General features: G+C 46.1%; 1 protein-coding gene across 4 annotated transcripts; it reads right to left on the minus strand.

Annotated features, from left to right (window-relative positions):
- Positions 1 to 375: 375 nt before the first annotated feature.
- BCL2L13 (BCL2 like 13) lies at positions 376 to 425,425 on the minus strand. Of its 4 annotated transcripts, XM_085652165.1 has the most exons (10): positions 425,295 to 425,372; positions 348,438 to 348,564; positions 348,283 to 348,334; positions 348,104 to 348,187; positions 289,911 to 290,083; positions 209,457 to 209,564; positions 155,967 to 156,123; positions 136,478 to 136,547; positions 118,560 to 118,703; positions 376 to 5,009 (listed from the first exon to the last, which is right to left on the minus strand). In XM_085652165.1, exons 5-10 carry the CDS (start codon positions 290,029 to 290,031, stop codon positions 4,080 to 4,082), a joined length of 1,530 nt encoding a protein of 509 aa, XP_085508291.1. In that variant the 5' UTR covers positions 290,032 to 290,083; positions 348,104 to 348,187; positions 348,283 to 348,334; positions 348,438 to 348,564; positions 425,295 to 425,372; the 3' UTR covers positions 376 to 4,079. The 4 variants fall into 4 exon arrangements, with proteins under 4 accessions (XP_085508291.1, XP_085508292.1, XP_085508293.1 ...); XM_085652166.1 differs by lacking the exon at positions 348,104 to 348,187; XM_085652167.1 differs by lacking the exons at positions 348,104 to 348,187; positions 348,283 to 348,334.
- Between the last annotated feature and the right edge of the window lie 151,291 nt (positions 425,426 to 576,716).

Below are 576,716 nucleotides of genomic sequence, written 5' to 3' on the forward strand. Positions count from 1 at the left end.
TGCTTTTTGGCCAGCTTGAAAATGACAACCATAATAAAGTTTATTTCTTCACAGGTACCAGATATTCAAGAAGACAATGGGGTGAAAATTCAAAGAGGCCTTGCCAACGGTTACATGGAGACGTACAGCAGAAAGGTGTCCACATTCTCTGAATCCTGAAACAACACTGAAAACCGGCCCTTCTCAGTATACCTAATGGGATAAGACTACACTAGACTGTAGAGAGTACGTGAGTGGTCACTGCTATGCTAGGGGGACATTACGAGCTTCTGGGGCAAACCCTGCATGAGCTTCAATACCGTGTGATTAAGATTGCTGTTGGTACTACATGTACAAATGGGAAATCGACATAGAAATAAGATAGCCAACCCTAACTGCTGTTTTAAAAGGGTTTCATTTATTCAAGTGCATCCTGGGGCATGTCAGGTAAGGAACAAATATACATACTTTTCAATTTTATGAGAACATAAAGCAACAGAAAAGGTGATCAATTCTCAATTTGTGTAATGTCAGACGTTCCAGAAGTAGGATGTTTCAATGCATCATCACTCAATGGTACATATCTTTCTAACAATAGTAAAATGCTGGGCCATCTTGTCACTGAAAATTCCATTTGACAAAAATACTGTTCTCCCCCCCCCCCCCCACACCTTTAAAGTGACATCCACTGCATTCGCTGTACACTTAATTGTAGTCACATCCTTCAAAAATCCTGAATGAGCTGTTGTGACCTGGGCTCAGCACGGCCTTCATCACTGTCCTCTTTACACATTGAACCCAGGGTACTTTTCATCTCTGCTGCACTTTTGACAGGCATCTCACTCCAGCCAGAGGTATGCACCTTCCTCTTTGGTGCCTTTACTCTTTTGTGAATGACCATAATATTTGCCACAGCAAGGTTGAACGTTCTTGACCTTCTACACTTGACACGAGCAATTAAAAGATGACCTTCTAAGGGCACTAATAAAGCACTCCGTGACATATTCACAGAGATCTAGATGAACATACAATAAAAAGGTGGTGAACCTTTACCAACCTTCTGGTGTGCTAATTACGTCCCATGCACTCTGTTTAATGATAATGGGTGCTAGGTGGGATTACAAATTAAAATAACCGAGAAGGGCTACGCACAGGTAGATTAGTTATTTTACAGCGTGTACTGAATAAATATTTTACGCCCTCGCTATAAGTTCATTGTGCATTATAATATTAAGAAATCTGATGGTGGTCCATTAGCAAAATGAAATCTACGGTGCCATTAACAACGAAAACCTCCAACTATACAGATACTTGGCTCAAATGATACAACTGTTGACAGTTACTTGAAGTTTCTAAAGATAGTTCATGGGGAATGACATTAAATTATCATCTCGCTGTTGACAGGATTACCTGTTTACTGCCACAGTCGCGAATCTTGTAGCGGAATTGGAGTCAATCTGTTTTCGTTGTCGAACTACTTACAGTGATGACGTGCTACTCCTTGGAGTACCAAGTGTTAAAACCAAAATCAAGAACAAACATCAGAAGGTTGGAGTTGAGCACTCGCTAACAAGGTTGGGAAACTGAAAACCTCTGTTGCGGCTGCTACGCACTATGGCAGCCAGTTGAGTCTGGCATGAAACACGTTCGACAAGGACACCAAACACCTGAATAATTTAGCGTAATGGATTCTTTTCTGACACAGCTTGAAAACAATTAGTGTACATGGTTAAATAGGACAACAACGTACACTTTAAAATCGAACTTCACTTTTATACAACTAGGTCGGAAGACTGAGGTGGAAGATGGGGGTCGGAGGTGGGCGGGATTTCATCTTGCCGTCATTAACAAGCTACTTCCTGTTGCAGTCCAGCATTCTAGATTGATGTTATCAAGACAGAAGAGAGCTGGTGGCGAGAATCAAGAGCGCCCTCCTTAGACTTCCCCATCATGGTTTTCTCCAGCAGTTTCTATAGTTTTGCAAAGGAGGATCCACCAAGTAATCACCGTGACAATTTTTGACTGAGGGGGACTTTAAAAAGAAAATGTATGTTTCCCATGGTATAGAATCATATATATTGAGTGAGCAGAGGGGTGGAAAGCGAATGCGATAGAGGAAGACTGTCAGGCTGCACCAACACGCTACTAACGTGTGTCACACGAGGTGGAGAGTGAAAGCTAAAATGTTTGCTTCTAACAATTCGTGCTTCAGAGCAGCATAAAGGACTACTTCTTCCAGCCCAATAAATAAAGGTTGTTATAGTAACTCTTGAGATCTGATACAATCCTAGTCTCTAAATTTGCAACTGTTTGGGACAGGGCTTAAAATGCCAATCCACAATTAAACTATATAGCAACAAAAGAGGAAAATAATTAGGTAAACACATCAGAGGACAACATTTGGAATTAAACAGTGTTAGAAAAATATTACTCTTGAAATCACCCTTACAGGTCTAGGTTCACCCAATAGTCCAGTACACAGAAACAGGTGCAGCCATCAGTCCTCATTTTCTTCAAACATTTTGAAGGCGTGTGGTAAAGCGGCGGCAGGTGAAAACTGAATATAGCGTCTAGCAGCAACTAAAATAGGTTTTGGCAGAAGTAAATGAGAATGATGAATTCTGTAAAAGTGGTAGAGAGGATATGAGGATATCTAACAGCAGGGTAGTATGAGAACCTCAAACAACTGACAGCATAAACTATGCAGTCCCAAGCCAATAACTACAACAATCTGTGGCATCAACTAAGTAAGGGGGTGGTGGTGGTGGGGGGGGATGCAGCTACCTCCCCCAATACGTACGTTTTGAGAGACTACCTCCATGGATAACACAGTCTCTTTCTTTTACTGTTTTTAATCTGGAGCAGGTAGCAGTGCAGTTCTTTGAATAAAATAAAAGCAAACAAGGGGTGATGGGTCAAAAGGTTTAATTTTATAAAGCAAGCCTTCACCCAGGTACAGCACATGGGTTTTCATACAGCAGCTAGTACAGGTTTGTATTTTACTGAAATGTAACATAGTGCCTGCAGATCAGTAAATGATGGAACAGTTTTTGAAAGGTTTAATCTATCTTGTGGCACAGATAATGTTTCACCAGTATCTCACAAGCGACAGCATTCATGGCTCGTTGTCTTTTGGGAGCACTGGTGACCCCAAGTTGATGGAGGTGCTTGCACTGGATTTGGAAGGATTGGATTACTATGGTGCTAAGTGTAGTCTACAGTCATTAACGGATGCTACAAAAAATAATAACTATATTTGCAAATAATTACAAAATAGACCAGATTTTAAGAAGGGTGCTGGGCACACCTTTCTGTGACACAGGAGTTCAATAGAATCGACTAGATTTACTACCACTCCACAGAAAATTGGAGAGGGTGTCCTTACAGGGTGGCAGCGCCACATTGCTGAGGAAGGGGCAAGAAAAAGAAAGAGCAAAGAGTTATTCAGAGTGAACTGACGACTCTGCTAGAGTCAGCGTAACAGCCTGTAGGGCTAATGAGTGGAGCTTTCAGACGGTCGATCTCTTTAAAAAAAAAAAAACTAGAGTTCCAAGACAATGCTCCGGAAACAGCAAGTAAAATTGAACTTTGGTCTTTCTTTACAAATACTGACCTGGGGGGGAGAGGGGGGGGGGGGGGGAGGGGGATGGGGATCTCTTTAAACAAGGAAAATGAAAACCCAAGCCTTTAAGGGGAGTTCAGTGATAGAATAAGAAATGGCAACGTATAGCCGGAGTTTGCAGTCCCTGCTTACTTTAATACAGATTTCCATTTTTAGGAAAATAATCTTATATTTTGGTATAGCAAGCATCCTTTTTGCTAAGGTATAACAAAGCACTTGCACTGTACACATTTCCAAAGAATATTTTAGAAAAATAAAGGTCCCAAGCAGGAAATCTCCCTCACTTGTCTACCCAAGCTCCCACTTTCCCATCTTCCCTCCCCTGAACACGTCTTTTTTCCCCACCCAAAATGCTGTCTTAACTCCTCCTCTACGACATAAAGGGTACTCTTTTTCCAATGTTCACACAATGCCCACAAGCAGCACTTCAGTGGATGTACCTAGGTATGGATATTTACTTCTCTCAGTAAAATTCTCCCTACTTCCTCCTTAGAGCTAGTGCAACTCCCAGTGCCACAGCCAGAATGGCGACTGCCGCTGCCCCGCCATAAAGTAGTATAGATTTGCCCTCTGGCAACAGAATCGGCTTTTCATCGTCAGCAGATGATAGGTCTTCCTTGTCTTCAGACAGAGTTGGGGAGGATTTCTGGCTCTCGCCCTTCCCCAAAGTAGCTTCCAGTTCTGGGTGGGAGATGATGTCTGGCTTCTTCTCAGGTATGAATGACTTCTTCAATTTCTCTACTTCCTGGATAGGCTTGCTCAGCAAAGGGATCTCTTGTATGACAGGCTCAGCGGCTTTTTCTTCCACTTTCATTTCTTGGCCTAGACGTGATGGTGCAGTTTTTTCCTGGCCTCCATCCTGTTTGCCTGGGCGTGCTGCTGCAGGAGGGCTTACTTTTTCGTCCTGAATCTCATGTGTGGTTTGCACATGTAGGGGCTTGGGAACTGCTGCTGGTTCAGAATCTTGAAACTCAGAAGCTTTTGGAACCACCACCTCTTCTTCGGTGGCACAAGCCGTTTCTGCTTCAGCAAGGACTGCTGCTTCCGCTATCACTTCGGCAATGTCATCTTTATCTACGTGGACAATATCAGAGTTGGAAGAATTGTTTTCACTTCTCTCCTCTCCACCCCCATTGCTGTCCAAGCTCTTGACTTCTTCCCGGTCCATTCCTATCTGCTGCCAAGACTCTGGCCCCAGGGACACCGGTAAGCTCTCAGTGTGCCAGCTTTGGCTCGTCGTCAATGAGACTGGCAAGCTTTCCGTCTGCCAGGAAGAGGTCACTGCCAGGGATTCCGGCGGGCTCACTTGCCCAGAATGATCACTAGTTAGGATGTAAATGTCGTTGCTATCCTCAGCAATGAGTCCGTGGTCTTCGTCCTCTTCTGTTTCCAAACTGAAAACCGTGCCCTGGGGAATAAGAAAATCAAAGTGTGAACCAATATGGCAGGCACAATCACAGAAATACAATCATACACATTAAAATCCAACACTATGCATATTATTGTTTCCTAGCATTGGTAACAAGACTTTCGGAAGTTAAAGCAAAAGACAAAACAAAAAAAAAAGAATTTTAAAAAGAGTTTGGAAGAACCAGTTGAATGATCATAAGAAGAGTTACTACCCTGTGATCATCGAAACGACTCAGTCACCTCTTTTTAGACCAGAATGACTGCGAAGACAAATGTGTGGGCCCTAAATTCTCCAAAGGGTGTTTCCTCTTAAGCTGCAATCATTCCATACAAAAACTCATGTCATCATCTGAAGACATGGAAGAATGAATGCAAGCTTATTACCCTGCTTCATTGCATCAAGAACAAAACCATTCGATTTTCCACCAAAACTCACAATACCAGTTTGAAGGGGAAATAAAATGGTTTGAACTTTATATTGAATATGTCCACCAAGCGTTTATAAAATGTGCTTGAATATAATATGTACTTGTATTGAGACAGCACAGCACCATTCGTTTGAGTACATTCACAGTTTATATTTTGTATCCTACAACTTACTATGTGGTGTGGTTAATTCTCTTTATATAACAAGCATTTGCAATGCAAGAGGTCTCGCATTTACGCGAGTTTGAGCTATTCGCATTGTAAATCACAATGTCTTTTATTTATGTTTTGGTTTTTAAAACAAATAAAAGGCATTGTTATTTACAATGCTAGTAGCTTAAACTCTCGCAAATGCGAGACCTATTGCATTGCAAATAATTGTTTATGCTTCTGAAGCTGTTGGTGAGAGGGGTTCACCAATAGCCCCCGACAGCCAGACCCAATCTAGAGTTCCAGGGGGGGGCTATTGAGAGGGGTATTTAATACAGTCAATGTCTACACACACACAGACACAGTGGTTATCTTCAAACCCTGTACATGGGGGTCCAGCCATTTTACAGATGCGTGCCAGATGGCCACACCGTAACGCAACTGTCCAGGAGGGGAAATCCACCACCCTGCCCAGGTCAGGGAGCTCAGGGATGTTTCCGTATGGACAGTAAACTTTAAAAAGTTACAGAGCGTGCATTCACAGTCACACAAACTTAAAGACATACTGATGGTCTGTGCGAAACGTCTCGGACATGTTGTTGAGCAATAAAGCAGTAATAAATGGATAATTCCATTGAAATACGAGAACTGTATTTCTAGGCAGATAAAGCACATGATCTCCCACAGTTTGACAGGTCTGTGATTACTTCACCCATGCTTCCCACATAGCTGTCCACTCGCCATATCTATCACATGTGTGAACTTCGAGCAGTTCTGAATGTCCAGCCCCCAACACTTTCCATTCTGAGGCTCGGAGTTTTAAGACTGTGCCTAGATGCTGCTCACACCAGGGGCCGTCTTGCACACAGTGCTGGGTGGGGGTCTACGTGCGTGCATGCCCCCAGGGCACTGCTGTACTACACAAGGGACTCGCAGTAATGAAGGGGCTGCGCCGCCGCTGACTCTCACGCCCCCTCATTACTCCCGGCGCTCTCAGCCCAAACAGCAAATTAGTGAGAGGGCCTGGAGCCACCCACCGCTCTAGAAGCGCGAAAACAGAGGGGGAGCTACGCACGAGGAACGGGGGGCATGCACGTGCTTGGACTCTTCCCACAGGCACGCAACATGGGCGGGCAGAGGGATGGAAACGTGAGCTGATGAATGGATAAACGGCGGGCGCATGCTTTGATAGATGAGTGGCGGGAAGAATAAGTGGATGGATGAGTGGCAGGAAGGATGAGACGATGGATGAGTGGGTGGACCTGGCCATAGGCAAATCTGTCTTGACCCGGCTCCTCATGGGAACAGTCCGGCCCGAACTGCAAGTCAGGTCCTCCCAGGACCGGAAGCAGGCATACTGGGGCAGGCTTGGGGGTAACACCCATCATTAGCCAGGCTAGGTTGAATCCAGTGGCACAGCAAGCAAGGGACCCACGTCTGGGTATACATATTGCACTAAGAGAGAAAAGAGGTGCGGATACAAATGATGGACAGAATGCTGAATGAATCAAGCATTCACCCGAGTCAAGAGATCTGGGCTAAATGTGTACACCCAGTAGACAGTCTTTGAGCTGCTCTATGGAAATGTCAGAATGGTGTTGAAAGACAAGACCACAGTGGGTGTCATCAGTATTAGAGAAGACGTTGAAGACAAAGGTGTGAAAACAGCACATGGATGTTGGATGCAAAGATTACACAATATGAGAGAAGTGCAAAGACTTGAAGGATACCACCAGGTACGCACACATCTGATCATCAAGGTGGAAAAGGCAAAAATTGGATGTGGTTTGCAGAATGGACATGGACTAGATTAGGGTGAACCTTTTAGCCCCTTCTACCTTGGACGGCCGATATATATTAGATGGTTCACCATGTCAAACGCTGCAGAAAGACTTACAATATCCAAAAGGTGGTCATGGGCAGTTACGAGCACAGATTCTGTGCTATGGGCCATATAGAAGCCAGCCTGGCCTTTTGTACAGGAGATTATGGGTCCTAAGGTGGTTAACAAGCCACCTGGGAAGATGCTTCATTATTCTTGCACTGCCATGCAGCAGGGTGAGGGGTTGGAAATTGTTAAAATCCAGGGAGTCTATACCAGATTTTTAAGCAAGGGCATAATAATTCCCTTTTTCCAATGGCAGTATAAATTGTGCACATTCAGCCAAAGGTGCGGGAAGAGAAAGCAATATAAGAAAAGAAATAGGAAGATCCTTTCGTATCCAAGGTTTGAAGGTAATAAAATGAGGAATCTTCTATTTTCCAGCAGGTTCTATTATACACCCACTAGACCGTCTGTGTCAGCAGCCGGACGCTACAGCTCAAACCTCCTACTCAGGTCAATGCGTTCCAATGCTGACATAGTTCACATTCTTTAAAAGGAACGACTAATTAAATTGGGGAGTTACAACACATCTTCCCTTTATAAAGCACAGGAAAAAAGGAAGAAATAAAGAAGAAGAAAAGCATAAAGACAAACAGAAAAAAAAGAAAACAGAGTGCTGAGGGATGAGGCAAACTCTAGAAAAAAAACAAGTAAGGCAAAGGTAACCACTCTACTTAAGGACATAATCCTGGAGGTGAGGAGGTAACCTTCTGAGTCTAACAGAGCACCCAGGGGGATCAGCTTGAGACTCTCAATTCCGGAAATGACCAGGACCACACCGGGAGTGTCCAGGACCACTCCAGGAGTGCTTGATCAGTGGGCTGAGAACCCACCAGGGGCTGAGAACCCACACTACCACCTCCTGTCACACATTTAGAAAGACGAGACATACTCCAAACATCCCCATCAGAGAGCACGACAACGTTTTTCATAACTTTGAAGATGCACTTGGGACCAAAGAACTTACTTAAACCTTTGGGGAGAACATATGGCCTTTTTCACACACACCATATCGCCTACCTTCCAGTCACACATGCAAGCACCCATTTTGCTGTCAAATCTTTGTTTGTAACACTCTTGATATCTTCTGACTCTCCAATCATTTACAGACTTGTTTCTGACTTTAACACTCAACCATACAGGGTTGAGTTTGGAACCCGCTGCCCTGCCCTTGAGTTTTTTAAATGGAGAGCAACCAGTGATACTATTAGGAGTGTTCCTGTGTACCCATAATTTTTCTCTAAGGACACCCTTAAGTGCGGAACCAGTTTCAACAGCAGTTTGGGCACACACTCTCACAAGTCTATTCATGCTCTCCACAAGGCCATTTGCTTGTGGAGAGTATAGGGCCGTACGATGGTGAGTGATGGAAAGATCTTTAGGGAAATCAGTCATCTCTTAAGAGGTAAACTGCACCCCATTGTCAGAGACCAGAACATCGGGTACCCCTTCAGAGGTGAATACATCCTTCAAGAACTCAATAATGTTCTTGGTGACAATGGAACTCATGCAACATGCAGAAATCCATTTAGAGGTGTAGTCTACCAGGACGACAACAAATTTTTCCGTGAGGGCCAACATCTCAAAAGGTCCACCAATATCAATGGCAAGTTTGGACCAGGGTCGTTCAGGAAGAGTAAGAGGAGAAAGCGGTGTTCTGCTGACTTTCCTGGACTTCTCATTGGCAGCACAAATGGTGCAATCCTTGACAACTTCTTCAATATGTTGGTCAACCTCTGGCCACCAGTAGAATTCCGTGACCCTTCCCTTGGTTAAACTGTGCTTCAAATGGCCTTCATGAGCTAGATTTGAAATCTTTTCTCTCAAGGGTCGAGGAGGAATTAATCTATCACCTCTGAAAAGCTCACCCTCAACAATGTTTAGCTCATCACGAACATTCCAAAATGATTTTGCAACGTTAGAGACATCAGGAAGAGCAGGCCACCCATTGATAATGAGCTCCATTGATGGTCCCCTGGAGTCATCACCGTTGCCACCAGCTTGCCATTCCTCTCTGTTGAGAGCACATTCTCCCACCCAAGACACAGGATGAACAGAGGAATTCAAAACATTTTTCTCAAGCAGCATTCTGGAAAGAAAATCAGCCGGGATGTTTCTAAGACCAGGCAAGTACTCAATTGTAAAGTTATATTCCCACAATCCTTCTATCCAACTTTTGATCCTGGGAGCAGTACTCTCACCATTCCTGCACGCAACCATATGCACTAAGGGCTTGTGATCAGTTTGGACCAGAAAAGGCAACTCCCACAAGTAAAGCCTGAAATGGTTGATAGCCCACGAGCAAGCCAGCGCCTCGCGCTCAATCACTGAATAGCGCTCCTCGGCTCCCTTCAGTGAGCGCGATGCGAACCCAATGACTCTCTCGCTGCCATCAACCATCTGGAACAAGACGGCACCCAAACCTCGTAAACGGGCATCGGTGGCGAGGATGGTTTTCTCAAGTACATCAAAATGGCCAAGGGTAGGCATAAGTGCAATTTCATTTGGACTTTCTTGAAAGCAATTTCACAGTCTTCAGACCACTTGAATTCAACCCCTTTCTTTAACAAAACCCTTAAAGGTTGTACCACACTGGCAAAATTGCAAATAAACTTCGAGTAATACCCAGACAACCCACGGAAAGACCTAACTTGATCCTTGTTAGATGGAGCTGACGCTTGTAAAATTGCTTCAGCAAGGTCAATTTTGGGACTAATACCCTTGAATGAAATAGTGTCCCAAGTAAGATATGGAGCGGACTCTGAATTTACATTTCTCCCTCTTGAGAGTGAGCCCACGTACTTGGAGCCTGGATAATACTTTGAACAACAACTCGTCATGTTTATCTCTATTCTGTCCGAATACCAATATGTCATCTTGAAAGAATAGAACTGAGTCAATCCCTGACAGTACATCTTTTATCACTCTTTGGAAACATGCAGCAGCACTCACCAGTCCAAGGGCATCCTCACGAACCTAAAAGCACCCAGAGGCGTTACAAATGAGGTCGAAACTTTAGAATCCTCATGCAACATGACCTGGTGGTAGGCTGGCGATAAATCCATCACGCTGAAAAGGCAGGCACCTCCTAATTTCGTCAGGGCTTGATTGATGTTAGGCAATGGTTGCCTGTCGACCCAAATACAGTTATTTAGACTTCTCAAGTCCACACACATCCGATTCTTTGTGCCTTTGTCCTTTGGAGCTAAAACGATGGGTGCCAACCACTCCAAGGATTCGATCTCCTCTATGACACCCAAAAGAAGCAATCTATCCAATTCCTCTTGGAGTGGCTTTAAAATTAGATTTGGGACCTTCCTCACTTTATGTACAAAAGGAGTTGCACTGTCCTTAAGGACTATCTTGTACTTGAAACCCTTAAGAAGCCCTACGTTTTCACTGAAGACTTCAGGGTATTTCTGTATGATGTCCTTATGATCACCATGGTTAGTTAGTAAGATAACCTGGTTAGGAGCATTTGGATTTAAAATAATCCCAACGTCACGTTGGTGTCGCCAGATTAAAAGGTTGTCTCCACGCCTAGCAACATAGACAGCTTCTCTGTCTTTAAATATGATGGTTTGAATGGAAAATCCAATGAGGTCGATGCTCTGTCCACCTTAACCCACCGGGTTGATGCCGGGAGGAAGCAGTTTGACTTCCTTGAATGCAGGAGTGGCCTCCCAAAATTTGTCACTAAGTAAAGTGTATGGTGAACCAGAGTCAGCAAGAACAGGAACTAATACGTTGCCGACAGTTATGTGGCATTTAGGCATGGACAAACTACTAGAATCAACACTTAACATCATGTACAGACTTTTCAAAACTATCTGTAATGCAACACAAGGTTTGCTGTGATAATTCATCATCCTTAATCATACATATTCTTGCATTCCTGCACATGCAGGCATAATGTCCTTTCTTCCCACAGTTCCTGCAATTGGTGCTCCTGGCAAAACAGTTTGGAAAATTGGGGCCGTGGTTGAGACTTCCACATCTTGGACACTTTGTCTTGCCATCCCTGTTCCATGTGGAATTAAACTTTGGTTTGTCAACTTTGTTTGGTCCTTTTTCTGACTTTACAATGGACTTGGACACAGTGGCAATTGCACCCTCAGGCCAAGGATCATCAGGTTCACTTCTTATGGAGTTGGTGCTGACATCTGTGTTTACATTGTTAACACGAATATCTTTAACCCAGTGAGAGGTGTGTTCTACACTCTCCACGATTGCGATTGCCTCTGAGATTGGGATTCTTGGATAATAGTTTCTCCTGAATTTTGGGGTCATTGGTGCATCGCACCAATTGACCACGGATGAGAGTGTCAGAAATCTGTTCAAATTTGCAAGTCTGTGCCAGGGATTTCAACGCAGCGACATAGTTGCCAACCCTCTCACCCTTAGCTTGTGCGCTCATGAAGAATTTGTGCCGCTCCATAACCACATCAAGTCGTGGCCCAAAATGTGTTTGCAAAAGTAATACACTAATTTCGTACACATCATTAGGTTTACCAGCTTCCCTACCTAACGGTATGGGATCAAGGCTATTATAAATGTTTCTGCCTTCAATTCCGAGGTAGTGGAGTAGAACAGCTTGCTTTCTGGCTGCAGAGAATCTTCCTCCACCAATGGCTATCAATTAGGAGTCGAAAAGAGGCTTCCATTTTTTCCATGGTAGAACTGGCTCCCCACGCTCAGATAACAAGCATTGGCATTGCCAATAGGTCTCGCTTTTGGGACCTTATAAGTATTTAGTTATGCAGCACAATATCCTTGGTGCAACATCAACTGTTGCATGGCTAAACACTTATAAGGTACAAGGTTTAGCCATGCAACAGCTGATGTTGTTGCACCAAGGCTATTGTGCTGCAAAACTAAATACTTATAAGGTCCCAAAAGCGAGACCTATTGGCTATGCCAATGCTTGTTTAATTGTCGTTTGACCTGACTTAGGTGACCATGTGGACACACATATGGGTATCCAAGCAGTGTAGTACCAAAGCCAGTGCATGTCACTGCTACTCAAAGTGTAGACCGATTTGCTGGTGGCAGTGGGGCGTAAGTTAAGTTGTGTGGTATTTACCCCTTTATTGACTATGTAATAAGCAAACGTAAGGAAATATTCAATCAATGCCTTCTATGCACTATTACTGCCACTACACTTTATTGTTTTGCTCAGCTTTAACAGAGCCTTTTCTCAGTGTTTACATGTCCCAACCGTCTGAACAATGCCTGTGAAATACCAAAACAAGTCAATAGGCTCATCATTGCTCCAGGTAGCAAAGTCAGAGCATGGCCACCACCGGAAGCAACTCACCCAAACACTGAAAAACTGGGGGCCTGGGGTAAGAGGACTGCACCAACGACGCGACTCGGAAGGCTCAGCCGTCTAAGATAGACTTGAAAGACAGTCCAAACGTCTGATCCAGGGCAGAACGACATCCACAGCCTCCATGCATCACACAAGATCCTGTCCTTCGACATGGAAGTTAAACCTCCATTATGGCCTTCCAAGCAAGCCGTTGTCAGCAGCTTTATGGGCCAACTGACAACAAACCGGGGAGTGCTCTTTCAATGCCCTAAAAATGTTGTACTCCGTGAACCACATGGATGCCACATAGGAAAAATAGCGTCAAGATGTATAATCTTTGGCTTGCCTACAACCTATAGATTTCTAGAAATATTAAATTGTTTCTTTAGCTCCAGAGAGAAACAATAACGTATTGCCGAAGACACAGAAAAATGGCAGCTGTCAGTGGATTCAAAGAACAAAAATATGCTACTCCCTGGTTACAAAGACAGGAAATTGTCTCTGGAGTCCACAATCGCACATAGAGTTAAGAGCTAGAAGCAGCCCCAGGCTTCAACTTACTGGTTGAGAAGAAATTGGATGCTGAAGTTGGGCAAACGCGTGAGGGGCAACATTCCACGCCTCATGCCACAAAGTGAACAAAAGAGGCGCCGAAGCCATCAGCCACTAAAGAGTGAATCAGTAATTACAGACGATCTGGCGTGTTCATTAGAACAGAAAGTACAAAACATTTGGCTGACCGAGACAAATTAATCAAGATATAAAGAAGTCAGGTTTATAGGAGGTACATGCAAAATGCTACGAAAACAAGCACTGGCCGCGCGGCCGTAAAAGTAACGGCCGCGAGGCCGTGAAAGCGAAAGTGATCGCGATCAAAGAGAATGTGATCACGAGGACGTGCTCTGTGGGAAGCACGCGAGTGGTGGGCGCGCAGCAGTGATTGCGCTGGAAGGGATGCAGATGGCGGCGGTGCACGTGCACGCTCGTGTGAACGCAAGCGTTAGGCCAGCGAGGTCTGGTAGCACTCTGAAAACCTGTATACTAAATGTCTCGCAGAGCCGCGCATGCGCTGGCTCAGGCGAGGCCTAAACACGGAGGTGGCTGACTCATACCGCTGAAAGAAAAGTAACTCAAGGAACTAACAAAACAGACTAATATAAGAATTTAAAATAACAGTTTAAAATAATAAGCCAAAACAACAGGCTAACATGACTGTTATAAATGCTTCACTTCTTCATAGTTGAAAGAGAAAGATAATTGCGTAAAACAAAAAATACGTATCTCCATTCAAAGTCTTTGTGCCAGCATGGAATAGAACTGTCCTCACAGGCAAAGCGTAAATGTCATGAGGTAAAAGGAACTGCTTCTTCAATCCCCAATCCGGTGGTGAAACGCACTGGCAAGAAGTTCACAAGGCAATTGCATGACGTCACAGCGCATCTATTATGCCGCCTCCACACTAATCCACACGTTCAAAAGAATGTAGAAATGTTCATTCTGCTGTTGCATTTCTAGTCTTTTTTGTGACGATGGCACGCTCATGTCAGTGTGTCAGCTTCGGGATCAGCGGTTTCGTTACAATGCTGGCTCGAGATCGTAGAATGCTTCTCAGCGTGTTGAGCTGCCTGGCGGTAAGTTGTATGTTTTCAAATTAACCACTCGAGCACTCAACGGCAGGCAATGAATTTCACACTACACAAAACATCCTGCAGTAAGGAAAATAAGTTCCAAATACAATTGTGCATACTTCTGCTTGCTGCGCTCCGCAAATCACCCCACAAAGTCAGTGCTGGTCCCGTGTTCGTGCTAAGGCACATTAATCTTGAAGAAGAAACCGGGGATAAATAGAGATTAACTTGAAAACTCACGCGGGTTTCTTCGGTGGATGTATCTTTTTCACGATCGTCCCCAGTAATAAAACGAGTAATCTTCTGTAATTTCCAGCAGGTTGTATTATACACCCAACAGACAGTCTGTCAGCAGCCGGACGCTACAGCTCAAACCTCCTACTCAGGTCAATGCGTTCCAATGCTGACATAGTTCACATTCTTAACAAGCATTGGCATAGCCAATAGGTCTCGCCTTTAGGACCTTATAAGTGTTTAGCCACGCAACAGTTGCATAACTAAATACTTATAAGGTCCCAAAAGCGAGACCTATTGGCTATGTCAAGCGGCCGTGCTACGCGAAAGTGATCGCGATAAAACATTAAAGCGGCCACGAAAGTAAAAGTAATTGCTGTAAAGCGCGGCGCGCTCGCACCTGCGCACATGCACTGTAGCTCTAGGCTGGCCTGGTAGTACTTTTTGGAGCCCTCTCAATAAGTCTCCCCAGACCAGCGCATGCGCTGGGTCAGGCGAGACCTAAAAAGGAACGACTAATTAAAAGGGGAAGTTACAACAGAAGGTTTTCATTTTTCGTTCCTAATCAACATAAAGAGTGTTATTCATCTAGAATCAGTTGGAAGGGCGTTCCAAAGTGTGGGGGCTAAAAGAGAAAAGTAACAGTCGCCAAAGCCTGGCTTTCCTGACACCAGATATTGTCAGGGTCACTGTATATGAAGGGCTCAGGGATAAATTAAGCATACATCTAACTTAAGGAGGCAAACAGGCCTCCTGTAAACAGACAGTCAAAAAATGTGCAAGGCCTTAACAGATAGGCTGGCATGCAGTGGGAGCCACTGACGATGATAGAACACGGAAGACGACCCTTCAAATTTAGAAGCAAGCACCAGCCTGGCTGCCAGATTCTCCACCATTTGAAGACTACGAAATAAAGATTTGAAAATCCCCAGGTAAAGTGCATTACAGTAGTCTAGCTGGGATATCATCCAAACTTAAGGCAGTAGTTCTTGGCCTTGCTGTTGAGAAAAAATATTTCGCCAATTCTTTATTTCAAATGAGCAAAAACAAAGCCCTGCTGAGACCGAAGCTGCCATTTACAAGTAGGAATCAATTCTAACACTTACAATTTTGACAGCGTTGGAAGAGGCAGAGACATCACCTTGCCAGAAAAGTGAATATTCAGAGATCAGTAGTCTTACCAGCCACCAATAGCGCCATCTACTTGACACTGAGCTTCATCCAATGTATGTCTATCCACTCCCTGATTCCCACATACACAGCTGAGCTCAATCAAAGAACCATTTCTGCCTAAAAAGAACAGCAACTATTATCAGAATATGAACAGAAATGAAAGTCATGGGAGCCGATGAAGGGGTGCAAGCGGTGCCGTATAAACATTAAATATGAACGGCAAGTGAACAGACTATTAGCAGCAAACTGCAAATGATGGTTATGGTCTTTTGCATAAAGGGGCGCAGGGCTAACTTCTAGCCACTATCCCTTTAAAAAGGAGAACCAACTTACGATAGCAACTCTCAGGTCAATCTCCTTCAGTCTGTGCAGCCAAAGACCATGGTCTACAATGCTAAAACAGTTGAAGATATCTAAATGAATCAGAGCTTTGATGGTGTCTGCCAACCACAGACCATTAACAGCAGTAAACATCACAGCCTTCAGAGCTACGACTAAATTAGAAACCCACTTCTACTTGCTTGCTGTCAAAGATGTTGCTGGACTCCAAGAAAGCAGCCAATTGCTTTGCATCATGATCTTCTAAGGTTTTGCAGAATCAAGGCCATGTTTCAATAGAAGGTAAACAATTAACCCATCCTCAAAGTGGAGAGAGAATTTCAATCTATGAGTGGGGAATAAATAAGAAAGCTAGAAAGCAAATAACCACACCAAGTTTATAGAAAAGGTAAAAAAGGACAATGATCCATATCAAAACAAACCTGGATAAGGCTTTGGCTGCCGAAAGTTCAGGGGGGTCTAGTGGTGGTTGAGGGAGGATAGGGCACCAAATAGAAAACAGACTAAAAGATGAGCAGAGGCGGTGAATTGGGTGGGGAGAAAGATGAGGTCTTTATAAATAGCTGATCAAATATTTTCAATTTTAGAAAAATGGACAGATCTTCACAGCGTGGAAGGTGGTGAAGTAGCAAAAAGTTAACACAGACTCTGCGAACTCTTAATAATTGAAAAAACATTTATAGCTGTTACTGATACTATTACTATTGTTGTGGATTTAAGGCATGTTTTGCTGTTCTCAGTTTACATCCATGCGGTTTAAAGGCTGATTTGCACATGCTTTTTGCATCCAGGTCGCAACGCTTCAGCAGTTCTTCTCTACCTTCTTCAGATGGAGCATACTGCATTAAGGGCCACAAACAAACACAGTAAGATGTATAGTCTAAGGAGAGATCTGTTGGCAGATAGTAGATTGGTAGGGTTACTGTCTACGACTTCGTGTTAATTTATGCCACGTTCTCAATGCTTCATGAGCCCCCCAGCATGTCCAGGGGCTGGAAGTCAAGAGGGACTCAGAATTCTAATAAAGAGTTATCTGTATTTCCGAATAAGGGCTCAGTGAATGAATATTTTACTAAATTTAGTCAGGAGAATTGGTAAGAGGGGAAGTCTTTAGTACAGCACGGCCTGCAAAAGAGCTGGGTGGGTTCAAAGATCAAGACAGCCTTTCCGGGTCTTCTTGCAAGATCAAACATATGCTACAATAGGTCTGCTACCTTTTACGATGCGAACAATGTGTTTTGAGCATCAGTGAGACTCACCATGGGTAGGAGGTGTGTGCCTTGACCTTACAAAAAGCGGTTTGATTACAGCCTGCACTACAAACAGCGTTGGTTTTATTAACCCAGTTTGAGATGGTACTATGTTATGTTAAAACTATTTATAAAGTGCACGTACGGTTTCTTGGCGCTGGTTGTAGGGTTTAGCTTGCAGCTCGTTGATTCATTCATAAGCTTGGGAGAACAACCAGGTTTTTAGGAGTCTCCTAGTTGAAGGTAACACGATGAGGATCTGATGTCTGAACGAAGAGAGTTCCAAAAACGAGGGGGCAGAAAAGCAAATCTAGATCCACCTAATCGGTTTCTTTTAAAGGTGGGGATGACCAGGAGGTTAAGATGGGATGACCTCGGGTTTCGGGATGGTATATACCTCTGGGTGAGGGCAGAGAAATTCCAGGCAGGAGCCATGCAGGGATTTAAAGATGAGGCATCCAATCTTATATGCACCGAGTTGTGTTACTGGTAACCAGTGCAGCTTCCTCATTAGGGGAGTGATGTGGCACCATCTCGGCTGCTGGTAGATCAGTATAACTGCCTGGTTTTGTACCATTTGCAGTCTTGTTAAATGAATCGGTAGGCCGAAGTAGAGCAAGTTTGCATAATCCATGTGGGAAATGACCATAGACAGAACGACCTGAACAAGAGCTTCAAAAGTAAGGAATCTACCGATTTCCTGATCTTTCGAAGCTGGAAAAAAACACGTGGAAACTACAGACCCAATCTGGGACTTCAAAGAGAGATCACTGTCGATTGTGACTCCGAGGCTCTTTGCTTAAGTTGAGGGTAGAGGTGACATCCCCAACTCAGCGGGACAAAAATTTGAGTTCCAGGGGTTCGAGAGCCACAGACTAAGACCAGTTCTATTTTCTCTGGATTTAATTTTAAGTGGTTGTGATTCATCCAATTACGTATATTTAACATAGTGGTCTGAAAATTCAGAATGGAGTCAGGAGTATTATCAATAGTAAAAATTAATTGCATATCATCAGCATAGTTGAAAGTGCACACATTCAGTTACCCCAGGGACAGAACTAATGGGAGGAAGGACAAATTGAACAGGTGCGGAGACAGAGATGAACCCTGTGGCACGCTGCAGGTCAGTTTCACTTTGGGGCCGTGAATTGAGAGTCGAGCCGATTGAGTGTGTCCATGTAGGAAAGACATAAGCTATTTCAGGGCACATCCCATGGTCCACCGTGGGACCATGGTCGACCGTGTCGAAAGCCGTAGATAGATCATTTTGTCTAGTACGTTCAAGAGTACTGCCTCAGTGGAATGGGAAGGGGGGGGAGGGGGGGGGGCAGGCAGGTCGATGAGAGTCAAGAAATTGGGACTGTTCCACAAAAGAGCAGAGGCAGTTAGCAACGTGGGCTTCCAGCACCTTAGCCAAAAAAGGAAGCAATGAGTGGGTCTGCGCTTATTCTCTTGCTTACTGGAACTACTTTTGCTTCTTTGATGGCTCTGGGAACAGAGCCCTGCGTTAATGAGTCATTCAACAGAGAAAGGACAGGGTCAGGGCATGCATTAAAAGCTTTTTTCAGAATATGAGGGGGGACAGCTGTCAAGAGGAGATTCAGGTTTGGCTTTAGTTAGCAGATCAAGAAAGAGTTCTCTACTAATTGTGGGGAACTGATGCAGGGAATGAGGATTCCTGGATGTGACTGGATGAGTGCCAGACCAGGGGTCAACGGGTATGCTGGCTTTGATGGTTATGATTTTGTCAATGAAAAAGGCGTTCAGAGCGTTACATAATGATTGTGTGGGGGGTAATTTCACTGTAACTCTATCCGGATAAGATAACTCTGAAACAGTCGCAAATATATCTTTAGATTGGTTTGTTGAGTTCAGGATCTTATTAGAAAAGTAGGTGGCTTTCATTTGTAGGATAGAGTTTTTATAGTGCTCGAGTTGGTCTTGGTAGATAACTTTTTTTATCTGGAGAGTAGTTCCATCTCCAGATGCGTTCAGTATGGCGCAGGGCTAATTTTTAAGTTTTAGGTCTTCTGAGAACCAAACGCAGATCAATATCGATCTCCAAAAAGCAAGAACTGGACAAGTTCCTACAGACTAAAGCCAGGTTCGAGGGACACCCGTAAAAGGCGGCACAACCCCCCCCCCCAAAAAAAAACACACCCAGCAAGCCATATGTAACGTGAACTTTTTTTTTTTCTTTTTTTTTTTAATTGACATTTCAAGGTTATACATTATTCAACCATAACAAGTAACACCCCAGACTGTAGCATTGTAACACACATTCGACGTGAACTTTGAATGGTGTAATACGGCTGGTATCACAATTTCCAATTCAGAGTTATTCTGTACCACCTGATAAGTGGTGTGATCTAAATATTGCAGATAGAACACGGATAGAAATCAATGATGAATTTGAGCCCAACATTATAAATAAAATACATTTGGCGGGGTGACTAAAAGATGTTAATATTTTAAAAAGTCAAAATTGTGTTAAACTAAAGGGGGTGCCCTAGAGTTACCCCCTCCCAAGTCCATGAAGCTTTGCCTACTCCTCTTGCAAAACAGTCCTGTTCATAAAGTTTGTCAACTGAAGAACGAGCTGGGCAAAGGTCCATTTAAAGGAACAATCGGAACAGTAGAACAAGCATTTGCAATGCAATAGATCTCGCATTTGCAAGAGTTGTAGCTATTGGAATTGTAAATGACTGACTTTTATTTATGTGTTTTGAAAACATGCAAGTGGTGGGTACACACACAATTTGTACTTACAGTCCTTGCTTCCCAGGAGCAAGGTTGGCAGTAAAAGAGGCGCAGTTACTGCCAGCCTTGCTTCCGGTAAGCAATGACTATAAGTACAAAGTGTGTGTTTATGTACCGCTTGCAGGTTTTCAAAACATAAAAGACATTGACATTTACAATGCCAATATGATTGTCTATGGTATCATTCTCCGGCATGTGTTGTAGCCTCATTCTCCAGGACTCTAACCCATAGCTGCTAAGATTTCAGAATTCTTATGTGCGCGAGTTACTCGGTTTCAGTGACCTTATGAGTGACATTCAATGGCCAAATGCGTGACACTTGCAGTGACACTTGTGTTTTTGGTGGGCTGCAGGATGTATTGGGTATCTTGTCGGCTGTATGCCCTTCGGCTCACCAGCTCTCACCTTGGAATCGTTTTCATCCTTCAGTATGTTTAATGCCTCCCATGGACTTTGGGAGGGTCAATGTTCTTGAAAACTTTCCCCCATTGCCAAAACGTTTTTTCCACACTGACTTTATCCTCATAGCTGCCAAGTTTTGAATTTACATGTGTGTGACATTTCTATGTTTTTGGTGTACTTAAGTGTGACATTTCTGTTCCTCATGTATTTCATTGCCAGAAAACAAAGGACCTATGTTCATATCATTAGATAAATAATAGAAATTAGCCTATTTGGTCATGTTGTGTCAAGAAACTGACTTAACATCGCATAATGTAACCTACTCTCCGTGAAAAGAAATCTAATCTGGCGGAAGATGTATGTTAGACAAGCCAAGTGGATAGTAAACAGATGTGGCATGAGTTTGCCACTCTCTCAGACCTTATCCTCTCAGTGGCCTCGCCCACCCCTCCCCCCAACACAAAAGGAAATGCTAATTTCTTTATTCAAAATGCCACTGAAAAGTTAGCGACTTGTAAATATCAATTTATTGTCAGCGGTGCCACTGTAATATTGTACTTCAGGACTATTGGACAGAACTGAGAGTGCAAGTTGAAATTGGCAGATTGCATGAAGTCATTCTTTGGACACTCACGTGTGCGAGATTCGATTGTCAATAAAATATTGTGGCCACTTTGGAAAAAATATCTATTTCTTTTCTTGACTGCCACTGAAAGGTGGAGCAGTCCCATTCCGTCTGTTATCTACGATAGGTCAAAGTATAAACCGATCAAATTTAACAGCATCTCTCCAAATCTTGCTCAAGTTACCACCATTACGAGAAAATCCCCTGAAACAGGCACTCCTATTTTAAGAATAAGGAGCACATATAAGGCATGGACATATGATGTAAGTTACTGAAATGTCCAGCTCTTCCGGAATCCAGCTTTATAACATGGTCAGCCATTGTTTAAACTTGCCCTTTTTGTGTCCTCTAGTGTGTATTGGCCGCTCCATCTCCCCATACGCCATACCCCCATCAAACCTACATCATGTATTGCTTTATTTTAGACGTGTGCGTATCGCTAAATAGCTGCAACGTCTCCAAAAAAAAGCTCTTTGTTTGAAGCGCTTGCGACCTGCAGCCCCACCACAGGCGCTACCATCCCAATGTAAACAAACAGTGTGCCCCGACTGCCACGTGAAGGAGGGGGAGGCAGGGTCTGCCCCCACTCAGGGACGCGCCTCTCGACTTTATCACTTGTCTCGTGCTATTGCTCCTGATATTATCATTTTTGCCTCTTGCTTTTCACTGGTGGGAGATGTTGTTCATATAAAGAAAACCCACTGGGGGGATTTTTCCATCGCTGGTGCAAAGAACATGTCTGTCCATTTTGGGCGGAAGTCGCCAGTAGATAACTGATCGTGCTGGTGTCTGTTGTCAGCAAAGGTGCCAGATATCGAGTCACGGATGCTCCACGCGAACATGTTGTGTGATCCCACGGAGATCGCTTTCTAGTCCAGGTCCTTTTTTTTCTTCATGTACTGAACGGGTATAATATGCTATAATGACGTGCTATATAAAAAGTAGACGTCTACCCCCGGGGGCTGGATTCATAAAATGAAGATCTTAACTGCAAAATGGTTCGACATAAAAACAAAAGGGCGTAAGCCCTTCGATGGGTTTGTAGGTCCATACTCAGATGATAAAATACCAACAGGGCAATAAATGGATGTATTTCAGTATAAATGACGTCGAGGATGGGACAGTAACTCGGGCAGTCTCAAAATCCGCCAAAGACACCCAGAGTTCGGCCGGACCAGGGGTCCCGGTTCGGACACCGTGGTGCAAGACACCGGCTCCGAGTAACAGGCATTTTATTTTACACAACACTAGCCACCACGGGAGCGCTTTTCATCAACCACAAAAAGATAAAAAGCGGAGTCACCCTCTCCTTGCATTTCTGCTCTCGTACCCTTCACATTAGACATTAGGTTTTCTTTACAGCCACATTAACCCGCTGTGCTGGCGCAACCACATATATTTCTTTCTGTTGAGTCGTCTTTTCTAATTTAGCTTTTTAATTTCCCAACGCAAAGAAGGAAGACGCTTGTAAATATATCGCCGTTCGTTCAAATCCATATATCGCGATTGGCGATCAGGTGGTCATAGGAGCAGGGAAGAACAAGCTGTCGCCATTGCCAAAGCTGAATGAAAACAGGCGCGCGTCGTACTGAAATGCCTGTCCGGGCACGTGGACTGTCTGCAGTCGTGCCCCCAAGAGGGCACGCCACAGACGGCTGCCACGCCGTGCGAACTGCTTTCATCGCACTCCAGCCCGGAACGAAGTGCGTACCGAGAGCCCAGTGTCAGGTGAGAGGGGACGGGTACTCAAGGGGCTGACACCTCCCACGAGTGAGGTGGATGGGGGATAGAGTTGGGCGAGTCAGCAAATTGACAAGAAGAGTCGACCCTTGGCTCAAGGCTCTACCTTGGTTCTAAGAGGCATGTACGGGCTGCCCCAGAAACCACTTCGTATATTTATCTAGCAATATCATGTAATCGTATGTTAAACTCTCTTCCAAATAAAAAAAAACAAGCGCTCGCCATTGCCTTGTCCTCCACGTGACCCAGTGTGCCTCTGAGCTCCGTGCTTGCTTCACAGCTATGTGAAGACTCTTCTTATCTGCTTGTTAAATAAACCAGCAGATAAGAAAAGTCTTCACAACAGCAGTGAATCAGGCGAGCCAGTCCGGCAAAAAGCCAAAGGGAGGCAACGAAAAACCCTCCTTTCCAATGGGAAGCCAGCGTTTACCATAAACGCTGACGCTACCCAATGCAAATGAGGGGCGGGGCTCGAGTCCCCTTCTCGAAACTGACATGTTTACTATAGCTCTCACAGGTGAGGAGCGCATGCGCGCTCCAACGCCAGGCGACACCTAAAAAGGTGTAATCAAATTGTGTAAAGCACAAGGGTGATTACAGGGGTCATGTGGTTAGTAAAAGAACAAAAGGCGATTCTGTTCGGTCTTTTGAAAGAGTTGGAAAATAATTATATTAAACTTCGACTTGCTAAACCATGAGCTCTATTTTCTCACGGAGATCTTCTAACAGCAAAGATAAAATGGTGTTAAAAGATTTTTTGCAGTATGGGGGGGAGGGGGGGATTTATGGGAAAACCAGAAAACTACGACAGCAAAGCTTGAGATATTTTGCGCACAAGGAAGTCTGTCAAATACAAATTCACATTTTCAATCACCTCTAAATAGACCAGTTCAATACCCAAATCCTGCATGCAAGGTCATATAGTGTGGAACCTGAGAGGAGAAAGTACAACCATGCACAAAAGTTTGGCCTGCTAATGAAATGGCTTATTGGCCGCATGACTGGATAGAGTAAAACAATTGAGAAAAGGATTTCCTTTTCAAACACCTACTTAGTGCAGCTCTTTTTTTCCAGAACAAGCATCAAAATAATGGCAACTTCAAGAGGATGTGCTTGATTTTAATGCCAAGAGAGAAAAGCAAAAACAGGAGTAAGAGCTATGTGATCAAAGTGGAAGCGCTGACCTACAGTAAACGTGAAGTAATTTACTTTTTTGAATGTAGCTACTTAAAGGTATAAAACCATTAACCAGCTACATAAAAGCCACATGTGCAATAGGGTAAACGCACTCTACAGTACATGTGCGTACTATTCTAGCAATTAAGGGTACTGCTCACTGGCCTATCAAACTGCAAGCTCAAATCAGAACCCTTCCTGCTTCAAGTCATGTGCGTTCACACAAGGGGGACTGGATCTCTCAATGGACTTGTACTTTAACAAGAGGTGTGGCGCCGCGGCCAGGGTGACTGACTCCGGAATCTGGGGGATCACGGCTCGATCCCCAGCACCGGCGGCAGATTAGCCCAGCACCATGTGACTCTGGGCAATAGCTTGCTCAATCGTCCCGACGGCCCCCAGCGCCTAGAGACCCTTACGGGTGATTGTTCGCGCTTTACAAATGTGGATTATTATTATTATTGTTATTCAACATGTATTGTGTTATTGGAAGAACCAAACAGTAAGTTATGGGGTGATGCTGTTGTGCCAAAGGCGCTAATGGGTCCATTATGTCCCACAAACAATATCAGTTTACATTATTTATGCTCTGTAAAAACTGCAAGTGGTTGTCCTGGGAAATCACTTATGACTTCCATCCAGCAGATCAGTTAGTTACCATAAAAGTCATTAAAACTTCCAAATGAAAGTGAGATGCTCAGAGAGCTTTTGGACAATATTATAGAGAATAAATGCCAGAGTAGAGGGAGCAGAGACAGCAAAATATTTAGTGCCTTTTGAAGAATGACAGACACATGTACAGCCTGATTTGCCTACTGTTTGTCTATTGTCCGGCATAAAATAAACTGCAGAAATACATTATATCGTGGTAGCACAGCAAATGTTCAGTAGGTCCAGAGTATGCAAAGCCAACAGTGAGAGTTGCAACCAACAGACAGATGTGGACCCACTGGAAGGAAGCTAGACCAGCATCCTGCTAGGGCACATATTCCATTCAAAGGCTTCATTCATTTTCATTAGTCACTGAATGGTCAGGTCCGAAATGCTGTCCAGCAACCACCACAAGGAGTGACGGCTCAAGGCAGGACCACACAGGAACACCACAGGAGCAGCCGCACACTGGCAATGCCCTTGAAGCAGTCTGTAGCAGTGCTACTAGGGGCTCTAGAGTTAAGGAGGGGGCAGATATGACACACTCAAATGTCATGAAGAGAGACAGGGAATGTTTACTTAGCCCCAGAGAGACTAAATACAAGCAAAAAAGCAGATAGTCCTAAACCTGCTGGATCTGACACATCCTCGAGAGTCTGTCATGGACGCCCTAACCAAAACAGAGAAATGCACTGAGCAGGTGGAGGACAAGTTGGACAAATTCAACAAACAAGTCTACAGATTCTGGATGGCGATAGGAACAAAAGCGTTGGACAAAGGGGAGGAGAATACTACTGTTTCCTGACTCTGGACTAGAAATAGAGAAGAGGAGAAAGAAATCAAATGCCATCAAGAAATACTTCTGTCTAAAACACTGGAGCAAGACCTCTCCAATAAGCAAAGCTCTGAGTGACTTATCACAAGAAAGATGACATCTTCTGGGACCCTGAGAAAGCACAAAGTCTCCTGAAGTTTAAAAAATAAAAGGAAGCAATAAGGGGGTACATGATGAAGGTCCTAATCTGAAAGTGATGTGCAATACACCAAGCATACAGAAAGGGATTTATAGGTATGAATTTACATTAGGAGCTAAACAGAGGACATGGAAGACTGGTGCTTTTAATTTTTTTATAGATTAACAAAATCACCTTAGGAAGGGATACCTGTCAACTACAAACACTTGTAAAGTGTAGCATCCTCACCATGAGTATTGCTAAAATTGAGGTTCTCAAAGTTCAAAACGTACTCCTACAGAAGATGCATATTTCCTTATTTATTGCTGTTTTTCTGGTATAAACAAATGACTTGGCCTCACTCTGCAAAATAAATACACCCTAATGCCTTTTCTGTGTGCATGAATGGCGAGTAGAAAGTGAGTGTGAAGATATATGCAGTACCTACTTCACAGAAAATATCTCTCGAGCTCCTTGAGATCTCGGAGGTTAATTGGCTTTTCCTAACCTAATGTCTTGAACCCTTCAGGTGCCAATGTCTCACCACAACTATGATGAAAAACATGGTGTCAAGCTTTCTATTCTAGTGCACCAAAGAATTGTAAACAGATGACCAGCATACCTCAGTGTATGTTTTGAGAGTAAATAGAAACTGGATAGTGACGGGTCTGAAAGAGGGCATAACGTAACAATTCTCCTGGGGTGAAGCTTGGCTAAAGGAAGTATACATATGCTTGTTCTTACTAACATAAGGTTGAGTTCTCTATTGTTGGGACTCGGCGAGGACCAGATGAAGGTCAGATACTTATTAATATGTAAAAAGTGTATAATTCATTGTATGACCTGTTTGCAACATCATAATGTCTAGTGGAAGCCTTTGCACACTAGCCTCCTGTCTCCTCATCGCAGGGGTTGTTCACCTCCACCTGGAGTTCTGAGGGCTTACAGTGCACTATAGATGCACATGGTGTTTTCTTCTGCTGCACCGCCGTGACTGCAACCTTGGGACAGTCTGCTAGGTCACCAAACACAAGGGGATGACACCTGTTTCTGCACAGGGGTTGCAGGCGTGTTCAGGTCACCTCGGTTTCGTTGTTCTCAATGGTGTGACTTGGATACTTGCATTCCAAACAGAGGAATGCCTTCTTACTTGGCAGGCAGGCGAGTCATTGGAGGATCTCTCCTGGCACAACATACATCAGCTTTCGGAGTTAGTACCTGGGGATCACGTCTTGCTGATCCCACTCTTTAAGGAGTGACTCCAGCTGAGTATGCGCAAACCCCACTGAACCACCACAATGGCAGACTTTAGCACGTCTCCTCCGCTGAAATGTCTGAGTTTAGATTCTGGCCTTTATTTTGCTGCTGGCTCTTTTCTGGGCTCACCACCTATCCCCAACCAGTGCATTCAACTCAAATCTTTCTCAGTAGGACTCAGGGACCACGCTCAGTGAATTAGTGTCGCATTCCTGAGAAGTCCACAAACCTTTTTGTCGGACGTCTCTGCAATTGCAGCACTGCCTCCTCTTAACCGTTGAGTCAATTTACAGCAATTTAACACTTTTGTAATTCCTCTGTGATTTGGGAAGTAGTGGTTTGCAAATTCCTTTTTTCTGCATTAAATAGATGTGTGAAACTTTTGGAAATTCTGGCAATTTTTTGCTGGTTTTGCATCCCCCTGTCCTGGATTTAAAAAAAAGAAAAGGTGGAATGCAGGCAGAATGCCCAGCAGGCCAGTCATGGGTCAGACAACGTAAATGTCAAGGTAAATACATTGCCCAGGCCCTGTGTGTTCTTAAAATCAGCTGTGTTAGTTAGGCATTCAGTTATTTTTCAACCACAGAGCAGTTAAACCAGACAATTCTGCTCTCCAGATGGGAAAAAGGGGGGGGGGGGAGGGGAGGGAGAATATAGCATTTCCCGAAATTTGCCCAAATCATTTGCCCATCGTTACTGAGTAGTAAAGTCAGTGAAGATTGTGTCCTTATCAGCTTGCTCCACAACCAAACCCCCCTCTTTTGTAAGTTTGAGCAATACTTCTGTTTCAATGTAATTTAGACATTGAAACTGCCACTCTTTCTGGCAAAATCATACTGGGATAAACCTCCCCTACTCCCAAACACTGGCACTGGTTGACCGTTTTATAATGCACACACTGCCTCTATTTGTAACCAGAGTTCAGTGTGGGAGATGTCCCAAATGGCTCTGTATACCACAGTTTGATTCCCATCAAATTTTGAGCAATCTAATCAGCACAGTGTGCTCGCCTCTTGTGGTGAGAACAATTAAACCAAAACCAGTCGAAGGTTTAGGGTTGGCAAAAGGAGCACTAAAGGATTTCAGGTGCCGACAGCCCTGAGAGGCATATATGCAGAACTCCTTTTTGCTTGCTTGCAGTAGAGACCATGGGAAACTTGCTGCAACCTTGAGTAAACTCTGTGCCACTAGAAGCTGTGTTGAAACAGACTATCTCTGATCATGCACCATGCTTAATTTGTGCCAGTGGTTGCAAGTGGTGGGATCAGCACTCATTTTTAGGTTTAGCCTAGACAGCGCATGCGTGGTCTTTACATACAGTGGGCTTACAGCCCGCCTAAAGCTTACCAATTGTTCGCTTCAGTATCGCTCTCATTTGCTTCACTCCCATTTGTCATGACGTACAGGCATCGTATCCTTTACTTGTGTTTGGCCATCCCCTGGAGCATGGGCCAAGTGCTTGAGTCTATCCACTGCTCCTGTTTTTCGTGTTCAAGCATTATATACGAGTACTTGTGTTCTTAGTCCGTCTCCCATATCCTCCTCGTTGTTGCTCCTTTTACCTCCTGCGCTCCTACCCTGCACTCTACAGCAATGAACTACTGTACACCACTCTACTTCATGCCACTGCATTCTACTCTGCGCCACTGTACTCTATGCCATTGCACTCTTCACCACTCTACTCTATCCTGCGCTGCTGCACTCTACGCCAATCTACACCACTGCACTTTACGACACTCTACTCTGCACCCCTCTATGCCAATGCACTCTACGTCACTACTCTGCACCACTGTACTCTATGCCATTGCACTCTTCACCACTCTACTCTATCCTACGCCGCTGCACTCTACGCCAATCTACACCACTGCACTTTACGACACTCTACTCTGCACCCCTCTATGCCAATGCACTACGTCACTACTCTGCACCACTGTACTCTATGTCACTTTACACCCCTGCACTCTGAGCCACTGCACGTTACTCTGCACAACTCTACGCTACTGTAGTCAACTCTGCCCCACTCTCTGCCACTGCACTCTACACGGATGTGCTCTGTGCCATCGTGCTCTACACCACTGCACTCTACTCCAAGCCACTCCACTGTATGCCGGTCCACTCCACTGTATGCCACTCGACCCCAGTCAACACAATGGCAGTCTAAGCCACGCTACTTTACGCCACCCTACGCCATGCCACTCTATTCTGCTCCACTCCATTCCGCTCCACCTCATCCCACTCCCCTCCACCAAGCTCTATACCTCTCTACGCCACTGCACTCGACACAACTCTACTTTACACCACTCCACGCTTCTGTACAACATGGCTAAAAGACATTGGCAAAGCCAATAGCTCTTGTTTAGGCAAAACCTATTGGCATTGCAAATGCTTGTTATTTTCTACATTAGAAAGGAAGGAAAGCAGTGACAGAAGGGGAATGCAGGGGTGAAAAAGAACCGTCGGGAGCTGTAGGGTGGTGGCCCGAGGTGCATGAAGTCGGGCAGCCGTGGGACTCGCAATCCTGGGATTCAACAGCGATGGCGGCGGACGCCTACGATAAACTTTGGCCCCCTGCACTTTCTTGTCCAAGTTAAGGACCGCCTCAAGCCATCATCGGTGCCAAAGGTAGGATGATTACAATGGAAACCGCGTCGGGTTAAGGTTTGGCATAAGCAGACGTGACATTAAACGGTGGTTACACGCGCAAGAGGAGTGAAAGTTAGTTTCAAATTTCAAGACAGAAACCCACTGAGCTCCCCGCGCTCAGGGACTGAGGCACAAAAGAAACGAACCCTGCAGACAGTTCATGACTCATTCGCGTCATGCTGCACGGACAGTTCAAGGGCGCCCGGCCCTGCTTTCCACTTTAAGCACGAGACAGCAGAGCTACAATGCACAGAGGGTGCAGCGCCGCTGAAAGCCACCAACAGGCCCCGAGGGAAACGAAGAGGATCACGGGAAATCACCGCTGGGAAGCCCCAGGGTGGCACAGGTCCCCCTTCCTCAAGAAGGGCATCCAAATATCAAAACACAAGAGACGAGCGGCTCCTCACTTAGCCTCGAGCTGGGGCTGAATGAATGTCTCATCGCCCGATTGTCGCACCCACTGCCCCACAAATCACAATCATGGGCTCCCAAGTACCCTGAGCAACGCACACCCCCACCCACCGTACAACCAAAACACATCACAAGATACGCCCTCGGGTGCCTGCAGTTCACCTGCTCCGGCTGCGGCTCGGGTCGAGGCGTCGGCGGCCTGCCCACGTCCATTCTACCGCGGATGAACCGCCGGCCCTGGACACATTTCAGGTTTCAACTCGAAGGTCCCAGCTGCATCAGCGGGTGTGCCGTCATCATCGCGGTTACGTGCGTCTGAGTGGGGGTGGAGTGTGCTCCACCGTGGGAGTTCCTCGGTCAAAGTGTCTAATGGACCTTGCAGCCACTCCCTAGACTCCGGAACTGCACAGCAGCCGAGATGTAGAGTCACAGTAGAGTGGAGAAGTGTGGCTCAATGATTAGAGCGGCAGACCCTGATGCAGAGGTCTAGCCCGGGACCAGGGTTCAATTCCCCGCCTCGGCGGGTCTTGGGCTCAAAATTCCACGGACCTGATAATTCTCGCCTCGGTGCCATTCTAATCATGGAGTCCCACTCTGCAACTCTGGGCAATAGCTTGCTTAATCTCCACAACGGCCCCCACAACGCTAAGGATGCCTGGCCTTCACCTTGGGGGTGCCCAGGAGTGGACGCCTCACAGGGAAAAGCCAGGATGGGTTCCACAGCGGTATTCGTACAAGCGCCGAGAGGCCTCCGGGTAGTCGTGCGCTATACAAGTATCCATACATTTACATTTACAAAGTTCCAGGGGCGCAAGTAGACCCTAACTTCGGTGGGGTGGGGCCAACACTCCTAGCCAGGGCTGGCCTAGCACTGGGCGCGTACGGTGCAAAAGTCTTTTTTCGCGCCCCTCCCCATTTCCTCCTTCTCCATGAATTCCCTCGCTACACTCGCCAACAATGCACCTCATCTCTCTATAGCCCCTTTCTGACAAAATTTCATTTTTTTTATAGCGCTACTCAGTTTACTCGCACTCAGTTCTGTGATCTGCATGCTACACGTTCTTTGTAGCAGGCACATTAACCCTCTGCGCTGTGTGGGTGACAGGAGTGCTCATGTGAGTGCACGGTGAGCGATGTGACAGTGTGAGAGTAGGGTGAGAGGAGTGACTGCAGGGTGAGTGAGCTGACCATATGAATTTGGGTGTGGATGTAAGTGCAGGGTGGGAGGAATGAATGCATGGTTAGTGATGGGCTTGTTTGAGTGAGATTGCAGAGTGGGCAGTGAGGAGGACAGGTGAGTGAAGTGTCACATGAGTGCAGAGTGAGTAGTGTGCTCGTGTGACTACAGGGTGAGGTACAGGGTGAAATGCGCAAGTGTGAGTTCATGAAGAGTGTCTTAAGTGCAGTGTGGTCACTGTGCGTGCAGGGTGAGCGGGTGAATGGTGTGAGTGCATGGTGATCAGTGTGAGTACATTGTGATCGATGTGAGTGCAGGGTGAGTGTGAAAGTGAAGGGAGAGGGTGAGTTGTCTGAATGCAGGGTGCATTCCCAGACATTTGAAGTAACTCGGCATGTTATTGAGGGCTGGCGTAGGGTTTCAGATACAAGTTAAACTATTGCTTTTATGGCAATATTCAGGGTCCATGGATCGAGGGTGGAGGAAATAAATACTGTGCTCATCCTGAAACAAACTTCCAGTCTTGTGATTAGCTTACTATATTGATGTCCTAGGAGGTACAAAAATAATCAGTCGCCTAAAGCCTATTTTCAGTACTTATCTGTGCATACTTGGAAAAGCAAATATACTTGGAAAGCGTTTTTAATTGTGTTCAAGAACTGCCCGAATGATTAATGACGGATAGTTAAAGGGAACAAAGACAGAAAAGTCACATTACAAATGAATGTATACTATTTTATTTATAACCCTTTTTAGTGTCAAGACCAGGCCTTAGTAGGCTCTATAAACAACAAATGGCTGGAATTTTTCTTTTGGTAACCCTTCTTTATATTCCTTTTCATGAAATTCTCACACTACTGAAATGCATTCTCACACCACAGCAGTAAAAGTTAAATACAAATGTAAGGAATAGGCAGAGTTGGGGTCCAGGGGGTACTGGAACCAGGAAAAAAAGCTAAGCCTCTGTAATCAGTTTACAAAGGTATGTAAATACGCAAATTGTCTTTCTAAGACCTGTGAAAAACTCTGGCGTGCCCGAGATAAGACTATTGCCAGCGCGCTCCTGATGTGATTCGTTCACCCTGCAAAATTCTTCTTGCCAACGTTTCCCGGGCCAGTCACACGCCTAGAGCTTTAAACACGCAGCAGAGCACGGACTGTTAGCGGCCCTTCTCCGTTGACATCGGCTTCCGCAGAAATTGCCCACACATCGCCATTGGAACGACTGATTCGTCTGCAACACGGACGCTCTCCCGTAATTACTGGGCTCCTCGACCAACCCTGTGGGCCCTCACTACGATCTCGCGTAATCCTACGTGCTCACATTTACATTGTTCTGATGATGATCTTGACTGACTAAGATCGAAACGCCGTCGACCACAATGTCAAAGTCCCCATAAACATTGTCTAAACCAATTGGGTTCTTTTTGACCTGTCTCTCAATGCGATGAAATGTTTTTATGGTCACTGAGCACTTCACGCACCTTCACTTTTGTATATGTGAGCACTGTATATACAGTATACACCCCGCTGAAAAAGTAAAAATGTTAGGAATGGAAGCAACTCCATTTTATGATGTTAATAAAATGCGATGTCTTCCTCTACCTTCCTGTGTCCTTGTATACGTTCCGTAATTGAATCTAATTCATTTTCCGTTTCCATTAAATACTATAAATTTTTTCTCAAATTAATAACTGTAGCTCCGCTACTCGAGGATTTTTTGACCTCACCAGACCATTGTTTTTTTACCTATCTCCTACCCCAGGTCACATTCGTGAGGGGTTCCCTTGTCTTTTATACACAACGAGATAAGACTCCAGACACTGCCGAGCCGAGCCCAAGCCCAGCCGAGCAGCAGCTCGGGCTGAAACACCCAACAGGGGGAGGCAGGGGGATAAGGGGGTACAAACCTTTCTCCACTACTGACGTCCTCCGAGCGGCTGAAAGGGAGAGCTTTATCTTCACAGGTAAGTAGAGCTTGGACGAGGCTCCTTTCTGGCAACCTCAAAACAACTCGAATGCAAAATACAAACTGGCATAAAATAATTTTGCGGCTGGTTTTACGCCTCGGCGCGGATTCTGACTTCCACCCAAACCAAGCTTCCAGTACATTTCTGCCTTCGCAAATTGTACAAGTTGTAAAAACTATAACCTCAGGGAACATCTCAATCAGGTCCAAAAGCCAATCCGATACAGCATGGTATGGTATTACTCCTGGGTGTTCTTTGCGTTTGGTATTTCCATTTCCAATCATCCAAACACATGCCAGAATTGCAAATGGCCGCTCTATTACTTTAAAAAGGAGACAAATAAAATACAAAATAAAAACACTATCTTCCATCCTCATCCATGTGATCGAAGAAGAGGGAAACATTGAAGTAGATTACCCTCACCACAATAATGTTCTTCTCTCCTTCAACCCTGGTAAAATTAACCAACACCTGACTGGCACATTTAATTAACTTGTAAGTGCCTAGTAAATCGTACTACAAGTACCCAGTGCCTGTAAATTAAATGCTACTAGTGGGCCTGGAGCACTCATTGTGCCACCAACTAAAGTAGAACTTCAAAAACATGCATCATGCCTGCCACTGCAGCCTGTGTGTGTAGTTTTAAAGTGCCATTTCAACCTGGAAAAATGCACCTTCTTCCAGTCCTAAACCTTCATTTTTAGGTCTCAGCTTTCTAGTTTGCGAAAGACATCTTGGGGACCTTCAGAAAGTCGACCTAGGAATGCTTTCCACCAATTGATATCCATTGGCTTTTGTGGTTTTTAACTCACACTTTCTGGCTTTCTATTAGCTGGATTTATTTGAATTTGGCTGTCCAGCTCGAGTTCCTCCCTCCAGTTGCCCAAACCTTGCTTACTGTATTCTACCACAAACTAGCTTTCTGTAAACAGACCTTTAAAATCTTGTTTTTACCTTGTCACATTTGCAGTGCATTCAAAGACAGATGACAAATGTCAGACTGTCTTTTCCAGGGAGCTTGGTGTTTATTTTTCAGACTTAAAAGCAAGAGCATTTATGTGACAATCATGCTGGCTTGTGGGGGTTTGTTTGAGGAAGGATGTACACATGTTATTTTTTTACCTATCATACACCAAAATGTAAATGTCTGAAACATAACTGTGCTGACGATCAAATCAATACATTGGGTGATGACATTTCCATACATTATCGTTTGTGCACTGTATAGGTTTATCAGTAAAACTGTATGTGAGTGCAAATGTAATGGTCATTTCAATTGAAGACGTGTTGTATGTAATGGCAGTACACTACCATACCATGCATACTTCACGTTATCCCACTCCTCTCTACTCTGCACCAACTCCAAGCCCCTGCACTCTTCTTTGCACCATCCCACATAGTGTCACTGCATGCTTCTGTGTGTCACTGCATTCTTCTCTGCACCACTCCACGCCTCTCAATCTGCACCACTCCACTTTAGGCCTCTCAATCCACACCACTCCACTCTATGCCAATGCACTCTACCCCCACACAACTCTACTATGCACCACTTCACTCTACACCACTCTGCGCCACTCCACTCTATACCACCCTACTCTGCAACACTGCACTCAAACTCAGTCTAAGCCAATCTACTCTGCACCAAATCACTAACCACTGCACACTACGCCATTCTACTCAGCGCCACTGCACTCTATGCAACTTTATCCTACTCTGCACCACTGTAATCTACGCCACTCTACACCACTATATTCCACACCACTTTACTATACACCAGTGCACTCTACAACAGTATAGTCTGCAACTCTACGCCACTGCACCCTACTCTGAAACAATCTACTCTGCCTCGGCAGTCTACACCAGTCTAGTGCACACCACACCAATGCACTCTACGCCACTTTACTCAAAACCAATGCCCTCTACGCCACTGCACTTTACAGACTATACTCTACACCACTGCACTGTATGCCACTCTATCCTGTGCCACTCTAGCCCACACCACGTTAATCTACTGTGCACCACTGCACTCTATGCCACTTCACCCTACATCACTATACTCTGCCAGTGCATTCTACCCCATTCTACTATGCACCACTCCACTCTGCAGCATTGACCTCTATGCCACTACCCTATCCTAATACACTCTACCCTGCACCACTCCAATCTACTCCGAAACAATCTACTCTACCCCACTACTCAATGCCACTGTACTTTACGCCACTCCATGCCACTGCAATCAACACTGCACCTCTATACTCTACCCTGCACCACTCTGAAACAGTCTATTCTACGCCACTATGCCACTCCACGCCACTTTACCCTATACCACTTTACTCTAAACCATTACACTACGCCAATTCACTATATAGCACTTTACTGAAACTCAATGCACCCTATGCCACTTTACCTATGCCAACTACTTTGAACCACTGCACTTTTTACACTATACAACGTTCTACTCTATGCAACTGCACACTACGTCACTCTACACCACTGCACTCAATGCCACTCTACTCTATTCTGCACCATTGTAATTTACGTCAATGCTCTCTACACCACTCTACCCGGCACCACTCTACTCTGCATCACTCTACTCTGCATCACTCTACTCTGCATCACTCTACTCTGCATCACTCTACTCTGCATCACTCTACTTCCCATGACTGCACTCTATGGTACTGCACTCTACTCTGAACCATTCAGCTCTACGCCACTGCACTCTACCCTGCACAACTCCACTGTTTGACCTGGCATCTTTTGGCGTGGTTTCCCCAATCTTTTTGCTTCTGATCTGTTTTTGACTGTGTGCTGAAATTCGTTTTTGCTAGTTTTAGGACTTTGGGCACTTTGCCACTGCTGACCAGTGCTAAAGTGCATGTGCTCTGCATCTAAAATGTAATGGCATTTGGTTCATCTAGAATTGGAATATATGACTTACTAATGAGTCACTAGTACAGTGCAATGTGTGTACCCAGGGCCTGTAAATCAAATGCTACTAGGTTTGCAGCACTGATTGTGCCACCCACTTGAGGAGCCCCTCAAACCGGTCTCAGGCCTGCCACTACAGAGCCTATGTGTGCAGTTTTAAACTGCCATTTCAACCTGGAAAGTTCACCCACTTGCAAGGCCCAAACCTTCCCTTTTATTACATGCAAGGTGCCCCATAAGGTAGGCCCTAGGTAGCCCCATGGACAGGTTGCAGTGTATTTAACAGGTAGCTCACTGAGTTTTACATGTCCTGGTAGTGAAAAACTGGTAAATTCATTTTCACTACACCAAGGCCTATCTCTCCCATAGGTTAGCATCGAAGCTGCCTTGTAACATCTTACAAGTGTATCTTCCACTTGGGAGCAGATAGAAAATTGGAGTTTGGTATCTCTGGACTCACAATTTAATAACACAATCTTTAAGTGAAGTTGGTTTTTAAATTGCAAGTCTAAAAATGCCACTTTTAGAAAGTTGCTGTAAGTACAGAATATCTAGCTGACTGTTTGAGATGCTGCCAATTACTTTAACAGACTCAGACTAAATTGTATGGATGTTTTGGTCTAAATTATTTAATTATGTTGGACTCCTTTCTTTAAGACTAATTTTTTGAGTTCACAAAACAGATTGGGACCACACTTCAAAATTATATAACATCAAAACATACTAAAAGAAAATCAAAAACATTTTTCAGAAGACAAAAATTAATTAAATGCAAATATTTGGCCAGTCAGAATCAACAAGGTAACCCATATTTCATTTTATCACAATGTTAATGCAATGTGCTGGGGTTACCAACCATCGGGGCCAAAGCATTTAAGCACAACAAAAGGTTTGTACATTTCAAAGACAATATTTTCCTTGTTGATTCTGACTGGCCAAATATTTGTATTTATTGTTTTTTGTCTTTTGAAAAATGTTTTTGATTTTTTTGTTAGTATGTTTTGATGTTATATAATTTTGAAGTGCAGTCCCAATCTCTTTATGAACTCAAAAAATGAGTCTGAAAGAAATGAGTCGAACATAATTAAATAATGTAGACCAAGACATCCATAGAATTTGGTATGAGTCTGTTTAAGTAATTGACAGCATCTCAAACAGTCAGCTAGATATTGTGTGTTTACTGCATTTACCGGCCAATCTAGCTGAGTGTAATAGGGCCAACCCCAATTTATTTCCACCTTTAGAAAGTTGACATTTTCTTACTTACCATTCTGTGCCTCTGCCTGTCCCTAGAATACACATCTGGATTTGTTGACAGTTTGGCTTTGTGAATTCACTCTAGACAGTCGCACACAAAGGAAGCTGGGGTGTGCCCTGCATATCCTGATGGTCCATCCCCAGGCGGATGAGCCTTCATGAGCTACAGTGGTGGGAGGAGCTGACACTTATACCCAAATAGGGCTGTACCGGTCCCCACACAAAGAGCTGCACACCCCCCTCTAGTGTGTCAAGAGCCAGGGCAATAAAAAAGCATGGTTTTGTTAACTACATAGACCTTTCTTTGACATCTCCCTATTTGAAAGGCTAAAATGCGTAGAAGTACTGGACTTCTAACCCATATACTCAGAACACTTCTGGATTGAGGACATTCTGCCTGGAAGAGGAGCTGCTGTGCTGCCAGGAGGGACTGCCACTTTGCTGTGTTGGCCGCTGCCTGCTGCTTCTGTCCTGGGAGTGGGAGGACAGAACTTTGCTCTCCACATCCTGCATTCTAAAGAATCTTCAAGGACTTGAGATGAGCTTGCCTCCAGTTGGTAATCTCAGGGCCATCAAAGACTTCACCTGCAGCACCTGGGCTCCTCTGCTGAGTCCTACTCTGCCAAGTGGTGCCAAATCCAGTTCCAGGGCCCTTGGAAGTGAGTTTTGTGGTAAAAAGAAGAAACCAACGCATCCACTCTCAGTGTCACTTCAGAACCGGCGCAGCTCTGCAAACTTTGACACCGCACTGCTGCCTTCACCAAAGCTGTAGTCCTCGCTCGACGCAATTGACCGCCACTGCGCGAGCCTTGAGTACTGCGCCACCGAAGTCTGTGATGCCCTGCTCTCATTTGTAGCCCAGTGGTTCAGAATAGATGCCTCATTGATGCCACCCACACTGCTATCAGAACAGACGCCTCGCCGAAAGAGACACATCACCTCCCTTGCGCATTACCCCATCCCTGAGCACCAATTTAATCACTGACACCACACAGCAGTAACTAACCGAGGTACCAGACCTGCAACCAAAGCATTACTTCCAATGCGCCACGCATGGTCCCCGATCGTCATCAACTCCACGGCTATGCACCGCCTTCAGGGTCCAACGCCTCACTTGCTTCAGTGATACCTCGCCTCCTTTGCAAAACGCACTGTCCCTGAGCGCTGACGTGCCAACGACCTGCATAGCAGTAAGGAACCGACGCTGCACCGGCCTCTGCGACCCCTCACCTTCCCGGTGTCTCATATTGTCTTTGATTGCCCATGTCTCCAGGATACTGTACTGGTGTCTGCGGGACTCCATAGGCGGTCCGCGCTCCACTGCATTCAGACTGAACTTGAGGATTCATCCGGGTCAAGCGTGACCAGATAGTCACAGTTGAAGCCATTGTCTTCTAAAAGCTATAACTTTATTTAATCTTTGAAAATTCATATCTTGATTTGTGTATGTTCAATTTTTGTCGTTTTGGTCTTGTTTTACTCAGATTAATACTGGCTATTTTTCTAAACTAAACTGGTGTGGGGTACATTTGTGGTGTTTTCACTGTTACACTGTATGTGTGTGTGCACAAATACTTTATAGATTGCCTCTGGGGATAAGCCAGACTGCTCTGTGCCAAGCTACAAAGGGGGTGAGCACAGGTTATCTTTGATATGTAACTTACTTACCCTGATTAGAGAGAGGGTACCTATTTGGACCAGGGGCATACCCCTGCCAACTAGAGACCCCATTTCTAACATCCACTCCCCTCTTCATCACTTTACTCCACTGTATACCACTGCACTCTACGCCACTGCACCACTGTACTCTATGCCACACCACCACTCCACTCTAGGGCAATTCACTATACAAAACTTTACTCGCAACAAATGTACTCTACACCACTACACTCTAAGACAATCACCTATATGCACCACTGTACTTTACTCAACTCCAGTCCTCGGTACGTCACTCTACTCCATTAAACTCTGCTCCACTGACACTCTACTCAATGCCACTCCACAGCACTTTACTCCACTCTATGCCATTCTACACTACTCCACCCTACCAAGCTCTATGCAACTCACTCTGTGCCACTTTACTCCACTCTATTCACAGATCAGTGACTGGGGGTGAATGTTTGACAATGTTCAGCATTCTGTCCATCATCTTTCTGTGTTGCTAAAGTCGCCCATTGTGGGAAGGGTATGGCCAGACTTGGGCCCATAGTCACTATTCCACTGGATTCAAGTTAGTCTGGCTGATATGGGGTGATACCCTGAAACCGGTGCCAGTATGGTTGCTTTCTGGTCCAGGGAGGGCCTGCCCTGACAGTTCGGGCTAGACTGTTCCCTTGGGGAGCCTGGTCAAGACTGATCTGCATATGTGTGGGTTCAAACTAGGGTACTACAGTGAAGAAAAAAAACGATGATTTAACCCAGATCTGTGACTGATTAACGGCCCTGCCAAAGAATCACACTATCAATCCTCCATCCACTTGTTTCCGGAGTGGGAGGAGAAATGCACATATTACTCCCTTAATATTCTTTTTAACCAATAATCTGTGCTGTGTTTTATGTAAATTATTATTGCATACAGTTTTATGCAAACTCAAACAAATTACTTACTTGCTCATTTAATTAAAACAAAGTTTAGGTAGGGATTCAGGGAAGAAAGACTGAGGGCAAAGAGCATTCAATTCACAGCTGCACATTACTGCACAGAGCACTTTACTGCCTGAGACCCGGGATTCCACCAGTTTCACGAGGCTCTCAGAAGAGCATCTTCAACGCGTGGCGGCCCTTGGTAAGTGAATGCGAGGGTCCAGGGCACAAAGGGTGCTTGCTGATGAAGAGAAGGTGCAGTTAAGGTACAGAGAAGATGTAGAACTATCCATAATTCCAATAAAATGTGGTAATATGTTAAAGGGAGCCAAGCCTGAAATTAGATGCAATAGTTTAATTTGATGATAAATGGAGAAACATTACATTAATTTTGTAGCTAGGGGAAACTGACAGGGAAGTGCTGTAGAATGTTCAAGGTGTGAGTGTGGCATGAATACATGGAGGTGGAAGCCGGCAATCTGGGCGTGTCGATGGATGAGGTGAGTACAAGGGCCTGTGGTGTGGGAATGGACGAGTATTAAACAGGGAAAGCAACACGTGAGGTTGGACATAGTGAAGAAATGGGAAGGCGAATGTAGGCATGTGTAGGGAGGATGTACCAATCAGAGGTCATCAGTGAGCAATGGAGAGTGAATGTGTGCGTGTATGCGCCAGCGGAGGGGATGTAGTGGTGTATGGTTCGAGGAGGAAAGTAAAATGGGTGTGCATGTGTGGGTGTGACATGTCATGGGGGGGAGAACATGGGGTGTGGGGGAAGAGGACGTGGCATCCAGCAGTATGGTGGGGAAATGAATGGGTCATAGGCCAGGGAACAATGGTACATGTGAGGACAGAATGAGGAATGTGAGTGTGTAAAAATGGGGCCAGTGACATGGTTTTGTGGAAACAAAAGGGCGTCTCTTAAGGTCAGTATTGCAAATTCACAATGTAAAAAGTACGCTTCGTATATAACTTGAAAAAGATGCATGATGCACAAGGTGAGTAAAATAAAAAACATACGTCTCAAGGCTGGTGCGATATTGGCATGATGATTTAGAGTCTTTCAGTACCGAGCTGTGGAGGCTTCGGAGGAGCTTCGCCCCACTGCTTTCAAGCAGTGGGAGAAGAGGAAACATAAAATGATAACTTTAAGCTATTATCATTTTATGTTTGTGCTGCTCTGCTCTTGGAGCAGGGCAGAGCAGAAGTGGTTTGCCCACTCTTAAGTGCGCAATGACTTTCGTCAGCCCTCTGGGGCAGCACAAACCAGTCAAGCGCGCTTCCCTGTTCTCCATGCAGGCTGCATTACAGCCTGCATGGAGAACATGTTCAGGCCCCCATTCCCTGGTTGAGCGTCAAACAAGGATGCTCAAAACCAATTACAAAGCTGCATTGTAGCGTTGCGATTGGTCAGGGCAGCCTAGGTGCCTACCAATCACAATGCTGTATTGCATTAGTCAGTGGGGCCTTGCTGTGCTTCCTGTTACTTCAGGAGAGCAGGTGCAGACACGCGGGACAAGGCGGGAAGTAAGTTATTTATTTTTTATTATGCACATCCTCGCGCATCCGCCTCCTGCGAACCTAACAGATGGTAATACATTGTTGCCAATTGCAAGCACAATATAAAATTAGCAATACTACATGCCAGCATTTACACAGAGCACACTACACATGGACATCTACCAGAAAGGTTTTTAACACCGAGTCAAGCTGACCAGCTCCAACCAAATGATGTTGGGGTTACATAGATCTCTGAAGCAGGTGCATTAACTCGCTTAGCTACAATGCTCTGCACTGACTGTTACCCTGAGGCGTTAAATATCACAATATCAAGTTCATAGGAGCTTTACAGAAGGAAAATGCTACTTACTAGTATGCATCTGTTCTTGGCACGTAGAGCTGCAGATTTACACACTGTGCACAGATAGCCATCTGGTGTTGGGCCTGCATGTTTGCACTTTGTTGTTGTCTTGGAAGAAGTCTTTGGAAGTCACGAGATAGGTGACTCCTCCTTTGGACAAAAGTGTGCATGGGCATCGACTTCATCTTCAGATTGTTTTTTCGCCAGGAAGGGAAATGATGGAGTTTTGTGAGAAACATAAATAGATGTCCATGTATGTTGTATCTAATTAAGATAATACTGGAACAGATAAAGGTAGCCGGGGAGGTGGGTGGGCGTGTGTGAGTCTGCAGCTCTACATGCCAAAAACAGATGCATACTGGTAAGTAGCATTTTCCGTTCGAGGCATACGAGTTGCAGATCACACACTGTGCATATACTTCATGGCAATACTCCTCCCTAGCAGCGACTACCAGTATCTGTTGCGGTAGTTTGAAATAGCGTTTGGAGTACAGCTTGGCCCACACTAGCTTGTTTTGCCTGCACATCTACACAATAGTGTTTTGTGAATGTGTACGGTGTACACCATGTAGCTGCTGTGCAGATGTCAACGAAGGGAATGTTCCCTAAAAATGCCATTGAAGCCCCTATTTTTCGGGTAGAGTGGGCTTTAGGGGGAATAGACAGTGTACGTTTTGCTTTGTGATAGCAAATTCCAATCCACCTTGCAATCCCAGACTTTGATATGGGGTTGCCTTTGTGTGGTTGTCTCAGCTCCATGAGCACGTACAAAGACGGGAGAGGTATCATTGGAAAGGGGAGAATCTCCCCAGTGGATACCTGCTTGGGGATCGCCCCAGGTGGGCGATCCCCAAGCAGGGATCCATCCCCTAGACACCAGGGAGGGGGGAGCGGCCCCATGGGCAAGGGCCTTTGCTCACCCCAGCTAAAATTGGGCATATTCAGTCTTTCTGCCCCCCCGGAGGGCAGAACGCCCACATGACACCAGGGATTTTTTCATTGGCACATATAATTAGGGTGGGGGCTGCCCAAAACAGGCACGCCAATACCGCCACCATTACAGCCTTTCTGCCCCCCCCCGGTGGGCAGAAAGCCCACTTGACGCCAGGGATTCTTTTGTTTATTAGGGTGGGGGCTGCCCAATATGGGCATGCCAATGCCACCATCTCCCCACACAAAATTCCAGTCTTTCTGGCCCCCCCTGGAAAGAAAGACTTGTCAGTAGCCCCCAATCTGTGCCCCCCCCTCCCGGAGGGGCAGAAGGACCACTAGAAACAAGGGATTAATTTGATTATGTAAATTAGGGGTGGGGGCTGCACCATTATGAGCACGCCAAAGCCCCCAAACCTTCCCACGGACGATAACAGTCTTTCTGCCCCCCCTGGGTGCAGATGGGGGCGGTAGCCCCCAATCCGCCCACAAGGGGTGCAGAAAGCCCACTAGACGCCAGGGTTTTCTTTTTTTACGATTAATTTAGGGGTGGGGCCTGCCAAAGATAGGCATGCCAATGCCCCCACCCCTCCCTCCCACAAAATTCCAGTCTTTCTGCCCCCTTAGGGGGCAGATGGGGGAAGTAGCCCCCAATCTGCCCTCCGTGGGGGCAGAAAGCACCCTAGACACCAGGGATTGTTTTTTTTATAGGCCCGGGTGAGGGCTGCACAGAATGGGCATGCAAATGTCCCCACCCTACCCCCAAAGAAAACTAAAGACTTGCTGCCCCTCCAGGAGGAAGATGGGGGCAATAGCCCCTGATCTGCCCCCGGGCTGGGGGGGGGGGGGGCAGAAAGCCCACTAAGCGCCAGGGATTTTTTTTTATATAGGTAGGGGTGGGGGCAGTGGCGGTGCGTCCATTGGGGGGGTTGACCCACTAGCCATGGACGACTGTTACGCTAACATTCAGGATTCAAAATCAAAATAATCTGAGCGGCGCAGTTTGCGGCAACGCTCTAGCTTAGAGACCTTCACCGGGACAAGCCCGACTGAATCGGACATCGCGGAAGGTGTGGTGGCGGGGCTGCGGCAGTGATTGACCGCGCAGCAGAAATAGCGCCGCTGCAGTGTGCGCATGTCAATTTTTGGGCTAGTCATTTTTATGACTGGCCCGCGCATGCGCACACGCAGTAGTACCTTCCCTCCTCCTCCCCTATAGCGTCTCAGACTGGCGAGGGACCCGGGCCCCTGGGTCTCATTATGGGCAGGCAGTAACCCTGCTCTTAGCCAATCCTGGCGCAGTAGCGCTGCATTGGCTGAGAGTAGACACCGCACAGCCAGCCAGTCTGCAGGATGGTGCCACGCGTGGATTGTGGCACTGCCCAGTGCCGCACTTGTATGGCCAATCACACTGTGGCTTATGTGAGCCATGCATTGGTGAGTGGCCCTTTCCTCTACGCTGTCGGCACGACACCGCGCCTGGCGCGCCAGTACCACACGAGTCGACGAGTCAGAGTCACGAGAGTCTAAAGTGTAGTAGAGTAGACCTCGTGCCACTGGTGTGTCTTTTCTTGAGTCAGTCGAGTCGAGTGAGTCAGTGACAGTCTACACACTTCCTCAATGAGATAACGTAAGTTTTTATTTTAACACAGTCAGTTGTTTCTAAATTCTATCATGGCGCTGGCGCATCATTTCTTCATACTTAGGCAGCGGCTCTTCTGCTTTGAATAATTATTGCTCTGGGTCGATACTCCCGACAGATCCTAAGTGTACTGTTGATATTTCATAGGCTTCTCGTCGGAAGTGTTTGCGAATCCTACGACTTTTGGCCAATGCAATAATACAAATACTGTGTGCAGTAAATGCAGCACGTAGATATTTTCATAAGAATAGGCCTTGTCCTTTTCGTGCAATGGCCACATTCCCAGTTACATTCACAGAAACGTCCAGCATTGAAGCTCAGCACGGCTCAGGACCGCGTGACATTGTGTGACAGGCCATTTCTGTCACACATTGCTATGAATTCTTTAAGACATTGCGTATTGCCCTGAGTGTGGCAGGAACGTTTACGTTTTGAGTGCTATCACCGACACTACAAAAAAGGGATGCAGAGCACAATCTCTGGACGTACCAGTGTGCCAAACTCTGTGTCAATGACTGCAAAAATGTCACACAACCCACAAGTATGGCGGCCGATGAGTATTGTGAGCTGGCTCGTGCCACACAAGAGATCTTGGTGTCCAGCGGGGAAGTGGGAAGAACAGTGTAGTCATGTCTCTCCCTCAAACTTCAGGCAGGGGGAGGGAGACACAATGGTGCCAAGCAGCTTCCATAGGCCGTGAACCAGCAGCACCTGCACCCTGGAACACAACTGATTACAGAGGAAATAGGAGGCTGGGTGTTTGCTGAAGAAAGATTAGATTTTTGACAGCAGGGTAAGAGAATGGATTTAGAGATTCGTGAGAAAGAGGGAAGGGATGGAAGGCGTGGGTGGAAGAGGACGCAGAAGAACGAAGAAGAGTTGCTGAAGGACAGAGGAAGTAGAACAAATATGTATGTTTTTTTAAATAATAAATAAGAATGTAAATTTAGAAACGTTTGAGGAAAGAGGCTGAATCTGGAACACATGGCAGCCATTTCTGGTGGCTGCGGTTTGCTCAACAGACAACACTGGGTTCAGATGTTCTTTGTTGGTCAATGATACATCCTAGAGGTGGCATGTAATTTGTAACATAATCACTGCGCTCTTGCCGAACAGCACGGTTATCGTGTGCATATGGACCTGCATTAGTCCCTTGGAGAGGGACTGTGTAATATTTTGTATATTTAAAAAATATTATTTATATTATAGCTATATTTGTTAAATAAATTAATTTTAAGCTATCTTTCCTCCACCTTGTTTAATTTTTGCAGTGTATGTGTTCAATTGCTAGTTCACAAAAGATCACATGGTGTCTAACACATACAACCGTGGGCGCGTGGCCATTATGGCCTTGAGATAGTCCACAACTGAGAACACTTTAGTTTGTTAAGATCGTTTTGATTGGACCAGAGTGCATGCTTCTATGTGTATTCATTTATTGGCAGCAACTGTACAAAAGGAGATTGTTTCATGTTTCTTAAAGACCTTCCCAAGATCACAGATGTTTATTACTACTAAAGTTGACACAGCAGTTGTTCCTAACACAGAAGTTACACCATCACTGTACACATGTACACACCAGAAGTCCTAAACACAGCAATGATGTTGACCCTTTCCGCACATCTTTGCAGGCAGCACTGAAATGGTTGCAATTTTTTTTCCCAAAAAGACTTCTAGGTTAGGCAGATAATAGCCTTGTGTTTATGACTGTCTGGCACGACTGATGACTAATTCAGGCACGAGGGCCTGGTTACGTGGAAGCATATTCACGAAGGCACTGGCATAATAATTGTTTAAGCTGCTGACAAAGCCAGGTTATATTTCAAGGGCCGTGTGATGTACAAGCAGCCCATCCCTTGGGAAGCATCGCTGACCCTTGCAGTCAACATCCTAAAGCCAAGCCTAGCTGCCCGAGTGCGTCAGGAGGTGCACCCGGGGCTGCAGTGAGTTTGTAGCTGACAGATCTTGTTTTGTGTGCTCGGCTCAGCTGCTGAATCATGCTGTGCACAGCTTAGTAAATAATGTAGGCACACTGACCAGTCATGACCTGCAGGAAGGGTATGAAAGGGGGAGCACTGAATAGGCTAGCCCATGTGTGTGCTTCCAAATCTCTTTGATCCCTTGCATGCCAATCGACGCTTTGATTCACCAGGTCTGCCTGAAGCAACCAGATCGGCGTGGTCTCATTTTGTGCCATGTGCTTTCATAGATGATTGTGGATTTATTCATTTTCACAGTCGTTTGTATCTAACTGTACTTTTAGGGTTTCATCGAGGCGTGGCAGGGCCTCCTTGTGCAGTAGTTAACACTGGCATTGTATTGACACGCCAGGGATTCAGCGTCATTAGGAAAGGGACAAGTTGGAGACTCATGGAAAATGAACTTTCCGAGGCACAGCCAAGCGCGCGCAGTTGTTTCTTAAAAGGGTGATGCTCGGAGCAGTAGGAGGCTGGTTACATTTAGGAAGCAACTGGATAGCCAGACATCCCCTGAACCCCAGCGAACGACATGTAGGCTCAAAGGGTCTTGTCTCCAACATTTACAGGGTTCTCCAGCACAGCAAACCAGTCCAGTAATAATTCTTGCCTTACCAGTGGTGAAGGGATAATGCTGGGAGAAAAAAACTATTCTGTAAGAAAAGGGGAGGAGGGCGAGACTATAGGCAGACATCCTTAGAACCTACTAAAAGCATCTCCACAGAGAATTGGCATACAATACAATGTACCTGCGTTAGACATGGTGTGAGGCGTTATCTTCACCCACCCGTCACTGGTTCATTGTTAGTTGGCACTTAATATACCAAATATTACATACGTAATTCAAGGACGATTGAGCTATATAGCCCAAATTAGATTTATCTGAGGTTTGACTCTGTAGTATGTGTGCCTCGCCTCCTATGAGATGTCGCTTTCTGTTCTAAGTCAATTGTATCTGTTTAGCCTGTGTTCTATTTATTGTCCAAACTAAAGCGGAAAGGTAATGGGCATTGGGCAGAATGGCTGCGCAGGGAGGAAGTCACCAACGGCACTGTAACGCAACGATCCAATAATGCCTGCCAGTGGTTTTGGTTACTTGAAGAACGATCAGTGCTGTGTACAAAAATAACACAGTTTACCTCAGTTAAGTAAATAGAGCAGGTGGGCGATTTAGCTCCAAATGCGGTGTTCTTTTTAAGGCAAATCTTGGTGGAAAATAGTTTGACACGTTTAAGAAATGAGCAGAACGTAGGCCAAGATGCCTGCATGCTTTTGAAAAATCTGAGAAAAATAAATATTATAATTTATTATTATTTTGCACGTGGAATGGATATTCACATTGCAATGCCAGCTTGCTCAGCCATTCAGAGGAATATCAGGAATTGCTCACAGTGACATTTTGTGGAATGGAATGCTACAGGTACACACACGGCATGCACAGAAGTACACACACGCTCATACAACACTCACACAAACACAGAAATAAACACACAAAGGCAGGCACAGTGGGACCCCAGTGGGACGCTCACAGCCCCATTAAAGAAATGGCAGGCCGCCATCAAAAATTATCCAGCGTTAATGCCTTAATCCTGGCGTTGTGAGATTGAGAACAGATTACTATAGGAATAAGTCCCATTATCGTGAGTATTCCTTTTGCACGGGGATGCCACTGTAAACAGAACAAGCATTGGCATAGCCAATAGGTCTCGCCTTTGGGACCTTATAAATGATTAGCCATGCAACACTTGATGTTGTTGCACTAAGGATATTGTTAATGTTTTTCCTAGAGAGAGATCAGAGTTTTGTCTAATGGAAGTTTTGACTCATGGAAAGGTAGCGCAGAAGGTTAATGTGCCTGCTGCAAAGAACATGTACCTGATGCAGATCACAAAATGCACATGATGTAAATAGGTCAGTGAGTCACTGCATTTGTCAGAGAGATCATTTTGTTACTTGCAGTTTGTAAGTAAAAATCCTAACATACAGCAGTGAGCTATTAACTGTCATCTAAGAGCTGCATGCAAACTGCAAGGTAAAAATTGTAGCGTTATGTTCCCCCATCCCCCCAGTCTTTCTTTGATTATCCTAATGTTTCAAAAATAAATTGTTATATTTTTATTTTCAGCACCTGGTAAACCTGACAACCTGAACCATTACCTAATTTTGGGGAAAAGTTTGGACGGAGAACAAGAGGCCCCAACCTCCTTTGCTGCTCTTTCATCCCGGCTACGACCCAGCAAACAACCGTGTTAAAGGTAAGGAAACTGATATTTTTTTTTTAGATTGGAGTTAGGGCTAGGTTTGTGGTCACTCTACATGGTGGTTGGGGTGGGTGCACATTCTGAACATTGTACCCTCAGTGGAGGGAATTTACTAATACTGAGCCATAGCCCTGTGCTTTGGGCAATAACGGTTGTTAAAGGCACTATCTATTCCTTGCCTTGTTCAAGACCCTCAAACAGTGTCTGTTTCAGTGCCTTCAGCAACCACTATGGCACACAGAGGAAGCAGGCAGTAAGGCTGTATTTTTAGCAGTCCTGTTGTCCAAAGGGGAGCTGTTGGAGATATATTGCGACAATGCACAAGATATATGTATTTGTACTGAAATTTGATATTATTGCACCAAATCTTATACGTTGTTCTTTGACCGGCTTCTTTCATATTGGTAAGGACAGCATTGGCATGATGAATACGGTAGAACAATTAATTACACGGTCATTCCATGCACGGCCACTAGAAGAGAAACTATATATAAAGAGATTAGGACCTGATTGGCCTGACCTGCAACAAGTTACACAGGACAGAGGAAAATCTTACAAACGTACATTCTCAAACACCTGGTACACAAAAGCTGATTGGCTTACAGGGTGCCCATCAAGAAACAAACTGTTTTGCTTCCCCTGTTTGCTGTTTAATGGTGAATTTCCTTGGACAAGAGAAGGAGTGATAGACTTAAAGCATCTGTCTGAAAAATAAAGAAGCATGCACACACAAAGCATATGGAAAACCTGACGAGACTGGGAATGTTGGGAGACGCACCGATTCAGCAGCACATAAACGATGCATACCGCCAAACAATACAGAAACACAATGAAGCAGTTGATAGGAATAGGCACATACTATCAAAAATAATTGATTGCATTTGTTTCTGTGGTGCTTTCGAACTGGCACTGTGAGGCCATGATGAATCAGAAGATTCCACAAATCCAGGAATATTCTTAGGCCTTGTGGATTTAACAGCAAGCATAGACAAGGAAATGGAAGCACATTTAGCAAGTGCTACAGTCTTTAAGGGCACCTCTAAAACTATACAAAATGAACTCCTTGAGTGTATGCTAGAAATGATGAGAAGCCATATTGTCCAAGAGTTGCAAAACACAGACTTTGTGGCTATTCAGGCTGATGACACCACTGATATGGCCACACAAACAGTCCGTATTAGTCTTTCGGTACCTGGACAATGGCAATAATGTTGTGGAGAGGTTCTATGGTTTCACTCATTTAAGAGACTCTACTGCAGAAACCATTACTGCAGCTATACTGCGTCAACTGAACTTCATTTTTCCAGAGGTGCATAAAAAAAAAAAAACAACGTATTGCACAAAGCTATGATGGTGCGTCCGTAATGAGTGGAAGCCTTGATGTAGTACAGAAACGAATTAGAGATGTGTACCCATATGCTCATTATGTGCACTGTTACGCCCACCAACGTAATCTTATTATGCAACAGGCAGTATCAAAGATTTCCGAGACACAATTTTTTTTCGGGATGTAGGAGGCACGGCAGCATTCTTCTCACGTTCCCCAAAAAGAACGGAAGCACTTCAGGAGATTGTGGACAAATGGGTTCCAAGGGGAGCCTCAAATCGTTGGAACTATATCATACGTACAGTCCAACTAATATATCAATATAGGGAGAACCTTGTGAAATGTTTTGAAGCCATAGAAGCCAATGAAACCTTCGATTTCAAAACTCACAGTGAAGCCAGTGGCTTTGCTAGAACACTAAAAGATAGAGAGTTTCAGTTCTTTCTGTTTTTATTTCAAAACAATGTCAGCTGTCGAGAATGTATACAATCAGTTACAAGCACGAGAGATAGATACTGTCTCTGTGAAAAGATATACCGCTATTTTTGTTGATAGCATAAGCAAAGTGAGAGATGGGGTTGACAATTTAGACAGCCAACTGCCAGAGGCTTCAACTTTTTCAAACCACAGGAAAAACATCACCACTCTGGTCCGAAATGCAAAGGAGATATGTGACATTGTAATTGTGCATGCACAGAACATTTTGCTTTCACAAAACATTTGGAGAGTGCTGCATTATTGGAAAGTAAATACTTTGCAAAATATGATGAATCCTTCCCTGAGCATGCTCTGCATAAGGCTGTGGAAGCTTATCCTATGCTCAACCAAGAGGACCTGAAAACTGAGTTGACTGTACTGTACTCAATGCCTGTGTACCGGAAGGCCAAAGATGCCAGGTCTTGGCTGACTTTAATTCATAAACTTAATATGGAAAAGACATTTACAGAGACAGTGGCTTTACTCAAAATTGTCATTACCACTCCTATGACAACATCATAGGCAGAACGATCTTTTTCCGCCTTAAAGAGGATTAAGACATTCCTGAGGAACACCATGCTTGAGGAGAGACTCAATGCTTTGGCAATGCTCTCTATAGAGAGCAAGCTAGTACAAAATATCACTGACTTTAACATTCAAGTAATTGAAAAGTTTGCTGCTCTTAAAGACAGACGTGCTGAATTTAGATACAAAAAGTAAACATATGTTGAATGGTGCTAGTTTGCGACCTGTTTAGTTGTTTGTTAAATAAAAAACATCTGTGAGGTACTCAGAAATGCATTATATCTCAAAGTCTGTTATGAAGCTCTGTGGTTATACTGAATAAGCAGCTACCTATGTTATATGACATCTCTTTAATAATGTAATAACTGCACTTTCACAATTGCTTTATTAACCTTCCTGCTTTCTCACATTTGCTTGAAAATGCACCATTTTTCCACTCTTTTTTCAACATTTTCCTCGGGGGAGAACTCCCCCGAGACCCCCTTAGGTTGTTCGGGCTCACTCGCTACGGTGAAGTATGACAATCATTTTACGCCACTACTTTCAAATGTCACCGTCCGCCACTGGGTGGAGGTTGCCCAGAATGGGCATGTCAAGCCCCCACCCCCCCAAACAATGATGGTCTTTCTGCCCTCCCCTCACCCCGGGAGGCAGATGGGGCAATAACTCCAGGTAGGACAAAGAGCCCACTAGCCACCAGGGATTTTTTTTTCCAAAGTTCGGGGTGTGTGTTGCCCAGAATGTGCATGCCAATGCCCCCATCCCCCCTAAATAAGATGCCAAAGCCTTTCTGCCTCCCCTGAGGCAGATGGGGGCAGTAGCCCCTGATCTGCCCCCCGGGGGGCAAAAAGTCCACTAGGCGCCAGCGATTATGCTGGCTTTTCTATTAGTAGGGGTGGGGGATTCCCAGAATGGGCATTCCAATGCCCCCACCCCCCAAAAGAATAGCCACAGTCTTTCTGCCCTCCTTGTTGGCATATCGGGGCATATCGGGGCAAACTCCCCTTCCCCCAATTCCCCCCAGGACAGCAGAAAGCACACTAGGCACCAACTTTTTTTTTAACAATGTGCCTACCTGTCGATTATGGGCCCTAGCACAGCTGGCACATAGGGAAACCTAGCAAACCTGTACATTTTTAAAAAACAAGACACCAAGGGGAATCCAGGATGGGGTGACTTGTCGGGCTCTCACCAGGTTCTGTTACCCAGAATCCATAGCAAACCTCAAAATTTGTAAAAAAAATAAAAAAATTTTTTAATATATATATATATATATTCCAAAACTCAGGTTCTCTCTTCCCAGGAACCTCTTTCAATAGAGCACACTCAAAGCCATCAGCGTTTAGTAAGCCAGTTTCCATTTATTTTCGTCTCGACTGCATTCAAGTAGACAAACGCGTTTCGGCGTGACCGCCTTCGTCAGTGTCTATTCAATAGTTACATGAGGAGCTTTTTTTTAAATAAAGTTTTCATACAATTCATAGAAATAGAAAATAACGTTTTTAAATAAACATAGAAGAAGGTACAGTGATGCAGACACAGGTGTCATTACTGCGGCGGCCATCTTTGAACGATCATTACATTTCATTCATGTCATGAATTCATTTCTTAGATATACCATGTATGTATTAGAAATCACTTGTTTACATTTCATTGTGATTATTATTCATCAGTTTTGAATTACTATTGAAGCAATCCATTGCCACTAAATCAATTGAAATTATTTTTTGAAATTTTTGACCGCGTGTTTTTTAATTACGCTCTGTATGGGCTTACCTTCCAAGGAGTCTGCATTGTTTCATTGGTTGGACAAAAAATCATTCTTGTTCATTCTACAAGATATTTCTCATTTTAAAGAAAAACGCTCCCCCTAGAATTTTCATTGGATACGGAGAACCTTCAGTTTAACCTATATGGACCCACATTTCCTCTTCATTATTGAGTCCTTTAGGTATTTTAGTTTGCAACTTGATGATATATTTTGATTCTAAGATACGTAATTTCTTCACCTGGTCTCCTCCCCTTTCAGATTTTGCAATCTGGTCTAGGCAGAAGAACCTGAGAAGATTGCTGTTGCTTTGGTGTTCCATTTCGAAATGACGGGCAACAGGATAATTATGATCCTTATAATTAATTGCCCTTAGATGTTCCAAAATTCTTTTTTTTGTGGGATGTATCGTACTTCCCACATATTGTTTTCCGCATGGACACACCAAACAGTAAACTGTATGATCCGAGTTGCAATTTAAAAGCTTAGAGATCGGGGTTCTCCCTGTTTTACCTGGTATTGCATAATCTTTCACTTTATGGCTATTTTTGCAAGCTTTGCATTTCATGCAAGGAAAGAAACCCTTAACAGGTATAGGTTTCTTCTTCTTAGCTATGTAGTGACTTTGAACCAAATGGTCTTTGAGGGAATTTCCTCTCCTGTATGTTACTAGGGGGTTATCAGTTAGCACTTTACCCACTATAGTGTCAGATTTTAATATCCTCCAGTTTCTTCTGAGAATTTGAAATACCTCTGGTGATTTCTCAGTGAAATTGGTAATAATCCTGATTTTATCGTCTTTACTTTTTATCTTATCCACAAGTAAGACGTTTCTTTCAATGGAATTGCAATGGAGCTCAGCTTTATTCAAAATTCCCTTGCAATACCCTCTTTTCTGAAATCGGCCTGGCTGATCGCTTTGCTAAATTCTGGGGTCTTGGAACAGTTCCGTTTCATTCTCAGAAACTCCTAAAGGGATATGTTGTTAACTACACTCCTCGGATGACAACTTCCTGCATGCAGGATTGTATTTCCTGCTGTAGGTTTACGATAAAGTGCAGTTTCTATGGTGTTCCCTTCAATATACACTCTGAGGTCAAGGTATACCACCTCCTTATTGCTGATGCAACTCGTAAATTGCAAGTTTTGATCATTAGCGTTTAGAGCTTTGATAAACTCTTCTGCATCGCTCTGTGGACCACGCCACAGGATGAACAAATCATCAATGTACCGCGTCCACAGAGCGATGTTATCCATCCATTTTGCATTGGTACCGGTCCAGGCAACGTGCTCCTCCCACCAGCCCACGAACAGGTTCGCGTAGCTGGGGGCGAAGCACGTCCCCATCGCCGTACCTTGTTTCTGCAAGTAGAGTTGTTCAGAAAAAGTAAAAATGTTATTTGTTAAGCAAAACTCCGTCAGTTCCATCAGCATCTCATTATGCTTTCGATATTTTAGTGGTCTCCTTTCCAGAAAGAAGCTTATTGCCTCTAAGCCCTTAGTGTGATTAATTGATGTGTACAAGCTAACTATGTCCAAAGTTATCAATAGCATACCAGGTTCCCATGTAATTCCTTGTATGATACGCAAAAAATCCTTAGTGTCACGTAAGTAAGATGTTAAATCCCTCACCATAGGAGAAATAAAACAATCAATGTAAATTGAGGTATTCTCCAAGAGACTGTTCTTAGATGATACGATTGGTCGTCCAGGAGGCCAGGTTTTACTTTTATGCACTTTCGGCAAATGATAGAAAAACAATATGTGGGAAGTACGATACATCCCACAAAAAAAAAGAATTTTTGGACATCAAGTTGCAAACTAAAATACCTAAAGGACTCAATAATGAAGAGGAAATGTGGGTCCATATAGGTTAAACTGAAGGTTCTCCGTATCCAATGAAAATTCTAGGGGGAGCGTTTTTCTTTAAAATGAAAAATATCTTGTAGAATGAACAAGAATGATTTTTTGTCCAACCAATGAAACAATGCAGACTCCTTGGAAGGTAAGCCCATACAGGGCGTAATTAAAAAACATGCGGTCAAAAATTTCAAAAAATAATTTCAATTGATTTAGTGGCAATGAATTGCTTCAATAGTAATTCAAAACTGATGAATAATAATCACAATGAAATGTAAACAAGTGATTTCTAATACATACATGGTATATCTAAGAAATGAATTCATGACATGAATGAAATGTAATGATCGTTCAAAGATGGCCGCCGCAGTAATGACACCTGTGTCTGCATCACTGTACCTTCTATGTTTATTTAAAAACGTTATTTTCTATTTCTATGAATTGTATGAAAACTTTATTTAAAAAAAAGCTCATCATGTAACTATTGAATAGACACTGACGAAGGCGGTCACGCCGAAACGCGTTTGTCTACTTGAATACAGTCGAGACGAAAATAAATGGAAACTGGCTTACTAAACGCTGATGGCTTTGAGTGCGCTCTATTGAAAGAGGTTCCTGGGAAGAGAGAACCTGAGTTTTGGAATTGATTTGCGCGTGCCTCCAAGCGCTGAGCATGCACCCGTGACGCTGAGGCGCAACGGCTGGTGGACTTGTGTTGGTGATATATATATATATATATATTCCTCACATTTATGTGGTGGAAAGTGCAGGAAGCTGCATTGATCCACAAAATTCCACCCACCCCACATTCCCCAAAGTCTTCCGAGAAAAATGGTACCCCACTTGTGTGGGGTCAAGTACCAGCGACAGGCAAGGGCCCATAACGTATTGAGGCGACATCAAAATTGCCTATCACAAAACAACCTGGTTTTGAAAGGGGGGTCACCCGGGTATTTGGAAATTTGTGTCAGCCCAGTGATGCCATAACTTTCCCACACAAAAATGTGTGGAAAAAGTGATTTCTTCGGCTAAATTTGAGGTTTGCAGGGGATTCTGGGTAAGAAAACGTCGGGGGAATCCACGCAAGCCACACCTCTCTGGAATCCCCCAGGTGTCTAGTTTTCAGAAATGTGTGGTTTGGTAGGTTTCTGTAGGTAGCCGCCGAGCACTGGGCCAAAAACCCAGGTGACCCCCTTTGTAAAACCAGGTCGTTTTGTGATAGGCAATTTTGATGTCGCCTCAATAGGTTTTAGGCCCTTGCCTGTCGCGGGTACTTGGGCCTCCCACACAAGCGAGGTACCATTTTTAATCGGAAGACCCGGGGGAACGCTGGGTGGTAGGAAATTTGTGTCAGCCTGGTGATTACAAAACTTTGAGGTTTGCAGGGGATTCTGGGTAAGAAACCTTAGGGAGATCCATGCAAGCCGTACCTACCTGGAATCCCCCGGGTGTGTAGTTTTAAAAAATGTATGGGTTTGCTAGGTTTCCCTAAGTGCCGGAAGAGCTAGGGTTCAAAAACTACAGCTAGGAACTTTGCAAAAAAAGGGTCATTTTTCACTGTGAAAATGTGGTGTGTCCACCTTGCGTTTTGGGCCGTTTCCTGTCCCGGGCACCTGGCCTAGCAACACAAGTGAGGTGCCATTTTTCTCGGAAGACTTTGAGGAACGTGAGGTGGGTGGAATTTTGTGGATCCACACAGATTCCAGAACTTTCCACCACAGAAATGAGGGGAAAATGTGTTTTTTTGGACAATTGTTTAGGTTTGCAAGGGATTTTGGGTAACAGAACCTGGTGAGAGCCAATAAAGTCACCTCATCCTGGATTCCCCTGGGTGTCTAGTTTTCAAAAATGTATAGGTTTAAGTGGAATAAAGTTTGGGAGCCCTGGAATTCCTACAGGGGAGATATTTGTGCCCCCCCACTATCCCTAAACGAGGACGAGACTCTTGCAACCCCTTAATGTGAATCTTCATTTTCTATGCTCTGATTCCTTGTTGCACAGTTTTTGAAATGGAATGATCTATGGTTTACTACTCATGTGGAACTGTGATGTGATTTGTCGATTTGTTTCTCAATAAAAAAAGTTATTTAAAAAAAATATATAGGTTTGCTAGGTTTCCCTAGGTGCAGGCAGAGCTAGGGTTCAAAAACTACAGCTAGGCACTTTGTAAAAAAGTGGTCATTTTCATTGTGAAAATATGGTGTGTACACGTGTTTTGAGCCGTTTCCTGTCGTGGGCACAAGGCCTACCCACACAAGTGAGGTACCATTTTTATCGGGAGACTTAGGGTAACACAGAATTGTAGAGCACCTGTTATTACCTATTGATTTTCGATGCCTTTCTGCCTTCCAAATTAAAGACAATGTGTAAAAAAGAAGTCATTTTGAAAAATGACCTATAATTCTCATGCTAGTATGGGTACTCCCAATTTCGGAAATGTGCGAATATCTACTGTTTCTAAACTCTATATTTTGTTCCCATTTCAGAAATACATAGGTGTCTTTCATACCGATTTTTCCATTTACACATTTTCCCAAAATAATTACTATATACCTGGTACATAATAAACAAGCATTGGCATAGCCAATAGGTCTCGCCTTTGGGACCTTATAAGTATTTAGTTATGCAGCACAATATCCTTGGTGCAACAACATCAACTGTTGCATGGCTAAACACTTATAAGGTCCCAAAGGCGAGACCTATTGGCTATGCCAATGCTTGTTGAGATTCTGGAGTAGTGTACTACTTGCTGAAAAGCGCTTTGATGCCTCATATGGGGTAGTAAGCGCTGTATAAATACAATTACAATACATTACATGAATGCCACAGGACTATAACTTCAAAAGTGTAGCATCGCAAAAGTTATTCGTCATCACTTGTGTTAATCTGTGTCTTGAGTCATGAACTAGGATCTAAAGCCCGCTGGAGCAGTGAAACCATAGGGTAAAATTGAGGCCCTTAAGTAGAACTGTAGCTTCCAGGTGGAATGGGTATGGATAACTGTCGGGAAGGGGTGTGGTCTATTATTTAAGTGCTGTGAGGTGGGAAGGGTGTGTGGTTCAGGATCAGTGTCTTCCAAGCTGGAAGGTGGTTTTGAAGGGTGAAGCTGTGGTGTAATGGGGTGAGGTCTAACAGTACAGATGTGCTGTGCCTTATGGAGATAATATATTGTAGCTGTCAGAATGGGTGTTTGTAGTGTTGGGTTGTGCTGTAAAAATTGTGTGTGGATGTATGTCCCAGAGGTTGAATGTGATCTACCAGTGGTAGTTAGGAGGGCCTGCCTCTGTAAATTCTCACGTATTAATTTGAGGGGGCAGTTTATGTTGCTCTAACATTCTTATATGTGTAGTGCTAGTTGGCTGTCATTGAAAGGTAATGCTATGTTAATAGGTGTGGTTTAACACTTAGAAGTGTTTGACCTGCTGTTTTGGCCAGGATGTAGAGGTTCAGGTGTGTCCAACGAGGAAGGCAGAGAGTGTATATTTGTTGTTGGGTGTTGTCCATTCCACATACATTTCCTTGGGATGACAATCTCTAGTGCTTCAGATGTCCCGGATTAACACGTGTCCGTCGTAAGCACATGAATACTGGTCTGTATGCAGTGTCTGTGAGGTCCCTCGCTGTGCTCTGCAAATACTGTTACATAGATCTCGCGGATGGCTTCGTCGTCAGCCGGCCGCAGCAGACTCTGTGTCTCCATGGTTTTCATGTTCCTGGATGATCTGAGATGCAGCTTGCTGCGCTACATCTGTTCCGTCTTTCAGCCAATGGGAACTATAATGACTGACATAAAATAGCTTGTCTGGTTTATTCTCGGAATTCATTTTGGCTCCGAGCGCTGGGAGCTTGGTCCAAGATGAGGTGTAGGGAATGAAGTTGGAGAACCAAATGGACCATGTTCAGTCTGCTAATAGCATAGATCTCTCTGTCCATCCTCCGCGATCTATCGAGGTTGGGCATTCGCTTTTTTGAAGAGTAGCAGAAGGTGTCCGGGTGCATTTCAGTTGTCTGAAAGGGCGTTCATTCCGCAAAAACCATAAATACCGGACTTTGAGCATCAATGGCGGATTACAGTAGAGCATGCACTATTTCCACAATTGGTATTCAAGAAATAAATGTACACATAGTTGCTCTGAAGAGGGGTCATTTGCATATCCACTGGTTTGTAGTGACAACTCGATGTGGGATGTACCTCGAGGACGAGCCCTGCCTGCAGATGGGATCTCTTAAGTGGGGACACTGAGCTCACCCACAGTACAGTCTGTATCCATTCTACAGCGGCATCCGTGAGGGATACTAGCAAATGACATTACAAAGCCTAAATTAAACCATGACTTTCTTTCAAAAAGGAACAAGCATTGGCCACGCGGCCGTAAAAGTAACAGCCGCGCGGCAGTGAAAGCGAAAGTGATCGCGATCACAGCGAAAGTGATCGTGATCACGGGATGCGCTATGTGGCAAGCACGCGAGTGGTGCGCGCGCAGCAGTGATTGGCGGCTGCGCGCATGCACGCTTGCGTGAACGCAAGCGCTAGGCCAGCGAGGTCTGGTAGGTAGCACTTTGGAAACCCGTATACTAAATGTCAAGCAACAGCGCATGCGCTGTTCTAGGCTCGACCTAAAAACCATTGCAAGACGCTGCTCAGTTATTGGCTCTGGGTTTGTCGGGTTCTTGGTGAACCTATATGTCCTATTTATCCCCACAACCAGAAAGGTCCAGCAAATGTAACGGTATATTGCTTTCAAACAGCGGTCATAATTAGAAGTTACAGGTGAAAACGTTGGCACAAATGGCTGTTCATTTCAACTAATTTTAAATTTTCCCTATGTTAGTTTCTATGAAGAAACCTTGAAGGATCTACACAAATGGCCCCTTGCTGAATTCAGAATGTTGTCTACTTTTCTAAAATGTTTAGCTTTCCAGGATCCATTATTGCTTTCATACCCATTTCTACTATTAACTGGAAGGAGGTTGAAAGCACAAAAAATAGCAAAAATAGGCTATGTCCCAGAAAAATGCCAAAACTGTGTAAAAAAAATGTTGGTTGTCTGACAAAAGTCTGCTTGTCCCTGAAAGCTGGCAAGATGGTGATTTCAGCACCACAACCACTTCTTTGATACCATTTGCAGGGGAAAAAAACAGACGCTTTCATCTGTAGCCCTTTTGTCCCATTTTTTAAAAAAGATTTAGCTGTATTTTGGCTAATTTCTTGTTCCCCTCCAGGGAAATCCACAAACTCTGGGTAAATTTAGAATCCCCATGATGTTGGGGAAAAAAGGACGCAAATTTGGCCCGGATACCCCATGTGGTCAAAAAGTTACAGGGGCAGAAGCGCGAACTACTCAAAATAGCCACAAAAAAAAGGCTTAGCACGGGGGGGGGGTGGGGGGGGGGAACAGGCCTAGCAGCGAAGGGGTTAAGACAAAAAATGCAACTGTGCTACATACTTTACTTTCATTCTGTCGCACCATATCTAGGTATCCTGCAGCAAGATAGATGCTTGGTACAAAAGCAACAATTCATGCAGGAGAGAAACCCTATGATGTCATCACCATGGGACAGCATCTTCGTTGTTTAGGGGTAAGAAGCAATCAATTCCTCAGACTATTTCAACTCCTCAACTGAGTTTAAAAACACACTCACATATACAGCTACCGTTCACAATTTATTATTACTATGTTTTACTTGAGGGTTTTGTAAAGTGCTTGGGGCAAAAATAAGGAGAATAACCAGTTTTATTACAGTGCATTGGCCAAGACTGATAGGACAGCTGCCAGCAATTGAATATCCCTTCTGTCCAATATGTTTCTGAGATGAGGACAAAGCCTTTGGTTATGGACGATGAGAAAAGTAGGTCCAACACGTCCGATTGAAAATAATAGCCAAAATAAGTTATTTTCATAACTGAGTTTGCCAAACTAGTTGTGTTAGGATTAGCACTACCTGCAAGAAGCAAATGTTGAATAAGCCCAATTCAAAATTAACATTTAGTAACTGACCCAAAACTTTCAACAGTTTCATCACTGAAAGAAGTTATGCAGGACTCCCAAAAAGTGAGCCCAGAATTATTTGCGGAAACACAGAATTCTTTCAAAATATTTAGATTGTACTCTAAACTACCTGGCTAGGCACAAAAATCTTCATCACACTTAACATGACTAGTTATCGACTCAGCTACAGAGAGCACTTGGAGATCAGTCAGAAGGACAGCTGTAGTTGGTGCTTTAAGTGGGATGAAAAAGGTGGAGGTTTCCTAAAAGCGGCGTGACCAAAGAAGCATACCTAGGAAACATTTCCGAAACACATGTCCTAAAGCACGCATACTTTATTCTGTGCTTCACATAGCGAGACACGACCAGTATTTTTTGTCTGTGATTACATCTAGGCTCATAACACAACAACCCACACACAAACCTAAGCTAGTCCAGACCAATTGGCTTTGCCAATGCTTGTTAACTATTTCCTGACCAATGTTTGGGTGCCTCTGAGTTTTCTGTTTTTTTGCGTTTAGTCATATCACACAACAGTCAACATATTTACCTATCACAACCCAGACCTTTTGCCTTTGCCAGTGCTTGCTGACTAAATGACATGGCCACTGCCACTCAGCTTTCTGTTACTGCAGTCAAGACATAGCATACAACAACCAACACACATACCTAGCGCATTCCAATCTATTGGCTTTGCCAGTGCTTGATAACTGTATTACCTGATCACTGTCAGAGCCTCTTGACTTTTTCTTATTGCATTCAGACATATCATACAGGTATACCTAACACAAGCACGATCTATTGGCTTTGCCAGTGCTTGCTGACTGCCTTACATAACCACTGCCTCTCTGAGCTTCTTCTTATTGCATTCAGACATATCATACAACAACCAACACACATACCTAGCACATTCCCGATCTATTGGCTTTGCCAGTGCTTGTTAACTGTTTACCTGATCACCGTTTGGGCGCCTCTGAACTTTCTCTTATTGCACTCTGACATATCACACAACAATCAAGACGTTTACCTTACATAACCCAGGCCTATTGGCTTTGCTAGTGCTCGTACTTCCTTTTATCTCCTGCACTTCACCATTCAACCCCCACGCATACAACTCCCCCACTGCATTGTCGTTTCCTATGTTGCTGCTGCCCCGATTTTGAGAGCTGTGTACCTCGGTCACACACAGTCACACAATTAACACAGGCACATATACGAGCATCGCTCTGCAGAGGCCAATGATTGAATGTGCATGTGGTTTTCACATTGTATGGCCCACTGACAGGCACTGTGAGAAACAACGTGCCTTCAGCCTCAGATATTTAGTCGTGCCTGGTCGTGAGCACTCGCCCACCGCCCGAACTCACCCAGACACCTGGAGGCGAATCCCTACCTTCCCACGTTCATCACACTTCAACATGACTGAGTGACCAGTCCAGATTACGCAGAGAACTGCGAAATCAATCAGGAAAGACGCAGTAGTGTTAACTAAGGACGGAAACATAAGTGACCTTCCAGCTCATATGACGGTGCATTATTTGGGTCCTAGTTATAGGCCGAAACAGTTCAAGAGCTAGCGCGCCCTGGGTTTAGTAAACAACCTTGGAAAACAGACTCCTGTGTTCAGGCACTCGTTCTATAGATCCTTCAGCCCTGTTCTGACACACAGACCCATCTGGTATATCAAAAGGCTGCGAGACCACTGCTCTTCCGTTCCGAGTCTCTCGGCTATCAGGCGACCTGCAGACCATCTATTTTCCCTTGAAATACAACAAGCGCCACCGGAAGACGACCAGCAGACCGTGCTGCCTTCATATGACACACAGACAGCGCCTTGAAGCTGCTGGTAGGCGACCTGCAGACCATGCAGCTTCCATCTGACACAGCGAGCGCCTTGAAGCTGCTGGTATGCGACCTGCAGATGCAGCTTCCATCTGACACAGGGAGCGCCTTGAAGCTCCTGGTAGGAGACCTGCAATGCAGCTTCCATCTGACACACAGCCAGCGCCTTGAAACTGCTGGCAGGCGACCAGCAGACCATGCTGCCTTCATCTGACACACAGCCAGCGCCTCGAAGCTGCTGGTAGGCGACCTGCAGACCATGCCGCTTCCATTTGAGACGACAAACGCCTTGAAGCTACTGGTAGGCGACCTTCAGACCATGCTGCCTTCATCGGACACAGCGAGCGCCTTGAAGCTGCTGGTCGGCGGCCTGCAGATTGTGGTTTTGCAAAAAGCACCTTGAAGCCATAGGCGCAACATGTGCCAACGACGGAATGCGTGGTCCTTCAGTGGTGGGGGCAGATTCCTGACATCTAATCAGCCGTAGGCTAAGGAGTTACGGGGCATGTAGGGTGCTGCGTGGACAGGCAGTCGTAGGACCGGCCATTCCTCCGAAGGTCAGACGGTGCAGGGCTTCTCTCGGCGTAGTGGCGGCTATGACGTCAAGTATGGTGTATGACGTCAAGTATGATGTAAGCAAGGGAGGGGAAGCCCGGAGACCGGCTTAACATCGCAGGCCGGGAAGAAGGTTAAACTGCATGGGTGCGAAAACTTTTAAAATATTGACACTTCTAAATATTTTTTTAGTGTTGAACGAATGACGGCAAATTATTTCATACACGATGTTTGAGCGCGATGACCTGTGTAGACGAAGAGGCTTTACGCACCGGCTAAGGGCCAATGTCGTAGCAAGCGTAACAGGGATTAGCTCTTTAAATCAGGGGTCGAACCTAAAACATCTGTCAAAAAAAATCTGTCAAAAGATTAAAGTGGAGGGAGGCGGTCATCTCGCACAAGGGCACACAGCGCATCTACTAACCTGAGTTTGGGAAGATAAGTCCGTTTCAAAAGAGGTCTTTTCTCCATCGTCCACTCCTGCCCGCGAAATGAAACATCCGACACAGCATCAAACTCTGGATCAGGCCACAGAGCCGGAGTACAAGGAAGGAACAGAGGGGCCCAAAGGTGCCCTCAGCCGGGATCCTGGGTGCCACGCGCCCCACCTGTCTCAATGTCAACGAAGAGTGCAGTAAAATGAATGCCCTTACCTGCTCGGGAGGCAGCCGCTCCGTACCCTTCCCGCAGACCGTGACCGCCGCTGCAGCTGCACCAGGCGCGGGGAAGCAGCGCAGACCGAGCGAACACACACTGACCCAGTTTATGCCCCGACTGAGCTGCAGGGCAAACAGAGCAGCTTAGCCGCTGCCAAATCAGCGCGGGAATGTGCGCTGCGCTGGGGAGGAAAGGAGCGAAACCTGTGCATGACTCCTCTCGTTTCAATGAGCAAAGAGAGAGGGGAGAGGCAGACGGGGAGCACTCCGGGGACAAACCATAACAAGCATTACTTATTGAGCAGCCTGGACAGCGTCAGGGGCGTGCACGCGCTCGGCCTCTTAAAGGAGCAGGCCTGCCAAGGAACAAAAGAGAAAACAGGAGGCCCTGTCCATCAGCTCTTCAATTACAAATGGTTCCTCTGGTTCTGTGCTTCAAAACATACGGCAATTCCGTGCAGAATCTCGTAATAATGGGATAAAGAGCGCACGAGAGAAACGGGAGCACAGCCCTGAGTTGTGTTGTCACCTTTTAAAGACCGGTGGGAAACCCACCGGGACATTCGGGTTCTGGCAGCTGAAGAGCGGTACCTCCTGGTGGGTCTTCTGGGGAACGAGTTCTATGCAAGAACCTCAGGCCCGTCTGTGGAGAATCCAAACTCGGCCGAGAGTCAGACCCTCGGGGGGCTCCACGATGGACCGCCCCTGAGGCTCGAGGACCAGGCCTGAGGAAAGGACGCTTTCCTGGCACAGGAAGGCTGAGCGGACCCAATGGGGGCATGCGTGATCTCTTGGAGCCATCTGCAGCGCTCCAGAATATATACACATCTGGAGGCCGGCCCGCCGTTCCACCTTCCTGGTCAGTGTTAAATCAGACACCAGCGGCCGATCTGGAGACCAGGAATGGTCCTGCGCGGATTCCTTTCCTGGAACAGCGCACCAGAGGCTACCCTCACTGCAGCCAGGCTGTTCCCACTGCGAGGTGAATCCGAGGGATACAAGGTTCTAATTAGCTGCAGAGACGTCTGATACAATCGTTCTCCGTCATAATCCGTTTTTATGGATCAAAATCCCTGAATTCCTTTACCTTTTAACAAATAACTTGCCTACAACTACCGGCTGGAAATTAATTTTATCTGGTAACTATGAACCCTGGCACCGCCCCTCACCCATACCCTCTCTATCTCTACACCAGCTGCTATCTCCCCTTCCTGTAGAGTGAGTAACCATGTAGTCAGTGTGCAGTCTTAACATTCGGGAATCCCTCCTTAGACTTTTCCGTTTTTTCTTCGTAAATACTTGGGACAAGTGAGTTCAATAAATTCTTTGACTAGACACCTCAGTAGTGGGGTGTAGTAACCTCGGTGCTATGGGACACTGCGAGAAAGCAGAAGTGTTTGGTTGGGGGCGGGTCGGTGGGCGGTCCTGCTCTAGGGCAGGGGAGGAGTGGCTTGCCCACTCCGAGAGAGCGGACCATTTGGTCGGCCCCAGGACCGACCAAATGGCCTTTTCTCCATGTAGGCTGCATGCAGTCTACATGGAGAAAATGGCCTCCCCATAGACGCCTGTGTGGTTGGCGTCTCAACCAATACCAAAGTTGCCATTGCAGGGTTGTGATTGGCTGAGGGGAGGGGAGGGAGGCTACCTGCTTCCTGTGAAGAGCAGAGAAGAGAAAACGCTGGACCGGACCGGGCTGGCGATGGTAAGTTAACATTAAAAAAAAAATAATAATTGAACCTCCCCCGCGTGAACCCTTTGCCCCCTACCCGCGAGTCATGCCGGCCACGACTGTGCCAGAGGGATACGGTTGCTGATTTGTCAACCCAGGATGAGGTATGATGGAATCCAGGTTTCAAGGAAGAACACTTCTGGTATATAGTGTCCAACCCCTCCAGTAAGTCTGAAGTCTAGGGATCTGCCACAACAAAGTATTCAGGTTTGCTTCCGCAGACATTCGACAAAATCTATCATTTGTACCATTCCCATATTTTTGCTGGGGCGCCAGTATGTAGTATTCATTGTATGCGTCACTCTCTCTGCAGCTTGCTCTAGTGGGCGTCTTCCTACTCCCTCGCTGTTAATGTCTTGCCAAGTTCACTTTTCCATCATATCATTCCTGATGTTTTCATTTGCCTCTCAGAGTTTAAAAATGCATCAAGTTCGGACGTCCGCTCCTTATTGTTTTCTTTTTTAAATGATCCATTTTTGATATTTGGAAGTGGTCTTTCAATGAAGAACCCAATGCTTCACCTGCGTCTATCTGCAATGTTCTGATCATCAGGAGCTCAAAGTCTCGCTTTTGTGTTTCAAACTGTATTATCCAATCTTTATCAAATAGTTCTACCACCTTGTTAAAACGTTTTGACCCACCTTTTCCCTTTCTGGCGAGAATTCTGGGTTCCCTGTTATTGGTGTTAACGGTGGTGGGAAAGGGGTTATTCCTCGTATTAAGGGTACTTGGTCCCAGAACCACCGCACAGCACTTGTTAGAGGGGATGCGTGCAATCCTCAGGCCCCATGTTCCTTCCTGGTCCAAGGAATTCTTTTGATATATGCGCCTGAAATCTTTTTGCCAACAAAGCACCATTACTTCTCAGATTTCTTTCGTTCCCACTCTACCACGTATCAGAGCACTGCTTGGTAACGGTGTATGATGTCTGGGTGTCCTAGGCTCCTCCTCTTGGCTGAAATTTGCATTAACATTTTGGATAATTTTCTCCTTTTCTCCGCCAGATAAAAAGAATCCACTTGCAACAGAAAATAGTTTGCACAACAGATTTCTGATAACAGACTGCAGTTCCTCAGAATCCCCTTGATGAGGCATAGGAATTTACCCTCCACACCAGTCATTTCACTTCCTGATCCCAAAGAGCGCTCTCTCGTATGATCTTGTTCACTGGACCGCCATCCTTTCATCTTAGTGATCACAAATTTTCACTGCTGGCTGAACCGCACACAAAGAATGTACCACTGCTGGAGTTAACCTGTACAAGCTTAGGCTCAACCCTACACGTTATCCTGATAACACTGCAAAAACATAACTCCAGTAACCCTCTTGCTCTCCAATCAAAACGAACTACCAGCTGTCCTGCACCTGAGACTTTGTATTCTGATGTGTCAGTCAGGTCAAGGTTATTTCAACACCACCAAACGGGTCCAGAACAGTCAACAGAGTCTCAGAAGGACAAGTTACTTCCCTTCGGTAACGTTTTATCTGGTACAGGCATGATCTAGCCGCAGATTCCTTACCTTTGAATTTCCCAGATTGGATCCGGAACCCTTTTCATCAAGCAATACCCTTGCACATCAGTAGGTGGCGTCTGTCAGGTCTGCGTGACATCGGCATCGTCTGTATCGGAAGTGACATTTGTGTCACCTATATAGGCGCTACTTCAGCACGCTGACATCAGTTACTTTTAATGCCTCTCTATGCCAGAAGCGCAGAGCCATGAAGTGCACGGACAGTGGTGTGTTTAGATCAACTTGGTTAGTGAAAGGGATAAGCCCTGACCCTAAAAACCTCTCTGTAGTGCGAGGAGGATAAGTGGGTCAATAAGGAATCTGTGGCTAGATTATGTCTGTACCAGATAAGACGTTACCCAAGGTAAGTAACTAGTCCATCTGATAGAGACATCTAGCCGCAGATTCCTAACCTTTGAATAGATACCCAAGAAATACCATCCCCTGAGAAGGGACTGAGGACAAGGTTAGACCAGGAAGTCCTGAAGGACAGAGTGGCCAAAAAGGATGTCCCTTCGGACTTGACTGTCCAGGAAGTAATGTTTGGTAAACCTGGGCAGGGATGCCCACGTTGCTGCCTGGCAAATGTCGAGGACAGGAACTCCACATTGCAATGCTGTAGTAGTAGCCTTCGCTCTGGCGGACACAGCCATGAAGCCTTCAGAAGGCTGTTTTTTGGCCAGAGCATGGCAAATTGTGATGCAGAGGATGACCAATCACAAGATGTTCCCCCTCTGCGCAACACTTCCATTCTTTGACACAACATACCCCATGAAGAGTTAGTCGTCCACTCGAAACTCTTTAGTGCGGTCAAGGTAAAACAAAGCTCTTAGACATAGAAAGTGGGCAAGGCGACAAATTGCCCCACGTGGAATGGTGTAACCACTTTCAGTAAGAAAGAGGCCCTAGTGCGAAGCACCAACTTATCAGGGAAGATGGTCAGGTAAGGAGGCTTGGCAGACAGGGCCTGCAATTCACTCACCCTCCTGGCAGAAGTGATTGCCACTAAAAAGGCTGTTTTGATGGTAAGCAGTCGGAGGGGACAGGTGTGCAGAGGTTCCAACGGAGCACACGTCAGGAAGATGAGAACCAAATTAAGGTCCCACTGAGTCATGATGAATGGAGCAGGTAGGCACATATGTACAAGCCCTTTCACAAATCTATTTACAATGGGGGATTTAAATAAAGAGGGTTGGTCAGGCAGCCTCAAGAAGGCAGCTCGGCCGAAAGGTACCCTTTTAAGAGTACCCAGAGCAGAGCCCTTCTGGGAAAGGGTCAAAATAAAAAGTAGAATTTGAGAGAGGGAAGCAGAAATAGGATCAATAGACCTTTCTGTACAAAATGTCACAAATTTGTTCCACCGGTAGGTGTACACCGTCTTGGTGGAGGACCGTGTGGGCGCCACAATAACACTGCAAACTTGGAAAGGAAGGTCGAATACCATCAACTGCGGCTGCTCAATCTCCATGTAAGGCAGCGTAGAGTTGACAGGTTTGGGTGGAGAACCCTCTCCTGCTGCGACAGAAGATCCTCCCAAAGGTGCAGCCTGATAAGAGGATCGATGCTCAATCAGAGAAGCTCGAGATACCAGACTTTACGTGTCCAGTCCGAAGCCACAAGAATTACTTGGGTCCGGTCATTCCTGATCTTCTTGAGCACTCTGGAAAGGAGTGGTATGGCAGAAGGGCATGTAGGAGGCCAGAGTTCCACTCGACGCATCTGTCACTACTGTGAGATCCGGTTGGGGAAGGGAGCGGGGTCTGCCATTGACCCAATCGCGGTTGATCAGCCACCACTACAGGTCCTGTGCAGTTCCCCTCGAGATCTGGACCATGTTGGAGAGATTCCACAGATTCGGTGCTCACTGGAACTTCAGGTCCCACTGCAAAGTCCACATATGCCATCTGGCATGTGTCACTAGCAGGATGCAGGAGGCTGTGAGGCACAGCATTCTCCAAGTCAGTCTCACCGAAATCCAGGATAGAAGCTGAAGCATTGGTATCATAGCCTGAAAATCCTGGATTCGCCGCTCGGGAGGATAGGCCTGAAACTGCACTGTGTCCAGAACAGCTCCAATAAAAGGGAGAATCAGAGGGAGTCAGGTGTGGCTTTGGCACGTTGATAGTGAACCCCAGGTAAAGTAGCAAGCTCGACGTAGTCTGGAGATGGGAGACGACAGCCTAAGGCGAGCTCGCCTTCAACAGCCACTTGTTGAGATAGAGGAAGACTGGCACCCCTGATCTGCGCAGATCAGCTGCAACCACTGCCATCGCCTTGGTGAACACAGAGAGGCCAAAGGGGAGCACTGTGAACTGAAAGTGCTTGTGGCCTACCGTGAACCGCAGGTAATGCCGATGAACTGGCAGGATGGGAATGTGAAAATTGGAGTCCTGCAAGTCCAAAACTACCATCCAGTCTCCTGCGTCTAGGGCAGACAAGACCTGAGCCAGAGCGAGCATCTTGAAATTTTCATTTTTGTGGAAGTAGTTAGGCTCGCAGATCTAAGATAGGACGAAGGCCCTTGTCCTTTTTCGGGACCAGAAATTAATGGGAATAGCAACAGCCTACTTCTGGGACTGGACCTCACTCTATAGCTCCCTTGGCCAGAAGAGTCCGGACTACCTCCTGAGGCAAGTTTATGTGATCCTCTGTCAACTGGTCATAAGATGGAAGCTTGGAGGGAGGAATATTCTCGAAGAGGGAGCAACCCCATTGGACTACCTGAAGAACCCAACCATCGGACGTGATGTTTTGCTAGTGTGGAGGTGATGGCCACCAACTGGCCACCCATGATCTTGAAGGTCTTGACTAGGAAGGTTTGGAGGCTGCAGGTGGAGGAGTGGACTGACCTGATCTCTGGCCGCCTGACACGCAGGGTCAAAAGGAGCCGCTTAGAGGTTGCAGAACTTGCGCAGTCTTTTGGCTAGGATATAGCTAGCGTGGCTGAAAGAACTTCGTGGCCTCGAAAGGCAGACAGGGGACGGATGGCCACTGAGAGGACCAAGGGCTTGGCCGTAGCCCATGATTCTTTAAAGTGCCCCAGGGCCATGTCTGCCTTGTCTCCGAAGAGACGGATGTCATCAAAGAGCATGTCCATAAGGGAAGCCTGGACATACCCAGAAAAGCCAGAAGTTCTCAGCCAGGCGTGGCGTCGAACAGCCACTGTTGATGACATCGCTCTGCCCAAGAGTCGTGTCCAGCCCATGACTAATGGTGAACTTTGCTGCATCTCCCCCGTCTGATACTGCTTGGGAGAGAATAGCCTGGGCCGCCTCCGGGACCTGCACCAGCACTTGTGCAACCATTTCCACAAGGAGTGGGAGTAGTGGCCCAATAGGCATGCAGTGTTCACCGACACAATGCAAGGATGGAGGAAGAAACATTTTCTTGCCCCAGCTATCCAGCCTCTTGGATTCCCTGTCCGGGGGTGCAGAAGGGAACACGACTTGAGAGGTAGAAGCTTAGACAGCTAAGCTCTCAAGGGTAGGGTGGTTGGTGAGGAATTTTGGGTCGCCTGGTGCAGAACAATGGAGCGGGTGATTGTAGTATTCACAGGAGCCTCTGTGCGGGTCTGGACCAGGTTCCCAGAAAGACATCAGTTAAGGCCTCATTGAAGGGCAGGAGGGGTTCCGAGGAGGAGACACCTGGCTACAGGACCTCTATCAAGACGTTAGTCTTGACTTCCACTGAAGGGAGCTGAAGGTCCAGGACTTCAGCTGTCCTTCTCACCACCATAGCATATGAAGCTCCCTCCTCCATAGCCACAGTAGGAGGAGAAAGCAGGCCAGAATCTGGAGAGGTATCCAGTCCACTGGCCTCACTCAATTTATCATACCAGTCTTCTTCATCATCATGCTGGTCTTGTAAGGGGTCCAGTGACCCCTCCCAATCTTCCTCCATTCCTAGCTCTTCAAAATAAGGCTGAGGAACTGACTTAGGAGCCAAGGGTGCTGTTGGTGCCAGAATCAGCATCTGTAAGCATCTATTCGGCTCTGGGTCGTCCGGGATAAGAATTGGACCACCCTGGCGGTCTCTGTAGTCACGAGGTGGCCGGCACTGGGGAAGGTTGCAGCGGCATGACCGGGGCTTGTCCTGATCCACTGGGGGACATCGCCACAGGAACTGCTGGCGCGGAACCAGTTGGAGCTACCTCAGGGGCCCGAAAGCGCGCCACGAGGATCAGGATGCCAAAATAGAAGGCGTCAAAATTCTTTAAGTTGGGTAGGGGTAGCTCCGGCTCCTGGAAAGGCAGGGAAGCGTGGAGCTGACCCAGGTGCAGGTTCCACAGAACGAGGCCTAGAGTATTGAGACTCATCCTTCATGTCGCCCTAGCGATGGGGAGAAGTTAAAGCATGCTTCGATTTATTGAGTTTCTATGCCGCTTACCTTAACGACCCAACGACTGAGTACGAGGACGAGACCTTAGGACTTCCGAAGCAGTGCCCAGACCCATCTCTCGACCATGAACGAGAATGAGAACCCTGGGGAAAATGGTGTGGTATCGAGCGATGATCCGTAAGCAGCATAAGGAACCGCTTCCTCAAAGCTTTCGAAGTCATGGCCCCGGCAGTCAGAGCACGACATCGAGTAGTGGTCGAGCTCCAGGCACCAGAGACAAATAAAGTGTGGAATCATCACCGACCTGGCACGATGGCAGGCGCTGCATGGTTTGAACCCAGAAGTCTTCTTTGACATGTTTGAAAAAACCTAGACTCCAAAAATCATTAACAAAATGTTGAAAAAAAGCCTTGCAAAAAGTGACAGAGGGAAGGTCTCTTCAAAGATCCGCACTAGCTGATCTGGAAAGAAAGGAACTGACATCAGTGTGCTGAGGTGGCGCTTATATAGGTGATGCGGAAGTCTCGCGGATCCGATGGACACCACCTATTGGTGTGCAAGGGTATTGCTCGGGGAAAAGTTTCCTGGTCCAGCCTGGGAAATTCAAAGGTAAGGAATCTGCGGCTAAATGTCTCTATCAGATATTAAAATCAGGATCTACAGCACAGATGCTCTTCCGTTAAATCATAGACTAGCGTCCCTTTAAATCTGTTGAGTAAATTTCCAGTGGTACTAGTTACTAGACCACAATGCCAGTTTTCCACGCGCCCATTTTGTTAGCAGTATTTGTATAACATTAGCATAAAGCACTTTCATCCATTGTATGGACTTGCAGCATTTTTGGAAACTGGGTTCCCAATCCAAATGGCTTCAACTGACTGAGGAAGCTATGACCATAGCAGGGAGACTCCTTACATCCCTAGGACAAGGGTGGCTAGCGAGAGGACCACATGGTGCAATCAAGCATCCATTCATCATGAAATTTAAAATGACTCTTCCAAGGGAGACAGATTAAAGATATTTTATCTATGTAGGGTGAGAGATTCACTTTAATATATTCACAAGTGGATTGGTAGCGGGATTTTAAACACTCAGAATTGACGATGTTCAAGGTTTTCACTTTGTAGACAACATGCGTAGGTCACAAACAAAGAGGGGCATGAAAAGGCACGTAAACGTTATGATGTGGATTGTGGACAACGTGCATAATTTCTCAGACAGACCAACCAGCAATGGAATAAGTCAAATCTTCAAATAGCCAAATTCTGAAAAGTAGGAGATGGTGGAACTCGCAGTGATTCACTCCATGGAGTTACATAAAAACTCTGCCCTACTCGGCGAAGTTCCACGAATGGGCAGAATTTGGCACGTTGTGCTGCTCACGCTGATTTCTATCACCAGAAGCTTGTTTTACGCTGTAAAATCAGCATGAACGGCACCACACGACGCGCCAGAACGTTCAGCTTCTTTCTGCCACTTTTCTTATTTTAAATTAACTTTATTGGCATTTATATATTACATAGACATCATTTTGCAGGCAGATATTTAAATAACATGGTCCCCCGTTCCTCCCTTCCGATTATAATACAGGAATCGATCACATCATTTTCCATCATTCACACTAATCTGTCCTTACAAATCAAGGAGACCTAACAAGGGAGAGTCCGAGTTCCTGTTCGCTTATTATTTCCAGTGGTATATCGTCTTCTTCTTGAGAAGCAGCTCTCTCAATGCGAATGGTTGCAACCACCCACGTTCAGAAATCTCAAAGGGAGTCATTCTAGCGCCCGAAAATCGTGGTAGGGTATGCAAATTCTTGCTAGCCAACTTCACATTGATTATCAACAATATGATACAGTATTTGAATAGACAAATAACAAGTAAAGAGTAATCTCCCAAATGAGTGACTTGAGACTTCAATTTCTTGTAAAAAGTTTTTAGAAGAATGAACACAACTGGCTACAACAACAAATAGCAGTGCGGCTTTTTATTCTAAGAACTTAATTTGTGATAAAAGAAGGGATACCTATTTCATTGGACTCATCAGGATCAGATTTTGTATATTTTCATCGTGTTCCAATTTAAATAATAAAATAAAAGAATATATAAAAAAAAAATGTTTACAAGAAATTGAAGTCTCAAGTCACTCATTTGGGAGATTACTCTTTACTTGTTATTTGTCTATTCAAATACTGTATCGTATTGTTGATAATCAGTCTTTATATTTGGGTAGGTGCTGAGCTTTTCTGTATTTTGCGTTTTTGTTTTTCCAAAATTGTGGGAACGAGAAGGGTCAAGTTCTCAGCTCTTTGCACTACCATTTTTTCCCTTATTTAAAAAAAACATACACTTCCTGGTGCAGGCTCTGAGTGCCCTGACCCTTTCTTTTCGTGTTCCAACTTCACATTGGTGAGCTGCGCGCAAGAAAATAACTCTGCAACGGGGGAGCATAATTGAGCCGCAGTTGAATTTAGAGGAGGACACGCTGTCAGTATCTACCTGCTTGCCTACCTGGTATCTCGGAAGCGGAGCAGTCCAAGAGCCCCGTACTTGTGGACGCACCCGCCGCCGTGCTCCTAACATTGCGCGGCCGCGGAGTGGTGCGGACTACAAGTCCCAGCCTACCCAGCGACTCCGCCCACTGCCTGTTTCCCGCGCCGGAGGACTTTAAAAGAGGACAGCCTCCACTGGGGAGTGGGGGAGCATAATTGAGCCGCAGTTGAATTTAGAGGAGGACACGCTGTCAGTATCTACCTGCTTGCCTACCTGGTATCTCGGAAGCGGAGCAGTCCAAGAGCCCCGTACTTGTGGACGCACCCGCCGCCGTGCTCCTAACATCGCGCGGCCGCGGAGTGGTGCGGACTACAAGTCCCAGCCTACCCAGCGACTCCGCCCACTGCCTGTTTCCCGCGCCGGAGGACTTTAAAAGAAGACAGCCCCCTCCGCCTCGCGGAAGCGCACGGGCAGCGCCGGGCTGAGCCCGGGCAGAGGGCGGGCCGTCTGTGGCCGTCCGGGGCCAGACGAGGCCGGGCTGGGCCACCCCCCTAACCTAATGTAAGTGCATAACATACGATAAGACACACATCGTAAAGCATCTATTAGTGATTTATTCCTGCCAAACTCGCGATCTTGTGACTAGTACCAACACGGAGGCCGGCCCACGAGCATGAGCACGTTCGAGACTGTGTCCCTTTATTAATTGATGCACACTAAATTGTGACTGAATGGTTTACGGTCTGTTTCTCTCACTAATCGCTGCCTAGTGTTTTTGAACTATCCCTATTAAATTGATTCTGGTTCGAGGTTGCAGTGACCACCCTCGACCTAAGATATAGATTTTATATTAAGCATAAGGAGAGGGGTGTTGCTGTTCCTTTCCCTGATAAATTATTATCAGATTTGTAGTGTTCTATATGCGCTGATTGTAAAAATATTCTAGCATTGTATCCATAACAATAGGGTGACTATATATTATATACTAGGTTTATTATAGCTAATTCCCAATTGGCTTTACTTTGAACTAAATTGTGCCTCACATTATTAATCCATGGCTAAAAACAAATCTACCATGGATAATTATCTTGTGAAGGTAGTAAGTAAAATCAACAATGATAGAAGAAAATCATTGGGTCGCGATAATATTACGGATTTAGCTTCCTTGAGTAATGTTGACAACACTATTTCAAATGCTGTTACACCTACTGTTTTAGCCACTGAATGTTTGTTAACAGAGTTCTTGGCATTACCAGAGTCTCCTATAGTATCAGAATGTCCTCTACTTATGTCTGTAGACCCTGATGCCATACCTCTGAACTCTTTGGAAGAATCTAGAGCCGACCTTTTAGTATGCTCCCCTATAAAAAGGGCAGTAAGGCAATGTAGAAAAACGCTACCCAAGCGGGGGGGTGCCCAGCACAAATTATCTTGCGAAGCTACTCCCAAAAACTCTCACTGTCAAAAGGGAACTATGACTATTAACTGTGGCACTGATTTAGATATGAGTATAAACAGTATGTCCCGTATTATCAAGGCATTTGAGGACAAATTAGAGGCCGTTGTCAAACCACTAGTGGACAAAATAGACTCACTATCTGCAGAAGTGCTTAGATTAGGTGGCTCCCTATCTTCAATAATTGATGTCCAGAATAATTCTCAAAGTAGGACACTGGAGCAAGATGGAAGAATTGTACAACTTCCAACAAAGGAGAGTACTCCCCTACTTAATCCTATACCAGACAGTCGGATGGTGGATAAAATCATTCCACCAACAGTAGCCCCAACTAACACAGGATGGTCAATGGTTCAAGCTAAAAAAACTTACTCTACTAACCTACCCCCACAATGTGAGCCTTATGTTATAGTACTTACAAATGTTCCGCCCATAGACACTATGCAGTCTAATGCACGAAATGAATCACATGATTCCCTCAAACGGAAAACAGTTTCCTGGCTAAACTACAATTGTGGGTTCCCTGTCAACTACTCGGATCAGATATTATCAACTAGACGGGTCCCCTGGATTGGGAGTGCCAGGAAAACTTGTAAAGGCGACTGCATAATTGTAAACTTTAAATATCCCCAGCATGCTGCGACTGTATTACTCAGAGCAGCATCGTTGGTACTGGGAGAGAATAATGTGGGTGTACATTCTTTAGGTTACTTTTATAGTCATTTAGCCAGGACTCCGCAGATTAATATTTCAACCATGTCCCAAAACCTCAATCAATGCTTACCATTCCAGATTAACACAAGCAATAGGTATTTGGCACTAAGTACCTTGGACCAGAATGACTGACTAACGTTAGTCAATGAGCTAGATGTTGAGACTAAGATAGCCACACAGGTTAGAGATAGGATTTTGAACACAGCAGAACTTAACGTAGAACTCGGACAAACAAGGACGGAGACCCCTACATTATCACACGATATCCCGATCTCTAATCCTATGACAATTGTCGACCCCCACATAAATCTAAGAACAACTAATGCAATCCTGGGGGAGGATGGGCAATGTGGTATCAGGCATATTGAGAATGGGGGGATAAATGCTGCAAAGCCGTTATTACACGGAACTAATGTTCTAAGTAGCCCTGCGGATGGTGTAGTTGAACCTCTATCTATTAGACTAACATCATGGAATATAGCAGGGCTAACCAGGAACTTGCAGGATGAAGCTTGGTGCTCCTACATTGAGGACTATGATATAGTTCTCCTCCAGGAGACCTGGGCTATAGAAACACCGCATAGACTGGGATATAGAACATTTAGTTGCAGCGCAATACCGTCAGTAAGAGGAAGAGCATCTGGGGGTTTGGTGGTATGGGTAAGGGTTACCCTGGAGCTAGATATTATACTATTGCCGATTGCCTCCCCTGATTTAATGGGTCTAAAAATAGTAACAAGAGGAAAAGAAATCATATATTTACTAAATATATATAACAGACCGCACCCTCTAAATAAAGAATCGCAGGTGGTAGAACTCCTTGATTCTTTTTTAAATTCTCTAAATCCAAATAAACAGATAATTATCGGAGGAGATTTTAATTGTCAATATGAACCAGTACTGGCCTTGGATACTCTATTTGATGATCAGGACACAGCTAATAATGTCCTGCCCCTAGAGTCCATTAGCACAGTTAAAAATTCTATAGCAGCAATGCAGATTTTACAGATTTCAATAAATCATGAAATTAAGGGCGTGTAATGGCCGCTTTCAGTCCGACAGACCAGCGGCTCCAACATTCGGTAGGGGAAATTATAGGTCACACATAGACTTTGTATTGGTTTCCTTGAGTCTATGGTTTCTAATAATAGATTTTAAAATAGACCACAGAACAGAGAGTGATCACTTCCCCCTCCAATTATGGTTAAATCCAGAGCCTTTTATATCTAATATAAGCATGGAAGCCATGCCAAATAGCCCCGCTGGAGAACTCCAGGTTACAAACAATAGGCTTGCTATAAAGTGGCCCTATATCTTGGCCAAGGAAGAAACGTTGGCAAATATTTATAATACTTTTGCTGATATATTCGAAGCATGCCAAATGCCTGTTCTAGGCACCCAGGATGTTTTAGATCTACACTATAAATTAGTAGATGCACTAACTCCCCATCTAAGCAAAATCTATAAAAAGGACTCGAACCAGAAAAATAATCACTTAGAGACAACAAACCAATGGTATAACAAGGATTGTCGCAAAGCCAAGACTGACTTGATCAAGGCTGTTAAACTAAAGAATTCCCAGGGAATTCAAGAAAGTAGACTAGCATATAACAAAATATTGGCCCAAGCAAAAAAAGCATGGGACAATGCCCTTTGGGATGATCTTTTAAATGCGGCCAACCGGAAAGACCAGGGCACATTTTGGAATTTAATATCTAAAGGAAATAAAAAAGGCAGATCATCTAGGGATATATACCTTGATGAAAAAACTTGGTGTGATCATTTTTCTAAATTATATCGTAACATTAATGAGGGGATAGATATGGAGGACCAGGAGATTAATACATCAATTGACAACACCCATTTGTACTTTAGCTTAGAAGAAACCATTGAGGCGCTACAGGCTATTAAAATGGGCAAAGCCCCTGGCCCCGATAAAATCCCCGGTGATTTGCTAAAGCATGACATAGAAATTTGGGGACCTTATATTAACTTTTTATGCAATTCTATAGTGGCTGGGACTCCAATTCCCGAATCCTGGAAAGGGGCTGAAATTGTTACAATTTTTAAGAAAGGGGATCGTTATGACCCAGCCAACTACCGCCCTATAAGTTTAATAGACCTTTTACAAAAATATTTTGCCAGGCACATTTTAAATAGACTTTTAATATGGATGGAGGGGGCACAGATTTTGTCTAAATACCAAGCAGGATTTAGGTTAAAAACCAGCACGGTTGACCAGGTATTTAGATTTATGTGCATTTGCTGGAAATATATTAATATAAGGAAGGGCAGTTTGTATGTAGCATTTATTGACCTAAGGGCCGCTTTCGACCTTGTACCCCGCAAACTATTATGGTCCACCCTTAAAGATATGGCAGTTCCTAGTGAGCTACTCAAAGAAATAATTAGACTCCACACAGGTAATTATGCTAGAGTTAGATGGGGTAAGGGAGGAGAAATTTCTAAGGCTATCCCTGTGGGTCGGGGTGTACGGCAAGGTTGTGTGTTGGCGCCCACACTCTTTTCTTTATATGTTAACAACATACCCACCGTCTTAAGAGATTGCAAACATGACTCCCCGAAACTAGGAGGTGAGGTCATCACCGCATTACTTTTTGCTGATGACACAATCCTCATCTCTCAAACCCCTCAGGGACTACAAAACCTTGTAAATACTTTTAACAATTACTGTGTGGAGAAGGGGTTAGAAATAAACTCATCCAAAACAAAATATATGTCCATAAACCCTCAGAAATCTTTTAGAAAGAATTTGGCCTTAAATAACCAAAAATTGGAGTATGTGGAGAGTTTTAACTATCTGGGTATTACGCTGGATAGTATGCCTTATTGGAAGGGGCAATTGGAAAAAAGTAAATTAATTCTGAAACAAAATCTATTGCCTATTCTTAAGGTGCATGGCAGCAGTCAATCTAAAGCAATTACGCCGGCACTAGAATTATTTAAAGCAAAGGCTCAATCTGTAGCATTATATGGCGCTGAGGTATGGGGCTATTCCTGCAATAACACTTTCAAGAAGGAAGAAAATATCTTCATACGCAGGTTACTCAAAATACCAACAAGAACCCCGATAATCCCAGTGTTTATGGATATCAATCTTAAAAGGACTGATTATCAAGCCACATTAAGGCTATTACTTTACTGGGTTAGATTATGGACAACCCCTGAGCTGAGTGACTACAAGAATGGATTGACGGAAATAATTAGGATTGATGAGTACAAAAATATTACATGGCTAAAACGTATTTCCCAATGGCTCATAAGGCTTGGGCTCTCCCATTTTTGGGAAAATCCTCAGAATATGTCACCATCTTCAAAAAAACTTTTGAAATCTGCTTACTGGGTACATATTAAGAATGAAGTATCTTCCAGTTCTTTACTAGGTAAATTGACGCAGAGATTCCTGTCCATTAAGGATACCCCTGTATTTGAAAAATTTATGGATGAGATTAGACCCCCTCTAGCAAAAACGTTATATTTACAATTTAGATATGGGGTCCTGCAGATTTCTGCAAATACTAGTAGCTGGAGGGACAATGATGATAGAGGATTGTGCACCCTTTGTTCCCAGGAAGCAAAAGAAGATGATGCCCATCTACTGTTCTTTTGTCCAGTCTATAAAAAAACCAAGGGACCGATGGATTAAACCCTTATGTAAAAACATGGGGTTTAGGTTTTTTAAAGAGGCAGAACGCACATTTAAGTCGAATACTTTGCAACCAATAGTGTTCAGCATAAGTAGATTTCTATTTAAAGTGTATCTTATAAGGAAACAGATAGGCTGTAAACTGTAAAACTTATTGGCTGGTTATACCATTTCCTAGCTTGATCAGACACTAAGAACTTTACCTGTTCCCCCTTTTTATATATGTTTTAAGAATTATTTTAAAATATTATCTGGCTTTTTAATTAATTTATAATGTTTTTAGCACAGCTGGTATAGAATTTATTGTGGTTTGATCCTTACATGTTTATTTGGAACTTGGTTTGTGTATTGTATATGTCATTTTTATATCTATGTATGTTGCTTTTATGACAAAATAAGTTGAAATAAAGCTTGAAATTGAATTGAATTGAACTCTGCAACGTGGTGGTTGGTGGAGTTTTGCCAGAACACGGGCGAAACTCCGCTGGTGGAGCGGAATTATTAGTCTACCCCTTCTCAAAAGGAGATAAAATCATGTCTACAGTTACAGTGTGCAAAATAAACGAGCAAGAATTAGACTTGTGAATCTAAATTCTGGCACAGGTGTGTCACGGGTCGTGTCGTAATGTATAATCCCGAATCGAATTCATCACAATAGAGCTGTGTTCTTGTTAGGCACCAAGGAAATGGGAATGACGAACTATCAACGGCCTGAGGCGGCAGAAACGGAGGGCTTGGTATGCTGACGCAATAAAATTGTTCTGTGCTTAAATAATCCGGAAGTCTTGCCGGCACAGCGACCACCCGCCCCCAGGTGGCTTCACAGCTGGTCCAGAACACATGCCATCTCTGATGCAACTGGTTCAAACAGCAGCAGGCAGAGGATTCGTCCAACCAGCCTCGCAGGCAGGAGATGGAAGTAAAACAGAGGCTCAAAGAGACTACAAATCAAAGACGTCGGTTAGTGAGTCAGCTAAATGCATCAGGACAGCTTCACCGTCAGTCAACACCCTGCAGCCAGACTGCAAATATATCCAAACTAAAATAAACCGGTGCCAGCCGCCAAAAAACGAGGTTACTGATTAACAGTCAACAGTTGTGCTGTGGGATTTCCACCTTGACCTCTGCCAGCCCAACGTCAGCGCGGACTCGGCCTTGTGATGCCTGCGCCGTGCACTGGTCGACTAGCACGTGCCAACAGGCTGGCAAGATGAGAGCGGCACAGCGGGGAGGGCAACCTCGCCCAGCTCTGGCGCTAGAAATAGCAACCAATGGAGTACGGAAAAACCCACGCCTAGAGAAAATTACTGTCCGACTGCTGGCTCGCTACAACCCGGCTCTTCCCGTCCACTAAAACCTGATTTGCTGGAATAATTTCACTAATCCTAGATTATATGTTTTAAAGGGAGATTAAAGCACGGGCAGCTTTCACCACGTAAAGCAGCACCCTCGCGGGGTGGGGGGAGGGAACCTGCAGCCGCGTGACAGCGTCGGCGAGACGTCACGCGCGCTCTGCAGGGCTCCTCTGGTTTACTATTAATAAAGATGCACAAACGGCACGTGCGTTCCCACGAGCTGGCCGTGCGCGCGGCGAAAAGGTGGTAGAGTAATAGCACAATTATGGCAGAGACAATGCCAGCATACCACTCAAGAGCCTTGTCCACGAGATGCCGACTCGTGGTGCAAGCACACCAGCGTCAAAGCTGAACACCCCCCACTTGATACAAGAAATCCGATCACACAAACACCCTTGAGCCACTGTATCCGACGTCCTCCTCAGATTAAAAATCTGCTGCATTATGTAGAAAGCAATACATTTAACAACCCTTCTAGAATCTAGACTGCCACAAGAGAGCGGGAGCAGGAGCGAAGCAAAGATACCATGGTCCCAAATGAAAGCAGGAAAACGGTCCCCATCCTCCGGTTTGGTAGTTATAAAAAACAGCTATAAGAGGGATCCAGTGCGCCCACCAGGCCGCGGTGCGACTGCACCTGCTGCACTATTGATAGATATGCCCCTGAACAGAAGGCACTTCACGAATATGAGACCTCAACTCCAACACACATCCAAAAACTTAAAAATGATCTCCTTCTTACTTCCATTTTTATCACCATCTTCAGCAGAGTCGTAATTCGTTTTTTTCTCCATGTGAAGCTCACTCTCTGATGCTCACGCCATGAGAAGCAAGTGCGAGTCCCACCGTCACATTACAAGCCGGGCGCGGCCCGCCACCTGTCGACATTCCGAACGAATTCACTTTATACAACTCATCTTTGGAGAGCGCTGTATTCTAGTTGGACAACTATTTGACCTTTACGCTGGTTACCATTCACACAGGATGGGACTGCCTTTGTTAATTCACTTGTTTTTCTGACTTGTCTGGCTCTCCAGCTAGCCACCATGTATGTATACCACCAGCTGGCCATTGTGACAAAACACAGGTGTAGGATTTACTGCTGACCTTCATAGCTACATTTTGAGAAGCTGCCTCTATACACTAACCGTGGGCCGCTGAGTGCGCATGCGCAGATCATCGAGAAGAGGAGGATGGCAGCCCGGGGACGCCGCAGGCAAGGTATTTATTCTTTTTACCTCTAATGTAATTCTTCCTAGTGGGGGTGGCGGCGGGCGGCGCAGCGGAGTGGACCTCCGCGTAGTGCCGCGCTGCCAGCTGCGCCCAGGGTTAATATACACACATTTTAGTCATATTCCTTTCATTCTTTCCGAGTGATGGACTACCTTCTACAATACCTGGAGGACTCCTTAAATGAACTTCGTGTCCAGTACCGCTAAGCTTCTCCCCCCCCCCCCAAAGAAAACAGCTGCTTTTTGGAACTTCCAAGTATGATCTACAGTAAAACTACAGATAAGCAGCAAGTAGCTTTGTTTTCTAGTAGGATTTGTAATTGTGTCCTTTGGTACTCATCTTTTGTGGCTAGCATCTTCTGCATCTCCTACATTGTGGCCAAGACCTAGAAGGAACTCCCCCCTCAGCATCAGGCGAACCCCCACACTGCAAGCATTCAGGAAGAGCCTCAAGACCTGGCTCTTCGGATGAGCCGGAGCTGTCCTATCGCCCCCAACCCCTCCCTCAGTGCCCGGAGACTTTCAGGGGCGAGTAGTGCGCTTTACAAACCCCTGACTGATTGATTCCACCAGAAATCAGTGGTCCTGATGAAGAGCCCAAAGTGAAGAGGGACTGAAACAACTGTTGACTCTATTCCGACTGTTCCCTCCCAGATATAATTTATAACCGATCAAAGGCCAGCTGAACAGTGACAATGAGATTTTGCTTGCCCTGCTGACTGCACTTATATGTCACAAGTTTATGTGGTGCATTCGTAACCGTATGAGTATTTGACACGCTAAAGTTGTAATAAACTTTTCCTCACTTGTGTATTCCACCTTCATAGTGGTGGGTTTGCTGCATGATTCGATTTAACACCCAACTGTGTCTGAAGATTCAGTTGCGTACACACCACTTAATACGATTCAATCATTGTTCAAAATAATTTACTTTGCGGCCCGGTCCTTTTTATTTGCTATTGCTCTCGCCCCCTCGGGTTACACAGGGACCCTGTGTATTTCAATGTACACATACACAGCACCATGTCTCGACACCATCTGTTCCTTATTAATGTCCGAAACGCTCATGGACCCATTTCTCTGAGCGCAGTCATATAATGGCGATGTATTTTCCTTTCGGTAGATGGTTTTAACTCTATCAACATTTGGTAAGTTCATGGTACTGGTTAGGTTGCAGAATTAGGCGCCCGCTTATAGCATACTCTGTTCTCTGCGTTCCCCCTTACATCACAATGTGCGTGTGACTGAAGATTTCCTACACTTCTTTAACCAAACAACTGTTTGATGAGCTCTTGCGTTCAGCTGGGGGCGGGACCTCTGCGTCCATTATCTGTCCTGACAGGCTGACTATATTGTAAAAATAGCTTGCACATGGATTTTTACAATAGGTACAAGTCATACACTCCACTGATATTGTGGGTTCTTCCGCTTACGCCACCGAAGGAACAGGATCTTCTGATTTCAATGTGAGAAGGGAATCAACAGGCTCATTACCTGATTTTATTGTTTGAAGCATGCTCTCCAAATGTTTCCCTGAGAGTTTCACTTTCAAGCAGCCTAGCCAGGGGCTTCACCACTAAAGATGGGCTAAATGAATTACTCTTTGTTTGACACAAGATTGATTCGTGGGACAGCCAGACACCACTGTGCTACAGATGTGAAGATGCCGGGGGACATCTCTTGTGTGTTTCCTTCATCCGCTAGAAGGAGATGTAAGAATGGAGAGATTTTATTCCACACCTGCTAAGAGGAGAAAAGGGATATTACTTTTTCCCCAAAAACATCCAAGCCACAACTTTCATGTAGGGGTAATTATGCAAGATATTGCGAAATTACAAACGTGTATCTTGGTGAGGCACGTATGACTGAGCCAGCCTTAGTTTGACCAATGAGACACTTCTGTAAAGAGTGTGGCGCTGTGTATGCTCCCACAAGCAAGCAGCACACGAAGAGCCTTTCAAGGACCACAGGCTGTCATCCGATGGAGCTCTAAAATTGGTGAATGTTTCAGACCAGTGGTTCTAAACCTTTTAACTCATTTGAATCTCCACTTAATCACTACTGGAATCTGGGGACCCCCAATTAACCATTATTGGAATCCAGCAACCACCACTGAGTAATTACTGGAAGTCGGGGACCCCGACCTAAGCAATTTTAATGATTTGAACCAAAAAACAATGCAGAAAAATAGGCTCAAGAGTTTATTAAACAAATGAACAAATGGTTTTGAATTTAAATTTTAATGGGAAGGTTGGAGCTTTTCTAAATTCAATTGAGGCCACTCATCATACATATTCGGTTTGATGCACCTGCGCTGCTCTCACAAATCAATCTGAAGATAGACTTAATTTTTCACCCCCAATTTCACATTTCTGCACATTTACGGACTGTTTAACAATGTTCAGTTTATGTCTTTATCTACACTTTATTAATCTATCAAAAAAAAAATATTATCTAAGCGGTCGCAGACACAGGGAGGTCCTCTGACCACAAATTGAGAACCGCTGATTTAGACAGCCTCTGCTTTAAATCATATCAAAGCACATTACTTCTTCGGACACCGCTGAAGACCTGGCTGGCTGAGCATCCCCTTAGGCCCTAGGTTGGGCTAGATTCACATTGTTCAACGCCAGGGTACCCTCACAGGTGATCATGCACTCTACAAATCTACATAATATATAACATAGTTGAAAAAGATTAGCCGCACTTTCATTAAACCATGACATTTTCAGGGAATTAACCAGCAGTCAAAGCCTTCAGGAGGCCGTCTTCAGTCACAACAGTCTTTTCATTCACCGACATAGATGCAGAACACCAAAGCCTTCGCAGCTGCGTCAGGACCACAAAGGGCCAATAGAGAATACAGGTGGTGGAGCCGGTGGATTTTCTATGGCGGTAGAAGCAAAGTAGAAAACTAGAATGAAGCAGTGGATACAGAGGCTGTTTTGTTGGCACCGAAGAGGAGGTAATAAGCAGTAGCTAAGGAACTGGCTGGAGTGTCTGTGGTCCCAGTTCGGAATCTGGTAGTGGAACTGGTTCCAATTTTTTTTTTTTTTTTTAATGAATTTCGACCATCAAGGGCTGCACGCACTATAAAACGTCCACTGGAACCTGCACGCACAATCCTGCTCTTGGTTTAAATTAAAGGAGTACTGAGTTCTGTCTCTACTTTTTTTTCCTTCTTCCTCCAGTATCTGTTCCGGAGGCCCTTTAATCAGAGAAATTCACAGAATCACAGTCTCTGGCACGGAGCACAACCTAAAAATAACGTGTACGCTGTGAACGAGGGTATTGTAAAGAAGGTCGCTATCAACTAACTTTTAGTCACCGACAAGGAAATGAAAGCCGGTGTGGACTATCTCATCAATGACGAGGTAGATGAAAAGGTTTTTTTTTTTTTTTCAAGCAAGTCTTTGTCAGCATGGAAATGGTCCTCGCGGTGGCAGCCTTGACTGGGAGGATGTAGTAGAGTCAGTTCTTGTTTTTGTTAATGTTGTAGTTGTTGAAAGCATTCTCAATGAAGGGCAGTTTTAAAGCTGCAAGATGTGTTGACACCTTTTTCTGGGGCACCACCAACAGGGTGCAAGGCAGATTCAGTGAAGGTGAAGGACTTGAGCATCAGGTAAGAGGCCTGTGCCAGATATGTATACTGTACCCCAGATATAGGAAAAGATACACTTTGTCTTGAGGGACTTTTAGTCTAAGAATCTAGAGAGGCACTTTTAATCATTACATTTCTGTGGAGAGCGATTTTCCTTCCACAGGATTGTGATGACTCACTTTAAAATAAATTACAAATTTATTTCTGCTAGAGGAAGACCGCAAGTCTCACATGGATCTAGAGAGGGATTTTATTTCATTGGGAGGGTCTTCCATCACTCTGAAAAGAATGAAAAACAGTGGCTACCAAAACAAGAAAAATCTTTTTGTCACTGCAACTAACAGACAGTCCCAGAGGAAGAAGCCCATATGGGATGCAACGCGAGTTGACGGCCCCAGGCAAGAGAGAAAACCGCTCTACATCGGTATATGCAGTGCAAAGGTGCTTAACTGTAGAAGTAGTTCAAGAAAAAAGGCTCATCATAGATTTAAATTTTAGAAAGCGCACAAGAGGTACAGACAATCTGAAGAGGACATCAAGGGAGTAGAATCTAAACCTGTCCCTACTACTATTTAAGACTATCTTCTATATCGTTTATATCATTTTAATAAATGCCATCAAGCCAGATACCCGATATGGAATAAAGAAAATGCTACTTCCCAGTATGCATCTGTTCTTGGCATGTAGAGCTGCAGAGTTGTACACTTTTGCATAGATTGCCATCTGGTGTTGGGCTCGGATGTTTGCATGTTTTTGTCTTCGAAGAAGTCCTTGTAGTCACAAGGTTGGTGACTCCTCCTTCGGTCGACAATGCACATGGGCATCGGCTCTATCGTTGGATTGTTTTTACCACATTGGGTTAGATGGAGTAGTGAGAAATAGAAAGATGTCCATAAGGTGCAGATTGTACACTTTTGCGTAGACTATACAGCAGTTACCACTTAGCGGTGGCTACCTGTATCTGTTTCAGTAGTTTGAAATAGTGTTCTTAATACAGCCTGGCCCACACTAGCTTGTTTTGCCTGCACATCACCACAATAGTGTTTGGTGAAGGTGTGTGGTGTAGCCCAAGTTGCTGCTTTGCATATGTCATCTAGGGAAATGTTCCCCAAGAATGCCATAGAAGCCCCTAGTTTGCGAGTAGAGTGAGCTCTAGGGGGAATGGTTAATGTGCATTTGGCTTTGATGTAGCATATTTGTAGGCATTTTACAATCCACCTTGCAATTCCTGTCTTGGATATAGGATTACCTTCACGAGGTGGGGAGGAAGCCACAAAAAGTTGTTTGGTCTTTCTAAAGGATTCTGTTCTTTCAATGTAGTAAAGTATTGCTCTTTTAGCATCTAAGGTGTGTAGAGCTCGTTTTGCCACTGAGTCTGGTTGAGGAAAAAACACTGGGAGTTCAACAGACTGGTTGAGATGGAAGGCAGATACTACTTTGGATAAAAATCTTGGGTTAGTCCTAAGAACCAATTTATTATGATGGATTTGTAAAAATGGTTCTGGATTGTTAATGCCTGGAGTTCACTGACTCTTCTGAGAGATGTGATAGCAATCAGAAAGGCTACTTTCCAAGTGAGGAACTGTAGTTCACATTTGTGGAGAGGTTCAAAAGGTGGACCCATTAGTCTGGTAAGGACTACATTAAGGTTCCACACCGGAGAGGGTGGAGCTCTTGGTGGGATTATTCTTTTAAGTCCTTCCATAAAAGCTTTGATAGCAGGAACTCGAAACAAAGACAAGTGTTGTCTGTTTTGTAGGTAGGCGGCTATGGCGGATAGATGTAACCTAATAGATGTATACGCTAGGTAACATTGTTGTAGATGCAAGAGGTAACAGATGATGTTCTGAATGGAAGCATCTAGTGGGTTGATCTTGTTGTGAGTGCAATAAATGGCGAATCTCTTCCATTTTGCCGCATAGCATGCCCTTGTTGTAGGGCGTCTAGCTTCTTTAATACCGTTCATACATTCTGGTGGGAGATTGAGATAGCCAATCTCTAAGATTTCAGGTGCCAGATTGCAAGTTTGTGTTGATTGGGATCTGGGTGTCTTATCTCGCCGTGGTTCTGAGTAAGAAGTTTGGGCGAGAGGTGTAGTTTTTGATGTGGCACCACCGATAGTTCCAATAGAGTTGTGAACCATGGTTGCCTTGCCCATGTTGGAGCAACTAGGATCATTGTGAGGGAATGTTGTTTGAGTTTCCGAACCACTAACGGAAAGAGTGGGAGAGATGGAAAAGCGTAGGCAAATTTGCCTTACCAATTCATCCATATCGCATTGCCTTTGGACAATGGGTGTGGGTACCTGGATGCGAAGTTTCGGCAATTTGCGATTTGATGTGTGGCGAACAGATCTATTTCTGGGTGTCCCCACATGCAAAAGAATGGAAGAAGAACTTGAGGATGAAGTTCCCATTCGTGTATCTGCTGTACTTGACGGCTGAGCAGATCTGCAATCTGATTGTGTATGCCTGGGAGATGTTCTGCAAGGAGGTATATCTTTTGCGGAATGGCCAATCTCCATATGCTTGGCTAGGTGGGAGAGCTGTAGGGAGTGTGTCCCCCCTTGCGCCTGTATGTAATACATTGCTGTCATGTTTGTACGGATCAGGACAGTTTTGCCTAGAAGGTGTAGTTGAAAAGATTTCAATGACAGGAAGTTTGCTAACAATTCCAGGTAGTTGATGTGAAATTGTTTTTGTTGGGGGGGTCCAGATACCTTGAATGGTATGGGTTTGAAGATGAGCTCCCCAGCCAGTGAGTGATGCGTCTGTTAGCACTGTCTGTGGAACTGTCTCGAGGAACGACTGCCCTTTGGAAAGGTTCTGTGTGTTCCACCATTGTAGAGAGCGATGTGTGCGGTCGTCCACCAAAAACCAGATCGGTTAGCTGACCTTGAGCCTGGCTCCACTGACGTGCCAAACACTCTTGTAATGGACGCATTTGTAGTCTTGCATGAGGAACAAGAAAAATGCAAGAGGCCATCATCCCTATTAATTGCATGAACACTCGTGCTGGTAGTGAGTGTTGTGGCGGAAATATTTGGCCTAGCGCTTGTATATCACTTATCCTGACTGGGTTGGGATATGCTAGGGCAGTGGAAGTGTTTATTGTAGCTCCTAGGTATTGTTGTATTCTGGATGGTTGGAGGTGATATTTGCCCAGATTTATGGTGAATCCCAGACTGTGAAGCAGTTGTATTGTGCTGAGCGTGTGTTGAACACAGCTGTTCTGGGATTTTGCTTTTATTAGCCAGTCGTCCAGATAAGGGGAAAACTTGAATGTGCATTCTTCTTAAATGGACTGCAACCACTGCGACTGCACTTGGTGAAAACTCTGGGTGCCGTGGTAACCCCGAATGGAAGAACTTTGAATTGGTAGTGTTGACCATCTACCACAAACCTGAGATAATTCCTGTGAGCGGGATGAATGGGAATGTGGAAATAGGCGTCCTTTAGATCTAGGGTGGAGAGAAAGTCGCCTTGTTGAAGTAGTGGAAGCACTTGTTGTAAAGTGACCATGTGGAAGTGGTCCGATTGGATATAGAAGTTGAGTGGTCTGAGGTCCAGTATTGGCCTGAGAGAGAAGTCCTTTTTTGGAATTAGAAAATAGAGTGAATAGATCCCTGTGCCTTGATGAGGCAAGGGAACTGGCTCTATAGCATGTTTTTGTAATAGTGCAAAAACCTCTTGTTTGAGAAGTGTCAGGTGTTCTGATGACATTGGACGCTGTTTGGAAGGAATATTGGGCGGGGTAGAAGTGAGTTCCAGGCAATAACCATACTGGATAATTTGTCTTACCCACTTGTCTGTTGTGATGGAATTCCAGACAGACAGAAACTGTGAGAGGCGTCCCCCGACAGGAGTGGGATGATCAGGGGGAAGTGCAGGGAAGTCACTGTTTGGTGTTAGGGGAGCTGCAGGTGTTATTACCCCTGCCTCTGCCCTTGTTGTTGTTACCCCTGTAACCCCCTCTAGAGTAACCTCTGCAAAAAGAGCCCTGGTTGGGATTTTTGTAGGATGAGGACGTGTGTTCTGGTGTATTTGTTTGAGCCTGCTCTATAAAAGGAGCATCGAAAGGAGCCTCTACTAGAGGTTGACTGCAGGGCTCCCATGGACTTGGCAGTCTCTGTGTCCTTTTTTATTTTCTCTAAAGAGGTGTTCACTGCTGGGCCAAATAGGTGCTCATGGTCAAAAGGCTGATTAAGGATACTGTTCTGCACTTCTTGTTTAAAGCCAGATATCCTGAGCCAGGCATGTCAGTGTAGTAAAACACTTATTTACTGCGCGGGACGCGGTGTCTGCTGCATCGAGCGCGCATTTGATGGATGTGTTAGTGATCAGTTTGCCTTCCTGTATAAGGTCATTGGCTTTATCTTTATATTGTTGAGGTAAATGTTGAATGAGCTTTTCCAGCTCATCATAGTTAGCCCTGTCATACCTTGCCAAGAGGGCTTGAGTGTTGGCTATTTTTCAGTAGTTGGCAGCTTGAGACGCCCTGCGTTTGCCTGATGCGTCTAATAACTTAGATTCTTTGTCAGGAGGTGGAGTGTCACCTGACCCTGAGAATTTGCCCTTTTGCATGCATTGGCTATGACCAGGGAGTCTAAAGGAAGTTGACCCTTAATGTATATTGGGTCAGTGGGAGCTGCCTTGTATTTTTGATCTACTCTGGGGTTAAGCACCCCAGCTCTAACCGGGTCTTTGAACACTTCAGGAGCGTGTCTAAGAAGACCTTTTTGCATTGGCAAGACATGGGATGATTTTTGTGGCTGGTCAAAGGTTTCTAGAAGGAAATCCTCTTCTACAGGGTCTGAGTGTAGTTTGAATCCATGGTATGTTGTGGCTCTATTTATTAGTTGGGCAAAACCCACATTGCCATCTGGTGGAGATGGTTTTGAGGGGTAGAAATCCGGATTATTATATAAATCTGGATCGTTATTATAGTCATGCCATGAGTCTAGATCCTGTGGTGGCTCATCAGGATCCTCAGTGTCTAATGGTATTACAGTATCATCTTCTTGCCCATCCCCATGTACATTGTCACTATCCTCTGGTTGTGGAGAATGTGCTGGAGAAATCAGTAGATGAGGGTTAATTGGTGGGGGGGGGTAGGGGGGTGGTGGTGTAGTATTAGTGGCCATGTGTATTTTCTTCAGAGGAACCGGTGCCTGTGGTAAATGTTCTGGTTTTCTCTTTGTAGTTAGGGTACTAACTATATGACCAGTCTTTGGATGAATTAAGATGGTGGTTTGCTTCGGATCAGGGAGAAAAGGTTATTCGGAATCGATAGTTTTCTTTGGCGTGGAAGATTTCTCTTTGGGAACTGGTCTTGGCTGTTTAGCAACAGTGTCCGGTATAGAAGCTTTCCCTGGCTCCGAGACCTTCGGTACGGTTCCAGAGGTTTCTGTTTGGGAGGCTTAGTTATGGAAGGCTTCTCCTTAGATGTTTTCGGCTCCGAAGTCTTCGGTGCCGATCTCTTATCCGGCTGCTTTGGTGCCGAGCTCTTATCTGGCTGCTTCGGTGCCGAGGGGTCTTTTGGAGGTTTCGGTGCCGAATGTTTTTCCGATGCCGACGGAGGGGGGGCACGGCATCTCGGGAGACTTAATTTTCGGTGCTGAAAATGGTTTCTCGGGACCGGGTGGCTGGCTCGAGTCAGAGCCGGAAGGCTTTTCTTTGTCCTTCGGAGCCGGGCCCTGAGGCGGGGAGTTTAGAGTCTTTGTTCGGTGTGGACCTGAGCCCAGAGGCGAAGGTGTGACCGGAGCCTTTGGTATGTGCTAGGATGGGGCAGGGGTCACGGTACTCACGGCCCGTTGAGCTGTGGTGACGTCCTCTTTGTAGTCGTCTGCTTCGGAGACCGAGACCTGTTCTTCCTGTTCTGGTTCCGAAAGGCTTTCGGGACCTGGATGGAAGATGTCCGGAATGGAGCCGATGCCTCGGGACATCTCGTGGCGTCGAGCCGGACGATCCCGGATGGTTTTCTTGGACTTGAAGGATAGACAAGCCTCACAGTTGTCCTCTCGATGTTCTGGAGAGACGCACAGATTACAGACGGAGTGGAGGTCCGAGTGTGGGAATTTAACACCACACTGGGGATATTTCTTAAAGGGAGTCCGTTCCATCGACGTCCGTTGTTACCAGCGCAGGTAGGCCCAACGGTCCGCAGCGAAGTTCACAAGTTTTTGAAGTTTTTCAAAGTCTCCATCGAGGGTGCGCGTCGAAGGGTACGCAATCGAGACAATATCGTCGGTTAGCAGTGATTGTGCGTCGAAAGGGGGTTTGATAACGACACCGACCCAGAGCGCAGTAAGTCATTTCCGAACCCGATGGCGGAAAAAAACAATCTAACAATGGAGCTGATGCCCATGCGCATTGTCGACCGAAGGAGGAGTCACCAACCTCGTGACTACAAGGACTTCTTCAAAGACAAAAACAACATGCAAACATCCAAGCCCAACACCAGATGAGGATCTATGCATAAGTGTACAATCTACAGCTCATATGCCTCGAACATAATCTTTTTAAAAGGAATTTTAGACAGAAACCTATTTTATAGTTGGTAAGATCTATGCCGAGTTATAATCAACCAGCTAGAAATAGAAACAATTCATGATCCACTTGAAACCAAACTGAATGATAATTAAACAACAAAGCAGACAGATTTATTAACAAATAAATGGTCCTAAAATGTTTCCCAGGTGGGTTACAATGCAAACTATCAAGGCAATCCTGCCCTTTGTAAAGTACTTAAGTGAATTGCATTACAAGTCACTGTGGCTTTAATAATAAAATGCGAAGATACATCACTCAACTAACCACGATTACCACGTTCAGGGACTCCTCAGATTACATACTTATGGGATGCATGAAACAGCATATATGGCAGACAACTGCTTGTTCAACAGCAGAAACCAGACCTTTATATCACAAATGTAACAAACAAAGATATATTACCTACTGGCGGTTGCCAGTAGGTAGCTATAGTTAGGACCTAGTTTCCATAGGAAAAGCGTTTTTTGATTTGCCAATATCTTTGGCGCCGTTTGACAAACTTTCGCAAAAGTTTCAAAACGAATGGGGCGCTCTGGTCTGCTCCTGTCTTGAAAGTTTCAGGGTGATTCGTCAAGCGGGGGCAGAGAAAAAAAGGAGGGGTCCCAAAACGCGTTTTCTCAATGTTAATTTCCATAGGAACTTTTGTCGCGGCTACAGCCCGAACTGCTGAACAGAATTACACCAAATTTGGCAGAGCGGTAGCTCTTGGCCTAGAGTGCACTCTTTGCTTTAAATGGTGTAAATGCGTTCAGTAGTTCCTGAGAAATTAAAAAATAAAAAATCTTGCAATCTGGTGACAGCGGCGGATCCGTGAACCCTTCCAATCACGAACTTCATTCTGATTGAACCGAGTCACAAGAAAAAAGGTTTAAAAAACAAAAAAAGGGGACAGGGTATAAACACCCTGATCCCTATGATGTGTGCTCAGGGAGTCCCACAGAGGCCCTAGGATCCCCCAAAAATTTCTTTTAAAAAATAATTTTGGCGGGATTTGCGCTGGATACGCAAATCCGGCTGGAAAAAAAATAAATGAAACTAGGGCTCCCGCGCTTTGTTTTAATAAGCCCCTGGGTGGGCCAGATCCTGGGGGTAATGTGCAAAATATATGCAGGTGTTGCGCGGGCCCCGCAGCCCCAGGGACCGCCACCTCCCCGGGGCTTTATTAATTAGGAGTGGAGGGGGGGGGGGCACGCCCCCCACCACCGCTGCCCCGGGGACCGCCACCTCCCCAGGGCTTGGGAAAAAATGTGTGGGGTGCTCCTACCCCTCCCCCACGCTGCCCCGGGGACCGCCCCCTCCCTAGGGCTTCAATTCATGTGAGGCAGGGGGCCTCACAGTCCACCCCAAGCCCCGGGGACCTCCACCTCCAAGGGGCTTCAATTTAAATAAGTGTGGCGTGATTCCTGCCCCCCACCACACTGCCCTAGGGGCCACCACCTCCCTGGGGCACTAATTATGAAAATGTGTGGTTCATTGCGGACCCCCACCCTGGGGACCACCACCTCCCGGGGGCTATGTAAATGTTGGGAGGGCGGCCACGCGGCGCCCCCCCCCAGGAGGTAGGCTAGTTGGCCCCTAAAGACCCCCAGCAGTGGAGGAGACTTTAATCTCATCCAAGAGCGTGCCAGAAAGTGCGTTTGCAGAGTGGTGGGGAAAGGGGGCGTGACCTGCTATGAGAACCTAGCAATCTTGCGGTGTGGGACTTACTGGAGGTAATAGGAAGGGTAGTTGGCCCCCAAGGTTGATCTTGGGGGACAACTACCCCTCCTGTTACTTCCAGTAAGTCCCACACAGTGGAATTGCTAGGCGGTCTTTGGAGGCCATGCTCACCTTTCTCCACCACTCTGCAAACGGTTAATGTATTTCGTCTTCTTCCTCGTTCAAAACGTTGTGAAAAAGACTGCCTATGGCCAGGCCCTGGTCCTAACCTGTCGTGGCTGCACAACCCCAGCTGTGCATGGCCTTTGGCTGTGAACAGCAGAGGTTGGGAGCCGGGCATGGCCTGTGGCCAGGCCCTGCAACTAATCCATTGCGGTCACGAAAATCTGCAGCGAGGGTTAGGCTTAAAGGCTGTGGCAAGGCCCTGCACCCAACCCACAGCAGTTTTCCAACCGCCACTGAGCATGACCAAATCCAACCCACAGCAGGGGTTTGGCGCTAGGCCTGGGCTGCAGCCGGCACTGCGACCAAATGGCCACGGGCGCCAAACACCTGCTGCACATAGCCCTCAGCCAAGCACAGCAGTGGTTTGGGGCAGAGTTGGTCGAGTGGCCAGCCTCTGCTTCCAACAAGTCATGGGATGGGTGCTAGTCTGCCTTGCAGCCAGAACCTGAGTCGGGGCTGTGATCAGGCTGTGTATGACCAACTCACCACGGGCACGCATTCCCGACAGCTCAGGGCTTTCGATATCCAGGCTGTCAGACCTGTCATCCTTAGGGTGGTCTTCCCCCAAACCTTTTCTCTGCTTATCTCCTTTTTTTGCTGTATTTGTTTGGCTGGCCTTAGGACTCTGAGCACTTTACAACTGCTACCCAGTGCTAAAGTGCATGTGCTTCTCCCCTAAATATGGCGATATTGGTGTATACATGACTGGCATATTTAGTTTAATGTGTAAAATAAAAGAGGGGCTCTATGCCACAAAAAGGGCTAGAGCGCCAAATGACAGTAGTCAAAAGAAATATGCCCCTTTTTGGCACATGTACAAATAACCTCACAAACACATACAAGTATCAAACTGAATCAATCACCAGAACAAGACACCAAATTCTGAACCTTAGTCACACATTGTTGTATGTACAAAATACTCTATTTTATTAAAAACATCACATAATAAAAATTGTAAGACAGTTACAAACCAATAAAATCAGTGTTAGACATTACGCTTGTTGTGCAATAAGCAGACAGTACAGGTTGCAATAAAAAAACAATTCAAAACATAGGGAGAACACAGGTAAGAAAAAATGTTTTCTAATCCCAAATATAAAGGAAGACAAAAGACCCAAATCAACTATTCTCATCAGTGTAGATACTGTTAATTATTTTTATCGAGGGGGGAGGAGCCTAGCGCGCATCCAAGATGGTCGCGTGAGCACAGGGCTCCCCGGACCCTTTCCGCTCCTCGGAATATATCCTGAGACTATCCTGATTTGGTTTATGGAATCTGGGAGATGAAGACCAGCTGATCATATATCTCTTTTTAAAACTCTAATCGGACCTGGGAATCCTGAGTTGTCGTCGTCGGAACTTTTGGGACCCACCCGACGGAGGTGGCCGGGGTGAAGGTGACCCGTGGGGCCGGGCTGCAATTGAACAACAGCGGCCTCAGCGCGGTGCCAGTTGCCGATTCAGCACTTTCGGTTTCGGTTTTGGCCTTCAGGAGATCGGCTGGCGTGCGTGCACAAGGTGGCGAGGTGCCTCCTGGGCCTCTGCCCGAGGCTTGCTTCCATCTGCTACTGGTGGGCTTAACGCCTCCGACCCCTACATCGACAGTTTGTGGTCCTTTTGCTGGCGCCCGCACACCTCTTGATCGGAGGTCCCATTGAGAGACTGCGCTCGCATGGCGGGCAAAGGGGGTCCGGAGGGGCGCAAGACCAAGGCTTCTCTGCGCGGGGGAGCGGTCCAGAGCAACAACATGGACCGCTACACCCAGGGCAGGGGGTCCCCTGGCGCTGCTGGCCTCTCCCCGGATGCTGCAGGGGGAGGCACGACCGTCTCTGCGGAACTTTCCCTGCAGGACATTATGGGCGCCATCGAGGGCATCAGGGAAACCATCGCGACGCAATATGAGGCCCTGGCCCGTAAGATCGACACTGTCGCTATCGATGTCACCCTGATTCGGGCAGACCTCTCCAAAACCAACGAGAAGGTCCAGGCCCTTGATACACGGACCTCCACCCTGGGTGCGGAGGTGTCGGATCTGCGGGCCGCGCTTGGGGACATTAGAGTGGTCAACGACCATATGGCCCGGCGGCTTGAGGACTTCGAGGGACGGGCCCGACGCAACAACATCCGCATCATTGGTGTACCGGAGTCCTCCGACGGCCGCCCGGTGGACCTCGTGGTCGAGGAACTTATCCTGCAACAGCTGTCCCCGGTTGGCTTAAGCAAATTCTTCGCCGTGGAGCGGGCCCATCGAGTTCCGGGCGGCCGGCCGCGGCCGGGGGCCCCCCCCGAGGCCTATCGTGGCTAAACTGTTCCACTACAGGGACCGCGACGCTATTCTGCAGGCTTCACGGACCCGTGGCCCGGTCCGCTACGAGAACTCGACCATCAATTTTTATCCGGACTTCACGCAACTGGTCCAGAAACAGCGGATGGGATTCCAAGGGGTGAAGCGCCGTCTCCGCGAGCTAGGCCTGAAGTATTCGATGATCTACCCGGCGAAACTCCGAGTGGAGCATGGAGAGCGGACAGCCTTTTTTGACTCTCCTGTGGCCGCAAGTGACTGGCTGGACTCGCTGCCGGACGGGGGTGGCCGGCCCGGGCCCTCTGGGGGCACCGCAGGTGACGGGTCCCCTTAGACTGACATTTGGTCCTTGCTTTTGCGGTTTTGCACTGTACAGTTGGGTCTTACTTCTTTTGCATACTGTGTCTTACCAGGACCCGTGAGGGGTGCGGGCGGGTTCGGGTCCCTTTCCTCCTCCGGGGTCTTTTTGTAGAATGGGGTTAGGGGGGCGACAGGCACACTGCAAGTTGGGGGGGGTCATTGGCCCGCAGGGGTGCAGGGTGGGGGGAGTTGGACTTGGGGTGGGGTTGGGGGGGAAGAGGGGTTGTTTTGTTGTGTGTTTTTTGTTTACAGGGCGAGGTATTGATTTTTGTCCATATTTGGGAACCGTGCTGCGGGCTGGGGGCCTATTGATCTATTGGAGGGGATGGGGGGAGACGGGTTGAGGCTTATGTCATGGAACGTCAATGGGTTGGGGGACCGTATTAAGCGGGGTGTTGTACTGCAATATTTGCGTCGTGTGACTCCTGATGTGGTGTTTCTCCAGGAGACGCACTTGGTCGGCAATGTCTGCCATGCGATGAACAGGGGGGGATACCGCCTCGTAGCCCATTCTGGTTTCACAACTGGCTCCAGGGGGGTGGGCATTCTCCTGCGAACCTCCCTTCCGGTGGAGATCACGAGGATAGTCTCGGATGACAGAGGGCGCTATGTGTGTTTGATTGGGAGGTGGGAGGGGCAGCCCCTTACCCTGGTTTCAGTCTACGTCCCCCCGGGCCTCCAGAACTCCACCTTTACTGACTTGGGTCGAATGCTGCTTGACCTTCCGGACGGCCTCCTGCTCATGGGCGGGGACTTTAATTCTGTGGTTTCGGGTGAACTGGATCGTCACCCACCAAGGACCCTCCCCGCTGCCCAGTCATGGCTGGGTGGGATGTTGGAGACCTTCGGCTTGGTGGATAGTTGGAGACTAATGCATCCGACCCAGTGTCAGTTCACCTTTCATTCGGGGGCGCATGGGAGTCTCTCCAGGTTAGACTACTTCCTTATGCCCGCGGCGCAGACTGGTCGGATTCGAGAGGTCAGACACCTGGCGCGTGGTATCTCCGACCATTCTCCGCTGTGGCTTCTCTTTGACACCGGGTCGCGGTCCGCAGGGCGGATAGCTCCTATTAACCCCTGGTACCTGCGGGACCCTGCGACTCGTGACAGCCTGGTTAAGGCCATGGACCAATACTTCAGTGAAAACGAGGGGTCGGTGTCGTCTGCGTTGTCCCTTTGGGAAGCCTTTAAAACTGTGATACGCGGACACGCCCTCGCCCAGATAGTGGTGGCCAAGAAGGTTAGGAGCGAGGCGGTGGTGAAGCTGGAGACTGACATCTCGGGGTTGGAGTCGGCCTTGGAGGCGAATGTTACTCCGGACGGGCTACATGCCCTTAGCCTGAAACAGTTCGAATATAGGTCCCTGGTCACTGACGCGGCCAAAACTATGTATAGGGAGCAGCAGGGCCGATTGTATGACGCGGGGGACAAGGCGGGAAAGTTGATTGCGTGGCTGGACAAAAAGGAGAGAGTGAATCGTGTGGTCCCCGAGTTGCGTGCTGCGGATGGTGTGTGTGTGACTGAGCCGGATGAGATTGTGGAATGTTTCGCTGACCACCTCCGGGCGGTGTACTCCCCGGTGACTGACAGGGATGAGGATGACTCTCGCCTCCTACTGAGAGATATAGCTCTGCCCGGCCTGTCCGTTGAGGACCGGGAGCGGCTGGACGCCCCCTTGTCGTCGGATGAAATAGCGACCGCGATCCGTTCCCTTCGCTCGGGCAAGGCTATGGGTCCTAACGGTCTGCCCATTGAACTATACAAATTGCGTCCTGATAAGCTTGCGCCCTTCCTCAGCCGCATGTTCCGCGACTCTCTTGCGGCGGGTTCCCTTCCGGCCGACCAGCGCTTGGCCACTATAGTCGTTATCCCCAAGGAGGGCAAGCCGCGAGACCGCTGTACTTCTTACCGGCCTATTTCACTGCTCAATGCGGAGCCTAAAATCCTGGCGAAAGTCCTGGCCAATCGATTGTTGAGTGTCGTGTGCGACCTTATTCATCCGGACCAATGCGGCTTTATCCCGCACCGTAACACCGCTCTTAACTTGCGGCGTCTTCACGGTGCCCTTGCCAGGGCGGAGTTCCTCTCCGAACCGGCCGTGCTGGTTTCTTTGGATGCCACGATGGCCTTTGACACTATTGAGTGGCCATTCCTCTGGGCCGTCTTGGATAAATTCGGCTTTGGAGAGGGATTTATTGGCTGGGTGAGGCTCCTTTACACGGGACCCATGGCTCAAGTGGTGGTGAATGGGCGGGTCTCTCGGCCCTTTGCCCTCGGCAGGGGCACGAGGCAGGGGTGCCCGTTGTCCCCGTTGCTTTTTGCTCTCGCCCTGGAGCCACTCGCTGCCTGGCTCCGTTGGGAGCCCTCGCTTAGAGGGATCCGGTGGGGCCCGGGCTTCGAAGATCGGGTCTCGCTGTATGCGGACGACATTCTCCTGTATCTCACCTCACCGCGGCAGTCACTCAACGTCCTCTTTGACGTTCTGACCTCCTTTGGGAACAATTCGGGTCTCACGATCAATTGGTCTAAATCCTGCGTTTATCCCATCTCTGGTGGTCCTCCTCTCCTGCCGCCTCGGCTCCCGATTCAAATATCTCTGAGCGGCTTTAAGTACCTGGGGATATACGTTTCGCTGGACCCGGTGGCTCGCTATGAGCAGAATCTCCTGCGTCCACTTCGGCGACTGCGGGAGGACACGGCCCGGTGGTGCAGGCTCCCCCTGTCCCCGCTGGGTCGGGCCGCGCTGTTTAAAATGATGTCCCTTCCCAGGTTCCTCTATGCACTCCAGAACTCCTTCGACGTTATCCCAGTGGCCTACTTTCGGGAGGTGGAGAGCCTGCAGGGGAGACTGGTGTGGGACGGGCGGGCGCGTATTGCTCTTGCCAAGCTCACTCTCCCCTGGTATGACGGGGGCATCGCGCTTCCTGACATCCGCAGGTACTATTGGGCCTCGCAGCTATCTGCCATTAACCACGCCACGTATGCGCCCGGCTTGAATCCGGCGTACGAGATGGACAAGTTCCTGCTTCCCGGCGGGAACTACAACAGGGCACTTTATTCCCGCCTGGCTGGCCGGACCCTTACGGGTCCTACTAAGATTGCGGTGCGGACCTGGAGGGCTGCCACTGCGGCCATGGGCTGGAGTGAGCGATTAACATGTGCTACTCCCTTGTTTGCCTCCGACCGCCTGGGCAGCTTGTGGACCACGAAGGGGTTTGACCAGTGGGACACGATTGGTATCAGCAAAGTGGGAGACCTGTGGCATAAGGGCGCGGTAAAGACTTTCGCGGTGCTCCAGGCCGAGTACGAGCTGACCGACAGGGAGTTCTTCCGCTACGCCCAGGTTCGACACGCCCTGCTCTCGGTCTTCGGGGAGGGGAGGGGACCAAGATCCCTGTTTCCTCGCCCCTCGAGGACCGCATACTTGATGGACATGTCCCTGATAGTACTATTTCTTTAATTTATAAAAAACTAATTAATCACCGGGCGGACCTTTTTGTGCGCCTTCGGGAGGCTTGGACTGGGGATGGGGTGGAATTGGACGACGAAGATTGGCAGTCTGCACTGTCGTCCCCCAAGGAGGTTGCCATTCCGGCTCGTCTCCGGTTGGTACAGCTCAAGATTCTCCACCGGGTGTATGTGACGGGTCCGCGCTTGGTCTCGATGGGATTTTCCGGCGACGGGCTCTGTAAGCGAGGGTGTGGGCTCAGCGCCACCTTTCTTCATATCCTTTGGGAGTGCCGCGAGGTGGCGGACTACTGGCGCCGGGTCCACACGGTTATGGGACAGGTCACTGGGGTTGTGCTGCTGCCGGAGGTGCGTCGCTGTGTCCTGAATGTGTGGGAGCCCAATGACTACAGCGCGGCTCAGACTCGGTGGGCGGCCCTAGGGAACATGATTGCCAAGAGGGACATAGCGCAACTTTGGGGCGCTCAACGGCCGCCCACCGTGTCAGTATGGAAGGCGAATATGGACTGGTGTATGTTTAGGGAGAAGACTGTGTATGTGGCCCGTGGCAAGCCGGGGGCATGGGGTAGAATTTGGGGGCAATGGAACGCGTATCGCGGAGGCATCTGTACGCCCCCCCTGGTAGACACTGATATCGCCATGTCCCCCTGACCCTGGATGGCTCCTGGCGCCTTTTTGGGACAACTACATATGGACGTTCATCTCCCTTGACCCCCTCCCCCCCCCCTCCGTCCCCGGCCTCCCGGTACTCCTCTCTTTAGCGGTGTGCTCAATTGTCCTGACTGGAGTTTCCCGGGGGGAGCCTGACCCGCACTGGTTTCCCTCATAACTCGCCTTTTGTTTTTTATTGTTTGTCTTTTTGTTTTTGTGATTGTTGGACTTACGCTTCCTGTTCCTCGAGAACTATCTGGAGCCACTGCGGGGCAGTGCCCTGGGAACTGATTGTAGCCTTGATATGTGTAGATTTCCTTCTGTACCTAGCGGCCGGCCCGGGTGGTTGTAGGCCCGTACTTGTAACCGAATTATTGCTCAATAAAAACTTTTTCAAAAAAAAAAAAAAAAAAAAAAAAAATATTTTTATCGAGAACAGATGTCACTCCAGTCTACAGTCTGCCTTTTGGACTTGCGTCAACGCGTTTCGGTGGAGGGCTAGAGATATAGGACCACCTTCTTCAGGACAATGTTATTCTAATCTCCCACGGTACAGACAATCTACATAAATAATAAAACATTTTTTAACATTAGAACCATTTAAAATGCAAGCATTCTATATACATGTCATGACTTTGGGTATCGTTATTTGCAACTGCTCACAGTAATCTTAGGTAAAAGAACAAATGTTATCTGAGGCAATTGGTTCCACCCGAGAAATAGTAGAATTCCCCCAAAAAGCCACTTAGATAAACAAACAGTGTAGTTCTCCTGGTGATTGAACATACATAACATCCATGCGCAGCCATTCTTTAAAGCACAAATTCGAATCATACCCTACTCACATACTTCTTCTCTTAGATATATTTAGAGGAAACTAAACTCAATACGATAAAGGTTATTGTTACCTTAAAAGTTGACTAATACATCCAAGAGGTAGGTACTAGTAGACTTCTTGCTTTATAGTCATCAAGCGGAATGCGCTGAATGTAGCGGGAGCATGAGGCCTTTTATTCTGAAGGGATAAAAGTATTTATAGAATTTAGAGCCTTTCCTTTCCTGCTATAGTTTGTATAGTGTATAAATCTCTATGTTTTCGTTTACCTGCCTTACTGCCTTTTACTGTTTGATACCATTCGGGTTCCGAAGGTATATAAGCAGGTTTATATACTACAAGGGAAAGTACAAACATGAGTTGCATGTAGACATACTCATAATCGAGTCAAAAGAGAGTGTGTTTTAACACTTACTTTGAACTAAGTGTCGTTACCTATATAGCTCATCTGTAGGATACGACTGATGCTGTATTTATTAAGAAAACACCTTCATGAGGAGCCGTTGCATAGATCCCCGATAAATTAGGAAGCTCTCAATGTCGCTTCGATTTTAGAGATTCTACGATTTCTATAAGAAATGAAAAAAACAAAAATGAGACTAAATAAAATTGGGAGAGGCAATCGGTTATACTCTACCCGTTTCCAAGGTTGTTGTTCTTTACAACACTATAATGCAACTAATGGTTCCCGGATACCCACTGACTGCCATAAAAATAGGACAAGAAATAGAGCCTCCCTTAACGGAAAACCATGACCCTCTTAGTCAAAATCTAACACCGCATCGCCCCTAAGATGTAGCCACGTAATGTGTGTGTTGGAAAAGAGCTATCAACATTATTTAGTCTCATTTTTGTTTTTTCATTTCTTATAGAAATCGGAGAATCTCTAAAATCGAAGCGACATTGAGAGCTTCCTCATCAGTCGTATCCTACAGATGAGCTATATAGGTAATGACACTTAGTTCAAAGTAAGTGTTAAAACACACTCTCTTTTGACTCGATTATGAGTATGTCTACATGCAACTCATGTTTGTACTTTCCCTTGTAGTATATAAACCTACTTATATACCTTCGGAACCCGAATGGTATCAAACAGTAAAAGGCAGTAAGGCAGGTAAACGAAAACATAGAGATTTATACACTATACAAACTATAGCAGGAAAGGAAAGGCTCTAAATTCTATAAATACTTTTATCCCTTCAGAATAAAAGGCCTCATGCTCCCGCTACATTCAGCGCATTCCGCTTGATGACTATAAAGCAAGAAGTCTACTAGTACCTACCTCTTGGATGTATTAGTCAACTTTTAAGGTAACAATAACCTTTATCGTATTGAGTTTAGTTTCCTCTAAATATATCTAAGAGAAGAAGTATGTGAGTAGGGTATGATTCGAATTTGTGCTTTAAAGAATGGCTGCGCATGGATGTTATGTATGTTCAATCACCAGGAGAACTACACTGTTTGTTTATCTAAGTGGCTTTTTGGGGGAATTCTACTATTTCTCGGGTGGAACCAATTGCCTCAGATAACATTTGTTCTTTTACCTAAGATTACAGTGAGCAGTTGCAAATAACGATACCCAAAGTCATGACATGTATATAGAATGCTTGCATTTTAAATGGTTCTAATGTTAAAAAATGTTTTATTATTTAAGTAGATTGTCTGTACCGTGGGAGATTAGAATAACATTGTCCTGAAGAAGGTGGTCCTATATCTCTAGCCCTCCACCGAAACGCGTCGACGCAAGTCCAAAAGGCAGACTGTAGACTGGAGTGACATCTGTTCTCGATAAAAATAATTAACAGTATCTACACTGATGAGAATAGTTGATTTGGGTCTTTTGTCTTCCTTTATATTTGGGATTAGAAAACATTTTTTCTTACCTGTGTTCTCCCTATGTTTTGAATTGTTTTTTTATTGCAACCTGTACTGTCTGCTTATTGCACAACAAGCGTAATGTCTAACACTGATTTTATTGGTTTGTAACTGTCTTACAATTTTTATTATGTGATGTTTTTAATAAAATAGAGTATTTTGTACATACAACAATGTGTGACTAAGGTTCAGAATTTGGTGTCTTGTTCTGGTGATTGATTCAGTTTGATACTTGTATGTGTTTGTGAGGATATTTAGTTTAATTACAAGTCCTTTGTAAAGTGGTATAAAATATATACCCAGGGTCTGCAATCAAAATGCTACTAGTGGGCCTGCAACACTGGTTGTGCCACCCACACAAGTAGCCTTTCAAACCTGTATCAAGCCTGCCATTGCAAAGCCTGTGTGGGCAGTTTACTGCCACCTCGACTTCACATTTAAAACCACTTGCCAAGCCTTAAACTCCTGTTTTATCACACGTCACCCCTAAGGTGGGCCCTTGGTAGCCTTAAGGGCAGGGTGCTGTGCAACTAAAAGGTAGGACATGTACTTAAGTTTTACATGTCCTGGTATTTACAAACAGCTAAATCTGTTTTTCACTACTGCGAGGCCTTCTCCTTTCATAGGCTAGCATTGGGAATTCCCTCAAAATTTTAAAGCTTCAATTCCAGATTAGAAAGGAGGTACCTGCATCACGTTTCATATATTTAGGGTGGTAATGATAAATCCTCTGTAGTGGTAAAGTGGAATTTAACATTACAGTTTTAGAAATGTCACTTTTAGAAAGTGGACATTTCTCTGCTCTATGTACCTTGCAGCCTATCTCCAATACACATCTGGGGTGGGTGACCGCTACACTGTGCATCCCCTCTAGACAGCCACAAACACGGTAAGGGTGGGTGTAACAGAACTCATCTGCATTCATCCACATTCTGATAGCTCTTCCTGAGCAGGGAGAGGGAGCTGACATCTGAATAGGCAGTTTCCTGTGTCCCACACAAACAGCTGATTACCCCCCGCAGATAGCCTGGTTGGAATGAAAGGAGACCTGTGCACTTCAAGGGCTTGCTTTGAAGTCGCACCCACTTCAAAGGCACATTTGGGTACAAGTACTGGGGCTCTGACCCTACCAAAACAGTACACTACTGGACCTGTGAAGAACTCTGCAGGGAGCAAAGACTGCTGTGCTACAAGGAATGCCACTGACTGTTCTGAAGTAACTGCTTCTCTGCTTTGCAGAGCTGCCCTGCTGCCTGCTGATCTCTGCACTGCTGAGGACAAGGACTGGACCCATCTCACTTGAACCCAGAGTGATTCCTCCAAGGGCTTGTGGGCTAGCCCCCTGTTCTGAAGTCTCAGGGCGGCCATAAAAGACTTTCTGCAGCTCTGATGCTATACTCTGCCATCTATCTGTGAGTCTACCCTTGCCTGAAGTGGCAATCGAGTCCTGGGCCTCAAAAGTAGATTCTGCAGCTGGTTTTGCTTCAAAATCGATGCATAGGCGGCTATGCGCCGATTCGAACCAACACAGGAGATGATCGATGACACTGCCTCGATGGACAGCACGGCTTGACAAGATGGACAGAGGGGCTCGACATCGACGCAGCACCTGCATCGTGAAGGGGTTCGACACCGAAGCCTTTAGTGTGCATCAGTGCCTACCCTTCACCTCCACTCACAGGATAGATGACACAGCACCTCCTCGACTCCTTACAGCAAGTCTTCGACGTCGAAGCTTGCGCCATCCAAAGTGCTTTGTCAACAGGACCCGCCTGAATGCTGCAGCCAGCCTGCCCTCTATCGCAGCCAGCTTGAACTTTACATCTTCTCCATACTAGCACAATCTCAAATAACCTTTTAGCGCCATTGACTTCTAAGCACTATTTTTGGTTTATTCTTTAAAAATTCATTACTCTGGTTCTACTTATTGGAGGTTTGTCATTTTGGTCTTGATTTTCTCATAAAAATATTCTCTATTTTTCAAAACCTGTGTGGTGTCTATTTATCGTGTTTTTGTGTTACTGTGTGTGTGTGTTGCACAAATCCCTTACACATTGCCTCTGTAGACAAGCCCGACTGCTCTGTGCCAAGCTACTAGAGGGTGAGCACAGATTATCTTTTAGTGTGCATCTAGCTTACCCGGACTAGGATTGTGGTCCCACTTAGACATGGTGCATACCTCTGCCAACTAGAGACCCGATTTCTAACACAGGCTATCACAAAACATGGGCTCTCGGCCTGGCATGTGGTCGCTGAACTCAATTGTGTGCTTGTGCACTGAGCCTGGGCTTCGGGAATGAGCTGGTTGAGCCAAGGAGCTGGCTTATACCCAGGCCCTGTATCTAATCTGCTGTGGGGGCCTGGAAACGAAAAGTTTCTTACCTGTCGGTGTAGTTTTGCAGCTTGAAGATCTTTCTGGATTCACTATGCTGTGCATTATTCCGCGATCTTGTGGTTGGGTCCGGATTCGTAGTCTTTCCATTGTTTTTTTTTTTTTTTTTGTAGCCCAGGTGGGCGTCGACGTCCACCATTTGGTGCACCTCCCGTGACGTCGTCGTGCTTCCTGCGGAAGTCCCACCTTTGGGGCGCCATCTTCGGGTTCTTTTTTCCCTGTTTTTTCCTTTTTTTTTTTTTTTTTTTTACCCTAGGCGATTGATTAATCCTTTTGTCCATATTTCTGTACGTTTCCACTTCTTTGATCCTATCCATTTCACCCCCTCTTCCTCCAGCCTCATCTTCCTGGCGGAGGTGGGTGGGTTCGCTAGTGAATCCAGAAAGATCTTCAAGCTGCAAAACTACACCGACAGGTAAGAAACTTTTCGTTTTGCAGCGTGAATCTTTCTGGATTCACTATGCTGTGCATAGATTTTGTAGCGGTTTTCCTATTTCTGTGGTGGCTGGGTGGAAGATGATCGCTGGTCGTTGAAAATGTGTTGTAGCACCTTCTGTCCGACCTGTGCTTCCTTATTCATTTGAATGTCCACGCAGTAGTGCTTCGTGAACGTGTGCACGGATGCCCAAGTTGCTGCGAGACAAATGTCTTGGATGGGCGTGTTTGCCAGGAAGGCAACTGTGGCCCCCTTCTTCCTTGTGGAGTGGGCTTGGGCCCCCTCCGTTAGCTCCTGTCCAGCCTGTTTGTGACAGAATTGAATAGTGAGGGCAATCCACCTAGCGATGGTGCCCTTGGTCACTGGTCTACCCATGAAGCTGGTAGCAAAGGACACAAACAGCTGCTTCGACTTCCTGAGTTCCTTGGTTCTTTCAATGTAGTGCATCACCGCTCTTCTGGCGTCGAGGGTGTGCAGGGCCTTCTCTGCGTTTGTAGTCGGGTTCTGGAAGAAACTCGGTATCTGGATAGTCTGGTTCATGTGGAACGCCGACACTACCTTGGGCATGAAGTGGGGGTCCGTCCTGAGGACCACCCTGTCTTTGTGAATTTGAATGTAGGGCTCCTGTAGCGTTAGTGCTTGAAGCTCGCTCACCCTGCGTAGTGAGGTAATGGCCACTAGAAAGGCAGTTTTCATCGTCAACATTTGTAGAGTGGCTTTGTGAATGGGTTCAAACGGCGCCTTCATGAGCTCCGTCAGAACCACGTTTAAATTCCATGCCGGCGGCGGCAACCTTTTCGGGGGTGCCATTCTTTTGGCTCCCTCCATGAATCTCTTCACCACCTGCGAGGTGAAGAAACTTCCACCTTTCTCACCTCTGGTGTAGGCAACGATCGCTGCTAGGTGTACCCTTAGGGAGCTCGAGCAGAGGTTACTCTTTAGAAGGTGTGTGAGGTACCTCAGCACAGTTGAGTCTCTTGTCATCCTGTTTTGCAGTCCCTTTTTCCTGCACCACACCGTGAATCTCTTCCACTTTGCGCTGTAGCACTTTCTTGTAGTAGGTTTCCTTGCCTCCCGTAGCACTCGCATGGTGCTCTGAGGCAACTTTAGGTGTGCGAACTCTAGGTCTTCAGGAGCCATGCTGCCAGGTTGAGGCTCTCTGGCTCTGGGTGCAGTACCTCTCCGTTTTGCATTGAGAGCAGGTCCTTTTTCCTCTCGAACCTGTACGGATTGCCTTGCGCCATTTCTTGAATCTGTGAGAACCATGTCTGCCTCGCCCACTGTGGGGCCACCAGGATCAGAGTCATGTTGCTGGTTCTGCACTTCTCTAGCACTCTGTGCAACAGGGGTGTCGGTGGAAAGGCGTAGGCAAATGTCTTCCACCAGCTTATCCATAGGGCATTTCCCCTGGATTGCTGATCTGGTTGCCTGGACGCGAAGCTTCGGCATTTTGCATTGTGGCGTGTTGCAAACAGGTCTATTGTGGGAGTCCCCCATTTCTGGAAGATTTTCTCCGTTTCCTGGCCATTGAGCTCCCACTCGTGCGATGCTGAGGTCTGCCTGCTCAGCCAGTCTGCCTCCACATTGTCCTTTCCTGGCAGGTGAATTGCCAGTAGATCTATCTTGAGAGGTATGGCCCATCTCCAAATCTCCTGAGCTAGGGATGAGAGGGGGAACGACTGTGTCCCCCCTTGTTTGTTGATGTAGAACATCGCCGTGGTGTTGTCTGTCTGTATCAACACTCTCTGGCCGAACAGGTGTTTCTGGAATGCCTTCAGGGCTAGCAGTATCGTTTTCAACTCGAGGTAGTTGATGTGGCGGACCGCGTCCGCTGGAGCCCATAGACCCCTCACCCTGAGGTTGTCCATGTGCGCTCCCCATCCCTTCTGTGATGCGTCCGTGGTAATGGTCACTGTTGGGCTTGGTGGTGTCAGGCTTCTCCCCGTTGTTATGTTGTCTCTGTTCCACCAAGTTATCTCCTCCTGCACTGCGTGCGTAACAACCACTAGATCCTCCCAACTTCCGTTTGCTTGTGACCATTGCTGTTGCAGCCATTCCTGGAATGGTCTCATGTGCAGGCGTACATTCGGCACCAGCTGGATACAGGACGCCATCATTCCCATCATCTTGCTCACCGCCCTCACTGTCAGAGCTCGCCCCTTCTGGTAGAGCTGCGTCTCCTTCAGTAGAGCATCTGTCCTCCTGTCGCTGGGCACTACCGTATTGTGTAGGGAGTTGATCTTTGCCCCCAGGAAAATCTTTACCTGCTCCGGTTCCAGCGACGATTTTCCCCTGTGGATGGAAAACCCCAGATTTGTGAGGGTGTCTGTTACGCGTTTTGCGTGCCTCTCGCACTTCTCGCGTGAGTTTGCCTTGACCAGCCAGTCGTCCAAGTAGGGGTATACGTGTATTCCCTGCTTTCGTAGGTGTGCCGCTACCGCCGACGGGCATTTTGTAAAGACCCTTGGTGCTGATTTTAATCCGAAGGCCAGGGTTGTGAACTGGTAGTGTTCCTGTTCGATGTTGAATCTTAGAAGGCCCTTGTGCCTTCTGTTTATTGGGATGTGAAGGTAGGCATCTTTGAGGTCCACGGTGACCATGAAGTCCCCTTCTCTTATCTGTGGCAGTACCTCCTGCAGTGAAGTCATTTTGAACCTTTGTGTTTTGACGAACTTGTTTAGGTACCGGAGGTCCAGTATGGGTCTGAGGTCTCCGTCTACCTTCGGAACCACGAAGTAGTTTGAGTAGACCCCTTTGTTGCGTTCCCTGAACGGCACTGTCTCTATGGCTCCCTTTTGCAGGAGTTTCCGTGTTTCTTCTCTGAGTATTGCCAGTTCTTGGGCCGATCTCTGTCTTCCCTTCGGCTTTCTGTTTGGAGGTCTTTTCTCCAAGTCTACGCAGTATCCGTACTGCACGATGTTCCGTATCCACTTGTCTGTGGTTATGCGCCGCCACTCCTGAAGGTAGAACCTCAGCCTTCCGCCTACCGGTGACGTATGCTCGTAGGCTCTTGAATCTTCTCTTCCCCCTGATGACACCTTTTTGCGCCTCACCCTTGGGGGCCTGACGAGGGTGGGCGTCTTCTTGCGTGCTGAGTCACTTCGAGGAGGGCTGATCGCCCCCTCTCCTCCTTTGGCCACGTCCGTTCCCTCTCCCTCGAAAGGACTGGCCCCGAGGTTGATATTGCCAGCTTTGCTTCTGCTGACTTTGTCCGTGACCTTCGCCCTGCTGGCCTTGTTGGAACGCCTGGTGCGACGTCCCCTGTTGGCTTCCACCCCTACCGTAGGGTCTCCTCGAGGGATTTCCTCGTCTCATTCCCCTCAGCTGCAGGGCCCCCATGGACCTCGCTGTCTCGTTCTCCTTCTTGAGCTGGGTGAGCTTCTCGTCCACCGTTGCTCCGAACAGTGTCTCTCCGTTGAAGGGGGTGCCAAGGATGTTGTTCTGCACTTCCGGTTTGAATCCCGAGATTCTTAGCCATGCATGCCTCCTTTCTGTGACCCCTATGGCCATGAGTCTTGCTGAAGTCTCTGCCCCATCCAACGCCGTCTTTATACAGGAGTTGGCGATGTTTTTGCCTTCATCTACCAGGTGAGAGGCTCTCTGGCGGTATTCTTCGGGGAGGTGCTTTACTAGCTCCCCCATTTCATCCCAGTGTTGGTACTGGTGTCTATTTAGGAGTGCATTTGAATTCGCCATGCGCCAGTGCATTGCGGCGTTCCTCTCGACCTTTCTGCCTGTGAGGTCGATTCTCCTGCTCTCTTTATCTGGAGGTGGGCCCGAGGTTGCTGGCACGTTGGCCCTTCTCCTGGCCGTGGAGGCAATGATGGAGTCTGCGGTGACGCTACCCTTGATGTAAGGTGGGTCCAGGGAGGAGTGTTTATACTTTTTCTCTGTCCTGGGCGTGATCGACCGACAGGTGGCAGGCTCCTTGAAGGCTTCTCTCCCCTGGTTCATCACGCTTTGTAGCATGGGGAGGAACTGGCTCCTAGTCTGGATGGGGAGCAGTGTTTCGACGAGAAAATCTGCTTTCGGCCTCTCCTCGTCGAGCTTGACGCCGAAGGCCATTGCTGCGCTCTTCACCACCATATTGTACACCCCGATGTCGTCGGGTGGCGAAGGCCTCGAGGGGTACGTGTCCACGGCCTCCTCCGGGTTTTCGGTGTCGAGATCTTGCCATTCGACGTCGTTGCCGGTAGAGGTCGCCGATTCGAAGAACGATTGTTGGTCTTCTTCCTCGGCTTCTTCCTCATAATAGGGCTCCTCTTCCTCTTCGAGGTCCCTTGTCAGCCCTTCGGCGTCGAACTCATCCTCGACTTCGACGACGTCCGCCGATGAAACCGTTGGAATCTTGAATTCCTTCATCCTGGCGTCGAACTCCTTCTTCCTTTGAAGGATGTTCTCCATTTCGGCCTCGAGCCGCCTCTTCTTTTTCTCCATTTCGGAGATGCTTTCGGCGTCGACCGCGGGTCTTTTCGATGAAAATTGCGTCGACGTCGAACGTTCTTTCTGCGTCGATCGGCCCGTTTCATGGGATGATTTCGACGACCCTTGCCTTTCGGCGTCTTTCTGCGCCAGGGAGTCCTTTTGTAAGGATCCGCTGGGCCTTTTGTCCGAAGTTCCCCCTTTGGACGTCGAAGTTTTCGGCGCCGGGGCTCCCTTCGTGGACCTTGACTCAGTTTTTCTCGAGTCACCCTCGTGTTTGAGGTGTTTTTTGATTTGCGCTCGACGATTCTCTTACCTCGTCTTCTTTTTTCTTGTCGGTCTCTACGACCATGAAGTTTTCGGCTGTCTCGGCGACGTTGTCCTCGTCGTCCGTGTCGAGGCCCAGCGCGTAGAGTGTCGGGGGTTTTCCTTGGCCCTCCATGTTGGCGTTGGCTCTCCTCTGCCTCTCTCTCACCCTGAGTGTCTTCGGCGCGAAGACTGAGCAGGCGTTGCAGTCGATACTCTGATGATCCACCGGTAGGCAGAGGTTGCAGACCGGATGCAGGTCTTTCTGCGCGAACTTGTGGTGGCAGTTTGGGCAGAACTTGAATGGCGTCTTGTCCATTTCGCTCAGGGTCTCTGAGCGTGCATTCTCCAAGGTCGTCGAAGAAAAAGGCTCGCTGGTCTTCTTTCTTCGCGTTCCTGTCGAAATCTGTTCTTTCCTGATGTCTTCTCTTGATTCTATCGATGAAACTCGCTTTTCTTCCTTCTTCCTCCGAGTGAACTTCTGGAGCTTCCCGATGACGATCCAGACCCAACGGCGGAAAAAAGAATCTGAAGATGGCGCCCCAAAGGTGGGACTTCCGCAGGAAGCACGACGACGTCACGGGAGGTGCACCAAATGGTGGACGTCGACGCCCACCTGGGCTACAAAAAAAAACAAAAAAAACAAAAACAAAGGAAAGACTACGAATCCGGACCCAACCACAAGATCGCGGAATAATGCACAGCATAGTGAATCCAGAAAGATTCACGCTGCAAAACACTTTTTTCATTCCTCAACCCCCTTAAATTATCACTCTGTGGCGGGGTTCTTCAAGAAAATAGCATTCCAAAATGTTGCCCAATACCGTGCACACCTATCCATGGTGTCAAAAAAGTTACAGGAAAATCGAACAAATGCTTTTTTAATCAAAAGTCTGTCAGCACCATAACTACACAGTGGCAACCGCTATTGTGTAATATATGTATGCATATGTGTATATATTACACTGTGGCGTGTCTTGTGTGCGTTGCTAAACAACTTGTGAATTTCAGTGGTCTGATGAATTTGAGCCAGAACCATAAATAAAAACACACACACACACACACACATATATATATATATATTTAAACACACACACACACACACACACACACACACACACACACACACACACACACACACGTTAGTCCATTTTCTTTTTTAAATCTGTTGAGTGTTTTTTAAAATCAATGACAGGACAAAACAAAAAAAACAGTGTGGTTTACAGTCCAGGCAATCATCTGTAGGATTACAATTGACAGAATGGTGGATCATATGTACAAGGATCCCAGCCTTCTTCAACCATCCCATTCGGTATATTCACATAAGTTATGTTATAAGCAGCTGATCAACATAAACCATAGTGGGATACTAAAACGTCAAGTGACACTTTAACCTATGTTAAGTCTTCACCAACACTTCCCTGAGCCCCATATTTTAGTACATTTTTAGGGCAACTCCTTGCCCTATATATTTGTTCCCCTGTCCACATGCTCCAGTCCTTACTGGATCCCCATATTCTTACTGTGACGACACCGGCTACTTGGTCCAACTTTTTCCTGGCGAACAACATCCTTCGCAGGCTGGTGCGGCGTTACTAGGGAACCAACTGTGAAAACATACACCAAATCTTTGTTCCTTCAAAGAAAAATAATCCTTACGAAATGCAGTGCTTTTGTCTGAAGGAAATATATTCAATATCTGATGAATATTTGATGAAGCGTTACTTAAAGGATGAGATCAAGTTTTATCAGACGGGATCAAATTATTAATGTTCCAGCATCTGGTTCTCCTCTCTTTTACTACCACATAAACCAGGATGCATACATTTGGCCTACTACTCACAGGTTTTTGCTGACCATGACACACTGAGAAGGGTGAGTTGGGTAATCTTTCAGATAAATATAAACTATTCTGACATTTTAGATACAGGTCCTAAAGTCCTAAACATATTTAACTTTAGGATCAAGATCAAAACATTATTGCTTATCTCGATAATCATGCGAACACAAACAATAACTTAAACAAAAGTAGCTTAGATCTACAATAGTTTGCAGTGAAAATAACGTCAACTTGGAAGTAAGCAGAAGGAAATCTCAGTTCACATGTGCTACGAATGGGTGTGCTCCCTGTACACAGATGTGGTAATAGTATTATTTAGGTAATAACGACCTTATTAGCAGCACACCACCACTATGGAATAAATTAGAAACTTCTACCAGGCAACCTGTATGAACATGTCCCATGCCAATCCTCACCCCAGTGAATATCCATTTCTTATTACATTTCAGACATACACATTGTAATTGTATCTATATAGTGCTTACTATCCCTGACAAGGCGTTGAAGTGTTTTTCTGAGAGTTCATAATGCATTTTTCCCTTTATTTGTTAGATGTACTGAGTTTTTCCTCATCTTAGTGTTTATACCAACTGACCACAGTAGATCGTGGGATGCTTTTGCTGGGGTTTATTTATTTCACATAGCCTCTCATGGGTTTTCCCACTTTACATTTAAGCCTGTGTTTTCCATGCAGAACAGCTTGAACAGTTAATGCATGAACTGAACTTTCTTTCAAATCCCAAGCCAATGTATTAGTCAAAGGCATTAACTTCCAATTGCCCATTTTCCAGAAGATAGTTACTCTTCTCCAACATGATAGGTGGAGCTGATAAGAGCCCTAATGACGGCACGCCTGGATTACTGCCACATCATCTACACGAGCATACCCAAGAGCGTCAGCGTAAGCCAGCAAAGGCTAAAGAGTCTAGCAGCAAGACAGAGTAATCCCAGTTAAGAGCAATCACACCTGTATCACTATGAGGGCCACCTTACGGCCCACCAGAGACAAGGATCAAATTAAAGGCCCTGCTTTCTCCACACGGCCCACTGGGTGCAACAGTGATATTACCAGGAACTGAGCACAGCCAGAAACTGGAGATCAGCATACCACCACTTAATCCATCATGAAAGAACATTCAGGATATGAACAGTCCAAAAATGTAAAATGCCCAGGACCAATGCCCCCCCCCCCCGACTACAGCACAATAAATAAATAACTAGGGCTCTATGCCATAATTCCTTAATTTATTTGAAAAAGTTGGACACAGACAAATATTACAGTGTACAAAAGGAAACAAGCAGGATTCATTTCTTTCAGAACATGAATTTGACATGGACTTCAGTATGCTTCGAACATCAATACTGTAATGCAACCTACCAGTACCACTAAGATTCAAATCAAGTAGCTCTGGCCCTTGCCACCTAACATGCTGAGAAAGCCTTTGATCTAGAACAACTAGCACCCACTTTCATTTGCCAATACCATAGGGCTTTTGGATCAAACTTTCTCAACTCTAGCCAAGTATTGGATAATCAGCCTGCAGCTCCATGTATAATAATGTTTTGTTTTGCATTCAATGAGTTAGAAAACAGGACTGACCTGTGTCACTTAAAAGCATGTGATAAAAATGTAGTGCAAATGCAGACTGCCCATGCTGTTAACAGTCGGGTGCATTTATACTACATATGTTTGCAACATATCTAAGATTACAAACCTATCAGTATGAAATATTTTGTTTTATGGAAAACAAATCCTACATACAGAGGTTACACTTACTTTACAAATCATCATGATTTGGAACGGATCGTTCAGGTCACAGCGTTAGTGGATTTTATAGCACGATAATTGAGGCCATTGTTATTGCCTGCATATGTATTGCTACAGCCTGGCCAGATGGCTATACCCTTATCTTTCGAAAAGAACAAATCATGGACATAATGTTGAACAAATCAAACATTCATCCCCAATCACAGATCTGGGTTGAATCCATCTTTTTTTTTGCTCACCATGTCACCCCAGTTTGGACTTAGCCATACGCAAATCTGTCTTGACCTGCTCCCCATGGCAACAGTCCAGCGCGAACTGCCTCGCCAGGTCCTTACTGGACTGGAAACAAACATTCTTGGACCGGTTTCGGGGTATAACCCCTCATAAACCAATTCCATCTTGAATGCAATGGCACAGCGAGCACGGCACCCACGTCTGGGCATACCCTTCCAACTTAGGGCAAACAAAGCAAAAAGAACAAATGATTGACGGAAAGCTAAACAAATTAAACGTTCACCCCCATCACAGATCTGGGTTTAATCCATCATTTTTTCCCCCACTCATAATGCCACCCCAGTTTTGACCCCCTATCTTTCAGCACTGGTGGGCCCGCTACTTACCCAGCTTTCACTCTGAAAACTCTATACAAATTAAAGGGTAAGGCAGTGAAGAAAAGGAGAACAAAATATCTGGGTCCATCTAGAATATCGGATTCATTAACCATGGCATGCAGCACAATAAACTGTATGAACTGTCACTTATGACCGATTTAGTAGGCATCCCGGTGTTCGCAAATTATGATTAATCATGTATGTAACTCTCTGTACCCCTGCAGCATTTTGGCTAAAATGTTAAGCCACAACCCCAACCACACCAATTTTTGGGCCTCATTTGACATTATAAGTTAGGGGTAGCTTGCCTCTTCTGCCACAGCGATTAGACAGACATGCCCAGGAATCAAGCTGCTAGGCTACAAAAAAAGATGTACCCTTTCATGGTTAACAAAAGCTGTACACAGTCAACATTTTAAAAAAAAATATGTACCAGGAAATAAATTCTAATGTATTTTTTGTCTGGCAGCAATAAGAAAACGCAGATGAACCAGCCATCCATAATCCCAATCCCCGGAGGAAATTCTATTTATCTATACTGGTGCGTCTGAATACGGCAGGGTTTAACTTAAATCCTCATGCTGATTAATGTATGACTCATAACGCACTGTCAATTGTATCTTTGTCCTAGCTGCAAAAAGTGATATCTCAAGTAAACCTTGCACACAGCCTAGGATGTATATTGCATTATTAGTATGATATTTTACAACAAATTATCCATGAAATGCAAAGGTTTGTTTAATCCACCAGGGACATAAAAGGCATGAACCTATGGTCAAATGTATTGTTTTAGCTCCATTTCCAATCATCCCTTTTAATATACATGCACATTTTTTCCATTGAATTCAGAGGCGTTTTTCTAATACAATGACCTAGAACTCAGAACTGTATAGAAGCAGAAACTGAAGATGCTTATTGGAAGTAGACAATGATCACAACATATCTTAGTAACTGCCCTATGAAGTGAAGATGAGAGTGCAAATTATCTCTAAATTCTGCAAACACTATTTTAGACAATGCGGTTAAGGCCTTCAAAGGATAGCGTCGCCTACCACAATCTTCAGCTGCTTTGGATCTGAGCACGTATCTACCCAACTCATCTTTAGCATAACACTGTTGTCGCAGTAATATTTGTGAGTTGCAAGTATGTATCTGATACAAAACAGGCTTGCAAATATTCACTGAAATGGAAAAACACTGGACTTTTAGGTTTACCCTCTGTACAATGCAGCTTTAAGATCAATTTGTGGTGCATGCAAAGGTCTTATAAAGGTATTTGCATATTGTATGAAACTCTCTAGATGCGGGGCTTCAAACAGGGGGCAGGCCCCCCTACGGGGAGCCTTAACTGACCACAGGGGGAGGTGGGGTGGAGAGCCAGGCTCTGGTTAAAACAAGCATCATGCCGATAGATAGCAGTGCTTGGTTTTAAGCTAAAAACAAATGAACAGCAGTAAACCACTCTGTAATGGACCATTACTAACATCTTTTATCATTTGTGTTTGGCTGGGACTGTGTGTAAAAAGGGAGGGGGCTCCAAACATTCTTCAAAGCTCCCCCATCCCCATTCTGGGTGATCACGCTGTGGATACTTTTACACATTAGTAAGGCCTAGTTTACCAGAATAGTATGTTTGGCAATTATGTATTTGATTGTATTTTTGAAAGCTTTAACAAAACTGTAATGTTCAAATAAATCTAGAACTATTTAAACATTGCACATTTAATGGTATAATTGAAAAAATTCTAGGGAGCCCCAATTATTTTTTTTATATACTGAGGGGGCGCGGCATTAAAAAGTTTGAAGACCACTGCTCTAGATGCTCCAAGCACCTCATTGTATGATTAAAAGTATGAAATGAGAAGCAGAACTTGTAATGGATGGGATCAGATTGAGACTATGCACAGCTACATTGGAATCAGAAGCATAAACTATGTCTGCAGAACCTATGTTATTGGTATTCGAGATTAGACGGTCATTGTCCATCGATTCCAAAAAGACATAATACACTTTGCTTTACTTAATTTTTCCAGATGCCTTGCGTATTACTGTCCCGGTTATCTAGTCTGACAATACATTTATTGTCATCATCTTAAACATTGTGCACACTTTAAAGGAATAAAGGGAATAGAAACCACCACAGAATACTAGGGGGAGCTTTTATAAAGGGATGTGTTTGAATAAACCATCTATTTATAATATGGTTGTCCTATATTATGCAGCTCAATGTGGAATGGTATAACCAGAATCCGAATTGCCAATAAATGTTTTAAGATTGTGGATAAGTCAAATCAAGCTGTGTATGATGTTGCTCATTGCCACCGGATCATTCATTTTCCACCTTAATAGGTTTTTATTGCTTAGTATAGCCGTTGCATGGTGTGATGAGCTAGAATATGGATTTCGTTTGCACATGTATCACAGGGGTTGGGTGGTAACTTCTCCACATTACAATATACAAAGGAAATATTGTCTAGAAGAGCTCCAGCTGATGTGGATTTAGGGTTGTGGAGTGACTGGGAATCTGTCCCTTCTGTGTCATGTATCTGACTGTTGTTCAGTTATTAGAATGGACCTGGTGGGACGGTGGGAAAGGCAAGATTGTTTTTACATGTTACTTGTTCAGAGCTGGGAATGTTCTGCTATGGGAACCATGGTGAGAGCCCCCTCAATGAGAACTTTTGCTTAGCTTTAGGACCATGTTACAATTAACAAGTTTCATACATACCTCGCTAGCTGAGCCATCGGAATCCAACACATGAACGTGGGGGTCCCCGCTAAGAAACTAAAACTGCACTTCCCGCTACAGGCGTCGAGTGCAGACCTCCTCTTTCTTTCCTGTCTGAATCGCCTATGTGGTTTCGTCCACCCCCCTCACTCTGGTTCTTTTTATGTTGTTTCTTAGCTACAATATACATTATGTCTAATTAAGGTACCCGAACATGGCCCACGTGTCTGCATTGAAAGATTTATGCTCAGTTATGCACGAGATACCTCCATCAGTGTCTTATTCTGCTTTGCATTTTACATTTTCTACACCCATACATTCTGAAGAACGAAAAAAAAAAAAAGACCAAAATATCTTTAGTACTTATCAATTGATGCACGTGCCATTCTCAACAACAAGTTATCTGCAGTCTGTAAACTCTTACCCATCCACCTTGTTGGATGATGTAATCTGCCGCCGCATCCTCAATATACGTAACGCCATATTGGACCAGCATGCTCAGCGGCTGTTGACCCCTTCTCGTCAGTTCCCTCAGTAAATGCTGCAGCAGAATGAGAGGCACCAGGACCTGCAACATGACACAGGCCAGTGAGGACTGAATGACCGGGAAAGTGCACTGCATTGTGAAATATCAGCAGCTACCAACAAAAGATACCTTGGAACCACACACATTTAAGAGAGTACCCAGATTCTGAGGAATAGAATATGACATTTATGTGCAAAATCCATTTTGCCCAACTCATGGTATTGGGTATTGGAACCTATTCCCCTTTGGACACGCCTCTTGTAAAGGAGAGACCAGCATGTTGAAAGTACCAAAACCTGGCACAGAACGGAGGGCGTGTTCTCATAGCACTCATGTGAAATCTTAGCTTTCTTCAAAGTTAAATGGAAAGAAGCCATTTCATAAGTAAGTAGACAGGTGCCTAGGTTGCATGTTTTAGCTCAGGGCAGACCCAACCAGCGTGATCCTCTTGCGGCTCTTCCTTTGAGATATTTGCCACAAAAGGGCAGCTACAAGTACCAATAAAGAAACTATTATTTGAAGCAAAGTGCAGCCTTTTCTGCAAAGCATCCAGATCATGTGGAAATGTCAAATATGCTTTTTTTTTATTATTATTGGCGAAATGATGTTGCTGTAGTCCTTCTCTATGATAAAATACATACGGCAAACAAATAAAAAGCGTGAGGACAGGATGATAAGCAGGCAGACATGCACTTCATCTCTTTGCCAGAGCCACCTTCAAGAGCAAAGCTAAAATATGAGTGCTTCAATGTGTAATGCCGACGTGCTACGTCGTTACCCCTATGCAACAACAGCCACACCCAAACAAAAGGAAGGCATTGAAACAACTGAAACTTGCAAAGAAATGATGCTCAGTATCTCTGATAAACATGCAGAAGGAGTGCCTGGCTTCCAAAGGGCACCGCCGTCCTCACGTTCTACGCGCACACGTCAGCATGGCGGCTCTTTTCACGTTTTTGAGTAACTGCTGAGTTCACCTCTGGGAAAACAGAAGGGTTGAAAGACGGTGCAAGCAAACGCCCTGCAGCAGGGAAGCACAGTATCATGGAGTACCGAAGATATTACCGCATATTTATTAACTGCTCCTCACCAGTTCAGCCAAAGCCAGGATAGTTAACACCAACACGAACACTTAGACCATTTGGTCTCACTGGAAAACCCAGTATTTTTGATCGACACAAAATAAAACAGGCAACCAGTTCACCGTAGTGCAAATAAGAGGTTTTATGGGAAGCCTTTTAAGACCGCAATGACTTTGCCCAGGCGTTAGTGAACTGACTGAAACTTTATTTTACCAGAATGGACATGGACTTAAGGGTAAGAGAGGGCTGCACAACTCCATAATTAAATCTGAAGGACGGCAACTTTCCAAAAATACACAAATACATGGTGCAGTAAAGTGGGAGCTACTACCACGATTCAGCAGGGCAGGCAGGAAAGCCATTCTCATCTACCTACCTGCTTTAGTCTCACTGCGCTACGAAAAGAGGCTGATGCCTTTTCTCTTTAAAATTCTAAATGCCATGACACAAGGTACATATTAGCCTAAATTGGAGAATTAATTCGACTAACACCACACCTGCAGAGAAACGAGCGTCATGTACCAAGCCAGGAAAGGATGGCGACAGTGACCGTCGTGACCAAGGCTGACTCCTTCTGACACCCAGTCATATAGCTAATGTGTAGTAAATGTAGGGTCATCTCCTTGGACTTCAGTTTCAATGCCTTAACTCCCCTACAAAAGGAGTAACGCCATTCGTTGTGACCAAGGAGATAGGCTGGGTGGAGCCTGGAGCCGAACGGATGTGAATCCTTTCAGCTCCGCTTCAGGCCCCGTGGAAACAGACAAATACAGCGCTTGGACTGCCAAGAATTCGAGCCCAGATAAAGAGCTAATCATGAGCTCCTGAGCGTTTTTGCAGTCCGGAGACCGCCGGGGGTGTCTTATAGCGAAGATTCCTGACAGCCCAGGGAAGGCAGCAAGATGGCGGCCACCACGGAGAAGCGGATCAGACAATAGAGGTGGGGCTCGCGGTCGGACTGAAGGAGTGAATTGAGAAAGTCCACAGCTCTCGCTCCATGAGGCTGCCGCGACCCGTTCCGAGAGGAGCGGAGGTGATGTTATGTGACCGCAACCCGAGCACGCCGACTCGATAGAGAGCCCTCCATGCCCCCCCTCCAGACAGCACGCACGAGAAGCTGGCGTTCAGGCGATGCACCCGGTGAGGAGAAGGGTGAAGAGGCGACAAGTGCAGGGGACCGGCATGCTACGTTTTGAGGCGTGGACACTCGCTGACAGAAGCCTGGTGCTGGCCAGACTACCTTTAAGACACCCATTGACTAATGCCGGACCCTAAGATGGCGCCAGGCAATTCTTTCACTACACGGAGGCCTTGTGTATGGGCCCGAGTTGCTAATGCGGAGGGATCGGCGGATGCTGGCGCTGTGCACCCCTTGATCGGCCCTCCATTTCTGTGGCCGCCCGCCTTGAAAACTGACCAGGAGGTTGCCTCCTGCACCATCACTAATTGGCCTTTTCCATTCATGATCTGTACGGAGAGGGCGAGTGCGGTCGGGACGAGACGCCTGACCCTAAGATGGACAACATACGACGAGGCTTACCAGTAAGGGGGGCATGGAGCGGTTGAATAGGGGTCCTTCCTATATGACTGGGGTATGAGGAAGACAAGCTAAATCTCTACCCTTTTATGTGCACACAAGGGCTGCGAAGCAGTAACTAATCTGGTGATTGCATTTGCCGGACTCTAAGATGGCATCTGAAAAGCAATAATTAGTCCCAGTGGAGGCCCAGATTTTCAGTTTAGAGTCTCAGCAACTTACTGGGAAAGATGGTGAAAGCAATGATCATATAAGCTCCCTAACTTCGACGCTTCCCTCTAGCTGGGGCTAGGGGCTCTGCACCGGTTGAAACCGGCTTTCACTGCTGGAAAGGCTGTTGGGAACACCTGAGCCTGACTGACCCTAAAATGGCACCTGATGCATTTCGGACTGTAGCCCAACAAATCGATGAGGCCGTACTCCGAGGGAGAGCACTCAATATCAGATCAGCAGGAGAAAAGAGTAGCGGTGGGCGCCGGCCACGCCGCACAGATGGTATGAATACGACAGCTCCCATAGTGGACACCGACCAGACCTTGCTCATTTCCCCCACCCACCACCCCCATCCAGCTCTCCCATCATGACAAGGAACCTGTGAATCTTGCCAACGACAGTAGAGACTTAACTTTTTGGCCGATGCCCGGTGGAACTACTTTGATAGCTATAGAGGAGATGAGCTGTGGACTTCCCCCTCAGCTGTCACCTACCCAGCCGGACATTGGGCAGACTTTCCATCGTCTCTCCGCTTTATCTCCCTCCCCGTTACCCTTTTACATGACCCCCCTTACCCTTCTACACGCCACAAACCAACTGATGTAACTTGTAACTTATGTATCTTCTGTAACAATGTGCAACTTGTAACCTATGTAACTTTCCTCATGTAAAGCGCTCCGATACCTTCGGGTCTAGCCAGCGCTATATAAAACTCAAGTAAATAAAAAGAGGTAAGATGGGCTAAACTACATCAAATCAGCCACCACCCGGTTATTAGCCCACATATCTCTTCGTGAAAGTGATTTTTTTTAACCAGTTTGAAGTCTTGCAGCTCTCTGACAGAGGGATGTTTATGTAAAGTAGCATTAGCTCCTTCGTGTATACAAAATGTGCCTTCAAAGCACTGCCACCATTCAACTCTTCAAACTAAGGCGCGGGCCGCGACAAATGTCTCACTTCATTATAAGGTATACTTGTCCAAACCATCTAGAGATCTATTTAAGGGTTTTCATTCAACTATTCTCAAAGTCAACACAGTAAAGACATCAGTTTTCCCGCACACAACACAGCAAACGTTATCAATACGTTTTTACTTTTTGTCTAGCCTGGTCTGCCTGTATATGTAGAGCACGAGTCTAGCCCAAAGGCAGTGGAGCCCTGTATTCGTGTGTGGAAAAAAAAATATTTGGGAGAAGCACAATATCCATTCAGATCACAAGAACAGAGGACAATTAGAAGATTTTGCTGAAGCTAGGAACACGGAGTGGTTCCAGAAATTCCATACATAGGTATGTAGCGCCCACAAAGTCACTTTAACTTAAAACGATATTGAAGACAATTCTGGATCCAACCACAAGATGGCCGGCTAATACTAATAATAATTCTCTAAGGCCAATATAAATAAATAAATAAATTAAATACATTTGTAGACTTATGTAGCGCGGTTTATCACCCGTGAGGGTATGCAGTCGCTGTCCATGGGCACAGGAAGATCAAGCGATCTGCCCAGAATCACAGCATGTTGAACCGACGCAGAGACTTGAACCCAGATCCCCACTCCAGAGTCGGCAGCTCTGGTCGCTGCACCACATCCTATCCCTAATAAACCAATTAATCTATGCTGAAAAAACTTTCATTGGTTACCCCTTCAAACTTAAGATCGGAGGCCAGAGATCGGTCTTAGTTGCCCAGCTCTGGAGCTCTTGGTCATGTAGAATACATAAAAAGTGCACTTCTACAGGCTCATTATCAACAGGGTCCTGCAGTCGCCCACTGGTCCTGGAGGTCACAATGGTCTGGGTGCACAGTGTACATATCCAAGATAGAACTGGCCGAGGCTAGTAAAGACCTCTTTCTGCAATAAAGGCGCTGACAAAGACGCAGATTATTTTAAATATGAAAAAATAACAAAAATAAAGATTAGAAAATACGAAACCACCACCTGTGTAAAGGAAACAAAAATGAGCGCTCAATGCAAGCGTGCCCCGGCTTCCGTGAAACTAAAACCGAGAAGGAAGGGCAAGGTCATAGGGCTAGCTTCAGGAAACCATCAAAGTAATATTCCGAGCCACACATTTCAGTGTGCTGGAACAGAATGAATAGATCGAGGTTCTTAAGTGGACTCCTTCTAAGAGCCCCTGCAGCTCCACTCTGCCTATGGCTTAAAAGATTCAGCCCCCCCCCCCGAAATTTTTCCTTTTTTTATTTAGACCCCCAACCACCCAGCTACTCCATTCACCTCCCTTCCCCCACTGCTTTGTCATTGGAGCTTAATCCATCCGCCTGCTCCACCATTGCTTCCAACTCCACCTCGTTTTTGTTTTTTCTAAATTTGTATTCTTTTTAGGACAGACGTACAGTGGCAATTTGCTGCCGGACAGCTCGTTTAAAAATCACTGTACTAAAACGTTGAGTACCAGGGCCCATATTACAAATAGACTTCAATTTCCTTGTTTGTGCCATGGTGCACTTTTAAACATGTGCACCGGGCAGAAGGCTCCCCTGGTTACGAATCTGATTTCCTGGTTTTAGCGGGCCACCTACATACTTGATTATGGGGTGTGAAGGGTAGTAGCTAATGGGCTACTTACTCCTAGGGTAGCGAAGCGGTGTCAGTGCGGTACAAAAGGGGGTGGTGATGGACGGAGCATCAGAACCAATCAAACACTCACACCCAGTCAACAGATCTGGGTTCGACCCATCACCGTTCTTTAGCCCACTCTGCCACCCCAGTTCAGACATGGCCATATGCAAATCAGTCTGACCCTGTGCCTCATGGGAACAGTCCAACCCAAACTGCCAAGCCATGTCTTCCCTGGACCGGAAACAAGCTTCCTAGGACCGGTTTCTGGCATTTCAGCCGTCTTCAGCCAGGCTTGCTTGAATCCAGTGGCAAAGTGAGCAAGGTACTCACGTCGGAGCATACCCTGCCAACTTATGGCGAACAAAGCGGTACAAAAGGGGGTGGTGATGGACGGAGCATCAGAACCAATCAAACACTCACACCCAGTCAACAGATCTGGGTTCGATCCATCACCGTTCTTTAGCCCACTCTGCCACCCCAGTTCAGACATGGCCATATGCAAATCAGTCTGACCCTGTGCCTCATGGGAACAGTCCAACCCAAACTGCCAAGCCATGTCTTCCCTGGACCGGAAACAAGCTTCCTAGGACCGGTTTCTGGCATTTCAGCCGTCTTCAGCCAGGCTTGCTTGAATCCAGTGGCAAAGTGAGCAAGGTACTCACGTCGGAGCATACCCTGCCAACTTATGGCGAACAAAGCGGTACAAAAGGGGGTGGTGATGGACGGAGCATCAGAACCAATCAAACACTCACACCCAGTCAACAGATCTGGGTTCGATCCATCACCGTTCTTTAGCCCACTCTGCCACCCCAGTTCAGACATGGCCATATGCAAATCAGTCTGACCCTGTGCCTCATGGGAACAGTCCAACCCAAACTGCCAAGCCATGTCTTCCCTGGACCGGAAACAAGCTTCCTAGGACCGGTTTCTGGCATTTCAGCCGTCTTCAGCCAGGCTTGCTTGAATCCAGTGGCAAAGTGAGCAAGGTACTCACGTCGGAGCATACCCTGCCAACTTATGGCGAACAAAGCGGTACAAAAGGGGGTGGTGATGGACGGAGCATCAGAACCAATCAAACACTCACACCCAGTCAACAGATCTGGGTTCGATCCATCACCGTTCTTTAGCCCACTCTGCCACCCCAGTTCAGACATGGCCATATGCAAATAAGTCTGACCCTGTGCCTCATGGGAACAGTCCAACCCAAACTGCCAAGCCATGTCTTCCCTGGACCGGAAGGAATATGCTACTTACCAGTATGCATCTGTTCTTGGCATGTAGAGCTGCAGATCTATACACTGTGCATAGATCGCCATCTGGTGTTGGGCCCGGATTTGCGAGCTTACTGTCTTTGATATTGTTCCCACTGGCCTGGTTATCCTTCACAGGGATACTGAATGTAATGTGGACTTCATGCTGTTCTACGTTGGGAAAAACTAATAAAAATGGTTTAAAAAAAAAAAAATCTGGTGTTGGGCCCGGATGTTTGCAGTTTGTTTTTCTTCTTGGACAGTCTTTGGAAGTCACGAGTTCGGTGACTCCTCCTTCGGTCCGTACTGCGCATGGGCTTCGGCTCCATCCTCAGATTGTTTTTCGCCAGCAGGGAAAAGATGGAGCCTAGTCATAATAGTGAAGAAACCCATGTGTGTTGTATCCAAATAGGATAGCCTGGAACGGATACAGGTAGCCGGGGAGGCGGGTGGGAGTGTATAGATCTGCAGCTCTACATGCCAAGAACAGATGCATACTGGTAAGTAGCATATTCCGTTCGAGGCATATGAGCTGCAGATTATACACTGTGCATAGATTATATAGCAGTACCCAACCCTAGCGGCGACCACCGGTATCCGTTGCAGTAGTTTGAAACAGTGTCTTTAGTACAGCCTGGCCCACACTAGCTTGTTGTTTGGAGTGCACGTCTACACAGTAATGTTTTGTGAAGGTGTGCGGTGTTGACCATGTGGCTGCCTTGCAGATGTCATCTAAGGGTATGTTCCCTAGAAAAGCCATAGAAGCCCCTATCTTTCTTGTAGAGTGGGCTTTAGGTGGAACAGATAATGTTCGTTTTGCTTTGTGATAGCAAATTTGTATACACTTTACAATCCACCTAGCTATCCCTGATTTTGAAATGGGGTTGCCTTTATGCGGTGGAGAGAAGGAGACGAACAACTGTTTAGTCTTTCTGAAAGGTTGCATTCTTTGTATGTAGTACAGTAAGGCCCTTTTAACGTCAAGTGTATGTAGAGCCCTTTCCGCAACAGATTGAGGTTGCGAGAAAAAAAACGGTAACTCCACCGATTGATTAAGATGGAAGGGGGAAATGACCTTAGGCAGAAATTTTGGATTTGTGCGAAGTATCACCTTGCTGTGATGTACTTGTAAAAAGGGTTCTTGTATAGTGAACGCTTGTATCTCGCTAACCCTTCTAAGGGAAGTGATAGCTACGAGGAAAGCTGTTTTCCAAGTGAGGAACTGTAGCTCACATTTATGCATTGGTTCGAAAGGCGGACCCATTAGCCTTGTAAGAACTACGTTTAGATTCCATACAGGTGAAGGCGGTGCCCTGGGTGGAATTACTCTTTTAAGGCCTTCCATAAAGGCTTTAATAGCAGGCACTCTGAACAGTGATAAATGCTGTCTGTTTTGTAGGTAAGCAGCAATTGCTGCTAGGTGTAGACGGATGGATGAGTACGCCAGGTTACACCTTTGAAGATGGAGCAGATAGCATATGATGTGTTGTATGGATGCATTTAAAGGGTTGATTGTATTTTTACGGCAGTAAACAACAAATCTCTTCCACTTTGGGGCATAGCATGCTCGAGTGGTAGGACGTCTGGCTTCCTTGATAATGTTCATGCAATCAGGGGGAAGATTAAGGTATCCAAATTCTAAGATTTCAGGAGCCAGATCGCAAGGTTGAGCTGAGCTGGGTCCAGGTGCCTGATTTCTCCATGGTTCTGGGTTAGGAGGCATGGGGACAGGTGCAGTTTTTGATGTGGTACCACCGATAGCTGTAGTAGTGTGGTGTACCACGGCTGCCTGGCCCATGTTGGGGCTACCAGAATGAGTGTGAGGGAGTGCTGCTGTAGCTTCCTTACCACTAACGGAATTAGTGGGAGAGGTGGAAAGGCGTATGCAAATCTGCCTGACCAGTTCATCCATATCGCATTGCCTTTGGACAATGGGTGTGGGTATCTGGCGGCGAAGCTTGGGCATTTTTTGTTTTCGTGGGTGGCGAAGAGGTCTATTTGAGGATGCCCCCACTTGTGAAAGAATGGGTGAAGAACTTGTGTATGCAGTTCCCATTCGTGCATTTGCTGCGTTTGTCTGCTGAGCAGATCTGCCATGGTGTATTGTATTCCTGGGACATGTTGTGCCAGGAGAAAGATCTTTTGTGGAATTGCCCATCTCCATATGCTCTGTGCTAAGCGGGAGAGCTGGGGAGAGTGTGTCCCCCCCCCTGTTTTTGAATATAATACATTGCAGTCATATTGTCTGTGCGAATGAGGACTGCCTTGGCTAAAATTTGTTTCTGAAACGATTTCAGGGCTAGAAAGATCGCCAATAACTCCAGATGGTTGATGTGGAGTAACCTCTGTTGTGGCGTCCATAGACCTAGCACTGTGAGGTGTGAGAGATGCGCTCCCCAGCCGGAGAGCAATGCGTCCGTTGTTAGAATCACCTGAGGAACCGGGTCCAGGAACGGTCGCCCTTTGGAAAGGTTTGTGGTGTTCCACCACTGCAGAGAGCGATGGGTGCGGCTGTCCACCAACACCAGATACATCAGCTGTCCCTGGGCCTGGTTCCACTGGCGTGCTAGGCACTCTTGGAGTGGACGCATGTGAAGTCTTGCATGGGGCACTATGAAAATGCAAGACGCCATCATCCCTATTAGTTCCATGAACACTCTTGCTGGGAGAGAGTGCTGAAGAAGGAACTTTTGGCGCAGGGCTTGCATGCTTGCGATTCTGGCTGAGTTGGGATAGGCTATAGCTTTTGAGGTGTCTATAGTGGCACCGAGGTATTGCTTTGTGTGAGACGGTATCAAGTGGGACTTTTGGTGATTCACCGTAAAGCCTAGCTGGTGGAGTAGTTGTATGGTAGTGTTTGTATTCTGCGCACACTGGTGGTAGGACGCGGCTTTTACGAGCCAGTCGTCCAGGTGGGGGGAAGACGTGAATGTTTTGTCTTCTGAGGTGTGCTGCCACTACTGCCAGGCATTTGGTAAACACCTGTGGTGCGGTTGTGACCCCGAAGGGGAGAACCTTGAACTGATAATGTTGGCCGTCCACCACAAATCGGAGGTACTTTCTGTGAGCAGGGTGTATTGGAATATGAAAGTATGCGTCTTTCAGGTCCAGTGTAGTGAGAAAGTCGCCCTGACGGAGGAGTGGGAGAACTTGCTGAAGAGTTACCATATGAAAATGGTCTGAATGGATGTATGCATTTAGAGGCCGGAGGTCTAGAATGGACCGTAGGGTCTCGTCTTTCTTCGGTATGAGAAAGTACAGAGAGTAGACCCCTAGATTTTGCTGATCGACGGGTACCTGCTCTATCGCGTGTTTTTGCAGGAGGGAGAGTACCTCTTGTTTCAGAAGTGTGGTATGTTCTTGTGACATCGCACGGTTTCTGGATGGAATATTTGGGGGGGTAGAAGTTAGTTCAAGACAGTACCCTGACCGAATAATTTGGGTCACCCATTTGTCTGATGTTATGGCCTCCCAGGTTTGAAGGAAGTCTTGTAGTCTGCCCCCGACCGGAGTGGAATGGTCTGGGGGGAGCGGGGAAAAGTCATTGTGTGGGCGGTGTGGCAGAACAGGCGGTGTTGGTTTTGCCCCTGCCTTTATTATGGTTTCCTCGATATCCACCTCTTTGGTAGCCCTTTGAGAAGGTATTCTGAGGAGGGGACTTGTAGGACGTGGAGGCGTTATCGGAAGAGTAACCTCTGCCAGAGCCTCGAAAGGAGGAACGGCGAAAGGAGCATCTAGGGGTGTGCGATTGTAGTGCTCCCATAGACTTCGCCGTATCTGTATCCTTCTTCATTTTTTCCAGGGCTTCGTCTACTTTTGGGCCAAATAAGTATTGTTGGTCAAAAGGGTGGTTTAATATAGATGCTTGGACCTCTGGTTTAAAGCCTGAGATCCTGAGCCAGGCGTGACGGCGAAGCAGAACACTGGTGTTTTTAGCCCTGGACGCCGTGTCTGCTGCGTCAAGTGCACATTTAATAGAGGTGTTGGTAATAATCTTTCCCTCTTGTATCAGTTCATGAGCCTAATTCTTATATTTCTCTGGGAGATGCTGCATGAGAGCCTCCAGCTCATCATAGTGCGCTCTATCGTATCTCGCCAGCAGCGCCTGCGTGTTGGCGATGCGCCACATATTGGCAGCTTCCGAGTCAGTGCGTTTGCCTGACGCATCTAAGAGCTTGGACTCCTTATCAGGTGGTGGAGCCTCATCAGATGACTGAGAGTTGGAGCGCTTCCAAGCTGTGGAAACCACTAATGAGTCTAGGGGCGCAGGTCCTTTAATATAGACAGGATCCGTGGGGGCTGCCTTGTACTTCTTTTCTATTCTGGGGTTTAAGACCCTAGCTCTGACGGGGTCTTTGAAAACCTCTGTGGCATGCTTGGTCACCCCTTTAAGCATGGGTAATATAGCGGTGGATTTATCTGCTATGTCAAATGTGTCAAGTAGGAAGTCTTCCTCAACTGGATCACTGTGTAACTCCACCCCATGATAATGTGCCGCCCGTTGTAAGAGGTGGTGGAACCCCAGCGAGTCCTCTGGTGGAGACGGCCTGGATGGATAGAGATCATCCTGAGGCACATCTGGGACATCGGGATTGTGATAATCCTCCCATGGGTCAGGTGTTCCCGGAGGAGTGGGGTCCTGCGGGGCATCTGTGGGATCATAGAATGGATCTCCATGGTCATCAGGGTCTGGAGACGGGGTCGGAGACCGATGAGGCAAGGGTGGAGAAGGTGGGGGCGGAGATGGAGGGGGTGGAGGAGGAAGAGGAGGAGGGGGTGGAGGAAGAGGAGGAGGAGGAGGAGGTGGAGGAGGAGGAGGAGGAGGAGGTGGTGGGGAGGGTACTCTGAACGGGAATGTGGCAGAGTCCTTCCGTTTTGGTGGTGGAGGAGGAGTTGGCTTGTCCAAAAGTCTTTTCTTGGAAGACAAAATTAAATGTCCAGTCCTTGGATCCTTTGTTAAAGTCTTTTGAAGAGGATCCGGTGTGAAAAGCTCCTCCGGCACAGATTCCTCCATCGGTGCCGATGTTTTCGGAACCGAAGGCTTCGTCGGTTTATCCGCGCCGTGCTTTCTCGGGGTATCCGATTTTTTGGTCGGCGCCGAGGCAGGCTTCGACATGGAAGCGTCGGTGCCGAGGGGTTTGTGTTTGGTCGGCACCGAGAGGCCAGGTTTCGACACCGATGGCTTCGGAACAGAGCTTGTTTTCTTCGGTGCCGAAGAATGTTTTTCGGCGCCGCTAGGAGGCTGGCTCGGGCCCGAGCCGCCAGGAGACTTGTGATGCTTTTTCACCGGGCCCGAAGGTGGGGTGATGGAAGCAGTATGCTTGGTTTTCCCTAGGCCCGGAGGCGAAGGGGTAACCGGAGTCTCTTTCGGTATGGGAGTGGGAGGGGGTAGAGTACTCACGACCCTCTGCGCTGGTGTGATCTCCTCCACGTCGGAGTCGTCGGCCTCGGAAGCGCTGACGACGTCGTCCTCCAGCTCGGTGTGCTGCTGTCCCGAAGCTCCGGTGTCTTCTCCGAAGATGTCAGGTGGAGCCGAGGTCGATGAGTGCGCCATGGTGCGTCGAGCTAGTCGATCCCAAATAGTCTTTTTCGAACGAAAAGACTTGCAGGTGGGGCAGTCTCGGGCCTCGTGTTCGGGAGAGAGGCAGAGGTTGCACACCTGATGGAGGTCGGTGTGGGGAAATTTAGACCCACATTTTGGGCACTTCTTGAAAGGAGTCCTTTCCATCGGCTGAGACCAGAGTCGAGATAGGCCCGAAGGCCGCCGCCGATGCCTGGAATCGAAGAAGTGCCGAAGAGAGAGATGAAGAAGTCGATTTCGTCTAAAGAATCTCGATGGACGAGGATTTTTCGTCGAAGGTCGAACTGGAAGGGTTCGAAGCTGGAGCACGAAGTATTACATCCGAGCCCGATGGCGGAAAAAAACAATCTGAGGATGGAGCCGAAGCCCATGCGCAGTACGGACCGAAGGAGGAGTCACCGAACTCGTGACTTCCAAAGACTGTCCAAGAAGAAAAACAAACTGCAAACATCCGGGTCCAACACCAGATGGCGATCTATGCACAGTGTATAATCTGCAGCTCATATGCCTCGAACACAAGCTTCCTAGGACCGGTTTCTGGCATTTCAGCCGTCTTCAGCCAGGCTTGCTTGAATCCAGTGGCAAAGTGAGCAAGGGACTCACGTCTGAGCATACCCTGCCAACTTATGGCGAACAAAGCGGTACAAAAGGGGGTGGTGATGGACGGAGCATCAGAACCAATCAAACACTCACACCCAGTCAACAGATCTGGGTTCGATCCATCACCGTTCTTTAGCCCACTCTGTCAGTGCAGCGCTGCATAGCTTCACCTACTGACACGCAGAGGGACCACTGAAAAGTTTTGAGAATCAGTTGGAAACCTGGGGGATAATCGAAAGGTGAGGAAGCTGCGGTTAGACGTTTCTATCACAAAGCGAGTGCCTCATTTAAAGGCACTAGGGGCTCAGTAGTGGGTGGCCCGGCTGGAGAACTTCGGTCAAGACGCTGGTTTTTAGCTCCAAGATGGGGGAGGTGGAGGTCGTAAACTTAGTCCAGCTTCCACAAGACCACTGCAAAGTAAACACTCTTCAGTGGCAGTGGAGTGTGAAAAGACCAAAATCAGGAGAGGTGGAAAGGAGAGACAGCTTGACCAACTCTAGTTTCTAAGACAACTCTGTGAGGGTTGTAAAGTGTGGCAGGGGCTTACCTTTCTTGTGTAGGTCACCGTCACAATGTCTCCTTATCTTTACATAGGTAGGTCTCCTCTCCTGTAACAAAGCCGGGAACGTTGGTGCCAGAGTGAGGTCGGGACATTCTCTTACCCTGGTGGTCATCATTGGTCCTGTCTTAAAGAGTTTTGCTGCACAATCTTTAAAGGCCTTGGGATACATACTATAACAAGATTCATATGACGCTGAGCCATGGTTTGAACTGAGGCAGCAAAGGCGCAAGTAGTGAGTCAGTGATAGACCTGTTACTCTCACAGTCTCTGCAGGACATGAACCCTGATCACTCAAAGTGAAAAATACTGCACTCCACCAGAAAAAAAAGCTGAAGAAAAGTTTGAATAATTACAGACTGGATTATTTTAAAGAGCGAGCCCTGAACAATTTAGAAGGAGCGGAAAAGGGGGAGTTGATAACCAGGATGCTGGGGTGGGAGCTCTATGGCTCCAGTGACATCACAATGGTGTGGCTTCTGGGGCTCATGTGAATCCAGCACCACTTACTTGTGTGGAAAAGCTATGGAAAAGTTTCTGGATCCAGTCTGGTACCTGGGATATTGAAAAGATGAGGAATCTGCAGGTAGAAGTACCCAACAGAAATTCACATTACTCATAGTAACGGTGAATATTCAAACAATAAATGCAAAAGGAACAAATGATGGACAGAATGCTGAACAATGCAAACGTTCAACCGCAGTCACAAAGATTTGGGTTTAATCCATAATTCTTTTGCTCACCACTCCACCCAGTTTGGACCAAGCCATATGCACATCAGTCTTGACCCTGTTCCTCATGGAAACAGTCCAGCCCGAACTGCGAAGCCAGGTCCTACCTGGATCAGAAACAAGCATCCTGGGGACAGTTTCGGGGTATCACCCCTCATCAGCCAAGCTAACTTGAATCCAGTGGTGCAGTGAGCACGGGACCCACGTCTGGGCATGCCCTTCCCACTTAGGGCGACAAATGCAAAAGGAACAAATGGACAGACTGCGGTTTCCGGTCCAGGGAGGACCTGGCCTGGCAGTTCGGGCTGGACTGTTCCCATTGGGTGCAGGGTCAAGACTTATTTGCACATGGCTGGGTTTAAAATGGAATGCCATGGGGAGCAAAAAACAATGGATTTAGGCCCAGATCTCTGTACTTGGGTGAATGTTTGACATTGACCAGCATTCTGTCCATCAAGTGTTCTTATTATCCAAACAGATAAGCATGAACAATTTGGCTGACCATGTGCAGCCTTGGAACATTTTCTAGTACTGGCAGCACAGTAGTTGAGCTTCCATACAGTCAGATGTATAGATGAACCACCCGTGGCAATAATACATGGCATAAATCACATTTTTGTATTGTGAAAGATCAGAGACTGGCACTAACATTTTCCGATTCCAAATAAATCTAGCCACTGCCCTATTTGTGAAAGTTTCTTAGCACGTATCTCCTCACTGTATCCCTTAATGCAACTTTTCTAAAAAGCAGAGACTATTATAACAAGCACTGAAAATGCAACAGGTCCCGCCTTTGATTAAGTTCAAGCCATTGCCATTGTTAATGGTATTGTATCTTAGCATTGCATTATTTAGTGTACATTTGTGATATGTTGTAGCTGTATGTAGTTAGAATTGTGTTGTTAGCTGTGTAGTAGTTTAAAGCATAGCGTTAGTAGGAAAACAGCAGTGTTTTAGATTTGGGAGGTGAATGAACTGAATAGTATGTGTGTTTATTTCGTATAGTGAGGATTACAATAGCATGAGGCAGAGGAAAGGGGCGAGGGGAGAGCAAATATATGCACATATAACAAATATACACTAAATAATGCAAAGGTAGAATACAATACCATTAGCAAAGCAAATGGCTTTAACTTAATCAAAGGCGAGACTAATTACATTTTTAATTGCGGGGGAGTGGGGGGCGTTCTCCAGAAGGAGAGTACAGTCCCTTTTGGCCAGGAAACACCAAGAACAGACAGGGCAGCGGTCTGTCTCTTCTATGTAAACAGGCCGTTCCCTTCACTCCTCAGTTTTAGAAGCCAAGTAGAGAGGGCACTGATCGAGTAGAAAATGCCAATAGCCCCAAGAATGAATGCGCCAGCCCTAATGGGGTAAGTATTAATAAGCTCATTTTTGGTAAGCAAAGACCTCAGGGTGTTTCTCTCTCCTCTCGTTTTGTTATCCAAGGGAACTGAGAGACAGGGGATAAAGTCCTTGCCAGACAAGGATCACACAATGCGTTCACACAGGTGAGCAGAGATCTCACGTTGCCCCATGTCAGGCCTAATTAGCTTGTTTAGCTCCTTGTGAGTGCGTTCTAAGACTGGTTGCTTTGCACTTACAAAGAAGCAAAACTGCAAGTACCACAATGCAAAGGGGAAGAACAGGACAGATATTCCGATCCAACATGAGAAATAAGCGGGGATCTGGGGTAAAGGAAAAAGTCTACAAAACAAATAAAAATCGATATTCGACTAGAAAAAAAGAAAACAAAGCAAAAGATACAGTGTAATAACATTGCAGCTCTCAGAATACACGCAGTGCTGCTGTTAACAGGGGCCACATGTGAAGGCCAGGAAAGCCCCAGGTAGCTCCGGGCCCTACTTTGAGTATCACTGCTCTAGGCAATGTCTATTGGATCAGTCCAGGTAGTGACATTTCACCACAAGCCTGGCATGTCCTTTCCTTTCGGTAATGCCTCGCATGTAAACTCCCCGACAGTGACATTTCCCTCAACATTTGCCTGCCCGCCTTTAGAGGTAAGGTCTGTTGCTTAATTGTACCCTATTAAGAAGGTCACACAGCCTCAGCCTGTCCTCAATCCTCCCCGACACGAGCAGCTCCACTCACCCCGTGCTATACCCGTGCACTAACCCCTCACCTTGCAGACAGTGCACATGTGATAACTGCATACTTTAAAGCCGCTATCATACTGATGTATTACCAATACTGCTTGTTCTGTGATATTCAATACGGATGAAGATTGCTGCGAGTGGGAACAATTGCTAATATGTTTTTAGGCGCAGTGTCTCATTCCCACGGTCCTCACACCCCCAACTGCATGGTTAGACACCCTGGGAAAGTTTGCGCCTCAGGCCTGACCTGCGTCTACCGTGTCCTTGCTCTAGCCCCCTCCCGCGCAGCCCCCGGGGGTCCAGGGAAGATCAAAGAGCCGCCTCCCCGCGCGAGCACCTCTCCCGGGCACTCGCGCATATTCACAGTTACTGTGGTGGGTTCAAAGCCCAGGAGGAAATAAACATAAGGCGACGAGCTGCAGGGGAGGCAGAGGTGTGAGCCTGGGACGCGTGCCCGGCACTGCAGTCGCAGCAGAGGGGGTCTCTTACGTCACCAGAGCACGAGGGAGGGGGTAACACTGGAAAGGAGGGGGAAGCGGGGGAGTCCAGGTAGAATGGGGGCAGGTGGGGGAGGTGGATAAAGAGGCAAGGATGCAAGCTAAGAAGATCGTTAAATTACTTTCGCTCCAAATGGGCCTTGTTTTGCTGTTAGACTAAAAAAAACTAATCTATAAATGCGGTTTATTGTCCGCATCTTCGCGCTGTCCATGCGACCCCTGTATTTTAGCAAGGCTGCGAGGCAAACACCTTCACACGGTCTCTCCCCTCTGCACAATTGTGCTCCACCCCATTGTTTTTGTGAAACTTTATCCAGCGATAAGCTTTACAGTGAATGAAAACATGCATTTCTATGTACAGTAGTACGTTTCTAATTCTCTTCTGTTTATCTCACTTGGTGCGGCAGCTCTTCTTACCAGGGGCCAGGACCAGACCCCAAGGGCGGGAGTCCACTCACCCCTCACGGATACTACTGCGAATGGTCCAAGTCAGAGGTCTCTAAATCTGAGCAGTCTGATAAAGGCACTCGGATTCTGCGAAACGACGGGCTGGGCTAGGATCACACACTGATGAAACTGGAGAAGCCAGGATTAGAGGGGGGCGTCGAGTGGGTGCACAGCAAGATTTGATCTTTTACTCCCGAAAATTCACGGTGCCTTTATCTTGCGGCTCAGCAGGCAGAGCAAGCATGCTACAGAAACGAGGGTGCACGCGCACCTTCCCTGCTGCTAAACACGAGTGAAAGAAAATAGTTCTGAGCCACAAGATAAAGGCACTGTGTAATTTCAGCGAGTTCAAGATCAAATCCCGGTGGGTGGGGCCAAAAGGGGACAGGATGGCAACCCTCAGTGTAATGATTGCCTCTGGTGCAATCATTACACTGTGTTTTGCCTAATCTATGATGCAAAATAACGCGCACCAATGAAAATTGGAGGCGGAGCCGCGAGACGACTTCTGGAATCGTATGGATTCCAAGAAGCCTCCTAAGACGAGAACAGCACAGGCCGAGACCTAAAAAGTACTCTAGGGGCAACGTAAAGAAAGATACTACCATCATGTCATACCTTACTCCATCCGTTGGTGTGGCCTGCTGCCTCCTGAGTTCGCTCCTTGAATTCCTCATAGGATAGAACACTGCACGAAGAAAGAAACATAATTAGCCATTCTTCTTTGAATATAAAAATAAGTAGAAAAGTTAGCATCACTAAATACAGCCACATACACTATAAATCTGGTTCAGGACTCCAATTAGTTTATCCTAAAAAAGAAAACCTGAACCTCTTCCTTCATCATTGGTGACCGAGGGGAACCTAATAGTCACTAAACTGTAGAACTTTAATAATATTTGTTCTGTGCGCCTGTATTTTGGTAGGTACAATGTTGGGGAGTTTTGTGAAATAATGCGAAACCTAAATTAGTGAGACTAATTCATACTGTGCAATGCAATGCTCTCAGCAGACCCAATTTAAGCTTTAGCTGACAGCCACTAGTGTGGCAAAGAGAAAGACCTTCACCACTCCAGCGGAAGATACACACTCTTGAAGCTTCCCTGCTATGGTGGCAGTTGATTTTCTCCTGTAGTTTTGGGTGTAAGACCACCAAGGTTTACAAGGGTAGGCAAACATTTGCGTCTTCCTGAAATGAACTTATAACATTGCCATGAAGTTGGTGAAAGCGCAAGAAGGTGACTTTTTGCCAAGAGGTCAAAAGCTATATTAATTATTTAGAGTTCTGTAAAGCACTGAATTAGTAGTGCAGTCACTTCAGACTGCCAATGCTGGATCAAGAAAAATACAAACGTAATAACAGGGAGTTGAGAATCAAATCAAATTCAAATTAGTCTTTATTCGATATTTTTCAATCATAAAAGACACAAATACAATACATAAAATGTCGTAAAATAGCATTAAAAATTAGGATTCCTTATTAGAAGAATATCCTTAAAAAGGATTTTTCCGTTAGAAAACGTACGATTCTGTATAAAAGTTAACATTAAATGATGGTAAACAAGTAATCACTAGGATTATTATGTCCTTAGAATTTAAGTTTAAAAAAAATACAATATATAAACAAATTGTTCATGGAGATACAGTGCACAAAGGAAACACCACACTATGTATGTATAACAGATAATTATTGCGGGGATGTAATTGCTGTAACCGCCAGGCTAGTTCTTCTAAGGGCCCATGCCCAGCTCAGAAACTTCGCCACTGCTATAGCTACATCTTCACGCGTGTCTGTTTTCAGGATACGCAGCGCTGTTTGGCATGATCTTGTGCCCATGTTTAAACAGATCGTCTTGAGCCATTTGTGCCGAGGGCTCTCGTACGCTGGGCACACAAACAGTATATGGACTATGGACTCTTCCATCGTTATGCATGTAGGGCATTTGGTGTCTTTGGCATTATGCCAATTTGACATGAAAGATTTTATAGGGAGGGTACCAACTCTAAATTGATGATATAGTTTCCTATCGCAAGGTCTTGTAATAAAATCCCAATATGCTTCGGGCCTGAATTCGTACTTATGTTCTAAAAAACATGCCTGTCAGGGAAGTACTGCTCACCAGTGACATGGACTTAAGATTGACCATGTCCCTGTGTAATGCTTTAAAATCATTTTTAGATGGGAACAGGTTACCTACTGGGTCCTCCCACAAATGGCTAAGCCCCATATGAAATAAATTGCCCTTGATCTTTTGCAGCCACTTAAATTTTGATGACAAGTCTGCTTCTCTAATATGCCTCACTACATTTGCATATGGTAATATCTCAGGAGTTGTCCATAATCGTCTCCAGTAGGCCAGGGGTCTAAAACCCGCAGCCTCCTCAAAAAAGGTACAGCCCAAGTCTAATAACGGTTTAAGGGGAGTAGATTGAGGGAGACCAGTTAGGGATCTCAGGAACTTATTTTGTGCAAGGACTAGGGGAGTTAGGTTTTCACAACCCCAAAGCTCTGCACCATAGATTATCGATGCCCTAATTTTCCCTTTATAGATCGTTCAAGCAGGCCCTACCGGTTTAGTGTAGGAAAGTCGATGCTCTTTCAGTAGGGCACCTGCTAATTGGTTATGCCTGAGGACTAGAAGATCTATCTGGGGAATCCAGTTCATCCTCTTCCCCATTGTTACACCCAGATATGTAAAGGTGTCAGTTTGCTCCAATGAAACCATTGTTCATAACTACTCTGCCTTTCACTATTTTGTGTTTATGCAACACCATGAATTTTGTCTTATCGACATTCACTACTAGCTCATGGTCGTTGCAAAAAACAGTAAATCTGTCGAGGGCACGTTGCAGACCTGATTGAGTTTTAGACAAATTAAGGTATCGTCTGCAAACATTAATAATGGTACCTTTGAACCAGCGAGAGTGGGAGCAGCGGTTGGATAGGCAGTATAGTATGAGATAACCTTGTTTATGAATAAGGAAAAGAGGGTAGGGGCCAAAACGCACCCTTGTTGTACCCCCTTATTTACTGGGAAACGATCCGTTAATTCACCCTGTTGTCCCCACCGTACCTGGACATAGTTAGACTCATGCAGTTTAATAATAATGAGTAGGAGCTCAGGGGGCATCCCTGCTTCCTTTAATGTGTCCCATAGCTTGTGCCGGGAGACCAAATCAAACGCCGATTTGCGGTCTATAAATGCTGCATAAAGAGTCCCCACATCTAAAATCACAGTGTTCCAATAGATCATCATAAACCTAAAGACTTGGTCGATAGTGCTAACACGAGGGCAAAAACCTGCTTGAAAAGAGGATAGATTGTCATGATCATCTATCCATGTGTTGACTCTACACAACACAAGCCTAGCCACAATTTTTTGTATTGTGTCAATTAGGCTTATTGGCCTGTAGTTTCTTGGGCTGGCGCGGTCCCCTTTTTTTATGTCTCGCGCCTAGCGATGCAGTGTGTAGCACTGCTCGCGCAGCGAGAGTCCTTTTGTCCGGGGTTCCGAAACGGACCCTGGAATTGTACATGCTCGTGCATGTGTTTTTACTTTTGTGGCCTGCTATTGGCCTTTGCCTGCGTGTTTGTTTTAAAGATGGCACACAATAGGCCAAAGGCGGGCGCATTGCTCAGCCCATGGCCTATTGGTGTCTATTACGCGTATTCCTGCCATATGGTTTCAATTATCGTGCCCAGACACTGGCGCGATAATTGAAACCATATGGCTCGCTGTGGCGCGCACGCAGCACTCGCAGGCTTCTTTGTTTTTGAAGCGATCGCGAAAGTGAAAGCGATCGCTTTCCCCGCCGCTTGCTTCTGCTTTCTTGTTTCTTCCTCCTTCTGACTCTGAGCTCTGAGGGTATGGCTGGTTGGGGCAGGCCTGTGTTACACCACTGACCACCTAAAAGGCATTTAGGCCAATCCACTTCAAGTCTTTGTTGTGGTGGCCTCCCCCCAGAGGCCCCAACGAAGCAGCGTACATTTGTGTTTTTTCGGCGGCAATGAAGGACTCACTGGACTTTCCTCAGACAGAACCTTTTGTAAGAAAAGTGAAACATCTTTTGAGCAGGAGATGGTTAATACACCTAGAGGCAGTGGAAATACACACGCAACTTACTACCTAGGGGCTCCCATGCCTGCTACTCAATTGTGGCGGCGAGAGTGGGGGCCATTGCAGGCTTGGAGGTGCTCCTTCCGCGTGCCCCCACCACCTGCAGAGCTCCTGGTACCCCACATCGTGATTCGAGCAGCTGCCGGCGGAAGATGAAGGGTTTGGGAACCTTCTATATAAGTACTGTGATCCAATCTTCCAGACTTCAAAGGTCTGGACCGTGTATCCCTGGCAACAAACTGACCGGTCTTGTTGGGGCAGAATTACTATTAGAGTTAGCCATTGGATCATTGTTTGCAACTATCGCTGGGATGGAGCGTTCATCGTCCAATAAACTCACGTTAGATTGGGCGAATTCGCTCGACGTATTCGCTGTCTCTGCGATATGCTCAGCCAAAGCAACAACTAGATTGGTAGCTGTAGTGGAATTCTTCCTCGAGGGTAATTGTTTCTTTGCAGGTATGTTGATGGATTTATCTGCAGCGAGATTGCTTGACTCAAGCAAAGGCTGAGTTTTTCCGATGGATGATGGCTTTGGTAATGACTTGATTTGAACTATTAGACCCTCAAGTGCGCAGAAATTAGACTTAACCTGTGATTCAAAGTTATTTAGTCTTTCTTCGATTTGGCTCAGACTATGAGTAATGGGGTTTAGCGATGTGAGGAGAAGGTTTCAGTCTCATCCACATGGCCTCGTCTACTTCAGGGCACCGGGCACCTTTTGGATCAAAATTCAAAGCTCCAGCATCAAGAGAGGCTCTATCTACTGTGGTAGGTAAATCTATTGTAATACCTCCTCCAGTATTGTTTGTCCTGGCTGATTTTGCAGTTTTGGGTCTCTGTGGGCCCCCTCCCCTCTTCCTCTTTACTGGGGTCACTTCAGGACGTGTGGTTTTTGTTAGGGGCATAGACCTTGTAGAGATTCGTTGAGTTGGGCATGTTACAACAGGCTCTGGCTCGGTCTCACCAGATATCTGGGTGTTTGGTACTTCCAACGTCCCATTTAAAGTCTGTGAAAGGTCACTCTCCTTATCAGTACTTGGCTGGCGGTCGGGGGTTTCAACAGATGCCAGGCCACCCAGGGACGATCGTTTAGACAGTAGGGGTTCGAGAGATAGGCGACGCTCTGTGATTGCAATCTCATGGTCAAGGACAGAGGTCGCTCTGAATAGGACTTGGTTGAGTGTCCCCACAACGCTTCCACTGGGTAGCACACTTCTGCCCTTCCCCTTTTGCTTATTCATCTTGGAGCACAGATTGATGACAGTTCGAGGGACCCAGTAGCTCGTATACTTTATTAAGAGCAGACTATGACTGTGTTAGCAAGACTGACCTTTAGTTTGCTGAGATACTCAGCGGGGGGGCCCAGCCCAGTCTCCTCCGGTCACTGACAGGCAAGGACGGGCATGCACGCGTCCCGTGCTGCGGTAGGCTCTCTGTACTTTTGTAGCACCTCCGGGCGCAAGTGCAGCGTCAGCGTCCTGGCTGCTGGACGCTGTAGTTCTCCAAGCCGTTCCCCTCACGGCGCGTGGCGTGGAGTAACAGCCGTTCCCCTCCCGGCATCTGGTGAGATGACAAGCAGCCGTTCTCTATTACATTCTTTGTAGCAACACAAAGAAACTGGAGTTGAGATGTAGGAAAGCCAGAAAAGTTCTGCTATGTTAAGTTCCTCAAAGTTGGGTTTGGATCTTGAAGTTGGGGCATTCCACAATCTAGGTCCTTGGAATTCAACCCTCAGCATTCAGACGTTTACAATTGGTCATCGGGTTGCGTGTGGATAAGAGTCGGGAGCACATTTTTAAAATATGTTTTCCGTACAACACAGAGAATCTTAACGTAGATTCTCTTCACCACCACTAAACAGTGATGTACTTCCAGGTCAGGACTGAAATAGTCTCTCATAAAAAAAGGTTAGCACATTGGTTTTGAAGCCACATTGGTTAACAAGTTTCTTCAAAAGACCAATGCAGATTATGTTATAATGATCTAGGGACACAATCAACAAGGCTTTCATCTGCTGAACTCAGAGGTTAGTTCGGAGGACTTGGAGACATTTAAAAGAATTCCTACATTTTCACAGCTGCCGTAGTTGAAGAAGGTGGACTTAGGTTGGGCAACAAGATGAAAGGTAACTTGGACTGTTATTGCTCTTCCTAATGGCACTGCCTCAGTTTTGGCTCTGTTTATTCACAGGAAGCTATTCTTCATCCAAAAGAACATATGGTGTAAACCTCCAAATGTACAATGATGACACCCACATCTATATTCAGCTGTATAATGGACAAGTGAACCAGTGCAGAATTTTGCTTATGATGTGACTGGTGAGCTAGAGAGTGCACATTCATATTAAGACAGGATAGGGAACAGCTGTAGGGAGCCCTACACTATACTGTGCTGGATAACTATTCTATAGTCACTTCCTTGACTCGTAGCTTTTGGTGTGAGACTTGTATAAATAATCTGGAGAGTCCTGCTTTCCAGGTCTCTGAATGGAAGAGTGATTTTGAGAGGTACAGGGACATGAAGGAGCAAACTGTGTAGGAATGGGGTTGAACAGGACTACCATTTGCATGATTTTTCCTATTAAGGAAGACAGAATGCATACTCACCATATTAATACATCTTAATGGTAAAAAAAAATCCATATTTGACATCTTAATAGCTTTGGGTGTTAAGATGATTCATCCAACTGAAAATCTCCTGCTAGTTCATCTTCTCATGCATGGTGGAGGTGGCCTAATTTTACAAGAAAATGCAATTAATCTTGGAATCTCTCCCATTTAGTGAAAATGCAATAACTATTTTTGTGTGTGTGTATAGGAACACCGCAATTGTGTTTGCGATTTGTTATTTAATCCACTTATTCTTCTATCCTTTTTTTTATTCTTCACAAATCAACTAATTTTATTATCTTAAAATGTGCAATTATTTAACATCCTCATTCCTGGGCTTCTTTCATTGGACCATCACAGGCCACCATTTTAAACTTTATGATCACTATATTAGTTTGTCAATATATTTTCCTGGTGATGACTCTCGGGCATCTTTTTAGACTAATTTCTGAACTAAGAGGCACTAATGTGAAAAGTTCTCGGGCTTGTAAAATCTAGGACATCCCATGTCAGACAAAGACGTTATTTTGTCACTTGAACAATGTAATATAAACACAATCTGTTTGTATGCACATAGTTGCACACAGTGTGATCACAAGAGCACTGAATAATTGAAACGATTTTTTTGTATTGATCGGATTACATTCTTTATAACATTCTATAGTCTTATTTTACTAATGCATGTTTCTGTTGAATATACACTACAGGTGATACTGACAGCACTGTGTATTGGCCCAAATATTACCTAGATTTTATGTTTAATCAACACTGTACTTATGAACTGCAGTCCTCGAAATTCTGATTATCCATCATAAAAATAGCCTGGTGGAACTATTGTTCAGAGTGGGCTCTCAAGATCCGTCTTTACTGTATGCACTGAAAAGAAGAAAAGGACTGATGTGGGCTGGGTAAGGCATGCAAAGCTAGTGCTATTGTGTACAATACAAGTGTGAGTATTGCGTAGGGCGCACGTGTGGTTGCAATGTCTTCAGAGTTTATCAGTGTGATTCAGTGGTGTTGGAAAAAGCATGTGAGGTGCTGGGTTCATTTGTGCTTGTTGAAGGCGGCCATGCAATGTCTGGATGTTCGAGGTTCAATGTTATAGTGGTGGTGGATGTGTGGGATGATTTCACATGCTATGGATAAACTGAATAATATGGTCGAAATCCCATGCAAACAAGCGTAGTGAGTTGAAGGGACTTAGAACTAGAGTGGTGAGAAATGTGGAGTTGGGAGTAACATATTGCTGTGAGGATGGGTTGAAGTTTGATGGTTTGAGGATTATGCGGAAAGAGCATGCCGGGGATGTAGGATTTAGAGTTGATATTGAACAGAAAGTTAATCTATGAGATGTGTAGGGGTAGGGTTTACATAAGAGGTGTATTTGGAAAATAAATTTAACTAGCCTTAGCACACCACACTTTTCTTTTGCAGTTTTTTGTGTATAGCAGAAACTCAGCAAGAGGAGCACTTTAAATGAGCACACCAAACTATGTCACATAAGGTCAGATCCATTTACTTTGTTTTGGTGGGGGGAGGGAGGTGGAAATTAAGTGGAGCCTACGCCTGAACTCAAACCTGGATTCCCAGTTCCAATGTCGTCAGCTCTGGTTTTAATCAGTTTAGTCTTTCAGTGTTGTTAATTTTGCTTGCAGAAAACTTGGGGATACTTCAGATTACTAAAATGCTTTGCACAACTGGAACTGTATTATTCTACTTTCGCTTTCTAAGACATGCACAAATTGTTATCCCATGCGCACATATAACGCTTGCAAGAACAATAATTGCCAGAACAATAAAGTTTGTAGCATTTCCACAAATTCAGATGGTTCTGACGCTTAAACTCAAGAGCATGTTTGCTCTAGTCGCCAATGTTTGTTCACTGAACGTTATAAGCCATGTGAAAACATCTTTAGCACAGGATCCTCTTGGAGGTGCAGTGCGTAATGAATATTTGGACAACTATGGGGCCAAAGACTTATAACATTCTGTACAACATGCAAAATAAGGTTTGGGGAGTCCTGGAGGAGTCTAAAAGAAGATTCTACCGAAAGACCACTAGCTGGAGTCGAGTCAGTTGCTTAAGTCATCAATGTGTAAGACATTATGATAGTCCTCTATGTTCAGTACAATGGCTTGCACTAGGTCTACCTTTTTATTTATTAAAGAAGAGTGATCGCAATTTGGACGGCAATTTTCATGGTAATTAAACACTTTGGTAAGCATTTTAATTTGGGGTTAGAGCCAAACAGTTGTGAGGAAACCAACATAACTTCTAGGTTTCAGAACAAAGCCACCTACGCTGTATCTAGTCAAAGGAGATTGGCCAGGTGTTGAGTATGTGTTTTTGGGGTGATATCCTTGCAGTAGCATTTCTATTTTCACTCTGTTTGAACGAAGACTGCTCTTTTGCTTTCCATTTTAATTTGGACGACCCACTTCATCCCCCAGTAGGGGCTCAAATGCATAGAGCTGTTATTTAAGATGGCAGAATTAATTAAAGTGGACTAAAAGCCTCATGTAAACTTTGAAGGGCAGGGAAGTGGGTGATGAGGCTTGTGGCGCCCCACCCGTAAGATGTCTGGCTACCCAGTCAGCTCAATGAGTTTGGTATCAGATGGGAGCTTACACCAACATTTGGGGTGTCGGAACCTTCATGTCAAACGACTCGGTAGCTCATAAGAATGGCTTATGAGAGCGCGTAGCGGGCATTCAAAAGATGCAGAAATATTAGGACTGCATTTCTGTTGCTTTCCAGATTGGATGGTAGGTCTTCTCTGACAGATGTATGTGCTTTCAGTTTTGACTATTGAAACAAGGCAGAAATAGAAGGTGCCAGTAGGAAAACCCTCAATCAAAATAGTCGACTTTGGCATGGTTTCTTGCAAAACACCATAAAAGAGGACTGTCAGCCAAAATAAGACATTTTAGATGTGCATTATATGAATTCAAGACCGCTAAATCTATAACTCCAGTATTGGAAGGGTGTAACCCTTGTGTAGACGGATAATAAAATGATATTTTTCACTAGACAAGATAAAAAGGAAAATTGAACGGGAGAAAAAAAGTTGGGTAAACGAAAGCTGTAATGAGGCCTTACAAGAAGATGGGTAGGTCGCATGCTTCAGGAAGCTGTTAAGGAAAAGCTGTGATAAAGAATGGGCAGGGAAATGGAATGCAGGCCTGGTTAATGCAGTGAACCCAGACCGCTCAAAGCAATGTTTTAATATTAGAAAAATATGCAAAGGATAAACTGCAGGCCATACCTTCGTAATACTAATTCACTAAATTCACAAGTAAGAACAGGCCATGTTTTCAACCCTTCACTCTCTCCCAGGTTAATCTGACACTGATCCGGAGTTTGCCCAGAGGGAAAAAAGCGCTTCTAATTCAGATGTCAGTGACCTGAAGACAAAAGGTGTTAACTCTAGAAAGCTGATCTAATGACACTTGTCGAGTTAAATTAGTTCAATTAAAAGGAATCAGCAGAAGTCACTATCGAGTGCATGCTGCACCTTTCCAACAGCTAAAACCTCTTCAACAACCGCTCACACTGATATTGTAGCTTGCTGCCAAAGACTAGATCTACTGTTAAAGGCCCCGAACCAGAGCTGTAGGGCCTATAACGAGGGAGACGGCCTTTAACAACCGGTATAGCCCGAGACAGAAGGGCTGTAAGATTATTAGAGCATTCTACCTACTTAGAGCAGAAAGGCCTAAATTAAAAAGGGAGAAACATAAAGATAAACATTTGAATGTTGGAGCTCCGGGCTCATACCAGCCATTTACTCCACTGTCTTGAATGGCGCTCCCAACATTCCAATGTCCTAATCGTTTTTATATTTCAAAAGCAAAGAACCTCTGAAGTCAAACCACAGCTGAGGATACAACGTACTTTTAAAAAACTTCAAATTTCTTTCCAATCTTTCCAGGCTTAGGCAGATGGCATTATTGAAATGTGCTTCAAAGAGTGACCACAATGGGAAGGCCCCCTCATACAGATCATAGGAGGTGGAGCTCCTGAAAACTGAACCAAGTGGACTTCACAACAACACGGATATTCCTGTCAATCCTTGGTATTGCCGGGCCTTCGGTTTTTTTAAAATGACAAATGAATTGTGGTATGGATAAGTTTCCAGTAAGTTCGGCACTCAACTGTCAGTAACTGCACCTTCAGCATAAAGAGGCATTTACAGTGCATGCATAAACCAAAGACACTCCCTTTTCTTGTAAAAGGGAATTCATAGATACAAGGAAAGATTTAAAAGGCCTTAAAATGCTTGCTGAAGGCTCAGCATCAATTTGAATGACAGCTAAATTCCATTCGCAGTCCAGCTAGACCATACATATTAAGTTTGAAAATTTCCAGCTGCTCTACTGCTGGAGTATTGTTTATTTCAGATCCTAAAAATACTTAAAAAACTTTTAAAATTCTACCATGCAAAAAAGCAATTCAAATTTGATGTAGATGCTTCCCATAGCAAAATATAGCACAAAATGTCCTGAAAGACAGAATATTTTTAAAAAACTTGCATAAAGTTGCCATAAAAAAAAGAGAAAACCACTTAGAAAAACGTAACACTTAAAGGAAAATTTGAATGTTGCACTGCTGAGGAAAATCCCTGCTGAGGATTCATTTACCAGGGACAAAACCCATAAATGTGTAAAGTTAGGAGAGACCGCACAGAAGTAAAAACAGACAACCACTGTCTCAGAGTAACAATGCTGCAAAGCGATTATTGCAAAAACAACAAGGTGATAGATGGAATGCTAGATTAATTCTCAGCCACTGCCAACTGCTTGGACTGTATCCCAATCCATCGGTTTTTTACCACCATGCTACCTCAGCTTGGACCAGCCATATGCAAATCAGTCTTGACCCTCCCCCTCATGGGAACAACCAAGCCCAAACTGCCTGGCCAGGTCATCCTGAACCGGAACACAAGCAACCTAGAACTGGTTTCGCATTCGTTAGGGCTCTTCAGCCAAGTATAGCTTGATTCCAGCAGCACAGTGAGCCTGGGACCTACCTCAAGGCATTCTAAGCACAGTTGGGAAGTCTAAAGCAAAAAGAAAAAAGGTGATGGTTATAATGCTTGTATTAATCTCAGCCAATCGCAATCGCTCAGGCCGCATCTCAATCCATCGGTTTTTGCCCACCATGCCACCTCAGTTTGGGCCCAGCCATATGCAAATCAGTCTTGATCCTGCTCCCCATGGGAACAGTCCAGCCAGAACTGCCAGGCCAAGTCCTTCCTGAACCAGAACAAAAGCAACCTAGGATTGATTTCGCCCTAGTTAGGACTCTTCAGCCAGGCATAGCTTGGTTCCAATGGCACAGTGAGCCCAGTACCCACGTCTGGGCACAGCCAGGACACTTAGGGCGTCTAATGCAAAAACAACAAGGTGATGGATGGAATACTTGAATTAATCTCAGCCTCTCAGGGCGGCATCCGAATCCATCAGTTGTCGCCCACCCTGCAACCTCAGTTTGGACCCAGCCATATGCAAATCGGTCTTAACACTGCTCCTTATGGAAACAGTCCAGCCTGAACTACCAGGCCAGGTCCTCCCTGAATCGGAACACAAGCAACCTAGCGCCGGTTTCACCATAGTTAGGCGCAAGGTCAAGAATGCTTTGCATGTAGCTGGCTCTAACTGAGGTGCATTGGGGGGCCAAATAACCATGGCTTGGGATTCAGCCTCAAGGAATTACTAGTGGATGAGATTAATTCAAGCATTCCATCCATCACTTTTTGGTATACTTGAGTGTGTCGCCGTAAGTGGGACAGGTATGCCCAGACGTGGATACCGTGCACACTGTGCCAGTGGAACCAAGTTGTACCTGGCTGATAAGACAATAACTAGTGCAAAACTGGTCCTGGGTTGCTTGTGTTCCGGTTCAGGGAGGACCTGGCTTGGCAGTTCGGGCTGGACTGTTACCACTGCAGCAGAGTCACGACTGATTTGCATATAGCCGGGTGACATTATGTGCAAAACAATGGACTGGGATGGACCCACGTAATTTACAGTGGCTGAGACTAATTCAAGCATCCCATCCATTACTATTTATATACTTGAGTGTATCACCATAAGTGGGACGAGTATGCCCATATGAGGTTTCTGTGTACACTGTCACAGGGACCAAGTTGTACTCGGCTGATGAGCCCTTTACTAGGGCGATTCCGGTCATGGGTTACTTGTGTTCCAGGCCCGGGCTAGAACAGACCATTATTTCCAGGGTCTGGAGGTGGACGGGTGGATGCATTACATTGCATTATATGCAGACAACTTGCTACTGTTCCTGGCTAATATGGGAGACACGCTCCGAGGGGCCAAAGAGCTCCTAAATAGACTAGGGAGGGTGGCGGGCCCGAAGGTCAACTGGGCGAAGTCATGCCTCTTCCCCTGCCAGGACAGATAGGGTGGACCCACAAGCGACAGAAGGAGTGCAATGGGAGGACCGTTGCTCGGCATATCTTGGTACCCAGACATACCAGTCCCAAGGGGACCTACTGGAAGGTGATGTAGGGAGAGTCTTGAGGGGAACCAAGAGCAGTTTTGACTTCTGGGGGACCCTCCCTCTATCGGTGGTGGGACGGGTCGCCCTCCTAAAAATGGTGACACTACCAAGGTTTTTATATTACTTAGGAACACTGCCAGTTTGATATCGGCGCAAATGTTTACCCAACTCAAAACAATGGTGTTGGCGTTCATATGGGGAACCGGCCGGCGGAGAGTAGCGCTCACCACCCTTATGAGGCCAAGAGCAGAGGGAGGGTTAGCCGTGCCTGACTGAGTGCCATTACATTGCGGCACAGTTACAGTGGCTAACGAAGTGGATGGCAGGAACACTTAGAGGGACAGAGGACCAGAGAGACGAGGCCCTGAGCCTGCTATCGGGAGTCATATTGAAGCTCCCTATCCCAGACCGTACCATCCCCACTGAACTAAAAACAGCACATAAATGCTAGCATTGGAGCCTACGACGCTCTAAGATCAAATACCCCTATGCCCCTGAGATCCCATTGGCTATGTGTGAGGCGCTGCTCATGTGGGCGACTGGCGTAGATTGGATGCTTGGGGAGAGCTGGGAATGTCTGTAGTTAGGGACCTACATGAAGAGAATACCCTGATCCCATTCAATGACCTTCGGGAGAGATATGACATACCTGGGGTGGATTTCTTGTTGCACACGGCCCTCACAGCAGCAATGCAGAAACACTGGCGTGAGGGACTCACTGAACCGCAGGGTGCCAATATGTGGTGACAGCAGCTGGTACCTTTAAGGTGGTTACAGGCCTCTACAGGCGCCTTACACACAAAATGCTCTCCCCTCTGAGTGAGCTGCGTCACAAATGGGAGGCTGACTTGGGTGTACCTATAGCTGAGAAAGCGTGGTGGGAGCTGGTGGAAAAGGCATGGAAGGGCACTAGAAATGCAAGGTTCCAATTGGTACATTTCTATGTATTGCACAGAGCTTACCTCACTCTGGGCAAGATGAATAAATATTTTAGCACGCAAGCAGCAGCTTGCCCATGCTGCAACATTCAGGGAGCAGAATTCCTGCACATGCCCGAACCTGGGGGGTTTCTGGGAAGAGGTAACTACACTATTGGCAGATGTGACCGAGAGGGAGATAGTAGTAACACCTGGATATTGTCTACTGCACTGGTTCCCTCACACGGCCAAGAATAAGGTGACGAGTAAATTTATGGACTTTGGTCTGGTTTTGGCTAAAAGGGACATCACTAGCCATTGGAAAACAAGGGGTGGCCCTAACATACACAGATGGAAAAAATAATTTGTTAAATGGGCAGAGTGCGAGAGGGCAGTCAGGTTCCAAAAAGCCCAAAAAACAGGGAGCGAGAAGGCACTGGAAACTGCTAGCGCATGGGCAGCATTAGTGTAATTGCTATAAAGAAACGGAGGATGAGAGGGGTGAAGACCCAGTGGGAGAAGCCCATGATGGTGATGGTTGAACCTAACACTCTAGACCCTGGTGTACGTCGAATGCTGGAGCAGTTACTCCTCTACAGTTAGGGTAGCGGTACAGACCTATACTGGTAGCTAGCAGGGCATAGAGCAGGACATCCCCAGATCAGACCGATAAGTGCCTGGTCATATGTGATAAGCCTTGGGGGTGGGGGGCTTAGTTGGGGATGGTTCATCATGTTGAGCAGAGACGCTATGGACTACTAGAGAGGCCCTGATGGACTAACTGGGATGTACACTGCACTATCTTTATTAAGTAGGAAGCGGGGGAGAGGCCCTAGCCCACTGCCATGGCAGTCCAGCCCATCTTGATATGTAACTGAAGTTCATGGACGAATACACCTGAATGTCGGAAACTTGCAATATTGATGTGCCCCCTATTATATGTCTGTTTAAAACCCAATAAAATCGGTTTACAAAAAAATAGTTTACTTGTGTTCCAGTTCAGAGAGGACCTGACTTAGCAGCTTGGACAGTGCCCACTGGAGCAGGGGTCAAGACGGATTTCCATATAGAGGGGTCCAAAATAAGGTGACATGGTGTGCAAAATAACAATAGATTGGGATGCTGCTCTGATTAATTAACAGTGTCTGAGATTAATTCAAGCATTCCATGAATTACTTTTTTGTACACTTGAGTAAAGTGATTATTTGACATAATATTGAGACCATGAACACATTAAGTATCTTGAAAGATAAATTTAACTGGCGTAAGGTTTGCTTCCAAAACAGATGAGGCACTTAGTATTGCCCATAGTTTAGCCTCTCTCCCAGTTAAGAAAGTCAAACCCTATTAGCCGGTGTTCACAATGCTGTAGTCTACAGAAAAGAGCGCTCAAATCTTGCATATTGTGATATGGAAAATGACTGATGATAGGAGAGAGACGAATAGACAAAACAACTACAATGCAAGCAAACTCAAGACAGGCTGCAACTAGGGAGTGACACACGTCAAATTAGTCCCATGTGGTCACTAATGCAAAATGCAGTCCAGGTGACATAGTTTGCTTGAATAGTAAGTTGTTTTGTCTAATTGCACTACTCACGAACACTGCACCTTCACTTCGCACTTTGTTTGATGCATACTTCAAGTAATATGGTTACCTTGCTCTCATTTGCATGCAAGCATCAATATTTTTCATAGTATGGATTTTGGACTGGTTACCTGTGATTCGAATGAGATAATAGCTTGGTGACGATGCAATTACATCTTCAGCAAATTGCCTACTGTTAAATTTAATTTAATTCGCAAGAACCAATGTATCTATTTATCAGCTATGCCAACCAGGTTCTGAGGAATACAGGGATGCCCCATGATTACTTGCTCAGATGGGAGAGAGAGGGGGTTTCTGGTTTTATTACCTCATCTAATTCCTAAATATTTGACTAGAAAAAGACCTCAATGGCTATCAAGCAGGAGATTGCGGAGCAGCTGGCTTTCCTGTGGAACCAATAGTAGTGCATAATGAAAAGAGAATCCGGTTACCCCAAGCGGATTCCTCTAAAGTCATTGAGTAGGGTTTGGTTCCTACTCTGACACGTCGTAGACTTAAGAGATGTGGTGGGGAGCGAGGGGTCTGCTTTTAGGGAGACTGGATGATATTCTCTAGTTTATTAAGTTTAGGGGTAGAGAGGTACTATTCCTGTTGTCTCTCCGCTTTCCTTTAGGTTGCTCCTAGGGCAGCTACAGTCACTATGCCAGTGAAACAACTTTTAACGAATTATTATTTTAACCCTCCTTCTGTTGAGATCCCTTCCCAATAGAAACTGTTCTAATCCGGATGTGATACTGAATAGCGGCTGTTCTGACAATGTTTGTGGTTCAAGACTTGTGTGGTGTCTCCGTTCTGAATAAAAACAGTTAAACACGCACCACAGCTAAACCTAAAATGTATTCTTATTTTACTTTCCCTTTCAGGAAACATTTCACCTAAGGATCATTTAAAAAGTTGATCATTTCTAAAAGATGTATTAGGGGCACTGGCAATTGGTGTTATGCAGGAAGTAGTTTTGTGGGCTCTTTTAGCATTTAATTCTCTGTCAGTACCAGAATCAAGGATGGTGCATCTCTCTTCATTTATTTTCTACTCTCGGCACTTCAAACGTTATCTACCAACAACTATGGAAATCTTCAAACTGCATTTTACATAAGCAGGAAATTATGTCATCACCAATACAGAAAAAATACAATCATAAAGTCTATACTATCAAACCCTTCTCAGATTGTCTCGTTCTTTCTTTCTGCTCTCTTTTCAGATAGATTTGACTAGGACTTTGGGCTCTTATTTTTTTGTGTAATGTTAAAATGTTCTGTATTTTACTGTTGCATCAGTCTGGGGTGGCTCCTGTACACTACCCAGTGTAATTGTCTTGTGCCGGTCCCACCCACCCTCATAGCTTCAAGCCCCCATTTAACCACCTCACCAGCAAAATAGGACCTGGCAGCAGCCCAGATAGTGAACCTTTAAGATTTTCCCTAGGTGGATTCTGGGTCACCGAGAACCGCATGTGCACGGCTCACCTCCAGCCACGTCAGCAGAGGAGGCAAAGTGGATGTGCACTTACAAGCTTAAACATCTCAAGAGGCCTGGCCTCAGTACTTAGCAGGGTTCAAGAATCACAGACAGCTCTAGAAACTCGAGGCATCTGAGAAGGCGCAGCGACCCATCTGGCCTTGGCACCCAATTAAGGGCAACAATTACCCTAAGGCCCCCGTCACTGATCCAAGCCATATTTCGGACACGTTGGAAGCTTAAGATCTTCAGCGCCTCAACTCTTTGGAGGGGGTCCCGACGGACAAGACTGCCCACCAATTGGCATTAGCAGGAATGCACTACCATAGGCTTCTAAAAATCCAGCCACTAAAAGGCAACATATTCATAGAGAGGCTTGATATTATGGAGTGTCCTACATGATGGGCGTTTTCTTTATCCTTGACACCATTTCATGGTTAAGGTACATGTATTTTGAATAGGTTCCATGCTGTTAATAGCTAAACTTTGAAGTGCTGGGAGTAGAAAGTAAATGGATAGATGCCTAATCCTGACCTCTGTGACCTTACTAGAACTGAAACATTCCATTAAGAAAGCTATGAAATTTTACATTTTGAAATACAGAAGGAGTCGAGGCGCCCATCTAGTGAACTATCACAATAGATATCAAAACCTCAACGGACGGCAAACAAACAATTTAGAATGTCTATTGTTGATGATGGTTAGGGATGCAGGACAAAGGCAAAGAGAACTGCTTTCTTGTCTGCACTGGATGGATCTTTTAACTTGTAGATAAGACAGGGATGTTATCAGTGACTACCACAAAGTAAAGTAGAGATGGCTTTAGATTTTTCTGTAGCATATATGAAATAGGATATTGGATTCATATTGACCCAAAACCATTTACGTTGGCCATAACTTTCACCTACACAAACATATAACTTCACTGTTTAACTACGTGACATCACTCAACTTAATGACCTCTATGGAAAACAGTTAAGCAAATTTAGACCACACAGAATGGTCCACAGCAAATACTCTTCAGAAAAGTGGGATGTTTACCTAGTAGGTAAATAAGAACATATAAGATAAGGGTGGATAAAGCAGAGTAAGTTACCATACATGTAGGTTTTATGGGGATAAAGGCCACAGAGTTTTGTCCATGACCCTGATAGCAATTAAGAGGTGGTTTGTGCAGAAATATTAGACGCCCAAAGCATGATAAGAGGAAGGTTTGCAAGTAGTCTAACCCCAAGCAATCACTTTGGCACATCTCAACCCATGAGCAAACCTGATTGCATAAAATGATGATCCACAACGGCCTCATAATAGACACCATTCTGAAATACCGAGCCACAGAAGGGGTCAGAGTGTTGTTGTTGTTTACGGACTTTGTTGTTACAAGTATGACGTTAATTTTGAAAGAACATCTGACAACACCTAATTATCCCTTTCTCTAATTTAGGAAATAAAAAAAATCAATCATGCGAAAGCACATTATTTAAAAAGGAGCAGACTACCAGCAAATTACAAAGGCAGAGCTAATGCTTGAATTAATATCCCAGCCACCGAGTTATCCCTCGGAACTGCGTTCCAGTGCGTTGGGATACTCCAGAAGTGAGTCTCGTGCTTAGTGTGCCATATGCCAAAATCCGTCTGGGATTTCTTGTGTTACTGCCTGGAGGGGACAAGGCCTGGAAATCCTGGTTGGACTGTTCCTGTTCATTCAGAAACAAAACTGATTGCATATGGCTGGTCTCTGTCTTGGGTGGAAGAGTGGGCAAACAACAAGATGTTGAACAAGGCTCTGAGCAATCACTAGTGGTTGAGATTTATTCAAGCATTCCTTCCACCAATGTATTATTTGAGGTAGAAAAGTTAGAAGAATGGTTAAACTGATGAAGAGGGACAATCACATTTGGTTCTGATATCAAAAAAACATGCATACAGCAAATAATTAACAGGTGGAGAGGGTGTGAGAATATATTCAACAGTCTATCACTGTTGGTTACATCTCTAGCCGGTAAATGACTTTCTTCTCGGTGCTTTGTAGAACAAGGATGTTGCCTTGCTGAAAACACTATACTCCTACCTGGAGTCAGGCGTATCTAAACCACTGCCAAACAGGTAACACTAACCATGCATTTGCTCTGCCAAATGGAATGCAGATAGGGATCATGCACTAAATGGTCGAAATACAAAAATACAAAAAGACAACTCACATGAAGAACACGTTTTTGTGCTAGCTGGAAGGAATTCCTCTATGCTCTACTATCAGGCCCCCATTCTGGTCATTAGCCTCTCAGTTTTAAGGGCAGAAGCACGTGCTGTGGCAGAGGAGTACATTGCCATTATGAAAAAGTGGCCAGGGTCTCACAGCAGATGTGCACGTTAGCAACATCTGGGTACCTAAAATACAGAGACAAGGAAAGCATTAGCCTCCCTCTTGCATGGCAGTACAACACCCACAACATCCAGACAACTATCAAGATGAGAAGTGTTCAATGGGGGAGGTTGTCCAATGCCATGCAGAAATCCTAAAGATGAACTGGTGGTTTGGCTGCAAGTCAACAGGGTCGATGGCGAGGTCTAGACCCACAGCATTAGAACAGAACTGCAGAAGGATTTAAGGGAAGTGAAGGAGTTGCAAGAATTGGCTCTAGAATCTATGTAAGAATGTAGTTACTGCTAATGGCTTTCAGGTCCGTTTGAAGCTTTTCTACCTAGGCAAAGGCAAGCACTACTTCTACTCCTAAACTCTTACTGCTGCATAAAAATGAAATGAATCCAAGACACTAAGAAGAAGCATACAAAAGGAGGAGAGAACGAAGTCTAGGTTTGGAAGAAAGATATTCTACTTCCACAGGCTCCACACACTAACTTTGGCTCACCTGCTAAGCAGACACTGCAGAGCGTGGTCCAGTGGTTCTTTCAGCTCAAGTGAGACGCGGTCTCCAAAGTTTGCGAGGCAATCTTCTATTGAACTCTCAGGACTGGCAGGGCTGAATACAGGAGAGGTGTGGCAGTCAAAACCAGTTCTGCTGAAGGCTGAAAATTCAAACAGAGGTTTAAGTGGACACCAATTTACTGTACACTAGTCTGTCCTTTTCATCTCAGGCCCATATGAATTCTCTGGAGGAGTTTGATAAATATTACAACAAAAGTGGCAGTAAAATATACAAAGATCACAAAGCTATAAAAACATAGAGGATACGTTCTTCCCCAGTTTAACTCAATTTTAGTTAATACCAGGTCTTCCTCATAACTGTCCCAAAAACACCCTCCTCAGGCATGTCCCTGGGTTAGTCTAGCATCTCTTCCCAGCCAACTATAATTTACAAAGTGTGATTCTCTGTGCTATACGTCTGTTATGAGCAGATTACAAACATCCAACATTTATTTTCCTGCAGTAGTTATTGGCAGATGATTTGTACCTGGTGTAAGACAAAATAAATTTCCATAAATTCAAGAGCGGTCTTCTAAGTTGAACACCATCTACAAATTGATATGCATAGAACATCCTCTGGAATGAGCTTAGAATGTATTGAAAGACTTATAAATATACCAGTCATCGAAAATGGGGGGAAATTAAAAGGTAAATAAAATCAATAGATATGCACATTCCTAGTGGATAGTAACTCATTCACAGACAAAAACCAAATGACTACAAAAATGACAAACATTCAAGGATTCAGTGGGGTACGCAGGGCGAGACTACTGATGATTTTCCGGTAGAACGGGGCGTGCGACAGGGTTGTGCGATGGCGCCACTGCTCTTTTCTTTGTTTATTAATGGGGTAGTGGCCAGAATGTTAGCTGAGAATGTGGACGCACCCTCGTTGGCGGGCATCAAGATACCGATCTTGATGTTCGCCGACGATACGTTGATCATGTCCAAGACTCCTAGTGGCCTGCAAAGTGCTCTCTGTATTTTTGACGATTTTTGTAGGAATTATGGTCTGGAAGTTAACGTGGCAAAGACCAAACTCATGTTTTTTAACCCGCACCGTAGTGTCAGACCCAGGCTGTATTTGAGTGAACGCCCCCTGGATGTAGTCAGAGCCTTTACTTACCTGGGCATTTACATAACTGACGATTCAAGATGGGCTCAGCATATTGAACTGGCAGCCTTAAAGCATAGGCAAGTGTCTGGAATCCTTGGGCTTGAGCACAGGAAATCACAGTCGAAACCTATTGCACCAGCTCTGAAGGTGTACGAAGCAAAAACTCTGGGATCTGCACTGTATGGTGCAGAATTGTGGGGATTTGGCCATCTTAACTCGATGCAGATGTCTGAGAATAAGTTTCTCAGGTCATTAACTGGTCTCCCTAAAAGTACACCTCTGATCCCACTCAGATATGATTGGGGAAGGAAGGCAGTGGGGGATTTGGCAAGGCTACGACCGATCTTGTATTGGAGGCAGCTTTGGACTACACCAGAACTTAAGCATTATGCTGAGGGATTTGCGGCTGTGATTAAGGCCGACGTTTTTCATAAAATCCAATGGCTGACCAAACTTAGAGCATTGCTATGTATGCTTGGGTTGAAGACGCTATGGGACACTCCACAAGAAGCCGCCTTCCCAAGCAAGCAAACAATCAAGGAGTTGTACTGGGCCTATGTGTTCGAGCAGGCATGGAGAAAATCTGACGCAGGCTCTATGTCTGGTCGCTTCTTGGAGGTTAAGTCCCTCCCTAGACTAGAATTATTTTGGGATATTATAACTAACCCAAGGGATAGGAAACTTTTCTTCCAACTGAGGATAGGTGGCCTCCCCTTAAGGTCTTTAACTGGGAGGTGGAGGGGGTCTACTAATATTACCTGTCCTGCCTGTGGAAATACAAAAAAGAGTCCATTGGGCACTTCTTGTTTTCCTGCAAGGCCTACACAGCCCCTCGGCGTATTTGGCTAGCACCGGCTTGTAGAAATTTAAGCGTCCCCAATGGTTCTGTAGCTATGAGAATTATCTCTACTAGTTCCTGCCTCCAATTGACTGTTGCAACTGCTAAATTCCTGGGGTGGGCATGGTCCATTAGGCAGAGAACAATTGCCTAGGAATTAATCGTCCAGACGAATGTAATATTGGCACTGTGTTAATTTATTGTATTTATACTTACTTTTCTAAATTGATGGTTTCTATATTTATGTTGTATGATTTTAATAATTATTATGTGTATTGCTTTTATGAGAAATTCTCGAATAAAGCTTTTTTTTTACTTTGACAAACATCAATAATTCAGGAAACATTTTAATATATTATTTAAACACACCATTATGTCTAGTACAAGCACAATTTTACAATTGGTCATTAACTCGTGAGTTCTGAAACTTTCTTTGACCTTCGTATATATACACACATTTACACAGAAAGATACAACAACTTTACAAACAATCGTTGTACAAGACATTCCTTAAATGTTTTGTAATGTTTTGTCTCAGTGTTCAACTCTATATCTTCCGGTGGCACATTCGGTTTTTCAAGATTTGATCCACTGGGAGGTAGTCAAACAGTTAGCAAAGCACAGCAATAAAAGCCAGACTACATGGAAATGTTATGCCTAGCCCAAAGGAAATCCCAACATTTTGTCAGCTCAGACTCCTCCACTGAATAGGGATGGCGCGTTTCGGCCAGTCATTTACAGCCTTCTCAGGACCACAGAAAGACAAGTATGCTGGGTCTATAAACCAAACTGAAATAAAAATAAATTCTAAAGACTTTTTTTAAAACTGCATGCGTTATCTACAGTACGTCAAGTGGAACTTATCACAGAGATGGAGCGAGAAACTCTCAGAAGAAGACCCTGTGCACAGTTCTAGAAGGCCATTGGTTAGATGTGAAGTACGTTCGGTTAACATAATAAAAGCTTAACACAATTATGTGGTGTGTTATAATTCAACATAAAACCAACTAAAACACGCATGGGTCTTGTCTTTTATTGTGGGTTTATGTGTGACCACAGGTTCACCAAAGTACAATGTAACAAACACCAGGTTGAGTCTCCCTGTAGCATGCATTTGTGGCATGCCTCCTTGTAGCTCATGAAAATATGGAACACCTCGCAGTGAGCATTTAAGCCACCGTTACTTCATAATCTTACCAGTCACCCAAATAATATTATATAAACCACTTGAAATTAACATGTTGATCGGTTCATAAAAACGAGAATCTGCAAAAGACAACTGTATGGCATTGGAGAAATAAATGAACTAATCCCCTCTCGGCCCATTGAGATAGTATCACTATACCGAGGCAGAGAGCCTACTTTAGAGCTTCCTTAAATGCAGAAACCACCTTCTTAAATCGTAAGTGGCACTCCGTAACCTTATAGCGAACCCAGCTTCTTGTAGCCCTCGTTCTGTGTCTTGGGCGTTCATCTTTGTGCGTGGCACCCGCCAAACAAAAATGTTATAGGTGATCATGTGGGATGTAAGGAAAAGAAAAGACCAATGGAATTGTGCTCATGTTGACTGGTGGCCATATTAGAACATGCATTCCCTTCATACGATGCAATATTTAACAACCTAATTTTGTACAGTTTCAAAAGAGTTACATTGTCTCCGCATCTTTAGCAGTTGCAGCATTTACAATATGTTTTTTCATAATGTCCTCAATAAATTCGCCACATTTTGAACATGCTCTAATTATCATCATCTGCTGGACCAACAATTTAAAAGTTACAATAAAGATCGAACATATATGAGCATATTTCCAAAATATAATGCATATTGCGAATCACTATCCCTTAACTGAAAGACTAAATCATCTTACAAAACCCTCTTCAAAAAATATTCAAACGTTCCGTACGTACAAACGCAATGATTCATATTGATTCAGCAGGCACTCTGGAAAGGAAGAGGGGACATACATGTTAATAGTATGTCCCTTTATTTTTATGGAATCAATTTCCGGTTTAATTAATTGAAGACCACATTTTGTCTACATCGTTTAAACCCATGTATGACATTTTTCAATCATTCCAACTTCTTGGTTGTCTAGTAGGTAGGGCATGGAATCCCTTCTCCCTCTGTGCCACAAAAATTACTTGACCATACAATATCATTTTTCAAGTCGTCAATCTCTTGAAAATGTTTAACTAATGCAGTCCCCAGAGTGCAACATTTAATTCTTGACCGATGCTGTAAAATCCGGGACTTGGCTGGCTGTGTAGTCTGGCCTATATTTGCACCTTATCACACGGACATTTGATACACTAAATGATGTTTTTTGTGCTGCAATTGGAAAATTCAGTTTGCTTGATCAGGATCCCATTAAGGGTAAACATTTTTTTTTATCTCTGGTGAATTTACATGCCAGACATTTCTGGCACCTAAAGCGGCCAGCAATCTTGGGAAAATCTGCCTTATTTGTACTTTTTAACACTTATTAGTCTACAGTCTGATGGTGTTCTGGCTGTGAGTGAGCCAAGAACACCAGAGATGGAAGCTGGTCTGCAAGCTAAGCAGGGTGCAGGTCTTGATGCCCTTGTGAATAATGCATCTGGTCTTTAAGAGAGCGGGCTGGTAAAGGGAGCCAACAGGGTTACATCAGGATAGCAGAGGTGATGCAAACATATTTCTTTAGGCCCTAGATGAGAGATGCTGCGGAGTGTAGGATGCTCTTAAGGTCCGCCAGTATGGAGTCTGGCAAGCCATGGAGCAGGATGTTACTACAGTCCAAATGCCAGAGCCTGAGGGCTTTACAGCAGTTTTGAAGTCACTTTTTTGAAGAAACTGTGTCCAGGGTGAAACCATGCAACTTGGCATTCAATGAAAGTTGGGGTTCAAAACTTTCGAGGATCAGGTAATTGGGCCAGGTTTCTGCAGTTTTTTGTTCTTGGCAAATAAAAGGAATTCTGTCTTGCTTGGGTTGTGCTTCAGGTAGGCACTGGGCATCCAAGTGTGGATGACATATTAATAGTAGTCGTGTAGGCGTTGGATGTCTGAAACTGAGACTTTCAAAAAGAGTTATGTATCATAGTCATATTGGTGAATCTAGTGCAGTTTTCTGTGAGCCGAGCACCAAGCGGCTCCATGCAGATGTTGAAAATGATAGGAGAAAGTACGGAACCCTTGGGAAGCACAGGTGACTGAGATCGTTTGTGACCTGGAAGTGCCCATGTAAGCAATCTGGTAATAATTGAAAAGTTAAGAGGCGAACCAGTGAAGGACAGTGCCCGTGTATCCCATTCAAAACTCCAAGGTACATATGAGGGTGGGATGGTAAACTCTGTTGAAGGCAGCTGAGAGGTCCAGGAATATCAGGAGTAGATGTCCGCTTCATCTTTGTTCAAGAGGACATCATCTGCAATGTGAAAAGTAGCAATCTCTCTGCTGCAGCACAATCAGAGGCCAACTGGAAGTTGTGCACCGATGAGATTTTGGAGTTGAACACAGACTGCTTTTTCAATTTTCTGCCTCGAATCGCAGGAGAGTGATGGGCTGGTAGCTGATAAGGTTATGGTGTATGTTTCTTTAGGGATGAGAGGATTTGGCCTGTCTTGAGAGCTTCTGGGAAAATGCAATGAGCGAGGGAGGCACTGGCAATGGTGTAGAATGAGAGAACATCCCCAGAGAGAGCTTTGATGAAAGATGAAGGTAAGACATTCCCTTCATAAAGAGTGGCTCTGAGGGAGTTGAGTATGTTGGCTAGATCTGCAAGCGATAGAGCCCAGAACGCTGACCATTGCAAGATTCTAAGAGAACAAATAAAAGATGAAGCAGACTTCTGCATTTGTCCGGTCAGAACATGAGAAAAATTGATTTTGGGTGATGTGAGCATGAGAATCTTTGACACAAGAGGAAAGGATCCATTACTGTTTGCAAGACATCCAAGCCACATTATCAAGGAAAGGTGCATCCAACACCTGAAGAGGTCATTGAAGTTGTTGCTGTAACTTGCTTCCTTGGAAGTCTTGAAATTCTTTTCCTGTAAGATTCACTTGTTACTGGAAGATTCCGGATGGCTAGAGATGCCATTTAGGAGGATTTCTAAAGCAAAGTTCCTTGTGCTTCTTTAAGGTGTGAGTGGGTCTCTCCATGCGAATCGATTCTCCTTAAAACCCACACGAACGGTCCTCTAACAAGCCCAAATCCTTTAGATTCTACCAGCCAGATATGAATTTACAACTGCCTATTAGCTTAAAGTCTTAAAGGCTCCTCAGTAAGAAGAGTTCAGGCAGTAGAGAAACACTACTATGAACCTGAGTGGACTCTAAAAATAAACTCTTTAGTAGGTTTCTTGATCAATCAAACCTCTTGCGTAATTCAATCTCTTAAAGTGACATCTCATTACCCAAACCAAAAGTCCATGGCAGTCCGTACATGGGTCTCATGAAGAGAAGGCAACTCAGCAATAGGAAGATTCAATAATAGAGCTACTAAGGAGATGTAACATCCTTTTGCTTACATTCCATCAGCTCTCAGAACAGTTGATCAAGTAGAAATCTGGCGACTCTCAGACCAAGCATCAGGAAAATGGAGAAGGCAAAAGTGAATGATTAAACTGAAGCCATGTTTTAGCTAAGAGAAAGTGTCATTGTGGCATCGCTGGCCATTTTCTGGCCTGGGGCATTTCAACAAGATGAAGATTGAAAAGCGAGCTGTTTGAGTAGCTATCAAACCATGAGTAGATGTCAATAAGAATGCAGCGATTCTCTAATCAAGTACCACTGAAAAATCAGATCATTATGTAGCTTAAAATCTGTCTGTTGCGGTCAGCACCTGTGTCTCAAATTGTCAGTGCGTCTGATTCTACCCACCTAGCTATTTAACCGATTGTACCTAAAAGCACCCTGTAACACAGCCCCCCCCACACACATTCTCTTCATGCTCCCAGTCACCCTCAACTTACAGAAACACTAGTGTCCATCAGGAGTTCCAGACAATTCAACTGTGACCCAACACATGCTCCCCTCCTGGCAACTCTTTCCACCTCAAACATTTCCTGGGAGTCCTGCTGCTCTGTCAATCAACACAACAGTACACAAAAACTGATCTTTTACATCATATGGCCCGTCAGTCATGACAGCCAAAAAGCTCTGCAGGCCCAAATACAATTTCTCAACATTTGCCTCCCTTGGCCCAGACACAGTAAGTACTCTACTGTTCTCTCATCTACGCCCAATGGCACCAGCAAAATACCACCTGTAAAGATATGGCAGATTTGGCACCAAAATTAAGTGAAGAGGAAACCTACAATAGGTTCACAACTGACAAAAGATTGATAAATGATTAGACTCTAGCAAGGTACTTTATAAAGAGTGAATTGCAACAGAGGACATTTTGGAACAATAAGATATAGTGTAATCCAGATGGGCCACAGCTAGAACTCCTTATTTTCAATTAACTAAAAGAGAAATGCACATATTTTGGCAATAGTGGAAATAATGCTAATTTCCAATGTTAAAGTGACTGTACTCTAGTCAAATGATTGTAATATTGTTTTACAATGTTCATTAAGAGATATATGCAGAGTGGGCGAAGGAATGCCTTTCTTTGTAATGCCAGCCCTTAAAAATGCAGGTAATATACTTTGCTGCTTACAAATATAATTCCTTCTGGTCCTCTGGCAGAACACTACCCATCAAAATACCAAGTCGACATGTTTCAGCAAATGACCAGGTAAAGGTGCCTTAGACAAATGAACACCTTGTCACGTTTCAGGAAGGAACTGAAAACCAGACTGTTTCCCAGAGATTAGATCCTTGCCTATCTTGGTTAGATGCACACAGTAGCTGACTGGTAATCTAAGTGCCAGGATACCCTCGGGGTGGCAGATGCACTATACAAGTTTGCCTTACATTACATGAAGACACATGGACCGCATGAACAAGCACAAATGCAAATTTCTAAAACCAAGCGACAAGTGGAAAGAAGAGTGGGTTTCTTTTGCCTTTTTCACAAGTATTCTACTCAAATGTAAACAGCAAGCTTTGGTAATTGGCACACAACTGAATCATATAGTGGGTGGCTTCAAAAGATGTGGTTGTTCTAAAGCCCAAGCTCAAGTGAGGGTACATTTTTCCCAAGAAGTGAATGCTTTCCCGGGACCTCCACATACGTCTGCTGGGAATGTCTCACACACTGTTTACATAGACATATCGCTTCTCCAAGCAAAGCGCTAAATAGCTTAAGCAACACAAAGACCAATATCCCTTATAAAAAGAGGGGCCTTCAGAAGCAAAGTCCATTTACAGCTGTAACCTTCAGTATTCTGTCCTGAGATCCATATAGAAGGAAGTCCCCCAGGAGAGCAACAGTCACATTCAGCCTCAAGGGATTCTGCTCCAAATTAGTACATGTACTTCACGGGTCAGGTTACAGTGGCTCTCCAGTATGCCTGCCTAATGTTAAAGTGGGAGAACTGTTGTCAAGCTACCAACCAAGATGGCCGTGTAGCATTGAAGCTCCATCGGCCTCCTCACAGTCCTGCCCATATACTAGCCAAAATTCTCCAGCTGAATCGGGGAAAACCTACACAGCAAGCCACCACTCCGGGCAAAACCCCACAATGAACGGTAGCGGCACAAGTGAAGCCGAAACCACCTACTTGGCTGATGCGCAGATGAGACCTTGCTACGTCAAGGCAGGACTCCCCCCGTCAAGAGGCCTGCACTGGAGGAGCAGCTTTACCCGAGGCGAGAGGAGTATCTGTCCGTTCACATCGCTGTGCACCTGATCAGAAAAAACAGGACCGGCAGACTGAAACAACTGGTACCGTGACCACGCGAGGCAGACTCTTACACCGACGCGGGACGAGAACTCAGCTGAGGCCTGCGGGAGCTAGTGGCAGACGCGGTGGAGGAGAATCAGGACCTTTATGGGTGCCCGTCGGGCATTGCAGTGCTGGCCTGACGAGGGGCAAGCCCTACGATGAAGCATGACACCAAGTTGGGTGTGTGAGGGACCCAGTTCCAAAAGGAACAGACCCCCATCTGATCCTGTGGACACTGGACTGACCAGTCATTTATATTCTCTCTGTCTTCCTCTGTCTGAAGGAACTGCATGCCTGTTTGACACAATTGATATTTTAAGGGGCTTGTGTGCTGGGCCTACAAGCGCTCCTTGTCCCCCTCCTTTGATGATACACAAATTGCATTGTTTATCCGTAACTTTTCTTCCTGCAGGATGTGGGAAACTGGCGAAGCGTTGCCACCCCTTGAGCGTATTCCACACTTTAACTGTTTGGGTACTATTTTATGCTGCAAGTGTTCATGATTGTATCAACGTTGTTGGGGTTGGGTTCTCCCTGTAGTACTGGGAACGGGGATGGGAGGGGGTAGACGAGGTAACATATGTTGAGTTATGCGTAGTTTCGCAGATGGCCGCTATTCAGATTACTGTTGGTACAGCACTGTTTTTCTTAGCAACAATCGTCATCCTTCCCCCTAGATTAGCAATGACTGCAGACGAATGGGTCCATCCTTTTGCGGACATAACACTAGAGACCTGGAACATACGGGGGCTTGACAAGGCACACAAGGGCAAGCAGGTGTTGCAGTACTTGAACCAGGTTGATATTGCCTTTTTTCTAGAAACAACCTGTCCCCCACACCACAGCCCATATTTGCATCCACATGGGGAACTCATCCTTACTTAACAGGCTACAGTACGTACGCCAGGGTAGTTTCAAAACTCATACACAAACTAGCGCCATTCCAATTGACAGCGATTTTCGCAGACACGGAGGGTCATTATCTGTTGGTGGCAGGCTGCCTACTAGGTTACACCATGCTCCTAGTTAACATATATGCACCAAATACAGACAGCCCTCAATTTGATCACAATCTGCAGGCCCAGATTGAACTGGCAGTGGCAGACCACATCTGTATGGGGGGGGGGGGGGGGGGGCGAGACCTTAACTTACTACTCAACCCCTAATGCGATAGCACAGCAGACAACCCTGGCACCAAGTCACGATCTTGGCGTGCTCTGAGAGAACTAAGTGAAACAGATAATGTGATGGATGCCTGGCGTCAGCAGCACCCTTCGCAGCCTGCCTACACATATCACTCAAACACAAGGAGAGGATGGATGGAGCGCCAAAACTTTTCAGACTCACCCCCAGTCAATGCCAGGACTTTCCTGAACTGGAAACAAGCATCCTGGGACCGATTTCAGGGTAACACTCCTCATCAGCCAGGCTAGCTTGAATCCAGTGGCAAAGTGAGCAAGGGACCCACGTATGGACAAACCCTGCCAACTTAGGGCGAACAAAGCAAACACAAGGAGATAATAGAGAGCGCTGAAACTTTTCAGACACCCCCAGTCACAGATCTGGGTTGAATCCATCATCATTCTTTAGCTCACTTCGTCACCTTAGTTCAGACAGAGCTATATGCAAATCAGTCTTGACCCTGTGCCTCATGGGAACAGTCCAGCCCGAACTGCCAAGCCAGGTCTTCCCTGAACCAGAAACAAGCATCCTGGGACCGGTTTCTGGGTAACACCCTCCATCAGCCAGGCTAGCTTGAATCCAGTGGCAAAGTGAGCACAACACAACACCTAGACTCGCCTAGACTACTGGCTCCTCACTCCCACCAGGACTCCATGGATTGACTCCATACAACACCTTCCACAAACACTGTTGGATCATTCCCCGGTGCTCCTGAAGCTCCGTATACCAAAGGCAGGCGGGTGGAGTGACAGTGGAGGTTCCCCGGTATGGCACTCCAAGATGATTTATTCAGATCAGAGCTTCGAACAGCTATAGTGGAATATTTTTAAATAAAGAAAGGGGTGTAGAGTCCTGGTTCACTCTATGGGAGGCCTTCTAGTCCTATATAAGGGGGTAAGGGTTTGTATTTCTAACTATCCGGGGATCCTGAAAGACCTGCAACGCACTCTATTCCAAATAGAGAAACAGTTGCCTGAGGTCAATCAGGCCCAGGCGGCGCACGGGTCGACTACACAAGTGCATCGCTGCACCTCCCTACTAGTCGATTTCCACGAGGTGGCCAAGAGAGAAACATTTTCTGGGAAAGTACGCAACGTCCAGGAGGTACAGAGAGGAAATGAGGCCAGGTTGCATGCTTACCCGAATGCTACATCCCCCTAACGGCCAATCTTATACAACTGTCCTCTGGCGGTCAGACGGAACCTGTATCTAAGACGCACTGGGTATCCAGGACGAAATACTTACCTACTACACCGATTTATACACCTGCCGGGTTAAGAACGAAGCTGCTGACAGAACACGTTACCTGGACGAGATAGCCATGGTATGGCTTAGCTCCGCACACCAACAATTTTTCGGGGAACCCTTCACTGTGCAGGAAATAATCCAAGTGATAGAGGCCATGGATGGAATGTAAGTGCCGGGCCTCAATGGTTTCTCAGGAATTTTCTACAAAGCGTACAAACATTTACTTGCCCGCACCTCCTAGAACTCTATCGGAAAGCGATGGAGAGGGGGTGTTCTTCCGCCCACTCTCCATGAAGCAGTGATAATATTGCTCTCCAAGCCAAGGAATGACCCGCATCATTGTGGCTCCTATAGGCCACTCTACTCGTTAAATTTTGACATCAAGATCTTGGTCAAAATTATAGCAACCCGACTCTCGCTCCTGCTGGACCAAAAATATCTCCGGCCCTGAATCTGTGATTGCTCTTTGCGCTTCTTCATAGAATTTCCCCTACTGTGCCAGCCGCAGCAGCGCTGTTGGATGGTGAAAAATTGTTCAACTCACTGGAATGGCCGTTCTTGCAAGCCACACTGTGCAAAATGGGTCTCCCACTGGGATTTACAGCCCTCATCACGCTGCTGTATATGCGGCCCACATCACGCATTACCTTAATTAGGACGCTGACGTCCTCTTTCTCCCTAACACTGGGAACAAGACAAGGCTGCCTGCTATCACTCCAATTATTTATATTAGCTCTGGACCCCCGGATACACCATCTGCAGGAGCGGCACCGCCACAGAGGACTGCAGTTTAAAACCGGACCGCTCTTAATTACACTTCATGCGGATGACATTATCCTTTATGTGCAGCATCCGAGCGAGAACCAGGTGCCCATACTAAGGGAAATAATTTGATATGGGGCCTTGTTTGAGTTATATATTAACTGGGGTAAGTCTGAGCTATTTCCCCTGACATCTGCGCCAAGTAGCATCGATAGTGAATTTCCACTGGTGTGGTGCGAAGAATCCATCAAGTATCTCGGGATACATGTCCATAGAGATAAGGAGCAGAAAATGCGTCTCAACTACGGCCCAGCGTTGGATAAATTGTATACACGGATCAAAACGCTGGCTAAAACTTCCCCTATTCATGGCGGGCCGTATAGCCATTGTTAAAATAGTAGTCTTGCCCCAGTTTTTGTATATGTTCCATAATATCCAGATTCCACTGACCAACACGTTCTTGGCAACATGCCATACTCTCCTTATACACCTTATCAGGGGGCAAGCTGCCAAGAATCAGTTGGGATACAATGGCCCTGCCGGTCAAGCGAGGGGGCTTTGGGGTCCCTAATTTCCATCTGTACTACCTGGTGACCCAGTGCAGTTGTGCTCATCACTGGTACCCCCCAGATGCCCAGATACCGTACACTAGGCCAGAAGCTGACCTTACCGACCAGACAACACTGGCTGCATTGCTGCCGGCGGGTCTGCCACATGACCCTCACGGCATCCAGACTGTGTCCACAACCACCTGGGCCTGGAAGTGGCCGTTTCAAAAGAATGGAGGCCACTTATTGTATTCATCTGCTCTCCCCTTGGCCGCAAACCCTTGGTTGCCCTTCACGCAAGAGGCCCTTATCGAAGAGCCATATCCAGATTCTCTTTGAAGACCATAGGGGATCTATTCCCGATGGACATGTATACTTGTGGATGGAGAATATATGTTTCCAAGCTGCTCCTATGCTGGATCCGTTTGTACTTCGGCGGTTGCAGGGGTCGCTCAGAGCACAGATTCCCAGCTACCCCATTGAGTCAGATGTATTCCCACCTTTGACGTTGCTCATCACGGACACTGGCAAGGATCACCTAATATCTAATCTTTATAAAATGGAGCCTGGCATTGCTCCCTACCCGGGACGCCGGGGTCCACGCTGCCTAGGAACAAGATCTTGGACACCCACTGACCGATTTTCAGTGGTATAAATGCTGTAACCAACGCGACTAATATACCTTAATCATCGCCACAAACTACTCCACTTCAAATTCCTCTGGCGGGCATATACTACACCGGCTAAAATACATCAGATGGACCCTTCACAGTAAACCATGCCTGGCCCAAATGTCATTCGCCATCAGCAGATTTCGCCCATATGGCGTGGGCCTGCGATATGATGGCCTAGTACTGTCAGGCCACATTCTCTGAGTTGTCATGCATGACTGAAATCACACTCACACCTTTGCCATTAATAGCGCTTCTGGGATTCGTCCATGACATCCCTGTTGCCTCGCGCCCCTTCATCGCTATCACTCTTCTGCTCGTCAAAACGGAGGTTGCCATACACAGGGGCATCAGGCACTGCACTCACCCGCAATAAACGCATGGATTAATAGCTTAATACACTAACTCAAACAGCGAATTGTACGCGCACCTACAGCCGATAACATCCAGACCTCGCAACATATGTCAGCCGCTGCAAGTCAATCTCCTCATGCTTGAGGATACTGCCAGCTCACAACCTAAGTAACAATGTTCGCTATCTATGCCCATGGGGATAATGCAGAGAAACTCTACACACTGTTGAACACAAATCAGGTGCACCCCCACCCACCAGTCGCAGAGCCTGACTTCATATACTATCTGCATTAATGCTCCTATTGATGCTCATTGTACATCTGCCTGTAAAAATGGATGGAATGCATAGTGTATCCTATAATTGTGGTATAATTGTGGACTACTATGTCCGTGTGGTACCTTTTGCAAGAATGGAATAATAAAGTTCTTTTTTTTTTCAAATGTTGTAGTGGGCACAGTTACAAAGGCTGAACAGAAGTGCATTCCCCCATTTACCCGCGGTCTCCTAACCATAACTTTGAAAGGGATAGCATTAATTTAAAATTCATTCCATTTAGAAGATTCTCATTTAAGGTGGTCATCATAATGATAAAGTAGTAGGTAAAAATTACATAAAAACTACACTGTGCACAAAATGCTAAAAAACGTCTCCCTTACAAATATGTAACATAAAAGGTAATTAAGACTTAATTCTGAAAAGGTGAGACATTCATCTCTTGGTCCCTTAAGTGTCCATACTGTCAACCCCTTGTCCTAAGCCTTTTACCATGAAGGGCAGTTCCACACATTTAGCATAGAAAAAGACAGCCATATTATCTCCATGTTACACATGCTGGGTCTACCCCTTACATGGATCCTGCGCTACCAAATTATATCACCTGACCAAATAGCTGGCTGCCTTCTGACTAACTTGGGCAGCAGCTGAATCTCTCTGCCCCCTATTTATCTTCCTTAACCTACAGGGGAGTGGAACTTATTAAAATATCCACTTGTCCATGGGGCATGTTGCTTCAAAAATCTACTTATCCTACAAAAAATTCCACTTGTATCTTTTGTGCCACATAATGCAGCGACAAGTTATGGCAGCAAACTCATTATACAAGAGCTCTGATATAGCCTCTCTGATTATGAGGGGCTCATACCATTGTAGGGCTTGAACAGGTTGAGGTGAGGAATAGTCTGAGGATTGGAATGCCCTTTTGAGTTTGTGCAAACCTACTAACTTGCATGTTTTAAGGGTTTTCACCAACTCTTCTCTAATGTTTTCCCATAATGAGAAAATTTGGAAATTTACTTCTGACAATGGTAGATTTAAAACACCTTCCAGGGTTGGGGAAAAAAGTGGTTGGAGGGAAGGTGAACTTGCAAACATCCAGATTTTCGCATCAGCAAATCTACACATGCATATTTGCTCATGCTAAAATGCAGTTCACTAATATTTTCTAAGAGTACTATTTCTTGGACTACTCCTGTAAATTCTTGTGGATTCACGAAGGCCGTATATCTGCGCTTAACGCAAGAACATATACCATGGGTGCATTTTTGAGACTAATAATTTGGCCCGTTTTTAAAGTTTGGCGTTAACCATGACTTTTTGTGCCTATTAAAATGCTGTCTCTATCTATCGGCTGGCTTCATTGTAAGTGACATATGCAAAATAAACAATTGATGGATGGAATGCTGGACAATGCAAACATTCACCCCAAGTCACAAGGATCTGGGTTTAATCCATCACACTTTTGCTCACCACACCACCCCAGATTGGACCCAGCCATATGCAAATCAGTCTTGACCCTGTTCCTTATGGGAACAGTCTAGCCTGAACTGCCAAGCCAGGTCCTCCCTGGACCGGAAACAAGCATTCTGGGACCGGTTTTCAGGGCATCACCTTGTATCAGCCAGGCTACCTTGAATCCAGTGGTGTAGTGAGCACGGGACCCACGTCTGGGCATACCCTTCCCACTTAGGGCGACATATGCAAAAGAAACAATTGATGGACAAATGCTGGACAATGCAAACATTCACCCCAGTCCCAGGCCTGGCAGTTTGGGCTGGACTGTTCCCATTGGGCACAGGGTCAAGACTGATTAGCATATGGCAGGGTTAAAACTGGAATGGCATGCTGAGCAAAAAAACAATGGATTTAGGTCCAGATCTCTGTACTGGGGTGAATGTATGACATTGTTCTGCATTCTGTCCATCAATAGTTCTTTTTGCATTTGTCAGCCTGAGTGGGACGGGTATGCCCAGATGTGGGTCCCGTGCTCTCCATGCCACTGGACTCAAGCTATAAGGGGTGAAACTCCGAAACCGGTACTACGATGCTTGTTTCCAGTTCAGGGAGGACCTGGCCTAGCAGTTCGGACTGGACTGTTCCCATTGGGCACAGGGTCAAGACTGATTTGCATATAGCAACTGGAATGGCACGGTGAGCAAATAAACGGTGGATTTAGGCCGAGATATCTGTAATGGGGTGAATGTATGACATTGTTCTGCATTCTGGCCATCAATAGTTCCTTTTTCATTGTGACAGCATTCTGCTCTTTCACAAGGAGCATATTGGCACACAAAGTAGTTTTGATTAGTGCAAGTAACTACTGTGGAAATGTGTGCTTTTTGAGACCAAAACATTTTTGCTTTTGCCAATGTTTGGTATAATGCTGAGGGCCCAGCAGCTCCCACACCAATAAGGTTTTACAAAAACCATGCCAAAACAAGACACACATTGACAAAACGAAAAGGCTGACCACCATTTTCATAACTATTGGCTTTGCCAATGTTTGTTTACATTTATGTTTCCCATAATCTTATTGAACCTGGTTACACCGATTTTCCGTTATGAATATTTTTAAGAAATACTAGCATACATCAACACATTTTACTGAATAGTGCTGCAAAGAAATGGTTCCTAATATTTTCCAGTAGCTTAGCGAAATGGTATTTTCCCTACTTAAATTGTTTTGTGAATATTGTATTTTGAAAGCAAAGAATCATCAATCTTGCTTTCAACCTTCTGCAAATATTTGCATTTAATCAGAGAACATTCTGGGAGCATTATACATTCTTTTAAACAAACTTGATTGCCTTTTACATGTCATTCAGCTATTCCGATGATTGCAATACAAGTAAATGCAAAGCATGGTCATGCTGGGAGCATTATACATAGACTCATATTGCTAAACTTTGAAAACGTGTGTACACATTTTAAACTAAAACCACAATGAGTAGTGCAGTCCGAGCTCACAATATTTATTTATAGTGCTCACCTTAATAATAAAGGCTTTGCACTAATAAACCATAAATACAAGTTCGAACATCATTAATACATGGACACACATTACCTTACCTGTAGACTATGCCCTTCCCTCATCAATTATGTGGTACAGTAAACTGGCAGCCAACGGGTTTGTGCTGCAAGGGGTTGGGCCTACTTGTCCAAAGGACAACAAACATTTGCAATGCAATAGGCCTCGCATTACTGGAAGTTTGAGCTATTGGCGTTGCATTATTACTAGCAATACCAATAGCTAATACTTTCAGTAATGCGAGACCTATTGCATTGCAAATGCTTTTGAGACTGTTGCCTTGTCTTGTGGGGAGGGTGAGGGAGAGAGAGGAAGCATGAGAGGGAGGGGGGGAGAGAGAGAGAGAGAAAGGAAGAGGGATAGAGGGAAAGAGAGAGGAAGAGAGAGGGAGAGGAAGAGAGAGGGAGAGAGGGAGGGGGACAGAAGCTGCGAGGGGGGAGAGGTAGTGAGAGAGGATGAGGGGAGGCGGAGAGAGAGAGAAAGCGAGGGAGGGCGAGGGAGGGCGAGGGGGGAGAGAGAGAGAGACAGGGAGAGAGAGACAGGAAGGAAGGGGGAGATACAGGAGGGTGGGGGGGGGGGGAGGAGGGAGATCTCTGTATACCATTACTGTAAGGGAGGGTTGGGTTAACATTGGATTCAAAGTTCCTTGGCTCCTTATGCTTTAGAGTTGGAGACTCAAGTTCCTTGAATTAATTTTTTTATAAAAGGCTGTGCACGAGGAAGTAGCGCTGACAGAAGCACAGCAATTTGTTTTATAGAGATCCTTAACACTAAATCTCCAGTGGTATCTTGTTTCAGAGGATCATCGTCAGAACTCACCGGAATTTGTACTTTAGTCATGATAAGGAATGTATTAGCAGCAAACGTCTTCAATATCTAGAAAGGAATACAATTAGAGCGGAGATGGGAAACCCCTCGGGTGCCCCCTTAAAGTGCTATACCAGCCATCGACCTCTAAACACCTCCAGTACCTCCCAGACTTATCGGGAGATTTCAGCCCCGAATACCGGCGGAAACGGAATGGGTGGAGAGGGTGCCCACCAATTATGGACTCATTCCAAAGAAATCAATTGAAAAAGTGTTTTTTTTTTTGCCTATAACTTTATTTGATGAATTTGCACAAAATCTTCAGATGCTGAGCATTTTTAGGTTATCTGTAGTATTTTCAAATTTGCTTAGATCCATCCATGGGTGGCCCCAGTTAAAGGGAAAGGGATCATGCCATGGAATGTGGCAGTGCTCTAACATTTTTAGTGCTCCGTGCTTTGTTAAGTTTCATACACATCCTTCAACGTGGCAAAATTAAAGCGAGTGCAAAACTGTCTTTATGCGCTAACAACTTTGGAACTGTTTCAATAAGCTGCATCAAATTGGCCAGGCTGCCAGCAAGTTAGGTCCATACAGCAGGTTTCATGCAGAAGCACTTAAGGCGTCAGGGGAGATAAAGATATAGGTTGTTGTAAAAATCATTGATTTGCTAATAAATGTAGCCCATTTTCAAGGCTCTGCACAAAAATATCAGATCCTACACATGATTAGCGGACTCTTGATTTTTTTAGTTTTATGCAGTTCCGTTAAGGGGTTGCACTCTATAACGGTGGCCAAGAATGGATTAAGTTGCTAATCACTTTGGTGTTGTTTAATGAATCCCGATGAAATGTCACAGGCTCCTATCAAGTTCATCCCAGCGCTGGGATCTCAGATTCAAAAGAGATCTGATATGGTGGGGCCAAAGTTAAAGAAAAGCCTATAAATCTTTAATTTGCTAACAGCTTTGGCCTAATTCACAGGTCTGCACATCTGGCCAACTCACAGCATGACATGATAAACTACAGGCAAAAACAACAAGGAGGTGGGAGAAAAAAAAAAGAATGGAAGCAAATAAAAATTAATCTACTAATAATGTTACTTCCTCTGCGAAATCTGCACAAACATCAGCTGTAATGTATGTGTTTATTTTTTATTGATATGTTGATTGTAGTCGAGAGCAGGTGTCCCAGGTTTCTTGTACAGATGGAATGGGCTGGTAAAGTTAGAGGTGGAGAAGGGTAAAAAAAAAATAAGATTTGATTTCCTAATCACTTTGGAGACGTGATATATTTGCATAAACTTTTTGGTACCGGAATTTGGGTAAATTGGTAAACGGAATGAGCAGTGGGAAGCTGGCTGCGTGGGAGGTCGGCTGCCTGCAGCAAACTAGAGATGAATGTGATTAAAGGCTACATGCAGAGGAGGTGAGCGGCAAGGTGGGTCTGCCAGCCCCTTCAGTCAATTCCCATTCCATATGGCTGAAGGCCCTGCCCACTGGGGGTGGCTGCAGCATCATCCATCAAACAGACCCATTATCATTCACCATTATGCCTATTATATATATCAACCACATAACTCATACTCTGTCATACACTGCTCATGACGTCATACATGACATCACTGATTATATCTGAAATGACATTGATGGCAACATTCAATCATCATAGCCGACATAGCCAGGGATAGACCAGGGATGCCAAAGACTCTGAAAGCAGTGCACCTGTCTAACACCACCACACCAGTGTCACTCAAGTAACATCTGCCAGGTCTTCTAGGTGCCCAGAACAACGTCCCAGTAAAAGCACTGGACTTCACTGGCACCAAAGGACGTCATTTGTGTGTAACTGACGCGGCAGGCCCTTGGGCTATATGGGGGGCGGGTGGGGAGGAGAAGAGTCTTAGTTGTGAGCTTGAGTCACCTATGAACTTCCCGAGGTCCACGCACGCTGCCTTACATGTCGGCTTCAGAGGAAGCAAAACGACCGTTGTCTAAATGCAGTTTCTGGTTCTTGGGGACCGGAGGCGCCCCCAGCCCCCACTTTATCATTTAAAAAAATGTATGTTCAAGCCACGAATATGGGAACTGAATTTCCCGGTGACTAAAAGCGGCAGCACTCTGAAACTTTTTTTTGCCATCACGACGCGAACGAGCAGTTCATGTCAGTGACAATTAGATGGGGGAATCAATGAATATATACAGATGTGTATGGTAATGTGGTCCCCGTGGCATCTTGTTAATGTTCTCAGGTAAAGCACATGCTGAAAAATACATTCGCTCATTGGGTGGGGGGGGTGCGCGATGTGGAAGAAGAAAGAGGTAGGGGGTGTGTGCATCAGAGTGAAAGTGTGTGTGTGAGAGAGAATGGGAGCGAGGGACAGAGGTAGAGTGTGTGTGCGTGTGTAGACATGCAGAAGAAAGCATGTGAAAGACTGTTTATATGTGTGAGTGGGCGTGGGTCAGGGTGAGATAGAATTACTGTTTGTGTGTTGGCGAGAGAGAACTGAGAAAGAACTAGAGGCAAATAGAACCAGGTATGAGGGGCAGTGGCTGTGTGGCAATGTACGTGTACGTGTGTGTGTGTGTGTGTGTGCGCTCGCACGAGTAAGATTGTTTGTGTATGTCAGGGAGACGGAAAGAGAATGTGTGTATTTGTGGAGAGAGAGAGAAGGGGTAGAGGGTATGCAGCATGTAGAAAGGGAGGGACAAAAAGAGAAAGCCTCTGACACTGCAGAAGTCCTCACTGGACAGGGACCGTGACTGGGCCCTGGGAGCCGCCTGAGCTCTGGCAGCTGCGACTCCCGCTTCCAAGGCGAACTTACCTCACACCTTGGTGACGTCTGAACAGGGAGCCAATGACAACGCTTATAAGTCGAGTAACACCGTGGGAGAAAAGTAACGCCACAGGTGTCCCGAACCACGCAAGCCGCAAGGCTGATGCACCACCCACATCTTCAGCCCTCGATGTAAAGTCCAGGCACCCTGAGCGAAAAAAAAAACAACCTTTGCAAAGTCGCAGTTTTAAAAATAATCAAATAAAGTAAGGAAAAAGAGAGACATGATGCAGCCAGCGTTTGCCACCGGACCAGGGGGAGGGAGGGAAATTGAATGTACGCAAGCTGAAACACCGCCACACAAAAGAAAGTGAAAGCGCGCTGCGTAGCTAGGCAAGACCTAAAAAACATGAAAACTTGTTTTCATTGACCCGAAGCAATAGGTCCTCGGCGTCAGGCTATAGGAATTCCACATCCCTGAATTTAGTGGAACTAATGCCTCCCACAGTAACCAAAATGTAGCTGTATAGTACCCCAAAAGACTCCCACTCAGATTGGCAACGTTTAGTATAATCATGTTCACTGGCAAACCTGGATTGCCCATTTTAGCATAATCATGTACACTGCCAAATGCATCTCGAAAAATTCCAGAGGAAACACCCAAAAATCTATCTTGTGCAACGATCTAGAAAGCTAGATTGCAGGCCATTGAAACAACAACAGTATTAGGAGCTGAAAAACGCATCTGTTTTTCCACAGATACCATAGTTACAAAGTTGCAATATTGCCCACTCAGACCAAAGCTTTTCAGGACCACTCCAAGATGACGACCATCTTTAATGTCCTTAAAGGACAAAGACTGATGACTGTAGGGAGGCTACCTTGGAAAAGAGAATTCATAATAAACCTATACTAGTTCAACAATGTGAAGACTCCGGGGCCTACAATCCTCCTTGTTATTGGACTCATAATTCTGTCAGGACCGGAAGCGTGGATATAGCTAGCATTTTCTTTATTCAACTTCAGCCATTTCATTAAGATTGGATGGAACAACGCCAGTCCCAACAAATAGCGTGCAAAGCTGGCTAATGCCAAACCTCCTCCAGCCCCCTACCACACATGGCCACACGGCTTAGGTCCAGCTAAGCACCCTCATGAGGCTGGGGTGGATTACGATGCTTTTGAGGGCCTACGATAGGCTTTCTTTGCTCAGAACCAGCCTATACCCATTTTAGACCCCGAGGATATTGTACATCCTCGCTCCTCTGATTGGGGGCACTCTTTGAAAGTAGCCAATTATGTGACAGCCAGAATCTCAGCTCCTCTGGGCAAGGAAGCCCGTATTCGCCTTAGGGCGGAGGGCTTCGTCCTTCTTTGGACGAGAAGGTGGCCCTGACACCAGAGCTGGACCCCAGGCTGGCCACCTTCTTGGCCAAGTTCATGAAAGATCCCAAAAAAGGCATTGACAGGTCTTGGTGAATGTGCCAAAATAAGCTCCTTGATGCTCTTGGCCCGCTCACCAAGATCTTTGACATGGCGGAGGACGCCAAGTCTTTGGGTTCCTTGATATCCCCAGAGGTCCTTTCAGGATGGGTGCAGTGCACAATCATATTCATGGGCAATGCTAACTGCGCACGGTCCACGGAGCATTGTGGCTCCTTAGTAATTAAAGGTGGACCCGAAGCTGGGTGACCTGGCCGATTCGGAGGCAGGTGCAGTAGCTCCATGGGGGCTCCCCCTTTATCAAGGAGTTGGGCAAATTCGTGAAAACATTCACATTGTTGGACAAGGCCCAATCTGCCATTAAAAAAAGTTTTACCTACTCAGGTTTTCTGAGGGGCTGGTTGAGGTAGGTGCCGCTCGACCAGCCAGTCGTTCTCACCTGAGCTTGAAATGGAAAAATACTAGTGCAGGAACTCTGTACCAGAGTACCTGCTTGTTTCTAAGAAGTGCCGGTAATCTCCAATTAAAATAATTACTTTTCTCTTGAGAAGTGCCGGTACTCTCCACCCCCTCAAAATAAAAGTGTGCTGGTACTCAGTACCGGCCTATTTAGAGCACTGTTTCTCACAATATCCCCCTAGAGAGCAAAGCCCCCAGAGTGGACAATACCAGAACAGGTTCACCATTTTTACCCGACACGAGGACAGTGCTTCAGAGGACGCAGAGGCGAAGGCTATGATCAGGCCGCCAATTCCGGTGAGTGTTCACCCATCTTCCCTTCTAAAAGTAGGGGGACATCTGGTGAATTCTATCCATGTCTGGAGACGGATCCCAACAGATGCATGGGTCTTGCAAACCATCCAGGAATTTCAGATGGAGCTCTTTGGTTCCTCCAAATGAACATCATGCCCCAGACCTCTCAGGTTCTCGCAACAGAAAGCTGCGCTGGTGAATGCAGAGATCACTCCGTTCCTGGACAAGGGGGCCATATGTCCAAACCTCCCACACCACCACAGCTTTTTAACATCTTCCTGGTCGACCAGTCCGACGGGGAGTAAAGGCCGGTTATAAACGTATGCAAGTTCTACGAGTAGCTGGCGTATTCCCACTTCAAGATGGAGGGCATCTATCTCCTTCACGACGCTCTCTGCCTCTCGGACTGGATGGTCTGCCTGGACCTGAAGGACGCTCATCTGTCCATTCCGATCTTTCTGCCCCACACGCGTCCTCCGGTTTGTCTGCTATTACCACACCTTCAAGTCTGCAACTTTTCTCTGCCCCATGGTGCTTCACATAGGTTCTCAAACCGGTAGTGGAACCCCTGGGGACGCTGGGACTGCACCTTATCGTATACGTAGACAATACGCTCTTCATGGACCAAGACCCCCACAGATTGTCAATCCATCTGCAAGGGGCGGTCAATCTTCTGGAAAGCCTGGGCTTTGTCATAAACTAAAGGAAATTCCTCCTAGTACCTTATCAGAAGGCAAACTTTTTGGCCTTCGTGATCTATTCTACGGCGGCCACATTAAGCCTTCCCTCACGCAAGGTGGCAAAGATTTGTCACGATATCCGGAGGACTCTGTCCAGACAGCGGGTTTCCTTGCGTCACCATGCACGCCAGGTGGAACTGTTGTTGGCCTCAATTCAGGCCATATTCCCGGGGCCACTCCACTATCGGGCACTTCAATGCCTCAAAGCAGCTCACCTGCGGAAGGGGGTTTTCTCACTCCCATGCGGCCATCCTTTCTGGGGAGGCACAGGAGGAAATTCGCTGGTGGCTTTCTCACTTGGAAGCCTGGAATGGAAGAGCGATCTTCGGTTCATCTCCAGAACTTCTAGTCTCGGATGCCAGGAGATCAGCCTGGAGCGCTCGGTGTGGGGAGTAATCCACAGGCGGTGTGTGGTCTCCTCGAAAGCAAAAATTACATATCAATTGTTTGGAGCTCCTGGCCAGCTCATTTGCGGTCCAATGCTGAACCAGGTACAGGATCAAGTCATGTGAGCTTCTCAAAATGGACAACATGTCTGCAGTGCAATACATCAACCACCTGGGAGGCACTCGGTCAAAGGCGCTCTCGAACCTAGTGGCAGTTTTTTGGCAATTTTGGCTGGATCACCAAATCTCGGTTATGACAGAGTATCTTCCCGGTCAGAAAATCGAATGGTGGACTGGCAGTCTCGCCAATTTTGGGATTCCAGCCTTTGGAAGCTGCACCCAAAGGTCTTACCCATGCTCCAGATCCAGTGAGGCTTCTTCTCAGTGCATCAGTTTGCGTCCAGGGTGGACCACCAACTGCTCCAGTTTTCCAGCTGGAGACCGAATTCTCAGCGGTCAGTTACAGTGCCTTCCTTCAAGATTGGACGCCATTTGCCATGATTACCAGGGCTTTGGCCCAAATCAGACTCCAGCAGGGGGAGATGGTCTTGGTCACCCCGATTTGGAAATCTCAAGTTTGGTTTTCGGCTCTTCTGGAACTTTCTTGGGATTTTCCAATCCAACTAACTTTTTCTGACATTTCAGTTCAGTCTGGATCTCCTCCCCCATCAAATGGTTCAGGATCCTTACGTCTCACGGTGTGGAGGATTTCAGGGTTCAATGGTCGGTCCCAGCACTTTCGCACAAGTCGGAGGAACTCTTATCCAAGACCTGGGCCAACAGCACCAACAAGCGATATCGATCTGCATGGGCGTCTGTGTGTGCGGAGCGATTACAATCCCATGAGCTCTGAGGTAGTACATATTCACTAGCCTAGAAGGCATTATGAAGACATTATGAATGGCGCATACTGGTCCTCTGACTCCACATTCAAGAGATTTTATTTTAAACCTGTTTTGGATATGGCTTGGCTTGGTAGTGAGCAAGCTATAAACTAGCATAATCCTCGCCTTCGGTCCGGACATAGGATTAAATATTTCTTGGCTATCGGAACGGAAAGGTTCAATTCTATTAAGGACTTGGAGGCAAGGATTATCCCACCCACTGAGCCTTGATACAGTTCACCCATTCGGTGCCTAGTGAGTAGAGGTTCTTTTCCTATATTGCCTTTGTGATGACTATTTTGCTAGTCTTAATGCATTGTTTGATGCAGCTTTAATGATGCACCTTGTATTCCTTCACTATGTCTGCAGATTCTTTTTGTTGCAAAAGGTTGCCTAAGTTGTGTTTCTTCTCAGTGGAGAATCTTTGGTAATTTACTTATTTTATCCCGGCTGGGATTCAGAGAAACGGGACCAGTGAGGATAGAGCTATGGCATGATTCGCACAACGAAAGAGGTTGTGATGTCACAGACAAGGGACAACATAAGGAATTCTGGCCTGTGATTGGATAGTGTTGGACTGTTCAAGCAGAGTTGTCTGTTTTTGATTTTGACTAAATTCCCTGTGGTTCATTGTAGTTAATGTTAAATCTTAATGAAATGGCAACTGTTGAATAAACAAAGAAATTGATGGCATAATCCTCGCCTCGGAGTCCTTGATAAAATTGAAACTTTGTTATGAAAGGTAAGAACTTTTTGATTCACCAGCTAAATCAATAAAACAGACAGAGGCACACTCTTCTTCCAGGCATTTGTTAAAGCCAACCTGGCGAAAATCTTTGCGTGGAGCCCATATGGTCTAAGATAAAACCTCAACTAGCTGTTCCTAATGAAGGTGAGAAAAATATTATCCTTCACCTCCTAAGGAAGGAAATTCAGGAAAAAAACCTTTCTGTCACAAAGCCTACTATAAAAAGCCCAAAACATATAGTTTTATCTTCTAAGGTACACATTTTTCATTAAAGCTCAGGAGGTAGACACTTAGCCACACCGTAACTAAGGTCAGTCACTAGTCAAATACAAGAGACAAGTAGATTGGGAGTGGAGTCTAATAATGATCCAGTCAACAGACCAACACTTTCAAGATTTATAATATGGTTGAGAAGACTGTCAGACATTAAGCATGACAGATCTGGTTTTAGATCAAAGTGGCCACTTACCTTTTGGATATAAAACAGACAGAAGGGAGCACAGCATAGTTTTCTTTTGTAAACCAAGGTTATTGTATTTTCAAATCAAGTCACGTAATACAGCCATTTGTAGATTTTAATGCTTGGTATGCTCAAGTTCTCATGTTCATCGCCTATGCATATTATTAACACAGCCATATACATCATGCATACCTTCTGATGGAGAGCCAGGCATTATACATCTTTGTCAAGAAAGTGCCGAAAGTCTTCAACGGCTGGTGATCACTAGCATCCCTCAACTCAAATATTTCCCCCCTAGCTAATCCTTCCCCCTCCCTTGTATGTGCCTTGTCCCTCCTTACAGTCGGGTGTGCTACATGCTACATCATTCCTGTGCCTATATCTTGTTAAGGAGAACAGTATATTTTGAGATAAGACAGTGTTCCAAATTTCCTTTACCGTGTGATTCTTCTTCACCAAACAGCCACTGCTTTGGTGTCAATAGTTGATGACACACCATCTGTTTACTAAATCACATAATAACTCTGTTTCAGGGCCATGATCAAATTAATAAAGTACATCTATATAGTTACCATTTACTGTCTACAGTTGCTACCACAAACTGCTCCTTTGCAAAATAACTTTTATTATTACTACAGCCTTGATGAAGTCCATCTGGACTAAACGTTTGCTGTGTGATTTCAAAGTGACTGTTAATTAATATATGGTTGATTTCAAAGTGACTATTAATAAATATATGGTTGATTTCAACGTGACTGTTAATAAATACGTGGCATTCAAGAATAATTAAAAGTCATCAAGATGTATTAAGTATTCACAAAACAAATTACTCTTGGCTTATTATGACCTTTTCATTAATTAACAGTTTTATCTCAACATATACTGTTTTGCTCGACGGTTGTTTCACTTCAATCATTCAACACTCCTAGATAGCAGGGTCTAGTAAGCACAACTACAATACTTTCAGTGTGCAATCTCGCTTTACGATAGATATCATACTTTAGCCATATTGCCTTTTGTTGACATGTGTAATTATCCTCTTCACTGCTAATTATAGGATATGCTCGCACAGCACCACAAAACAAAATAAAAAAAGAATAGAGCTGGTGGAGAGTACAGTGGTACTGATTCACTAAATCAATGAATATATTCAGAAATTACACGGCCAGCATATTTTGACTTTAAAAGCCAACTAGATCCCTACTCTATACATCAAAACCTGAATTTTAGAGTAAAAGTAGTACAACACAAACAAGGATACAACTGCACAATTCTCTGGGAAATCTGAATCTCAGCACTATAAATCAAATATACAGCACAGATCATACAGACAAAGGGGACCTTCCAACTCGAACAACAAACCGGCAGCTGAAGTATTAGGAAACCTGGTATCATAGATGCTTACCCAACTGACTGCCTCTCCTACGTCTAGAGTAGGTCTTACACACTGCAGTCTTTATATTCTCTTGTAATCTCCCCACAATGGATGTTCCATTGAAGCAAAACCCTGGTTGGAGTACTGCCTAACAGTGGAGGACAACTACAAACAAATGTAATCAATCATGGTGCTTCAACACATCGCAATCACAAGAGATAGGTGTCCCTAACAGATTCTGAGAACTCTTTTACTGTACTCTCCAGAATTCGGCACAAAGTACCTGGAACCTTCAAAAGCCTTTCCTAGAATACCAACAGAGCTCAGCATGCAGTACCTCACCTTTGACTAAAAAAATAAAAAATAAAAAAGACAACATGGGAGCCAGTAAGTGGTTAGGAGAGAAGACGTAGAATGCTTGCATGTACACATACATAGCAGACAAGCAAATATTGGGTTCAAAAGTGAAACATGGAGAAAGCTCAAGGTGGTATGCTAAAAACCCATGCAGCAGAGCCCACAATACTGGATACCAGGGTCAGTGGGGAATCAAAGCTTCTTGCACCATTCAAATCAACTTCAATCTATACAGAGAAGCAATACAAAATCTTCAAAGAAACAACACACCAGAAGGTACTATAGAAAGCTCAATCTCATCTGCTCAGAAATGTGAAAATTATTTAGCCACAAAGATCCAAGATAACCTAGAGAACCCCTCCCCCTCTTAATCGAATGGTGCCCTACAAGACGCTGGCCTCTTTAGCTGCATTGATATCACCAAGAAGAATTAAATTGTCCTTCTGGTGAAGCTCATCTTCAAACATTAAAGAAAAAAAACGATACACTTGTAGCATACATAATAATCTATTAATTCATCATTTAAACAAGGTATTGTTGCTGAAACCTGCCCTTATAGACTAGTCAATTTGTTGCGGAACCTAGAACTAATTGCAATACAATTTCTGTGAGTGGATTGTTATTGAAATTTTTCCGTAGAAAACTATGGTGAAAAGTCTACCACTATCATGACGCGTTAATCCAATATGGCAGATTTTTCAAAATGGCTGCCCATTATTTGAGATCTAGGGTATAACAGTTTATATGCCCATGTGTGGTATCATTTTATATGTTTTTAGGGACGGGAAAGTCAAAAATATCAAAAAGTGTTTCTGATGACCATAATATCAAATAATCGCGCAATATGTCAGATAGACAAAGTTTGTATAATTTTTTCGTTGACTTATATGACTAAGTGTGAAGGAACGTAAATATTACAATTAACTTTTGAAATAAAAAGTTTGCTATTGTTTGTGTTTTGTTTTGTAACTTTGTTGTTATTGTGTGTTTTTTTGTTAATCAAAAATGTTTCATTTATGTGTTACAGGTTCTTGCGAGTTGCTGTGAGATACAGTGAAAATGTAGGTAGAAAAGTGTTTCATTTGTGATGTGGTGTTTCAAGAAGATGACTATGTATCTGTACTCACTGAAAGAGGAGTGCCTGGAATTCAAAAAACATGCAAAAAGAGAAAAATATCCAAGTTTCATGTTTGTGTTGGGCAGAAAGTTCACAAGAAATGTAGAGCGCGTTTTGTTAACTTGAAAACTTCATTCCAGGAGAAAGAATCAGATCCCACAACTTCTCGTGTTCTACAGTCGTGTGAAACCCCGTTTGATTTTAGAAAAAAATGTTTTTTCTGTGGTACTGAGTTAAGTTTATACTTCAGGGAGAGGAAAAAAAATGCGTGGTTTAATGCACGAACATTTGAATTCAAATCATCAGTTTTACAAAATTGCAACGAGCGCAATGATGAATGGGCAGACAAAGTTAAGAGACATATCCAAAATGTGTCTGATTTACATGCTGTAGATGCATGCTACCACAAACAGTGTTACGTCAATTTTTATACTGGGAAATTCAATCCCGGGCAGTTCACTGATAACCCTCCAATATCTTCATGTCAACCAGATGACTCAGTTTGCCAGGAAACTTTTCTTCAAGTAGGTAAATACATGGAGGCAAATGATGAACAAACTACTGTTAAAGAACTTGTTAATAAAATGCGAGAATTACTGCCAGAAGATAGCGAACCATAAAGTTCGAAGTATATGAAACAAAAACTCAAAGAGCATTTTGAAGATGAAATCTTCATAGGAACAGTTGCAGGGACTGCTGATGTCGTTACTTTTAAAAAGTACAGCTGCTCATGTATTGCAAGAGTACCACAGTCATAGCCATGAAGATGTTGAAGAGGATCGAAACAATCTCCTTATGGCAGCTGCTGAAATAATAAGAAATGATATTAAAGACATCCCTGTAGAACCAGAAACATATTAACCCATTGAAAACATGAGTAGTGTTGACTATAATGTGAGCTATATTCCTGATTCGTTAAGGCTCTTATTATCAGTTTTTGTTACTGATAAAACCAACAGAGAGAGAAAAGTAGCTTCTATAGGACAGGCAATTATGCAAGCTGGGCGCCCACGAGTCTTAGTTGCACCGTTGCAGTTAGGGCTGGCAGCTCAATTATATGACAACACAAGCTCGAGATTTGTAGTTGAAGCAGTAAATCATATGGGATTCTGCAGCTCCTATTCAGAAGTTCTTCATTTTGAATGTTCAGCTGCAGAAGAAAGAGGAAATACTATACCTGTTCTTGTGGAACCTTCTGAAAGTCCTCCGAAATTCGTTCAATATGCAGCTGATAATAATGATCACAATATTATTACAATAGATAGCCATGGTACTTTTCATGGGATGGGCATATGAGAGATATGTGATAAGAAAGTATGGTCAGGCAATAATAGTATTTGACGGATTTGGAGATACGTTGTCTACAAAATCAGAAGCCCATCTAAAAAGAAACAGAGGTATTGTAGGACCTAAAGTAAATTTCATAACTTCTACCTCCATCGCCATCCAGAAACAATTATTTCTGAGTAGTAATGAAAATAAACAAGCCTTCATTGATCAATTATAGCAAAAGTTACAAGAAGCTGTGTGTAAAACAATGCAAGCTCATAGTGATGCAGACTTCATGGTCGTTTTGGAGGCTATTGAGTCGGCCAAATCTCATCCTACAGCCATTGTTGGCGAGGACACCGATCTTCTCATACTACTCCATCATTTTCAAGAAAACCAATTTGCTATTTTCCTTTGTCCAGAACCTAAGAAATCTTCCAAAAACATAACTGTGTATGATATTAGGAAATTAGCAAAAGCTTTAGGTAATGACGTCTGCTGTCACATCTTATTTGCTCACGCCGTATTAGGATTTGATACCACCTCCAAACCATTTGGATTAGGAAAACGTGACTCCATAAAGTTGCTAAGAAAATCAGGCAGCTTCAAAGAAAGTGCTGCCGTATTCCAAACTTCACAAAAATCAACAGAAGAAATTGAAAATGCTGGTCTTAACCCCTTCGCCGCGGCGCGAATTCCGCCGCGGCGCTGGTGTTTTTTTTTCGGTGAGCGCGCCGCCGCTGTGCTCATGATGGAACCACGCCGTCATGAGTCACGGGCGAGCTGTGCTCATGACGGAGTGGTTCCGTCACGGCGCCGCCCACTTACGTTACACGCCCGCACAGGCGGGGAAAAGGCGCAGCGTGGGCAGAGCGGCCGCCAGCGGCCTCAGCATGACGGAACCACTCCGTCATGAGCACAGCGCGACCGTGGCTCATGACGGAGTGGTTCCGTCATGAGCAGGGAAGGGGTTAATGCTATTATAGAGTTGCATGGAGGAATAACAGAAGACCGCACACTACATGATACGAGACTTCGAACTTTCACTTCAAAGGCAACAGAATCAACAATACATGTGAAACCGGAAGTCTTGCCTCCTACAGAGGATGCCTGCAAATTTAATTCACTAAGAGTATATCAGGTGCAGCAGTGGATGGGTATTCATATGGATCCACTACAGTGGGGATTTGAAGTGAAAGATGGAAGATTGGCTCCCATCAGAATGAGTCAAGCACCAGCACCAGATAATTTATTAAAATTTGTGAAATGTGGCTGTAGCAAGAGTCAATGTGTGACTCTGCAATGTATATGCAAAAGACAGGGAATAGTGTGCACAGATGCGTGCACGGATTGTCGAGGAATAAGCTATTGCAATTCCATGGAAGTGGACATGGACAATGATTGAAATCATACTATTCTTATACTGAGGAGTGCTGTTTGAATTTATCTCTTTAACAATTTTCATTTGTTAGTGTCATATTGAGAAGTGCTATATTATCTAGTTGAAATTTGTTTATCCTTTTCAAATGATGTTAAAAAAATTTAAATAAAAAACTAATGTCAAAACTATGTTTGGCATATTAACATATAATTATCGTTGTTTATTGTATTAATCCCAATTTGATGTTATAGTCACCAGAAACAATTTTTGATGTTATTTTTGACTTTCCCATCCCTAAAAACATATAAAATGATACCACACATGGGCATATAAACAGTTATACCCTAGATCTCAAATAATGGGCAGCCATTTTGAAAAATCCGCCATATTGGATTAACGCGTCATGATAGAGTGGTAGACTTTTCACCATTGTTTTCTACAGAAAAATTTCAATAACCACCTACTCACAGAAATTGTATTGCAATTAGTTCTAGGTTAGCCCATTTTTTAAGACTAATTTGACTAGACTATTATTACATAATTAAGAAAGAAACCAACAGAGAACCCTGTAGATCTGGTGAAATGCTGCCCCATCTAAACCCTCCCCTTCCTGAGTACGATGAAGGGTGAGATCACAAGCAAAATAAGAGTTTGTGAAAGGAAACATGACACTTCATGATAGCCCATTTGGCTTTAGGCAAGTCAGGGGCACAAACTTTGTAGTGACGCTTCCTCTCCAACACAGTCGCCAAATAATGCTGAGTGATATCCCGCTGGAAGTGCTAGCTCACGATATAACCTTGAAACCCCTCACATCTAATCTTGACTGGTGGGTGTCACTCAGTGCTTAATTTGTAAAATATGGAGTGCAGGTGCTCAAATGTTTGTCGGAGTCCACACCTACTTTTCTATGGCTCCACCCACTTTCCCCACTGGCTCCACCCACTTACTCTATTAGCTCCACCCATGTCCTCAACTGGCACTGCTAATAGTTAGATGTAAACATGATGTGAGCATGGAAATGTCACACATAGGCACCGAGTGCAGGCTGGCAGTCTTGCCAAAGCTGCGCAAAGTTCCCTCAGCAAAAGAAGGTTAAGAGTCCCTGCTGAATAGTTGGTTCAAGTGACATCAAGGGTCAGCGACACAGCTGTACTATATCTGCCATGGGGGAGCACGAGCAGTCACAGCTCTTCCCTTAAGACACCAAGTTTAAAAAGATAGAGTGTATTAAGGAGGCAAGAGAACAGAGCCCCTCATTCTTGCAGGCCCTTCAGCCGCCCCACCTGCTAACCCAGGCAGCCCCACAGCTGTCAATGTCAATGCATCGAGGGTCCTGTCTGTAGCTCCAAGCCCCTCAACAGGGTAGTATAATAAATCAGTCAGGCTCAGTAGCTTAGAAGTCATCAAGCATGCTTATCGGTTCAATCATCAATGACGGAGTCTCCCGGGGCCCAATACGACCAGTGTAGCAATGAGCAGTCGCTAGGCCCTGCATCAGCTTTTATGATCTCAGCAACCCCAGCCAGTAGTAGGTACAGATTCAGGTGGCCACCACCGCAGTCCAGAGGTCCCACATGGCAGTAAAACACGTAATGGAGCAGCGCACTCACCATACTTCCAACAAAGTTCAGAGTCCCTGGGGTCCAACGTGCACAGAACTTGCAGAAGCTGCTGCTCAAGCCCGACCACAGTGCACAGCGCAGGTTCAGGTGGCCAGGCTCGCGGGCACCCAGCTTCCCTTCAAGTCCCTGTTCGCCGAGCTCAGCCATGGTGATGCACTTGTACTGAAGTAGTGCAATGATAAAAAAAAAAAATGGAGTAGTCCCCATGACAGCTAAACCTAAATGCGTGTGACAAAACTAAATGAAAGGCAAACTGCCCAGCTCCTTTTATACCCCATCTAATAGTTTGCAATGCAGACACTGCAGCACAATAACACAGAAGCCATTATCAGCACAACAAATGTGCGACACATTACACACAATACGTCCAGAATCTTCTTTCCATAAGAAGGTGGTACAAGATGTGTGCAAACACCAAACGCAGCCTGTAGTACATGAACTAGAGCCAGCAATTAATGTTTGTGCACCGGGCCGCAGTCAAGAAAATCTTAATTTAAAAAGAGACACTGGTGCAGTGCCACACCAAAGAGCCTTGTTTGGCAGCCCAAGCAAGCTACGCCACAGGCTGGGGGGAGGTGGCGGACAGTAATGACCAGTTAATGATACTGCCATTTAGGACTTACTTGCGGTCAGTTACGTGGTGGGCACACTCCGCCTTTAACTTCTACCCTGAAATAAACTTGGCCTGGTGCTGCTGCCTGCGCTCAATGTCGTCGTCGGGCTGCCTTGCGGGTGTGCCAGGCGTGGCAATCTGAATGAAATCTGCGTGCTGCTGCACAGCCCCTGCCCCCGCAGAACCAAATTTTCCAGCCCAATGATCAGACAGTGTCCCGCCCACCGCTGCACGCACCAGAAACAGACCGCCAAAGGCGCCAATGCCATATCTGAAACTTCAATCTTGGCTCAGGCTCGCACAGCCAGCCGCAACAGTCTGCGGGAGACCTTAAGAACACACTGTGCCAAGTCAGTGTGAGTGGGAGGTAATCAATAGCTTGTGAATATTCGTAATGTGATGTGGGTGGTTCAGCAGACAAGTAGACAGTATAAGTGCCAGTACTAAGCACCGGGAAGCACCGGTGCAAATTAAGCACGGATTCCAGTGTGGAGAGAACAATATTCTTCATCTTATACCTCTTTATTGAAGGACTGACCGGTTATGGATGCTAGTTATTACACTCGTTAACGTCTGAAACCAAGAGTAATGAAGTTTTTAGCAGATGCAATAAGTAACACTTTCCATCAGTGACTTAGTAGGCTCAGACTCAGTACATGAGTTGGACTTAAATTAAAAATTGCCAGTATAATAAGTAGCCACAAGTGAAAAACGCACCCATGCAGTGAAATATTTGCAACATCATGAAACCACTGTAAATGTGGAAACAATAGGTCCCAAACCCTTAAATCTCACTTTTTTTATGAATGTTGGTCAATGAATGGATGAATGCAACTACTAATGAATGAATGAAACTATTAGTGGAACATCCCACCCAGAAATTATAGATAAGTTATCACCGCAATATAGAAGCAATCATGGCATCATAGCTAAAAGATTCACCTCATATTTATAGCAGAAAGAGAGCATGTTCTTTTATCATATTCTACTTCGAGAATTAGAGCACTTGCTTATATCTATGCACAAACAGGTCGGTGCCATATGAAAGCCAATGCAGGCACCTGCTATATGACGCCAGCACAAAAGCAGCAATGACACTACAATGCCAAGAGTGCTCATCCAACCAAATGTCGTTTTCCCTGAGTTTCCGAAAAACCTTGCAGGAGAGCGGTTCTTAAGTCCGTTCCAAACAGTAAAGATTTGTATGGTCCCTCAAACTTCCCTCTCATAAGTTACTCACTGACATCTTAGTGGCAGATTATGCCACAGTACAAATAAAGACTGTTTCTGAATAATACAAAGGAATTACTGACACATCTACCCATGACCTCTCAGCTAAAATATCTATATTTTTGTTTGTAAAACTCGACCTCTGTATTTTCTCCAACATTTATATGGCACACATCAAGAGAGCACAGATCCTCTTCTCTTACTTCATGATACCTTAATTTATAGGGTAAATCAACAATTCACTTTTCCCACAAAGCAACGCAACCAATTTCTTTTCTTTACGGAGTTTTATATAGCGCAAACACATGACCCGAAGGTATCGGTATCAGAGCGCTTTACACTAGTTGCGTTACATAAGGAGACATTCACTTTTGTTAGGCACGGCGAGATTAAGTGATTTGCCCAGAAAAACAGGATGGTCAGCGTCACTGCCGAGACAGACTCGAACTCGGTTTCCCAGATTTAAAGTCGACCGCCCTAGCCGTTAGGCCAACTCCTCTCCAATTACTAAGTAATCTTGACATTAACATATTTGCTTGCCAGATTTTGTAATTGTTCCAAATAATATGAACCACATAATCCAGGCGCTGTGCGTCACCCAAACCATAAATGGCCTATTCTATATAAAACCCACAAAAAGCTCGACGCGGGGGGTGAGATAGGTGTCAGGTAGGGGTAGTATTAAAATAAATACAAAAATCCTTATCATACCGAAGGTCCTGAGCGGGTCCGCGCCGCCTCGGGTCCGTTGGTGCCTACAGCCCCTCTCTGTAAGGCCATGTGCTTTACAAGCACAGCTCGAGTGGAGACTGGTACACAGAGCTGTACGTGAAGCTAAGTTGTAGCTTCAGTTTATCCACACACTAGGGAGGCCAGGTCACATCCACTCCTGGAAAAAAAAGCTCGGGCCTCCTGCCTCACGAAATAGATACATTTCAGTTCCTGAAAAAACAGGATCCAGCCCGGCAGCAGCAATTGCAAAGTGTATCAATTTGCCATGCACAATACAGGCTGAGAGGGGCTAGGTGAACTGCCCCCCCCCCCCCCGCACTGTGGGGCCTTATGTTGCAATGCTCTCCTCTCTCCCTCGTCACTGAGCTCGGCCCAAATATGCACAGTGCATGACCCTGGCAGCAGAACTTCTCTTTACCTCTCAATCTTGCAGCCATCAAGCATTGGCAGTCACAACGTGTCCTTAGATTCAATAGACCCGGCCCTGTGAAATAAGTGCCGGTGCTGAGCACCGGAAAGCACCGGCACAAATTAAGCACTGGTGTCACTACAATCTTTATGACCGATCTCCTTGGAATGGCCCGGTGGCCGGAACAAACATTGCTTATCCTACACTGCCATGGGATGTAGGCGATGGAGACCTCTGAACTTCTATGAGTCTGCTACCCCCCACATCAGAGTCCCTCAGGAGAGTGAATTTTTCCGGAATGGCCCACCTGAGAGACCCCGGGCTGTTCCTAATAGACCCTGAAATTGTTTGGCCCAGTTGGTCATCTGTTTTTGTCTTTTTTATCTTTGCTTTTCCTTCTTTTTGTTGTTGTATGCTTTCTCCCCTTAGATGCGCTGACTTTAGGGACAGGAATGTTGCAATTCTCTGGGGTTGCCTCGCTGGGACCTGCTCGAATGTGTTCTGTTCGATTGGAGACCATGGCTGCCTTTCTAATTCTCCTACTGGGGTGGGTGACAGTTGGGGTGGGGTACGGTTGGTTCAAGATGCCATTGTGCGGTTGATTGGAGACACATTCCCCTCTTTGTACTATGACCAATCCTATTCCATTTCTCTTTCTAAACGTAAAAGGGTGAAACTCCCCTAATAAGCGCCGCCAGATGTGGAGATATTTGATCCACCAGGATCCTGATGTGGTCTTTATTCAGGAGACTCACTTGCTTCCCGCCGACACCCGCCTCATGTCACACCCCAGATACCCCATTCAATATTGGGCATGCTCCTCTTTTAAAATGGGTGGGGTGGCCATTTTTTTTTTTTAGCCAGGCTGGCGAGCGGTGACACCCAAGATTACAGCAGATGACAGGGAAGGGGGGTTGAATGGCTTGGGGGTTGGTGGTCTTTAACCTTTGTTAACATATACGCTCCTAATCAAAATCAGGATGTGTATCTTCGTTTGCACCTTAGGGATCTCCTGCAGCCAATTACCACTCCTATTGTCCTTGGGGGAGATTTTAATTTGGTTTGAAACCCAGAGTGGGACCGCACTGCGCAAGTGCATCACACAGCAAGGGCGAGGTCGGCAACACTGCGGAACGCCATCACTGACTTTGGTTATTTGACGTCTGGAGACACCTACACCCGGATTCTCTGGATTATTCTTTCTTTTCTCATGTGCATCGATCGTATTCTCGTATAGATTATTTTTTCTTTCCCTCCCCTTGACACATATGCTGTGTAATGCGGAGATCTCCGATATATCCATATCGGATCATGCACATGTCCTGCTCTCGCTCCAACCCCCTGAGGCACATAGGGAGATTGAGGCCTTCTTTCTTGCCAATTCCCTCTCTGATACCCCTGAAGGCGTTCGATGGGACGCCTTCAAAGCTACCATCCGAGGGATCATCATGTCTATATCAATTTCCAGGACTTGAGAGGTTCCGTTGATCGAATATACTCTTTCTAGAGATATTAAAGCTTTAGAACGCAAAGACCACGCGTGCTCCAAGTCACCCTCAAGCAGAAGTTCTATATGGGGGTGGGGGGGAAAGTCGGACGCGTTTAGCACGACGACTCAGAGCTCAGAATACACGAGCTCACATTGCTAAGCTCAAGCATCAGGATGGCACTTGGGCCATCTCGGAGGCGGCCAAAAGCCTTGAACTGGAGATTTTTTATAGGGATCTATACGCAAATGCTCCTTGTTCACCCAACACTGTCTCTGCTTTTCTTGACTCTTGCCCTTGGGACCCAATTGATCCTTATTTCACAAAATCGCTAGCTGACCCTATTACCCACAATGAAATAGGCAAAGCGCTGACGCAACTCCCGATAGGCAAAACCCCGGGACCGGACGGTTCACCAGTCACTTTTTATCAGGTTTTTTACCCGCAACTTCGGAACCATATGGTCAGTCTTTTTAATAGTTTCACTGATAGCTCAGGCCTCTCCCCCACAATGAATGAGGCGGAAGTAGTGCTGATTTCCAAACTAGGAAAAGACCATACCCTGCCGCATGATTTCGCCCTATTGCCTTGTTAAACACTGATGCCAAGATATATACAAAAATCCTGGCAAACCGCTTGGAACCACATCTTCTGGGTCTTGTTGACCCAGATCAAGTGGGGTTTATCTGTCACCATCAAGGAGCAGACAATATCCGCTGGATAGCCCATCTGGTGGAGTAAGCGGGATTCAGAAATATTCCTGTCTGTCTGGTGTCTCTATACGCGGAGAAGGCATTTGATCGATGGGATTGGGGTTTTCTCAGGGCAGTTCTTCGGAAGGTAGGTTTGGGACCTGGGTTGATCTCTAAACTGATGGCTCCCTATGCGAAACCCACTACTCGCATTCAATTTAATGGGCATCTTACTGCCCCTATTCCCATCCACCGCGGCACTAGATAGGGGTGCGCACTCTCTCCCCTATTATTTGCACTTGTGATAGAACCCCTGGCTACTGCTGTACGTCAGGACCAGGGTATATGGGGTATCCCTAGGGGTGAATACGAGCATAAAGCTTCCCTCTTTGCCGACTACCTTCTCCTATCCCTGTCCTCTCCACCTACTTCCCTTCCTGCTGTAGCGATGCTCCTAAGGTCCTTTGAAGACACCGGTTATCAGATCAATCTCACACCCTTAATCTTCAGGATCCTTGGAAGTCCAGGAACTGCGGAATCTGATTCCTGTACAGTGGACCAATGTGTTGATTCAAAACCTGGGCCATGACCCAACTCCTGCACTCTGGACTTGGACCTCGTCTATTCGGCCCAGATATAGGGAAGCTATACAGGAGGAGATGCGTAGATGAAATGGCCTCCCCCTTGCATGGTTGGGACGCATTAAAACCATTAAAATGCCTCTTCTCCCTAAAGTCCTCTACCTTTTCCAAACCCTCCCACCCCAATACCACAAGCGGATATTTTGGCCATGCAATAGGACTTTACCAAATTTATATGGGGGAAATCTCGTCCTCGCTTTTCTAATAAGATCCTTAAGCTTCCCCGAAACCGAGGTGGCCTCGCCTGCCCCAACCTTTTGGAATACTATTGGGTCTGTCACCTCCGGTTTATATGAAAAACATTGGCTTCATTTGGACCGGGCGGTGTCCTGTAGACCTTTGTGGGATCTGGCATGGCTTCCGCGAGGGGCTCGCCCCGCAGCGCGTAAATAGCTAGCCCTACGAGAACTATTTTGGAGATCTGGGATAGACTGGCGGTATCCCGGGGCCTAACAGCGTTTCCCTTCCCTAACACACCTATAGTGCGTAACCCTATGTCCCCCCGCCCTGCAACCTCAGGCATTTGGTGCATGGACGGACGGTGAGTGTTGTTATTCAAGACCTTTTTCAGGGCAACGACTTCCGGACGTTTGAACAATGCAGACAAACCTTACATCTCTTGGAGGAGGCACGTATGCAATACTACCAGTTACGGCATTGGCTTAGCTCCCAGACGTATATTCAGGAAGCCACCAGACAACTCACCCCCTTTGAATCTCTGGTTCACAAGTTTGAGGGGTCAAAGGGTCTGATCTCTAAAACCTATTCAGTTTTGCAACACTCAACGACCCACACCTTATTGATACCAGACACGTTGGGCTGTAGACCCGGACAAGAATTCCCCCTCAGGGGTGGACTCGACTGTGGAGCGACATCCCCAGTGTATACCGGAGTAAACCGCAACGCGAATCAGCATAGAAATTGATGACACGGTGGTACTACACCCCAGCTCGCCTCCATCAACTATTTCCAAACTCCCCCCCCCCCCCCCCCAAACTTGCTGGAGGTGCCCGAGTGATAGAGAGGACTTTCTGCACATTTGGTGGTCCTGCCCCGGTCTCACACTATTTTGGAAGGAGGTCCTCAGTCACATTAAAGAGGTGGTGGGTTTCCCTGTTCCTTCCTCCCCGCTGGTTGTGATTTTGGGCATTAAACCCAGCACGCTGAAAGCCATGACAAAAATCAGAATGGCATCTGATTCTCCCTTTGTTAGGAGCAGCTAAAAGTCCATTGCCTTATATTGGAAGAAACCACACCCTCCCCAATCACCATTTGGTTCCTTCGGTTGTGGGATGTCTTAGCCTTAGAATTGCTTACAGACCACCTTAACCACACAGACACACTGTTTGATCACATTTGGCAGCCACTTATACAACACTTCACCAAGACTGAACACTCCCGATTGGTTCCCCCCCAAACTACGAGCTCTACAGCTGTTTAAAGACTCCCTGGAGCCTTTCTCTGGGGTTCAGAAGCCAGAATCCCTGGAACGACTCACCTGAAACAACAGAAAGGCCTTCTCATCCCCTGAACTCCCTTTGATCCCTAACCTGGGCCCTAGATCCCTACAGCGCATCCAGCCTCTGTCCTCTCCCCCCTTGAGGGAAGTTCCCTCTGGTTGTTTCTCCTAATTTGTTCATTTTTCTTTGTGTTTTTTTTTTGTTTTGTGTCATTTCTTCTATAAAATTAGCGATAGTTCTCTAGTATTCTTACAGTTTAAGGCGCTTCTCTTAGATGATGAGAAGGTCTTACCTATGCTAAAGCAAAGCATAAAATGTCCCCAACGAATGTATGGCTGCGTTAATGATACACCTCCTCACAGGACGATCAGACTATGGAATAGCTCTTGATCCTCAGTTCTCTCCATATGTACTCCCCCGGAACTGGGAATACTGTTGCGCTGATTGAGGTCTGAGAGGGTAACACACATTGTTTTTTTCCAATTTGCCATACTTTGTAAGGGAGGAATTGATACTCTTTTACACAGTCTGGTCTACGCTTCTTGTGGGTTGATTCTCTTCTGATGTTTTGATGTGCAGCTTTGACTGTGATATTATTTTGCAGCTCATCTTACTGAGACATGCATCTTCAATTTGTTTGGTCTTTGTTTCTGCTTTTCTTTCAATTAACCGACTTTACAATAAAAAAAGGGAAAAAAAAGATCTAATCCCAGAATAATGTGACAGATCTGCTATTTCCCTTACCTCAACCCATTCAGACAAAAAGGTCTCTAAAAATCTTCTTAAGAGTTTTAATTTAGAAATGTCTTTGTCCTCACCTTCCTAGTCATGGTCTCTACGAAGCAGCAGGAAAGTGAGTGGGAACGTGCAAGTGGTGCATATGAGCAGGTCAGTGTAGTCTATACCAGAGCAATAAGCAGTATCAGATGTGCCAACGGATGATTGGGATGTAAAGGTTGCCAAAAGTTTCTGAACTAAACCCTTGAAAGTGATCTCTAAGAGGTTAGGATTTTGACAATATATCTGAGCTTGTGTAAGGTCAAGCCTCTCCTAAGGAGTAACAAGAGGGAAAAACAATGGAGCCCAGTGGCCCATAAGTTAACAGAATTAATTGCCAAAGCAGACACACCAGATGATGGTATTGGGAACCAAAGGTGGCACTCTGTCGTATACACAGAATGATGATCCAGCACTGTAGAATTGGACATGGCCATAAGGAGAGAGCTCATATCTGGGTATTTTTATGAACTTTATTCTGAGAATCCCTTCTGAGAAGACTAGAGGTTGTATTGCTCATCTGGAAAACCACCCTAGTCCCCTGGGTCAACTAGTACTCCAAGACCCACTGAAAGCTCTTCAGTCCATGGCTCCAAGTGGAATAAGGCCTCAATATATGAAGAGCATGCTCCAACAGACTGTAAGACTGGGCCTTATCACCAACAATAGAAACAAGAATCTTGTTTTGTGAGCAGACTGGTTCGCTGACATCTTCTTGAACAACCCAAACACTGATCATTGGGTGGAACTAGGGATCTGTGAGTACAGAATCATTGAACCACTGACAAACCGATAGCCCATGTCAATCTAAGACCAATCCCTTACATCCAAGCATGGGCTTTAATTAAGGCTCCTTGTTTTCCGTTTTTACAGATTTTTACAGCTAAATACAGGCAGAAAAGGATTAGTTACTTACCTGTAATCCTAGTTCTCTTCCAGGGGTATCCTCATCAAAGTCATAAGCACTAGAATATTCCAAACGATGCGCGGGACCCCGGAAACAATCATATATATGACAATATAAGGACTCCCCTGTATATCATAAACAATACATTAAAAACCAGGGAAAAACAACAGCAAAGCATGTTTGAAAACTGTTTTAATGCTTAGCACTTAGCACAATCTCTCAGATAGGACTGAAAACATTGACAGCTCACAGGCTGCATTGCAGAAAACATAGCCTAGAAAGGCTGAAAAACTAACTCATAGCAACATAGAAATAAACTGGCACCGTGCCTTTAAGGCAGCCATGACCCCTAGCTTCCCATCATGCCTCAGGGGTGACAGTTAGGTCAGTTCTTTGCAGTGACTCAAAAGCCATGACACAAAGAGTTGACAAATCCTTAAAAGCAAGGTTTTTTGCCCGGGGAGGCGGGAGGGTTGCTTATGACTTTGATGAAGATACCCCTGTAAGAGAACTAGGATTACAGATCAGTAACTAATCCTTCTCTTCCTGGGGATCCTCATCAATAGTCCTAAGCACTAGAATAGAATAGCGAGCCTCACCTCTTCCACCTGCGGGCAAAGGAAAAAGTAATTAATAATCAAGCTCAGATAACTAAACTTGAAAACCCAGATATCTTATTATCTGAAGATTCCTCAAGGAGGCTTGGCCTACTTGAGTATCCGCTCTGGAATCAGATTCAGAAGACAATAATGCCCTGTGAAAGTGTGTACCGATCTCCAGGTTGCTGCCTTGCAAATCTCTGCCATTGGAACATCATGCAAGAAAGCTATTGTAGCCGCTTTCCCCCTAGTGGAGTGTGCTTTAGGCGACAACAATAGGGGTTTATTTACCAACTGGTAGGCCAATTTTATACAGGACACTATCCATCTTGAAATGGACCTTTTGGAAGCTGGAAAGCCTGTCCTCATGGAACCATAATTTAAAAACAATTGATCTGATTTCCTTATGTCCTTCGTTCCCTCCAAATAGAACTTGAGCACTCTCTTAAGGTCTAAGGAGCAGAGTGACTTCTCCGCAGGAGTTGCGGGATTGGGAAAAAAGGATGGTAGGGAGATTGACTGGTTAACATGAAAATCAGATACAACTTTTGGCAAAAAAGCAGGGCGAGTCCTTAACACTACCCTGTTGTGGTGAAAAACTGTATATGGCTCTTTGGCACACAGCGTTTGGATCTCACTTACTCTGCGCGCTGATGTTATCGCCACTAGGAAAGTGGTCTTCCATGTAAAATGCTGCAATGTGACCTTATGGATGGGCTCAAAAGGAGGACCCATCAATCTAGAGAGGACTAGATTCAATTCCCAAGGAAGAGAAGGAGGCCGAACAGGGGGGGATACACCTTCTTCAACCCCTGTAGGAAACCCTTAACCACCTGTAGTTGAAAAAAGGAAGGCTGGTTGGGAGACTTTCTGTAGGCCGTAATGGCCGCCAAGTGTACCCTGATCGAGGAATAATTTAAACCTGCTTTGGCTAAGTAAAGGAGGTAAGGAAGAATTCCCTCCTCCTGCCCTGTTGTAGGATTAAAATGATTACGTGTGCACCACAAGTAGAATCTCTTCCACTTAAAAGAGTATTACGCCCTTGTGGAAGGTCTCTTTGCCTCTTTCAGGATGTGCATACAGTCCGGCGGTAGATTCAAGTGTCCATATTGCAGGACCTCAGGAGCCATGCTGCCAAGTTCAGTAAGGGAAGGTTGGGATGGAGAATCTTCCCGTCCATCTTGGTCAGCAGGTCCGATCTGTAAGGTAGTCTCTTGTGGGGGCGTACCGACAACTGCAACAGGTCTGGGTAGCACCACTGACGAGGCCAGTCCGGAGCTATCAAGATCATCGTCATGCTGGATCGGATGACTTTGGACACCACCTTCGGGATTAGAGACAGGGGAGGAAAGGCGTATGCAAATATTCCGGACAAATCCATCAAAAGCGAATTCCTCCTAGTCCCTGGACAGTGGAACCTGGATGCGAAGGCGTGGCATTTTTTGTTTTGGTCGCCCGTAAACAAATCTACTGAAGGTTGCCCCCACTGATGGAAAATATCTGCCACTACCTCGTTGTTTAGCACCCAGTCTGGCTGATTTTCGAAGTGCCGACTGAGTGTGTCTGTTCGCACGTTTCGCTCCCCTGGAAGGTGCACCGCTGTGATAGAGGCGCCTCGGGCTAGAAGCCAGTGCCATATCGTTTGAGCTTCCAGGGAGAGCGGGCGAGAGCGCGTACCACCCTGTTTGTTGAGGTAATACATGGTGGTCGTGTTGTCTGTTTGGATCAGGATCGAGTTTGACGTGATTGAGGGCTGAAAAGCTTTCAGAGCTAGATGGACTGCTCGCAGCTCCAACATGTTTATATGGTAGGACTGCTCCTTGAAGGACCATCGGCCCTGCATCAGCAGGCAATCCATGTGTGCCCCCCACCCTTGCAGAGATGCATCCGTTACCAAGGTCTGTGTCGGAACTGGTTGACGGAAGGGACTCCCACCAAGAGGTTCTTCGGTCGAGTCCACCATAGAATGGACGACTTTGCTGCTTGTGAAAGCACAATTCTGTCTTCCCAGTGACCCGATGCTTGGTCCCACTTGTCCTCTAGATCCTGTTGCAATGGTCTCATTCTCAGCCTGGCGTTGGGAATGAGAAATATGCAAGAAGCCATCGATCCTAGTAGAGATGGCACTTGCCGGACCGTTGGGTGAGCTGCCCGGAGAAGAGCCTCGCATTTCTGCTGCATTGAAGAAAGTCTTTCCTTCGAAGGAAACGCTCTTCCTATATTTGAACCCAGAGTGGAGCCCAAATAATGTATCACCTGGGTAGGCCGGTGAACCGATTTTTCCATGTTCACAGGAAGATCCAACCTGCGGAGTAGATTCAGACAAACTTGAAAATCGCTCCTTACTTGCTGAGGGGATGGCCCTTTCAGGAGCCAATCGTCTAAGTAAGGGTAAATAAACAGACCCTTTCTGTGTAGAGCCGCCGCCACCACTGCCATGCACTTGGTAAAGACTCGTGGGGCAGATTTCAGTCAGAAGGGCAAGACCTTGAACTGGTAGTGTTTGTTGCCGACCACGAATCGTAGGTATTTGCGATGACGTGGAACAATAGGTATGTGGAAGTATGCATCTTGGAGGTCCATCGAACACATCCAATCTCCTGTTTGCAGATGTGGACATAGATGACTTTGTTCAGCAATCGAAGGTCCAGGATAGGTCTGAATTTGTGCTCTTGATCTCTTTTTGGCACAAGAAAGTACCTGGAATAAACTCCCTTCCCAAGCTGAGCAGGAGGAACCTCTTCTATGGCCTTTTTTCGCAGAAGGGTTACCAGTTCCTGTCGAAGTAACTTTAGCTGGTGAGGACGAGATCGTTTCGGAGGAATGTCCTTTGGAGACACATGAAAACGTAGTGCGTATCCATTTTGTAGTATACTGAGCACCCAACGATCTTTTGTTATGCTGCACCGCTCCCAGATGATGTGAAACACTTCCTCCAACTGGAGTGGGCAACGGCGCCAGAGGAAGCTCTTGCTCATTGCTTCCCTGCTGATCTAGCAGAGGGTGATGACCTCCTCTACCTCTGACTTACGGCTTTGGAACTGCGACTTTCCTTGATTTTTGTTTTGGGACAACTGAGGGGTTTGAACCCTCCGTTGGTAGCCCTTGCGCTGGTTGGGTCTGTATCTCCGCTTGAACTCTTTTTCTTGTCTAATCCCACCGCCTTCAGAGTGTCTAACTCGGCTTTCATCCTAGCCATCTCCTCATCGGTGTGGGTGCGAAACAGGGAGGAGCCAGAAAAAGGGAGGTTAAGGATCCTCTGTTGTGCATCTGGCTTAAGAGCGGTTAGTCTTAACCAGGCAGACCTCCTGGCGCAAATCCCATGCGCAAGTATGCGCCGACAGCGTAGCACCATCCCCTGCTGTGCTAATCACTTGGTTGGCTACAAGGGATCCTTTTTTAATAACCTCCTCAAAATCCAGTTCTTATTTTGCCAGCTTTTCCTTGAAACAGTCCAAGGAGTCCCGTAAGGCTCTGTCGTAGCGGCCTAATAAGGCTGCTGCGCTAGATACTTTTAGCGATGATGCTGCAGACCCGCAAACCTTCTGTCCCCAAGAGTCCTGGGACCTACTTTCTTTGTCTGGGGTGACTAACGAAGATGCAGTTACTGCATGCGTTTTTCTTGCCGCCGCAATGATAAGAGTCCGCAGGCGGATCTGATTTCAAGAACACAGGGTCTGTTTCGGCCAGCTTGTATTTCTTCTGAATTCTAGCCGGCGCAGCTTTTATTGTAGAGGGAGTTAGGAAAATGTCCATCACCGGTTCCAGAAGCCCAGGAACCAGAGGCAGCAACGGTCGAGACGCAGATCTCTGATGTAGTGTCTCAAAAATCACCGTTGTTGCAACCTGAGGAGTCGACATCTCAATGTTCAGCTTCTGAGCCCCTCTCTGAAGCACATCATGGTACATATTTATGCCATCTATCAGAGACACTCTTGATTGAGGGCAAACCGATAGAGTGGGTGAATAGTCCCTTTTAGAGGAGCGGGTTGAGGAGGAAGACCATGTAGGAGACCTCCTTTTGTGAAGGGAAGCAGAAGGTCTGCGCTCTCGTGATCTGCCAGTACGGTCTTGACGTCTAGCTGAAGGAGATCTATCCACCTCTTCCACCAATCTTGCAGAGGCGATCTGTGGATCGGACTGGTGTATTCCTCCTCTCGTCGTGATGCAACTGCCGGATTCTTACTCCAGTGATGGATGGGAAGAAGCCATCTTGGAGATAAGTGAACAGCAGGGGAAGCCCTCCTGTGATGTGAAAGAGATCTTTGTCGCGACCTCTCTGAATGTCGCTCTGGGGAAGCAGATGGTGAATGCGGTGAAGGGCGTCTCGAGGAATGAGAGGAGTGCCGTGATGCTGATTCCGTCACTAAAGCTACAGAACCTTCTCCAGACCTCACTGATGTGGGTCTCGACGTCGAGCGTATGACCTGCTCTGACGGAGCTCTTCGACGCAGACCTTGACCTCCTTCTTGACGTCGATTTTCGGCCAGGCGTTGGAACCGATATCGACGTCGACTCTCTGTTCCTCGACGTCGAGTGCCTCGCAGACGACGGAGTACTTCTGCGCCTCGATGCCGATCGTCGCCGGGTTGACGACGGCGGAGGGCTTCTGATACTCGATGCCGATCGGCGCCGGGTTGACGACGGCGGAGGGCTTCTGATCCGCGACGCTGATCGGCGCCGCGTTGACAACGGCAGAGTACTCTTGCCCCTCGACGCCGATAGTCGTTGGATTGACGACGGAGGAGGACTTCTGCTCCTCGGCGCCGATCGTCGGCGGGTTGACAATGGCGGAGGACTTCTGCTCTTCTACGCCGATCGTCGCAGAGTTGACGACGGCGGAGGACTTCTGCTCCTTGTCGCCGAGTTGACGACGGCGGAGGACTTCTGCTCCTCGACGCCGGTCGTCGCCGGCAGAAGCTCACGACCCTTCGACGTCGAATGAAGTGACGTACCTGTATGTCGGCATTCTCTCGACAGCGAGCCCGCCGTCGAAGATCTTGTCTTGGACGTATGTTCCACCGGTGGTAGTTTTCTCAGCGCCGAGCCCGACGCTGAAGAGCAAGAGCGAGGAATCTTGCTTCTAGAAGAAGATCTGGCCCTCTTAGAGCCCTTTTTCACCAGTGACCTGCCTCTGGAAGATGATTTATCCTTTTCTGCCAGTCCATTAAGACGGATACATTCTCTGTCTTTTAGAGATCTCTTAGATAAAGACTGGCAATGAGGGCAAGTCTTGGGGACATGGTCCTTAGGTAGACAAAGAATACAGACTGCATGAGAGTCTGACCTCGCCTTCTTTTTTCCACAAGAAGGGCAGGGGTCAAAAAGAGATGGCATTTTGGAGTGAAAAAAATGCCAAATTCTGTCAAAAAAAGACAGCACCTTACTTGACAAGTTGAAAGACGTCGAAGTAAGACAAATTTTTCCAGAAAACTGAAGATTATTTCTGACTAAAATCAGAAAGAAGTGGAACTGTGTAACCAGTGTTCTGTCTGAAGGAGCCGGAAAGAACAATTGACCTAACTGTCACCCCTGAGGCATGATGGGAAGCTAGGGGTCATGGCTGCCTTAAAGGCACGGTGCCAGTTTATTTCTATGTTGCTATGAGTTATCTTTTCAGCCTTTCTAGGCTATGTTTTCTATCTGCCTTTATTTTTAAAAGTGGGTAAATACAGAAAATGAGCTTTTTTTAAGTGACTCTTCGTGCTGTCTTTCATTAATTATAGCCCAACCACTGAGCAGAAGGACAGCTTGGTAAATTAAAAAAACAGGATGAAATTTCTTTAAATAACTGCATATGTCAACATACATTTGTGGTATAATGCTAATATTTGCCAGTGGATGTACTGTTATGTAATATTTGGCAACTTAAATTGCTAAAACATGACATCAAAGTGCGAGTGCACGTCTATCATTTAAATAAATATGGAAATGTATAGTTTTACAACTACATTTAAACTCAAAACACAAAGTAAATATGGATAAATACAGATAAAATGGCCCCAAAAAAAAAAATATGGATAAATACAGACGGAAATGTTAAAAAAAAAAAATACCATAAAACCGGGAGCCCTAGCTGTAATACTTGGTATTTAGCCCTTGATTTGCAACAGATTTGATAAAACCACTTTGAATACGTCTGCGTTGCCACATTAGAATTTGCCTCAAAGGCGATCTTTGACGGAGGCATTCCAGTACCTTTAGAACAGAAATGCACCTTAAGGCATGCACCAGTAGAGGATAAAGCGCAAGGCATATTGGTACAAAGGAATAATTTAAGGGCACAAAGGCTGCTTGATGCGGTTTGTGACAGACCTCCTGGGTTTTCTTGAAGGAGTGTACCAACCAGTCTGATGCCCCCATACCTTCCCAGATGGTTGGTACACAGTGTCTACGAAAAACCAAATTTCCCTCTTAGGTTGGGACTGAAAACATTTAACAGCGCACTCACCCGAGGTGAGTGAACTTTTATGCTTCCTAGCTATGCACTCCTAAATCTCCACACAGGAAACATAATCCGAAAATGGGAGACAAGTAATTAAAAACAGGCTTCAGAGTGCTCGTGAAGAGAGAATCAAAAAGTGTGAACTCATTTCAGAGGCACTGTCGTTCACATAACTGAAGGCAAACTGCCACTTGACTTGGTAATTAAACCAACAAAAATGTTTGTTGGCAAGTAGCTTTTGCCCACAGGGTTAAAAAAAATTTTTTAAAAAAAAGTTATTCCTGCATGTTAGGATTGTCATCAACTAGGCCAGCGGTCTCCAACCTTTTCTCTAATAAGAGCAAATCAATGAAAATCATCCCAAGCTACTAACATTATTAGTGTTGTAACAGTGACCACATCAGACAAGATTACAGTTGAAGCTACCATATGAAGGCCGTGATCTCCTCAGTGCACCAGGCAGGGCAGCCAGCAGTAACGCAATACAGGCTGTGTCAATTTGGAATTTCTCAGCATGCGTACTGCATAACAGCCATAGCTGAAATGTTCCTGACACAAAGGGAATAACATTATTAATTTGTCTCCCAAATTCCACATGATTTATCACTCAAATGCTAGCTTTCGCCCATTGGTTCATGAGTTCTGTAAGTACACGTTTTCTAGAATAGGCAGTTTGAATTTATCAGCGTATATTAACTCAGCTACAGTAAAGCTTCTAATTTAGTAGACTGTGCTGGAAACAAGAGAGCTACTAATTACAAGGTACGACATAATTATGTTCCAAGAAACTTGGGCACCACATAATCTGCATATTAATGGGTTTCACTGTTATAATATACCAGCGCGCAAATCGCAACACGGTCGGGCTGTTGGCGGGTTGTTCGTAGGCTTTAGTATAATGGCCGGGGGAAATCATAGGGCCATCGACACTGATAATGTAAATATACAGGCCATTGAGTATAAGCGGAAAACCCCATTTGTTTTAATAAATTTTTATAATAATGATTTTATAACAGTCCCAAATAAGAACCTCATAGCATTGTCTAATTTCATTTCCAAATCAGCTGATAGATGGGGAACAACTACTGGGTCCGACATTGTTGTGGCCGGGGACTTTAATGCTCAGCTCCCAAGAAATGTACGGCAGGTAGAACAGCGAAAGGGGTATCTTGCCAATCAAAGGGGTCAGGAACTGAGAGCCCTTTTAGATGAGCATATTCTTAGTAATATAATGGATTATGGACCAAAAGTATTGCCGCAGCAGGCACCTACACATAGAGGACCAGTTAGTACTTCAACCATTGATTTTATTTTTGTTTCCCCTGGTATGGCTGATTGTATAACGGAAACTGACACGGTAGTGACAGATTTTGGGGATCATAACCCCGTAACTGTAACATTTAAACTAGCGCCAAAACCGGTCTATAGTTCAATGCAGGGAGCGAAAGATCTAAGTGTAACTACTGATAAATTACGGTTAAAGTGGAAAGGTATAGACAAAGCAGGAATTATGGAATCTCTGTCAGGGGAAAATCAGCCGTCTATAGATTTTTGTCTAGATCCAAGAGCTAGTGGCCAGTTAATTATAACACATTTTAGCAAAATATGTGCCATAGTTAGGACTATGCTGCTGGTCCCAGCCCCCCAGAGCCCTAAAGATCCCAGGTGGTTCGACCACAGTTGTTCTGTGGCAAACAGGAACCTACGTAAGACACTCACAGAAATCCCTAGAGTTGGGGTAAAAGTAAGTGCAGCAAGGAAGGCTTACAAATTAGCCCTAGAGAAAAGGAGATCTGTGCTCTTGGGTGAACGCTGGGAAGCATTGGCACTGACTGCAGGAAGGAAATCAAGTAATTTATTCTGGCCAGCAGTAAAAGAACTCCGGAATATGGGCCAACAACTTACCCCAATTAGCTGTACCATTTCCGCTAGTTCCTGGGAACTACACTTCTCTAAAATGTATGCTGCCCCGGTAAAAAGCTCAACTATTAACATCCCCGAAACCACTGCCAATTTAAAGAGAACTGCGGGAGAAGTGGAGGAGGCAATTGCCCAGAGTCTCGGCAATAAGGCTCCTGGCCCAGATGGGCTTCCGATAGACCTCATCAAATGGCAACCTGACTTTTGGGCACCCATATTGGCGAATGTTTTTAATAGTTTGCCCGAATCAACGATGCCTGTTACATGGTGTACCAGCATAATTGTCCCGATTTATAAGAAAGGGGATAGGTCTGATCCTATAAATTATAGACCAATCTCATAGTTAGATAACACACTGAAAATATTAGGTCGTGTTATCTATAATAGGTTAACTACATGGACAGAGGAAACTGGGATATTATCCCCCTGTCAACTAGCATTTAGATCAAGGGTTGGCACAGTGGAACAATGCCTTAATCTTAAATTAATGATTGATAAATATAATATTGCCCGTTCTGCACCCATTTACTTCGCTTTTATGGATTTGTCATCCGCCTTTGATTTGGTTAATCGGTCCAAACTTTGGTTTATTTAATTACAGTATGGTTTGGACATCTCCCTGGTCCACTTTTTAGCTTTTTTTACATACGGACCTAAAGTCCAGAGTGAGAATAGGCGTAGGTGGGGGACTTGTCTGGACCCATCGAAATTGGAAGAGGAGTTAGGCAGGGGTGCGTTTTAGCACCACTGCTTTTTATTATTTATATAAATGGGCTCAGTAATTATCTTGCAAAGTCTAGACCGGATGTACCCTTAATAAATGGCAAAACCATACCCGCTCTTCTGTATGCAGACGATGCGGTGTTAATGGGCCGTACGCCAAACTCACTCCGTTCTTTGGTTCTTAATTTTACCACATTTATGGATGACCTGGACTTACGAGTCAATTTTAAAAAATCTTTTATAATAGCATGTGGTCCAGGTAAACGACAATTGAGTCCCATACAGGTCGGGGGAGAAAAACTTACTGTAACCAATACCTTCCCATATTTGGGCGTGACCTTTGCTGCGAATGGCTCATGGTCTGGGCATTTGGCCCAGGCCTCGAGCAAATTCTCAAAGGCCGCGAACTCGATTTTAAGTATTCCTAAACCAAAGAGATCAGGAGTTACTAAGGCGATTGTTAAGATTTTTAAACTTCAATGTGTCCCAGTGGCAACTTATGGAGCAGAAGTATGGGGCATTGGGAACAGCATCTCTATTCAGCAAGTAGAGAATCGGTTTTGTAGGAGACTATTAAATGTGGCAATTTTTACGTCCAATTTTATCACACATTATGAATTAAATTTACATTTTATCTCGGATTTTGTCAGTTCCCGACCAGTGCTATTTTGGCACTCGGTCTGGATGAACAAATCAGCGTTACTTACGCAAGAGATATTAACTGATTGTTTAAGTTGTGATAGGGGGTTGAAGATCCCGTGGATTTCCTATATATATACAAATTTGCGAGAAATAGGCATGGATAACATCTTTATTAATCCTACCCATGCCAGTAAAATTAAGAAATCCGAATTAAAAGAGGCATTAAGTGCACTGTACTCCTTAAGGAGACTTAGGAGGGAGCAAGAGAAACTCACAGTTACGAGGTACATGGATATAGCAGTACCCAGATACCCCCTTGCATTATATTTAACATTACAATTGACAAATTGGGAAAGAAGTCTTCTATGTCGTCTGAGGGCTGGAACCATTAGGTACCTGTTAAATTTTCCTTTGGGCTACCAGGAAAGTACGACCATGATGAGCTGTCCCTGTAATGGGCAAAGTAAACAAAGTGATTTGCACTTCTTTTTTTCCTGTAATTTCTACTTGAAATATACAAAACGGTTCTAAATTGCTTATTTTAAAAAAATTTAGACCAATTAATTTGGTCAAATCTTATCAGGCACTGCTAACACTTGAAAATGAGGAAATAATACTTTGTGTTTGTACTTTTCTAAAGATTGCTGTCCATGCGCGTAGAACAATGGAAATGTGCAAATAATAATGCGTTTTAATTTATATGCTTTTAGGGAAATTAGATTTATTCGTGTGTTATAAGATGTGCTTTTATGAGTTGTTACAATTCGAATAAAGATTTTTTAAATGAAAAAATGAAGAGAGCTACTCACTTGCAGCAGGAGAGCTACCGGTAGCTTACGAGCTACTTGTTGGAGGAGCCTGAACTAGGCAGTGTACAAGATAAAAAGTGTCAAGACGAGATATGTCTCAGAAAAAAAGCATGCAATGCAGGGTTGGTGTCCTTCAACTAAGACAGATTTCAGGAAGGTTAAGTTGCCTGACTTGCAGTTTAGCATTAAGTATCTCATGGACCAAACGCCATTGAAACAAAGTCTAATATTAGTTGTTTTTTAAAAATTCACTCAATTATGTGTGACTGAATTGCACAATTTTTACACTTCTAACCATAAAATCTTATGGAATTCTAGTGGCCTGCTTAGAAACTGCTCTTGCCTTGTCACCTGGCTTTAAACAATATGCAACCTGCAAAAAGAAACTGACCTTCAGAAATCTCTTCCTCTAGGTGCTTCAGCTCCTCTTCAATTTCTGCTCTGACTTTATCCAGAACCTCTTTGGCCAGGTGAGGTACGGGTACAGGCTGCTCAGTTCCTGAAAGAGAGAAAATGCAAAGGTTTTCCTATTTTTTTGACAATTCTGGTCCCTACCTGGAAAACACTGCACCGACGTTAATAGTCAGTAAACCACATTTTGGTCAAGGCTGTGATATGGCATCGCTTTTTAGTAATCCGATCCAGAGTGTTGAAAAAGTGTTATACATGGGTAGAACTTCTTCAGCTTTGGATAGGAAGGCGGACAATGCTCTTGATTGGGTCTTATTTTAATATGACAAACAAAATTCTCTGGATGTTGGTTGGGTCAGTCTAATGTGCTTGTGTCATTTCGACTAGAGTATTTATTTATACCTAGAACATTTAACAGTAAACCAAGAATTAGGAGTTCAACATGGTAAAAGGATCATTGCGCTCTCCATCCATGAGGGGATGCCTGTACCACGGACTCTGTGTAGCACGCAAATATTGGGCATGATTTCAAAATCCATTAAAATGTTTGAATCAGGATTAGCCAAGGCACGAGACAAATCTGAGGTCATATTTTTGAAAATGGAAAAAAAAACATTAAGTTTAATAGACATTGCATTGGGAGAGATGAGTAAGGTGCTAGAGACCACACTTCCTATTGAACCTAAATTTGTACTACTCGGGATAACCAATGATCTAGACCTGAGCCGCCCACACCTGATCTTGGCATTGTTGGCCTTGGTGGTGGCAAAGAGAGACGTGGCACGGGCGTGGGGGGCGTCATCTCCCCCTCAATTAGGAGAATGGAGGAGGGGGAATGGATATGTATATGGCCGCGGAAAGGGTTACATATAAAGCAAGAGGATGCCAGAGGAAATTTCGCAGGGTATGGGGAAAATGGAGAAGGTACCATGTCCTGGATGGGGGACTAGGATCTGATTGACACGCTGTGGGCCCTATTGGGTATGGCTGTACTCTGTGAGGGTATGGGGCTGGACATGGGACCTAGACCCAGTGGGAGCCTCTGTGGGGGAAAAAAAAGAGGACTGCCAACAGTGTCATTTATGTCAGAGCCGGATTTCGATAGGTTGATGGACATGGAGATGTTAATGTGGGTTGTGGATGGCGGTTTTTTCGGACACGTGGATGACCATTTGTGACATGCCAATTGTTTTTGTATTGGTTAAAAATGCAAATAAAAATATTTCAAAAAAAATATTAATGGACATTACACATCTTAGAGTGGCTACTAACTAGTTCGAAATTAACAATGCTTCTTAAATAAAAGACCCACTAAGTATTAAACACGTAAGGTGTCGCTCAAGAGATACAAGAAATATCATCTTATAATTTAATTCGAAGTTCTATGTAGATAGTGTCTTTAATTTGCAGTGATATCACACTTAGCGCTTAATGTGACACTCTTTAGAGAGGGTCATTAAAAAAATACAAAGAAATGCGGACTGCCAGTCTGGGTTTTAAAAGGTTTAAGGAGATCATAGAAATGATGTTGCCAAACCTATTGAAACTACAGATTTCCGTTCTGCAGGAGGAAAAATGCAACATTTCTTGGATAAAGCAAAATTCACCCCAATGTTGAAGGTCGATAAGAACTCAACACTGTGAATACCAAATGCTTGATTGTAATTTATATTTCAAACTTGATACCTCTTCCACCATTCTTAATTACCTAAAAAACAAATACAGGAGTCATCAGGAAAAAACAGACGGGAAGAAGATGGACCATAAACTGACTTATAGTGGGGCCTGTGATAAGCCGAAGTTATGAATTGCACAACACCCCGTATTGTAGTGAAGAACAGAAGTTATAGACAAAAAGAAAGACCAGTCCATAACTACTATTTCAATCTCCTATTTCAACTCATTCAGTTGGGAAGGACAAAGAAAAGTTGCCAATTCCGGTATTAAACTTAAGACTTTTCCAGTCAATGAGAAATAGCTGAAAGGCATGTCATGAGAAACCTTTAAAAGGGGCCAGGAGTGCGATGAGATTAAAAGAAATAAAAAGACTAGGGAGAGCAGCAGAATATGCCGCTTCCTGGCAGTCATTTGTGACGAAGGGGAAAAGGAGGTGCAAACAAACATTATGAGTGGAAGCTTAACATCAAAATAGGTCTTGAAGTGAGCTGTGGGGCAATGGGGGCTGAAATACATCCTTTGGAGTGTGTGTGTGATCCGTGAAAATGCTAGGTAGGTGAAAAGAGGGGAGTGGAGCAATACTGGCACTATGGTTGTATTTGGGAGTGCAGCTGCATTCGAAAACCAGGGAAGGAACTCAAGGGGGTTTGAAGAGTCCAGTGAAGACTCCAGGGAAGGTGAATGGCATCTTGGGGTGGTGCACTGGGTATCTTTTCTGTCAGAAGGAACGTGTCTGGAATCTGGTCATGATGTGAATACTGTGCATGCTGTATAAATACAAGCATCCTGGCTGAGCGATGGCATGTGTAATGCAGGGGTCTCCAACTTTTTCTGTAATAAGAGCCACTTATGAAAATCATACCATGCTACTAACATATTAGTGTTGTAACAGTCACCACATCAGACAAGATTACAGTCAAAGCCACCATATGAAGGCCGTGATCCCCTCAGTGCATCAGGCAGGACAGCCAACAATAATGCAATTCAGGCTTTGTCAATTTGGAATGTCTCAGCATGCGTACTGCATAACAGCAGTTGCTGAAATGTTCCCGACACCAAGGTAATAACATTATTAATTTGTCTCCCAAATGCCACATGATTTATCACTCAAATACTAGCTTTCGCCCATTGGTTCATGAGTTCTGTAAGTACACTCGTTTTCTAGAATAGGCAATTAGAATTTGTCAGCGTTTATTACCTCAGCTACAGCAAAGCTTCTAATTTAGTAGACTGTGCTGGACACAGAAGAGCTACTCGCGGGTAGCAGGAGAGCTACCAGTTGCTCACGAGCTACTCGTTGGGGAAGCCTGGTGTAATAGAATGTTTAATATATGAAGCTGTTCTGGACTAGTGAGGGTACCTGAGCTTAGGATATCATCATAGCTGGAGCTTGCATATGAATATTTACTAAAGCAATTAACATCTACCTGAATAACCCAGTAAACCAGCAGAAGTCTACCTTGTTACTTGTGGTCATAGATCATTATAGGGACCTAGATGATAGAGATGTATAGAAGGCTCTGTGAATTACCAAGCTTAAAGTGATGCTGCAAAGTAGGGGAAATGCAAGCTGGATCAGAAACGTGAAAGAAGGGGATTGGGGTATAAGAATTCGGAAAAGTGCGGGTATACGTTCTTTTTTAAAGGGAAAAAATATATAGCGATAGTTATATATCTCTAGATTCGTCACTCTATGCCTGAAAGGATATTTTTTTTTAACTTCTACTGGGAGCTCCATTGTGTCTGGACAAAGCTATACCTCTCTGAAGAGCTCCAATTAGAGCAAAACACTGTGTCAGGGATTGCTTTTACTCATTTCAGGTTGGCTTGGTTGGTATTTCACCAATTCAAAGCTGTAATACAGTGCCTGGAGTGGTAAATGGCTTGTCATTTTACAGCTCAGCAGGGGCGTAACACAGGCCCCGCAGCCCCCGTGTTGCAGGGGGCCCCCCATGCTCCAGGGGCCCCCTCCAAGAAGAATTAAAACACGCCCTGCCTCTTAATAAATTAAATGGTGCACTGCGCACTGGCACTGCACACGGCACGCACGCCTGGGCCCCAGCCGGGCCTGAGCCTCTCATTATAATTAAATGGTGCGCTAGTTACTGTAGCGCAGTGTGCACGAGCCGGCCCCGGACGAACCTCTGCACTGACCTCTGAGCCTCTTCATTAAAAGGTGCGCGGGCCAGGTGAGGCTCTGCTGGGCGCAGCGATGGTGTGAGGGTGTGCGCGTGAGAAAGCTTGAGCCGCGACCTCTAGGAGCGCTCGGACCTCCACGGTCTCAGACATGGGTGTGGCTGTGGCACATCCTAGCCTTGCCCTGCTGCCAGTGCCTTCTCTGCAGCCTGCCCGGCCTGCTAGCGCCTACCTCTGAAGTCAGAGTGAAGCTGCAGCCCAGGGCCAGACCCGCTCAGCCCCAGTCCTCAGGTCAGGAGGTGAGTCTACTTCCGAGGCTCTGAGCCTAAGCAGGAGTGGTCCGTGGGTGGTGGAGTCCCAGTGGGTGGTGGGTGGGGTTTGGGATGCCATAATTTGGAATGAGGGAAGCCATCGTAGTGGGTCCCGGCCGGGAATAACAGGCAAACATAGTGTATGCCCATCAGGGAGTAACACAGGCCCCGCTTAATTAAATAGTGTGCGCACGTCCGGCCCCGGCCGAGCCTCTGCCTCAGAGAGGCTCTTCGTTATAAATGAGATTACATACATCTCACTGTTACCCTTTTCTTTCCTCATTAGGTCTTCCTATTATACCCCATCCTGCTTACAGGCGCTCATCACCATCTTCGTTCTTTCTCCCCACTACCTGCACTGCTCACTTGTGTCATTGTTGTTACCTTCTTCTCATCCCTTTCCTCCTTTTCATCTTCTAGCTCTCCATCATTTCAGTCCATTCACAGACCCTCTTCAAGATCCCCTTATCTGATTCTTCTTTTCTTCTCCAAGTTTTCATTCTTTCTCTCCCCACATTGGTGGGGTCACTCATTTTGATTCATATTTAAATGTCACACACATGTGCAAACACGTCGGCACACTCAAAATTTGGCAGCTATGTATTTATTATGGGGGAATTTAGCCTCTGTCCAAGATGTACATGGTTGCTTTTCTAATAACGCAAACTTTATTTTAATAGCCCAGAACGCACGCAGATTGAAGAGGGTAGTCACTCCAAATGCCTACAATGGAGGAATGGAGTCAGTCAGTGGAAACATTGACACCTTTTGTGACACCCATCTACCGGTTTCTTGGTCATTAGTCTAAGAAAGACCAGTGTAACTACGAAGGGTATTCGAGAATTATGGGCATAGCTCGAGGGCTTTATGTACGCAAAATAAGAATTTGAAAGATGACTGATATGGTCTCACCCCAGATCAACCTGTTCTGTGGCCATTTCCTTGTACTCCAAAAGGCTCGGACCATTGTCCTCCCTGAGTGAGAGTATCGAAAGAATTAAACTAATAGAAGTAAGGAGAAATACGTAAATAAGTTCTCATGGAAATTACATAGAAATTAATGCTAGATTAGTATTCAGGTAAAGCTACAAATTTACATTAAACATTGATTAAAACTAATATATGTGCCCACCATCTAGTATAACATAATAGAAAAAATACATTTGGCAAAATAGGTTTTTAAACCACAAAACAGCTGGATACCTTTTCCGTCTTGCTTTGCCAGCCAAAAGGGAGTCCTGTGAATCTGAAACCAAACTCCAATGTGAATTTTTTGTATTCCATTTCATTTCCTTGATCTGTGCAGCCAGTCTTGACACTTGTCACGCACAGCAGCACTCAGATGGTTGCCACCGGGCATCATATTCACTTGCACACAGGTTCCACATACCACATATTGACACACTCTACTGAGCGTCAATTTTGCTTCTGATTATGAGGCTGACTGGCATAAGGTGACTTGCATGGGCAAAGCACTAGGTCTGTATTGAATTTTCAATTAGTCCAGACCTATTGGCTTTGCCAATGTTTGTTTTTCCTCAGTGAAAGAAAGGTTTAGCTGATGACTGTAGTTTAATCTAAGATGGACTGCATGTAATTGCTGTGCAGGCTTGTCTGCCACAACCACTGCTGCTACCCCCTTCTCCCTACTTTACCTTTTAGTCATGGAGCCCAAGGAGGGGAAGGGAATGATAGCGGGTGATAGAAACAGAACTTGATCAAATTTGCTTATGTCCAAAACATTCTTGTCAACCTTTCACATTCTCATTCTTGCATTATTACTGTATTCTAACTTATGTGAGGGTTGCTTTAACATATATTCCACATCTGCAATGTTTATTCTTCAGGTTAACACAATACCCTTAGAGGAATCCCATTTCAGTTAATAATTTGCTCTGTCCCCGTCTGTATTCATGTTTTACCTTATTGGGCTCCCTCCAAATGGAATTGCAACAAACAGGTGTGTGTTTAATATATCCTGCCCCATCGCCTCTTGGTTTCTGTATGCTGCATATGGTAAAGGGAGGGAACCAAGCTATAAGTGATTCCCCTTCATCTCTTAAAAATTGGTTTGTGTATGTAGTGTTAACGACCGCAGATGTGTCTTTTCATATCACCATCAACAAGTTACTATAAGTAATGAGTCACAGTGTTTTGATCACAGAAAGATGTGAGGCCAAATAGGCCCTTTTCAGATTTTAGTTGGTAACTTGTTTGCTGAACACGGTACAGCTGCCATTGCTTCACCGTTTTCCTTCCGCCCCCTTCTGTCTTCTGTTAGCACTGCAAAAATACTGGCTATTTGTTCATGTTTTGAGATTATGACTGGGTGATAAATTGATGCTTGGAAAAGAATGCCTGTAAAATTCCCACCATTGTTTTTCAACATGGCAAATCTGTCTTTGAATATTTTTATTACCATGTAATTAGTTTACACAACTTTAAAATACTTTTAAAGTGCTTTGAACTTGTATTTGCTATTTTGTCAGCTAGAAATTACGGCAAACGTAACCACACGACACAGGATGGTTTACTCCCATCCAAGATGAACAACAGCAGAGGAGCGCCCGATGGTAGGGTAAAGTGGTAGGTGGTGGGCCGTGCCGCCGGGGGCCTCCTCCATGTGCTTTGCAGGGGGGCCCCCTAAAATTTCGTTACGCCACTGCAGCTCGGCAAGGACAGCACTGTGCTAGTCCTATGCTCAGAGACTTTGCTGTAGAAATGGCAAAAGACTTTGTCCATTTCTATCTCGGCGTGGATAGCACTGTGCTAATCCTATACTTAAAGACTTTGATAGAAAAGCAGACATTTGAAGTGAGCAGATCTAGAGTGTCGCTGGTGTTGAGAGTGCTTTATACAGGAGCTGCTTTACACCTAAACTTGAGTACTACCCAGAGTTCTCTGCTTCTTTTTTGCATCTCTATATATACACATCTATAATTTTATTGCCCTTGCGGACTCATCCTGCCCCGACGCGTTTCTTTTTAAAAACAAGTCTTTGTGAAGGTGATTACAAGCCCAACCAACTGTGAAAATATATACAATCAGGCAGCATGAACATGGAAAAAATACTAATGTTATGTTTTCATTATGATACACATACTTAATATATTTCACAATTCATGCATAGCTCCGATAATTAGAGTGACTGTGTTCAAAACCAGTGCAAATATGCTACAATTCCATAAGCATATATTATCATAAACAATACACAATTCATAAATTTACATCATGATTCAAATCTCACATGGTCTATATATCATTGCAAAAGCGATTTCTGGGCTCTACAGTAATTTTGGAGGAGTAAATATTACAGTCTGACCAATGTCAGATTCCATTTTTTGCGTGCGACACAATTCGATGGTACCATACTCCCATATCTAAAACATAGAAATCCCATAGTTCATTAAAAATCGGTTTTAGAACTCCGATTCCCATACAGGGATATTTTAAATCAGACTTCTCTAAATGCAAATGCCCATATATCTTATAACCCCAAATTTGCTTTAGGAGTTCTGTACATTCTGTACAGCTCACGCCAATGGTTAAATACCCAAGACACTAACGCTAATCAACAGAATAGCCAAAGTATGAATAAACATACTAGATGGCGTTTGTCCAATATTTCCACAAACCAAAATGAGCCAAGTCAAACCATTATGCAGTTGTGCAAACATTTAACAATTTCGGGCAGGTGCCCATAGTTTCTAAGCATCGGCAGTCCAGGATAAGGCCTGGCACGAATGAAAGTGCAAAATAAGTGTAGAAGGAAATAAAAAAAAGTGAATTTCTAGTTATTTCAGCACAATACTACAGCCCCTTAAAAAACGAAATCGTTAAAACCGGTGTCGTCATTTGTCACAAGACTTAAATCAATACAATACAGTTAATTTCATATAAATACATAAAAAAATCTTCACAGATCATACTGTCAGATCCTGTTATCAATTATGTCCCTAATGTACAGCTAAAAGAGGTCATTAAAATGTCACCCCTATCTGGACAGTTATCCTATACCCAAGTCTATGCCTCTATCCTACATGAACTTCCATTTCTTCATCCTTATTGAGCCCTTGGAGAAATTTGGTGTGTAAGTCCATATTATATCTGGACTCCAGAGGTCTCAGTTGCCTCATCCTATTCCCCCCTCTGATAGTCCTCTCTGCACTGTCAATCGCTAAGAAATTTAATTTCGACACATCGCTTTGATGTTTATCCGTGAAATGCCATGCCACTGGATAAGAAAAATCAAGGTTAACGATTGCACGTTGGTGCTCCAGGACCAGCTTCCTTAGCGGAAAGACAGTGCTTCCCATATACATTAATGAACATGGGCATTCCAGGACATACAAAAGTCCATGGCACAGTTCAGAAACTGTCCAATCTGTCTTTCATGCCAATTAGATGCATGATACACTGAGGTGTTAGAGATATATCTGCAGGCTTTACCTTTCACCAGTTATAGCCAGGTTCTCCGATTGTGAATATCACCATGGTAACTATGTGTGAGCTCATCTCTCAATGTTTATCCCTTTTCTGTATGTGATAGCTGGATTGGCAGGCAACACTGGGCCTATAACAGTATCACTCTTGAGAATCGCTCAATGTTTGCATATATGTTTAAAAATTGTTTGTGAGCAACCATGGTATGTAGTGATAAAACAAATGCATTTTATTTTTAGATCTTCTGCTCTCCTTGGAATAAAGAAGTTGTTTCTTCATCAGGAGCCTAGCTTTTTTACTGCCAAATCAAGGATCGTATTTGGATAGCCTCTTTCTTGAAAAGTTTTTTTTAAGATTTACAATCTGTGAAGCAAATTCAGTTTCAGTACTGCAAAATCTTTTAAGTCTTAGCATTTCCCCATAGGAAATGATATTAATCAGTTTATTGGGGTGAAAGTTACTAAATACAGGGCACTATTTTAAGCAGTTTCCTTACAATATACCATGCTTTGGCTCTTACCCTCCTGCACTTTTAACTTCACATTTAAAAAATCTATTTCTGTAGCTCTCAAGGTGGTAGCGAATCTCAGATTGTAGGGATTACTATTCAACTTGTTGAAAAAAATGCATGCTTTCTCAGGTGGCCGTTCCATAAGATGAATAAACCATCAATATATTGTGTCCAGATTAAAACATGTAGGGTATATTCCCGATTTTCTTCCGCGCAGGCCATCCGCTCCACCCACCAGCCAATCATGAGATTCGCAAAGCTGGGGACGAAGAAGGTGACCATGGAGTACCCATTTTCTGGGAGTAAAAGACCTCATCATGAATAAAGATGTTCTGTTTAAGGAAAAATAAAATTATATTCATGAGCATTTTGTTATGTTTATAAAAAATGGCAGATCTTTTTTAAAAAATACTCAAAGGCTCTTAAACCAAAATGATGTTTAATACAACTATAAAGTGCCATGACATCCATCGTAATCATAATGAATGAGTCATCCCAATCTATATTTTAAATGTTTGTCACTGTCTCTACAATATGCAGTCAAAGTAACAACATATGTAAACAAAAAGGAATCAATATAGATGGCAGTATTTTTCCAAACATCCTCATTGGAGGAGACAATGGGTCTCCCCGGCGGATGCAAGGTACTTTTATGGACTTTTAGCAACATATAGAAAGAGGCTACTCTAGGATGGTCACACTGAAAGAATGAATATTCATAGTCTTCCAAAAAAACCTTGTCTCACCATTCCAACAGATATTTCTTGAATTCGCAGACAGACGTTTTATATACGACTTACTTCATAACATTCACTCTCAGATAATTGCAGATTGACCTCATCTTCATACAGACCAACATCTAAAAAGACAATGTTACCCCTTTTATCAGCCGGCTTGATTACCACTGTTTTGTCATCCTTTAGTGTGGTCAGAGCTGCCCGTTGCGCTGGACTCAAGTTGTCAGAGGTTTTAACCGTGCCCTTTCTTAACTCAGTCAACTCTTTGATTATTATGTCATGGAATACATCCACGTTGTTGTGTGGAAGGGACAGGATAAGGGATGATTTTGGTTTAAAGCCACTATTACTAGAAGTATCCGTTTTTATTCTCAGAGAATCCAACATAGGAGCCATCGTTATTTGTGTACATGATTTGCGTTTAGACATCTTGTGAATTTCTCACAAAAAGATACACATCAATCGTGGTTTGCACATAGCGGTAATTCACTTGGAGAAAGCGGTAGCACCAATTCCAGTCAGAAAACGTCATCTTTCTCTTATTCTCTTTTGGATAAGTTCATGACTGTTAATTTGGGGGTTTGCTCTTCTTGGTCTGGAGCGTTGTTCTTCCTGTTGATATTGCACCAGCCCCCTCTCCCGATGCTTTGCTTTTGGATTCACCTTTTCCTTTTACCCTTCCTCTGGCCCTTGATTAGAACAGTGGTCTGTATTTCCTCGGCTTGTCGTCTTAGCGCAACAATTGGTACTCTTTGAAAACCCAAAATGTTGCATCTCCTCACGGCTTCTATTGGGTGATCATGGTCTGTGGTAACATCCGAACTAGAGTCTGTCGCGACAAGGTCTTATTTTCTCTGCAGGTCTTCCTGGCGCATTTTATTTCTGAAGACATTGTATTTTCTAGCAAATGTTAGCACACTGCCCTCAGTATAATTATGTTTATCGCACTGAAACTTTCTGCAGTTTTTTAATTTAATTTCTTCCTCATATACCATTAATCTGTCACTCATCTTTGTTTTCATCTCCTTTAGCAATCCACTTCTTGCTTCAAGCCTTTTTTGAGATCTTTAATTTCATTCAGAATATGGGCTAGATCAAATTAAGCATACTTCACTAATTTCTGCATCATTCCTCTGCATGAGTTCTGAAGTCTACCATTCTTCCAAAAGCCCTGGGTACGGGGATTTATAGGTGAGGACTGTAAATAAGCGAAGACCTCATGAGACTCAAGTCACCTCTATGTACCTCGTTAATGAGATCAACTCCCACCATTTACTGATTTCTGTCTTGAGCATTTTTTTTTTAAAGCGGTCAATTTTTGTTTAAGTGTCACCGTACCTATTCATGACATCAACATGGAGATAGATATATATATATATATATATATATATATATATATATATATATATCTATCTCTAGGGAGAGAGAGAGAGAGAGAGAGAAAGTTTGAAGCACGTCGGTGTGGCCTGTTCACGTTGCTGAATGGTGCAGGTTTCCTATGGAATATATATATATATATATATATATATATATTTCCATAGGAAACACGCACCATTCAGCAACGTGAACAGGCCACACCGACGTACTTCAAACTTTCTTTAATTCAAGATAACACAGCATTACGCGTTTCGACTGATGCCAGTCTTCATCATATGCTTTCTTATCAGAGGTGGGTTCGTTAGCTTTTTTAAACGTATCTAAAACAGTGAAGAAGGACTAATATCAATGTGTTTCATTTAAAGAGGCAGTCCATTTACAAGCTTTACACGTTTGTTTCATGCAGTAATGGTAAGTACTATTTTAATCAAAGTGTTTTTGCTTAGTTTTTCATGTTTCCATCACTGCATTCTTCGGTCTATGTACTCCATAGTTCTCTACAACTCCATTACCCACAATGCCTCTTAAATGTCATTCAAACTTAATTCCTTCATTGTTGTTTTTGGCTGGACTTTACAGCTCGTTTTCCCCTTGTACCAAATGCATTGCATGCCTTCACTGGGAATAGTTCCTTATTGCGGCTGCATTCAGTGGTCATAGAAAAAACAAGGAAATCCTGCTGCCACCACGTTTTTTAGATATCAGTCACTTGCCTTCAGAAACGATGTACAAAAGGGGTGCCTCCGCCTTTCGGGTCGGAGCCTGTTTCAGGTGTGTCAGACACCTCCAAATGAAACACATGGACATTAGTCCTTCTTCACTGTTTTAGTTACGTTTAAAAAAGCTAACAAACCCACCTCTGATTAGAACCCCATAAAGGATTAGTGTTAAAAATTAGTATAGTGACGTATGAAGTAATTGGAGTGGTGGATATGTTATTCAGTTATTTGGTTAGAGAAGGGTAGTTTGCGGGATAGAAGAGGGAAAGAGGTTTGTATTTATATAGCGCTTGCTACCCCTTGATGGGGTTTTGAAGCGCTTTATTGGCGAGTAGCACGCTACTCTGGAGCCCATAAAGATTACTGTTGAATTAGTATGGCAACACATGAAAGTAATTTGAGTGGTGGATATGTTAGTTATTTGGATTGAGAAGGGTTGGGGAGGGGTAGAAAAGGGAAAAAGGTTTGCGTTTATATAGCGCTGGTAACCCTAATGGGGTGTTGAAACGCTCCATTGGCGAGTAGCTCGCTGCTCTGGAAACCATAAAGGATTAGTGGTGAATTAGTATAGTGGAATATGGAAATTGAGGTCATTGCATTAGGAGGCGGCTTTTGGATGAGTAAAAAGGGGTTTTTGAGGGGAAGAGTCAGAGGGGAGAGTTTATAAAAGGTTTGTTTTGGGGGGATCGGTATAGTAAAATAGGTGTCAGATGATGCAAGGAGGGGTAGAGTAGGAGAGAGTCTAGAAAGGGTTATTTTGGGATCATAGTAGTGGTATGGGGTTTGGGATAAATGAGAGAGTGGATGTAGAGGATATATTGATAGATGTATAGGGTGAGAGATAGGGTAGTTCATTGGAAAAAGTAGTAGAAAGAAGTTTGAGAGGAGTCAGAAGGTTGGGCCAGAGGATATAGTGAGAGAAGTATAGGCTTAGAAATAGGGTAGTGCATTTGAAATGCTAAATTAGAAGAAAGTGATAAATATATAGATCCATAAGTACACTGAAAGTATATAGATGCATAAAGGAGGCAAGTATATATAGATTAAAGGTATTGATAGAGGTACAGGATGAGAAATAGGGTAGTGCATTGGATATGCCTTTTCAGAAGAAAGATAACAGACACACAGATCCATGTACATGGAAGGTACATAGATGCACAATGGAAGTAAGTACATGTGGACCAAAGATGATTTTTAAAATTTATTTACAACAATTATTCTACATGTTTATACAAAGCAATACACAAAGATAGGTACATATCTATAGTGAAAATAAATGCTTGTATACAGAGGCATATGCTGTAAATTTCGGTTCGCGTATGGTGCTTTTTGGGGGAAGAGCCAATACTTTTTTTTTTTTTTTTGAAACCGTTTATTACAATCTCAAATAGTTACAGGTATGGGCCTACAACCGTCTGGCCGGCCGCTAGAGTGGCAGAAGCATATGACATATATACAGAAAAATCTCTTGGCGGTGCAAAAAGGTAAATCAGGGGATATCAGTAGTGCAGGCCACATAACTCCAAACCCACAATACGGTTTCCTTTTGTCGAAACGCAACAACACAAAAAACCACACCCGCAAGGCAACCCGCAATCCCAAGTGACAGCACGCGCTCCTTAAGTGGGGGACCCCAACCAATTGCCAAACTCTGAAGAGGGGGAATGAGAACAGATCAGGGACTGGGGAACCACGTGCCCGTGGCTAGGGGAGGGGGTCGGCTAGGGGGACGGGGCTGGTGAGGCAGCCGGCAGCAGTGGCGGCTCGCAAATACCCCCACGATAGGCGTTCCAGGGGCCCCAGATTTTCACCCACGCCCCAGGCTTACCCCTCGCAACATACACCACCTTTTCACGAAACATACACCAATCCATGTGTTCTTTCCAGGCCGACACCGCCGGGGGCCTCTGGGATCCCCACAATTGAGCAATGTCACGCTTAGCTATCATGCATCCCAGAGTCACCCACCGCGTCTGTGGAACCGAGTAGTCAGTTGGCTCCCACACATTCAGCAAGCATCTCCTCGCTTCAGGCAACAGCGCGACACGCGTAACCACTCGCAGGACCTCGTGTACACCACGCCAGAATCGCTCCACCTTTGGGCATTCCCACAGAATATGCAAGAAAGTTGCCAAAGCACCACAGCCACGCTTACACAGTCCATCCTCAGCAAAGCCCATACGTAGAAGCCTCGGCCCCGTCACGTAAACCCGGTGGAGGATCTTAAGCTGGACGAAGCGAAGGCGAGCCGGGATGGCCACCTCCTTCGGAGAGGCCACCGCGGAAATCCAGTCCTCGTCGTCCAATTCCAGCCCATCGGCAACCCAGGCCTCGCGGAGGCCAGTCAGCAGGCCCGATCGGTCGTTGATCAGTTTTTTTATATATAAGGGAGATCGTGCTGTCTGGGACATGGCCATCCAGCACTCTGTCCTCCAGGGGGGAAGACTCCGGAATGGACGCGACATCCGGGAAGACGGAGCCCAGCGCGTGGCGGACTTGTAAGTACCGAAAGTACTCACTGCCTTGCAACTGAAACTCCGTCTGCAGCGTCTCGAAAGTTTTGAATCCCCCCCTCGTCCAGAGATCTCCCACTGTGCTGATGCCGATCGTATCCCACTTCTCGAAGCCCTTCGAGGTCCACAGGGAGCCCAACCTCGCAGACGCATATAGCGGTGACGCCCGGGTCAAACGGTCCTTCCACCCCATAGCTGCGTTAGCCGCGTGCCATACACGCACCATGACACGCGTCGGTCCCGTCAGGCGAGGGTCCGGCGCGCCAGAGTAGAGCGCTCGATTGTAGTCGCCACCGGGCAGGAGCATCTTGTCCATTTCAAATGCCGGGTTCAGGGCGGGCCCGTAAAGGCCATGATTAAGCGCAGCTAGCTGGGAGGCCCAGTAATACCGTTTGATATATGGGAGGGCAACCCCCCCATCGTACCACGGGAGCGTCAATTTAGCCAAGGCAATACGTGGCCTCCCGTCCCAGAACAGGCGACGCTGCAAACTCTCCACCTCACGGAAGTAGCGCGCCGGGACCAAGTCCATAGTGTTCTGGAGAGCGTACAGAAAGCGCGGCAACGACATCATCTTAAACAAGGCCGCTCGGCCGAGCGGCGAAAGCGGCAAACGCCGCCAACGCACCACATCCTCCTTCAAGCGCTGGAGGGGGGGCAGCAAGTTCCGCTCGTAGCGGGCCTCCGGGTCCAGAGTAATATATATACCCAGGTACCGAAACCCCTGGGAGGCAATCTGGATCGGACAGTCCCGTGGTAGGACCGGAGCCTCCCCGGCAAGCACATATACACAGGATTTCGCCCAGTTGATGACGAGGCCTGAGTTGCGACCGAATGAGCGCAAAACATCAACTAGGACGATCAGTGATTCGGAAGAGCCAATACTTAAGTAGTTTTCTGAAGATAAGGTGGTTGTCGGTGGATCATATGTTGGGGGTAAAGAGTTCCATAGTTTGGCTGCTTGAACAGAGAAGGATGTGCCACCCATGTTTTTTTTTTCTTGTATCTTGGGATTTTGAGGAGAGATGCCCCTTTAGAGCGGAGGTTCCTTTGTTGAATGTGTTTGGTGATTTTATTCCTGATGAAGAGCGGTCCCAATTCCATGTATTGCTTTGTGCGTGATACAAAGTAGCTTGAAATTGGATCTTCTGGCAACCGGTAACCAATGCAGGGCTTTCAAGGCAGGTGAGATGTGGTCTCGCGATTTGATATGCATGAGTAGTCTGGCAGCCGAGTTCCTAATCTGTTGTAGTCTTTTCATGGTCGTTAAAGGTGATCCGTGGTAGAGGCTCTTGGCGTAATTGAGTTTGGACAGAACAAGGGAGATGGTAGCTTGGACCTTGTGTGGAAATCCCAAATGAGGGAAAATTCGTTGCAGCGTTTTTAGAATGACAAAGCTTGATTTTGCTAGTTTGTCCACTTGGGCATTCATCGACAGCTTGGAGTCCATGATTATTCCGAGGTTTCTTACTTCCTTCGCTAATTTAGGTAGTGATCCCAGCACATCAGGCGAGGCGGCAAGTGGGTCGTAATGTTTCCAATCGCCACACGTGAGTATTTCTGTTTTTGAAGCATTCAATTTGGAGATGGCTACAAGTAATCCACTGATCCACGGCTCTGAGACAGCTGAAAATTGGGCATTTTTCAATGTCTTTGGGGCATTCCAGTTGAAGGAGTATTTGCGTGTCATCTGCATAGTTATAGCATGTGAGGTGAACTTGATTGATCAGTACCGGTAATGACTTCATGTAGAAAAGCATGGGCGAGATGATAGAACCCTGAGGGACCCCTGCTTTTGTGGAGTATGGTTTGGACAAGAAAGGTGGGGTATGGATGACATTAGTTTCAAAAGTAGGACGTGATCCAGTCTAGAGAATATATATATATATATATATATATATATATATATATATATTCACTGAAAAAACCATAGGTTTCACACATGTTATAGTTAGCGGAAATTTTACTGATAAAAAACCAATGAAATTCCCCCGTTATAGTTAGTGCAGGAAACTACAACTCACGCGACCGCAATCCTCTGCTGATGCGAATACTGTATTTAGACACTTATTTGCCCATGTCTTCTTCCATACATTTTTAGCTATACATATATTACAAATATTTTTTTTTTCATAAAGACACATATGTCATCAGCAGAAGATTGCGGTCGCGTGAGTTATAGTTTCCTGCACTAACTAACGGGGGAATTTCATTGGTTTTTTATCAGTAAAATTTCCGCTAACTATAACATGTGTGAAACCTATGGTTTTTTCAGTGAATTTGCAAGGTTTTTTAAATGCTAATTCCTAACTATAACGTGTGTGAAACCTATGGTTTTTTCAGTGAATTTGTACGTTTTTTTTTAAATGCTAAGTTACTTTACGCCATTCGTGGCGTGCGCGCCCACTTAACGCAGTTCGTTCCGTGCGCGCACAGTGAGCACGCGGTGCGCTTCGCGCACCGCGCGCCCACTTTACGCAGTTAGTGCCGTGCACGCACGGTGGGCACGCGGTGCGCTACGCGCACCGCGTGCCCACGTTACGCTAGATGGGCCATGTACGCACGATGCGCTTCGCGCACCGTGCGCACATGGAGGACATATTATGCGCTTCCTTGTGTGGAAATGTGGATTTTCCTGATCAGTTATGTCCCCTATCTTGGACCCCAACGGTTCTATATGCATGTTACAAGTACATGTATGTTCCCTCCAGTTCCAGTTTCTAAGACGCAAACATATGTGTGTCTTCCGTCGACATGTTCTCTGTCAGATCCGCCATCAATGGGCTGGATATTCGATCCCTAGGTATGAAAGGCCACCGACTTTATATGGCTAAGTTACTCCATTTTTACAGTTCAGGCAAGTAGGCCCGATTCTGTCCTCAAAGCCTTTCCCTGCTCTCTGTCTTTGACAGCTTCAGCTTGAGCTCGCATCTGTATCCATGAACTTTGTCCTACTCCCTGTGCAGCTAACGGTGCCTGCCTCGGCCAGTTTTCGCATGCCTGCCAAGAAGCTGTATTTCACCTTCGAATTATCTATTTTGCTCTTCAGCCGATGCATTCCTGTCAAGTGATTTAGGTAAACATTTCCTTTAGCTCACAAGCAAGGACTCAGCCTTTCCGTCCTCCTGCAAGTGATTCATAGCCCTGCTGCCATGGAAAGTTTTCTGCCCCTCGTATCTCATATAGACACTTAGACGCTTGTACACGCACACACAGTTAGTATAGAATAGATTCTGTCCGAGAGTCCTTCCTTGTGGATAACATAGTTCTCCAAACATAGGATGGTAGATATGATTTGGGATTAGGTTGACTTGACCCCCCAGACTTCTCGTCTCCACATGTAGAGCTAAATGTCAAGTCCCCTTCACCCCCTAGTTGCACGTCAATTACACGTCATGCTGCTGCGCGCGCATCTATGCCAAGTATTATCTTATAGATCCACCTATGTCTGATAATGCAAACCAATCATGTTTCTCTTATTCCTTGTTACGCCTAGTTTCGATTATGTCACTGTCACGTCATTTTTCTTATCAAATGTTACGCCTTTTACATTCGTTTCATTGTAATGCACTTATTATAAAAATACATGTCTGTCAATAAATTACTGTACTTCACTTCCTGAACCCTCGTGGTGACGGAACCTGAAGGCCGCGACTCGAGTCGGCCATTTTGAATGGAATAAAGCCCATTTAGAAAACCTCTTATACCACGGATTCTGCCTCTTGTTATTTTGAGCTATTTTACTTTATTTAAGATCCCGTATGAAATTCAGTCCGATATTTTATTTACCACAGAATGGCGCCCGAACAGGGACACTTTCTCATCTCACGCGCCGGCGGTGCGTTGCAGGCCCGGTCTCCTGCCACAGCTGGACGGACCATAAACGCGTACCAGCAGGATTTCCTGTAAGCTCCCTCCGGTCAAGCGGGGGCGACTGAGGCTGCGATCAACCCAGACGAGGCGGTGAGAAGTGCGAAGTATCCCGACCAGAGCCTAGCTGAGAGAGCAAGATCCGAGGTATACAGAGGCCCACCAGGTTTTCCGAAGTCCCGATGTCCAGAGGGTCCGCTGTCCGTATCGAGTCCTGTCCATTCTCTGAGGCCTTCCGTTTCAAGAAGCTACTCGGTGAGTACCATCGCCGGGGAGGCGTGTTGACGCGCACATAGGTTGTGCCGGTCAAGACGGATTTGGGTACACAAATCCGGTCTGCACTGTTTAGCAGTGTATATGTACTGTTTAGCAGTATATCAAGTATTCCGAAGTATTCAGTTATTGTCAAGAATTCAGCGTGGTGATTAGTTAGGCAGACTGTCATCATTGTCGATCATTGTTAAAAAGTTTAATGTTTAATGTTTAAAGTATTCAGAAATGTCTTGCATATTGTGGTATGAATGACTGTTCATTGTTCACTGTTCATTTATTGTGTTTTTCGTATTAAGAAAATTCAAGAGTAAGTATCCGATCAGTTGTAAATATGCCGCTCTTCTCGAAGTTAAGACAGATTACTACCAGAAAAGGGGTGCTTGAAGAAGCAGTTCCTATTCCTCCTAGGGACACTCCAGGGCATTTCATGTACCATAAACATGGCTTAGATGCCATATTGTTTCTTGATCTATGGGTAGATTATACCAAGGGATTACCGGAAAGTCAAAGGTGGCCCATAGCGGGAACCTGGGATGCAGAGTGCATCATGAAAGTGGAGGAAGAGTTATGGAAAAGAAAGGTCAGACAGTCACAGAAAGACGCTGTTGAGTTATGGCGTAAAGAATCTCATAGACGAACAGAAAAAGCACGTAGACAAGAAGAGAGGAGTAAAGAAAGTTCAAATAAAGTTCAAGAAAATCTATTAATTGAGGAAGGTATCCGAGTGAGATCAGAACAAGTAAATAGACAAAGAAATGCTCTTATGAATGGTATGTATCCCCTACTAGCCGAAGGATTACCTAAGGCTGCTCCAGAGATACCAAAAGACTTGCCACCCCCATTATTTCCAATTAAGGTACATCCAAAGGGGCTTCCCAGAACCGCAGAAGATGTTTTTCTTTCCTCATATCTAGATGACGCAGCTCCCGAGTATGCTAACGCCACACCACATAGACCGTCTGGCGGAGGGGTTGAACGTCAGGATCAGGTATCTGTCCCCGTGCAACAGCAAGTTCCGACACAAGCGTCGGCAAGCACATCTGTTTCCGCATCTGTCTCCGCAGTCGACTCTACAGGGGTATCGACACCCATAGTTGCTGTGTCACGTTCAACGAACCCATTCACACCCGACGCCCCAGATAGGGCCACGGGAGGTGCTAGCAGTACTTTTACACCACCTAGAATAAATAAACTTGTCTTTCAAGAGTCAGCACATTCACGTACACCTAAATTCGTAAGTGAACGTACGCTTAAGGAACTCCTTGTAAATTGTAGATATGACCCGGTGGTTGGTAAAGAGGACGAAATGGTCCTGGCATCATTACGTATCAGGCGAGCCGCAGAGTATTTAGCGAGGTTACCAGGGATGACTACGCATCTAGACAACATATATCATTTTGTTCAAACAGGACGAGATCCAGGATGTATTAACAGAGCTATGGAATTCCAGAAAGTAGAGATACAGGGGGAACTGTTACGTTTCCTCATAAACTGTATGATCAGAAATCAAGATCGTCCAGGGGTAGACCCGAATGCAATGCTTACTCTTACAAGATGGAGTCAGAATATATCAGAAGGGAGACACGATAAGCAAAATTGTATAATAGCCATGTGCCGAAAAATACGTAAAGAAATAGAGCGTATTCATGAAGAAAGATTGGGAACAGACGAGTTTGAGCAAGATGAAGTGTCCGAATCAGGGAATTCCGCAAGACAGTCAGAGACCATAGCCTATGTAGGCAGAGGAAGATCCTGTGAAAATACTAGATGTTTTCCTGATCCAATACATTCTGTATGCCCAAAAAACAGCAGAACGTATCCGACGCCTGTAATAAATCTGAAGTCTCCTGAACATTCGTTTCAAGCCGCAGATAAGATACTACGAGAACGAAGGGGTTACCACCTCCTCGATTCCATGGATGAGCAAGAATTAGCCAGATCAGCCGTTCACTGGATTGACAGTCCTGAAAAATACGGTGATGAGACCGTAGCACACACGTTTCTCAATCTCAGTACAGATGAACAACGCTTAGCTGGAATCTATATGATTCAGCAACTCCTCATATTATATAAGTGCCAACATGCTGACCCTGGTCCTTTACCTGATATATTAACGGAACTACTCACAAACAGATGGAGAGGTTCTAGTAACAAGCTAATTAAAGAGATATTAGTGTCACGTAAACAGTATGTCCTTTTTGTAAGTCCGGATTCTCTCTCGCTGCCCCACAGAGAAAGAACGCCGTACTATATGGATAGACAAAATCCTTTACGAGAAGTGCACCCAATAAAAGGCGAAGACAATGAGTTTCACCGTGTATTTGTTTACACACCCATATCAAAAATGGAATTATTAGAAATGAAGAAAGTAGTACCTAGTCATGACAAAGACCCAGCGGGTTTCCACCGAGAAATTAAAGACATGTTACTGATGGGAGAGTACACCTTTCCTGATATTATGACGATATTAAAGGTGCTTTTGCCTGCTGGCATTTATGAAAAACTGAAAGAAAAAGAGTGGGAAGTAGGAGACCAAAAGATAGACTGGACAGCATTAGCAGAGGAAGAAAGGAGCCGAACTGCAGGTTCGGGGCTCGGGGATAAAGTTAAACTGTTACCAGGTTTACTAGTACAGGTACTGCCACGTTTATTAACTACAAAAAAGGAAGATTGGGGTGCAATCACAGCCTGCAAACAAAAGCAAGATGAAGACACAAGCGATTATTATGCTCGATTTGAAAAATGTTTTGGTATAAATAGTGGTATAAAAGCAAGTAGTGACTCATATCCACATTTATTTGTGACAAAATTGGTGGAAAATGCATTGCCTCCAGTGAAGAATAGAATATTGAAATTCGAGAGTACCTGGCAAAGTAACACTCCGTCGCAAATGCTACAAATGTTACAGCATCATCACAATAGAATTAGGGATGAACAAGAACATGAGCATAGACGCATGAAGGATACAAAAATGAAAATGCTAGTTTCTCAGACAGTACCAGCAGATGGTCACAAAAAGGGTGTGACACATTCTGGTGATTCTGCAGTTCCTGTAAAAGGAACCTGCAATTACTGTAAACAACTAGGCCATTATGTACATGATTGTCCAGTCCTGAAACGTAATATAGCTACAGGTATTGCAAAAGAGAGACCACGATTAGTTAGACAAGATCAGAATGAACAAGGAGCTATGCAGCATGGACAGTCCATGCCAGTTCAGCAACAGTCCATGCCAGCCTCACAGCAACCCATACAGTTTGTGCCAGCTGCACCACCGTTGCCTGCTACTGCCACACAAACCACAACACGACAAATGTATCAGACTGCACAGTATGAATACCCTGAATATCAGCGCTACGCATGAACCAGCCTAGAGAGGGAAGTTGACTTACCGCTTATCGAGATTCCTGTAGATCAAGAAGGACCTTATGTACATAGTGAATTATTAGGTCAAGATAGAAAATTCTTACTCGATACAGGGGCAAGTCGAACAACTATAAAACGAAGTGAAGTTCCAGGGGCACCCCTCTCAGGCTCTCAAAATGTTTCCCTTGGTTTTTCAGGAAAACCTATTGTTAATGAAGTATCACAGCCTCTACCACTTACGATAGGACCTTTGACACGAACTACAGATTTATTGCTTACTAAATCATGCCCAGAAAATCTGTTAGGAATTAAAACTCTGAAAGCACTAGGAGCCATAATATGTTGTTCTCCGGAAGGAGTAAGGTTGTTTTTGCGTGATTTTAAAGGTCACTATGTGTCTAGAGACATGGATCCCCGACTACAGACTTTACCAGTACATCTATGGGCACAAGGCCCTACGGATGTTGGCTGCATGAACATTACACCCTATCGAGTTACATTGAAAGCAGGAGTGGTACTACCACGAATGCGACAATACAAGTTACCGCATGATGCTGTAGTGGCTTTGCTGAAAATCATTGATGAGCTGATTGCCCAGGGAGTAGTTATAGAAACAGACTCCAATATATGTAATTCACCGATAATTCCGATTCTTAAACGAACTGACCCTACTGCCCCACCAGTATACCGATTGGTTATTGATTTGCGTGAACTAAACAAGTGTATTGTACCACAATTCCCTGTGGTCCCTGATATATCATCATTGTTGACAGCAATTGATTCCGAAGCAACATTCTTTACTGTAATCGATCTCAAGAATGCCTTTTTCAGCGTCCCAATAGATCCGGAAAGCCAATACTTGTTCGGATTCAGTTTAAATGGGCGCAGCTTTAAATTCTCACGCGCTCCCCAAGGATTTACAGAAAGCCCCAGCATCTACAGCCAAGCACTGAAACGAGAACTTGACAGTATCCACATGCCAGTCAATACTGCACTGCTTCAATATGTCGATGATCTGCTGATCACCGCAAGAAGCGAGCCAGAATGTGAAAAGGCTTCTCTGACAGTTTTACATTTCCTAGCCGACAAGGGGCACAAGGTGTCCCCTTCTAAGCTGCAATTCTGTGTTCAGCGAGTTATTTATCTTGGTCACTCGCTGTCCAAGGAGGGAAGGCAGCTTACACCAGATCGCATTCAGTTAATTGCTAACATGTCAATACCCCAGACACAGAAGGAGGTGCGGGCTTTCATAGGCCTCACTTCATATTGTAGGCAGTGGATCCCTCAGTACGCATTTCTAGCAAAACCACTCATTCAGTTAACCACACAGGAGGCAGCCACATCGACTGTTCTCCCTTGGACTCAGGAACATACACAAGCTTTTGAAAGCTTAAAGAAAGCTTTATGTCAAGCACCTGTTTTAGCAACGCCATGTTATAGCAAACATTTTACACTTTTTGTTACAGAACGCGAAGGTACTGCCTTGTCAGTACTCACTCAGGATCAAGCAGGATCACGCAAGCCATGTGCTTATTTTTCCAGTACATTAGATCCCGTAGCTCAGGCTTTGCCTGCATGCCTGAAATCAGTGGCAGCGACAGCTTTAGCAATCAGACAAAGCGATGCCATAGTATTAGGACACCCATTGACAGTACAAGTACCACATGCAGTAGAGGTTCTTGTGAACCGAACACAAACACAACACTTGACCATAGCAAGACTTACCGGTTATGAACTGACATTGTTTCAACCACACATAGAGATCCGACGGTGTAATACATTGAATCCTGCTACACTATTACCTGTAATTGGAACAGACCCACTAGCTCATGATTGTGTTGAAATCATTGAAATAAAGACGAAACCTAGACAAGACTTGACAGACGTTCCATTGTTAGATCCAGACCTGACGTTGTATGTAGACGGATCGTGCATGAGAACAAGTACAGGAGATTTAGTGGCCGCGTATGCAGTCACAACAGACACTGAAGTTATTGAAACAAATTGTATAGATACTTTGTCAGCCCAAGCAGCAGAACTTATTGCTCTAACACAAGCCTGTATTCAAGCCACAAATAAGAAAGTTAATGTATACACTGACTCACGTTATGCATTCGGAGTTGTACACGACTTCGGCGTGCTGTGGCGAGAGAGAGGTTATTTAACGTCCCATGGTGCCCACATTCAGCACGGACCCCTCATTCATGCTTTGTTAGACGCAATACATCTACCCACTGCTATATCGATTATGAAATGTAAAGCACACACGAAGGTTACTGATACCATTTCTCAAGGCAATGATTTAGCTGACAAAACAGCTAAACAGACTGCTCAGAATCGCACATTAGACATGACAAAGCCAATAGTTCAGACACCAACACAGTGTATGACAATTAAGGACCCCGCACTTGACGTAATTGACATACAGACACATGCCACAGCAGAAGAAATAAAGAAGTGGACTGAACTAGGAGGGATCCAGACAGATCAAGGATGGATGACGAAGGAGAAATCTGTATGGTTTCTCCCTGATTCCATGGTTCAAGCCATTATAGCTACAGTTCACAGTCCAGCACATTTAGGAGAGAAGGCTATGCTAGACAGCATTCAGCACATTTGGTTCAATAAACATTTACGAGCAGCAGCTAAACAAAAAGTTCGTACCTGTATGATATGTTGTCAGTTTAACCCAGGAAAGAGTGTTCCCGTAGAGCAGGGTGGATTTCAGCCTCCTGACCATCCTTTTGAAGTCCTCCAGATGGATTATATTCAGATGGAACGTTGTCGAGGATTCAAATATGTTCTCGTAGTTGTCTGCGCTCTCTCCCGTTGGACAGAGGCGTATCCCGTATCAGATTACACTGCCTCGACTACTGCCAAGCAGCTAGTTCGAGAATTCTTCCCACGGTACGGTTTACCACGTGTTGTATATTCAGATAACGGTCAGCCTTTCTCATCCGAATTAATGAAACATGTCTCACTCTTGTTGGGATATCAGTGGAAATTCCACTGTGTCCGACACCCCGAGGCAGCAGGTCTCGTGGAACGACATAATCAACTTTTAAAAATCAGATTGTCTAAAATATGTCAGGAAAAAGGTGTGGACTGGATAGTAGCCTTACCAGTTGCGCTATTCTACATGAGGATGGTAGCACACTCTCGAACAGGGCTATCGCCTTATGAGGTGATCTTTGGTAGGCCACCGAATATGTGGGGGACGCCTATACCCCGTAAAATAACTGATGTTGACTGTAATATGCTGACAGATTACCTGGCTTCCTTGATGTCTGCACTACAATCTTGTCGTTCACAGGTAGTCGCAGCTTTTCCCGACAACACCGAGGTGAAACCTCATGATGTAATTCCCGGTGATTATGTTCTCGTCAGGAATTTTGATCGGAAAACCCAACTGGAACCAAGGTGGAGGCTTCCTAAGTTGGTCCTGCTGACGACCAGAACAGCTGTGAAGATCGAAGGAAGAAAAGGATGGGTGCATTCCACCCATATAAAAAAATTTAATGGACTTCCTCCTGACACAGACAGTACTTCCCGTGTGTCTTCCCCCATTGACTCAAAGCTACCTTTGGCTGAGGCCAGTAGCACCGAACTCTATAAACAGAAACTCAGGTCCAGATCTAAACTGTCGGACGATTTGATTGTTTAAGTCCTCTCCAAGGTGAAGCGGTTGAATCTGTCCCGACATGTATCCCTTAGGTCTGAATCATGTAGAGTCCAGAATCATAATGAAACGACATGCTTATTGTAAATCACTGCGTAGCCACTGTATTGTGACTTTATTAATTTTGTTTTTCTTGAGTTTTTTAATAGTTACTGCAAGTATATTGTTGCATATGTATTATCCTGTTTCTAAACGTGCTTTCAATATAACTGATGAACATTCTTTTAGTGACCTACCCCCACATGAGTTGTCCTATAGACTTGCGCTGCGTAATAACACATTCATTAGTATGTTACATCATTCCCATCAGACTAGTAATGCCACCAATTGTTGGGTGTGTGGCCGACTTCCTCCCTATCAGAATACCAAAGGAGTTCTGCCTTTCTTTCCACATCCGTTCACACACAATGGCTCCTGTGGAGCATGGTTTAGTTTATTAAATTCCATAGACCCAGACACAGCAGTTTATCAACAACACTGGATATGGGGAAATCTGAATATAGTTTTATTCAAAGTCTGTCACCCCAATAAGGAGGGTCACCCCAGTAGAACAGGAACTGATTTAGAAAATGAAGTGTATAAATTAGGTAATTTTACGCCTAATCTTATGATTTTGAATGTCAAATCCGAAGTTGAACTAATTCTGCCCACTATGTCAGTATTTCCAGTTAAGGGTGAATTATGTGTGAGAAAAGTTGGTTCCATACATATGGGCCATAGCCAATGCGTTACTATAGTAGAATATAGTGATCAAGGTAAATCTTCATTTAGAGCTTCTCGCCATTCTTACTTCATATGTGGCCAGACGGCATATATGCGTCTGCCTCTAGATTGGGATGGTACCTGTTACATAGCATTCCTTTTGCCACCTGTTTTCCTAGCTCCCCCTGATTATTATCGAAATGTTCATTTAGTACACAATAGAGAGCGAAGAGATCTCCCAGTTGTCGATTATACTGAGACAGCATGGGACAAATATGTAGATTTCAATAAAGGTATCTTTCCCTATATAGGTACTATATCAAATAGTAAGCTGATACGCAGACTCACCAAGACTCTTGAAGCTGTAGTAAACGAGACTATAGCCGCCCTAGGCAATCTGACAGAGGAACAATCAGTGATGAGAATTGTTGTTCTCCAGAATCGTCTTGTCCTTGACGTCATCCTGGCCGATAGGGGCGGAGCTTGCAGGGTCATCGGATCCAGCTGCTGCATATTCATACCAGAAAATTCGCCATCTGTATATAAAGCTATAACACGCCTTCATAAGATTGTAAGCCAGATACACGAGAATCCAGGCACTTGGACGTGGTCCGGGTGGTTTTGGAGTGTGATATCAGCCTGGGGATGGAGAGTTCTATCCTTCCTAGGTATTGGCCTTCTCATACTATTCAGTTGCTGTCTATGTCTACAATGTGGACCAGCGATTTGTGGTCTGTGTGCCACATCGTGCATTCCATATCACAGTTCTCGTTCAAAATACCGGAAGAAGAAGGAAGAAGAAATGATGCTCCATGAGCAAATCGATGGAATGATGAAGATTGATGTCTCTTGAAGGGCAAGAAGGGGACAAGGAGGGAATGTGGAAATGTGGATTTTCCTGATCAGTTATGTCCCCTATCTTGGACCCCAACGGTTCTATATGCATGTTACAAGTACATGTATGTTCCCTCCAGTTCCAGTTTCTAAGACGCAAACATATGTGTGTCTTCCGTCGACATGTTCTCTGTCAGATCCGCCATCAATGGGCTGGATATTCGATCCCTAGGTATGAAAGGCCACCGACTTTATATGGCTAAGTTACTCCATTTTTACAGTTCAGGCAAGTAGGCCCGATTCTGTCCTCAAAGCCTTTCCCTGCTCTCTGTCTTTGACAGCTTCAGCTTGAGCTCGCATCTGTATCCATGAACTTTGTCCTACTCCCTGTGCAGCTAACGGTGCCTGCCTCGGCCAGTTTTCGCATGCCTGCCAAGAAGCTGTATTTCACCTTCGAATTATCTATTTTGCTCTTCAGCCGATGCATTCCTGTCAAGTGATTTAGGTAAACATTTCCTTTAGCTCACAAGCAAGGACTCAGCCTTTCCGTCCTCCTGCAAGTGATTCATAGCCCTGCTGCCATGGAAAGTTTTCTGCCCCTCGTATCTCATATAGACACTTAGACGCTTGTACACGCACACACAGTTAGTATAGAATAGATTCTGTCCGAGAGTCCTTCCTTGTGGATAACATAGTTCTCCAAACATAGGATGGTAGATATGATTTGGGATTAGGTTGACTTGACCCCCCAGACTTCTCGTCTCCACATGTAGAGCTAAATGTCAAGTCCCCTTCACCCCCTAGTTGCACGTCAATTACACGTCATGCTGCTGCGCGCGCATCTATGCCAAGTATTATCTTATAGATCCACCTATGTCTGATAATGCAAACCAATCATGTTTCTCTTATTCCTTGTTACGCCTAGTTTCGATTATGTCACTGTCACGTCATTTTTCTTATCAAATGTTACGCCTTTTACATTCGTTTCATTGTAATGCACTTATTATAAAAATACATGTCTGTCAATAAATTACTGTACTTCACTTCCTGAACCCTCGTGGTGACGGAACCTGAAGGCCGCGACTCGAGTCGGCCATTTTGAATGGAATAAAGCCCATTTAGAAAACCTCTTATACCACGGATTCTGCCTCTTGTTATTTTGAGCTATTTTACTTTATTTAAGATCCCGTATGAAATTCAGTCCGATATTTTATTTACCACACTTGTGATAGGTAATCTGTTGAAATTTTTTGGGGAAATGCTGCGCTCTTATATGCCATGCACAAATGGTGGCCTTCGGCCACCATTTGCACACGGGGTGGAGAGAGTGGGGTTTTTTTTTTAAAATAATTTTTTACCGTACGCGTACGGTAAGCGTACGGTAAGCGTAATCGGCGAAATTTTCGAAAAATAAAAAATTACCGTTTTTTGCCTTGGGGGATCTTTGAAAACTCAACTAACATGGTTATGTGCATGGGCGCTGTCTAAACAGCCCCTTTATATGTTTTTGGCATTTGTTTATCAGCTCCCCCCTCAGAGTGCGAGAGAGAAAATGGCGGCCGCCGCTTCCTGGTTTCGACCGATTCGAATGTTTACTAAGATCTAAGGGCCAATCAGAATCGCGCTCGCGCACGCCACCGTATGCGTACGGTAAGCGTACCGTAAGCGCACCGTAAGCTGGCTCAGATATATATATTGATTTAAAGGCTATTTTCTCAGAATCTACTGAACAGATTTACACCAAACCTACAAAAGGCACTTCCTTGACCTGAGGACTACCTCTCTGCCAAATTTCAAGTAATTCTGTTCAGCCGTTCGGGCTGTAGCTGTGTCTAAAGGTCCTATGGAAAAATGCATGGGGAAAACGCGTTTTGGGACCCCCCTTTTATCTCAGTCCCCGCTTGACGAATCCCCCCGAGACTTTCAGGGTAGGAGCGGAGCGTAGCGCCCCACCTATTTTGAAAAATTCGCGAGGATTCGTCAACCGGCGCCAAAGTTATTCAAAATAGAATGTTGCGGATTTCCTATGGAAACGTGGTCCTAACTATAACTACCTACTGGCGACCGCCAGTAGGTAATATATATATATATATATATATATATATATATATATATACATGCATACATACACACATATACATATATATATATATCCACACTACTGGACGCCCATTACATTCATTACACAAATACCCGTGAGTGCAGAGAGGATTTTGAAGCTCAAATGAGCTGAAAGTTCATTAGCCTTTGTAAATCTGCCTGGAAAGACAGATGTAGTTTCTTTTCCGTGTCCGCATTGTCTCATATAGCTAGATTTATCCAACATAGTGCTGATAAGAGAAACAAGATGTAATATTAATTTACTGGGTTGACCACATTACCAATTAAACATGTAGTGGAGACAGGTAACAAAATAACTTTTTATAATTGGCAGTTAGTAATACAATGGGTCACTGGTTATGAAGCAAACATTGCATTTGCTATAACTTACCCCAAATAGTTCACAATTTTCAACAAAAAAATCTTTCCAACTTGAATGGACCAAAAATTAGTATTTAGGCGTTCAAATTGTGAAAATTTTGCATTGATGGTGATAACATCACAAATGAAGAAAATTGAGGTAAAAAAATAAAATCTTACATATTTACAGGTAATTCAAACAGGGTGTTAAGATTGATAATTAGTTAATCATGAAAATACTCTGCTTTTCTATTTTCACTATCCATGCAAAATCAGGTTTTTATTTTAGGACTGTATAGTGCCCTCTTGCAAGTCACTTAGATAATAATGGTCTTTTCTGCATTACTTGTCTGCAGACCTGCTGCTTGTTGGAAAACGAAGCTTCTAGTAACCCTCTACTGTGACCACAGAATAGACCTAAAACTGAACTCTAGAAGACCAGATTTAAAACCGAGCTCAGATGCTCAGAATAAATGAGGTATAAAATAAAGTATACCTTTTGTTGGAATGGCTGAGGAACTGCAGTGTCGGGGATACAGCACTGAGCTGGCTAGCTTCCTTCCTCCAAAATCGCACCTTTCAGGTGGTTCAACTACTGTTTTGTTTTTCCCGGAGGTTGTCTCATAGCAGCAGGGGGTTCCACAGGGCTCTGCTTTGAGCCCTACGTTGTTCAATCTTTACATGCGTCCCCTTGCAGATGTCATTGAGCATAATGGCTTCAACATCGTGTCGTACGCCGATGACATGCAGCTTATGATCACCCTGTTTCAGGATGAGGGAACCTCTGCAGCTCGGCTTAGATCTTGCCTGGCCGATTTAGCCGAGTGGATGGACCATAGCTTCCTCAGGCTAAATGCCAGAAAAACAGAGGTTCTCTTAGTAGGGAAAACACCAACTATTTGGTCTGCTGCCTGGTGGGCAGATGCACTTGAACAAGTACCGATTTCCAAGCCGAAGGTGGAGAACCTCAGCATCTGGTTTTCTTAATTTCTCTTTATTGGTATTTTGAAATATAATTGACATCATATAACGGGAGTATATCTGGGTATAACAACCTCAATTGTGTGTCATTACATTGCTATAAATGAGGGGGGGGGGGGGGGTTAACTACAAACATAGGGAAATCTTTACACGTTACAGTATTCTTGAACAATAGCTCCTTAATCAAAATGTAACTCAGCATCTGGTTTGATGCTGGTCTATTATTTGACAGCCAGATATCATGCCTGGCAGGAAAGTGCTTCAGAACCTTGCAAATTCTGAGTAAAAGCTTGAGCTTTCTCCCAGAGGGTGCCAGAAAATCAGTTGTCCAGACACAGGTTATGGCCTCGCTTGACTATTGTAATGGGTTATATATACCTTGGAGCTTCACAGGGTAGACTTACAAAACTACAGAGAACTGCAGAATGTGGAAACGCAACTGCTGCTTAATTTGCTTATGCAGTCATTCATGGGGCTATCCCTCGCTAAACTAAATTGGCTTCTTGTGAGGAAGGGAGTTTCCTTTAAAGCTACGTGTCTGCCACAAAATCTTCAACGGGAAAAGACTCCAATATTTACATCCTCTGGTGAAGTCGTATCGACCTAGCAGAAGCCTCTGGTATGCCGTGGCCTCGCTCACCATTATTCCCAGGGTGAAAAAAACCCATTTGGGAGGGTGCTCCTTTGGCTTTTTGTCTCCTAAATTGTGGATCACTATGGCTTTAGATAGGAAGGGTCTTAACCAGCCTTTTGCAAGAAACTTAAGACCTGTTCTTTTTAGGCAAACTTAGGGCCTTACGAGGGCGCCCTTTAAGGGTCAGTACTGGGGATGGCATTCATAGCACTGGGACACTCCGACGGAGTAACCAGGCGCTTTACAAATCACATTATTATTAATATTATGAACTCTATAAAATCATGGCAGCAAAGAATACAGTTAGGCCCGTCATCTGGGTTGGACTCGGAATCACCTCTACAATCTAGCCTGTGGTCAGAAGAGCCCATCCCCGATGGTCAATAGACTGCATGGAAAGTACAAGTCTCCCAAACAGGGGGGTTTGGCTATAAAGGGCTAGTCTTAATATCTTCTGCCTCTAAGCCATGCCCCCTGAATGCAACTCTAGGCTAAGAATCCAAAAGGGTTTACCCCCCCTCCCCGTAGGATACCATGTGACACGGCAAGCAGTCATACTACGGGTCCTGGCACTCAAGTCACAAATTGTGCAGGTCAGCTTCCGAGTAGGAGGAAGACAGAGGACCTGCCTCAAAGAGGGTGGATAAAAGAAGTGAACAAACAGAACAGCTATATTTGATTCCTATAAGGAAGGGAGCCACCAGTCTGTAAATCACATTTCCACTTCTAGTACATTCTCAAGGAGGTTTGCAATTGACGATGTGTGTTTTTTTTGTTGTTTTTTTTTTTTTTTGAAAGTGCCCTGGGTCACGCTGCAATGCTAAGACAGCAGGTTTCAGCACCAGTCAGAGATTTGAAACAGTGAGGTGCAAAGGCAATGGGGTTTGATGACACGTGACAGAAACCAAGCACACATGCATTAAGTGATTAAGGTTTTTTACTGCTTCCAGCACTGGGTCTGGATCCAGTGCAGCTGTAGTACATTTTGCAGCAGTATATAAGCTGCTAGAGCAGAAAAGAGATAGACAGCTAGGAGGGGTCGACTCGAGGTGAACTGCCAAACTTGTGGTCTAATCTGCACCGTTCCAGGACTCACCGCACCCCATGCAACTTCATCCATTATATTTCAGCATAAGCTGCACTCAACCATTATATTGGTAAAGAGGTCTTACTCATCAGAAGAATGAAATCAAGCAAAAGACAGTATAGCTTTTAAAGTCAGATCTTTTAGAGGGGCTAATCCTCTTGTTGAGGGCATTATCTTCGCAGTTAGCTTACTTGATCACTGCACTAATCCAAATGTCAAAAAAGATCTTCTGGGTAGGACTATGGTTTTTTTTTTGGCGTTTTTCCTAAAGAGGTTACCAGTAGGACTAGAAAACCAAGCAGGGATCGTACGGAAGGGTTTACTGTCTGTGGTTTCCACAATTAGCATTATCTCTAATATCTCAAAAGAAGAGAAGGTTGCTCAAAGTAATGTAATGTGATGGGCACTTGCATTGATAGCGCTTTGTTACTCCAAGGAGTGTCCTAGTACTCTGCACCTCTAATGTTGACAGACTTAAAGACCAAACCATTAATATGGATACAAGAGCCACGTTATCAATTTCTTCTGAAACTTGTGGGGTGGCTAAGTTGTCCCGCAACTCCAGAGGTGGATTTTCCCAAGGTGATGGTCCTAAGGAGGAAAAGGACCTCCCTCCAGCTCTGGCGCACCGGATCCGAGGGATTTTGCTAAAAAAAAGTGTTGGCTGAAAAAAGGCATCTAGATGGAGCTTAGGGAGTAATCCTTGCTCTGAGGTCCCCAGTGCCAGACTACTGGAGGGCCTTGTGTACCAGTACCAGGGTCTTCGAAAGAGCCCATTTACTAATACAGAGCCAGTGCAACGCCCTCAAATGCGGAGACACGTGTTCTCAGTGCAGACCCAGAAGGGTGCGGGCTGCTGCATTTTGGACCACCTGCTATTTATCAGTAAGACTGTCCAGATGGCCCAAGTAGAATGTATTACTGTAGTCATGCCTATATGTTATTAGGGCCGGTACTACCCGTTTCCTAGCCCAGAAAGATAGAAAACGTAGAAACTTTCTTAGCACACGCAACAGTCCAAAACAAGTCCCCATCACCACTGACCTCGGGTACGAAAGAAAGTCATTGAATGTAATGCCTAAATTCTTTACTGAGCTAGTCTGGTGCCTGGAGGAGGAGCATCAGCCGGCCAAAAGCACTGGCAAGGGTCAGGGGCCTTCACACCAAAGAAAAGTAGATCAGTCTTTTCTGCATTACATTTGAGCTGGTGGTGTGTTAGCCAATGAAAAACTGCTGTCGGAATGTTATCAAGGGTCTTAGTGTGTGATGTCACTTATGTTACCCTAAAATACTCTCCTGATCTGATGTCCATAGTGCCAATGTCTGGTGTATAAAAGAGGTTCTTAGAGTTGAGTAAGAAGGCGGCAATGCGGCCTCTTGTAAAAATGCACCTTAAATTATCATGCAACCCGAGGGACAGCTGTACTGCTTAAAGAATGAATCAGCCTGTAGGTTTGCGAGACTTCATAATTTAAATCATAGTATTAAGGGTCATACCAATCAGTGAATGGTCAACGTGTTTGACAAAGTATTTAGAATTCTGTCTTCAAGGAGCTGCCAACACTGACTACTTAACACGTCTTTGTGTTTATTTTAAAATAGGCTCACAATAACCAAACGATGCATACATTATTCTAGATGCATACGGGTTGTTTATTATTTGATTAAAGAACTATAGTCTGTATTGTTGTGCGGTTCCGAATGAAAAAGCAACCATTTTTCCAAGGTGCAGCCCATTCCCTATTGCCCTGCACAGGCTGCATAATGCACATTGCCACGGGCTGTTCCCATGAAATGTTACAAATAAATGGGACAGCAAAAAGTCTTATGAAATAACAGGCTTGACAGCAGCGGTCTTATATGATGTAACGTTAAAGCAAAAGACCCATTTTAGCATGTCACCACAAAGGCCTAATCTGGCTCCCTTCCTTGAACAGAGCTGCACTGCCAACCCCGATGTCGCAGCTGTATACCACCAATGCAGCATTTGGTAAAACCAAGCGGGCAAAACATTTTACAATGACTGGCCGATGGGAGCACATAGACAGGAAATATAGTGGCAACCAGCAACATCAAATAGGTTTTTTAATTAAATTTACTATCTATTCATATTAATGTGTTACTCCAGTGGAAACACACTAGCAAGTTTATTAAACTATTCTAGATCTTTTGAGGTATTCTGCTTTTATGAGAAATGTACTCAAACAGTCTCTGCAGCTTACCCTTTACTTTTGTGAGCGCACACCCTTCATATGCAAGATGTAAGTTGCCCATACCACTGCGGCCCATGCCAGTTTCTCAGACTACACGTGCGCGTGACAACAGCTGCTAAAGTCCCCACCATTGCACTTGTGCCCAGTGCTTCCTTATTTCCTGCCAATCCTCAATCCATTTTTTTACTCTACAGGTCGGCAGACCTCTACCTGCTTACAGCAGCGACTCATGTCTTCGCATCCAGCGGTCCAGCCGGCACAGATTCAACAACTTCTCTGTCATCCATCATCATGTACGTTTATTTAAGCTTGTTTTTATTGAGTTTTCTTCCAGAAGTACAATAGTGCTTAAACAAGCACAGAAATCACCAGTCTGCTGTGGAGGATAAGCCCAGGGATAAACCCTACCATCCATCCATCAATCAGTCAATCAGGTATTTGCATAGCGCGGCTAATCACGCAGGGGGTATCCAGGCGCTGTGTTTACTGGTGTCAGTTGAAGAGTCAGGTCTTGGGCCCCTTTCTGAAGTGGTTCAGCAAAGGAAAAGTGAGGCAGTGGACTGTGTTTTGGCAGCAAGGTGGGAGAAGGAGCGTCCTATGGAGCGGCGGCGGTGTCTGGGCGAGGTGTGCGGAGTGGATGTTTCTGAAGGGTTGGTGGAAGATCAGGCAGTGGTTCACATAGTCTGGTCCTTTATTGTGGAGGTCTTTGTATGCATGGGTCAGGAGCTTGAACTGGCATCTCCTCTGGATGGGGAGCCAGTTGAGTTATTTCAGGTGTTGGGTGATGTGTGTCCTCTTGGGCAGGTTGAGGATCAGTCTGGCTGCTGTGTTCTGGGCTGTCTGGAGTCTTTACTAGTTTGGTGGAGGTTCCGGCATAAAGTGCATTGCATTTGTCGAGTCGGCTGGTGATAAGGGCCTGCGTCACAGTTTTCCTTGTGCTGATGAGGAGCCATCTGAAGATTTTGCAGCACATACGGATCATGTGGATGCAGGCTGAGGTGATAGAACTGACCTGATGTCTCATGGAGAGCTTGCTGTCCAGTATGATGCAGAGGTTTCGGGCATGGTTTTTCGGCGTGGGGGTGGGTTACTGCTCCATTTTTTATTTTTTTTGTGCAGGTTTATATAGCGTGAACTCGACCCGAAGGTATTGGAGCGCTTTACACGGGCACCGGTTACGTTACACAATGATACATATTTTGGGGTAGGCACTGGGAGATTAAGTGATTTGCCCAGAATCACAGGACGTGGACGTGACCCAGAGGCTCGAACCTTGGTTTCCCAGCTCCAAAGTCGGCAATCTAGGCATCGGACCACAGGAGTCATTCCAAAGTGCAGTGGGTCCGCAAAAAAGCAGAACATCCATTTTGTCAGTGATGTGTTCCAGACGGTTGTCTTTCATCCATGTCAAAATGTTCTTCATGCAATTGTGGAAGTTGGTCTTTGACAAGGTGGGGTTTATTGAGAGTAAGAAGACGAGTTGAGTGTCATCTGCGTAGGAGATGATGTTGATGTCGTGCAATCTGACAGTCTGCGAGTGGAGTCATGTAGTTGTTGAAGAGGGTCGTGCTGAGAGATGAGCCTTGTGGAACATTGCAGATGGAAAGCTTGGGTTGTGAGGTGAAAGGGGGTCTATCTGGGTGCGTCTCGTGAGGAAGGATACCATCCATCTGAGCGCATCGTCTGTGGTTGCACGCTGGCGTAATAGAACAATGAGTGTGTGGTGGGAGACGGTGTTGAAAGCCGCGTAGAGATCAAGAAGGATGAGGGCAGCTAATTCTCCTTTGTTGAGTAGGGCTCGGATGTCGTCTGTTGCTGCGATCAGGGCTGCCTCGGTGCTGTGGTTGGCTCTGAAACCCGATTGAGATGGGTCCAGCAGTTTGCTTCTTTTCAGATAATTGACAAGTTGGAGGTTGATGGCCTTCTCAAGGACTTTGGCAGGGAAAGGGAGGAGGGAGATGAGAAAGTAGTTCTGGAGCTTTCTGGAGTCTGCCAAAGGTTTCTTGAGGAGGGATCTAAACTTCGCATGCTTCCATGCGTTGGGAAAGGTGTCTGTGGTTATGGAGGCATTGAGGATAGTGGTGAGCTGGTGACTGATCTTGAAGCTTCTGAGGTTAAAGAGACAGTGGGGGCACGTATTGGTGGGTGCTCCTGAGTGGATAGAGTTCATCAGGGTGGTAGTTTTGGTAGTAGTTGTTGGATACCATCAACCAGCAGAACAGATAAAATATGTAAAATATGACCAGAGACCAAGAAACTGATATACGGTGTCCAAAAGGGATCATCCCTTAGCCCCACTTTTTTAACATTACATGATACCGCTCGCCAACATCATCCAATCACACAATATCACCCTCATCTCCTATGCCAATGACACCCAATTCATCCTCTCTCTGATGGACAAGATAAACAAAAGCAGAACCAACTTCATCAACTGCATGACCATGGTAGCACTGGATGTGAACCAACTGTCTGTAGCTCAACTCTGACAAAATGGAAGTACAGGTCTTTGGGAATCAGACCTCACCATGGGATTCCACCTGGTGGCTGTTGGAGCTATGACCAACCCCGACGCAAGAAATCTTGGGATCATCTGAGATGACAAGCTCAACATGACGGCTCAACACAACACAGTGTGTACCTCCTGCTTCCACATCCTACGCATCCTGCGAAAGATCTTCAAATGGTTGTCTCAGAACACCATAGATGTACCTTTACGCCAGCACTCATCACCAGCAGACTGGACTACCGCAAGACTCTCTACGTCGGAATCTCCACACAACTCCTACACAGGCTCCAGACCATCCAGAACACAGTCGCAAGACTAATTCTCTACATCCAATGCTGCACCCACTTCACACCGCATCTCAGGTAGCTTCACTGGCGCAGTTAACTCAAACTTCACACATCCAAAGCTCTACACAACATTGGACCAGAACACCTAGACAGCCACATACTCTTTCACCAACTCACCAGACACCTATGCTCTGCCTCACTCGGACACACTCCCAGCATATGCAAAAACAAAACTGGAGGTTGCTTGTTTTCCTACACTGTAGCCAAGACATGGAACAACCTTCCTCAACGCATTAGAGCCTCCTCTTCCTCCCTTCTGGAGTTCTGTAATAAGCTGAAGAACTGTCTCTTCAGATAAGCACCTTGCCCAAGCACCTAGATTCCCTCTTGGGTAATAAGTGCACTAATTTGAAATTGGAAGTCAGTAACCCTACCGCCGCTGCTGCTAACACCGGGGTCTCGTCAGCTGCCTCTCCCCCCCCCGCCGCCGTAGCATCTAGCGGCTGAGAGAGAGGGGGAGACTACAAGCCCCAGCCTGCCTTGCGGTCCTTCACGCTCGGACGCCGCCAAACGCGCCCGGAGGCGCACAAAAGACCGCGGCTCCTTCCGCGTCGCGGGACGCGCGCGGGCGGCGCCGGGCTAAGCCCGGGCAAAGGGCGGGCCCTCTGAGGTCCTCAGAGGTCAACAGTGGTCGGGCGGGCCACCCATCTAAGCTGACTTAACGGGGATCACCAGGTGAGAGAAACGGAAAATGTCTATCAGTGGGAAGTGCCCTGCAAATCAAACTGGCAAATCGGCAATGACACATCCCATCATACCTTCATCATTAGAAAGCATGCTGGATAATGCCTTTAATATGGTCGCAAATGAAATCGCGAGCACTGAGAGACGGATGTCATTGGGGCTCCTACGCACACACTCTGAGCCCGGAGACACCAGTACAGAATATACCTCACCCCTATCCCCAACTGTAATAGTTACTAAGCCCAACACGTTTCATCCACCATCTATCACCCCTGAGGAGGAAGGTGACACTATTATCCTTGATTCTCAGCTTGATGTCACTGAATATGTCCCTATCTCCCAGGCATCCTCGAAAACTAAACCCACTGGAGGGACAAGGAAAAAAGGTCCCACAAAACAGTCAACTAACAAAAGAAAACCAGCCACATGCAATAAGGATCAACCCACACCACAGAGCATGTGGACCAGAGGGAAACAAAAAACAATAGAGGGTAGTAATGCCAGGACTGAACAAGTGCACTTGGCTGAAGGACCATTGAACACTACCCCCCTCAGAAATGGCATAAACTGTACATGTACACAGACTGATCCAGTTAGTGAAAGCTCCACACTTAACAAGTCAAATGTTAATTTTATGGAAACTATTGTGGACACTATTTTTAAACAGTTAGAATCTCAAATGATCAAACAGTTTAATAATATTTTTAAAAGATTAGATCGTATTGAAACCATGATTAAAAATGAAGACGCAAAAAGGAAGGGGGCTATCAGTCTTGACTTAACAAGGGGTGAGCGCTTTATTAAAGACCTAGAAGCTGCAAATAGGGGCACTTTGATTGAAAGACAAAATGCTTCTAATAAAACGACCACCCCTAGCACTGTACCCAGAGGCGTTAATAAAGCTACAGAATCAACACGCCACATTAGTCAGGTCAGTAATACGTCAAATGATGCTCCCACTTTGTCATCCTTAGGGAGGAAGGTAGAACCAACACGCCACATTAGTCAGGTCAGTAATACGTCAAATGATGCTCCCACTTTGTCATCCATAGGGAGGAAGGCACCTACTACCACTGGATTAGATAAGGGCCACACAACTACCATTAGGCCAATAATGCATTTAGGGCCTGTCCTTCATCTGCCCCCTGACGCCTGCCCCTATGTAATAATCTTGGCAGGCGTACCACAGTTAAGGGAGGGGCAGAGCGAGTCATGGATGCAACTAAACAACAAATGCACAGACTGGCTATGTAAACATAAAGGGGTAGGCCCTAACATTATGAGAGAAATTTTGACCACTAGACGGGTGAGTTGGGTTGGGCCATCACCCAAGAATATAGAAGGGGACTGTATTGTCATCAATTTTAGAAATCCCTCTACAGTCAAATTTATCCTTGGTAGTACTAACATGCGTTTCCCCCTTCCCAGTGACATAACTTCTTTGCCATTGGGCTATTTTTATAGACCGCATCATAGATTACCTAGCCTTACTTTACCACCTCTTCCCTTACACAATAGGTATAGTGCATTGTCTGACCTGGGTACTCTGGACTGACCATCAATTATCTCCTTTGACCCATTGAGTAGAAACCAATCTAATATACTTGATCCAGCAGGGGATCTATCTTTGGATCCAACCAAAACGACTGCTAATGCCGCCAAGGCGGTTAAGGATAAAAGCTATGTCTCCCCCTTGGTAACACCTATTAATAACTTGACAATCCTGAGCTGGAATATAGCAGGTTTAAATGCTAAAGTAACAAACGGGGATTGGGTGGACTGGGTCTCCAAAATTGACATCTTGATGTTTCAGGAAACCTGGTGCACCACTCCTTTGTTTTTTGATGGATACCGTTGTTTCAACCAAACCGCACCAATTCCTGCGTTGGGCAGACCAAGTGGGGGACTATCCATATGGGTTAAAATAGGCGCAGATATTAAAATTGAACCATTGGAAACACATGACAGGAACTTCCAGGCACTGCTTCACATTAGTAGCGTTAGAATATGTTTAATAAATTATTATAATAATGATTTTAAAACACATCCCAATATGAATTTTATTAGGTTGTTTAATTTTATTGATGATATTTTAGAAGGACAAAAGTGCGGTAAACTTGATGGGATATGTGTAGGAGGAGATTTTAATGCACACATTCACCGTCAAACCCCTCCCTGTAAAAGAGGCAAAGAATTATCCAATCATTTGGCCACAAGGGACTTAATTAATGTTATGGAAAAGGCCAACATCATGGAAAATAATTGTCCCGTGGCCACCTATGTCGGGCATGGGAGTGCATCCACAATTGATTATGTATTCATGACCTCCGCACTTGTGGATCTTTTATTAGAGGCTAAAGTAGCTAGGTCTGTACACAGTGACCATCACCCGATTCTATCCACTCTGAAACTCCCCCATAAGAGGGCGAATCGGATAGAAATAGGGGCAAAAAACCTAGTCGCATCAACAGACAAACTCAGGGTGGTCTGGAAGGGGATTGACAACAAGGGGGTGCTAGCCAGAGTCATCAAATCCGAATCCAGATTAGTATTCACCTGTCTATCTTTCGAGTGTCCTGATCATGCGATCATAGAAGCATTCACGGAGCTGTGTAGGACCATAAAAAAGGAGATATCTAAGCCAGTTATAATCAACTCTGATACTAATCATAGATGGTTCGATAACTTCTGCTCTAGAGCAAACAGAGATTTGAGAGCTGCTCTAAAAGCTGATCCACCCAATCTAGCATTGGTGAGGTCCCTGAGGATTAGTTATAAATGCACCTTAAGAAGACGATCTGAAGAGCTACTAAAAACTCATTGGGAATCACTTGTACGCACTGCAGCAACAAAGGAAGTTGCTGGGTTTTGGAAAGAGGTCAAAAACCTGAAAACATTTGGTTCCAATATTACCCCCATAAATTGTAGTATATCAGGGGACGTATGGGTGAAGCACTTCACAAATATCTATATGGCATCGACTCCTCCCACTGAAAACCGCCAACCTTTTAAGCTCCCGGATATTTTAATAACAGAAGTGGAGGATGCAATCTTTCAAAGCGCAGGAAACAAGGCGCCAGGGCCTGATGGAGTATCCATCGACTTAATAAAATCAGAGCCCGACCTTTGGTCCCCATTACTGTGTAATGTTTTTAACAACTTGTCCATTACCTCATTGCCCGATACCTGGTCAAACAGTACAATCGTCCCTATTTTTAAGAAAGGCGATAGACTCGACCCTGGCTGCTATCGCCCAATATCACTGATTGATAATACACTGAAGATTTTGGGCAGGGTCATTTTTAATAAGATTAGCACTTGGGCCGAGGAAAACAAAATCTTACACCCTTGCCAGCTAGGCTTTAGAAATAACGTAGGGACGGTTGAGCAGTGCTTGAACCTAAACCTAGTTTTAGATAAATATATTATAGCAAAAAAATCCCCACTTTACCTAGGTTTCATGGATTTAAGCTCTGCTTTTGACTTTGTCAACCGATCTCGTCTATGAACAGCCTTGCTGAGCTATGGTTTAGATGAATCTCTGGTCCAATTTTTGGCTTACCTACACAGAGATTTAAAGGCTCGTGTTCGCATTAATAATGATGGTGAGGTTTCGGACGAGATTTTAATTGGTAGGGGTGTAAGACAGGGTTGTGTCCTGGCTCCCCTACTTTTTATTTTATATATAAATGAATTAAGTTCATCACTAGACAAACTAACTACTGATGTCCCGCTCGTCAATGGCAATTCTTTACCCGTACTTCTTTATGCCGACGATGCGGTACTCATAGGCCGTACACCTAATGCACTCCGCACTTTAATTTCAGGCTTTGTTTCTTTTATGGCCGACCTCGACTTATGTACAAATTTTAAAAAATCTTATATAATGTCTTGTGGGCCAAAGAAACATAAAATTCGACATATAATGGCAGGGAATAATATCCTAGACAGCACTTGCACTTTCCCTTATTTGGGCTTGCTGTTCTCTGATTTTGGATCCTGGCAACCACATGTTGCCAGAGGGAGGAACAAACTGGGTAAAGCCATTAATTCTTTAATCACTTTACGTCAACCAAGGCACGCCGAGGTCACCTCATCACTACTACAAATTTATAAAACCCAGTGCGTCCCCACAGGAACTTATGGCGCCGAGGTGTGGGGATACTCGAGCTGCACCAATATTCAGGTAGAAGAAAATAAATTCTGTAGGAAGGTACTGGGGGGGGTCATTTCGGCTCCGTCATACGTATGCCACAGAGAACTGAACCTCCCCTACATAGAGGATTTTATAAAATCAAGACCCGCTTTATTTTGGTTAAAAATCTGGCGTAACCAAGCTGCTTCATTGACCCGCGACATAATCTTAGACTGCTTAAAATGTGAGCGGGTAAATTACATCCCTTGGCTTAAAGCGGTACAGATGAGCTTAGAAAGTGTAGAAATGGGGCATCTTTTCTCAGCACCTGACACAATAAACCCATCACATAAGCTCATAGTGAAAAGGGCCTTATTTGACTTGTATCGAACGAATAGAGAAAATATTGAATTTAGAAAGCCAGCCATCCTTGGGTACCTACACATACAAGAACATTGTACTAGGCCACCTAACAAACCCCAAGGTTATTTGTGTAAGGTACTGGGCAGATGGAACAGGAGCCTGTTGTTTAGATTTAGGGACGGGAGCGTGGTAAACTTACTCTGTTTCCCCCTAGGTTACTCCTATAATTTAAGAAACTTACCCTGCCCATGTAACCAAGGCGGTAAGCAAAGTTTGATGCATTTTACATTGTTTTGCGGCTTTTATAAAAAATATACTAAATATTTTCTCATTCCCTATTTTAAAGTCAATGCCCTGACAGATTTCAAAGAGGCCTTTAGAATTTTGCGGACACTAAGCAATGAGGATGTAATTTATAGAGTCAGTCACTTTCTCCAAACTGCTGTCCGCTCCCGTGCCTCAATGAATACGATTTGAATTATGTCTATTATCTTACACACCTGTATAACGGCTGTTTACATATTGTAATGAATGTGGCCTGATAGCTTGTTTATTATTTGTATGTTGCATTTCTGCCCATTAGGTGCACGACAATATGTGTCGAATATATGTTTTATTTTTTACTATTCATTGGGATGATCTTTTTATATATTTTAAAGATGTATTTTATTGAGCTTCTGATGTGAACAGAATGGATTTGGCCTGTTAGCTTTTAGAAGTATCCTTTGCATATTTGCACATTGACTTTGCACTTTTGTATGAGAATGTATGAAATAACCTTTATGTACTTTTATGGATGTTTTTAACATATCCGAATAAAGATCATTTGATTTGATTGATTTGAATAAGTGCACTACACAAATCAACGTAACATAATATAACATATGCGCAGCTGTGTCCTGTCCACGGACAAACACCACCACATCCAATTGACATCACCCAATCACAGGGTAGATTGTCAGAAGTGTCCGATATTTTTGCAATCATTCCTCCCCAAGTTAAGTCCTCTGCAGCTTTATCATCCCTGCAGGTAAGCATTACATGTTGTGCATCAACAATCACTCACTCCAGTAGATCCGGTCTCTGAACCACAACATCCTGGGACCATCCAATGAACTGCAATCCACCACATTCCCAGCACCAGCTCCAAAGACAAATTTCTAGTCTCCATTTTTCGGTGTGTCCTTTGTGGCAGCACCCCTAGCGAAGCACAATTTACTAGAACCCTCCAATCCAACCACATGGAACATCGTTCGCATCAATTCCTCCCAGAATCCCATCTGTGAGGGGCAAGCCCGGGACTAAAGCTGCAAAGTGAAACTCTTTGGTGAGGCATTATCTTGCTGGAATAAATCATTAAAGCATCTCTGGGTGTCCTGGATTCCTTTTTCTCAAACGGAGAAAGTTGTGCTGACAGACACACAGAGACACCCTCCCCCCCCCCCCCATCTAAATTTACTGCAAGTTTACCCCTTCACCCCTTTCAGGGTCATTTCAATATTGGCTTTGAAGCCCAGTCTCGGAGAGTGCAAGGAACACGGGCGGCTGGGGCCAAGCAAGCAAGAGGGGCGGCTGGGGCCAAGCAAGCAAGAGGGGCGGCTGGGGCCAAGCAAGCAAGAGGGGCGGCTGGGGCCAAGCAAGCAAGAGGGGCGGCTGGGGCCAGGCAAGCAAGAGGGGCGGCTGGGGCCAAGCAAGCAAGAGGGGCGGCTGGGGCCAAGCAAGCAAGAGGGGCGGCTGGGGCCAAGCAAGCAAGAGGGGCGGCTGGGGCCAAGCAAGCAAGAGGGGCGGCTGGGGCCAAGCAAGCAAGAGGGGCGGCTGGGGCCAAGCAAGCAAGAGGGGCGGCTGGGGCCAAGCAAGCAAGAGGGGCGGCTGGGGCCAAGCAAGCAAGAGGGGCGGCTGGGGCCAAGCAAGCAAGAGAGGCGGCTGGGGCCAAGCAAGCAAGAGGGGCGGCTGGGGCCAAGCAAGCAAGAGGGGCGGCTGGGGCCAAGCAAGCAAGAGGGGCGGCTGGGGCCAAGCAAGCAAGAGGGGCGGCTGGGGCCAAGCAAGCAAGAGGGGCGGCTGGGGCCAAGCAAGCAAGAGGGGCGGCTGGGGCCAAGCAAGCAAGAGGGGCGGCTGGGGCCAAGCAAGCAAGAGGGGCGGCTGGGGCCAAGCAAGCAAGAGGGGCGGCTGGGGCCAAGCAAGCAAGAGGGGCGGCTGGGGCCAAGCAAGCAAGAGGGGCGGCTGGGGCCAAGCAAGCAAGAGGGGCGGCTGGGGCCAAGCAAGCAAGAGGGGCGGCTGGGGCCAAGCAAGCAAGAGGGGCGGCTGGGGCCAAGCAAGCAAGAGGGGCGGCAGGGGCCAAGCAAGCAAGAGGGGCGGCAGGGGCCAAGCAAGCAAGAGGGGCGGCTGGGGCCAAGCAAGCAAGAGGGGCGGCTGGGGCCAAGCAAGCAAGAGGGGCGGCTGGGGCCAAGCAAGCAAGAGGGGCGGCTGGGGCCAAGCAAGCAAGAGGGGCGGCTGGGGCCAAGCAAGCAAGAGGGGCGGCTGGGGCCAAGCAAGCAAGAGGGGCGGCTGGGGCCAAGCAAGCAAGAGGGGCGGCTGGGGCCAAGCAAGCAAGAGGGGCGGCTGGGGCCAAGCAAGCAAGAGGGGCGGCTGGGGCCAAGCAAGCAAGAGGGGCGGCTGGGGCCAAGCAAGCAAGAGGGGCGGCTGGGGCCAAGCAAGCAAGAGGGGCGGCTGGGGCCAAGCAAGCAAGAGGGGCGGCTGGGGCCAAGCAAGCAAGAGGGGCGGCTGGGGCAAAGCAAGCAAGAGGGGCGGCTGGGGCAAAGCAAGCAAGAGGGGCGGCTGGGGCAAAGCAAGCAAGAGGGGCGGCTGGGGCAAAGCAGGCAACACGGGCGGCTGGGGCAAAGCAGGCAACACGGGCGGCTGGGGCAAAGCAGGCAACACGGGCGGCTGGGGCAAAGCAGGCAACACGGGCGGCTGGGGCAAAGCAGGCAACACGGGCGGCTGGGGCAAAGCAGGCAACACGGGCGGCTGGGGCAAAGCAGGCAACACGGGCGGCTGGGGCAAAGCAGGCAACACGGGCGGCTGGGGCAAAGCAGGCAACACGGGCGGCTGGTGCAAAGCAACGCGAGGGAGGGCAGGTGGAGGCAAGCAAAACGAGGGAGGGAGGATGGATGAAAGCAACATGAATGATGAGGGCAAGCAAACCAGATGAGGGGGGTTAAGGGAAAGCAACAGACAATTGAGGGTAAACAACACCGACGATGGGGGCGAGTAACACGGACGAGGAAGGTGGGCGAGGGCAAGCAACAGACTAAGGGGGGCATGGCAAACGCAACAGGTGAGGGAGGGTGGGTCAAACAACACAAGGGAGTGCAGGTGGGTCAAACACAAAAGAGGGCAGGGCAAACAACATGGACAAGGGAGTGCGGGCAAACAACATGGACAAGGGAGTGCAGGCGGGGCAAACAATACGGACAAGGGAGGGCAGGGCAAACAACACGTCTGGTTTAGAAAAATCAATTCTGAAAACAAATCTAATTGTGTATTTTATTGAGTTCCAATATCAAATGTATTTAGTGAAGATCTCAATAAGGCTAGCAGGATGATTTCACTGTATTTTCTACGGAAATGGGCCTAAAATAAAGGCTAAAGGCTAAAAGTAAGTAATACACTGGAGATGGCTTTGCCGGTTTCAATTAGGACTCCGCTATAAACAACTACCACCTATCAAAAAATGAAACAACAAGGTGATGGGTGATATGCTTGAATTATTCTCAGCCAGTGGCAATAGCTCTGGCTGCATTCCAGTACATCATTCTTTTGCCTACCATGGCGCTCTAGACAGATCGAAGCAATTACCAGCGGCTGAGCATTCAAGCACTGCGTCCATCACTTCTTGTATACCAGAGTGCGACGGGCACGCCCAGATGTGGCTCCCATGCTTACTGTGCTACTGGAACCAAACTGCATGTGACTAATGAGACCCAACCATTGTGAAACCAGTCTTTGGTTGCTTGGGTTATGGTTCAGGGAGGACATGGCCTGGCAATTCGAGCTGGACTGTTCCTATCAGAGCAGGGTCAAGACTGATTCACAAATAGCTGGGTACAAACCGCGGCGTCATGGTTTGCAAAATAATGGACTAGAATGCACACCCAAGTAATTACCAGTGGCTAAGATTAATTCAAACATTTCATCTATTTCTTTTTATGTATACTTTAATGTGATGCCCTAAATGCGACTGGTATGTCCAGGCGTATGCACACGTTCACTGTACAATTAGAACCAAGTAACAGCTGACTAATGAGCCGCAACCAGGATAAAACTGGCCCTGGGTTGCTAATGTTCCGGTTCATGGAGGATATGGCAGTTCGGCATGGACTCTTTCTATTGTAACTGTATTTATATAGCGATTATTACTCTTGATGAGGCATAGAAGTGTTTTTGGCGAGTAGCACCCTACTCCGGAACCCAAAAAGGACTAATGGTAGATTAGTATAGGGAAATGTGAGGTCATTTGAGCGGTGGACATACGTGGCTCAGGGTCAAGACTGATTTGCATATGGATGGGTCCAAACTGACATGCATGGAGTGCAAAATCAATGATAGACTGGGATGCAGCACCAAGTAATTACCAGTGGCTGAGATTAATTCAAGCAATCCATCCAGCACTTTTCTGTATACTTCAGTGTGACGGGTATGCCCAGACATGGGTCCTGTGCTCACTGTTCAACTGGAACAGAGATGCACTTGATTAACAAGACCTAAACAAGGCGAAACCTGCCTTGAGTTGCTTGCTGTTCTGGTTCAGGGATACCTGGCCTGGTAATCTCGACTGAACTGTTCCTATCGGAGCAGGGTCAAGACTGATTTGGATATGGCTAGGTTTAAACTTAGGTGGCGTGGTGTGTAAAATAACGATGGAATGAGATGACGCTGCGAATAATTACCAGTGGCTGTGATTATTTCAAGCATTAAATTCATCACTTTTTTGCATACTTCAGAGCGAACCCTTAGCAAAAGGTAGCCATGGTAACGTCCATAAATATAGGTTCATTAGCTGGGAAAATAAAGTTAACTTATTAGGTTAGAAATCCAACGAGAATTGGATTCGGTTAGGCCATAAATGATTAACATAACATGATAGAAGAGGAGGGCAGCTGTATTCTGAAAACATTACTAATCGAGTATTTTCACCATTCTTTAAAGCTGTCAAAATGGATATGGTAAGGGGGAGAGGATTTACAATAATAAAATAATTTTGGAACTGGAACACTGAAGAAACAGATGTGAAACAGGGAGGCATGGGAACAACATCACCTGCTGACAAGGTAATAAAATATACTAGGGTCTGATACACCCTCAGCATAGGTCAAAAAGATATCCCAGCGTGTAATGCATCATCAACAGAGATACAGAGTCCGAAAAAATATATCTCAAGGTATAATGCACATACCAATAAGATACCTCAGGCTGTAATGCACCCTCAACAAAGATGCACAGGCCAAATAACATATTCCAGGGTGTAATCCACCATCAATTGTGATACGCACTCCAATAAGATATCACAGGCTGTAATGCACCATCAACTATGATACGCACACCAATAAGATCTCACAGGCTGTAATGCACCATCAACTGTGATACGCACTCCAGTAAGATATCACAGGCTGTAATGCACCATGAACTGGGATACACATGCCAATCGTAACTCAGGGTGTAAGGCATCTTCAACTGCGATACACACGCCAATAAGATATCCCAGGAGTAAACAGAGATTGCTTCTTTGCAGGTCACGGGTTGGAGTCGCAGTGGCACAGCATTTCAGAGGTCCATTCGACGTCTTCCTGTTTAACAAACATATACCTCTAAATATTTTTCACCGAAATTGACCATCTCTGACGATGTCCCAGGGGAAGCCAAGGAGTCCATCCCGTGCTGATCTAAAGATTCTCCATTTCTAAGGCTTTGTCACCTAATGCACCTTGGTCCCTATCCATCAGAATAATTAACTCTTTCAGGCAGATAGGCGAGTCCTGAAAATGCACCTTCTACAGAAATAACTATTTTCTCACGACTCCTATTCCTCTTATCTGAAAATCTGGTAAACTGCTTTAAAAATGACCATGAGAACCTTTAAAGTAAAGCCTTTTAAAAAGGTCTGGTGCATGAAATAATCTTTGAAGTGAAAACCTACTAACCAGCGAGCTTTTACTTGTTAATTGTACCCACATGACAAGGTTATCATTGTTGTAAATTGCATTAAAATGCCTGGAAACGTTGTGAAACGCCAGGGCGCTTTCGCTGACTTTGTTAAAGCAAATATAAAACATGAAACACAAGGTTTTGCACACTAACACAGTGCGTTAGTTACACCTCGATGAAACAGCCCAGTTGCAAGTGCTCGTGAAAAGATCAGCAGAACATTGGAAACCCACAATGAAAATAAGGGTCCAGGCTGTTCCTATTAGCAGCGCGCTTCGGAATAACCGAGACAGCACGGCATGGTCTCCACACGTCTGCTCTCCGTGCGAAACACGAAAAGCACATTTCAGAAGACTGCTCACCCACGCAAACACATGCACCACTAATCACACCGGACAGGCTGTCAGTTTGCGTAGTCAGTCTTGTGGAAAACGTGTGGGGCGAGTCTGCTGCTGCAGATACACAAAAGGCCTGTTTGGACAGTCCCTGCCGTGCACTCAATCGCTTTCAAAACTGCAGCATCACAAAGTCTGCACTCAGTGGCGACAGACTGGGCACTGAGGGCTCGTGTTTATCTGAAGACTGTGCACCCACGCCCAGCCTCCCCTCGAAGGTGCCGCATGCCTCTGCGGATAACCATTTTATACATTAGGCATTTAGTGTGGGTGAGTAAAAGATTCGGACGCATCTCAGTGGCACTCAGTTTATGGCTCTCACACATATAGAGCCTGTTGCCTGGGCAGTTCAGCTCACTGAGCTGCCTCACTCTCTGCCACAAGTCACTAAGGGGGCGCGTTCAGACATCTGCTGTGCTTAGAAAGGATGGTCTCGGTTCATTAAATACATGCCATGAGAACGAGCGGTGTTTAAAGCTGCGTTGGCTTCACCTCGCTATCCAGGGCTCTGCATACACAATGCTTCACTGGTGAGGCGTGACTACAGAATGAAGGGTGTCATCGGGTCGCAAAATGCACAAAGGCTCAAAACTGCAAGAGAAGCAGAACAAACCAAGCATTGGCATAGCCAATAGGTCTCGCCTTTGGGACCTTGTGAGTTTTTAGCCATGCAACAGTTGATGTTGTTGCACCAAGGATATTGTGCTGCATAACTAAATACTTATCAGGTCCCAAAAGCGAGACCTATTGGCCAGGAACAAACCCTGCAAACAACTATTAAAGTCATTTAACAAACCGGCGACAGAGTGTCTGATATGTGTAACCACCTATCGAGTTCATTTAAATGAGATGAAAAAGATCAATAGACATTGGAAGATTCTCACATCAGGACCTAAAACAATATTTTAATTTAAAAGGGGCAAATCATTTAAAGATAGACTAGTACTTATCAGACCCAAGCTCACCAGTTCATCAAACACTATCACAGTCCAATGGAATAGGCCTGCAATCACTGGGCCTTTCCCATGCGAGCATCATAATGCCTGACCAGTCGCTAAGAAAATGAAGGGAATTGATGTGGGTTTAAAAACAGCTTGGGATCTGAGGCACAACACCAACTGTGAATAGAAGAATGTAGTATCTATCACATCTGTACATGTGGACTCAAGTATAAAGGAATGCCTGCAAGAAAAGCAAAAATAAGAATAAATGAACATTAGAGCACATTTAGGTGCAAGAAAAATTCACCGAAACTGATGAGACATTTCCTGGAGTGGGGACATCCTGAAAACCATTGAGTGGTACATTATTGGAAAACTGGCATCTGCACGAGCCAACACAGCAAGCAAACTATTCAAATATGAACAATAGATTTACTGCTTACAGACCTCGGAAATGGACTTAACAGTATAGTGGCATGGAATCAGATCTAAAGCAACCCCTCTCTCACTATAATAGACCCAAGAGCCCAGTGTAGCTCAAAACTCTGCATCTGATACATATTTCATATTTTATAACTACAACTGTGCATCTGACATACTGTTTTGTCATTAGCAAGAAATGTACCCAACATCGACCACGCCCCTAATGTTACACCCTCTATTGATAACTGAATCAATGGAATAAAGCAGCGTAAGAGATATGATCATGGGTTTTAAAAGAAATAACCACAACACAGAAAGACAAGGAAACGTCAGTCTATTTATAGCGATTTTCACCAGGCAACACATTACTTGTAAAGTGTAGACAAAAATATCACTACTCCGTGATGAAGCAAAACAAAGGAGCGAATTAGTTAAAATTAAAACGGTGGCTAACTAAGTAATTGGAAATACCAAATGCTTCATACAGATGTAACAAGTAGCTAAAGACAAGACAAGCAACGCGGCATGTAGTGTGATGTGACACGGCACGTAGTGTGATGTGACACCACACGTGATTACGCAACATGCAGCCTGACAACACCCTACTGCGGGTACTAAACAACAAGCATGGGCCACGCGACAGTAAAAGTAACGCCGCGAAATTCATCGCGATCACTCTGAAAGCGAGAGTGATCGCGATGACGCTAGGGATGCGCGCGCAGCAGCGGGGGGAGGGGCGGAGGCAGGGAGCACGGGAGAGGTTATACAGATGGTGCACAGGAAAGGCAGATGGCAGCACGCACACGTGCACTCAAGCTTGTAGCCAGCCAGCAAATGCCTGGATAGCACTTTCGAGATCCCCTTTACTAAAAGTCGAGCAACAGCACATGCGCTGTTCTAGGCTCGACCTAACAAAAGCACAGGCGACAATACAGACCACCCACCAATCATAGGTGGAGCTCAAACAGGCCGCCAAGACTAGCGGGGAGCACCGTGAACATGCAGGCTATGGATAATTTAACTGACTGACAGGACCCCTCGCAGCTAGCGTGTACTAATGACGAGCATGCACGACCCCTAGGAATGAGACACGAGAGCAGGAGTACGCGAGAATACTTGACCCCCAGCAATGACACATATGGGAGCAGGAAGGAAGGGGTACACGGCTGTGTATAGGAAAGGGCGACCGTCGGTGCACGAGCGAGAGGAGCGCCTGGTGTGAGTGGGAAACCTGACTGACTCCCTGCCAGCGCTCTTTCATTAACCAAAGGCGGAGGAAGAAAGGGGTGTGCACTCCGCGGGTCAAAACCACGGGACATAGACAGGGAAGTATTTGTGATCGGCTGCCTTAAACCACCACTAACGGGCATTAGAGAAAAAAACAATACTCACCAGGAGCAACATTTTGGTTGATAGGTCTAGCTTTTTCTAATACCCCTATTTCTTAAAAGAAAAAACACATTCACAGCCAAAAAGTGAAAGTAGAGACCACACCAATGTCGGTGAACTGACCGCTGAGCACTTAGCAGGCAAAACACAGTTGCTGAAACCGAACCTCCGCACCCTCTTCCTCAAATGGAACGTGCTTCCTGTCAAAGATGACAACTGCAAAGACCTCAGTGACAGCCAAAGCATAACAACCACAAGACAGGCACTGCCTATCAGTGACAGTTGTGCACATTTTTCACTGACGGTAATCACGCCAAAATGTTTTGCGTTTAGGAATGGATTCCCACCAAAATCGGGGCTATTGAGGCCCAAAAGTACACGAGCATTGGACTGTAAGAGTCTTCCCCAAATGAGGCACATAAGAAAGGGAAAGAAATGTGCCCTCTTGAAACTCGAATAAAGCCAATTTTGCCATTCGGACTAGCCAGCCGTCTGCCAGCCATCTCTAAGGTGTGACACTCTCACTAAACGAGTGAGACACGGATTTATAATGTATATATATCAGGAAATGCGTTTTGATAAACGCGCCAGTCTTGCGCCTATTTGAGAATTAATGTTCCTGAGGTCCAATGCCCTCTTGTAAATACTGTTTCTCTCCTCGAAATAGGATCATCACCATCTGAAATTCATGCTTTTATTCACCTTTAAAAAGGTTTCCTTTAAAAGTCGTTCCTTACATGCAATTCTGTCCCCGCTTTATCGAGAAGCGCACACGTAAAGCGCCCTGACACCCTAGGGATTATGAGGATCCACATCAAAAACTATAAATAGAATAAATAAGATGGCTGCTCTTGTTGCTGCTATCAAAGTCAGAATCCTGGCAATCTTCAGAAATGCACGCTCGTGACATGCATCAACAAATCTGCCGTTCCGCCGACAAGATTAGATAGGTGTTAATGGTCGAATGATTGCATATAGGTTTCGAGGTGCTTTCCATCGGTTTTGTTGGCACACTATCTCTCATGACCCCGCCTCCCTCTGCTTTTCAGCGGAGTGTACCATTTGCCATGGTGTTGGGTTTGTTTACATTCAAATCGTGCCGGCTGTTCTGGTGCCTTAGAACGCCAAAGTTTGTGTTTAATACACGGTTCGAGTCGTACACACACATTTCTTGTAATTCGTCAACGCCGGAGTGGCCAACAGCACGGCTTATATGAAGCACACCCTTAGCATCTACTGGCAAAATGCAGGCCACAGAGAGAAAGCTAATGGTGGGTGGGGTTAAAAGATGATCGATACGACAGTAGTCGGGTTTGTGGCCATTCCACAAAAGAAATAATGCATGTTTAAAATAAAACTGATCCGCCGTTCCCCACGACATAAAAAACAAGCATTGGCTCATGGAGAACATCAAAGCGGCCGTGAAAGTGATCGCGATCAAGTGCGGCGCGCGCACGCGCACATGCACTGTAGCTCTAGGCCAGCCATGGTAGCATTTTTTTGAGCCCTCACAAAAAGTCTCGCCAGACCAGTGTATGCGCTGGGTCAGGCGAGACCTAAAAAGGAGAGAGAAAAAAAACGACTTGTACAAAAACAGTACTAACAAGCATTTGCAATGCAAAAGGTCTCGCATTTACACGAGTTTGAGCTATTGACATTGCAAATAACAATGCCTTTTATTTTTGTTTTTAAAACATAAATAAAAGGCATTGTCCTTTACAATGTCAATAGCTTAAACTTGCGTAAATGCGAGACCTAATGCATTGCAAATGCTTGTTTTAGTCAGCTGAGAAAGTAGAAGAAAAGATTACCGTACCTCTAGCGTCGTTTAATTTGACATAGTAGTTCCCCTTCATCTCCCTCAGCTCACAAGCTTGGTTGTGCTGCAATTGAAGCGAGCTGAGATTGTGCTTTCTGTGTTAAACTGCTGCTTTAAGTTAACTTGCACGGAGGTAACTGCCACGAATTATGCCTGAAGGACACAAAGCTGCTTGGATGAATTTAGTCAGTACATGCACAAGGTGTCTGATGAATAGCAACGTACACACGGAGTTAAAGCTTTTAAAATTACCTAATGCAGAGGAGGGTTCTGGAATGAAGACCCGGAAATTCGCTCCATGGCTTATACCTCCTTAGCTCCTGAGCAAACATCATCTGATGTCTTCATGCGTGCAAAATGTCTGTAAGTGTGTATATGTGTCCATGCACACAAAGTATCTTGCAAAGTGATAATGGAAAGCTGGGTACCCTATAGGTGGTAGAAGGTGGAAGAACTGCTAAGGAGGTGGGGTAGCTTGAAGGGCACGGGCAAATAAGGAGCAAGGTCATGGTTGTACTGAGGGATTGGTCCAGCATGGAAGAAACTTGCATCACGGTGATTATAAACAACGCAGTACAGGTTACAATACATTAGTAGTGTAGCTAATAGCAAGGAGGGCGGGTGCCTGGCCCGCTTCTACATTTATTTTAAATCTCGAGGGAGCCTACCCCTCTTGCCGCCGAGAAGCAATCGTCGCCGCGGCCCTGTTCGGCAAAACTGGAAGTCAGGCGCCCTTGCCTGGGACGTGGGCGGGGCCTGCTCCGGCAAGAAGAGAAACAAGCGTGCCGTGCTAACGCGGGGCTCCCATGCTGAAGGGAGAGTCCCGCGGTGGCGGCCAAAGTAGAGAAAAGCCCCGGGTCCCAGGAGGGGGCCCGGGTGAAGAGTGCGGGTGGCCGAGGCTGCCCTCGGCAGCGCGGGGCTCCCAGGAGTACAGGGAAGCCCCGCAAGCGAAGTGCTGCCACCGCGAGGAGGAGCCCCCGCCAGAAGAGAGCAGCCCGGTGAGTGAAGAAAGGCTGGGGGGTTCCGTGTGGGCTATTGTTGGTGCCTGATCTGAGCGGCCCCGTCTTGCAGCGGGCCGCTGCAACGGGGATGGCATGTGGTCGGAAGGGGGACAGGAGATGTGCACATCGCGTGTGTGGACGTGTGTGTTCACGTGCGCATACACAGGCTCCAATCTGCCAAAAACCCTGCGCGTGCCCATCTCCTGTCTCACTTCCGAGGCAAGTCAGCAACAATAGATCTCGCTGGCAACAGAGCTTTCGCGCTGCATTCGCCAGGCGAGACCTAAAAAGCGGATCTCTTAGAACAATACATGGACAGAACATCGTTAACATCAGGTTAGGGGGGTTCAAACACCGATAAGAAACCTAAACATTATGCTAGGGCCACAGTCCCTAACCGATAAAAGGCGAGACATGCACCCACACAACTGGCCCTACGAAGCTGAAACCCGGCGTGGATACTAACTAAATAAAGAAACAAGCATTGAAAATGCAATAGGTCTCGCCTTTGATTAAGTTAAAACCATTTGCTTTGCTGATGGTATTGTATAGCAAAGCAAATAGCTTTAACCTAATGAAAGGCGAGACCTATTGCATTTGTAATGCTTTTTTTTTTTGCGAGTTGTTCCGACTTCATGCATGGTACCTGCCAAACCCAGCCGTATTCCTCAGAGTTGGTGAAACGGCTGCCGTCATTCGTTCTCATGAGGATGAAAGTGGCTTGCTGGTGACTACAGTGCACCAACGGGAGTATGGTAGTAAGAAGGGGCAAAATAATCTGTCAAATTATGTGCCCTGTTGTGAAAGATTTTTACCCTAGAGATTTTTTTTTACAAGAATACCATTACAGTGTAGCGCCAAGCACTGATGGAATGCACACAGGTACAGCGCCAAGCACTCATGGTAAAATAACACCTGTGTGTTAATTGCAAAGTGATGCAAAGTTTTACATTTACCAGTTTTCAATCAATCCTTATCTTGAATATTTTGCAATAATACGTCTCTCCTCTGGCCCCTTTGATTGAGTCGTTCGGCTTTTGTCTATCATATGGTGACGACACTCAAATAGTAATGTCTATGCAACCAGGCCAGGAGAGGGCGTCAGGGGAGAGGCTACATGACTGTATGGGAGCAGTGGGTAGTTGGATGTTACAGAATTGCCTAAAGCTTAACGCAAGTAAGACAGAGGTGATGCTTTTCGGCAACAATGTCAATCTCTGGACTCCTAGTTGGTGGCCTGAGACTATGGGTACTCTTCCAGTTCCTTCAAGAAAAGTCAAAAATGTGGGTGTAGTGCTGGATGAGTGCCTTTCTATGCAAGCCCAAGTGAATGCGGTAGTCTCCTCCACCTCTTACATACTTAGGAGCCCGAGGAAGGTGCTCCCGCTTTTGCCATCTGATTGCAAATCTACAGTGGTAACAGCCTTGATTATGTCACGTCTCGACTACTGTAATGGTCTCTATCTGAACATGCAGGAGGGTAACTTACGTAAACTCCAAATGCTCCAGAATTCAGCAGCCAGGCTGCTTACGGGAACATCGAGGTCTGTCCCGACTTCCGGCTTAATAAGAAGACTTCACTGGTTGCCTGTCAAAAAGCTAATTCTCTTCAAATCCCTTTGTCTAGTTTTTCGCGCTCTTCAGAATACAGGTTCTCTACATCTGAGACAACAATTTCGCAGGTATGTTCCGGCAAGATCTTTGCGCTCCTTAGGAGCAAAACTAATTGTTCTCCCCATCATAAGGAAAGCCAGATGGGGCGGTAGAAGTTTTGTCGCAGGGGCGGCTAGGGCTTGGAATGAGCTTCCTTTTAATCTGAGAAATTCCAAGGATCTTTTATCCTTTAGGAAAGCACTTAAAACATGGTTTCTTTTTCTTCTTTTTGGGTGTTGGGAGAACTACAGCAAGCGCCGGGACACCCTAGGGTAGCTGTGCGCTATATAAGTTCCACTAACATAACATAACACAATGAAACGCCGAGCTTAGCAGTTCCATGGCCTGCATCTGTGTTACTCAAGATAAAACATATAGAATGCATGCTTTAAAAACAGTTTCTTTCCATTGTACTCTTGAGAATAGCCGCAATTTCTCCACCTTTTATCTCTTCAATACAGAACTAATGCTGTAGTCGGATTGTACCAAGCTTCAATGTGCTCATGCATGTAAACGCCGTCATGCACAAAGGTGTGCTGGCTATATGTGTAGTGTGAATGTTTAAGTTGCTGTATTGCACTGCAAGCATGGGAAATACAGGAGGGCTTTTAGCTAGACAGTAGAAGAAACCTACAAACAGAACTTAATTTACTATCAACCATCTGCACAGAAAGGGATGTCACTGGATTTCCAATCATCCATCGAACAGGAAGTGACGTAACTGGTTTCCGTTTCCCGCCCACGGCACCCTGCACTCCTCCTTTCCCACGGCAGCTGCAAAACGGATGATGAAAGGATACGTGCAACAGGCACAGCTGCGCCTATCTACACCTGCACCGTGTCCAGCACCAGGGACCCTGGTTCTGTCCCAAGCCCCGCTACCGTGCTGCACTCCTCTGTGCTTTCAGGCCTGGCTGCCGCTCACCGCACTGCTGCCACACTGCACCACACAACGTTGAACGAGAGTTCACATGTGTCTCCTGCAAGTTCTTATGATCAACCACTCCTACGCCAAACAGCATCCAGCAGCCCACTTGCCAATAGCTTAAACTTGCGAAATGCGAGACCTATTGCATTACAAGTGCTTGTTTTTTCAACTATGGGAATTACAGGCAATTAAAGAGAAGAACTTTCCAATTAAAAAGTTGTTAAGAAAAATACAATTTATTTTTCATCACCAAATTTGTTTGTAGAGTCCCAAGACATACAGTGGAGCAGATCTGCCACAAAGTACAACACAAGCATTTGCAATGCAATTGGTCTCCCATTAGTGAAAGTTGGAGTTAAGGGTGTTGTAAATGACAATGTCTTTTGTTTATGGAGTGGATGTACGTAGAGTGGAGTTTAATTATATGGATTGGATTTTACTTGTTAGTTGTGTAGGGTGGAATAGAGTGTTAGTGTGTGTATGTATTTGTGTAGTGGAATTATGTGGATAGTAATTATGTGGTATTAAATTAGCTGGAATTATGTAGAATGGGATTGAGTGTTATGGAGTGTAAATATGTGTATTGGTATGTTGTCTTGTGGTGTGGTATGGAGTGGAATTTAATTATGTGGTGAGCTGTTGAATTGTGTGACATGTTGAATTTTGAGGAGTGGATTGGATGCATTTGTTGTGTAAGTGTGTTGATTTGAATTATATGGTTTGTTGTTGAATTATGTGGTGCAGAATGGAAATGTGTGGAGCTGAATTGCATGGCGTGGAACTGTGGTATTTTGAGTGAACTTATGCTGATGGGAATTATGTGGCATAGTGTGAAGTGTATTTGTATGGATAGTTGCTATGTGGCATAGTGGTTTTATGTGGGATGTATTTAGCTGGTATTTAGTAGAGTGTGATTAGGTGGCAATGATTAATGTGCACGTATGTGCAAAGGCTATATTGAATGTACTTTATTATCCTTTATGAATAAAGGTAAAAACAGCTGCAGAGGACTGTCAAAATTATGTGCGTTTGCAGGGCCTGTTTTAGCCTTAGTAAGTTGTTGGATGCAAAGTTACCAGACAGAAACCACCACAATATTTCCCAAAAATAAATAAACACAGATCCTGGAGATGCTGCCAGAAAGAGTACTTAAACGAAGGGTTTCAGGTGATATTACAATTTGGACGCAGCACCTTAAACCATCTCTTGCCCATGACTTGGAAAAGAAAAAACTTTTTAAACATAATTTAGGTGGTGAATGCAGATTTAATGAATAAAGCTTCAGAAGCATTTCAAATGTTTAAAAATGTAAACTCTAAACAGGTTTCTTGAAATAGGATTAGAACTCAGACATACAAAGTGCACAGTAATCTGAATACAAAGTCTTGATCTGCTAGTGTGCTGGGTTTATGACACTGCCCTGGTGACATTTCATATGAAGTCTAATGGCTCACTGTAGGAGGGTGGAGTAGCACACGCAGCCATAAATCTCGGCAGGGAGCTCATTTATGGAAAAGAGCCACATAGCGAGGCAAAGAGGCACAGCTCGGCAGGCGCTCATGTGAGAAAATAAATAGCTGTTGTGTGTGAAAAGTGTGGCAGAGCAGAAAGAATACAGAGGAGCAGGACAGCATGTCAGGTCCGTCATGTGGGGGGAAGTGCACGGGGCAGAGAGGCACAATGGCGAGAGAGCCATAAAAGCACAGATGTGGGGGAAAGAGCAACAGAAGGGGGACCGCTGAACCAGCCCAGGGTACCGACTTCAGACACACAGGGATGGTACAGGGTACCGACAGACACACAGGGATGGTACAGAGTACGGACATCAGACACACAGGGATGGTACAGAGTACGGACATCAGACACACAGGGATGGTACAGAGTACCGACATCAGACACACAGGGATGGTACAGAGTACCGACATCAGACACACAGGGATGGTACAGAGTACCGACATCAGACACACAGGGATGGTACAGAGTACCGACATCAGACACACAGGGATGGTACAGAGTACCGACATCAGACACACAGGGATGGTACAGAGTACCGACATCAGACACACAGGGATGGTACAGAGTACCGACATCAGACACACAGGGATGGTGCGGAGGGTGCGGGCACCAGGCACGCGGAGGGTGCGGGCACCAGGCACGCGGAGGGTGCGGGCACCAGGCACGCGGAGGGTGCGGGCACCAGGCACGCGGAGGGTGCGGGCACCAGGCACGCGGAGGGTGCGGGCACCAGGCACGCGGAGGGTGCGGGCACCAGGCACGCGGAGGGTGCGGGCACCAGGCACGCGGATGGTGCGGGCACCAGGCACGCAGGGGTACACACACACACACACACGAAGGGTACGGACATCAGACACAAAGAGGGAGTGGACATAGAATCAACTGGTGTGTATTCAAAACAAGGGAACCCATAGGATGAAAAGTACCTTGGGTAGTTACTTTTAAAGAAAACAAACGGTCCTTCAAACATAGATGAGTAAGAAAACAATGAATATAGACCAGAATCAGTACTAAATTAGGTAGAAATGTCCATCCGGACATGTAGATTTAATATTTAACCAGGATTACTCAAAATCAAAACAAACAAAATAGAGTGGGACACGATCCTGTATCCTTCAACATAGAACAATTAACGACAATCGCACAAAATTAAACATTTTTCAGGCAAAACATAAGCTTAATGCCAATTTAAATGGAAGAGGCAAGCTTTTTAGAAGGTAGACATTAATGCACTAGCTTTAACAAGTGATAGCAAGGAGAGCCGTTTGGATTCCGATTCGGAACATGCGCTGCTGCTCGACTTTTAGTAAGGAGCTTTTCAAAGTGCTACACTGTGGCCTAGAGCTTGGAGAGCCATTTGGATTCCGATTCGGAACATGAAGAGCCTCAGGGCTGTATTAAACCATATGTGGGGGAAAATCCTGCTTGTTCCACATCTGAACTCACACGGTTCTCCTTGCTATTGGCAAGTAGACTAACACCACTGCGGACGCTCCTGGAAATCGTCTCCATAGCGCGGCTATCTGCATCCCAACGAACTAATTTCCCCCCCCCCCCCATATGGTTTAATACAGCCCTGAGGCTCTTCATGTTCCGGATCGGAATCCAAACGGGTCTCCTTGCTATCGGCAAGTAGCCAGGCACCTCTGCGCACGCTTCCGGATCTCCACAGCGCCGCAACGAACTAGTTCCTCCCATTAATTCTAGGTTGTCTATATTAAGTAGCTTCCATATACAATGTGGGAACACCACCACCTTGTGGACAGTTGTAGTAACAAAGAGCAACAAGGAAGCTATCGACTTCAGGAATGTGAAAGAAAGCTCTCGTATCTTGAAAGCTGATGACCCATGACAAGAGAGGAAAGCCATATGGCGCCTCTGCTCGTAAGCGCGTACCTGTGCACATGCACACAAGCTCTAGGCCACAGTGTAGCACTTTGAAAAGCTCCTTACTAAAAGTCGAGCAGCAGCGCATGCGCTGCTCTAGGCTCGACCTAAAAATGAGGACTGACACCACTGCCTTCCATCTCCTCTCTCAAATCATTCAAAACTGATAATTATGTATTCCTCCTACCCTGGAATCCTGCTAGAGGAGTTAAATAAAAAATAAAGAAGAAATAGGCTCCTGGACGAGTAGGAAATCATTCATGCTGCTACACAAGACTGCATGGTGGTCGCCACTGCGTTCCACCACACATTGCCATTGCCCGTCCATTATTCTCCAACCAAAGGCCCCCTTTGAGCAAGACTTCAGCTTCAGTCTGTGAGGAATGGATGGTGATGGAGGACAAGGAATGGATGGTACACTGGTGTTCTGACATTTCCCCACTGCCACTTACAGCATCCTTATGTGGTAGTGGGGTAAACTCGAAAGCCAGTTCCCTACAGCCTAATGTCCTGTCGTTCTTGGGTGGGACGGCTGACTGCAGGAAACTAATGACAGAGCCAAAAACCCAGATTTGCACATATTTATGCATTTTATGGTGAGGCACAAAGCAACAGAAGTCGGCAGGCACACTCTTACCATTCCATGCGTTCAACATACCCAAAAAGTTTAAAAGGCACATTTTTTAGGTTGATTTGTTTTTCCTACTCGGGGAAAACGTGCATTTAGAGCCCTGACATATGCGAGTTTTCTCACTGCTTTTCCACCTTGGAAAAGTACTTAAATGTTTCCTGCTTTTTGCAAAAGCATCTGACCATGCTTGAAAAAGAACAGGTCAAATTTGTATAAACATCCACAATCTAACCGGTTCAGAGGCGTATTAGGTAACTACCCAAGAACACCCACTTTCCTATCTTTAGTTGGGGTTTATCTCAGACAATCCGTCAAATCCGATCAGTCAGCAGATATGGGGGTTCAGAAGTCAGAAACTTCCACTCGCATTTTTTTTTATCGTGAAAGCTTTATGTGCAAAAAAAACTGTGAATTGATAAAGTATTATTTCTTACAAACAAAAACACAGGGAGAACCAAACAAATGCATTTTGTTGTAGAACAACTTAGCAACCGTGAGATGAAATTATGGTTTCCATTTTCCTTCAGTTCAGTGCCTACTGCCTGTGTTCGCCATTGTAGGTTCTGCAAGGTGCTGGTATGAGACTTCCTGCATAGCAGAGACCTCCCGAATACAAATTCGCCTAACACCTGAAAACATACCTCGAAGGTGAACATGTAAAGGATAATGTGAGAAACTGGAACACACTTTTGGCTTACCAAAAAGCAAAATCTTTTAAAATGTAAAACTGAATGAAAAAAAAATGGTATCATTTTGGCCGCAAAAAAAAAGAAAGAAAATTAATTATCACCTTTATGTAACCGGTTTCGCATTAGCAACCCGTGCAAAATGGTGTGCGAAGAAATTGCAAAGGGAAAAACAAAAAGTGATGGGTGGACTGCTGATATTAATCTCATCCCCTGGCAATTACTTGAAGTAAATGCAAGCTTCAGGGATAATGTTGCACCCACTGCAGATATTTGTGTTTAAACATAAGACCACAATATCAAATCGCGGCTTGTCCGCTGCACCTCCTAGGCACACGAGGGGGATAAAACAAGCACTATTAACTTAGAAAACAAAAACCCACCAGAGCACTTGAAACATACCTAAAACATCGCTCGCCTACATCTACTGTTAAGTACTGCCCCTCCCTGTGTGCGTCCACTGCGCACCAAACCATAGAGTATGGCAATAGCATAGCATCAACAGCTACATTATTTTAGGTCTTGCTACGAGCTGCTTTAGAAAGGCCATGTTATACATTATTTAAATAAAAAAATATGCAGAGAGGAGCAGAGTGGCCTCCGAGTCAGTTATCTCAGTCATTGGCTTTCATATCTTTTCGTGATTTGCATGGGGTGGACATTAGGGCCATATGCATTATCTCACGGATGGCTATATGGCCCTATTTGTATTCCAACATATTTTGGTGACTGGGCTTTAAGCTGTCCTTTTGATATTCTAGAGCCAGTGTGTACTCTTTGATGTATTTCCTTTGCAGACACAACATTTTAATTGCGGTTTCAAGGATTATCTGTTTAAGAAGTGCCTGCTGTTTGAACAACTTATGCGATCATGCACACGTGCTATTCACGAATAACCTGTGAAGGTTCATGCCTTTTATTTGCGGTCATGAAAACCGGTTCTCTTATAGTGTTTATAGTCGCACCTCTTGTCAATGAAGACAGGGATCACAGCCACAGTACTGAGAGTTCAAAAATTCAATACTAAAAGTTCTCGATTATCGGTTCTGCTCTTCACCGCCATTTCATATTTCTGCTCGGATAAAATGGCTAGCAGTTTATCAGAACTGTACGTAAACTAAAACACTTGCTTAAACCTTTTTCCTGTTTCGGGAAGAGAAATTACTTATCCCATTATTTTAATTTTAAGAACATGCAAAACTCTGAACAGTACTAGCCAGAACACTGGACAGGACAAACGTCATAGCCTCTCTCATCTCCAACAAGGAAATCTAATTACCCTGCAGCGTCTTACTTGGTTGGCATGCTATTACTTGGCACGCAATCTTTCTACATATTTTCCCAAAACAAATGATTCTCTTCCCTAGTCCAGGTACATATTGAATATAAATTACAATCCGCCACTGTGCCCAGAGTTTGCTAGCAATGCTGAGGGTCGTGCTCCGATGGCTCTTGGGCCAGCGGGACCAGATACAGGGAATGGCTGAAGCCCACTCACTCTTCCCAGCCAAAAGCTGACTCTGGGTACAGATGGAGTGTCACGCCCTGCAAACCTCCTAAATCATATCTGCCCTAGTTTTCCGCTTGTAGGCGGTGTAGGCGCACCCTTGGAGACCAAAATTATTTTGGGTTCCCTCTAGGACTTCTGTATCTTACCCCGCCCGGCCATTCTAAATGAGCCAGAAAAGCAGTATCGCTGGGTTAACAAAAAAGAGGGTAAGGTGCTCTCTCTAACTCGGGTGGCATGTGTTGAGCTGGCCCCACAGCTTGGAATAATGTGCACCACAGTCACTTCCCCCTTAATTAACCTGAGAGACTGTCATAATACAGAATGCAGTGGCTACCTTGGTGTGACTTTCTCGACCAATTATAGTGGTTTACACCAAGGACTGACAGGACATCCAGAGGCCAAGAGTGAAAGACAAAGCCGTGGGTGCACCCACCACTGTGGGGAGAGCTTGTTGCAATCTATAAAGAGGCCAAACGTGAAAAGATGCTGGAAGAGAAGGGTATTTAAGCAGTTTTTACAATACTGTAATATTGAGGTTCGTCAGACCACGTGAAGTCCTCACGGAGTAGTATAATCAGTGGAAAGTCCAAGTTCACTGGACTAGCTTGCTTCTCAATGTGAACAATATCTCTGCGTTTCTTTGCTAAATGTTGTCGCCTTCTTGACTTGGTGGCACACTGTTGGGGATATTAAAAAAAAAAAAGTGATCCTGATGAGGTTTTTTTTAAGTCTCAATGCTCAGCATTATGCAAAGGCCAAAAGAGCTTGCACACAGAGGAACAAGAGAATGAAAAAGAAATGGCGTTCAAAAAGGGTAAGGAGACCCAGCTCAGACAATAAATGCTCTTCAAAGAGATCCAAGTGAAAAAATGGTGATATTGCAAGAGAGAGTTTAACTCAGCAGAGACCAAAAATGAATTCTTGAAGGGGAAAGTAAATGGATTGGGAAAGCTCTTGGGAAGGCACAAAATCGTAGACAAAGCGTATGCAGACTTCAGCTGTGAGACTGTATAAGTTCCAAAACTGAATCGGTCATAAAACTGGACTTCTTCATATAAATGTCATAGGACTCTGTTTTCTTGAAGAAAATTAAAAAAAGCAAGGTTAGGATTCAGTGAGGCTCCTCCTTTCTGGCCATTGAGTCTGGTGGGACATTCTCTAACGTCACTAAAATTACCAAAAAGGTTTGAGAGTAAAGAGTTCACCAAAGAAATGAAAGGGAAATAAAACCAAATACGGTACAACTTCACGAAAAGACAAGTTAATTACCCAAAATGTTTGGGAGTAAAGAGTTCGGCTCGACCATGGAAGGGAACGTGTCCTAAAAGACCCTGGCTGAATAGGGCACATCTTCACACATCTTCATGGAAAGACAAGTTAAGATGTTTTTTTCAGTGTTCCTTTCAATCTAGCAACAGTGACTTGCACTGACTAGTTTTGGAGGTCCAAGTACCAACAAGCTTCTCCAGCTACTAGGGTCTTCCTTACGTGGACTAGTTTCTCTGTCCCCCGACAATTCATAGGAAATGCACTGGTCAGACATTTCTTTATACTGCTTATCACCCTCTATTTCAGACTAGGAAGTGTCTTGCCACCTCTTGGCTGCTAGGCCCTGAGGCCCTTCAGCATTCATTTTGAACCAGGACTGTAGCAATTGCCAGCTTAACCCCCTCCTTCAAGCACAGCATGTGTTACACCCCCTACTGCGGCATAGGTAGAGCAAGCTTCAACATGGGTAGTAGGCAGAGAAGCTTGGAGCAGGTAGTGCTTTCTTGTGCTTCACTAGTACATGGTCACAGAGACTGATGAAGCCACCAACACAATGCCTGTACTCTCTATACCTCTGTGCTCTGGATCCACCAGTCACTGAATGCTGGAGATGCAGGCCAAAACTATGTGCCATAGTGAAGGCAAATATGATTTGTCCTTGGTGGTTGTATTACACAACCACGCTTTCCTTTCGCACTTGTTCCTTAACAACGCGGGCAGAACAACGAATGCGTCTGAACCACACATTCCATTTACAGCGCAAGTCGTTACAATGACTTGCCTTAGGGTGTGTGCTGGACTTTGGAATAGTATAATTTACTATTCCAACTCTAGTCCCGGCAACAGTAGGGAAAGCGTTTGACTTTAAAGTCCAACACTGCTTTACCTTACGCATGTCATTGTAACGACCTGCGCTGTAAATGGAATGCTGCAACAGTTTGTTGGAGGAGGCTTTTAAACATAACTATAGAGCATAAATATGCATTCCCGAGTAGAAACATTTGCTAATTAAATTAATACGTGTCCTTAAAGAATACATAATATAATAATTAGTACAGTCGAATGTAAATAGCAAATAGTCTGATTATTATATTGTGTTATAACAAGGCATATGTCTCTTGCTGATTACTCAGTCTCTCCTTATAATTTGCATAGGTCTATTATGCTTCATTAATGGAATCTTCTGGAGAGAGCAGATTACCTACATATATTGGGATTATGTGAACAGTCTCTAAATAGACAACTGATTTGTTTGGTCTGCTGTTGGTTATAGTAGGAATTTGCTCATTAAAAAGATCTTAGCTTCCTTCTTGAAGACTGAGGTGGTCAAGATTCTTCTAATGTTTGGAGGAAGCGAATTCCAAATTTTAGATGCAGCTCCAGAGAATGCTGGATAATAGGTTTTCTTCTGGAAGAATGGAGGTTTCAGCACAAGATCTCTGGCGCTCCAAGAATATCTCAAAAAGTCAAAGCAAAAGTTCCCTTGGTTATTGTATTGTACGAACAATAACCAAGGGAACTTTTGCTTTGACTTATTGTCATATTGGAGTCATGTCCCTTTGGTTCAGGAGGACCCCAGTCTCTTGTTTGAGAAGCTCTGAGAATATCTGCCTCCTCTAGATATCTCAATTTTCTGGGCTAGATACATTGGTGCTTTGTAGTGTACTGATGTGTGCGCGCGATACATGACAGTTTGAGTTGGATTGTTGCTTCATATGGCAGCCAGTTTAGAGCCTTCAGGTGTGAGAGATGTGGTCACATTTTCTACAGCCTGTTATGAATTTTTCGGCCACATTGAGACAATCTTTTAGTGGAGCTGTTGAGATCTTGGGTTGTTCTGCTAGTGTAGTACATCGGTATTCAATCCTCAAGATGACGAATGTCTGGACTGCCATTTTAAGGTATGTTTCGATGAATGGTTTCAGTTTTCTAAGCTAGCTCAGGTGAAAGCAGGCACTTTTTGCCATCGAGTTGATGTGTGTTTGCATGTTTAGGTTCTTATCAACCGAAATTCCTAGTGATTTGGTTGCGTCTACTAGGATCGGGGTACAATTTAGCGCAGTGATCATCTTGGTCCATTCCTTTATCTCAGAGGAACTTTTTTTTGAGGGGGGGGATTTCAATGGGAATTCTGTTGTTTGCATGTTTAGTTTTAGATGATTGCTTGTATATCAGTGTATCATTCATTGTCTTGATCTCCTCCAGCGATGAAATCTTAATATAAATCTGTGTGTCATCAGCATACATGTAGAAAGAGGTGTTCGGGTGTTGAAGTATTTCAGTTAGAGATTCCACATATAGGTTAAATAGTGATGGGGATAGTGCTGAGCCTTGCGGTACTCCAATCAGATTACGTGATGGTGAAGAAAGTTTTTGATTCACCACAAATCTTTGCGATCTGTTCTGTCTGATTTAAGCCATTCTAGGACGGTTCCTGATAATATCATTTTCAAGTCGCTCTAGTAGTTTATAATGGTTTACTGTGTCAAAGGCAGACAATAGGTCAAGGAGAACTAAAAGACAAGTTTCGTTTTGGTCTAGTGCAAGTAGAACATCATCCACTATTTTGAAGTATTGCTGTTTCCGTACTATGACCTGGTCTGAACCCAGATTGGCATCTAGTAGATGAAATTCAGTAATGTGTTGGCTCAGTTGTTGTTGCACACATTTTTCTAGTACTTTGGCTAGTAGGTGAACATTGGTCACTGGTCAAAAATTATTTGGGTCAGAGGGGTTCCGTGTCATTTTTTTAATGAAGGGGATGACGTGTCCAGTTGTTAGGCAGTCTGGTAAGGATCCTTGAGACAGAGGAGCATTAGTTATTGTTGTCCAAATGGGGGTGATAATATGGTAGATTATCGTCAAACATTTTGAGGGGAGAGGATCATTGTAGTAGTTATTTGGTTTTATCATCAATAAGGTTTTGGCAATATCTTTGTAGTCATATGGCTTGAAGGTTGACCATTGAACTTTAGGTTTGGGCATTATCTGAGGGGCTTGTATTGGTTCATCAATTTGTGAAGTCCATAGGTTAGAGAGGTCATCAGTAGCTGTCCTGAGCTCATTTTCCAAGGTGTTAGCTTTTGCTGTAAAGAAGGATGAGAATTCCTCACAGCTTATTTGAGATTTTGATGCTACTTGGGAGGATTTGGCCATTTTATTCAATTGTTTTTTTAACATTGCGAAGAGTTTACATGGTCTGTTTTTGGTGTTCTCAAGTTCCATTCTAAAGAAGTCTTTTATTTAATTTCAGAATACTTTTGTTGTAAGCGTTTCTGGTCTTTCTTAGTAGTTTAAGTTGGGGGTATGATGGGTGCTGTCTTCATTTCCGTTTTGTTGGTCTCAGATTTCGCCTTTCTTCATTCAGAGATCCATTAAACCAAGGATTTTTTTTATCTTTATGCAGTATTCTTTTCAGTCTTAAAGGAGCTATCGAATCAATTATATTTGTCATCGTTGAGTTATAGTGATCCAGAAGTTCACTAACGTTTGCCATATTAGGTGGATGAAGATCCTTCTCACAACGTGCTAATAGTTTCTTACGGTTTAGGCCTTTTGTGTCTTATATACATTGTTTTAGTTTAACCGATTACGTAGCTAATGTATTTTTTATAGCAGGTATTTGGAAAGTATTGAAATGGTGATCTGACCAATCACAAGGAACAATCGAGATTATTTTAACAGCTTTTTCTTTGGAGATGATCCAGTCTAGAGTAGAGCCGTTAGTGTGAGTTGGGAAGAGTACAGGCTTGAGCAAGGGTTTGGTCTGCTAGGAAATCTTAAAAGACATTGGCCCAATTATCCTTAAGACCGTCCCAATGAAGGGTGAAGTCCCCTAGGAATATATAATGGGAGTGAGGGGCAGATTTCGCTGTAATGATTTCCATTAGATTGTCTATGAAAGTGTAGTTTTTACCTGGAGGGATGGTAAAATGCATGTAAATTTGCAAAGTTGATTATCTGTCTTATCTAGACAGTCCAAGGTATTCACAGGAGTCAAGGGGGTCCAGAGTGTAGTTGAGTAATGGAGAGAGCAGATTGATGAATACAAGCAATTCCTCCCCCTTTTTTGTTTAGTATGTCTAGTCTCAGTGTTGTAGTTTGGAGGAATCAATAGATCTATGCATGGAGAAGTGGTTTCATTAAGCCACAATTCAGAAACAAAAGAGTAAAGAAAAAAAGTACTTAACCCTCAGTGAAAATATTCCTCACCTTATTAATATGCCCATGCGCCAGACTGGATCTAGAAATATATTTCACAGCAATAGCCACCCAGGATCGACAGGTGGCGCCATGTGGCTTCAGCCGTGATATCAACTGCCCAGAAAGTGATGACATCAGGAAATACCGGCTAGCTTGAGTCAGTTCCTGGCACGTTAACATGCCCTAATGAGGCTTGATGAGAAGACGGGAGAGAGAATCAACAGCGATGATTCAGTATATGATATGCTTACATAACCGCAGATCTTATTAATATGGCCATTAACACCTCAAGGCAGTGGAAAGGGTGGGGAGGTATCTTCAGGAAGCTATTATGTCAACAGAAATAATGCTACTGAAGGTAATTTTTTCTTTTGATGGACAGTTTTTGCAGAATCCTCACCTTATGAATGAGTTCCTAAGCAACACCTTCCAAAGGGGTGGAATAGAGTAATGCCAAATAACCAATGAAAAAAAAAGACATTGGGCTAACCCAGGAACTCAGTCCAGTCTAAAGTAGTCAACATTCTAACCCTATGAGGAGGGAGTAGTCCGTGGGTTTCTTCAGGATGGGAGCACCTAAGCCTACATCATATCGAAAGTATCTGTCAAATATATTTTCCTACTTATAGCACTAAGGTGGTAATCCCGACAACGTATGAAAAGTGCCTGAAGTCAGAGTAAATATTAACCTGTATCATACATAATAAATGAAAAAATAAAGTGAGAGGAGTGGCAGGTAACCATCCAACGTTAGTGTCTTTGTTAGTCTGAGGGTGTGATGGGGGACCGAAGTTATCGCTACAAGGAAAATTATTTTCACTGTTAGAAGACAATCTGGGCAACTATGCAGGGGTTTTAATGGGAAAGTCATGAGAAATGTTAAACACAAGGTTAAAATACCACTGTGGAACAATTAATGCAGTGGGAGGAAAGAAGTAGAGCAAAGAAAATACACCATTATTGGCATGTTAAAGAAGGCTAGCCATAAAACATATGAAGGCGGATAGGGCTGTCAAGTAACCGTTTAAACTAGCCACTGCTTATCCATGCTGGGCAAGAAATAATGTGAAGCATGGAATGTCAAAAGGCTGGACTGCATTGGTTCAGGCCCCCTGACACACATCACTCAACAAACTTAATTCTGTGACACCAAGAAAAGGTTCTGTGGTGGGTTTCCGGACAGCATCAGAGGATTTGCTTGAAGGACTCCAACATTCTGCTACAAAAGCAAGTGCACCCAGTGCTGAAGAGGGCTCTTGCTGTGGCATTCCAGGAGATCAGCGCACCAAACCCTTCTCGCTCAGTCGTGGTAATCAGGGAGAGTTGTACTCAATGCTCACACCTTCAGTTGGGCATTTGGCAGAAATTTGGAAATGCATACATCAGGCCCCTCGACCAACTGAACCTGAAGGGGACCATTCAGGAGGACTGATATAGTGTGAAACTGAGGACACTTTCTGTTCGGAGCCGGGGCAAACAGACATTCCAATCTGGAGAAGATCATTTTTGCCTCTTTTGTGTGCAGTTCTCACTTGTGGTCCTAATAGGAGAGACGACTAAAGGATCAACAGTGGTGTGCCAGCAAGGTGTGATGCTACTAGAAAGATGCCATGTCGCTGGGCAGGTTGTCACAGCTGTATCACCTCCCAACATAGACTCCACAACCCCCTACTTCCCAGTCTGACGTAATGGACGGTGGTGGTCCCATAGCACTTCAACAGCAGTCCCTGAGATGGAATGGAGGAAGGCCTTTATGGCAAGATGACAACCTCAACATAATTATGTACAGAAGCTACTCCAACGTTCACCATAATATCACTCAGACTCAACTACGTTAGTCTGCAACTACTGAAAGGAGGGCCAAACAAAAAACACATTTGGAGGAGCTCATCCATCAGTGAAGATTTGAAAGGGAAGAACTGTAAATCTGCACGTGTGATCTTGGAGTTATTGTTCCCACAAGCATCAATAAAGGGTCCCAATTCACCATTTGGCATGCCACACCAACAGAAAGCATGAGGTTACCAGACCTAACAAGTGTAGAACAAGCAAAATTGAGACTGTCATCCGAACCAGAAACATTGGAATCAAATCAATACTTCAAGAGGTAGAAAAGCCTTCACACAGGTTCGGGCTAGCAACAATCCTATCAAGGTCAACCCCTGTGTGGGGATGATATGGGACTTCTGGGTGTTGATCTTGAAGTCCAAGTCATGTTGAAGGGTCATGGTGCGCTGAAGTTCTGTGATGAGCACTGAAGGCCCTGTCTTCACCAGCCAGCCAATCAACCAAGACACAGAAATACATGGACTCCTGACTTCTGTGGTGCAAGAATTAGCCCAAATGGGAGGGTCATGAACTAGTGGTGCTGTGTCCCCCACTGTGACCCTTAGGTGGAACCTGGGCGAGGGTAGGAATGGAAGTTTAAAGTAGGCATCCTGGTAGTCCAGGGACAAAATCCCCTGCATTAAGGGCCAACAGGAATGGACTCACGATCAGCATTTTGATCTTGTGCCGACAAACAGATTTAAGAGGTTAAGGTCCAGGATGGGTCTCTGACCTCCGTCCTCCTTGGGGATCAAGAACTAAAGAGCAACACCTCTATGGAGGCGAAGACAGGAAGGGTAGGACATAACCCTTACAGGTTAGTCCACTGGAAGCTGATGGCGTAGAGGAGAAGATCAAGCATGTTTTGAGGAGTTAAGGCCAGCTGAAGATAGCAGGCACTGCGGCTGCTGCCGGAGGAATCCCTTAGATCCACCTCTGCCACAAAAACGAGGGATACATTTGCTGAGGCATTTGGACCTGCAGCAAAGTCTAACATCGACTGGACTGTTGTGCCATGGGATAGGAGGAACTACTTCTCAGGAGAAGCCAGGGCCAGCAAGCGTGCTATGGTTTAACCGTTCTTGAAGTGGCCCATGGAGGAGTTGGCCTTTTCCGCCAAACGGCAACCATGTCCACTGAAAACAAACGCTCTTCAGGATTTGATGGGAAGCGTCCAAAGCAGTGATGATCAGATTAGCAAAGGGCTTTTTTATGGGGTCAGGGAGAATGGTAATGATTATTTTTGCCAAACCCCCCTCACCTCCAGTCATATGCCAGACAGAAAGGTACATGGCATTCACAGTTCACATTCAAGGCTGCCAGAGATTAAAATGCTGCGATCCACAGAGTGCAGCTTCTTAGAATGTTAGTACGAAGGGGGCCTACAGAAACCATTTGATTTCAGCTTTGCAGAAGAGTCTTCGAACACTAGACTCTCCTCAGAAGGCTGAAATGAAAGAAACCTCAGGCCACAAGGTGCAGGTCTGTGACATTCTTAAATTGGCTGTAGTATGCCAGGAAACGAGAGGGGTTTTCTCCCAGGCAGCCGAAAGTGGCGCTGAAGGAGCCTTTAAATGGTAATACATTTCAAGAGACCGCAGAAAAGGGTTGCAGAATTTCAGTTACCATGGTAGGCAAGGTCAATCCCAGTGCTTTAGCTGCTTTTCATATCATCGAAGTGACATCCTCCGAAGGATAATAGATATCCATTTTGGGGATATGTTGAGGACACAAAAGGAGGAGGTTTTAAACCTCGTCCAAGAGGACTGGTCAGCTTCTCCTCCACCCTCTCACTTTGCAGTACCTTTATTTCAAGTCCCATCATTACTACTCTTTGCATTAAGAGTCACACCCATGGTCTTATCCAGACACACACGAACAGGCCTGGATCAAATCAAGGTTAAAAATAAAAACTTTTGACGGTAAAGACCTTTGTACTTTATGTTATGTGCATTTGTAAAGCGCACTATCACCGGCGAGGGTATTGTGGCACTGACATGCACCCCTGTAGGAGAGGTTTTACAAGATTTTGTGGTCTACTATATGCTAATGAAACTCATCTCAAGCTAGGGCTTTCTTGAAACTGCTAAATTACAGACGGATCTACATATTTTTGGATGCTGGTCTCTCTGCTTCCCTAGAGCTCTCAATGCTCTACACGATGCAGTTTTTTGCAAATTATTCAGCTTGCTACTTATTCAGCACATCTTCCATGCCTGAAAGCAAAACGCCTCGAGATTACCTTAAAAACACAATTATCCACTGGTAAATGCATCCTCAAAAGAATATGAAACCGTCTCATGAATCCTGACACTAGACCATCACATAGATTGTGATGATCGCTAAAAATGGGATCACGACAACACATGTGAAATGTGTTTTACCAACACAGAGCACTAAATCTACAAGAATAAAGTTTTGCTTGGCCTACATTAATTTTCTCTAAAAAAAGAAGTACCAATTTACAGTTCAAAGCTCTCCACAACAAGTCTTCTAGAAACAGGTCTGCTGCAAGAATGAAGTTTCAGCACTACCTTTTAAAACATTATTGTTGTGCCACTTCTTGACTTTTCCCTTTCTAGTCCCATTGGCCAAAAACATTCCATGGAGGAGTTATATGATGCCCGCCTGATTGATGAGCTCTCCTAAACTTTGAAGAGAATAAAGTTATTGGAGGGCTATGGGTTGAGGCAGAAGGATTCAGACAAGCTTTGGTAACCTTTCTTGGGTTGTACTTGTAAGCTACTATATATGGCATCTCTTACAAAATGCATCTCTGTTTTATGAATTAGTGTGTGGAAATTTACACTCACTCTGACGCGCTCTTGGCTAAGAACAAATCCATGCAGCACCCTTGTAACTGATTTACCAGAACTGACCCACAGCTTCCTTACTTGCATATTGGTATCACTATCTCATCCCATCTATAGTTTGCCTAGCTTACAGATCAGTTTCCTCATTCCAGTGAGCATTCTTATGTACCAACCATATTTATTATAAATTCTATAAGTCTTAAGCATTATTTGTTACTTCGTTGGCCCCAAAACTGCAGAAAATCATGTGTAATCAAATTTAACGTATACCTGACTGACCTTACTCTCTGGGCTATTGCACAGCCCCTCTCCAATCTCCCCCCCCCCCCCGCACTCTTTGCACATCTTTCCTTTTTAACCGTCCTGTTTAAAAAACGGGTTTAGTATGCAAACTGGGTTCAGAATGCATTCTACGAGAGGTTAAAGGTGAAATTGAGGCTCTTAGCATTTTATCGGCTTTGGACAAAAATGTGACCAGCCCAGAGATTGCTGGGGGGTAAGAGTCATTCAGGAGGAAGTCAACCGCTGCCTGAATTGTTTGGGTTCCTTGCTTGATCAATGAATTAGAAATAATTTTCTGTGATCGTCAGTTTGTGCTGGGCAAGTGCAGAGAAGATGGGGTAAGCACTCCTAAAATTGATCACAAATGCGACACTCGCTGGAGGGAGGGCGAGTCAACCAGTGTGGAAGGTCTAATGATGTGACTGTTTCCCATCCTGATGAGGCAGTACTCGATTTTGCAGTGAAAGGAGAAAGTATATGCGAGATATTTCTGCACCTCTCTTTTGTTGAAACTTCTCAGTATGAGGTGTGCATGCTTTCTGGCCCATGAGGGCCCAGCAATCCTGTTCAAATGATTCTTTAAGTACTTTAACAATATTTTGAAGTTCCGATGAGGATAGTTTTGATTCTAGAGAGCTGTGTTTTGAGTTTCAGTGCTTCCTGAAAGGCAAGTTTCCAGCGATTTAGGGGGGTTTGGTCTGTTTGTTGAGGATACTTCCAGCCAAATTGAATTTTTCAGTGTACCCGCTTTTGCAGCACGTGTTGAATGTAGGCATTGAAGAGTGCAGGCTTTCTGTGCCGAAGAGATCAGTGCTGAACAGCCAATAAAACTTAAGCCACAGTACCCCAAAGGACATGGGAGAAACAGCCAAGGAAACAAGTTAAATTGACTCATCTCAGAGCAAATTCACTTCTTAAAAGCCTGTATTCTTTTGGACTTACAGTCGGGGGGTGGGGAGGGGGGGTGGAGGCAAGGAAGGCTCTAGGGTTGACCCTGCTGGTAGACGCCTCTACCTCCAAGCTTTCTGGAGTGGAATGCTTTGTTGGGAAGAAAGAATTGCCAGGTGCAGGATGAGGACGCTGATAACCCGGTTTATTATCAGGCAGACCGGAATAAAGATTAGCCCAGGAGCCAAGAAGGGCGTCAGTATCTCGTTAAATGGTAACAGTGGCTCAGTGGAAGTCTTGCCAGGTTGTAGAACTTCTGTCAATATGTCAATTTTTACTCCTAAGGTTGGCAATTGTATATCTAACACCTCAGCTGGCCTTCACATCACTACAGCGAAAGAGGTGCTTTGCTGTGTAGCAGGACCAGAGGAGACACAAGGCCAGTTTCAGGGGAAGTGTCAAGCCTGCTGGAATCCTGAAGCTCTCTATACAAGTTGTCTTCATAATATTGTGGAATATATTCCTGTCATCATAATTCCTGTTTTCAGAATCCATGTAAAAAAAGATTATATAAAGTCTGGACCCTATCGTGAGGTAAGGGCAAGTTATCAGAATCAGAGGAGTTGCCAAGAGATAGCATGCCAGTCGGCACGACTTTGGACAAGTCGTGGTGGATTAAGTACGGAGCTGGATAGCATAATAGGCTTTATATCCTTGTCCGGCGTTTGATGTGAGTGGGACTGGCGCAGGGGATGGAGGTGGAGGTGGACCCAGAGCATGCACTGAAGCCAGTGCTGAATCCAATACAAGTCCAAGGGGCACAGACACCACCGAGGGTGGACCCATTGGCAGATGTTTGACTAGAGCCCCCTATGGATCCTTGGGGCCCAAAGGCATGCCAGAAGGAACCAGTAAAGTGCCAAAAAATCTCAGCATGGCGTCCCTGAAGACTTCTACTTGCTGCGAAGCCACAAATAGATTTAGAAACGGAGGATGTGTCCGGACCAGACTCTGATCTGCTCTGATGGAGATGGGTTAGCAAGACCAAGAGGCACACTGATTCTCTTGCACTCTCTAAGGAGCTAGAGAGTGTCAGGAAGGGGCCCGCTTAAATATTTTGGTGTTTTTTTTCTTGCCAACTTACCCAAAGACTTCAGCCACTACGAACTGTTGTGTAAACGATTCCAGGAGCAGGAATGGGACTTCCCTCTTGAACTCAACCAGTCACAGAGTGGAGTCCCCTTGCATTAGACCACGCAGAATTTAGCTTTGCGTTCCTGTATGGTGGTCAGGGTCATCTGGACACGTTCACCATAGATCTTGTAGTCCGGGTCTGAGCCCAGACACCACAGAGACTACTTAAGGGTCCATCATAGACCTCTGCTTGCGACAACCCCTGCATGGTTTGAACCCTGTGGTTTTAAGGGGTGACATTACTGATTAACATTAGATAAATGTTAATTTACAGATCTGGTCAGACACCAGGTAGAAGCTCTGGATGAACGTCTGAAGGCGCACAAAGAAAAGAACGGATATCAGGATGTATGAATGGTGCTTACATGCGGCTCCGCTCCTAGAGTGGAACGACATTGGCAGGGAATAATGTCACCTCACGGAGCATAGGAGAACTTCACAAATTGTTTTCGCATCCAGTCCGACACCTGGAGATTAATCACAAGGTGAGACTAAAAAAAAAAAAAAAAAAAAAAACCAGGCAAGGGGAACCACAGATCTGGATTTTAACAAAAGCACTGTTTGCATGCGGTTGAGGCCTAGGTGCATTTTCAGGCAAACCACGATGGAGCGTGGATCTGATACGCCACACAGTTTGTCCCAGTAAAAGGTTTTGCGCTCTTCGTGTCTGAAATGGAAGTCGAAATCCTCTGGTGGGGAAAGGCTGCAGACTGTATCCGAGGAAGTCTTCTCAAAGCTGAATTGCTGATGAACAAGGCCCAGCTGAAGCCACATGTATTGGCAAGAAAAGTTCAGAGTGGTAAAATTTTAACTTTTGCATCCAGGGAAGTCCTTTCATCAGTCATATACTTTTCATGCCTTCGCTCGGTCAAGATTTCTTCGTCAGTCTCTTTTTTAGAGCTCAGAATCCTCAAGAAGCAAAGCAGCAGGCTTACTGCCAGGGTCCACTCAACGGGCTTCTCGAGCAGCAAAAAAGCTCTGAGAAGGGCCAACTATATTTTCTTGCCTAACAAGGTGGCACCTTGGGACGTTTTACTTCGGTGGTTGGTCCAGATTCTCTGGAAGTTCAAAACTTTTCTGGAGAACTCCATCTGGACACAGCCAAGGGTCCCAGTACCACAGGGACAGCGGTAAGAAGTCAGAACGTACATCAGCAGAGGCCAAGCAGGGTCCAGTCAGGGCCCAGGTGCCACTAGTCAGGTGGGCACTTAAGGAAAACAGCCTCTTCCAGCTTATTGCATTTCTGTAGCCACACAGCAGGTCAGCGAACTGACCCTTTATCTTGGGTACAAGTGGGAGCAGATCCAGCACATGAGGTCTTCTTACAGGTCTCAAACAGCAGTACAGTCATTGTGTTCTTCTACAGGTCCAGAAAGTGTTCTGAAGAGCTGGAGGTGAGGTCCCTTTTGTACAGTTCAGTAGCCACCAGTGGGTGAGGTTGACTCCTGGACACTCCCTAACAAATGGAGGAATAAGTTCCCCGGGATAACCTTACCCCCCTTTTGCGGCACATCCTGTGTGATATACTACCAACTGGGCCAGAATGCACTATGTTGAGGGTAATCCTAGATGGCAATGGCCTTCTACTCTTGGAGGGAGTCTGTGTGCCAGGAAGGGGTCTGTTTATGGAAAGGAACAGGCCCTTCCGCCTAACCTACACCAAACCAGATCAGGGATCAGCTCCCACTGTACTAGTGCCCAATTGGTCACCTAGGCTTGGTACAAGCTGGCCGTGAGGTAGTCTGCAATCTCCGTAAGATGAACTAAGAGTCTAGGCACAGTGTCTGGCAATGAGCAGCTGCATGGGGTTTATGGCCTGCTTTGGGGCGATGGGAGCAGAAGCAGGGGTCGCTGCTGTGGTAAAAGTAGATCTGGAAGGAGGGTTGATGAGGTATGGAGACCATCTGGGATGAATGTGGGATGCATTAAATGCTCCACGTGTTTAGTGGCCCATGACAGCCCCTGAAAGGGAAAAAGTACAACAGGTGAATGAGCCAGGAACAAGAGTGCAACAAGCAATTTCGTTTTTTTATTTATTCACTTACATCCTCCAGCCTGCATTGCCAATAGGTCTGGCTTTAAAGGAATGTTGTATGGTAATATGAAGTATTGCAAGTAAATGGCATGGGAATGTGTATGCATCTATGTGGAAGCGAAGAACTGTAGAATAATATTGGTTTAGGTGAAAAGGTCAGGTGACAGTTGCACTGACAAGCCAGTGCTAAAAATCCATGTTGGTTAATGGCTGCCCTCCTCCCATCTGGGTTGCTTCAAGAGAAAGACAACACAAGTTACCCAATTATCTAAGAAACATAAATAGCATAGCTATGTCATGTGAGCCCCTGAAAGTTCAAGCTCAGGCCGCTGGATAAATAAAATAATCACAGCTATGTTGAGGGCAAGCACTTTTTTATAGAAGCACACAGCTTCAGCCCAATCAAAACATGTACTGAAGGGAAAGATAGAAGGGTGCACTGCTGTTAGCACCATGTAAATGGTGACCATGATATAGTACCAGTTAGTAATTGGCCATGATGAAAACAAAGCAAGGCTGTGAAGGGAGGCACACATTTGACTTGTTAATTCTGAGTTTGTCACAGGTTCTCAGAGTATTCAGTACGATGCAGAGTTCCCACACAAAGACAATAAAAGTAGATGAATGCTAAGCAACATATTCAACACAATCTACATAGTGCCTCAAAATGGCAAACTCTTCTCAGCCACCCTTTTTTTCCTAAATTATTCTTAGAAACCAGTTCGTTGTAAGAATCTTTGTATCGTTTTGATCTACCTCTGTTTATAAAGAATTCTGAATTAAAATGTGAGTTTTCGTATCATAAAAGCAAAGAGGTGGCTTCATCATGGTTTCAAACAATTATCATGGGTAAAATCCCACTGGACACAGAACTGCTGGTTTTAAAACAAAATGCAGAGAAAGGTACCCTTTAGGGCAGCATAGGCCAGGCCGCAGACAAGACAGAGGGGCGAGAGACGCGTGGCCTCCTTCCAGCGTAGCCTGTGCTATTGTTGTAACAGCATCAAGCGCTGGTAGGAGGGCTTCCTTACGAGCAGGTCTAGCTCTTAAATGACCACAGATGCAGCTACTGCCACCAGGCTGGTCCAAGTCGATTAGTAATCACCTATGTCCCCTGCAACCAGCATTCAGTCCATCCCTCTTGCTCGCCGTTCTCCAGCTGTTCTCCCACCTTGCTAATGCCACTCTGTAACCTGTTGCTCATCCACTGCATATGCCATTTCTGCTGCGCAAACTCCCCCCCCATGAACATCTATCATGCTTGCTGGACTAGTTGGACTGAATGCTGTTGGGAAATGGGGACACACTGCCTCAGCTTCCCACCCCTTTGTACCTTGCTTGACAAACCTCCAGCCACATCATGCCTGTTCATGAAGTTTCAGTGGTAGGAACATGTCGCTTCCCACCACCTATGGTCCATGCCCTCAGGGCAGGCCGACAATACAGTTAACATTACCTTGTGTTTGAGATGTTGGAATATAAACGTTATCCGTCACGTGCTCTGCTCGTCATCGGGGTTAGGTGTGTGCTATTTCCTTACTGGTTGCTATGACCTGCACTGTTCCAATTCTCCCACAGAAGAGCAGAGATTGCATCAGAGGAGAACCAACAGACTGCAGACTAAAGTTACCTGAGCTAGGCAGCCCTACGTAGTGCACAAGAATTTGCTGGAGTCAAGTTTCAAATTCTTGAAAGAAATAAGTGAATAAAAATTAGGCCGGAAGAGGTCAGCAACAAGCTAAATGATTGGGGGTTTAAATGCTGGAAGGGAGAAGGGGAACCATCATCTTCAGCATGTGGATTTTTAAGCACAGACTTTCAAAGCAAGACAATGGCAAGACCTTCCAACAGCAATGTACTGTATGCTTGTTTGTAGATCTATAAATTCCCGAATTTGTTTTTTTTTTCTAGATGAGCATGGCAGTATAAAGACTTCTGATACAAATGATGAAACCCAGAGATGTACAGAGATCCAGAAGTGGCAGTGCTGATCAGATTTTATGACACAGGAAGTGGGCAGGTCTGCCATATTATCATGGCTGATCTGGATGTTGTACAAACCTACAATGCAATGTCAATGTCAAGCAGCACTGTTTCGGAAGGTGCTTGGTACGATTCTGAAGAACTGAAAGCAGTGTTGTATGTACTTTGAGTCACAGCTACGGAAACATGTGTGATGATCTATCAAAGGCAATGCCAGAGTACAAGGACAAAGCAATCAGGTTTAAAATGTGCATGAAATTATTGCACTCCTTCTCAAAAACTCAGAAATGCTGACTCCTGAATTTCACAAGCTAGGGAAAAAAACCTGAAAAATCCCCACAGCAATAAACATAAAATAAACACTGTAAACCGGAACTCCTACATATGATGCAGATAAGTAAATATACAACTGCAGCCCTACCTTGGGTAAGAGGAGGTTGGTGTTCTTGCGGCTTCTCTTGTGAGACGAGTCCTAGGTAACTGAGAACGACATACTTTGTTTCGAAGTGAAATCCCACCGGCACAGCTGAAGAGGTCGCCATTGGTGTTTATGCGCAGAGTTAGGGAGAGCGTAGAGCAGCAGAAAGATGCAGGCTGGAGGATTAAAGCAAATAAATAAGTAAGTAAATAAAATGTGTTAAATATGCAGCAATGTTGTCTATTCGAAGGGAATAATCAAACCTCAATATTTGCACTTCCTATTAACTACAAACCGAATTCTCTTTTGGACTGTTTGAGTAGGTCTTTTTACCTCTGTTCCTCCTACTACCTTTGTTAGTGTACTTTTTAATAGCCACCAATGACAAGCTGCCAAACTCACCAGTGAATGTCCCCCCAGTTCAGACATTAGCTGTCAAGAACTCATGACCGATGCATCTTGAATTTATTATTTACAATACAGATGGTTATGCTCCGGAGGGCCATGACTGGCTATTATTCGCAAATGGGCCATTGTGATGAATCTTGAGAACATGGATCTAAGTGTGACAGGTGAGTTTGGTAGGGCTCACCTGAGAAACTGCAAGAAAAGCCTTTTTCAAGCAGGATAAAGCTGCAATGCCGCAAATGTCGGGACCTGCTAGTGAGCCTGGAATGATGCATGTGTGTATGCTAAACCTAAGAGGACAAGGGCAAATGGACTTGAATCACATTAAGGGCAGTGATGACATACCGTGGGCAGGGCAGCGAAGTGACCGTGACTGAGCCTGAGGGAAAGAAAGTGGCATGCACATGTTCTCTTCGGGGCATGCCTTCCTAACGTGGCATGTAGGAGAGCACAGTAAGCCGATTTAGGTGAGGGCAAGTGGGGTAGTTGCTGATGGTTCTCTCAGTTTAGACAAATAAGGACTGTGACAATGGTGTAGCAGCAGGAAACGTACCTGAACGTTGTCTTGCAGGAAGCTGAGCCAGGGTGAACATTAAAAGTAGCCTGTGTGACTCAAAAGGCTTTCCTGCCCTCTCCTAATCATTAACCTTTCTGAACATTTGTTATCAGAGATTATGGTCAAAGGCTCTAAAATGGCAACTATAATCCAGACAATGTTGAAGGGCATGCTCGAGATACAGGGGGTATACATACCAATAGAGATGGGTCAATAAACTGCATCTCAATATGGGCTGGCCACCAGGGTTGGACAGGATCCGTGACCACCTCAATCGAACCACCATTCTTCAAGGAATCCAGTGAGGCAGTGCAAACTAAAGTGGGGGAAGTTTGAGTTGGCGTCTCCCTCCTGCACCGAGACCTCATAGTCTATTAAGTCACCGAAGTAGAGGGCCAGGATTTAACAGTGGAGGATGAGGTGACTACTCTTGAGAAGAAGGTCTCCAAGCTACTTGTCGGGAGCAGAGGTCTCAGACACTGAAAAATTCCTGGAGCAGTAGCTGAGATCCTGGATCTCTAGAGATGCACTGTCACAGTGGATCGTAGTGGAGCGGGCATATACTTACCTGACCCGGAGGCCTTCACCTGTGGCCAGTGGCGGCTGGTGACATGTGAAAGTGGTAGGGCGTAAAAATTGGGTATGGCTTTTATATAGCGAGCAACACAAGCAAGTTTAATGAACAAATGTGGGGTCCTTGGTGGGTCTCCCTCCCGAGAAACAAATGACAAATAAAGAATGCCAATGGTGTATTTTAAAGCAAATTAATTTAGTGAGTATACCTCACTACTTCCAAACATACACCGCACTCACTCACATTTAGGCAATGTATTTCCTTTCGCCTTGTAAAAAGTATGACATCTGTGTATCAAAATCGCACATTTCCACAGAGTTCCAGTTCATACACTTTGCTTTGGCTTCAGCATCAGTGCTCTCAATCAAAGCCATCATAACCACCTGGCATGGCTCACAGTATGCACAGAAAAAATACAGATAAACAACACAACATTATAAAATAGCTAGCTTTTTTTGAGGGAATGCTAGATTAAGTAAAACATGTGAAATACGAGAGGAATTAAATCGCTGACATGCACTGAATTAAGGTTTTTACCATTCATGGTTTGTAAATCAACCCATGTTTTTAGTATCAATGTTAGGTTAGGAGGGCCCGTTTTTATGTCATACATCAGATGAATGTCTACTGTGAGGACATGTTTCTTGCTTTACGATTGAGACTGACATTTGGATCATATTTTTTTGTTGCACTTTTTATATGGAGCAAACTCGACCCAAAGGTATTGCAGCGCTTTACATGAGCACCAGTTTCATTACACAAGGACACATTCATTTTTGTTAGGCACGGGGAGATAATGGGATTTGCCCAGGATCACAGGTTGTTGAGCCAGCGGCGAGACTCGAAAATGGTTCCCTAAGGTCAAAGTCGGCAGCTCTAACAATTACACCACAACCTCTCCCCAAACCATTGAAATTGTCAACAACTCTGTTGACTGACCCATGTATGACATCACCTGCTGATTTATCAATAACATCAGTAATCGGTTCACTCATGACCTCAAATGCACAATTATCAGCAGAATGACCTTAAACATTCACAGGGCTCAACTTGATTTCGGAGGAGTTTTACTAACACGATGGCCACCGTCTCCTGCTTGTGTCACCTACGAAATGAAGGCAGCTGCTCTATTTAAAATCAAGGTGATGATGATGCCACAGTGTCAACCTAGAATGTGACTCTCGCAGCAGATAAAAAGCGCCAGTGAACTTCAGTCACACAGCTCCACATTGTCTCCAGCTTCATGGCGGTATCTCGTAGTGAGGTGCTAAATGCTAATCTCTCAGGAACACATTTCCAAATGCCTGCTCTGCTAAAGTTACTTCGACACAGGTAGGTGATCAGTTATGTTATCGTGAATGAGTTCATTTGTGTTGTGAACTAAGCCAGCGATTCTGGCAGAATCGCTGGCTTAGTTCACAACACAAATGAACTCATTCACGATTACTGGCATTACGGGCGGGGAGGGGGGGGGGGGGGGGAAAGGGGATCGTCACGGGGGAGGCGGACGGGGTTTAATGAAAAAAAATATAAAATAACTTACTTTGCTTCTAGATAGGTCCGACTCCCGCCGCTCTCCTCGTGATCCGGAAAGGCAGCCTCCCTCCCTCCCTCCCCTTCGCCAATCAGAACGCTGAAGGTGCAGGGGAGAGCGCCCCAGCTGCACCATTTTCTCCAACATTGAGAGAAAGGGAGAGTGGGCGGTCCTGCTCGAGGGCGGGTGGGGGGGTGTGGAAGTGGCTTACCCACTGTTGTGGGTACTGACTGTTCGTTCGGCTCCAGGGGCCGACCAAACAGTCAGTAAGTCAGGGTAAGCCACTCCCCCCCCCCCTGTCCTCAAGCAGGACCGCCCACTCTCCCGCCCCCGGCAACCAGGCACTTCTGCTTTCTCGCAGTGCGAGAAGCAGAAACATATAATAGAAAGCAGTGGGGCGACGCCCAAACGCCCCTATGGAGGAGCCGCCACTGCCTGTGGCTCCAGCTCCACCAGGGGCTCCAGCTCCACCAGGGGCTCCAACCCATCTGCTGGTCGCCCGGCTGTTTAACCATTGGGATAGAGAAGCTATACTTGGAGAATCCAGGAAAAAGTCTGATCTCTGGTTTGTTAACTCCCGAATTATGATTTTCCAGACAATACCAGGGCAGTTCAACAGTGAAGGCAGTCCTTTGACGAAGTTAAGAAAATGGTCTGAGCCCTCCATCTTCCATATCAGTTGCTCTTTCCTGTGAAACTAAAAGTTATTTTTAAATCCACATCCCACTTTTTCGAGACCCCGAGCAAGCATTGGAATGGTTGACGGAGAGGTGGGAACTCATCGGCAGAGGGGAAATTAGGACAATGAGACCAGGCAATCCATGGGGGCTCTTCGCCAAGACCCGAAGTCAATGAGGGGAAAGCGCACAAGATCTAGAAGAAACCGTACCTAAACCTGTGGCCGTAGAGATTCCTCGCGGGCAGAAACTGAGCAGAGGTGTTGCTGGAGGGTAACACTTGGCCCAACAGAGCGGAAAAGGCAGCCTCTGCTACAACTCAGATTACAACAACACTGCTCCACTGTTATGAGGCACCCACCTGTGGTTGTTTTGAGTGGGCAGTGGACTGTCCAGGTGGGGGAACGGACTAGTCCAGAATTAAGTACGAAAATTTGATGAGAGGCCGATCTGTTATACTGTACAGGAGGAGGATCCTTAAATTATGCAATTTTAACTTCCTTTTCTTTAGTGTTTCATGGTTGAGTGGCTTCAAGGGTAGATACTATCTGAATAAAAAGTGTGGGGGGGGGGGGGGGGGGAAAGAGAGACTTTTCCCATGGGAAAGTTGGTAGTTAAAATCACATACATGTGAATTGTGAAAATGGTTGTATATGTAGTAAGTGTTTGGCACAGCATGGCACACGATCACTTGAGGCTACCTCGACAGGTCAGGGAGGGAGACCCCCCCCCCCCCCTACTGTGAAATTCACCACAGATGGAGCCCAAGGGGGCCAAAACCACTCCAGATGGCCACGCAACATAGTGATGCACTGACAGTCCTCTTGAGGAACGTCAATGGACTGGGATGCAAAATTAAATGGGAAGTGGTCATGCAATATATCTGTATACAGTCTCCCGACCTGCTGCTCATAAGGGAAACACACCATATGTGGAATACATACCGGTGCCTCCAAAGGGGTAAATACACCGTGCTGGCCCACGCAGGATTCACAAGCGGTTCCCAGGGTGTACCGGTCCTCGCAAGGAAGTCTCCTCCTTTATTGAATGACCATCAATGGGTAGACTGAGGTGAGATGATATGTGGCAGTGAGTTAGGGGTGGGGCAGGAAAATTCTTATAGTGAATGTGTTTGCTCCTCCAAGGCTTAAGAGCTGGGTTCTGGAGGCACTGGGCCCCCTCCTGGTAGATACACCTAGGGATTTACACATTACAGGACTAGACTTAACAAGGTCATGGACAGGGACATGGAGAGGTACCCACCTCAGCCAATACAATTAAGGGCCCCTACTGCACTTGTGCGATTTGCCCTCGCATTGGGTATGGGAGACATTTGTTGACATCTCCACCCTAACGATAGACAACACGTATTCCTCTACAGAGCCTATGGGACTCTGGAGCCATAGGATTACATATTCCTTCCCATAACAATAAGGGACTGGGTGAGAGGCATGCACTATTTAGCACGGGGGAATCACAGACAACTAGTCACTGCTGGTTCACCTGGGTGCCCAACCAAGTGACCAGACTTAAACCTGGCGTCTCGACGCCTGGGCTCTGAGAGACACAGAGATAGCTGAAACCCCAAGGGTAGACACCCAAATATACTTCAATGAAAAAGAAGGGTCAGTGGTCTAAACAATCACCCTCTGGGAAACGTAAAAAATGGTGTTATAGGATGGAGCCCACACTATCGTTGCTCAGAAAAGAAACAAAGGGAGGTGCGGGCGCTCTAGTAGGTACGCCAGCTCCTTCAACTGGATAAGGCATGGTAGAGAGTGGTAGCCAGGCAACACACCTGCTCCTGGGGTCGACAAGGCAGCAGTAACAATCATGTTACCCAGACGTCACGTCAACACTACCTGGGAGTTCAACTGAGACTATAAGACACTGGGGACAAGGCGGGTCGCTTCCTTGCATGATTAAGGAAAAGGGAGGAGGAAGTGCAGACAGTGGCCAAGCAGCAGACAACCACTGAGGCAAAGGTTTGCACTGACAGTGATATAGCCCAGGTATTTGATAACTATTACCGAACACTCTATGAGACCCGCAGGAACCACACGGATCAAGACATTGAAACCTTCCTAGGGGAGGTGCCAGACCCAGTCCCTGAAGCGGATAGAATTGGAAGGAGACCTCACAGTAGAGGAAATAGGAGAGGCGATACAGGAGTTGTCAAATCGGGAAAACGTCCGGGCTAATGGTAAACGTCCGGGCTAATGGTCTTGCAGCGGAGCTTTACAAACGACAGGCCCCCCCCCCCCCTTAAGCCTCACCTACTCAAGTTATTTGAGGTGGCGTGTTAAGCGGGGGACCGGCCATCGGAGCTTAAATCACACAATTATAATAGTCATCCCTAAAGAAGGGAAACTGGTGAACTTATCATATCTTATCGAACTACCTGCTGAATAGCGAAAAAGATTCTAGCCAAGATACTGTCGACACGCCTGATTAGAGTAATATCTGCTTTAATACACCCTGACCAGACGGGCTTTTCTGCCTAAAACGGTGACATACTTAAACGTCAGACAGTTGCAATTGTGACTGGATACAGTCAAGACTGACAGCAAGCCAAGAGCGAAGCGATCCCTCAACGCGGAAAAGGTGGTTGACTCCATATATTGGGGGGTACTTGATCGACACTTTGAGGTGGTTCGGATTTGGGCTGAGATTCTGTCAGTGGGTAGCCCTTCTGCATACAGCACCTACCACGGCAGTGAGAGTAAATGAGGTGATATAGAAGAACTTTGCACTAGGAAAAGGTATTCAATAGGGGTGCCAACTGTCGCCTCTGCTCTTCGTGTTATGCAAGGAACCACTGGCCTGCTGGGTGTGCAGCTGAGCGGCTCAAAAATATGCCCCTACTGGAAGGTGGTTGCCACTAAGCTAGAGGCTGTTCTGGAAGTGAACCTCCCCATGACACCCCAACTGATGATCCTAGGCATACCAAACGATGCAGATATCCCTTGAAAACAGTTGATGTTTTATATGCTGGGGCTGGCTGTGGCAAAGAGGTGTGACCAAATTCTGGGGAAGGGACCAGGCCCCTAATAGAGATGAGTGGAGGGTGGGAATGAATAGATGCATGGAGGGAGTGAGAGTAGCGTGTGGAAGCTGCTGATGTCCCTAGAAGTTAGAAAAAGGTCTGAGGTGGGCAGAGATCATACCATAGATTTCTGGAGGACACATGTCGAGGGAGAAGAGGACCCATCATTATTCATGGCCTGCTGAGCAGGAGAACAAGGAGGTGAAATGGATGGGGAGGCAGAGCTCCACTAACTGGGATGGCTGCATGAGGGCAGGTGGGAGAATCCAGAGAGGTGAAAGGGTACAAGGTGAGAGATCGAGTGCTATGCAAGGGTGAAATGTTACCACAATGTAAGGAAACAAAATCAATCAAAAATATTCATTAAAAAAATAACTGTTGAAATTACCTACTAGAGCAACTCACATTACAGAGCAACTCACATTACCTGGGCCAGGACCTTGTGTTTCTTTGCCAACATCCTGGCGTTGGTACCTTATAGTTTGTAATATTTTCATGTATTGCGGGGAGAGGGTAATCAAAATGATCCAATGCAATCTATTTGGCAAGATTCAGTTGTGGCAAATGAGACTGGTTAACCGCAATTACTAAACCCATCTCAGCCACACCAAAATGATCATATAAAGTTTATACCCCAGAAATGTTGGCCTCCCCGAGTTAGGATGAGACAGAGTTTTAAATAAATTGAGCTTAACATTATTCAACTGAGCATTGTCATCCCTTTGCTCAATCGATGAAGACCATGGATTAAATCCAGCAATGAACAATGCATATCCTGAGTGGAAGCCACAAATGCGCTCATTAATTCTCAAAGGTCCAGTGGTCCCCTCCTCTGAGTTCTGCAGGAAAAAAAGTCCATTCATTTAAGATATAATTTCAGTTTTCGGGTATATTAAATATTCCCACAAACCAACAACACGCGATACAGAAACCAATATCAAGTAGCCACCAATCTCCAGAATAGAACTCTAGCACCGGGATATGGAAGAGTAAACACTGGTTGAAGAGACACCTATTAAACTAAGCAAATGGGATGAAATATTGGGTGATGACCTAAGAGTGTGACGGGAGCTATGTGATGTATTTCCGAACCACACTGTGGATGCGGATTCTACGGACCGTACAAAGACGGATGTGAGTGTGGCTGAGAAGGACAATGCAGGGGGGTGTTAACTCCCTCAAGTGGATGACTGAATGGTTAGAGTATAAGTTGGGTGAGGATGTATGTTACATTACACCCCAAGTATAAAATAACTCTAAGCTATTTATCAGGAGGTATTGTCATAATCTGTGCCCAACCTGTATGCTGTATTGTCGTCACTGCACTGCTGATTATTGTCCGTTAAAAGTAAAAAATAAAGGTTTAATTAAAAATAAAAAAGGAGCCACCAATCTCCCTTTGGAAAACAGAGGATTTCTATAGTAATAGTCATTCCGAAAGGTCAATTTGTTACTTATGCAAGATTTACAAACACACTCAAGCAAATTTACAATGAATAGGAGGAAGAGCACAAGCCCTTCTCAGTTCAAGAACAGATACTGATCCTTGGCAAAGGCAAGAAGCCAGTCAATCAGAGATCAAAGTTGACCTGTCCCCTGCACCCGGAGAGAGAAATGTTCCCAAGATCTCAAAAGAGAACTAGAAGATACAGACTGAAGACTGATTTAGACCTACATACCTAATTTATCTAGGGACACCAGGTAAACTCTAGCACTACAAAATATTCTGCGGAACTTACCTGACCTCAATCAAACTTTGCAGAATATATGACCTTACCTTCACAGAGTGATCAAGTTATAAGATGGGTAGGGGTAACATCCTACATGTATTGTGGACCTGCCCAGACATCAGGGAATACTGGACTGGTATAACAGCCACACACATATGTCAGTGGGAGTAACAACCTACATAAGCCTGAATGCTTACTTTCTGGCTTGATGCCCAGATCCCAAACACCAAAACAAACAGTCTTCCTAGACTTAAGACTAATTATAGCTAAAAGCTGTTTAATCATGCAGTGGAAGGCAGCCAGAGCCCCCTCCTTGGTTAAATCAAGAATGTAAGTGGTAAAATGGCCGGGACGGGGGGGAGGGGGCGGAGCGAGCCACGGAACGAGATGGCCACTAACTAAGCGAGCTCCTCGTGGACACCCGATTAATTCTACAAAATCCTTCCAACAACAGATGAAACACGGCTAAAACTGGAGTGAAACGGAGTGCGAAGACGACGCAGGCGCCAGAGTGCTGAAAAAGATAAGAAATACCTATGCGCACTCAAAGCTAGACGGTCGACGCACTGAGGCCTGAGCGGCGAAAGTTAAACGGAAGCCGCGGACGGCCGTAGTTATCCCAGCCTGGACGTAAAGCACGTACGCGGCCACGATGAGAGGCAGAGCTCGCTGCGTGTCTGATGTCGGCCCTGTAGGTCTGGTGTCAGCGAAACGGCTGGAAACACGAACCGGGGCTGCCGATGCGGTGAGTGAGGCGGTGGGGGACACAAACGGTGAACTAACGGAGCCCTGGTTGCGCAGAGGAGGCGCTACGGGCACCAACGAAACAAGCACGGGGCTATATCCCGGGGCGTACATTGCCGGCTGTCTGGGGCACCTACCGAAGGGGATGCCGCGCCTCCGCCCCCTAACCAGAAGAGCGACGGAAAAACATAAGGGAAAAAAGGGGTAAAACAGCGCTTAGAGCAGGGGACGATACACATTTTATGTAACTTGGAAATACCACAGGCAAACGGCCTACTGAGATGTATGAAGCCAATTCCCAGGCGTTAAGTGCGGAGTATATGCACGCAATAAGACACAGGCGGACAAGGGGCCTGAGGCCTGCGCAAGTGAGAGTCTTACGAGTGGAGAACAGGAAAGGTGTCGGAAGGGAGAAGGGGCACACAGTTCTGTGCACGGGTACAGGCTTGGCTGTAGTGCTGAAGACTGAGGCTGCAGAGCCCTTTGCACATTGCGTGGCCCCCCGCTCTTGTCGCACGCTGCTGCGGGGCACTGGAGGAGGCCCAGAGAGAACCCACATCGCCTCGAGAGGATTGTGAGGGTTGGACAGTAACTCGGCTGTTCTGGGTTCTGGGAAGCGGGCGCTGCAGGAGGCCTGGCACAAGCGCACCTAGTGAAATCAGCAATAACAAGGATGGGCACACCAAAGCTGTAATTGGGGCACAAAGGACACATGCCTACACCGCCCTATGATTGAAGAGCTCAGTGCTGTATCAGTGAGTCACAAGCTGGCACAGAGCAGCCCCTGAGATAGGACACGCCGCGGATCACACGCGACAACGGGCCAGCAATACATCTGTGGACCTGCTGGGTGATCTATCTGAAACTGCACACTTGGACGCTATTGCGCACTACGAATAATATCACAACCGCCACCGCCACCATGGGTAAAACAGACCACACTTTGAACAGGCGAAGAAACAGCAGGATCGCAGCTCTGAAGAGCAGATGCCGGCGCAAACTGCGGAGGGGGCGACAGGCAGAGTGTCGAATGATGATATACAAACTAGGTTTACCACGATCCAAGCCGCACTAACATTCATTGATGGGAAAATAGATTCTTTGACGTACAGAGTCAATTGAAGGTCTGAACGCATGGACAAACACACAGAACGCATAGATATGGCAGAGCGCAGGATAGCCGAAGCTGAAGATGGACAAGTACAGATGGATGCGAAACAAACAAGAATGGAGAAACAACTCGTGGCAATGACGGCGAAGGCTGAGGACTTGGAAGCGAGGTCCCGGAGAAACAACATACGACTAACGGGAGTTTCGGAAACAACAAACGCCAGACCGATGGAACGCTACGTGGAGCAATTACTTATCTCTATGTTGGGAAGAGACACTTTCTCCAAAATTTTCATAGTCAAGAGAGCTAACAGATCCCTGGCGCCAAAGCCTCCTACTGGATCCCGTCCGAGACCGATCAGTGCCAGAATCCTAAATTATAGGGACAGGGATGTGGCTAGAGAGCTGGGTAAATTGACTCATGAAGGGATGGACATCTCTCTGTACCCAGACTTCACGGCATCTGTGCAGGAGGCGAGGAAGAAGTTCGGCATGGCGAAACAAAAATTGAGAGACTTAAACATACCATATGCTATGCTATACCCAGCAAGACTCAGGGTCACAGACGACGGAAAGTCGAGAATTTACACTGAACCTCAGGAAGTGTTGAAGTTCATACAGCAGAAAGGACAGACTAGTACGAGGAGAAGATCGCCGAGAGGGGAGCAAACAGACCAACCTACACTGTCGGGTGTCGAATAAGCGGACTTTTTACAGACATGTGATAGACACAGCAACAGTCGTCTGGCGCGCTGTAGCGCCGTCATTCCCTTTTTTAGACGATGAAAGCGACAAAAGACATTGGAGCAACACTTGGATGAGGGGAGGATTACCCCCAGACGGACCAGATACATTTTATAGACAATGCCTTCAGTTTCTACTATGTTTGGGATAATGATGACTAGAATTGTTGTTGCCATGCACAGGAATGTTGAATGTTGCCGTAAAAAGTGCACTCCATAGCACTACTCGATAGGCACTGTAACGTGTTTTTAACTCTGATATATGAGCAGACAGGGCATCTACCAATGTGGCCTATACCACAAGAAAAGGGGAGGCAGCTCCGACCCCTTCATGTAAACCACAAAAGTTACTCATAGTTGTTTTTTTATTTTCTCTTTTTTCTCTTTCTCCTGTAGTTCATAAGGGTACATGACTGTTGGTTTTGATGGGAATGTCTCCACTAGTAAGGGAAAGGTGGAGGGGGAGTGTAAGGGAGTTAAGGAGGAAAATTCTGACCAGTGTTACAGCGACACACAAGCACAGGAGAGACAACATGAGACATTTCAGACACTGCAAATGGCAGGATGGCAGCGACGCGACAGATGACTGACAAACTAAATTCACACAGAACACGGACGTTCCTGACGTGGAATGTCAGAGGCCTCCACAACCCACAGACAATACGCAAAGTATTGGCATACTTAGACAGACACAAAGTGGACGTGGCCTGTATACAGGAAACACACCTGACAGACCTCAGTGAGCAGCAGATAGGGGCCAGATGGTCAGCATACAGGCTGGCATCGTCTTACTCCTCATACGCTAGAGGGGTTTTGCAATTAGTGAAGCGCAACACACCTTTTACACTTATTAAATCAGTAAAGGATGACCAGGGGTGCTATGTTATAGTGAAAGGATGCTTTGGTGGCACAGTATTAACAATTGCAATGTCTATGGACCGAACACTGATGACCCATTTTTTACACACAAATATGGACGCAGCTTAGTGACTTACAACCCACAGTCGATCTATGTGGCCGGGACTTTAATACCTGCTTAGACCCCATGCTAGACAAATCCACCGGAAAAGACAGATACGGCAAACACTCTGCAAAAGTCTTAAGGGAGGGGATGGAGGATTGGGACATGGTGGACATATGGAGGTTAAGAAACCCAGACCGACGAGAAGGTACCTGTTTTTCACTAACACACCTTACTTGGTCCAGGCTGGATTACTGGCTAGGGACCCAGGACGTGTGCACATGGACAACTACCATAGATCACTTACCCGAAACCCTGTCAGATCACGCCCCAGTAAGAATCCAATTGGCAATTCCGACACACACCCCGCCGCAATTCACATGGAGACGAAGACAAACTGCGCTTCAAGACCAAGTGTTCCGAGAGGAACTTCGACAGGCGATAATAGAATACTTTGAACATAACTCCGGATCGGTCACTAGCACAAAGACAATTTGGAAGGCTTTTAAAGCCACCATTAGGGGACACTGTATTAGCAAACATGCAGGCATCCTAAGAGACATTCAGCGACAACTGACAAAGATAGAAGCCGACATCAATAGGCTGGAACGAGAATTTGAAAACATAATAATCGCTGCTAGCGGACATCCGGACACAGATAGATAAATACAGTGAGTTTGCCGATGAGGTAAAATACATTTCACGTAAATACACGGTCAGAAACTATGGAGAGGGCGGGAGGCCGGGACGAGCACTATCACACAAAATCAGACCCACTTACATCACGGCGTATGCAACGGAGATACAAAATGATCAGCGTCAACCGGTATAAGACACTCTGGCAATACTAGATTGCTTCACTAAATACTATGCTAAACTATACGAGGCAGAGGCGCAGGTCCAGATAGATGAAATACATGAATACTTGGATGATGTGGCGCTGGCGTGGCTGTCAGATACACACCGAGAGTACTTCTTTCACAATATAACAAAAGAAGAAATTGTGGATGCCATTAATTCTCTCCCAAATAATTAGGCCCCTGGACTAGATGGACTCCCGGGAGAATTTTATAAGGAATTCCGAGATTTACTGATCCCACACCTACCTGAAATGTTGGAGGAAGCGTATGAGGAGGGCACACAACCGTCATCATTAAGTGAGGCGCTTTTGATAGCACTCCCGAAACCTGGAAAAGACCCTACTGAATGTGACTCGTATAGGCCATTATCCCTGATAAAACATAGATGCCAAGATACTGGCCAAAATAATAGCGAACAGAATACAACCGGTACTGTGTAATCTAGTACTATCGGATCAGGCAGGTTTCAAGCAAATACGATCCACCACTCATAATATACGAATCATATTTGCGTTGTTCCACCAGCTAGACCCAGACATGCCAGCGGCTGCAGCCCTATTGGACGCAGCCAAGGCATTTGATTCGGTGGAATGGGACTTCATGTATGTCACTCTCCGTAGGATGGGGTTCCCAGAACCATTTCTAAAATGGATATCATTATTGTATGCCAAAAGCACTGGTTAGAATCAACGGGAACACGTCCAGCCCAATAGAGATTACAAGATGTACCAGACAAGGCTGCCCCTTATCACCAATGCTATTTGCACTAATCCTGGGACCATTGGCCTGCAAAATTAGGCAGAAGCACTCTGAGGCCGCCCTGCAATTTGGCCTGCGACCCATTGGTATTGCACTATACGCAGACGACATGGTCATATACGCTACGCACCCTGACATGAATCTAAACCTGCTCATAAGGGAATATATCCGATACGAGAAATACTCAGGCCTCCGCATGAACTGGGATAAGTCAGTAGTGATACCCCTCACTGCTGACACTATAGAACCTGACTTAGAATATCCGCTAAAGTGGCAAGCAGATCCAGTTAAATACTTGGGAATCTGGATACATCGTGATCCAGAACTGGTAGTCAGAGAAAACGAAGGCAAAGCGCTGGTGAGGTTGGAAGAACAGGTGGATAAGTGGATCAAACCGCCTCTCTCTAGCAGACCGAATAGTGATACAGAAAATGGTTATACTGCCTAAGTTTTTGTATCTATTTTGGAACATACCGATAGGGTTGACTAAGGCTTTCTTTGTCAAGATACGCTCTATATTGCGACGATTAACATGGGCAGGAAAGCAGGCTAGGACTAGCTGGAGGACACTGACCCAACCGTACCATCCAGGAGGATTTGGGGCACCAGATTTCCAACTATATTTCCTCTGCGCACAAGCACAGCATTCACACTACTGGACGAAACCATATACACATATTCCACATATAGCGGTGGAAAAGGATAGCGTACATCCCACACCATTGACTGCACTCATAGCGTACCCGATGACTTACATACCACGAGATACGATACAAACAGCTAAATGCACCTCTAGAGCATGGCACGCGCTGGCACACAGGGCACATAAGCTCCCGATCTACGCAACAGCGTTACCCGTGGCAAGACATCTCAAGCTAATGGTCACGCGGGAAATGAAAATGTATGATCTCTTAGTAGAGATGGGACTGACCACCATGGGCACCATATTCCCACATAATAAATTTATTAACTTGACAGATCCATCACTTTGTACCCACCAGTCAACTTTGAAGAAATTTGCATATCTACGGCTGCGCACAGCTCTACGGACATTGTACATCACATTTCCAGAAGAACCTATGCAATTAAACACGCTACAAATTCTATTAATAGCACCTACACGCCAGAACTTGGTGATGCGCCTATACAACGCGGCCCAAGAAGAACAGGCAGAGAGGCCAAATATCGCGGCGAATAGATGGGAAGCAGCAATGGGTGAGACACTAGATGAACAAGACTGGCAGTATAGCTGCACGCAACTCACACTGCTCACGTCAAACTGCAATTTGCGCATTATCCATTTTAAGTTTCTTCATCAATTATATTACACGCCGGCTAAGTTGCATAGCTTTGGACTTAGAGAGACAGATAGATAGATGACAGATGTAATGTCGCGGGCGCGGACATCTTACATATGTCCTGGTCATGTCATCACTTATAGGCATATTGGCGAGACGTCACCAACACACTCACTGAAATGCTATTGTAACAGATTCCCAACACACCCCTAGTGTGTCTATTAGGAGTCAGGAAGCTTAAATATGCAAGACGTAGGACATTTTTAGCGGTCACATTATTACTTGCTAAGAGAAGAATAGCCATGCGTTGGGGGAGCAAGAGACCACCAAGGTTCAAGGACTGGATCACAGACATGACATACTGCCAATCAATGTTAGAGACCTATGTAGAAGACCTTCCACAAGCCTCGAGGCCCAGAGATTTCTGGGAACCACTTGTTCAATACCTGCAGACGACCGCAGAACCCGATACCATAAATTGACCTGCATGAACACACTAGGGACGCACAAATGTGGCGGTAAAAAAGGGACAAAGCAGTGGGGACACATACAAGATCTAATGTATACGAACTAGGTTGGGGGAAGTTTTTTTCTCAACGAAACTGTGTGCCATCTGTCGAACTAATGGAGCTGCACAGTGACAAATGTATAGTATTGGATGTCGATTGTACTCAAGTGCTTAGTAAAACTACTATGTTAAGAAATGTGATGGTTCTAAAGCAAATGTAACTACTGGTTGGATAAAAAATAAAACAATGAAAACAAATGGGCGGGACTAGTGGCAAATGTCATAAGCACAGACAAAGAAGTGGCAAAGTCCACAAGGAAAGAAGCCACGCATGGAACCGCTTATTATTGGAGTTTACACAACATGGGGCCGAGAAGGAATTTAATAATTCACAACAGAAGGGAGAGGAAGAGGAAGCCCAGGAAACAGGGGAGATACCAGTGAAAAGCCGTACACCAGCAACCTTGAGCTTGAGACAGTAATATACCAAGACTCTTCCAATCATTATGAGGGATTTGCCCCGACTTGCTTCCCCGGACTGCAGCCTTTGCCTTCCTTGTGCCCTACTCCATATCCCTGGCTCCTCTTCCTCCAGGGTGTCCTCACTCCCCTCTCCACATCCACAAAGCTAACAGCATAGGACAGACATCACAAAAGCAGAAGCTTTGGCATGATGAAAAGTTGATGCAAACTACTCATTTGAGGCTCCACAGTTTTGTTTACGGGGTTGGAAACATTTACGATAATGTTTTTAACATTCGTCAAACATTATGAAATTAAGACTGTACAAGGAAATGTATGCAAAGCAAGTGGCAACATTCACAGACAAAAAGATCAGTGAGCAAACAATGATGAAGGGGTCCCTAGCCCCAAGATTGAACATTTTTTTAAACAATCCTCATCAACCAGAACTCCCTGAAAAAAGATAGAGCTATGAAGATGAATAACGTAGTTGCTGTGAAATGGGGATATGGCATGAGATGTACAGCAAATAAATTATTCCTAATGTTTATTCTGAATTTAGCACCAGGTGAAAACAATAAAGAACCACCAATCTCAACCCCTAATGTATTATCCAGGGCTATTCAACCCAATGCTTGCATTAGAGAGTGTGTTAAATACCAAGTATACAAAATCTCCGTCTGTGTGTAGCAGCTAACATCCCTTAAACATCTTGGCAAAAAGGACCAAATTGACTTAGAAGGTTCAGACAGATTTACTAAGAGACAATATCTCTCTGTCACAAAGTACCTAGAGCATTGTTTCCTAAACTGTGTGTGCAGATTTGGGCTGGGTCTTGAAATTCCAAGCAATAAATAAAGAGGTCTTTAAATTCTGCATTTATCTTGTCACATTTGCTGTGCTTCAAAGACAGAGGTCAAAGGCCAGGCTCTGTCTTCTGACAAATTGCATCTTATTTGTATTTATTTTTTACATGGGGGATTGGTCTTTATAAAATTCCCTCACTCTGCATTCAAAGAAAGAAAAGTAAAGTGAATTATGTGACAATCTTGCTGGGGTACAGGGAGCATAAAAAAAGGTTGTAGGATGTGATTTTTTGAAACACAATGGAAACCCCCATAAATAAACTATACACATTCAACAGTTAGGAAAGCAAAAATTAACCCCATTTCTGTAATTCTGAAGTTTGATGGGAACAACATTTTTAATAGGACCAAAACAACTAGAGACATTTTACTTGGTGATGCATAAATGAAAAATATTCACTGAAACCAGATTGCCACACATTATCAATTGTGTGCAATATAGTTTTGCGAGTAAACTGTATGGCTGTGCAAATTTTGTAGGCATTTCAATGGAAAATGTAGTCTGTAAATGACCATGCGCTACCACATCTCTTTAGTTATATTGAAAAAAGTAAAAATTAAAAATTACATTTTCCTGTCTGTTAAAGCTAGGTGTGTCATATTAGAGTGCGGTTCTAAAAATTGTGTCCTGGTTCTGAAACGTTTGAGAAGCACTGATCTAGAGTACTGCCAATCTACAGAACAAAGACATTTGCAATATCTCCTACAAATTTGTTATGTAAAACAAATGTGGGACTTCCCAAACCTTTCACCCTTGTTCGATACACGTTTGTGACCTTTTACAAGTACAATTATCAAATAAAGTTCAAGAATGCATTAAAGAGGTAGGAGTAGGGTGTGGCACACCAAAACTAGTCCTCCGGTCTGATTAGGTATGCCTTAAGAGCCCACTTGAAAGAGGTCCTAGCCATGCAAAATATTTTGGGAACAGCTTGTGAATGATTAAATTGGGTCATTAATATTTGCTGCAGAATAAGTATGTTTTGAGAAAAATTATTGATCCTTATCTTTTGCTGTCTGTATTTTGAACGAGGTTTCTCTGTGTGAATGTTGTGTGTTCTTTCACCCCGGGAAAGGTCTGCCACAGACAAAGCTCTAGTGAATATAATGTCATCCTGGAATGTTGGGCTATGTCGACTGAAGAAACAAGTATTTGCAATGCAATAGGTCTCGTATTTGTTAAGGTTAGAGCTGTTGAAAAGAACAATGTTGTTTTACTTTTGTTTCTTTATTTGCAATGGAGTTCTTATATTAGCATAGCACTATTGCCAATAGTATAAAAGAGCAAAAGTAAAAAAAACTGCGCCATTTTCTACTCCATTCATTTGTTGGAGTTGGAGGTATAGGTATTATTAATGCCAATGCTTTTTACCTAGCCATGTTGCAGGGTGTAGTACCATATGTGGCCAAAAGAGGTCCCATAAGACCTATTTTAGCTACATATGGTACTGCACCCTGCAGAAGATATGGTAAATCCACGCTACCCACAATGCATTGCATGCAAGTAGTACCACAAGTACATTCAAAAAGCTATGTCCATACAATTAGTAGCTTTGAAATGTGACAAAAGAATTAATATATTAATTTCGGATTAGGTTTTACTCCTGATAAAGAGAAATTCATAGACGGTCTCATATGATGTGAGATGTCTTAGTGAGCAAAGTAACCACTACCAGCCTTGCCTAGGACCAAGCATATGTCCTGCCTGAAGCCCTTTAAGAACATAATGTTTTGAGGCTGTAATTAAAATCTAGGGAGTAGCCACACATTTAACAGGGGATGTCCTCATGGGAGGTTACAACAAAAGACAAGGTGGTAGTAAGGAGGGACTACTAAGCCTAAAGCCCAATGAAAAGCGACCATTTCCAAATGACAGGAAGAGGAGCCAATTAAAAAGATGGGTGAAGCTTTATGCCCATATCCTGAATACAGCAGGTCTCAAAGAGACCGCGCAAGCGCTGCCCTAGGCGAGTCCTAAAAATGAGAGAGCTAGAGTGTGAAAGATACACAGAGAACAAGACAGAGAGAGAGAATGAGAGGAACAGACACAGTGAGTGAGTGAGAGCGAGACAGAGACAAGTGTATGTGTATCTCTCAGTAAGAGTGTGTGATTTAGCAACTGGGAAGGAGCTGGTCACGCAATTCTCCCAAAGAACCTCCCACGTTATTTTTTTATTTGAAAACCTACCAATGGTCACTCTTATGTAAGTCACATACCTGAATTTAGCAGGAGTAGTGGAAGTACTGAATGCAACCCAGATCGTGTCCAGAAAACAGTGTTGTTGCTTGAGTTGAAAAGGTAAACTTTTCCTCTCCAGTGAGTATCAATGATACTATAATTCACCATGGCCTAGTTTAAACGGACATAAGGCTTAATCAGATAAGTTATACCAGCATTTGACACAGACCTATGAATATATTGTATGCAAGTTCTCAATGAGATTTCTCTCGCAGCTGCAGCTGGACAACCAAAGGGTTTGTGGTTTAGAGGGCAAACAAGTCTGCAGCACGGAAGTGACATTTATCTTTCAGTTAACTCTTTACTTCAGACTGTTTATCACTCTACAGACAAATGGTTACTTCCTCAGAGATTAAAAGTTTTCAGCTGTCAAATCTCTGAGAGTTTCACAGTAAGATACTCTACCGGGCCACTCATCATAAAGGACAAGAAATCCAAGGAGGGCTAGTTTGACAGCACATAGGTAATGAAATCCAAAGGTTACAAGAATATTAAGGGTTTTGTACAGAGTTTTTAGGTTAGCAAAAAGAATATTACGCACCCATTATCATAGAGTGGGCAGCTCTTCTTATAACTTCTCATTTATGAATTTAATTGGGAAATCTTAGTTATAGCGCCTAAAACGGTGGCTCTATAACTATACACTAATATGAGGTGTAAAATGTTTTTTTCCCTGTAAACTCTAGAAATGATTTACATAAGTATGCACAAAGGGCGTCATTGCAATGGACCTGGGTAAAATTAGCCTTGTCAATCAATCATTCAGGGAATTGTAAGCGAGCTTCTCACCCGCGAGGGTCTCAAGGCGTGGGGGCGAGGCAAGGGGGGTTGAGCTCCGTTCAGTCTTGGCTGCAATGTAGGAGAAGGCTCTTGCCCCTGTTCTGGCTCTGCGTATGCGTGGGGTTTCGGCGAGGGAGCGGTTGGCAGATCTGAGTTTTTTCTTGGGTGCGTGGAAGCGGATTGGCTCCTTGAGGTATTGGTGTCCAGTGTTGTGGAGGGAATTGTAGGCGTGGGTGAGTATTTTAAAGGTAATTCTCTTCTCGATGGGGAGCCAGTGAAGGTTCCGTAGGTGTTGGATGATGTATTCGTGTCGGGGGAAGCAGAGGACGAGTCTGGCGGTGGTGTTCTGTATAGTCTGGAGCTTGCGGAGTAGAGACTTGTTTATGCCGGTGTAAAGCCAATAGCTTTGACTTTAGTGTCTCAATGCATGTAAACACAGGCATTCAGAAATGCAGTTTACATATGTTGCATGCACAAATGCTGTTTATCACATTAAAGACAGCCATAATGGCTTTGCCTTTGCTGGTGGGCAAAAAGGCAAAAAACAATGTCTGTGTAGGAAGCACAAAGAAAATATCTAATGGAATGTGACAAAGTGATGATTGATTGTGTGTACCTTTCAGCTGTAAAATGGTTCCTCATACATTCCTGGAAGATGGAATAGACCAATCAGCAAATAGCATGATATGGGAGGGAAATACTGCTCTGAGTGGAGTCAAAGCACACAATGTATATTTTAAAGACCTGATAACTGAAGCAGACAGCTGCATTTTCAACCCAAAATAAAAAGTCAGCTACTGGTTGACTTATGCACCCTACATTGGTTACTTGTGCATACAACAATAAGTTTTGAAATCTTGCATTTCATCAACTGCTTGGGTGACCAGCTTACTCCATACCATCCCAAACACTGTATCCAGTCCTGGGTTTTAACATGACAGTCTAACGCATTCTGGATATTGTAAATATTGGTTAGCTTCCATTTACCTAATCAGAGCAACACAGATTATGCCAATTATTTGCAAGAGAAAGGCCCTGGGCAGGAAATAGTGTCCATGATGGCATGGAATTAAGTGGTCACTGTACCTACTGGTGGGAACATGGTCCAGACTACTAATGAGAACTTTGCACCAGCAGGACACATCGAGCAATTGTGGCAGGTAATGGTCACAGCCCCATCCTAATTACAAGATGTTCCTGATGATGTACCCTTACAACCGCAATGTTTCAGCATACACGAACAATAATCATGTATACCCCCCATGTCCAAACACAGAGTACAACATTCTACAAATATCGATTAAGTGAAAGAATGTATTAAATGTCTACACAGGCTAGCTCACCAATTTTTACAGAACAAGATTCAGGTAGGTGACACTTTTGGGACTCTTCCCTCAACTTATTGGTGTTAGAATTCCCTCCCTCTATGTAGATTTAGTGAGTTCCACGGTTTATTTTACCACCAGATTCTCGAAAAACCTATTGCTTTAAGAGTCATAAAGTGGATTCCCTATGTTAAAGTATGTTGCTCAAAACAAACTTCTGTGTCCCTTATTCAATTTAATTGCATTCTTAATATAGATTGGTAAATAAGCCAGGTTATTGAAGGAGAACCAGGATGCAGCTGCGTCTGTACTGTTTACACTACACAATGCTAACAAAATAAAATGTATCCTGTGTTGGCTCTTCAGCTAAAGTGGATAATTAATGCAGGAGATGTGATTTGCTGTTAATATGAAGGGTCTCCCAATTTAACCAACGGGCTGTAGTAGGAGGTGGGCTACAAAGCACATCTGCATCCGTAGGTCGTTGGGTAGCAGAATACAGTCACTCCCCAAAAGGGAAGTGCATCTGGAAGCCTATGCATTGAATACAAATTGTAACAGTCAACATATCCTAGCACTGAAATACATTTTGTTGAGACTCAATCTTCAGTTTCTTGTGACTTGAATAATCGCCACAGACTTAAGGGTCAGCACTTATATGCCAGTCATATTCACCCAAGGGTTTGATTGTTCAGAAAGAAGGACTCAAGGAAGCAGGAGCAATCGCTAAGACACACAAAGGGCAAATCTGTGCATGTCAAACAAGTAATATGCAGTCTGACAGGGATGTGGAATTCCTATAGCCCGACGCCCGGGACATTGTTTGGGGTCAAGGGCAACAAGTTTTCATATGCATTTTGTCCTTGTGACAAGTAGGCCCAACCCCCTGCAGCACAAACCCTTTGGCTGCCAGTTTACAATGCCACATTATGGACCAGGGAAAGACAAGCATGCAGTTAAGGTAATATTTGTGTCTATATGTCAATGTTGTTCAAATTTGTATTTATGGTTCATTATTGCAAAGCCTATATTATTAGGGTGAGCGCTCTAAGTAAATGTTGTAATCTTGGACTGCACTACTGACAGTGGTTCCAGTATAAAATGTATACAAACGTTTTCAAAGTTTAGCAATATGAGGCTATGTATAATGTTCCCGGAATGCTCTCTGATTAGATGCAAATATTTTCAGAAGCTTGAAAGCAAGATTGATGATTCTCTTCCGTTCGAAATAAAAAGTTCACAGAAAAATGAAAAAAATATTTTACTAAACTACTGTAGATTATGGGAAACAAAAATAAATAAGCAATGGTAAAGCCAGTAGGTCTGAATTTGTTGGTTAGGCTTTTGGGTTTTGTCAATGCGCGACTTGTTTTGGCATGGTTTTTGTAAACCAAATTTGTGTGGGAGCTGCCAGGCCTCACCATTATAACAAAACATTGGCAAAAGCAAAAATAGTTTTTGGTCTCTAAAAGCACACATTGCCACAGTAGTTCCTGACATTTTAATAAACACAAAAGGTCATGTTAACTCCAGACCTAATTAGGGGCCCAATTATTAAAGTCTCAAAAGTGCACCCATGTCCTTGCATTAAGTGCACATATACTGCTTTCGTGAATTCACAAGACTTTACAGAAGTAGGCCAAAAATAGTACTCCTAAAAAATATTTGAGAACTGCATTTAGCATTAGCAAATATGCAGGTGTAGATCTGCTCATGCGAAAATCTGAGTGTTTGCAAGTTCACTTTCCCTCCAACCAATTTTTCCCCAACCCTGGAAGAAGTTGTATGTCTGCCATTGTCGGGAGTACATTTCCAGCATTTCTCAGTATGGGGGAAAAATTAGAGCAGAGTTAGTGAAAACCCTTAACACATGCTAGTTAGTAGGTTTGCACAGACTAAAAAGGGCATTCCAACCCTATTGCTTACCATTACCTTCAGCCCCAGTATGTAGATCTGCGGAAACGTAGCAACATAAGGGAATGGCTAGTATTCAAACCCTACTATGGAAGGAGTCCTGGCATAATCAAAGAGGCTATTTCAGAGCACTTATATAATGAGATTGCTACCATAATTTGTCTCCGCATTACATGACACAAAAGGGACAAGTGGATTTAGTTTCAGGACAAGTACATTTATGAAGCAACCTGCCCCATGGACAAGTAGATATTTTATTAAATTCCACACCCCTGGTCTGAGGTTCTCTGCAGTCAAAGACAGGTGAATCCAGTGGCTATCATCACACATAGTGCAAGAGATTCTGTGAGTTTATCAGCAAACAAAAAATTGGAAAAAAAATCTACCATTAAAAGCCTAATTACTTAGCCTGAAATAAAAAGAAACAAGCATTTGCAATACAATAGGACTCGAATTTGCGAGACTTTCAGCTATTGTCTTTGTAAATATAAGAGCGGGAGCAGTCCTGCAACAAAGCACTGTGCTACTGTTGTAAATATGAAAGCGGTTGCCGTCCTGAAACCTAAAGCGCAGCACCCGTGCACATAAAAAGTTATGAGCAGGTCAGCCTGTGAAGAGGGCGCCATGCTAATTTAAGTTAGTTAAGTTAGTGTAGGGGTGCAGGACAAGGATGGAGTCTGATGGGGAGAGACTCGGGGATGGGGACTGTGAAATGGGAGAGGAGTGGAGGAGTAACAGAGTTGGGAGAGCTGCACAGAAGAAATGAGCGGCCGCCATTGTTCAAGCTGAAACGCGGCGTGCCGCTGAAAATAAAACAAAAGATAAAGCGCAGCAGCAGCGTGCCGTACTGATTTAAAATCAAATATATTAGGTCATGTGCAGTTTGAAGACAGAGTTGGGTTGAGTCGCGCACAAGAAAAGGAAGATGCAGCCGCCATTGTTGAAGCTGAAGCGTGCTGCGCTGGTGGAAAAAAACATAGCATAAAGAACGGCGTGCAGTATTGCTGTAAGAGGTGGGCAAGCTGCGCAGAAGAAATGAAAGACGGGACCACCATTGTTGAAGCAAAAACAAGATAAGACGCAGCATGCCACACTGCTTAAATAAACAAGTACTGCAATAGGAGAAATAAAATAGTGCTCATAGACTGTAATTAAAACATACCGAGTAACAACCAATGCTACAGGGCAGTCCTCATGGGAGGTTACAACAGGAGAAAAGGAGGTAGTAAGGAGGGACTATCAAGCTTATTTACCAATCAAAAGCACCATTTACAAAGCATAGTAAGAGGAGCCAATTGAAAAGATGGGCGGAAAATGGGTGGAGCTTCAAGTCCTTGCTGCGGGCAAGCCAAACAAAATGGCATGGTCAGTCGGATACCAAAGAAAAGTAAAGCAGATAATATTGCAATGATTCTACAGCCCACTTAATTGCATGACCTTCCTTCGCTATTTATTTTATTATAAACACAATCCAATGGTCCAGCACCCAAAATGCAATTCAAGTATTAAACACTCCGATGCCACGCGACTATGCCGGCAAACTGAAATTGACAAATGACTACTGATTGAGGGATGGCTGATATTGAATAATCTAACGAACTGTGAAAATAAAGAATAGGAAGCATTTAATCGCCATAACTCCCCCTCAGATATCGTAAGAGTACACAAAAAGACCATAAAGAAAGAATTCTGCAATTTTAATCGGTAGAGCACAGACCACAGAAAAATAAAGTCACTAACTAATGCCCTGAAGAAGTCCGCGAGGATGAAACGCGTTGGCTATGGTCTGTTTTAACATGTTTGAAAGAAATTTCTGAATAAAGGATCGAAGAAAAAACCAACTCTGCTGAAAGTCCATGTTTTCTTATGGAAGATAATCTGTTGACATTTACTTGTGTCATAACAATGTTTAATACTTGAATTGCATTTTGGGTGCTGGACCATTGGATTGTGTTTATGGTTATTTGAAGCGTTTAGCTTCAGGAGATTTAGGGGTTTTGGATCTCCGGTCACTAGCACCGTGTTTATATAAAACTCCACTAGGGATAGGTGCAATTGTGCTTTGCCCCAAACCCTTTCTTTTTTCGCTTAAATAAATTATTTATTTTATTATTTAGTCAGTATTTTGTCTATTGTGGAGTAATGGAGTTCCCGGGGTAAGAGCTTAAGGCTAATGAAAACGACTGGGCAAAGTTCATTCCAAGAGTCCATTTGGGACAAAACAGCACAAAGGCCACAGCCAGAAGCAACGGTTTGTAAAACAAATGTCTTTGGAAGTCCAGACAGGGTAGCTGCAAAACAATTCTTTCAAGCAGTTAAAGCTATATTTCATAGGGGGTGACCTCTCCACAGACACTGACTTTTCAATAAGTTGGTTAGGGGACTTGATATGGCCACAAAATGTAGTATAAAAAGTCTGTAATATCCAACCAAACCCAAAAAGCATCTTAGTTTTCATTTGGTTCGTGGAGGATGTGAGAAGTTGGCCTGATATATGATGTCACTAGTTCTAGTGTACACCTTGTATCAGTCCAAACAACCCTTATGGTGATTGGTTGTAAAGTCAACCTTATAGACCAGCTATCCCAGTGGTAGCATGGACAAGAGCAGTCTTAGGCTAAACTCTGTATGGCATGTGAAGCCAGCTGTGATACCATTTGCAATCACTTGAATACCAAATGAAAGGAAACCACAACAGATATATTATAAAAATAGAATGTATTTATTCTAGTCAAAATACCCTCAGCACTCTTTATGAGATTCGAGGTAAGTACAACACAGTCTTATTTAAGCGTACATAAGTCACACAGGTAAGTAATACAGTTAGGCCCTAGGGGCCACGCAAACCATATACTAAGTAAGTGGTATAAGAACCACTGTCACAAACACAGGTTAGGCCTAGGGAATCGCTGGGGCTACACTATCCTATCAGGTGCTAGGCAGTGGGAGGCCCACGGGACTCAGGTGCAGAGTGGAAACGTTTAATGCGTCAAAGTCGATAGAAATAGTAGTATTTAGAAATTAAGAGTTTTAGGACACTTCGGAAGGAACTAGGAGTTAGAGACTTGGAAACTAGACACTAGGATAATCAATACCCTTGTGAGCACCGGAGTACTCAAGTTACCTAGCCCACGGGCTGCGGGTGCATAGGTGTGAACTTGCGTCGGGTTTCATTGTCGACTCCTATGGATGCCTGAAGAAAAGATGGTGACAGGCAGTCAGTGAAGAGTGTCCGGTGGATTCCAAGGATGGAATCAAGGAGGATACCTGCAAGCAGAGGGGACAGAGTCTAGGTCACCAGCCAGGAGCCGGGAAGGAACCAGGAAGGAACCAGGCGAGGTCGTGAAGATGCAGGTGAAGAGGTGAAGCTTGTCGCAGCAGCCACGGGTACCAGGAGACGTCGAGGACTACCAGAACCAGAACGGGCAAGCAACCGGACAGTCGCGTCGAGCAGGAAAATGCAGAAGGGCCCCACGCAGAACTCGTGGAGTGTGGAGGGCTGATCTTCGGTGCAGATGGTGCTCTGGGTTGGGGCTTCTCAATCCCCAGAGCACAACTTCGAGGATGCCTCAGAAGCTGCGCTGGAAGCAAGTAGCCAATTTTCCCAGGTTGCCGGTCCCACGTCTCTCGTCGTCTCCACGGATCTCAGCTTTGCTGTGGATGTGGATCAGGGTCGGAGAAGTCTGGAAGTCAAGGCGCTGGTCGGGCTCTGCAGTCGGTTCCTCGTAGAACGTTGAGCAAAGCAAACGGCAGGTCACTTGATGGTGCCTGTTTGCACAGGGTGGCCACAAGGGAGATTCTTCAGTCTTCTTCCGTTGTTGAATGTCGAAGGTCCAGAGTTTCTGTTCAAGTTTCAGTTATCAGGATAATCCAAAGTCCTAGGGACTCCGCTCCCACTCTTATACGAATCTGGGGGGCTGGGTTACCTGCTAGGTCCCTCTTATGGGTGGGACCAGGGAGGGGGGTGGTTACACCCCCTTCCCTTTGTCCAGTTTCGCGCCAGGACTGGGGCTGGAGTGCCCCAGCACCGGTTTGAACTGGACTATGCATGGGACACCTTGTGTGCCCCAGGCAGTGTCTCGTTTCATTCATCCCTTCCTGCCCCAATACACTAAGGCCTGTCTAGGGTGGTGCTAGCACCTCCCAAGGCAGGAAACCTATTGTCCAAGCCTCCCTCGCTGGATGGACTCCCAGCAGCAGGAGTTCAGACTCGTGTCTGTGGCAGCAGCATCCATTTTGTGATGCTGTGGCTCTGGTTAACTTTAACCGGGTAGTAGGTCTTCAACATGTCTTCTCCCTCTAGAAGGGAGGAATACTATCCTCATCGCCAGGAATGGTGTGGGGGTAGTATTCCAAAGTGTTAGACACCTTACACAACATGTTTTGATAAAGCCAAACCATAGTTACCATAACCGCGAGGATTATAAGGCACTTTAAGAGTATATGGTAGGCGATATCATAGAACAGCTATAAGGACATGGTTTCGAAAGCTGCAGACAGGCTCAGCTCATGCTAGAGCATCATCTCACATGTTACCAAGCACTCTGCCTTCAGGATTGTTAAGGCCTGCCATAGGGGTGACTGATAGGTTACCCATGTGTCTATATATAAGGTAGGTATAGGAATACTACACCTAAGCAAGGGGTGATTACACGACCTTGCCCCAGCTGAGTGATCAGCCAGTTGTGTCTGATTGGAAGGCCAGCCAGGGGTGGCATAATACATGCTGCAGCCCCTGGTAGGCCTAGGGTACACCTATCCCCTGGGTACCTAAGGTACACTGTACAGGGCCCTAAAAGGTGATCCTTACCAATTGGGTTATGCACCTAAAGTACATAGTATGAATTTAGAGAGAGAACAGCTGGGCTGTGGGTCTGATTAGCAGGCCCACAGCCACATCTAAGTTGAAAACCAGTGAAGCAAAAGCAAAAAGTGGGGGTGAAGATAGAAAGCAGACCCTACTCTCCTACAGGGGAGGTATGGATCGAATGGCCAGGACCTTGCCTACCTGGGGTCATTTTAGTGCCGATGTGGAGCCTTAGTATCAACTCAACCCTGTGATTCTGGGCAATTCACTTCCTCTCCACGTGCCGAATGCCTAAAAATGATGTGCATGTAAAGGTCTCCAGTGCCTACAGAGTGTGTGCTATATCTAAAAAAAGCCACACCATTAACATCTTTGGTGTTCTTTAATGGTGTAAGGGTGGCCTATGGTTTTAACGCTGCTCTCTCTCCGTTACCGTGCCAGAGAGAGCGTGCGCTGCGAGGAGCTGTCTGCTCTGCCTGAGCCATCAATGAGTCACTGCTCATGGGGGAGGTGGGTACCTCAGAAGGGGTGGTCTGGGAACTGTACACAGGGCCGGGGTGGTCTCGGAGAAGAGGCAGTTTGGGGGCAGCATACAGGCTGGTCCCTCCTCTCTCGGACTCTCCTCCCTGAGATCCCACTTACAGTGCGGCCGGCTACCGTTTTCGCTCCGCAGACCCTCCAGCACCGCTTCACCCATCCCCCACGGAGGTCCCGGCCCCGGCGGCAGGCAGCGGCTCTGCAGCGGTTGCTGGGCGCAGAGGACAAAGCCTTGAACCAGAACCCTTGGGTAGGTCACTTCCCCACCGCTGCTGCTCCGCCTGCAAGTCTTCTTGCCTCCTGCTCCTCCCTCCAGATCGGCGCTCTCCTACCCTGCTCGAGCGCCGCCTGGACTGCCTGCGCCTTGACTGAGTGCCCGTGTGCCTGCCCGCCCCATTCTCTCTCCTGTACCCCCGAGTGAGTGGTTCGTCCGCCGGGCTCCTCAGCCCTGTTTTTCCCGCCGCTGCCTCCCGTGCGGCCCCGCCCCCCACACCCATTGGATTCTTCCCTCCCGCCTCCCAGCTGACCCCTCCTCCCCTCTTATGACGCCCCCGGAGCGACCGCGCGCAGCGGGCGCGCCGATTGTGCGCCGAAGGCGCGCCAAAGGTAAGCCCGTCTGCGCCCGTCCACGCCTGGACCGCGCCCAGCGCCAGAACCCCTGGCCCCCGCAGAAGCCACCCCACCCGCCAGACTTACGACGCCGCCACCCTCAAGGCACTCAACACCGGCCGGACCCCCGGCGGCTACTGAGCCACCCAGAGATGCACCCACGGACCCTTCACCTGCCAATCCTGCAAGTTCTCCTGCATCCGGACCCGCACCGCACCCACCAAGCCAAGCACCAGCAGCAACCACCTGAACTGCATCCTGCTCAACACCCGCTCCGTCCACAGGCACGCCGTGGAAGTCTGGAACCTCCTCGACACCACATCTCCAGACGTCGCCTTCCTCACGGAAACCTGGATGAACGCCACCTCTGCGCCCGACATCGCCATCCCGGACGGATACAAGATCACCCGGAGGGACTGCGTCAACCAGACAGGAGGAGGCATCGCCATCGTCCACAAGAACACCATCCGCATCACGACCAGCTCCGAGGACACCCTCACAGCCGCCGAACATCTTCACTTCCAGATCCACACCGACCCCAAGACCACCCTCAGAGGCACCCTCATCTACAGACCCCCAGGACCTCGCACGCAATTCAGCGAAGACATCGCAGACTTCATTAGCCCACACGCCCTCTCCTCCACTGACTACATCCTCCTAGGGGACCTCAACTTCCACCTGGAGAACAACAACAACAGCAACACCACCACCCTGCTGGACAACCTCGCCAACCTCGGACTCAAGCAACTGGTGAACACCCCCACCCACTACGCCGGCCACACGCTTGACCCAGTCTTCTCCTCCAGCAAGTACGTCTCCTTCGGCTACTCCACCGGACTCCACTGGACAGACCACAGCTGCGTCCACTTCAGCTTCAGCTTCAGAAGGACCACGACTCACCACCACCCGCAACAGGTTCCCCGCAGGAGCTGGAACAAGATCACCACCGACCAGCTCACCACATCCCTGAACCAGAATCCTCCCACCAGCTCAACGAACCCCAACCAAGCAGCCAACAACCTCACACAGTGGATCACCAACTGCGCCAACGACCTGGCACCCCTGAAAAACCACCCCAGCAGACCCGGCAGCAAGAAAGTCTCCTGGTTCAATGATGATCTCAAGAACTCCAAGAAGAACTGCCGTACCCTCGAGAAAGCCTGGCGCAAAGACCAGACTACAGACAACATGACTGCCCTCAAGCACGCCACCCGCAAACACCACCAGCTGATCCACACCACCAAGAAGACAGCATTCAAGGAACGACTAGACAACAATGCACACAACAGCAAGGAACTTTTCAGCATCGTCAAAGAGCTCTCCAACCCCAGCGCCGGAACCAATTACATCACCCCCTCGCAAGAACTCTGTGACTCACTCGCCTCGTTCTTCCACAGCAAGATCGCCGACATACACAAGAGCTTCGGCGCACAGACCACGCACCCAACCACCGAACCAACGCCCCCCACCACCACCCTCCGCGCCAGGACCCCAGTCAGCACCGAAGACACCATCCACACGATATACACCATCCACTCCGGATCACCAACCGACCCATGCCCCCACCACGTCTTCAACAAGGCAGACTCCGTCATCGCACCCCAACTCCGGGACATCATTGTGAGAAGTTGGCCTGATGTATGATGTCACTAGTTCTCACATTGGTGGCAGCGGTGGGATGAAAGAAACGAGGCACTGCCTGGGGCACACAAGGTGTCCCATGCATAGTCCAGTTCAAACCGGTGCTGGGGCACTCCAGCCCCAGTCCTGGCGTGAAACTGGACAAAGGGAAGGGGGTGTAACCACCCCCCTCCCAGGTCCCACCCATAAGGCGTGACCTAGCAGGCAACCCAGCCCCCCAGATTAGTATAAGAGTGGTAGCTGGGCCCCAGGAGATTAGATTATCCTGAACCTGCAACTTGAACAGAAACTCTGGACCTTCGACATTCGACGAAAGAAGAAGACTGAAGAATCTCCCTTGTGGCCAAGGAGTGGCTACCCTGTGCGAACAGGCACCATCAAGAGACTTACCCTTTGCTTTGCTGAAGTTCTACGAGGGACCGACTGCAGAGCCTGACCAAAGCCTTGACTTCCAGACTTCTCCGACCCTGATCTACATCCGAGCTGAGATCCGTGGAGGCGACGAGAGACGTGGGACCGGCTACCTGGGAAAAGTGGCGAGTATCTTCCAGCGCAGCTTCTGAGGCACCCTCGAAGTTGTGCACCGGGGATTGAGAAGCCCCAACCCCAAGCACCATCTGCACCGAAGATCAGCCCCCCACACTCCACGAGTCCTGCGTGGGGCCCTTCTGCATTTTCCTGCTTGCCGCGTCTGTCCGGTTGCTTGCCTGTTGGCTAGCGGCCTTTGTGACGACACACCTTGAAATCTTCACCGCTGGTTTGGCTCCTCCAGACTGGCTCCCGCTTCTTTGCAAAAGAGAAGCACCCCAGACCTTCCTGGTCTGCACCAGAAGCAAGTCCTCCGTTCTTCGTGGGTTCCACTTGCTAAGGCTTGGTGAGTCCTAGTTCGACTTCGACGCCGCCGACAGCAAGAGCCTTCGTGGGACAGCTCGCCTCCTGGTCCTGGTCGTCCTAAACGTCTCCTGGTACCCGTGGCTGCAGCGACAAGCTTCACCCTTCACCTGCAATCTTCACGACATCGCCTGGTTCCTTCCTGGTTCCACGTGGTCACTGGCTAGTGACCTTGACTCTGTCCCTTCTGCTTGCAGGTACCCTTCCTTCTTGATCCCGGCCTTGGGATCCACCGGACACTCTGCACTGACTGCCTGTCAGCAACTTTCCTTCAGGCATCCATAGAAGTCCACGACGAAACCCGACGCAAGTTCACACCTATGCACCCGCAGCCTGTGGGCTAGGTAACTTGGGTACTTCAGTGCTCACAAGGGTAGTCACTATCCTAGGGTCTAGTTTCCGAGTCTTGACTCTCTAGTTGCTTCAGAAGTGTCCTTAAACTGCTTATTTCAAAACTGTACTATTTCTATCGACTATACGCATTACGCGTGAGTGTTTCCACTCTGCACCTGAATCCCGTGGGCCTCCCACTTCCTAACTGTTGGTAGTGTAGTGTAGCCCCAGCGATTCCCTAGGCCTAGGCCTATTCTATTTCCGTGACAGTGGTCCTTATACCACTTCTTTAGTATATGGTTTGCGTGGCCCCTAGGGCCTAACTGTATTACTTACCTGTGTGACTTAATGTATGCTTAAATAAGACTGTGTTGTACTTACCTCGAATCTCAAAGAGTGCTGAGGGTTTGACTAGAATAAGTACACTTTATGTTATATATATATCTGTTGTGGTGTCCTTTCATTTGGTATTCAAGGGATTATATATGGTATCACAGCTGGCTTCACATGCCATTCAGAGTTTAGCCTAAGACTGCTCTTGTCCATGCTACCACTAGGATAGCTGGTCTATAAGGTTGACTTTACAACCAATCACCATAAGGGTTGTATGGACTGATACAAGGTGTACACTAGAACTAGTGACATCATACATCAGGCCAACTTCTCACAATCATCAACTGCTCCTTCAACACCGCCACCTTCCCAGAGAGCTGGAAGCACGCCGAACTCAGCGCCCTCCTGAAGAAGCCATCAGCAGACCCCACCGACCTCAAGAACTACCGCCCCATCTCGCTCCTTCCGTTTCCTGCCAAAGTCATCGAGAAGACCGTCAACAGACAGCTCGCCGCCTTCCTCGAGACGAACGGATCCCTCGACCACTCGCAGTCCGGCTTCCGAGCCAACCACAGCACCGAGACCGCCCTCATCGCAGCCACTGACGACATCCGAGCCCTGCTCAACAACGGGGAAACAGCGGCTCTCATCCTCCTGGACCTCTCCGCAGCGTTCGACACGGTCTGCCACCGCACCCTAGTGCAGCGCCTCAGCAACATCGGAATCCAAGAGAAGGCTCTAGAATGGATCATCTCGTTCCTCGCAGGAAGAACCCAGAGAGTCCGCCTCCCCCGTTCAGATCCGAGGCCACCGAAGTCATCTGCGGCGTACCACAAGGATCATCACTCAGCCCCACCCTCTTCAACGTCTACATGAGCCCCCTCGCGGCCATCACACGCCAACACAACCTCAACATCATCTCCTACGCCGACGACACCCAGCTGATCCTCTCCCTCACCAACGACCCAGCCACCGCCAGAACCAACCTACACGAAGGGATGAAAGACGTAGCCGAATGGATGATGAACAGCCACCTGAAACTGAACTCAGACAAGACGGAAGTCCTCATCCTCGGATCTTCACCCTCTGTATGGGACGACTCATGGTGGCCCCCGGCCCTTGGCAGCGCACCCAAAGCAACGGACCACGCACGCAACCTGGGATTCATCCTGGACTCCTCACTCTCGATGACCAGACAAGTCAACGCCGTCTCATCATCATGTTTCAACATCCTACACATGCTCCGTAAGATCTTCCGTTGGATCCCCACCGAAACCAGGAAGACGGTCACCCAGGCCCTCGTCACCAGCCGACTGGACTACGGGAACACCCTCTACACCGGAACCACAACCAAACTTCAGAAAAGACTCCAACGAATCCAGAACGCCTCCGCACGACTCATCCTGGACATCCCCCGACACAGCCACATCTCCGGACACCTGAGAGACCTCCACTGGCTCCCCGTCAGCAAGAGAATCACGTTCCGACTCTCCACCCACGCACACAAGGCCCTCCACGACCTGGGCCCCAGGTACCTCAACAACCGCCTGACGTTCTACACTCCCACCCGTCAGCTACGATCGACCAGCCACGCCTTCGCCGCCGTTCCACGCATCCGAAAAGCCACCATGGGAGGAAGATCCTTCTCCTACCTGGCAGCCAAGACGTGGAACTCCCTCCCCATCCACCTTCGTCTGACCCAAGACTACCTCTCCTTCAGGAAGCAACTCAAGACCTGACTGTTCGAGCAGTAGCAGACCTCCGCCTCCCTCCCCCCCCCCCCAGCGCCTTGAGACCCTCCGGGTGAGTAGCGCGCTATACAAATTTCTTGATTGATTGATAGCACGGGAGGCGAGTGCTGGGCGCAAGGGGTTGAATGAAGGGTGGTCTGCATGAAGGGATTCGGCTTAATAAAGTCAAGGTCCTCAGAGGGAGTTGGTGGTGGGGGGGGGGGGGGGACTGTGGCTATACATGAAGTGGGGGCAGTGGCTGTTCTGCTTGTATGGGGCCCGCATTGTATACAGTATGGGGTGGGCACAGAGGGTCTGCTTCTGCCCTCGCGCTGGCTTAACCCAGCTGTCACTTTTAGCCCAGCCTCCTCCGACCCAAGGGGCTGCTGGAAACGTAAGCTCACCCGATACCCCGCACAGCACGCGGTATAGCTCCGGCAAAGACCCCATAGCGCCACTACAGCATCACTCAGGGCCAGGGACCTGCTGCTGAGATTTTAATGTGTGTATCAGTCTATGATGTTCGGAAGTAATTCTTATGAAAATGAATGCTTCAAAATATTCCTATTACTTGTTTTCTCCTGTATGTGGGTGCTTTATGTGCGTTGAACAGAAAAACTTTAATAAATTCGGAATCTCTACTTAAAACGGCCAATCGTTAGAATAGACTTTTCTCAGATGTTCTGAAGGCTTTAACGAAATAAGAAAAAAGTGTTCTTTGTACTTATACTGAAGTTCTGGAAGTTTTCTTGTCATTATGTTAACTCCAGTAATCTTTGTGATCCACACAAGCAGTTTATAATCATTTGTTCCCTATAAGTTAATATATGCGATTCCTTGGGGGTAAATAAAGTTGGCGTTCTCAAGGAGAACATTTCTGCTGTCGATAAGACTGCTCAGTACCTTGAGTATTCCTTCCCAATATTTGATTGTAATGAGAGCTCAACATAAGTGTTTATTTACCCAGCACAATATCCATGGTGCAACAACATCAACTGTTGCATGGCTAAACACTTATAAGGTCCCAAAGGCGAGAGGTATTGGCTATGCCAATGCTGGTTTCCTTTGCAGCATCTGTGAGTGGTATTTACCAGTAGCCTTTAGTTAGGTCTAGCATAGTTCAGTATTTGGCTTAACCTAACAGTTCGATCATTTCATCAACTCTAGGCATAGGGTAAGTGTCGAATTTGGGTACACTATTGAGCTGGAGTAAGTTGATCCAGAATCGAAGAGTACCATTGGGTTTGGAACCATCACAATGGGAGAACACCAAGCACTGTTGTAGGGTTCAATTAAATCATCTCTAAGCAAAGCATTCATTGCTTTTTCTGTGGCTGGTCTACGTGCTTCTGGAATTCTATAAGGCTGCAATCTGAAGATCTTGGCTGGTTCTACCACAAAGTTGTGTTGCATTAGAGTGGTACTTCATGGTTTTCTGGAAAAAATGTTTTTGTAAGCATCTTGTAGGGTCTCGAACTGCTCATGTTGGGTGGCGTCAACGTGGCCTCCAGGTTTTATGATTATTTGTTTGTTTTAGTTGGTCATGAGAGGAAAACTAATTCCTAAGGGATGTGAGTTTGTTATAAATAGGTCTGTTCTTCCAGTCCGGGGGGGGGGGGGGGGGGAGCATTACTTTGGATCAGTGCTTAATTTGAGCATGTGCTTTCCAGTGCTCAGCACCGGCACTTGATTGTCAACACCGCACTTAGGACAGTGTGTCACATGGTAGTGCTGCTCATCTAATTTAGAGATTAGCAGACCAAGGTGTTTTGTGACTATAATATACATTAAAAATGACTAATACCTGCCTCTCCAGCCACTGATTTAGTTTTGGGGACCTGGCCTGGAGTGATCTGAACTGTCGAACTTACAGACGAGAGAGATGGTTAGTAGTTCTTTTGGCAGCAATGACAAGGACGATGGGTGGTGCAAACTGCAGCGGCCTCCTGGTCAGGGCATTAGCATTTATTACTTTACAAATTAAGCACTGCTTTGGACAGAACAGAACAGAGGCCCTTCCATTTAGTCTGTTTTCGGAGGATGGTAGCAATAGGAGGACTTTGTCTCCGGGAGTAAATTCCCTGAGACATGGCTCTGTCATAGAAAACTTTTTGTTTTGTTCGGGTTTTTCCCAGATTGTCCCTTACTCTTTCGCCAAAGGGTTTGTTCGTCATTTTGCTACTGTGTGGCATAGCCTAAAATGGTTTTATCATCATCATCTTCCCACTGTTCAGTTGCAATGCCTTGCTTCCCAAACACTAACTCAAATGGGGGAGAATAGCGAGGAGAAGGGGACATGGCATCGAATTGCAAGAGAACCTGGGGTAGTTTCTTATCCCAATCACTTCCTGACTCACAACCTTTTTAAGGTCAAACAAGTTGTCTGTTTGAGGATGGTAGATCAAGGTTATTCGCCTTATGCCTAGAGTTTTTCAGACTGGTGACATCAGTTCGGATATAAAGGGGGTCCCTTGGTCTGTCAACAACTCTTGGGGTAAGAAGTTCACCTAAGCCCTTGCAACTACTGGGGTTGAACAAAGCAAACACAAGGAGATGATGAACGGAGCGATGAAACTTTTCAGACACTCACCCCCAGTCACAGATCTGGGCTGAATACATCATCGTTCTACTGGAGTTGACCTACTGGTAAGCAGAATAGCCATCGGATATCGTGAGGTGTAATCGACTAATACCAGTATATACTGGTAGCCTGTTGAGGATGTTATTAGTGGACTGACCGAGTCCATACCCAACCTAGTTAAAGGCAACTCAATTATAGAGAGGATGTAAATGTGCTTTCAGTGTGTGAGCAGGGTTAACTAGCTGTCAGCGCTCACAAGATGGGCAAGATCTATGAATGCCTGAGTAGACGCCAGGCCAATAAAAAAGTCTCAAGAAATAGCTTTCTACTGCCCTTGCCACCATGATTGAGGCTATAGGTTTGACAGATTTATGGAGATGGTTACACCCGGAACGGCGAGATTATTCATTTTTCTCTGGTGCCCACAAGGTGTATTCCAGACTGGATTAAATCTTCATGGCTCGACACATGCTGACTAAGGGGGCTCTAGCCGAGCATAAAGCGAGAGGTTTATCAGATCACTCCCCCCCCCCCCCTTCTGGTGACAATGGGACACCGGATACGGGGACAGGGATATTGGCGAGTATCAGCATGGGACCTGCAGAACTCGAAGGTACTGAAGGGCATACGAGCGGATGTTAAAGTCTGCTTAGCCAAAAATGAGGGCTCGGTGTCGTCGCCGGTGACCTTCTGGGAATCCATGAAGGCGGTCATGAGGGGTAGGGTCCGGGATAGGATTGCAGAGGAGAATAGGGAAAAGCAGAGAGAACTGCAGACACTGGAACATCACATAGTTCAGCTGGAGAGGGAATATCTCGTTGGTAAGGCACGGGAGACACTCCGACGGTTGCTCGATGTTCAACGGCAATATAGAGAACTTGCCACGGGAGAAGCCAAAAAACAGGCGATGGCAACGCTCCATCGTCTATATGACATCGGAGATAAGTCAGGCAAGCTACTGGCGTGGTTAAGTAGAAAGGAGAGGGACGCGAGGAGGATAGAGCAGGCGAGAGGTGCGCAGGGGAATCTTGTGCGTTCCGATGCTCCGATTTCGGAGGCATTCGCGGTGCACTTTCGGGCATTCTATGCAGCACGGGACCTGGGCACGCCAGATGACGCACTGCAGTACATGGCGGATCTGGACCTACCAGTGCTCGCGGACGGAGACCTCAAAGAGCTGGAGGCTCCCCTCACGTTGAACGAGGTAAAAAAGGCGCTGGCCAAGCTGCGGGTGGGGAAAGCACCGGGCCCGAACGGGTTCCCGGCGGAATTCTTTAAAAAAAAAAACGGCTGATCTTTTGGCTCGCAATTTGCTGGCTTTATTTGAGGGGCCGCGAAAAGAGGGGAGCCTCCCCCCGGATCTGCGATTGGCCACGATCATCCCGATCTTCAAAGAGGGGAGGCAGACGGAGGAGTGCACCTCATATCGCCCGATATCCCTACTTAACACTGAAGTGAAACTATTGGCGACGGTGCTGGTCCTCAGGCTGCGGAAGGTGCTCCCAGGTTTGGTTCACCTGGACCAGACGGGCTTTCTCCCAAGCAGAGCGACGAGACTGAATTTACGGAGATCGCATAACTGGCTGCAGGCGGTGAGCGGCAGGCAGGATCCCCACTGGTTTCTCTCCCTGGACGCAGAGAAGGCATTCGATGCGGTACATTGGCCCTTCCTGGAAGGGGTCCTGGGGCGCATGGGCTTCGGACCCGTCTTCCGCCAGTGGGCGCGACTGCTGTATACGGACCCAAGGGCACGAGTGAGAGTAAATGGGGTCACTTCCGGGGATTTCCCTATCTGTAGGGGTACACGGCAGGGGTGCCCCTTGTCCCCCCTGCTTTTCACAATGACAATTGAGGTACTGGCGGCACTAGTCAGACAACACCCAGGGATTAGGGGTTTTCGAAAGGGACAACAAGACGAGATGGAGGAAAAAATATCCCTTTACGCGGATGATGTCCTTTTCTATGTTACCCACCCGGACACGACGATCCCGATAATCTTTTCGGAGCTGGTACGGTGCCCACTCGGGATATAGGGTTAACTGGCACAAGTCGGTATTGTACGATCCAGGGGGGCGGGAGCACTGGCCGTGTCTCCCGGACAGGCTCCAGACAACGAAGGAAGGGTTTCATTACCTTGGAGTGTTCCTAACGCTTGACCAGAGCGTCTCTTATAGTAAGAATGTCGGAAGGGTTCTTAACAACTTTGTAGAGGACGCGCACAGATGGCGACGGCTGCCGCTTACGATACTGGGGCGCGCAGCCATGTTTAAGAGGATGACGCTACCCAGGTTCCTGTACGCGTTCCAAAATGAATATTATCCAGTTCCCAGAAGGGTCTTCCGGGAGATCGACTCGGAGGTCCGTAGCTTCCTCTGGTTAGGCAAGCAACCCAGGGTGGCGCTAAAGACCCTGCAGCGGCACCAATATAGCGGGGGGATCTCGCTGCCCAACGCTGAGGCCTACTATTAGGCGGAACACCTAGTGTCCATTAACGACTGGTTCCATGCCCCAGCCATGCACCCAACGTATGCTTTAGAGCGGTTCGCCATGAGCGCACACTCATACAATCACTATCTCTATGGTGGTAAAGGTACGGGACGGCTACTGATGGCAACGAGACTCACCCTGGCGATATGGAAAAGGGCGAACCGGGAGATTGGATGGGATCGGAAATGGACTAGACAAACGCCTCTATGGCACTGCGCGTGGTTACCGGAACTGAATAAGTTGAGAGGGTTCAAACACTGGGATACCATTGGGGTGTCGACGTTGGGGGACGTGCTAGTGAGGGGGGAACTGAAGTCCTTCTCGGTACTTAGGACGGAATTTGGCTTACTCTCCACGCAGTATTACAAATATGCTCAGCTGAAGCATGCATGGAGGGCGGGAGGGCTGCAGACGGCCTCACTCCCGGAATACGCACCCCTGGAGGGGCGCCTGCTGCAGGAACACAGGATAGAGAGAGCGTTGTCCCTCACATATCGGACCCTCATGAACAACATGCCCGACACTCTGGGGGCGCTTAAAGTAACCTGTGAGACAGAAGTGGGTGAGATGGATGATGTGGATTGGAACACAGTTCTCATACATCCACGAGAAGTGGCGATCAAGTCTCGGCTGCGGCTGATACAATTTAATATCCTGCATAGGACCTATTTTGACAGACTAAGATTGTACAAAATGGGAAGGATAGGGGACACGACTTGTCTGAGATGCGGAAGGGAAGGGGGGGGACTTCTATCACATACTCTGGAAGTGCCCACAGATTCAGAAGTATTGGCGAGGGATCCTGGGGGAATTAGGTAACGTGCTAGAGGTTCCACTACAGGAGGATCCCAAACTGGTGTTACTGGGCATGACGAACGATGTAGACCTCACTCGCCCACTGCTGACCTTCTTGGTTCTGGCCCTTGTGGTGGCGAAGAGGGACGTGGCGAAATACTGGGGAGCGCCCACGCCATCTCGACTGGAGGAATGGAGGAGGGGTCTCGACCTATACATGGCAGCAGAAAGGGTTACATACAAGGCGCGGGGATGTCCCAAGAAATTTCGCAGGGTATGGTCCCGATGGAGGAAATATCATGGCATGGAGGGGGGGGGGTCTCTAGAACGGTGGCTGAGAGGGGGGTCCTGCACGGTTTACGGAAGGTATGAGTAGCCCAGGAGCATGGGCGGATGTGAACAATAAGGATGATGGTACAATCAGCAGAGCAATTATTGAACGGGCTCCTCGTATGAAGGGGGAGAGGGGGTGGCCGATAAGCAAAGTGGGTGTGCTGACCAGTGCTGACCTGTCTGTTTGGTTGTTCTTATTTTGTGTTTGTGATAAGGAAAAAAACAAAAATGCAAATAAAAATATTTAAAAAAAAAAAGCTTTCCATTTTTTCATGGCCACAATGACCACCCCCTACCTGGTTATAAGCCAAGTATAGGACCTGTTGTCTGAAGCACAAGGGAACAAACAGTTGTACATTCCTTGTGTCACCCTGATTGATTGACTGATACAACAACCCTCTTTTCACAAAAAAATGGGGTCCTAACTTTTCCAGGGCTCCCACACCAGCTTGAGTCTAGGCTTGACAAAGGTTACTATCATCCCGTTGAGCAGCTCTGAAACTAGGGTGTGCCTCTCCAAACTGACCTGTGGAATAAGAAAACATATAGGGGTTACAACTCCATTCCCCATGAAATGACTGCTTACCACAGCGTTTCTCTGCCCGGGTTTTCTTCTGCTTCCTTGCCTCACTCTATATCCTCACTTTGGAAGGGCGCCTCTTTTAACTACCTCGGTCTCCTTTTTTAGGTCAAGCCTAGGCAGTGCATGCACTGCTCTGCAAGGCATACTGTATCCAGAATATGCGCTTAAAGCACCTCCCATCTTTTTTATTGCCTCCTGTAAGTGCCCTTCCTAAATGCCTGCTTTTGTTTGGTGGATATGCTTAAATATTTCAGCCTTTTGGGGTTAGCGGACTCTCCCATCCGACAGCCCCCATTACGTGTGGTCTTACTTTTTTTTTGTATGTTCCTTTCTGAGCACTTTTTTTTGGTTAGTTTCCCTCCATTCTTGTATCAGCACGGTGCCCGCTTCACGTTTTGGATGGCAACTTGATTCCGTGCTTAGCTGCCGGCATTAGGTTTGCTCCTCGGCTTGTGCATCAGCACAGCGTGCGTTTCACGGGCGAAGTGCTTTATGTTTTCAACTGTAACGCGATTCAGTGCTTAGCTGATGGCATTAGGTTTGCTCCTTGGCTCGTCTTTGGTCCACTTGCAATAAATCCAACCGATCGCATGGATTTATCTGCCTCACCATGGTGTAGGGGCCCCATTCTGAATAGGACGAATCCCATCTTCCTCCCCCTCACCACACTCATCTCACACCACCTACCTCCCTACAGTGTTCCCTTCTCCTACTCTCCAGCTGACAGCTGCCCCCCCTCTTTATTTCCTCTTATTCCGTCTCTCGTTCTCTCTGTCTCGCTCCTCACTTGCTGAAAAGCATGAATTCAACAAACGGCTCAAACCATTTCTTTCCTTTATTTGTTACCCTGTGAAATCGATCCAAAAAAGAAAAAAAAAAGGGGGCGTGGCCAAGCCGAGCATGGAGTAGGACGCGGGCTGCTGGAGCTCCGGGCTGCCGCCGGCTAAAACGAGCTTTCTAAGGCACTTCAACGGCCGGTATACGGCCTCCCCTTGGTGCGAGAGGCTGGCGGAACTGGAGGGGGCTGCCGCTGCCTAGTGTGGCGGGCTCGGGGAGCGCGACTGGCGGCACCGGAGGCTGGACGCTGGGCGCTCCCGGGCGCGGAGGAGACGGCCGCCATCTTGCGCGATCTGCGCTTGGGAACACTGCTGGGTCCCGCGGACTGCCCGGGATCTTGAGCCTGCCGAGAGAGCTGTTTGGCCGGCCTGGGAGTGATCGGAGGTGTCGGAGAGCGGGGGCCGAGACTCCCTGGTACCGGCTGAGGACAGAGGCGCTGGGACGTCTGCTCCGGTGGGCGAGGCCGCCATTTTGGGTCCCTGCACCGCTGAAGCTGCGGCCTCTGCAAGCGAGCGCTGGACTCTGCTGCGCTGGACTCCGCCTGAGGTGAGGAGGTCGGCGGGAGGCATCGGCCCGCGGGGCGGCTCGCCCTGACACCAGAGGGGGCGGAAAGCCTGAGGCAGCGGGGGGAGCCCTGGCGGCGGTGGGCCCGGGCGCTGGAGTACCCCTGGGAGCGCTGTCCTCGTGGTGGCGGCGGCTGCGGTGGGAGCGCTTGGAGGCCTAGAGCGGGGGATGTTACTACGGCCCTGAATTTGAGCCCCGGACCGGAGGCGGCCTGGCTGGTCGATCCTCGCGGGTTGTGGCCGTGGGCCTGAGAGCCGGACTTGGCCCTGGATACTGGCTCGCCCCCCCTGCTGGACACTAAGGACGAGCGGGGCTGAGCGGTGCGGCGTCAGCGGGTCTTGGGACAGTGGGACTGCTTGGCTGCCGGACCCCCCCTAAGTGGTTGTTGAGCTGCGGGGAAAACGCGCTCCTCGGAGCACCGGACGCTGTGCTGTTCGCTGCCTGCGAGAGTGGGGAGGGCCCTAGGTCGGAGTCTGGTGGGCCCGGCGACCTGGCGGCGTCCGTGCCCTGAGGGCGAATCATATCGGTGTGGGCCGCGAGGACTTGGTCAACTGCTGCACCTGAGACACATCCGCTGCGGCGCTGCGATAGGGCCCGCGACTTGGAGTGTGGGACAGCCCTACGCGGGACGCGACTCGGCCTGGCTTGTGCACCCCTCGGCGCTGGCTGGCCCTCCGGGGGCGCTGAGTGGACGGGCCGACCTGCGGCTGGGGTCTCCCTGTAGAGGCGGCGTATAACTGCATAATGACGCGCACCAAGCCGGGAAAAGACTCATCGGCGCCCACGAAAGATGCCACAGTGAAGGACCTTTGGAGTAAGCCTGGAGGGGCGCCGACGGGCTCGCAGACGGTAGGGGCTGGTGGGTCGGCGGAGCCAGTGACACAGTCCTTCATGGCGCTCTTCATGCAGGACCTCAAGTCCGAAATCGGCTCGCTGCGCACGGAGGTCCAGGCCTGCGTCAAGGAGCTCCGGAAAGATGTGGGGGAGCTTGGAGACAGGGTCGACGACATGAAGACCCTGGACGCTCGCTCGGAGGACCAGGAACGCCTGTGGCAGAGGATAGCGGCCCTGGAGGAGCAGAATGTTGAGCTGCAGATCAGGCAGGAGGACCTGGAAAATAGGGGGCGCCGCAACAACATTCGCATTCGGGGCGTCCCGATTGGCGCGGAGGGGGCAGACATCATGACCTTTGTGGCGGACCTCCTGCATGAACTCCGGGGGGATGATGACGCCTCTCCGCCGACTCTGGACAGGGCCCACAGAGTGTCAGGCCCACCCGGGAGGCCAGGTTTGATTCCCGACATCCTGACGCGGGTCCACTTCTTTGTCGAAAAGGAGGCTATTATCAAGGCGACCAGAGACAGGACGGACATCAAATTCAACGGGGCTACGATCCAGCTGTTCCAGGACCTGGCCCCCACGACTCTCCGGCGCAGGCGGGCCTTCCGGCCGGTTACGGACAAGTTGCGAGACCTCAACATTCGCTATCAATGGGGACACCCCTTCGCCCTCATCTTCCACTGGGAGTCCAGACGACGGGTGCTGCGGTCCTACAGGGAGGCCGCGCAGCTACTCCAGATCCCGGACTCCCCTCCGGCCAGCCCGGTGCGCGGTGCCGCGGGGCCTCGTGCCTCGCTTAAGCCTAGCTGGTCCAGGGTGCGCCGGGCGGGGCGCTCTTCCTCCCCTGCTGCTAGTCGCTCCTCGAGGGACAAGCAAGACATCATACGCCACATTCGGTCCCTGGAGGCCGGATCATCGCCGGCGGGATCACAGGAGCCCGCTCCCTAGTGAACTTCCGGGCCTGCAACTCGGGCTCCTTCTTCCTTGAGAAAACGAGATGGCCCGCTCTGGGGCTACCGGCTGTTGGTGGGGGAGGAGATTGTGGCCCTCTCGCTGTGATCGCTGTTACAGCCCCTGATGCCGGGCGGCGGCCCGGGGCTCCTTCTAACTTGGAGAATGGCGGCAGTGCCGACGGACCCCCACCACTATTCCTGGGAGAGTGACATCTCTGGGATAGCCTGTGCCGAAGTGCCTGGCCACTCCCTAGACTGGAATAGTCCTTGTTGGCCGTTTCGTGACTCTGGTTCTTTCGTTTGTCCCTGTTTCTTCGTCTTTCTCCCTCATTACTCTGGCGGGGGGGCTCTATGGGGGGGCTGGGGGCGGCGGGGGGGACAACTGCACATGTTGACCCATGTCTATGACTACTGTACCCTCCTGGAAGGTCGTCTCTTTGAACGTGAAGGGGCTCAACTCACCTAGCAAACGACATCAGATCTGGAGGTACCTGCTCCAACAGGGTGCAGACGTAGTATTTCTGCAGGAGACGCACCTTCTACGGGCTGATGTGGGTCGTATGGCCCATCCGCGCTTTCCTCATAGATTTTGGGCATCCGCGGCCACTAAGACAGCGGGGGTTGCTATTTTCTGCCGGGCGGGATTCTGTCATGGGGACACACGGGTGCGTAGAGACGCTGCGGGCCGGGTCCTGAGGGTGGAGCTCACGAGGGGGCACCGTAGGCTTACGCTATGTAATCTTTATGCACCCAATCAGGGGCAGGACGCCTTCCTGCGCGGGGTCATCCGGGAGTATCTTGACCCGGTGGGCTCGGACCTCATAGTGGGGGGGGGGGGACTTTAACCTGGTTTGGGACGCGGAGCTAGATCGCTGTGGGGGAGGTTTCCATGGCGTGGGGGCCCTGTCGGCCACTGTGAAAAAATCCCTTACTGCTTTGACCTTGGTAGATGTGTGGCGTTATCACTCCCCGGAGCTGAAGGATTTCACCTTTTACTCACATGCACACCGCTCCTACTCTCGCATCGACATGCTCTTTGTCTCCCACTCTTTGCTCCCAGACACTATGTCGGCTTCACACTCGAGCATTTCGGTCTCCGATCATGCCCATGTGGAGATGTTACTCCACGAGCGCTCCACTCGCACCTCCGGTCCACGCCGCTGGCGGTTCCCGGATCATGCCCTACGGGATCCGGTAGACAGGGAGGAAATAAAGACGGCCATATTGGAATACTTGAGCACAACGAGTTGCCGGAGACTCCCCTCCCCCTCCTATGGGATGCTTTCAAGGCCACGATACGGGGTACCCTCACGGCTATAGCTGCCGCGCGGACACGGGAGGCCCAACTGTACGATACCAGACTCACCCGCGAACTCAAGACGCTGGAGAAGATGGACCAGACCCGCCCATTGGCGGCCCATAAGCGGCGGCTGGCGGTCCTTAGGGGTCAGTTACGGGCACACAGGACGAATAAGGCGGAACGGGCACTCCTTGCGCTCCGGCAGCGCTTTTACATCGGCGGGGATAAGGTGGGAACGGTGCTAGCGCGGCGGTTGCGCACGAGGGCGGCCAGGGCCCACATCGCGAAGCTACAGGGGGTGGGAGGTGCATGGGTGACCACTGAAGCAGCGAAACTTCAGGCGTTCCATGAATACTATTCCTCCCTATACAGGAGAGACCCGCCGGACCCTGCATTGATCACAGAGACTCTGGGTAAATGTGAATGGGAGCCGCTGAGTAAACATCACTCTGAGCTCTTAGAGGAGCCCATTACACTGGAAGAAATAGCGGGAGCCCTGGGAGATCTTCCGCTAGGCAAGACACCTGGGCCGGATGGGCTACCGGTGGCGTTCTTCCGTGCCTTTTTGCCGCAGCTGCAACCCTACCTTCTTCGTCTCTTTAACTCTTTCGCAGATTCGGGAGGGCCCTCCCCGGACATGGCGATGGCTGAGATTGCCCTCATCCCAAAACCAGGGAAGGACCACACCCTCTGCTCCTCATACCGGCCCATAGCCCTGTTGAACACAGATCTTAAACTATATACTAAAATCCTTGCCAAACGGCTCAGTGTTCACCTCCCACACCTCGTGGATCCGGATCAGGTGGGGTTCATCCACCAACGCCAGGGGGCAGACAATGTTCGCCGCATTGCCCACATAGTGGGAAAGGCCAGGCATTGGGATATCCCGGCTTGCCTGTTGTCCCTAGACGCTGAAAAAGCGTTCGACCGGGTAGATTGGGAGTTCCTTCGAGCGGTTCTACGGAAAGTAGGGGTTGGGCCCAAAATGGAAGCACGCATCATGGCCCCGTACGCTGCCCCGGCGGCCCGGGTGCGCGTAAATGGCCAACTTACCCAGCCATTCCCCATCTGCAGGGGCACGCGGCAGGGTTGCCCCCTATCGCCTCTGCTCTTCGCCCTGGTAGCGGAGCCCTTAGCTATTCTCATTCGCCAGTCGCCGGATGTCAAGGGCATCTCCCTTCGGGGACGTGACCATAAGGTTGCGCTCTTCGCTGACGACCTCCTCCTCACGCTGTCTGCGCCCTCAACCTCGCTCCCAGCCGCGCAATCGCTGCTACGCACCTACGAGCGGGCCTCCGGGCTTAAAATTAACCACACCAAGTCTTGGGTGCTCAATCTCACGATCCCGGAGGCGGAGGCGGCGGCGCTGCGGACGAGCACCCCATATCAATGGGCGAGCGACTCCGTGAGATACCTTGGTCTCAACTTGACGCCGGACCTAGCCAACTGGACACAGGCCAATTGGCCGGAGTGCAGGCGCTCTGTCCTGGACGATTTGCGCACCTGGAAGGCACTGCCGCTTTCCTGGCTTGGTCGCCTCAATGCAATTAAGATGTCCGTGCTGCCAAAGATTCTCTACTTGTTTCAGACCCTGCCGACTCCCATCCCGGAACATTACATCCAGGGGCTACAAAGGGACTTGATCTCCTTTATTTGGGGAGGTAAGAAGCCGCGATTCTCTAACAAAATCCTAAAGCTTCCTCGGGATAGAGGCGGCCTTGCTTGTCCTAATTTACTGGATTACTACTGGGCGTCACACCTCCGATATGTCCTGGAGTGGGGGGCGTGGGAAAGCGAGAAAATTTGGTTCCACATGGACAGGGCAGTTACCTGTCGCCCGATTTGGGATCACGCTTGGCTGCCCCGGGCGGCGCGTCACCGTAGTGCGTATATGGCGGTCCCCACTAAGACGGTCTTAGAGATCTGGGATAAGGTGGCGGTCCGCAGGGGCCTCACCACCTTCCCCTCACCGCACACCCCTCTAGCTCGCAATCCCCAGTTTCCGCCGGCCTGCCGCTCGCCATACTTTGAGAACTGGACGGAAAGTGGCTGCCGGACGATCCGAGATCTTTTTGAGGGAGGGACCTTCAAATCCTTCCAGCAATGCCAAAGGGACTTTGGGCTGACTGACAGGGACAAGTTCCAATACGCACAGCTTCGGCATTGGGTGCAGGGCTCCTCGCTGGTGCAGGCGGCCACGAGACCTCTCACCCAGTTTGAGCACTTAGCGCGCACGTTTGGCACATACAAGGGCCTAGTCTCTCGAGTCTATAAAGTGCTCCAGCATTCCCAGCGGCCAGGCCTACACCCGTACCAAGAGCGATGGCAGAATCTTTCGGGCTCCGGGATTAATTCCGCCCAGTGGACAAGGCTCTGGAGCGATATCCCTAAAACCTTCCGCAGCATCCCCCAACAGGAATCGGCCTACAAGGTGATGACCCAGTGGTACTACACCCCTGTCCGACTGCAGAAGATGTTCCCCAAGGTGTCCCCGCTGTGCTGGCGCTGTACCCAGGCGCCAGGGGACTTTATCCATATTTGGTGGACATGCCCGAGTCTGACTACTTATTGGAAGGAAGTCCTCAGCCACATCAAGAGGGTGCTGGGCTACCCCCTGCCAGAGGACCCCCTCACGATTATTTTGGGCCTTCGGCCGACGTCGCGACGGGCAATGACAGGCCGTGATTGGCACCTGAGCCTTCATATGCTAGGTGCTGCAAAACAAACGGTGGCGGTGTACTGGAAGAAGGCGGAGACACCGTCCATCAACGTGTGGTTCGCCCGCCTTTGGCAGGTTTTGGCGATGGAACTGCTTACAGCCCGCCTCCAGTTTAGAGATACTAGATTTAAGACCCTCTGGTCTCCCTTGGTGGACCACTTGGGCAGGATAGAGCACGCGCGATTGCAACCGCCGAGACTGCGGGCCTTGAAACTGTTTGACGACGAGATTTCCCTGACGCGCTCCGAGGTTCTCACACGGCCGGTGGCGTTGACACCCTCGACGTTGGTGGGTCCCTAGCTGCGGGTGGGCTCGCCGGGGTCGGATCCTCCCACGGTGCAGGCATGCTTCCCCACAGGTTGCGTCCTAGACTTTCCTTTCCACCCCGCTACGGCGCTTGCCATTCTGCTTCCCCTCCTCCGCCGCCCTCCCCCTCCCCCGCCTCATCCCCCCCGCCCTCTGTTTACCTAGTTTGTCCTGTCTTCAGGACGTGTAGAGGTTAAGTGCGGTGATAGGGCCTTGGTAACCCAGCGCGGTGGCGCGACGCTCCTCCATCCAACCCCTTCCAACTTTACGCGCTTACCTCGGGACACTACACTACCATACATGAGCTACCCAACACATTGTATACGCACGCGGCATGGATCAGGCGCGGACTGTAGCACCTACCTGCACTGAGCAGGCCTACGGCACGCACTAGCGTGCCGAGGTTGGGTGGCCCCCAGCTACGGGACCCGTGTCGGAGATTGCCGTGCAACACCAGCTACACTTGCCTTACCCGACCCCCCAGCGGGTGCGTACACGGCTTTAGGTAGGATAAGGGGTGGCGGGCGCTCTGGGTACGATACGCTGAAGGCAGAGAATTGGAAGGGGAATATATGTGATATGTTATGCTGTAAGGCCTTTGTTTAATGGGACATGACTTTGTTCGCTGCCGGCCAGGATGGTTGTAGGCATACAGCTGTGTACTTTGAGCTCACCTCTTTTTCTAAATAAAAACAAAGTTGGATATAAAAAAAAAAAAAAAAAAGAAAAAAAAAAAAAAAACTTTGGCTGCAAATTTCGTCTTTTTCTGACATTTTCTATTCCAAAGTGCAGAGAGAAAAAAAAAAAAGTTTCAAAATACGAACAAAAAAAATAACCCAAGATAAAGCAAGACAGAGTGGTCGCAAAGTGGCCAGATTGGTTTTATTCACAACTACACACATTAGCGCGACTTTACAGGAGGTTGCCAGTGAAGAGCTACTTTTGTTTTCTCATCTTTGAACATTGTTTTCCTCGGTTGGGTAAGTGCACCATTTCTGAAGGTACTGCAATACCTGGTCGATGCGTAGAGTGGAAAACGTTTAATGTGATCCTTATCAGCTGTTTTCCTTATTTTAGTTTATAAAATGTGTGCCGCAGCTCTGTGTTCAGGGATGTGGTAAACCATACTGCTTGCACTTTGTAAGGATATAAGCAATGGACATTGAAACAGGTTTCTTCCGGGCCCTGTAGTAATGTCCTTAACTTTTCAGACAAAAAACACTCCCTGATTTCTGAACAGTAAGTGTAAAAGCGTTAAGGTAATCAAGATGTTCCTGCTTCCATTTCAAATGCTTTACTTAATCTTGCATTCCCTAGGAATTTGCTTTTTCCGGGGTGTTGTTACTTTTTCTAGCCAGTCAGCATATTCTTTTGGTCTCCCCTCCTTCAGTGCCTATTTCCCATTTTCTAGTTCTCCAACGCCGCCAGGTCATACGAATGCCAATAGCGCTATCCAAATATCACTCCACTGAATACAAAAAAATGAAAGTAAAAAAACAGTGTCATTTTCAACGCCAAGAGCTCTAATCACAAATGCGAGAACGATTACATTGCAAATGCTTGTGCTTTCTTCCTCCCTGGACAGCATCTATGAAAAGTAGGAGTGATCGGTTTCAATGATTGCGTCCTCTGCCATATTGGGAATGACCCCAGCCCCGATGGTTTCGGCCTCTTTTTCCCACTGAACTTCCACTTGTACTACGGGGTAAAGTTTAGTGTCTCCATGGACACAGGTAATGGGTACCTTTTGACCCATTAGTTTATTCTTGGGTGGAACCCATTTGTGGTTTACCGGAGTCAATTAAGGCTTCCATTGGATTGCCGTTCACCGGCACTTTTCTTTTGAAAGCATGGTCCTTCCCTCCTACAGACAATACACAGCCATGTAAAATGCCACTTCCATGGGATCAGGGGGTGGGGCCTTTAGGGGACAAAAGTGCACTATGTGACCCCACTCTGCACAATGGAAGCACTGCAGACCAAGTCCTCCTCCTTTTAAAGGAGGCCTACTGGGTGTTTTCTGCTGTACTGGAGGTTTTAAAAAAAGGCTTGGGAAGGACCCTCCAGAAGGAGATGTAAAGAACTTGGGACCGACTAGGAGTGGATCTAAAGTAGAGGGACCTGTGATTAGCACATGCTAAGTCTATGGCCCCATTAATGGTAATATTGAGGTGATGTATTATCCAGGCCCGCGTGGACCCTGGCAGGGCATCTAAAAACTGTTCAAGGTAAATTTTATCTCTAATGTCCTCAATGGAGTAGGGGCTAATCATCTGTTTACAAGATCCTGTATGCGGTAATAAAAGACATGAGGGTTATCACTAGGAATCCATTTCTCTTTGCGAAATTGTGCCTGTAGTATTCGCTATCATGCCCCAGCCTTTCAAGTATTATTTTCTTTATTTATGGGTATGGGGTATGGGGTATGTTTCGGAAGGGTTGGCAGATTGGTAGGCCCTCTAACTCACCTGTGAGCAATGGAGAAACATACTGACCCCAGCATTCTGGAAATCATGAGGCGGGGGTTACAACCCTCTCAAAATTAGGAAAGAAAAAGTCTGGGTCCTCACCGGTCTGATACTTCTGGAGTAGAGAGCGGAGGACACTGGGGAGGACCTTAGAACTGCTTAAAGCGTCAGTCAGCTTGGGAAACGCCTGGTCATGAGCCTGTTGGTTGTCTACTATCAGGCTGGCCTGTCTTTGGAGGGCTTAGTTAATGTTTTCCCTATCCTTCTATGCAGTCTGGGTATCGTGTACACGGACCAGCTATAAATACCGTTGTCTTTCCACTAAATGCTTAACCATATCTTCCATGGTTATGGGTTGTGTCATGTCTGCAACCGGTTACTGGGATTCAAAATGTCAATTCTGACAACATATGTAACCGGTTCAGACAGAAGAGACACAGGCTGTTAGAAAGAAGGGTTTTTATTGTGCATAAGCGTATGGTCAGCCTTCCTTGGTAAGTATAAGAGATAAGAAGGCTAATATGTTCCTCCAAACAAAACCCATAAAAGTTCCTTCACTCTTCTTCTATGCCCCTTTTATGGTGATCACACTTCTCCCGGCTTGCTCGGTCCTTCCAGTCTCTAATCAGCAGCGTTGCCCTTGGAGAAATAACAAAGAGACTGAGACACTGCCTTGCAGTTTCTCCAATGGTACCCATCACCAGTCACCCACAGTGCCTTCACTGAGCTCTCATGTACAGTAGTGGTTTCTAAAAACCTTTTGTGCTTTACTCCGCCAGGACCTTTTCCCCAACATCAGTATGCAGTCAGGCAAATAGTGAGATCATGCTATCTACCCCATGCTATTGCCACTCTCTCCACATGTATACCAACATTTGCCTGGTGCCATGGCCCTCGCCTCAGGCGGCAGCTGTAGGGACTCCAGCAACTCTCCCCCCTGGGATGATTAGTCTAAGTGTGGTATCTACTCCAGTAATGCAGGCGTCTACCCGTCTTGGGACTCCCCTCCTCTCGCTCGCGTCCTCTTCCGTGGACAGGCCACTGCTCTCGGTTTCTTCATCCGCTTCAGTCCCACTGGTACTGAGTGACGCCTCCGCTCTCTACTCCAGTGTCACTCCGGTGTCCATCCAACTCCCGACATCCATGTCCTGCACAAAGCCTCCTTTCTAAACTCTCCTTTCAGAGTCCATGCTTGCCTTCTCATTGGCCTTTGCCACCCTCATGTGACAGTCACTCCCAGCCTACGCTAGAGGCAGGGTCTCCATGCAACCGTGCCCCAGAATAACAGCCATATTGGGAGGATCGGACAATCCCCTGTTACAGGCACATTCCTCTGAGCATTTGTCCCTGGTGCAGATGTGGGATTACCAGTGGAACAGGACATGGGACAGGATTGCTTTCCTCAAGATGATCAACTTCACCTTCTTGCTGAATGTAGAGTTCCGTCCTTCATGGGATCATTCGGAAAATATTCCCAAATCAACCAATTAAAGGTGGAAGCTTATACAGTGAGGAAGCAAGATACCTCAGAAAGGGTGACAAAAAAGCACTTTGACTTGCCACCTGGTCATTAGGTCATACCCATATTGGTATTGGCCCAGATGTGAGGAATACTAGCACTTTCCAGTTTCCAGGTTTGAAGCACGAGCTACCCAGGCTTAGGGAAAAAAGTATATCTTTCAGACTGGGAATGTCAGAGAAGTGGGCTGTAATGCAAATAATGTAAAAGGAAGGGCAAAAGAATCTGGAGACCAAAGTTCCAATACATTTCGCTCGGAGACTGAAAACTAAAATCATTGTGACTATGCTCACAACACATAGTCAAGGAAAGAGGCAATCAACAATTGAGTGTTGCTACAAGTCCATTCACTGCAACCACTAAGGGAGAGTCATACAAACCTCCAACCAATCCAAGCATGCAACATTAATGCAAGCCAATGACGTCCTCTTACATCACCCAGTCAGACAATGAGACCACCTGGTGGTGCTTAGTATTTTATGCAGAGACCAAAGGGGTACATGCAGGTCAGATGCTCTCTCAAAGAAAGCCTTGCCCACCTTGGAAAAATGTTAAAACCCGTCTACTAAGCCAGACACAAAACACACATTCCTTGAATTGCACACACACAAAACGAACATTCAATTTATTTTTCAAAATGTCTGCTCCAATCACCGTCACAAAACTGTAGCATGATGTTGAGAAGCTATATTTTGTGAAAGAACATTGGTTTTGAGTAAATTAGACAGAGCCTGGCAGCTTCTTACTGCCAAACCTTTTCAGCCCAACGTGCCCAGTGTAAAAGATATTAAGCCTCTTTTAAGGCAACACTTGAAGGTTGTCAATGGCAGAGACCAAGGGAACTGAGTCTACAGTAAACTAAGAAAGAGTGCCTCTCATACCAAAAATAGGAATCTAAATGCCAGTCAGTGTATAGAAGCCTCTACATCATGCAGGAAACTGCTGCCACCCAACAAAAAACACAGTGAAGATAAAACCAGGAAGATAAATTAAATTGTTTTTCCCCTTGGAACTGCCAACACTGCTCTGCTGAAAATGTGTCCATGCTAAAGTACTACTAGGAGTGCTCACCACCTCGCTTCCATGTCAACGTGGACACCATTTCTAGTACAGTTAGGCTTTTAACCAATAAATGGCTCATATTAGGTTGGTTAGTGTAATTGGTCTAATGGAAGCAAACCAAAGCTATAAAACCCAGAATGCATTAGATTGTAATGTACATAGGAAATCGTGTCTGTGAAGTCCAAGATAGGTGGCTACCCTAAACAAAAAATAAAACTAAAAAAGGAGGGCGGAGCCAAGATGGTGGCTGTGAAGGACGCTTAGTCCGGCTCCTCCGAAGGCCTGCTGCAAACACCAACTGCCGCACTAACCCTCGAAACCGGGAGACACCCAATTCCCACGTGGGTTCCCAAACCCCCCTGCACCTACTCCCCCCCCCCCCCTCCCCAGACAAAGCCCACAGTTATGGGGGCTCGCGGCTTTGCTCACTTGCGAGTGATCAAGTGACCGTGTCCTCCAAACGACTCAACCAAAATGGCAACGGTGGCTGAATGTTAAGAACCCACCAAGAGCAGATAAGAGGAGGACTACTCTAGATCCCCTCACCCCCGAGATCAGAGCAGCGACAAGCCGCCTGCCTGAGGGTACCCACTGCAGCTGGTCGGGCGCCTAGTGAGGAATGCGTCCTTTTCTCGAACGGATGGTGCACTCGGGTGCATTGGCATGAGGACAGCACTGCACATGGGAGGCGGTCTGCTGAGACTCACACATTCATTTTGGCCTTCTGCGCAGTGAAAGCACCTGCCCCCTCAATACAGGATCATCTGGGGAGGGGAAGAGCACCCATCCAGAGAAGACCGCACCTCCTTCATTGCACAGAGGTCTGCCCATGGGTAGGACTGAAAGCCAGGGGCAGCCCACTGAGACTGGAGGGGAGTCGCTGCCTCCCCAACTGAAATTCACTAGCTGCGCGGAGAGCAGGAAGGAGCACCGCTCCTTAAATTCATGGAGGTGGCCTGTGGGGGACTCACTGGCAGCCCGCCCACCTGCCTGCCCCGCATAGTGTTCCGCACACAGGAGGAAAATCTAGCTGTGCAGGGATGTGGGGTGAGCTGACCCCTCCACTAGATTGAGATGTGGCAGCTCCCCTCTGGGTGCACCGAGACGAACGTTGTGCTGGGCCCTGAGTTTGGAGGTGCACTAAGGCAACAGCGCAAGGAAAGACAAGCATTTGCAGTGCAATAGGTCACGCATTTATGAGACTTTGAGCTATTGGCATTGTAAATGACATTGCATTTTATTCAGGTGTTGTTTTTATACGGATAAATAAAAGGAATTTTCATTGGGAAATCCAATAGCTTAAACTCTTAAATGCAAGACCTATTGCATTACAAATGCGTGCAAAAGTGTTAGGAGAGAGCGTGGCTTGACACAGCTATTTGAGAAAATAGTGCTCAGAGGCTGTAATTAAAGCCTACCAAGCAAAAACACAGTAACAGGGTGTGTCGCCATGGGATGTTACAAAATGAGACAAGGCGGTACTAAGGCAGTACTAAGGCGGGACTACTAAGCCTTTTGACCAATGAACAGCCACAGTTTACAGTGGACAATGACAAGCCGGAGAGTGGGTGGAGCTTCAAGTCTCTACCTCAATACAGCATGCCTTTCAGAGCAAGCGCATGTGCTGCCCAGGCTCGACCTAAAATAACACTTGATAAGGACATGCGCGCAAGCGCCTCAGGGGTCCTGACCAGAGATGGACTTCAATCCCAGCTGCAACCGACTGCAACAGAGGGCAGAGACGAGGAGGGCGGAGACAAGGAGGACCTGCTAACTAGGACATTCATGGAGGTCCTCTTCACTTCTCAACGTGAGAGTATCCAATAAGTTAAGCGCAAACACTTGCAAGACCTCAAACATGTCAAGCATAACCTAGCCGAGATGGGTGACAGGGTGTCCACACTTGAGACGGTAAGACAGCACGAGGCTGAACATCTGCAACAAAAAGTCCTGCGCCTACAGAATCAACAGGCACCGCTACAGGTCAATGATAAAGACCTTGAGATTCACTCCTGCAGGAATAACATACGAGGAGTGCTACAGGGTTCTGAGGCCACAGAGGCAAAGGATTATGTACAGGCCCTCTTCTACCACATCTTGGACACACCAGGGGAGTATGGGTGAGGGTGGGGGGGGGGGGGGGGGGGCTAGCCAAAAGTTGGACAGGGTACATAGAGCTGGGCACCCTAATGCTGCAGGGGGCCATCCCCCAGACATCCTCATGTGCCCACGACTTCCAACTCGAAGAAAGCATCCTGCTCAAACAGAGCTGCACATCCAGTGCTGGTCATCGGCCACGAAATAGCACTGTACCAAGACCTCTCAGCCCTGACATTACAGAAATGCAGAACCTTAGGGACGGTCACCCATTTCACCTAATCTTCCGCTGGGACGATGCCTTGCACCAGCTCAAAACCCTACTGGACGCCTGCCAACTCTTATATATCCCAGAGGAAGCTGACAGGGAGGCTTCCCCACGGGCTCATCGGCCTCAGGAAAGGAGCTCCTAGTGCAGAGTTGGGAGGTCACCTGTGGGCCTCTGCCACAGATGGCAAAACTATGGCCATGGAGAGACAAGTGGTGCTTGATAGCACGGCGGGAGATATGGAATGTCCCGAAACTAGCTAAAGGGGGTCCCAGCTGAACACTGCCAATGACACTCAAGCTGCACTGTTCAGCAACCTTTGCCTGGCAGCAGACACTCCCGTACACTCACTCTCAACCTCACACATACTACCTTGAACATTCTTTCCCTCAATGTTCGAGGGCTAAACAACTCTTAAGCAGGAAGCGGTACTATACTACCTAGAGCAGAAGGGGGGGGGGGGGGGGGGGGGAGGGGGGGACCATCTGCCTCCTCCAAGAGATGCACCGCATGCCCAGAGAATGGCATCGGATGAAATCATTCCACTACCTGAGCCAATACTGCTCCTCCAATCCTACTAAGACAGTGGGAGTGGCTCTACCGTTCTCCCATTTTTTTAAAGGATCCATAGGAGACAAAATTGCAGAAATCCAGGGGAGGCTTCTGACATAATGCATGCAAGTAGGGAGACTCTCAACTACCGCTTCGGTCTATCACAAAATGACAACCAGGAGCGATTCCTGAAACAAGCAATACTAGAGACATTGAATTCCACCGACCAATCAGTCTCATTTAGAGAGGACCTTACTTAGTGTTAAACAAAGAGTAGGATACATCTGGACAATGCTTGGGCAGATAGGAGTTCTCTCTGACGGAGGTGAGAGGTGGTTGCAAGAGGGAAGGTTGAGGGACTTGTGAAGATTGGCCCAGCCCCCATACTTGGGACTACATTTACTACTCCCCTGCCCACAATGCAGGATCGATTACTTCCTGGGAATACCAACACTGTCTACAGAGCTCAGGGATCGAGCCTAGAGCTCTGTCAGATTATGCTGCCCTTACTCTCACCCTGCGGGTCAATGCACACCAACAGTGGGCCACCCCTTAGAGAATACAAGATAGCCTACTACACCAGCAGAACTTAGCCCCAAAACTTACAGGTGTCATATTTAACTTTTTAGAGATTAATGATGCTCTGAGCACCACTATCACCACGCTATGCGAGACATTGAATGCAGTGGTAAGAGGGGAGCTTAGTCACCTCGGCAGTCGACAACAGGCTACTTAAGGATAAGAGGCAGGAGCTGGATAAGAGTAGGGATCTGGAGGGACGAGTGAGGAAACTGGAGGCCATTCATAAGAGGACGGGAACCCCGAGGGTCTGGCGGAAGCCTGAGACCACTCAATTATGGTGTGGAAGACTGCTTGCTCATAAGCTCAGAGATAAGCGTCAGACAGAGAGGGTGCAATTTTAACCCCGGGGGCACCAAAACCACTGATGAGGAGGGTGTATCATCAACTTTCAGGGATTAGTATAACGCCATTTATGAAGCCCAGGACCTCCAGGTTGACGATACTCATGAGTATCTTCGGGACTCCAATACCCCACCTGAACTTGCAACAGGAGGAGTCACTGGAGGCACCCACTCAAATAGCAGAGGTGGTCTCCTCTTTAGACTGCCTGAACTATTCAAGTCCCCTGGCCAAGACGGTTTCACTGGTCTGTTCTATAAAACCTTCCAGTTAAGAAAAAGATTTTTCCTTTGAATAACGGGCAGATTCAATTTCTCACACTATCATTTTATCATTCATACACACAATTTTTAAATTGGACACAAGTGAAGCACTTGTAGATAATAAAATCATATAGATTTATTCTTCTGTTTGTTCAATCAAATGACCTTAAGCAATTTCACAAATAAATTTATAATACACAGTTATTGTATGAAATATAAAAACAACATAAAAACATACATATAAAGTAAAAAGGAGACAATATAAAGACAATACACTATGTCATTCCTGTATTAATCAGGCTTGATTTGTAGCCAGCATATAGCACAAGTATAGTTTTTCCTGTCTATAATTTGCTACTGACTCTTGCCCAATTTAACAACACTTAATTATGTGTCGACGCGTTTCGGTGGTGTATTTTATTGGGACCACCTTCTTCAGGACATTGAGTTTATTCTCCTTATTTCATATAGTTAAAACCATCTGTTACATGTCAGACCTATAAACAAATAAGACAATAAACAAATAAGCATATACATCCGGCTGTATCAGTTCTATACTGCATCATTCTTTATCTCTATATACCACCCTCTTAGTAGTTCTTTACAGTGAGCTTATTTATCCATTTATTCAACATAATCTTCTATAATTTTCTTATAACATTTATAATCCATAAGTGCTTCAATCCCTACTGTGCCCCACCAACACTTCAATCAATCATACTTGCTCACAATCTTGTAACAGAATATCACAGTTAATTAATTTCTGCACTCACCGGTGCAGACCTGTACTCGGAGATTAGTTTTGTGACTTCTCCCACTGGTCATCAAGACTATTAGGACAGTTTTCCTTAATTTTTCTAAAATAGAGGACATATATCACTTCTATTACTATCGCATTCTTTCATCATCATGAGCTTTTATCAAAAAAGTTTTATACATCAACGTTATTTACCTTTCCAGTCTCTATGGGGAATTCTTTATGGATCTAGTTTTTCTTATTCAATCTACAAAGCAATATAATTGTCCGTTTTTAGTTAATTGGTCAACATCTATGGAGCATATATACTGCACCTTATATTCATCAGTATTTACTCAAGAACCTCTTACCTATATCCCCATTCAATGCGCTGTATCAATTCCGCAGTGTCTCAGGTTAACCACTCTTTTCTGGTTAAAACAACGATTTTACTGGGGACTCTCAATTTTATCTCCCAGTCAGATGCCTCGTTCGTGGCTGTAAGACATGTGTATATATTATATAATTTCTTATTTATTTGCCATATACTTATTTGACAAATGAAGACAAATCTCTATATTTTACGACTTTGAACGCATCTCCTTTGTCTCCCTTCGATGTTTCCAATGCCTATTTTAATCCTAAAACCAATCCTCTATTTTTTTTTTTGTAAAACCGTTTTTATTGCAGAACAATGTAATGTAATAAACAGCGTACATTCATAACATTCCTGCACCGCTATTGCCAGTGCCATATCTTACGTGGCTATTTAGGCAGTCGTACACAGCTGGTCTAAAACCAATCCTCTATATGTCGTTTTGCGAATGTAATCGCACTCGGGGCAAGTAAAGTCTGGTGGGGGTCGTGTGCCCATTAAAAAGAAAAAAAATAATTGATACATTATATCTAGGGATTAATATATAGCTACAGATATCCTTAGAAGGAAAAAAATAAGACGTGTGTATACCAATATAATAGCAATATATGAGGATTAACTGAATAGATCTAGAAGATCCTCATATAGCTGTGAATACGGTAATGCGGGAAAACAACCAGATACCAACATATAGTTGTTTATAGAAGTGGAAACAATAAGATGTGTTGGCACTAGCTTAGGAGTCTATGATGAGTAAGGGCATAGATATGAAGAGTATTGGATTACAAGTTTGTAATGAACCAGGGTTGTTCATAGAAAATAAAAATTAGAACTATGGACACATATTGCCAATCGATACAGTAGAGCTTGGATCCTACTGATAATAGAAACTGCACAGGAGATGGTGATTGTAGAGAGACAAGAATTAGAGACACTGGAACAGGCATTGAAAGATATGTCAGCATTAGAGGATGCCAAAAAGAGATTAGATGAACTGAGCCATGAAGTTGATGGATATAGAGAATATTTGATAAATAAAAAAACCATCAAATTAAAAAAGGATATCAATAAATTCAATTTAGAATTAGTGTATCCATACACTCGTAAAGATTATTTTGAGCAACCTAGACAACAAAGATCAGAAAGAACGTATGAGCAAAGACCTGTATATTCACGAGGGGGAAGGAAAGGAGTGACCTTCTCAGACACATCTGGATCAAGCAGTGAGGAGGACACTCACCCCATTAGTGAAAACGCAGGACCATCTTACAAGGGGCCGTATAATGATGATTTTTTAGATCAACGCCCAAGGAGGGGGCAAAGAGCAAATCAAAATTCAAACCAGAATCAGGGCAGAGGCCAATACCAACGTCCTCAACCCCAGGAATATCTCAATACAAGGAACAAGAAATATTGGAGATAGAGAATACGGGTGATAAAACATTTCCCATAATAAATGTATCTACACGGACATTGACGCAAACAGAGATAGAAGTTTTAGAGAAGGGACTCACATTTGCCCCTACAGCCAGGGTGAATAAATTTACTTTAGAGAAGGATTTAAAAGCCTTTTTTCGCAAGATCAGATTAGCAAAATTCTTTGAGGGGAAAGATTATAGTGGCCCAGAAAATGTGTCAGGGCTAAGAGAGAAATCGACATTTACCCCCATGATTTCGCAAGTCTGTAAAATAGTAGAGATATTTGAACACGTGGTAGAGAGCAAGATTAAACAAATCATTAGAGAGGCACGGCCAGATGTGAATAATATGACCCATGAACAAAGAATTGCAATGGGGATATTGAGAAATTATTTAAATTTGACAATAAAACCTGCAGATAAAGGTGGGGGACTGGTTGTGCTAGACACGGGGGACTACAATAGAAGGATGCCAACATTGTTGGAAATAAAAGAACATTATATGAGAGTTCCCCATAGTAAGCTAGAGCAATTGGAGAATGAGGTAAATACAACCCTCTGTAAAGCATTAGAAAACGATTGGATTTGTATGGGTGAATTTAAATTTTTATATAATCGGAATGCCATCACCCCGGCGATATATGGATTGCCAAAAATCCATAAGGATATATCAAACCCGCCCATGAGGCCGATAGTGAGTTGCATTGGATCAAGGTTAGAACCACTTAGTCAATATGTTGACACATTTTTAAAACCATTAGTTCAAAAACAAAGGTCATATGTACGTGATTCGGCCCATATAATCTCTATGATCGAAGGAGTCCTGTTTAATGATCAGATGCATATATTGGTGACCCTCGACATAGAGGCGTTATATACTAACATACCTCAAGGCGACACTATAAAGGTGATTAGAGATACATTAGATGAGAATGACCTGAGGGGTGCCAATAAAGAAATTGTTATGGATTGTATCACCTTAGTGTTGAAAAACAACATGTTTTATTTCTGGATGATCTCTTCCTTCAGTGTAAAGAGACCAGCATGGGAGCAACCTGTGCGCCCAGCCTGGCATGCCTGTACGTGGGGAACTTTGAGGAACGGCATGTGTTCAATGAGGCGGCGCCCTTCTAGGAGAACATCTTGATGTGGCGCCGCTTCATGATGATATTTTTTTATCTGGGAGGGTGAGGAATCAATTCTGAAACAGTTTCTAGAGTGGTTGAATCTGGGCGATCCAAATTTAAGGTTTACCGCATCGTATAATAGCAATGCTGTGAACTTCTTGGATATCACTATTAAGAACGTAGAGGGAGCGCTTGCTGTAGAGTTATGTACTAAACCTACAGACAAGAACATGTTACTCCACTATAAAAGAGTTATCATCCTCGAACACAAAGAGACAACATACCATTTGGACAGTTTCTCAGATTACGAAGAAACTGTTCAAATCTTGAGGACTTTTATAAGCATTCTGAGAACTTAAAGAAGAAACTGTCTGACAGAGGCTACCCTAAGAAACTCATTAGACACTCATTCAAAAGAGCCCGTTTCTATAATCGAGATAGTATGCTAAACCCAGATATAAGTGAAAAGCAAAAGAAAAAAGAAGCCACTAGTAACAAGTTAGTATTTGTGAGTCAGTATTCTAATATAACCAATAGGCTGAAAAATGTTATTAATTCAAGTTGGAATATTTTAAATGAGGGCGAAGAAGTGAAATTACCTAGACCTCTATTTGCGTTGAAACGGAATGACAATATACGCAAAAACCTAGTACAAACATATAGAAATGCAAACGCAGGTAGACAAAGCACCCTAACTGGTAGTATAGCCTTAGGAAACAACAAATGCAGCAATTGCTCAATATGTGACAACTGTATAGTAACAAAAAGCTTCACTTATAATGGATACACGATTAAATCAAAAAGTCTGAATAATTGCAGGAGTAGCAACGTGGTGTATATCTTACGCTGTCCGTGCAATCTGGCCTATGTTGGGGAAACCGGCCGTGAATTAAGATCCCGATTGATAGAACATAGATCGGCTTTTAAAACCGGTAAACAGAATGCCCCTCTAGTTGAACACTATAGAGATGTAAAACATGGATACTCGGAATTTGAATGGTTCATAGCAGAAAAGATAACTACAGGTAGAAGAGGTGGTAACCCTGAAAAAAAGAGAAAGAACAGAGAGCAGTGGTAAATTTCAACATTAGATACGATAGAGAGAGGATTGAACACTAAGGAAGATTGGATGCGAATTGTAACCTAAAATAACATTGGTCAAAAATCTATGCAACAAAAACAGTAAAGAGAGAAGTTATGGTATATATAAAAAACGAGGAAATAGTGCCTACACTGTAGAGAATGTTATGTTTACACATCTCGAATACCCAAGATAAAACTTTAGAGAAGGATTTAAAAGCCTTTTTTCGCAAGATCAGATTAGCAAAATTCTTTGAGGGGAAAGATTATAGTGGCCCAGAAATGTGTCAGGGCTAAGAGAGAAATCGACATTTACCCCCATGATTTCGCAAGTCTGTAAAAAAGTAGAGATATTTGAACACGTGGTAGAGAGCAAGGTTAAACAAATCATTAGAGAGGCACGGCCAGATGTGAATAATATGACCCATGAACAAAGAATTGCAATGGGGATATTGAGAAATTATTTAAGTTTGACAATAAAACCTGCAGATAAAGGTGGGGGACTGGTTGTGCTAGACACGGGGGACTACAAAAACCGGTAAACAGAATGCCCCTCTAGTTGAACACTATAGAGATGTAAAACATGGATACTCGGAATTTGAATGGTTCATAGCAGAAAAAATAACTACAGGTAGAAGAGGTGGTAACCCTGAAAAAAAGAGAAAGAACAGAGAGCAGTGGTAAATTTCAACATTAGATACGATAGAGAGAGGATTGAACACTAAGGAAGATTGGATGCGAATTGTAACCTAAAATAACATTGGTCAAAAATCTATGCAACAAAACAGTAAAGAGAGAAGTTAGGGTATATATAAAAAACGAGGAAATAGTGCCTACACTGAATGTTATGTTTACACTTATCTCGAATACCCAAGATAAAACTGGGGTCGTGACTATGACAATAGGAATAAAAAAGGATTCTATTAAAAAGAACAAAATAATTGATACATTATATCTAGGGATTAATATATAGCTACAGATATCCTTAGAAGGAAAAAATAAGACATGTGTATACCAATATAATAGCAATATATGAGGATTAACTGAATAGATCTAGAAGATTCTCATATAGCTGTGAATACGGTAATGCGGGAAAACAACCAGATACCAACATATAGTTGTTTATAGAAGTGGAAACAATAAGATGTGTTGGCACTAGCTTAGGAGTCTATGGTGAGTAAGGGCATAGATCTGAAGAGACCATATATAGGTGTAATTATGGCAACGTTTGGAAAATACCCAAAATACCAGGATATAAATATCGGGTCTCTATATAACGATAAGGACGCGGTAAGTTAATTCGCAACTAAAAATGATCGGAATTAAAGATGATGGCAATGTACCACAACAATGAAGATAGTGATGTTAATATTCAGCTAAAACATTTGAGCAGGATACAAATAACAATTTATATGGGGATGATAAATGTAACAGCCTGTAGATAGACATTAGGCAATAAAGTTTTATCTCAGTTTTTCAAAAAAAAAAGCGGAAATAAGCTAGTCCGTCCTTGAAGTTGCCACAATTAGACGTCAGTAGAGGGAGACGCATTAGCGATGTGACGTAAGACTTAACAAACTTAAATAGAGGTGGCGCGTATATGAGAACCGACTGTGATGAACGCCAATGGAATGCTTGGGTCGTCGGAATAAGAGGTGAGATGTGAACTTTATTGCGGTAGGGACTTATTGAGAATAAGGCTAAGACTTATGAGCTTTAAGGGCAGAACGCTGTTAACTGATCAAGCGTAGCACGGTATGTTAATACATTCGGGGCTGAAACAAGGCACGTAACGAGTAAATATGTGGTAAAACTGTATACGAAACACCAATCTAGTTGCTGAGGTGCGATAGAATAGTAATGAGAATACTATTATCAAGGAGATGATGTTCGGGTAGGCACACGACCCCCAGCAGAATGTACTTGTCCCAAGTGCGATTACATTCGCAAAACGACGTATAGAGGATTGGTTTTAGGATTAAAATAGGCATTGGAAACATCGAAGGGAGACAAAGGAGATGCGTTCAAAGTCGTAAAATATAGAGATTTGTCTTCATTTGTCAAATAAGTATATGGCAAATAAATAAGAAATTATATAATATATATACACGTCTTACAGCCACGAACGAGGCATCTGACTGGGAGATAAAATTGAGAGTCACCAGTAAAATCGTTGTTTTAACCAGAAAAGAGTGGTTAACCTGAGACACTGTGGAACTGATACTGCGCATTGAATGGGGATATAGGTAAGAGGGTCTGGAGTAAATACTGATGAATATAAGGTGCAGTATATATGCTCCATAGATGTTGACTAATTAAATAAAAACGGACAATTATATTGCTTTGTAGATTGAATAAGAAAAACTAGATCCATAAAGAATTCCCCATAGAGACTGGAAAGGTAAACAACGTTGATGTATAAGACTTTTTTGATAAAAGCTCATGATGATGAAAGAATGCGATAGTAATAGAAGTGATATATGTCCTCTATTTTAGAAAAATTAAGGAAAACTGTCCTAATATTCTTGATGACCAGTGGGAGAAGTCACAAAACTAATCTCCGAGTACAGGTCTGCACCGGTGAGTGCAAAGAATAATTAAATGTGATTCAATTACAAGATTGTGAGCAAGTATGATTGATTGAAGTGTTGGTGGGGCACAGTAGGGATTGAAGCATTTATGGATTATAAATGTTATAAGCATAGTATAGAAGATTATGTTGAATAAATGGATAAATAAGCTCGCTGTAAAGAACTACTAAGAGGGTGGTATATAGAGATACAGAATGATGCAGTATAGAACTGATACAGCCGGATGTATATGCTTATTTGTTTATTGTCTTATTTGTTTATTAGGTCTGACATGTAACAGATGGTTTTAACTATATGAAATAAGGTGAATAAACTCAATGTCCTGAAGAAGGTGGTCCCAATAAAATACACCACCGAAACGCGTTGACGCATAATTAAGTGTTGTTAAATTGGGCAAGAGTCAGTAGCAAATTAGACAGGAAAAACTATACTCGTGCTATATGCTGGCTACAAATCAAGCCTGATTAACACAGGAATGACAGTGTATTGTCTTTATATTGTCTCCTTTTTACTTTATATGTATGTTTTTATATTATTTTTATATTTCATACAATAACTGTGTATTATAAATGTATTTGTGAAATTGCTCAAGGTCATTTGATTGAACAAACAGAAGAATAAATCTATATGATTTTATTATCTATAAGTGCTTCACTTGTGTCCAATTTAAAAATTGTGTGTATGAATGATAAAATGATAGTGTGAGAAATTGAATCTGCCCGTTATTCAAAGGAAAAATCTTTTTCTTAACTTTATGGTTTCGGGTGCTCCATTCCTTTGGATACAAGAGCCCCCTCTACTTGTTATTCAAGGCTATACAACCTTCTGCCAGGCCATAGCACCGATTCTTATCAGACTCTTCAATTCATTCACGGAAACATGGACCCTACCCCCCCCCACCATGCTGGAAGCCTCGATCTCTGTGATCCTCGAACCTCGGAAGGACAGGCGCACCGGTCTCTATCCCATCCCTATCGCACTCATGAATATAGATGTGAAACTCTTCATCGGCATCCAGGCCTGGTGGATTGAGAGCAGCCTGAGTTAATCCTCCACCAACAGTGAGGGAAGAATACAACAAGGATCCTACACCTAGTGGATAAGACAAAGTGCATGCGGCAAGAGGCAATGCTCCTGGCTATAGATACTGAGATAGCATTTAACAGAGTATATTGCCTCTATCTGGAGTCCACCTTAGCCCACTTCGATTTCAGAGCCAGGTTCAGAAATCGGGCGCTCGTCTGCCACAGCAATCCAAGAGCAATGGTACAGGTCAATGGCTCTACTCTCTGCTCTCTTCCCTATATGCAGCAGGATGTTAGGACGCCCCATTGGCCCCTCATTTACCCTATAGATGGAGCCCATGGCACAAAGAATCGGAAACAATCCCCGATCTCAGAGGTGCAGTTCGAAGGGGACGTACCGCCTTTAGGCGAATGATGTTCTGGTCATGCTGGAGGACCCACTGGGCTCAATGCAGACATTCCTGGATGAATTAGAGCGGGTGGGTGTCCGGTTTCCGCATTAACTTCCAGAGGTCAGAGGCCCTCAACTTGTCGCTCGCACCTGCCTTGCAGGAGCAACTTGCTGCTCAATACCCTTTTGTACTGAAAAATCCAAAGGCAACTATATAGATAAAGACTCACAATAAACAATTAAGCGACAAGCAAACATGAATTTATAAAATAAGAACCTCATTTATTTTTATGACAATTGATATAATAACTGCAAGTACATCCCTTAAACTGCATATTTCTATGGTTTAAAGACAAGCTCACTGTTATCTTAAAGTCGTCATACAAATCCACAGTCATACCTTCACACAATCAACCTACATGTAAATACAACCACTAACCCATACAAAATATACAACATAAATATTACATTGAATGCATCTCTGGATGTGAGAATCAACAATATAAGCCACTATCTTTTCCTAAAAATGATTGAATGTGTCTCAATAATCTGTTTTGAGATCATTATAAGTAATATTTATGCTGTATGTTTGGTACTGGTTAGTGGTTGTTCAGGAAACAAACACTTTTGTCTTTATGTACTTACACGTAGGTTGATTAATTGTGTGAAGGTATGACTGGTTTTGTATGAAGATTTTAAGATAACAGTAATATTGTGTTTAAACCCTAGAAATATGCAATTTAAGGGATGTAATTACAGATATATCAATTGTCATCAAAATAAATACGGTTCTAATATCATATATTCATGTTTGCTTGGCCCTTAATTGTTTATTGTAAGTCTTTAGCTGTATAGTTACTGGGGTATTTTTCAGTACAATACTTATCTCCCTGCCCTTGGAACTGCTAGCAATAGCAGGAAGTACTCGTCTGTACATTTGCCCAATACCCTTTAACATGGGCTGCTTCCTCGATAACGTACCTCGAAGTACAGATGGCTACTACAATCCACAACACTGTTCTTTACAACTAATGCAATTTATTATGCCAGGTCAAGACTGATCTCACCCAATGGAGGCACTACCGCCTCTCCTGGTCCTGAAGAATAGCAGCATTGAACAGGACGACTCTTCCCCAGGGCTCTATTCCTATTCCAGGCCCTTCCACTGACCGCGCCTGCGGGCATGCTCAAATCAAAGCAGACAGATCTCAACTGCTTAGTGTGGGAGGGCAACAACCCTCATGTGTACTGCAATCAGACTTGCAGCCCCGCGGCAGAGGACTGTTTAGGAGTCTGTAGCCTCTGGCATTACCAGCAAGCCGCCCAGCTGCACTTCTTGGCAGACTGGAGCCATCCAGAAACCAAAAAACACTGGTGCTTATTGATCATGCTGTAGCAGGTGAGTACCTCTGGAAAATGTCCTGGAAGCAGCGGAAACAGAACCTGAGGCCCACAATTCTCCCCGGTATCTAGTGCTACACTGGCAATCTGGGATAGAGTGGCCATTTGGAATGGATTGACTTCCTTCCCCTCACCGCTTACACCCATAGTGGGAAAGCCAGACTTTGCTCCTGGCCTACACCCCACAGCATTTTCGGAGTGGCAACAAGGCAGCTACAAGTCCATTGAACACTTATTTGATGCAGAAGGACCCATCCCTGTTGAGCATTGAAAACTGACAACAGGGTTCCTGAAAAGTAGCACCTGCGTGATCCCAACCAGACATAAGCAGGGGAGGACAAAGGGCATCACCCCCTTTGAGAAACTGCTCCTCCTTAAGGATGGAGTTAAGTACATCATATCAAATTATACGCCCTCCTGCTCCAACACCACACTGAGGAAAAGATCCCTGGCTAGAATAGGTGGGAACGAGAGCTAAGATGACCACTGACACAAAGAATTAGGGGGGGGGGGGCACATTTACCGCAGGAAGCACCGTGCGGTTTGTAACACAGCGAGCATGGAAACCGCCACCAAGATAGCAACTTGCTGTTATCTCGCCCGAGTTAGGCTCCACAGGGCAACTCCCTCGCAGTGAGGATTGCTGGAGGGGTTGTGGTGCCCCTGAAACATTCCTGCATCCAATGCTGATTTTTCTGAAACGTACGCAATACTGGGAAATAGTCCTGTCAAACAGACAGACCTATCTTGGCATGAACTCATGCGCTAACCAGTCTACATTATTTGGGACTTCCCGATCCTCATTCCTCTGAAATCCAGACGGGGTCAGCACGTCAGTCTGGTGCTTGGCAGAGCGTTCCAGGCAATGAGCTCCCACTGGGGCACAGACAAGGTACCTACGCACACAGCTCGTTTGCATAGGTTATGGCGCCTCCTGGGTATGGAAAAGAGAACTTTCGACAACCCATAAACTAGAGGCATACTGGAAGTTTTGGGCCCCGTACAGAACATTGCTCTCCGCAGAGTTTCGCAAATTGACATGCCCCAATCTCAGAGTGCTGCGCCTGACGGCCCAACCAGGTGAAGGACACACAGCGGACTCTGGCACCTCGGCGGGGACCAGTGGTTACCAAGGGTAGGGAATATTAGGTGTACGTTGTTAGATTGAGTGCAGGGGAAGAGGAAGGGTGGCGGAGGCTGTTGGGGCATGGTTTTGTTCACGTTCATAGCTATTGCTCAAAACCTTCTCAATGCATGGCTGACCCCCTGGGGGGGACGCCCATAATCACAGGCATACTGTTTGTATTATTCTTACTCTGTAAATGTAATAAAACAAATTTGCATATAAAAAAGGGGGCGCTGAACAAGAGTCGCTCTCGCATGACTGTTCGCATCAGTGTAGTCATGTTCTCTCGCCTGAACACATCTTTTCCAGTTCAGGCATGACCCAGTCAGGACAGAGAGGGTGCTGAAAACACTAACACTAGCTTTTCATGACCGAAGTGTTGGTTTCTTGGAGTGTACAGAAATCGGTCTTACTTAGGGGCAATAATAGGTAAAGGATGCAACCGAGGTGTTTACATGGACAGGCCTAATTACACTTACCCCCAGGACAACAGGCCTGTCTAGTGTGCATTGCATTCACGTACCTCTGCCACCTTCATATTGCACCACTGCTCCTCTCCGCTCCGCTAGCCGGGCCTTGGGGCAGGAGCTGCACTGGAGGTGGGATTCTTCTAGGCACAGGGGATGGAGGCTGATGGCTTAGAGTTCGCACATACATATGTACATACCTTTACACAAAAATGAATCACTATTTTAAAAATAAGCATTAGCAAAGCCAACAGGTTTCATCCCCACAAGACCGAGCGATTGGCTTTGCGAATGTTTGTTGTCAATTACACGTATCAAGACACTGCACGAGGGCCGGCAATCTTGAAATAGGATTTCTATTAAAGACCATTTAGGCACATGGGGAGGAGAAGAATGTGCGTGGCTGGGCTGCAATCTGCAGCTTCTGGGATCCCCGAGAAAATAAAGTAATTATATATATCAGGAGGGGGTGGGCAGGAAGCATTGGCAGTGGGGGCAGCGAAAACAGAGCACTAGAGGAAGTGAGGGCAAAAGAGGAAACTAGGACAAAAGAGGAAGAGGGCATGGAGACGCATGCACTTCCAGGGACTGCTCAAGATATAAAATAAATATGCAGGGGAAGGATACCCTTTCTCACATCAGAACACTCAGATCGAAATGCTTCTGGGTGAGAACAATTCTTGCCGGACAGGAATATGGAGGGAAAGAAAAAAATCACTGAACCCAGTGGATATAACCAAGACAGACAACAGACACAACAAAGCCACCTAATCAGGAGAAAGTGACGGACACAAAGCCCACTCTATTCATACGTTATGTATTGGAAACAATAGGGTTGCCTACAATAGCTATGGCTGTCTGCAGCCAAGACCGAAAAACTGGGATTTAAAAAGATTGTGAGAGGTGCACTAAAGATGAAAACTGACAAGCGCCTAAAAGTGCTAAAACATGTAGCGAAACGGCCAGTCTCCGGCCCTGGAGTTTTTCAGCTATAATTGTTGGTGGCACTTATCCCTGTACATAAATGCCTTACATTTGCCATCATGCTCCTTTCGTGAACCTGTTCGCTATTCCAAGAACACACAAACACACACCAATTATGTATTAGTGCATTCGTAGTGATTTGGCGAAAATTTGAAGCAGGCCGCCGTGTTCCAGTTTGTGGTGGTTTGATAACAAACCCCTAAGTGTTTTTCATTTAAAAAAGAGTTTATCCCCACATTACAAATACAACTCTTGCATAAAATAGGTTGAACAGACGAGTATAAACTATTAAAATAAGGCGATAGTTGCAGGACGGTATCCAAAAATCACAAATTAAACAGTGCATAAACAGCTCACCTCAGAGACACCGTTTGGACGCCATTGTTGTTAGCGTACTAGTAGCCTGCACTATTTAAATGCAGGACACGCAAGCGCGCAGCGCGCGCGCCGGCGGCAAGCCCGTCTGCGCCCGTCCGCGCCTCGGTCGCGCCTTGCGCCAGAAACGCTGCACAAAATTGCGCTGACAGACTATGCTATTCCAAAGATACCCTTCTCAAACTAGGGAACAGGTCACGGGAGGGACAGCGACAGGTATTGTCTTGTGGTTTAATCAACAGCAGGTCACTTATCAAACACCATCAAGATATTTACAACCTGCTGGAAGATTCAGACCTTGACTTGCTGTTCGTAACTGAGACTTGGATTCATGTAAACTCCTCAGTAGAACTCGGGCTAGCATGCCCCACTGGATATAAGATCATCCAGAAACCTCGTGTATCGGGGAGAGGGGGAGGAGTAGGGTTAATCTATAAGGAACAGTGGGACTGTGCTATACTACCGATTGAAGCCATAGCAGGCTATGAAATTATGGGCTTCTCTATACAGGAGGCTAAGGGGAGAGTGCTGTCGGGTATGGTTTGCTATAGACCTCCCGGTTTGGACGCTAACCATCAGGCACTATTGGACACTATTGTCGCCTTGGCTTCCACACACTCCAGAATGCTGCTCTTGGGAGACTTTAATCTTTGGGAAACAGGGAGCTCTGGAAATCACTTACAAGCCCTGAATTACACCTGTGAGAACTGTGGCCTCCACCAGCTTGTCCAACAATCTACACATGTAGGAGGCCACACACTTGATCTAGTCTTCGCCAAACCCTCTGAAACTGAAGTAATCAGTATTACTCCACTAAATTGGACTGACCACTATCTAATACAGTTCAGGATTAGCACACAAGAGGATAAACTGGCTGTGAACAGACAAGCCCACTTTAGGTGGGGAAGGGACTGGGCTAAACTCATCAAGAGAGGAGCATCCTCCTTTTTCCCACATTCTAACCTGTTTGACCCAAAAGCCACACCGGAAGAAAACTATACTAGATATAGTACATCCATCAACTTAGTACTGGAAGGCCACATACCTAAAAAAAAAACTGAGAATGCGTAGTACTCCTTCGGCCCCCTGGTTCAGTGAGGAGCTAAAAGCGTTACGCCTAGTACGCAGACAGACTGAAAGAAGCTGGCGCAGACAGTACCTGGAAGCAGATAGAATAGCCTTAAAAATTATACAACTCCAATATAAGGCAGCTATTAGGGAAGCTAAGGCGAAATTTTATGCCAATTCCATTCTGCAGGCACCCAATGGAACTAGGGCACTTTTCAACATCGTTAGAGACCTTAGTAACCCGGGCTGTCTGGCCAGTACTATCCAGCCATCACAAAACTTGTGCAACAAAATTGCTACTTTTTTTGTCGAGAAGGTCAACAATATCGTGGGTGGGTTCGATCAGAATGCTATAGAGCCCTCCACGATTAGCGTAGACACCAGGAGAGACACTACTTTGAGCCATTTTAACCCCCCTACGGAGGATTCTTTTCATGAGAGAGCGCGGGAGATATCATCAGGATCACCCTTGGACCCCCTTCCTCATAAGATCTGGAAGGAGCTCGGACCCGCCCTATTCTCAGATCTGTGGCAAATTTGTTGTCAATCCCTGAGTGAAGGTACCGTACCAAGCAGGTGGAAACAGGCAATGGTCACCCCACTATTGAAAAAACCCTCTCTTGATCCCTCATTGCCAGCTAATTTCCGCCCAATTTCCCTTTTGCCATTTCCAATTAAAATCTTGGAAAAATTAGTCAGCAAATCCCTGTCTAATTTTTTGGAAGAACATCTGATCTTGGACAGGGACCAGTTTGGCTTCCGGCACGGGACGGAAACTGCATTGATTACCGTTCTGGACAAACTTCGAATGCGTGCCGACAGTGGCTGCTCCTCTATGTTGGTACTGTTGGACATGTCGGCAGCATTCGACACGGTTAATCACTCCGTGCTGCTGGCAAGGTTAGAAGATATGGGGGTGACAGGTCGCGCCTTGGAATGGCTACGGTCATATTTGACGGATCGTCAACAGGCAGTGACCCTAACGCCTTTTGTATCCTCCTGGACCCCGGTTCGCCATGGAGTACCCCAGGGCTCAGCTATCAGCCCTATACTCTTTAATGCCTATCTGAGACCCCTGATCCCTCTAATAAAATCTTACGGGATTGAGGTGGTTAATTATGCTGATGACATCCAGCTAATGTTCTCCTTGGAGGGAGAGCATGCAGTGCCCATGAATTCTTTCCAGGCTTGCATGCGTAAAGTCTCAGACTGGCTGAGAGCCAATTCATTGCAGCTGAATGCCGGGAAAACGGAGTTACTGCACTGCTGCGCAGCTAGACTGCCTAAACATCTCTTGGGTGAGTTCCGGCTTTTGCCGGAAGACGCCCCGACACTGCCAGTAAAAACAGTCCGTAACCTGGGGGTTATGATGGATGAAGATCTCCAGCTGCAATCTCAGGCGAATAAGACCATAGGTACCTGTATTGCCTTATTAAGAGCTTTGCGTCAAATTCTCCCGCTCCTCCCTATTGAGACCAGATCTCTGGTGGTTCAGAGCGTGATCCTAAGCAGGCTGGACTACTGTAATTCACTGCTCCTGGGTGCCCCCCGGTACACTGTACAGGGACTGCAAAGAATACAGTCCGCCGCAGCCAAACTGGCCCTGGGAAGACAACGTGACTCCTCAACAACATTGGCACTGAGGGACCTTCATTGGCTCCCGATCAATAAAAGGATCGAGTTTAAATCATTGGTCATGGTGTATAGAGCCCTCCATAACATTGGTCCGCCTCCTCTGTGCGACAGATTCTCATGGTACGAACCAAAGAGACTTCTTCGGTCCACCAGCCAAAGTTTGGCAGTGGTCGCCAGAGTAAAACACACCAAGACGGGAGGCAGGGCCTTCAGTACGGCGGCAGCCCGCCTTTGGAATCAAATCCCCCAAGAACTACGCCAAGCCAAATCATTGCTGAATTTTAGAAAAAAAATCTTAAAACATGGCTCTTTGGCAGAGATTAGAGTGTAACATTCTTGGCACAACGGCGAACGTTCCTACTGTCTCAGGTTTTTTATAGTCTCTTAGCGCCAGGATACCCGTAGGGTGACAGAAAGCGCTATAGAAGAATTTTACACAATACAATACAGCTCACCACCCACCTCTCCATCCTCCAAAACAGAGCTACAGTGAAGTATAACAGCGTGGAGGAACAGTGGGGCGGGGCAGTGGGAGGGAACAAGAAAGGTCCATACATCAGCAACGAGGAAGTTTCTCGGGAGACAGATTAACCATCACATGACATCCTCCCATCCAGAAATGTTCAGCGTGGAAAAGTAGTAAAACCAGAATTTAGGATGGTCTGTCTTCAGAGCCTGTAGTCATTGCAGATAGTACCGTTTCCCACAACTCCTGTGAATGAATGGACGCTGGGAATCTACCTCGGGAGTCAAGAACTCTACAGTAAGTGGTAGCCCATCAATATCCAGCCTTCATTCAAAAAGACATGCAAGGGGTGAATGCTAAACTCTATTTTATCGAAATTCTACGTTCTGATGGCAGAAGGCCAAATCCTGTAACCGTGGACAGTAGTTTCATATAGCCACACGAATACGAATAGTAAATAGGCTTCTAAACTCTACACACAAAAAAAAAAAGAAATGGATTTTTTTTAAAGAGCAAGAAAAGGGCTCTCTTCAGAAGTGGTAGAAGCCATGTCCTGTATTCAAGTTAAAAACAGATTATATGAATTGCTTCTTTGTGCCCAGATTCTGACAGGAAATCAAAGTCTGAACCGACTAAGCACAAGCATGCCCATTTATATGATAATGAGGAAGACTGAGCCGGAGGTGCCAGTGTAACGCCAGAACCGGGACGAGGATGAAGAGACGAAGGCAGAGTCGAGAGAATCGAAGAAGCTTGGGGTGTACTCTGTGCTTATTGTACTTTGACCCATGTGAGCATTCATTTTATCGTATATCGGGGGGGGTGGGGGGGGGGACGAATGAAAAAATGTATGCTTACATGAGTGCAAGTACATTAGGCACACCTCAGAGCGCGGAGTAAACTTCAGCTAATGCTGCACGTTTAATACATCCCAAGCCAATGCCAGCAGACACTTTGAGGGTGATGCGCGCCAGCAGTGAGGCAGGAAGAGAAAGATTGTTAAATAATCTACTCAAGGAGATACGTTTTGTAAATGATTGAAAATGGTTTAAGGGAAGTCTTGTTATCTGATCTACCTGTGATTTTTGTAACGCAATGTACACCCCTTTGTTGACCCTTTTAGTGCCTGTCTGGATCCAGAGATCCTCGGTGGGTTATGACAATTCTTTAGAGGTGGACTTCAAATCTTGTTCCTATGAACAAGCATTCCAGATTTTAAAAGGGGTTGTATTTGGCTTCACAGAGTCAGTGTAAGCAGTCAGCTGGAGAACGGTGCGAGGGCAAAAAGGGCTTGTGCGATGGGGTACTTTCTGCCCTTTGGAAGTGGCCTGGTGAGGCAAGCCCCTTATGGAAGGCGAGGGTGCGTCACCCACAATCAGATCTGCAGAGTGAGCGTTTTCTCAAACCCAGTTTTACTTTTTTTTTTTTCTTCCATCGAAGATAGTTTGTTTGGCATTTGAATGTTTAAGTTTGCTCCAAATGTGGAGCCCATACGTGTACAATGTCCTTACACCTTGTTTCTAATCCTTTCGTCAGAGGATCAAGGAAATTTGCTGGAGCATAGTGCCCAAAAGAAGGCGGTATTTTGGGGGACTCAGGGGCCAGTTATGCAGCAAATTGAAGTCTATTATTTGCTCCAATGGGAGACAGGTGGCCGGATTTCAAGCAGGGTTGGAGGGGTCCCGGTTTCTTGGGGGGGATGGGGAGGGAAGGGCGGACACCACATGGTGCAGTTTAGTAGAAGTCCTGCTAGCAACTCTACCTCTATGTACGTAGCAATCTGATTTTTGAGGCTCCTGAAGTAACAGAATTATTTTAGCCAGTCAAGCTATAACTCTACAATCAATATTAGTCAGTGACTAGCTAAAATAAAGATACCTGTGGTTTCTCAGTGTGAGCATTTTCTACAAGACCCAAGTTTTCTATATATTTTTTTTAAAATAGTTAATCCAGGGTTTCCAAGGTGCTCAAGTTTAATCAAAACCCAAGCGCCAAGGGAAGGCCAGATCCATGTCATATTTTCAGGCTATCTGCATAAAAACACATGAAGGAACAGTGAATACAAATAAAAAGTATCTAAATAGTAAGTAGACAGCCTGAAAATCTAGCCTGATGCTTGGCTTACTGGATCTACATTTGCCACCCCGGCTATACAAAGGCACGTTGAGAAAGCTCAACCTTGGCAGATATGTTAGTCAAGTGTCGGGTTCATATCATAATCCGACTCATTAATAGCAAACCTTGGCACGTAAAAAAATAATTACATGGAAGACTGAGATTACACATACGCTAGACATAGTGCAAATCTATGTCCGACCCCGAGGCGAGGATTATGCTGCACTTTCTCCACTTTATTTACTCCAGCAGCTTTAGTATAATATTCAAAGCCCTAACTTTCCCATCAACCATTGGGAAATGAAGAACATAAGCCAATCACACTCATTGTTGTGGTGCATAGTCCTTCCTTACCTCTTATGCCCCCTGCTTTCTTCGCTGCTCCAACAGCCATCAGTTAAGTGTTTGCTGGTTGCGCTTATTATTTTTAAGATAGAAGATTGCCATTGATGTGTTCACCTGTGAAAACGAACCTTTTCTTTGCAGCAGGTTGACGTGGGACCGCATTGCAGTGCTCCTTACACTGGGCCAAAAGTGATTTTAATTGCTTTTAGTAACAGGACTGCGTAACTGGGGTACAGGCATCCGGCCGCCAGAGGGCACCATATTTTATCTAGCAAAACGCTCACCATAGAGACACACTCACTCCAACTTTGCAGACTGTCCACAAGTGCCACATTCAAAAACGGAGCAGGGCGACCCTAGGGGTGTGTTGGCATTCCCGCAACACCTGGAGCAGAACGCCCTGCTGATGGGGTCTGTACATTACTAGCACATCATTAATGCGGTACTGACGCCCGCAGGGATTCGGTGTTATATTAGTATAGTGCACTGAGCTAAACGGAATCTCAGGGATAGAGCCCATGTGCATACTCCAAGAGATAAGGGGGGAGGGGGAGACTGGCCAAGATGTTCTAAAACCTGCCCCCTAAAGGCAAAGGTTTGGAGAAGATTTTCCTCCTGTAGACACCCCGACACACCAGATCCTCTGGATGGTGACCACTCCCATGAAAATTCAGATAGTGGCCCAGATCCCTTTAGGCCCTGGCGCCCATCTGAGGATGCCATAACTTTGCCCACATCCACTCCTAAATGACAAGTCTGATTTGCTGGATCTGGACAAACACCTACATTTCTGTTCTTCCTAATCGTCCAGGGCCAAAAAAGTAGCGGTGTATGTAGCGGACAAACTCAGGAAACATTTAGAGAAGGAGACCCAGGCCCGCCTCAGAGCTGAATACCGTAGTCCCTCCCTAGATTGCAAAGTGGCCATATCCCCAGAAATGGATGCCAAGAAGGCCGCGTTTCTGGGGGGAATATGTATGGGACCCAAAGAAAGACACTAGCCACTCATGGCTCGCTCTCTAAGATCAATTGCTGGATATCACCGGTACCATCATCAAGATTTCAAACCTGGCTGAAGAGGCCAAGCAATAAGGATCCCTTATTTCCTCGAACGGTTTTGTCTAGATGGGCCTAACAGGCAATCATTTTCTTAGGGAACACTAACCATGCACCATCTACAGAGAGTCTTAGGTCTCCTCTGATGAAAGTCGACCCTAAGCTAGGCTATTTGGCCAGACGCAGGACCAATCACACAAGGGGGACTATTCGGGAAAACGTTTTCAAAAGAGCTGGGAAAGTTTGTGGCGACGTTTACTTCCTGAGACAAGACAAAAGCCACTACAAGAAGATTTTTTGTCCCAAAGGTTTATCCACAGGGCTGAATGTGTTAGAGGGTGCTTGGCCGGCTACTTTTCCTCCCAAGTCCCTGCAAGAGGCGGCTACCAATGTGTGCAATGGCAGGGTCAGTCGATGTTCGAGGATCTCCAATGCCCGTGAGGTGCCAGGGGAGGATTCTGCAGAGATCTACAAGGAGCTTACTCTGTTAAGTGTTCTCCCTTCTTCCTAACCGGTTGAAAGCAGTTAGAACAATTCATCCACAAGTGGGGAGTGATAATATCAGATGAGTGGATTCTGCAGATGGTCCAAGGTTTTCAAATGGAGTTCCATGTATCCCTTGACAGAGGCAAAGGCCATGCCCACATCCTTTTTCACATTAAGAGATCCACCCCATCACAATAAGAGGTAACAGATTTGTTGGAAAAAAGGTACAATCTCTCTATCCGGTATCCATCCAAATGGATTCGTAAGGGACTTCCTAAGACTTCATGAATAGATGCTGCGTCTGGAAATGAACGGCGCATAGCTCACAATTCCAATCTTCCATCCCCACTGCAGGCTCCTACAGATGATGTTGGAGGCCAACCTTGCAAGTTCAAGACTTCCTTTCGGCCTCTCGCCGGCTTCATGGAGTTTGACCAAGGTCCTATGTCCGGTCATGGAGAACCTTCGATCCCAGGGGATATGTTTGAAAGTATATCTAGAATATATCCTCTTATTAGACCAATGTATTAAGAAACTTCATCAGATGACAGTCAACCTTCTAGAAAGGTCTATGCTGCTCATAAATGTAGAAGATTGAATCACTTCTCACACCCATGCAGAAGACAAACATTCCTGGGATTCATAACAGTCTCTAAAGACCACGCTAAGCCTACTATCAACGAAGATAAGGCAGGAAGTCGCAAAACTCTTGTGTCACAAGACCTCCCTGAGACAGATTGCCCATGCGGTGGGTATACTTTCAAAGTCGATCCAGTTAATATGTCAAGGCCTGCCCCATTACAGAACCCTACAATGACAAAGCAGATCATCTACCGGAGAGACCTGACATATTTAGAACTGGTCCAGTTGATAGAGGATGCAGGGAAGCAATGAAATGGTGGTTCACACATTTGGAAGCATGAAATGGGAGGGCAATGCTCGGTTCCAATCCAGATATTGTCATAGAATCAGACGTCAGCAACAGTGGCTGGAGTGCCAAATGTGGCAAACTGTCCATAGGAGGAAAGTGGGCTGCACAAGAGCAACAGACACACATCAAGAAGGAGCAGCGTTGCATCCTGTTGAAGATGGACAATGTTTCGAAGCATTATATCAACTACCTTGGGGGAACACGATCGAAGACCTGTCGGAACTGGCAAACATGTCTGCCACTTTTGCCTGGTCAACAAGGTCTCAGTGAGCGCAGAACATGACCTGGGCAGTGCCAACAGGGTGGCAGACTAGCACTAACGACACTCACATATATGATTCTATGCAAGCTACACACAAAGATCTTTAAGGAAATAGAAAACATATGTTCACAGTAGATCTCTGTGCATCAAAACTAGACATCAGTTGGATAGGTTTTTCCAGCTGAAGGTCCGATCCGCAAGCAGCAGCGACGGACGCCTTACTCCAGTATTGGAGTCAAGAGATGGGATATGCATTTCCCCCATTCGTCAAGTGAGAAGACAGAAGGTGGAGCTGGTCGTCATCACGCCAATGTGGAGATCACAAGTCTGGTATCCAGTCCTGACAGAACTTTCTTGGTCTTGGGAGTCCAACAATCCTCCTTCCCCTGTTTAAAGAACTTTTCCTGGACCCTCTGGGGAACACACATCATCTCATTACGAACAGACAGCTATATCCGATGCCATTGAGGATTGCAGGGAACAATGGAGAGTCCCTGCACTTTAACAAGAAGCTGAAGCTCCATTTACAGGCTTGGCCTGATTGAACAAACAGAGGTCCGCCTGGAGGAGATGGATAGGGTGGTGTCTGCAGAGGGACATGGATCCTGTGTGTTACAACGTTGGGCAGATATGGATTTTCTTATCTATATTGGTCTTGGAAGGAATGGCTTACAGATCACTGAATATGTTCCTGGCAACTGTATTGCAAAAAGGTTTTTCCTTTGGGATGCACTAAAGGCTAAATTGATACACACTCACACGATAGCCTCATTCATATACATTCAAATTCTAACCACTTTTGTGCGAGAAATATAACCATAAACCCAAGGTAAACAGTCTGGCAAAAGTGGTTTTAAAAAGAAATATATAGATCTATTTATTCATGATAGTATCATGTAGTACATCAATCATTTAATGCCTTGTCTCGAAATAATAACATTCCTAACATTAAATCTATAATTCATTCAAAGCATTGTATAAAATTATAAAAATAAGTTAATTAAAATCGAGAGTACATCAAAAAGACAATAAGATGTGTCAATAAAAGGCACACATCCGTGATCTCACGATAGTTTAGACTGGAGTCCGAAACTGCTTGTGTTTCAGAAAAGTGTGTGGACGCATTTCGATGGTAAGTCTTACAACACCATCTTTCTGAAGACTGTAATTTGTTACTCTCTTATATGTGTAACGCCCTGAACGTCTCAGGATCGTTTAACAGACACGACAATGAGGACGCAACCACTTGTGAAGGGTTAGTTCTTTTAATGAAGGCAAATAAAATACAAAGAACAAACAAAAGTTATAGTCACTGGAATCCTCCAGGCTAAGTACGTTACCAGCCCACAGCACGGATGGTCCTAACCGTCCTCTGCATATACGCCGATCCCGGCGTATGCCAACAGAGGGCAGAAATGAAATGGCCGACAATGCCAATCGGTAGGCTGTGAGGGGCACGAAGAGTGTTGGGGAGAATCGAGGAGTCAGGGAAACACCCAGCCGGGGTCTCTACCTGAAGTGAGCAGCCGCTCAACCTCTTCCTCAGACTGCACCGGGACGCGGAGTCACCTCCTGGTGATGCGTCACCGATACCCCAATCACAAGCAAGAAGACTGAACCGAGAGCAGCCGCTCGATCGATCGATCCTGTGGACTTCCGAGTCTGTAACGCGGCAAACACCTCCTGGTGTGCGTTACAGCTGGCAGTCCCTGTGTCTCTGGTCGGGCTGGGAGTTACGACTCCAACCAGCAAAAGCGCCACTGCGCTTGGACTCAGCCGAGTCAAAAAGCGAAGCTCAATGGTTGACCGGTAGAGCTTCCGGGTCCTTCACAGGTGACGATGGGGCAAGACACGGCCCAGGGAGTAACGACTCGACCTACCTCCGTTCTTGCCTTACTGGAGCACCACTCCGGAACACTGCTCTTCACGAAGCAGGTACGTCGGTGTAAACACAATATCCGACAGCCTTGTACCTCCCGGTTCCTCCCTTTATAGGGCGTGTTTTCCTTGAGTTATGTAACAGCTCTCCTGTTTACATAAGGGCGTGTTTCCCTTGAGTTATGTAACAGCTCTCCTGTTTACATAAGGGCGTGTTTCCCTTGAGTTATGTAACAGCTCTCCTGTTTACATAAGGGCGTGTTTCCCTTGAGTTATGTAACAGCTCTCCTGTTTACATAACCTCTCAACCGCTAAGCATCCTGGGAGATGTAGTCAGTTTTCGCTGGTTACCGTTTTCCTCCCCTCGTATGACAGGAATTCTTGACAGTACATCCTCCCTCTCAGCGGCTCCCCACGGGTCCAGCGCTGGCAGGAAAACGCCGATGGAACAAGGAGACCAAGCGCGGAGCATGAACCCCTTCAGCCGGTTCCCATGAATGCTCCTCCGGGCCATAGCCTTTCCACGCAACCAGGTACCACAGCTTCCCCCTGCGCCATTTGGACGCCCGTATGCCCGACACTTCATACTCCACCTCCGACTCCACGCATACCGGCCTAGGTGTCCCAGACGGCTTGGAGGGTGCTGGTTTGAGCAATGATACATGAAAGACAGGGTGTATCCGCAATGACTGGGGCAAGCACACCTTCACGTTCACGGGACCCATACACTTGGTAATTCGATAGGTGCCCATGTACTTGGGATGGAACACACTGTTCTTTCGAAACCTCATGTTTCTTGTGGATATCCAGACGTAGTCTCCAGTGCGGTACAGTGGCCCGGGCCTTCTCTTCCTATCTGCCGCAGCCTTGTATCTTCTCTTGGCCTCTATTAGGACAGCCCTTGAGCGCATCAACGTGTCTTTTATGTGTGCCACCCTGTCCGCTGTGGCGGGAATCCTGTCCTCTCTGAACGGATGTAGAAATGGCAAGAACCTGGGATGTTGGCCATAGTTGCTATAGAACGGAGATGACTGTGTGGAGCTGTGAGTGGCGTTGTTATAGGCTATCTCTGCAACCCATAGCAAGTCGACCCATTCTTCCCTGCCCTGGTCCACAAAACATCGCAGATACTGTTTGAGCGTTTGGTTCAGGCGCTCGGTTTGGCCGTCCGTTTGAGGGTGGTAGCTGGTGGACAGGGCGGTCTTAACATGCAGCGCAGTGCACCAAGTCTTCCAGAATTGCGCAGTAAACTGCGACCCCCGGTCCGACACGATCACCCCAGGTAATCCATGCAGTCGTACCACATTCTTTAGGAGTAGTGACGCCAATTCCCCGGCCGTAGGGACTCTCTTGCAGGGGATGAAGTGCCCCATTTTCGTCAAGTAATCCACCAGTATTGCCGTCATCCCCTGGTCTACCGGTAGGCCCACCACGAAGTCCAGTGATATGCTATCCCATGGTCTATCCGGGGTCGGAAGTGGATGTAAGAGCCCTTGGGTTCGGCCATGGTCGGCCTTCATGGTAGCACACGTAGGACACTCCTGTCCCCACCTCCTGACATCCACTCTCATGGTTGGCCACCAGAAATGCCGTCCCATGCTAGCCACCGTTTTTTCAAAGCCCAAATGACCTGCGCATGGAGAGTCATGGCACCAGATGAATGCTTGTTTCCTTAGCCTAGGCGTGGGTATCAATAGGCACCTGCCCTTCAGGGGTATCCCGTCCTTCAGCTGCCATTCTCTGTGACTGAGGAGCCACCTCCGCCACGCGAATGACCTGATCCCTCTCTTTATTCCCCTCAGGAAAGTATCCGGTTGGATAACCCCCAATACCATCCTCGGGGAAATGATGGAACGCTCGGTTGCAGGCAATGGTTCCTTAACTGCAGATTGACGGGACAGGGCGTCCGCCTTCCGGTTTTCCGTCCCCGGCCGATATGTGATGCGGAAGTTGAACCCCGCAAAGAAGATCATCCACCGCAGCTGCCTGGGAGAAAGGTGTCTAGTGGCCGTCATGAACTGTAGGTTCCGATGGTCCGTGTACACCGATACCACATGTCTTGCCCCCATCAACCAATGCCTCCATTCGGTGAAGGCGTCCTTGATTGCGAGAAGCTCCTTCTCCGCAATATGGTAGTTGCGTTCGGCGTCGTTGAGTTTGCAGGACATGTACGCAACGGGATGAAGCACCCCTGTGTCGTGGTTGCGTTGGGACAAGATAGCCCCCAGCGCCACATCCGACGCGTCCGCTTCCACCACGTAGGGGAGATCCGGATCGGGGTGAGCCAACACCGGCGCCTTACCAAAGGCGCTTTTCAGGGCCTCAAAGGCTTTGTTCGCTTCAGGGGACCAGACAAACTCCATGGACTTCCTCAGTAGCTGTGTGATTGGGGCCACCACTCCTGAACATCCATCTATAAACCGCCTGTAAAAGTTGGCGAAGCCAATGAAACTTTGGACGTCCTTCACGCTTTGGGGCACCGGCCATTCTTTCACCGCCTTGATCTTTCGTTCTGCCATCTCCTGTCCCTCTGGACTCAGCATCACTCCGAGGAATTCCACGGATGTGACGTGGAAGTCACACTTGCTGAGTTTACAAAACAGCATGTTTTCCCTCAGCTTTTGGAGCACAGCTTTGACGTGGTGTACGTGCTCCTCCACACTGGACGAATAGATGAGGATGTCGTCGATATATACGACCACGTAGATATCCAACTCCTCTCTGAATACCTCATTCAAAAAGTACTGAAAGGCTGCCGGGGCGTTGCACAGACCGAACGGCATGACGAGGTACTCAAAAAGGCCGAACCTGGTCTTAAAGGCGGTCTTCCACTCGTCTCCGTCCCTCATGCGCGCCAGATGGTATGCCCCTTTCAAATCCAACTTGGTGTAGATACGAGCTTTCTTGACCTGTTCCAGAAGTACACTGATGAGAGGCAAGGGGTACCGATTTTTTATGGTTATCGCATTCAATGCCCTAAAGTCCACACAGGCTCTCAGCTCCCCATTAGCCTTCGGGATGAAGAAGAGTGGCGAGGCGGCCGGAGACTTGGACGGGCGGATGAATCCTAGCTTGAGGAGTTTATCCAGGTACCCCCGGAGATGCACGTTTTCAGGCTCCGTCAGGGCATACAGCCTGCCGCTGGGAACGCTGGCCCCTGGCACCAGGTCGATCTGGCAGTCAAACTGTCTATGTGGTGGTAGCACTTCCGCCTTCACCTCATCAAATACATCTCAAAACTGTGATAAGCCTGGGGGAGAGCCACATCTTTTTCTGCCGCTGTAGCCACCGTCTGACTCCCGCTCTCATCTGCGTCAAGGGATTCCGTTCTTATTCCACAATGCAGGATGCAATACGGTGACGTCATTTCGATGCGATGTGTTGGCCAATCCACAGAGGGGTTGTGTTTCTGTAGCCACGGCAATCCCAATATGACGCCATATTGGGGCGCTCGGATGATGTTAAAATCGATTTGTTCCAAATGGTTCCTCCCATATCTCATCGGAAGGACCCCCGTGTGCTGTCCGATGGGCCCCGTCACCAATCGCCTTCCGTCTACCGCATAGACGTCTTCGGGTACTGCTTTGGGAAGAAGCACTAGCCCTAGCCTGCATGCCTCGTTGTGGTCCATAAACATGCCAGTGGCCCCTGAATCCACCATGGCCACAACGGGTATCCACTGGTCATGCACTCCCACGTGCACCGTGATAAACAGGTGTCGTTGTCCCTTAGTGACCGAGTTGGAAAGTGAAGGGATGGATGAGTGACTCCGAGATGCCCCTTCTCTGGTCTTGGAGTCCTCTAGTTTTCCGCCGGTATGTCCACCACGGCTGTTACCGACCGGTTGGCCCGATAACGTGACGTCTTCGGTTTGGCAGGGCATTCACGTACGTAGTGGCCTTTTTTGCCACAATATAGGCACAATCCTTGTTTACGGCGTGACTCTTTCTCCGTGGCTGTGAGGCTCGCTCGTATTGCGCTGATGTCCATGGGTTCTCCCATGGATGCGGTGGAAGTTTCAGGACTTCCCACCGTCACATAGGATGGAAGGGATTTTCCTTTTCTCCCATGATCCCCCTTTCTTTCACTTAGCCTATGTTCCAGCCGTAATACCAGGTTGATAAGGCCCTCACATGTCTTGGGTTGAGGGTCAATATGAGCCACGGCGTCTTTGAGCTCATCGCACAGCCCTTGATGGAAGAGCGCCGTCTGTTTAGCAACAGGCCACTTGGTTTCCGCAACCAGCCTTCGGAACGCGTTGAGATACTGCACCAGGTCGTTGGATCCCCGTCTCAACTCAAGCATTTCACGGTCCGCCGTGTACGAGTCAGCCCTTCTGTCGAATACCTTCAGGAATTCCTCGCGAAAAGCACCCCAATCACATAAGAGGGGGTCGTCCCTGCTCACCAGAGGTACGGCCCATTGTGCCGCGTTTCCAGCCAAATAGGATATAAGGAAAGCCACACGAGCCTGACTCGTGGGGAACGCCTTTGGTTTGCACGATAAATGTAGCGCCACTTGTGTGAGGAATACCTGCACTGTGTTAGGATCCCCACTGTACCTCTCTGGTGTTGCCAAGGGGATGGCTACCGGCATTTCCACTACTACCGCAGGGGTCTGGTTCGTGAGGGAGGTGCTGGGCGTGAGCGGGTCCAATTGGATAGCATCCAGTCTGGCTTTTGCATCGGCTGTTTCTTGCCTAGAGGCAGCCACTTCAACTTGCATGGCCGCTAAAGCAGCCAGCACATCATCAAGTGTTGCCATGTCTGTTATCGACCGGGAGACAGTTAGTGTTATTAAGGTCGGATATTTTGTAACGCCCTGAACGTCTCAGGATCGTTTAACAGACACGACAATGAGGACGCAACCACTTGTGAAGGGTTAGTTCTTTTAATGAAGGCAAATAAAATACAAAGAACAAACAAAAGTTATAGTCACTGGAATCCTCCAGGCTAAGTACGTTACCAGCCCACAGCACGGATGGTCCTAACCGTCCTCTGCATATACGCCGATCCCGGCGTATGCCAACAGAGGGCAGAAATGAAATGGCCGACAATGCCAATCGGTAGGCTGTGAGGGGCACGAAGAGTGTTGGGGAGAATCGAGGAGTCAGGGAAACACCCAGCCGGGGTCTCTACCTGAAGGGAGCAGCCGCTCAACCTCTTCCTCAGACTGCACCGGGACGCGGAGTCACCTCCTGGTGATGCGTCACCGATACCCCAATCACAAGCAAGAAGACTGAACCGAGAGCAGCCGCTCGATCAATCCTGTGGACTTCCGAGTCTGTAACGCGGCAAACACCTCCTGGTGTGCGTTACAGCTGGCAGTCCCTGTGTCTCTGGTCGGGCTGGGAGTTACGACTCCAACCAGCAAAAGCGCCACTGCGCTTGGACTCAGCCGAGTCAAAAAGCGAAGCTCAATGGTTGACCGGTAGAGCTTCCGGGTCCTTCACAGGTGACGATGGGGCAAGACACGGCCCAGGGAGTAACGACTCGACCTACCTCCGTTCTTGCCTTACTGGAGCACCACTCCGGAACACTGCTCTTCACGAAGCAGGTACGTCGGTGTAAACACAATATCCGACAGCCTTGTACCTCCCGGTTCCTCCCTTTATAGGGCGTGTTTTCCTTGAGTTATGTAACAGCTCTCCTGTTTACATAAGGGCGTGTTTCCCTTGAGTTATGTAACAGCTCTCCTGTTTACATAAGGGCGTGTTTCCCTTGAGTTATGTAACAGCTCTCCTGTTTACATAAGGGCGTGTTTCCCTTGAGTTATGTAACAGCTCTCCTGTTTACATAACCTCTCAACCGCTAAGCATCCTGGGAGATGTAGTCCGTTTTCGCTGGTTACCGTTTTCCTCCCCTCGTATGACAGGAATTCTTGACAATATGACAGTAAGGTGGGGATGCAGAAATACTTAGTGTTGAGGCGTGGGAGTACAAGACCGGGGCCGATAACCTCCATCGAAACGCGTCGACGCACTTTTCTGAAACACAATCCGTGTAAAGGCTGAAATCACAGAACTATAATTATTGCAGTTTCGGACTCCAGTCTAAATTATCGTTATATCACTGTTGTGTGCCTTTTAATGACATATTTGTCTTTTTGAAGCACTCTCATTTTTAATTCACATGTTTTTATATTTGCATACAATGCTTTGAATGAATTTTAGATTTAATGTTAGGAATATTATTTCGAGACTAGGCATTAAATGATTGCTGTACTGCATGATACTATCAATAATAAATAGATCTATATATTTTATTTAAAAAAGCAACTTTTGCCAGACTGTTTACCTTGGGTTTATGGTTAAATTTCTCGCACAAGAGTGGGTAGAACTTGAATGTATATGAATGAGGCTATCGTGTGAGTGTATCAATTAAGCCTTTAGTGCATCCCAAAGGAAAAACATTTTTGCAATACAGTTGAATTGAACCCTATTCCTTTGGTGATACGTGGTCCCTCTCCTTTTTCCTAACAAAATATGTTCCAGGCAGCCATATCTGCAGGACATCCATTAGTAGTGAACCTGATCAGAGGAATACATTTGCCCCTTCTGCCTGAAACTAGATACTCTTCTCTCTGAAGATTGTGTGAATCAGGCCTCCTCCTGCACCACCTGGCGAACTGGGGGGGGGAAATCAAAAATGCGGGTGACCTATTCCTGAGCTCCAACTTTATATCTGCTGCGTCGGTCATCGACGAATCAAACTTCACTGCGCTTACTGTTTGCTTGCCTTACCTGATATCTAATCTTGCTGCTGTGTTAATTTGTTTTACTTTGTTATCTTGATAACCTTTTGTGGGCTTTAGTTTTTTATTGTGGTCACAAAGTAAAGATGTGTGTGCATACGCTTTCTTAAATGTGCAACAAAAACGCCTGACTTTAGTCAAAATTATCTATTATACATTAGTTCCTTGAGTATACATTTTACATTCACCATCTACAACACAAAATCCATCCTTTGCTTCCTTTTCTCAACCCTCCTCTTGGAGTGTACAGTTTAGCTCTACTAATGAAGTTTGTACAGCACAGCTGCTCTACATCCAGCATCCATATTATTGTAGCCCAATATATTGCTTCATTATAGTATTTTCTTTTTAGGACAGTTGGAGCCACATAGACAAAGTATTCCAACTATTACCAAATAGGTCTAACAAAATGGCAGGCCTACTGGTTTTGCCAGTGCTTTTATTTTGCTTTAAAGGTTGTTTGGACCATAGACTTCAACCTACTCCTTTATAAATGTGACAAATTAGTAAGTAAGAATCCAATATTTCTAAGCTCTCGTAAAATAAAGTTTCAATTCTATTATAGACACGGAGGTGAGGATTATGCTGTACGACCTCCATTTTATTTACTGCAGCAGCCTTAGTATATAAAAAAAAAAAAATCTAACTTTCCCATCAACTGTAGGGAATTGAGGAAAAAACCATTGGCCAATCACAGTCCTTATTGTGGTACATAGCCCTTCCAAGGCCTTTTTATTTTTGTGAAAGAATCCGTCTCCTCCTTCCATATTATTCATGTTCGGATGGCTAGTTTCCAATGTAAATGTACTTTGATCCAATTTATTATGGAATTATCAATGACACCATTAGACAACAACTGTCCTCATTTTATTATATGGAATTATCAATGGCAACATTAGACATCTAATTGTATGGGTGAAGGAAGAACATATGCCGAGCGAAGGGGAAAGATGCAGGAAATGGAACAGTTAACACGTAATCCAGAGAGATTGGCAAAGTCATCTAATAGCAGAGCAATGGGGGAAAAGGTAAGCTTGTGCTCCCCTGATATTTTACTATACATCGTCTGAAGAAAGATGCTATGTGCAGTGTATCGCACACCGGTATTCCCCATTGTGTACCTAGAACTCTCAGCCTGGCTTCTAGGGATTACATAGTTAGTTCAAATATTAATGGTGGAAAGAGGCAACCCTTCCCTATGCCCCTTTTCACTTTGAAAGAATCAGAGATGCATTGCCAGTAAGAGTGCATAAAATATGCGCCTATTTGCATCAGATTGCGCCTAACCCCAACTGTTCCAACACCACATATATGTAGTCCCAATGGATAGTCAAAAGCCTTCTCCTGGACTAGAGGAACACATGCCGCTTTTGGAAAACATGAATATATATGAAAAAACAAGGCACAACCCATATAGCCAGGCTGGAAGCAGGGTCAAAATAGCGAATAAATAATGGTCCTGTTGGTCGAATTCATTCAAGGTTGTACTAACCCAACTCAACCAATGCTCTATGGGTATAGTAGTATATTGTACAATGATTCACAAGGCCCAGTTCAATTTATAAATGTAGTGTATTATTCAACATGAGTACATCATAGTCTTGACTCAAGTGGGAATTATAATCCCGTCAAGCGTCTCTTCAGGACATCGCTGTTTGAGCAGTGTCCTGCAAATTGAAACATAGGGCTCTTAGAATCTAGTGTGTGCTGTTCGTATTAGCGATCATGGTGTAATTACACTGCATGCCTCGGTTGGAAGACTAGCTTCTCAGCCACCGGTTTGTTACACCTACATCAATCCCGGTATTGAGCTATAATCAAAATTGGTACCCCTGATCTATTTGGTTGACCAAACTGCGTGTTTTATATGGAATTTGCATGCAAGCAATGCTATCAAAGTCATCATAATTACACCCTGTGATTGCAGGGTCTACATCCACATAACACGTGAGAGTGCTGTGCTCCATTCACCCCATATAAAAATATGAGTGGAACTACATTTAACGTCTGACCCATGCATTTGGACTCAAAACTCGGTTTCCTCTCCGAGCATGGTTTCATACAAGCATGGGTGGTGAAATATGAATGTTGCAGAACCCATTATATTCCATCATCCATGCTCATTTAAGCGTAGAAAAACCACGGAGGGTCCAACACAGTAATGCAAGTAAACGAAGTGGCCTTCGACGCTTTACTAAGTGAAAACCAAATTGTGTATATAAAAACTGCTCCCACATATGGGATTCAGCCCGTAATGTGCGTTTAGGACTATACACCGATAATGCGCTCACCTTTGAATCAAAGTAGAAAGCAAAACACGGACCACCCCGCACAGATGCCTCAATGGGCTCAGAGCGCTCCTCTGTGGGATGCGCGGGAAGATTCACACGTACGGCACCGCTCAAAGACACGCATTTACATTTGTCAAAAGACTCGAATCTTAAAGCCTGCCACCATCTTGGGAGGGGTATGCTTAACCCGGTATCCAGCACAATTGTCAGGTGCTACTCATGCGTCCATCTTGCATTTTAACACACAGACTGTGAAAAGGGAAAGTCCTAGCAATGCTGCATAAAGCTTGCACTTGCTCTCCTCTATCAGTGCACTCCCACGCAAAACCTCATTACTAGCGACACAATGCACTGCTTCTACATGTGTTCACTGTGTGTAGTGGTTCATTCATAGGAATGCAACATATACCCAAGGGTGCGATTCCCTACCGCATTAAAGGGAACACCAAAAATCCCTTGTTGTGCCCGCATCTTCCACTAATTCACAGAAGCAATACATTTCCACAACAAATATATATATATACACATACATACACATACATACATATACACACAACCAACGTGTGAGACATGGAAGGTTCACCTTAATGTATTTCTAAATGGAACTATATACATGAATGTCCTACCTAAAGAGATGAGTCATTGCGACCCATGTGTGCCCATGATGACTAAGTAAAGTCCATAAATGCAAGGAACGCCCTTTCAGGGTACAAGTAGCTACAGTTCTTAGTTCATCCTCAACGTTGAGCCCCAGTTCTGTCATTGGTCTATGCAGCAGCATTCCCGCAGACTGGTGATGTTACCACCACAGGCATCCAATTTGGCTATTTCGACCACTAACTATTCCAACTGGTCCACATCATCCCTAAAATCTAGGTAATATTTGACGAGGGGTCCCACCTCTACCTTACACCGGATCCTGCTGCGGTGCTGGCTGATGCGTTGTTTAATGATTTGGAGCGTCTGGCCTATATACAATCTTTTAAAAGGGCACCTAAGTGCATATACAATATTCTTTTTGAATTGACAGTTTGAATGGGCTGTCAATTTGTAAGATGTATTCTCTACAACAAAACCTTTGTGTTATGTGAGAATGCAATTACCACAATTAAAGTGACCTACAATAGGTGCCAAACCCCAATGCTGTGTGATACTCTGCAGGTAACGGTGCTCCCCGACCACATAACCTTTATGCTCCCACTGCATTGAAAGGCAAACCAGAGACGAGGGTCATTAATGTCCTCAAGTAAGCTACAGTGTCGCTTTATATTATTTATAATCGGATTGCCAACAGGATTAAATGTCACCACCATGATCAATCATTCAGTTTCCAATTGTTTAGATCTGGATGCCAGTATGGTCTCAATGGGTAAAACCAAGCTCTTTTAAGAGCAGTTTGAATAATTCGATTAAGATAACTCCTCTCCAGGAGCTCCTCTCCAGGAGCTCTTCTCTTAATAGAGACACTTTTTTTAAAGTAGTCCTCTTTGTTCCCGACGCTTCTGTGGATATGTAGAAACTGCCAAAAGGTCAAATTATCCTATTGAACCCTGGGATGGTAGCTACTGTATAGTAGCAGGGAATTCCTGACAGTGGGTTTACGGTACAAGGTGCTCAACACAATGCCGTCCTTGTGTTTTACTAACAAAACCAGATTGTTTATTTTAGTGTTACTATGGGTGCATGTAAATTTGAGTTGCGTGCTTTGGGCATTCAGTAAATGATTCCAATTCCTCATTCGAACCATGCCATAAACACATACATCGATGTAACGGTGCCAGACCCTGGTGTTATCCCGATATGGATTCTCTGGCCTGTGGTGTGGTCCTCAAATTCTGCTACATAAAGGTTAGCTATCTCCAGCGCAAAACAGGCCCCCACTGCCATACTTTTAAGTTTGAAAGCAGAACTCATTTTTGAACATATTTTGTTTTAATGCCCGTTACAATAGTACAATGTTGGATCCAATGATGACCAGAGGTAGCCAGGAAGTATAACACCAAACAACTTACACAGCGAAAGGTAAACAAGTTACAGGGCATGATGACATGTATGGCATAAAGAAATACTGTGAATAACGTAAATGGAAACGTGTATGAGTCAGAGGCCAGTTAAACAGTCTTTTTGTTCCACTCAAGAAACTAACGAAATAGTCAATTGTTGCAGTAGTAGTATGATTACCCCAAAAATTGTAGCACCATTTCATAAAGTTGGTAGTAGGCATCGAGGGTGATTAATGAAATCACTTCAGTGTGTCTTGGTGCGGCGAGGCTTGCTTGAAGCTTTATTGTTCTGAGCATACACACAAAAAAACGGTTGGCAAATGCTCCGACTTAATTGTAATAGGTAAACGTGGTTGGCAAAAGCACTGAGTATGGTTCACGGTGCAGATACAAAATGGAGGCACGCAGCACGACGGAGAACCGGGTGGCTCTCATTACGTCCATGCATGTAGGCGCCAGTAAGCAGCAGACTTGAGAAATGCGGAGGCAATGACGTGAAGGACTGAAACATCGTAAAGTTGCCAGGACAACACAGAACAATAAGGTGAGCCACTGAAGTGCTGTGTCTCGCGGCACCCATTCAAATGCTGCTGAGTGTAACTGCAGGCTTTAAATAATAGTTAAATAGTCACCAAAATACAGCAGTTTGATGAACGAAGGAACGGTTTTGCCGGATTTCAGATCAGGATACTAAAGTAAACACCACACTTGGAGCTCACGAACTCCCTTTGCAAAGTACACGGAGCAATCTTCCATAGATTGGCCCCCCGATCTCATGGCAAACAGTCGTCAAGGGTCATAAATAACGTTGACTCTCAAAGTTGTCTCCGCATTTTTAAATACATTGCTGTACTCTGTTGAAAAACGAACATCAGGTGCAGGTGGATCAGTATTTCGAATTGTCAATCTTGAAAGTGAAGAGGTTAGCGCTGTATATTTTCTTGAAGTAGACAAGTATTGATGTAAGGAACGTGAACCGCCCTGGGCAGGCTGTCCAGATGGTGGAGAACACTGGTGGGACTTGGGAGGGCGTACTTTTCCTTAGTTTTAAAGTTGCTTTGCTTTAAGTAGTTTCTTGAATATATAAAGTTCTGTAAAATTGTAAGTTTCCTCACCTGCCGTAGTCTTTTGGCCAAAGCACGCAGGGTTTCTTCCAGATCGTCGCCAATGTTACAATAGTAGGAAGTTGACTCCAATGATGACCAGAGGTAGCCAGGAAGAATAACACAAGTAGAAGGTTTATTGGTTGGTTCAGTAGAAGTATATTACAGGTCCCACCAGGAGCAGCATCTTTGCTGCTCAGCCTACTCTCTCCAACTGCCACTCTCACACACAAGGAGGCACACCAACATTCCACTCTCTCTCTCATCAAGCGTTCCAACATTCCACGCAGACATCACATTCATCCTGGCTGAGCAGCTAAGGGGAGGATGCATTTGAGGGAATTAAGATACAACAATGCCATTTAAGACAGCTGATTTATGAACTTGACCCAGATCGATAAGTGTGTCGAGCACAGCTGATTATAGACAAAAACGGTCTCTAGTTAGGACCAGTTTGACCCGCCCGCCCATTGTGGTCTTAATACATAGGCCTCTGGTTACAACCTTAAACCTATCAAAGGTGAGAATGCATCAATATGATCTTGAAGTGTGTGTGTTGGAAAGCTACATCTTGCAATAAACTCACTTGCTAACACCAAATCACAATAGGGGCCTAAGAAACCCCCCAGCTTAATGTCATATTGAGTGGATTGAGGCCAGAGATAGTCCTTGAGAGATAAGAGATAGATTAAACCAGTGTGTGACTATCAGGAGTGTATACAAATCTGTCCAGGATAGAGTGAAGTTTATATACAGGACAATAAAAGAAGTAGTCTTGAAGCAAAGAATAATGTACATGCCATGCATCTCCTAAGGTCCTGCCCTCTCAACCACCAAAGGAAGACACCCGCATTATGAACTACTGGGGAAGTGGATGGCTGGATAAGTCTAAGGAAACATCTAACAATTTAAATCTCCTCCCCACACCCCAATGTTGTAAGGCAAATACAAACCGGAGCACACAATGTACAAGTTGCATCTGTAAACTAACAAAAAGATTATATAATGGCCTATCACCAAAACCTAATTGGACTACTAAGACAATGTGGCCATCACTGAAATGCAATGGCCTTGGTGGACAGCCCATTTAAGCAAATGCAAACCAAGCAAAATGCATAAAATCCGCTGTCTGAAGGGGCTTAGCCAAAACCAATGGCTTCTTGGTTCTAATTTATTTGATTTTTTTTTTTTGAAGAATTGGTAACATGGAGGTGCCAAAAACAGTTGTCTGTAGCCATTCCCCCTCCCCTCAAAAAAAGAAAAAAAAAACAGGAGTTATCCATCACTTCAGGAAATCAAGTAATATTTCCTACTAATCTTTATGCTTCACTCCATTTCAATCCATCAAGATTTATACATCGCAGCTAATCACCTGATAAGGTATCCAGGCGCTTGCAGGTCCCAGAGGCTTATTCGAAAAGCCAGGTCTTGAGGGCCATTCGGAATTCCAGAAGTGAGGTGATGGTCCAGAGGTGCGTGTGGTCTTCCATGTCTTTGCTGGGATGTGGGAGAAGGAGTGTCCTCCACTTCTGCTTCAGTAGATGCGGGGAGTATGGGCGAGTGAAAAGGAGGCAGAGCGTAGTCTTCAACGGTTGGTGGAAGTTCAGGAGGTGATCAATGTATGCGGGTCCATGGTCATGTAGAGACTTGTGTGCTTGGGTCAGCAGCTTGAATTGGCATCTCTTCTATATGGGGAGCCAGTGGAGTTGCCTGAGGTGGGGTGTGATGTGGGTTCGTCAGGGAAGGTCGAGGATGTGTCTGGAGGCAGCACTGTGTATGGTCTGAAGTCTCTGTAGGAGGTGTGGGGCCATTCCTACATAGATGACATTACCGTCGTTTAGTCAGCTTGTGATAAGGGCCTGCGTCAGGGTGCGTCTTATGTGTAGGGGTAACCACTAGAAGATCTTACCCAGCACACGCAGAGTGAGGAAGCCGATGGAGGATAGGACGTTGACCAGTGATTTCATCGTGAGCTTGTCTGTGATGATTCTGGGTTTCTGGCATGGTTGGAGGGAGTGGGTGCGGGTCCTGGGTCTGATGGCCATCAGGAGTTGTTCAATGTGTTACTGCTGTTGCCAAAGACCAGTATTTTCGTCTTGTCGGTATTCAACTGCAGGCAGTTGTCCTTCATCCAGTAGGCAATGTTTTGTCATTCATCTGGGAAGCTGGTTCTGGTGGGGTCATCAGTGAGTTGGAAGATAAGTTGGGTGTCGTCAGCGTAGCAAATTATGTTGAAACCGTGGGATCTGACGATGTTAACCAGAAGGGCCTATTTTGCGTTGAAGAGCATGGGGCTGAGGGATGAGCCCCATGGGACACTGCAGGTGATCTCCTTGGGTTGAAAGAGGAGGTGGATCCTCTGGGTTCTTACGGTGAGGAAGGAGGCGATCCATCTCGGCGCATACACTTGGATGCCAATGTAGTGTAGTCTTTCCATCAGCGTGTGGTGGGATATGTTGTGGAAGGCTGCCGAGAGGTCGAGGTGGATCAAAGCTGCTGTTTCTCATCGATCGAGGAGGGTTTGGATGTAGTCTGTGGTTGCGATTAGGATGGTTTCAGTGCTGTGATTGCTGCGGAAGCCGGACTAGGAGGCATCAAGTAGTTGGTTCTGCTCCAGGTGCTTCACAAATTGATTGTCGAAGATCTTTACCAGTACCTTCACTGGGAATGAGAGCTGGGATATTGGTGAGTAGTTTTTGACTTCGCTAGGGTCGGCAGAAGTTTTGTTTGAGTAGTGGTCTGACTTTGGCATGTTTCCAGTTGTCTGCAATGTTGCAGTGGTGTTAGACGTTTTGAGTAGGGTGGTTGTTTCTAGCAGATCCTTTGGTTTCAGAGATTAAAGATGTGGTGCGGGCATGGGTCTCTGGGAGCTCCCCAATATATGGATTTCATGGTGGTGGTGGTGTCCTGGGTGGAGAGGATGTTCCAGGATCTCAGTGTGTGGTGGCACATATGTTGAAGAAGTCCATAGGAGTGGGTTGGAGTTCATAGTTTCTGTATATGGCTGCAATCTTGTTGTGGAAGAGTGGACGAGGTTGTCGCACAGCTCCTGTGTGGGTATGATGTTGTTTTCGCTGGCAGCCGGGTTGGAGAATTCCTTAAAGATGTTGAAAGGTTCCTTGGTGTTGCTGGCGCTGGTTTCGATGCGTACAGCAAGGGCCGTCTTCTTTGTTGCCCTCAGCAGGCAGTGGTAGAGGTTGAGATAGCTCTTGAAGGCTGCCCTGTCGGAGGTGTGTTTGCTGGCACGCCATCTGGTCTCCAACTATTTGCTGTCCCGTTTTGCTGTTCTGAATCTTGGGTGTACCAATTGTTTTTTTTGTTGAGGATTTTCTCAGAATGTTGCTCTTTATGGGGACAGCACACTCTGCACCACTGGTGATCCAAGCGGTGTATTTTTTAACTCAGGAAGTGGAATTCCTGGAGCCCGATGCCCAGGACATATTGTTTGGGGTCAAGGGCAACAAGTTTTCATCTGTATTTTGCCCTTGGGACAAGTAGGCCCAACCCCCTGCAGCACAAACCCTTTGGCTGCCAGTTTGCAGTACCATGTTAAGGATCAGGGAAAGGCACCATCTGCAGTTAAGGTAATATATTTTTGTCCATATGTTAATGATTTTCAAACTTGTATTTATGGTTCATTATTTGAAAGCCTCATTATTAGGGTGAGCGCTCCAAGTAAATGTTGTAAGCTCTGACTGTACTACTGGCAGTGGTTCCAGGACAAAAATGTGTACCACATTTTCAAAATGTAGCAATATGAGGCTATGTACATAATGCTCCCAGAATGCTATCTGATTTGATGCAATTATTTGGCAGAAGCTTGAAAGCAAGATTGATTATTCTTTGCTTTCAAAATAAAATGTTGATAAAAAAAATGAAAGCAGGAAAAAAACATTTTGCTAAACTACTGTACAATTTCCGGTACCATTTCTTTGCAGCATCATTTAGTATCATGTGTTGATGCATTCTAGAATTTACCAAAAATATTCATAATGGAAAATCAGTGAAACCAGTTTCAATAAGATTATGGGAAACAAAAATAAACAAGCCAATGGTCTGAAATTGGTGGTCAGCTATTTAGTTTTGTCAATGTGAGACTTGTTTTTGCATGGTTTTTGTAAAACCTTATTGGTGTGGGAGCTGCCGGGCCCTCGCCATTATAACATACATTGGCAAAAGCAAAAATTGTTTTTGCTCTCAAAATAGCACACTGACAGTAGTTACTGGCACTGAACAAAACTACTTTGTGTGCCAATATGCTCCTTGTGAAAGAGCAGAAGGCAGTCACTCACAGTGAGGCCAGCCGATACGGAGAGAGAGACAGATTTTTTAAACACAAAAGGTCATGTCAACACCAGACCAAATTAGGAGCCCAATTATTCAAGGAAATATCAAAAGTGCACCCATGGTATATGTCCTTGCATTAAGTGCAGCTATATGGCTTTCGTGAATTCCCAAAAATGTACAGAAATAGTGCTCCTAGAAAATATTTGTGAACTGCATTTTAGCATGAGACTTTACTCAGGAGTATATTTGCTCATGCGAAAATCTGTGTTTGCAAGTTCACTTTTCCTCTAACTACTTTTTTACCCAACTCTGGAAGAAGGTTTACGTCTGCCTTTGCCAAGAGTAAATTTCCAACATTTCTCAGTATGGGAAAAGAATAGAGAAGAGTTGGTGAAACCCCTTTAAACAAGTTAGTAGGTTTGCACAGACTCAAAAGGGCATTCTAATCCTGGAACTATTGCTTACCAACAACTTCAGCTCCAGTATGTAGATCTGCGGAAATGTGGCAACATAAGGGCATTGTGCAAGTATTCAAACATTACTATGGTTTGAGCCCTGGCATTATCAGAAAGGCTATATCAGAGCTCTTATATAATGAAATTGCTGCCATAATTGGTCGCCGCACTATGTGTCACCATAGGGACAAGTGGATTTTGTTACAGGACAAGTAGATTTATGAAGCAACCTGCCCCATGGACAAGTAGATATTTTATTAAATTCCACACCTCAGTTCACTCCCTGTTTGAGGTTTGTGGAGGAAGGAGGATTGGAGGTGTTGAGGGCTTTCGCTCAGCAGGTCTCAGAGATTTTGTTACATCTCCAGTGGGGTGGGGTGGGGGTGGGGGGGGGCAATCGGTTATCCTGCGGGTGGCGGTGCAGAGCTGTACATGCACAGTATAGTATAGCAATGAAAACAAGAGTATCAACACGATATATAAAGCACAGAAATTATTTAGATAACGCAATATCTTTCTGGTTCTCTCTGTTGGAATATGACTGACCACAACAATTCCTCGTTAAGGAATGATTCACTGCATTTAAAAGATAGGGATTGCCAACTGTCAGATATTTTATTTTTTAGAGGGCATTTATTTTAGGTTGGAGTGTAGCAAGAAAAGAGATAGTAACGGTGATGAAATCACAGTTTGATCTGCTGGGTGGGAAGATGCGACATTTCGCTCTCCCTGACCCTACTTTCACCCTAAGAATGGAAATTCTCTCTCCCGGACCCTACTTTCACCCTACGAATGGAGATGCTCTCACACTGCTCCCGGTGCCACCCTGCTCAGGGTCTTACCATGCCCCTGGGCGCAGCTCCTGGGTATAGAGATTCTCAACTTGCTCAAAGCCCCCTCGCCCCCTGTTCCCAGTACCACTCTACTGCTCCCCCTCCCCACACCCAGGTATAGAGATGCTTAGCGTGGCACCCCCTTCTAAGCCCCCCTCACCCTGTTCCAGCCCCCCTTCGATATAGAACCCGTAGTGCTGCCGCTCCGCACCCTCCTAGCAGTCTGCACTCTTGGCTACCCCATGTTTCCAGTCGCCATCTTACTCCCCCTTGCTCCTGGTCTCTTCCCCGATCCCAGGGGAGACGACTTCTCCAAGTGTATCCCCTGTCCACATCTGCCCCTTGCCTCCCATGTCCTGCCCGTCTCTCCTTTGCTCCCAGTCTTCCCCTGTTCCCAGGGGAGAGACCTGCTCTCAGTCAGCATCTTACCCCCAGTGTTCATGTTGCACTCTCCTTCCTCACAGTCCATCCTCGCTCTCAGTGTCTCCTTTGCTCAGTCTCTTCGGTTCTCCCAGTCTCTTCGGTTCTCCCAGTCTCCCCTATTCCCATCCTCCCTTGACCGACTCTCCCACCTGCTTCCAGTCACCCAGTCTCCCCTTTGCCCCAGTCTCTGCTTTGTCCCAGTCTCTGCTTTGCCCCAGTCTCCCCACTGCCCCAGTCTCCCCATTGCCATGGTCTTCCCTTTGCCCCAGTCCCTCCTTTGCCCCAGTCTCTCCCCAGCTGCCAGTCTCCCTGCCACGGTCTCTCTTGCCCCTCTCACTCCCTGGATGCTTGTAGTCACGCCCTCGCTCACAGTCTCTCCTCTCCACACAGTCTCCCCCCTGCTCCAGGACTCCACTGTGCTAATGCTCTCCCCTTGCCCCAGCCTCCCCTGTGCTCTGACCGGGCTTCTCCCAGTCTCTCCTGCCCCACCCCCTCTTGTTCCGAGTCTCCACCTTGCTCACAGTCTCCACCTTGCTCACAGTCTCCACCTTGCTCACAGTCTCCACCTTGCTCACAGTCTCCACCTTGCTCACAGTCTCCACCTTGCTCACAGTCTCCACCTTGCTCACAGTCTCCACCTTGCTCACAGTCTCCACCTTGCTCACAGTCTCCACCTTGCTCACAGTCTCCACCTTGCTCACAGTCTCCACCTTGCTCACAGTCTCCACCTTGCTCACAGTCTCCACCTTGCTCACAGTCTCCACCTTGCTCACAGTCTCCACCTTGCTCACAGTCTCCACCTTGCTCACAGTCTCCACCTTGCTCACAGTCTCCACCTTGCTCACAGTCTCCACCTTGCTCACAGTCTCCACCTTGCTCACAGTCTCCACCTTGCTCACAGTCTCCACCTTGCTCACAGTCTCCACCTTGCTCACAGTCTCCACCTTGCTCACAGTCTCCACCTTGCTCACAGTCTCCACCTTGCTCACAGTCTCCACCTTGCTCACAGTCTCCACCTTGCTCACAGTCTCCACCTTGCTCACAGTCTCCACCTTGCTCACAGTCTCCACCTTGCTCACAGTCTCCACCTTGCTCACAGTCTCCACCTTGCTCACAGTCTCCACCTTGCTCACAGTCTCCACCTTGCTCACAGTCTCCACCTTGCTCACAGTCTCCACCTTGCTCACAGTCTCCACCTTGCTCACAGTCTCCACCTTGCTCACAGTCTCCACCTTGCTCACAGTCTCCACCTTGCTCACAGTCTCCACCTTGCTCACAGTCTCCACCTTGCTCACAGTCTCCACCTTGCTCACAGTCTCCACCTTGCTCACAGTCTCCACCTTGCTCACAGTCTCCACCTTGCTCACAGTCTCCACCTTGCTCACAGTCTCCACCTTGCTCACAGTCTCCACCTTGCTCACAGTCTCCACCTTGCTCACAGTCTCCACCTTGCTCACAGTCTCCACCTTGCTCACAGTCTCCACCTTGCTCACAGTCTCCACCTTGCTCACAGTCTCCACCTTGCTCACAGTCTCCACCTTGCTCACAGTCTCCACCTTGCTCACAGTCTCCACCTTGCTCACAGTCTCCACCTTGCTCACAGTCTCCACCTTGCTCACAGTCTCCACCTTGCTCACAGTCTCCACCTTGCTCACAGTCTCCACCTTGCTCACAGTCTCCACCTTGCTCACAGTCTCCACCTTGCTCACAGTCTCCACCTTGCTCACAGTCTCCACCTTGCTCACAGTCTCCACCTTGCTCACAGTCTCCACCTTGCTCACAGTCTCCACCTTGCTCACAGTCTCCACCTTGCTCACAGTCTCCACCTTGCTCACAGTCTCCACCTTGCTCACAGTCTCCACCTTGCTCACAGTCTCCACCTTGCTCACAGTCTCCACCTTGCTCACAGTCTCCACCTTGCTCACAGTCTCCACCTTGCTCACAGTCTCCACCTTGCTCACAGTCTCCACCTTGCTCACAGTCTCCACCTTGCTCACAGTCTCCACCTTGCTCACAGTCTCCACCTTGCTCACAGTCTCCACCTTGCTCACAGTCTCCACCTTGCTCACAGTCTCCACCTTGCTCACAGTCTCCACCTTGCTCACAGTCTCCACCTTGCTCACAGTCTCCACCTTGCTCACAGTCTCCACCTTGCTCACAGTCTCCACCTTGCTCACAGTCTCCACCTTGCTCACAGTCTCCACCTTGCTCACAGTCTCCACCTTGCTCACAGTCTCCACCTTGCTCACAGTCTCCACCTTGCTCACAGTCTCCACCTTGCTCACAGTCTCCACCTTGCTCACAGTCTCCACCTTGCTCACAGTCTCCACCTTGCTCACAGTCTCCACCTTGCTCACAGTCTCCACCTTGCTCACAGTCTCCACCTTGCTCACAGTCTCCACCTTGCTCACAGTCTCCACCTTGCTCACAGTCTCCACCTTGCTCACAGTCTCCACCTTGCTCACAGTCTCCACCTTGCTCACAGTCTCCACCTTGCTCACAGTCTCCACCTTGCTCACAGTCTCCACCTTGCTCACAGTCTCCACCTTGCTCACAGTCTCCACCTTGCTCACAGTCTCCACCTTGCTCACAGTCTCCACCTTGCTCACAGTCTCCACCTTGCTCACAGTCTCCACCTTGCTCACAGTCTCCACCTTGCTCACAGTCTCCACCTTGCTCACAGTCTCCACCTTGCTCACAGTCTCCACCTTGCTCACAGTCTCCACCTTGCTCACAGTCTCCACCTTGCTCACAGTCTCCACCTTGCTCACAGTCTCCACCTTGCTCACAGTCTCCCTCTTGTTCCCACTCCCCTTAAGGATGCAGGTCTGAATAGTGCCCTGCTGCTACAGTCTCCCTCAGGCCCCCAAGTTCCTAATCTGCCCTAGGGATGCAGATATCCACCCCCCCAACCCCCGGCTCCCATTCCCCCACTGACTCTCAGCCCTCCCCGCTACCAGTCCCTCTCTTGTTCCAGTTTCCACTGGGGACGAAGATACCTCCTTTTGCACCCATTCTCCTCATTCCCCCGGTCTGCCCCTTATTCCCTGTCTCCATCTGCTCACTGCCTCCCTCTTATTCCTAGTTCACCCCTAGGGATGCAGATGTGTCCAGTAGCCCCCAAATCTCAGTAGCCCCCAAATCTCAGTAGCCCCCAAATCTCAGTAGCCCCTTGACCTCAGTAGCCCCTTGACCTCAGTAGCCCCTTGACCTCAGTAGCCCCTTGACCTCAGTAGCCCCTTGACCTCAGTAGCCCCTTGACCTCAGTAGCCCCTTGACCTCAGTAGCCCCTTGACCTCAGTAGCCCCTTGACCTCAGTAGCCCCTTGACCTCAGTAGCCCCTTGACCTCAGTAGCCCCTTGACCTCAGTAGCCCCTTGACCTCAGTAGCCCCTTGACCTCAGTAGCCCCTTGACCTCAGTAGCCCCTTGACCTCAGTAGCCCCTTGACCTCAGTAGCCCCTTGACCTCAGTAGCCCCTTGACCTCAGTAGCCCCTTGACCTCAGTAGCCCCTTGACCTCAGTAGCCCCTTGACCTCAGTAGCCCCTTGACCTCAGTAGCCCCTTGACCTCAGTAGCCCCTTGACCTCAGTAGCCCCTTGACCTCAGTAGCCCCTTGACCTCAGTAGCCCCTTGACCTCAGTAGCCCCTTGACCTCAGTCTCGCTTTTGGTCCCAGTCTCGCTTTTGGTCCCAGTCTCTCCCAAGGGATGTAGATGTTCCTAGTCTTCCCTGATTTCCGGCCCATCCTTTGGTCCCAGCCTCGCTCTAATACAAGTATCCCCTTGTTCCTAATCTCCCTCTTGTTCCTAATCTCCCCCTGGCTCCCAGTCTTCCCCCTGGCTACCAGTCTTCCCCCTGGCTACCAGTCTTCCCCCTGGCTACCAGTCTTCCCCCTGGCTACCAGTCTTCCCCCTGGCTACCAGTCTTCCCCCTGGCTACCAGTCTTCCCCCTGGCTACCAGTCTTCCCCCTGGCTACCAGTCTTCCCCCTGGCTACCAGTCTTCCCCCTGGCTACCAGTCTTCCCCCTGGCTACCAGTCTCCCCCCGCTCTAGGTTTCCCCTTAGTGCCAGTCTTCCTCTAATCCAGACAGCTTCTTGTTCCCAGTCTCCCTCGTGTTCCCGGTCTCCCTCTTGTTCTCAGTCTCTGCCTAGGGACGCAGATGTTCCCAGTCAAAAGAAACCTCCGCCGACCTCGCCCTAGCCACGCTCCCCGCATCTGCAGATCCTTCTCCTACTTCACGGCCAAGACCTAGAGCGAACTTCCCCACAGTATCAGACGATGCTCGACTGCACCAATTCAAAAAGGACCTCAAGACCTGGCTCTTTGAATGACCAACAGAGCTGCTTGCACCCCCTCTCTCTCGCCCCCCAACCCCAGCACCTTGAGACCCTTGTGGGCGAGCACTTCAAAACCCCCGATTGATTGATTTGTACACAAAACCATGGACATGGAGCATATAATTTTATAGGATGCAGCAGGAAAGGGATTGGCAGTGAATTATTGGGATAAGAAGCAACAAATTCACATTTTGCTTCTCACTCATCCATTGATAAATAGTTGCTGGTGCTGCAACTAAAAGGTACTGCTCACTCTGCCGACTCCCTTGAAAAATGAAAACTATTGCGCTTTCCCCCAACAGTAAATTTTTTTCCTAATGGCATAGGAAAACAAATATACCTGCAGTCTTTTCAAAACAGACAACACAGGCTTCTTTAGATTTATATAAAAACAATTACTAGCAAATTGATAAAGACAGCAATGTGATTTGCCAATACCAGCAATTTATTAGCATTTCCTCCTCGTAAGGAGAACAGGAATGACTAAGCTGTACCTTTTAATCAACTTTTACATCGCTTTGTCGTTCTAGTTAGTTGCCAAACTGTGACCTTGCATTTTTCAATAGGTCCTTTTAAACCTAATCGAAATACATTGCTGGCCTGAAGGAGTGATGGATTACCTGGCGCGAGGAAGGACAGCATCAAGGCGCGGAAGAGGGCACATAATGCTGCACTACTATCCTATTGTGGGAGGGGATAAGAAGTAGGGAACACAATGTCATTCCAAGGGTTGTTGGCATAACAAAATAAATATCAAAGCCAGGAATCAGAGAAGAAACTTGGTATGTACAGGAGGGAACCAGATGGCGAGCCGAGGAAGTGAATAAGGAAATGAAGCTGAATACCACAGAGATTAGCATGCAAACATCAGGATTCACTTATATAGCACAGTAGTAGAGAAACGAGGGCATGGGCAAGGTCTGTGAGCAGAACCCTGCTCCTAGAATTAATTAAGATATTTTCAGTAAGCAGTGTCTCTACGTGTGCTCAGTAATGTGCACTTCAAGACAGCAGTGATGAACTACTAGCGCAGTCAAGCCGAAATTCATGGCCCCGCTGCTGCTAAAGGAAGAGAAAAAAAAGGGATCAGGAAAAGAATTAAGAAGAAGTCAGAACAAATAAAAAAAAAAAATATATAGAACAACAAAACTAAAACTGTCATAAAAACAAAGCATCAAACGTTGGAAATAAACAAAATGTTAAAAGGTATACACATCTGGCCCTGTATTCGGAAGCCTTTTGTAATCCTAAAATCACAATCTTAAAACGTGAGGATCAGGATTAGAGGAATGTCACACTGGTGAGCTGGACTTATGAATGGGGAAATTCCATCTGTATATCTCAGTTGCTGCATTTGCAGGTTTAGGATGGGGGTCAGGGGGATTCAGGGCATTCCTGGGTATGGCAGCCTTGTAAAAGTAGGTGAACACTCGCCTATAAATGAATATGTAGGTATTCACATACGTAAACAGCTGAGATACCATGTAGAAACAACCTATATGATCTCATCCTTCAAGATTTTAGGTCAGGTGGAGTACTGCTCGCCCAATCTGTCAGATTGTGCCATACATGCCCCGATGAGCACTTGTAGATTCTGGCAGACGCAAAAGCAACAAGCATTTGCAATGCAATAGGTCTCGCATTTGTGAGAGTTTAAGCGATTGGCATTGTAAATGACAATGCCTTTTATTTATGTTTTAAAATCCAAAACATAAATAAAAGGCATTGTCATTTACAATGCCAATAGCCCAAACTCGCGTAAATGCGAGACCTATTGCATTGCAAATGATAGAAGATCGCATTACTGAATGGGTAACATGTAATAAACGGAGGATTAGGCTGGTGGGCAAAGAGCAAGGAGTGAACAGGAAATTCTTTATTTGCGGCAGAAATTAAGTTATAAGGTAGCAAAAAGTGTTTTAGGGTGTGTGTAGTGCCTGTAGGTGTATAAAGAGGTAAAATAACTTTTAAGGGGTAAAATTAAATGTTTAGGAGCCTATTAGCATGTGGGTACCACTACTGTGCAGGGAAATAGCCCGTTTGGATCAGCAGGAATAAATTAGTATAGCGTGTGTGTATACCCATGCCGTGCTGTCACTAGTTTTTGTACTGAACTTAAAGCGCTGTATGCATATTACAAATGGGTAGTATCTACTGCGTGGGGTAATAGTTTACTATAGTGATATTGGTATAGCATTGCTGGCAGTTTTGAGACAGTTGCTTGTGTAGATGAGCAGCTACTTGTTATTGAGGGAGGAGGGGTACAACAGGGGAAGGCAAAAAGTGAAGGGCAAACTTATGTGTGTGCGAGCACGTAATTTTCCTGCGAGGCAGGGAAAAGTTCTGTAGTGCACATGTGTATGTTATTGTAAGTATGAAGGGGAAAAATAATTCCTGATGGTTTAATTAAATGTGTAGCAACCGATTAGCATGTGGTAGAAGCATCCTGCGGAATAATGCTAGTGTTGCATTAGCAGCTTAAAAACAGCACAGGCTTTGTGTATACATATGCCATGCTCTGCCTAGCACCAACATATACCTGAAGGCGCCCGCTCCGAGTGTTGTATGAAAACACGGATATGAATAATTTGGCTTAGCAGCGATTTGGAGCAGGGGGTGCTTTGCCCTTAATTGCCGAACGACCTGTTTGTAGTATACATTAAGGGCCATATGTAGGTAGCCTCACATTTACCGACTCATAAATACCGAATTTTACCGATTCGGTATTTATGAATCGGTAAATGTGATGTAGGTAATGATTCGGTAAAGTTTACCGAATCGGAAAAATTCGGTAATTATGAATCGGTATTTACCGATTCGGTAATGAGGCATACCTACCCATTGATTCCTATGGGCCTGGAGGCCCATAGGAATCAATAGGAAGGTATGCCTCATTACCGATTCGGTAAATACCGATTCGGTAATGGGGGGGGAGCATATTCAAGGGTGGCAGGGTGTCACATTGACACCCTGTTGCACCCCTGAATCTTGCATGTGTGCACATGTGGCGCACATACATGCCCTAAGGGCATGTATGTCTGCCACATGGCACTCTTAAATCTGCAAAATATTGCTTTTTGCAAGGTATTCGTTATTTATCACCAACCTGTATTTGGTGGTAAATAACGAATTTCTAATACTAATTTTCACTCTTTAGAGTGCTCCCTACATCTGATTTCTGGATTCGGTATTTACCGAATCGGTATTTTACCGATTTCTTAATTTCCGATTCGGTAAATACCGAATCCAGAAATCAGCCCCCTACATAGCAAATGCCTAAATACCGGTCGGTAACGGGAAATTTAGCGAATTTCGGCTGTTACCGACCGGTATTTGGCTTCCTACATGAGGCCCTAAATGTGTAGGTAGAGTAAGTTGTACTATGGGAAAAATGAGGTTATGGTGCAAGGGGCATTAATTTTAGCAGGTAAGGAAGAAGTAAGTATAGACTTACTCTTAGGAGAAATGGGAAGAGTGGGCGGGGAAGAAGGTTTTTAAAAGGTGTATTAATACAGGGCTGAGGGGGCAAAGCTTAATGAGGCAGAATACGGAGTCAGACCCAGAAATGTGTTGTTCATAGGGTCCCCGCTAGAGCGTAGCGTTGATAATGTGTAAGCATGTGGCAGGCCTTTTTTGGGGGCGGGGAGTTGTGCTAAATATGGGGCTCCGGCTTTGTAGTGTCCGCAGTTTATAAAACTGCACAAGATAGTGTCCGCAGTTTATAAAACTGCACAAGAGTACAATTGCCCTGTAAGTGTGGAATTCTATCAATGAGGGCAAAATGGAAGGTGCAGAAGCCAATTAAATGTGGGGAGTGATACTCTATGGGAGAATGCTTATTGTGTTTTAGTGGCTGAAAACTGCTAAAGCGTTTGTGGATACCTGTACGACCTTTTGATCAACAGTAGAAAATGTTCAAGGAGGGATAACATGGGGGGGGGTGGGGGGGGGGGGGGAGGTAAAAAGCAGGTGAAGGGTGAACAGATTCATGTGGCAAGGCGCCTAGATGGTGCCAAAGATAACATTTGGGAAACAGCGTTTGAAGCAGTCTAAAAGGGCTGGAGAGTATGTGTTTAAGGCGACAGTGTATAGTCGCAGGGGCGTGTGACTAGCAGCAATTGTGTGAAGGGAGGGGGGGCTGGGCCAAGGAGAGTTAGTGTGTGCGCAAAGGGAAACAAAAAATGTGTCGGGGGTAAAACCCCCCAAATTATACAAAAATGTATGGAGAATAAGGGGACTGTAAGGCATGTGCAGTAAACAGTTTGCTTGAGAATTATAGGTAGTAAGGACTAATACACGGGGAAGAGCGCATTAGTAGATTGATAGTGTGGCGCTGTGGGCTAATGCTTTTGCGCACGATTATTGCAGTAGCAGAGTGCAGAGATGGTAAACTGTGTGCGTGCTGTATGTCTAATGCAGTGTTTGCGGGTTGCGGCTTGTGATCCTTACACTGTTTGGAATACAGACAGTGCAATGTAACCCACAGAGGCACAGAATGGAGTGAGGAAGGAGTGGGTGGGAAGGAAAGAGGGAACAGAGGTGGATTTAAAGTGTTTTGTGGGTTGCAGCTTGATATGTTAACACTGTAAAAGTCACATTCCAAGGTAACCAGCACGGTCGCAGAATGGAGGGAGGAATGAGTGGGTGGGAGGGAAAGAACGATCGGAGGTGGTAAGTCACAGCGTGAGATACATAACAATAGGTAGTAAGGGCAAATACACGGCACAAGAGCGCATTAGTAGATGGGCAGTGTGACGCTGCGGGCTAATGCTGTGCACAAGGTTATTGCAGTACCAGAGTGCGGAGATAAATAACTGTGCGCACCAGCAGCAACTTGTAATTGAGGGTTGGAGGGGTCCGACAGGGGCAGGGGAAAAAAAGCAAGGGTCAAACGGTTGTGTGGGTATAAGCCCTGCAAATTGTCATGGGAGGTAGTGAAAAGCTGTTTAGTGCATATGTGTGGGCTATGAATAGTATAAAAGGCTAAATTAATGCCTGATGGTTGAAGTAAATGTGGCGCAACCGATTTGCTGTGAGGAGGAGTACTCTGCGGAATAATGCTAGTGTTGTATTAGTAGCCTAAAAACAGCGCAGCGTCTGTGTTTACATATATCACGCTTTAACCAGCACTAACATAGACCTGAACGCGCCCTTTGCGTGTTTTCTAACAAAACAGTGCAAAGAATAATTTGGTGCAGCAGCGATTTGGAGCAGGCGGTGCTTTGGCGGTAGGATGACTTATTTGTAGTGTAAATTAAATCTGTAGGTACAGTAAGTTGCGCTACTGGGAGAAATTAGGTTAAGGTGCAACGGGCCTTAATTTTAGCAGGTAAGGGAGAAGCTGGGATAGACTTACATACAGGAGAAATGGGAAGAGTGGGCGGGGAAGAGGGGTTTGTAAAAGTAGTATTAATACAAGGCAGATCTAAGGGGCTTTTAATGAGGTAGAATAAAAAGTTAAGAGTCAGAAATGGGGTCTTGGTAGAATCCCTATTTGAAGTCAGTTTTGATAATAAGAAAGCATGCGTGTTGACGTTTTTTGGCGAAAGGGAGGCGAGGTGTGTGCTAAATAGGAGGCGTCGAGTTTGTATTGTGCATAGTTTCGAAAGCAGTTTATAAAGCTGTACTAGAGTACAATTGCCTGTAAGTGTGCAAATTAAGGGCAAAATTAAATGTGCAGAAGCCGATTAAATGCGGGTAGTGATACTGTGTGGAGGTATGTTTATCCTGGGATAGCGGCTTCAAACTGCTACAGCGTTTGTTTATTCCTATACAACCCTTTGATCAGTAGCAGATAATGTCAAAGTAGGGCCAACACGGGGGGGGGGGGGGGAGGTAAAAAGAAGTGAAGGACGAACCGATTCATTAGGCAAGGCGCTACCAGATGGTGCGAAAGATAAAATTTAGGAAAAAGTGTTTGAAGCAGCCAAACAGGGCTGTAGATCATGTGTTTCAAGCGACTGTTTATACTCGCGTTGGTGTGTGACTAGCAGCAATTGAGTGGAGGGAGGAGGGGCTGGGCCGAGGAGAGAAAGTGTGTGCGCAAAGGGATACGAAAAATGTGTGGGGAGGGAAAAGCCCCCAAATTATACAGAGATGTAATTGAAAACAAGCGCGCACTGAAGCTGACGGAGTGGGAGGGGGAGTGGGGGCGGGCACGCAGGCTGCCAAATGGTGCGATGAATCACGGCTAAAGTGAAAGCAAACAAGTGGTTGCAGGACTCCAAATGGTGCGCGCGCCCGGACGGGTCACATGCACTGTAGTTGGAGGCCTGCAAAGCCACTGTTTGCACTTCCAAAACGCGCTTACTATAAGTCTCGCCAGAGCAGCGCTAAAGCGCTGGTCAGGCGAGACCTAAAAAGGAGTGAATTTGTTGGTCTGCTCCATACAGTTAGCTTTGTACAGGTGACTCGTGCCATTGCGTTTCCAGCTAAGAGGTATCCATGCAAGCCCATCAAATGGTATCAAAGTGGTGTACCCAATGGAGACGAACATGTGCCCTCAGGAGAATGAGGGCAGGGCCTGACATAACAGAGTATAATGGAGGAAGTGACTGGTTAACCATGCTGTGGGGCTTTGGCTCTGAAGCTACGGTTGGGTAATGGCAGGGGGATGAGGTCCTCCTGTAAGTCTCTGCCAGAAAATAGGTATATTAAGAGAAAGCAAAGGACACAGCATTAGGCTGATGTATGTGGAGGTGGTGATCTACCAGGTTACTCATGGGCTCTGCAGCTTTTAGTTCAGGCTGCTGCTGACTGACCATTGCAGAAAGCCAGACCAATAAAGCTCCAGGGAGGCAATGAACGGCAAGTTGAAACAGTTGTGCTACAAGCCAGCCCAGGAGAGGACAGGACAAGCTGGGCTCCAAATATGGTGGCAGGATCATCTCAGTCTCACTAACCAAGACGTTCACTGGAAATCCGGGACAGGGGGGGGGGGGGGGGATTTACAGTGAACGGAGGGAAGTCTAGTCTACTCACTGCATCAGAGACTCAACGGTTGGGTCTGCCACCATGGAGGACTAGAACTAAAGAACTCCCTCAGGATTCACAAGGAGGGGGAGGTGAGCAGTTCCACGTGGAATCCTGTTAATGGAATAATCTAGATCCTCATTCTTCAATGGTTAGGATGATATGGAGTAACTGTTGCACCCTGTGCAATTGCGTCAGTGTCCCTTAACACTGGCACTCATGAGGCTGTGTTGTTGAGACTGTAAATATGTTGTAACAATTGTAGCAAGGTGGTTCCCCCTTCTGTAATAATGAATACAACGAAGACGGGAGAATGGCATTCAGCCATCTGCTCAAGTGCTTATAAATGTACACTGGAAATGCTTACATTTCTAGAGCTCAAATACTGGGCAGAGTCATAAAAAATGCACATTTGTTTGGAAAGCAGTAGTCTGAAGAGACAGCTATTCCACCAGTGATTCAAGTCACTGTACTGAAGCATACGGACACGGTTCGGCACAGGTGCTGGTGTCAAACATTTATTAGTGTCTTATTAGACTGTACAATTGAATGCAGGGTGTGGTTCGTCCCTGTGAAATACGTTGTCCACAGCAACATTCTCTTGCACCTTGCAAGCATTTACAATGCAAGAGGTCTCGCAATTGCGAGTTTGAGCTATTGCATTGTAATTGGTAATGCCTTTTATAATATTAAAAGGTGTTGTCATTTACAATAAAAATAGTTCCAAATTTAGCAAAAGCAATATCTATTGTAGTGCAGAGCTTGGTGTCTGTAAAGCAGGCACCGCGCTCACCATTACAGTTCATAAAGAAAAAGTGAGGGGGCAGTGCTTGACTGAAACCAAGATGGCAATGTAACCAGAGAGATTCGTCAGACCATCGCAATATCCGCAAATTATCCTGCATTGGAGCCGATTTTTCAGCCTAAACTACGCGGTTCCAGACCCGGATTCTGCTACCGGCAAATTGAGTTGCTTACAGAGCTCTGAAACGCCCTACGGCCAGCGGAACTTGAAGCGACCGTGAAGGCCGGACGCCGGGCGGCATGGGTTGCATCGGGAACGCCCGGCAGACGGTGAGCGTTGCGACCTCCAGCCGACTTAGCAAAGGGCACTGTGGTGTGGATTCCACTACCCCGGAGACAGTGAGGTGGAACTGCCAATCTGATGCTCTGGAGGGCAGACTGCGGCGGAAGTGAAACTTGAAGACGCTGCGAGGCGGAGGCCTGGTGAAGCAGTCTAGCGTGACTCACTACTGCCGAACATGGCGTGGCGCAGACCGAGTGAGGCATGGTCCCAGAACCAGCAAAGTGAGCCCGATCACAGAGTTTATGCGACGCACTCCGGACAGGGCTGGTGAGCGGTCCTGGATACGAGGGACTGGCCTGGACTCCCCCCACCCCTGCCACTAATGCCCCAGTGGGGGGTCAACAGCGTGAAATCGGCGGAGTTCGGCTGAGCCCCACGCGGCCATTTTAGAGCTTGGAGAACACACGCTTCGGAAAGCAGACTGGGTGGCCTCAGTGAGGCGAAGACTCCATGCTAAATCCAGACCCGGGAGGGTGGCTGCAACAACAGCGTGAAGGCTATCACTCGGAACCTGTCACACGCAGGTGGCTCCCTCTATCCCCTGCACACAATTCAGCTTGGGAAGCTGCCTCGACTGAGATTTGCTGAGACAAGTGTGCTGCCATAACCTCCTCGGCCCGCGGGGGTTACCCAATGCAGCGAGACAGCGGCCTGGAACCTCGTGAAGCCTTGAGCGATACTGAATTCAAGCTACTTTGCTGAGTGAGTACATAGTCTACCATATCAGCTGTCCTGTCATGGGCACTAAGAGGTAGCTCAGAAATGCATAGAACTTAGAGGGAACAGCATATTTGGGATGTGGATTCGGATGTTATAACATACAATATGGAGCTGCTGGAATGTTAGCACGATGCATAATGCTGGATTAATGGGGTTCGGACTAGGCGTACTGCCTACCGAGCAATAGGAGAAAGCGGATGCAGGCAACATCTGCCCACATGTGTGACCCACACCTTGATGAATCACTATTTTTGTTTGCTGTTTGGAACGTTCCTTTGTGATTTCTTGTTATAAGACAGGGGGTTCTCGCCAATGCCGAGTTGGGGTGTACATGGCGTGGGTGGGGCACAGAGACCGAACATAGGTACAGCTTTCAATGTTGAGTTGACGGATCTAGTCACGAGTGGTTTACTTCGCAACATAATGGTACAGAGGGCTATCCAAGCGTGCGTGTTGGTCGAAGAATGGCACTCTACCAAAATACATGGCACAGTCACAAAACAGTAGAGTTAATATTTTAACCTGGAATGTCCGCGGTCTGAAGGATTACAGGAAGCTTAGCAAGGTCCTGGCGTATTTAACTAGACAGGATCTCGACAACGCCCTACTGCAGGAATCCCACTTGCCTCCTAATAGTAGAATGCTCAATAGCAGAGGACTGCAGGGAAATACGCATGCAGCGGGTTTCACGTCCCACGCCGTGGCGTAATAACTGGGGTAACCATAAAGCAGTGCTTAAATTGGAACCACTAGACATGGACTCAGAGGGTAGATTTGCTATCTCGCACTGTGGAGGGAAGGGACTTGACTGGATTGTAGTCAACATATACGTGCCGAACTACGACAATCCTAACTTTTATGCAGCGTTGCTGGAGAAGATGCAGAGCTATAATACGACCCCTCAACTCTGGGGCGGTGAGTTGAATTGCGTTTTAGACCCGCAACTGGATAGGTCGGGAGGTCCGGATCTGCATCCTACCGTCACTGCTAGGACCATCATAGATGCGATGACGCAAATGGAATTATGCGAAGTATGGCGTACGCGATCGCCTGGTAAAGGAGGGTTCATCCACTACTCCGATTACCATGACTTACATACCAGGATCGATTACTGGCTAACATCTAGGTACTTGTTCGCTCAGGTCTGTGATTACAAGATACTTCCCCGTACTTTCTCAGACCATTCACCGGTGTTGTTGATTATGGACAGCCCACATAAACATATTCCCCCTTTCACCTGGTGTTTACCTCCGTACTCTCTACTGGACCCAGTATTTAAATCAGAGCTATCGGAGGCTATAAACATTTTCTTTGAGCGCAACATAGGGTCAGTTGACACATACTAAGTGGTATGGGACACCTTCAAAGTTTACATTGGGGGGTGGGGGGATTGCCATGGCCAAGCACTCCGGCGTACTGAGTGAGCTGCGAAACGACTTTCTGACTTGGAGAACAGCCTAAAGTCTCTAGAATGCAGGTTCCTCACTGGCACTGATGACGGCGCTAAGGAGGAATTTCAAGAACTACTTAGAAAGTACCACGCGACAGCTGACTTGGAGCTTAAACATCTAGGTAAATATGCGACAGCCCGCACTTACGGAGAGGGTGAACGGCCGGGTTTGGTTCTGGCCTCTTTGCTAAAAAAAAAAAAAAAAAAAAAAGCACAGTGAGACCATGGGAGTAGCTGTACTGAATGACGAGGAAGGGGAACCCCTCACTGACACAACAGCAATAGTGGACAGACTTATGCAGTATTACACGACTTTATATTCATCCCAATCTAAGGGAATAGATGTTGAAGTACTAGACTATTTGGCTCAGATCAAGCTCCCCTGGCTGACGAATGCGCACCGGGAATACCTCATGCATCCTTTAGAGGCAGAGGGAGATTAATACAGCGCTGACAGGGATGAGGTCCGGCAGTGCCCAAGGCGTAGAAGGCCTAACGGTCTCTTTTTACAAAGAGTTTAAAGACGTGCTAATCCCACACTTAAGCACATTGTTTGAGGAGATCAGTGAGAGGGGACAAATGCCACCCTCTATGAGGGAGGCTCTAATCGTCGCAATCTTAAAACCAGATAAGCAGCCTACTTAATGCGCATCACCGACCGATGTCGCTCCTGAACGTGGACACGAAAATATATGCCAAAATATTGGCGAACCGCCTGGCTCCACTGGTGCCTATATTGGTGGCGCCTGAGCAAGTTGGGTTCGTTCAGAGCAGAAATCGGACCTATAACCTACTAACGTTTTTTGGAGCAATCCAACCCACAAGGCAGGATGTTCAGGCAGTTGCAGTGTTCCTGGATATGGAAAAACCGTTTAATTCAGAGGAATGGATGTTTATGACTCATGTCTTAATGATGATAGGGCTGGGAGGCATATTTTTGCAAATGGTAGGCGTCTTATATGACAGCCCCATATCCAGGATAAGAATTGACAACATGGTCACCGACTCGATCAAACTAACTAGAGGCATGCGGCAGGGATGTCTCCTCTTCCCGTTGCTTTATGCGCTGGTTGCGGAACCCCTAGCTTGCGCACTTCGGGAGTACCATTGACAAAGGGGAATACGATTTCCGGGATATGAATTGATTATATCTACATATACCGACCATACGTTGTTATATGTAAGAGACCCTGATCAAAATGTTCACCAGTACTGCAGGAAGTAGTCAAGTTCGGAACGATATCCGGCCTTAAGGTCAACTGGATTAAATCGATCATATTCCCGCTCACTCCTGCCACAATCCCCTTCACCAATGACTACCCGTTACGCTGGACGACGGAACCGGTGAGATATCTGGGGGTCAAAGGTCACACCGACTCGGAAGTAGTACACAAGGAGAACAACGGGGTCGCAGTCACTAAATTGGAGGCAGACGTTGATCGCTGGATTCGGTTGCCACGGTCACTGGCTGGTAGGGTCTCGATCATGAAGATGGGCGTGCTACCTAGGTTTTTATTTCTATTTGCAAATATCCCAATGGTGCTCCCTAGCTCTTTCTTCCACACGCTCACATCCTTACTAATCAAATTAGCTTGGGCTGGGAAACATGCCATGGTCAAGTGGGATATACTCGCACTACCGTATCATAGGGATGGTCTAGGCGCCTCAGTCCTAGATTTGTATTACAGGGTTGCACAAAGTGTGCACGCTCACTTCTGGATACATGGTCCTACTGGTACTTCCCATATCCAGATTGAGAAAGTAGTAGCAACACCCCTTCCTTTGCCAGTGCTCTTGTTCAACCCCCCCGACCATAGAACTGGAATATTGGATTCTATTAACACGACAGTAAATGCCTGGCATCACATTCTGAAACTGCAGGAAGAAGCCATTTTATACTCCCCGTTGACTCAATTGGAGTGGTGCCGCTGGTTTGCTACCTGCAGATAGAGGGGTAATTCGGACATTAAACGCCATCCACATTGTAACGATAGGAGATATGTTTGCAGAGGGCAAAGTGAAGCCATGGGGTGACGTGGAGAAGTTGTCCCTGCATGATACACTGCTCGCTAGATTCCAGTATTACAGGTTAAGACACGCGTTAAAAGAGATTCTGGGTACCGACTTAGCGGAGCCGCCGGAAGTTGCTCCTCTCACATACATGATAAAAACCGATACACCAGTACAGCTTGTATCCAAATTTTATAAAATGGCACAGGGATACCGGGGAAATCATTACACTAAGGCCACATTGGCATGGCAGGCAGATCTGCGCAAAGACATAGACGACAAAATATGGCGATATTGTTGTGAGAGCACAAAACGAATTTCCCTGAACGGGCGACACAGGCTGATACATTTTTAATTCCTTAATCGAGTCTACTACACTCCCGAGAGATTGTATAGATATGGATTATAAGACTGCTGACTGAACGATGTGGTGCACATTTCAGTGGACTTTATTCACCTAGTCTGGTTATGCCCGGGGGATCGCCAACTTTTGGATTATGATTTTTAAAACTTTAGGGGATATCACTGATACAACACTCATACCTGACCCTATGCTTGCCCTCCTGGGGTACTCCCTACACCTACCAAAAGCTTATAGAAGACTGGTTGATATGGGGCTGTTGATAGCTAGACGCAGGGTGGCAATCTGTTGGTCCTGCAGCCCGACTCCCACTATGGCCTGCTGGTCGAGAGACATGGAACACTGTAGTACACAGACTACAAACTATAGGGACCTCCTTCCCCCACGTAACCACCCTAAACACTTCTGGGAATTGTACCAAACCTACTCTGCTACAAAAGACGATGAGAAAGGGCACGCAGGCGCTCTGCACACAAGTAGGACGCGATATGGCATGTTGTACGGATGGGATTGCTGCGGTATGTCCAGCGGTTGCCTCTGGGAATTGCCCCTACACTGCTAGACTGTGCTGCCAGGGCAGAGTGATCACATACAATGCTGGTGATGTCTCTCAGTAATGTTAGACATTTCTTTGTTATACAACTGCCAAGGCTGTGTGATGTACTGTGCTGATGTATTAAGTCATAACAACCTGTTTCAAAAAAACATGATGGATGGCCAAATCGTAGGTTATGTTCATTGAACCATTGACAGTATGTCTCTGTAGCAGTTTGTTAATCAAAACTTCAATAAAAACTTTTTTTTTTTAAATAAGGAAAAAATAAAGAAAAAGTGAAACTGAGCGCGGTGTCCCTGAAGCGGGCGCCGTGCTCAGCATACAAGTTAGAGCGGCATAACGCTCTATAAATAAAGCGGCCGCCATTGTCCCCATCAGTGTCAACAAACAATAGTGCTCAGCCACTTATAATGCAGACCGTGTAACAAGCCAAGTAAAAAGGTACAGTTGTTATGGGTGGTAACAAATGCAGACAAGGAAGGACTAACTAGCCTATTTAGGAATCAGAAGCCAGCATTTACGAAGGACAATGACACAAGCCAATGACAATTATGGGCGGAACTTCCAGTGCATACTCGAATATAGCATGCCTCGCAGAGGGAGCAGTGCACGCGCGCTGCAGCTACACTCGGCCTAAAAACTGAGCAAGACAAGCCACATTTTTGTAGTATTGCCGGTAAAGAGAACAGGGTTTCTTCAGAAGTTAAATATATAGGCAAACCATCACCTAAATCACTCCATTTCTTGGAAATGTAATCTTCCATTAAAACATATGCAATGAGTTTGTACCACAGGAAAATAAACGAAGACAATGTAGGAAGTTACTACGTTTTGCTAAATGACTGTCATCTTTACTTTTGTATGCTTTAAGAATGTAGGATAATTGTACTTAGGGGAGTGACTATGCATAAGCTGACTATATAGGATATAAATGAATTAAACAATGTAAACATACCCGTTAGCCCATCCCTGCTCATATGAAAAATGCAACTCTCAGAGCAAATGGAAGTAATACTTAAATGAAATTCTTTTTTAACACAAGCATCCATTTCAACTTTCAACAAACGATAAAGTGTAAGCAATGCTAGATAACAAAGAATTTCAACTTTGATTTGAGTTGTGGATATCTATTTAGAACACTACAAGCAAGCTCTCTAGCAGGTGTTCCTGGAAGATGTAAATAGTAAATTTGTAAAATGCTTTCATCTCGTTGCACAAATCTCATTAAACATAATTTGAGCAAACCATTAGTTGACAGCAATATTCTAAACACAATGTACTACAACGAGCAAACAACATGTTGCTTTCCAAATGCACACACGCTGTACTTGACAGGCAATTAAATCCTGATCCGCTCTGCCAGACCAAATGCTAAAAAACAGGAATCATTTGCAAATCCCTCAACAAGCCAAACATCTTCAATGGTCAGGTTTTAACTAGCAGTTTATAATAGAGGTATGGCTGCTTCTGTGGTTCTGTGTGGCAGGCTGTGCCTGTACAATCAATGATGTCACACAGTATGCCACAAGGAGGAGTACACCACATCCTAGGAAGAAATAGGAACTTAGCTCAGCAAGTTACAAGGACGTTATCAAAAATGTTAAAAAGATTCAGTTCTCTTTTTCCGAAAACAGTTGCTTCTATGTCCATACAATACTCGTACACTGATTGAGTCACCAACAGAACTACTCACACACCTAGACACTCACCTATACAGTCAATCACACAGCCACTTACACAGTCGAACAGTTACACACACACTCCCACTTACTTACACAAATAGTAACACGTAGTCATTCACCTATGCAGTCACTGACAGAAGCATACACTCATCCATATAGCCGTACTCACGCATACTGTCACTCATATACCCAGTCACTCACCTATACTGCCTTTCACATACCAAGTTACTCACCCATACTGACACAAGCACTCCATCACCGACACAGCCATACAGACACTCACTCACCCATACAGCTTCTCACACACGCAGTCACTCAAACATACAGCCACTGACTCACCCACTAACTCATCCATACAGGCAGTCACACACCTCCTCACCCACACACAGTCTCACAGATGTCCTCAGCCTCTCCTGGCAAGAGTCTTCAACTTCCGCAACAGGGATGTCATACTCCAAATGGCGAGAGCGGCACCACTGCTTGTCATAGACAATAGCAAAGTCATCTCCTTTCCGGACTTTACCTTACGGGTCCAGAAACAACGTCGTAGCTTCCTGGATGTCAAGCGCACGCTATGTGGTCAGGAAATTAAATATGCCATGCTGTTCCCGGCTAAGCTCCGGGTGGAATCTGAAGGGAAGGTGTGCTTCTTTACTAAACCTTAGGATGCATGGGACTGGCTCGACGGCTGGCGTAGAGTCAGCAAACGTCATCGCAAGCCCATCGGTGAAAACGGTAATAAAAGCAGGTCCCGCCAACAGCCTGGGTCCCCACCGGGAGGAGAATCGATGACGCAGGGTTCAACAGAACAGGGAGTGGTGATTTGAAAGTGTGTGAGACTGATCTTTGGTCGTCATGACATGTAAGACTGGGTCTTGGCGGACACTGGCCGCTCTGTCGTAAACCCGTCTTGCATCAGGACTCTAGTATAAACTGGTCATGCACTGCTCAGCCCTGCAACTGTACTTGTTTCCTGTGGGGAGGTGCCATGGTTCTCGTTCCTAAATTGCTGCTATCTGATATGTTCTTATTACATGCCATGGGGTCGAATGCTAGGGGCAAAGGTACTCATACGATCGGATGCCCCAGGGAGTGGGGTTGGACCACGTTCCTTACACTATTGAGGGTGGGCGAAGGGCACTCTGCAAGTTTGGGGTGGCGGGAGGTTCTGTGCCAGTCGTGCAGGGAGGCAGGGTGGGTGCAGGGCGTTGGGGGGAGAGGGGGATTGTTTAGAAATTTTTTTGTGATGGAAGCAATATCTTTCACATCATTTATTCATGAGCACTTAGGGCCCGTAGACTTGATACTTCACACCTTACTGTACACAACTGGGACATGGACAGGTAATGACTCGCACTACCCACGTGCAACATGTCTGACCACAACATGACGAGAAATCTCCGTATTCTCACGTGGAATGTTAATGGGATGGGCGATAAATTAAAGCGAGGAGTTGTACTCCAATACCTCAAGAGACAGGCCCCGGATATCGGCGTGCTGCAGGAGACACACCTCCGCGGCAACACTTGTAAAGCACTAGACCGTTGGGGATATAGGTTAGTGACACATGCAGGTTTTACATCTAGCTCTAGAGGCTCGGGCATTCTTATCCGTAAACAGTGTCCATTTACGATAAACAACATTTGAACTGATGACCTGAGAAGATACGCTGCTGTGACGTGCAAGTGGGAAGGGAAGCCCCTTAATGTCCTTTCAATCTATGTCCCTCCAGCGCTGAAACGTCCATGCTGTCTGACCTGGGTAAACTCTTACTAGACTTCCCAATGGGCATATTAATATTGGGAGGAGATTTCAATCTCGCAGTAGATGGAATAGACCTGCATCCTCCTCGACCTGACCCACAGGACTCATCCCCCGTGTTGGACTTCCTTATGGCGTTTGGCCTTGTGGACCTCTGGCGCCATTTTAACCCCGACTCTGGCTTTTACCTTTCACTCCGGGGCCCATGGTAGCCAGTCCTGAATCGACCATTTGTTCACACATACTGACAACCTCCCCAACTTTAGTGACGCTAAATCCCTGGCTCGTGGTATATCGGACCACTCCCCGGTTCTGACACAGCGGACTTTTATCCCGGAAACAATGCCGCCTCACTATATCTATTAACCTGTGGAGTCTGAAGATCCTGCAGATCAAAAGCGCTTTGATCAAAAGGTGTTAATCATTATTTCACCGAAAACGCACACTAAGGTCAATCTCACCGTATGTTATGGGGGGGTTTTGGGACTGTAATCAAGGGTCAGGCACACTCGTTGATGGCAGGACGCAAAAAGGAATGGACGACTAGTCTAGCAACACTGGAACAGGAGATAAGAGCTCTAGAGGACGAGGTGGCGGCAGCGATGAGCAACTTGCTCATACACAGAGTATTCGGCACTTAGATTACCGTTAGTTGGCGGTGGAGGCTGCCAAGGCCAAGCATAGTGCAACTCTTCATAGAATATACGAGTTAGGTGACTCCACTGGTAAGATGCTCGCATGTCTAGAGAGGCGAGAGATGGCTCAAAGATGGGTGCCCCTTATAGAGACAGATGCAGGGGACTTCATGACAGACCCACAGCACATTGCCTTCGCCTCCATATACACCTCTACTACTCGCACCACTCTGCAAGACTCCCGAGATCTTCTAGCCACTATTCCGGTGACGGTACTTACACCAGATGATCATAATTCACTAGAGGAAGATCTAACTGAAGAGGAACTTGCGACCGCCATCAGTTGCATTAAGTCAGGCAAGGAGATGGGCCCCCATGGGCTCCCAATAGAATGTTTTAAGTTAGTGTCGTCCAAGATAACGCCTGCTCTACACGCTATGTATTTAGAGAGCTACCATTCGGGGTCGCTGCCCAGAGAACTGATGCTAGCCTCTATTGTCGTCATATGCAAACCGGCGACAGGATGAGAGTCATATCGATCCATCTCGTTAACTGCCGAGGCGAAAATTCTGGCCACGGTTTTAGCCAACCATCTCATACTGGTAATATGTAAACTTGTCCACCCTGACCAGTCAGGCTTCATGCCCGGCTGTAACACGGCCCTTAACCTTAGACGTCTACATGGGGCACTGGGGAGTATCAACACGATCCTAGAAGATCCAGCATTATTATCGTTAGATGCAAAAATTGCATCTGATACCATCGAATGACCCTATCTGTTTGCTCTCCTTGAACGCCTGGGGTTTGGCCCGCACTTTATACAGTTGGTCTGGTTGTTGTACATGGATCCAACAGCGCAGGAGGTTGTCAACCAATATACCTCCCGCAGCTTCGGCTTAGGGAGGGGGACTAGACAGGTTGTCCCCCATCACCTCTCATCTTCACTTTACTGCTGGAGCCGCTGGCGACCTGGGTCAGAGGTGACCCCATGATTAGGGGCCTGAAGTGGACAAATCAGCACAAGGACAGAATCTCGCTCTATGCAGATGATGTCCTACTGTATGTTGCAGCGCCCGCAACCTCAATCCATAGATTCCTACAGATCTTTGTAATTTTCAGTGCCCATGCAGGATATAATATTCATTGGGCAAAGTCTGTTTTGTTCATGCTGCGGGGTCCGGTGCCACAGATGGCCAAAGACACCAATACTACAGTGGCCACTGAGGGCTTTCGCTAGCTTAGCATTTAGATCACTCCCAACCCGACCCATTTTTATGACGCTAATCTCCAACCCCCATTGGTCAGATTTCGGAAAGATGTACTTCACTGGCGGACACTGCATCTCACTTTACTTGGAAGAGCAGCGCTGTTTAAGATGCTAGCTTTCCCTCGTTTCTTGTATGTATTGCACAACACTCCACACAGAGTCCCCGATGCCTATTTTGTCAGTGTGGAGAGGGAGGTCAGAACTCTCTTATGGGATGGGAAGAATCCACGCATAGCGACACACAAGCTTACCAGAGGGTGTTATGATGGGGGGGTGGGGAGGGTAGGGGGGGAGGGGGAAATTGTGTTGCCTGACCCGAAACAATACTACTGGGCCTACCAGCTTGCAGTGGTTATTCAATGGGTCTTCGCCCCTCCATTGGAGCCGGCATGCCGTACAGATAGATGGGTAATGTGTAAGGGAGGATACCAGCGTGCACTATATTCTGATCTCAAGAGATTACACCTCACAGGCCCCACCGCCCACAAAGTGACACTTTGGCATATGGTGACAAAGGAACTGGGTTGGCACAACAAGCTGACACTGCTCACTCCCCTGTGGGAATCCGAACAACTTGGTACACTGGGTAGATGCCCGGGGTTCGACAAGTGGGACCTGATTGGAAGTTCCTTGGTGGGGGACCTCTGGAAGCGAAATGCTATGAGATCATTCGCTGATCTCCAAAAAGAATATCAGCTGGTCGGATCTGAGACATTTCGCTATCTTCAGTTCCGACACGTTGTCGCTAGTGGTGAGGCTTTGCCTGAGGCCTCCCCACTGGAGGATAGACTTTTGACGGACCCCCTGACAAGTAAAGCAATTTCGCTCACCTATTGCAAACTACTGTACAATAAACCGGATCCACTGGGCCGACTTTGACAATTGTGGGAAACTGACCTTGGTTACTCAGAGGATGATGACTGGCAGGAAGCCATTTCCTCCCCCCGTGAGGTTGCCATCCCTATGGGTCTCCGACTTGTCCAGCTCAAAATTCTGCACAGAAAAAAATCTAGCCGCATTCTTATTGGTTAGGATGTAGGATGGGCCGTCGCCCAAATCCTAATTGCCTTAGGGGGTGTGTATCCGAAGGCACCTTCCTTTATATCATCTGGGAGTGTCCGAAGTTAGACTTACTGGGAGAAAATTGTTTGCATGGACCTCAGTATAGCCCGCAATTACATATTGAGACGGATGCGGTGTATCCCCTGTCGCTGCAGCAGTTTCTATGTGGGACACTGCACAGACGTTATCATATCATAGACCCGGTGGGGAACACGAGGAGCCTGCTTTCGAGGGCTGACCTGTTCTCAGGACACCCCCGCGCCACATGGCCACCAGCTGTTGTGTGTGCAACTCGCCCCGCTGCTGCCCGCAGCCTCGCTGAGCCTGCCTCGCCGATCCCGCCCCCTGCCGTATTTACGTGTACTGTTGATTATATTTTGTTTCCTTTTTGTTTTTCCTGCATCTTGTTAATCTTGTTTTTGTTTCCCATTTGCTATTCTTGCTTTTTTGTTATTGCCTGTGCTGTTGTACTGTCACTCTGCCCCCCTGAGCCTGCCCGCCCCGCTCCCCACTTCCCGCCACCGTGCTAGCGGCCACGCCCCCTTTTCCTTCTGTGCCCTCCCCGCTCCCGCCTCCCAGCTGCTCCTCCCTCCCTCCCACTTGGCCATAAATGGCGACCGCGCGGCGCAGGTGAGTGTGACCTGTTCTCAGGACACCCCCGCGCCGCACGGCCACCAGCTGTTGTGTGCAACTCGCCACACTGCTGCCCGCAGCCTCGCTGAGCCTGCCTCGCCGATCCCGCCCCCCGCCGTATTTGCGTGTACTGTTGATTATATTTTGTTTCCTTTTTGTTTTTCCTGCATCTTGTTAATCTTGTTTTTGTTTCCCATTTGCTGTTCTTGCTTTTTTGTTATTGCCTGTGCTGTTGTACTGTCTCTCTGTCCCCTTGTGCCTGTCCGCCCCCCGCTTCCCGCCGCCGTGCTAGCGGCCACGCCCCCTTTTCCTTCTGTGCCCTCCCCGCTCCCGCCTCCCAGCTGCTCCTCCCTCCCACTTCGCCATAAATGGCGACCGCGCGGACGCGCAGCGGTCACGCGCAGCGGGCGCGCCAAAGGTAAGCCCGTCTGCACCCGTCCGCGCCTGGACCGCGCCCAGTGCCAGGACCCCCTGGTCCCCACCGACGCAAGACGACCCGACAGACCTGCGACGCCGCCGCCCTCAACGCACTCAATGCCGGCCGGAACCCCGCCTGCTGCCGGGCCGCCCCGAAACGCTTCCACGGACCCTTCACCTGCACAACCTGCAAGTTCACCTGCCTCCGAACATGCACCGCGCCCGCCAAGCCAAACCCCAGCAGCGACCTCAAGTGCATCCTGCTCAACACCCGCTCCGTCCACAGACACGCCGTCGAACTCTGGAACCTACTCGACACAACATCACCAGACGTCGCGTTCCTCACTGAAACATGGATGAACGCCTCCTCAGCCCCCGACATCGCCATCCCAGATGGATACAAGATCATCAGGAGGGACCGCGTCAACCAGACTGGGGGAGGCATCGCCATCGTCCACAAAAACACCATCCGCATCACGACCGACGCCGACGACACCTACACCGCCACCGAACACCTCCACTTCCAGATTCACACCGACCCAAAGACGACCCTCAGAGGCACCCTCATCTACAGACCCCCAGGACCACGCACACAATTCAGCAAAGACATCACGGACTTCACCAGCCCACACGCCCTCCCCTCCGCCGACTACATCCTCCTAGGGGACCTCAACTTCCACCTGGAGAACAACAAGGACCGCAACACCGTCACCCTGCTGGACAGCCTCGCCAACCTCGGACTCAAGCAACTGGTCAACACCCCCACCCACTACGCCGGCCACACGCTAGATCCCGTCTTCTCATCCAGCAAGCACATCGCCTTCAGCCACTCCACCGGACTTCACTGGACAGACCACAGCTGCGTCCACTTCAGCTTCAGAAAAACCACCACCACCCGCAGCAGGTTCCTCACAGAAGCTGGAACAAGATCACCGCCGACCAACTCACCACCTCCCTCAGCCAGAACCCACCTGCCAGCACACCGGACCCCAACGAAGCAGCCCGCAACTTCACGCAGTGGCTGACCGCCTGCGCAAACGTCCTCGCACCACTGAAGAACCCTCCCAGCAAACCCAGAAGCAAGAAGGCCCCCTGGTTCACCGACGAACTCAAGGACTCCAAGAAGACCTGCCGCACCCTCGAGAAAGCCTGGCTCCTCGACCAGACCACTGACAACATGACCGCCCTCAAACACGCCACCCGCAAGCACCACCAGCTCATCCGCGCCACCAAGAAGAAATCACTGAAGAATCGACTGGACAACAACGCCCGCGACAGCAAGGAACTCTTCAGCATCGTCAAGGAGTTCTCCAACCCCAGCACTGGCAACAACGACATCACCCCATCACAAGATCTCTGCGACTCCCTCGCCTCGTTCTTCCACCGCAAGATTGCCGACATCCACAACAGCTTCGGCGCACCATCCTCACACCGAACCGTCGAACCAACGCACCCCACCGCCACCCTCCGCACCTGGACCGCAGTAACTACCGAAGACACAGCCCGCACGATGAACACCATCCACTCCGGATCTCCGACTGACCCCTGCCCCCACCACGTCTTCAACAAGGCCGACTCCCCCATCGCACCCCAACTCCGAGACGTCATCAACACCTCCTTCGACACCGCCACTTTCCCGGAGAGCTGGAAGCATGCCGAGCTCAGCGCCCTACTGAAGAAACCAACAGCGGACCCCACCGACCTCAAAAACTTCTGCCCCATCTCGCTCCTCCCTTTTCCTGGCAAAGCCAGAGAAGATCGCCAACAGACAGCTTGCCGCCTTCCTCGAGACGAATGGATCCCTCGACGTCCGGTTTCAGAGCCAACCACAGCACCGAGACCGCCCTCATCGCAGCCACCGACGACATCCGAGCCCTTCTCGACAACGGGGAAACAGCGGCACTCATCCTCCTGGACCTCTCCGCCGCGTTCGACACTGTCTGCCACCGCACCCTAGTCCAACGCCTCAGCAACACCGGCATCCAAGAGAAGGCATTGAAGTGGATCATCTCGTTCCTCGCTGGAAGAACACAGAGAGTCCGCCTCCCCCCGTTTTGTTCCGAGGCCACCGAAGTCATCTGCGGCGTCCCGCAAGGATCATCACTCAGCCCCACCCTCTTCAACGTCTACATGAGACCTCTCGCAGCCATCGCACGCCAACACAACCTCAACATCATCTCCTACGCCGACGACACCCAGCTGATCCTCTCCCTCACCAGAGACTCCGACACCGCCAGAACCAGCCTCCACGAAGGGATGAAAGACGTCGCCGAGTGGATGAAGAACAGCCGCTTGAAACTGAACACAGACAAGACGGAAGTCCTCATCCTTGGACCATCACCCTCCGCCTGGGACGACTCCTGGTGGCCCCCAGCCCTGGGCACCGCCCCAAAGCCGACAGACCACGCACGCAACCTGGGCTTCATCCTGGACTCCTCCCTCTCGATGACCAGACAAGTCAATGCCATCTCCTCCTCATGCTTTCACACCCTCCGCAAAATCTTCCGATGGATCCCGATCGAAACCAGGAAGACTGTCACCCAGGCCCTCGTCAGCAGCCGGCTGGACTACGGAAACACCCTCTACGCCGGAACCACAGCCAAGCTACAGAAAAGACTACAACGCATCCAGAACGCCTCCGCCCGACTCATCCTGGACATCCCTCGACGCAGCCACATCTCTCGCCATCTGAGGAACCTGCACTGGCTCCCCGTCAACAAGAGGATCACGTTCAGGCTCCTCACCCACGCACACAAGTCTCTCCACAACCTGGGCCCCAAGTACCTCAACGACCGCCTGACCTTCCACACGCCCACCCGCCAGCTACGGTCCGCTAGCCTCGCCCTCGCCGCCGTACCACGCATCCGAAGAGCCACCGCCAGAGGCAGATCCTTCTCCTACCCGGCGGCCAAGACATGGAACTCCCTCCCCATCCACCTTCGGCTGACCCAGGACCACCTCGCCTTCAGGAGACAACTCAAGACCTGGCTGTTCGAGCAGTAGCGGCCCCCTTCCCCCAAGCGCCTTGAGACCCTTCCGGGTGAGTAGCGCGCTATACAAGTGCTATGATTGATTGATTGATTGATCCCGTAGGCAAGATATCACACTGCTTTACTCCCCAAAATTGCCACTTTAACTATGCGACTGGCTACCAATGCGGCAAGAGAGGGAATTTATCCAAGCTGTGCGGTTGCTCAGCCTCACTACTGCGGGAGATTACTTTGAGGAAGATGTGGTGAAACACTGGGAAAAGTTAAAATAGATTATTTTGCTGCCCCTGCGATGATAAAATGTAATTATTTCCGTGCAAGGCATGCGCTACACGCAACATTGGGTGCAGTGATGCTAGAACCGCACGAATACGCCCCTCTAATGTACTCGTTGGGAGCCAAATCTCAGCAACACAGGATTTCGATTTTGTATGCCCCCTCCAGCTTGGGAACAGGCCCGGTGAATGTGAAGGCTCTACGAGAATGGCGAGCAGAGTTAGAGCTAGACATCACAGATGAGCAGTGGACGTATTGCTGCACATTTATAAAGTCTATCTCCCAAAATGGCAGACATCGCCCGACACACTTTAAGTACTTGCAACGGGTGTACTACACTTCGGTTCGCCTACATAAATATGGCCATAGAGAGGATGACAGATGTATAAGGTGCGGGCGGAATTAGCAAATTTCACTCACCTTGCCTGGGGCTGCCCAGATATTCAGAGGTACTGGGAGATGGTACACATTGCATTACAAGATATTGCGGAGGTGAGATTTAAGCTGACCCATTGGAGGCCTTGCTGGGCTATGTTAAAGAGTATCAAAAGAGTATCAAAAGAGTAAGCGCAAGCTGCTTGCGCTAGGCCTCCTTATGGCAAATCATAGGGTAGCGATACGGTGGATGAAGGGGCCTACCCCCACAATCCAGGAATGGCGCACCGACAAGTCATACTGCAACACACAATCGGAAAATGTTAATGCCCACTAGGTGTAAACCAAAGGACTTCTGGGACCCTTTCAAGGCTTACCTTGCTCGTCACACATCGGCTGAAGAGTCAGAGGGAGAACAAGATTGAAAAGGCGCCGGCTGACTTAACAAGCACGTAAATGATCGAGATGCACCATTGTTGTCATCTACCATATAGAGTGTGGGGAACGGGCCGGGTCACCTCTTAGTAGGGGCGTTGGGCGCTGTGGTTTCCAGAACGCATTGGATAAGTATCCAGCTGTGGGTTTATGTCTCCTGAACTATCAAGTTAAATGGTTGTAACTAAGTAATACTGGTCATGATGCTACCAGTTCTCTGTATGCTGCTGCACTTACTGTAATGTTTGTCGAGATTTAAGGTTGTATGCCAAATGAAAATCAAGTTGTTGTTTTTTAGGTCGGGGGACCGTCCGGTCTGACGAAGGCAGAACCGGAAGTCCGGAGATCTTATGATGCTTAGAGTGGCTATTTAGCCCGCCTCTCTTTTTGGCTCTCCATTGGCTGGCTTCCTAAACGGAGGCCAGCCATTGGAGGAGAGAGCCGTCCCTCCAAATAGGCTCCGTCTTTTTCAGATTCGGGGGCGTGTTCCGTGCTCTTCTTTCCACTTTTTAGCCACGCCTTTTTAGGTCTCGGCTCGAAGGCTGCGCTTGCGCAGTCACGCTCCGAGATTTAATGTTTTGGAGAAGAGGGGCTTGAACCCGCCCCTCTTCTCTCCTCTTCTCCATTGGCTGGCCTCTTAAATGCTGGCCAGCCATTGGAGAAGAATCTTTGTCTCGCAAAACAAGCCCCGTCCTTTTCGGATTCGGGAGCGTGTTTTTTCGCTACTTTTCGCTGGGCGTGTTTTTCTCTCCTCCAGCCAATGGCAAGAGGAGAGAAAATAAAAACACGCCCCCAAATCCGAAACCGCCGCTGCGTTTCTCCGAGGCATTTCTGCTTCGCCTCGGAGAAAGGCGGCGGCGTTCATGGCTCTCGCTGCCCTATCCTCGCAACCTGGAGCTTGTGGTGAGGTGTGCTCTGATGTTTACTTTTCCAACTCAGGTCACAAACCATAACACGTTTAAATCCTGGTTTCTCCACTTGACACTAACCGTGTGATCTTGCGCAAACCACTTTAACTCCCGGTGCAAAGTTCTGTATTCCCCGGGAACGGTCTAAGCTCCAATATTAAGCCTTATCTTGGAAGACTGCATCCTCCTGCACTGGAGCCGCACTGTTGGGGTCCCCCGTACCCCAGGATGTCCTCGGTGCTGGCAGAGCTGCAGAAAGGAGGTCCAAGTGTCCGTCCCTGCCGCGCAGCTCCTTATGCGCCCTTGGCTCCTTTGTGCACTGCACCCTCAGCTGCAGCGGGTGGAGAACGAAGGATCCGCTGAAGAGTGGGCGCGGTGCCCTGGCACCCCCGGGTCCGCACGGGTCCAGCTGGGAATGCAAGGTGAGTGTGTGGGGTGCCACAGGTGCACTCTTCTTCCCCTGCAGTTAGCCTTGCGGAGCTCTCAGCTATGGCACAGTACCGGTGCTTGACACGGATCCTCCCCCCTACCTTTAAGTACAGTGCATCCGCCCTATCCAATTACAGCGCCATTTCCACCCCCGCGGCCCCTCCCGGCCCCTTGTGCGCTCTATTGTTTGCTAACAAGCTTCTGATGCAATTTAAGAGCCGCCAGACTGCCAGGCTGGGAGGATGTGCCTTATTCATGAGGCGCTGCGGTGGCAAACCTTCAAGTCTTGGCACCTCCCACAGTGCCCTCGTGTGATGGGCAAGGCGCTATAGGTCACCCCTCTAAAAGCAGCTCAGTGTGTTGGGACCCTACTGCAAAGAGTACCGTTAAACCCAGGCTGTCATGATTGGGCAGATATAGGCCGCAATCCTTACGAGGTCGATATATTTACAGCCATATGTGAAACTCAACCCGTTATCCTTCGGAGATCTATATAATCAGGGCCACTTGAATTATGTGATTCTGCAGCCGCAGCGTTTTCCACATAATTATAGATTTGCCCCATTTGCCACTTGATCCATCCACTGCTGTATCTGCAGATTTTAACCAAACAATGCGTCTAGCTGAATCGCATCAAACGTTACTAAATATGTGGCGACCCCTGTTTCCGCACAATAGAATGCCACCCGCAAAGGTTGACTGGTTATCCATCCTTCAGTTGTTTATGGCCGTATTTGGTTGTTAAACTGGTACCAAGGAGGTCAAATCTTTGGCCAGAAAGTGTTAGCAAGTATAAAAAAAACACAAAATAATGAAGCAATACTATAAAAAAGTGCCTCATTATACTGCATAGTTGCCTTTTTTGCCTCCTAGTTTGGTCCTCCCTTTCTGCGTCATTCGAGTGGCCTAGGAGATAATAAATATCATAATTCAAATTAGGCATGTCATCTTTCCAATGTCGATAAAAATAGTCCTGCAGGTGACACAGCCTTTAATCCTTCTGAGGCTGCTAATGTGAAGGACATTCTACTCACTCCCTCCACTTTTCAACAGCAATCCAGACGATACCATGAAAGGGGCGGGGGAGGGGGGAAATAAATGCTCTATAATTGTATTATCTTAGCTTTTATTTGTCTCGAGGATTGTATTCACAATGTTAGCATACACTATACATTGGTTCTTTTCTCTCCGGCAGATCTAGCATCTTTGAGCTTACCCCTTTACTGCACCTCCTTTCAGCACTGAAGTTGGCAGACATAGTGATTGTGGTGCGGCTGTGGTGGGAAGGGAACGTTTGGGAGTACTTGTGAGGGGGGAGATTAAAGTTAACAACCTCTGACTGTTCGGGGCAACGCGTTCTGCTTACATGATGAGTGTGAGCTCAGATGCATGATGGGTCGTGTAGTTTGCTTGGTCCTTGCGAGGGTAGTTAACCCTACCCAGATTGTATTTTGTTACAGGTTCGGATTTATAATTCTCCTGTAAGAATGAGTTAAAAGTAGGGCTACAAGTCTTAGAAGGCACAGCGAAAAACATAAACTCGGCGAGCTGCTCACGCATGGATCAGGGCACATGAGAATTTAAACAAATTCGCCTTCAAAGTCTCCTAAGTGGTCGAGGTCAAGAGGCAGGTCAGTGGGTCCTATAATTCAAACAAAGGACGTAGACTTAGGGCAAGAGCAGCCGACTTTGGAGCTGACGCACAGGGTTCGAGTGTCGGCCTTGGTTCAGCATCCTGTGATATCTTAATCTTCCCGTGTTTATAAAAAATTAATGTCTTGTGTAAGGTAACTGGTGGTCATTTAAAGCGCTCCAATACCTTCGGGTAGAGGTTGCGCTATATCTACCTGCAAAAAAATAAACAATGGATTTAGGAAGAGAAGGGGGCCGCAGAGGTGGGTGTTCATAGCTCTTTGACTTCACAGCCTGTAAGCGCTTTGTGAATATACACATCATTAGTTTAAACAAGCACGCGCCTCGCGCTACAAGTGGGAATGGGGGTGGGGTGGGGGGGGGCAAGAGCCCACAAAGCGTTTCCCTTGCAGGAGCATTTGTGAGTGATTAAGCTATTGACATTGTAAATAACAATACCGTTTCTTTAACCCCTTCGGTGCCACGCCCTTTCCCCCTCCTGTGCCGGGCGTTTCCTTAGTGGGCGGGTTTCATGACGAGATAGTCTCGTCATGGGCACAGCACGACCGTGCTCCATTACGAGACTATCTCGTCATGGGCACAGAAGAGGTTAACCCCTTCAGCGCGGCGCGGATTTCCGCACCACGCTGAAGGTTCCGTGCGCGGGCGGGGCCATGACGGAACGGTTCCGTCATGCGCACAGCACAACCGACGTGCATGACGGAACCGTTCCGTCATGCGCGTCGAAAGGGTTAAATCTTTTAAAAACACAAACAAAAATAATGTCATGAGCAATGCCAATAGCTCTAACTTTAACAATGCCGAGACCATTGCATTGTAAATGCTTGTTTTTTTAATGTAGCCGTCTCCTAAAAGGCACCGTTATATTTCAGAGCTGCCCAGGCACCAATAGGTCTTAGCGGTACAGAGAGCGCTGTCCCGGGGCCCAGCGAGTACATGTGCACTGACCCCTGTAACCAGGAAAAAAAGCATCGCTAGTACCGAGCCAAAGCTTCCGTAACTATTCCTGGAATAGAAGCATTGTTGGTTGTCCGGGCGTGAGCTGTCTGTCCCTTGTTTTCAGATAGTGACGGGCATGTACTGATTGTCTTTAGCATAAAAGCAAAGTTCGCACCGCTACATTAAATGAAGAGATGAATAGGAAGTGTAGCTGCTGTTATGAATGCAGCTCAGTATAAGCACAGATGTGTCTACTGTGCTCACAGCGGTATGTTAACTGGCAATGGCTCAGTACACAAAGATGCGCGAACGTACTCATTCAAAACAAGTGAAAGCATACCAGGAACTTCCGTACACGGGTAAAGGGCATGCACGCGCCCGTGTATTAACCAAAGGCAGAACTGCACGTGAAACATCCTCAGCTCTGAGGCGGCGCATGCAGAGGTGACATCAATAGGCACAGTGCTACGCATGCACGTGTGCCCCATTCACAAAATATACTTACTGGAGAGGCGCCGCTGCGCTTGTAGTGAACTCAGTCTCGAGCTAAGGCTGCACTTGCAGTGTGCTCAGAACAGGCGCAGCGCGAGGGATGTACGAGCAGTACTCAGCATAGAAGCAAAGCGAGCAAGGGCTGCACGTGCAATGTGTTCAATACAGGGGCAGAGCGAGAAAGGGCTGCACTTGCAATGTGCTCAGTACAGGGGCAGAGCGAGCGAGCGATGTACTTGCAACGTGCTCGGGACAGAGCGAGCGAGCGATGTACTTGCAATGTGCTCAGTACAGGGACAGTGCGAGAGACGGATACAATTGGAGTACTCTGTACAGTGGCAGCACGTGCAGTAAACGACGAGGACTCGGACAGGAAGGGACAATCAGTGGAGACAGTCCAACATGCGTTGCACTCATTACAGAAGCAGACTTGTACATGCAGGAGACAGTGCGGGTGGGGTTGCACACAAGTACGGAGGTGGGGTTGCACACAAGTACGGAGGCCTGCCTTTGCCCGAAGTTTGCACCCCTTAATCCTCCGCTCGTCATCCTAGTTGTAGCCTGTAACTTAAATATACAAAGAGCAAACAAGTATCTCCATTAGCGTAGCAAATAGCGTTTTCTTTGTATCCTCGTACTTGTGGTTCTTTTTTGGCGAGGAGACACAAGACTGCAAGTACTAGAAAGCAAAGAGAAACGGTAGAACTTTGTCGCCCCAACATTTGATACAGCGCACACTCGGACGCTTTACATGAGCACCAGATATATTTGGTCCGGTTCATTAATTCGGTGGGAGATGAGCGCGGAGCATACAGGGGATCTTCCAGAGTGCTGTGTTAGCTAATGCCCTGTCCATAAATAACCATCTCTTCCCCGATTCAGACCTGGACCATTCTACCAAGTATCTAAGTTGTGACTCTTGAAAATAGGGAGCCACGAAGGGGATGCCCAGACCGCCCTCCTCCGGGGCCGCCAGCTATGGTCTCCTCTCATCCGTGCACGCTTACCTGCCCAGACAAAATTTTGGAGGGCTTTTTGCATGGCCTGCGGAGGCCGGACCAGCAAGGTTAGGACTTTGTATAGGGTTCTGGAAAGGATCGTCATCTTCAATGCAGCTATCCTGCCTAGCCATGAGAGTGGGTAACGATGCCATTGCGCTAGGTCGGCCTTCACTTTCCCGAGTAGTTCTTGGTAGTTATATTGCAGTATGCCCCCACCTTTTGCCTGGTGCAACAAAAACCCAGTTTCCCACAACAGCCATGGGAACCAAATCACCACAATTGACCCCTGAAAAATCTATTGACATTAATAAGCTTCGCACTTCTGATTCGTCTCACAAACGGAAAATGAAGACCAATTTAGATAGACGCTGCTGTGCCATAACGCCATACTTGCCCAGTCTAAAATACCAGTAATCGAGTATCACAGTATTTTTGTATTGGCAACAAGACCAGAAATATGTATGTTTCACGTTTAGAAAATAGTAATTACAATGTAGTTATATAGAGGTTCAGGAGCACCAACAGAGACCATTCTGTCTACCTCTTCTGCCTCAGCTGTCTGCGGTCTAGTCCAACATGTTCTCACTTGCTGCTTTTACTAAGTAAACTTTGTCGGGGAGCTGGAGGCTATTGTATTCAGGGAAGGCCCCCTTGGCTGATGGCACAAACTTCGCTCCTCCTCCCCAGTTTTCACCTGAATCACCCTCATGTCAGCTTCTTCCTACTAGTGCTAAAATGTAGATGAGGAGAGGGTGTAAATGTTAAGGAGATAGGAAGGCTAGAGTATTTTAAATGGGGAGTCTGAACTCTGAAGCCTGTACAAGAAAAAAGCATGAATAAACACAATGTGGCTTGAATTGCAAGAGCCATTTAAGGGAAGAGGCGTGGGAGCAGCATGATCTGTACGTCGACACATCCTTGCGCCCCAACGAATGCCAACGCCCTGGGCGTGGGCCGAGCTCGCCCGTGCTAAAGGCAGGCCATGTGTACAAGCACATACAAATGGAACAAAATTAGTATCCGCAATACACACTTTAGATCCAATACAGAGAAGGGCTGCACGAGCGGAGGACAAAATACAGTGGCAGCACACGCAGTAGACAGTGCATAGGCCAGGATACACATGCAGAGGACACAATCCGTGCATACAGCGCAGCACAAGTAGTAGACAGTACATAGGCAGCATAAGCAGTACACGCTTTATTTAGGTCCATTACAGAGACAGGGGTGCACAAGCAGTAGACAAAGCAGAGGCCAAGGTTAATCGGCTAAGAACACAATGCAACGGTACAGAAGCAGTACAAAGATGTACGTGCTTCATACCCCCTAACAGGTACAAAGCAACACAAGCAAAGGACACTATACAGTGGCACCACAAGCAGTAGACAGTACAGAGTCAGGTTGCCCAAGCACTGAATACAATACAGAGCAGCAACACAATGGACACAGCTCAATTACAGAGACAGGGCGCCACAACAGTAGGCAGTGCAGATGCCAGGTTGCACACGCACAGAAAGAATACAATACAGAGCAGCAAAGTACTAACACAGCACAAGCAGTGCACCACTTAGCTCCATTACAGAGACAGGACAGCGCACGTAGTAGACACAGAACAGAGGCAGCAAACAGTACGTGCTTTAGATACAGTAGAGAACAGGGCTTGCAAATGCAGAATCTTAAATAAAGAAGTAGTGCCCCATAAACAGTGTGACCTCTGCGCAACTGTAATCGGCCCATGCCATCGACAGCTGCAGGTCACACAGCAGGAGCACTCTCCGAGTCGCTGCCCTTGCCCTGAATCAGGAGGTCAGTTATACGTTAGGGCGGGGTGACTGCTGCCCCCGTGCGGCAACGTGCGAGTGCCGCCAGAGGCGGCCAGCACCAGCTGCCCCCTGTCTCGTCACCTCTTTCCCAGGGACAGGGTCATAGTTGCTGCCCCCAGCCCAAGCGCCCTCCTATCCCATAAGCTGCTAGTGAGCTTTGCGTGTGGCAGTGCAGCCACCTGTCACAGTCTCTCCAACGCCTTACCTGGACCTTGGAGCTGCTCCTTTACTGCTGCTCCTACTTCACGCAAACGAGCGCCGCCATGATGGATGGGGCAGGGCCACTGGGGGCACGCACGCGTCATGACATCATAAAAAGCACATGCCCCAGCCAATATCCCCATTCGGAGAAAAGGTTACTCCGCCCACACTATAAATTAGAAGTTCGCCCTAAGCAGACGGGGGAAGGAAAATTGGAAAGCTGTATAGAAATCAAACATCTAGTGAACTTCTCTGTAGGTTGCCTTCAGTGTAGAAGTAAAGAAAGGAAATTATAGGAAAGTTAAACAAGACAGCGTTAAAAGCATGGATAGCGGACAGTATGCTTAAATAAGGTCAATATTTAAGCAACATTGCTGGGATTCATTTGAGCAGCAAGTAGCAGTTTTAAGAGGATCTGGTAGACATGTGGCACATTGAACAACTTTGGTGTAGTGCAGAGTACATAAACCAACAATAACATAACAAGAAAAGTAAAATGAACTATTTTGAGACTAAGGCAAGCATACACGCATTCACACAAGCATACAATAGCAGAGTATATGAAATCACAACATAATATAATGTTCAGTGTATTTCACTGTGAGCCCCTGTTAAGTTAGAGTAAAGAAGATCCAACAAGGTCATTTGATGAAGAACATCCGTTTATTCAGGTCGCATAGAAATAAGCCCACAACCGCTTTTCTGCTGTGCTCGGTGCAGCTGCCCACTGAAAAGAGCTGGAGCAGAACACCAAGCAGTGGCGGCTGGTGACATTTGAAAGTGGTGAGGCATAAATCAATTGTCGTACTTCACTGTGGCGATCAAGCCTGAACCACAAAGTTCAGGGAAAATTTTGAAAAAAAGAGTGGGCAAATGGTGCATTTTCCAGCAACTCCAATATGCACCAACCTTAAATGGGACCTGAGCCCTAGACTCCGGGAACCCTACCAAATCTCAAGCCTAAACCCTACAAAACCAGCCTCAGTCTTTTCTATTTTCTGGCTTTGCTACCGTTCCAGAACTCCAAATATGACGACTCCCCATTGCAACAGATTTAGACAAATGGGTGGTAACACAAAATAAAGAGGCGCACAAATCAACTCCCACATATAGTTATCACCTAGATGGAACAGGCGCTGCCTTCCACATGGAAATAAAATTAAATTTGAATTTGGTAAAGCTAACAGCCTTTTATCATTTGGAGGACGATATGGTTTAGTAAAAATAATTATGTAAAACGAACACCTCTTTTTTACAGCGCTTAGGAGCAACAAAACAGTAAAATGAAACACTCTACTTGTTATTATAAATCTATCAAGCAAATTAATGATATACGATGCCTCTAAGAGATACACAAACATCACTTTAAAGTCTTCATAGAACGTGGAATCTTCCCTTGACTCCCACCACCCACCTGTTGCCAATAGCCAATTCTGTAAACTTGCATAGCCATGGTCCGAACACCAAAAGAGATGACCACGTGGGAAGCTGATTCAAGGCTTATGGGACCAGAAACAGCAGCCATTTCAAACGCTTTCATAAACCGCTGACAGCTCGAAACCAGCATACCTCCGGATTAAGTTGTGCAAAAAACAATAAATGTACAGAAACACTCATCCCCAGTGCTCCTCATCATGCACAGCATTCTGTAAGACGTTCTTGAATGAGCCTGCCAGTCAGGTCTCGCGTCTCTTTAAACTGGAAGTCTGCCTCACAGGCAGTCTCCCTCAAGACACTGTCCAAACCGGCCAGTTAGCCTCAAGGGCGCACATTGCGTGCTGCATCCTGCCAAGTCATGTGTTTCTAAGTTTGTAAATGTAGGTGCACCTCAAATGAGTTCCTTAAACGGACGCAGTGCACTGTCTGCTTATTTACAGTCTGTTGGGCACATCTGTGTTTAGTATTCCGTGGCTTGGCAAACCTGTATTCCACATGCACGACCATTCTGAAAAAATATCTGATTTGGGAAACGCAAGTTTCTAAAGCACAAATGTTTTCAGCTTCTCTCCCTTTAATACATCACTCGTCCCCCCTTATCCCACTCTCGTGACACTGGTTAATGTATGTGCAGCTCCTATGCAAGAGGGGAGGGGAAGTGAGGCAGAAAGGGGATGATGTTGCCTGACGGGTGCGTGCAGGAGGGCTTGCTGGTGCTGGATGGTGCAGAGCAAACAGACACCTGTTTTGTCGCCATTCATCTTGAGCCAGCTGGATCTCCCCCAGCCAGTCAGCGTTAAACGTCTCTAACTTAACTGTGGACAATTGTTTCATCTTTTCTTGGCCCTTGTATATTTGATAGTTGATAATGGTGTGCTTTTAAATAACGTTCTTCCTTACGCTGATATTTGGCATCTAGGTTAATTCAGTGCTTTAAGTACAAGTATTGAAGCTGGCCATCTTATGGCATTGTGCACAGGACCTATATAGTATTGTTGCACAGTCCCTGTGTGCCAATCTTTATTGCCTTATTTTTTCAATGACTGGCCCTTAGCTTTTCAATTTTGTTATTGTTCAGAATGATGTTAAAACGTAATTATGTTTGAGAATTTCACCCTTATGTCACCACGAAATGAAAAGTTGTTGATAACGCCAAAGTGGTTGTTTCTGATGTAACAAAGGATACGTAACGTTACTGTACCAAGTTTCAGTTATAAACTGCCTTCTTTTCAATTCCACTCTTTAATGGAAATTCCGCTCCTTTTTTAACCTCTTCGCCGCGGCGGGAATTCCGCCGCGGCGCTGGGGAGTGCGGGGGGGCAGCGCGGTGGCGCTGTGCTCATGACGGAGCCGCTCCGTCATGAGCCACGGTTGAGCTGTGCTCATGACGGAACGGTTCCGTCATGACTCCGCCCAGTTGCGTTGTCCCCCCGCACAGGCGGGGAAACAGCGCCGCGTGGGCGGAGCGGCCGCCAACGGTCGTGGCATGGCGGAACCGTTCCGTCATGAGCACACGGCAACCGTGGCTCATGACGGAACGGTTCCGTCATGAGCGGGGAAGGGGTTAAATGGTTCGTTGAAATAATTAGATATGATGCGGTTTCACAAACATTGCCACAGCCTTTAGAGTGAATAATAAAGCAGTTGAATGAAGTATTCTGATCAGAGTACACGGCCCTTGTGTATCTTCCTAGTCGTTGATTACAAACGCGGCTTAGATGTAGGTGATGGGGTGTGATAGGTTTACGCAATTTGCGAGGGACGTGGTCAGTGGCTACTAACTACTGAACTTTAGTGGTGCTCACTTAAAACCTGTCAGTGCCTTCATCATTCCTCGAGATGTGTGCCCGGGCCGGGTTTGTCAAACTGGGCATATACATCGCTCTCTGAAGAAAACGTATAGACTTGGTAAATGGCACGTAACTGTAGCTGTCATTATAATGAGGGGAAGGAAGTATTCTTAAAGTTACCACTTTGAGCAAAACACAGTTTTCATGACTTGCTCTGTAAATCCGAGTAGTAGTTTAATATCAGCATGATCCCACTCCCGAGCGCTGTCTGGCGCTCGTGCAGTAAGGCTCGCGCTCCAATACTCACGCGGAGGGGGTGTCGCGCGGGGGAGGTTAAAATAAAGCACCATTATTATTATTAAGCTAACTAAACTTACCTGATCTGCGCCACCTCTGTGAGTCCTCCTGGTCCTGGGCCGAGGTCCGACTTCCGAGTTGGTGCCTTGGCAAGTACCGCCTGCTCTCAGCCAATCCAGACGCTGCTCCAGCAGCAGCGTCAGGATTGGCGTGAGCAGTAATGCGCATGTTCTGTTTAGGGCTTAACATGTTTTTGCGACCAGCCCGAACATGCGCACTAGGGTGCTCATTAGAAGAGCGGCATGGAACAACCCTCGCTCTTCTAATGAGCAGCCTAGTGTGCGCATGTTCAGGGCTGGTCACAAAATGTTTAAGCCCTAAACAGAATATGTGCACTCTTGCTGTGCGCTCCGCCGACGACCCCCTGCGTGATAGGTTATGGTGAATGTCAATCATTGACACTATCTTGCAGCTGAACTGGACTCCTCTCCTGTAGTGCTGCCCCACCCCCTTCTAAGCCGACTAACCCAGCTCTTGCGGCTGCCGCCTGGGATACAGGGATTGCTGCCAGAGTGACGGCAACGCTCAGTGGGGCAACGCCCAAGCGCCCTAATTGATGCACCGCCCCTGACACCAAGGATCATCAGAACGCAGGTCACACTTGAAAGAATACAAGTGGTCCCGAGCAGGAGCATGAGACGATAACAAGTTGTCTTTAAAGGCACAGGACAACTTGTTAACATAACATGCCCTTCCATATAAAATGTGTAATTTCTGTGGCATTACAGTTCTACTACGTTTTTTTCGTCTTGATTTAAAGTATCATGCTGAAGGGCTGGTCTGATGATAAGTGGAAGTGCGTTCCAGTAATTGGGTTCAAGAAGGTAAAAGAATTGGAATTTGTATGGTAAGGGCGTATATGTTATTGGGTCACTAGATAGGCACAGGCGTGAGAAAATAAGTTATCAAAAGATGCATGTCATCTATTTAAGAGGAATGCTTCCAGAAGACCATTTCATGTGTCTTTAAGAAATGCAAATAGTAAGAGTTCTGTTGCACTCCTATAATTATAGGAACTGGTATCTGCAGTGTCCTTTCCAGCCCGGGTACTTGTCAATGACTACGCCACACACAGAGCTTAGTAAAACACATCTTTCTTCTTCTCCGTGTAACCACAAACCCAACATTCTAAACCTGAATTCACTTCCCTACACTCTAATGCTTACTTCACAGTTCTACGGAATTCATCAGGAGCCACAAGGGTTTTGTTACAAACTCACACATTACATCTCCCTCTCTGTTAAATAAAAAAAGAAAACTTATTTTTAGAAATATATACACAATCAATGCTCATAGATGAGTCTTTGTGGTGCTTTAATCACATATCCTGACAGTTCTTCAGAAACTGGGGACAGGCAGTAAAAATGTCCATGACCATATTTACATTTCTGATATTCACTCTCACTGGTAAGAGGTCAAGGGTGCTGGTACCAATACTGATGTATAATAATGTCTTTCAGTTTCAGCATGTCAATATCTTGACTCGTGGCAGTAACAATTTGTTCCAAGAAAATGGCAGCTGGGGTACTTGATTTCACTATGAAATTTATGTAAACTTCAGCCACTTTAGAATGGGTGCCAGGGCATTGTAAAGGCACTCGTGAGAAGTATTCGGCAGGTTTCTGATCTTTCCCTGGACAAAGCATGAGAGTGTATAGTTGTATTCTCACAATTGCAGCCCCCAACGTTCAATGCGAGGGGGCATTTTCGCTTTTGAATTGCCAAAGACAGCCAACCGTGCTTGATGATCGGTCACAAGCATGAAGGGCTAGTCATACAAGAATCCATGGAAATGAGGCAAACTCTCATATGTATCTAGAGCAATAGCTGGCCATTCCAAGGAATGAATGCAACATGGAAACATCTTATGGGCGACTGGCAGATGACAGCACTTGCACTTTAGCTGCATCGGGTGTCATGCCCCCATCAGAAATGATATAGCCAAAGAATTTTAACTTTTTCTTATAGAACTCACATTTCTTGGCATTCAAAGTCAAACCGACATCAGCGAACAACTGACACACATCCATGAGACCTTTGCCGTGCTCCCTCTGTGGAACTCCAAAAACCAACATGTCATCACTATAATTGAAAGCATTCATAACAGGATGTATAATACGTCGAATAGCATCTTGGAATAGCTCCTCAGCTGATGACACACTAAAACGTAGTCTTTTGTAACGGAACAGACCAACATGTGTGGAAAAGATTGTAATGTATATGCAATTCTCTGTGTTGCTACAAATGAACCTTGACTTTTAGTGGCGTTGATGCAGCCCACCTATACACTTTAGTTTTCAATGGCATAATTCGGGCAATGGAGACAGTCCATTATATTTCTTCTCAAGCATAATATTTATTGACGCACCACTATCGATAATGAAAGATATTGAACAACCATTGACTTTAGTGTGATTTTCGGACAATGTTTGTATGACTTTAGTGCTTTGTCATTTTGGCTTCTCTTGGACCGGTATTTTTACTCACAGGTGGCCAGTCCAACATGCGCTCGCTTTTCTGAGGTAAACGTCGATATGGCACAATCATCTTCTTCACTTTTACTTGATATTGATATGGAAAAACAGTTTGACAAAGATTTAGATGTCGATCGACTTCGTTTGGGATAGATTTGCCTCAGCTGATGTGATCTCTTGGCCATACGGGAGTGCGAATGTCGCTTCTGGAACATTCAGGCGGCCATTTTCTCTTCACGATGTGATGCACTTACTTGTTTCCTTCGTCTTGCAAACCATTACAAAATGGTTCTCCTTTCCACAGCCTTTGTTGATTTGCCCAATGGTGATTTGACTGTATGTAATTTCATTAGCTCACCACATTTTCTTCATGACTTCTTTTACACCCTTATCAGCAAGATTCTTAAGGCACTTGGTAATCTTCTTGCTATCTGCTTCTTCAATCACATCTATGAAACCATCAAATGTCTCTGTCCAGGCAGTCCATCTGTCATCAATATTCAGCTTTTTGACAGTACCGAATGGTGGTGGTGGTTTAAAAAAGGCAGCAATACCCAGCGACAAGGGAAATTGGACAAATTCACGAAGGTAGTGACACCTCCCCCCGAAACGATGGTGAACACTGCCGCAGCACCAAACAATGCAGTGATCCTGCGAGCGATACAAGCCTCAAGAGAAGCGTTGGAGGGCAGGATAGCAGAAATGTGACCCTGTTAAGGCAAGATCTCCGCAACGTAGCCGAAAGAGTGATGCAGGGCCGAGCAGTGGATTTCGGAAACAGAAGACGTAACAATTAACCTGAAGGGGGAAGTCACCAAACTGACAGCGGCCCTGAAAGAGACAATGTGGAAGGTAGACAATGCAGAAAACAGGGCGGGGCGGAACAACCTGCGATTTATTGGTTTGCCGGAGAGAATCGAGGGAACAGACATGGGAGGGTACCTCCTCAAATGGCTGACAGACACTCTCACGAATGCCTCATTCTCCTCTTGTTTCGTGATAGAGCGAGCGCACAGGATGCCCACCTCCAGGCCACAGCCAGGGGCGCCGCCCAGGCCGGTAATTGCCCGGTTCCTCAACTACTAGGACAGGGACCTAATACTCTGACAGATGCGACATCTGGGAAAAGTCCGGATGAAAAACACGAAAATAATGGTGTTCCCGGACTATTCTAGAGAGGTACAGAAACAGAGGATAACTTTCGACTCCGTAAGAGAAAAGCTGAGAAACCTCCACATTCAATACATGCTCCTCTTTCTGGCCACACTTAAAGTCATATTCCAGCACAAAACCTATTTTTTCCAGACTCCTAAGGAGGCATGGTTATGGGTAGAGGAGAGGCCCATCATAGCGCGAACCGCGGAGCGGGGTGGTTCAAAGAGTCAGACGCCGGAAACGGTGGTGAGACCCAAAACCATGAAAGCCAAAATCAAACGAGGATTAGGGCTCGGGTCAGACTCCCACAGCGCCACCCCCAGGCGGCGCAAAGTGACGACAGAAAGAACAAGGCGAGAATGCGACTCAGAAGAAGACTCCAATCAAAAGACACAGGACCCACCATAATCTGGAGGTGGACCACGGAGGCAGGCTACACCGGAACTCCAAGAAACGGAACACTCAGAGGAATCAGACAGTGGCCATCCGTTACCAAAGAACATTAACCTACTAGAAGAATCGGTGTCGCTGAAGGAAATGAGACAATGCGACTAACTACACCAGATGGAAGTGAGGAAGAATGAAGATCCAGGGCATGTCGGATGCCGAAAGGACAGCAAGAGAGCGCTAGATGCGTACCGAGACCTAACTTATCCCAGGTGGGGTTCTAGCGGTTCCCAGACCGGGTGCGTCACAGGCCTTAGGCTCTCATTAGCGAAGCTAGTTTTATCATTGGGATAGGGAGAGGGGGTATACAGACCTCTCAAACTGTACCTGTTACGCAGTTGTCATGTTGACACATGGGACAAGTGTGGGGGAAGTGGGAGGGAGTGGGGTGGGGAGTGTTGGGTGTTGGGGGGGACAGTTCAGAAGGGGGACATAAAGGGTGGCTTCTGGAATACCATGAACTGCTTTGAGGAACACGAGCTTACACAACAGGACACAGGCAGGATGCTAAGATTCCACATCTCAGGTAGACAGGGTAGAGATACTTTCAGGAGATATGGCTGACAAGGGTTACACGGTTATGACCTGAAATGTAAATGGGCTGGGACACCAGATTAAGAGGGGTCTGGTAACTAAATACCTCAAAAGACTGAAACCTGACATAGTGCTCCTCCAGGAGACACACCTTCGGGGGTCGCGCTGCACTTTTCTGGGACGAGGCATGTATACCGCTCTGGCTCACGCGGGATTCACCTCTGGCTCATGGTTGGGTGGCGATACCGGCCCGGAATGCCATACTCTTTCGTGTTTCAAAGATATGGTCCGACCCCAATGGCACCTACATGGCGGTACAGGGAGATTGGGGACACAGGGAGATCATGTTAGTTAGTGTTTACGCACCCCCTCGATTACAGCGGCAGACTCTTCGAGAAGGTAGCGGAGGTCCTGCTGGTGGCAAATTCTCCCATACATTTGGTGGGCGGGGACTTCAACGATCTGATTGATCCTGCAGTTGACAGGTCAGCGCAGGCAGGTAATGTGAGTGGAAACACAAAGTTGGCTGACTTTGCCCACACCCTAGGTCTGCAAGATGTCTGGCGCCGGCATCACCCCACTGACCGGACGTACTCATATTTTTTGGGAGCGCATCTAGCGTTCTCTAGACTTGATTATTTTTTGGCCCCAGCAGGAGAACTAGGTGCAGTCAGGGGTTGTCGGATCACTCCCCCCTTTGGCTCAAGGTAGGAGGGGAGATCCGGGGCAGAGTGGGAGAATGGAGGCTAAATGCCTGGGATCTTAAGGATCTTGGGATAATGAAGGAGCTAAGTGTGGAATCAGAACTGTATTTCCAAGGCAATAAGGGGACAGTAGCCTCCGCCGTGGTCCTTTGGGAAGCCTTTAAGGCAGTGCTGCGCTGCAAAGCCCAAGATGCTATCGCGCACAAGAATAAGAAAGAGATACAAGAGATAGTGCAGCTGGAGGGTAAACTCCTGGATCTGGAGTGACAAGTGGGATAGGGCTCCAGTCCGCCCATTCTCCGACAAACAGCAGTCACCTGTGCGGAATACCAATCGCTTGCACGACAGGAGGCAAAACAGCAATACCTGGCCATTAGGCATCGGTTATATGAAACCGGAGACAGGACGGGGAAGCTCTTAGCCTGGTCTGGCAAGAAGGAGATAGCATCCAGATGGGTGGGAGTCTTTCACAGTGATGGAAGGGACCTTATCAGGGCACAAGACATAGCGAATGCCTTTGTGGATTATTACTCTGCCTTATACAAAGAACAGACCACGGTGGGAGATGAGCAGATTCAGGATTATCTCGAGAGAATAGACCTCCCGGCCCTGTCCTTGGAGGACCGAGGCACTTTAGAAGGGGAGATGACGTTGGAGGAGGTGATGGAGGCCTTGAATAGACAAAAGTCTGGGAATTCTCCAGGCCCAAATGGCCTGCCTGTGGAGTTTTTAAGGCTAACTCCACATTACTGGGACCGTACCTGTTAGACATGTTCGGAGCAGCTAGGGAGGAGGGTACATTACCACCTGATTTACAGAGGGCCACAGTAGTGGTGATCCACAACGGATTGTGGGTCATACCGACCAATTTCTCTCCTGAAGGTGGAGGTTAAGGTGCTAGCTTCTATTCTGGCAAACAGATTGGCTGGGGTTATTACTTCCTTAATACACGCTGACCAATCAGGATTCATGCCAGGGAGAGCGACACGATTTAATCTGAGACGACTAGCTAACTGGATAAGTACGATCCAAGGTAGAGCAGAGCCGCATATGCTGCTCTCACTGGATGTGGAAAAGGCCTTCGATACGGTCCACTGGCCCTTGATGTGGCAGACACTAAGGAAATTCGGATTTGGCCCCAAATCTATAGAATGGATTCAGCTGCTTTACAGGTCTCCGACAGCCAGGGTGAGGGTGAACGGGGCAACGTCAGAGGAATTTGAGATAGAAAGAGGTACAAGACAAGGGTGCCTGTTGTCTCCGATGCTTTTCACATTGACTCTCGAGCCACTAGCCTGTCTTGTTAGAGGGCACCCACAGGTAAAGGGGTTCAGGGACGGTGGAAGGGAAGAATGCATCTCGCTCTATGCAGATGCCGTCCTCTTGTATGTCACCGATACCCCATCCACAATTCTGATTCTTTTTCGAGAACTGGGAATATTTGGGAAACATGCAGGTTACAAGATTAATTGAGGTAAATCAATCCTTTACCCAGTGGGCGGGCCACTTGATATGCAGGAACTCCCCTGAGAACTCCGAGTTAAGTTGGAGGGTTTTTTAGTTCCTGGGGATATATATATATATCCATGGACAGCTCACGCAGCCACTCGCAAAATGTTCAGAGGGTATTGACAGATTTTCAGGCCGACGTGGAGAGATGGAGAAGGTTGCCCCTCACACTGCTGGGAAGAGCGGCAATGTACAAAATGGTTACACTCCCTAAGCTATTGTATAGCCTGCAAAACACATATCATAAGATCCTGGAAGACACCTTTAAGGCAATAGATGGGGAGCTGTGCACTCTATTGTGGGACGTGGGAAGCAATGGATTGCGCTCAACACGCTGCAATGCAATCAGTACAACGGAGGAATAGCCCTCCTGGACATCAGGTCATACTATAGGGTGGCGCACTTGATAGCAGTAAATGAGTGGGGGCATATGTCAAGATCCCATCCAACTTACGCGCTAGAACAGGACCAGTTTGTAGTCCGATCCTACCTGCATTACATATATGGGGGTAAGAGGTCAAACAGTTGCTGCCGGCAACCCAAAGGGCCCTGGAGGCTTGGAAGGGAGCCGAGAAACAAATGGGTTGGCACAAGAAAGTTACAAGGCAAACCCTATTATGGGAGGGCAGACGACTACCAGAACTGGGCAAATTGAAGGGCTTCAGGGATTGGGACCTGATAGGAATCTCCACAATAGGGGATCTAATAAGGGAAGGTTCCTTAATCTCATTTACAGCACTGCAACAGGAATACCAGATGGGTGAGAGACAAAGGTATAAGTATATACAATTGCAACACGCATGGGCAGCTGAGGGACTAGAAGTGGCTGGAATTCCTGGATTCGCGCCATTCGAGGGCAGACTCCCGCAAGATAAGATACCAAAGAAACCCATATCTTGGACCTATAAGACTCTTATCAATAATGTCCCGGACAACTTAGTGTCCATGAGAGGGGCTTGGGAAGACGTCCTAGGAGATCTGGAAGACGCAGACTGGGAGGCGGCCCTGATGCACCCAAGAGAGGTGGCAATTAAACTGAGGCTGCGGTTAATTCAACTTAAAATACTCCACAGAACGTATATAACCAGGTCCCAACTCCACAAAATGGGAATGGCGGAATCCCCAATGTGTCTCCGTTGTCTGACTGAGAGAGGCACGTTTATACACACATTATGGGAGTGCACACGAATACAAAGATACTGGACTATAATAGTGAAGAAACTAAGTGAAGCGCTAGGGGCTCAGCTACTAATGGATGCTGAAAATGCATTGCTGGGGATACCTTCTGACACAGACCTACCTAGACGGAGTTTTAGCTTGTGTAATCTAGGCATGATAGTGGCCAAAAGGGTTATAGCCCAAAAATGGGAAGTGCCAGAGATTCCGATCCTTAGTGAGTGGAAAACTGGGATGGACATGTATATGGGGGCGGAGCAGGTGACGTACAGAATGAGAGGGTGTCTGTGGAAATTCTTTAAGATTTACCACCCCTTGCTCCGGTACTACGGGATTGAACTTCAAGACACACAGGAGGGGGCAAATAATGTAGCAACGCTCTTTGAGGGGAGAGGTCCCGACAAACAGTCGCCCCGAGATCCGAGGGGAGTAGACCCTAGTGGTAGCCAATGCTGTGTCCATAAGTAGTACTATGTTGAATCGACAAGAAAGGAGCATTTACTGTACCTGCATGAGAAACGTGTGGTGCCTGTTGACCATATTTGTAACATATGTGAAACTGATGTGTCTTGCTAATCATGGGAACGTTTCAATAAAAAGAGTTATAAAAAAAAAAAGAAGCGAGCAGTATGTAACCATTAAGAAATTGGCTGACACTGAGGGTGAATAATTTCTGACACTCTCTGCTGTCCTTCATCCATACAATCTCTAAGTCCATGTGCTGTGCTGGCTTCTGGGTCATTTTGGACAGCCCATGGAACCTTGGCCTCCCTCTTGGTCTCCATGGGAGGCCTTTGCTTTCAGAAGACCATTGGGAGTTGTGTTAAGCCACCAACTGGCAGTTTTGGTGGTGAGCTGCTTCGGGTATGTGGAAATATGGATTTTTCTGGTCAGTTATGTCCCCTATCTTGGACCCCAACGGTTCTATTCGCATGTTACAAGTACATGTATGTTCCCTCCAGTTCCAGTTATGAAGACGCAAATACATGTGCGTCCACCGTTAACATGTCCTCTTTCAGACCTGCCATGAATGGGCCGGATATTCCATTCCTAAATACGAAAGGCCACCGCCTTTATATGGTTCACTTATGCCATTTTACAGTCCAGGCAAGTAGGCCCTGATTCTGTCATCAAGCTTTTCTGCTTTCTGCCTCTGAAAGCTCCAGTCTGAACTCGCATCTGTGATCATGAACTTTGTCTCATCCTCTGCGCGGCTCACGATGCCTGACATCAGCTTGCTGCCTGCCAAGAACTGTATTTCACCTTCGAAATTATCTGCTCCGTTCCCTGCCCAATGCATTCCTGTCTAGTAGTTTAAGTAAACATTCTGCCAGCTACCGAGCAGAGGCCCGGCTTCTCTGTCTTTATACAAGTAATTCATAGCCCTATTACCATGGAAGACTTCTGCCCTCGCATCTAGTGTAGACACTTAGACGCTTGTACACGCACTAACAGTCAGTATAGTCAGTATAGAATAAGATTCTACTCTAAAAGACCTCTCTTTTGGATAACATAGTTCTTTAAACATAGGATGTTAGATATGATTTGGGATTAGGTTGACTTGACCCTCCAGACATCTGTCGCCACATGTAGAGCTAAATGTCAAGTCCCCTTCACCCCCTAGCTGCACGTCAATCACACGTCATGCTGCTGTGCGCGCATTTCTGCCAAGTATTTCTGCTGACATTGCGAAATTCTTTCATGGGACCACCCTATTATGACATCACATCTGATGACGTACTTTAGCCACACCCAGTTACACCTACTTTTGCTACGTATGTATGTTTTATCTTCCTTATCAATTGTTACGCCTCTTGCATTTGCTTCACTGTAATGCCTATTGTATAAAAGTGATTAATTATCAATAATGTATGTACTTCACTTCCTGAACCTCCGTGGTGATGGAACCTGGAGTCCACGATTTCGAAATCGTCCATTGGAATAAAGCCCGTTCCTAACCTCTAATACCACGGATTCTGCCTCTTATTTATTGAGCTATTTTATTATGTTCTGTATCAAACTAAGTCCCGGTAATTAAATTATTTACCACATGAATGGCGCCCGAACAGGGACACTTTCTCATCTCACGCGCCGGCGGTGCGTTGCAGGCCCGGTCTCCTGCCACAGCTGGACGGACAACAACGCGTACCAGCAGGATTTCCTGTATCTCCCTCCGGTCAAGCGGGGGCGACTGAGGCTGCGATCAACACCCAGACGAGGCGGTGAGAAGTGCGAAGTATCCCGACCAGAGCCTAGCTGAGAGAGCAAGATCCGAGGTATACGGAGGCCCACCAGGTTTCCGATGTCCCGACGTGTCCGAAGTTTTCGAGTCGAGTCCAGTCCGGTCCAGTTCAGTTCAGTTCCGTTCCGAGGCCTTCCGTTCCGAGCTACCCAGTGAGTACCATTACTGGGGAGGCGTTCTGGCGTGCACATAAGTTGTGCCGATCCAGACGGGTTTGGGTACACAAATCCGGTCTGCACTGTTTTAGCAGTGTATCTGTACTGTTTAGCAGTATATCTAGTATATCAAGTATATAAATTCAGAAAACTCCGTTAATGTCGAGAATTATGTTTTGTGATTAAGTTTTCTGAGATCATCATCTTCATTGATGCCCATTTAAAAATGTTAAATGTTAAATGTATTAATACGTCCTGCATATTGTGGTGTGAATGACTGTTCATTATCGTGGTTTATTGTATTAAGTTTGTTCAAGACCAAGTATCAGACCAGTTCTCAATATGCCGCTCTTTTCGAAACTAAGACAGATCACAACTAGAAAAGGGGTACTCGAAGAAGCTGTTCCCATCCCTCCTAGGGACACTCCAGGGTATTTCATGTATCATAAACACGGCTTAGACGCTATATTATTTCTTGACCTATGGGTAGACTACACTAAGGAATTACCAGAAAGTCAGAGGTGGCCCGCAGCTGGGACCTGGGATGCAGATTGCATCGTTAAAGTAGAGGAAGAGTTATGGAAAAGGAAAGCCAGACAGTCACAGAAAGACGCCATTGAATTATGGCGTAAAGAAACGTATAGACGAACAGAAAAAGCACGTAGACAGGAAGAGAAGAGTAAAGAGAATTCAAATAAAGTTCGAGAAAATATATTAATTGAAGAAGGTACACGAGTGAAATCAGAACAAGTAGACAGACAAAGAAATGCCCTTATGAAGGGTATGTATCCCCTTCTGGCCGAGGGATTACCTAAGGCTACTCCGGGGATACCAAAAGACTTGCCACCCCCATTATTTCCAATAAAAGTACATCCTAAGGGGCATCCTAGAACCGCAGAAGATGTTTTTCTTTCCTCATATTTAGATGACGCAGCTCCCGAGTATGCTAACCCCGCCCCACATAGACCGTCGGCCGGGGAGGTTCAACGCCAAGATCCTGTATCTGTATCTCTACAACAACAAAACCTGACACAAAATCCGGCAAGCACGTCCGTTTCCACATCTGTTCCTACAGCTACTTCTATAACTGTGTCCACACGTATAGTTGCTGTATCGCGTTCTACGAATCCTTTCACGCCCGATACTCCAGACGGGGCTACTGGAGGTGCTACCAACATTTTTTCTACGCCACCCAGAGTAAATAAACGTACTTTTCAAGAGTCAGCACATCCACGTACCCCCAAACTCATAAATGCCCGCACGCTTAAGGAACTTCTAGTAGATTGTAGATATGACCCCGTGCCCGGCAAAGAGGACGAAATGATCATGGCATCATTACGTATCAGACGAGCCGCGGTGTATTTAGGGAAGTTACCAGGAATGACTGTGCATCTAGATAATATATATCATTATGTCCAAACAGGGCGAGATTCTGAATGTATTAACAGAGCTATGGAATACCAGAAAGTGGAGATACAGGGGGAACTGTTACGTTTCCTCATAAATTGCGTAATCAGAAATCAAGACCGACCGGGGGTAGATCCGGAAATAATGCAAACTCTTACCAGATGGAGCCAGAATATATCAGAAGGGAGACATGATAGGCAAAAATGTATAATAGCCATGTGCAGAAAGATCCGAAAAGAAATAGAAACGCCTACACGAAGAAAGATTGGCGGTAGACCAGTTTGAACAAAACGAGGAGGAAGAAGGATCAGGACCGTCCACAGGACAGTCAGAAACCATAGCCTATGTAGGTAGAGGAGGATCTTGTAATAGTACTAGATGTTTTACTAACCCGATACGTCCGATATGTCCAGATAATAACAGGAATTTCCAAACACCTATAATAAATATGAGGTCCCCCGAGCATTCGTTCCAAGCCGCTGACAAATTACTGCGAGAACGAAGGGGTTATCATTTACTCGATTCTATGGATGAACAAGAATTAGCCAGGTCAGCCGTTCATTGGGTTGACAGTCCCGGAAAATATGGTGATGATACAGTAGCACACACATTCTTGAACCTCACCCCAGATGAACAGCGTTTAGCTGGGATTTATATGATTCAACAACTTCTTATACTATACAAAAGCCAACATTCAGATCCTGGTCCCTTACCTGATATATTGACTGAATTACTCACGAATAGATGGAGAGGCTCAGGTACTAAGTTAATTAAGGAAATACTAGAATCCAGAAAGCAGTACATTCTTTTTGTATGTCCAGAACATGTTTCACTGCCCATCAAGGAAAGACCGATGTATTACATGGACAGACAGAATCCCTTACGAGAAGTGCACCCAATAAAGGGCGAGGACAATCAGTTTAAACGTGTATATGTATATACGCCCATATCGAAAATAGAATTGTTAGAAATGAAGAAAGTGGTACCCAGTCATGACAAAGACCCAGCGGGTTTCCACCGAGAAATTAAAGACATGTTACTCATGGGAGAGTATACCTATCCCGACATTATGACAATATTAAAGGTATTAATGCCTGCTGGCATTTATGAAAAACTCAAGGAAAAAGAGTGGGAGGTAGGAGACCAAAAGATAGATTGGACAGCATTAGAAAATGAAGAAAAGGCCCGAGGTCCAGGTTCGGGGCTTGGGGACAAAACTAAAGCACTACCAGGTCTACTAGTACAGGTACTGCCACGTTTATTAACTACGAAAAAGGAAGACTGGGGTGCAATCTCAGCCTGTAAACAAAAGCAAGATGAAGACACTAGTGATTTCTATGCCCGATTCGAAAAATGTTTTGGTATAAATAGTGGTATAAAAGCAAGTAGCGAGTCATACCCACATCTGTTTGTGACAAAATTAGTTGAAAATTCCTTGCCCCAAGTGAAGAATAGAGTATTAAAATTCGAGAGTACCTGGCAAGGTAATACGCCATCACAAATGTTACAAATGTTACAGTATCATTACAATAGAATTAGAGAAGAACAAGAACATGAACAAAGACGCATGAAAGACACAAAGATGAAAATGCTAGTCTCCCAGACAGTTCCAGCTGAAGGTCATAAAAAGGGTACGATACAGTCCGGTGATTCAGCAGGACCTGTAAAAGGGACATGCAACTATTGTAAACAACCAGGTCATTACATACACGACTGCCCAGTCCTGAAGCGTAATATCGCCATAGGTATTACAAAAGAAAGACCACGGCCACCTAGACAGGATCAGAATGAACAAGGAGCACCGCAGCATGCACAGGCCATGCCAGCTCCACAACAGTCTATACAGTTTGTGCCAGCCGCACCAGCGCTGCCGGCTGCTGCCACACAAACCACGACACGACAGCTGTACCAGACCGCACAGTATGACTATCCTGATTATCAACGATACGCATGAACCAGCCTAGAGAGGGAAGTTGACTTACCCCTTATCGAGGTCCCTGTAGACCAAGAAGGACCTTATGTACATAGTGAATTATTAGGCCAAGATAGAAAATTTTTACTTGATACAGGGGCAAGTCGAACAACTATAAAACGTAGTGAAGTTCCAGGGGCACCCCTCTCAGGCTCACAGAATATTTCCCTTGGTTTTTCAGGAAAACCTATTGTTAATGAAGTATCACAGCCTCTTCCACTTACGATAGGACCCTTGACCAGAACTACAGATTTATTACTTACTAAATCATGTCCAGAAAACTTGTTAGGTATAAAAACACTGAAAGCTCTAGGAGCTATAATATGTTGTTCTCCGGAAGGAGTAAGATTGTTTTTACGTGATTTCAAAGGTCACTATGTGTCTCGAGATATGGATTCCCGGCTGCAGACTTTACCCACACATTTATGGGCACAAGGCCCTACAGATGTTGGTTGCATGAATATTACACCATATCGAGTCACACTAAAGGCAGGAGTGGTACTACCACGAATGCGACAATATAAGTTACCCCCAGATGCTGTAATGGCTTTACTGCAAATCATTGACGAGCTTATTGGCCAAGGAGTGGTTGTGGAGACCGACTCCAATATATGTAATTCACCGATAATTCCGATTCTTAAACGAACTGATCCAAAGGCTCCCCCAGTATATCGATTGGTTATTGATCTGCGCGAATTAAATAAATGTATTGTACCACAATACCCCGTAGTTCCAGACATCTCTTCATTACTGACAGCCATTGATTCCGAAGCAACATTCTTTACTGTAATTGATCTCAAGAATGCCTTTTTCAGCATCCCAATAGATCCAGAAAGTCAATACTTGTTCGGATTCAGTTTAAATGGACGTAGCTTTAAATTCACACGCGCACCTCAAGGATTTACAGAAAGCCCCAGCATCTATAGCCAAGCACTGAAACGAGAACTTGACAGTATACACATGCCAGTCAACACTGCTCTGCTTCAATATGTCGATGATCTGCTGATCACCGCCCGAAGCGAACCTGAATGTGAAAAAGCATCACTGACGGTTTTACAAGTTCTAGCCGCAAAGGGACACAAGGTGTCCCCTTCTAAGCTGCAATTCTGTGTCCAGCGAGTTATTTACCTTGGTCACTCGCTGTCCAAGGAGGGAAGGCAGCTTACACCAGATCGCATCCAGCTAATTGCAAATATGCCAATACCCAAGACACAAAAGGAGGTGCGGGCTTTTATAGGCCTCACTTCATATTGTAGGCAGTGGATCCCTCAGTATGCATTTCTAGCAAAACCACTCATTCAATTAACAACACAGGAGGCAGCCACATCGACTGTCCTCCCTTGGACTCAGGAACACACACTAGCTTTTGAAAGCTTAAAGAAAGCTCTATGCCAAGCACCTGTTTTAGCAACACCATGTTACAGAAAACATTTTACACTCTTTGTTACAGAACGAGAAGGTACTGCCTTGTCAGTACTCACACAGGAACAAGCAGGATCACACAAACCGTGTGCTTATTTTTCTAGTACATTAGATCCCGTAGCTCAGGCTCTGCCTGCGTGCCTGAAATCAGTGGCAGCGACAGCTTTAGCAATCAGACAAAGCGATGCCATAGTGTTAGGACATCCATTGACAGTACAAGTACCACATGCAGTAGAGGTTCTTGTGAATCGAACGCAAACACAACACTTGACTATAGCGCGACTTACAGGTTACGAATTAACATTGTTTCAGCCACATATAGAAATCAGACGTTGTAACACATTGAATCCTGCCACACTTTTACCTGTAAACGGTACAGACCCATTAGCTCATGACTGTATTGAAGTTATTACAATAACGACGAAACCCAGACAAGACTTGACAGATGTCCCATTGTCAGATCCAGACCTGACGTTGTATGTAGATGGTTCATGTATGAGAACAGGTACAGGAGAGTTAGTGGCCGCTTATGCAGTCACAACAGACACTGAAATTATTGAAACAAAGTGTATAAATACCTTGTCCGCTCAAGCAGCAGAGCTCATCGCTCTGACACAAGCCTGTATTCAAGCCACAAATAAAAGAGTCAACATATACACTGATTCACGTTATGCATTCGGAGTTGTACATGACTTCGGCGTGCTGTGGCGAGAGAGAGGTTATTTAACTTCTCACGGTGCCCACATTCAGCACGGATCCCTTATTCATGCCTTATTAGATGCAATACATTTACCCACTGCAATATCGATTATGAAATGCAAAGCTCATACGAAAGTTACTGATATCATTTCTCAAGGCAATGATCTAGCTGACAGAACAGCTAAACAGACTGCTCAAACTCAAACCTCCGACATGACAAAGACAATAGTCCAGACACCAACACATTGCATGATGGTTAAGGATCCCGCTCTTGATGTAATGGACATACAGACACATGCTACTCCAGACGAAATAAGGAAATGGACTGAGTTAGGAGGGATCCAAACGGATCAAGGATGGATGACGAAGGAAAAATCTGTGTGGTTCCTTCCTGATTCAATGGTCCAAGTCATTATTAACACTGTCCATAGTCCAGCACATCTAGGAGAAAAAGCTATGCTAGACAGCATTCAACACATTTGGTTCAACAAACATTTACGAGCAGCAGCCAAACAAAAAGTTCGTACCTGTATGATCTGTTGTCAGTTCAACCCAGGAAAAAGCATTCCCGTAGAGCAGGGTGGATTTCAGCCTCCTGATCACCCTTTTGAAATTCTCCAGATGGATTATATCCAGATGGAACGATGTCGAGGATTTAAATATGTTCTCGTAGTTGTCTGTGCTCTTTCCCGTTGGACAGAGGCATACCCGGTTTCAGATTACACTGCCCCGACTACTGCCAAACAGTTAGTTCGAGAATTCTTCCCACGATACGGTTTACCACGTGCTGTCTACTCAGATAACGGCCAGCCGTTCTCATCCGAACTAATGAAACACGTTTCACTTTTGTTAGGTTATCAGTGGAAATTCCACTGTGTCCGACACCCTGAGGCAGCAGGTCTCGTGGAAAGACATAATCAGACCCTGAAAATTAGATTGTCCAAAATATGCAGGGAGAAAGGTGTCGACTGGGTAGTAGCATTACCAGTTGCACTCTTTTACATGAGAATGGTAGCACACTCTCGAACAGGGCTATCCCCGTATGAGGTGATCTTTGGCAGACCACCAAATATGTGGGGGACGCCTATACCACGTAAAATAACTGATATTGACTGTAATATGCTGACAGATTATTTGGCTTCCTTGATGTCTGCACTACAATCTTGTCGTTCACAGGTAGCTGCAGCTTTTCCTGACAACACTGAGGTGAAACCCCACGACGTAATTCCGGGGGATCTCGTTTTAGTGAGGAACTTTGATCGAAAGACTCAGCTGGATCCTAGGTGGAGGTCGCCGCAATTGGTCTTGCTCACCACAAGGACAGCCGTGAAGATCGAAGGCAGAAAAGGCTGGGTACATTCAAGTCATATCAAGAAATTTTATGGACTACCATCGGATGTGAAAACCACACCTTGCGTGTCTTCACCCATTGACTCAAAACTTCCTTTGGTTGACTCGAGTAGTCACGAACAATATAAACTAAAACTTAGATCTAACCAGTCGGGCAATTTGATTGTTTAAGTCCTCTCCAAGGTGAAGCGGTTGAATTTGTCTCTGACATGTATCCCTTAGATCTGAATAGAGAAAGAACCCGAAAAATGTTGAAACGACATGCATACTGTAAATCACTGCGTAGTCATTGCACAGTGACGTTATTGATTTTGCTTTTCCTAAGTCTTTTTAATAATTACTGCAAGTATATTGTTGCACATATGTTATCCTATTTTTAGACATGTTTATAATGTTACTGCTGAACATTCTTTTAGTGAATTACCTCCGCATGAATTGTCATACAGATTTGCGCTGCGCAATAACACTTTTATTAGTATGTTACATCATTCCCATCAGGTTAGCAATGCTACAAATTGTTGGATATGTGGCCGACTCCCTCCCTATCAGAACTATAAAGGAATTCTACCTCTTTTTCCATACCCGTTCACACACAACGGCTCCTGTGGAGCATGGTTTAGTTTACTTAATTCCCAAGATTCGAACTCCGCAGTTTATCAAGACAACGGGGTATGGGGAAATCTGAACTTAGTTTTACTTAAAGTCTGCCACCCCAACAAGGAGGGACTTCCCAAAAGAACAGGAACTGATCTAGAAAATGAAGTATATGGATTAGGTAATTTTACGCTTAATCTCCTGATCTTGAATGTCGAATCCGAAGCTAATCCAAGTTTGCCCGCCATGTCAGTATTTCCAGTAAAAGGTGAATTATGTGTAAGAAAGAATGGTTCCATACATATGGGCCATAGTAGATGCACCATTGTAATAGAATTCAGTGATCAAGGCAGGTCGACATTTAGAGCTTCCCGCCATTCCTATTTTATATGTGGTCAGACGGCATATGTACGTTTGCCTCTAGATTGGGATGGTACCTGCTACATTGGATTCCTTTTGCCACCTGTTTTTCTAGCTCCTCCTGATTATCACAGAAATACTCATTTAGTACACAATAGAGAAAGGAGAGATCTCCCAATAGTCGATTACACTGAAACAGCATGGGAAAAATACACCGATTTTAATAAAGGTCTCTTTCCCTATATAGGTACCGTTACGAATAGTAAGCTGATACGTAGATTAACTAGAACCCTTGAAGCAGTAGTGAACGAAACTATTTCCGCCTTAGGCAATTTAACAGAAGAGCAGTCTGCTATGCGGATTGTTGTACTTCAAAATCGTCTTGTCCTTGACGTCATCCTGGCCGATAGGGGCGGAGCTTGTAGGGTCATCGGATCAAGCTGTTGCGTATTCATACCAGAAAATTTGCCATCTGTATATAAAGCTATAACGCGCCTTCATAAGATTGTGAGCCAGATACACCAGAATCCAGGCACTTGGACTTGGTCCGGGTGGTTTTGGAGCGTGTTATCAGCCTGGGGATGGAGAGTTCTATCCTTCCTAGGTATTGGCCTTCTCATACTATTCAGTTGCTGCTTATGCCTACAATGTGGACCAGCGATTTGTGGTCTGTGTGCCACATCGTGTATTCCACATCAAGATTTTCGTTCAAGATCCCGGAAGAAGAAAGAAGAACAAATGATGTTATATGAACAGATCAATGGATTGATGAAGATTGATATCTCTTGACGGGCAAGTAGGGGACAAGGAGGGAATGTGGAAATATGGATTTTTCTGGTCAGTTATGTCCCCTATCTTGGACCCCAACGGTTCTATTCGCATGTTACAAGTACATGTATGTTCCCTCCAGTTCCAGTTATGAAGACGCAAATACATGTGCGTCCACCGTTAACATGTCCTCTTTCAGACCTGCCATGAATGGGCCGGATATTCCATTCCTAAATACGAAAGGCCACCGCCTTTATATGGTTCACTTATGCCATTTTACAGTCCAGGCAAGTAGGCCCTGATTCTGTCATCAAGCTTTTCTGCTTTCTGCCTCTGAAAGCTCCAGTCTGAACTCGCATCTGTGATCATGAACTTTGTCTCATCCTCTGCGCGGCTCACGATGCCTGACATCAGCTTGCTGCCTGCCAAGAACTGTATTTCACCTTCGAAATTATCTGCTCCGTTCCCTGCCCAATGCATTCCTGTCTAGTAGTTTAAGTAAACATTCTGCCAGCTACCGAGCAGAGGCCCGGCTTCTCTGTCTTTATACAAGTAATTCATAGCCCTATTACCATGGAAGACTTCTGCCCTCGCATCTAGTGTAGACACTTAGACGCTTGTACACGCACTAACAGTCAGTATAGTCAGTATAGAATAAGATTCTACTCTAAAAGACCTCTCTTTTGGATAACATAGTTCTTTAAACATAGGATGTTAGATATGATTTGGGATTAGGTTGACTTGACCCTCCAGACATCTGTCGCCACATGTAGAGCTAAATGTCAAGTCCCCTTCACCCCCTAGCTGCACGTCAATCACACGTCATGCTGCTGTGCGCGCATTTCTGCCAAGTATTTCTGCTGACATTGCGAAATTCTTTCATGGGACCACCCTATTATGACATCACATCTGATGACGTACTTTAGCCACACCCAGTTACACCTACTTTTGCTACGTATGTATGTTTTATCTTCCTTATCAATTGTTACGCCTCTTGCATTTGCTTCACTGTAATGCCTATTGTATAAAAATGATTAATTATCAATAATGTATGTACTTCACTTCCTGAACCTCCGTGGTGATGGAACCTGGAGTCCACGATTTCGAAATCGTCCATTGGAATAAAGCCCGTTCCTAACCTCTAATACCACGGATTCTGCCTCTTATTTATTGAGCTATTTTATTATGTTCTGTATCAAACTAAGTCCCGGTAATTAAATTATTTACCACAGTATGGACAACTCCACAAGCACAAGCCCGGTTGCTTCCTCTGGGGTTACTTCCCCCAGCACAGTGGCAAAATGACTCTCTTCCCTCAGCTCTGGTAAGCAGATGCAGGTTTTTGTATTCCAAATTTGTTGCTTATAAATGTCTCTTTGTGCTCTCTAACACCTGGTTGATTTCTGCCTCGCAGCGTTTTCACTCCGGATGAATGTATGGCTTTGAATTGCATAATAGTGCAGTGCTTCTCTTTGAGGCCTTCCCAGCAGGTTTTCCTCCCACTATGTGTAGTATTCTCAGTGAAGCTTTCATTAACTTCAAATGCTTTACACAGAACTGGGGCTGTGCTTTGAAACGTCGATTCCTCACTTCGACGGAGGCACACGTGGAACGCATGAGCAGTTTGCTGGACCACAGCAATCTCTCTGGAAGAGCACTGTCGATCTTTAGGTTGCTTATCCCTTATTTCGTCACCAGTTGGAGCATTCTTCCCAGCCCAGGTACTCATCAATGACTATGTCATGCATGGAGCATAGTATAACCCGTCTTTATTTTTCTGTCTGTAACTACAAACCCAACATTCTAAACCTGCATCCACTCCACTAAGCTCAAATGCTTACGTCACAGTTCTGCAGAGTCCATCAGGAGCCACAAGAGTCTGATGATTAAAAACTCACATGACACTACAGTATCCTGGGACAAATTATCTGGATGTGCTGCTCCATTGCGTTCTCTGTGTAGAACAATCAAAGTGTTGAGTTTTTCTCAACACTTTCAGAAGAGTCCTGAGGTGCCACTTAAGACACTTCTCAAAATGTTGAGAAAAGCTAACCCCAATATGAGAAATGTAAAACGCATCTGTAGCATCTGGGACAGTGACGGATACCAGTAGCCAAGAGTGGTTGACACAAGAAGTTTATTTCATGGAAGAAGCTCTCAGCCAACCGTCTTCACCAGCTCTCCCTCTGCTTCTCCCAGTCCATACAATCCCAAATTACCTCACAGCATTCCATATGACATACAAATGTGCTGCATTCAATTGGTCATTACAATAGATCATTATACTTGGTGTTTAGCTACTACACAACTCCCTCCTACAACAAAATATTGTAGTAAATATATAGGAAACAAAAATAAATATTTACATAAATATACATGAATCAAGTCCCTTCACATTTTAAAAGATTTACATAAATATACAATAAAAAATCCTTCTAGAATTCAACATTTCCTTAATTCATGTAGTATACGAAGAACTAGATTACTGAACATAATCTTTCACCTTTCCTTTCACTTGGATCAATTATCTTCCCTTTGTATACAACTCTGTTGAGGTTCCAAATACGATGCCCCTGTGTTCTGACCATATTGTTTAATGTTTTAATAACCTGTAAGGGTTTGGAGAATCTATTACTCCCTTCCTTCCTTTCCTACTGGACTTTTTATCTACACCCAATCACCCAGCAATATTTTTATTTCTTTCACTGCCTTTTTCTTATCAACATATTCTTGCTGTTTATTACTTTCTCCTCTACTCTCCGCTCTTCTCCAGTGGCAGAGCATGGTCAGTCGGTCTGAGGGGGTGTGACCTTCAGAATTTCCAACCATCGTGCTGGCATATCATGTTAATCATTAAATGAGAAGCAGTGTATAAGGGGGGCTTAAGGGCCAGTGGAAAGGGAAGCGAGTCCAGATTGCAAGGGGTACTTACAACACAGTATTTTGTAAAATAACTATGTTTTAAGACCTTCAAAACAGAGATGAAAGTGTATGTGTGTGTGTGTTTTTGTCTGAGTGAGTATTTAAAAACCCAGGTGAAATCCGACATTCACCTTATCTTACCCAACTAAAAGCTCCTGTAACCAACTATTTATTAAATAATACATTTATTAGGGGTGTGTAACACCACAAACACCCCCCTGAAGCAACACACCTGCTCCTCTGATACTCCTTAGTGGTGTCTTTCCGCGAACCGAACTCATACTAATATATCCACAAAGGTTCTACAGTAGTATTGGGGTATCTACTCCAGAACAATTCAGATGGGGTCTTACTCATGGTAGTTTGTGGTGTGATCCTGTAAATTTCAACCCTCCTTTTCACCTCAAATCTTCAGTTCATGTTATTAACCAATGTTATGGTTTCCTTAAGAACTCTATTCAGTCTTTCCATTATTCCCTTTGTCTCGGGATGAAAGAGAGCACATTGTTTGTGCTTTATCCCATTTTCTTCAAGGAATCCTTCCATCTCTTTGGAGACAAGTTGAACACCCATATCAGTGAGCAAAGTTTCTGAAAACCCTTCTCTTCCCATAAGTACACTTACAAATTTAATCACATGTTTAGTTTCTATTCCTCTTGTGAACCACACCTCTGGTCATCTTGAAAACATATCAATTACAACTAACACATATGTCTCTGGTCCATCCCCATGAACTGGTCCCAGGATAAAGAGTGTAATTTCTTTCCATGGATCTGTCGGACGCTCTCTGATTACCATGGGTTGTACCCTGGGCTTTCTTAGCTTTCTCGCGCTAACCACACACTGTAGACAATCCCTGAGTATTCTCTCTATTTTCAGGTCCATATCGGGCCACCAATAAGGGGACGGTAACCTATCTTTTGTTTTTCAAGAACCAAAATGACATTCATATACTAGACTTATTAAATCTTCTGTGAGTTTAGTCAGTGGAACTAATCTTGTTGCTCTGAACTGCAGTCTATTGCTTGTGGACAATTCATCTTTTACCTGCCCAAAATCTTTACAGCACCTTGCGTTTTATCTTTCCACTCAGTACAAGTCAACCATGTCACTTCATTTAGTACTTGATCAGACTTCAAATCTTCACGCCATCTTTCTTCGGAAATAACTCTTCTCCCCACCTCACAAACATTTTCTATTCCTTCATCAGATTCAGCATTTTCCTCTTGATTATAGGTGCCATTGGATATCAATCTGGAGAGTGTGTCAGCTACTTTGTTTTCTACAATTGGAATGTATTTTACTTCAAAGTTGTATTCTTGTAAGCTACAACCCATTTGGTTATACACCCAGACACTGAATCTATTCCTTTCTGTTTAAAGATACCCCAACGGGGTTTAGGGTCCATCTAATATTCCAACCCCCAGAAATTTTAACATTTATTTTTCGCTCAATATACAGCAGTTGTCTCCTACTTAATAACTGAATATCTTGTTTCCGCACCTTTCAATCCCCACAAAAGGAACATGCTAGTGTTTTCATCATGTCCACATTGATGCAAAACAGCTCCCACTCCTTTAAGACTGGCATCTGTCGTTATTATTGACTTCTTTACACCCGCCCAGGAATCTGAACGTGGGTAGGTCCCACGCACCAGAGCACCATTTTGGTGATAACTACCTTCCGCCATGGTTGTGGATGGTTCTGGATGTCCTGGCTGAAGTTCCACTAGATCCCCTCAGAGGTTCGCTAGAAGGACAAACTATTCTGCATTTCATGCTTGTCCCCCACCTGGATTCATTTAAATCCACTATGCAGGGACGGTACACTTTAGAACCGTCTCCTATATTTAAGAGTAGATTAGGTCTTTTCCCCCCTGGTCCTGAAGAAACGCTGCACATCCACTAGGAGTTTACAGGCGTGAAGCATGTTGACCTTTTGACCACCAGTACCTGCCATAACACATACTGATCTGCAGCAGGTCTAATTCCCCCTGCCATCCACGACTCTTGTAGTCTTGTTTTTTAACCATAGCATTAGTGTCCAACTAATAAAGGTTCCCTAGGAAACGCATAGCTATTTTTAAACACACTCACTGCACCCACTCTACTCACTACCCTCTTGTCCCACCACCTCCACACAGAGGGCCTCCTGGCTTACAACACAGAAGACTTCCGGCAAAGAGCTCCCCTGCGGGGCCCGTTGGGCATTGCAGCGTCGGCCCAATGAGGAGCTGCCCTATGATGAAGCATGACACCCTTCTGGGTGTGTGAGGGCCCTTGTCCCTTATTGGAGCTCTCCCCCCTCTTAGGTCCTTCTCCTACCTGGTACCCTGCCCCCCGTTACCCCTCTTGCTGATCTCAGGAGCCCTTCTCTCCCCCTTCCTTAGGAACTGCATACTACTGTTGATTTATACTCTTTTTTTAGCAACATTTTTTTAACTTGGATGCTTGGTTGAGCTAATTTTTAATGTTTGAAACTCTCTTTCACAGGCCATATCCCACACAAAGTCAACTCCCTTTTTTATCAAGCATCTCATGTTGACACTCAACTCTGCAAAATTCTGAACAAACATATTATAACAGTCATCCTCAAGAATTTTATTAACTCTTCCCATGAAGTATGTGAGCTCATCCGCTGAATAGTATCGACCAGATCAGTTTTAAGCACAACTCTATCACCAATGATGGTGTGCCCCAAGTAGTCTTTAGTATTTGTTCCAAAATGCATTTCTCAAGTTTTTTTTTTTGATAATGAACTTTATTGCATTTTGCATTTCCATTGCCAACACAAAAATACATTGGTAGCAAATCAACACGTTATTCGGGTGAAATACAATCAAGATAAAATGACTGAAGCTCTTAGGACACTGATGAAGTGGATATACCATTATGTGATGGTAGGTATTTCTCTTACACATTCGGACCCCTCATGGGGGGAGTAAGTTGAACCATTTACCCCATATTTTACCAAACAGTTCGGGGCAACCTCTGGCCTCCTCCTGGGCTTCACACCAATCCATTCCTCGCCTCCACCGCCGCACAGTGGGTGGTTTAGCTTGGGACCATAGTGTGGCAATGTCGCGCTTTGCCACCGCCACCGCCGTTCCCAGCAAGCGTTTATCCACCCGGGACCCATCGAGGCCATCCAGCACCCCCAGTATCAGGCGCAGCGGATCGTGGGGAACCTCCCAACTCCACCCCCCTCCAAAATGGCTCAAGAACGGGAAAGAAGTCCACGGGAGTGTGGGAGCAACGCGCGCATGCTGGGGAGGGCCGCATGTTAGCTCTATATAAACGTGCTGGGGTAAGGTAAGCCATATGGAGGAAGTAGAGTTGAACGAGACGTAGTTTGGAGGAGGTTGTAAGGGTCTTGGGTGCCATAAGGGCATCTCTCCAGTCCGCCTCCTCCAGGGGGCCCAACCACTCCTCCCACCGGGCGCGGAGTCGGTCGAGAGATGCGGGACCATTATTGACCAGGGATCGGTAAATCCGTGAAACCCCACCCTTGCCAAGGTTCCCCATCATCACCTGGGCCTCCAAGGGGCTAAACTCTGGAAAGACAGTGGGAGAGAGGATGTGCGCCTGGAGGGCGTGTCTAAGTTGGAGGTGTGTGTAGAATTGGGAGGGAAAGAGAGAGTGGCGCTGTTGCAGGTCTGCAAAAGTTCTGATGTGGTCTCCCACCCAAATGTCCCCTAAAGAGAGATCCCCACGAGGTCCCAACGACAGAAGTCTCGGAGAGAAGAGACCTCCCTCAACCATGCTCCGCTACACAGGGACGTCTGCCTGGTGAGTTTCCGGTCCCACTGTACGTGGCGCAAGGCCGTGCGCCAGGCCATAAGCACCGCCCTAGTGATGGGGGGAAGATCCCGTGGCACTGGACTCCCGTATAGGTAAGCCTGGATCTGTGTAAATTCAGGGTTCTAAGTTCCACCTGGTACGGACCAGCCGCCCACGAACCAGTCGTGGATCACAATGAGCATTGTGGCTAGGTAGTAGAGGTGGAGGTTAGTGACCCCCATGCCCCCGTCGTAGGGAGGAATGCGACAGTGTGCTAGGGACATTCTTGGCCTCCTGTTGCCCCACAAAAAACGAGTGAGGACACTGTCCATCTCCCAGAACCAACTGCTCGGGAGGTGGGCGGTTGTGTTTTGCAGAATATATAGAAAACGGGGGAGGACCATCATTTTAAAAAGGGCACTTCGGCCCTAGGGGTTGAGAGGAAGGGATTGCCATTTCCTAAGATCCGCCTTAGCTCTGGCGACCAGGGGCGCAATATTAAGGGCCCACTCGAGCTCCGGAAGGGGGGCGACCCACACACCCAGGTACTTAAAGGACTGCCTGCGTAGGGGAATATTCATTTGCCGATCAAAGCGCGCCCGGGATGGGTGTAGGGGGACCAGTGTGGATTTCGCCGGGTTGAGCCGAAGGCCAGAGACCCATTCAAACGCTGAAAGGGCGTCTAAGCAGTGCGGACCAGAGTTCTCCAGGTCCACCAAGAACAAAAGGACGTCATCGGCGTACAGGGCTATCTTATCAGTGTGACTCGGATCCCAGGTCCAGCCACGGATGAGGGAATCCTGACGGACGAGGTAGGCCACGGGCTCCATCGCCAAAGTGAATAAAAGCGGCGAAAGTGGGCAGCCCTGGCGAGTACCCCTCTGGATGGGAAATGCCTCGGACAACACACCATTAATGAGGACCCGTGCCCTGGGTTGAGAGTAGAGAACCCGGATAAGGCGCCGGAAAGGAGGGCCGAAACCCATCCTCTCCAACACATCACCGAGATAACCCCAATCCACTGTGTCAAATGCTTTTTCGAAGTCTATAAAAAGCAACGCCAGGTACGGGGAGAGGCGATGGCGGTGTGCGAGGGCGAGATGGAGGCAGCGTATGCAGTGCCAGGTACCCCGGCCAGGCATAAATCCGCACTGGTCCAGATGGACCAGGTCGTGCAGGTGGGGCTGGAGCCATTGGGCCACCACAGTGGCGAAGAGTTTGACCTCAGTATTGATGAGGGCGATAGGGTGGTAATCCGCACAGTCAAGGGAGGGTGGGTGTGTCTTGGGGAGGACGACAATGGTGGCCACGTCGGTTTCCGGTGGGAAGAATCCCTCTTCCACTACGTGTTTGAACAGGGCCGTTAAGTGTGGGACCAATGTGTCGCGGTAGGTCGCACAGTATTCTTGCGGGTAGCCATCAGGCCCAGGCGTCTTGCCGGAATGCAACAGTGAGATAGCTCCGTGTATCTCCTCTGGGGTAACGGGGAGGTCCAGGGACGCTGAGGCTGCCCGGGAGAGGCAGGGCAGGTGGGTTCCGGACCTTAATAGCTAGCAGTTATTTGGTAACACTGCTGTTTGCACTGTTTTTAATGAGAGTGTGAGGTGATTCTTGGAATAAAATGTGTTTTTCTCCAAACAACTCTTTTTAAATATTGCACTCACTTTTTTCTGCACTGCACAAGTTCTTCGTGATCACTAACTATAGAAACAAATACTCTTCTTGTTCACTGTTGACCCAAGTGAGAGAGTGTTTCCCAAGAAGATAGTCTCTATGATCAAGAGGCATATCATTCAATTGGGTGGATGACCAGATGATAATACTGATCACGGAAAGAATTGATGGGAATCCAAGCTCTGCTCAAGGGTTCTTTGGTCTTCACAATACTCCTGTTCTTTCACTTTTATTCTACCTGCTTTTTTTGCATTTGGTGTCATTATTGCGAGACCCCCAGTTCCTTGTGTTATTGATATAGTATGTTTGGGGAAAAGAACTAGGGCAGGTCGTTAAAATATCCCTTTGACCCTTATTCTCGAAGTGTTTGATGGGGTTCCGGTCTCGGCCAATAAGTCTGCCATGGAGGTCTGGGGAGGCCGGGCCGCATATAGGGTCGCGTAATATCTAGCGAAGGTTTGGGCGATGGCTTGAGACGTGGCCTGGTGAGCCCCGGTCTCGGCCCGAATCTCCAGAATAATACGGGTGGCTCTGGGGTAAGACACCAAATTATGGAGCAGTTTACCGTTTTTATCGCCCCCTCCATATATATGCGCCACCGAAGAGCGCCATAGCATCTTGGCAGCTTCCAGCAAGATTTGGCAAATCTCTTCGCGGAGATGCGTGAGTTGCCGAGCGGAGTCCTCACTGTCGCCGGTGGCCTGGGCTCCTTCCAGTTGGGCCGCTTGGGTCTCCAGCCTCACGAGTCGGGCTGATTGTTCCGCACGTTTCGCGTGGATCAGGCCTCTAGCCACGCCTCTTACCACCGCCTTGCCCACCTCCCACAGTGTTCCCGGTGAGGAGACAGAACCCATATTGGTAGAGAAATAAAGCTGCAGTTCCTGCCCGAGGGAGGCCACAAAGTCAGCGTCCTCCAGGAACCAGGCGTTTATTCGCCAAACCTTACGGGCGCCATGGGCGGAGGTCCTGATGCGGAGGGAAACGGGGGAGTGATCCGAGATACCCCTGGGTAGTATAGCGACCCCAGACAGCAGTTGACAGTCCGTGGCTGGCAGGAGAAACAGGTCAATACGGGAGTGGATGTGGTGGGCCGCCGAAGTGTGGGTGTATTGTTCCTTGCGGGGGTGCCACACCCTCCACATCGCAGAGACCTAGGGCAGAGGACCAATCAGAAAGGCGTCTTGCAGAGGGAGTACCTGTTGTGTCACGCGAGGGCTGCAGGACGGCGTTAAAGTCTCCCCCACCACCATCAGGCCCGGTGGGAAGGAAGAGATTGTAGGGGTGAGGCGGTGGAGTGTGGAGGCCGTAGTGGCGGGGGGAATGTATGTACATAGGAGTTTAAGGGGTTGTCCCTCGATCGCGCCCGTCAGAGCCACATAGCGGCCTTGCGTGTCCAGCTCAGCGCGGGCCAGGGTGAAGGGAAGGCCTCACCGCATTAGTATGGCAACCCCCCGGGAACCCCGTGTAAAACCAGAGTGCCAGACCCTGTCGAACCCGTATCGGGCAAGGAAGTTGCATTGTGATCCTAGGAGGTGTGTTTTTTGCAGAAACAGGATGTCTGGCGCATGATGGTGGGCACTACGCAGGACAGCAGTGCGCTTAATACGGTCTAGTAGGCCGTTAACATTCCAGGTGAGGATATGGAGGGCTTTAGTGAAGGTATGTGCCATCTAGACGGGCGGTGTGTGGGGGAGCGTAGGCCAGCGTGAGAAGGCCCAGACCCCATGGGAAGTGACGTAGCAGAGTCCAAGTCATCGAGTAAGAGATGTGTGGTCCGGTGAGTCTCGTGTCAACACCAAAGGCAAACAGGCGTGTGTAGCTACCGAGAAAAACTGGGAACAGCGGCCCGTAGGCGGCTAAAAACAACAAATTAGCGGGAGACAACGGTCTTCCCCCCTCCCCAACCCCCCAACTCCCCCCACCCTATACTTCTGAAGAGGAAGCATCTGTCGCCCTGAAAAGGAAACCAAGTCAAACCAACAATCCCACAAGGAGGCTAAGTGCTAAGCTAAAACGATTAGCAAGACAGGAGCATGGCAGAGATGGACCCCCCTCCATGTAACCGGATAAAGATTTGTCAATAGCTGCCGATACAATCAAGTCAACTTTGGTACGTGGTATGAAAATAAGTCCTAAGATGAGGCGGAACATAAGCCACCAGGGCCAAGCAACATTAAAGCAGAACCTCCCGTTTGCAGAAGTTCCGAGACCAGTGTCTCTGTAGAAGCTGACAGGAGGCGAGAACAGAGTCCCCATTGCATGGCCCCCTCAGTCGTTCTCGTCGATACCGGATCTACGGATCTCGGGGCTCCGGGACAGGTCAGAGTCTGACACAGCATGCTGCATAGTGTCGGAGGGCCCAGGGAGACTGTTCAGGTCAATCAATGAGGCAGCCGGGATGGGGGAGGCGGACCTCCGATGCGAGGCTTGGGAGGGGAGGTGCAGAGAGGACGCACCCGGTGATCGAGATTCCACCCCCGACGGTCGTTTTTCTTGTGGGACCAGGCCCAGCGTCTCTGGGGTTTAGGCAAGGCCGGGCATGGCTGTGAGGGTTCCGCCGGAAGGGAGAGGGGTACGGCCCCAGCCGGAGGGGCTGCTCTTCCGTGAGCCAGTTCCAGGCCGCCTGGGGACTGTTAAAGAAAAAGGTCTTGTGCTGGAAGATAACCTTGAGCCGGGCAGGGAAGAGGAGACCATAGCGGAGGCCCATGGAACGAAGCCTCAGTTTGACGTCATCGTAGGATCGGCGCTGGGTCTGCACCCCTTTGGAGTAGTACGGGAAGACCATGATTCTATTGTTGTGGAACTGCAGGGGGCCATGTGCCCTGGCCGCCTTGAGGATAGCGTCCCTGTCTCGAAAATTCAAGACCCTCAGGATTATGGGACGGGCTGGAGCTCCGGGCACTGGTCTGGGAGCCAAGGAGCGATGGGCCTGTTCCACAACAAACCAGGGCGAAAGGTCCTCCTTGGGCATCCATGAACACACCCAGGCCTCTACAAACGTGTCGGCGTGGCCCTGCTCTGCGTCCTCGGGAAATCCAAGAAGGTGCAGGTTGTTTCTCCTCGACCTATTTTCGGCATCTTCTGCCCTTCGGTGGAGCTCGGAGGTCTGGGTTTGGAGGTGGGCCACCTGGATCTTAAGTTGGCCAATGTCATCTTCTGCAGTGGAAATACGGGATTCCGCCTCCGTGATGCGTGCCGTAGCGTTGCGCAGGTCTTGGTGGATGAGAGACACATCTACCCTCACCTTCACGATCTTACTTTCCACAGAGGCCTGCGACATGCTGATCGCCTGGAGGATGGTGGAGAGGTCGCCCCCAGCGACCCCTGGCGTGGCAGAGGCTCCCCCGCCTGGATCCCGCTCCGCCGTGGTGTACTGGTCCATTTTAGTTTGAGAAGGGGGAATAGGGGTCGGCGGGGCGCGGGTTCTGCCCATCGTCACCAAGGGTAGGAAGCAGGTACGCATTTCTCAAGTTTTATGGTAAGATTACAACCACATAACCTCTGTATTACCTCTCTAACCCAGTAATTGTGTTCTTTAACATCTCTGCCAAAGACAAGGATGTCATCCGGATATGCACATACACCCTTTGATCCTTTTAAAATGTTTTACGTTACACGCTACAAAACAGACACCATGGAGACGAGTCCAAAATGTAACCTGATATATCTGAATGTACCAATGGGCATTACAAAGGTAATCATGTACTTAGATGCCTCCTTCAATTCGACTTGGTGGTAGGCTAAAGTGAGGTTTATTGTGCTGAACTCCTTTGCCACACCAAGTAACATGAACAATTCCGAGATATTTGGAAGAGGGTTTCTGTCAACTATAACGTTCCTAGTAAGATGAGTCAAGTCTACACACAACCATAGATTATCATTTGACTTCCTGGCTGCAACTAATGGTGCCAGACACTCTGTCCTTTTAACCGCTTTTATAATGCCAGTTGCCTTTAGATTATCTATTTAAGTTTTCATCTCTTCTCTGACAGCTATTGGGACATGTCTTACTTTACAATATATGAGTTTGGCATATGGAACCAAGTGCATCTTATGTCTATAGAGTTTAAAACAACCAAGGCCATCTCTAATAGTATGACTGAAAACCCTCTTTAACTCCTTCATAAACTCAACATTTAAATGCATTTTCACCTCTTTCAGGGCAAAATTATCTTTCAGGCATATTGGTGAATTGCCATTTGGATCTAAGATCACCGCTCCAAGATCACCTAGGTGAAGCCAACTAATTGATAGGAATGGGGGTCTAGTTGGCAATGGTTTGCACCTTTGTCCAAGTATGGACTCCTCTTCCTAGTCAGGGTAAGGGGGATACACTTCTAAAGTAACCCCTGCTCACCCCTTTAGTAGCTTGGCACGGGCAGACAGGCTTATCAGAGAGGCAGTGTGTAAAGCATTTGTGGACACATACAGTAAAACAGTGAAAATACTACAAATGGACACCACACCAGTATGGAAAAAAAAGTAATCTTTCTCTAAACCAAACAAGACCAAAATGACAAAAATCCACAATACAGTAATCAAAATATGACTTTTAAAAGGTAGAAACAGTTCTGTCTATAGCAAACTATAGAGGCAACACTTTCAACACAAAGTACCTTGAATGCGTCACAGTCACAAACAAAAACAGCAGCAGGGAAGGTGATGCGATGGTTCCTTACACAGAGGAAAGGTAATGCGTCAATTTCTTACTGTGGCCCTGGTGTCCTTGTAGACTTGACGCCCAGGTGCGATGCATGAGGATCGTGGATGTGTCGGTTCTCGATGCGGCAACGGCGCTGTGTTGTTTTCTCCAGCTGCGGTCCTACAATGCATTGGTTTTTGCAGCCGCACAGCAGGACCTGCGTCGTAATTGGTGCGGTGATATTGGACTTCAGAGATCAGTTCATGGGATTTGGCATGTGGCGATTTCTCCAGCCACGGGCAGGTGCTGCATCTGTTTCTTCGCAAATGCTTCTGAAACAGGTGTTGATGTGTCGCGTTTCTTTTAGTTGCATTACTTTTACAGCTCCCAATAGCAGGAACAACCTCCAGAGGCCAAACACAGTCACGGGCAGCTCTTGGCAGGTCAGAACTCCAATCAAGGAAGTTCAGGGGAGATGCTGGTGAAGTCTTTGTATCCCTGAGACTTCAAAACAGGAGGCAAGCTCTACTTCAAGCCCTTGCAGATCTTCCTCAAGCAGGACACACAGCACACAGCGAAGTCTTTATCCTGTCCTTGGTAGAAACAGCTACTACATGCCAACCTCAAACAGCACACAGCAAAGAGGCAGTTCTTCTCCTTCAGTTTCTCCAGCTCTTTTCCTTGGCAAAGCTTCCTACTGAATTCCAGAAGTAATCTAAAATCTGGGTTCTGGGCCCCAATATTTATACAGCATTTCTCTATGTTCTCTTGTGGCAAAGAGGTTCTGTGCTCAGTGAAAACCAGTTCTGTCCTCTCTGCTGCAGCTTCCAGGCAGGAGGTGGAGAGAGCATTGTGTAAGGCAGACCAGGCCTATTCAGGTGAAAGCAAATATCCTCCCCCTACTCTAAATGTAGCCCAGGGCTGTTCAGCCCAGACCTGACTCACCCAGGAAAGGCAGGACACACCTCAACCTCCCAGTTGCTGTCTACAGTGAATGCACATCTCCAGCCCCTGTCACTCTAAAGCCAGATAGTCAATACACAAACCAGCAGAGGCACACAGGATGGCTAAGCAAGAAAATACCTACTTTCTAAAAGTGGTATTTTCAAACACAGAATGTAAAAATCATCCTTAATAAAAGATGCATCTTTATATGCTGAGTTCAGGCATACTAAACTTTACCTTCCTATCTTGTCCCATGGAAAGTTATATTTATAAGATGTTATAAATAAACTTGCATACTCTATTCTATGGGACAGATAGCCTTTCAATAGTGAAAAACGAAATTTATAGTATTTCACTATCAGAACATGCCACACACATCAGGGCATTTACTACCTTTCACATATACTGCGTCCTGCTCACAGGTACCTTGGGCCTACCTGAGGGGTGACTCACATGTAAGAAAAGGGAAGGTTAGGGCCTGGCAAGTAGGTGCACTTGTCAGGTTGACACGGCAGTACTAGACTGCACACAGAGCACTGTACTAGGGACTTAACAGTAAACCAAATAAGCCAATTATGGAAACACTAATCCATGACAACAATTTATAGAGCGAGCACTTGCACTTTGGCACTGAACAGCAGTGGCAAAGTGCCCAAAGCATCTAGACCAGCAAAAACAAAGTCCAATCCTCAGTAAAAACACAGGAGGCAAAGGCAAAAATACAGAGGAAACCCACGCCAAGAATGCCAGGTCTAACACTAATTATACTGTCACCCTTCTTGGATTTATACATTTTTCCTGACACTAAACGTTGCTTGTACTCAATTAAACCATTGAAGTACCTATGTAATCTGATTGGTTTACCATCATGTGCGTAGGTTTGATATCAGGTTTGAGTAATATCACCTTACTTTCCGGCTTGTCACAATGAAACTTGTCCGATATGATTGTGATTTTTGCACCTGAGTCAAAGAGAACGTTTGTACTTTCCCCCTCCATCAATATCTTATCCACTGGACTGGAGTTTACTTCCAATAGGTCAAAGTGAACTTGTTGTGGAGTAGTGTGGTGAAGTGAGTGGTTTAGATTGATCTCAAAAGGTGCCTTATTTGGGTGTTCTATCTGACGGTCTGATTGTGTAGTGAGGAGATTCAGTTTCCCAGTGTCTGACTTAGGTGATCTCTGTGGACATTTGTCAGTCTGCCAGGTGATTACATGATCATAGTTCTCGCTGGGAGGTATCTAGGGCTATAGGTCAGTATCACTGGCAAGATAGAGTCCGTTGTCTTATTTGTGTGGTATCGGCTAGGGGGCTGCCATTCTCCTCTGACTTGATATGAAGGTGTGTGGTGCTGGGTGAGGTTCCTGCATGGCTGAGTGCTTGATAGGGAAGGAGCTTGAGAATTATTAGGTACTACTTGTAGATATGGTCAGGGGTTTATGGTTGGGTCGGTGTCTGTAATGGGAGGGTGCAAGGAGTCATGATCCATCAAAGTCTGTGGTGTGGTCATAGTAAGTTAGGCCGGTGCGCAGATGTTGGGTTTAGAAGTGTTAATTTGGGTGCTGGGACATAAAATATGAAGTGGACTAGGGGGTGAGTTCAGTTGGGTGTGGTGTTGTCGCAATGAGTCAGGACTCCTGTGTAGTTTGTATGGGATGACGAGGAAAGTCAAGGTACTCGTGAAGTTGCGCAAGATGGCCATGAGTTCTGGTGTGTTTCTGTAATGGTGCGAGATCTTAGCCAGTGGAATATTCAGTCAAATATTTCTAGCTTTTTGTCAGATGCTTGTAAATATTGCATTATTTATGCCTCAGCATTGAAGAAGGGGGAACGAGTGATTGTCAGTTTGAGTCTGTGGAATATTTTGGTGGCCCCTCACACCATTAACTATGCATACAGTAGCTTCTTTCCACAATGGCAGTGCAGCAGGTGAAGAAAAGGAGGTCCGACTTCAAGGCTTCTTTATTTGGGAAGAACTAGATGTTTGAGATGAGTGTTTACAATAGATCCTAAGGGATCCTGTGTTTGAGAATCTTATCAGCATTCTTAGGCCGGGCTGCATTGGTTCCAATGAGGCTGCTGATGAGGAGCTGCGAGGTGCTGCGATGGGAGGTCCTGCATTGAACTGCGTCGACCTGCATCAGTTCCGATGAGTCCGCTAATCATGAGCTGTGAGGTGCTGCGATGTAAATTCCTGCATCGTGCTTTGTCAAGTTGCGTCATGCTGCGTCGGTTCTGAGGGAACCCACAGTTGGCTCAGAAGGAGTACACTCTGATGCCAGCCAAGGGTATAGGACATGGACGGCACCTCTGGGGGACCAGGACTCACTCCAGTAAAAACCAACAGCAGGGCACAAGCAGGTCCAGCTGGGCAGATGCTGAACAGGTCTCTGGAGCTTGTTATGTCCCTGTAGCTCAAAATAGGAGGCCACTCAGCTAGCCCTTGGAGTCACTCTGGTGGTTCTTGGTTCAAAAATAAGGTCCAGTCTTTCTTCTTCAGGCAGCAGGGCTGTCTGTCTTGCAGCACAGCAGTCCTTCTTCAGAGTCTTCCACAGGTCCAGAAATGATCTGAAGAGTTGGTCAGGTGTCCAATATTCATACCTGGTGCCATCTTTGAATTGGCAGAAACTTCTAGACTTCTCCACAAATCTGGTTCTGGAGTTTCCTTCTTCTCTGCCCTGGTCCTATGATGCCTGGAGTCACAAAAGGCTAGTGTGAAGTTCTTTGTGTGTATGCTGAGGCAGCTCCTTTGAAGTGCAAGTGTAGTAGGTGACAGCTCCGCCCCTCCCATCAGATTAGGATGGCCCATCCTGCCAACAACCAGTCCCCCCTTTATGATACTCTCTGGGAGGAATACACGAAGGCCAACTGCCAACTACAGCTAGTCATGTGGCCCAGGATACATGCTGTCCCAAATTCGTAGTATAAAAAAATGCTAACTTTCTCAAAGTGGCATTTTCAGAATTGCGACTGAAAATCTGACTTTGCCATTAAAGAGGGTTTTAAATTACAATTTGTGAGAGACCAAACATGACATTTCTACCTCTTCACAAACTAAAGTCATCACTTATTAAATGTAATAACGTAACCAAATGTTATTCTATGGAAGAGTAGGCCTTACAGTATTGAAAAACGAATTTAAGAGTTTTTCACTACCAGGACATGTAAAAGTTGAAAGCACAGGTCCAACATTTTAAATACAATTCATCCTGCCCTATGAGCTGTTTAGGCCTACCCTAGGAGTGACTTACATGTATTAAAAAGGAAGATTTATGCCTAACAAAAGGTTTATTTTGTCATGTTGAAATGGCAGTTTAAAGCTGCACTACAGGCAGTGGCAGACCTGAGGCATGTTTTAAAAGGCTACTGTAGTGGTTTCACAGTGAGTAAAGTGCACAAGCCAGCAACACAGGAGGGGTGAAGGCAAAATGTTTTTGGCGGGGGAGGGCCTGCAGAGTGGGCCAGGTCCAAAAGGTTTTGTAGCAACATGTTTGAGTACCTCTATATGAACAAGCTCATGCAAGACATCATTTTATTCCCGGGGTGCAGCCCTATGCCCTAGGCATAGGAGGTACACCAAGTATCCAAAGTGGCATGCACAGGCCCAAAAAACAGATAACAAGTGACATTTTCTATTCATCCTGGCATTTTCGACCTTTCAGGTCTTGCAGTTTTAGTCATCATTGTAATGCACTTCCTGATGCACTTTTATTTTATTCTTGTTAAATGTTTCAGAGGAATGTAGCAAAAAGGTAAGACTTGTCCAAAAGCAGCTGCATAGTACAGCGACAAGCCTGACTACCTATATGATATGGTGCAGCCCTCCAGGTGTGGGGTTTCCATTACAGACCATGGTAATTATGTTACTTAGTTCAATTGTGGTATTGATGGGAATCAAAATTAGGTTATTGAATAGATCCCATTTTATTTGCCTTTTTTCTCCCACCTTTCTCAGCTTACCATATGAATCCTGCAACCTACAGTTTATCCAGGAAGAGATGCAAGAGATATTGCCTTGTGTTCAGCTCTGCAGGCCTATTTTTCTATTTTAGGATAACACAGAGACTTGCTGTAACAAGCATTAACAATGCCAATCGTTCTGGCTTGCAATTGAAAGAAAAAAAGTACAAAAAGAGGGACAGGGGGGGCTTTTTCCACTCACAAAGGAATGGGAGGTCCAGCAGGAACGGAAGCCCCAGTTGCCCAGTTGTCCAGACATCAACAGTACTCGGTGGGCTGTACATGAGTGTGAATTCCTCAATGATTAGGAATTTTCCCTCCTCACGCAGCTTACTGTGATCTACCCACTCCACCGTTGCGTGAGGAGGGCAATTGAAAGAGCCTGTATCCTTTGGGGGACCACAGAGCCAGGCTGTGAAATGGGTGCCACCCTGTGAGGCTCAGCCAGTCAGGTGCCAAACCCATCATTAATCCAGCTACAACCCTCTTGAGAAGTGAGGGAGTGGGCACCTGAATAGCCTGTTTGACAGGTGAGCACTGGTTTACTCCTGTGTGCACACCGGCACGCTCGCATTCAAATATCGACTGAGGGAGATCCGTTTCACATTTGTGCATCAAATAAATGGCCCCCCGGCTGCTCTGCGGAAAACGGGATAGCGTGGCGATGCGCAATGTCTGCGCAGTGGTGCGGACAGCACAGGGTTCTTACACCCTATCTCGCCGATACCCAGCGGTGGCTAGTCTCTTTCTGGACACAGACAAGGGGACCGCAGTGAAGTGGTGACTGGCAAGAAACCTCAGAGAACCCCGTTTGTGATCTTATTGGGATGTGTCAGGGAATGCTGCTAGACATCAGCTGACACGTTAATTAATGTGGCTCCTGGCTAAATGAAAAGTGACTATGCATTGGGGGCTGTTATGTTGTGGGCCCTAGGCCTACATGTTAGTGAATGACTGACGCAGACACACTGGTTCTAATTAATCAACTGGCCCCGAGCACATGCACCCGGGCCCTTTTATTAGCAGGCTCACGTCACTCGTGACACCTGTGAGGGATGCATGTGGGGTGCTAGTGTGCCCACTCCCATAGAGGACTGGGTATAAACTCTATGCCTGTCGAGACACTAGAACGTGTCTTGCAGAACATGACCTTTCTCCCAAATTTTAATAAAACAAAAACTCTACAGTTCAACCTGTAGGGATAAACAGTAATGAAGTATATACCACAGTGTCCATCAGTTTCTTGGGGCCGGCATCAGGAAGACGGTCGGTAAGGGCTGGTGAGTTCGACTGTGGCAGGACACCAATAGCAGGTATTCATCATTTAACCTGATCGGTTCAGGATACGAACGCTTGCTTGAAGATGTCATCTGTACATTAGGTACGTGCCGGTGTAAGCATGTCCTTTAGTCCCCCGTAACATCCGTCCGCTTGACATGGATGATGGTATGTGGTGTGTAACAATAGTTCATTGACCGGGTGCGTCAAGATCATGGTGGGAGTCCATGGGGAAAGTTCACTGGATCATTTCTGGATCGCCCGAAGTCTCTATGAGGCTGTCTTGCTGTGTCCGGTGACCTGTCGGTGGGGAAATGTCTTTTCCAGCTCTCCCGCCTGGGGTGGCCCTTCGTCGGGCTTGCCACGGGACGGCTGGTAGACTGCGATGGGGCTGCGTGTGTGCCGGCTGAGGGCAGCTGTGAACCGCCGAGGAGCCAGTAGCTAGTCTCTCGCACAAACCTCAAGGGTGTGTGGGTCTTGGTCAGGACATGCTCTCGATGCCGCAGTTCAGGTGCAGACCAGGTTAGCAGGTAACCTCTAAGTCTTCTTGTTGTCTAGTTTGGCAATAGTGTTGGATTCCAATCCATGTGTATCCAAGATGGTGTCGGTAGACGGACTTGATGAGGTCTGGCATGGTAGCATTGCCAGTCGTGTGGTGAATCTGGACGACGGCGGGTGACGACTTGCCTTGATGGATGCAGGCATCTAGTCTGGAGTCGATCACCTGAGGCAGGGATTGGCCGAGTACCTCCATGTTCTCTGGGGAGGCACTTGCATTTGTGTAGTTGTACTTTTAGGCTGTTGGGACTTTAATGATGGAGGAGTGATGCATCCGCTAAGAAACGTGAGGCATGAGACCCGGTTTGCGCAGGCTGTGCGGCTTACCCTCGGACTCCCGCTGTGCGGTTGCCAGTTCCTATTTGGGTTATCCCCCTCTTCCCTTGCTGTCGCTGTGTCAGGACTCATTCCTGTTGTAGCTTGGGTTTTCTTCATCGTCAGGCCCTGCCACTCACGACTTCCCCTCCTGACCTCAGCTGGTTGTCCGATTCTGGATGCAGACCATCCGGTCACACTTCCACATTTCTTGCTGGGTGCAGTGTCATGCACATGGCACTGATGACGTAGGTCCTGGACGACAGGTGGTGATGATTAACTAGGAGAGGAAGTTTCTGGATGGACATCGTAGCCACGTGACTGCCTCTTCTGAATATTGTCTTGCACCTCTGGCATTTGTGGTCAGGAGCAGGGATGCCACTCGACTCCAACTGCCGACACTCGGGGCTGGACGGTCTCACTGTGAAGCGATGGGAGCAAAGTGGTTTGCGCTTGCTGCGGCTTACGTGTGGTTCTCCCTTGGTGCTGTTGCCAGGGCCATTGGTCCGCCTTGGTGGCTGTCTGGTGTCTTTGGAGGTATTCTTGGCTTGTGGTGCTACGAGTCCTCGTGCTTCTCCTCTCTTTATCTTTGACACATCCGCGTTCGTCCAGCTCTTCCTTGGTGACACGATTCCCACTCTTCTTCTTCGGGTGCAATGACATGCACCATGTTCTAACACAGCCAACGGGCCGTTGAACTTCAATGGTCTCCAGCCCACTCAGGTGAACCTTCAGTCGCTCTTCTCGGCTGCATGGCGAGCAGCCAATCATCTTGGGTGCTCCTTCTTCAGGCAGCTTCTTGACGCCCCTACTCCGGGTGTTCCCTCTCCAGGGAATGGCTTCCATGGGTAGTGGGGAGCGAGGCTTCTGCTCCGGGTGTTCCCTCTCCAGGGAATGGCTTCCATGGGCAGTGGGGAGCGAGGCTCCTGCTCCGGGTGTATTCCCTCTCCAGGGAATGGCTACCACGGGCAGCAGAGAGCTGTGGTGGCAGCTGGCCACTTGTGTTGTACGACTCTCCTCTCGTCAGCCTTGGGTCACTGACGACTCCTGCGTGAGGCAGTGCGAGGGAGGATACTGTTCTGCGTTGGGCACCTTCCAGGCTTCGTTGCTGCTGTGGAGATGTATGGGATCTCCCTGCTGATTCCAGCAGTGCTTCTTTCCTTTGGAGAGGTCTCTTTTCCTCCTTAGCGTTCACCACTGCTGACGTGCTTCCTGGTGCATGTGGCGCACACCTCAGACTGCGCATGCTTCTCTTTTTCTGGGGCACCCTCTTCTGGCACCAGGTGTGCCTACACTTTCTTCATACGGTGGTGGTTGTTCACCACCAGGGGCGTTGGGGCCCACTATTCTCACTTGCTGTGGCGTTGGGCCACCGCTGGTGGCGCACGTTCTGCACCAGTCTTTTCTTGCACTCTTGGCAGGTAGGCTCCCTTGAGCTGTTGCTCAATCAGCAGACCTTGCTGCGAATAATTGTTGTCGACGTGGCTGCTGTGGACTTTTGGTCCCCTTGCTTTGGCTGTACGTTGCGTGGCGGCACCTGGGCAGGCTTCAGGCAAGCCTGCTGCAAATTGAGTAGTCTCTTTATGTCAACTTGACATGCAGTCCATGTGGGATAGGTGGCACTATTCTGATCCGTCTATTTCTGTGACGTCTTGAGCAGCGCTCAGTGTCTTCCACTCTGTCTGCTCCTTGTGGTTGGACTGCGCCGTGATCAGGTCGGTGGGTGTGGGTGTGGACGCCTGTCATTTTAGGTTGCGTTACTTCATGCACTCACTGTGTCGCTGCTTGGGCACTTGGCGGCGGTGCAGCGTTTTCCTGAGGCCTGTTTTACCCTGACTGGCTTGTGTCCGTAACCGGCTGCTTGATTCAGCCTGGCTGTTCTTCTGGGAGCTGGCCTTCTTCAGAAGTCTTTTCCCCCATGCGTGGTACCACCAATAACCCCTAGGTGACAGTGTTGCCTCATTTGAAACGTGGGCCCAGGCTGTTTTCCAGCAGCCGATGCCTCATGCTTGCTTCGATCGGAGTGCCTTTTCTAGTGACCTGTGCAGTTCCTAGTCACTTCCCTCACACGGCACTAGCATTTGCAACAAGGTAGGTGCATCTCTTATTTATTTTTCTTTCTGTCCGATCTCGACAGACTGCCTTAATCCCTTGCTGGTAGCCTCACACGACCGGGGCACTACTCTGCTGCAAACATGGACGCATCCAGCCGTGCTGCGATCGTCCCCCGCAGCTTCACTCACACGCAGGCCTCACTTTACCGCCTTTGTTCTTGCTCTCTTCAATCTGTGCCCGCTGGTGGCACCGGGACGTCTCAGCACGCGGGCGCGCCCTGGTCTTTTTGATCCTTCTTCCTTCGGGACATGCGGGAGAGCATAATGGACATCAGCTGAGTCTCAGAGCAAGCGCTATTCCCCGTCCTGCATCCCATTACTTGTTAAGCGCGGCAGCCAGCCAGCCATTCTCGTTTAAAGCTTCCCGCTCCTCGCAGCAGGCCTTTTCTATCCACGGGCTGCGCAGAGGGGTGCCGGCGCCACTCCGATCAGCCGCAGGCCGGTACGCTTTTTTCTTTCTGCTTCCCTCCCACCCGCAGCAGCTTCATTCAGTTCGCACGCTGCACGGGGTGGGGGTCGGAGCTAAGGCCTGGGCCTCTATGTAGCCATACTACAGTTCACCTTTTGCCGCAGATGCGGGGTGGGCTCCCGCTGGCTTCATATCGTCCGGGGTCGCTTCGCTTGCACTTCGCAGTCCCCCGTAGTTGCTCACCTTCGGCCCACTCCTCGGGCGTTACTCGCCCTCGCGTAGCGGCGGCCGGCGTCTCAGCAGTCCGGCCCTGCCCGCCTTGTCTTCTGCCCTCCCCGGGCTTTACATTGCCAAATAAACGGGTGGCAGGCTCGTCCGATGCGAGGTGGGCTCCCGCTCGGCTTCTTACACCCCCGGGGCTCTTCTCACGCCCACTGACAGTTAGGCGCATCTGGCGCTCGGTCACAGGGGGGTGCAGCCAAATGCAGGCACTTCAGGATCGGGGTGGGCTCCCGACCTCCTCACCTTCACCCCGTGGCACTTCACATGCCCCGGGGGTCATCCGCTATTTTCGGCGCCTGCTACCAGGGGGTGCCCTCAGCACGGGCCACACATTTTCCCCCTTCACCACCTTCAAAAAAGCAGCTGCACAAGCGGGACTAGCCCGCTCGTCACCAATGTTATGTTGTGGGCCCTAGGCCCACATGTTAGTGAATGACTGAAGCAGACACACTGGTTCTGATTAATCAACTGGCCCGAGCACATGCACCCGGGCCCTTTTATTAGCTGGCTCACGTCACTCCTGACGCCTGTGAGGGATGCATGTGGGGTGCTAGTGTGCCCACTCTCATAGGGGAGTGGCTATAAACTCTATGCCTGTCGAGACACTAGAACTTGACTCGCAGAACATAACAGGGGCAAGGAACCGACCCGCAGAAAAAAAATTACTAAAATATATGTCACATACTACTACCAGGAACAATTTGAGAAGTATTGGTCTATCATGCTGGCCAGTTCCAAACCAAAAAATATTTGGGGACCCTTAAGCGCGTATTTAGCGTGGCATATGGACTGAAGACATTGGGAAGAACTTTTTTTTGTTGTAGTTTTATATAGCGCGAACTCGACCAGAAGGTATTGGAGCGCTTTACACGAGCACCAGTTACATTACATTAGGACACATTCATTTTTGGTAGGCAAAGGGTGATTTCGTGTTTTTCCTAGAATCACAGGACGTTGAGGCAAAGCCGAGACTCGAACCTGGTTCCTCATTTCCATGACGGGCTGCTCTTGCCGTTAGGCCATACTCCCTCCCTCCTTGATGATTGAGTGAGATGCTTTTTTAGAGAAGTGAAGTTGGAATAAGATGATAAATATTTCACAGGCGGCCTCCGCCATCTGTTCACTTGAGCATGACCCATTCTAATATACATAGAAAGAATACGAGTTGGCATTGTGGAGAAAAATTAACTAATGACCTCTATTATATCACATGTCTACACCACATGGTATGCTGTACCCATTGTGATGCAATTACACAAACGCAGCTTCTGCTGGAATGGCCTTGAGAATGTAATCTATTTATGCAATGATCTAGTTGTATTTAGGATCTTTTTGGAGATACAACTGTTGCTATAAGTTTAAAAAAACGAATAAATAAATGACACTGTGAAAGTGCCTGTATGCTTCTGTCCATGCACTCATTCAACCTCCATGCACCCTATCACTCGCCCTTGTACTCATGCATCTATTCATCCTTCCTAGGACTCATCCTCCCATTCACACACTCATCCATCCATAAGACAGCACAGAGATGCAGCAATCAATGAGGAGGCACTTTACATTATAGGACAGACCTGTTGAGTTTGCTGCTGGTTTGTGAGAGGTGTGAGAGTGCTTCCGGCAATATGCAACTGCTAGTCTGTGAGGGTGTAGGAGCACTGTAACTACAGAGTGACTGCTAAACTGTGAGGGGTATAAGTGTTTCTAGGAGCTTATGCCTACTATGCAAGAGATATATGTGTGACACTGTTATATTGCCGGTCTGTGAGAGGTGGGAAGGTGCTGTCAGTAGCAACAGGCTTCTACTCTGAGGGAAGCAAGTGCAGTCACTAGTGCAAGACTTCTAGAATGTGGGGGGTCAGGTGTGAGAATGCTCCTAGTACTCGTACTCTGTGAGGGGCGTGTAAGTGTTTCCATGCAGTGTGTGTCTGTCAGGGTGCAAGGGGTGTCAGAGTGCGGTTGGTAACTGCAATCCTTTGCTTTCCCAAAATAAGGGATCTAACCGTTCCCCTCTTGTTTTCATTGAGCGTATGTTTGTGTACATGTAACACCCAACTGGTGCACAGTGTCACTGATGTTAACAGACATTTGACATGGAACAGATAGACCGCCTGGGACTAAGTAGCTATCTCTGAATGCACACAAGAGGCAAACATGTTCTGAAAGGACTTGTGTTTGACAAGTGGACATATGATATAATGTCAAAATATAATGTAATGGAAATAATGAACACCACATGCCCTACTGCACAAGTGCACCTGAAACTTTCTCAGCTGAAACAATAAAACATGTTTGCAGGAAATGTGCATTTCTTTTACCGACTCCCTGGATATCTTGCTTTTTTGCTGAACCCTATTGTTGCTGGCTGTAGAGCGCTATACACAATATCCCTGCTCACCAGTAGTAAAGTACCTGTGCTTCCCCTACGTCCCAAAGTACATGGTACAAGGTGTTTCCAAGACTTGTAAATTAAATGCCACTAGTGCACTGGAGCACCTATGGTGCAATCCACTACAGTGTAAATATGGCTTCAAGCCTACCATTGTGGCCTATTTTGAGCAGTTTAAAAACTGCAGTCGACCTGTCAAAATAAACCCATTTGACAGGTCCAAACCTTCCTTTGAAAAATTAATAAGTCTCCTCTAAATAGGCCTTATAGCACATAAGGCAGGGTGCATTGTATTTACAAGTATGAGATGTAGGAAGTTAATCTTAACACCGACTAGCTATTTTTTAATGCAGTAAGGTTGGCTGGTCCATAACATTTATTAAAAGCTCAATTCACTAACAAAGTGGGCTTTTTAATAAATAAAAAGGAAAAGGTGTTTTTACAAAGTTACATTTTCCCTGCTCAAAGCCTCTGGGGGCTAATTTGCATTAGTCTCCAGCTGCAGCCCTCTGAGTGCTCAAGCCCTGAATAAGGTGTGAAAACTGCTCTTAGAGCAGAGGCCCGTATGTGGGGAAGTGTTTTCTATTCCTCTGACAGGGTGACCATTTGGGCAGTGCCCGGGAACATAATTTATTTCAAAGGTGCCTCCACTACCAGATGACACCTGGCAAGGCCCCTTGTTATGTGCTTCCACTCAGGCAGGCACCAGTCCCACTGGGGAGGTAGCTACTCCTAGAACTGGTTTACAGTGACCACAGAGGGAAAGCTGCTCATTTCCTTGCTCACACCTCTGCAACGGGCACACAGGCTCTGCACCAGAAGAGAACGTTCTCAACATCTTGGATTTAGGCAGAGAGGCGCACTGTGTGACTGCTTGCAGTACCACACACAGGAAATTCTGCAAGGGTATGCAGGGTAACCACTGGGAACCTTTACCCCATTGACTAGGGAGGATCCAGGCCTCACCTCCACCCACAAGCTGGTGCCAGGCATACATGTAGCATCACCCATACCCTCCTAAGAACACTACTGGACTTGGGAAAGATCAGAGGAAGACTGACCCTGCTGACTTAGAACTAGGAGGATCCCTGATGGACTGGACCTGCTTCCTCTTGTACCTAGGACATTGAAGTGGACTCCAATGGTCATTAGGTTGACCTCCGGTTCAAGCTACAAAAACATTTCTGAAGAATCCCAGCTGACCACTTCCAACAGATCCTGACTTGGACCCTGCTGGTGGACTCTGCTGCAGTGAGTTTTGACACCAACTGCTGTTACTGAGGTCCTGGAACAATTGGCAGTGTCTGGATGGACTTCTCCTCCCACCGCTGAAAGCCTGGGACTCAGAATTTTTTTACCTCCAAAGACTGCCAGGCTTCTTACACCCCCGGGGCTCTTCTCACGCCTGCTGATAGTTAGGCGCATCTGCCGCTCGGTCACAGGGGGGGTGCAGCCAAATGCAGGCACTTAAGGATCGGGGTGGGCTCCCGACCTCCTCACCTGCACCCCGGGGCACTTCACATGCCCCGGGGGTCATCCGCTAATTTCGGTGCCTGCTACCAGGGGGTGCCCTCAGCACGGGCCACACATTTTTCCCCTTCACCACCTTCAAAAGAGCGGCTGCACAAGCGGGACTAGCCCGCTCGTCGCCAATGTTATGTTGTGGGCCCTAGGCCCACATGTTAGTGAATGACTGACACAGACACACTGGTTCTGATTAATCAACTGGCCCGAGCACGTGCACCCGGGCCCTTTTATTAGCTGGCTCACGTCACTCCTGACGCCTGTGAGGGATGCATGTGGGGTGCTAGTGTGCCCACTCCCAGAGGGGAGTGGCTATAAACTCTATGCCTGTCGAGACACTAAAACGTGTCCCGCAGAACATAACAGGGGCAAGGAACCGACCCGCAGAAAAATAGTTACTAAAATATATGTCACATACTACTACCAGGAACAATTTGTGAAGTATTGGTCTATCATGCTGGCCAGTTCCAAACCAAAAAATATTTGGGGACCCTTAAGCGCGTATTTAGCGTAGCACATGGACTGAAGACAATGAGAAGAACTTTTTTTTTTTTGCAGTTTTATATAGCGCGAACTCGACCAGAAGGCATTGGAGCGCTTTACACGAGCACCAGTTACATTACATTAGGACACATTCATTTTTGGTAGGCAAAGAGTGATTAAGTGTTTTGCCTAGAATCACAGGATGTTGAGGCGAAGCCGCGACTCGAACCTGGCTCCCAATTTCCGTGGCGGGCAGCTCTTGCCGTTAGGCCATACTCCCTCCCTCCTTGATGAAATGAGTGAGACGCTTTCTGAGAGAAGTGAAGTTGGAATACGATGATAAATATTTCACATGTGGCCTCCGCCATCTGTTCACTTGAGCATGGCCCATTCTAATATACATAGAAAGAATACGAGTTGGCATTGTGGAGAAACATTAACTAATGACCTCTATTATATCACATGTCTACACCACATGGTATGCTGTACCCATTGTGATGCAATTACACAAATGCAGATACTGCTGGAATGGCCTTGAGAATGTAATCTATTTATGTAATGATCTAGTTTTATTTAGGATCTTGGGGAGATACAACTGTTGCTATAAGTTTAAAAAAACGAATAAATAAATGACACTGTGAAAGTGCCTGTATGCTTCTGTCCATGCACTCATTCAACCTCCATGCACCCTATCACTCGCCCTTGTACTCATGCATCTATTCATCCTTCCTAGGACTCATCCTCCCATTCACACACTCATCCATCCATAAGACAGCACAGAGATGCAGCAATCAATGAGGAGGCACTTTACATTATAGGACAGACCTGTTGAGTTTGCTGCTGGTTTGTGAGAGGTGTGAGAGTGCTTCCGGCAATATGCAACTGCTAGTCTGTGAGGGTGTAGGAGCACTGTAACTACAGAGTGACTGCTAAACTGTGAGGGGTATAAGTGTTTCTAGGAGCTTATGCCTACTATGCAAGAGATATATGTGTGACACTGTTATATTGCCGGTCTGTGAGAGGTGGGAAGGTGCTGTCAGTAGCAACAGGCTTCTACTCTGAGGGAAGCAAGTGCAGTCACTAGTGCAAGACTTCTAGAATGTGGGGGGTCAGGTGTGAGAATGCTCCTAGTACTCGTACTCTGTGAGGGGCGTGTAAGTGTTTCCATGCAGTGTGTGTCTGTCAGGGTGCAAGGGGTGTCAGAGTGCGGTTGGTAACTGCAATCCTTTGCTTTCCCAAAATAAGGGATCTAACCGTTCCCCTTTTGTTTTCATTGAGCGTATGTTTGTGTACATGTAACACCCAACTGGTGCACAGTGTCACTGATGTTAACAGACATTTGACATGGAACAGATAGACCGCCTGGGACTAAGTAGCTATCTCTGAATGCACACAAGAGGCAAACATGTTCTGAAAGGACTTGTGTTTGACAAGTGGACATATGATATAATGTCAAAATATAATGTCATGGAAATAATGAACACCACATGCCCTACTGCACAAGTGCACCTGAAACTTTCTCAGCTGAAACAATAAAACATGTTTGCAGGAAATGTGCATTTCTTTTACCGACTCCCTGGATATCTTGCTTTTTTGCTGAACCCTATTGTTGCTGGCTGTAGAGCGCTATACACAATATCCCTGCTCACCAGTAGTAAAGTACCTGTGCTTCCCCTACGTCCCAAAGTACATGGTACAAGGTGTTTCCAAGACTTGTAAATTAAATGCCACTAGTGCACTGGAGCACCTATGGTGCAATCCACTACAGTGTAAATATGGCTTCAAGCCTACCATTGTGGCCTATTTTGAGCAGTTTAAAAACTGCAGTCGACCTGTCAAAATAAACCCATTTGACAGGTCCAAACCTTCCTTTGAAAAATTAATAAGTCTCCTCTAAATAGGCCTTATAGCACATAAGGCAGGGTGCATTGTATTTACAAGTATGAGATGTAGGAAGTTAATCTTAACACCGACTAGCTATTTTTTAATGCAGTAAGGTTGGCTGGTCCATAACATTTATTAAAAGCTCAATTCACTAACAAAGTGGGCTTTTTAATAAATAAAAAGGAAAAGGTGTTTTTACAAAGTTACATTTTCCCTGCTCAAAGCCTCTGGGGGCTAATTTGCATTAGTCTCCAGCTGCAGCCCTATGAGTGCTCAAGCCCTGAATAAGGTGTGAAAACTGCTCTTAGAGCAGAGGCCCGTATGTGGGGAAGTGTTTTCTATTCCTCTGACAGGGTGACCATTTGGGCAGTGCCCGGGAACATAATTTATTTCAAAGGTGCCTCCACTACCAGATGACACCTGGCAAGGCCCCTTGTTATGTGCTTCCACTCAGGCAGGCACCAGTTCCACTGGGGAGGTAGCTACTCCTAGAACTGGTTTACAGTGACCACAGAGGAAAAGCTGCTCATTTCCTTGCTCACACCTCTGCAACGGGCACACAGGCTCTGCACCAGAAGAGAACGTTCTCAACATCTTGGATTTAGGCAGAGAGGCGCACTGTGTGACTGCTTGCAGTACCACACACAGGAAATTCTGCAAGGGTATGCAGGGTAACCACTGGGAACCTTTACCCCATTGACTAGGGAGGATCCAGGCCTCACCTCCACCCACAAGCTGGTGCCAGGCATACATGTAGCATCACCCATACCCTCCTAAGAACACTACTGGACTTGGGAAAGATCAGAGGAAGACTGACCCTGCTGACTTAGAACTAGGAGGATCCCTGATGGACTGGACCTGCTTCCTCTTGTACCTAGGACATTGAAGTGGACTCCAATGGTCATTAGGTTGACCTCCGGTTCAAGCTACAAAAAAATTTCTGAAGAATCCCAGCTGACCACTTCCAACAGATCCTGACTTGGACCCTGCTGGTGGACTCTGCTGGAGTGAGTTTTGACACCAACTGCTGTTACTGAGGTCCTGGAACAATTGGCAGTGTCTGGATGGACTTCTCCTCCCACCCCTGAAAGCCTGGGACTCAGAAATTTTTTACGTCCAAAGACTGCCAGGCTTCTTACACCCCCGGGGCTCTTCTCACGCCTGCTGATAGTTAGGCGCATCTGCCGCTCGGTCACAGGGGGGGTGCAGCCAAATGCAGGCACTTAAGGATCGGGGTGGGCTCCCGACCTCCTCACCTGCACCCCGGGGCACTTCACATGCCCCGGGGGTCATCCGCTAATTTCGGTGCCTGCTACCAGGGGGTGCCCTCAGCACGGGCCACACATTTTTCCCCTTCACCACCTTCAAAAGAGCGGCTGCACAAGCGGGACTAGCCCGCTCGTCGCCAATGTTATGTTGTGGGCCCTAGGCCCACATGTTAGTGAATGACTGACACAGACACACTGGTTCTGATTAATCAACTGGCCCGAGCACGTGCACCCGGGCCCTTTTATTAGCTGGCTCACGTCACTCCTGACGCCTGTGAGGGATGCATGTGGGGTGCTAGTGTGCCCACTCCCAGAGGGGAGTGGCTATAAACTCTATGCCTGTCGAGACACTAAAACGTGTCCCGCAGAACATAACAGGGGCAAGGAACCGACCCGCAGAAAAATAGTTACTAAAATATATGTCACATACTACTACCAGGAACAATTTGTGAAGTATTGGTCTATCATGCTGGCCAGTTCCAAACCAAAAAATATTTGGGGACCCTTAAGCGCGTATTTAGCGTAGCACATGGACTGAAGACAATGAGAAGAACTTTTTTTTTTTTTGCAGTTTTATATAGCGCGAACTCGACCAGAAGGCATTGGAGCGCTTTACACGAGCACCAGTTACATTACATTAGGACACATTCATTTTTGGTAGGCAAAGAGTGATTAAGTGTTTTGCCTAGAATCACAGGATGTTGAGGCGAAGCCGCGACTCGAACCTGGCTCCCAATTTCCGTGGCGGGCAGCTCTTGCCGTTAGGCCATACTCCCTCCCTCCTTGATGAAATGAGTGAGACGCTTTCTGAGAGAAGTGAAGTTGGAATACGATGATAAATATTTCACATGTGGCCTCCGCCATCTGTTCACTTGAGCATGGCCCATTCTAATATACATAGAAAGAATACGAGTTGGCATTGTGGAGAAACATTAACTAATGACCTCTATTATATCACATGTCTACACCACATGGTATGCTGTACCCATTGTGATGCAATTACACAAATGCAGATACTGCTGGAATGGCCCTGAGAATGTAATCTATTTATGTAATGATCTAGTTTTATTTAGGATCTTGGGGAGATACAACTGTTGCTATAAGTTTAAAAAAAACGAATAAATAAATGACACTGTGAAAGTGCCTGTATGCTTCTGTCCATGCACTCATTCAACCTCCATGCACCCAGTCACTCGCCCTTGTACTCATGCATCTATTCATCCTTCCTAGGACTCATCCTCCCATTCACACACTCATCCATCCATAAGACAGCACAGAGATGCAGCAATCAATGAGGAGGCACTTTACATTATAGGACAGACCTGTTGAGTTTGCTGCTGGTTTGTGAGAGGTGTGAGAGTGCTTCCGGCAATATGCAACTGCTAGTCTGTGAGGGTGTAGGAGCACTGTAACTACAGAGTGACTGCTAAACTGTGAGGGGTATAAGTGTTTCTAGGAGCTTATGCCTACTATGCAAGAGATATATGTGTGACACTGTTATATTGCCGGTCTGTGAGAGGTGGGAAGGTGCTGTCAGTAGCAACAGGCTTCTACTCTGAGGGAAGTAAGTGCAGTCACTAGTGCAAGACTTCTAGAATGTGGGGGGTCAGGTGTGAGAATGCTCCTAGTACTCGTACTCTGTGAGGGGTGTGTAATTGTTTCCATGCAGTGTGTGTCTGTCAGGGTGCAAGGGGTGTCAGAGTGCGGTTGGTAACTGCAATCCTTTGCTTTCCCAAAATAAGGGATCTAACCGTTCCCCTCTTGTTTTCATTGAGCGTATGTTTGTGTACATGTAACACCCAACTGGTGCACAGTGTCACTGATGTTAACAGACATTTGACATGGAACAGATAGACCGCCTGGGACTAAGTAGCTATCTCTGAATGCACACAAGAGGCAAACATGTTCTGAAAGGACTTGTGTTTGACAAGTGGACATATGATATAATGTCAAAATATAATGTCATGGAAATAATGAACACCACATGCCCTACTGCACAAGTGCACCTGAAACTTTCTCAGCTGAAACAATAAAACATGTTTGCAGGAAATGTGCATTTCTTTTACAGACTCCCTGGATATCTTGCTTTTTTGCTGAACCCTATTGTTGCTGGCTGTAGAGCGCTATACACAATATCCCTGCTCACCAGTAGTAAAGTACCTGTGCTTCCCCTACGTCCCAAAGTACATGGTACAAGGTGTTTCCAAGACTTGTAAATTAAATGCCACTAGTGCACTGGAGCACCTATGGTGCAATCCACTACAGTGTAAATATGGCTTCAAGCCTACCATTGTGGCCTATTTTGAGCAGTTTAAAAACTGCAGCCGACCTGTCAAAATAAACCCATTTGAAAGGTCCAAACCTTCCTTTGAAAAATTAATAAGTCTCCTCTAAATAGGCCTTATAGCACATAAGGCAGGGTGCATTGTATTTACAAGTATGAGATGTAGGAAGTTAATCTTCACACCAACTAGCTATTTTTTAATGCAGTAAGGTTGGCTGGTCCATAACATTTATTAAAAGCTCAATTCACTAACAAAGTGGGCTTTTTAATAAATAATAAGGAAAAGGTGTTTTTACAAAGTTACATTTTCCCTGCTCAAAGCCTCTGGGGGCTAATTTGCATTAGTCTCCAGCTGCAGCCCTATGAGTGCTCAAGCCCTGAATAAGGTGTGAAAACTGCTCTTAGAGCAGAGGCCCATGTGTGGGGAAGTGTTTTCTATTCCTCTGACAGGGTGACCATTTGGGCAGTGCCCGGGAACATAATTTATTTCAAAGGTGCCTCCACTGCCAGATGACACCTGGCAAGGCCCCTTGTTATGTGCTTCCACTCAGGCAGGCACCAGTCCCACTGGGGAGGTAGCTACTCCTAGAACTGGTTTACAGTGACCACAGAGGAAGAGCTGCTCATTTCCTTGCTCACACCTCTGCAACGGGCACCCAGGCTCTGCACCAGAAGAGAACGTTCTCACCATCTTGGACTTAGGCAGAGAGGCGCACTGTGGGACTGTTTGCAGTACCACACACAGGAAATTCTGCAAGGGTATGCAGGGTAACCACTGGGAACCTTTACCCCATTGACTAGGGAGGATCCAGGCCTCACCTCCACCCACAAGCTGGTGCCAGGCATACATGTAGCATCACCCATACCCTCCTAAGAACACTACTGGACTTGGGAAAGATCAGAGGAGGACTGACCCTGCTGACTGAGAACTAGGAGGATCCCTGATGGACTGGACCTGATTCCTCTTGTACTTAGGACATAGAAGTGGACTCCAATGGTCATTAGGTTGACCTCCGGTTCAAGCTACAAAAATGTTTCTGAGGAATCCCAGCTGACCACTTCCAACTGATGCTGACTTGGACCCTGCTGGTGGACTCTGCTGCAGTGAGTTTTGACACCAACTGCTGTTACTGAGGTCCTGGAACAATTGGCAGTGTCTGGATGGACTTCTCCTCCCACCCCTGAAAGCCTGGGACTCAGAAACGTTTTACCTCCAAAGACTGCCAAGCTGATCCGCCCCAGGTGTGTTGCCTCTGGGCTGAAGATTCGGGCTTCTAACACTCCAGAATTCGTAAGATGCTTGTCGTCTCTCATAGAATAGTAGAGCAGGTTGTGACCACACTCCATCATCTTATTAATAGTTAGGAAAGATTTGCATGTGAACTAGTGACAAGGAACACCAAACTCAAGGGGCCCGATTCACAGAACTAACTTAAGACAAAATCCTAAACTTACTACCATTTTGGTATTCACAGAAGGCACTTACTCATTTTGGTATTCACAGAAGGCACTTACTCATTTCGGTATTCACAGAAGTTAGTAGTCCTAAGTTTAGGACTCCTAAATGCCTTCTGTGAATACCGAAAGTCTTAAAATTCTGATTTTTCTCAATTTAGTAGTCCTAAGTTTAGACTTAGGACTACTAAATTGAGAAAAATCCTAATTTTAAGACTTTCGGTATTCACAGAAGGCATTTAGGAGTCCTAAAGTTAGGAGTCCTAACTATACTACTACTAAACTGCGAAAAATCCTAATTTTAAGACTTTCGGTAGTCACAGAAGGCATTTAGGAGTCCTAAAGTTAGGAGTCCTAACTATACTACTACTAAACTGCGAAAAATCCTAATTTTAAGACTTTCGGTATTCACAGAAGGCATTTAGGAGTCCTAAACTTAGGACTACTAACTTCTGTGAATACCGAAATGAGTAAGTGCCTTCTGTGAATACCAAAATGAGTAAGTGCCTTCTGTGAATACCAAAATGGTAGTAAGTTTAGGATTTTGTCTTAAGTTAGTTCTGTGAATCGGGCCCAAGATGTTTAATGTAATATTTGGTAATAAAAAACGAATTGTATCACATTTGAAATGTTTCCTGAAAAGTGTGTGCAGGTGTGTGTGATCCTGTCACTTAAATGACACTACAGTGCATTTTGTCGTACTGTCTGTAGCGTAATCAGCCGTGACCCGTGCAGGTAAGAGCGGCAGGGCCGGGTTGGGGGGGGGGGGGGGGGGGGAAGATTTCGACAGACGATGACCAGGGAAAATGAATTATTTATTTATTATTCCTTAATATTCCCTCCTGGCCCCACAGCCCCACTGCACTTACCTGCATGGGTTGCGGCTGAGCTTAATAGGTATAGACGTTATATTACTTAAAGAAAACCTACTCCAGCTTGTTTTCTCACATTTCCAAATTCCATGTGACTGCAGGGCATTTTATTACATTTCCTACAAGTAACTAGAGATTATTAAGTCATTACATGTAGTTTACCAGGTGCATTATACTTTTTGCATACTTCCTCTTCATAGATTTCATGTAAAATCTGCAATAAGAGACTCAAATAGAATTTAGACATGTTTTGTACACTGTAGACCTTGGTAACAGTTGGCAAAATTTGACATTATTGTTTTCAATAAGCAATTAAGAATACAGTTTGTTGTTATAGTATGAAGAGTTAATGATTGTATAAACTTTACAAGCATTGTCCGTGTGATCGCTCCTTATGGCATCTGTTTGAGTTTTGAAACCACTCAAACAGCTTTCCTTGTTTGATTTGTGTTAGAAATTTGGAAACACTGAATTGTGAAGTACTCTATGTAACTGTTGTACCTGCAGGGACGATTCACCAGAGAGCAGTATTGGATCTGCAGAGGCAGTGGCATCGGCAGATGGCAAGACAGAATGCTTGGCATGAAGAGAGGGTTCCACATCTGCCATGCTCAGGATGGCGGATGGCGGCTGGCATTGGCGTGCTTATGGCCGCAGTAGCCAGAAGGGTTTCCACTCACCATGGGTGCTTCATGGACGGTCCGGGATGTCAGGCTCAGAATTCAGAGGAAGGAGTCTGATGGTATAGAGGATCAGGGCGACCAGAAGGATTAAGGGGAGGATGTCGGGCATTTGGTCTCCTTTCTTGTTCCTACCATAGAAGACATCATTCTCCTGTGGTGGTGGGTGAGGTTAAGGATATCGTTTTTCCTAACCAAGATGGCCGTCTTTCCAGTCTATGTTGTCAGAGTGTCCCTGGAGAAGATGGCGTTCAATTGTATACCTGTGAAGTATTTTGCTGTTTTATTCATAAATAAGGGAGCTTGGATCAGAGAAGACTGTGTCTCAATGCTTTTGATTCGCTTACTCTTTCTTCCGGTCATTGCCCATCTTGAATACTTTTTGTGACTGATTTTTGCTTCGTTTTGCTGCAGCTGCTTTCCCCATACTTCAGTCTGGAAGATTATGCTAGACTCCTTTCTATTCTGATTACAAGGTAGTTTTGGTGTCTTGATTTCTAAATATGTAACAATGTTAATAATCAATTAATCACTATACTGCCAACAGACCTTTTTTGTGAACTCTCTGGCTTTCCTTCTAACTGTGACCCTCCTAAGGAGATATGTGACACGTGTCATGTGTGTGTTTCATACAGTGTGGGACAGTGGCTAGTGGGAGGAATCACCCTTTCTTTAAAGAATCACAAGGAAACAAGATAGATCTGCACAGCAGCCACACATTGACAGTGACTGAGTGTATTAGAGTCGTAGGTTATCATAGCAAAGGACACAAGGAATAAAAACACAAATATTTAACTGATTAGGTGAATACAAAAATTCTTAAACATATAGGGTCTGATTTCAAGTTTGGTGGACCGGATACACCACTGGAATGCATTAGTGTACCGGGTCCGACAAACAATCGGTTCTCCTGCTCATTTCCAGATGGGCAGACTGTAAGCTTTCCATTGATGGGGCACCAATTCAGGGTGGACCATGTAATGTCTTTTCTTCCATCCATCTCAGCCAGGTAAAACTTGGGGAAGAGGAAAAGAAAAAGTCGAAAATCACGCCCACAACCTGGGAGAAAACTCCCAAAGCGGAAGTATATTTCTGAAAAATCAAAAAATAATGACCCCTACAGCATGGTTGTTATTTTCAAAAAAACTAAAAAAATGAAACATTTGTTGAGCGTTCCTGGAGTAGAGAACAAAGTGGTGGATTTTCTCTGTTGTATGCCTCTTCCATAAAGGATTTTGAGTCAGGTGAGAACGATGCTTGGCAAGGTTGTTGTGTAGAAGGTCTTTAGCACCAGGAGATTACTGGCATTTGTGAAAAGACTGTAAGGAGGAGATTTTAAAGGATGTTAACTGAATGGAAGTTTGTGATTATACTAGGAATGGTTGGCAGGAAACAAAGTATGGAGAGTGATGTAAGAAGTTATTGGGAAGTTTGCAATTTTAAATCAAATATCAAGAAGGGCAGATTTGGACCGCCCATTTACAAACTTAAAAGGTTTGCTCATTTTATTTGTGAATATGTATCTGAATGAACAAATGTATATTTCATGTATCCTATGCCAACTTTGTAAACACTAGAACTGTGTCTTTTTAAAGTCTTAATTTTGTTGCTTTAAAGTTTAAAAATTTTTTTATTGTTAAGGGGAAGATGTGTTATATTGGGGATATGTTGGTAAAAGTAAGTTCAATTATTTATTCAGTTGTTTTGTCTCTTGGTGGCTACCATAGTGTGATCTCCGACTTTCTATTTGGGATTCTATTCTGGAATGAGAGAAGCAGGGAGGCAGACCTGACAGGACTTTAATGCCAAGAGGATCGCATTTGTTACAGGGTTGCAATATATACAAGTTATGTAATACTACTCGTGTACTATGTTGTGCATCTCAAAGTAACAAGGGATTCCCTTTACTATCCAATAGAAATCATTGCTAGCCATTTAATACTAAGCACTATAGTTTTAAAGTCACATTTTAGGAAGATTAACGCACCTTGCTGTACTCAAGATAAAACCAACATGTGGGCGCAGACTTTCTCAATGGTGCTACTTAAAAATCTTTTTTTCTGTTGACCACGTAAGGTCTGGTGACAGCTGCGCTATCAAGCCAGTCCAGACTAAAAATGGCACATTGATTAAATTAAAAATAGTATGGAGAAAGGCTCAATATTAAAAAAATATATCCAGTGGCTGTAAGTAGAGATAGAGGGGTGTAATTAATCCATCAAAATACTAAAAGCCATCAGCCCTAGATAAATGTATGTCGGCTGAAGTGGCAGTGTTTCAGGCACGGGGTTGCCCGCAGAAGCATGGGAAGATTTGGGCCAAGTGGGCTACATACCGGGGTATTGACCTGTCCATCCTTTCACAGTCAGCGAATCCAGACCCTATTGAGAGACTAATCATTAATGACTCCCCAATCTAATGTGCTTATTGGCTATGGCGGTGGACATACCTCTATGTTCGTGTGTGTATTCATTGCTCCATGTGGGAAGTGTGGTGCAGGGTTGGGGAGAGGCGGGAGGGGTGGGATGTTAGCTCAAATGTTTTACAGACCCTCAGGTGTGGTCCTCTTCGGTATCTGTTGTATCTACGCTACGTCATGTGTCTGTATACCGTTTAATGGGGGTTCGCCCACCGGGTGTTATAAACTCAATAAAAATTTGTTGTAAAAAAAAATACTAAAAGCCACATTATACATAGCACTCAAACGATTCACAGAGAAGGAGTTGAACTGATTGCCGCATTCCCATGGTGGATAGTTTGGATTGAGGTTTAAGCCACTGACTAAGCCCCATCTCCAGCTCAAGTCAATCTTTCGTCCCTCTTTCATATCCTTTCTTTTGTTAGTCACGTTGCTCTTAGTTACCCTGTTCAGGTTCCATATTCGGTCATCATCAGTCTTTAAGGCATTATCAATTCATTGCATTATTTTTAATGGTTTAGAAAACTTAAACCATTGTTTCCTTCCATCAGGAATCCTAACAATAACCTTATCACAGACTTTAATCTTTCCCAAATTTCAATGTTATCTCTATTTGTGTATACAGCTCCTTCTCCATTCTCCGTCCACACTCATACTTACTAACCCTTCGTTCTATCTCATACACCCAGGGCATAGATTCGTTGTTGGGCTTTCTCCTCTTGATGGAGCAAGGATTCACAAAAGAAACTTGCTTGGAGTCAGTCCTCTCAAATAACATTTAACAATGTAACCAATTTGTTTTGTGAATACTAAAACCGCAATACATCACAAACAATTTTATCTAGGGGAATCTTTTATATGTGCATTACTAACCCAAAACTTGAATGTTCTAAAATGGCAGACAAAACGCGGGATTTCTATTGCGCATGCCTCTACTGCATCTACATAGTATGACTCTGTCGCTTTTGGTGGGAAACTTTTTACAGCTGCGCAATGGCACTAAAAATGGCCGCTTCGAACTCACATGCTAATGCACCTGCTGCTGATAAACTAAAACTCATAAGTTGTATTAAACACTAATGCAAAAGATTTAAATAAGGAAATGGGGATAGAGTAGAGATAAGTGGTATACAGTGAAATCATTTGTTTCTGTGTTCTAATGTGTCTTTTTCTGACTTTATTATTAGTTCTTATTTGGGCCTCGGAAGGTGACTGGAATCCCTACTACGTGCATGCTCATAAAGATTGGCCGAAAACAATGACGGCACCCGTGCCACTCAGCCAAGGACACCTTGAATAAAGAAGCCTGGGAAATGCAACTGATGACCCCAGCGAAAGCAACAATGTTGAATAAATATGTTTAATTTACTGAGTAAGGTGAAATGCATGTGGGAATAAAGCTATGGGAAAAGAAAATTAAGGGGCGGGCACATAGACAATGTTTCATAGTGAAATGTTAAAAATGTAAGTGGTGTGATGAACTCACCTCCTCATCCCATCCAATCGGAATAAGGGGAAACATAAGAATTGATACTTGGGGGGGGGGGGGTGGTACATGAATCTCCTTCTAATTCTTTCCACAACTCCTCGCAATTTATATGCTCTCTTTGTGGGTCTTATTTAACTTCTCGCCCATCCCATTGGCATCTGAAACACATAAAACGGTTCTCTGCCGGAGAATTTCCCTTCCGGGTAGATAATTCTTAATTTCATCGGATATTAATTGCACACCATTCACGGTCAGAATGATTTTAGGGAAACACTCCTTCTTAAAGGCCTCATCCAGAGGTTTGATGACTCTTCGGTCATTCACTTCAGACAAACAAACCATTCGAGGCCATCTTGAAAGCCTGTTCTTTGAGACGAAAATGGATAGCAACTTACGTTCACCTGTTATTGTACCCACAATGTCAAACGCAACCCCCACCACAGTCCTGACAAATCTTGCCACAGCAACAGCATTCTGTGCAATACCTAACCATCATTTCAAAATCCATGTTAATTCCAGCTACCTAAAATCTGACCATAATCTTTCTCCAGGTTACCAATAGCCAAATGTACAATTGACGTAATTCCCTAACAACCTTTGCATGATGCTGTTAAAAGGTACCAGATCAGCTCTTTTAAATAGCAAACCATCAAACAAAGACAATTCTCACTTACTTTCCAGTAAGGCATATATTCACTGATAAAATTCTAATTGTATATATATAGCGCTTACTACCTCTGATGAGCAGTGAAAGCGCTTTTCAGTGAGTAGTACGCAACTCCACAACCCAAAAAGGTTTAGTGGTAAATTAGTATAGGGACATAGTGAATTAATTTGACCGGTGGACATGTGAGTCTGTTATTTGGACTGAAAAAGGGCAGTGGAGGGATAGAAGAGGGAAGGGTTTGCATTTATATGGCGTTTGCTACCGATGATGAGGCATTGAAGTGCTTTTCGGTGAGTAGCACGCTACTCTGAAACCCAAACATGATTAGTGGTAAATTAGCCTAGGTAAATATGAAATTAATTTGAGCGGTGGACATGTGAGTCTGGTAGTTAGATTGAAAAGGACAGTGGAGGGATAGAAGAGGGAAGGGCCTAGAAAGAGTTTATTTGAAGATCATAGCACTAGGCGGAGGTTTGGGATGAGTAAAGGGGAGGAGGATGGGGTTTGGGATGAGTCAGAGAGTGGGGGTAGAGGATACATTGATAGAGGTATAGGGTGAGATACAGGGTAGTACATTGGAGCTGCTGATTCGGAGTAAAGTAATAAATATAAAGATACATAAGTAAATGGAAGGTATACTTGTTTAAGGAAGGTAATATATATAGGTTTAAGTTGTATTTAATAAACTCAGAATTTCAAGTGTTGCTGTACCTTAAGATAATGTATTTGTTTTTATAATTTAAATTTGTTTTAATTCAATAATGAAGCAATTGTAGTTAAATAGTTATGATAAAAATGTTATTTATGCAATGACCTATATACATGTTAAACATACAATAATATAACTATAAGTAATATGTACATTTGTTAAGCAGAAACGAATATCTGTATATTTATAATCATAATTATTATACCCATTTATACAAAGGAAAACACATATCTAGGTACACATATATAATCCAAATAAATGCTTATGTACATGGGGTTATGCTTTATATTTATGTTTGAGTATGGTGGTTATGTGGGGAAGAACCAACTCTTTAGTAGTTTTCTGAAGATAAGGTGGTTATCCGTAGATCTTATGTTGGGGGTAAAGAGTTCCATAGTTTGGCTGCTTGAACAATGAAGGATGTGCCACCTATGTTTTTTTTCTTGTATGGTGGGATTTTGCGGTGAGGTGCCAATCTAGAGCAGATGTTCCTTTGTTGAATCTTTTTGGTGATTTTAATCCTGATGAAGAGCGGTCCTGTTCCATGCATCGAATTGTGAGTGATACAAAGCAGCTTGAATGTGGATCTTCTGGCAACCTGTAACCAATGTAGGGCCTTCATGGCAGGGGAGATATGGGCTTGTGGCTTCACATGTAGGAGTAGTCTGAATCCGTTGTAGTCTTTTCATAGTTGTTAAAGATGATCCATGGTAGAGGCTATTGGCATAATTGAGTTTAGGCAGAATATGAGAGATAGTAGCCTGGACCTTCTGTCGAAATCCCAGGTGAGGGAAGATGCGTCGCAGAGTTTTTATAGTAATGAAGATTGATCTTGCTAATTTTTTCACTTGGGCATTGTGGGAAGACGGACGTCCTGACGGATCGGCAGTGGGGAGAGTCCGAGCAGAACATGCAAGTGCGGCCGGAAGCGGTTAGCGCTCTAGCCGTGGAGAGGAAGGAACCAGCAGTGTCCGTGACGTCACACGCCCCGGACGAAAAAAGAAGACGGACTGCGGGAGAACGGTCGTCCGAAGCCGGGAGGAGCGAAGTGGAGGCGACTGGTGTGGGAACGACAGCAGCAGGGACCAGAGAAGGTGACGGAGCAACGGAGGAGACGAGAAGAGGCGACGGAGACACGGCCACAACGGCAGCAGAAAACCCCAACAAGCCCGGCGGTACGGAGGAGAGAGAGGACACCCCGGGTCCCTACGCCACGGCACAGAGGACGGGTCGTGGCTTAAGGCGAATGCCAGTCGGTGGGGCGTTCTGGTGGGGGTGGTGGCGAGGTGCGGGGCTATGAGGCACAATCTTGGTGGCGGTATAAAGAAGAAAGCGTCCGGCCCCTCCTTGCTGCACAGGTGAACCTCACCCCTCCCCACACAACGTCCGGTGATGGTGGCACAATAACGTGTACACCAAACATTAAAAACGTTTTTTCTTTTGTTTTCTTCTTCTCTACCCCCTGTGTACACCCCCTCTCTTTCTCTGAGTGCCCTGAGAGAAGACGGGAACAACACCAGGGACAGGACCGAAGTTCAATGAGTTTTGGACCTCAGCAAGCCAAGGCCCATTCCACTGCAGCTCCCTATTCCGCTTCAGGCGCCCTTTTCACCCACTATAAAGACTCTTGTTATTTTCTTTTATTGTTGAGTTGAAAGGAAAAGACAATATTGTTTCCTTGAGACCCTAGAGAAGAAAAAAAGAAGGGAGCATGAACAAAAAGAAACCCCCGTCCAAAGTAAAATCCCAGAGGTCCCTCTACTACAGTCGTGTAACGTGTGGTTTCTGGTGTTTTAGCAACTGTCCCGCTTACAGGCATTTAGTGTTAGCTAGGAGTCCAAGGTCATTCCGAGGTTTCTTACTTCATTGGATAATTTAGGCGGTGCTCCCAGGTCGTCATGGCAGGCGGCGAGTGGGTCATAAATGCCTCCCACCTCTCCATTTCTTTTCAACTAAAGCACATCCTCCCATGCTTTTCAACAAAAGCACATACTCCTGTGCTTTTCAACTAAAGCACATACTCCAGTGCTTTTCAACTAAAGCGCATCTTCCCATGTTTTTCAACTAAAGTGCTTGTGCACATGAGGTATCAAAGCGCTTGCTCACATGCCCCTTCCCTAACACTCACCAGTCTTAGATTTGATTTCCTTACGCAGACAAGGAGCTCATTCCCGGTGCTGATGAAAGGCATATCATAAGTGTGGTGGCAGGCTTTAGTAGTGCTAGGCTGGCCTGGAGCTTGGTCTCGCTACTCAGCAGGCGGACCAGGTTGAGAGTGTAGGAAGATATGGAGAGATTGATGAGTTTCAGATGGAAGGATTCAGAATTGGTAAGAAATGAGGCTGGTAAAAGGGATAGGACAGGGAGGGAAGACAGGTATGGGTATTGGAGGCAGTTTTGAAGTTGGGGATGGTAGGGTTTAGGATAGCGAAAGTTAAACTAAATGTCCATGGTTTGTTTAAAGGTGGGTGCAGTTTTGGTTAGGTATACTCTCCGTTTAGTGAGGTTGGATTTAGCCTGTAAGGCTGTGGCCAAGGTTCCTAAAATTGTGACATGGACTTGTCTCATTGAAGCAGCCATTTCCACATACACCTGGTATGTCCACTGGGTTTGCGCTGTCTCACCTGAGGATGTTCATGAAGATTTCAATAATATACCTCCAAGGACACCATCAACTACTCCATACACCATCAACTGCTCTCAGTTAGTACTATTAAACTCAGATCTTCAATGATCACAGGACAGCCCTGATGCATGCCCCTTGACCCAGACACCAGGGCCTGCAGTAAAGAATCAATCAGTCATTTCAATCAATCATTTGTAAAGCGCACTACATACCCATGAGGGTCTCAAGGCGCTGGGGGGGGGGGGGGCCGCTACTGATCGAACTGCCAGGTCTTGAGTATCCTCCTGAAGGTCAGCAGGTCTTGGGTCTGTCGTAGGCTCAGTGGGAGAGTGTTCCATGTCTTGGCGGCGAGGTGGGAGAAGGATCTCCCGCCGGTGGTTGTTCTCCGGATGCGTGGGACGGTGGCGTGTGAGAGGTCAGCGAAGCGTAGCTGGCGGTTGGGGATGTAGAAGGAGAGCCGTCTGTTGAGGTAGGCTAGGCCGGTCTTGTGGAGTGCTTTGTGTGCGTGGATGAGGAGCTTGAAGGTTATCCTCTTGTTGATGGGGAGCCAGTGCAGGTTTCTCAAGTGGGGGGTGATATGGCCGTGTCATGGTATGTCAAGGATCAGTCGCGCCAAGGCGTTTTGGATGCGTTGTAGTCGTTTGATGAGCTTGGTCGGGGCTCCCGCGTAGAGGGCATTTCCGTAGTCGAGTCTGCTGCTGACGAGGGCCTGGGTGACTGTCTTTCTTGTATCTGTCGGGATCCATCTGTAGATCTTGCGGAGCATGCAAAGGGTGTTGAAGCAGGAGGAGGAGACGGCGTTGACTTGCTTGGTCATTGAGAGTGTTGAGCCGAGGATGATTTCCAGGTTCCGTGTGTGGTCGGTGGGTGTCGGGGCTGCCCCCAGTGCCATCGGCCACCAGGAGTCGTCCAAGGCTGAGTGGTTGGAGCCGAGGATGAGGACCTCCGTCTTGTCAGAGTTCAGCTTCAGGCGGCTGATCTTCATCCAGTCGGCGACGGCCTTCATTCCTTCATGGAGGTTGGCTTTGGCGGTGATGGGGTCCTTTGTGAGGGAGAGGATCAGTTGAGTGTCGTCTGCATAGGAGATTATGTTGAGGTCATGCTGTCGGGCGACGTGTGCGAGCGGGGCCATGTAAATGTTGAACAGTGTCGGGCTGAGGGAGGATCCCTGGAGATCCAGGAGGGCAAAGGGCGTTTACACCCACTTTGTGCACCCCGGCGCACTATGGTATTGCAATAGGGGCAATAGACGCTTGTGCAGCCCCTTCTGTAATACAGTTAGGGCTAGTGCACATGTTGCACCAGCGCTATCACCAGAGGGTGTTCTCTCATTTGTATGGGGTCGTGGGCCCATGCAAATGAGGGGATCTTTATCTCTGCGCCCGCACCATATTATGGACGCGGGTGCAGAAGTCAAAAAGCTGTCAGAAGGGGCACTGACAGTGCGCCACAGAAAGGTGGCCCACTGTCAGTGCACACCCCCTGATGGCAGCTCTTTGGAGGTGGTCAATGGGGTCCTATGGACCCCTCCTGACATTCCCTTGCAAGCGAGTGCAGTCACTCACTGCACCCACCTGCAAGGGGATCTCTCTCCTCTCTTTAAAGCGAAGATGGGTGCTGCCTGCACAGTGAAACACAGAGCGTCTTTGAAACAGCTGATCCTGAATTACACTTGAAAGCGCTGCCACCATGGCAGCACGAATTTGAGGCTGCCTTGATGGGAGCGCATTCAATCTATTTGCGCACGGCACACCTGTTTGAAGGTGTGCTGTGGCGCAAACAGGAAAAGTGCACCCTATACGTAACAGGGTGCCAGAGGCCATCTTACAGAAATTTCCCCAGGGGCGCACTGGGCATGTGAGCCTGTTTTATGTACCCCAGGGCACTTTGGTATTGTAATTGGGACCGCAGGCCCTTCTACAGCCCCTTCTGTAATACAGATAACCCTGGTGCGCATGTAGCACCAACGCTATTCCAAGAGGGCGTTCCCTCATTTGCATGGGGACATACTCTCATGTAAGTGAGGGAATCTCTTTACCTGTGCGCCCATGTCATATTATAGATGCAGCGCAGAGGCAAAGAAGCTGTCAGAAGACACACTGAAAGTGCGACACAAAAAGGAGGCAGACTGTCAGTGCGTTCCATGATGGCAGCCCTCTGGAGGGGACCCCCCAGACGTCCCCTTGCAGATGGGCTGAGTCACTCACTGCGCCCACCTGCAACAGGATCTCTCTCCCCTTCTTCAAAGTTCACCGCTGCCCTCAGGGCAGCGCATTCAACATAATAGGGTGCATTTTCCCTGTGTGTGCCCTTCGCACCTGTTTGAAAATATGCCCTATATATAATAGGTCCCCAGCTGGGGTTGAGGCGCTACCCTCCATTCTTCGTCGCCCCATGAACTGACAGCTGTATAGCCAAGTTTGAAGTGAACGCTACTCTCCAGCCAGAGTCCCATCTACAGCCCATCCCAGTCAGCTGGAGCTGACTCATCTGAAACATGTAGCATCAGGCTTCAAACTCCCATCTCCAGACATTCTTGTGTGAATCAGTTCACATCAGTTCTTGAGCTACAGAGCAGAATGGCGCGGCACAAACAGTTTCGTTATATAAAAAGGGGCGGGGTCGGTATGGGGGGTTGCGAAACAGTGCTGACAAGGTCTTCAAATGGTTTATTTACTAATCTAGCTTTTGAAAATAGTAGCACTCACGGGGATTAAAATACTGCAACGACTTTAGGAGAGGTGTCTCTGAATGATTTACTGCAATTGTGGGCAGCATGTAAGGCAGACATTGGTGAACATGCATAGTGTTAGATCCATGGTGTTAACCTTTTAAAGGTAGGCGTGTAGTGCTCACCAGCTATGGGAGCATTTCCGAAGTTTACACACTAGAGGGCACTCTAAGGCAACGATCGCATTTTATATAGTTTCCTAAACACACCGTTTATACAGCCAGGCTTCATTTCTGTTATCATTTATAAGCGAAAGGTCTGTTTGTAAGGGGAAGATCGCCCTATCTTCTCTTAGTTTAGTTTCTATTCATATACACTCTGTTTATTATCTATTTATAAGCACTGGCACATCTTACCATTTCCATGTGTATGCTGATAAGAAATATTTTTTACAGAGTTCTTCCAACTACGGAAGCCGTCCTAGGAGCCCTTAGCTCTGTCAGTGTCTGCATGGGGTGCATGGTGGTAACAGTTTTTCTATCAGAGGCTCCAGAGCTTTCTCTGCTCTCTTTCAAGGGAGGTGTCAAGTCCACTGGTGTTTTATAAATCAAGGTATAAGTCATTGTCAGCATAAGGAAGAGGGAGCAGGCCACCCCCCTCACTATCAGCATTCTGGGGGGCACCTTGCTCTGGCCCTGGATCAGAGTCTTTCCTTTTCCTTTTTTTTTAGGTCTCGGCTAGACAGCGCTTGAAGAGACGTGATGTGTTCTATCTGTGGGCTTACGACACCGCCCATCTCTTACCATTGGTAAACTTCAGCGTCACTCTCATTTACTTTGATGCCACTAATCATGGCAAGCAGGCATCATGTCCCATTCTTGTGTTTGGTCCTCCCATAGTTCATGGACCAAGTACATGTCTCCTTACACTGCTCCCAGCTTGCGGAGCTATTTTGTTCTTTGTTTTCAATCACTTCATAGGAGTACTTGTATTTTCAGACCGTCTCCCTTGTACGCATACACAGATACCACTAAAATGCATGGGAATGTACATAAACAAATGCATTTCTAAAAAAAGTTCTTAAAACACAAACAGCACTTCTTTATTTTTTTTGCACGATCCGATGGTATTGGAGTGCTTGCTCCGTTGTCCGTCTTGCCATAGCGCAAACACATGCCAATGGTATTGGAGCCCTTTCAGGGCTCACCAGTTACATTTCACAATGACACATTCATTTTTGTTGCTGATCCTGCTTCAATTAAAGTTTTTTTTCCCATTGTTGCTTGTCCATCTCCCCATTCCCTCCTCCTTCCCACAACTTCCCGCGTCGCGACATTTTCTTTTTTTGTACGATCCTATAGTTTTGGGGCACGTGTTCCTTCCTCCATCTTGCCACAATGCTAACATCCTAGTCGATGGTACTAGAGCGCTTTCAGTGCTCCCCACTTACATTACACAATGGCACATTCATTGGCTTTGTCAGGGGGAAACGTAAGTGATTTGTCTAGAATCACAAATTGTTCGACTGATCCCGATATTCAAACCTGGTTCCACAGTTCCCCTATCGACAGCTCTGGCCTTCACGCCACATCCTTGCTTCACTTCAAAGCTCCTCAACTGTTCTCAGTTTCACTTCCATATTTGTTCAGCAAGACCCTGTCAACACTGAACAAGCATTGGGAAAGTCGGTATATTTCGGCAATGCCCCAGCTATTGGCCTTGTCAATGTGAATGTCTTTTTTTAGCCATGTTGTCTAGCAGCACATCTGCTGTTCAGCATGGCTGAAAGTCACTGAAAAAGTGCTACGATGCGGCCAATGCAGGCCACTTCATAGGCCTTTTTTGTGTTAGGAGTGTCAGGGCAATAAACTCAACAAGGGTGGCGAAGAGACTCGGTGTCGGTTTAACATCCAGTGATTATGAGCTTTCAGTAACTTTCTGCCATGCTGAACAGCAGATATGCTGCTAGACAACGTGGCTGAAAGACATTCCCATTGACAAGACCAATAGCTCTGGCATTGCCGAGACCTATTGGCTTTGCCAGGGCTTATTTTGTATTATATTTAATACGCAGGCCTGTCCTGTTCGTACTACTCTAGTTAGTGCTCAGTAAATGAGCTTGGTGCACGGACAATGCGAGGCCTGCTGGCATTTCAGGAATGAGCATGGCATTCAGCATTGTCTAGCCAATGTCAAGCTGGGGTAAGCTCTGATCTGTCTGTGTGGCATTTTTAAAAAATGGCTTCAAGTTAGGTTGGTGCAATTCACGTGAGTGTGACAATGCAGAAGATGTAAAGAATAATACCTGGCACTGTGCACAACAGCATTGGACTGTCACAGTGTTTGGAATGGATAGTGTGTATGTGGGCTGGAGAAGGCTGGAATCTACGGTGCCGGGACTCAAACAATGAGGTTCCCGAGTTGATTTGTCATAGGCCTCTCATTATAATAATGTCATAGCTTGCCAGATTCTAATAGGGCACCATCTACTACAAAAAGGCAGCTGCACGAATAAGCTGCAAGTGGTGCTGGAAGAAGGGAGTTAGGAGAGACTCTAAATTCTGTTGTTTTCATTGACCGTCCAAGCCTGACCTATGCATTAAGGATGTTATGTATTATATACCAACTTCATTATTGGTTCTAACACTAATTGTACAAGAGAAAGACATTTTAGGCATTCACATCAATATATGATGCAACTTCTATAATTTTCTTTATTTTTTATAACTTTGGAACATTACTGGACCTTATGGTAGCTTTTCACATTTAGCAATCATATGGTTGTACAACGTTTGAGGTCGATTGGTGAAGCCAAGATTCTAACCCATTTTTACAATTGAGGTATCCTGAGACAAAGGAGACTTAGAGGAAAGAAGATATGCATACCAACATACACATCAAAAAGAAACAGCCACTGTAAGGAAGCGCTTAGCAAACAAACCAGGGCTCGAGTCGGGGTACCACGCGGGTGGACGGCGTCCCCCCACTTATTTTACCAGGTTTTTCCGGGTGGACGCCGTCCCCCCTGCCCAAAAGCTGGACAGCATTGTGTGAGCAGAGAGCCCGGGTGGGAGGGAAGTTTCCCGTAAATTACCAAAGATATGCTAATATTTGTAATTGGAGACTTTAAGAGGCACCGGTGGTGTGTGCAGGCTGGAGTGATTGGGAGGCGGAGCGAGCAGGCGTTGGCGGTTAACGCTTGGAATGTGTGTCCTTCTGTATCTTGTGCACTTTTGAGCACTTCGTTGTGCAACTGGGGCACCCCCTCGGGGGAGTGGGGGGGAGGGGGGGTTGCAAAGGACATCGAGGAACAGACCAGGGGTAGCAGTGCTGTGAAATGCCCCGTCATCTAAAGGCATATGAATACTCATGAGATTCCTGTTGTGACGTCACTTCCGGTGACAGCGTCCCCCCCACTTCTTTTCATGAGATTCCTGTTGTGACGTCACTTCCGGTGACAGCGTCCCCCCACTTCTTTTTTTAGGACTTGTGCCCTGAAACAAACATAACCTGCATATTCAATGTGGCCTAATGTTCAATCATGTAAACCTTAGGATGTGAAAATGTTAAAACTATATAGTGGCGGTATGTCTACATATACATGGAGATCGCTGATATCTACGTAATATCAGTCCTCTGGCAGAGAGGTTTAGAACGTCATGTTCGTAGTTTGATCAGCGAAGAAAGGTATGACAAAAATTCTTCACATTTGATGGTTAAACGTTCATAAAGCATCTGGTAGCACATTCTGATATCGTGTTTGTACGCTGATAGAGGGAAAGGGCTGTTTATGGGAGAGTTAGCTTGGTGGTTAATGGAGCATTGTAAATAACATAGTGATTTATATTGACATGTGGAGACGAGTACATTTTGTTAATGGAAACACTTTTGATTTTAACTTTACAGAAATGAACCCCTGACGAAGGGCCGTAAAGGCTTGAAATGCATTGGGTTAAACACATGTATTTATTCTTGGAACAAGTGATTTGAACATGCTATATCAAAGGCGATTGAGCATTATACATGCATTTGAAAATTGGAATCACCTTGTTTTCGGAATATTCAACAAAACGAACAATAAATTGAGAACAGCATTCAAAGTGGTGGACATTGGATTAAATTTAATTTACAATGATATTTATCATCTTTCACGGTGCGATGAGTCCTGGGACTGATATTACGTAGATACCAGCGATCTCCATGCATAACATTGACGCTTTAAGGATGAAGCGTACACCAGGATTGCTCCCCTAAAGAATAAATCTGGATGAATTTTATTAAACAGAGGTGTGCGAGGCATATACCTGTTTATGTCTACATATACGCCAGCAGTGATTCCTGTCACCAGCAACTGGTAGCCTAACCTTGCATTTTGCTTGCAGTTGCTTATCAAATTTCTGAAATGCACCAAACCCACTTTGTCCCCTAAGTTCACTCTGAACTCATAGAAAAACCCTTTTATGGCTGGTACTCCTACACTTACAATGGAAACAGCAACATAGAGACAGCATTTGCTTATTTAGAAGAGGCCCAGATTTGCAACATTGTGTCAACTTAGCACATCAAAAACAGTTTTCACTCAAAATAAAAACACATGGAAACTGCCTCTTTACCACAACAATACTCATCATCCTTTCCCATTTCCCTCCAAAAAAATCCAGTTGGCCAAATGCTCAAACAACCTGTCCCCAAAAAACATACATGCCTCCTTTTACCAATCAATCATACTTCCAAAACATTCAAAACTGATTGACAGACTTCTTGAATTTCATGCTCATGGAGCCAACAAGACATACATTAAACGTAACCCTTCAAACCCTCCCCAGCACATTTTTTGTTATGCTAATTACACAAAAACCGCCGAACAGATTTTACTAAGCCATGAAAACCTGAATTTTATGGAACGTTTTACATTGATGCGAAGTACGGTGTAATTCTGTTCAGTGTATTTTTTTGTAGCATACAGCAACAACCAATGGCCATTCCCATTGGTCTGGATGATAACCGAAACTGCTTTATCGATCACTGATGAGTTTAGACACTCAATAAAACAACATATATGCAACGGTGTCACACAAATCTAAAATTAAGCATAGCAGCAGGCAGCTATTTTGCAATAGTATTGTCGATAGTGCATTGTCTTTTTAAAGTTCCAACCTAGCTGATGGAGCAAGGTTTCGTAGAAAAGAGACTTGCTCTGATGCAATCCACTCGTTTAAATCACTGACAAAAGTTATTAATCATGTTTCGTTAATAACTAATAGACAACACATGAACACATGGGTTAGTGAAGCTTGCGTGTGTGTGTACTAATGTAACGATGAAGACGGACTAATACCGCTTTAAAAGGGGAACTTTTGTGCGCATGCGTCAACTGCATCTACGCAGTATGACAAATAACGCTTGGAAGGAAATTCGGGCGCATGAGCAGAAGATACTAAAATGGAGTCTTGAAGACTCGCGTGCATGGCATCTGCTTGCTTAAAATGAAAACAGACTATTTTATTAATGCTAATGCGGGAAAAGTATTGATAAATAAAGAGGACTAGAGCAGAGGTGGGTGGCATACAGTGCGATCGCTTTATTTGTGAAATTAATATTTGTCTTTCTGACTTTTTCACTAGTGCACATTTGGGCCTCTTTCGTATAACTGAATTAAGCTGAGTCACGTGAAGTCTGCGCATGTCCACTGAAAGTAAACCCGGAACGGTGACTGAGAAATTGAATGCAAGCCAAAGGACAAGTGTTACACCCTGGGAATGGACGGTGAAGAGATCAACGATGAAGACTCTTATTCAAAATGTTATTATAATGTTTCAAAGTGAAATGTGGAAGCGTATGAGAACCCAATTTATGAATAAAAATTAAGGGGATGGGTTTGTGAACAATAGTTGAACTGATTTTAATGACATGTAAGCATGGTGTGATAGAGTTCCTCCCTTGCCTAACCAATCATATTTCGTATTTTTACGATATTGAAACTTTAGTGGGTGGAACATGGAGAAACGAAAGGTATAATTAATAGTCTTAGTTAGTTAGTTAGAGCGATGCTGACGGACGAAGAGACATAGATGCTGTGAGTCGTGGATGCTGTCTTTGCTGCGAGAGACGCTGTTGCTGGGAGAGATGCTGTGAGTTGCTGATGAAGAACCCAATGCAGAATCTGAAGCAGAACTTTCTATCCTAATTTAATTGGGTTAGATCAGAAGATCGCAGAAGAATCTCGAGGAGGAAGAGAGTGTCAGAGAGGGGTGCGGCGCAATCGTCGGTATTCTAGAGAGGTCAACTATCCTGTCCTGAATCCTGTCCTGAAGTCTTTGTCTCTTGACCTATCCCGGGGGACCCTTACCAGCCCTTTGGCCAGGGGGTTGATCTTTCACACCATCCTTGGTAAATATAGTTTCTCGTTATTTGCTGATGTTCTTTTCTATCTGTCCTCTCGCTTTCTGAGCATGGATTATTGTATGAGTCCGAGGTAAATGTTAGCAGTTAATGAATTGAATTTTCTCTCCTATGAATGTTGGTGACTGCACTGTATTTTTGAGATGGTTCACATACATTTAATTTAGATAAAGATTTAAAACTTCCCTGAGTCTGTGGTTATTTAATTATCACATTTAAAGTATAAGTAAGTTAGTTTTATGTTATCACCATCAACTAGTTCAACTAATGGTCCATCGACCACAGGAAAGAACTTCTTGATCAGTGAAAGGTTAGTTAGGAGTATTAAATAACTAATCCTAAAACACAGGTGAAAATTACAAACCTGACCCCAGCGATTTTACACACTGTGAAGTTTATGGGCCCAGGTGAGTATATGATAGTGGAGTAACTGTTGTTGTTGAACCGCTGGATCATAGCTACCACATGTAGTAGCAATGTGTTGTTCATACTCGAGCGATAAAAACAGTGATGTACTATGCACAATACATTCCAAGATGGCTGCTCACTCTTTGTTTATGATGTATCAATGTTGCACTGATCAAGGGTGGTCAATATAATGTTTTTAAACCACTTGGAACAATGATATCTTGGAACAATAAAACTGTAATAAATATGAACAATACTATTCCAAGATAGCAGCTCAATTCAGAAATAGCGACCGCACAAGATACATCACACTGGAATTGAAGTGAAAGGCAAGCGATCTGACCATTATGACTCTCTGAAGAGCTGGGGCAGCATCCTCTTAAAAAAAAAGTAAAAAGAGGAGAAGCAAAAAAAGAAACTATAAAAAGAAGAAAATGAAAACTGAAGAATTGGCCAACCAGCACTGACACTAAAGCACAATCATTTTGATATGGATGGGCTCAAGTGATAAAAAAAAAGCTATAATTCACCTAGCAAGAGAGCCAACGACTGATGTGAACTTAATGATTACCCTGTGCAGTACTCTGTCATGGATGGAAGCAGTTTGTAAATGACACTAAAAAAGACCAATGGCAGAAGAGTGTTGACCCAAGGGCCGTCTATTATCTTTATGTATATATATTTATTTCTATAGATGTATGTATGATATAATATTTTTATTACAGAACATTGGCAGACAGCTAAGCCTATCGGGCCATCTGAAGAGATTCTAGCCTGAATTATTACAGTGCACATCTTCTACCCCTGAGGTTTGTCAAAGGGGGTAACCAATACCAAACTCCTTCCCTACAAAAGGTAATTGGTGAGATTTCTTGTAACAAAATATCTGACTGCAGGCTTTAAAGCGGTGCAAAAACAATCCAACGTTAAAGGACTATTGGAATTAACATATGTGTTACATAGATAAATCAGGCCTGCATCCTTTGTCGTAACATTTCATACTAAACATATCAGAACTGTGCTTCCAGACATACATTTCCCACTGAACCAATCAGGCTAATAGCTATAATCACTTACTTGCCACCATAAACAAATTAGGCTTATTGCATTGAGCTTAAGCTTTTCCACAAGGCAACCATCATTCAAATAGTCATAAAATCACAGACGTGTGCAAAATTAGAGTTGACAAAAGAAAATACTATCTTTTCTAAGAGGGTCTAAGAATGTTTATTACAATGTAAAACTCACTGTTTATCAGAGAGGGTAACCAGCACTAAAACCCTTGCCTAATACGGAAATCTGTGAGATTCAAAGTAGCAAAATACCGATTTGTAGGTTTTAAACCAGAGGAATAGCAATCCATTCTCAAATGCCTATTGACTTTAAAATATGATTTTCACAATCAATATTTCAAATTATTGCGTTTATCTGTAAATTTTCATTCTAAGCAATCAGGCATATAACCTTTAGCAATAGCTTGTGACCATAACCAACTCAAACTTGCTGTTTTGAAAATAAACTTTCCCACAAACCAACCATCAGCTATACCATACTAAAATTACAACTATTTAAAAACATGAGAATTGTCAGATCAATATGTAATCCCTCCTAATAGAACCTAATAAGGATTGTTGTAGTAAACGTCTTCTAACACCATGATTTGTTTGGGTAGGTCACCAACACCAAAATCCTTGCCAACTGCGATAATCCGTGAGATCCCATGTAACAAAATACCTACCTCCAGGCTTTAGCACAATGTATTAACAATTCACCATAAAATCCCTTTGCATTTAACACATGCTTTTCACTATAAATAAGTTAGGCCTACTTGCTTTATCATAACTTTTCATTATAAACAGATCACACCGGAGGACTCTGGCATAACGTTTCCCAGTGAACCGATAAGTCCCCTAGCTTTTATCATTGGCTTCACTCTATAACCAACACGGGCCTACAGAAATGTGCATATATTGGCTACCATTGTGCATACAGTTATAAAATTACAAATCCAGTAGAAAAATACAGTTTGCAGAACAATATTCACTCCTGCACAATAGGGGTTAACAAGAATCATCACAGTTAGTCTCCCCTAGGGTTTGTCAGAGGGAGGGGTGACTAACAGTAAAGACCATTGTCTACTAGGGTAATCTGTGAGATTTAATGCCACTAAATATGCAACTACAGTCAGTAACTCATTGTTATACAAACCCACTGTTAAGATAGGTCCACTGCCTTTGTTATAGCTTGTCACAATAAGTTGATCGGACCTATGGCATCGGATATAACGTTTCCTAGTGCATGAATCAGGCCTGTAGTTTGTTAACATGACCAACTCAGGCCTGCTGTTTTAAGTGTAAGCTTTTCCTAAAGGTAACCAACAGGCACACAGTCATAAAATTACAAATGTATACAAAATTACAGTTGGCTAAGCAAAATACTAATTCTCACACAGGGTGGGATAAAGCCTTCTTAGAAATGTACTGTAGCGAGCATAGGACTGTTGCTCTGGCTGTATACACTGATCTTGCTTGGTTTACAGTGCGATGGGGTGGGGGCCAGGGGGTATTGCATGTTCTTTGTTTTCTTCTGTTTTGCTTAAATTGCAAATCATTTCAATATTCTTTCCATATATGAGAAAAGAGTGAAAGTCATGGTAATGTATATTGATGCTACGGAAGCCTCTGGGTTACGGAGCTCCGCTCTATGTGCTTTTGACAAATAAAATATGTTTAAAAAAAAAATACTAATTCGCCTAAGAAGGCATAACAAGGAGCCTCACAGAGCTAATTTTCTATATCCACGGTTTTCCATATGAAAACTAACTTATGGGGGAAGCCAAAGCCCTTCTCTCAGTAGTACTCTGAAAGTTCTTTTTTGTTGATCACTTAAGGTCACTTCATAGCCATGCTGTCAAGCCAGACCTAAAAAGGAGACAAAAAAAATGAAAGGGACGAATAAAAGGAAAACATTGAAAACTAAAGGGCTAGCCACTAGCTCAGACAATGAAGCACACTCATTTTCTGGTGGATATGCACATAGGATCAAGGAAAATACTGACACTCAAAGGGCAATGGTGCCAATGGCCAATGGCCAACCCATGCTGAAGCAGAATGTGAAGAACACTCAAACAGACAGAAGAGAGCTGACCAAAGCACCCTCTATGTATGTATGTACGTAGAGTTTACAAGAGCCTGACAGACAACTAGACTTGCTGAGCCCTTGTAAAAGGGTCTAGCAAGTATTCTCATGGTAAAGGTCTTCTGCTACCAGGATCTGCCAAGGAAGTAACCAACACCAAAATCCTTTCTAACAACAGTAATCTGTGAGATTACGTGTAACAAAAACTCATGTCTACAGTCTTGGGCACATGCTTTGCCACAAAGCAACCATCAGCATACAGTCATAAATTTACAAATGGCAAAATTGCAGCTGGAAAAAAAATATTCACCCCCTCCTAAAACAACTTCATGAAGATTCTCAAAGCGCAAATCTACCCCCAGGGTTTGTCACTAGAGTAACCAACACCAAAGGCCAATCCTACTACAGTAGTCTCTTAGATCCCATGTAACAAAATACTTGTCGGTCAGTCAGTGTAATGACAATCTACCCTTAGAGGCCTATTGGTTATAACGTATGCTTTTCACAATAAATAAGGCAAGCTTATTGTATTTGTCACAACTTTTCATAATAAACAGGTCAGTCCTCTTGAATGTAACTTTTGCAAATGAACCAAACAGGTCTATAATCTTTATTGTTGGCTCGTCATCATCACTATTTTAGATTTACTAAATTGATTAAAAGCTTTCTCACAAAGCACCCATCAGGCAAACAGCCAACAAAATTACAAGTACATTTAAAAATACTGTTGGCAAAACTATAGACAACCCCTCTTAAGAAGGTCTAACAAGGACTATTACAGTGCACTTCTCTTGCCTCAATGGTTTATCGAAGGGGGTACCCAACACCAAAAGCCTTGCTTACTAACTTAATCTGTGTGATTCGATGTAACAAAATACCAGTCTACAGCCTTCACCAAACTATAATAATGATCTAACCTAAAATGCTGATTGGCATTATTCACAATACATAAGTCAAAGCTGCTACCTTTGTCGTAACTTTTCATAATTAAGAGTTCAGAACGATGCAATCTGAAATATAAATTCCAGAAGAACCAATCACTATGATAGACTTTATTATTGGTTTGTCATCATAAACAACCCAGGTCTCCTGAATTTTCATAAGCTTTCGCACAGGGCAACCTACAGGTACACAGTCAGAAAATGTAAAATATATTCAAATTTGCAGTTGCCAAAACAATATTCAGCCCCTCCTAGGAGTTTTAATAATAATAATTAAGGTGCATAGTTTCTACCCACAGGGTTCATCAGAGAGGGGGATACCAACACCAAAACCTTTGCCTATTACAGAAGAGGATCTTTGTAATGTAATAATTGGTACCGGCTTAAAACAGTGTAATACCAATACACCAATAAAGGCCTATTGGCTGTAATGTATGATTTTCACAATATTGAAATCAGGTCTAATGCATTTATAGTAAATTCTCCTAATAAAAAGATTAGACCTTTAGCCCCTGATACAGGTATTTCTATTGAACTAATAAGAGAAGTAGCCTCAATTTCTGGCTTTTCACAATAATCAACTCAGACATGCTATATTCTGCCTAAGCTTTCCCACACGGCAACTATCGGTATACAGTCCTAAAATTACAAATATGTAGAAAATTACAGTTGGCAAAACAATTATTATTATTATCATTACTATCCCTTTAATTGTTGGGCCTTCCCCCACTCCAAGTGCTGACCTCTTTTTTGACTATTTGGGGTAGGTTGCGCTTCAGACTTTACAACGTTTATTCCACGTAAGGAATCCACGCCGAATTTGCGTCCTTTTTTCCCAACATCCTGAGAATACTAAGGGTACCCAGGGTTTGTGGATCTCCCATGGGGGGCCGACGAAATAGGCAAAATATTGTTAGATTTGAGTTTTTTGGGGGAAAAGTAAACAACTGGTGTGGATAAAAATGGCATCAGCAAACTGTTTGCTTTGCTAAAGTTACCATCTTCCCAGCTTTCAGGAACATGCAGAGCTGAAGAAAAAAAAACTAAGGGCCTAATTTATGAGGTTTTGTTGTAGGGCAGTGCTGCAAGTAATCTAGCTGTGCTGGCCTACGTCAAGACAAAAGGGCAGGAATGGTGCAAGGGTGCCTGCGTTGCGGGGCTGATTGATTCTGTGCAGGAAGGGACACCTTCCTGCACAAAATCAATAACAGGAGGCGATTTCCTCTTTCTATGTGTGCTGCAAAATGCAGCAAACATAGAAAAAGGAAAAATGAGGAGAAATGAAAACATTGCTCCTCATTGGGCCTCTCTAATGCCACCCTTGGGGTGGCGTTAGGTTCTGACGCATTCCCAGGTTAACGATGCCTCGTAAATCTGCGAATGCTTCAGGTTCCATGGGTGTTGCTGGGAACACCCACAGTAACACCCATGGAATGCCCCTTTCACACAGTTTTCTGCGTGAAAGGGGCACATATTTATAAAGTGGCTTTACGTAGCCTTGTAAATATGGTGTGGCACATTGCACCACCAGAACGCCAAAAACGTGACATTCTGGCAGCCCAAAAGTGTCGGTAGGGCCTCATAAATAAGGCCCTAACTTTTTATTTACGACTGTTTTGACATTTTTCAAAAAGGCAGCATATTTTCCAATTTTTTGTTCTGTCAACCTACTTCCAGTTTGTGTTGGAAACTACTGTGAAACCAATGGTTGATACAGGAAAGCTATAGATTTCTGAAAAGTAGATAACATTCCAAATTCAGCAAAGGGTCATACGTGTAGATCCCTCAAGATTTTCATAAAGAAACTAACTGTTGAAATAAAGAAATATCGAAAATGCGTAGAAGAAAATGGCCATTTGTGACTTTGTTTTCATCTGTAACTCTCTGTCAAGATGATTTACAAGAGCCAAAAACTGAGCTCAGAATAGACCAATTTGTATGGTGAAATATGGAGAGTGGAAAATGGATTTCATGGAAACCCATATATTTCTGAAATGGGCATAAGATATGGAGTTTAGGTTATTTGTACATCTCTGAATTTGTTGGTACCCACACTAGTATATGATTTAGAGGGTATTTTTTAAAATGTCTACTTTCTTAAACACTAGCTTACATTTGGAAGGCACAAATGCAGCGAAATCCAATTGGTAATAGCAAATGTTCTGCTATTCTATGCTCACATATGTCCTCCAATAAAAATAGTATCTCACTTGTGTGGGTAGGCCTAGTGTCCACGCCAGAAAACTGGCCAAAAAACAACATGGACGTAGAGACACCTATTGGAATCCAGGGTAGGGTGATCTGCGTGGTTCGCAGTAGGCTTTTATTTTCCCCAGGATCCTTTGCGAATCTCAAACTTTGACTGAAAAAAACACAATTTTCTCACATTTCTGTGATGGAAAGTTCTGGAATTTGTGAGGAGCAACAAACTTCCTCTACCTAGCAATTCTCCAAGACTCCCAATAAAAATGGTACGTCACTTGTGTTGGTAGGCCAAGTGCCCACGACAGGAAACAGCCCAAAATGGATGTATTACATGTTGCCACTCAAAATTGACCCTTTTTCTGCAAAGCGGGTAGCTGTGGAGTTCGGGCCCTAGCTCAGACAGTACTAAGGAAAACTTAGCAAACCTGCACATTTTAGATAACCAGGGAAGTATAGGGGTGTGTGACTTTCATGGCTCTCACTAGGCAATTTTACCCAGATGCCAAACTTTGGTAAAAAACACACATTTTACTCACAAGTCTGTTAAAGAAAGTTCTTGAATTTACGCTGATCCATTTATTTCCTACCACCCTGAGTTACCAATTGCCCCCCGAAAAGAGAAAGCCCTGATTGCAGAAACGGACTACACAGAGCCCTCCTCCTCCTAAACCTGTCCACCGTGTTCGACACCGCCTCCCATCAAGTCCTGATCAGCAGATTTTATAACATAGGGATTCAGGGAGATGCCCGCAGATGGATCAACTCGTACCTCACTGGCAAAACCCAGAGGATCCACCTCCCACCGTTCACTTCGGAGTCCAAGAAGGTTATTTGAGGAGTCCCCCGAGGATAGTCCTTCAGCCCCATCCTCTTCAGCGCCTACATGACCGCCCCTAGCCGACACTGTCAGATCACACGGAATCAACATCATCTCCTACGCTTACTACACCCAGAGCTTTAGGGCCTTTTGTGTCAAGATCTCTAGGCCCACCCAAACAACTGAGGTACCATTGTTATCAAGAGACTTGGGGGAATGCTGGGAGGTAGGACATTTGTGGCTCCCCACAGATTCCAGAAGTTTTCCTCACAGATATGTGAAGAAAGTGTGCTGTTTACAGGGCATTCTGCATAAGCAAATGTTATGGGATTCACACAAAGCCTACCTACCTGGAATCCCTCCGATATCTAGTTTTCAAAACTTTCTTGGTCTGGTAGGTTTTCCTAGGTGGCAGCCTACACAAGCCTAAAAATTGCAGCCATTCACTATTACACGTGGGAGGATATGGAGAGTTATCCACACTCTCCTGGCCCATGTGTAAAACCAACACCCAGAGGAATCAAATGTCCTCTCGTTTGCAATTGGGATGGGATTTCTTTGATCGCAGGGGAGCAGAAATACTGTGGAGGCTTGAGGGATGAGGGTGGGACAGATGTTAGGATGGGCCAGATCCACCCTATTATTTTATTAAAAAATATATATTCGTTCCATACAGTGGGCTTTCTGGCCCCCAGGGGAACATTGGGGCAAACCTCCTGTCTACTCCTGAGAGGGTAAAAAGACTGGTTTGTTCCTTTTTGGGGGGTGGGGCTGGTGTACTGGACGTTCTGCCCCCCTTAAGGAAAAATTGAAAGCGAACCCTCAGACTGGTCCTGGGAGGAGGGGTAGAAGCATTAGCACTGGCCACACCCCACCCCCAAATAAGACAAACCAGTTTTTCTACCCCCCTCCCCCCAGGGCCAGGCATGGGTTTGCCTTCAATTTGCCCCTAAGATCGCCAACTACATACCCAGGAATTCAAAATGGTGTCAAGACAATAAAAGGGTGCAGCCTACCCTAGTATCGAGCCATACCCCTGCTCCAGAAGGGGCAATAGGGTCTTGCTGCCCCCCTGGGGGTAGATAGCAGGTTTGTCCCAATTGAGACGGTTTCCCCAAACTTGCGGCTGGAGGGATAGAAAGTCTACCTGACACCAGGAATGTTGCCTCCTTTTGTTTGTTTTGGCTCCATTTTGAAATGCCTGGTGTTAAGTGGACTTTCTGCTCGCCCCGCCAGGTAAGGATTGGGGGTGAGTACCCCTATCCATCCCCCGCGCGGGTAGAAAATATATTGGGCTGTGGGGTGGCAGAGCGCACAGACCCCCTGCCCAGGGGCCACCCCCCCCCCCCCCCCCAAAAATGCTGCATAAATGCAGCCCCTGGTGTCTAGTGGGCTTTTTGCCCCCTTTGAGGGCAAATTGGGCTAATTTACCCAATCTGCCCCCCCAGGGTGATAGAAAGACTGTCTGTACCCCTTTGGGCAGCCCCCACCCCTATATTTTATATTAGACCCTGGTGTCTAGTAAACTTTCTGTCCCCCCGAGGGGGCAGATCGTGGGTAATTACCTTGATATGCCCCCCAGGGGCAGAAAGGCTGTCTAGCGTCTTGTTGGGATGTGGGTATGGTAATGCCAATGGTAGGCAGCCTCCACCCTTATATATTTTTTTAATCAAAAACATACCCTGGTGTCTAGTGGTCTTTCTGCCCCCAAAGGGGGCATATTGGAGATAATCATCCCCATATGACCTCCGGGGGGGCAGAAAGACTGTTGCCGTGTCTATCGGGAGTGGTGGCACAGCCAAGCCCTGGTGGGCAGCCTCCACTCATATATTTTTATAACAAAAAAATCCCTTTCTGCGCCCCCTCGTCGATAGATTGAGGGTAATCACCCCAATCCGCCCCAGAGAGGTAAGAACGACTGTCTGCCTTTATCGTTGATGAGTGCATGGCCATACCCAATGTGACAACAGCCCCCACGCTATATTTATATTTGAAAAAATAACTAACCTGGTGTCTAGTAGGCTTTCTCCCCCCAGATGTTCAGATTGGGGGTAATACCCTCATCTGCACCTCCAGGGGGACAGAATGACTGTTGCCATGTGCTCTCCTGCCGTGAACCCCAAGCAGGGATCCACTGGGAAGAGGTACCATTCGAAAAAGGAGATTCTCCCCTTGCCAATGATAACTCTCCTAAGAGAATCAGTGCTCGGGGGTTGAGATATGCCCTCAAGTACTGATTCAATGAAAGTAAAACGAGCCCATCCACTTGTATTACTTTGACTTTCAGAAATAAAGATGTTAGTGCACCCTGCGAGCTGATCGTCATTACAAATTTAAAAAAAGAGGTGTTTATTCAGAGATTCCGAGGGAGAAACATTACAGTTAGTTAAATAAGCCTTTTAAAAAATATATTTTTATTGTTTTATGTATTATTTATTATGACAAGTACATTAAAACACACATCACAGGGGCATGGCCAAGATGGAGACCTAGACCGACGTGTCTTCATGAGGCTCCTCGCCCAAGACTCCTTCCTCCGGCCAAACCGTGCTCCAGTGTCCCCAGTAATGCACATTTTCTGGCCCTCCCGAGCGTGGGAGCGTGGAGCTATGCCTGGGCGAGTTCCCGGTGGCGCTACGCACTGAAACACCCGCCTTTCTGCCCCGCTGCTGAAGCCACGTAATAGAGCCGGGCCGGAGGCTGTAGGATATTCAAGCAGCCGGCAGCAACGGCGAGACCTCTGAGGGCCCGGCAAGCGTCTCCCCCGACTGGGAGAGGACCACGAACTAGACCGCCGGGGCAAAAAAGATCCTACCGCCGTCCACTGTGAGGGGCCTGGGGGTGCCATCCGCTCTCCGGACCGGCAACGCACCATCCGAGGCCGAGGCTGTGAGGCCTACCACGCGCGGCTGGGGACTGCCCTGCCGGGACGCCCACGGAGGCTGCCCTGCTCAACGCACGGCTCACTCCCCGATGGACAGAAGGTGAGGAGCGGGAGCCGGGAGCAACCTCTGTGGGCTCACCGCTGGGGGCAGCGCTGCCCCGGCCGAACGCCAAGGCGGGGAGGAGGCGCCAAGCGCTGGAGAACGGACCTGAGGCTGGGCCCACCCGAGAGAGACCTGCGGCGTCAGGGGTGACTAAAGTGGCCTCCGGCTCTGCCAGCCTCGCCGGGACACTTACCAGCACCAGAACTCTACCGGCACCCGTGGCGTGGTCTCGGGGGGACGGATCTTGAGCCTGGGCAATAACGCGAGGCTGAGGCCGGGTTCCGGGCTTACACCAGCAAGAGGAGGCGCAGCCAGACCTGGGGCCTCAGGACACCCACTACTCCGGATAGCTCTTCAGATCCGAGCGGGGTTCCCTGTGAGCGGCGGCCCTCCCCAGGGGAGCACCACCGTGAGCCATACTTTGCGGGCGACGCCCCGCCACGACCTGTACACCTCCAGCACGGCGATGCCTCCCTCATAGGCGCCGTGGGGCGGAAGGAGACAAGGCCCGGGACACCTGCTGGCCGTTGTAGATGGGCTTGGAGTAGAAGAACCGGCGCCCTGCGCACTACACGACAGATACGGTGAGAAAGGGGGTGAACGGACCCTTCAGCTGTGGACTGGGTGACTAAAGCCCTCTACGTCACCTGGTACAGCACTGGGGAAGTGGTGACAGGGCAATTCCGGCCTCCGGCACCGATACCGCATCGCTCCTAATGTGGCACATAAAGCACTGACCCCGGGGGCGAGCGGTCCTCCCGACCAGTCACGCCATATGCGGCCACCGTCCGGAGTTCGCCGGCCCATTGAAGGGCCTAAGCCAAGAGACACAGCCCATAAGCAAAGGTTCTGCGAGTCCCCAGGAGGCCTTGGCACCCAGACATTGGCGTCTTGGACATCGCCCCTTGGGAGTGGACACACAGTCATGGCCTCCACACGCAGGAAAGGAGAGCGCACACTAGCAGACATGCTCCAAAAGGGACCCACTAGAGGGGAAAGGGGATCTCCTTCCCCATCCCAATCTAAACCACCACCAACCACTGCTGACGGAGAGGTGCCAATCACACGAGCGTTTTTAGAATCGCTTTTTAATACCCTCCGGAAGGACTTTAATACACTCAAACAGGAGGTGGCCAGCGAGGTGCAGGAAATTCGGCGCGACGTGGACGGCCTGGGGGAGAGGGTGGCCGCAATTGAAGACAACGATCACACCCAAAGCGAGGAGCTACAACACCTCCAACAAGAACTTATCCGCCTCAAAGAGCAACAGGTGGACCTCCAGGGCGCTCGCTGAGGATCTTGAAAATAGGTCTCGGCAGAACAACATACGAGTCCGGGGAGTCCCATTATCCGCGGAGGGAGCGGATGTAGCGCTATACCTGCAGGGTCACTTCAGAGACATACTCGGTGAAGGTTCCGACTTTTAACTTCGGATCGACAGGACACACAGAGTGGGCCCAGCGAGACGCGCTACGGCCCCTCCTCCTGATATTCTCGCCTTTCTTCCCGATTTCCCCCTGAAGGAGAAAATCCTAAAGGAAGCTAGACTGAAACAGCCTATACAATACCAAGGCCACACAGTGGCACTCTTACAGGACCTCTCCTCCATCATGCTCCAAAAGAGAAGGATGTTCAAAGTCGCTACCTCCTTCCTAAGAGACAAGGGAGTGACATACTCAAGGGGCCACCTGTTCCGCTTGATCTTCCGGTGGAATGGAGCTCTCTGTCAATCGAGGTCCCTCCAAGAAACATGTAACCTCCTGGGCCTCGCTCATCCCGACCCTACAAATTCACCACCGCCATCCCAACAGGCACGAAACAGCGGATGGCAGAAGGTGCGCAGGCGAAGAACGTCGACAGCGATGGGTCTGAAGCCAGATCATGCGACCCTGTCACAGGAAAGAGCAGCAGCCGTGGATGCTTGACTCTCAGCGGGGGACACAAATGCAGAGTCTCATAGCTGGCCGGAGGGGTGGGAGGTAGGAGCGGGGGGCCGAACGACGTTGGGACTGCACGCTCACACAGGTAAACTCACCATATGCCTGCGATGCCGATGGGCAGGCATTGGACCTTGACTGAAGGGAAGGGGCTCCAAGTTGGGTTTAGGGAGGGGAATGGGGGGCCTGGTTTGTTGGTAAGGGGAGGGAGGGTGGGTCTGGGGGTTGGGGTAGTTGGGGGGGAGGGAACCGGTGTGCCACATAAGGGGGGGGGGATAAGAGAGGGTCACCGAAAGGAGGCTGCCTCCACAAGGGCTGTGCATTTTTCAAGACTAAAGTCACTATGCCAGACAGCACCCTGAAGGTACTTACCTTGAATGTGAAAGGGCTTAATAATCCCATCAAAAGACAGGCAGTGCTATCCTATCTAGAGAACTCAGGTGCCTCGATCTGTTTACTACAGGAAACACATCTCCTATCCAAGGACTGGCCCAGAATGCGTTCCAGGGCGTTCCTGCACCAATACTTCTCCTCCACCACTGACAAGAAAGCGGGGGTGGCGATCCTGTTTGCCAGACAGTTTAGGGGCCAGGTGGGGGCCAAGACAGCCGAAATCAGAGGCAGGCTCCTAGCTTACCATGTACAGGTGGGAGGAATGGCCCTGGTAATAGGCTCCATATACGCCCCCAACTCTGGACAGGAATCCTTTCTACAAGGGGCCCTGTCAGACACCCTAAGCCACCAAACAAGACTTACCCTAGTGGGCGGTGATCTTAATCTGGTTATGGACCCAGAAATAGATAGATCAGGTCACCGTTATGGTTCAACAGGAGCATTATCAACAGAGGGGAGGAAGTGGTTGGTTAGCAGGGGTCTCAGATATTTGAAGGGAGGCTCACCCATATAGTACTCACTACACCTTTTACTCCCACGCACAACACACTTATGCTCGGCTGGATCACTTTATAGGGTCTTCGGAACTAAACGCAACAGTCCAGGAAGTGGACATTGTCCCAGCTGCACTCTCAGATCATGACGCAGTGACACTTACGATAACCATCCCCCGAACTAACATGCAAAGAGGGCGCTGGCGCCTGCGAGAGGCTTTATTACAACGGAAAGGGATAGTCCAACAATTGCACAAGAGCATTATTGACTACCTGGCACTTAACGATAAGCCGGACGTACCTTTGACAGCAGTTTGGGGAGCGCTCAAAGCAGTAGTCCGGGGGGACCTCATTATTGTATCAGCAGCGGAGGCCAAGGATCGCAAAGAAAAACGGGAGGCACTCTCGGCTAAGGTGTCCGAACTAGAGAGGGTGTATAGTCGCACTGGAGCCCCCAGAATATGGCGACAGCTAAAGGCGGCGAGGGCGCAACTCGCCGGGTTAGACCTGGACCGAGCTGAATATTCAGCCCTACGGCTGCACCACACCTATTACGTGGGCGGCGATAAGACGGGGCGACTGTTAGCAAGCAAGCTCAGAGCGCGAGTCCAACGGTCCAAAATAACAACCCTATGTGACACTCAGGGCCAGGCGCTACACGACGATGACAAAATAGCGGAGGCCTTCCGAGTCTTCTACACCTCGTTATATAGCGTGGATCCATCTTTAGATGCAGGGGGGAGGCCTATCTCAGCGGGACAGCTGTAACCGCGCTCAGTGCTGAGGGCGCTGCTTCCGTAGACGCTCCCATTCGAACGGAAGAAGTGATCAGCGCAATCTCTCGCCTTAAGCCCCTAAAATCGCCTGGGCCAGATGGCTTTTCCGCCGGTTTTTATAAAACGTTTTGCCCCCTATTAGCGCCGATCCAGACTAGACTCTTTAATACCTTCCAAGGACCAGGCTCCATACCTCCCGACATGCTCGAGGCTGACATCATAGTCCTGCCGAAGCCTGACAAAGATACTACCGAATGCGCCGCCTACAGACCCATATCCTTGCTTAACCTCGACCTCAAACATTTTACAGGGATTTTAGCAGCGAGACTGGGCCCACGTCTACCAGGCATCATAGTGCCCGATCAAGGCAGTGCAGCGATAATACCAAACGCCTCCTACACCTAATAGATAAAGCCCACTATAACAACTCAGACGCCACGCTGCTCTCAGTCAACGCCGAAAATGCGTTCGACAGGGTGGACTGGGGGTTTCTCGATAAGACCTTGACGCACTTCAGAGTGGGGGACCGCTTCAGGGCTTGGGAAGCCAGCTGCTACGACACACCCCGGGCGACGATTCGTGTCAACGGCTTTGGCTCGCAGCCATTTGACATCAGCCGCGGCACCAGACAGGGATGCCCCCTATCACCCCTTCTCTTCGCGCTATATATAGAACCTCTCGCGCAGAGAATTAGGGACAACCCTGATATAGTGGGCATCACCTTCGGGGGCAAACCACACACCATTAGCCTCTATGCCGACGATATCCTGGCAGCACTTGACAACCCCAAGCAATCCGTGCCAGCCTTCCTGAAAGAAATGGAGGACTTTGGGAGAGTATCGGGCTTCAAAATGAACACCGAAAGTCAATGCTCCTCCCGCTAGGTGTGAGTGTTTGATTGGTTCTGATGCTCCGTCCATCAACAACCCCTTTTGTACCACTTTGTTCGCCACAAGTTGGCGGGGTATGCTCAGACGTGAGTCCCTTGCTCACTTGCTCACTTTCCCACTGGATTCAAGCAAGCCTGGCTGAAGACGGCTGAAATGCCAGAAACCGGTCCTAGGAAGCTTGTTTCCCGTCCAGGGAAGGCATGGCTTGGCAGTTCGGGCTGGACTGTTCCCATGAGGCACAGGGTCAGACTGATTTGTATATGGCCATGTCTGAACTGGGGTGGCAGAGTGGGCTAAAGAACGGTGATGGATTAAACCCAGATCTGTTGAGTGGGTGTGAGTGTTTGATTGGTTCTGATGCTCCGTCCATCACCAACCCCTTTTGTACTGCTTTGTTCGCCACAAGTTGGCAGGGTATGCTCAGACGTGAGTCCCTTGCTCACTTTGCCACTGGATTCAAGCAAGCCTGGCTGAAGACGGCTGAAATGCCAGAAACCGGTCCTAGGAAGCTTGTTTCCGGTCCAGGGAAGGCATCGCTTGGCAGTTCGGGCTGGACTGTTCCCATGAGGCACAGGGTCAGACTGATTTGCATATGGCCATGTCTAAACTGGGGTGGCAGAGTGGGCTAAAGAACGGTGATGGATCAAACCCAGATCTGTTGACTGGGTGTGAGTGTTTGATTGGTTCTGATGCTCCGTCCATCACCAACCCCTTTTGTACCGCTTTGTTCGCCACAAGTTGGCAGGGTATGCTCAGACGTGAGTCCCTTGCTCACTTTGCCACTGGATTCAAGCAAGCCTGGCTGAAGACGGCTGAAATGCCAGAAACCGGTCCTAGGAAGCTTGTTTCCGGTCCAGGGAAGGCATGGCTTGGCAGTTCGGGCTGGACTGTTCCCATGAGGCACAGGGTCAGACTGATTTGCATATGGCCATGTCTAAACTGGGGTGGCAGAGTGGGCTAAAGAACGGTGATGGATCAAACCCAGATCTGTTGACTGGGTGTGAGTGTTTGATTGGTTCTGATGCTCCGTCCATCACCAACCCCTTTTGTACCGCTTTGTTCGCCACAAGTTGGCAGGGTATGCTCAGACGTGAGTCCCTTGCTCACTTTGCCACTGGATTCAAGCAAGCCTGGCTGAAGACAGCTGAAATGCCAGAAACCGGTCCTAGGAAGCTTGTTTTCGGTCCAGGGAAGGCATGGCTTGGCAGTTCGGGCTGGACTGTTCCCATGAGGCACAGGGTCAGACTGATTTGCATATGGCCATGTCTAAACTGGGGTGGCAGAGTGGGCTAAAGAACGGTGATGGATCAAACCCAGATCTGTTGACTGGGTGTGAGTGTTTGATTGGTTCTGATGCTCCGTCCATCACCAACCCCTTTTGTACCGCTTTGTTCGCCACAAGTTGGCAGGGTATGCTCAGATGTGAGTCCCTTGCTCACTTTGCCACTGGATTCAAGGAAGCCTGGCTGAAGACGGCTGAAATGCCAGAAACCGGTCCTAGGAAGCTTGTTTCCGGTCCAGGGAAGGCATGGCTTGGCAGTTCGGGCTGGACTGTTCCCATGAGGCACAAGGTCAGACTGATTTGCATATGGCCATGTCTGAACTGGGGTGGCAGAGTGTGCTAAAGAACGGTGATGGATCAAACCCAGATCTGTTGAGTGGGTGTGAGTGTTTGATTGGTTCTGATGCTCCGTCCATCACCAACCCCTTTTGTACCGCTTTGTTCGCCACGAGTTGGCAGGGTATGCTCAGACGTGAGTCCCTTGCTCACTTTGCCACTGGATTCAAGCAAGCCTGGCTGAAGACGGCTGAAATGCCAGAAACCGGTCCTAGGAAGCTTGTTTCCGGTCCAGGGAAGGCATGGCTTGGCAGTTCGGGCTGGATTGTTACCATGAGGCACAGGGTCAGACTGATTTGCATATGGCCATGTCTAAACTGGGGTGGCAGAGTGGGCTAAAGAACGGTGATGGATCAAACCCAGATCTGTTGACTGGGTGTGAGTGTTTGATTGGTTCTGATGCTCCGTCCATCACCAACCCCTTTTGTACCGCTTTGTTCGCCACAAGTTGGCAGGGTATGCTCAGACGTGAGTCCCTTGCTCACTTTGCCACTGGATTCAAGCAAGCCTGGCTGAAGACGGCTGAAATGCCAGAAACTGGTCCTAGGAAGCTTGTTTCCGGTCCAGGGAAGGCATGGCTTGGCAGTTCGGGCTGGACTGTTCCCATGAGGCACAGAGTCAGACTGATTTGCATATGGCCATGTCTGAACTGGGGTGGCAGAGTGTGCTAAAGAACGGCGATGGATCAAACCCAGATCTGTTGACTGGGTGTGAGTGTTTGATTGGTTCTGATGCTCCGTCCATCACCAACCCCTTTTGTACCGCTTTGTTCGCCACAAGTTGGCAGGGTATGCTCAGACGTGAGTTCCTTGCTCACTTTGCCACTGGATTCAAGCAAGCCTGGCTGAAGACGGATGAAATGCCAGAAACCGGTCCTAGGAAGCTTGTTTCCGGTCCAGGGAAGGCATGGCTTGGCAGTTCGGGCTGGACTGTTCCCATGAGGCACAGGGTCATACTGATTTGAATATGGCCATGTCTGAACTGGGGTGGCAGAGTAGGCTAAAGAACGGTGATGGATCAAACCCAGATCTGTTGACTGGGTGTGAGTGTTTGATTGGTTCTGATGCTCCGTCCATCACCAACCCCTTTTGTACCACTTTGTTCGCCACAAGTTGGCAGGGTATGGTCAGACGTGAGTCCCTTGCTCACTTTCCCACTGGATTCAAGCAAGCCTGGCTGAAGACGGCTGAAATGCCAGAAACCGGTTCTAGGAAGCTTGTTTCCCGTCCAGGGAAGGCATGGCTTGGCAGTTCGGGCTGGACTGTTCCCATGAGGCACAGGGTCAGACTGATTTGCATATGGCCATGTCTGAACTGGGGTGGCAGAGTGGGCTAAAGAATGGTGATGGATCAAACCCAGATCTGTTGACTGGGTGTGAGTGTTTGATTGGTTCTGATGCTCCGTCCATCACCAACCCCTTTTGTACCCCTCTGCTCCTTCGTGCAGCACAAAAATCCTGGAGGGCTCAGCGGTTTCCTCACCACCGCCCTATTCGCCAGTACTGCGCTAGTAGCTCTATTTAGGGCACGGCGGTATCCTCACCGCCGCCCATACCAGCTACTCTCCAAAGTACACTCTCCAGCCGGTAGAGTATAGTAAATCCTGGTCCCCCACAGGACAGGGGCGGGCTCAGCCGAGCTCCACAAAGCGGCGTCCCACTACTGCACGAAACTCTGCAGTAAACGACGCCCTCTCTCCCCGGGTCTACTTCCAGCCGAGCCGATCACCAAATGAAACAAGAATCATGCACGCTGACGAGTGCGCGTTGCGTCTTCTTATCGATGCTTGCTCCTCCTCCTCTTGACTTCTGGGAACTGTAGTCCAACGGTTAGGCATGCGCTAACTGTCACAGTCCCTGACAGTAGGCCCCCCGCCATGCGCCTCCTAGAACCAGGCTTGGAGGGATACCGGCGGAAAAATGACCACACAGCAGCAGGGGCATGCACGTTGTAACAGGGCTCCCACGAATCGTATTCAGCTGTATACTCCTTCCAAGAGATGAGATAGCATAACTTGCCTCTCTGGTACTGCGAATCCAGTATCCTCCTTACTTCATACTCTAAATCTCCCTCACAGGACACCGGAGGAGGTGTTCGACGTTGAGCCTCCAAAGCCGGTTTCAGAAGATCACAAATGGAACACAGGGTGAATACGGAGACTGCCCGGCAACTTCAGTTTGTAGGCAACTGGATTGACCTGTCTCACCACGGTTTAAGGACCGATGAACCTGGGATGGAACACACTACGCAGCTTAAATTTATTGTTCCTCGTGTATAGCCATACCCGATCACCAACCTTATACTGGGGACCATCGGTTCTGTGTCGATCCTCCCATTTCTTGTACACCTGTTTAGCTAACAACAGATGTCGTCTTGCCTTCTTGTGAAGAGAGTGTAGAGACTTAATGTGTGGTTGGCAAGGTTGACTGGTATGTTGATGGGCAGAGTCCTTGCACTGTAACCAAAGTTTGCCACAAACGGGGATAAATCAGTCGAACAGTGTAAAGCATTGTTGTAAGACAACTCAGCCATCCATAACAGTGACACCCAGCAGTCTTGAGCCTCCTTGGCGTAACACCGCAGATATTTTTTCAATGTCTGGTTAAGTCTTTCGGTCTGGCCATCCGTTTGGGGATGGAAGCTTGTTGAGACAGCCGACTCGATCTGTAGAGCCTTGCACCACGTCCTCCAGAAACTCGCAATGAGCTGGGGTCCCCTGTCAGACACAATCACTTTAGGCAATCTGTGCAATCATATGATATTGTTTAGCAGTAGTTGAGCTGTCCCGCTATGGGTAGGTTCTTGCAGGGAATGAAATGGCCCATTTTGGTAAGGCTATCCACTACCACTAGAATGGCTGAACATTCCTGATCAAGAGGTAGCTCAGTGCTTAAATCTAGACTGATGTTCTGCCATGGTTGTTGAGGGGTTGGCATTGGTATAAGCTTCCCTTTCTTCTTGGTGTTTTCCCCTTTTCCTCTAGTGCAGTCCTTGCATTGTGACACCCATGCTCGGACATCCTTAGGCAATGAGTTCCACCAGAAATGGCGTTGTACCAATTGCATGGTTTTGTGGATACCTGGATGTCCGGCCAAGGGAGATACATGATACCAGTTGTATGCCTTTTTCTGTAGTTCCTGAGTAGGAAGATACAACTTATTGTTCTGAAAAGGCAGGCCTTGCTTGATACTGCAAGTGACATCCTCTTGTGCCCATTTCTCCTACCCATCTGCAGATTTGTTCTTGGACACCTCGACCAGGAAATTGTCAGCCCTGAGAACACATATGACCTTTGTAGGATCGATTATCGCCTCTGGGATTCTAGTGAGGGGGTCTTCGACCGATTCCTGCCGAGATAACGAATCTGCTTTGCGATTTTCAGTACCTGGCCTAAAGGTAATAACAAAGTCGTACTCTGCAAAAATCAGCGTCCATCTCATCTGCCTCTGCGTGAGATGCCGCGCCGACTTCATGTATTGCAGATTCCGGTGATCTGAGTACATGGTGATTGGGTAGCGGGCCCCCAAAAGTAGTGTAGCCATTCCTGAAAGGTCTTTTTTATATACAACAGTTCTTTTTCGGCAATGGCAGAGTTCTTTTCAGCAGTGTTTAGTTTTTTGGACAGATGGGCCAATGGATGTAACTGTCCAGTGTGTTTATCCCTTTGAGAGAGAATGGCTCTAATGGCTTCGTCCGATGCATCTACTTCAACAATGAAAGGTACCTCCAATTGGGGATGTCTAAGCACTGGAGCGGTGGTGAAAGCATGTTTTGGAAGGCAAAAGCTGCAGAAGCCTCATTGGTCCACAGAAAAGGAACCTCCTTTCGTAGCAATCTGGTGTTAGGGATTGCTACCTGGGAGAAATTCAAGATGAACCTGCGATAATAATTCGCAAATCCCAAAAAGCAATGGACATCTCTCGTACACCTCTGGATGGGCCATTCCTGCGCTGCTTTCACCTTGCGTTCTGACATGCTCAATCCTTCTGGGCAAAGTACCACCCCTAGAAATTCCGCTTCATGCACACCAAATTCACATTTGCTCAACTTGCAAAACAAGTGGTGTTCTCTTAGTTTTTCCAACACTAAGATGACTTGTTTGTTATGCACCTCAGCAGACACAGAGTAAATAAGCATATCATCAATGTATACAACTAAGAAACGATCCACATACTCCTTCAGGACATCGTTAAGAAAATACTGAAAGGCTGCCGGAGTGTTGCACAGCCCGAACGGCATCACAGTATATTCAACCAACCCATAACGTGTCTTAAAGGCCGTTTTCCACTCATCCCCCTCTCGGATGCCTACCAAATGATATGCCTCCCTTAAATCTAACCTGGTGTAAATAGTAGCATCTCGTACTTGATCCAACAAAACCGTAAAGCGGCAAGAGGTATCTGTTACGAAAGGTATTCTTGTTTAGCATTCTATACTCACAACAAGCTCTTAACTCGACACTAGCTTTGGCTATAAAGAAAAGAGGAGAGGCTGCTGGAGAACGTGATGGTCTAATAAACCCAATGTCAAGAAAATGATCGAGATACTCTTTGAGGTGTCGGGTTTCTGGATCTGACAAGGCGTACACTCTACAAGCCGGAATGGTCGCTCAATCGTCCAAAACAACCTGACAATCATAAATTCTCTGAGGCGGGAGCTGTTCTGCCTGCATCTTACTAAACTCATCTGAATATTGTGTGTACTCATATGGCACGACTACCTCTTCCTCCGCTGCCGTAGCTACACAAAAAGGGTAAGTGAGAGCTATATCTTGAGACGAAGTTTCCTGTATACAATATTCTTTACATTCCTTCGACAGAAACTGTACGGTTTTGTTTTTCCAATCTATAGTGGGATTGTGGTACCAGAACCATGGCATTCCCAAGATTACCTCATACTGGGGGGCGTCTCTGATGTTTAAGGCTATTTCTTCCAGGTGCTGTCTTTTCCCATCTTCAATCAATAATCATAGAAGTTCTGTTTGATCCATAATGAGACCTGATTTTAAGGGCTTTCCATCCACGGCCAAGACCTCCTCTGGGGTATCACGAGGTACACTTCCTACAGCTAACTGTTTAACCAGCCCACTATCAATGAAGTTTCCAGTCGCCCCTGAGTCTAGCATGGCTAACACTTGATATACGAGTTGTTTGTACTCTAGCCTCACCGCCAACACTACTTGAGATTCCATGTCTTTTAACTTATGGGTCGACAGAGATGGGATCTTCCATTCTTTTTCCCCTAACAGTACAGAGGGAGTCTTTTCAGATGAGCCAGAATCTGCGCCTAGAAAGGAAACCGCAGCTTTCTTATTCCTATGGGAAAAACCTTGAGGCTTAGGTTTCGAGGGGCAGTCACATACGAAATACACCCGTTTGCCACAATACATGCATAGCCCCTGTGTACGACGGGTCGCCCTCTCTGTGCACGAGAGCGGTGCCCTGATAGCTCCAATCTCTATAGGTTCGACCACAGTGTCATTGTTCGACGTCTCTTTCCTGGGATTCCTGTCAGACCGATAGAAGGCCCTGTCTCCTTTATGTGTCTCTCCCCCTCTTTCAGACATACGTCCATCTAGTCTCAATATCAGACTGAATAAATCAGAGCAGTTCACAGGTTGTGGATCAATTTGGCCTAAAACGTCCTTCAACTCGTCACGTAGGCCCTCATAGAAAAGAGACATCCTATTTTCCTCCGGCCACGCTGCTTCTGCAACCAACCGGTAGAAAGATGTGAGGTATTTCACCAGATCATGTTTACCTTGCCTCAACTCCAACAACTCAAGATCTGCGCTAAACGTAGTGGTTCGCCGATCGAACACCCTCTCAAACGCAGCACGGAAGGCTTCCCAATCGGACAACACTGGGTCACTGTTTCTTACCAGCGGGACCGCCCAGTTGGTTGCATCTCTTATCAAATATGATATTGCAAATGCCACTCTGGGTGGTTACTCTGGAAAGAAGAGGGTTTGCAAGAGAAATGAAGCATAATCTGCATTAGGAATACCTGGATTATATGGCAAGACCGGAAGCTAAGATTATGCAATTTTCTTTATTGCGCCACCCACAGCAGCACCTTTAACCCCTTCGATGCTGCGCAGATTCCGCCGCTGTGCTGACGGAATCTTGCGCGGGCGTGGTCATGACGGAATGGTTCCGTCATGAGCACAGCTCAACCGTGGGTCATGACGGAACCATTCCGTCATGAGCACCGAAGGGGTTAAAGAATATAGAACACAACAAAGTTCTATGAAAAACTAACAATGAGACAGAACGTGCAGACCTCTTCCTTCTTTTTTGCTGCTGCCCAACAGATAAGTCTTGTCTGCTGTCGCTCTTTGATTACATGAATGTATTAATCTTTATTTATGTTTAAAATTGAAAGTATGATGGTTTGTATATGGAATGAATGAATGAATCTATGTGAGAGTGAGTTTGAATATAATCTTTTATTTATGAGTATTCCTCGTAATTTATTCTTGTTAGCTCGACCTCTAGTTTTATTTTTAAAAGAAAACTCTTAACCTCTTTTAATATGTTTAAATATCTTAACATGTCGTCAAGGTAAAAAGAGATTGGTGTAGAGGTTTATTTGTCTGCTTTTAAAGATTTAGTGCAAGCGAGTTGAGACAGAAATTTAACATGACTTCCGCGCGTGGAGCTCTCCACCTTTCGAAGGTTAGAGAGGAGAAAAATTACAATAACTGGGTCACGTTGCTCTAGAAACTCGGTTTCTTTAAACATTTCAAGTAGAGCCCTTGAGTCAGTTTCTCAATCGGGAGAATCTGACAGGATTTTAGCACGGAGGTTGCTGGTTTGGTTAAGGAACGTGTGGCAAGTAGGATTGATTTGTTATTGTAGTACATGAATAATTCTGTGACTGTGAATATATCGCTCTAGGATTTTGGCGATAGTTCTTTTGAGGAAGTGTCAGTTCATTCTCGTGACAGTGAGTGTCTGTTTGGGTACTGAGACTCACGCTGTTTTCTTCATATTTGAATTATTGCAGAGTGCTATTCACTAAGCTTATAGGTCTATTGTTTTATCGGTGTTTACCTCTTGGGTTTGTTTTTTCTGGGAGGTGTTCATTTGAAATATTTAAGTTAAGGTGACTGAAGAAGGTGTTATTAGACAGCCGAGATGAGTCTAGAAGAGAAAATTAGCCAGATGCTAATTAATTTTGCTTCTGATTTAGACAAGAAAATGGAAAAGAAATTTGAGGATCTTTTAAGAAATAATGCCAATCCCTCACAAGATGAGCATTTTTGGAACGCGGGAGAGGGACCAGTACCTATTCAGAACAAGCAATGGCATAGCCAATAGGTCTCACTTTTGGGACCTTATAAGTATTTAGTTATGCAACTGTTGCATGGCTAAACACTTATAAGGTCCCAAAGGCGAGACCTATTGGCTATGCCAATGTGTGTGGGATACGGAGCCTTTTCAGGCACTTGGGTACTGAGTTTGATGTAGAATGGACCACAAAACAATGGTAAATTTGCTTACAACAGAAGGGTTTGTGAAGGTGTCTGCAATAATTGGCAGGATTTCTATGCAGTTACAAGATTATAATTATCAAATATGTGCCAGGTGTACAGAACAAAGTTGTTGATTGTTTAGGCCATATGCCGTTACCCATTAGAGAACTGCCAAAAAGTGAGTGGGATGATTGGTTTATAAAAGAAATGGGGTGAAGCATGTCTACCCTTCTGTATATCACCCAGCAGGGAAAGGGGCAGTGGAGCGATTTAATCGGGTAATGAAAGGCACCAGCCAAACAGCTTGTGAAAATAAGAAGGGATCGGAGGTAGTGTTGAAGAAAATGTTGTGGACATACAGATGGACACCTTCGCTCACTGGGTACAGTCCTTTTGTGCTGATGCGGAGTAGGGAGCTATTCACTAAAGACAACATGGGGCGGAAGGATAGTGCAAGATGAGTGAGTGCTCACCAGAAGTGCTTGAGGAACGCTGTTAAAGCTGGCTGAGCTCATAAAAAGTTGCTGTTTCCGTGCTGTCCAGCCACAACGTAGAGTTGAGAGTAAAGGAATTTGTACACTTGGAAGCGCGTGCATTTATTCCCCACAGGTACATGGGATGTCAAGGAAAGGCCATCTAACTTATGGTGCCAAGAAGTCAGGAGTAACAGTAAAGGGAACTGAGCTGACAAACTAGATGTAGGGGTCACCCTGCAACCCCCGGGTGTGCAAAGGGAGGTAGGGTAAATTGCCATAGCCTAAGACTGATCTTGAAATGAACTGTGTACTTCCTTCCTCTGCAGACTGATCTTGAAATGAACTGTGTACTTCCTTCCTCTGCACGATCGGCTTTTAGCTCAACTAGTAATTCTGATATTGGACAGGCATACCACCTCCATGTGTGCATTATGGGCGGGAGGTAATACCAAAGAGGCCTGGTGCGTGCACGCCTGTGTACATGGCTGTTGATTGGGAAAGCAAGGCCTCATTCCTATGATAAAACAGGTTCAACGTGAGCCGCCAAGGTCTGTAACCCATAATAATACCGAAGCTATACAAAGCTCGCGATTACACGGAAACTAAAATACCCAAAGTCAACGGATTTAATAGAAAGTAGAGAACCCTAAAAACAGCTTGAAATAGATCAAAGCCGAAAACATGCTCGTTAACGAGATACATTCGAAGAATAAAACAGCTTAAATGCCGTGAATGGTGAAAGATTCGCACATGCTGCCACCTACTGGCCAAAAATAAAGTATATTGTAATGATACGCTCATCTCAAGTTATACGGTTAATATGTATGAACTAAATCTGTTTATAAGAAGCAAATATTAATTGAAAAGGAGCTCGGGCTGCCTGTAAGACAATGTGCTGTAAGTCTCACCCTTACATTTACAAAACTGGGGGATCCGAGCCAGCTCCCAGGTATGCCCCCTCCCAGAATGTCCAGTCTGTCACAGGCAATTAATAAGTAAAACGGCAAAAGTGAAAGCAGCTGCGAGTGGTGTGCGATGTCCGTGCCCCATGACAAGAGAGGAAAGCCAGATGGAGCCAGTAACCGCACGCTCTATGCCACCCGGTCGGACTTTTGAAAGCCCACTCACTAAATGTCTCGCCAGAGCAGCGCATGCGCTGGCTCAGACAAGACCTAAAAAGGGTGGAAAAGTGAGTAGGAAAAGAAAGAATACAGAAGCAGATGGTGTTAAGAATTAGAAAGCAATACATGCCTACCCGGATATGGGTGTTCGCAAACGTGCGAAACATGGAAGTGTCGAGGACACACAGGGGGACCTTGATAGAGGTCAGATGAGTAGTAGAAGGCATACTACCATCAAGTGTGATGAGTCTTCGGATAGCGCAGAGATTGAGTTGAGTTGTTCCTCTGACTTTGAATCAAAGGTAGAAATTGTGGAAAAGTGAAACCTGTTGAGGTAAGGGCAAAAGATAAGCCTGATGAACATGGTGGGGTCGTTGACCCTCTTGGTGAGTCAATGTTTGACCCAATGAAGCCGAAACATCTATTGTCGCCAGAATGGAGCCCGGCTCCTCATGTAGCAGAATATGTACAATTATGGCTGAGGAAACAAATCCCTAAGGACGAGAGATTGAGGCTCCGTTCAGAATGTCTTAGACCTAGTTTGGCCAATAAAATTGCTTTGACACCTGATCTTGACGCAAAGATAATAGCGTTCATTGCAAAGGGTGGTAGAGACCCAAAGAAGGGATTGGACAAAGATCTAAAGATGTGTCAGAACAGACTTCTGGATCTAACGGGCCCGCTCATAAAGATCTTTGATATGGCCAAGGAGGCTTATGTTGAGAAGAAAGATTTGGATATTGAGGAACTCAGGGAGCGGTGTGTTTGCTGGGGAACACAAACACCACAATTTCTGTTGAAAGGAGGAAGTGTTTCCTCCTTAAGATAGACCCTAACTTGGCTGAGTTAGCAAACAACGAGGGTGGCTTGGAGGCCAATGGCATGTTGTTTGGAGAGACCTTTATTAAAGAGATAAGCAAATATGTTGGAGCATTTAGCTCACTCCAGAAATCGCAGAGATTAAAAAGGTCTTCGACCATCGTGTTTTTGGCGAGGCCGGGCGAATTAGAGGTCGATTCCCCGGCTGAGGTCAAGAATTACAAGGACCTCTTTTTCTAGAGGTATTAGGCCCTACAACTTTAATTACCAATCACAATCCGGTTACCAACCCGGAAACTTCTACCCTCAAAAGGAAAGAGGAAATTCAAGAGGGAATAGAAGATCAAGAAGATCAGGTAACGATAGACCCTGTTATTACCCATGTAAAGGTGGGTGGCAGACTTGCCCAATTTTATCAGAATTGGTGTATGATAACAGGGGACCCGTGGATTTTACAGATGGTTTTGGGGTATCGCATAGATTTAGTAGAATATCCAGTTCAGAATCGGTGCCCTCCAATGATAAGATTCGATTCAGATCTAACAGAATTAGTGGGAAAAGAAGTAAGAGATTTAGAAATGAAAGGTGCTATTTTGGAAGAACTGGATGTATGTGTGTGTTTCATAAGCAATATTGTCCTCGTGGTAAAGAAAGGGAAAGGTATGAGATCCGTGATAAATTTGAAACAACTGAGCAATTAGGTGAAGTACCATCATTTCAAGATGGAAGGAATGCATATGCTGAGAGATGTTTAACAGATGGGGGATTGGATGACTCGCCTAGACCTAAAGGACGCTTATTTAACTATCCCCTTTTGGTCGGAACATCAGAGATTTCTAAGGTTCAGGTCGGGAGGAAAGTTATGGAAGTTTGTTTGTCTCCCGTTCGGGCTGTCCTCGGCCCGTGGTGTTTCACAAAAATGCTGCGTCCCGTGGTTGCGTTCTTGAGAGAGAGAGGGATTCGTGTGATTATTTATTTAGACGATATTTTGATAATGGATCAGGAGAGGGCGAGAGTGAAAGATCACACGAGGTTAGCTGTGAGCTTTTTGGAGAGTCTTGGTTTTGTAGTAAACAGAGAAAAGTCTTGCTTGACTCCGAATCAGGAAATGCAGTTTTTGGGATTCATGATAGACATGATTCATGGTCAGCTGAGGTTGCCTATGGACAAGATAAAGAGAATAAGGAAGGAAATTCGAAGAGTTTTGTCATTAGATGTGATTTCTTTGAGGATGTTAGCAAGGATTATAGGTCTGTTGTAATCAACTATTCAGGCTATTTTTCCAGGACCTTTGAACTATCGTGCTCTACAAAGATTGAAGAGCACTCACTTAAGGCGTGGTATGAAGTATTCTCAGGACATTACACTTTCAGGGGAAGCAAGGTCAGAGCTCCATTGGTGGCTAAGAAATATGGAGGCATGGAATGGGAAAGCAATTTTCGGAGTAAATCCGGAATTTATTATAGAATCAGATGCGAATTTAACTGGATGGGGAGTTCGTTGTGGTGCTACTTCGACAGGTGGAATGTGGACTCTAGCGGAAAGGTCTATGCACATAAACTGCCTGGAGTTGCTTGCAGGCTCTTTTGCAATAAAGAGCTTTACGAAAGACAAGGCAAGGTGTTCAGTCGTGTTGAGAATGGACAATGTCTCAGCTGTGAGGTATGTGAACAAGCTAGGGGGACCGAAATCAAGGGATTTAGCGGACCTGGCAAGAGTGCTTTGGGACTATTGTTTGAACCAGAATATCTTGGTTCAAGCGTGATATATCCCAGGTCTGAAAAATGTGCAAGCGGACTGGTGTTCGAGGATCACATGGATTCCAGCGACTGGACTCTGCACAGGTCGGTGTTTTTGATGTTGATGGAGACGTGGGGTCCTTGTCATGTGGACCTGTTTGCCAACATGTGGAATACTCAGCTGGTGAAGTTTTTCAGTTGGCGTACGGATCTGTACTCTGCAGGGATAGATGCCTTCAGACAGGATTGGAGGGGACTTCGTCCTTATGCCTTCCCTCCATTTGTCTTGATAACTCGAGTAACCTTGTTAGCTCGCAGATGAAAGGAAACAGTGGTTTTGATAACTCCCCTTTGGAAGTCCCAAGTCTGGTATCCTATTCTTCTAGAAATGTCAATAGATTTTCCAGTCTTGCGTCCATCGTTTCAAGACGTTATGATGGGTCCTTTGGGGGAACTCCACGATTTGATGTTATCGGATCAGTTGAGACTGATGGCATGGAACATTTCAGGGGAGTCTGGGAAGTGCCTGGACTTTCGGATGAAGATTCTAACCTTATAAGAGAATCCTGGGCTCCAGAAACAAGGAATATGTATAGATTGGCATTGGAGAAATGATTACGCTGGTGTGCGGAGAGGGATCACGATCCCGTTTCAGTGGATGTAGTCATAATAATTAATTATTTGGCTACCTTGTTTGCTTCAGGATTAGCTTACAGAACTATTAATATACATAGATCAGCCATTGCTGCTGGTCATGTACTGGTTAATGGAGTTTCTGTTGGACAAAATGTTTTGGTTAAAAGAATAATGAGAAGGGTGAGGGTTTCGAGGCCACCTGTGGATAGATATTCGTCCATTTGGGATGTTTCTAAAGTTTTGATGTATTTAGAGAGTTTGGGAAATGACTGTGGACTGGATTTGAGAATTTTGAGTGGGAAATTGACTATGTTATTGTGTTTGTTATCTTTTAGAAGAGTTTCGGATGTGACGGCTTTAGATGTCGGTGCTAGGATTTTTAATCCTGAGGGAGTATGTAGAAGAACGAAAACGAATTCAGAAAGCTTATTCTATCCTTATTTTGATGATCATGAGTGTTTATGTGCTGTAAGTTGTTTAAAGGGATATGAGAAGAGAACTTCAGGTGTTCGTTCTCCTAATGAAAAGCAACTTTTAATATCCTATAGGAGACCACACAGAGCTGTTTCTAGTCCAACTTTGGCAAGGTGGGTGAAAGAAGTGATGAGCAATGCTGGTGTTGATGTGAGTAGGTTTGGTGCACATTTGGTGAGAGGTGCTTCAGCTTCAAAAGCTTATAGCTGGGAGGTGCTTTGCATGATATTTTGAGATGTGCTGATTGGTCTAATGACTCTGTTTTTAGAAAGTTTTATTTTAAACCTGTGATTAATGCAGCGTCTGGTTTGTTAGAGAAGCTTTGAACTTGCATAATCTTAGCCTCCGGTTTTGCCATAAAATGTAGATTTTCATCAGCTTTGATGGACAGAAAATCTGGATTTTATTAAAGACACAGAGGCTAATATTATCCCACCTCTCTCCCTGCCCTTGTTGGTAATTGGTCTTTGTTCTTTTACAGCTCGTGGTCAACAATGAGATAGGAAGATGGATTTATGTTAAAAGTGGATAATATTTTCTTCTGGATTATCAAGTTGATGTTTCTAAAGACTTATGTTTGTATTTATCGCAGAGCACAAAAAAGAAGGAAGAGGTCTGCACGTTCTGGCTCATTGTTAGTTTTTCATAGAACTTTGTTGTGTTCTATATTCTTTAAAGGTGCTGCTGTGGGTGGCGCAATAAAGAAAATTACATAATATTAGCCTCCGTGTCTTTAATAAAATCCAGATTTTCTGTCCATTGCTTCAGCGGAAAAGGGCAAATTTACAAATTCTCCCTATGGCACAGACTCGTCACCACACTAACTCATTCATACATTCATTCATTGGTGGTGCCCATAACACCACCACTCATACGTCTCACTCGAATCTGCGCACAGGAGAAAAAGAAGTGCTGGACATGTGGGGGTACCTTGTCACCTATCGGGAGTAATTCCTTTACATTATATACATTATATACATCTGTACCTATAGAATCCTAACGTTAACATCAAGGCACTCCGCCACTTGGTCGATGGACCAATTAGTTGGACTGGTTGATGGTGATTTAGAACCAGCTAAAACACATTTAAAGCTTCGGAACCATTCAGTTAACTTTCAATACCTTATTAAAGGATCACAAACTCATTTCTTATTAATCAATTTTAGTTTATCTAATTTAGTTCACTCTGCATTGGCATATTCAGGATTACAGTTCAAATAATTTCTTTATTTGAGAGACTTCCAATCTTTGATCTTTAACATAAAATTGACATAACATTTATATTTACCTAATTTTTTAAGATTGGCGACCTTCCGACCACCCCGAATATTATTCCAGTCTCTGCGACCATCTCCAGAAGAACCCGTCAACCCACAGCAATAATCAAAACCCTTCAGATGGAATCGTCCTCTTGTAATCAAAGAAAACCAAGGTAAACCAGGAAATCTCCTTTAGCTCAACGCAGTCCCCACGAATCAGCCAAATGACCGGACGATCGAACCAATGAACCAACAACCCAACAACCCAGCAACCCCCTCTTCCAAATCGCTGACTTTTATACCCTTTTTCTCCTTACTTCTAAGTCAATGTGCAACAATTTAGGGGTAGAAAGTGTTCTGATTGGCTAAACCCTTTGCAATTTGTAAGTCTCCTGAATGTTCCCAGGTTTGCCTGTTTCCCATGAGACCGGGCATGACATTTTTCAATTGTATTCTTTTTGGTAATTCACAGGCAAAAGTTCTGAAGTAACAACATGCAAGCCTTCCTGTACAGGTCCTTCATTGTCCCCTCGGTCATTCGCACCATTCTTCATCTTGGCAATCCTCCATGTTTCTATCCTTGACAAGGAACACTTCGGTTCTCGTTGGAGGTCGCCTTGGAGATCTCCAGAGCCATCCGAGTCTACACAGTAGACATCGCACTCACATGACGGTGGCAACTTCAGAACTCCATCTTAAGTACTGCGGCCTAGTAGGCCCGAATGCCAACTTAAGCAAAAACAAACATAACAGTAATTAATATATATAAATGAAGATTCTAATGTTTAAACCCACACTAATCCCAATATTTATTAGTATTTTCCTAGCTTGTAGCAACATTTAAAGCAATAATACTCACCATTCTGCAGCACTGGAAGCACAAACCCTCACAAAAGCAACATGAATCGTGCAATTCTCTATTTTACCACATTCTAAAGTTAGTTTGCGTACCACAGTTAATCATTTAATTATTTGCCACGTAAATTAGCATTTTAGTCCCACATGTATCTCGTGTTTATTAAGGTGCAGATGTGGATTAATCATGCCACTTTACACTAATTAGTACTAGTTAATATTTAGAATGATTACGTAATTAAATTTCATGCAAAATAGAGCAGGTATACAAACTTTTGCTTCACCTGCTCCCCCCTTTGGAGATTTTTAACATCAACACAAATCCCAATAAATGTCAAAAAATTTCGCGGAAATGATTACTCTGTTCCCTTACATTTTGTTAGGTTACATCATAGTATCTCCCATCTCATCTTCTCTTGTTTTCTTGTACATGTTTTCTTTCCATTCTTCTAGTTCTATATCTCCTACTTCTCTTTCTCTTATTTCCTTCTTTTCGCAATTTCTTTTTATTCTATTTTGTCATTTTCTTCTTTTTATACATACACACCCTAACCTTAAGATCAGTATCGGCATTACCATACAAGTCACTGGTATTAGTATTTTACCTACAAATGAACTACCTAATTTTGTTAATAAACCCTTTATAGTTGAAAAACCTTTACCAAGTTTCTCCCAAACACTCCAATGGAACAATTTCCTCATGCAAATCAGTTATATTCTTAATGTATTTCTTTAAATGTTGGCTCTCGTCAGGAATATAAGTATAGCAATGTTGTACCTTCAGCATTCCACAGACTCCTCCCTCTTTGGCTAATATAATATCACGGGTAAGTCGATTTTGCATAATCATGGCTCTCATGGCAACCATTTCGGTATTTACCATTAAGAACCCTCCTGCTGTGCTTGTCGATAAGCGATCCACAACTGTAGACAATTTTCAAATTTTATGTGCATTCAGAGATATTCCAACGGCTGATATCAGTGCTCCAAAAATATCTCCTATAATTTCTGACCAACTCTCCCTCCTTCTACGTGTTAGTTGTCTACCTATTTCGTGCAAACCGTCCTCTCCCCTTCCCACATGAAATATTTTTGGGAAGACCAGGCCTAGGTAGCATGTACCATACCAGTGGTCCGGTAACCTATAATAAGCCCTGTTTCCACAGATGTAATATATTCCAGGGAATACCGGATCATTTCCTCCTTTAAATCCCCATCCTCCCATGATTTTATATAAATCATGGCATTCACTTGCACCTAAAAAGTAATTATCATAAGCAGTGTTATCTCTACTGATGCACAATTTCCCTCTCTGAGGCCAATCCAAAGCCATTGTGGGATTTATTTCTCCCTTTAAATGGTTTTCCTTTTCAGCATCCCAAAATGTTGTTTCCATCTTTTCCACAGACACTTTTCTTTGCATCTTAATTCTCCTCTCCTCTACCATGTTCAAGAAGGGTTTTTCTTCTTTCCTCAGACTACAAGTAAGATTATTCTTAAACACTTCTTCTAAAGTTAATTCTCTAGTTCCTAAGAAAAATTCACCTAAAATTCTACCAGGAATCACCTTGTTTAGTTCGGGGACTACAGGTATCTGTGAGAAAACATTATCTACATCAGTATAATAATATTCTAATTTCCCTGTTCTATAGAACAAGCTTGCTAATACACTACAAGTTATCTCATATGTCAAAGGAAGGTGATGATAGGTGACACCTTCTGACACCGATGCAGGTAACTGCATACAAACATAACAATCTCTAACTTCCATAGTCTTTACATATTCATACAGCAACTTTGAAAAAACATTATTAGAAAAATAATTTATAGACTTATCCTTATGGAAATCTGTTCTATCCACCAGTTTAGTAACATGAGTAGCATAAACCTCTTCTCTATTAGTCCTGTTCTCGGTGTTTTCTACCCTTTCAAATGTTACTTTAAATGAAACCGCTATTCCTAATATGATCCACACAAGCATTAGTAATACTGTACAACAAAAACACATTTTACACCATCTTCGGAGAAACCCACATGTAGGTTTTCTTCCTTCTGTGTTTGCCATTTCGGAAATGATCAGTGTCTTTTGACTTAGCCTCTTTTCATTCACAATTTAATTTTGTCTAAACCTAAGGCTTTGAGTGCCTACTGGGTTCTTTTAGTTACAGGTCTTGTCCAGCGTTTTAATTTTATGGCATGACACGGAGGCTAATATTATGCAAATTCTCCTTTATTGCCACAGCTCAGCAGTAACAAAGAATAGAACATAAAACTTGTGAACATTCTGAAAAACATCATAAAGACCGTGAGCACACAGCCATCATCCTTCTTTGTTGCTGCTGCTCACAGAGATAAGTATCTCATTTCATTCGCTCTTACTTTTCATAAGTATTTATTTACTATTAGCGCTATGATTATTTGTTTATGACACTCTTTGTACATGACTGGGTCCTATTGACCCTATCATGCCTCTCTCCCTATTCTTCTGAACCTCCCTTATGGGCTCTTTTTCTCGATCTTTCTCCCTTGTCAATGTCGCTGTTTCAAGATTTTTTATAGTGTAATGTTATTATTATAATGCCGTTTTGCGGTAATGCCGTAATACCCTCTTGCTATTTTACTTCCTAGCGTTTTCTCTCGCTTCCCCTTGCGACTTTCAAATGTCAGCCCCAGCGCGCCCCGCTCCCTAGCAACGCTTTGATCGAAGCATTCGTCTCGCTTACTCCCTACCTCGTAGCACGATGTAACACGAAGACCGCTCCGGTCTTCCCTTCCCATTCCGGTGCATTTGTACTACCTCTCCCGTCTCGCTTGAACCGCCATTTGCGCATTCCCCTCTGCCTCGCCGGAATTGTTTTTCCCAAGGCAACGCGAGCACGAATATATTAGAGGAATGACCCTTAGGAACGATCACGCACGTAAAAACCGTGCGTGGTCGTCATGGTTATTTTAACAACTTCTGTCAGTTGCTGCCTCGCATCACTTCAGTAGAGTACAACTGACAAGACGTTTTTTTCACATATCCTCAGATCGAGTATCTTATGATCTTCACTTCAAGAATTCTAAAGGCGAATCCTTATAGTTTTTTACAAGTGTCTTTCTCACACAGATAAAAAAAAAAAAAAGGGGAAAAGAGGAGAATTACGGTAGGAAGACTTATCTAACAATCTTCTAGCCCTTATTACTACAATGTCTTCCTCTGACGCATCGCTGGAAACCAAACTTGACCTAATGGTTTCTAAGGCCATGGATAGGGCCATGGACTCATTCAGCGAAAGTATAAATAAAAGATTTAATGATGCTATAAATAAAAAATTTGACATTCTCACAAAGGCTTGGCCCTCTACTAGCGGAGCGCATAATCTCAACCCCAAAGAAGGGACAGTAAAGGTCCCAAAGAAAAGATCCGGGATACATCAAACAGAACAAAAATCTAAAAGAGTTAAAGTCACACTAAATATGGATCGATCTCGCTTTCAAGGCGGAGACCAGAATGATGCCCAGGGCATCCCAGATGGGCAAGAATCAGGCCTAAAATCACCTATTCAAGTTGACAGTGACGAGCAATACAAGGCGGAGATAGATCTCTCATGCTCCTCGTCTTTTGATTCGGACATTGAGGTCCAAGAAAAGAGTTCATCTGTCAACACAGAAGAGGCAAACAAGGCCTCAGGATCAAAAATGGGTATCACTGAGCCCTTTGGAGAATTCATTTTTGATCCATTACTAATTAAACATCCCTTATCCCCCGAATGGATATCGTCACAACACGTGGCAGACTACATTAGTTTTTGGCTAAGGAGAGAGATCCCGAAGGAAGTAAGGTCAAGACTAAGATCAGAATGCCCTCGACCGTCTCTCCCAGAAAAAATCGCCTTCACTCCTGAACTCGACCCTAAAGTTGTTGCATTCATAGCCAAAGGCGCAAAGGATCCAAGGAAAGGGATAGATAAAAGTCTTAGATCTTGCCCAGACCGCCTACTAGACCTAATCGGCCCTCTGACCAAAATATTTGATATGGCAGAAAACGCATATGTTGGTGGCATCCCTATTGACGCGAAGGAACTTCGCGAATGGATACAAAGGTGCGTCTGTCTCCTAGGCAATGCAAACACCGCCTTTTCTACAGAAAGAAGAAAAGGTATTCTTCTCAAAATAGACCCAAAACTCATTGAACTGGCCAACCAAGAGGCAGGGCCAAGCTCCCACGGTCTCCTCTTTGGAGAGGACTTTATTCGTGATATGGCAAAGTACGTGGGAGCTTTTAGCTCAATCCAAAAATCTCAGCGAGAAATTAAAAAAGTTTTTCAAGATAACATTTTTGGACGGGCCGGGAGAATGCGGGGTCGATTTCCCGGCCGTGGACAATCCATCTCAAGACCCTTTCTGGGACGAGGAAACAGGTTCCAGCAATCACATGTCTATGGAGGTCACTCATTCTATCCTCAAAGACAACGCTTCAGAACAAGGCCCTTTCGTGGCGAAAGGAGGAGCAGAACCTTCTCAGCAGGTAGGTCTATCGATAGACCCTTCAGATATCCCTGTAAAAGTGGGAGGGAGACTAGCCCTTTTCTCTGGCAATTGGACTCTAATAACACAAGACCCCTGGGTCCTACAAACAGTTCAGGGCTACAAAATAGACTTTATAGACTTTCCCTTCCAAACGAAAATTCCTCACGAAATAACCTTTTCAGAAAATCAGAAAAAATTAGTGTCACAAGAAGTCAAAGATCTTATAAACAAAGGGGCTATAAGAGAGAGCTAAGAAATAGGTTTCATCAGCAATATCTTTCTGGTCGAAAAGAAAGACAAATCCCAGAGACCCGTAATAAATTTAAAAAATCTGAACAGTTGGGTTGCCTATCACCATTTCAAGATGGAGGGAATCCATCTTCTCAGAGATGTTTTGAGGAAAGGGGATTGGCTAACACGTCTAGATTTAAAGGACGCCTACCTCACAATTCCGATTTGGCCACCTCACATGAAGTTTCTTCAGTTCACATGGGAGAAAAAGCTGTGGGAATTCTCAAGTCTTCCTTTCGGCCTGTCATCAGCCCCTTGGTGCTTCACCAAGGTCTTACGTCCGGTAGTAGCCTGGCTAAGGGAAAGGGGTGTGAGACTGATAATTTACTTGGACGACATTCTTATTATGGCACACTCCAAGGATCAAATCCATCAACATACGAACCTTACTATTCATCTTCTGGAGCATCTAGGCTTCATTATAAACACCGAAAAATCATGTACTACCCCCCTACAAGAAACCCAATTTTTGGGATTCATGGTAAACACAATTTCGGGGGAATTAAAGTTACCAAGGGAAAAACTAAAGAAACTCAAAAAAGAACTCAGAACGATCCTTGCCCTGGAATTCTTCCCTTTGAGACTTTTAGCGAGAATTCTGGGTCTCCTTTCCTCGACCATTCAGGCTATATTCCCGGGCCCTCTTCATTACAGAGCCCTACAGAGACTGAAGGTGAAAGCCTTGAAGTCGAGTCTTTCATATTCCCAGATGACTTACTTAGACGAAGAATCGAGGAAAGAACTTATTTGGTGGTTGAGGAATGCAGAAGCGTGGAATGGCAAAGCCATCTTCGGGGACATACCAGACCTGATTATAGAGTCGGATGCGAGTTTAGAGGGCTGGGGTGCAACTTGCGACAACCTTTCCACAGGGGGGCGCTGGACTCTAAAGGAAAAGAAACTTCATATCAACTGCCTGGAACTTCTAGCCGGTTCCTTTGCGGTTCGGAGTTTTTCAAAAAATTCGATCAAGTGTTCCATAATGCTCCGCATGGACAATGTCTCTGCGGTAAGATATGTCAACAAGATGGGGGGACCTCGTTCGAAAGGTCTGAGCGAAATAGCGAAGGTTTTCTGGGACTATTGTCTGGAGAAAGGTCTGTCGGTCACGGCAGAACACATCCCAGGCTTAAACAACCATGTAGCAGATTGGTTCTCGAGAAACTTCAGGGACCCGAGCAATTGGAAGTTGGACAGGAGGATATTCCTTACCATCCAACAACAATGGGGCCCCTTTCAGGTGGACCTCTTCGCAGACAGACTGAATACTCAGATGACTAAATTTTTCAGCTGGAAGCCGGACCCTCTAGCATCAGGAGTGGATGCCTTCCTCCAGAAGTGGCAGGGCTTAAAACCATTTGCCTTCCTGCCCTTTGTAATGCTCCCACGCCTTCTCTCACATGCTCGCAGATATCTTCAGAGCATGGTGGTAATAGCCCCCCTTTGGAGGTCGCAAGCATGGTTTCCAGTCATCTTGGAGATGGCCATAGACTTCCCAATCTTGATTCCGTCTTTCAATCATCTCCTCCTAGGCCCACAGGGCGAAGTTCACCCTCTTCTAGAACAAGGAATCCTAGTCCTGACGGCATGGAAGATTTCAGGCGACAATGGGAGATCCCTGGCCTTTCGCTCAATGCTTTTAGACTCATATCTGAATCATGGGCACCTGGAACAAGGAAAGCATATCGATTGGCATGGAACAAATGGGTTCGCTGGTGTCTTCAACGAAATTTCGATCCCGTTTCAGCTGATTTAGTTCACGTTCTTAATTTCCTTTCGGAAAGATTTGCTTCCGGTCTTAGTTATAGAACCGTCAATGTTTATAGGTCAGCCATTGCGGCTGGCCACTCTCTAGTTGATGGTGTTTCTGTCGGCCAATCTCTTTTAATTAAGAAGATTATGAGAAGCATGCGGGTTCTCAATCCTCCAACTCCTAAATACTCAGCACTTTGGGACGTGAGATATATCTTACAGCTTATTTCCTCTTGGGGAGATAACTCTTCTCTTTCTCTCAAACTTATTTCCTACAAACTTACTGTCCTACTTTGTTTGGTCTCTTTTAGGAGAACATCCGATGTTAAAGCATTAGACATCTCCTGCAGATCTTATCAACCCGAGGGAGTTTGCTTCTATCTTAAAAAGAGGACTAAAACTATGTCTGCGTCCATTTTCTATCCTTTCTTTCCTGAGAATGATTGTCTATGTGTTGTCAAATGTCTTAAAGAATATGAGAAAAGAACTTTTGGTATAAGAGGTAATGAGACACAACTTCTGATCTCCTACAGACTTCCTCATAAACCAGTTTCTTCTCCTACCCTCGCGAGATGGGTGAAAGAGGTGATGCGTGAGTGTGGTATCGATACTTCTATTTTTGGCGCACATTCCCTTAGAGGGGCTTCTGCTTACAAGGCCTTTATGCTTGGTGGTGGACTACAAGATATTCTTAGAGCCGCTGACTGGTCGAATGAAAATATGTTTAAAAAATGCTATTTTAGACCTATCAATAATGTGATTGACAGTGTGCTCAATTCACTTTAAACTTGCATAATGTTGGCCTCCGTGTCATGCCATAAAATTTAGATTTTTCACAACCTGGTGGGCAGAAAATCTGGATTTTATTAAAGACACGGAGGCTAATATTATCCCTCCGCTATGTCTTCCCTCCCTAAGAAGACTTTGTTACTTTAATCTATTCATTTTTCTCTCTTTCAGAATAGAATCCTTTCTTTTTGGATTATTGCAATGACTCCTTCACCGTTATTTTGAAGAGGATTCACTCTTCTTTTTCCTGGATTTGCAGCTTTGAACAAAGAAGGATGATGGCTGTGTGCTCACGGTCTTTATGCTGTTCACAAGTTCTATGTTCTATTCTTTGTTACTGCTGAGCTGTGGCAATAAAGGAGAATTTGCATAATATTAGCCTCCGTGTCTTTAATAAAATCCAGATTTTCTGCCCACCAGGCTGTGAAAAATCTAAATTCTTGGCGTCTTTCTTTGTCACTTCAATCCGTGCATGGATCGTCTTTGTCTCTGTTTTCACAATCTTGGTTCAGAACTTCCTGATCATCCGTTTCTTCTCTGCTATCATATAAGATAACTCTCAGGGTTTCCGAATCTTCTTCTTCTTCAACCACTTCCTGTACAGTCACTCCTAGACTTTTTTTTTTTTGAAAACTTTATTTATGATTTTATACCATTACATAGCAATACATGTTCCTATCAGGCACATTAGAACAGCAACTGTCAGTCTTAGTCTGTTTTCAATGCACATTTCATGACCAGTATCTTATGCACAGCAATACAAATATGTGAATAGTAATGACACAGAATAACCAGAAACATTAACTTAAGTTCATGTTCGAGCTATCTTGAAATATAGCATATGCACAAACAGCGACAGATCCCCTCCGCTTTCTGGTGAACATTGAAACCTTTTGGCTGCCATCCACCCTACCAAGCACAGCCTATCTGTGACACATAAAAGAGAAAGGATCAAGTTCCGACATTGCACTTCTATTAATCCTTTGTCACGTGCGGCATGGCAGATGCATCCTCGGGACAATGTGAGAGGAGATACCTTGTTAATGGTCCCCATATGTCCTTGGGTTTGGAGGCTTGAGGTAATAATTCAGCATATGTGGTGGCCTGTTCTTGGCAGTACATTAGATCTGCTATCCACTCTTTGAATTTCGGAGCTCAGCCTCTCCCCCACCTACAGGCCACCCTCCATTTTGCCAGTAAGAGGGATATAGCTACAAATTTCCTGTACTTTTTAGGTATCTATACTATGTATCCTAGAAGTGCAAGGATTGGATCCCTCTCTAGTTCACTGTCCACCATTTTTTCCAGCGCCGCAAACACCTGCTCCCAGTATTCTTGTATTCTCATGCATTCCCAAGCTAAGTGCAGGAAACCCGCCCCAGGCTGTCAATATCTTTCACATCTGTCATTATCAGCTAATTTGAATCGCAACTTCTTTATCGGCGTGTAGTATAGGCGATGCAAATACTTATAGTGTATTACTCGTAACCTACTACTAGCCGATATCTGTGCTGTCTGGAGGCAGCAATATTGCCACTGGTCATCAGTGATGCCTCGCCCCAACTCCTTTCCCCAATGTAGTCTGGCCGGGCTATCTATTCCTATTCTGCGCACACGTATTGCATTGTTTAAGCCAGACAGGAGATGCTTTCCATCAGCGGACCTCAACATTTGGTGCAATGGCTTGAGGCATTCCGGTTCCCGGGGGAAGTCTGGGAGGATCGACCGCATTCCCTGCCGCAGCCTCACATATAAAAATACATCCAGAGGCATACGCCTTATGTCCTGCATGAAATGCTCTAATGTGCGGAATGTTCCCTCATGAAAGAGATCTCCCCATGTATGAATATGAGCACGTTTACATAGATCGAGGAACCCCTTTTCCTGCAATAGGGAGAGACTAGGGTGATGAGATAGTGGCAGTCTAGGGGAGTACAGAAGTGGTAAACCTAGAAGTGCTGTTATCTGGTGCCATGCATCGACCGTGCCAGTGATAGTGGTGGGTGGTTCCGCACGTGAGCGCTCAGGCCCATGTATTATTCCAGTTAGCGGTACTGGATCCGCGAACCAATCTTCTACCGCCACTTGGGGCATATAGCGAGGAGGGTACATCCAATAGTAGGCATAATGCGCCTGAGCGCTTAAAAAATAAATCTCAAAATCAGGGACATCCAAGCCCCCCTGCTCATATGGTCTGGTTAAAATTGACCATTTAAGTTGTGGTTGCTTCCCCCCCCCGAGAGTAATCTAATAAGTTCAGAGCGTAATGTGCTGAAGAAATGCCGCCCATGGTAGTAGGGGATATTGAGGAATAAATAAAGAAATTGCGGGAGTATTCTCACTTTTATGAGAGACACCCAACCTGCCAGCGAAAGGGGTAGTGATACCCAACGTGTGATGTTAGTATTTAATCACGCAATGGCTGTGCCGTAATTCGCCCTTATGGTTTCGTCCCTGTCTCTGGTTATCTGTACCCCAAGATACCTCAAGTCCGCGTGACACCATTCTAGTGGAAAGTCAAGTTGAAATGGAGCCACTGCCGGCGTTAGAGAAACACCTGAGATTTCCCCCAGTTAATACCCACACTGGAAAGTCTACCAAATCTTATGAATTCTCGTAATATGGGATTTATATTGTTTTGCGGATCTCTGATGTATAGCATAATATCATCCGCAGAAAGTGATATTAATATTTGCCGTAGGCAACCACGGAACGCTTTATCTCAGTGGATCTGTCGCAGCCTGGAGGCCAACGGTTCTACCGCAATGGCAAATAATAGTGGGGATAGCGGACACCCCTGACGGGTGCCTCTGGAGATTGTTAGCTGCCGAGACAAGTGACCATTAATTAGTATTCTAGATGTGGGCTGGTGGTACAGTAATTTGAGCCATGATAGGTATAAACATGGAAACCCCATCCTCTATAGAACCCCAAACAAGTAGTCCCATTCCACGGAATCAAACGCCTTGGTGGCATCTAGAAACACTGCAGCAAGTGGGAAGTCGGGTGCTACTGTCTGAATCAATGAGAACAAGGTCCTGAGCTTATGTGACGTCGCCCCGTCCGGCACAAACCCAGATTGATCTGGAAGTATGAGTTTGTCCATTAGAGGGGACAGACGGTTAGCCAGCACTTTTGCTAATATCTTTGTGTCACAATTCATCAGTGACAACAGCCGGTATGAGTCGCAAGATTCAGGGGGTTTCCCCGGCTTCAGCAGGGATGTGACTATGGCCTCTCTCATCGAGGGGGTAGTATTCCTACCTCTAGAGATTCCACGTACACCTCTTTTAGCACTGGCGCATGATATCAATGTAGCTTTTATAAAATTCGGCCGGCAAGCCGTCTAACCCAGGCGCTTTCCCATTCTTTAACTGCATTATTTCTTCCCTAATTTCGTCTAACTCAAATGGATGACAAAGGAATTCAAAGCTGTGTATCGCCGAGCCAGCCAAGCGCCACCTCCCCCATGAATTCATCTAGATCAAGCGACCCCTGTCCCTGAGAGGTGTATAGCGTGCTGTAGTGTGTACTAAATGAGTCCAATATGTCTAATGAGTCCCGTTGTAGTATTTCACCAGGGCCCTGTAATTCCAGTATATGTGTGGTAAATCGAGGGCGTCGCGTCACCTCTGCCAATGCCCTCCCGAGTCTCTCCCTTTCCCCATATCGGCGGGCTACCCAATAGCGTCCCCGGAATTTCAACTCTCTCTGTGCAGTTTCCTCATATTCCGTCAGTTTTTCTAGGAATGTGCTGTGTACTTGCCCCATCACTCCCTGTCCCATTTGGCTCTCCAACCCCCTTAATTCCCGCTCTAGGCATTGTAGCGTGCGCCGTATGTCCTGAGCAACCCCAAAACTCTTTGAGAGGCAGAATCCTCTTATGGTTACTTTAAAAGCCTCCCAAATCACCTCTACGCTATCAACTGATCCCTTATTCCTAGCAAAGTAATCCTGAATCTCCTCTACTAATTCGGCATGAAAAACGGCATCTAACCAAGCCGTGGGCTGCAGTCTCCAACTCGACTTAGGGCTGTCATATCCTGGTGGGGTGAATGATACCTTTACCGGACAATGGTCCGAGAATGTTCTAGCCAAGTGCAACACATTGCGTATATCGGGCCCCAGCCCCCTCGACAGCAAACAATAGTCTATCCTTGCCCAAGTTCCTCTGTGTGACGTGAAGTGCGTACCTTCCCTTACTTGTGGATGCAGATTTCTCCAGCTATTAGCCCACCTTCCTCAATTATGCCCTGCAACGCCTCCTGTGCATTGGTATAGTGGTGTGTGGCTACGTTAGATCTGTCCTGATGAGGTTGCAAGCCGACATTAAAATCCCCCCCCATATTATGTGGGTGGAACCAACCGTCAGTATTTTACTCCACAGGTCAGTGAAGAATTCCGGGCTATCCGTGTTAGGACCATAACAGTTTGCAATCGTAACAGAGTCTCTGCCCAGTCTCCCCCACACAATAATATATCTGCCTTGCGTGTCTTCTATCACCCCTGCCTGCTAAAATCAAACTTGTTGTTTGAAGAGGATTGCTGTCCCACGGGCATATGAGGAATATGAGGAGAACAAATGACACCCTGCCCATTTACACGCAAAATGAATTTGGGCCCTCTGGTCCAGATGGGTTCCTTGTAATAAGGCCACATGTATCTGCTGCCTATCTAGATAAGCTAGGACTTGTCTCTGTTTTCTCGAGTCCCCAAGGCCCCTGACATTCCAAGACAGCACTCTTAGCATATTCCTATCCTCTTGTGTCATTGTATCCTTTCGTCTCCAACTGCGCTGTCTTCTGCAAGCTTGCACGCCTCGGTATGTGCAGACTCAAAACACCTCTCATACGAAAAACATCCTGTGCCTGTGGTTTACTGTACTTTTGAAACTCCCATCCCTTTACCTCCCCCACCCACTGAAGCATCCCAATCATGCCAGAATTAGGTATCCCTCCCCCTCCCCAACACCCATCAGTTTCTCCCTTCTAACTGTTAGTCCAACTTCTTCCCATTTCAAACTTGAGAAGTGAATATGGAAAAGCTCAAAACAATTGAGAACAGTAATAGGGTATTCCCCGGTGGGGCTATGCATCTGGGTGGCTCACAAATACCTCTAGTCAGTCCAAGTGAAGCAACCCTCTCCGCAAGTCCCTGGGTAGATTTCGAGGGTGGCCAGCTGCATCGTCGTGTTATACTCCTCCCTCGGCATGCTGCCTTGGTAAGATCTCATTCCCCGGTTGCAGCGATGTTCATCCTATTCTTACATACAGCGCTCCAAGTACTGCTATGTCCATGCGCCTCGATGCAAGCCACTGTCGCCATCCATCACCGTCTACAGCAGCGTTCAGTCCATGTCCGGCGATGGAGAGCGCGGTGATCCCTCCGGCTGCGACGTCGATCTACTCTGCCTGCGAAGTTGCTTTAAGAAATCTTCCACCTGTTGAGGTTTGGTGAAGAATTTTTGCGTTTCTTGATGGGTCACTCGGAGTCGAGCCGGGTATAAAAGGGCGCAGTCAATCCCTGCCTGTCTCAATTTCTGTTTCACTGCCAGGAATCGGCATTGCTCCTCCTGCACATGCAACATAAAATCCGGGTACATGGTGAAAGATACTCCCTCGTAATTCAATTGCTTTTTCTCCCTGGCCACTCGCAATGCCACATCTCTGTCCCTGTAGTTTAACAGGCGAGCGATGATGGGCCTGGGTGTGGTTCCGGGAGGCGGTCGTGGCCCAAGGGATCGATGAGCTAGCTCCACTATAAATTGCGAGGAGAGGAAATCCTTGCCCACCACAGCTATCAAGAGCTTTTCAATATATTCTTCCAGCTTGCCCGTGTTTGTGCTCTCCGGTATTCCCAGAACGCGTATGTTGTTTCTTCGACTACGCGCCTCTATGTCCTCATTTTTAGCTGCTATGACTTTAAGCAACTTATCAAGCTGCGCCGTTGTTTTTTGCACATGATTAGTGGTGTCCTCGACAGTGGAAATACGTTGCTCTGCTTCCTTCAATCGCGTCTCTTGACCCTCGAGCTTCCGGACTATCGCGTCCATACGCGTTGTCATCGTGTCCATTTTACCTGCGATGACCGCAAAGCCTTGCCGCATCTCCAGCAAAATAGTTTTTAAGTCGTCCCCTGGTGTGGGCACTTGCTCTTGTTGTGAGGATTCTACTCCTGGGTCCACTTCCACCTGTTGCTGCCTTGTAGGTTTTTTTTTTTTTATAATGATTTTATTGATAATTCATGAACGTACAGAGAAGAGAAAAAAAATTAGAACATAGGGAGAGCACGCATATAACAAGCAAGGTATACACGTCAGCGGTAAATAAAAAGAAAAAAAAAACAGAAAGAAACAGACAGGGTTTCCGAATAAATACAGAGCAGCAACACCAATATAAACAAGATAAAACAAAAGACTTTTACACATGGGGTTGAGATTTACAAACTCATATAGGTCACCACTGGTCCCCATATTTCCTGGCCTAATTTCTTTTTCCGCGTACCTTTCAACACATATAAGCTATACTCAATGTTGAAGGATGCCAAAAATCTAGCCCGCCAAAGTTCAAAAGATGGTGCATCCCTCTGTAACCACATTGAGGCTATACATAATCTTATCACCGAAGTGGCCATAAATATCAAATACCTATGTTTATACATCACTGAATCCCTCCCTTTTTCTTCATCTATCCCCAATAATACAAACGCATTGGACAGTCGTACCGTTCCACCCAATATCTCCTCCAAGAATTTCTCAATATGGCCAAAAAAACTGTTTAAGTACGTGCATGAATAAAAAATATGTAGAATATCAGCATCATCAGACCCACAACGAAAACATTTCCCATCCTTACCCCCCCCCCATTTAAGCATTTTTACTGGTGTATAATATAAATTAAAAATGGTTCTATAATGTTGTGCACGTAAATTAGCGGCCATAAATAATCTTCCAGCTATTTCAATGGAGGTTTCGATCCGGATCCCAACCCGACCCAGCCGACAGTCCCATTTTGAATTATGAATCTCTAAATCATTACCCATAATTTTTATTAATAATGAATACAAATATCCAATACGAGAGTTCTTAACCACGGCTTCAACTACTGCATTTGAGTCTATATTCCAGTGGTGTTTAGACAAATAGTCCCGAATTTGAAGGTATTTAAAAAAATCAGAGCGACGAATTTGAAATTTCTGCACTAGCATTTCAAAAGAAAGCAGATCCCCATTAAAGTATAACTCTCCAATTCTTTGAATGCCTTTATCTCGCCACTTATCTACTATTCGATCCCCAAAGATCAGGGGGAGAAGTTCTAACGCAGACCGGGGAGTGTATCCAGATATCTTCCCCATATTAAAATATTTTTTGACAGACCTCCATACCTTGAAAGCTGCCATCAATACCTTAAACCGAGTCCTCTTGTAATAATTCATATCTACATTGAGAAATAGGCGATTTTTAGCTTCACTGCCCAATAACATTTGAAAAATAGAAGGAATTTCTGCTGGATTACTCACTTCTATCCCTGTCAGTAGAATATTCATGCGCTGTAGGGTACATACCAAATAATTTAGAGTAAAATCAGGGACAGCCCAACCCCCTTGTTCGCGCGGTAAAATCATAAATAGCAGAGCTCTGCGCGCTTTCCCCTGTGCCCATACAAATCTGGTACACAGAGATTGTAACCGCGCAAGATTGGCCCGAGGTATCTCCAATGGGACAGCTCTCAGAAAGTAGAATATTTTAGGTAGGATTAACATTTTAAGGACATTACAGCGCCCAACCATAGATAGATGTAAACATTCACATCTGTCTAACTGTTTCTTTACTTCACTTAAAAGACATGATCAGTTAACCTCTACCAATGAATTTAGACAGGCACGTAATTTAATCCCTAGATAAGTCACTTCATTCATTACCCTTTGATCCGTGCTAGTTATTATATTAACGCATAGTATTTGAGTCTTAGCAGCGTTAAGTTTATAACCCGAGACTGCTCCAAATTGTGATGCCAAAAACTCTATTTCTGGCAAGGCTGTAAAAATGATTAGGACTTACAATGGCCAAATCATCTGCATAAGCCAGTACCCGATAGTGTTCTTGCTGTAGTATCACCGGTTCAATCCTACTACTGGCTTCCAGCATTTTTATAAATGGATCAATGTATAACGAAAACAACAAAGGGGAGCAGGGGCATCCCTGCCTTGTTCCACGAGTGATATGCACCCAACTAGACTCTAAGCCCATAGTACAGATTCTTGCTATGGGTTGGGAATAAAGCGCTTGCATGGCTTGAATAAAACTAGACTGGAACCCCCGTCGTTGTAATACTGCCCACAAAAATCCCCAAGCAACCCGGTCAAAAGCCTTTTCGGCATCAAGTAATATAAGACTAAAGGCATCTCCCGTGGTATTAACGATAACCATTAATGTCACCACCCTGTTAATGTGGTTAGTCGCCCCTCGCTGAGGGATAAAGCCATGTTGTACTATCGGGGTTTTTGTAACGCCCTGAACGTCTCAGGATCGTTTAACAGACACGATAATGAGGACGCAACCACTTGTGAAGGGTTAGTTATTTTAATGAAGGCAAAAACAATACAACGAATAAACAAAAGTTATAGTCACTGGAATCCTCCAGGCTAAGTACGTTACCAGCCCACAGCACGGATGGTCCTAACCGTCCTCTGCATATACGCCGATCCCGGCGTATGCCAACAGAGGGCAGAAATGAAATGGCCGACAATGCCAATCGGTAGGCTGTGAGGGGCACGACGAGTGTTGGGGAGAATCGAGGAGTCAGGGAAACACCCAGCCGGGGTCTCTACCTGAAGGGAGCAGCCGCTCAACCTCTTCCTCAGACTGCACCGGGACGCGGAGTCACCTCCTGGTGATGCGTCACCGATACCCCAATCAAAAGCAAGAAGACTGAACCGAGAGCAGCCGCTCGATCGATCCTGTGGACTTCCGAGTCTGTAACGCGGCAAACACCTCCTGGTGTGCGTTACAGCTGGCAGTCCCTGTATCTCTGGTCGGGCTGGGAGTTACGACTCCAACCAGCAAAAGCGCCACTGCGCTTTGACTCAGCCGAGTCAAAAAGCGAAGCTCAATGGTTGACCGGTAGAGCTTCCGGGTCCTTCACAGGTGATGATGGGGCAAGACACGGCCCAGGGAGTAACGACTCGACCTACCTCCGTTCTTGCCTTACTGGAGCACCACTCCGGAACACTGCTCTTCACGAAGCAGGTACGTCGGTGTAAACACAATATCCGACAGCCTTGTACCTCCCGGTTCCTCCCTTTATAGGGCGTGTTTTCCTTGAGTTATGTAACAGCTCTCCTGTTTACATAAGGGCGTGTTTTCCCTTGAGTTATGTAACAGCTCTCCTGTTTACATAAGGGCGTGTTTTCCCTTGAGTTATGTAACAGCTCTCCTGTTTACATAAGGGCGTGTTTTCCTTGAGTTATGTAACAGCTCTCCTGTTTACATAACCTCTCAACCGCTAAGCATCCTGGGAGATGTAGTCCGTTTACGCTGGTTACCGTTTTCCTCCCCTCGCATGACAGGAATTCTTGACAGTACATCCTCCCTCTCAGCGGCTCCCCACGGGTCCAGCGCTGGCAGGAAAACGCCGATGGAACAAGGAGACCAAGCGCGGAGCATGAACCCCTTCAGCCGGTTCCCATGATTGCTCCTCCGGGCCATAGCCTTTCCACGCAACCAGGTACCACAGCTTCCCCCTGCGCCATTTGGACGCCCGTATGCCCGACACTTCATACTCCACCTCCGACTCCACGCATACCGGCCTAGGTGTCCCAGACGGCTTGGAGGGTGCTGGTTTGAGCAATGATACATGAAAGACAGGGTGTATCCGCAATGACTGGGGCAAGCACACCTTCACGTTCACGGGACCCATACACTTGGTAATGCGATATGGGCCCATGTACTTGGGATGGAACACACTGTTCTTTCGAAACCTCATATTTCTTGTGGATATCCAGACGTAGTCTCCAGTGCGGTACAGTGGCCCGGGCCTTCTCTTCCTGTCGGCCGCAGCCTTGTATCGTCTCTTGGCCTCTATTAGGACAGCCCTTGAGCGCATCAACGTGTCTTTTATGTGTGCCACCCTGTCCGCTGTGGCGGGAATCCTGTCCTCTCTGAACGGATGTAGAAATGGCAAGAACCTGGGATGTTGGCCATAGTTGCTATAGAACGGAGATGACTGTGTGGAGCTGTGAGTGGCGTTGTTATAGGCTATCTCTGCAACCCATAGCAAGTCGACCCATTCTTCCCTGCCCTGGTCCACAAAACATCGCAGATACTGTTTGAGCGTTTGGTTCAGGCGCTCGGTTTGGCCGTCCGTTTGAGGGTGGTAGCTGGTGGACAGGGCGGTCTTAACATGCAGCGCAGTGCACCAAGTCTTCCAGAATTGCGCAGTAAACTGCGACCCCCGGTCCGACACGATCACCCCAGGTAATCCATGCAGTCGTACCACATTCTTTAGGAGTAGTGACGCCAATTCCCCGGCCGTAGGGACTCTCTTGCAGGGGATGAAGTGCCCCATTTTCGTCAAGTAATCCACCACCACCAGTATTGCCGTCATCCCCTGGTCTACCGGTAGGCCCACCACGAAGTCCAGTGATATGCTATCCCATGGTCTATCCGGGGTCGGAAGTGGATGTAAGAGCCCTTGGGTTCGGCCATGGTCGGCCTTCATGGTAGCACAGCTTTGACGTGGTGTACGTGCTCCTCCACACTGGACGAGTAGATGAGGATGTCGTCGATATATACGACCACGTAGATATCCAACTCCTCTCTGAATACCTCATTCAAAAAGTACTGAAAGGCTGCCGGGGCGTTTCACAGACCGAACGGCATGACGAGGTACTCAAAAAGGCCGAACCTGGTCTTAAAGGCGGTCTTCCACTCGTCTCCGTCCCTCATGCGCACCAGATGGTATGCCCCTTTCAAATCCAACTTGGTGTAGATACGAGCTTTCTTGACCTGTTCTAGCAGTACACTGATGAGAGGCAAGGGGTACCGATTCTTTATGGTTATCGCATTCAATGCCCTAAAGTCCACACAGGCTCTCAGCTCCCCATTAGCTTTCGGGATGAAGAAGAGTGGCGAGGCGGCCGGAGACTTGGACTTCCGAGTCTGTAACGCGGCAAACACCTCCTGGTGTGCGTTACAGCTGGCAGTCCCTGTATCTCTGGTCGGGCTGGGAGTTACGACTCCAACCAGCAAAAGCGCCACTGCGCTTTGACTCAGCCGAGTCAAAAAGCGAAGCTCAATGGTTGACCGGTAGAGCTTCCGGGTCCTTCACAGGTGATGATGGGGCAAGACACGGCCCAGGGAGTAACGACTCGACCTACCTCCGTTCTTGCCTTACTGGAGCACCACTCCGGAACACTGCTCTTCACGAAGCAGGTACGTCGGTGTAAACACAATATCCGACAGCCTTGTACCTCCCGGTTCCTCCCTTTATAGGGCGTGTTTTCCTTGAGTTATGTAACAGCTCTCCTGTTTACATAAGGGCGTGTTTTCCCTTGAGTTATGTAACAGCTCTCCTGTTTACATAAGGGCGTGTTTTCCCTTGAGTTATGTAACAGCTCTCCTGTTTACATAAGGGCGTGTTTTCCTTGAGTTATGTAACAGCTCTCCTGTTTACATACCCTCTCAACCGCTAAGCATCCTGGGAGATGTAGTCCGTTTACGCTGGTTACCGTTTTCCTCCCCTCGCATGACAGGAATTCTTGACAGTACATCCTCCCTCTCTTTGTAACGCCCTGAACGTCTCAGGATCGTTTAACAGACACGATAATGAGGACGCAGCCACTTGTGAAGGGTTAGTTATTTTAATGAAGGCAAAAACAATACAACGAATAAACAAAAGTTATAGTCACTGGAATCCTCCAGGCTAAGTACGTTACCAGCCCACAGCACGGATGGTCCTAACCGTCCTCTGCATATACGCCGATCCCGGCGTATGCCAACAGAGGGCAGAAATGAAATGGCCGACAATGCCAATCGGTAGGCTGTGAGGGGCACGACGAGTGTTGGGGAGAATCGAGGAGTCAGGGAAACACCCAGCCGGGGTCTCTACCTGAAGGGAGCAGCCGCTCAACCTCTTCCTCAGACTGCACCGGGACGCGGAGTCACCTCCTGGTGATGCGTCACCGATACCCCAATCAAAAGCAAGAAGACTGAACCGAGAGCAGCCGCTCGATCGATCCTGTGGACTTCCGAGTCTGTAACGCGGCAAACACCTCCTGGTGTGCGTTACAGCTGGCAGTCCCTGTATCTCTGGTCGGGCTGGGAGTTACGACTCCAACCAGCAAAAGCGCCACTGCGCTTTGACTCAGCCGAGTCAAAAAGCGAAGCTCAATGGTTGACCGGTAGAGCTTCCGGGTCCTTCACAGGTGATGATGGGGCAAGACACGGCCCAGGGAGTAACGACTCGACCTACCTCCGTTCTTGCCTTACTGGAGCACCACTCCGGAACACTGCTCTTCACGAAGCAGGTACGTCGGTGTAAACACAATATCCGACAGCCTTGTACCTCCCGGTTCCTCCCTTTATAGGGCGTGTTTTCCTTGAGTTATGTAACAGCTCTCCTGTTTACATAAGGGCGTGTTTTCCCTTGAGTTATGTAACAGCTCTCCTGTTTACATAAGGGCGTGTTTTCCCTTGAGTTATGTAACAGCTCTCCTGTTTACATAAGGGCGTGTTTTCCTTGAGTTATGTAACAGCTCTCCTGTTTACATAACCTCTCAACCGCTAAGCATCCTGGGAGATGTAGTCCGTTTACGCTGGTTACCGTTTTCCTCCCCTCGCATGACAGGAATTCTTGACAGTTATAACTTCAGCTAACCGGGTTGCGAGGATTTTCGAATAGATCTTACTATCGGTATTTAATAAAGATATAGGATGATAAGAGGCCGGATTTTCCGCTGGTTTATCTTTTTTTTTTTAAAACAATAATACCCGCCTCATCCCATGACCGGGGGGGGGAACCCATCTGTGCCTGTCTGAATGTAGCCAGCATATCATATTTCAAAGAGTCAAAGAAAGTTTTATATATTTCCAGTGGGAACTTATCCGGCCCAGCAGCCTTTCCCGCAGCCAAGCTATTAATGGCCCGCTCTATCTCCTCCACGGTTATAGGAGCTTCGAGGAGATCAGACTCTTGTTTATTTAAGTTGTTATCACAAAAACGCAGGGCAAGAGCCTCCCCAGCTTGTATATCATACTCTTCACTTTTATATAAAGTCTCATAAAACTCATGAAATACATCCAAAATCCCCGCCTCTGTTTCTACCAGATCCCCACGTGCATTTCTAATTGCTTTGATCTGCTGGGCCGTCTCTTTAGATCTGAATTTCTGAGCAAGGCACCGTCCACTAGCCTCACCGTACTCATAGTTCAAGTGTTTTTTTAGTCACATATTGTTTAGCTATTTCTGTACTCCAATGCAGATTAATCTTAGCTTTACAGCAGGCAACTGCCGTCAAAATTTCAGTAATATCCGAACCCCGTTGTATATCTATGACAAGTTTTTCTTCAGCACGCGTTAGCGCCGCATATAATCCCTGCAATGAAGTGCGTCGTTGCTTCTGCTTATATAAACCACAGCTAAGCACTTCCCCCCTAAAAGTGGCTTTGAAAGAATCCCAGATTCATCCAATCCCCGCAGTATTCCGGTTGATTTCAAAAAAGTGCCTGATCCAGATTTTAATCTTATTTACAAAAGGTGTATCACATAGCAGTTTCCTATCGAATGATAAAGCACGTGGTCTAGTGCCGACCCTGCCGACATTTAGACTTAGTACAAGAGGACCATGGTCTGAGGTAGCTCGTGGATACACCTGAATCCCAGCCCCAATCAACATTAAATGTGAAACCAAAAAGTAATCCAACCTCACTAATTTTCGATGAGGGCAGGAAAAGAAGGTATATCCCAGTTCACCTCTTCTCAAAATATCCCAGGCATCCGCCAAACCGTGATCTTCTACTAGTGATTGAAGTGCCTTGAAAACTTTCGGTTTCCTCCCATTATAGCGACAATTATTATCCCTTAAATCAGACGGCCCCAGATGTATATTCAAATTGCCACAAATTAATAGTGGGGAGGGCCACTGGGCAAGCTCAACATTAAGCCCCTCTATTATTAACGCCTCATCAAAATTTGACCCATAAATAGAGCAGACAGTGCACTTCTGTTTCATCTTCCCAATTATACATTCGGCAATAGCCCATCTCCCTTGCTTGTCTGCTAATACCCTACCAGTCCCTTGAATATGATTTCTAGCTAAGATTGCCACACCTCGTATAGTAGTAGACTGCTGTGTACATATCAAAACTTTGAAACCAAGCTCCAAAAGCATCTTTCTCTTAGCCCAAGGAATGTGGGTTTCCTGAAGACACATCAGATCACACTGAAGCATTGCCAATTCCCTTGCCACCCGTTGCCTTTTATTGTAATAATTCAACCCACTGACATTCAGCGAACAGCAGCGAATACCGTTAACCAATCCACTACCCATCATCAATTTCCCCAAAATCTATAGTTTTACACGCTGTACTGAGCGGACAATCAAATATCCTACACTCCTTCCCTGCACGATCATGGACCATTGTTTTCTTTTTTTAGCCTCTCCACCCCAACCCACCCCCACCCAACCCCTATAGCACCCCCCTCCCTCCCCCATCCATCCCACCATCCATCCCACTAGAGGCGTAAGGAACATGTCCTCAGTGATGGGGAGTGATTGTGAGTGCATCCCGCCGTGGCCCACCCAAGAACTACCACAGCCCCCTTCCACTGCCCTCTTAATATACACACCAACTGGTTACTGGGGCTCAGTCTTAAATAATAGTCTTAAATAATCATAGCAAGTTCAAAAAAAAAAACAACAGGGAAGGAGAGGCCCTCCTAAGCCTTGATCCTAAAAGTAACCAACTTACAAGACCATTCCCTGTAGCTCACTTTTATCTAGGCATAGCTACCACGCCCCTTATTCACTACCCTCTTGGTATGAACAGCACCTGTTTTACAAAAAACAAAAGAGGTAGAGAGGGTTCTAAGATCCAAAAAAACTCAATATTAGTTGATCATCCACAGCTTCAAATTGCAGCCAAAAACTCCTGTGCCTTAATCTTTGACAAAAAATACAATGTCTTTCCTTTATAAATCACTTTCAGCTTGGCAGGGTTTAAAAGAAACGCTTGCCCCCCCTTGGCTTGAAAAGGTGCGATCATTTGGCGCAATCGCCACCTCTGTTGTACAGTAGCAAAAATCAGGGCGCACAAAGATATCACATCCCTTCCCTTTTCGTGGCCTATCTGGCCTAGCCAGATCATATAATGCTTCACGCGAAAGATAATTATTCAGACATATCAGAATTGCTCTAGGCTTTTCCACAGCTCCCCCTGGCTTCCGTTTCTGCACAAAAGGAAATCTGTGTGTCCTCATAATTTCAACATCCCAATTCCAATCTTTTAAGTCCGCGAAGGCCTCAGTGAATAATTCAACCACAAATCGTCGAGTGTCTGTCCCCTCTTTGCCTTCCGGAACTCCTAAAATGCACAGATTATTTCTCCGTGCTCGGTTTTCCAAATCTGTCAACTTCCAGTCAATGTCTTCCCTTGTCTTCTGAAGAATAGTAATCGAGGATTTTTGCTGTACCAATTGATCCTCAACTACAGATATCCGCTCCTCTGCTTCGTGTACCCTAGTAGCTACCTCCGTGCAAGATTTAGCAATACGACGCACGGAGTTTTGTAGCTTGCGCACCGCCCCCTGAGTCCGGAGCCCTTCAGCTTTAGTTTCTTCCCTATGGACCATTATTACCTTATAGATAGTCGCTAAGATAATCTCGTCCTCTGGCTCCGAATACACATTTCCACTAGGGGTTACTTGATCAGCTTGAAGACTGGGTGAAATATCCCATAAAGACTGATTAGCAACACTCGATTTATCTTTAACTGGTAGATTCACAGACTCATACATTTTTCGGACAGTTTCATGCAATTCTTGATTCATCATAGAATCTGTACTTAGAACATCTTCTTCTGATTGCAAACTACCATCATCGGCCCAGTCGTCAATATTTCTCCGTTTTTCACTGCCATTAGCATTCTTTGAGGTCATAGAAACATCGGACATAGAGTAGAACTGCCCCCCTGAACCAGCAGACTCCCCATCATTCATTAAGTCTACTACTAACTCCGTATCTTGGTTATCACAATGCAGGGATAACGAGGTATTTGGCCGTAGCCTCAGTCCAGGTGACATTACTTCCACTCCATCCACTCCATCTAGTTCAACACGCTCAGCTCTATCCAAACAATGCTCAGAACTGTCAGTAAGTGGCGCTGGAGAAACTGGAGCAACAGTTGCAATACTTACAGCGGTTACATTGTTGTTTGTGGAAACAGGCATGGTTTGCTTCGGGGGCTGCATATAAGGTAAATCCTCAGGAATGGAACGAGGGACAGCTTTAAAAAAAAATATTTCTGGTACTATACGATCTTTCATAGTGATTGCCTGTTGTTGGTGTCCTCGACTAGGCTGCGCTCCCTCAGCCCCGTTTACCGACACTCCTCTCGGTTGTTCGGAGTGAGTTTGACCGCCGGTATTACCGGCAATCACCTCCGGGGGTGCCGCCAGCACTCCTCCTCCTGCCCCCTCCATCCTCGATGTAGCCGCTGTATTGGCCACATTGGCCGCACCTTTTACCCTTGCACCCTTTCCCTTCGGAGCCATTAGACCGCCAGACTTGGCAGGCTTCAAGAGCGATAAAAAAAAAGCTTCTCCGACTTCTTCGGTGCCTGCTCCCACTGACAGCCTCGCCGCCTCGCCTCCTCTGCCTCTTCTGCCGCGAGCGAGACGCACAGTGCCACGGCAGTTACGAGTCTCGACGGATCTCGATGCCTGAGGTGCAAACACAGACGGCGACACACAGCAGCCCCACTCCACTACTCCGAGCGCCACTACGAGCCCACATATGAGCACCACTTCTGCGATACTATGCCATACGAAGAAAAGCTGCCGCTACAGCAGGTATGTCAGTTGTTGGTTCTTGGGTGGTTTTCCAGCGGGAGCGGACTCACAGCCTCTCACTCGGACACACCGGCGGCCGCCATCTTGCCTCCCCAGATCATGGTCACCTTGTAGGTTTTTTGGTGTCAAATGTTAACCTCGGCTGACGAGCGTCTGTCTCTATTCCCCATCTTGTGGCTGTGTTTTTGGAGAGGGGGTGTGTTTCCCCTCCGACCTGTGATCACACCGGACTGGGCCAGAGGTATGTACCAGTGCTGCTCTGGAGTGTACGACAGGATGCGTGACACACTATACTGCCTGCCTCAGTTTTAACAGTGGCCGAGTATTTTCCCCGTCACTCGACAGGACTATCCGCCGTGTCGCTGCCCCTGGTTGCGAGGGCACCCCACACTCAATCCTGTAGTGTAAAGGCGATTACACAGCTGAGGCGCGGTGCCCTATACAGACATTGCTCATGATTAACGCCCCACAGCATCGGCTCACGATGAGTTGTCTCTGTCCACCGTTGTGCAGTGAGCACAGTGCTCACATCCACCTCCTTATGCGCCTGGCAATCAGGCAATGAGCTTAGTCCGGCGCACTCTTCCATACACCAGTCTCTCTTACAGGAATGGGACCCCCACACGCATCGCACCCAGCTTAGCGCGTAAGAAACTGACCCATCTCCTGTGGGTCCTACCATGGTGCACTGAATCCGCCGCTCACAGGGGCTCCCTCTGCGTCCTCACCTTCAGTCTAGATGACCATGCTGCAGGTATCAATCGGATCAGGGACAGTAATATTCTCTGGTGCGTGTTACGATAACCCCGCTGCCCATAAAGCGATGACTCTAAGTGCGCACCTCCGCTCCGCGCTTCCTGCCTTCAGACTACCAGTAATAGTCAATATGCCACAACAGCTCCACAGCGCACCATTATAGTGAGTTCAGATGCGCCTCAGAAAGCCTCCTCCGCGGTATTTTCAGGTGGCTCAACGTATGTGACACCCCTCTCCGTGCTCGGGCAGACCAGCTCCACGTCTCCCAGTGTCCGCCCGCTGTAGGAGCCTTTCCGGAGGCCGCGGCGGCGTCTCAAGGCTCCGGTGCAGTGTTTTCCTCCCCCGCCGGTCCAGCTATTAGCTGCACTCTGCCTACCTTTCTTGCTGTGTCTGTAGACGTTGTCGCGGCAGCCTCCGGTAGTGGGTAGTTTTACTGAAGAGGCGCCCAGCGCAGTGTTTTCTTCGCCACCGTTGCACTGCGGCCTTTCTGCCTCGTGGGGACCACGCCACTCTCGTAGTCGGCTCTGCCACTCCGTGACTCCAGGACTATAGTCACTGTCGCCGATCGGCAATATCGGCTGTTATCTGGCACCAGACACTATGAGATGCCCATCACCGCACACCGCCGAGTCTCCACGTATATGAGGATCTCTCCTCACGTCTTCTCATACTTTATACCCCGAGTGGAGCAGGATAAATTATGGATTTTGAAGCCAGCCTGCGGGAGCCTCACTCAAGTGCGGCCATTCCGCTCGTGTGCCACCTAGCGCCCCCACAGTCACTCCTAGACTTCCTTGGCAGTCTGCTTCCTCTTGTATATCAGGAAGTGCCACATACGTCCACTCTGGTGACTTGTACTTCTGGTTTGGTTTCTTTATCCTCTTTGCTCCTTTCAAGTGTGCCTGATCAGTGTCTTCTGATTTCTCTTGACTAGACACTTCATTCACTTGTTCAGCGTTAGAAGATTTTATTCTCGTTAGTCGGTATCTCAATCTTTTAAATTTAATAGGCCAAATTTCCTCTTTCGACGGTCTCTTCAACCTGTTCCCCTTCTCACCTCACTCTGTTTTCCAAGCTCTTTTCCTCAAAGTTTGTCCTCCTTCGCTTTCTACTTCACTTTCTTCAGATTCCGGATCGGTTTGGCTTTTACTTTCTTTGGATTTTATTCTCAGGACCTCAGGTTCACTATCTATGTTTATCCCTCCTCGTGTTTCTTTCACGCAATCTTCCTGCTGACTAACTGTCCCTCTTTCTACCTGGATGTGTGTCGTCCCTACACCTCCTCGGGGCTCTTCCGCAATAATCTTACCCTCACTCTCTGTATCTAATTCCTCACCTTCTATTTCTATGATTTTAGGCGGAATTTCTCTTGCGTTTGCACTTGGTGCTTCTTTATCGAACATTTTTTGTTCAGTTTCTTCAATATTTTCTTTTATCCTTTCTTGTATTCCCACCTGTTCAGTCTCTGATTCAGAGATAGTGTCGGAAATTTCCAGTTGTCTCCTTAGTGGTATTTTCTCCGGCTCTGCAACTTGGCTCAAATCCGCTTCTCCCGTCCCTGAGGTTTGTCTTGTTTTTGTTTCTTCTGATTCTGACTCAGAACTGGTATCAGACTCTTCCAAATACTCTTCCTCAGGTCTATTTGCCCTTGAGAGCCTGTCTGCCTTTGCCTACTCTTACTGTGCCTCCTTTGTAGTCTTCACTTCGCCCCGCCGTTGCCCCCTTCCCTTTTGTGTTTTTAAATCTGACTGACTGTCAGAGTACAGGGCCGTTTGGGTTTTCTGGAGATCCCATCTTAATTGTAAACCACATGGTAACCTCAGTTATGCTAACATGTGATCATCCTGAAAACACGAAATGGAGATGAGGAGCACTAAGCAGCCTACACTTCTCTAGTACATAAATCACATGCAAGTAGGGTGCTTATCAAGTAAATCAGATATATGGAGATGCCCCTGTCCTGCATTCAAAGTGAATACATGACGGGGGCATCTCCATACATCTGATTTACTTGATAGGCACCCTACTTGCATGTGAAATATGAACATGTATGCATCCAACAAAGGCTCAAGCAAGATGGGACGATAGAGGTGCCCTAACAAAAGCTATAGAAATTGATAGGGGAGTCAGGCAGGGCTGTGTATTGGCACCTACCCTGTTTACCCTCTTTATTAATGATGTCATTGGGTGTTTGAGCAGGGACGGCTGTGACATTCCAAAAATCGGAGGGCAATGGGCCCCAGCCCTCCTATTTGTGGACGATACCCTACTCATATCCAAGACCCCGCAGGGGCTTCAACAATTGTTGAATGATTTTCAGGAATTTTGCATGAGGCGTGGGTTGGAGCTCAACAGCTCTAAAACAAAATGTATGATCTTTTCCTCCAACTTGAAGGCTAAATGCATGAGACAATTGTATGTGGGTGGCAAACCATTAGAATTAGTTAAAGTGTTTGATTATCTGGGTATCAAACTTACCCAGAATATGAGTTGGGCCCCACAACTGACCAAAGCACATACTACCCTGATATATCAAACTGCAAACATTGTGAAAATCCAAAGGAAAACGATATCTAGAAAGCTGGGGCCAGCATTGGAAATTTATAATACTAAAGCTCTAGGGGCTACCCTTTAGGGTGCAGAACTCTGGGGGTGTGCAAATTGTAATAATCTTTTAAATACTGAGCATAGGTTTTTGAGATCTCTAGTGAGTCTCCCAGTGTCTACTCCATTGAGTCCACTATATTTGGATCTTGGTCAGAAGAGGGTGTCAGATAAAATCTGTTTACGGGTACTTATGTTTTGGCACCAGTTGTGGACCACTGAAGCACTTGCCTCTTATAGAGAGGGGCTTCGGGAGCTAATGATAGAATCTGGTGTGAACAGGATCCCTTGGTTGTTTGCAGTTAAGAACTTGCTGGATAAATTGGGGTTGACTGTACATTGGAGGGAACCAGAAACCCTGAGTCAGATAAACAAATCCAGCCTCAAAGCAATGTATTGGGGTACTATTGAAAATGACCTGATATTGAACTGTAAGGGGACACTTTAAACAGATTTTATGAATTTTAAACAATCTGCCCACTTTGAGCCCACATTAGATTAAATTGAGCCTCCTCTAGCTAGGAAACTGTATTTACAGTTTAGATATGGTTGTCTTCCTCTAAACCACTTTAGAAGAAATTGGAATAGAGAAGGGGAGCGCGGTGAAGAAGACTGCTGAGACTCTTGATCATGTCTTATTCTTTTGCCCCCTTTACTCCTGATCTCGATTTAAATGGATAGTTCCTCTTTGTTGAAATTTGGGAGTAAGGAGATATAAGGAGGCACACAGAATAATGAAGTATGACACGACACACATGATTGTTTTTTGTGTAGCAAAGTTTTTAATGGCACTCTGGATAAGGTGTGCCAAGTATTCTTCATCCAAAAGTGACAATGCAATGGTACCAATGATGTAAAATATCATTCAAAAATGTTAACATTTTTTATTCCTTTAAAAAGTTGTAACATAGATAACTGGTTTTCTGTTTTACGGAATATTCAAGAAGTTGGCTTTTATAACCAATGATGCACATGGTATAATTAGGTTGCTACTATGTGGACCAACTACCCTCTTGCATAAATACTATTGCACCTTGATTAATTGATAACATTAAGGTTGCAGACAGATCGTGACTGTTTATTTAGGGGATGACATATTTTATTTGTACTGTGTGTTTGTCATTGTCTTTTTTATGGTGTACTTTTATGATCCGCAGAGATCGAAATAAAGTCTTTGAACTGAACTGCATCCAACAAATGCAGTTTGCGAATGCACTTTGCGTGTGCTATATTGTGACAAGAAGAGCAACGTAAGTTAATGGGTTATGTTTTAGCTTAATTGTAAATGATTCCTTATGATGCATGTGGGATGACAAGCACGCATGATAGTGTTCTCTAGTCACACTTGAGTGTGCTGTGGAGCAGCCGTTCCTATACGTTGTCACATTTAACCCACAGCACAAGCAGCCCATCCTCTGCTTGCCCAGACTGCTCTTATGCCCCATCATACCAGCCGTTCGTCCACTGTTATGGGCTGACTCTCGCAACATTAACTGTTCTGTGTTGCTCTTGGTTATATTAAAAGCCTGTTCCCTACCGTCACCAGTCTTCTAAGGTTCCAAGACAACGTGGTCCTTTCATATGCTCATGCGGTGCTCATATCTGTCAATTGCACGGTTCCTGTGTTTACCACAGGCAGTGCCACTGCAGAGGAAGGGGTGGCAAGTACTTCTGTATCACGATGCCTGCACGAAACTAGAAGGCAGGCCTATCTCTGTGTGGCTGGCTGCAGTATGCTCTTGTCCTATAATCTCTCTCTGCAGTTTGCTGCAGAGCCAAGTGCCTGGGTCCCAGCACCACCATTTCAACTCGCATGACTTTACCATGTCTAGGCGTGTATTGATGTTGGGCTATTAGTCTTACGTCCCATCAACAATTGCGTCTGCTTTGGTGGGAGGTCAAAAAACGGATTTGCAGGTCTGAAAACTTCTTTGAAGTTGCCGACTACCAGGTTGAAGCAGTGACCTTTATCTGCAGTGAAAACAGGGCCACTGTTGGTGGCATGTCCGTATGCCTGCTCCTACCCACCTAGGCAATTTCTGTACTCCATTCTTCAGCCAGGTTAAATGTGTTTTGAGGTTGGTTGAATTAGTGTGTGCAGAATATGAATGGAGGCTTGAACGTGAACGTGTAGCTGTGTTGGTGAATTCCATTAATTAGCATGGAGGCTGCCGTGGGCACAGTTGGCTTTCCAGAGAATCAGGAGAGTTGCTGAGTGTTCCCGGAAGACGGCTGGGTTGTCTCTTGTGAGGAGCCTTTCGTATATGTCTCATGAGAATCGCTCACTGGGAGACCTGATTAAAGTACAACGAAGGGGAAGTACACTGGCATTGAATACCCCACATGTCCCCTTTCAGAAGTGACGTATATCTAAGGCTTGGGATCGACTGCTAATGTGGTGATATATTTATTTGAAAAATCCTCCCAGCATCCTGTGATTCTGGGCACATCATTTAACTTCCCTGCGCTGGTAATATTACCTAAGACTCCTGAGGCTAGAGCCGGGAGGTAGTGGTCCTGTTTTACTTAACTACTATGAGCACATGCTATTTATCGTGGCTGCTAACCATTCAGTCATTTTAAACTTTTTTATTCGTTACCGCATCGCGCTGTTAACCATTGATTTATTTTAAACTTCTTTTCATTACCGTATCGCCATACCTGCTCTGTTGATTCTGGCCGCTGAGGCGAGGGTGGGAACTCTCTCCTGCACTCCGACTTCATTAGCGGAAGTCGGGGGGCCACCATCTTGGGTGCGAATAGGTCAGCGCACCACTTACTCACCAGAGCAGGGACAAAAGCGGATGCAGCTGCGAGTGCACAGCGTGCCTAAGGCAAGCCCGTCTGCGCCCGTCTGCGCCTGGACATCGCCAGACGCCAGACATGCTGATGGTTCCAATTCAGAGGTGCCAAGCTATATCAGGGAGTTTTTGATATCCATTGGCCAGCGGCCAAACCCCTGTGGCTTGCACCTAGGGACCGCGGTGGAAGGGCCTTTTTGCTGCTATAAGTGTGGCTACAATTCCTACCCTTCACTGCCCACACCACCCCCTGCCCCATCAAACATTCTACACCTGAATGTGCGCTCTCTGGTTAAACACTATATGGAGATCTATGATCTTATTGAGGATGAATCTCCTGATGTGTTTTTTATTACTGAAACTTGGCTTACTGATGCCACAGTGGCCGAACCAGGCCTTGCACTCCCCGCGGGGTTCAGTATTCGGACTCTTAACAGAGGGACTAGTGGCGGGGGATTAGCTGTTATTTTTCAATCCCACCTCCACTGCACATTTGTTAAGCAAGACGTCATAGGGTGCGAATGCGCCCGTTTTGTCATCTCCTTTAGCGCACACTCCTCTTTCTCTGGCCTATTAGTTTACCGCCCCCCTGGATCCATCTTAGAATTCAAAACAGCCATTATTGAGGCTGTGCACTCCCTTGCACTGAGAGCCGCGAATTTTAGCCTCATTAGCGATCTAAACATCCACTTCAATAGTCCTTCCGATCCGGAAATTGGCAGCCTGCTTGCGGATTTCGCTGCTTGTCAACTTAGACAGCTGGTAGTGGGATCCACCCACACTGCTGGGCATTTACTGGACCCAGTTTTTTCCAACATCCCCTCTCTTACGGTCAAGACCCCTAGCCCAGTGTGCTGGTCCGATCACCACCTTCTTTCCATTGCCCTCCCCTTTTTTGAGGGAGTGACCACAGCTGACCTTAGGGCCACCTTCAGATGCTGCTGGCATAAACTCAAGCTGGAGGACCTTCTTGCCTGTTTGGCTTCTTGTCCCCCTATCCTTGACACTAACCCGGAGCAATCGTACAAAGCAATCTGTGAGTGGATACTTCAGGCATTAGACACTCTTATTCCAGCCAAATGGTCCAAAGGCCGCTGCTCTAGCTCCAATCCTTGGTACAATGATTCTCTAGCCGCCCTGTGCACCACATGTTAACAGCTAGAATGGGCCTGGAGAAAGGACTATGACCTCACAGATAAAAAGCGGTATCAGGACGTGATTAAACGCTACCATAAAGCCAGACATTTGGCTCGAGCAGCCTACCTCGCCAACGAGAAAAATTCTAGCAAAAACCCTATGAAAAGCATTTTTAACATACTTAATGATTTTAAAAGGAGGAAGGATCCCCCTACTTCGACGATTATGTCTGGACAACAATGCAAGGATCTGGCCACCTTCTTTATCCAGAAGGTAGAAGCTATATATAAATCCTTCCCTATTTGCACCACGGACCTGGTGACCCCTTCAGCACCCAAGCCTATCGCCATTTTGGCAGTAATACCCTCCATCTCCCAGGACGAGCTTCTCACATTGAGCACTAAGGTCAAATCGGGCTCCCCTCAGGACCCCATGAGGCTGGCCCAATTTAGAGACTGTCTACCTATACTTCTTACACCCTTATGGCAGACGATTAACTCCTCTTTCAGCATGGCAGTGCTCCCTTTGGCATGGAAGCAGGCAAAGATGCTCCCCCTTCTGAAAAAACCCTCACTGGACCCCACCAAGCCGGAAAATTTTCGACCTATTTCTCTTCTGCCTTGGGTTGCAAAAATCGCGGAGGCCCACGCAAATCGAGTCCTCTCGGACTTTCTGAACAACAGCAGGATCCTAGACCACTCCCAGAATGGTTTCCACCCCGGTCATAGCACCGAGACAGCGCTATTAGCAGTGAGTGAACATCTGCGGACCATTTTGGATGAAGGTCAGATGGCGGCGCTGATATTGCTTGACCTGAGCGTCGCGTTTGACACGGTCTCCCATCAGATCCTCCTGCGCCGTTTAGAGGAAGCAGGGGTAGTCGGCATGGCACTGGAATGGTTCCGGTCCTTTTTGTCCGACAGATCTTTTCAGGTCTCTGCCCCTCCCTTCCTCTCTTACGTCCATCCCATCAAGCAGGGGGTTCCCTAGGGCTTGGCGTTAAGCCCGGTTCTATTTATTCTCTATGTCCAACCCCTGGCAGAAGTCGCGCGAGACCATGGTTTAACCATGGTCTCCTATGCTGATGACACCCAACTGGTGGTGGCCCTTTCTGATGACCAGTCTCGGGATGCCACTCAGTTCCGGAATGGTTTAGAGGTAGTCGCATGCTGGATGACCACGAACTGCCTCCAGCTTAACGCTAATAAGTCTGAAGTGTTGTTGGTGGGGAAGGACAAGGGGCTCTGGAGTATGCAGTGGTGGTCAGTATCCTTGGGCTGTGCCCCAACCCCTAAGTCGGCGGTGAAGAATCTAGGGATCAGGCTTGACTCCACGCTTGGATTTCAAGATCATACTAAAAAGATCGCTGGCACCTGCTTTGGACTCCTACGGGGTCTGAGCCCTATATTAGGGTATTTTGATCCATCCACACGTCAGCTGATAGTCCAGGCGAATATTTTGTCGAGACTTGATTATGCCAACTCCTTACTGTTAGGTGCCAATAAAGCGGAAGTGAACCGCCTTCAACGAGTCCAGAACGCAGCCGCCCGAGTTCTGCTCAGACTCCCCAGAACATGTTCTGTGTCGGGCGCTCTACGCCGCACTTCACTGGCCTCCCATTTCCAAGAGGATTGAATTTAAGACATTGTGCTTAGCCTTTAAAATTTTAAAACTCTCCACCCCTGAGATCCTATCCAATTTACTGGTCCCCTATGTCCCCACACGCCAGCTACGCACTGCTGAGCAAATCCTGGCTACCGTTCCCCAAGGGAAACGCACCAGGGCGGGGGGCAGGTCCTTCTGCTATCTGGCCGCTAAGTTATGGAACTCCCTCCCTATGCAGTTTCGTTGCTTAGACTGCCTGTCATCCTTTCACAAAACAATCAAAACCCACCTGTTTCCTACAGTCTAGCCTTGACTCTCTTCGGACACTGCTATCAGCGCCGGGACGCCCCTTCGCTGGGGCAGCTGTGCGCTATACAAGAGGATATAACATAACATAACCTTGTGTAATGTAATTGGTGCTCATGTAAAGCACTCCAATACTATTCAGGTCGAGTCCGTGCATATAAAACTGCCCGAAAATAATGGTGCCGAGAATCTGACAACATTTTATCGTGAACACGTTCCCTTACTGATAACAGACACAGGACTAAGTGGAGTCAACTGCCGCCACTGCAGTTCAAGACACCTCTTATTTGCAGGCCCCAGCACACAGAATAAGTGCTTAAAAATGTCCACGTGCAAAGGATCAAGAAATTTGAATGTGCCTGGCATTTCCAATTTCCCCCGTCCCCATGGACCAGCCACCCACAATGTCAGAGCTGGTAAAGCAGAAACCACTCTCAATAGGTGAGCAGAGCTTCATCAGATGAGTGCAAGGACTGGGGAATGAGGGGGTTTACCTAAGGGCAATGACCTGTGGGGGGCACACAGTGAGAGAAATGCTAGATTTGCCAGTCGAGTTGAAGATCCTAACAGGAAGAAGAGGGTTTCAGCGCAGTCGTTGTACATAAGGGAGCAGGAAGAGAACACAAGTAGCCTGCGAACGTGAGGGCAACGCGAGTTCTATTGGTAGGCTGGAGGTGCTGCATTTTCAGAGCCTTCAACCCTATGTGTTCTTGCAGAAGTGGGCCCTGGTTTGAATTCTCTGCTTTTCTAGCATGGCTGAATGCCTCCTCCGAAGCTTGTTTTCCAGCGACAGGAGGCATTTCCAGGCCACTTTCTACTGTTGTACTGCTGGGACACCTGTCCTCTCCCCCTCTCCGGATGCTCCTGCTGCAGGCCCTGTTCTTTGACCTTCTGTATTGAAGAGCCCATGTACCTAGTAGTCACTGATGCTGCACCGCAATTTTGGAGTGAAACCAACTTGTAATAATGCGAGACCTATTGCATTGCAAATGCTTGTTCTCCTTACTTTTAGGTCAATGTGCAACAATTTAGGGGTAGAAAGTGTTCTGATTGGCTAAACCCTTTGCAACTTGTAAGTCTCCTGAATTTTCCCAGGTTTGCCTGTTTCCCATGAGACCGGGCATGACATTTCTGAATTGTATTCTTTTTGGTAATTCACAGGCAAAAGTTCGGAAGTAACAACATGCAAGCCTTCTTGTACAGGTCCTTCATTGTCCCCTCGGTCATTCGCCCCATTCTTCATCTTGGCAATCCTCCATGTTCCTATCCTTGACAATGAACACTTCAGTTCTCGTTGGAGGTCGCTTGGAGATCTCCAGAGCCATCCGAATCTGCGCAGTAGACATCGCGCTCACATGATGGTGGCAACTTCAGAACTCCATCTTAAGTACTGCGGCCTAGTAGGCCCGAATGCCAACTTAAGCAAAAACAAACATAACAGTAATTAATATATAGAAATGAAGATTCTAATGTTTAAACCCACACTAATCTCAATATATATTAATATTTTCCTAGCTTGTAGCAACATTTAAAGCAATAATACTCACCATTCTGCAGCACTGGAAGCACAAACCCTCACAAAAGCAACATGAATCGTGCAATTCTCTATTTTACCACATTCTAAAGTTAGTTTGCGTACCACAGTTAATCATTTAATTATTTGCCATGCAATTAGCATTTTAGTCCCACGTGTATCTCGTGTTTATTAAGGTGCAGATGTTGATTAATCATGCCACTTTACACTAATTAGTACAAGTTAATATTTAGAATGATTACGGAATTAAACAACATTTTGCTTTACCTACTCCATCACCATCAAAGCTGATGAAAATCTACATTTTCTGTGGGTCGCCTGCATATCTCTCTGGGCTAGCTAAAGGGATGGGTGGAGGAACGGTAATCTGTATTTATTATTATTATTAATAATAATAATAATAATAATAATATTAATAAGCAACTTGTAGAGCACACGGCTACCTCCGACAGAGGTGTCCCGGCTCTATTAGTGCTGATAGACCTGGGCATAGGGACAGAGTGTTTAGGGAAGAACAAAGATCCATGTTTTTAACGCTCTCCTGAACATAGATTCAGATTTGATCTTTCTAAGATGTTCCGGCATAGAGTTCCAGAGTGTGGTAGTTTTAACCAAAAATGATTGGCCTCTGGTTCTGGCCCTTGCAAAATGCGGAATGACCAGAAGATTCTGGTCATTTGATCTAAGTGCTCTGCTGTTGCTGTATTTTTGAAGTCTTTGCCTCAGGTAGTGCGGACCAGTGTCGTTCATTGCTCTATGGGCCAAAGTGAGAGATTTGTATTCTATTCTTCTTTTCACTGGTAGCCAATGAAGACTGACCAGATGGGGGGTTATGTGGTGACGCATTGGCACGTTCCGGACAAGCCTAGCCGCCGCGTTCTGGATAATCTGCAGCCTCCTGAGCAGATACTCAGGAAGCCCCAGATAAAGGCTGTTAGCGTAGTCAAGTTGGGAAGTAACCAATGCGTGCAACACAGTCTTCCTACAGTCCATAGGAAGATAGTGAAGGAAGCTCCGTAGAGCCTTCAACTTCCAAAAACACTGCCCAGAGACATGGGCAATTTGCCCTTTACTAGACAGTTGTATATCAAACTTAAAGCCCAAATTCCTGGCAGAAGTAGCTGGAAGAGGAGTTGGATTTAACTCAACCGGCCACCAGAGCTCTGGCCGTGGAGTAATAGGTTGGTTAAAAAACAAGACCTCCGTTTTATCTGTGTTCAATTTTAAGCAGTTCTCCGTCATCCAAGATGACATGTTCAAAAGACACTGCTTAAAATTAGCAAAGGCCATCTCTCTGTGTATCATCCGCATACGAGATGACCTTCACCCCATATTGCTCAATAATTGCCGCCAGAGGGGTGAGATACACATTAAAAAGGGTGGGGCTTAAGGCCAAACCCTGCGGGACCCCACACACAAGGGGGCTGGAGGTGGAAACATGAGGGTGGAAGGTCACTTGCTGTGTGCGCCCCTCTAAGAAAGAGTGAAATCAGGCCCAGACCGTTCCTGACACCCCTAGACCCTTAAGTCTGTTTAGAAGAAACCTGTGCGACACCGTATCAAATGCTGCAGATAGGTCCAACAGCACCAGCATCGCACAGCTTTCTTGATCCACGGTCTCACGGATAGCCTCTGTGACTTCCAGCAAAGCTGTTTCCGTACTGTATCCGTATCTAAAACCAGACTGGGAGTCGGAAAGATGATGGTTCGACTCTAGGAAGTCCTTAAGTTGTATCTGGGCTTCCTTTTCTAGAATTTTAGCCGGAACGGGAAGGAGAGAGATTGGCCTGAAATTTTTGGGTTCTGTTGGATCTGCATCTTCCTTTTTCAAAATGGGCTGGCAAATGCATTTTTCCAGCTGGAGGGGTATACCCCCGTCGCCAGCGAGGAGTCCCAGATGGCATTCAATACCGGGTGGAGCCAAGGGGCAAGTAGCTTAAAAAATCTGGCAGGACAAGGGTCCGCCGGGGAGCCTGATTTTATCTTGTTAAGTTCCCTCAAAGATGCTTCTAGACCTAAGGGGCGAAAAGCTGACCACATACTAGTCACACACAGTATGTGAGGTGGTAGATCTGGTGGTCCCAAAAGTGGAAAGGAGGAGTAGATATCCTGAATTTTTGTCTGATAGAAGGTAGCTAACTTTTCTATTTGTGGTGTGGAGGCAGATACATCAAAAGGGTTTCTGGTTAACCTGTCTACCCTATCACACAAAGCGGCTGTTTCAAGCCTGGAGGCGGCGAGATCCTGCTGAACCAAGGCCAATGCCTGAACCACATCATCTAGGGACGCCATATATTGCCACACCCGAACCGGGAGGTGTATCCTTTCTTGGATGCGTGATTCTGCAAGGATCTTGTACTACTCAGGGTCTGGACGATGCAATAAGGGGTCGACCCCTTGACATCCCCAACTCCAACTGAGAGTTTACAGAGTATTGGGGCGATCAAGTGAGTGAAAGGTAGGGAACAGCAGGGAGGAGAACCTATAAGACAAAGAACAAATATCAGGAATACACATATACATACAATGCTACTCTCATATGGTCTCACTAGTGGCTATAAATACCTTATCCACTGGAGTGTATTTCCGAACCTTTTCCTAGCGTCTGAAAATAACCAGTAGATAATCCTATAAGACACAGCACAATAAGTTAAACCACTCTCATGCCATACTCTAACACAAGCACCACAGAAATTTGGGCCAAGCGCTCCCTTTAAGCATATTAATTCCAGTGCGTACCGGTTCTCTGAGTGTCAGTGAGAATCAAGTGCTCCTTGCCAAATGTCTCAATCCACATCGTATTAAAGTATAAAATTATAAATATTCCATAGACACCTCCTCAGTGTTTAACGTAGCACACTGAGTGTATTATAAATGGATGCACTAACCAACTAAAAAGAAAGGTTGTTACCTACTGAATTGTAAAAAACGGAAACCAAGCTCAGTAGGCGTTTCTGCCCCTACCTCCAGTCTAGTCCGTTTCTTGATGGTGGAGCGGTTGATCTCACCGCCGCCCTGTTCCTTCATGCAGCACAAAATCCTGGAGCGCTCAGCGGTTTCCTCACCGCCGCCCTATTCGCCAGTAGAGCGCTAGTAGCTCTATTTAGGGCACAGCGGTATCCTCACCACCACCCATACCAGCTACTCTTCACAGTACACACTCCAGCCGGTAGAGTATAGTAAATCCTGGGCCCCCAGAGGACGGGCGGGCTCAGCTGAGCTCCACAAAGCAGCGTCCCACTACTGCACGAAACTCCGCAGTAAACGAAGCCCTCTCTCCCCGGGTCTACTTCCAGCCGAGCCGATCACCGAATGAAACAAAAATCACGCACGCTGACAAGCGCGCATTGTGTCTTCTTATCAACGCTTGCTCCTCCTCCTCTTGACTTCTGGGAACTGTAGTCTAACGGTTAGGTAGGCGCTAACCGTCACGGTCCCTGACACATTCAACGAAGCAGTAGAGCTAGTGAGAGCAGCGATGAAAGAGGCACTGATGGTAAAGATGGATATCAAATCAGCTTTCAGACTGCTTCCCATCCACCAAGTAAGCTGCAATCTATTAGGTTTTAAGTTTGGGGACAAATACTACTTTGATAAATGCCTGTCACTGGGTTACTCTATATAATGCACATCTTTTGAAATGTTCAGTGCTTTGAGAGTGCACCCTGAAGAAGGAAGACACATAGGGTAGGGTGCTACACTAGCTAGATTATTTCTTACTAGTGGGGAAGCAAAGAAGCTGCAATGTACCAGCCTCCTCAAGGCGTTCACAGGTATGGCAGGAAAGGTGCGAGGCTCACTGCCGAAGGAGAAGATGGAAGGCTCCTCAACTAACCTGATCTTCTAATGCATAAAATAGACGTAACAGCCAGAGTATGCAGGTTACCAGAGAACAAATCAAGGCTCTATAAGCCAACCTGATGAAGCTAGGGGGGGAAGAAAGCAACACTGACAGAAAGTCAATAGGTATTGGCAAACTAAACTTTGCAGAGAGGGTCATACCAGCAGATAGGATATTTGCAAGGCAGCTGGCAGGTCTAACCAGCGGTTGCAAAAAAAGCAATACTATGTGAGGCTGGGCAAAGGGTTGCCACAGGACATGCTGGACGGGGCAATGTATTTAGAAAGGTTCAACAGGTCACTAGTATGGAGACGACCATGGGTAATATCCCAGCAACTAGAGCTATTTACAGATACAGCAAGTAGAAAAGGTTTTGGGATAATATTGGGAGGTGAGTGGTATGCAGATGTATGGCCTGCAAGATGGAGAGCACAGGGGCTAGCAAAAAACACTCAGCATGCTACGGTATTTCCCAAATGTGGCAGTTACTGCGCTGATCAGAGAACTAGTGGCAGTACGGCTAACAAATGGGGGCTTCACTAGATGTCCGTGGCTCATGTGGCTCATGTGAAATCTGGTGTGGGCCAGATTGTGGTCAAATGTGGAATTTAAAGCAAGATACATTCAAGTGTTGATTAATTCAAGGGTGGATGCCCTCTCTCGTTTCCAGTGGAAGAGATTCAGGAAGCTGGTGGGGTGCCGGAAGCAGATCCTCAGATGACCTAATTCCCCACAGTAATGTGGAATTTGATAGATTGGGACAACAATTCTCTGGCACCAAAGAAACCTTCAAGGGGGTTTCCGGTTTAAGGGTGCTGACAAAAAAGGGGGAAGTACAATCAGCAGTGGAGTGTTTCATTGATTGATGCTCATTCAAGGAGGGAAGACTTTATCATGTGCACAGGCACACTTATTGGTAGTAGCACACAGTAGGTAGATAAGACAAGACCTGGATCCAACAAAAAACTTCTACATTAGGGCAGCAATGAAAGGCTGGTGACGCATAGGGACGGGAACAAAGGACAACAGACTGCCAATTGACTTTGAGCACCTCGCAACTGTAATAGAGCCCTTGCTTTGGTATACATTAACTCATAGGAGACAGCAATGTTCAGAGTAGTCTTTTCTCTCACATATTTGGCGCATTAAACAGGAGGACCTGCATCTGGGGGAAGAGTGTATAACATTCAAGATAAGGAAATCAAAACCTGATCAGATAGGGGTAGGCAAAGTTGCCAATTTGGGGTACTGGCAGCTCACTATTGCTGCCCAGTTTGCCTCATGAAAGAGAATATGTGAAAGCCAGGTCACTGGGATGTCGCAACAAGGATGGTGTGGTTTGGGGACACTCATTTGTGTCAAGAGCTCAAAGATGGGCAATGGAAGGTCAGGCATGGTGGCAGCTGCCCAACACAATGGTGACATGGAGGGGAATTCTGGGAGTGAAGCGCAAACAGCTCGATGCAGCAGAGGACAACTGCAGAGCGAGACCTACAGGCCAGACATACTGCTCATACACCTGAGGAATAACGACCTGACGGTGTTAGGTGGAGGACTACTGTTGGATGACATAGAAAGGGGCCTCATCGCAACAGCAAGGACGTTGAATGGAAGAAGTGTTAATGTGGTTGGGGACCATCCCACGCTATCAGTGGAGAGGGCAACATCACACAGCGCTGTTGAGAAGTCCAGGAGGAAACTTAAAGTAGAAATGAGTCCATTTTGTAGGAGCAAAGCCTTCGACTTAATTAGACACATGCTCATCAACTTGAGGCAGCCAGGTTTCTACGAAGGGGATGGGCTCCACCTTTCAGGAGTAGGCATGCAATGTCCATGAATAACATAGGGGGTGTGCTGGAGCCAGTAGGGTGCAATTAAGGAACAAGCAAAGACAGGGAGAGCAGCAAAGGAGGGCTAACCCCTTGGTGGTGTGAGAGATAGTAAAACATAAAGAACTCCGAGCCTCAAGTGGCCGGAAGTGGGAAGGAAATGGATTCCCTGGGATCTGGGATGGCAAACGGCAGAGTCAACGGGAAAGACTGGTGGGGAGCCAACAGCACAGACTCAGCACTTGCAGACCAAATGGCCTAAGGGCCAGGAAAAGAAAACAAACAGGCGGTAACAGGTTGAAAACATATTACAGAACAATCCTACCCACCCCTCCTATCCAGACAAGACATTAAGAACTGCCAAATGTGAATAATGAGTCCCCCCCCCCAAGTAAATGTGGGAAAACATTGCAAAAATGGTGCATTCTATAACACATTTTTTATAATATATTCAATTGTATTCGTTTTTAATGCATAGGAAATGATGACCTTATAGTGCACCAGGATATGGTAATCTTTATTGGGGCTCTAGAATGATTCCCTCACTATCACCCTCAAACAGTGCCTCTCATCTCTCCGTAGCCCCTTTTTTACATGTATTTCATTTGTTTTATAGATCCTCTCACACCATTGTTGGGTGTCTGAGCTTTTTACATCACACACACACATACAGAGCCAATGATTCATATGTGTGTAAATCAGTATGCATTCGACAAAGAGGTCTACAAGGTGTAGGATTCACATATCATCCATTCTAGTAGGCATTTTGTAATAGTTCTTGGTCTGGGAGGCAGTGACTCAGGATTCAGAATGGAACACAATGGTTAGGGTGGATTTTACTATTACGAATGTATTTCTACACAAAAATACCCATTTTAGCAAAATAAGGATTATGAAAGAATGGGAAAAAAACATAACTTTCTAACCTAAATTATGATTGTAACTTGCGAACTGCCCAGTAACAGAAGGATCGCTGTGACAAAAGCAGTAACTCACTGAGCTAGGCGCATACAATACTTTAAGTACACTATTGACTCAGCATAACATCAATTATTTGTCCAAAATAATTAAGCAATAAATTCATTGATAAATATCAACAATAATGTATCATATAATACACAGACTCCTTCTTCTTCATTAATATATTAATTATCTCCTCGTGTCTGGTCGTAGCCAACAGGTTTCGTCCATATGGGCTTCTTCAGGGCTTTGTTTGAACTTTTTATTTCTGATAGCAAGAAGAATAAAATGCTTTATTTGATTATATGACCACCAACATCACATCATTCAGTTTCAAGGCTACCAAGTCTCAAATTGCAATGGATCACACTTGTGTTTCTTTTTACCCTTTATTGAAAACAAATGTCTTCAATGTCTTGAAAGTAAAATGTTCATGGAGACCCACAAATCCAATGGTTTCCCTTGTGTTGTGATCTGGTGTTTGAATTTCCTTTAGTTTCAATATCATATCGGGCAGAGTCATTCCGATTTATTAAGCATGGTAGCGCCTGACGAAATTACATACTGCAAGTTTGAAAGAGCGAAAAAAGATATAAAATGCTGTTCTGTGATCTGCATAGTACACGCTCATTGCAGTAGGCATATTAACCTGCTACGCTACATTAGATGAGTCAAAACTGCCACTAAACAAATCTCTGATTTTTCTCCAGCAGGATTTAGTCACCAGTGTTATCTTGGCACTTTTATTGTTGCCTGAAAACTGTTGGATATACAAGGAGCTCTGCAATGCTTTTAAAACTGCTCACCCAGTAATAAAAGTGGCCCTCAACTCTTCCAGCCTCCTGGAGAAATGCCTGATGCCTGGTACGGCCAGTCCGGCCTTGAGTGCGGTGGCCTGATATGCGAAGCATGCACTCAGCGAGGCTGGAGACATAAACTGGAGGATACGGCCCCTCAGGCAATGAGGGGGGGGGGGGCAGAAAATCATGATGCTCTCCTCCCTGGCTAGAAACAAGGACATGGGCTGATGCACACCAATATTGACCATGGGTGGGAGGGAGGGCTCAAAGAGCTTAAAGACCAAGGAGCCTCCAAAGACAACACCCTCAGTCGATTGGGCGATTTCAGGTCCGGAGCAACATTCAAACACATCAATGGGAAGCCAGTGGAGAGTGAATAACAGTGGTAGGTCAACCAAGCCCGGTTCTAGCAGGAGGGGTGTGTGGGCCTGGTCCACCCAAACATGACTTTTGGTCCTCCCAGTCACAGCAGAAGAGGCCAGAAAAATGCACCTAAGTGCTTCCTCCATGTCTGCGGCCAAACGTTATAATTTTTTTCCACTTTGTTTACTTTATCAGTCAGGGGTCATCAAATAACCTCAAGGATACATTTTTAAGTGCATTGTTTTACTAAAAGCGGTTTAATTATATATTGATAGAGAGAAAAATACTGGTTGTGGATGATTTTCCCTATTTTTGTACAGGTTGAGACATTAAAATATTGGTCATGCTGGTAAAAAAAAAAAAACCCGGTGGCAAACCTAGCTCATGTGTGAGGTGTGAGTTGGGGGAGAGGGGACGGGAGTTTACCTTCTAATGATGCAGCAGGTACAGTGGCACCAGGTCCCAGGGCTATGAATGGTCTTCTGCACCTCAATTATGTCTGTTTCTGTGTAGTTGTTCTGAGAGTCTCACGTAGATGGCGGTAGTTAATGTCTCATTGGATGAGCAGTCATATTGTGACATTACATTGCCAACAAGAAAATGTGCATCTGTCTGTCTCTGCCGGATGCTGTGGTAAAGAAAATAAACATTTTATCTCAAGTAAATATAATGCTGGGATGAATTTATTCTCACCAGTGCGGCAGGGTTACAGATGTGCGCATTTCATTTCTGATATGCATGTTATAGTATATTGCACATTCCCAGGTTATAGTCAGGGCTCCTGGAATTTTGCAGCTATTGTGTTTTCCGCATTATTATGGGTTTGATGCATTTGCCACATAATCCATAATATGTTGCACAATCTGCAGATTAAAAAAAGAAATCTAGCTCAAATGGCTCTAAAGTTGATAAAAAATACTGCAACACGTGTTGCCACACAGTTCAAGGCCTTTCGCAAATACTGACTGGTCACTTTTCTGTTGCCTGTTGCTATACTTGGGAAGTAAATTTGTACTACTGTGGTGCAACCTATGCCCGAACAGTGATAACAAGTGTAAAAAAATGACAAAGTAATGACACAATACAATAAAACAAATGTGATTCATTACAATGCATTGTCTTTACTTGCTGCATAATTTAGTCAACACTGCTGCATAATTTGGTCATCCCCAGACACATAATTTCAGAGGTCCAGTTTACAGCAATCTTACTCTTCACATGTACTACCAATGGTACTGATCAAAATTCGGTTCAATAAGTAGAGGATGCCCAGGCAAGTTCCAAAATGAATGGGGAAACTGGATGCGACATTATGGACTGGATTTCATTGAGGAACCCACACAAGCCATAAATGGTACTGAGACATAGCCACAATGGAAGGGAAGGGAGAGAAAGAGGGGACCACCATAGTTAGAAGGTGGGAAAAGGAGTAAATGATTGCAAGAAATACTGAAGAACGTACATGTACAGGAACAAACTGAGGAAATGAATAGACAAATGTTCATGACTTGTGCAATTGTTGTGTTGTTACCGAAAGAAAATTAATAAAAGATATTTTTTTTTTAGAAATTCAGTTCAATAAGGAGTCACCAAAAGTTATGTAAGGTGGCATGATTAGCATTAAGGCTAATTATCCAAACTCACCTCTAAACTAAATGTTTCATTCCACAGGTATATTTAAAAATTGATATCCCTCAAATGATGCGACAAACAAAGTATGATTTTCTGGTAAATGGATAGTCTCTGTGCACATCACAACATATACTTT

Source organism: Triturus cristatus, chromosome 4_1, assembly GCF_964204655.1.
Source record: "Triturus cristatus chromosome 4_1, aTriCri1.1, whole genome shotgun sequence".
Taxonomy (NCBI): domain Eukaryota; kingdom Metazoa; phylum Chordata; class Amphibia; order Caudata; family Salamandridae; genus Triturus; species Triturus cristatus.

What these genes read in the sequence shown, in the direction of transcription:
- BCL2L13 (XM_085652164.1), bottom strand. Translation starts at nt 290,031, where the DNA reads ATGGCGACCTCTTCAGCTGTGCCGGTGGGATTTCACTTCGAAACAAAG. An exon ending in AGAGGAAGAGATTTCTGAAG is followed by an intron (nt 156,124 to 209,456) that starts GTCAGTTTCTTT and finishes TTGAATTTTCAG; the next exon opens with CCTTCAGCAGAACTGGTTTT. An exon ending in CTGCAGTGTCTGCTTAGCAG is followed by an intron (nt 136,548 to 155,966) that starts GTGAGCCAAAGT and finishes TTCTTCGTGCAG; the next exon opens with TGTTCTATCCTATGAGGAAT.